The 532,874-nt window shown below is 43.9% G+C and overlaps 7 protein-coding genes, 3 long non-coding RNA genes and 1 pseudogene across 90 annotated transcripts; 8 read left to right on the plus strand and 3 right to left on the minus strand.

Moving 5' to 3' along the window:
* Positions 1-13,782: 13,782 nt before the first annotated feature.
* On the minus strand, positions 13,783-150,987 carry DEPDC5 (DEP domain containing 5, GATOR1 subcomplex subunit). 35 transcript variants are annotated; one of them, XM_082697823.1, is made up of 44 exons: positions 150,904-150,984; positions 149,932-150,057; positions 146,842-146,929; positions 146,404-146,450; positions 144,408-144,493; positions 143,657-143,740; positions 142,404-142,453; positions 137,096-137,179; positions 126,353-126,422; positions 119,708-119,786; positions 118,137-118,198; positions 112,175-112,244; positions 111,799-111,871; positions 98,672-98,775; positions 98,090-98,164; positions 96,398-96,532; positions 95,499-95,560; positions 94,817-94,890; positions 90,647-90,716; positions 88,040-88,076; positions 87,164-87,284; positions 84,664-84,884; positions 79,775-79,978; positions 77,711-77,846; positions 76,633-76,730; positions 66,532-66,597; positions 63,242-63,425; positions 62,616-62,776; positions 58,975-59,092; positions 58,378-58,545; positions 57,378-57,597; positions 55,932-56,065; positions 50,382-50,490; positions 47,446-47,511; positions 37,056-37,210; positions 34,531-34,608; positions 33,894-34,026; positions 32,350-32,458; positions 30,856-31,080; positions 25,843-26,012; positions 20,790-20,961; positions 18,163-18,223; positions 14,723-14,805; positions 13,783-14,554 (listed from the first exon to the last, which is right to left on the minus strand). In XM_082697823.1, the coding sequence occupies exons 2-44, from the start codon at positions 149,987-149,989 to the stop codon at positions 14,262-14,264; spliced, it is 4,893 nt and encodes a 1,630-aa protein (XP_082553949.1). In that variant the 5' UTR covers positions 149,990-150,057; positions 150,904-150,984; the 3' UTR covers positions 13,783-14,261. The 35 variants fall into 35 exon arrangements, 28 of the variants coding, with proteins under 28 accessions (XP_082553949.1, XP_082553959.1, XP_082553938.1 ...); XM_082697833.1 differs by having other exon boundaries at positions 63,242-63,398; positions 150,734-150,905; XM_082697812.1 differs by having other exon boundaries at positions 150,734-150,905.
* Positions 27,002-30,844, plus strand: LOC309847532. Its single transcript, XR_014302492.1, has 4 exons — positions 27,002-27,245; positions 29,513-29,670; positions 29,936-30,051; positions 30,151-30,844. It is a non-coding gene; the product is annotated as an uncharacterized lncRNA (long non-coding RNA).
* A 5,852-nt stretch (positions 150,988-156,839) lies between the features above and the next one.
* PRR14L (proline rich 14 like) lies at positions 156,840-219,228 on the plus strand. Of its 13 annotated transcripts, none has more exons than XM_082697798.1 (11): positions 156,875-157,073; positions 158,805-158,927; positions 165,015-165,540; positions 180,521-180,593; positions 189,362-189,385; positions 190,527-195,693; positions 199,876-199,947; positions 200,595-200,766; positions 201,344-201,450; positions 212,607-212,678; positions 214,762-219,228. In XM_082697798.1, the coding sequence occupies exons 3-11, from the start codon at positions 165,067-165,069 to the stop codon at positions 215,039-215,041; spliced, it is 6,441 nt and encodes a 2,146-aa protein (XP_082553924.1). In that variant the 5' UTR covers positions 156,875-157,073; positions 158,805-158,927; positions 165,015-165,066; the 3' UTR covers positions 215,042-219,228. The 13 variants fall into 13 exon arrangements, with proteins under 13 accessions (XP_082553931.1, XP_082553925.1, XP_082553927.1 ...); XM_082697803.1 differs by having other exon boundaries at positions 158,808-158,927; XM_082697805.1 differs by lacking the exon at positions 189,362-189,385 and having other exon boundaries at positions 156,840-157,073.
* A 22,597-nt stretch (positions 219,229-241,825) lies between these two features.
* Positions 241,826-285,998, plus strand: PISD (phosphatidylserine decarboxylase). 16 transcript variants are annotated; one of them, XM_082697925.1, is made up of 10 exons: positions 241,893-241,991; positions 244,461-244,604; positions 254,626-254,705; positions 258,226-258,401; positions 281,308-281,473; positions 282,826-283,062; positions 283,254-283,392; positions 283,572-283,718; positions 283,959-284,119; positions 284,700-285,998. In XM_082697925.1, exons 4-10 carry the CDS (start codon positions 258,310-258,312, stop codon positions 284,922-284,924), a joined length of 1,167 nt encoding a protein of 388 aa, XP_082554051.1. In that variant the 5' UTR covers positions 241,893-241,991; positions 244,461-244,604; positions 254,626-254,705; positions 258,226-258,309; the 3' UTR covers positions 284,925-285,998. The 16 variants fall into 16 exon arrangements, with proteins under 16 accessions (XP_082554044.1, XP_082554049.1, XP_082554050.1 ...); XM_082697926.1 differs by lacking the exon at positions 244,461-244,604 and adding an exon at positions 279,549-279,773 and having other exon boundaries at positions 241,902-241,991; positions 258,226-258,303; XM_082697927.1 differs by lacking the exon at positions 244,461-244,604 and adding an exon at positions 279,549-279,773 and having other exon boundaries at positions 241,918-241,991.
* Positions 285,947-374,925, minus strand: SFI1 (SFI1 centrin binding protein). The gene is given in 32 exon segments (XM_082697846.1): positions 285,947-286,153; positions 286,236-286,347; positions 286,579-286,907; positions 288,181-288,412; positions 288,510-288,614; positions 289,301-289,563; positions 289,634-289,810; positions 289,934-290,008; positions 290,606-290,680; positions 291,076-291,236; positions 293,548-293,644; positions 294,974-295,076; positions 296,092-296,168; positions 296,612-296,707; positions 297,173-297,248; positions 298,239-298,417; positions 298,745-298,826; positions 310,846-310,976; positions 315,125-315,191; positions 316,243-316,340; positions 319,374-319,466; positions 320,911-320,981; positions 322,732-322,893; positions 324,660-324,816; positions 333,808-333,910; positions 335,670-335,787; positions 345,271-345,365; positions 351,923-352,033; positions 361,527-361,598; positions 363,680-363,853; positions 374,814-374,868; positions 374,871-374,925. Coding segments are annotated over 32 exon segments (3,891 nt in total). The 5' UTR covers positions 374,911-374,925; the 3' UTR covers positions 285,947-286,048.
* On the plus strand, positions 286,345-290,557 carry LOC309847536. The gene is made up of 2 exons (XR_014302496.1): positions 286,345-286,403; positions 287,646-290,557. It is a non-coding gene; the product is annotated as an uncharacterized lncRNA (long non-coding RNA).
* Positions 374,926-385,016: 10,091 nt separating the features above from the next.
* EIF4ENIF1 (eukaryotic translation initiation factor 4E nuclear import factor 1) lies at positions 385,017-430,485 on the plus strand. 15 transcript variants are annotated; one of them, XM_082697857.1, is made up of 19 exons: positions 385,017-385,282; positions 386,438-386,560; positions 398,718-398,791; positions 401,815-401,942; positions 404,175-404,461; positions 404,736-404,937; positions 409,656-409,831; positions 415,735-415,870; positions 416,096-416,275; positions 416,835-417,067; positions 419,739-419,810; positions 420,269-420,452; positions 421,137-421,216; positions 421,739-421,878; positions 425,030-425,114; positions 426,413-426,545; positions 428,209-428,553; positions 429,069-429,233; positions 429,738-430,485. In XM_082697857.1, the coding sequence occupies exons 2-19, from the start codon at positions 386,465-386,467 to the stop codon at positions 429,977-429,979; spliced, it is 2,958 nt and encodes a 985-aa protein (XP_082553983.1). In that variant the 5' UTR covers positions 385,017-385,282; positions 386,438-386,464; the 3' UTR covers positions 429,980-430,485. The 15 variants fall into 15 exon arrangements, with proteins under 15 accessions (XP_082553983.1, XP_082553981.1, XP_082553987.1 ...); XM_082697855.1 differs by having other exon boundaries at positions 385,058-385,282; positions 421,736-421,878; XM_082697847.1 differs by having other exon boundaries at positions 385,270-385,487.
* A 4,496-nt stretch (positions 430,486-434,981) lies between these two features.
* Positions 434,982-455,409, minus strand: DRG1 (developmentally regulated GTP binding protein 1). Its single transcript, XM_082697931.1, has 9 exons — positions 454,855-455,409; positions 453,896-454,019; positions 452,146-452,321; positions 445,464-445,533; positions 442,958-443,127; positions 440,682-440,812; positions 439,382-439,549; positions 438,991-439,113; positions 434,982-435,300 (listed from the first exon to the last, which is right to left on the minus strand). Exons 1-9 carry the CDS (start codon positions 454,894-454,896, stop codon positions 435,201-435,203), a joined length of 1,104 nt encoding a protein of 367 aa, XP_082554057.1. The 5' UTR covers positions 454,897-455,409; the 3' UTR covers positions 434,982-435,200.
* An 8-nt stretch (positions 455,410-455,417) lies between these two features.
* On the plus strand, positions 455,418-463,187 carry LOC309847533. Its single transcript, XR_014302493.1, has 3 exons — positions 455,418-455,924; positions 456,859-458,717; positions 458,929-463,187. It is a non-coding gene; the product is annotated as an uncharacterized lncRNA (long non-coding RNA).
* A 32,815-nt stretch (positions 463,188-496,002) lies between these two features.
* PATZ1 (POZ/BTB and AT hook containing zinc finger 1) lies at positions 496,003-515,348 on the plus strand. 5 transcript variants are annotated; one of them, XM_082697879.1, is made up of 5 exons: positions 496,026-498,263; positions 499,676-499,739; positions 506,303-506,474; positions 512,241-512,378; positions 513,848-515,348. In XM_082697879.1, exons 1-5 carry the CDS (start codon positions 496,993-496,995, stop codon positions 514,264-514,266), a joined length of 2,064 nt encoding a protein of 687 aa, XP_082554005.1. In that variant the 5' UTR covers positions 496,026-496,992; the 3' UTR covers positions 514,267-515,348. The 5 variants fall into 5 exon arrangements, with proteins under 5 accessions (XP_082554007.1, XP_082554009.1, XP_082554005.1 ...); XM_082697880.1 differs by having other exon boundaries at positions 513,851-515,348; XM_082697882.1 differs by having other exon boundaries at positions 512,306-512,378.
* Positions 515,349-522,726: 7,378 nt separating this feature from the next.
* On the plus strand, positions 522,727-524,855 carry LOC309847505 (keratin, type I cytoskeletal 15 pseudogene; annotated as a pseudogene). Its single transcript has one exon. The product of its transcript is annotated as a keratin, type I cytoskeletal 15 pseudogene (transcript).
* The last annotated feature ends 8,019 nt before the right edge of the window (positions 524,856-532,874 follow it).

Below are 532,874 nucleotides of genomic sequence, written 5' to 3' on the forward strand. Positions count from 1 at the left end.
ATGCGGGGCTCGATCCCAGGACCCTGGGATCATGACCTGAGCCAAAGCAGAGGCTTAGCCCACTGAGCCACCCAGGCCCCCCAAGAGAAGGAAACTCCTGCCTGAGGTCACATAGTAAGTGGTAAAACTGGGTGCTGAAGCATGGTGGATTTGAATCTATGGTCCTTAATTGGCATTCACCGCCAGTCTGAATATTTCCTCCAGCAGCCCTGGCTGCAGTCACTCCACCTGTGCCTGAATACTGCTGTTGTGGAGTGACCTAGCCTTTTACTGAATACTTGCCTGTTAGGAACCTTATTCTAGGGGCATCTGGGTGGCTCAGTCAGTGAAGTGTCTGCCTTCGGCTCAGGTCATGGTCCCGGGGTCCTGGGATCGAGCCCCAAGTCAAGCACCCTGCTTGGCAAGGAGTCTGCTTCTGCCTCTTCCTCTCCTCATTCCTTGTGTGTTTTCTCTCTCTCTCAAAGAAATTAAAAGAGAGAGAGAGAGAGAAGAGAACTTTTATTCTGAACCAAAGTGAAGTTTGGGGTCACTGCGTAGCAGTTTCAGACAGGCACTTTTTGACTTTGCAACTGCTACCCAGTGACCCCATTTCTGCCCCCGTACAACCAGAACAAGCACGTTCCCTCCTTCCACATGGCAGTTTGTCAATAATTTACAACCAGCTCTCATGTCTCCCCTACATCTTATCCTCTTGGGGTTGGGGGTGCTGTAGAGAGAGCACTAACCTTGAGATAGAGAGAGCCTGGGTTCTTATCCTGGCTCAGCCACTGTCCACAGACCAATACACTTCAAAACAAAATTAAGTAGGTGATTTGACAAACAAGGGCATTAAAAAAAAAAAGAAAGAAACCTTTTCACCACCTCCCATCACCCTTGTTTCATAAAAGAAAGGGCATCCTGACACATAAAAAGTAGGGCAGACAATCTGAGATTTAATTTACCTTTACGACAACTCCCTACATTGTCCCCATTTCTCTCATTTCACCGTGTCCCGGCTCAGACCCTGTGGGGGACTGGCCCAGGTCTACAGCCTGCAAGGACCTCTGCTCCAACCAATTAAAGAAAATGCCATCAGCCAGAAAACCCAGAACAGAGTGCCCTGCCATCAGGACACTGTTTCGAGAGGGAAGGAAAAGGGGAACGTGTCTGGCTTCGTGGGATAGCGGAGTTCAGGAAGCAAGACAGACTTCTCCATTGTGTCACAGCCTCCTGTCCAGTTTCTGTCCTGGCTTAGATGAGCAAAGTCTCTCCCTACCCTCGTAACTCAGTGGGCACCCCTGAAGGCATGCGGTAGGCAGGAGCTTCCCAGGACCATATCGCTTAATGGTAGAACCGACTAGAAGTCAGGAGGACTGTTGCGGCTGGAAGGCCGGTACAAAGCCTGGTTGGTTCTGCAGATTCTCTCTTGGGGCAGTTCTGGGCTTGTTCTGCCCAAAGCCTCTGACCCAAGGCCTCCTTGCCACTCATTCATTCTCCTCTTTAATGTTTTAAAAAGGCCTACTGTATGCAAACACTGTGCTAACAATGGCAGTGCAAGGAATGACTTGGTCTCTGTCCTTGTGGAGCTCAGTTTATTAGGAAAGGCAGAAATTAACCCAATGTGGGGGGTGGGTGCAAACCTATGTGTGTGATGAGAGCTGGTGCAGAGACACATGAAAATAGGGGAATTCTGCTCCTCCGTGGTCATAGATGCTGGGGCGGTAATGACCAAGCTGAGATGGGAATGAAGAGCAAGTCTTGACTGATCCGGTGAAAAAGGAGGAAAAGCAACTTGCAGACCAAGTGCCTGGGTGTTGGCATCCATCACAGGAAGAGCTAAAACGGAGCCGGTGTGACCACAGAGGGGGAAAGCACTGGAAAAGACATGCAAGAGGATGATGCTAGAGAGGTAGGTGGAGGGCTCACAGGCTACTTAAAAGCACTGGCTCTTTTTCTTAATTGAAATAGGAGACCACTGAATGGGACTGAGTAAGCAAAGTGGCACGAGAGCAAAGAGGAATCACCTGCCTCCTCCAGGAGGGAAACTGGGAATGGATGTTGACCAGGTTTCGTGCTGATCACTTTGCAACTTAGACATATGTCGAACCATTATGCTGGATGCCTGAACCTAACATGATGCATTATGTCAAGTATACATCAACTTAAAAAAGCAGCAATGCGGGGGCACCTGGCTGGCTCAGTCAGTTAAGTGTCTGACTCTTCATCTCAGCTCGGGTGTTGAGCTCAGGGTCGTGAGTTCAAGCCCCATGTTGGGCTCCATGGTGTGTGGAAACTACTTTAATAAAAAAACAAACAGTGATGATGGTAGTAGTGGTGATAATAATATGGATAAAACTAATAACAGAGCTAGTGTTACTGAACACTATGTCCCATATGCTGCTTTCACTAAGCATTCTTTATGCATCCATTCATTCAGTCCTCACATTTCCGCTGTGAGGCGGGTACTATTAATATCCCCGCTTCACAACTGACAAAACTGAGGCACAGGAAGAGTAAGTAAATTGCCCAAGGTCACACAGCTTATAGGTGGTAGAGCTGGCAGATAAGGGAGTGACTTCTGAGCACCTATAGACATTGGTCTCATAAAGAAGTCCTAGGACCAGAAAACGCTATCCCATACAAAAGACGTCTGGGGACAGCAACCTCTAATAAACTTGATGTGTAACTTGGGCCCTGAGTCCATGTGGTTTGAGCACCTACCGCATGCTATGTATGCACACTGAGGTGAGTTCTGAGGATTTGGCAGGGCCAAAAAACAGTCCCAGAACTTACGTTCTAGTGTGGAGAAAAGACAACACACAAGTGGGCAAACAATGCAGATAATTGCAGGTGACGAAAAGAACTGTAAGGGAGAGATAACAGGGCAGGGTGTTGGGCAGTGACAGGTAGGGGAGGTAGGGGGTGGTGCCTCTGTATACAAGGAAGACCTCACTGAGAAGGCAGCAGGGGACACCAACAACGAGAAAACAACTGAGCCATGACGGCTCCAAGAAGAGAGAAGAGTCATCCAGGGCCCCAAGGCAGGGGCAACCATGGGGTGTTCATGGAACAGAGTGAAGAGATGTTGCATCATTCTGAGTGAGCAGGAAAAGTTGAGAATGGAGATAGACGGTTCCAGAAGCCCAGGCCCCATAGGGCCTTGTGGGCTGTGCAAGAAGTTGGGATTTCATCCTGAATAGATGGGAAGTCACTGGAGGGTTTCAGGCAGGGGAATGGCACAGCCTGTTCTATGTTTAAAAGAGAGCACGTTGGCTGCTGTGGAAATACGTTCTCCAAGGCAAAAGAGGACACAGGAGGACCAGCCAGGATGCTGCTGCATCAGACAAAGGTGGAGGTGGTGAAAAGGTCAGATTACAATATATTTTTGCTAATGGATTAGATGTGGGTGGGGCCGAGGGAAGGAAACAGGATAACCCAAGGCTTTCCGCCTGAAAAACCGGGTAGATGATGGTACAGAGACTAAAACGGGGAGGACTGTGGGAGGAGCAGGTTTGGGTAGGAGCCAGGAGGACACAGCTAAATCAAGAGTTGTGTTTTACACATATCCAGTTTGGCACCCTCTGAGATCACTCAGGAGAGGCTGAGAAGGCAGCTGGACTGACAGGCTGGAGTTCAGAAGTGGGGCTGGCGCTAGAGATCTCAGGTTGAGACACACAGGCCTGGTTAAGTAGCTGGTGGTTAGAATCATGAGACTAGGGCACCCAAGGAAGGAAATGCAGAACGTAGATCCAAGGCCCGCACAGCCTGGGATCCTCCAGTGTGTGGAGACTGTACAGAGCCGTGGAGGTCCGTAAGAGAGGGTAAGGAAAATGGCTGGAGAAGGGAGTCTGGAAGGAGAGTGTGGCCTGGCCCAGCTCTCTGCTGAGCTACCTTGTCATCTCGGGCAAGTTGCTCCCCATCTCTAGGCCTCAGTTTCCTTTTTGTAAAATAGGAGCAGGAGGGGGGTGGCCCTACCCTTGACTGAGATGGCTCCCCCTGGATCGTTGTGTGATATTCCTATGGCCACTGGCCAAATGAAGAAATCAAAACTCGGGCCTGACCACTTCGTTTCCAGTCCTCCTATAACGGGCATGCACTAGAAGAAATACAAAATACAACAAAACATAGCCCAAAGGCCCACCTCTGAGGGCCAGGGGACAGGGTAAGGTTATAGGACCTGGTGTAGAATCCAGATCTTGCCACATGCCAGCTGGGTGACTTTGGGTGACCCTGATCCTTACAGGTACTCCTCTGTAAGAGGCAGCCAGTAATGCCCACTACGAGGGGTTGTTGCTAAAAATAAACCAGGTGGCAAGCAAAAGCACCCCACACAGCTCCAGGCATGTGGTCAATGCTACTTCCTTCCTCCTTCAGGAAGATTTCTTCCCTGAATCAAAAGAAAAGGACTCCAGAGCAGCTCTACCCTTGGGGAACAAGGCAGCTCTGCTGCCACTCCGCCCTGGGGCTGCCAGCTCTGTGCCACCTCCGTCCCTCACCTGCATGGCAGGGAGAGTCTGCAAAGCCTGTCTGGTCAGGCAGCTGGGGCCATGTAGGGGCGGGGAGGCACAAACGGGGGCATCCACTTCTAGGGCCAGCCATAGCTATAAACTGAAGCCTTTTCCCAGGCTGGCAAAGTCGGGAGATGCTACAACAGGAAGCAGGTTGGGTGACCAGGCTCCGTGTCTCCTAGAAGTGGCTCTGGGGTGAAAGTAGCCCCCAGAGAGTGGGAGCCGGGCCTGGAGCCTGGATTCCTGGTCTGGCTCTGTCGCGGTTAGACTAATGGCTACACTTACCAGGATCCTCCGTACTGTCAGACACTGAGCCAGTGCTTCAACTGAGGGTTCTTCAGCAACCCTGCATGCATGGTGAACATATTCCTATCAAAAAGAGGGGACTGAGGTCCAGAGAAGAGAAATTCTTGCCTAAAGTTACCGGGCCTTCCAGATATTTCTCTTTAAGATGTGTCAGACAGGGGGGACCCCCTTCAGTGGCCTGTAGCCTGCGTGTCCTCGTCTCTCTGCTTTCTCCGGCCACACCGCCTCTCCCCGGGGCTCACAAGCTTCATTTCCCTCTTAGGTTCTTCCTTTCCTCCCACCTCTGCCCTTTGCAAGCTCTGCCATCCATCAGATTTCCATGGAAATGCCTAGAAAGCCTTCCCTGAGTCCTAGACCAGGTTGGGGGCTCCTCTTTAACCTCTCACAGCGACCTCTCCTTGCCTTTGCTGCACTTTTCACAATGAATTATTTCACAGCCATAACACTAGTGAGCTATGTAACATTTTGTTCACCATCATTCTCCCTCCTGTATCCGCACGATGCCTGACACAAAGATGGCTCTCAATGTTTGCAGACGGGAGAATGACCAAACTTGTGAACATGAATGAGAGAGTGAGCCACAAACGAATCTCCCTCTTGCAGAGACGAGCTGATTGCAATCCTGCCAGGAGACAGAATACTTGTATAAAGGGCCGTCTCCTTTGAGGTCTAAATCATAGAACCTGGGAGAAACAGCACCTTCCAATCACGCAGATGCTGTCCAAGGAGGCATGCGTGAGGAGATCCCAAGCCGTGTGAGTTGGGAATTGGACACCCAGCCCCCAGCATGGGTTAGGTCCCCAGACCAGGCCGGCTTCTCAGTGCCCCCCCCACCCCAATCTCAGACCCCAGCAGGGGCTTCCAGTCTCCTAGTTTCTGCAGGAGATGGTGGGAAGGGAGTGGTGGTGAGACTTGCCTCGTGTCGCAAGGGGAAGTGGACCCCGTTTCACTTCTGCTTTGAGGCGAGACACATCCTGTGTGTCCCACCACCCAGAAGTGCTCCTGTCCTAGCGCCAACCACCAGCTGCGGCCAGTGTGGAGATGAGGCACTGGAGAGCCTGGAAATGTGGCCCTCATTGCCATGTGGGGAACCCAGGCCCCAAGCCCTGACCTCCCTCCTTCCCGGACATGGCTGCCCCACCATGGAAGCTACCTTCAGTGGGCTTCTTGTTTCCATGCCCCCGCCTCTTTCTCTCTAAGGGAAGAGCCCTGGGGGTGAAGGATCCCTGTGTTCAATACCTCCCCTGCCATGTGGACACTCAGTAACCTTGGCTAAGTCACTCTACTACCCTGAGACTCAGTTTCTCCTTGGCGGAGTGGGTACCACCACCTAGCCGCCTCCCTCAGGCTACTAGCACTTGGCGCATGGGCATGCACTTGCTTGGGATTCAGTTTTAAGAGCTCCTGCTATTACCTTTCTTCTGCTTTCTGTCACTCCCTTCCCAAGCTTCAGACCAGCTTGTGCTGGACCAGATTCCCGGCACATCTGCCAGCCACATCCAAAACAGTGTCTGGTCTCCATGAGGGGTGTATTTACAGCACGGCCTTAAAGTTATGGCATATTCTGTGTCCCATCCAGACCACCTCGCAAAGCTGATGGCATTAGGTCTCCAACTCCCAATTCCTTGAAAAAGGCAGAAGGAACATCATCCTTGCCCTGCCTCCAAGTTTGAAGTCCAGCCCGTGGAACAGACTTTCTCAGGATCGCACAGGTCGTGAGCACTCAAGTCAGACAAGAACTGTAGGGAGTCCAGGTGGTTGTGCAAGTTCTTAAAATATTTCATAGCACACCCCCCGCCAGGGGTCTCACACCCATCCCCTAGACTCAGCATGATTCTGGGAGCTTGGACAGGCCAAAATTACGAGCAGGGTTTCCGGCTTACTGAAGAGAAAGGGGATAATCAAAGAGGCTCATTCTCTGGGGCCCCATCAGGGATGTCGGCCCCCTCCTTGGAGCCTGGGTATGTTTAGAGCTTGCTCTTCAGATCCACGACCAGAAAGAGCAAAGCCTTTCTGTCGTGTCTCTGTCCCCTCCTCCCCAAGGTGGGACCCTGGGGCCCAGGCTGGCTCAGGGCTTCCTGACAGTGGACCATGTGTCACTCTGGTTTGTACCCTGGAACTTGAAACTCCCTCTGGAAATCAGCTGTTGGAAGTGGGCGCTGAGTAGGGCGGGTTTGGAGAAATCGCTCTCCAGTTTCCTCCCTGTCGGGTTTTAGGCAGTCACGTTCTCGTTTGATCTGGTGCCCTCCAGAATCCCTTCCCTGGCCCACCCTCCTCACCCGCCTGCCTTCAAATCCCAGTCGAAATGCCCCTTTCTCCAGTCTTCCCAGTTCCCCCACATAGAATTAGGCCCCTCTCCTCTATTTCTATAGTGCTTTACATCTGTGCCCTTCCACGGAGAGTGCAGGGCTGACATGGTCGAATGAATGAATTGAACCAATGCTAAATGAGCTGAGCCCCTATGTGTGACGGGTGCTCAACGTGGAGGACACAAGGATGAGCAAGATGTGCTCTCTGCCTTCCAGGAGATTATATGTTACTGGAGAGACAAGCTGTTTGTACAAGGAAAGAGAAACACAAAGACCATGGCACAGCATGTAAGCACTCAGTATGACCAGGATTCTAATCCTGGTTCTGTGCACAACTTGCAGTATGGCCCTAAGCAGGTCCCTTAGCCACTCTGGCCTTGGGACGTAGCAAGAGTAATAGCTATAGGAGATTGGGGATGGGGTTGCCATTAGAAAAGGATTTAGAGCTCCATAATCAGGGCAAGTGGCATGTATCTTTTCCTCCAAAGTCACAGGAAGGAGGGACCCGCCATCTGGGCCTCTTACAAGATCAGAATCTAGCTCAGGGTATCCTAACTTTGACTCTATTGATGTTTGGGGCTGAATAATTATTTGCTGTAGGAGTTGTTCTGTGCATTACAGGGTGTTTAAAAACACCCACGAGTGTAGCTGGTAGCACTTCCCACAGTTGTCTCCAGACATTGCCAAGTGTCCCTCAAAGGGGGGCCAAAATAGCCCCCAGTTGAGAACCCCTGGCTAGCTCCTGGTTCTCCTCCAGTGCTGTATCCAACCGCCTGGAAAAGGGGTGGGGGGTTTGAGACAGCATCAGGACAGAAATGTCACAGGCTGTTCTCGGGCAGAGCCGCACCCGCCCTCTCAAGCTTGTGTCTGCTCAGCTTCTGAGGACACACAGGATGAGGCAGGACATTTCACCTTGTGAAGAGGTGCCTTTCCTAGGACAGTGCCTGGTCACACCTATCTGTTGCTCCCAGACTGTGGGGAGGAGAAGAACCCAGAATGTGAGCTACTAGTGTTGGATGAACAAAGACATTAGAAAGATGTTTCTCTCCCAGAATGCTCTGGGCTTAAAATAAAATTCTGTCTCTTTTTAAGAGACAACTGAGGATTAACGGGGAGAGACTGGGCCTGGATAAGCAATCTGGTAAAATCCACAGTGGACAGAGAGGAGGTAAGGGACTCAGCTCCCATCCAAGCTGCCACCAGCTGCCTCAGAAACTGAAAGAGACTCCTATTCCCTCTTGGCACTTAGCTCTTCTGCTAGTTGAGGAGGGGAAAGATCTGAAATCTTGTGATTCCCCAAGGCTTCTCCCAGACTCATTGCCAGAAGAGTTTAGATGGAAATACTGGGGCCTGGAGAGAAGGGTTTACTGGTGGTCTTATAGCAATTCCCCCCACCCACACCCTGTGCTTTGCCACCAGGGTGAGAAGAGATTTTCTTCCTGGAAGGACTATGTGCTGATTTGCTGAGGAAAGAGATGAATCTTGCTGCAGCCAGAGAAGCAGAGGGAAAACAAATCTAAAGATGGGTAGGAATGAGTCCTTGGTGCCTGCTTTGCCCTCCTCAACCCATGCAATCCAGGCCAGGCCCTGGGCAAGTGTGTGGCCTGGCCTGAAAGCCAAGAGGTACCCAATGCACTTGCAGGCTGAAGTCGGTGTGGGGCTGGAAGGGAAGGAGCAGACAGGGCCTTCCAGAGAGGAGCCTGGAGGTGAGGAAAAGCCACTGACAGACGCTCAAATCACTGTGTACTCCCAGCAGAGCGTCTATATGTGAGGCCACGATCATGTGTTACACATCTGTACACAAGCAGAGCCATACCACACACACTAGAGTCAGCTGAAAGGAATACGGGGCCCCTAGCCAGAGCCCCAGGTCAGAGCAGAGGTGACGCCTCACTGACCCGGCTGAGGGCGACAGCACAGTGGACGGGGGCTGGGCTCTGGGATCCCACAGGCCTGATTCCCAGCCCTGCTATTAGCTGTGTGACCCTGGGCTCCCCTGCCTGGGCCTTCCACTCTCATCTGGTCTGAAGATGGCTGGTAAGATTACCCAATGCAGTGGAACATAAAGTATGTATGCTACATTGCCCAGAACAGCCAACACTCAAGAAATGGAGTGTCTGGGACACCTGGGTGGCTCAGACGGTGAAGGGTCTGCCTTTGGCTTAGGTCATGATCTCAGGATCCTGGGATTGAGCCCCGCATCAGGCTCCCTGCTGAGCAGGGAGTCTGCTCCTCTCCCTCACTAGCTCTCTCTCAAATAATTAAAATCTTTAAAAAATTTTTAAAAAAGAAAGGAGGGGCGCCTGGATGGCTCAGTGGTTTAGGGCTTCTGCCTTCAGCTCAGGTCATGATCCCAGGGTCCTGGGATTGAGCCCCACATCGGGCTCTCTGCTCAGCAGGGAGTCTGCTTCCTCTTCTCTCTCTGCCTTCTTGTGATGTCTGTCTGTCAAATAAATAAAATCTTAAAAAAAAAAATGGAGTGACCATTATTATATATATATAACTGAAATTGGCTTCTATTCAGCTTTCTGCCCCACTATTTCCTATCCACATTGGTAAAGCCTCACAGACTTCCTTAGCATCAAGCGTATGTCATTTGCTTCTTCCTTATAATACCTCAAGTTTCCATTTTAATTATTTGGATGGGTCTCTTCCTACACAGGGGATACGGGCTTCTGTGCCCATCCCATGTAGTACTTGGCAGTTCCTGGCCCAGCTGCATAGGCATCGGTGGTCCTGTGCTTTGGGCAGCCCGGGCAACTCTCTGTCTGCTATCAGATGTCATTTCCCTCAGGTGTCAAGTTCTCTGCCTCTACCGTATTGCCTTTCAGTGTGCGGCTTCTAATCTGCTTTGGTCTAAGAATCAGACTTCTAGGATAGTTAGAGCTGCATATAGAGTACTCACGAAGAAGCCCAGAGAGGAATCTGGAACAGGGCTTCTCAAATGAGCCACTGAGAGCAGAGTGTCTGTTTCTAGTGCAGAGTCCCAGGACACCCCGCTTCAGAATCTCTGGGAGAGGCTCTGGAATCTGCAGTTTATACAAGCTCCTTCACCCAGGAGCACTGGAGAACCACAGCTGGGGGACTAACACAGCTACCACTTCTGCTGTAAAGACTTCTCGGCTTCTTTCCATTCCTTTGGTAGAGGGTGCAGGTGTTATTCTATCACATCTCTTTTCCCATCAGGTTTTTCTGCATCTCACACTCTGTGTGGTTCCCCACCCTGGATTCATTTCTACATTCAGGAGGTCATCTGGTGGGTCCCCAGGTGTCCGACGGCCTGACCACAGAACTGAGAAATGTCTCCAGAGCTGCTCAGCTTCGATCAACAACCCTGTTCACGACAAGGAGCCAGCATGGCATGGTCAAAAGGCCCTCTTCATGCTTTTGGCAATGTGGCACCTCTGACAAGAGAAAAAACTTCTCAACAGAGGTTCTTGGCACCTAGATAAGGCAGAATGACCACAGCAACTAGTTAGTGGAGTGCAGCCCTCTGGCCCAAGTGGGGACACTAGGCTCTCGACCACTCTGACTCCTGTCCATCCTACGATGCTCAAGGCCAATTCCTTTTTAAAGACTAGCCCATCCACTCCAGCTCTCTGATTATTCCCTTCTCTAAACTCCTAGTGTTCAGAGAGTCTGGGGCAATTGCCATCACTTTAACAGTTGAAGTTGAGGGAGGGGCACAATGTTCCAGGCACTGTCCAAGCTCTCTACCCACATTCTCTCATGTGGTTTTCAAAACTCTGGGAGGTGGTAGTAGTGTCTTATTTTATAGATGAGGAAACTGAGGTTTGGAGAGATGCAGTAACTTACTCAGATTCACACACTGGCCAGTGGCCCTGCTAGAATCTGAATCCAGCCATTTGCCTCCTGCACCTGCCCTCTCAACCGCCACACGGCTGATTACAACCAAATGCTTAGAAAAACACTGGGCCTGGGAACTGGAGGACCTGGCCCTTGTCCCAGTTCCACCTAGAGCCTAGGGCAGGTCACTCCATGTTTCCTTAACTGAAAGAAAATGAAAGGGTTGGGCCAGATCTCCAAGAACCCCTCTGCTCTAAGGCTCTTGTCTTACTTACTTGGCCACCCTCATCCCCCTTATACTGGGGTGACCCCAAGTGTCTGAACATGAATAAGCGCCCTCCATGACTTAATTTAGGGAACCAGATTGGTGAGCCCATCAAGGTCCTCCTTATAGTCCATGTGTCCTTCCTTTGTGCTAGACCCTGTGAGGGTCCCTGCCATGTGCACCTGCTCCCTTGGTCTCACCAGCTCACCCACTCAATTCTCAGTGACTGGAGAGTGTGCCAGAAGAAATTCTCAGCCTAGAGGGCTAAAAGGGGTCAGCAAATAATTACATTGTCGCAAGCACAGAAGAGCAACACTCAAGAGAGGTAGGGATATATGTATGTTGTTTGGGGTTGGGAAGAAAGGTGAGGCCATGTAGTCTCTAACAGGTGAGGAACCGCACTCGAGCTCTCACAGAACTAGAGCCAGAACACTCTAGCTCTCACAGCAAAGAAACGGCAGGGCTGGGCTTTAAACCCAGGTCCTCTTGGCCCCAAGCCTCCCGCCTCCCTCTCTCCACCAAGAAATGGTTATTCATATTTATACACCTGGTGTGGGGCCTCCGATCTGCATGGACACATCCCTCAATATCTAACCAAACCACATACTTCCTCAGGCTGGGCTCTCTCTGCATCTGAGCAGCAGGCACGGAGGGAGGTGGGCGGGCCTAAGGGACAGGTGGGAGGACTAGGTGATGGTGGAGTTGAAAAAGAGGATTGAGTTCTACTCCCAGATTCTGCCTTGGACAAGTGGGTGGAAGGAGGTGCTGGTCAGAAAGGAAGAATGTGGGGGAACCAGGTCTCAAGGGCACAGGTGTTTCAGGCCCAGCTCTGAAGAATGAGTGGCTAGCATTCTCGCTTATCAGCTGCCTTCTTCCACCAAATCACTGAGCCTTCTTTTCCTGGGTCATCTTTGGAAGAGGAGGGTGGAAAGTAGATCACTGAGGACCACACACGTCTGTGCCACATGATCTGATTCGGACAGGCACATCCATTGACAATCATGTAGGAATCATGCTGCCACATCCGGCAACAATCATGCAGGAAGCTGGATCAGAAACATGGCAAAGAGGACTTTCCATCCAGGAATGTCAGAACCACCATTTGTTTACTGCTTGCCAGGTAGTAAGTGCTTTCATATACCTCTGTCTTCTGGTCCTCCTACCATCCTAGCAGACAGTTTCCCATTTTACAAATGAAGGATATGGATGCTTAACAAAGAGTAAAGGTTTGTCTGAGGGAGGGGAAGGTGAGAAAGGGAAAGAAAATGGGATTTTTATCAGGGACCTATTCCTCACCAGAAATCAACCTGTGTGCTTTCACATATATTAACAGATCTTTTCTTTCAAAATCTCTAAGTGTAGCGTAAATAGCTCCAATTTGAGGAAAGGCATTCCATTAAGTAACTTAAGAACCCAGCGCGGGGAGATTCAGATGCAACACCCAGCCCCCAAGTCCTTGAGTCCAGAGTTCATTCATTCACTCCACCTATTCAGACAATCCCATTTCTCCAGCATTTGCTATTACACTGCATGTTTAGGAACAGAGACGAACAAAATAGGCAAGCTTCTGTCATGCTAGCATGGAAATGTGCCGAGTGTTGCCCGGGAAGTACAAGGTGCTGCAAGAAGACCTGACAGGTAGCCTACTGTGCTTTTCTAGAGAAGTACCACGTGAGCAGAGAGCAGATGAACGATGACCAGGAGTTAGCAAGCAGAGTGGGCCTGGAGAGGAGTGTTTTAAGCAACTGGGATAGCATGTGCAAAGGACCTGAGCTGCTAAAGAGTCTGTGATGTTCCAGGTGGTTGGAGGAACAGCCCAGGACAGATAGTACATGGCTATGTCTAGGATGTTTGAAGTTCAAGTTACCAAAGACGTCTAAGTAAGTGGCGGGCACGATCAGAGTGGTTCTTAAATAAGACTCTGACTGCCAGGTGGAGGATGGCCTGGAGGGAAAGCAGAGATGGGTTAGGGGCTCTCCTAGCCATGCAAGAGGAGGAGGAAGATGGAGGAGGGCTGCGCAGGGCTGGGCACAGCAGCAGAAGGCTGGGAAGAAATGGGTGGCTTTGCAAGCTACTGAGGACAGAAATCAACAGGGCTTGTGTGGAGAGATGGAGGCGGAGGCAGTGGCAGTACCTAGTCATGCCCCGTTTGTCCCACAACCCCTTACCCCTGCCACTAGCAGGTTAGGGAAGGGTGCTGAGGCTGAGGCCCCACACTGAATCTTATCCCTTTAAGGAGTAGGTTCTAAACCTTGGCATCAGTAGAGACTCCCCCCCACTTTTTTTTTCAGAATGCCATGACATCTGCGTGCCACACCTGGGTTCACCCACTTAGCAAGATTCATTCTGACAGCACAAGCCTGCAGTTGTGCGTGGTACTATCTGCTCTGCTCACTAGGTCTGAAAGAAACTATTCTGTTCTTGCCCAAGGGCTTATGAAAAGACATCTTTCAGGAAATCCCCGGCCAGACTCTCCCAAGACAGTGAATTCAAAGTCCTCCTCACCTTCTGTGGCTGCCTCATTTGCCACCATGTCACTGCCAACAAGGCCCGACTGCCCAGCCGAGGATGGGATCGCCGCTGCCAGGAACAAGGCGGGGGCCAGAGATGCTGCATGTGGCACTTTATTCCTGCTTCTGATATGTACAGGTATATACAGTTGGTGTGAGCCTATGGTACACTATTTCACAAAACTATCTTACATCCTGTGCATACTTTTGGGCGGGAATCAGCAGACGGCTCCGAAAAGCCCACGGCTAGGGGAAAGAAAGGACGCTCTCAGGAGCCACCCCTTCTCCAAGGACATTCATGGGGGCTGCTCGCCCCCCTCCCCAGTACTGAGGTCCTCCCACGGACCATCTGGGCCTCCCACCTGCTCTCAGCACTCGTTTCTTCCCGAGTCTTTCTCCTCGAGGAGAAGAACATTTTGTTGGCGGGGCAGGAGGGAAAGCAGCAGCAATGGCCCCCACTCATGGACGGAGGCACTGCCGCCTGCTGCCCGGAGCCCCATTGCCCCTACTGGACTTGGACAAGAACAGAATCCTCCCTGTGCTTCGGCTGTGCTTCGGCCCGTGGTGCAGCCTGGCCTCACGGGGCACTGGCATGCATCTTCTCCAGGCAGCTCGTCCAGAACATAACCAGCCGGTTGTCGCGGTTGATGCAGAAGTCCGTGAAATCCCTGAGCAGCCGATCAGCAAACTTCTCGTCCCCTGTGGCACTAGAGCGCCATGTCTTGGTCAGCATGGTATTATAGGCCCAGTTGTAGCCAACCCGTTCCTCACAGAACATGTTCTGGTTGGTGGAGCTGGTGGAGTTCCGCCGCCGCCGCTGTTGTCCTGAGAACTTGCGCCTGGAGTAGGGCAGCTGCAGGAACACTGTTCCTGAGGAGCAAGGGGAGGCCCCATGTCACCACCACCAGGAGGGCTCCCCTACCCCTGGGCAGCTGCAGGGGCTTTGCAGACATAGGCTCAATCATGGGGAGAGGGTCTCGTGCACAGGCTCCCGCCACAGGAACCCACCTACCCCACATTTTGCCTAGAGTGTCTCACCTGTAACATGGATGTATTGAGGCTTGTTCTCAGCGGGGAAGTTAAAAGCAGAAGCGGAATATTTATCTTGCACAAACCCAAACCTAAGAGAAGCACAGGAAGACACACAGATTAGGGCCTCCTTAGCTAAAGGGACAGGGAGAGCAGATGTGGCTAATAGGACTTCCTGACAGCCTGAGCTACAGGGACCTGGGAAAATTTCTCCCAAGATTGAACACTCAAGCTTCTGGTTTTCGCCCTCACCAGACCTCCTCCCACAGGCCTCCCGTCATCTCCAGGTGGGGAAGAGCCCTCACACCAGCTGCACTCCACATCCAGCCCTGTCTCTGCCCCTCCACCTGTCCAGTCAGCCCCTCCCCTGGGCGCTGTTGCACTGCCCCATCCCACCCCTCTGCTCTCTCTCTCCCTAGAATCCACACTGGGTCCTTCACCATGCTGTGTTCCCACCCACAAGATGACAGGGGGAAGGTGCTTATCTTTTTTTTTTTTTTTTGAAGATTTTTATTTATTTATTTGACAGATCACAAGTAGGCAGAGAGGCAGGCAGAGAGAGAGAGAGGAGGAAGCAGGCTCCCTGCTGAGCAGAGAGCCCGATGCAGGACTCGATCCCAGGACCCTGGGATCATGACCTGAGCCTAAGGCAGAGGCTTTTACCCACTGAGCCACCCAGGTGCCCTGGAAGGTGCTTATCTTAATTCATCTTAGCCACACCTCTTTCCCTTAGTTCTAAGCACATAGTGGGTTCTCAAAGAAAGCTCTTAGGTGAAATGGAATGAAACCTCTTAACTGAAATCCTCTTCTTAAAAACGAGGAACGAAATCTGGGGCTCTCTGTTTCGCTGCTCCATTCTGGAAATGGGCAGCAGGAGCCACTTTTCATCTGTGACTTACTCGATTCTGCTTCCCATCTATGGTTTATTCTATTCCGGGTTTTTCTATTTCCATCAAACACATTTATTACAGCTCTACCTGTTAACTGCTGAAAAGGACGTGTTAACAGATGTAGCTCCCGCCCTGAGTCTGAGAGGTTTATGTAACGAACGCAGTGATGTGGGCAGAACTAAAGGAGGTAAAGCACCTGTTTCCTTCCATTGCATTCTCTGTATAAGCCGCCAGCTTTACACCGGCTTTCAATAACTATTTATCAAGAACACATGAAGTCAAATATGCAAGTTAAATGGATCAGCTAGCATGCACAGCAAGCCGCATCATCTATAGGCTGATTCTATCACGTGTAAGAATGGCTCTGGGTTTTGCCTTTCTTCCCCTCTACTTTTCAACCAAGGCTGTTTATTTACTCAGCATGGATCAGCCTGACCAGAATTTTCCTTCATTTCTTCCTTAGGTCACCAGGGAAGACCTTTAATTTTTTTTTTTTTTAAGATTTTATTTATTTATTTGACAGAGATCACAAGCAGGCAGAGAGGCAGGCAGAGAGAGAGGAGGAAGCAGGCCCCCCCGCCAAGCAGAGAGCCCGATGCGGGGCTCGATCCCAGGACTCTGAGATCATGACCTGAGCCGAAGGCAGCGGCTTAACCCACTGAGCCACCCAGGCGCCCCAAGACCTTTAATTTTAAAACGGCAATTAATCACATAGCACTTGGCTCCTTCATTGTCCACTTGGGAAACATTCGAGCAAGGACTACAGCAAAGGTGGGGTTGGGGTGGGGTGCACCCAACCCATCCAGAAAAATATGAAGGAGCTGGGGAGCCACAGTAGGGAAGCTGGGGAAGGTCCAGGGAAGCTGGACCAATTTCTTCCTCTTCCTTTTTTATAGATTTTTACTTACTGGACCAGTTTCTAACTCTTTCAGAAATGAACCTTATAGGTGGGCTAATGTTTCATTTCAGAGCCACCTTCCAATCGAGAGTCCCCCACGTGCAAAAGCTACTCTGGGCAAGGCACTTTGCTAGGTGCTGTAAAGGGAAACAAAAATGAGAAAAATGCATACCCTTGTCCTCCAGGGGCCCCTACATTAGGGTAACAGATGGACAGAGTGTGTTGGGAAAAAAGGGAAAGAGAGATTGAGAGAGCAGGGACCTGGAATCTGTGGTAGAACATGGCTGATAGATGGAGGAGGGGGTGGGGTTTAGAGGAGAATGTGGGGGTAAGATATAGGTAAGGACGGTGGGTCCAGGTGGGGAAGGGACCGCGATGTTCAGGTGCAGGGACACCAGCAGAGTCCATGCTGTGATTCGTGGGGATGGGACAGAAGACATGAAAAAAATCAAAAGGCCATGTCCCAAGTGACATGTAGCCAGCAAAATCCAATTACCATCCAATGATATCATCCAAGGGAAGCATCAGACCTGTTTATAAATTCATCGGTCAGCTGGGGTCTTCCTAATGATACCTACTGTCTACCCAGGGCTTCCTAGGTACAGGGAACTCTGGAGAACCCTCCCAACAACCCAGCGAGTGGTGAGAAAATGAAGGTGAAGCAGTTCCAGAACTTGCTCAGCTGCATGCTGGTGGAGGCAGAGGTGAGCCAGGCCTCTCTGCTTTCTGGATTAACACCCTTTGCCACCCATCCACTATGCTGCCCACCTTCTGCCCCGAGTCAGCACCCTCTCCTGCTGGAAGAAAGAAGCCAGTCTGTGGTGGGCCGGGGCGGGAGTGGGGTGTGAGATGGGGTGGTAACAGCTGAATAAGGAGATGGCAGGACATTGCAGACAGTGCTGAGAGAGAGGATTACGGAAGTGGGAATGGAGGACTTGCTTCTGCCATGATTAACACGAAGCAGCAAATGAACACTGAGTGGCGCATTCTAGAGACAAAGCTGGACTGGCCTCAGGGCAGCTAAGCCCAGGGAAGCCCCTCCCTGGCACAAATCCTAGTGCCAGTAAATACCCATGGACTTGGGAGCCTGGGTGGCTCAGTGGGTTAAGCCTCTGCCTTCAGCTCAGGTCATGGTCTCAGGGTCCTGGGATCAAGTCCCACATCGGGTTCTCTGCTCAGCGGGGAACCTGCTTCCTCCTCTCTCTCTGCCTGCCTCTCTGCCTGCTTGTGATCTCTCTCTGTCAAATAAATAAATAAAATCTTAAAAAAAAAAAATACCCATGGACTTATCCATTGCTTTTTAACCCCCATTATCTTCTCAGCATATATCAAGGGGCTCTTGAAGCATTTTATAGTTTTTCATCTCATGTCATCTGCTTGACAGCTTGGCTCAAAGTCTTGCTGGAGGCTAAGGAGGAAGCTTTCTGCTTTCTGCTCAACTGGAAGATGGTAATGTGGTCTGAGAAACAACAGCTACAGGAACTGGAGGGGTAATTCTTATCTTTGAAACCAAGGCAAAGGGTCCTGTAGGGTATCGGCAGCAAGTCGGTCTTTGGTGAACTAGATCCACTTCCCCAGAAATGAAACAAACTGGGTTTGGGTCGACTACTCACAACAGTCACTAACGCCCTCCCATGATGCCCTCCTACTAAGGGACAAACCTGTGTGCAATGGCTTCCTGGAAAAGGTGCATTCGATCCCAGTATGTTTCCGGTTCAAAGCCTGAAAGAAGAAAAAAAAATGCCAGGGTGCGATCCCAAGGTTTTTAAGTTTCCCTGGATCTGGCCTTCTGTATCCTTCACTTCTCTTGGCCATTCCTCCCCTCTGAGCTTCAGTCCAGCTTTTCCACACTAACCACTTTTGGGACACCAGCCTCCATCCCAAGGAACAAAGGCGCATTCTGACCACCACTTCCCTGAAGCTCTATCAGGGTCTAGAAAGGCACTGAATAGGAGTCCTCAGCAACCAGTGTGAGCTACCAGAACTCGAGGTAAGACTCATTCTAATGACTTCCTATGCGCAAAGTGGAAAGGAACATGACATTAAAAATACCAACAGAAGATAAGCTTTAAATGCATGTTATCTGCTTCTAAGGAGAAAAGAAAAAAAATTTTACTACCCATCTTCAATTTCCCTACAAGGAAAGACAATGGTACAAGCTCTATTTTATGGGTGGGGATACTGAAGTAAATAAATATTAAAAATTATTTTTGGAAAAGTGACGGGCTAGGGAGGGCAGGGGAGCAGACAAGAGCCTTCCTCCATCGCCCATATCATGGCTCCAGCCTCGCTCCTTCTGCATCACTGGTGTGAGGACCAAGAGCTGAGGAGGAGGTGGAGGGCTGAGGCAGGCTGTCGCTCGGCAACAGGCAACAGGCCAGCACTGCTCTTGGGACTGAGACGCTGAGGGCTGGAGGAGCAACTGCACAAGATATCCTGAAGAATAGGGGCGCTCTCTCTACTCTCTTTACATTTGGAATTTTCTATCTAGAATACATTTGAGGGCTGCAGGCAACTAAAGAGCAAATAAGAAAAAATACTTCAGCCTTAACAGGTAAAAACAAAGAGCAGATTCCTTGTCAGATTTTTAAGCTTTGGAATCCACTGTTATTGGAAGGGGAGATGACAGGAAGAGAAGCAGCATGGATGCAAGAAAATTGATTTTTAGATTCACGCCCTTATTGCTTTAAACTAGGACTCCTTTCTTCAGCTGTAACCATGGCAACCAACAGAGGATGTTGGTCTTGAAGCCTTGGTTACAACAGGCAGGGAAAACCAGCAGCTCATACAAAAATGTCCTCCAATGCCAGCCTTGCCAGCAATCCTGTGCTGTGACAGTGAAGGTGGAAAACCCCAGAAGGGCTGGCTGGTGTGGGGGACATGTCTCCTGAGCATATTAAAAACAGCAGCATGAGGTGGTTGTCTGGCTTGAAATCATCAGATACGAATAGAATCATGTGGCATTTCAGGACCACAGTGGTCCTCTGTCAGCCACTGGGAGATTACATGAGAAGGGGTGTGTGTGTGAGTGTGTGTATGTATGTGTGTGTGTGTACAGCACTGTGTCAACTCTACAGATCATGGGACCTATAGCCTCCAGGGGTTCTGTGGGACCTGCCTCAAACCCTAACCATCACTGAAAACAGTGTCTGTATAAAAACGTCCTCTGAGACGTAAACAAAGAATATACAGATGGGTCTTTGGAACACAAGCTGTTTGCATCCCCGGGCAGCCTTTTCACAGGAAAAGTGTGGCAACATTTAGTGAGACCTCCCTGACCTAGTAAGACCTCTCACCCCTGGGCTGCTTCTCTCCTTCTACCATTACACAGACTAACACAGGCACGGGAAGAAACCATTTCCCTCACACCAAAAAATTCTTCATTTCACATTTATAATGTCTACATCTGAGAAACGAAAGGGCTACTGACATATTAGCAGCAATTCTAACTTTTCATTTTCAAAAAGGTCATTTGTCAGCTCACCAAGAGCTCTGTAGGGGCTATTTATATGTTCATCAAAATGAGCAATTAATTGGGGATAAATAATGTGCCATGTGAAGTAAGACTCGTCCTCTGATCTGTCCTACACCTACCCTCAGAGATCTGTGGAGCAGGGCGGAGCAGGAAGGCAGCCCCACCTACTCCCTGCCTCCGCCCACTCCCAATTCCCCCTGGACTAACAGTCCTGTCCCAGGGGAAAGGCTGTCCTCAGAGTCCTGCTGTCCTCCTCCGAGCCCCCTTCTGCTCTGTCTTCCCTGAGACGCTGGACTCGAGCCACATGTGTGTACCAGGTGCTGACACACTACAGCTTTGCACAATAGGATGCTGGATCCTGTTTTGCATTCAATGCCCCCCCCCACTTTTTTTAGTCCGTTTGCATGAAATAGCAAATTCAAGCCTCCCATAAGGTTCAAATTCCCACAGTCCTAAGCCAGTTAGGCTAGAGCACGGAAAGGAGAGTGTGGGGAGAATACCAGAGCTACTCGTGATTTACAGTGTCTCACACCCTCTCCTACCCACCATCTGCTCCCGGCCTCACAAGGGTCTTCCTGAGTTGGCAAGGCAGTTTTCAACTTGACATGCTCTCATTTGAGGAATAAGGAATTTAAGGCATTAAGTGACTCGTGCAGGGTTACCCGGACACTAAGTAAAGAACCAGTACGAGACCCAGATCTTTTCAGCCCCCTTGTCCAAAGGCTCCCTCTGTGCACTGGCCTAGAGGGATGGCCTTGGGGGAGGGGGGGTCTTATTCATGGAGACAGAACATCCAAGGAGAGTGTCTCTTACTATCAAACAAGTGCTCACTGCCCTCCTTGAGCAGGCAGCTGGTGTTGAGTGGAATGAAGAGCTGTGCTCGAAGCGGATCGCCATACAGGTAACTGGGCAGCGCAAAGGGACCCTCCAGAACAGGGACCAACAAAAAGCCGCAGGAAGTGGCTTTGCGATGCCAACCCTGGACCTGGTGGAAAGCACAGAAAAAGAGTCATCTCCAAGTGAATTCAGACAAGAGAAAATACTTCCTAGGGAGCGAGACTGCCACCGTGGCGGCATACGTATTGATTGGCGTGTTCATTTATTCATGTTCACTGGCTCCAAACTGGTCCTGGTCAGGAAACAGCACAGTTTGCTCCTCTGACAGATACTTGAAGAACTGCGAGTTAAGTGGCTCCTCCTCCCAGTTCAAGCTTCGGCAACTTCAGTGTTTCTTCTGGGAGGAAGCGACAGGAGAGAGCTATTTCTTGCCTCCTAATTGGCCTTCTCATTCTATAGGACGTTGGAGGAAGGTCACAGGATATAAGTTAAGTCCTTCTAAATTTGTCCTTTATCAAAAATTTACTAAGACCAAAGTATCAAATAGGAAAACAATCTACTCAGGCTGGCTGGAAGGGACATGACGCAGGGCACAAGATGACTGTGGTGGCCTCTGGCCAAAAGTGATAAGCCCTGACCTGGTGGAATGAAAGTCTCTCTCCGGCAAACTCCCAAAAGCCGTCTGTCCAAAGACTCTGAACCAAAGTTAACTGGGGCAGCGAGACAAACTTCCCCCTCAGTACCATTTCCTTGGAGAACAATGGCAAATTTCTACATCTTAAGATACTTTCTAGGGGCGCCTGGGTGGCTCAGTGGCTTAAAGCCTCTGCCTTCCCTCCCCTGCTTGTGCTCCCAGTCTCTCTCTACTATAAATAAAATCTTAAAATATATAAATACGTGTGTGTGTATTTATTTATTTAGCTATTTATTTTGAGCGATAATTTAATTTAAATAGATACGGTTATGTTAAAAATTGAAGGGGACCACTCTTAGCTTTTTTCCCTAGAAACAGTCATAACAACAACACATCAACAACAAAAACCAAGATTTCTGTTTCACCAAAATAATCTTTCTTTTTTTTTTTTTCCTTAAAGATTTTATTTTTAGGGGTGTCTGGGTGGCTCGTGGGTTAAGCCTTTGCTTTCAGCTCAGGTCAGGATCTCAGAGTCCTGGGACTGAGCCCCACATCGGGCTCTCTGCTCAGGGGGGAGCCTGCTTCCCACCCTCTTCTCTGCCTGCGTCTCTGCCTACCTGTGATCTCTCTCTGTCAAATAAATAAATAAATCTTGAAAAAAAAAAAAAAGAAAAGATTTTATTTTTAAGTAATCTGTACACCTAACACAGGGCCCATACCCACAACCTCAAGATCAAGAGTCGCGTGCTCTACTAAGCCAGTCACTTGCCTCTGACCAAAATAATTTCTAAGGCTCTTTTTATTTTATGTCATATTTTAAAATATGTCATATTTTAATATTACAAAAGACATTACAATATTATAAATATTACATATTATAAAATTACATAATAAATTGTAATTTATAACAAATTTGGACACTCCCTTAAAATAATAATTAATCTACGCTACAGATTTCTGAAAACTTAAAAAATACTGTTGACCTTTGAACAACACAGGGGTTAGGGGCATTAACACCCAATGCAATAAAAAAATCTGAGTATAACTTTTGACTCCCCAAAAACTTAATTAATAGCCTACTGTGGACCTTACCAATAAGAAAGGCAATTGATTAGCATATATTTGTATATTATGGGTATTATATACTGTATGCTTACAATAATGTAAGTTTGAGAAAAGAAAACATTATTAAGAAAAATACATTTATAGTACTGTATTGTATATACTTTAAAAATTTGATTTAAGGGGCGCTTGGGTGGCTCAGTGGGTTAAGCCGCTGCTTTCGGCTCAGGTCATGATCTCGGGGTCCTGGGATCGAGTCCCGCATTGTGCTCTCTGCTCAGCGGGGAGCCTGCTTCCCTCTCTCTCTCTGCCTGCCTCTCTGTCTACCTGTGATCTCTGTCTGTCAAATAAATAAATAAAATCTTAAAAAAAAAATTTTTGATTTAAAAATCAAACCCCTGCTATTCAAGGGTCAAATCTGTAATGATAAAGGGATTAGCAGCTTTCAGTGGGTTTTACATGAATTGGTGTGAAAAGTGTATTTTTAAAGACAGTTGCTATACTCCCCGGGGGAGATACTCTTCTTCCCGGAACTGTGACTATACGTGTGCATCTATGAATGTTATGGTCATGTTGTTTGAGATAGGATTATCTGGTAGGGCTTCCAAGGAGAAGGCTTATTAGTTTACCAGGTCAGAGGGTTAGTTCTGCCTGGAGGAAGTGGTTTATCCCAGTGTCAACTGGCTGGAGAAGAGCCAGTGTCCTCTGAAAGCTGAGCCAGACAGGTGGCTTGGTGTCTTTTTTTTTTTTTTTTTAAAGTAGGTTCCCTGCCCAGTGTGGACCACAATGTGGTGCTTAAACTCGCGACCGTAGATTGAGACCTGAGCTGAGATCAAGAGTCACATGCATAACCAACTGAGCCACCCAAGCATTCCGCGGGGCATCTCTTTTGATTTGGACCTTGAGAATGTTCCAGTGTTGCAGGGAAGGGGTCCACAGAGGCACTAATGCCATGCAGAGGCAGACTGGGGATGGGCAGGCAGAGAAAAAGACAAATCTCTTCCCCAGGGTATCATGCCCTGTGGGACAAAACTAGGCTTCTGAGCCCTGCAGAGAAAAACAATATGCGGCTAGCTGATGCCATGCTCACTCTCTTTGGTCATATCTTAGCTTTCTGTAAAGTCTTCCTGAACCTTCTGGTTGCTCTCAGCAAAGCAATGAGATGCTTGCGCCAATGTAGGAGGACAGCAGGACTCCGTTAAAGCCACAGAAAAGCATTCTTCTGGGTTGAAGGGGAGAGTGTATTAAAGGAGTGGCAGGCTGCAAAGATGGTTCAAGAGAGCACCTGTAAGATTCTGACAGCCTGGTTAAGGAGGGCTTGTTCTAAAGACATTGGGACCAGCGATGGCAGTGGCCAGGCTGGTCTCTCAGTGCGAGCAGTGAGTGACCCGATTAGACAGACCGGCCAGGCTGACTAGAAGGACAAAAGACAGAAGACCAATTAGAAGACAGCTTCTCAGCTTTGGCACTCAACTTTGGCTGGTTAATTCTTTGTCGTTGAGGCTGTCCTATGTAAGGTGTTATAGAGTGATGCGCAGTATCCTTGGTGTCTACCCCACTAGACACCAGTGGCACTCTTCTACCATTAGTGTCAAGTAAAAATGTTTCCAAATGTTACCAAATGCTCCTAAGGGGACAAAATCACACTCTCTCCCCCAACCCGACCCCTGTTGAGAGCTAGAGTTAAAGGCAGTGATGGCCACTGTCAAGGGGCTGGTTAAGTAAACAATGATACAGGGGCACCTGGGTGGCTCAGTGGGTTAAAGCCTCTGCCTTCAGCTCAGGTCATGATTTCAGGGTCCTGAAATCAAGCCCCACATCGGGCTCTCTGCTCGCAGGAGCCTGCTCCCCCACAACTGCCCGTGCCTGCCTCTCTGCCCACTTCTGGTCTCCATCTGTCAAATAAATAAAATCTTAAAAAAAAAAAAAAAGTAAACAATGATACAGACAAATAACAGAATATTCTGTAGCACTTAAAAACAATGAAGCACATTGTTTGAAACACAACAAAGCAGACTTATTTAAACCCATACTGAGGATACAGTAACAGAACAAAAATAGTAATAGTAATAGCAATAGCAATAGTAATAGTAGTAGGACAAAAAACACATTGCAAATACAGTTGGCACTTGAACAACACAGGTTTGCATAGGTCCACTTACACGTGGGTTTGTTTTTTTTTTTATAAACAGAGGACTATAAATGCATTGTCTCTTCCTTATGATCTCCTTAATAACATTTTCTTCTTCCTAGCTTACTTTATTGTAAGAATACAATATATAATACATATAGCATACAAAATGTGTTAATCAACTGTTTATGTTACCTTTAAGGCTGCAGGTTAACAGTACCCTATTAGTAGTTAAGTTTTTGGAAAGTCAAAAGTTTTACTTAAATTTTTGACTGCATAGAGTCAGCATTCCTGATACCCCTGCTGTTCAAGTGTCAACTACAGTATTCCAAGCTACCATAGCTGTTAAAAAAAAAAAAAATGGTAACAAGGCTTTGTATGTGCATATACTATCTCTGGAAGTACACTCAACAAAGTGGTGGGGTGGCTGTTTTTATTTATTCATTAAAAAAATGTTTTTTAAGTTTTTGTTTTGTTTTAAGTAATCTCTACACCCAATGTGGGGCTCAAACCCACAACCCTGAGATCAATCTACTGACTGAGCCAGCCAGGTGCAACAGGGGGCTGCCTGTATTTTTTTCTTCAAATTTTCATTTAAAATTCTAGTTAGTTAACATAGAACATAATATTGGTTTCCGGAGTAGAATTTAGTGATTCATCACTTACATAGAACACCTAGTGCTAAACATAAGTGACTTCCTTACTACATAACAGGGTGGTTGCTTTTAGATGGAAATCCCTGGAAACGGGGTAAGGGTGGGGGAAGGATTTACTTTTCACTCGAGACCAGGGATTCTCAACTGAGGGCAATATTCCTCCTCCCTGGGGACATGCAGCATTATCTGGAGACATTTTTGGTTGTCCCAAGGTGGGCATGCTCCTGGCATTTAGGGTAGAGGTCCTAGATATTACCTAACATCCTACGATGCACAGAACAGCCCCACTCAACAGAGAATTATCCCTCTCTAGATGTCAAGAGAAGGCTGACAAGGCTGAGAAACCCTGACCTAGTTCTTTGTTGACTGTCTCAATTTTTTATTGTGTTTAAATTTTTTACAAGGCTATTCCAAACAGTCCAGGTGAAAGGTAATCGGAGCCTGAACCCAAGGGGGAAAAAATAGTGACACAAATCTCTACCAAGCATCCACTGTGCCCCTCGGTAAGGTGAGCCAAGGCCCTGACCACAACACAAGGAGGCTCACCATCTCGAAGAGGACTGCGGCAGTCACAGCCATCCAGTGGAGCTTGATCTCAAAGGCCGCATTCAGGGAGAAGTTGCCATGATAGTAACAGCTACACCACTCCAGCCGGTCTGTGCGGTTGTTCACGTCCACGTCCAGGGTCACAGTCCTCTGCTCTGGGACAGTGGCAGCTACATCAGCACATTGAAGGGACCCCGAGAGAGAGAGAGGGAGAAGAAAGAGTGGGATGAAGTGGAAGAACAAACAGCTAAGCATCCAGATACACATCTGCAGAATCACCTACTCGAAAATCACAGATTCTAGAAGCTTCCTGAAAATCATCTAGTTCAGGGGTCAGTCGACTTTTCCTACATAGGGCCTGGTAATATGTTGGGTTTTATAGGCTCTGTGGTCTCTGTTTCAGCCACTCAACCCTGCCATTGCAGTGCACTAGCAGCCAGAGACAATGTAAATGAATAGGCCAGGTGGTGTTCCAGTAAAACTTTATTTACAAAACCAGAAAGATTTTTAGGGCAGTGAAACTATTCTGTATGATACTATCATGGTGGATACACATCCTTACACGTGCATCAGAACTCAAAATATACAACACCAGCAGTGAACTCGAATGTAAGCCAGAGGCCCGGGGGGATCCTTGTTAACGTAGGTTCACCAACGGTAAACGCCCCACTCTGGTGCAGGGCATAGACAGTGGGGGAGGCTGCGCATGTGCTCGGGCGGGGAGTATATGAAAACTTTGCGTACTTTCCACCCAACTTTGCTGTGAACCTAAAAGTGCTCTAAAAATAAAGTTTATTACACAACAAACAAACAAACAAACAGATGGTAGTCCAGATTTGGCCGGTTAAGCCATAGTTTGCCTCCCCTCATTGGCTCCAACTCCTTCATTTGCAGATGAGGAAACAGCAGCCCATGAAGGAGAAATGCCTTGACCAAGATCAGAGTCAGAACCTCAGCCAGGCTGAACCCCAGATCTTCCCCCTCCAGTGACCCACAAAGGGACACCATGGGACAGACAGCCCAGACCACAGTGAGGAGGAGGAAGTCTCGTTTTTCTGGTTTCAGCCCAGGAAGACAATAGTTCTAGAATCTTTTCTCAAGCATCGAAACCTCATAATGAATTTCAACACCCTGTTCCATCAACGGCATGTTGCTCAGATTCTACACTGGTATCCAACTAGCTCATCCTATCTGGAATTCTTGCTCAGAAATCCTGTTCAACCCAAGTTAGGGATGTTTTAAGGATGGATCAATCAAGTTCCTGACCAGACCGAAGGCCTGAAGGAGGCTCAGAAGTAATGGAAAGATCAGGGCTCTGCTCTGCCTGACTGGGCAGTGCCAGACGTCGGGTTTCTACAAACTATTATCAGCTCCTCATTCTCCTCAGCTCCATGAATCCAAAGGTATCCCTTTATCTGAAGCCATCAGCTTAGTTCTGGGTTTTGCAGGTAGAAGCCCTGAGTGGCTTTTACCACTGACAAGGATAAAATGGCTCTTGAATCAGCAATTTTAATCAGCTCCGGCTGAGCAGCAGTGGAGCTACAGCCAGGATGCTGAATGGCCCCGGGGTGGACTGATATTCAGCTGCTGGGTATACAGCTTATCATGCTCACATAGCCAGAATGTGCAAAATGGGAAATGTTCTTCCTTTGGAGTTGGAAGGTCTATGCTCGGCCATTCAGCCAGGTGCCCCTGAGGACAGGGCTTCAGCTCTAATGGTTTAGTTCCTCATTTGCAAACTGAGGTGGTGTCCACCCAGCTGCTTCCTGGAGGAGGGTTGAGGATCAAGGAAAACATGGCTGCCAGGAGGTTGCAGACTACCCCCCCTCTTTCCTTCTTCTTTAGCCACCCCACTTGAAACCCTCCTGTTATTCCTTCCTCCCCCATTTAAGCTACAAGCTTAGCAATGCTCAATATGAGGCATTGCCGTGACTCCCATGGGCACTGCTCAGCCACCTGGGACACTTGAGGCTAAAGAACATGGTGGCTTCAATGCTAGAAGTCTCATCAGAACTAGTTTCTGTCTCAGCCTTGTGTTCCTGATTCATGGCCCAACCACAGTAGCCTTTTACTTAATAGCCCCAATCAAAGGAATAAAGCTTTGTTCTCTGGTCTTGGATGGGGTAGTCCTCCAGGGGGGAAAAGCCAGGGTCACAACAGAAAGGGCACTCAGTAAACACCAGCAGAGAACCTCACACATCTCCTCTCTCCCATCTGGCATATTCAGTTCAGAATGGCCTAGTCTGAGGAAGCCAAAGGAAGTGTCCCGTTCAGCCAAGTGGTTACAGGCTCAAGATACCACTAGCTTTCACTACTTCAGGGATGAGATTCGACAGTATAGACATGGCCAGTAGGCTAACAATGCTGACAAAGGTTTAGGCCCCAGCTGTGCTGCAGCTTCCAGCAAGTTCTCTGAATCACTCCTTAGTTGCTTACTCACCTTGGGACAGTGAGCTACACTGAGTTGCAGTAAACAGGGGAAAACCCAGAGGAGGAACAGGCTGAGGGTCCTTGCCCCGGGTCACAGCAAGGGGGCTGACAATGAACTGGGAGGGGCTGAGTGCCACTAGAGGAGGAGAGACTGCAGTCTCAGGTAGGGCACCAGAGATCAATAGTCACACCCAGAGCTGCCCCAAAATGGAAAGAGTAGTCAGTCACAGGAGTGAGTGCCGTGTTGGGGGTAGTTTTCAAGGAGTAGCTGGCTCCCCACTTATTAGGAGTGGGATGGAAACCATTCACACATCAGGGTTTGGACCGAGGTGTGTGGCAGCCTCTTCTGACCCTGAGACCCAGTGGGGTTATCAAGAAAAAACTGAGAAGTCAAGGGTGTGTGAGTGGGCTTAAGGGATACAGTGCTGCTTCTCCCCGGGTCTCAGATGCCCTTGTAGTTTCACAGGTAGGCGACAAATGACAACATGAGGGGAGAAGTGGGAGCCACCATGGGCCAGGGCAGACAGGACTGTGGCACCCATCAGAAATATCAGAATGTCTTTCTGCTAAGACAAGCAGATTTCCAACTAAGAATCTGAAAGGTTGGAAAAGGAACACGCCGAAAAAAACAGAAAGGGGAGCAGGTCATAAATGATACACACCTCTTCTTCCCCCTATAAACCAGATTAATTTTTTCTTTCCTGAGGGGGAAAAAACCAACACTGAGGACAGTCCAATTCAAAGATAACTCATCTTTCTCACTTAAGTAAATGTCTACATTCTAACCTGGAAAAAAAAAAGGCTCGGAAGAAGTAGCTCCTATCCTAACACAGAGGTCTGAGGGGTGTTGCTGGATAGAATTAGCAGTGGTAAGAAACACATTTCTTGTGGGGGGTGGGGGTTAATGGGAAAAGAAGCGGATGAATGAAATTCTACTATAATCCTGAGAGCCACTGGAAAACTAATGAAAGGACAGCTTCAAGAAAAGAGGCAAACATATGAAATTCCTTCTGGTTTCAGAATCAATGCCAACACCGTAACGCCCACATGCAAACCCCAAGTGAAGGACACCTGCTTAATAAACCACCTAATGAAGACCTAAATCCTCTCTTCCCCCTTACTCTCCCTTTGTTTTGAGAAGATGACTTATTTTTTCCATACGGTGCTCCTCTTTAAGTGCAATTTTTCTGAAGTAACTAAGAACCAAAGCTAAAATGAATAATCTGAATCTCACCTTAAGCTTAGGACTATGGCGGACAGGAGAAGGTTCCACCAGCCTGCTGAAGGAGGAGACTTTGTTAATGAGGATGTGCATATGCAGAAACTGTCAAGGAGCCTCCAAAACCAGAATGATGATGCAAAGAGGACAGTTCCCAAAGCAGTAACTCTGACCCAGGAGTAAGTGGGGACATTGGACAATGTCAGGAGATATTTTGCCTCACTGGGTGGTGGTGTGGAGGGCAGGGGGGAGGGGGTGGTGTGCTACTGGTAACTAGTAGGTAGGGAGTAGATGGCCTCTTTTTTTCCAAAAGACTTCAAGGAGGGGCAGAATTAAAAATGCAATGCAAGGAAGCGGGTAAGTCGTGACTACTGGGGTTAGGGGAGCCACTCTCTTCATAGTTTTGTCTTCTCCATGCCCCCCCCCCCCAATTCTCTCACACAGTGCTGGGCATGCTGGGGTGAAGGTATAAGGCAAGGTTCAAAGCTACATCTGGACCCAAGTGAATCTGACGATCTGGAAACCATCATGACTCTTAGCATTTCCATTCTACCAGCTAGGTAAGAATTCTAATGAGCTGGGCATTTCCAGGCAAACTAGGCAGAAGGTGGAATTTCCCTGGAGTTTGATCTATGTCACATTTCCTCCCTTCTTTCCAGAGGTTTTTTAGGATCTCTCCAACCTGCCATTGAGGAAAATCTTGTGACTGCTTGCCTAGAGCATGCATTGCCTAAAGACGTTTACAGCCCAACCCACCAGTCCAGTCCTTGAGAGCAAAGGTCCCATTTCCTAACAGAGGTCACTACCATTCAATACGTGAATGTGCACCCCTATCTTGGAACTGCAGGCACCAAGGAAAGGAGGGAAGACTCCTAGTTTACATCCCTTGATGTGGTGAGCACATCTGGGGAAGAAAGCTGGAAGAAAGATTCATGCTCAGCCTCAGTGTCTGGAATGGATAACCTCTGAGATTCCTTTCTCTTCAGACATCCTAAGACACTAAGGTCCTGGGAAGGCTTCTGGCAGGTCCTAAACCAGGAGTGAGCAGCAGCTCACAAGCCCTGTAGTCTGGCTGCTTCTCGGGAAAAGTGGCCCCACTGTCTATTCTCTCCTGTTTATGCAGGTTTAGCACTGTGCTCTGATTTGAGAGTTCTTGGACACTGTTTCTTGGTTGGGATAATAACGATTTTGACCCCCTCAGGTCAGTGGGAGCTAATACAAGAGTCCACCTTGTGGACAGACTACCTGTATGACAGGCGCAGTGGCTCTAATCCTGGTCCATGTGGCATTGTCCCCTTGGCTGACTGCCCTTCTCCCTCAGCTCCCGGCATCATCCCCAGACCCCATCTGAGCTGAGCACCTACCTAAAAGCGCAGCTGCCTGGCTTCGCCCTCCGAAGCTGCGGCTGAAGGAGCTGTGCCTGCTTGCATAGGAGGCTGGCCGGCTAGGCAGCCAGGGCAAGAGGAAAGCAGGAATCTCGGAGTGCAAGAGCTCTTCGGCCACAAAGGCCACCTCAAACCACTTGCGCTGGAAGCTGGCAAAGTCCTCCACTGCCGTTGTGTGCCAGGTGGTGGGTTGCTGCATGGCCACTGGGAAAAGCAAAGGGGAAAGAAAGTGCCCTCAGTACAAATGCTCATTTTTGTACCGATGCAGGGCTGAACCTTGAAAACACGATGCTAAGTGAGTGAAACCATACACAATAGGCCACATGTTATAGGGTGCCACTTGAATGAAATATCCAAAATAGGCCACTCCCTAGAGACAGGAGGCAGATCCCCCCAGGGGTGGGGTGGGGGAAGTTGGAGTTTGGCAGTGACTGTCACTGGATACAAGGGTTCATTACAGGTCCAGAAAACGATATGGACCCTAGACAGAGGTGGTGGGTTTGCACAACACCAGGAACGTACTAAATGCCAGAGAAGCGTTCCCATCAGAATGGTTCGTTTTATGTTGCGTGAACTTTTCTTCAATTAAAAAAGATTTTCCTTCCCTCAGTTTCATATCTCTAATTTCAGAGCAGGTAACAGTAACCAGCTTTGTTTCTTCCCCCCCAACTTGAAGGTAAAATTGGTATTAGTCCAAGTGAGAATTTAAGGGGAGAGGTGGCCGTGGACATGCTATTGGGTACCAGGAAAAATCCTGCACAGATCCACTTCCGACATGTTCTTGGATAAAAAAGAGCACAGTGAGGGTGCTCGCCGCTTCATCAGACTCCCAAAACCCAGAGGCTGAGAAGCCAGTTGTCTGCAGTATGGGAGTCACCTCCAGCCAAGGTCCCTGTGGGTTCTGGGTGGACTAGAGTCATGGCTCTGAATCTTGGGTGCCTTAAGCACGACATGAGCTACCTCTGACCTTGCTGGAATGGGTTCCCTCTTGGAATTATGTTTTCTCATTAAAAGAAAAAAGTTAAAATGTATCTTAGAAAACTTGCTAGGATTTGATAGTCTTTCTGGGGTCAGAAATGGGAGTCTAGCAAGTAAAAAGTGCTGTAAGTTACAGATCAAACCCTGTCTATACTCAGAACCACCTGCACTGGATAGGGGCAGGAAGGGAGCACTATTACTCAAATTAGTAACCAAAAATGGCTAATGGGAATTTCCTCACACCAAGATCCCTTGGCCTCTTGTAGGTTTATCTTCCATCCACACCATTCTGACCAAGAACATACCATAGCTTTAAGAAATACTCGTCATTCTGGTTATGCTTAAATTAAGTACAAATGCTCAGGAAATTGACAGATCTGTCTACTTAGAATACAAAGTCACACAAGGAACTCAAGAACCACCATCATTTGACAAAGCAAGTCACCAAGAAAAACACTTGCCCCCATGGGCAACAGCATTCACGTTATCTCTGACCTCGGTCAGGTTCTTTGTCCATGACTATCTTGTAGAAATAGAAGCCATAGATGAAGGTCCGCCAGACTTCACCAGATGCATGTGTGATGAGTTGCTCTTCCAGCATTTTCTAGAAGGAGACACATTGAAACTCTGAAATTACTGTGGAGGGACATCTTGAGGTGCAGCCCTCAGTTCCCTGGAGTCGAGGAAGTGACCAGAACATTAAGGAGACCCTACTCTTCACCCCCCCCATCAGTCATGATGATTGCTCTAGGATAAATGCTGGACCTGATGTAAATTATATTACACAATTCAAAGGCTTATTATAGTATCATCAATTATTTCAAACATACAGGAAAGTATAAAGAAGATCCAGGTATACCCCTACCCAACTTCAACAAACTTAACATTTTGCTATATTGACTTCAGATTCTTTAATTAGAAGACAAAACAAAATATTCTGTGGACCCTCCCATGTCTCACTCCTCTTCCTCTCTCCCCAGAAATAAATGGTTAGTATAACATTATTCTCATGTATGTTTTTAATAATTTTATTATATGCACAAGGACTGATAGAGAATATGAGGTGTTTTTGTGAGACTGTAAATTTTAAATAAATGGCATAATATAATTATCAGTTTGCATATTGGATTTTCACTCAACATCATGCTTCAGACACTGTCCATGTTGTTAATGCATCCTTCATGCTCATTCATTTTAAGGGCTGTAGAAGTATTCTACCATGTAAAAAGGAAAATCTGATTTTCAGGGATGGGTAAAGGTCATGTAAAACAGCCTAATGAGACCCTCGAAGAGGGAAATGAAGATTGCGTGTTTATTCAAATCAGCTACTGATTTTATGTTTCAGGGATGACAAGTTAGCTGGGACTGTTTTCAGTGGGGGCCTCTGTGTGGACAGGACAGCATGAACCCCATCAGCCAACCTGACCTTCCCTGTTCTTTTCCTCTACTGTGTGATTCCAGTTCTGAACAGTGTCATTAAATTCAGCAAGTGTTTGCTGGGTGCCTACAGTGTGCCAAACAGCAGGGTGATTTGGAAATGGGAAGACAAGAGATAGCTCAGCCCTCAAGGAGCCCAGTCAAGGTGGGAAACAATGAAATGAGATAGGCAGCATCTTCCTTCTGTTGTGCTAAGTGCTCTGACACAGTAAGACCAGGGCACCAGAAGGTCCCTGAGGCAGAGACCTGGATCCTGAATAAGAAGGAGGTAGCCCCGGGCGAAATGGGGGCTGGAGGTCAGAGAGAAGGCATTCCCTGGGAATCTTTCACAGACTCCTCCAACGTTCAAGAGCGCAGACTCCATCCAGAACACTTCAGTTCAGATGATAAATTCTGCTGGATTTTTAAGTCAAGGTATAGTGTCTTTCAAATCAAGACCTGCACGTTCATGGACTGCAGATAGGCCTTATATTTACTAAAAGCAGAGCCTTACCACAACTCACAGATCCCATTACTGGAAAGGACAGCTGCTTCAAAGACCAGCTCTGGTTTCTCAGGGGCCTGAGCAGACGGTCCTATGGGCCCTGCCAGTGCTGTCTCACCTGCATGATATCGATCGCCATCGCCTGTGTCTGGACGCCCTCCACGTTGTTCACCAGCCAGTGCACCACCTCTGCGCTGATGAAGCAGCACGGTGAGAGACCCTTCTGTTCTGAGAGCAGCTGGACTCCAGTCCTGAATTGCAACATGGCAGGCAGGGAGCAGGGTATGTGTGCATGGTGGCAACAAGCAAAAGAGAAGGTAAAAAAGAAGGGACTCCCACTAGAGCATTTAATTTCTGAAGTAAGGCTCTACACAGTATAATTTCTCTCACTATTCCTAAACCCACAGAAATCTGCAAGATCGGACAAAAGGAGGTGTTACGGGGGGAAAAGGAGAAGAAGGAAGAGGAATCTGACACTTAAGAGAATTACCTATAGCTGTCATGCATTGTACTAGGTAATTTACATAATTATTTCACTTAATCCTTACACTAAGCCTGCAACTTAACCACAAGTATCCCATTTTACAAACAAGGTAACCTAGGCTTAGAGAGATCAAGGAACTTATCCAGGGTCTCACAGCTGTTGAACAATACAGCCAGCTGAATCCACCAAATCACACTGCCCGAGCATCACTGTGTCTCAGGGCTCTGAAATCTTCCTACCCTTGCACTCATACACATAACAAACCACTTACGAGGGGTGCTTCATGGCTTCCAGGATCTCCGTCAGGGTGGAGGATGAAGTTAAGGAGCTTGCTGCCAGCTGCTGAGAGCTGTAAACAGAATGTCCAGTCAGCAAAGCATGGGGACACGGGTGCGGTCAAGAGCATGACCTTCAGGAACCATTCTTACAGAGCAGGAGGCCAAGGATGACAGTGATACTGAAGGCATTCAAGCGAATGCTGGTCACTATATCCTAGGGATATCTCATGGGGGGTTTCCTACTTTGAAAGCGTACATGTTAAGATTCAAAAAAAAAAAAAAATCAAAGTGGTTTTGTGTCCAAACTTGTTTCCCTTAATAAGCACCTCCCCTTTTAATTAATACCTCAGCCACTTCCGAGAGATCTCCCTGGACAGCTCTGGTTTTACCCCCAAAGCCTTCCCCACCATTTAATCTCACCAGAGAACGCTAGGTAACCTGGTAAGAGCAGGAGAGAGAGAATTCCAGTATCATCACTTACCAGCTGGAGGGACTCTAGTTCCCTCATCTGAAGATGGGGGTGATACTATTCCTTATCTTTTGGGGGTGCCATGAGGCTAATGTGTGTAAAATATTAAGTGTAGGGGTGATACCTACAAAGTCTCAAATGGTGAACAATACTGAACATAATAACAGTAATGTCAACTGGAAACTCAGAGAGGTTAAAGGAACAGATAAAGGTTAAAGAGCTGGGAGGTATCAGGGTCCGGGTTTGAATCCAGGTCTGCCTGTTTCCAAAGCCCAGAACTTTCTACCACCTAATACCTTAGTTCCTCCTCAGTGGTCTGGCTTTAAACATATGCAATACTTGACAGCTGAGCCCAGATTACTGGGTGGGGGACACTCCTAGCCGCTCACCATACCAAACCTGGAGCTTATTCCAGAAGCTCCTCAAATCCATAAAACCTCTCCCTTTCCTCAGTCTCAGCCGCCTCTTCCTATTTGGAGGGTCCAGGACTCCGTGGAGCATTTCAGAATCTCAGGTTTAAAAAAGCCTGTGAGGGATGCCTGGGTGGCTCAGTTAGTTAAGCAGCTGCCTTCGGCTCAGGTCATGATCCCAGCGTGCTGGGATGGAGTCCCACATCGGGCTCCTTGCTCAGCAGGGAGCCTGCTTCTCCCTCTGCCTCTGCCTGCCATTCTGTATGCCTGTGCTCGCTCTCTCTCCCTCTCTCTCTGATAAATAAATAAAATTTAAAAAAATAAAAATAAAAAAAAAATTTAAAAACCTGTGAAGACACCAGCCACTCCCCCATGAAGTGAACTTCCTTCTAAGTCCTGAGTCCCTACTACAAGAGTCCAAACAAGAGGCTGTCCCGCCTGCAGGAACATTTTCGATGGCAGAGAACTTAGCTCCTCTATGCAGCCCATTTCCCAGGGGCAGTACCAACTGCTAGTCAGTTCTTCATCACAAAATGGGACCTATTCTTTGTCATTTTCATCATCATGATTTGTGACACTTCTGGTCTTCTCATCTCCAGCCCAAGAATCCCCAGTTCCTCTTTTCTTCCAAAAGCAGAACAAAACCTGCCACTCAATGAGGAAGCAGAGAAATTCACTCCCTCCCTAGGCAGCCCCTCCACTCTCCTCGACGTCCAGAGCCGAAAAATCAGCCAGGCTTGATGGGGATATTGGGCCTGGGGGGACAAAAGAGACTAAAGAAGTCCAGGCTGCCTGCTGCCTCTGAAGTGATCCTCAGCCCTCCTGGCCAGAGTGAGTGAGGGGCCCTGCACCAGAAGCAGGGAAAACTGGCAGACCACGAGACAGAAAGGAAAGTGGGTGGCCGCTGGCAGGGGCCAGCCAGGTGAGCTGCCGCAGGGGCCCTTTTGCTCTCGGGTAAAGGCATGCAGAAGTCACATCTGAAACCATTGCACCAAGGACTGCTCAGGTCACAGGACAGTGAGGCAACCAGAATAGACTGGGCAGAATATTAGAAGGCTAACACAGCTGGGAAGGAAATCAAAAAGTTGTTTTTCAGATGTGACAAATCATAATAAAACCTAGGGCTAACTTTCTCAAGTAAATGAGGTCCAAGCAGCTTCTTTTTTCCTCAGATACTCAGGAATAGGAAAAGGACAGCCATGGTTGGGGCACAACCAGCCACTCATCTGCTGTTCATTTCTTCAAGTTGCAGATACTGATTTGTCCATAGTCAGGCATCAGGTGTACCACACTCAACAGGATAGACTGGGTCCAGGATCTCTTCCCCAAAGTCCACTCCTGCACAATGCCTGATAACTTCCCTGGGTCTCTGTGGGCACCTGTCAGCTATCCAGGAAGGAAGGCAGGGCACAGATCCTTAGCCCCATCAAACAGGTACCGCTAAGACCCGAGTTAGCAGGTTTCCAGGTAGAACTACACAGGTAGAGAGTTCCAGGTAGTTCCAGGTAGAGTTCCAGGTAGAACTCACAGCTGAGTCAGATAGTGGACCTGGGACTCTGGACTCAGCCTCCACAGCCTCTGAGGCCAGACCCTCCCCAGTGCTTCCCCAGTGCATGAGTTTGGCCATTCTGAGTCTCACCTGCTGTCACTGGAGTTTGCAGGGGGGAAGCTCTGTTCCCCTGAGTTCTGGGAGTTCCCAAAGGCCTGGCTGTTGCCTCTGTCCACAGACTGGCTTGTGTTTACCCCCAAACTGGTGCTGTCCAGTACTGGGGTAGCTGTCTGGTCCACAGACACCTAAAGGAGATTTGAAAATGAACGAAACAATGAAATTCTTTAAGGCTATTTATATATGTGATCCTCCCCATTCCTCTCTCCTTCATAACCCTCAGTGGTTTGTGGTGAAGAGCTATAGGAGCCCAGCCCAGTCTCATGTGGGCTGCCTTCTATCAGAGCCATGGGAATTCCTGCACCCCACACCACAGCTGATAGGAAATCGCCATTCACAGTGAATCCCCAGAACCAAATAATGGCTCCAGCACCTGACTCAAGCCACAGATTTACACTAAAAAAAAAAAAATCTCCACAGAAATAGTAAGAAAGGCAGCACTCCTGTGAGACTGAAAAATGGGAGAGAGAGAATACAATTAGAGACAAACGGGTGAATATCCTAGCAAACACCCTCCCTCACTATGGCTTACCCTGCCACCCCAACCTTCCTTTCCTGTGTCTGTCAGCAGGATATCAACCTTCTAAGTGTACAGGCTCAATCCTCAGGGGCTTCTGGTAGCTCCCTTCCTTCTCTAGCTTAACCTCTAAAGAGAGGCCTAGTTCTGCAGCCTCGCCTTGGCCGATTCACATGTATTTCCACATTATGCCTGTTCTCCCAGGAGAGGCTGTAACAGTCTCCTACCTGACCACCAACTGCAGCCTCTCATCCCTGAAGACACTACCTGCCAGCCACCTCCATTTTCATCCTCCTAAAAAAAAGCAGTTCTAATCCCATCGCTCCATGACTCTGAAATCTTTCAGGTCTCCCCATGAGCTACCAAACTTGTAGAGCCTGGCAGGTCCAGCACAAACAACCCTGGCTGGTGATGGCCCTGCACAGCCGGCTACTCACCCACATACACATTTCCAGCCAAATCAGACCCCGTGTGTTTAATCCCATCTGTGTGCTCTGCTGACTCGAGGTGCCCTTCCCTACAACTGTAAGCTAAAAACCCATCATCTTAAGTGCTATTTCAAATGCTGCTTCCTCAGTAAAATGTCTTCTGACTCACTCTCACCCCAGCTCCCAAAGGAAAACCATCTCTCTCACTCTCTACTTTGGATCTCTATAACCCCCTCCTAGCAGCTGCCAATTTTTGCTTCATGTAATATTTTATTGGTCTTATTCCCTTTAAACATCTTGAGAGCGCAGGACTATGACCTGTTCACCTAGAAGGGCTGTACTGTACCCCACAGCAGATACCTGGAGAGAACAGCACTTCCAGAGCACTCCAGGAAAAATCTAACTCCTAGTCCCTCTTATATGGGTTTCTTAAGTACCTCAGAAGGGAGCCTTCTATTATCAAACATTTTGTTGGATGTTGTAAAAATCACTCCTTCTAAAATGGGGTGTGCCAAACTTGGCACCATTGCCACTAAAAGCCAGATGAGTCTTTGGGTGGACTGTCCTGTACCTTATAAGATGTTGAACAGCAACCCTGCCTTCACCTACTAGATGCTGGTAACACCAGCACCCCCAAGCCCTCCATTTTCAGCTGTGACAATTAAAAATACCTCCAGATACAACCGAATGCACCCTGGGAAATAAAGTAGTCACCAGTTCTTAAAGAACCATTCTCCTACATCAGGCTCAATATTTCCAAAAAAGACCACACAGACTTTGCTAGCACCATAAATACACAGAAATGCAGCAAGAAGCAGCTTGCAATTACCAATCACCATCTGCCTCTAACCAGCAAGACTTAGAAACAGGTACTAGACCATAAAATTAAATGAGAAGGGCGCCTGGGTGGCTCAGTTAGTTAAGCAACTGCCTTAGGCTCAGGTCATGATCCTAGAGTTCTGGGATCAAGTCCCACATCGGGCTCCCTGCTCAGCAGGGAGTCTGTTTCTCCCTCTGACCTCTTGCCTCTCATGTGCTCTCTTTCTCTCAAAGAAATAAAATTTTTAAAAAAATTAGAAGAAGCTAATTGACGGGGGCTAGACCCAGCTCTTAGGTCCTATCTTCCAGACCCCTATAGTGGGGTTAATTCTCATCTACAGCACCTGAGAATTGCCCAACCAGCCTAAACTGCCAGAAATTTACATGATTCCTATAGCTTTATTTTAGCAGGCCCTCTGAATCAGAAATTGACAAACATTTTTTGTAAAGGAGCAGAGAGTAATTATTTTAGATTTTGTGGGCTACAGGGCCCTGTTGAAACTACTCAATTTAGTAAGAAGGACAGAAGCAGCCCAATAAAGTAAATGAATGGGTGTGGCTCTGTTCCAGTAAGAATTATTTACAAAAGCAGATGTGGGTCAGATTTGCCCCATAGTTTCCTGACCCCCTGCACTATATTGTATAATGTCCATCTTTCAAGAGACTGCTTAGAACTTAATACCATGAAAGATTATGCTTCTCCAGAGCAAATGGTTTGCCTTTACCTTATGACCACTCTGAATCCTAGAATAGATGTTTCCCACTTTTCTTTGGCTCCGAGATAGTTCAGGGCTGAATTTAGCATTAAACTCTAGATAATTTATAAGACCTCAGATGATATCCTATCTTAAGTTTTTATTTTCCTACATTTCCTCATTTAGTCACATTTTATTCTGGAGGTTGCATTTACTGCCGTAACCCACCTAAAGGACCTTTCTGGAATGAACAGAAAGACAAGGAAAGTTGGATGGACAGAAGGGCAGAATTTGCACAGAGGCCTAGAAAAGGCAAGTGGTGGGAGGTGCTTGGTATTGGATGCAATAAAAAAAAATAAAAATAAAAATTATTTTTTATTTTTTATTTTATTTTTTATTTTAAAGTAGTCCCTGCACCCAAAGTGGGTCTCAAACTCATAACCCGGAGATCAAGAGTCACATGCTCTCCCAACTGAACCAGCCAGGCACCCCAGGTGCAACTCCATTTTAAGAACCTTATTCCAAATCCTCCTTACAGAGAGGTTCCACATAACCTGCATAGACACCCCCACCTCCAGAAGCTGCAGGTGAATCTCTCCATCCTCTTTTGAGTAAGCTACAGTTAGGGACTTGCTTCAAGAACAGAGTATAGGAAGGGAAAAACAGTAACTTCATAATGGAGATCGCTGACAAATACTACAACACCAAGTGATGAAGACTCCTGTAACCAATGATGTTGTGTGGATCCCATGGACCCCCTAGTATGATGTGAGGAGAAGCATACTTCACCACTGAGCTATTCTTGTCAAGAATCCATAACTCCACCAGAAGAAAAACATCAAGTCAGTCCTGATTCAGAGGCCTTCTACATTGTATCTAGCCAGGGCTCCTCAAGACTCTCCACATTGTTAAAAAACAAAAACAAGGAAAAACTGAGAAACTGTCACAGAGGAGACTGGGGAGACACTAAAACTAAATGCAACTTGGTGCCCCTGGACTAGAGCCTGGAACAGAAAAAGGACATTAAAAGAAAAGCTGGTGAAACCCAAATAAAGTCTGGTATTTAGTTAATTATTAATAAACCAACCCTAAACTGCAACACCAATCCCCAGTCCCATTCCCCCTTCCTTTACGCCTGAAGCCATGGGAGAAGTTGAGGGATGAAGCTCCACCAGGGATGCCCTAGAGGTTCGCACCATCCACAACAGGCACCCCCAAGGAACCTCCAACTTGTGTGCCTGTCACAGCCCCACTTTCTGATGCTGGAAGACCATCAGCCACCAGAAAGCTGCCACATCTGCCAGCCCAGCTCTCTAACTGTACCTCGAGGGTGGCAGACAGAACATACTGCTTTGTCTTTTCTGAAGACAAAGTGGGCTAAGTGGCATACCTGGTTTCCTTTCACCTGGCTCCTTGAGGGCATTTAGAGGCATCATAAAGGGACCCATGACAGAATCTCATATTCAGAGAGCTTGGAATAACTCTCAGCTCCATAGCCAGGTTTCCCAAGCTTTATAGTATCAGGGAAGGATGGAATATCTTTTATTTTATTTTATTTTATTTTATTTTATTTACTTGACAGAAAGAGAGACACAGCAAGAGAGGGAACACAAGCAGGGGGAGAGGGTGAGGGAGAAGCAGGCTTCCTGCTGAGCAGTGAGCCCAGTGTGGGGCTTGATCCCAGGACTCTGGGATCATGACTGAGCCAAAGGCAACCACCCAACCACCTAGGTGCCCCTGGAATATCCTTCCAAATCAAACCTCTGCCCCCCTGCCCTTATGGAGTTTGCCATCTGGGTATGGGAAGGAAAAACAGACATTAGACAAGGAACGCCCATGTTAGGACAGCCCTATGCCTAGGAAGCGCTCGGGATTTCTGATCTCAACTGAACCACATTTTCTCCACAGGTACAGCCTCCCTCTTCCATATGTCCATCCTAGCCCCTGACTCTGAATGGTTATTTATATTTTCATATCTCAGCACCACTCTTAAAAAAAAAAAAAAGGAAGAGATTATCAATAAATAGACATACAATAAGATCAAATAAATATATGAGAAAATCCAGTGAACAAGGATAGAAAAAAATGAGGAAAAAAATAAACAAGGGTAGGAAAATGTGACATTCTAGAGTATCCATAAGTACTTCAATGGTAACATTTTAAACGTCTAGACCTGTTCCATGCAATACAGTGATTACTAGCTATCTGTGGCTATTCAAATATAAATTAAAATAAAATGTAAAATTCAGTTCCTCAGTTGCACCAGCCTCTTGTCAAATGCTCACTAGCCATGTGTGACTAACCATCTGTGTTGGACAGCACAGATACAGAACACTTCCATCATGACAGAAAGTTCTAGTGGACAACACTGTTCTACAGCAAAGGTGGCAAAATGAAAATATGTATAGGGACTATTGATATATATCGGCACAGCTGGCTATTACCAAAAAAAAAAAAAAAAAAAAAAAAAGAAAGGCCACACTGCTGGGAAGGAAACCAGGACCCAAATCTAGCTTATTTTATAATACAAGACAGAAACCTGTGTTCTGTATGAAATTTCCTGATTTTTAAGTATTTGCAACCACTTCAAGAGTTAAAAATGCACAGCAAGGCTGAACATGTTTTCAGGAGCTGGGAATGAGATGAATGTCCTGCAGGTAAAACTGTGCTCATGGCAAAAGCCTTGCACAGAGATTTCTGATAAGAGCCTGACTGATGGTGAAGAGTTTAGGTGAGGGCAACGGTTGATTAATATGACCCTAAGGTCCTCTGGGGGGAGGGTAGAACTAAGCCCCCAGGGACATGAGCCTTTTGTTCACTCTTGTCTCCAAAGAGAGAAAACAGATCAAAGGGTAAAAAGTCCACTTTTGGTCACTGACTCTGACTTCCCTGGGCTCCCACAAGCATGCCAAAAACTTGGGCCCTAACAGCTGTGGCTTCAAAGTGCACTCTGCAACAGCCTGGGGGCCTATGGGAGCATCTCTGGGGCCATCACAGGGCACACCTGCTGGGGGCTAGGAGCCTTTTCCAATCCCCCGCATACTTAAGCCAAAATGGTTCCACAGAAAAGAAATTAATTTATCCACAGAAAAGAAAAGGGTTTTGGGGGTTTGTTTGTTTTTTGTTGTTGTTCCATTGTTCAAACAAACATTTTCGTGTCTATATCCCCCATTAGTATATCTCAGGCAGTACTTACTGAGCTCCTCCTAAATGCCAGGCAGGTGCTGAAGAATCAACGATGAGCAACACAGCATGGCAGCTGCCCTATGGGAGCCTACAGGCCTATAGTCTCATGAAGTTGGGCACTAATCAAATCCCAGCCATACAAACACAGAAGTGGAACCAGGATTAGAGCAGAAAGGAGGGGCACGGGAGCTGTATGAATCTTTAAGATGTAGGATTTGATTAGATGGCTTGGAGTTAACCAGGCACAGAGGGAACAGTGCATGCCAAGGCACTGTGGGTGGAAACTTAGTGCCTACAGCAGTGTGGAGAAAGGCTCTTGTCATTGGAGTCCAAGAGTGACGAAGAGGATGACAGAGATGAGGTTGGAAAGGGAGGGAGAGCCTTGATCATACAGGCCCTTCCAGGCCATCATAAGGATTTTGGCCTTTATCCTAAAGGAAGAAAGCCACATGTTAAGGACTGAATATGTGCTCCCAAAATTCACATGCTGAAGCCCTAAACCCTATGTGATTATATTTGGGGGTAGGGCCTTTGGGAACTGATTATGTTTAGATGAGGGCAGGAGGGTAAAGTCATAATGGGATTAATGTCTTTGTAAAAGGAGGAGAGACCACAGTTCTCTATATCTGCCACCTGAAGACATAAGAGAAGGCGGCCATCTGCAAGCCAGAAGGAGACCCTCACCAGGAAGCAAATGTGTTGGCACCTTGATCTTGGACTTTTCAGCCTCTAGAACTCGAAGAAGCCAATGCACCCCTTAAGCCCCTAGTCTATGGTATTCCATTACAGCAAAACCCTGGGCTGGGAAACAGACTGCCAAGAGCCAGGATGGAAGCAAGGAAACCACACTGGAAGCTCCTTCAGGACCAGCGTGAGAAATGGTCACAGGGACTGGTGATAAAAATGAAGGAAAAAAGGAGGTGAGTCCTTGCTGGGGTGAGCCCCTGAGACCCATGCCCGCTTTGAGAGTAACGGGCTGGGGGTCAGAGGATGGGGGAGGGAAGAAAGCCTAACATAAGCTCAGGCCTCAGGTGGCAGGGGCTTGTCCTCTTGACTATGATATTCCCTCCAGCTCCAAACCACAGACTAAAGATACCAGGCTGAATTCTGAGGAAAATTTCATTACCAAGGGCTTCTCATGCCCTCTAAATGCTTGTGTCAGTTTGTGATGATAAAAATCGATTTCCAGAAAGCAGGGCACAGAAAGCACTGAGTAGCTCTGTTCCGGTTATCAGATAGAGTGACAGGTTCATTATCATTAGAATGATGAATTGGTGGCACAAGGAACTAGTTTCCACGGCTGGTGCACAGCCCTGTTACCTGGAACCCTCTGCACATTGCTGTCTGTTTTAATTTTACAGGCACTTTCTTCCCTGAGCAGAGTCAGAGTCAGGGTGATTCCCTCCTACCCCCTTTGACCAGAAGGAACTCCTTGTCAGTAGAAAGCTGTTGTGAAGGGCAAAAATCACAGGCAAAGTCCTGGCGACTCAGAGCTGGAGGACTTACATTGCAAGGTCCTACAGGGTCATCCCGAATTTCAGAGATAAAAGGCGCAGGACACGTCACCCAGGTCCAGTGCATTTTTATGCACGCACACACACACACTCAGGAAAAACAGCTGATGGCCCAATCAAGCCGGGTCAATACCTGGTACCCTCAGCCCCTGTCCTCCCTCCCCTCTCCCACACACAGATACACGTATGGGGGAATGTACTACATGCCAGGGTCCAAGCTAATCACACAGAAGCTTCATCTCAGTTCCCTCTCAGAGCAAGCCTACAAAGAAAACATGACTAGTCCCATTCATTCTACAGATGAGAAACCTGAGGTTCAGGGAGGTTAGTGCAGCTGCCAAAAGGCTCACAATCAGTCTGATGCCAGAGCCAACACACTGTCTTTATTTATTTTTTTAAGATTTTTTAAAAAATCTATTTATTTGACAGAGAAAGAGAGAGTAGCAAGCGGAGGGAGAGGGAGAAGCAGGCTCCCCACTGGGCAGAGAGCCTGATGCAGGGCTCGATCCCCAGACCCCAGGATCACGACCCGAGCTGAAGGCAGATGTCCAAACAACTGAGTCACCCAGGTGCTCAGTAGGGAGTGACAGTCTTTTAACACGTAGCACCAGTCTCTTAAGGAGCTCATGACCCATTCTTTGCGGTTCCTGGTCTGGGAACTGGGGTGGAGAGCAGAGGCTGCTGGAATGGCGCTCTAATAAGCAGCTGTCCCAAATGGACACAGAAACCTGGCATGGTAAGAATCTTAGGCTAATCCCAGCCACTAGCCAGCCACCACATCCCATGCAGCCTGCGACATTGTCTCTACCTCAGGCATTATTAGAAGTGCGTTACCTAGTTTCCAAATATGTAGGGCTCTTCTAGTTACCTAGTTGTCCTTGACCTGTTACTTAACTGCTCGGTGCACAGAAAAATGCTTTATGGGATTTCATTCCCTTGAAGTCTGTTGAGAAATGCATATTCTTTATAATCCTCAAAACTATCCTACAAGGAAGATATTTTTATTCAAATGAGGAAACTGAAGTTCAGGAGGTTAATTCACATGCCTAAAGCAGCTCTCTGGTACAGTGCTGAAGACGAAATCTGAAAGGAGCCCTCTGACTCCAGTGCCCCACTCCACTCTCCACACATCATGGTAGAAAACAAACACAGCAAATTCCATGTTACGTATATTTTAACACAACAATAATAAATAAACCAAACAAAAACAAACTGAGCACAATCTCATTTTGTGTCAGTATAGAGGATCCCTTACTATATATGAGCAGAGACAATCTTTTGATTTATGTGTAAGCTTAACAACATACTTGGTCACTAATACAAACTTTATTCGTGTGCCTCTCCCAACAGCTCATTTTTATACGTGATTTCCAACTGTGGGAACTTGTCCATTTTTGTTTCACCTGGAAATCCGCCAAGTGAAGCTGTGTGGACTGCTACATTGTTATGGGACTTATAAAATAATTCCCTTCTGGCTCAGCTGATTTTTCTTATGTTAAATTCTAATCCAAGTCAAAAACTTTTCATAACAGTCTCTTGTTAGAAAGTAAAAGGTTAATAAGTCCACCCTGAGTTTGATTTAAACCAAAAATGCAGCGTGCCTCCCACACTCAGAGATCAGAGATTCTTGATTAGAACTCAGAGATCCCCATCGGGATTTGCCCAGGGTGACACAGCTCACTGGGAAGAGGCAAGTGCAGACCTCTGAAGACCTGCAGAGACAAGCACAGCATCATCTGACCTCTTAAGAAAGGGAAGACTCCAATGCTCATTACCCCCTTTCCCTCCAGGTACGTGTGCTAAATGGTACAGGGGCTCAGCCACTCACGATTTGTGTGCCTTTGACCAGGTAATGTATTAAGCCTCAGTATCTTTATCTAGAAAACGGGGGGATAACACCAATACCTCAAAGACTGTTGTGAAGACTGCGTGTGCAAAACCCTTTGCACAGTAGCTGGCAGAGTGAGGACTAAATCAATGTTGGCTTTCTGAATATCACCAGATAGGAATCCCTTAACCTTTGCCTTTGAACCTCCAAAGTCCTGTCCTCCTCAGTCCATCTCTCTCTGCATAAGCCCTGTCGATTATTTTTTTTTAAGACTTTATTTATTCGCCAAAGAGAGAGAGAGGAAAAAAAAAAATACACAAGCAGGGGGAATGCCAGGCAGAGCAGGAAGAGGGAGAAGCAGGCTCCCTGGTGAGCAGGTAGCCTGATGTGGGACTCGATCCCAGAACCCTGAGATCATGACCTGAGCCGAAGTAGATGCCTAGCCGACTGAGTCACCCAGGCATCCCTAAACTCTCTCAATTCTTTCAAATCTCTGTAACTTAGTCAATTTCGTATATTTAGGGGCCTTGAAAAAGGGTATAGAGTCTGGTTTCCCTTCCCCTAGGTCCTGTCAGAACAGTAATTACTAAAGCCAATCACAGAGCAGGGGTCACAAGTCAAGCCTGTTGGTCCTGGATTTAAATCCCAGCTCAACCCTGTACTATGTAAAGCACAACTTCTTTGTCCTTCAATTTCTCCATGTTAACAACTTACGATAAATTAACTCACAGGTTAGGTAGTGAGAATGAGATGAGAGAACACTATGTGTTTGGCACAGAGCAACTAAGACTTCCAAGACTGTTTAGTCTTGGAAGGCCTATGGAGGTCTGGTTCAAACCCTTTATTTGGACTCATTTAGTTAAGGGAAGTCCAGAGGCGAGGCAAGCTGCCCAGTGTCACCCATCATTAAACCTATGATGAAGCATATGCCCTATTAATAAATGTTTGCTGTTTTTGACCACTTCCTGCCACACTGCTATGAATTCATCAGGTTGCATTAGGAGGAAAAAAGTAAGTGCTCAGTTCTTAAGAAAGCATATTTCACATTGCTTCTATTAGATGGACAAAACACCTGAAAGGGAAGATGTTGCTGATGTGGCAGAGAATTGGTGGCAACTACATGGCAGAAAGAAGCAGACTCGGGAAACAAGAGCATCGATGCTGATGGTTCCTCTGCTCTCCTGCATTCATCATTTGCATTCCCCTTTGTCGCCACCAACCCAACGGAAGGGAATGCACACCTCTGAGGCCAAATTCAATTTCAGCTGCTCTTCAAACTCAATTTCAGCCCAAGTCTATCTGTTCAGAGCCAAGCAGAAGCCTTCTGCTGATGGACAGGCATGCACGAGCTGCAGAGCCCTCAGAGTTTGACTGACCTGTGGGTAGAAGGCAGACGATGCTGTGCGCGGGCTGCGGACAAACTCCATAAAGAAGGCCCCGTCCTGAAGTCAGAGGAGGAGGAAGCAGCGATGGCAGCAGCAAATGCAAGGGAGCGAAGGGACGAATGTGGACCCGTGGTGAACCATCAGGGGAAAGAGAAGGGTATGAAAGAAAAAAATAAAAATAAAAACAAGGAGGGAAGGAGAGAAACAGGGGCACATGAGGGGAATGGAGAGAAAACAAAAAGAGAGAGAGAAAGCGGGGGGGGGGGGGCACGATCCACCCAGAAAGACTATATCCAAATGCAAGCATTAGCAGGAACTCACACCTTCCCAGGCAGAATGTCCCATCTGTGTGGGAGCAAACACAGGGATAGAAGGTGTGTCCAAGCTCCCTGAGGTCTCATCAGAGCCTCACTTGGATGTTGCACCCTCCCACATAGCTCTGAACTTTCTTCAGACCTATGTCAAGGGAGAGGAAAAGGCCACAGAGCTGCTTGGTGAGGAGGTGGGGGAAAGCCTGTAGGGGTCACTTCCTGGCCTCCCACCTGGCTGGGTGACCAGCAGCCCTCTTGGGGAGATACAGAGGTTTGAGGTCTTCAGTTAATAAACACGGCAGCCAGATGGGAGAAAAGGATTCAATGCAGGCAAAGGTGGGATCCAGAAGCAGCAATACCTTCTCCTCCACTGGTTGTATAACAAAATAACCAAGAAGCTGAAATACACATAGTGTCAGAAACATAAGCACTCATAGGATGGGAGAGGGGAGGTGGGAGAGCTCTCAAGCTGCCTTCCCTGCTGAACCCTACCCTTGTGGGGTACAGGATTCCATGTATTTGAAACAAAAATGGCTTTCCCGAAGACCCCTCCTTCCATCTTTCTTAAATCATTAAGTGTCCTCTTGTCCCTTCCAAATACTTTTACTTTTTCCACATTATCACTGAAATTCAGAAATGGCACTTGATAAATCTGAAAGTCTGCTTTCTTACAACTTTTCTCCAATTCTCAAAGTAGAATCACTGAACTATGTGAGGGTCCATTTCATCCATACTGCTGCCATTTCCCAATCAACCACTTTGAAGTCAAGTAAAAAATCATGGGAATGTGTGGCTGTGGAGATGCAAGTTCAGGGACCACTCTTCGCCTCCTAACACAAGATGCTGACTGGAGACACTGTTGGCATTTCTGAGTATGTCACCCAGAGGTCTTCCCTTTGACCATCTCATAAGACCTTCACTTCCCTTTGATTGCTTGGGGATCTACATCGGCCACAAATGATAACCATCCATGTGGATTTTTAGCATTCATTTGGAAAATGAGAAGAATGTTCTGAACAGCAATCTAATATTTGGCCATTGGTGCATTTTAACCTTACTGCTTGTGGTTCTATAAGTTCTCTACTTCTCAGGCCTGTCCCAGGGACTAGTTCTAATCCTCAAAGACAGCAATAAGTATGGGTAACAGCTAGCGGGCAGCACACAGGGCGCCTTTGCAATCTCATTGTTTCATCTGTGTCCCTTCTCCACTAGAACACAGATAATCAGACGGGCTAATGCTGCTGAGATTTACGTAGACGTGAAAAGATTCTTTCTTAACTGACAGATCATTCCTTATGCAGAGACTGCATATCCTTGGGACTGTACGTAAAGTCACTTCCTAGAGCTGGGTGAGCAAACTACAGCCTGCAGATCTGGCTACTGGTTTATTATAATTTCTGAGCTAAGGGTAGTTTTTAAAATTTTAAATGAATATAGAAGTACCTACATTAAAAAAAAAAATGCCTACATAATACCCTTGATCTTGCCTCTTGGCTCACAAAGCCTAAAATATTTATTTAGATTTGACAACCTCTGGTCTAGAGAATATATAAGCTGCCTATAGTCTCAGATGATACTCTTTCTCAGATTTTAATCCCTCCATCCTCATGGGATATATTTATCCCAAAGAAATAAAAAGAGATGTGGTCAAATAATTATGTGCAAGGGTGCTGTTTGCAGTATTATTTATAATTGTGATACAGTGCAGAATAACGGTAAAAATTTAAGGAATAATTACCAAAATTCTTTTTGGTAAAGAAACCATCTACACTTTTAACAAAAAAGTAAGTTATAAATGAAGGTCTATCTATATGATGAAATATTGTGTATTTTTTTAAAATCATGTTTTGAAAAAATAGTTAACTGACTAGGACATTTTTAAGATATGGAAGTGAAATTTAAAAATACAAATACATATACAGACTTATAAGCATGCAAGTTGGCCACAGTTTTGAAAAATAAAATACATCTATTGAATCTCCTTCATCTTCTAGTGATAGAGACCAGATAAGACAATGCATAGTCAGCTCACCTTGACTCCCATACCAGATGATCTCACATTCTGAATTTCCCTGAATGAGTAGACAGAGCCAAGTGTATCGGTCTTAAAGGATACAAAAAGCCTGACCTATGGAGTTTTGTACTTACTATTCTATAGGAGAGGCCCAAGGCCCCATATTTAGATCTTTTCCCCCACAGGATGCCTCCATTTGACTATATTTCTCAGTTTAAGCAAACAGATAGGAATTTCTTTATCAAAGAGTGAGCTCTCATAGGAGCTACCCCACTAGCTTTCTACCTCCTGTCTGGGAGAGCCAAAGATGTAGCTGAAGGAAAACCAGATGGCCAATTTCACAGCTCAAGCCAGATCTTGGGACCTGACCAATATAGTTTAGCCTGACTGTGTTATATCTGCATTTATCTAGCAGCTAACTTCCTTACAACTTCGAGCAGAAACGGCTTCTACAGAAATGGCAATGCTTAAGAGGATTCAGGGTAGAATTCATCCAAATCCTCAGCACATTCATCTCTGGATTCGAATCACTCTTCATTTTCTTCTCCACTTCGGGTCCCTGAGAGCACAAGGCAGCTCCCTGCTGGAGTGGTCCCCTTTACCTTTCGTGGGCTGTCCACGTAGGTGGGAGTCATGGCAACGTTGCTGCTCTCAGCTGGCTGGGAGGAGCTCTTGGCACCATGCACAGCTGCCTGCTGTTCTCCTAAACACCTGAAAGATGGAAAAACACGCCTGTAGCTTGCTGAAAGCCCCTGGTAAAGGGCCATGTCAGCCAAGATGAAATGAAGACAGGTCAGCTGTCACCTCTGAAATATAGACTTCTGCTTTGTTTCTCTTTCAGGCCCAACACAATACCCTTAACTGCATTCATTTTCCTGGACAATCACCAGTCCCCCAAGGTAAATAAGAAAAGAGCCCAATTTAAGAAGCACTATGGCAGTACCTATTACTTTGAAAAGTGAAGTAACATGGTGTGAGTGGCTCCACCCAAGAACACCATTTTTTTAATCCACTGGGAAGACTTGTTCTGTTTGTATTAAATATACCAGCAGAAGCACATTCTGAAACTTAGGGCTGCATTAACGTGGCATAAACTAGATGGGGAAATGAATTGACTCCCCATACATTTCAAAGGTTTACATGTTAATTTTTCAAATGCACACACTTGATATCCTTGCCCCGCCCCCCAGCCACACAAATCTAACAGAATCTAACAGACACTATTTCATAACCAGAGACAACAATGGTTTCTTAGAACATCTTATCCCTCTCAGCTCTGATGTACATAAAAGTATACTTCCACGTTTATTTTCCTTCTATCTGTACTAAAAATAACTATGAGCTATCATAACTTAAATGTTCCCCCAAATTAGACTGCTTCAACACATCACTGAATTTTTGTTTGGAAGATTCCAGAAGTCTCACGTTATATATAGTCTTAAATCTTCGTTATTATTGCAAAATATACTTCCTGCAGTGGGCACTGTCAGGCACTGCCCAGGTCCCTCTGCTGTGGCCTTGCTGTCATGGTAGCTGGGCATACTGTCCAGCCAGCTCACCTGTCAGCCCCTTCGGGGACAGCCCCAACTGCACAGCAGCCTGTTCAGGCTCTTGCCACACCACCCAGAGCAGCCCATAGACAATGAATGATCCATGAGGAAGTGTGCAGGTCTGGCTATGTTGGTCCACCTGGGCTCATCTCTGAAGGCTGTTCTAGCTCCAGAGGTGGCCCAAAGCTGTCCCTGGGGCTATGCTGCACCTGGGCTTCTCCCTCAGTCCACTCTTGCTTCCTACACATGCTTATCCCACTGACTCTCCTCAATAAACATCTTGCATGGGGAAAAAAAAAATCCTGCATGTTAAACTCCATCACAGTCTGCCTCCCCAAGAACCCAGTCTGTAAGACTTCCCTACTCTCAAATTCTGACATGTTTGTTACAGATTGTCAAGTAATCTCATACCAGAGATTAAAAATCAGTTTCCATGGTAACCTGTTACACTCTTTTTTTTTTCTTCTAGTTTTTATTATGGAAAAATTTCAAACACAAGTAAAAGAGCTAAGATAATGATTCCCTACAAATTATATACTTAGGGCCAATTATGACTCATCTCTACCCTTTAGCTACACATCCCAATTATTTTGAAGCAGAACTCTCACATATTATTTCACCCATTAAGAACTTCAGTATGCACTGTATCCCTAAAAGAAAATAACTTGTGAAAAAACACAACCACAACTCCAATACACTTGAAAATTTTTAATTTTCTAGTATCAAGTATTTCCTCAACTGTCTCCCAAAAATCACTTGTACAGTTTGTTTGTTCAAAGCAGGTTTCAACTAAGGTTCCTACGTTGCACTAAGTTATGTCTCTTAACTCTCTTTTAAGGCATAAGTTCCTCTTCATTTCTCTTTATATCTTTATATCTTTATTTATTTATTGAAGAAAGTAGCTCATTTGTCCTGTAAATTCACATAGCCTGGATGGGCTGATTTTTCTCCCTTTACTGTTTATCATGTTCCTCTGTGCCTTCTACCTCCTGAGAACTAGAAGTTTTATCTAATGGCTTGAGCAGATTCAGGTTCAACTTTGGGCAAGAACTCCTAAGTGGTGTTGTGTACTTCTATCTGGAGGCCTGAAATGTCTGGCCCTCTCTCTCTCTGGTGGTATTAATGGCCACTGGTGAACGCTGTTAGATCCAGAAGTTCATTAAAGATCAGACATGGTAATAGTCTATCATTCCTTCTGTACCTATGAGCTCTAATACTGAAAAAACACAAACCTCCCTACACCAATTACTTTGTTACTCTGAGGTGTAATTCATAGAGGAAAAGCAGAACTAATGCTCAATTCTTTCCCATGTCCCTACACCACACTGTCTCTATCACACTGAAGTGTGTTTTCCTCTGAGCTTCATTCACAAATGCACACTGTGACATTCTCTCGTACTTCCCCAAGGCTGCAGGGACAGGAAGCCCTGGTTACCACCTCCCACCCCCTCCCATGTCCCCTCAGATGCACATGACAATTCCCATTTACTGAGTTGTCTTCCTTGTGGGGACCTGTGGACTAGGAATCAGGGATTCAGAGGCGAGTAAAACCCTGTTTGGAGGCTCCTTGTCTGATGGCTCAGAAGAAGGGGACCTGCCCGAAAACGAGCAGTTCTACTATACATATGTATATGTGAAAACATACAGAGAGACACGCTGCCTTCTGCTGGGATGGGGTTGCCGGCCAAGCCTCTATGGAAGCAGTGACAACTGCTTTTTGGTGGTTTCTGCCCTGACTTAGCTGTCATCAGGTTATGCTCATCTATTAAGAGGAGCAGCTGGGCCAGCACCAGCTGCCCAGACTGGTCCCAGTCATGAAGACAATGGGCAGAAGGCTGAGACTTTGGGGGCCTCTGTCTTCCACGAGAGTCTGACTAAACATTGACCCCAGATACAGACTAGAAGAGAAACGAAAGAAACACAGTTTATGGTTAAGATGGCAGGACTATAGATGAAATTTTTTAAAATTCTTTTCCATATCGCTATAGCATTGTTTTTCATAATAAACAAAATTGGATCTGCTCAGTGCAGCAAAAGCAAAAGAAAAGCGCACAAATAAAAAATGCTATGTGAGCAAACATTATATAAAGGTCTGGCTCCCTCTGCTCTACCTCCTGCACTGAGAAAATGCAGCAAGTCACCCAAGAGCAGTCATCTGGGGAGAGAATAAGTCTTGGGTCTCTCTGTCCTGCCTATTCCTGGGGGTTTAGCTGAGAGTCTCTCCCTACACATGGGGGGGACACTCCCACCCCAACTACCCTGCTTCTTCCAGGCTGAGCAGAAAGCTGCTCCTTGGAGCATACTAAATGGTGACTCACTGACAAATTAAAATAAGATCCCCACCCCCACCCCCAGCTTCACACCCCTCCCAGCAACATATGTTCCTTGTTCTTTTTTCTAGCAGGAAAGATCTGTGATTAGTTATAGGGAGGACCTGCCAGGCTGAGTTCTGAGCTTTTCCCTTGGTCAGACGAAGGTAAGAGGACCCAGTTCCCTCAGTAATGAGCCCAGCCTACATGTGCTCTCTTCCTCTCATTTACCACCCCAGTGTCCCCGCCAGGTTCCCTTCTCTCCCTGTCTCCCTTCCTTTCCTTCTTTTTTTTTTAATCACTGTCTCTCCATCTTCTGTGGCCTTTTGCCTGACTACTGAGAGCCTGCCAAAGAGTCTCTGTCTCTTGAGGCCCACGTCCCAGGCCTTCCTATACATGGGGCTCATCTCTGAAAACACTTCTGTCAAAGACACTGACTGGATATTTCATGCTATTAAGGAATGACTATAATCTTTTAGACAAATTACAGTATTGGGACTTTTTTTAAAGGGGTACTTCTCTTTCAGTGATATATACCGAAATATTTTAAATAAAGAGATATGATGCTTGAAATTTAATAAAGAATAAAAAGGGAAGGTGAGAACAAGCGGGATATAAATGAAATAAGACTGGCCATGAGTTGATAATCATCAAAGTTGCCATGACAGGTAAACAGGGATTTATTATACTAGTCTACTTTATCTGTTTGAAATTTTCCATTAAAATAAAACAAAAAAACTTGCAAAGGATCCCTCTTGCTATGAGAACATGCAAGGATAGCTTGGCATCCATGTTCCCACCTGTCTGTCCAACTGCAACTCCACTATGCCTCAAGGTCACTCGACGTGACACGTGGAAAGCCTAATGGACACAGGTACCTGCTGGACACCACATGGCCTCTCACACCAGAGAGACAAGGTCTAGCCTCCCCTAACACCTATACAGGGACCCCCCCCTATCCCTTCCTCTATCATTCCATGACTATTTACTGTGCACATCCTATATTCCAGGCACAACACACAGCCTCTACTCTCAGAGCACAGGCAAGCCAGGGGGAACATGAGTAAACCCTGGTAGAATTCTGGTAAAGGCTCTGATGCATGTTGGCCCGAGATGCTGGGAAGCACAGAATCTGAGTTGGCTGGGAGGACAGAGGGGCAGGAAAGGCTCCTACAGTGGGTGCCACCTGCACACAGAGGTATTTTCTCCTCTTGCCCAAGTTCCCCCCTTGTCCCTCTGTATAGATACTTCCTTTCCTCCAAGGCCAACTCAAATCCCCCCTCCTGTGATGCTGTCACTGCCCTCCCAGGCAAGATATGGCCCCACTGGCATCCTGGGAAATGGAGTGCTTACTGTTTATGAAGGGACCACACAAATGCCTAGAGAAGCTAGCCAGGTCACATGCCTGAGGGAACAGGGCAAGCCCAAGACCAGAGGGTGTGCTGGTTTTCCAATAAACCAGGGGGCATGTGCCCATTCTAAAGCACCAGTCCTCCCATGGCGGGGTAGGCACGTGAGTATGCATGCAGCACTATAACTGAGGCTCTTCTATTTCTCAAAAGATTGGATTTTATCTATTATCTATAATACAGTGTTGTGTATATTGTCTATAATATATGGTTTTACATATAATATAATCATGTATCATGTTGTGTATACTATATAATTTCCTGTAAAATCCAGATTTGTATTCAAAATCTCCAAACTAAAAAATGTGGCTCAGCTATTTTAAAAATATTTTGGGCCTTTACGGCAGTGAAACTACTCTGTAACAGTAGCTACATGTCATTATAAATTTGTCTGAAATCCACAGAATATACACTGGATGATGATGATGTGTCAACGCAGCTTTGTCAATTCTAACAAACGGACCACTCTGGAGGGTGGTGTTGACAATGGAGGAATCAACGCAGGTGTGGGTGTCAGGGTGTACATGAGAAATCTCTGTTCCTTCCATTCACGTTTGCTTTGAACCTACAACTGCTCTAAAAAAATAAAATCTATTAAAAAAGAACAAAGAAACAAATAGAAACCTCACTTTGTGGGCCAAAGAAAATGTATCTGTAGCTCAAATTAAGCCCCAGACTGCACGCTTATAATGTCTGGCATATTTCATGTTATTTGACACTTACCAGGTATTAACCCAGCTTTCTGGCTCATGTATGCATCTTTTTCTTAATTTCAGGCTCCTTGCAGATAGAAATCGTATTTCACCCCCACTCACAAGGTGGGGCACTGAAAACCTGTGGAGCCTGTGGGGTGGGGATGAGTCTCTTCCCAAGCAGGCACTTACTTCTGACTGGCTTCCATCTCCAACAAGGCGGACAGAGCTGAGGTTCCCTTCTTCCCAACAGGGGGGCCGGCCGACTCAAGGGAGTGTGTGGCAATGGGCCCGGTCATCTGTAAGCCTTTCATGGTGGTCCCTTTCTAAAGCAGACAAGAGGAAATAAGGCCATCAGCCCAAGTGGGCTCCCTCAGTGGATGCCACTCACAGCCCAGAGAGTGCCTCCTGCAACTGCTGTGCGTCAGGCCCTCTGGGAATCCAATTCACAGAGGCGAGCAACACAGACCCTTGTTATTCGGTAAATGCTGAAAACTGCTTTTTTGCTTAAGCTGAAGGCTTGAATGCCTACTGACTCAAAATAAACTGCCTCTTTGAGGTGGAGTCCACAGATTTTTTCACCCTTGTCCTGGATCTAGGAAGTAAATAATGTTTTATCTAACTCACAGAAGAAGAAACTGAGTCCCAGAGAAGTTAAGTGACTTATAGTGAATCCCACTGGAGCTGGAGGTCAAGCTCTAATCATCTGGTTTCAAGACCAGAGCTCTTTCCACCATGCAGAGTCTTTAGGAAATCTTTTCTTTCTTTCTTTTTTTTTTTGAAATGTTTTCCGTCATAGGCAAGGCTGTGGACAAAGGGTAGCCAGTGTATGGGGAAGAACACTGAACTTGGGGTTAAAAACATAAGTGATGATGCAGTTCTACTCACACTAAAAAGGAATGAACTACTGAGATGAGTGAAAACTTGGATGAATCCCAGAGGCATTGTGCTGAGTTAAAGGCGGCAGTTTCCCAAAAGATTATATTATGTGATTATGTGCATATGACTTTTGGAAAAGACAACAGTATAGTGACAGAGAACAGATCAGTGGCTGCCAGGGGTTAGAGATGGGGCAAAGTGTGAGATAAAGGGTAGCATGAGGAGTTTTTTGGGGAAGTGATAGAACTGCTCTGTATCCTGATTATGTGAGTCTATATATTAAAAAAAAAAAGTTAAAATTTATAGAACTATACATACACACACCCAGAATTCCGGCTCTGCCCTTTATCGGATGGTGTCCTCAGCCATATCCCCACCCCATGGGCTTCAGTGTCTTCCCTGGGTAGTGTGTGGGTGAATGAATGCTCAAGGTGCTGGAAATTCTAAAAGTGATACAACAGTAAGCAAGTATTGCTGCCATTACCCTCTTAAGTGACTTTTACTCAGTAACCCAGCAGAAGCCACTGGGCTTGACATGAGGTCTCACCTGGGAAGCACATGAAGGAGCTGTGTGTCCTCAGGGCCACAGAACACTGCCATTGGCCGCCTGGTACCCTATCCCTCCCTCCTTCACCCTACACTGGAGAACACACTGTTTTAGATTTAAAATAAATTGTAGAGTAAATAAACTGGCCAGAGAGAGGCCCCTAAGATAGGAGGAGACCAAGCACAGTCCCCAAGGGGCCTACACAGCCCTACCCGCATCATGCGATCTGAGCGATGTCTCCTGCGGATTCGGTTCAAACCCTCCACGAAGCGGATAAACCCATCCAAGAGCTGCCATTCCTCCTCATCTGCCCGGGGCCTGTCCCCATAGATGTCGCAGTGGGCTTCCCCTTCTGTGATGCGCTTTGTGGCAGTGACACAGGCTGGTAGCAGCAGGAAACGGGTCCTCCAGAACTTCAGAGACTCAATTAAGCTGTGAAGGGCCAAAGGGAGAAAAGGGGGTGGTGGTGAACAAAAGCAGGTAATGCAAGCACTCTCAGAACACTGGGGGGGCTCAGTCGGTTGAGTGTCTGACCTTTGGCTTCCACTCAGGTCATGATCTCACGTTCATGAGATCAAGCCCTGTATCCAGTAGGGAGTCTGCTTCTCTCCCTCTGCCTCTCTAAAAAAAATTAAAAAAAAAAAAAAAAAAGGCACCCCCAGTGAAGGTCCCATCTCTAGCCTGTCCTTGGAGCATGTATGTAAGGGGTCCTCTCCCCTTGAGTACATGTTTGTCTAATATTACATCTCATGGCTTCATTTGAAACACAGCTCTAGAGGAAGATCACAAAGGGTACTTTTAATTTACATCCCAGAGATGTCAGGACAGTTCTGTACACCCAGACCCAATGGAGTTGTGGCTTTTTATCACCACAATCTTAAATCACACATAACAATTAAAGATAAAAAATGAGATACCACAGGTAGTTAGGAAAAGGTTAAGAACATGATCTACACTGACATTCCATCGAAGAGGACTTCATCACTGAGGTTTCTGTCATTTCATGGTAAAATGTGCATAACAAAATGTACTATTTTAACATCCTTCAGTGTACAATTCTATGCCATTAAGTACACTAATGCAGATGTGCTTTTGTTCTTCCGTGTTTTCTAAAACAAACATCATCTTGTAATCAGAAACAAAAGGACAGACATGTTCAAAGTCAGGCACACACAAGGTAGCTGGATGGAAAGCCAAAGTATGTTCTCTGACCTGAAGTCCTCAGAGCCGGCAGAACAGATATACTGATCTAAGTAATTCCACTTGTACTCCTCTAGCCGCTCATGGGAGAATTCCACCCAACAAGAGACAAACTCTGAGTCCGAGTGGGAAGGGCAGAGGCTGTAGGTATAGTGGATCTGGGCAGATTCATAAGGGTACCTGAAAAACAAAGGGCATGCCCAGAAGTCCAAAAGAAAATCACTACCTTCCCACCCCTTTCCATCTCAATACAGTTAGCACCATCCTTGGCATTCAATCCTCAAGTGTGGTAACCAACTCATCTCCTTTCTTAAACTCTGTCATTCTTTTATCCTCTCATTCTTTATTTCTAATGGGCTTGCTAAGAAGCTAAACATTACAAGCTGAGTCAAATCCCTTTTAGAGGCAGGTGAACTACAACAGTAAATAACCCTAGAAAACAAAATAGTAATTCTAAGAACAGGAAAACCAACCACTCAACCTGTGTTGGTTTTAATAATGTGTCACAGAATTCACTAGGTGCACAGCAGGCATTATAAACAGAAGTTAGGATATGGAAACAATTCAGGACAGTAGCAGAAAACCTGAGATTTCCAAGGAAGGACTCACTTAGGAAGGTAACGTGTCACTGTGATCATCTTATCCTTCAGCGTCACTTTGTGGAATGTTCTGCCCATACTCAGCCAATACTGATCCTCCTCCTCAGGTCGGTTTCGGGACACAAGGCCTAATAGAGGGACGGGGTGGAATCATTTCCTCTATCTGGTTGAGGTTCATTCCTTTAACAGACAGTAACTTCTCTTCCATATACAGTCAGAAAAGGAAAAACAAAAGAAGCAACTTTTTCTCTTGAGGAACAGTTTCCTGGAAAAGACTTATTCTTGGTTAAAAAAAAAAAAAAGTCCTGAAGTTGGCAGAATTTTCTGTTACTAAGCCAGCCAGCAGCAGACAGAGCCCAGAAGTGCTGACAGCATCCAGAAGACGCACTCAAAGGTGAACAGCCTGACTCCTCAGCCTCTGAGAAGGAAAAGTTCTGGATTAGATGTTAATGGGCCAAGAGTCAACTCTGGGACTGAAATGGACCTCCACTCTGCTCCCGCACAAGCTGCCACCCTGGCAGTTGAGGTCTTCACCCCAGGGTGGCGGCCAACCTGGCATCAGCTTCAATGACTCCCACAGCCTGCTTCTGTCTTAAAGAACTTTTTTCTCCAAACATTGGCTCCTATTGCTTTTTTTCTGCCTTCTCTTCCTGGGCCACAATCAAGATCATATGGGTTATTTAAGGTCACCGTCAAATGCCACTTCCTCCAGAAAGCTAGCAGATCCCATCCCGCCGACTGAATTCTACTCTAGATGTGGCTCCCCATGTGTGTATCTCACACCCTGCAAACTGGAAGTTCCACAAAGCCGGGGTCCAAATCTTGTTTGTCTTTAAATTTTCCAGAGCACCTGGCAAAGTGCCATGCCCACAGCAGGTATTTGAAAACATTAGTTGAACTGAGTTGGGCATCAGAAAGAGGGAAGTTATGAGGAATCAAGAAAAATACGAGCTCTCAAGAGAGTAAAACTAGTGCCTCAATAGACAAGGGAGCCAAGACAAGATTCCCAGGATCTCAAAATTAAAGGCTCCTCTTGTGTAGTTCTGAGAGACAGTCACACAGCGCAAGCAGCATGGGAATTGTTAGGACAAGAGAAGACAGCAGAGGCTGTGGAAAATTTTCTAGGTGACAGTGAGGGGCACACTTGTCTAAAAGAGGTCAGGCTTTGACTCAGAGGACCCTGGGTTAAACCACAGCACTTCCATTTGCCAGTGGTGTAACCTTGGATGTCAATCTCAGGGTCCTGGGATCAAGCCCCACATCAAGCAGGGAGACTGCTTGTCCCTCTGCCCCACCCCCCCACCACACAATCTTTCTCCCTCTCTCTCTCAAATAAATAAAATCTTTAATAAAAAAGAAAGGAAGGGGGCGCCTGGGTGGCTCAGTGGGTTAAGCTGCTGCCTTCAGCTCAGGTCATGATCTCAGGGTCCTGGGATCAAGTCCCGCATCAGGCTCTCTGCTCAGCAGGGAGCCTGCTTCCTTTCCTCTCTCTCTCTGCCTGCCTCTCTGCCTACTTGTGATCTCTCTCTGTCAAATAAATAAATAAATAAATCTTTAAAAAAAAAAAAAAAGGAAGGAAGGAAGAAAGGAAAAAAGAGGTCTTGCCCCCCATCCCTGCATTGTTCTTTCTTGCAACCCCCTGTTTGCTGTCAGGAAGTCATGGAACAATGTTCACGAGCACCTAGCATAGTACCGCCCCCACTCTAAATTAGTTCCTGTTTTTATTCTGCACAGCACTCTTTACAACCTGTGATCAAATAAATACTTGTGGTTTATTAGTTCAACCACTGTCTCATCCAGTAGACAATAAACTTTGAGGACAGGGCTGTTCTGTTCACTACCAGAACAGTGTCCCTCTCATAACCGGTAGTCAACAAATCTTCAATCAGACACAATGTCACTTATAATTACTTTTCCAGTAATTATAACAACAATGATACCATTTCTGTTACTACAGAAATAAAAGGATTAAATTTATTGAAGAAGAAAAGTAGCCAGAAGGGGTCTTCTATAGACTCTAGCTAACTAGCCATGACACAAGGTTCATTTATCAGCCAGAGCAGAACTAGATGCCAGAGGAATTATGAACCACTAAGGGACACTGATCAGCTACTCTAGAGAAAAGTAGGTAGGATGGCTGGACAGGGCCATTGACACTAAAGGTGAATTCATTCCACTATTCTTGGGATAAAGGACAAAATCATGTGGCCTTGTGAGGCCTCGGTCTCCTGACATGTCTGAATATATCTCTAGCTTGCTTCCTGTACTCCACCCCACCAGTCTTCATTTGAGTGCCCAGAAAGTGTCACGGTGCCTCCCACCACTCGGCCTTTGCACATACTAATCCCTCTGCCTGGCATGCTCTTCCTACCTACTCCTGCCCACCACTCCCAAACTGCTTCTCTTCCAAGTAACTCCTACACATAGTTTAGGTCTCACCTCAAACATCACCTCCTCAAGGAAGCCATCCCTGACCCTCTAGACCAGATTAAGTCCTGTATTAAATATACTCATAGCCCTTTGGTTTTTCCCTCACAATCTTTATCACAATGAGGAATTATATTTCAAGTTTTACTAATGTTATTTTTCCTCACTGGGAATGTTATTTTCCTCACTGGGCTGTAAGTACAAGGACACTGTTGAATGAATGAATGAATAAATGGTGATTCATTCATTCATATATTTATCAACCCATTTTGCTGTATACCAGGCACAATCATTTTCATTGCAGGAGATAAAAACATGAAGATGAAAGAGTCCTGGCACTCAGGAAGATTAATATTCAGTGCAGTCTAGACATGAAAAGAAGGCAACAAGTGATAAATATCATAATGGGTTTTCAAACAACATCCAGAGGGAGTCCAAAGCCTCATCATAAGCAACAACTGGTCCATCCAGGACCACCAAGCTCCCCATCACACTGCTTTGATCCTCTGGCCCGAAGCACTTTAATGGGGCCAAAGATATCTGAGGCTTTGGACTGGGAGTTTAGAATGGGGACGCTCAGTAGCTATAAAAAGAAAGTGGGAGAGTAATGGATTGTCCTGGGAAGTGATCACTGCTTTCTGATCCTAAGCACCCACACTTTATTCTCTCTACCTGACTTATTTTAGAAAAACTCTCCAGAGCCTGGCTGAGCCTCAAATGGCCTCACTGAGTCTCTGTCACTTATTAGTCTCTACTACTCACAGATGATCCATTATTGCTTCATCATGCTAAGCTTCAGTGACAAACAAGAGAAGATGCAGCCAGAATGGGGTGGGGGAGTATAAATTCCAGGTTTAAGTAACATCTGAGAACCTGCTGTGTCCAGGACTTGTGCTAGAAATAAATATCGGGTCTAAAATATTCGCAACGTACATTGATAGGTTAGGCCTGGCTCAGGTGCCTGCTACTCCTAGGTGCTGCCAAAGCCAGGCTGTGACATTCCTGAACTGGGTCACACCCCTTCCTTAAAAGGAGAGCAGTAGACTAAAGAGAGCTTTAAGATAAATATGGGTGTAGCAGACTTTATTCTTCATGTAGAAAGAAAAAATGTTGTGTTGAAAAGTAATTCTCTCCTGGATTTATCTATTCCCTACTATCTTGAGAACCTACTTACATGAATTTAGTAGAAAAGAAAAAAATCCAAGTCCAAAGAGAACAACTCACCTCGGCTATAGAGCGGGCTGCTGCTCAGTGGGGGTGGGACAGTGGGGTTGGGCTTCGGTGCCTTGGGCTGCACTATGATTTGGTAGCCCTGCATGAGACGCTGGCAGATGAACTCTTCAAACACCTGCTGGGCCGTCATCTGCACACCCTCCTCGTCCCTCCTGAGAAAACAGACGGTTGTTCACATGGACATGCTTGGTCCAGGGCGAAGTGACACTCAGTCCACACTCCCATCCTCTGTTTTGCTTTGACTCCACAAGCCAGCCCTGATAAGCACTCCATGGTGATTCATAAAACTAACAATCTAAAAGCCAGTTTGGGGAGAAATGATCATTTCAAAGACGCAGAGGAAGAAGGCAGGGAATAGCTAACAGCTGTTCCTAGAACAGCTCAGATAGCTAATCTTAGGAAAAAAAGATCCTATCTAGTGGGTCCAGAGCAATTGCCACAGAAAAATGTGAGAAAGCACCCATGAGGAGAAATGGTTAGAGAAGGCATGTACACAGAACCCTAAAGGAAAAAAAGGACAGTTTTTACTTCATGAAATTCTCTGAACAGAAAAGGAAGACATAGGTTTGAGAATGCAGTGTTTGGACACGCATCCAAAACCCTCCTCTGACACCAACCTGTCGATGTCTGCTTCTGGAAGGAGATCGTAACAGCCCTCCGTGTAGTCGTTCTGCAGGCCCTGGCGGTCGGGGAAGTAGTCGGTGGTGAGGGGGAGGCACGCCGGAGTAGTGAGAGATTTCCAGTCCACTCCAACTGTGCAACAGAAGCCTGGCACTACAGGGGGAGCAGACAGTGTCAGAACTGCCTCGTGTAACAGAGGAGAAAGGCATGTGTGGTCACCAGGGCAGGTGTGGGACATGGGCGGGGCAGGAGGGGAAGGAGTTCACAGTGAACAGTGACAAAATGGCCAGGAAAGGGGATGAAGAAGGAAAGGGGTGGGGGGGAGAAAGAGAGAAACAGAGTTTGTTAGACAATGCAGTGCACGTGCTCCTCCAATCCCATCATGCAAATGGGATTCACAGCTGGTACTCATTTTCTGCTGATCTTAAGCTACAGCCACAATGCCAGTGAGGTTACTGCAGGGCAGCGCAGGCAGAGTTACATGTCAAAGCAAATCAACATTCCAAGAGTTCCAGCCAGAGCCTCTCTGGAGGACTACAGAGTGGCTGGTGGGGAAAGAAGAGCTCAGCCTGATTTGGGAGCGAAGAGCACATGGTAGCAGAATTGAGGAATACTTCCAGAATTGCAAAAGTAAGCCACAGATCCAAAAGGGTAGGAGAAGTCAAAGAAGGATGTCTGGGAAAGTTACAAGGCCAGGACTTCAAGAGACAGAGTTTAATGATCTAGAAAGGAAAGCTGCAATCAGCAGAGCGGGCCCAATCACACGGGTCTGCCCTGAATTGCCTGATCTTTGGTTAAAGCAGGGTTTCTTCACCTTGGCACCACTGACATTTTGGACTGGGTAATCCCTTGTCATGGGGGGCCGTGTTTTGTATTACAGGATGTTGGACAGCATTCCTGGACTGTACTTACTAGATGCCAGTGGCATCTCCTGGGTGTAAATACCGAGAATGTCCGCAGTTGTTGCCACATATCCCCCTGGGGAGCAAAAATCCTTCCCCAGTTGAGAATCACTAATCAAGGTAATAGGGCAGTTATCTCTTTAAATAATTTAAGCAAAGATTATTTTTCAAATCTCTAGACAAGGGAGCAATAGGAAACAGAAACACTCCATGCCTTTCTTTGCCTCTGAGTCTCAAGCAAGGGACGCCTTCAACACTGTATCTTTTGTACAGTGCTAATGTGGCTCACAGCGCGATACACCCCTGTTGTCTCATCAGCCCTCACATGGCCACCCTGGAGCAGGGACTGCAATACCATCAACCCCTTTAAACACCTGGCCAGGCCAAACCTCCCAGAGGTTACTCGATCAGAAGCCTCTCTGCTTAGGGATCTTCCCACCATGCAGTGACAGAGACACACATACTAGCCAATACAACAGAGTCCCATTTAAGCAGAGTTAAAGGACAAGAAAAGGACCCGTATGCTAAGTCATAGTGGGAGACAAGCCCCATGTAGCCACCACCTTGGGAAAGAGGATTTGACCTGCAAGAGGCCTAACTCCAAGGTCTACACAAGTCTGAGTATTTTGTTTGTGTGTTTGAATTCTATCTTACTGTGGTAAGCTCACTTAACATGGGAACTCTCTTTAAAAATGTTTAAATGTACTACACAATATTGTTAACTTGGGCACAGTGTTGTACGGGTCTCTAGAATTATTCATCATGCATAACTGGAACTTTACACCACTGATCAGTACCTCCCCATGTCTGCCTCTCCTCACACCCCATTCCACACTCATTCTACGAGTCTAACTATACATAGGCCTCGTTAACTTATTAACACTTTCAGAATTGAAAACACAACCCAAAAGAGCCTAACTGATCACCCCAATTTCCCTAAATGGCAGATGAAGGGGTGAATTTGTTTCTACTTCCTTGTTAGGACCAGGAGCAGAAGGAAGACACCAGATCAAAACCACAGTGGGAAGCCAGAAGCACAAGGCAGTTGTATCTTCATGCCCTCTTAGATTGTTCTGGCTCTCGTTAGCGTCCTATCCCTCAGGATCATGAACATCTTTCAGAAATGTTTTCTGCTGGGCACACACCAAGACACAGAGAATTCAAATGCATGGTCCCAAATCCCACGGTGAGAAAGCTCCTGATTCTTAGTTTAATGGTGTTCTTTCCCTGGGAAAAGACTGTGGTCTCTTTTCTAACTCCAGCAACTTCAGGCCCTATAAAGAGGGCCTTTGAGGAGGACCCACATCAAAACCATTAACAATGATAAACATGGATTACAAAATCCAGTCCTAGGGTTGTACAGAAGTAACAGGTTCATCTATTCATTGCTGGAAGCTTTCTGGAAAATAATCAGCCTGCCAACTGTACTTTGGGGAAAATATATTCTAAGGATGTGAAGGGAAAGAAAAGCTATACCCACTGCATCATGCATTACACCTGCATTCTACATTATTGCTAAGAAACTAGAAACCACCCAGATGGTCACCAATAATGAATGATTATTCAAACTGGGATGTATTGTGTTTAACACTGCTATTAACACTGCTATTAAAAAGGGCCCTGAAGAGGCTGGGTGGCTCAGTTGGTTAATCCACTGCTCAGGTCATGATCCTAGAATCCTGGCATCGAGTCCCACATGGGGCTCCTTGCTCAGCCAAGAGCCTACTTCTTCCTCTGCCTGTTCTGCCTGCCTCTCCCCCTGCCTGTGCTTGCTCTCTCTCTCTCTCTCTGACAAAGAAATAAAATCTTCAAAAAAGGGCGGTGGGGGGTGGGGGGTAGGAGGGGCTGAAGAAAAAGCAGAAGGATTATTATGTTAATCATAAGCCAGGGGAAAAAGACTCAATAATATATCTCTACTGGTTATAGCTAAGTAAAATAAAGTCAATCAGGTGGTAGGATTTACGCTGTTACAGATATTGAGATGTGTTCTTCCTGCACAGATGTTTCAACAGATAAAGATGATTTTTTTTAAAAAATGCAACCCAGTCAAACAATTTCAACTACAGGTATACAAACAATTCCAGTCCCTCTTATTCCTTTGTTCCCCAGAGCCATCACAGAGCCTTTAAGGGCTAAGGCCAGCTCTGGACCAGCATAAGGACCTCATGGGAATTCCGTTACCCTTCCCACATGCCCTGAATCACATTCCAGAACAGGTTATCTGGCCCCTCTCACTTTCCATTGGAGAGGCTGCCGAGTATTCCCTTACCACACTGCCTTCTGGTACCCCAGAGATGTGTAGACTGCCTATAGGGTTCCCCTTGTTTCCTTATGCTCTGATCACCTCCACCCTGACCCCACCCTAATCAGCTGCCCCCTCTTACTTGGGTCTGGAGAGGTAGAAACACTGTCCTCTAGGGAATCCTTATTCTGAGTCCTAGGATTCATACCTATGGAAAGATGAAAACAGGTTGTTTTAATAAGGCTCATTCTGCAGAAAAAATGTTATGGCCAGTATGGTTGAAAGAACCCAAAGTTATAGCTAAAAATAAAAATGTGAATCAAGTACAAGTTTTATGCTGAATATTTCAAATAGCTTTTATAAGAGTCAATCCAAGAAAAATGAACAATCTAAAACTTGAAAATAAGCCAAAACTTTACTCTGAGATTATCAATACCACTCTTCGCCCAATGACAGTTAGCATTCACATACATGTGCATGCACACACACAGACACACACACACACTGGCAAAAAGCAACCCACCACTTATTTTAAGAAAATGGCCACATTTCAGTCATTTCAACTAACTGGAGAAAACTTTAGCAAATATAAAATGACCCACTTAAAGTTCATTTCACTCATCAGTCATCCTTATCATCTGGATTTTTCTTCTCCAAATCTTGGTTTTCTGGAATATGACCTAGGACACATCAAAACTCACCACTTTAAGGAAAAACAATGATTTTCCCTATAGGGGGTCTGAAAGGAAAAACAGAAAGATTCTTTGAAATGCAACTTATTGCCTGAAAAGTAACAGAATTAATTTTAAAGTACATATCAATATTTAAAGGTCCCTTTCTAAATATATATTTACTAGAAAATTATGATACTTTAAAAAAGATTGAAAAAATCCTCACCCAACTGTCAACAGTGGCTATCTGCAAGAAAAAGGTGGAGGAGGTACTGGGAGGTAAACCAGAACTCGTATTTTTTATTCTAGATATTGTGTGTCATGTGACTCTTTTATAACAAGAATAAATATGTATAAATCCCTTATGGAATCTCTGAAAAGACAAGCCACGATATGGGAGAGAGCATCTGCAAATCACTTACCTGACAAAGGACCTGACCCTGAATATATAGAGACCTCAAAACTCAAGAACAAGAATAAAATAACCTGAAGAGAAATTGGGCCAAAGATTTGAAGACTTCACCAAACATATTCAGAAGGTAAAAAAGCACAGGAGACGATGCTCAACATCCTCAGCCACAAGAGAAATTACCTCTACAGACCTCTCACAATGTCCTGAATGACAAGTCATGCCAAGTGTGAATATGGATGTGGAGCCATGGAAAACCTTACACATTGATGGTAGAAATGCACAATGGTGCACCACTTTGGGAAACAGTTGGTTTCTTTAAAAGTTAAACAGACCAAAAAAAAACAAACAAACAAACAAACCAGACAGGGGCTCCTGGCTGACTCAGCTGGAGAAGCACGCAATTCTTTTTTTTTTTTTAAAGATTTTATTTTTTTATTTGACAGAGATCACAAGTAGGCAGAGAGGCAGGCAGAGAGAGAGAGAGGAGGAAGCAGGCTCCTTGCCGAGCAGAGAGCCCAATGCAGGGCTTGATCCCGGTACGCGTGATCATGACCTGAGCTGAAGGCAGCGGCTTAACCCACTGAGCCACCCAGGCGCCCCAAGAAGCACGCAATTCTTGATCTCGGGGTCCTGAGTCTGAGTCCCATGTTGGGTGTAGAGATTACTAAAAAAAAATCAACTTTAAAAAAAAAGTAAAATTAATCTCTCTAATATGAGGAATTTGAGAGGCAGGGTGGGAGGTCTGGGGGGTAGGGAAGGAAAAAAATGAAACAAAATGGGATCGGGAGGGAGACTCAATCTCACTAAACAAACTGAGGGTTGCTGGGGGCAGTGGGGGGAGGGATAGGGTGGCTGGGTTATGGACATTGGGGACGGTATGTGATATGGTGAGTGCTGTGAAATGTTGAAGCCTTACGATTCAAAGACCTGAATCCCTGGGACAAATAATACATTATATGTTAATAAAAATAATTAATAAAAAAAAGAAAAAAAAAGAATGAATGAATGAACAAAGAAAATTTGGCAAAAAAAAAAAAAAAAAAAAAACACAAGTAAAATTAATGGGGCGCCTGGATAACTCAGTCAGTTGAGTGCTGGACTCCTGAGTTTCAGCTCAGGTTGTGATTTCAGGTTGTGAGATCAAGCCCCAAATGAGGCTCCACACTCAGGGCAGAGTCAGCTTGAGATTCTTTGCCCCTCCTACTCTCTCCCCTTCTCCTCCCCCTGCTTGCAGGCACACACATGCTCTCTAAAGATAAATAAATAAAATATTTTTAAAATAATAATAATAAAAGTTAAAAAGATATTTACCATCTGACCCAGCAATTCATGCCTAGGAAATTACTCAAGAGAAAAAAAAAAACCAATGTTTACAAAAACCTGTTCTGTAAATGGCGGCTTTATTCATAGTTGCCAAAACCTGGAAACACCCCAAATATCTTGCAACTAGTGAAGGGATAAACAAATTAATACATTCATACAATGGAATGCAATTCTGCAATAAAAAGTAATGAACATTTAACAACTTGGATGAATCTCAAATCATTATACACTGAATAAAAGCAGCAAGGCTCAAAAAGCTACGTACTGTATGATTCATTTGCATGGCATGCTGGGACAAGACCAAACTAGAGGGACAGAGAACAGATCAGTGGGGTTGCCAGTGGACAGGGGGTGGGGTTGTATACAAAGGGGCCACACACAAAGAATCGGCGGGGGAGCATAATGGAAGTGTTCTGTATCTTGCTTGATGTGTTTGTTAGTAGTTTTATGACTGTACACATTTGTTAAAAACTCACAGAACTGTACACTAAAAAGAATGAATTGTACTGTATGAATTTTAAAATTAGTACTTTCAAAAAATTTATTTGACAGTGCACACGAGCAGGGGGAATGGCAGAGAGAGAGGGAGAAGCAAGCTCCTGGGGCTCAATCCCAGGACCCTGGGATCATGACCTGAGCAGGAGACAGATGCTTAACTGACTGAGCCACCCAGGCGCCTCTAAAATTAAAACATTTTTTTAAATTTAGAAAGATGATGGCACTTGACCAAAACAGTTTTAGGACTTCTTTTTTTGGAACTGCCTTCAGCAGATTTTTTGTTTATTTAATTTCTAGTCATCAGAATAAGGAGATAAAACTTACTAAGTCAGACAAATTCAGTGTTTCATTTTATTCAAACGCCTGCTACGAGGCAGGTATGAAGTAGGTACTATTCCTTTTGTACGGACACACTGAAGCTCAGAGAAGAGAATTAACTTAGGGAAGATCACACAGTAAATAGGGGAAAGATGCTTTTAGACTCTGCTCAACTCTACAGATGTTTCATTTCCTGACTCTCCATCTGGGGCACCAGTTTTGGGCTATTGAAAATGTTAGCTGTTCTTTGTCAATAGCCAAAAGCCATTTGAAGCTAAATTTTCTGAAAAAGCGATACTAGCTGATAACATCCATCTTCATGCAACACAAAGCATGGCTCTTAAGAAGCAAAGAGGTGAGGGTACCTGGGTGGCTCAGACAGCTAAATGTCTGCTTCTGGCTCAGGTCATGATCCTAGGAGTCCAAGTTGGACTCCCTGCTCAGTGGGAAGCCTGCTTCTCCCTCTCCCTCTCCCTCTGCCTTCCCCCTGCTCGTGTTCACTCTGTCTCTCAAATAAATAAATAAAATATTAAAAAAAAAAAAAGCCACAAAGTGGATTTTCTTGTTCAGCCTGAGAACCAGTATGAAGGCAACTGGTATAAAACCAGCCACCTCAAAGTATCTCATTCACAAATGTATTCTGAGCAATAGGAAATTATTAAATACATTACCTCACAGATTGAGATGCTAAATTTTTGTCATTAAAGCATATACATATATTTTTTTAAGAAAACCCAAATCCAGACTGGGTCTATGAAAACTGAAATTCCTACACTAATAAAGAAACAGTTCAACTTATAACTACATGGGCAATTCTTTGAGTGCAAAGAGGCAAACCAATAGGGATTCTCAGAGCAGCTCTGGCTTCTAGACCAAAAGTAGAACTGTGCCATCTCTAGTGGACAAAAGCATATTTAAGGCCACCAGCCTTTTATCACACATGGACACACACTTTAATTTTAAAAAATAGCAATGAAAAACATTAAAAGAAAGATATTTTGTGCTCTTTTATGAGGCTCTTTATACACAGTTTTCTCGCAGTTCAAGCCCAATGAACTGCTGCTCCCACCAGCTCTGACTTTAAGATTTTACTTTCAATAAAATGGACTGGCTATTGGAATGTGACAGCCTCACAACTTAAGGTGACCAAGGTGACACTTCATGGTCAGTTAGCTCTGCTCCAACCTAACATTTGTGAATGAGACCTTACGCTCAACATTCAAAGTCAAATATTCACTCAACTTGGGGAAACAATGCTGAAAATTGCCATCTTAGCTTTGTCTTTTGACAACTCTTCAAAGTCAAGAAATCTGAATTTTGGGGCATGTCGGTGGCTTAGTCTGTTGAGCATCCAACTCTCAATTTTGGCTCGGGTCATGATCTCAGGGTCATGGGATACAGCCCCACATTGGGCTCTACGCTCGTCGGGGAGCCTACTTAAGAGTCTCTCTCTCCCTCTCCGTCTGCTCCTCAGCCTGCTTGTAGGCACACACATGCTTGTTCTCGCTCTTTCAAAATTAAATAAATAAATCTTTAAAAAGAAGAAGAAGAAGTATGAACATAACCTTTGCTTGCTAACCTCAGGCCAAAACAGGTTATCAGTGTGGAGCCTTCGGAACTGGTCCCTGGTGACATCTAGAAACCTGTGCGTGGGGCTAGTCATTTCTCCTCCCTGGGGTACAGAGATGTAACTTAACCCACAAAAATCCCAACCTGGACTGGATGAATGACTCTGAGGGCCTTTTCTCCAGCTTCCATGTGCTATGATTTCCTCTCTACTTCAGCTATCGGGCTGCCACATGTACCTAATACTCAACACAAATACCAAGTTGCAGATTCTGAGTCCCAATACCACAGGGAAAGAAAGCATGGCATCCAGTTGTTTTCTTTTCCAAAATCATCTAGAGCACTTATCCCCAAGGAAGGCAATGACAGTGACTGACAAGTTTTATAAATGGGTGCCCAGTTAAAGAAACAAGAGGGATAAAAATGATCTCCCCAGGCTGCTTCTGGGGCTCAGTCGGTTAAGCATCTGCCTTTGGCTCAGGTCATGATCCCAGGGTCCTGGAATCAAGCCTCGCAGTGGGCTCCCAGCTCAGCAGAGAGTCTGCTTCTACCCTTCCTTTTGCCCCAGCCCCTGCTTATGCTCGTTCACACTGTCTTGCTCTCTCTCTCAAATAAATAAAATCTCAAAAAAAAAAAAAAAAAAAGATTGTCTCCACAACCTCATCAACCACCTGGTCCCTGCTGGGGAGCATGGTGAAAAACAAGTGAAGTGTACAGGTATGAGCCCCAGGCAACAATGCTTAAAATGAAATTCTAAAGGGCCAGGAGGGAAACCCACAGAGGCACCACTCCTGTGAATCGTGACTTGCAGATGAATCACGTCCAAAGGCAGGAGAAAATCTGAGTCACGCTTGAGTGCCTGCAGATGGTGCAAACTGTCAAGCCCAGGAGGTAAAGGTGGGGTCACATATGAGGTTCTGTTTCTTTTCTACTTTTTAATGAATAAAAAGATAACTAGTTGTTTAGTTAGACCCCACTTTGTCCCCAGATGAGAAGCTACTGTAACAATTTTGCCCTTAAGGAGCCCAATCTACCTTTGCTCCTCACAATAACCCTGTGAGGCAGGCATGAAGGTGAAGAACTTTATGTCCATTATACAGATGATGAACTGAAGGCTAAACTCTAAAGACCATGAGGGACAGGGCTGGGGCACTACTTCATCTATCATATCATAATGTAGCAGAGGTCACATGTTCAAACTGCACTGTAAACCACTAGGTCTAGCTCCCCACAAGAGGGCTTCCCTTTCATGGTTGTCATCTTGCATAAAACTGCTTCAAACAGAATTGCAAGTGAATGGTGAGCCAGAGCTCCTTGAGGTGAAGAGAACTGGTGCCTTAATTATTTTGTTTCTTCTCAGGCCTTAGCACAGTGCCTACAGTTCAATAAACATTTCTGGAATAGGTAAGAGTATAGTGGGTTTTGAGAAAGCAAACCAAATTCCAGGAAGATTGAGGACGGCTTGAAAGGAAAGTCACTTCAAAAACAAGCAAGGCAGAAATATACTATCCAAGCCTTTAATAAAAGGCATCCAGTTCATTGTTCAACAAGGTTATAAGACAGGAAAGAAAAGCACTCTCCAGTGGAGGAAAAGCTAACCTCAGAAAGCTTTTAATATTCATTCAACTACCTGATATGTGCCAGGAACTGTTTTAAGTTCTGAAGATACAGCCATGAGGGAAACAATCCTTGACTTGTTGGAGCTCACAATAAAAAATACAAAATTAAAAGATCTAGTGTAACAGGTGGTATTCTAGAGAAATAATAGGCATGGAAGATGGATGGGGAGTGCCAGGGTAGAGAGAGGCAATTTGGGTAAGACCTAATGGAAGGAATAGAAAAAGCTGTGGGGAGGATGGCCATATCATTTATCATCCAATCCAGGACAACTTCAAGAGTGAAAGGAGACACTATTAATAATTATACAGGACAGTGAATTCAAACCAGGGCTGTCCTGGGCAAACTCAGACATGCAGACCTTACCCATAAAGCTCTTCAGTGTGACAGCAGAGCAGAGGAATGAGCAAGAGTGTGTCTCAGATGCAGAGTGTGCCTCATACATTTGGGAAACCACTTTACTGAAGTGCAAGGGGAAATGAGGAGATGAGGTCTGAGAGTAACAATGGGGTCCCAAGAGGCAGGGGGCTCTGTTGGCTACCGTAACACCCTTGGCTTTTAATCTGAGTGCACTGGGAAGCCCCAGGGGGTTCTGTGCACAGAAGTTTCATGATCTAACTTCTATTTTCAGAGGGTCACTCAGAATTGCTGTGCTGGAAATAAACTACATGAAAGGACAAAAGGAGGAAGTTGAGAGACCAGCTAGTGGGATACTGCAACAGTCAAGCAAAATATGAAGGTACCTTGGACAGGGCTGGGACTGGTGACATATGGAAAGATTCAAGATATATCCTGATAGGTCTGACATTAATTGGTTATTATACATGGTAATAAAAATTAGAATGATTTTTACCTAATCCTTTCTGTGGCTGGCTGACATAATTGATCAGGAAGCACAAGATCAAAGATGAGAATTCAATTCCTATAGGAGCCCAATCCTTCAGTCTACCTCCTAATGACCTCTTGCCTCTTTGAAAACACATGCTACCAATCATAAAGAGACCAGGCAAAGGTAAGGATGATCCTACTTAACGTTCTCACCCTGACTAGAAAGACTCCAAGGAGCCCACACCTTCTCTAAGAAGCTACACATTCTAGAACATATTTATGTAATTATGCACTTGCATACCAATTAAAGAAAATAATTTCATGGGCTGTTCAATTTCATATGTGCTTCTCACATATGGCAGCTTGATCGTGGAAGCACAAATTCATTTGTCAATAAATGTGCTAAACACTGTGGAGAGAAAATGAATAAAGATAAGTTCTTTCAGTCTAGTGCAGAGACAGACATAGAAACAAACAGAGAGATCATGATATGCCAAGTAGTACAATTGCGTTATGCATATGGAGCTCTGTGGAAACATGTCTATCATCTCCTGGGGATGAGAGCGAACCACCAGGGGGGGCTTCAAAGAGAAGGTATTGTTGGGCTTGAATCATAAAGACTGAGCTCATGTCTGCCAGAGAGAATGAGGGCTGAAGATAGAGGAAAAGCATTCTGCAGGCAGACTAGTCCATGCAAAGGAATAAGAGGACAAGGATCTTTGGAGGAGCCACAAGCAATGGCTGGAATATAACATATGCACATCTCATAACATACCCAATAATGGCAGCTCTCATTCACAGAGCACACCCCAAGCATGCCAGGTGCTATTCCAACCACCGTATGTGGATTATCACACTGAATGATACAGAAGAAAGTGAGACACATGGAGGTTACCTGGCCTGAGTGCCTCATTGCTCATTAGAAGTGGAGTCAGGACTCATATCCGAAGAGTCGACAGCCTGAGTTCTTTCTCCATGCAGTGATGTGCGGACATGGTGACAAATGAGGACACAAGGCAGGCAGGAGCTATGAACCATGGGAGGGTTTTATACATGGGAAGGGGTGGCTGATCAATTTGCATATGGAACTATGTCCTTGGTGACAGCAAGGAAGATGAATCAGAGGGGACAGGAACAGGATCGGGAAGATCACTTAGAAGGCTGCTATCATAATCCTGGCCAGAAATGACAGGAGTCATTTCTGAACCAAAGCAATGGCAGTTGAGAATGGAGGGGAGGGGCCAGAGTCAGAAGGAGGGAACAGAAGAGGGAGAGTGGGAAGGGGAACCTCAAGACATGATTTTCGTTGTCAGTACACTAAGGATGAGGTACTCGGGAGTCATCCAAGCAGAGAGGCCCATCAGGTGCATGCATGTATGGTGCAAGCATGATGGTGTCATTAGAGGATCTTCCACAACCATCCCCAAATAAGGACTCTGAAACTTCCTTTTTTCCTCAAAGTAGATTTCAAATTTCCAAAAGATTCATCTTCTGAGAAATCATCTGGTCTACCTTTTCTATCCCAGGCCCAGAACCACTCCAAGACTAGTCAGGGTAAATCTCGATGTTGTTGCCATTGGAACCCAGAATCCCCTTGCTTCAGGTCACCAGTAAAACTAGGTCAAACTATAGTCCTGTGAATCCTAGAGCAGTCCTCATTGGTACAACCCACTCCAAACAGCCTGAGAAGTTCAAAGTCTAGGTTCCTATAAAATGGCCCCTTGGCTTAGCAAAATGGAAAGGTTGCCTTTATGATGTTCTGAAGGCACTTCACAGGAGTCTGGTAGCCCAGTGAAATTTTCAGAACCCTGAGTGCAGGCATAAAAAATATCTTATCCCCAAACTGTTATTCAGTTCATTTTCTCATTCAAAGAGAACGAATAAAAGAGAGAGAGAGGGAAGAAAGGAAGGCGGGAAGGAGGGAAGAAGGGAAGAAAATGAATTAATTATAATCCTTTAGGGATTCATTTACTACCAACTGCTTTTCAATGCTTAGCCACAGACCTCTAGAAATATTGTTGGATAAAGCAACCAACAAATGGAAATAACACTTCATACAACCAATCTCATACAGTTTCACTTTCACTATAAGCTAAGTTATAGAAATGCAGTTAGTTACAGAAAACTAAGAGCAGCCCATTTCCACCCTGCCCCCCAAGTTTTAATGTTTTTCACACTCATGTTGAACAACAGCTGTCCTGTGAGGCCTTCCAAAATCTGTGCTCACCCATCCCAACTCCTACTCCCCTACATCCTAATGGTACTCTGAAAAGTGTAGTTGAAATGACGAACAGCAGTTTGAGTCAGGATACCTGGCCATGGGCTTGAGAGATTCACGTAATATCTCTACACCTCTGGGCATTAAGTTGCCCCATGTGCAAAAAATATTTAATAGCATATGTCCTCCTAGGATGACTGCATGACAGGGGAGATATACAAGTGCTTCCAGAAATCATATAACCTGTATAACTTTATCCTCTCCCCACTTCCACCTAGAACCCTCACCTGCTAACTCTCTAGGTAACCAAATTCTATGCCTTCAACTCTGAGGTGCTTGCCCACTTCTTGAAGCAAAAATGCCACCCTTCTCTTTTTTGATTGAACAACTGGAATCACACTGTTTCACTTTGAGCCTCTTCTATTATTTTTACGCTGCTGGGTGAGGCCCCTACTCCCAGATCTGGAAGCTCCTTGAGAGCAGAGGCTTCTCCTGCTACCCAACACCAAGGGTGTTACCCTCCACACCAAGCTCATATGCAGCCCTTGGTCACGACTCACTGACAGGCCAATGATGAATGTGGCTTGACCAATGTGTTCTTGGCTCAAAATGTAACATGCGGCCCATTTCTAATTCCATGCATTATATAGCACTGCTTCTAAATAGGTCACCCAAAATCGTGGCTGAAATGATCCCAGAATAGACTTGGCCCTGCTTCTCTGGTTCCCCGGGTCTTTTCTAGAAGTGAGCCTGCAACTCCGAGCATCCCAAGTTACCTCTTGGACTGGTTACCTGCACCACTGCTGCTAAGCAGGCTGACAGAAAGCTCTTCTGTTCCACTGAAGTTCAAGAAGGACATGCTGTCACCAGGCTGACGGGAAGTGCTGTGCCTGCAGAGAACAGAGCCCAGCCACCTGGCTTAATGCAGACCATCACCTCTGTCATCCTGCTTACCCTGTATCCCAGGAGTTTTCATCAAAAACAGCTCTGAATATCTGGCCACATGGGCTGGCAACAACTGGGAGCCATATCACAGGCTACCAGGCTGCTGTGCTCAGTATGTGGGCCAGCTCTGGCCTCCCCTGTGGCCTGTTTGTCCTACCCTTGCCCCCTCAAAACTACTCTCCAACTGCCATACAGGGCAGCCCTTTCTTGTCCTCAGCCTTCCCCTGCTCACATGGACAGAAGGATGTAAGGTGACTTAAGCTGATAAAGAGGGTCAGGCCCTGCCCTATCTCATCCAACCCATGGCATGTCGAGGTGACTGAAAATGGGGCCGAAGATTGCCCTTTGCCAAGTGTCTCCTAAAGCATCAGAGGAACAGTGAGGCTGGAGGTCACCCCCAGCTCATGTTTGTCAAGGCTTAACTGACTTTATTCCTGCACTGACTCTCTTGGCTGCCTTGTACCGCATTCATAGCCCAGGTTCAGAAGAGTTGTCTCTATAAATGCAGGACTTGATTTCCACTGCTTTTAGCATAAACAACTTCTAAACTCAACAGTGGAATTTCTCAGTGACCAAAACGACAAAAGTCATAGACAGACTGCCTGAAACACGCAGCATGAACCACCTGCCTCAGCACTCGGTCTCACCCTTGGCTAAGGTTTAGATGAAGCTCATGTTTGAGGTTTACAAAGTATGCTTTGAATGAAAGCTACAGCAGGGCCTGAGTAACACATGTGGCAACAGTGTCACGCTATTTGCTTTGCACTTGGCCCAGTGAAAGGAATGGCACTGACAAAGGAAAGGTTTGATCTCATCCTGCCCCTTCAAGTCATAGAAACATAATATTTGGCAGACTATTCAGCCATGGTCCTAGGTGTTGGGGAGTTTCTCAAGGTACCTGCTAGAGCCCTACGCACATCCTCACCTTCCAGCTGCTTCATGATACGCTAATTCCAGCAGCTCTGCAGAGGAGTGAGTTGGGTCCCTCTGCCCGCTGCCCTGCAGCTCCTCCATATTCTGCCGGGTCTGGTGATGGATCTGGATGGCCTCTCCGGATGGTCCTACCCAGACAAAGATCCACTGAGCATCATTCCCACCCAACAGCCAGTGCTTTGTACTTAGCTTGATTCTTCCTTCTTGCCAGCTGCTGGGACATGGGTGCTGGGAGAGACCGTCAAGAGAGCACTCCAAGGGCAACACTACACACATGACCCTCCAGCTTCCCAAAAGGACATCTCCTCTTCTGAGCAGGACTCACCCTCCTTTGGGGCCTCACATCTGTCATCCTGTTTAGCCTCAAAATACATTAGGAGCCTCTGTCTCATGCATGTCAAGCTGAGACACCATGGAGAACTACTGATGTATAGGAGTACAGGGTCCCTCCCAGGAGGGCTAACACAAACTAAACAAAGAACACAACAAGTGAAATGCCAATGACTCTGTTAACACATAAGGCAGTGACAACTGTAACTCTAAGCAGCAGAGGATGAGCAAGTGCCGAAAAGACATTGGGTGCGCGGAAGAGAAATCACCATGGGTGAAATCTACTATAAAATGCTTCCCGGGGAGGGAGAAGCTTCAGAGGTGAGTGTTCAGCAAGGTTAGCAGGAACTGAAAGACAGGGTGACTACCTGGGCAGAAGAAACAATGTGTATGAAATCACAAATGTGGAGGAGCCAAAAAGACAAGCAGGAGACCACCAGATGGGCTTGGGGAAGAACAGAACCTCTGAGAATGGGAGCAAGGGGACACCAAGTTGGGGAGTTGGGCAAAGGAGGGCCTCAGCTATGAGCAGGCTGGGCAGGCAGTAGGAGGAAACAGAAGAAGTGGGGCCGGACAGTCCTGTATTAGGAAAGTGCACCTAATGGTTGGGAGAAAGAAGAGCTAGAGGTCACACAACAAACATCAACAGTTCTCGTAAGAGAATTTGAAGGGAGCTCATGGGGATAACAATGTAGGGAAAGAGACATCGGGAAGAAACAAACCATGCGACTGATTATGGCAGGGAGACGGGGGTCAAAGAGGAGTTTGGGAGTGAACCCCCATTACAGCCCAAACAACCAGATTCATTTCTCACTTATTCAACTTTTAACACTAAAAGCAAGTGGAAAAGGAAATAACTAGACATGTGCAGGCATTCAGCAGGATCGCCTCCATGAAAAAACCCTGGAGTTTAATGCATCTGTTCCCAGAGCCCATTAAGCTGAAGTTTAATTTTAGCCACAGCTTTATAAAATCTTACTGTCATCCTCTGTAGGACAGAACACAGATCAAAGAGGACGGGCTAGGAAAAACAGTGAAATTGAAGAAAAAAATTTTCTTAAGTTTTGATTGCTTTTGAACTTAATTTAAATGGAATCATACAGAATGTACTTCTTTATGTCAGGCTTCTTTCATTATGTTTGTAAATTTCAACATAGGTTTGTATATGGTTGTAGTTCAATTTTATTTCTGTACAGCATCTCATTATAAAAAATAGAACCCACTTATTTTACACGTTTTTTTTTTACTTATTTGAACTAAAAAAAAAAAAAAAAGGTTCACCCATTTCTCAAAAAAAGTCCTGTTTTGTTTTTTTCAGTTGTCAGAGACCCCTGAGAGAACACAGAGTAACCTAACTTCTGTGTAAGCAAAACAATAATATCACTATCCAGAGAGAGAGCTAGGAGAGGAAGGAATGAACAAGAATGAGGGGCAATCACCTTAACAAAGAAGACGGGTGACAAAGTACAGTCCTTTGCAAACAAAAATGAGAAGCCCTTAGGTTTACATAGCTCCGTCGTTACAAGGCCCTTTCCAAGAGTGCCCTCAAGAATCCTCACAAGAACCCCTGGGATAGGCAGAATGGCCATGGTTATCCCCATCTCATGCGTGGGGCACCAGAGGTGTAAACAAGTTGAAATACTTGACCAAGCCACATGGTTGGTTAGTGACAAGAACCAGGACCAGCAGCTCCCAGCCTAGGCTCTTTCCCGAGCAACCAACTTACCCACAGGAAAAGTGTGCATCCAGCGCCTTCTGTTGGAGGTGAGCTTCATGGGCATTCGTGAGGGGGCAAAGGGGTTAATGAGTGCCCGCTGGGGTGTGTATCCCCCGGGTCGAACATGCAGCATGGATTCCGCACTGCCTACGTGGAACCTCCCCGGTGCACTTGAGTCTCGCTGTGGTGGCTCCATCATGTTCTCCAAGACATCTGTCAGTGATGGTAGGGGCACAAAGAGAAACCACAGATGATGGTGAAACCAGGGATGGGCAGGCAATCAGCCAAGCTGACCAGAATCTTGGATATCATACATGTTGGGAGTGAGAGAAACACGTAAAATCACTGATTTGATTCGCTTTTTAAATACCTGTGAGAAGGGCACCTGGGTGGCTCAGTCACTTAAGGGGTCTGACTCTTGATTTCAGCTCAGGTCATGGCCCTAGCGTCCTGAGAGTTGAGCCCTGCGTGGGGCAATTCTCTCTCCCTCTCCCATTGCCCCTCCCCCATGCTTTCTCAATAAACAAATACCTGAAAGAAGGGCATTCTGGTTCCTAAATTACTGGCCCAATGAAGTCACACCACAACCTGGTGGGGAGGACCACACACACATCTGCGGGAGACCTTATACTTTGAGCTGAATGCAACAATTCCCTGGGAGATAGGGTGAGTATATTCTATATGGAAGGAACAATAAAAATAGATATTTGAGGGGCGCCTGGGTGGCTCAGTCTGTTAAGCGTCTGCCTTCAGCTCAGGTCATGATCCCAGAGTCCTGGGATCAAGCCCCGCATCGGGCTCCCTACTTGGCAGGAAGCCTGCTTCTCCCTCTCAATCCCCATGCTTGTGTTTCCTCTCTCGCTGTATGTCCCTCTCTGTCAAATAAATAAAATCTTTTAAAAAATTTTTTTAAATAGATATTTGGTGTCCAGAAGGAAAGGTCCTGGCAGAGAGAGCAAATGTGTAGGCACACGAGACTACTGCCCCTTTGTGCTGGGGCCAAATAACTTCATTCCACCCCTTGCACTATTGGTAGGAATGTAAACCGGTGCAGCCACTGTGGAGAAGAGTAAGGCGGTTCCTCAAAAAATTAAAAATAGAATTACCCTATAATATAGTAATCACACTACCAGATATTTACTCAAAGAATACAAAAACACTAATTCAAAGGGATACATGCACCCCTATGTTTATAGCAGGATTACTTACAATAGCCAAATTATGGAAGCAGCCCAAGCATCCATCAATACATGAACAGAAAAAGATGTGGTATATAAATACAATGATAAATTATTCAGCCATGAAAAAGAATGAAAACTTGCCATTTGCAATGACATGGAGCCAGAGAATATTACACTAAGCAAAATGTAAAACAAATGAGCAAAGGAGATAAAAAGAGAGAGGAACAAACCAACAAACAGACTCTTAACTATAGAGAACAAACTGATAGTTACCAGAGGGGAGGTGGGTGGAGGCATGGGGATTAAGGAGTATACTTGCTGACGAGCAATGGGTGATGTACAGAATTGTTAAATCACTCTACTGTATACCTGAAACTAATATAACACTGTATGTTAACTATACTGGAAATAATAAAATAAAATAAAAAACTTTGTTCTAGCCAAGAGAACACTGGTAGAAGTGACATGCTCCAATTGAAGGCCTAGACCACAGATATCTCCACTCATAATTATCCCTTCTCTTTTCCCCTACTGTGCCAACTTTGAAGACCAGTGCTAATGATCATGGCATCCCAGGATAGAAGGATCCTTGAGCCCTAATGACTGGGTGGATCAGAACCCCTTCCTTCTGACTCAGTGACCTGGACATAAGAAAGCAATCAAATGCCACTGTGTTTAAAAAAAAATTCTTGGGAGAAAAGAATGAAGAAATGGATGCATCCAGTGCTGACCTGGCAAGGAGGTGGCATGATATTTAGACTCAACCTGTCCCCCATCCAATGGCAGACAGGTCCCTATTATAGAGATGGAGGCCACAGGCTACATAACCTAAGTGGATCAGAGACTTAAAACCCACAACCAGCATCCCTGATGTGCATCCCATGTTCACTAAGCAATCACCCACATTAGAAAGGGGATCAAACAGATGCAAATTCCATGGCATCAAGGAATCTGTCTTGTCCACCAATATTTAGTCAATGCCTACCAAAGAACCTGGTATACAGTAATAGTTAATTCCTCAAAGCTGATCTGCATGCAAGAAGAGGACATTCAGATCTCCGTGAAAGCTGTATTTTTCACTGTTAGTTAATGAACCGATGATCTGGTTTACCAAGTAAAGAAGAATATGGTCTAGTTAGTTGTCATGAAAGTAAAAGGAGAAAACCCAATTTTCTTTTTTTTTTTTTTAGATTTTATTTATTTATTTGACAGGCAGAGATCACAAGTAGGCAGATAGGCAGGCAGAGAGAGAGGAAGAAGCAGGCTCCCCGCCGAGCAGAGCCCGATGCAGGGCTCGATCCCAGGACCCTGGGATCATGATCCGAGCCGAAGGCAGAGGCCTTAACCCACTGAGCCACCCAGGTGCCCCGAAAACCCAATTTTTTAAAAAGGTAAGTTCATGCTTTGAAAAGGATGAGAAATATGACTAAGGGATAAAATGGGTCAAAAATACATGTAGAGGAATGGGGAAATGTTTTTTATGCTATGTTGGGTAGGTAAATAGATAAGACCCCCTGAACATAGCAGAGAAATAGTAAACTAAGGGCCTGTAGATTGTACTGCCTTACAATATTCCGGTTAATTTGTTTTTTGGCTTTCTCAATAAACTCCCAAATATCACTAAAGGACATTGAAATCAATTCTACTATTCAGATAATTTTTAAGAAAACTATTTTCAAAGCTACTTTCAAAGCTAATTTCAAAGCTACAATGTTATTTCCCCAGAGAGCTGGATTTTAGAGTAAAAAAGCGTTTTGAAAGAATTAACATTTAGTTTAATTTAGCTTTTGTTACAGACCCTACCAAGAATATTTTCAGCAAAATGGGAGTACCTGTCATGCAAACTTAGATATTTCCAGAAAGTGGGAAAAAGATAACCTAGAAAATTTCAAACGTATTAAAATTTCTTTGAATGTTTATATACATAGGTTATATGCTATAGTCATGCAATTAAATATCTGCTCCTTTCTCTTTCAGCATTTCCTTTTTATACTTTGAGCCAGTTAAAAAACAAACTTTTTCCTGCGGTCAAAAATCTTCCTAGGCCTGGAGCATCTGGGTGGCTCAGTTGCTTAAGTAACTGCTTTCAGCTCAGGTCATGATCCTGGAGTCCCAGGATCAAATCCTGCATCAGGCTCCCTGCTCAGCAGGCACTCTGCTTCTCCCTCTGACCCTCTCCCTTCTCATGCTCTCTCTCTCTGTCTCGCAAATAAATAAATAAAATTAAAACAAAAAAATGTCCTAGGCCTTTGGCACAGTGTATATGATGCTGGAGCTGATGCCTTCCCCTTCAATGTCCTGGCACACAGAAAACAGTCCTCACCCTTCAGGAATCCTTCCAGGAGGGCAACAGAGGGAAGCTGCATGTATACAACATTCCTAAGTCACTGGTCAAAAGTCAGAAGGGCTATGCTTACATTTATAGAACATCTTCGAAATTAACAAAATTATAGAGAAAGAGAATGATTAGTGACAGTGTGTGGCTATAAAGGGGTAGCACAAGACAGCCTTGTGATGATGGGATAGTTTGGTATCTTAATTACGATGATACTCACAAATAAATAAATCTACACACATGATAAAACTGCACAGGAGGTGCCTGGCTGGCTCAGTTTTTAGAGCATATGACTCTTGATCTCAGAATCATGAGTTCAAGACCCAGTTGGGCATGGTACTTACTTAAAAAAAAAAAAAAAAAAAAACCTGCATAGACATACACATGCACAAATGAGTACATGCAAAGCTGGTGAACTCTGAATAAGCGCTGTGGGCTTGTACCAGCGTCAGTTTCTGTGACTGTGAGGTTGTCTACAATTATACAACATGTCTCCATGGGGAAATGAATGAAAGGTACATACGACCTCCCAATGTGTGTGCATGCGTGTGTAATTTGCAGTTTTCCATGAATCCATAATCATTTCAAACAGAAGTTTTTTCAGGAGGGGCCTTTAGACTCCAGCTGCAGGTACGGTCGAATGGCAGGATGAGATACAGAAAAAGCAGTACCCACACTCATTACTGCAAGCCAGGTTAGCAGGTGACTGCGAGAAATCTTAAAGTAGAATATGAGGCAGAGGCTGTTTTAGGGATGGCACAAATGACAGTGATAAGGAAATAGGTAAACAGGGGCGCCTGGGTGGCTCAGTGGATTAAGCCACTGCCTTCGGCTCAGGTCATGGTCTCAGGGTCCTGGGATCGAGTCACGCATCGGGCTCTCTGCTTGGCGGGGAGCCTGCTTCCTCCTCTCTCTCTGCCTGCCTTTCTGCCTACTTGTGATCTCTTTCTCTCTCTCTGTTAAAGAAATAAATAAAATCTTTAAAAAAAAAAAAAAAGTGTCTGCCTTCAGCACAGGTCATAATTTCAGAGTACTGGGATTGAGTCCCATGTCCGTCTCCCTGCTCAGCAGTGAGTCTGCTTCTCCCTCTGCCTCTGTGTTCTCTCTCTCTCTTTCTCTCATCTTCTCTCAAGTAAATAAACACCTTGGGCTCTAGGCCTAAGAAAGTATCTACATTAACAGAAGGAAAGGTATACAGCTACAGTGAAGGGGGGAAAGGTGTCAGAGGCACATACATACAGCTCAATGCACTGGCATGGAAATAATTAAGATATGGGGCTTAAACCCCACACCTGGTCACATCCCGTGCCCCCTAGCCCCTGCTATAGGAAGGGAGCTGTCCCCATCTGTCCCTAGCTGTGCCCATACTTCAGCTCTCTGACCTCGAGTGCTGGTATAGCCCAAGGAGCTGCTGACTTCATACTGGTGCAGGTGGGGGTGTGGGATCATCAGGATGTTGGCACTCCTGCCCAGGGAGCTGTCATCAGAAGCCTGGCTCCTCACTTCCTCAGTGGGCAGTGCGCGGCTGGGCAAGGAAGGACTGGATGAGACGTCGCAGGAGCTGGCACTCTTCCGATGGTGACTCTCCCGCTCTCGCACAGACCTGAAAGATGAGAGACAATGAGTTACCAACCAACAAGTGATGCTGCCCCACCCAGAACTGAAAACACAAAATTAGTCGCCACCCCAAGATACTTGGGAAACCAATAACAAAAATCCCCACTGTGATCTATGAGTGGGAAATAGTAGGAGGTATTCTGCCTTGACCAGCTTGAGATGCTATGTTAAGAACTGACTGTTTGCAAATGGCCCAAGTCTTAGGGTAATTGCTGTCAAGCAGTGACTGGTCCAGTCTGACCCTGCTTGATCCCCACTGATCCATCTCATATCACTGAAAATGGGACAACTACGCAGGATACAATATGACGCAAGAGAAAAGTACACAGTGCCACCTCAAGAGGCTTCCTGCATGAAAAAACTGAGCCTAAATCTAATCGAGCCTCTGGAGGTCATTGCTAGTTTATAGGAAATCCAGAAAAGAGAGGAGAAGTTAAACATTATAACATAACAATCAGCCAAATGAAGAAAGCAACACAACTACATTTAGAGAAAAAAAGATATTCCAATCAAATGCAATGTCTACATCTCCTTTAGATCCCAATTCAAACTAAAAATACATTTTTGAAACAACTGGGAAATCTAATTATAGACTGGCTAGTAGAAGATATGAAAGAATTAGTGTTAATTTTGGTACTTGTGATTACTTATTTGTTTCTGTTAGAGACATACACTATAGTATTTACAGGTTTTTAAAAAAGGATTTGCTTTAGAACACTCAAGCAAAATGCAAAATACAAAATGCAAAATGTGGGGAAAGTAATGAAATGAGTCTCACAAGACACTGAGCACTCTTCATTATATTACTCCATTTGTTCGAACATGTTCGAACATGTCCTTAATAAAGGTTTAAAAAACAGTATACTCTTATTAAAACATAAAACTCCCTAAGGGGGAGGAAGTATCAAAAGGGGAGAAGCCCAATGGGGAGACAAAAAGGAAAAAAGGAAAAGTTAGCAACTATAGATAAGGCTTGCCCTCTCTGGCATCAGAGCTGTTTGCTTTCCACCTGGAAGGATTTTGCCTTAAGTCAGAGCTTAAACAGCCTGAAAACAGATCCCCTGAGCTGACCATATGTACATTATTGCAACAGTAAATATATGGACACTAGTGGATGCTCAGTCCTGCACAGGGTACAGAGCACCAAAACATGGTCTGCTCCCTCAGGGAACATATAACCTAGGTCTCTGAAATACCAGGTCTTGCCACCTTTCATTAGAAAAAGGAAAACCAAGGATCTTGGACCATGAAAGCATTTTAAAATACTCCAAATGAAAACACGACCGAGCCCCTAAGCAGCATCTATGTGTGGGAGAGCTGTAGTTAATGGCACTGAATGTTCTCAACATTTAGGAAATGTTTTGTCTGAGCTCTAAATGTTTTCATCTTGGGATGAGGAAAAAGGACAAAAGATAATCATGTGGCCACTATAAGCTCATTTACCAATGTGAAGGGATACATATTTTTCCAATCACTTGTGCTTAAATAAACTTGCATATTTAAGAAATCTGGAAAATGGGTTTGTAGTACTTGGTTCACAAGGGCAGGAGGAAGCCCTGGGATAGGGATGGATTTTTTTTTTAACATAATACTCAGAAATTAATATATTAGTAAATCTAACTACATCACTCTTAAAGACTAGCTTATGACCGAACACCATGGAGCAATTTAAAAAGCAATTAAAGAGGGATGCCTAGGTGGCTCAGTCGGTTAAGCAGCTACCTTGGGCTCAGGTCATGATCCCAGCGCCCTGGGATCGAGTCCCACATAGGGCTCCTTGCTCCGCAGGGAGCCTGTTTCTCCCTCTGCCTCTGCCTGCCACTCTGCCTGCCTGTACTCTATCTCTCTGACAACTAAATAAATAAATAAAACCTTATTTAAAAAAAAAAAAAAAGCAATTAAAGGGAAGTCTCTTGCCTTCTGGGAATAAAAAAGCCAAAAGGAACTGTGGATCTATAGGATCTATACGTATTAGTAGCAGCCCAGTGAGAAAAATATTCTAGAATCTGTGAATTGTTTCTCTTGGTTAGAAAAAGCAGAACACTCTCTTTATTTGGAGAAAATGCTTCCTGCAAATATAGCTAACAAAATGGGTGGGCCAGAGAACTTGGAAACAAAATCCCCAATGAGCTACATGGTATAGCTTCCATTGGCTAATTTTAATTTAAAACAATTTCAAGGTTGTACTCATGAAGGTCCCCACAGGCCCTCAGATTTTTTCCAAGCAACTTTTATATACACCCCAAAGTGAATCTGGCAAAAAACCTGCAGGTGGCGAGGCGCTGAGCCCGGGATGGGCCTGGTAGCCTGAAAACTTGGGCGTCGTAGGCATCATAATCTACTTGGATGGGAAGGGCATTCTCAGGTTCTTTTGGTGTCCCAAGAGCTGAAATGCATAAATCACACAAATAGTCATTAAAACACATTTCAACCAGATGCCTTCGAAGGGTCTTCATCAAAATCTGCAAGGCAGAGATGATCACCATCATGACCGCCCAAGAAAAGCGAGATGATAATCCATTCATCAGGTTGTTGAAATTAAATGACTTACATGTCAAAGTGATACAGAAAATAACACTAGCACTAGGGTACATAGGTGGCTCGCTTAAGCTTTGAATTCTTGATTTTGGCTCAAGTCATGATCTCATGGTTCTGAGATCGAACCCCGCATAGGGCTCCTCGCTCAGCGTTGAGTCTACTTTACATTCTTTCTCTCCCTCTGCCTCTCCGCCACCCACTTGCTCTCTATCTCTCAATCTCTCTTTCTCTCAAAATAAATTTTAAAATATTTTAAAAAAAAAGAAAATAATATAGCACTAAATAAAGGTAAGGTTTTGGCAATATTTCATTCTTCTGGGATTCCACTTTAAAAAGATCATCTTAATATGTAACACAGTTAGTACTTTAAAATTTTCTACCCAATCCCTACAACTGACCTAAGGAAAAGAAAAACAAGGTTTGTCACCATCCATTTTGCAGGTGATGGGACAAAAATATACAAGGTGGTTAAGGGACCTTCCAAAGGGAACTCCAGTTTCCCAACTGGGTGGTAAACTGTTTCTGCGACCTCACATGATCTTGTTGCCATGGCTTAGCTGACTCTTTCTAAAAGGGATGAAAGGAGGTCACAAAAATACTCACATGTATCACGGCCATTTTTTGCTTTCTCAGAGGCAGGCTGTAAAATTAGATAGATAATTAATCACTGTCTCCTCTGCCAGAACAGAACTTATCACAAGGCACAATATGTAGGTGGCTGCTCCCCAGGGAAGGGACCGTGCCTTCCCCCTCAATGAAACTGACAGAAAGGCAGGAGGGAACACTTGAGGCCCACCTACCTCAGTATCAGGCCCTACCCGGCCCACTTCACACCTTGGTCACCCTCAAAACTCTATTCAATGGGGATATGCACCCCACCTTCAGGAAAGGATATTCAATTCTAAAGAGAAAAAGGGACTTGCTCAAAGTCACATGGTTAGCAGCTGGCAGAGCCAAAATCCAAGCCCAGCCCTTCATGCTCTTGGTCAGTCCACTGGTGTATATGTCCTACCGTGGCTTGCTCCTACTTTACCCTAAGCCCTGCATGCATGCCGCCCCCTTCACCATGGTACTCTCACCGGTCTGCCTACACCCACAAGAGCTCAGCACTGAGTGGATTACCCAGTTTGCTGAAATGGCATACAGAGATAGAAAACAGAAGGAGCTTTTTTTTCCCACCCAAATAAATATTTTTCAGCACCCTTTAAATTTTCATAATACTCATTGTTTCTTCTTTAAAATGATCATATTGGGGTGCCTGGGTGGCTCAGTAAGTTAAGCATCTGCCTTTGGCTCAGGTCATGATCCCAGAGTCCTGGGATTGAGCCCAACATGGGGCTCCCTGCTCAATGGAGACCCTGCTTCTCCCTCCGCCCCTCACCCTCTCACCCCACTCATTTTCTCTCTCTTGATCCCTCTCTCAAATATATTTTTAAAAATCTTCAAAATAAAATAAATTTATTTTTATTTTTATTTTATTTTATTTACTTATTTATTTTTTTGCAGGGGCACCTGAGTGGCTCAGTTAGGTGTCCACCTCTCAATTTCAGCTCAGTTCATGATCTCAGGGTCGTAAGATCAAGCCCCACATCAGGCTCCATGCTCAGCAGAGAATCTGTTGGAGATTCTCTCTCTCTCTCTCTCTCTCTCTCTCTGCCCCTCCCCACCGCTTACACGCAGCATGAGTGCTCTTGTTCCCTCTCTCAAATAATAAATCTTGTGGGGAAAAAAAAAGACAAAAATGGTCATGTTGCAGAGAAGTTCCTCTGTGTTCCTCTTTGCCTAGAAGGGTTGTGATGAAGGCATAAAACCTCAGAGGACAGGAGATGGCCCTTTCTGGGCAGAGTCCCTTCTCCCAGCACTTCACTACTTGACATGGCCTATTTTAGGAGGAATCCTCCTAGTCCTTGAAATTAACATTTTCCTTATTAGACAAGTAACATTAACCCCCCATTCTTCCCCAGAAAGGAAGAAATGGCCCTGATACTACTAACAAAGTGACAATGGGACAACTTTCAGAGTTCAGCTCTAGTAGAAACAGGCAGCTGCGTGAGAGCACACTGGTATACCACCTACATAACTAACAGTCTGCTCTTCTCTTCATATTACATCAAAAACACCCTTTAAGGGCGCCTGGGTGGCTCAGTGGGTTAAGCCGCTGCCTTCGGCTCAGGTCATGATCTCAGGGTCTTGGGATCGAGTCCCGCATCGGGCTCTCTGCTCAGCAGGGAGCCTGCTTCCTTCTTTCTCTCTCTGCCTGCCTCTCAGTGTACTTGTAATTTCTCTCTGTCAAATAAATAAATAAAATCTTTAAAAAAAAAAAAAACCACCCTTTAAGATTCTTAAAACTGGCATTTTTATTGGCTGTGAATATATTCCATCGAGTGGATATCTCATGGTTCACTTAGTCATTTCCCTATTATCTTCAACTTGTAGCTATTATAAATAATACAGGACCAAGACTTCACTTGCATTCAATACAGCTCAGTTATTTCCTTAGACCACATTGCCAAAATGGAATTATCTGATTAAGTAGCATGAACATTTGCACTGCTATTGATATACATGGCTGAATGCTTTTCATAAGTATGGTACAACAACCAGGTACTCGAGCACCAACTTCACCACTTTTTCTAGGACTTAGTATAATTATTTTGCTTTAAGGTTATCCGGTAAGCAGGGGTGTCTGCCTGGCTCAGTCCGTACAGCATGTGACTCTTGATCTTTGGGTTGTTAAGTCTGGGTGTAGCAATTACTTAAAAATGAAATGTTTAAATATAAAGTTAAATAAAATAAACCCATTTGGTGAGCAAAAAATAATCCTATTCTTGTTTGAATTTGCATTTCTTTACCACTAAGATTTGATCTTTTCATCTTTCCCCTTTGCTGCAATGCATGCCCCATGTCTTTGTCCCCAAAGGTATCTGAGAGGTCCCAGTATCTGAATAAAACAGTCACATCATAACTAAAATAATTCTTTTCATTATTAAGGAACTACAAATAATTGTCATACTTTTCCCAAAGATATTTCTTATGGTCTGGGAGGGTTTGCCTTGTTATTGATGTATTTAATGTGGAAAATTACAAAGCTCTAAGATGAGTATCTTAAACATATTAATGACCGTAAGGGAGAAGGGTATATCTCAGGACCAAAATAACCATGTTGGTGAGGGACTGTCCCTGAAGGCTCTGGAGGCTGGTGACACCTACCTTCTTTCCTGCCAGTTTTATTCGTGGGGTGAAACTGTTACAAAAGAGCTGGCTTTTGGATGTATAGAAACTGTGAAAGAAGAAAGGGTCATTAATCTAAGCTCCTTTCATTTTAAATTTCAAGACACAATTAAAACGCAGCCATGAATTAGCCCTCTCATGACTGCCTATGTCTCAGGCTTCACTCATTCCCCTAATTCTAACTTGTTCTGTAATTACTATAAAACATTAAATATGGTTTTAATTATTGTTCTTTCATTCTCCATAAACGGTTTCATGCTAGCCCTGATTCCTAACTGGATGAGAAACTCCTCCTTAAATCTATTTATACCATGATACTTTTGCATCTTGATACTTGGCATGATGCTGGGCCCAAAGGTACTCCTTATTGGTTGAATAGTATTTGGTAAGCAAGAATAAATCATGCAAGGCAAGAAAAAAGTGATCTCATGAAAAGAGAGCACAGGGGTGGCTCAGTCTTTTGAGCATCTGACTCTTGACCTTAGCTCACATCTTGATCTCAGGGTTGTGAGTTCAAGCCCTGCACTGGGCTCCATTCTGGCCATGGAATCTACTTAAGAAGAAAGAAAAGAAAAGAAGAGAAAAGGGAAAAAAAAGAAGAAGAAGAAGAAAAAAGGAAAGGGAAAAAAAAAGACACAACCATCAAATTCCTACCCCTTTGAAAATCACATTTGTCATGTCAGGCACAAAAGAAAATTGGGAGACCCAAGCTGGCCCTGGGTATACTGAATGAATGAGTAAATAGAGGCTATACAGCCTTTTCCATTTCTCAGGCATCCTCTTTAATCTATAATTAATTTATGGGAAGGATGTTCTGAATACTAACCAATCCCCACCTTCCATCATAACTCTGATCATAAGCCAAAAAAAAAAAAAAAAAGCAGTATCAATAGATAACCAGCAGACTTTAGGGCAATCCTAGTAACTAACACTTTATGTGCACAAGAAAGTAAGAATACTAACTACAGGGGCACCTGGGTGGCTCAGTGGGTTAAGCCACTGCCTTCGGCTCAGGTCATGATCTCACGTCCTGGGATCGAGTCCCACATGGGGCTCTCTGCTCAGCAGGGAGCCTGCTTCCTCCTCTCTCTCTCTCTGCCTGCCTCTCCAACTACTTGTGATTTCTCTCTGTCAAATAAATAAATAAAATCTTTAAAAAAAAAATTTGAGGAAATTACAGTGCTTAAATTCTTATATAATTTTTTGTGTGCTACAGCTACTCTGTCCTTTAATTATTTCCTAAACTAAACATAAAACCATGAAATATGGTGTATAATTAAACAGTAGCTATTTTCTTAAGGGCAAAAGAATCTGAATGTCTATTTAAAGATTACAAAGCCAAAAGTAATTAAAGGGCTGACAAAAAAGAAGATACATTGCTCCCTGAAATAAGTGAAAAATCAAAAAAGTTCAAAATACTATTTTACTTGGACCAAGTTTTTAAAACGACAGTAACATAAATACAAGATGAGAAAGATTCTGAAGGCAACCTCTTGGAAAGCAGGCACTTTTTCTTAAAGTGACTTCATCAAGCAATGCAATGACAACATACAAAACTGAACATCACCGAACAGTTATACACACATGTACATAACGGAATCACATGGATGACCAGCCAGAGAGTCCCTCACTGCGCTGAGAAGGGAGAGGCACACTCAGAACAGGATAATTACTGGGTGACCAGACCATCCTTACACGGATGGCCAAACCACTATTCCTTCTTGGTTCTTCACCTATGAATGATTACAGCTGACTGGGAGCAACCACCATACAAGGGCAATCTGGCCCATAGCAAAGGTAGAGAAAAAACCAGAAGGCCAAAATCAGCATTTGTGATCAATTTTCAAGCTGGTCTCCAGCAAAGACTTGTAACTAAACAGAAGACAAAATTACAGGTTCTGTTTAGCTTGGGGAACAGCCGAGCAGTCTTCTGCCCTTCACCTTAAAACAGACAACCCAGGGAAGGGCAGAATGCTCCAGAAGCACTCAAGAGAAGGTGGCTTTTGGCTCTCCAGGACAGCACAGGAAAAACTCACAGGAGAGAGTTGCTGAGGTCAGGTTTTAGAGGATAAATAGGCATTTGTGAGGAAGAGGGCAGGTGGAGAGGCCCTCCAGGTAGAAAGACTCAGAAGAGGGGAAGTGTGCATCTGCTATGCAGAATAAAAGAGGGCAAAGGGGGGAAAGGAGGCCTCAGATGTCAAACACTTCAGTCTTCATCAAGCAGGTATGAGTAATCAGAGAAGAAAAGCAACGGGATTTAGTTTTCATGAAATGACTCTGGTAACCAGGTAGAATGGTAGTTGACAGATGCTGGCCCGCAGACCCCCAGGGTTCCTTGGTGTGACATATGGGCCTACTACATCAGGAAAAGTGAACTTTTCCTCATACAAAATTGAAAAGAGTACTTTCTCACTACTGTATACTTGGTTGCAAGTAAGACTTATACTTTAAAAAAAAGGTGGGGAGGCTGTTGCTTAAGAAAAAAATCGTAAAGAAGAAACCACTGGCCTAAAGAACTGATTCTCGAAGTGGGGAATGGGGAATGAGGTGGGATTCTGCCACTCGGGGGGCATGTGGTACTGTAGGAGACACTGGATTTTTTTTAATTTAAAAAAATTTTTTTTTAATTTAAATGATTTCCCTTTCCAGTTTCCAATGGTTTCGACTGCACTTTCCATAAACCTGCAGGCATTTTTTTAAAAAATCATAAAACACTAAAAAGAATAATAGCTCAAGTCTTTTCACTTTTGGCAGGTCTGCAGATATCTAGTTCTCATAGTTAGTTTCCAGGAGGTTATGAGCTCTACTGGCAGATTTCAAAGGAACAGTTAACTCGCTCCAGGTTTTTTTATAGGAAAATTCACTTAGCCACAGTTCTCATAGACATTTTGGTTATCACGCTGGGGGTAGGTGTTGTTGGCATCTGGTGGGTAGAGATTAGGGATGCTGCTCAACTTCCTACAAGGCATGGGGCAGCCCCCCAACAACAAAGATGATCTGGCCCAAAATGTCAGTAGTGCTGAGGTTGAAAAACCCTGATCTAAAGGATGGACTGAAGGAGAGAGATCAGAAATAGACACACCAATAAGCCTACTGCAGAGCGCCTGGGTGGCTCAGTGGTTAAGCCTCTGTCTTTGGCTCAGATCATGATCTCAGGGTCCTGGGATCGAGACCCACATCGGGCTCTCTGCTCAGCAGAGAGCCTGCTTCTCTGCTCTCTTTCTGCCTGCCTCTCTGCTACTTGTGATCTTTCTCTATCAAATAACTAAACAAAATCTTAAAAAAAAAAAAAAAAAAAGACTACTGCAGTTATCCGGGGCATTTGGGGGGCTCAGTTGGTTGAGCAACTGCCTTGGGCTCAGATCATGATCCCAGGACCCCACAGAAGACTTTCCGCTCAGCGAGCAACCTGCTTCTCCCTCTCCCGCTCCCCCTGCTTATGCTATCAAGTAAATAAAATCTTAAAAATAAAATTAAAAAATATTGCAGATATTCAAAAAGATGAGGATGGGAGAAGGCAGTAGCACTGAGAGAGGCATGAGAGATAACCCCATTGAGTCTCAGTCAGCAGAAACACTGAGGCCTTGTCCCAATGTGAAGAAGAGGCTTGGGATTTTTCTACAAACAGAGAATGGCAGAATGTTCATCTGCTATAATCTGTGGGAGCTGGGAATTTTAGTAGCTAGGGCTAATAATAAAAATAAGTCCTTCAAATTTGCCTTTATTTTTTCACTCTAGACTGTTCTTATGTTACTGCCACCGCTTTGCATGTACAGAAACTCTAAGCAAACACTGGAACTTTGGTCTCCGCATTTTCTGGACAAAAGTTTCTATGGTAAGAACTTTACAGATTGGCGGGGGAAGGGGGGACGCGTGGGTGGCTCAGTTGTTAGGCAGCTGCCCTCGGCTCAGGTCATGATTCTGGGGTTCTGAGATTGAGCCCCGCATCCAGCTCCCTGCTCAAAGGGAGATCTGTTTCACCCTCTCCCACTCCCCCTGCTATGTTCCCTCTCTCGCTGTGTCTCTGTCAAATAAACAAATAAAATCTTTAAAAAAAAAAAAAAAAAGAACTTCATAGATGGGAAGAGAAAATGGCAAGGAAGTTACTCAAAACCCACATCATCTACTACGAATCAAGGTCACACCTACCTGTGGTTTATCCAGTGAGGAATATTATAGTCATCGCCCAGACAAGAATCACGAGGCACACTTCGATTATGTAGCTAGAAGAAAAAAGCCAGGTCACAGATCAGCTAGAAAACAAGGAGGCTATGGAACTGCTCTAACTTTTCTTTTCTTTTTTTTTTTTAAGTTTTTTTTTTCCATTTTATTTTATTTTATTTCTTTTCAGTGTTCCAGCATTCACTGTTTATGCACCACAGCCAATGCTCCATGCAATACGTGCCCTCCTTAACACCCACCACCAGGCTCACCCAACCCCCCAAGCCTCTCCCCTCCAAAACCCTCAGTTTGTTTCTCAGAGTCCACTGTATCTCATGGTTCATTTCCCCCTCCAATTTCCCCCAACTCACTTCAACTTTTCTGTTCTGAAGTATTCATTCTTTTATTGTTTTCAAGATTTTATTTATTTGACAGAGTGAGACACAGTGAGAGAGAGAACACGAGCAGGTAGAATGGGAGAGGGAGAAGCAGACTTCCCACCAAGCAGGGAGCCAGATGTGGGGCTTGATCCCAGGACCCTGGGATCATGACCTGAACCAAAGGCAAATGCTTAACAACTGAGCCACCCAGACGCCCTTATTCAGCAGTATTCTCAAGACCACCCTAGTACTAGGAAATAGGTTTGGGAAGCACTCCAAAATCGAATTACCTTGAACAACGGGACAGCATGTAATGGTTGCTCCCCCATGCATACCAAGTCCACACCAATTCCTAAAAAGACAGAAGACGAAAAGAGATTAGGGTAGAGGTGGGAAAAGTAGAGATAAGTGTCCTAATCTATTAACAATACTATTTAAGCGGGTCAGGGTATGAGGCAAAGCTGACTTCCCATCCTATGATTTATAACCTTATTTGCCTACAGAGCAGAGAAATAAATAGATGCATTTTTGTCTCTTTCCTCTTTACCAGGTCCCATCACAGCCTGCAATTATTAAATCCTTGACAATTAGCCTTTGACCGCTTTGTAAATCATGATTGGTCAAAAAGACAACCCAGGCCCCATTACTCAAGTTTCAAGGCCAGAAAGGAACAGGAACTTTGTTATTTCAGTAAAAAAGCAAAACAATCCATATCATTTAATGGAGCTTCTTCACTGGCAATCAGGATCTACATTCCACCTCCATCTTGTTGTTGAAGCACAAATTTAATGAGGCCAGGGTTACAAGCTGGGGTAGCAGGGCACATCATGGAGGGAGGACAGGATCAGAGGATCTGATGGTTCTCCCCAAGGCAGACTGATGGCACACCAGTTCCTTGAAACGATCCCCCCAAAAAGAGTTCTCCAGTGTCATTTATATTTGCAAAACCCTGAGTACCATTAGAGATAGACAAGATACACTAACATATTAAAACCTGCAATTAGGGAATCTGCCTAAACTGTGTATGACCCAGCACTTCCCAAACCAACTTGACCACGGAACTTTTTTTGTCCCCTAACACTGTTCACATCTCCAGGATCTCTGACACACAGAACCAGGGAAAGCTCAGAGTTCTACGGGTAAGTGAGGCTATAAACACTCAGAGACAGCACAAACCAAGGAACATTACCATTATCTATCATCCGCTGCTTGGTCAAGATCATGAGTAGACGGTCCACTTCAAACACACCCACCCCAGGCGTGATCACCACAGACATTTGCCCAGTTCGGTCAAAGTTGCGGTTGATGTAGTGCTTGTCAAACACTTGAAAGAAAGCAAAAGTTCTCAAATGAAGAGGTTACAGCTTCTCAGAAACCAGCCACTGGTGAGCCTCTCTGTGCCCTCAGGGTATTTTGTCCATGTTTCTTTGCAGCGACATTCTCACCTGAATTCTAGTTAGTCGTGTGTACATCTGCCTCTCCCCATCTACGTTAAGAACTATTTGAACACAAGACTATGTCACATTTGCCTTTGCTAACACTCCATCACTGATGCCTAATACTTGCCTTTTGCAGCACTAAATGCTCAAATTTTATGTCATTAATTTAAACAATCCATAAATGAGTCTGTATTGAAATTCATAAAAATCCAATATTAATCTAAGACAATATTTAAAAGAGTGGACTTTGTGTATCTGGCAAGTTAATTTTTCTTTCTGTCCTATACAATCCTGACTTTAGAAAACCAAAGATGTTCCAATATGACTAAAAGACTGACTAACACAAGACCCTGTGCTTTAGAATCCCCAGCACACCTGGGTATAGACCCATGGGCAGGTTATATGCAGTGAAGTGACCACACATCATCACTTCCACCACTAGCCAGTGTCAACGGATGCCTAACCAGAGCTGGGCCGATGAGATTGTGCTGGGAACATGGAATTCTGGACAGAGAGGAGAGAGCTGACTGCAGAACTGGGAGCTGACCACTGTTCTAGGAATACCTGCTCTTGCAGTTCCTAGAGCCACCTTGGTCCCCACCTTCTTCTGCATGATGTTCAAGCCTTCCCTGGTGGCCTCACCAGGTTTCTATATCCTGAGAGTAAATTTCCCTTTTTGTGTAAACCAATTCAGTAGGTTTCAGTTATTTGGAAACAAAGCATATCACCTCACACATATATGCTGGAACAAACCTTTGGAAGAAATCACACCACACTGTTAACAAGGTTCCCTCTTAGAAGGGAACTGACAGTAGAGGGAGGGGAGAGATCTTCCTTTTTACTTGATATACCTCTGATTATTTGAATTCTAGAAACAGGAGTTCCTTTTGTAATTTAAAAAAAAAAATCTTTTTTTAATTCCCTAGAAGCAATTGAGGGATGAGGTAGAAAATATCAAGAACACAGTTTTAGTAAAACAGCCCAAGGAAGATTCCTTCCAGCTCTTTACTCTCAGGTTACCATGAGAAGCAGATGAGAACAGCCGAACCAAAAGCTTAATGTTGGCCATTAAAACCATCCAATCAGAAGTTATTGCTTTCAATTAATCTTTGAGGTAGGTGGGTGGGGAGATTATCAACTGGATCTAGGTCTTTGGATGATAGTAAAAAGAAGTTCATAGCCTGGGTGCCTGGGTAAAGCCTCTGCCTTTGGCTCAGATCATGATCTCAGGGTCCTGGGATCGAGCCCAACATTGGACTCTCTGCTCAGTGGGGAGCCTGCTTCCTCCTCTCTCTCTCTGCCTGCCTCTCTGCCTACTTGTGATTTCTGTCAAGTAAGTAAATAAAATTTAAAAAAAAAAAAAAAAAAAAAAAACGAAGAAGAAGTTCATAGCCATGTGGTAAACAAGATGCCAGCTCACCATGGCTAGTGTCCTTACTCACCATTGAATGACAGATTGATGGCCTCTAGGTAGTTTCCTTGTGCTGAGGTAGAATTGTCTCCTTGAGGAAAACCCTCTGAAGCAAAAAAACACAAGAGAAGAAAAAGTATCTCATGAAAGATAAACTCTAGGGGCGCCTGGGTGGCTCAGTGGGTTAAGCCGCTGCCTTCGGCTCAGGTCATGATCTCAGAGTCCTGGGATCGAGTCCCGCATCGGGCTCTCTGCTCAGCAGGGAGCCTGCTTCCTTCTCTCTCTCTCTCTCTCTGCCTGCCTCTCAGTGTACTTGTAATTTCTCTCTGTCAAATAAATAAATAAAATCTTAAAAAAAAAAAAAAGAAAGATAAACTCTAAAAGAACAAGCAGAAAGTAGTTGGACAGGGCCGCCCAACCCTGTAGTAGGAACATTACTGAACTTACTGCATACCTAATGAACAAGTGGACGCAACTAGAAATAGAAACCCAACCAGAAGCAGAAACTATGCCCAGCACTGGGAAGGAAGCAAGCATGAACCTCTTCACCTCCCCTCCTTCATCTCTCCATCCTCCTTTCCCTGCCGCACCTCCTATCATATGTATGCAGTACCTGCCTGTTCCAGTCGCACCAACACTGGATACTGGATGAAGAGTTTTTTAATGGTCACAAGGAGTGAAGTCCACTCTTCTCTCCTTTCATTCTGCACCACCACTCTGAAAGGAATATTGTCATAAATACTGAAGAGCTTATTATTTACATCAGGTCCTTCACAGGGTTTTGAAGGAAAGGAGAAAATGGGATTCCCAAGGTTAGGGTAATTTACCATATAATAACAAGTATTAAAGTCAAATGCACATAACAAACATTAACAAAGAAATGTAATCACATAAACAGTCACACAGATTGAAAACAAAAATAAAATATTTTGGAGCGCCTGGGTGGCTCAGTGGATTGAGCCGCTGCCTTCAGCTCAGGTCATGATCTCAGGGTTCTGGGATCGAGCCCCACATCGGGCTCTCTGCTCGGCGGGGAGCCTGCTTCCCCCTTTCTCTCTGCCTGCTTGTGATCTCTCTCTCTGTCAAATAAATAAATAAAATCTTTAAAAAATATATATTTTAAAACTGCCTTGAGATTGTATTAATACCTAGCATTGAGTAGGAATATGAAATTTTCACATAATGAATTACAATTAGGGAATATATAAAAACCCTAAATGAAAATATCTGGGGGCGCCTGGGTGGCTAAGTGGGTTAAAGCCTCTGTCTTCGGCTCAGGTCGTGGTCCCAGGGTCCTGGGATCGAGGCCCACATCGGGCACTCTGCTCGGCGGGGGACCTGCTTCCTCCTCTCTCTCTCTCTGCCTACCTGTGATCTCTGTCTGTCAAACAAATAAATAAAAATATCTTTAAAAAAAAAAGAAAATAACTGTATGTATGTTTTACATATATATCCGATAAACATGTCTAGGTCAGGAAACTAGATTAATAGAAAGGGATGGGTTGGGGCAAGCCTCACTGGCTCACCCAGTGGAGCATGAGACTCTTGATCTAGGGTTGTGAGTTTGAGCCTCATGTTGGGCATAGAGATTACTTAAAAATAAAATCTTTTAAAACAAGTAAGAATGGACACCTGGGCTGCTCAGTCGGTTAAGCGTCTGTCTGCAGCTCAGGTCATGATCCTGGAGTCCCAAGATCGAGCACCACATCAGGCTCCCTACTTGGCAGGGAGTTCATCTCTCCCTATGCCCCTCACCTGCTCATGCTTTCCTGCTCTCTCTCTCTCAAATAAATAAATAAAATCTAAATAAATAAATAATACAAATGGGGCACCTAGCTGGCTCAGTAAGTAGAGCTTGCAACTCCTGACCTCAGGTTTGTAAGCTGGAGCTCTACGTTGGGCATGGAGATTACTTAAAAATAAAATCTTTTTTTTATTGTATTTATTTATTTGAGAGACAAAGAGAGGTGCCGAGCAGCTGAGCAGGAATCCCAATTCAAGGCTTGATCCCAGGAACCTGAGATCATGACCTGACCCGAAGGCAGATACTTAACCAACTAAGCCACCCAGGTGTTCCTTAAAAATAAAGTATTAAAAAAAAAAAAAAAGGGTGCCAGAGTGGCCCAGTGGGTTAAAGCATCTGCCTTTGGCTCAGGTCATGATCTCAGGGTCCTGGGATCAAGCCCTGCATAGGGCTCTCTGCTCAGCGGCGAGCCTGCTTCCTCCTCTCTCTGCCTGCCTCTCAGCCTACTTGTGATCTCTGTCTGTCAAATAAATAAATAAACAAAATATTAAAAAAAAAAAAAGGAAAGAAAGAAGTGATAGGTGGCAATCTATTTACTATAGACCTTCTGAACCATGTGAATGTACCACAAAAAGTAAAATTTAAATTTAAATGAAAATACATACATTTGCATTAAATTAGCAATTTTATTTTTTTTTAAGATTTAATTTATCTATTTATTTGACAGAAGGATAGAGTCAGAGAATACAAGCAGGGGGAGTGGCAGGGGAGGAGAAGCAGGCTCCCAGCTGAGCAGGGAGCCTGATGCAGAGCTCCATCCCAGGACCCTGGGATCATGACCTGAGCAGTAGCTTAACTGACTGAGCCACCCAGGTGCCCCTAACCTAGCAATTTTAATGCTAGGAACTTATCCTAAAGAAATACACAGTAGTGGGTACCCGGGTGGCTCAGCTGGTTAAGCATCTGCCTTCAGCTCAGGTCATGATCCTGGGTCCTGGGATGGAGCCCTGAATTGGGCTCCCCGCTCAGTGGGTAGCCTGCTTCTTTCTCCCTCTCCCCTGCCTCTGCACATGTTCTCTCTTGATATCTCTCTCAAATAAATAAATAAAATCTTTTAAAAAAGAAAGAGAGGAGGAGAGAAGGAAAGAGAGGAGAGAAAGGAAAGGATAGAGGGAGGGAGGAAAATGGGAGGGAGGGAGAGCAAGAAGGAAGGAAGGAAGGCAGACAAAGGGAGTGTCCGGGTAGCAGAGTCAGTTAGTGTCTGACTCTTGGTTTTGGATCAGGTCATGATCTCAAGTTGGGCTCTACACTCAGTGCTGAGTCCATTTAAGACTCTCTCTCCCTTGGCACCTGGGTGGCTCAGTTGGTTAAGCAACTGCCTTAGGCTCAGGTCATCATCCTGGAGTCCTGGGATCAAGTCTCACATCGGGATCCCTGCTCGGAGGGGAGTCTGCTTCTCCCTCTGACCTCTCCCCTCTCATGCTCTCTCTCTCTCAAATAAATAAATAAAATCTTTAAAAAACAAAACAAAACTCTCTCTCCCTCATCCTATGCCCCTATCTCCCCAGCTCTTACCCTCTAAGATAAATAAATCTTTAAAAAAAAAAAAAGAAAGAAAGAAAAGAAACACACAGGACCCAGAATAGCCAACCCAATATTGAAAGAGAACAAAGTTGGACACCTTTGAAGCTTCAAGAAGCTACAGTAATCAACACAGTGTGGCACTGGTGAAATAGTAGACAAACAGATTAATGGAACAGAATTGAGGACCTAGAAATAGAATCCCCAAAATATATCAATAGATCTTTGACAAAGAAGCAAAGATAACACAATGGAACAAAGATATTCTTTTCAACAAATGGTGCTGGAACAACTGGACATCCACATGCAAAAAAAAGAGAAAGAAAGCAAGCAAGCAAGCCAGACACAGACGTTACACTCTTCATAAAAATTAACTAAAATATATGCTTTGATCCTGGGTTTTGGCAGAAAACTTTTTAAAAACCAACTCAAAGTAGATTATAGACCTAAATATAAAATGTAGAACTATATTGGACACCTGGGTGGCCCAATTGGTTGGGCATCTGCCTTCGGCTCAGGTCATGGTCCCAGGGTCCTGGGATTGAGTCCCACATTGGGCTCCCTGCTCCACAGGAAGTCTGCTTCTCCCTCTGCCCCTCCTCTTACTCATCAATCTCTCTCTCTCTCAAATAATAAATAAATAAAATCTTTTTTAAAAAAATAAAACTATAAAACTCCTAAAAGATAATATACCACAAAACCTAGATAACCCTGGGTAGGATGATGACTTTTTAGATTCAACACCAAAGCCACAATCCATGAAACAAAAAGACTAATAAGCTAGATCTTATTAAAATACAAAAACTTCTGCTCTGAGACAATGTTAAAAGAATGAGAAGACATGCCACAGACTAGAAGAAAATGCTGGCAAAAAACACATTTGATAAAGGACTATCATTCAAAATACACAAAAAACTCTTAAAACTCAACAGTAAGGGGCGCCTGGGTGGCTCAGTGGGTTAAAGCCTTTGCCTTTGGCTCAGGTCATGATTCCAGGGACCTGGGATCTAGGTCCGCATTGGGCTCTCTGCTCAGCAGGGAGCCTGCTTCCTCCTCTCTCTCTGCCCGCCTCTCTGCCTACTTGTGATCGCTGTCAGATAAATTTTAAAAATCTTAAAAAAAAAAAAAAAACTCAACAATAAGAAACAAACAACCCAATTCAAAATAGGCAGAACAACTAAAAAGACACCTCAGATGATACACACATGGCAAATAAGTATATGAAAAGATGATCCACATCATGTCATACGGGGAAATGCAAATTAAAACATCAATAAGGGACCACTATATACTTATCAGAATGGCTGAAATCCAGGACACTGACAACACCAAATGTTGGTAAGGATGTGGAGCAACAGAAACTGTCATTCATTGCTGGTGGGAATGCAAAATAATGCAGCCACTTTGGAAGACAGTTTGGTGGTTTCTTAAACATACTCTCATCATATGATCTAGCAGTCAAACTCCTTCATATTTGCCTAAAGGAGATGAAAACTTCGGTCCACACAAAAACCTACACACAGATGTTTATAGAAGCCTAATTTATAACTGCCAAAGCTTGAAAGCAACCAAGATGTCCTTCAGTAGATGAATGGATAAATAAATTGTGGTATATCCAGACAATGGAATACTACTGAGTGCTAAAAAGAAATGAGCCATGACAAGACTTGAAGGAAACTTAAGTGCATATTACTAAGTGAAAGAAGCCAATCTGAAAAGATTATATACTGTATGATTCCAACTACATGACTTTCTGGAGAAGGCAAAACTGTACAGACTCTAAATAGATCAGTGGTTGCCAAGGGTTAGGGCTTTGGAGGAAGGGATGAATAGTGATACACTGAGGATTTTTAGGGCAGTAAAAATACTCTGCAAGATACTATAATGATGGAGACATATCATTAAATATTTGTCAAAGCCTACAGAGAGTACAATACCAAGAGTGAGTCCTAAGGTAAACTATGGATTTTCAGTGATTATGGTGTATCTGTGTAGGTTCATTAGTTCTAACAATGGCATCACTCTGGTAAAGGATGTTGATAATATGAGAATGGCATTATGTAGATGTGGGTAGAGAAAGTGTATGGGAAATCCCTGTACCTTCTCTCAATTTTGCTGGGAACCCAAAATTGCTCTAAAAAAATTAGAAGTCTTAATTTAAAAAAAAAAAAAAAAAGGCGGGGAGTCTGGGTGGCTCAGTGGATTAAGCCTCTGGCTTCAGCTCGGGTCATGATCCCATGGTCCTGGGATCAAGCCCCACATCAGGCTCTCTGCTCAGCAGGGAGCCTGCTTCTCCCTCTCTCTCTGCCTGCCTCTCTGCCTTCTTCTGCCTACTTGTAATTTCTCTGTCAAATAAATGAATAAATAATCTTAAAAATAGGGGCACCTGGATGGCTCAGTGGGTTAAAGCCTCTGCCTTCGGCTCAGGCCATGATCCCAGGGTCCTGGGATCAAGCCCCTCATTGGGATCTCTGCTCACCAGGGAGCCAGCCTCCCCCCCCCGCCTCTGCTTGCCTCTCTGCCTACTTGTGATCTCTGTCTATCAAATAAATAAATAAAATCTTTTTTAAAAATCTTAAAAAAAAAAGCAAGAAACATTCAGTAATGCATAACTATATACCTGTATATCACAGTGGACATTGATTAATTTAAAAATTAGAAAAAGATTGGGGTGCCTGGGTGGTGCAGTTGATTGGGCATCCAACTCTTGGTTTTGGCTCACGTCATGATCTCAGGGTTGTGAGACTGAGCCCCGTGTTGGGCCCTGCACTCAGCATCGTCTACTTGAGATTCCCTCTCCCTCTGCCCCTCCTGCTCATTCTCTCTTTCAAGGAAATAAATAAATCTTTTTAAAAATGAGAGGGGTGCCTGGGTGGCTCAGTCAGTTAAGCAGCTACCTTCGGCTCAGGTCATAATTCCAGGGTCCTGGGACAGAGCCCCAAGTCAGGCTCCCTGCTCAGCAGAGAGCCTGCTTCTCCCTCTCCCTCTGCCTGCCGCTCTGCCTACTTGTGCTCTCTCTCCCTCTGTCAAATAAAGAAATAAAATCTTTAATAAATAAATAAAAATTTAGAAAAATAAAAATTAGAAAAATATTAAATATCTAACAATAAGGATATGATATGATATGATAAAATTTCAGGCTACAATAGATATATAACTATCAAAAATGAAATCCTCTTTGATAGCCATTTAATATGAGTAATGGAGGTTCACAATGCTATTCTCACCCAAGTATATTTGATTTTATTAAAAACAAAGCAAGCCAGGGGCGCCTGGGTGGCTCAGTGGGTTAAGCCGCTGCCTTTGGTTCGGGTCCTGATCTCAGGGTTCTGGGATCGAGTCCCGTATCGGGCTCTCTGCTCAGCAGGGAGCCTGCTTCCCTTCCTCTCTCTCTGCCTGCCTCTTCGTATACTTGTGATTTCTCTCTGTCAAATAAATAAATAAAATCTTTAAAAAAAAAAAAACAAAAAAACAAAGCAAGCCAAAAAAATCATCCAATTTTAAAACAGGCTAAACAGGAGTACCTGGCTGGCTCAGTCAGTGGACCATGCAACTCTTGATCTCAGGATTATAGGTTTAAGCCCCACACTCAGTGTAGACATTACTTAAAAAATAAACTAAAATCTTTAAAAAATAAAATAGAATGGGCCAAAGAGAAAAAGATCTAGAGAAACATACCACAGTATTAAAAGTACTTCCCTCTGGATTACAAAGTCAAACCAGGGATAAGACAAAAAACAAAAAAGATTAAAAAATTAGCTAAGAAGATGAATATACAATTTGCAAAAGAGAAATACAAAGGACAATCAGCATGAGAAAATATTTACTCTTGGTATTAAAAGAAATGATTATTAAGACTTAGTGAGGTAACTGTTCTTCCACTCTAACTGTGAAGAAAGAAAATAGTATTCAGTGTTGGAAAGGACAGAGAAATAACATAACTACTGGGAAAACAGATTTTTTTTTTAACTTCCGTGGTTTTGCAGGGCAATTTGGCAACACCAATAAAAAGCCTTAACAGAAACAGAATATCTTTGACCCAATAACTCGGTTTCTGGGAACTTATCCTAAGTTTATGCTTAAGGTTATGCTAAGGTTATAACTAAGCTAATGCTTACACACTGTTAAGACCATTTACTGGTAGAACTTCTGACAGTAGTGGAAAGTTGAAAATTACTTGTGTTCAATAAATGCTAGCAATCAAATGAAATGTCTGCAGAGCAATAAAAATGATACTGTGGAAACAGTATTTGACATGGAATGGTATTTGTGATGAAGTTAGTGGAAAATGCTGGTTTTGGGGTGCCTGGGTGGCTCAGTTTTTAAGCATCTGCCTTCAGCTCAGGTCATGATCCTAGCATCCTGGGATTGAGCCTCACATCAGGCTCCCTGCTCAGCAGGAAGCCTGCTTCTCCCTCTCCCACTCCTCCTGCTTGTGTTCCCTCTCTCGCGCTGTCTGTCAAATAAATAAAATCTTAAAAAGAAAATGCTTGTTTAAAACATCATGTGAGGGGCGCCTGGGTGGCTCAGTGGTTAAGCCACTGCCTTCGGCTCAGGTCATGATCTCAGGGTCCTGGGATCGAGTCCCGCATAGGGCTCTTTGCTCAGCAGGGAGCCTGCTTCCTCCTCTCTCTCTCTCTTTCTGCCTGCCTCTCTGCCTACTTGTGATTTCTCTGTCAAATAAATAAATAAAATCTTTTTAAAAAATAAATAAATAAATAAAACATCATGTGAAAAAAGCAGGGGAGTGAGGGGTGGGAGGTTGGGGTACCAGGTGGTGGGTATTATAGAGGGCACGGATTGCATGGAGCACTGGGTGTGGTGAAAAAATAATGAATACTGTTTTTCTGAAAATAAATTAATTAATTAAAAAAAAAAAAAAGGCAGGGGAGTCTGTGACCACATCTCTGTGAAAACTAGTCTGTCTCTATAAACAAAGAACAGGGTTTGATACACCCAAGTGATGATGACTGCACCTGGGAAGTGGAATTGAGGGTGTCCTATATTGTATTACCCTGTACCTAACTATATTTCATGATTTTCCTAAAAATAAATCTGTATTGTTTTTATAGTAAGAAAAATATAAACAAAGCTTCTTTTAATTTAAAAAATGTTGGGGCTGGGGCACCTGGGTGGCTCAGTGGGTTAAGCCTCTGCCTTCAGCTCAGGGCATGATCCCAGGGTCCTGGGATGGAGCCCCATAAGGGGCTCTCTGCTCAGCACGGAGCCTGCTTCCTCCTCTCTCTCTCTCTGCCTGCCTCTCTGCCTCCTTGTGATCTCTGTCAAATAAATAAATAAAACCTTAAAAAAAAAATGTTGGGGCTGATTTTTTAATAATGTGAGGAAATTTTAATATATTAATGATATATTATCTTAATGATATATTTATGATGATGTATAATGATATATTAATGATATATTTACATATGTAAATCTATACTTGTAACTCATTCATGCTTTCTACAATCTGTTTTAATATGTCCATAATTATCCTCAAGTGAATTCATACTCATTCATATTCATTATGTAGAAATAACTTCATATATTCTTAGGCCAAAAGAGGTTCTCAGGTTCTAGGAATCAGCTGGCTCAATTGGAAGAGCATAGAACTCTTGACCTCAGGGTCATGAGTTCAAACCCCATGTTACATGTAGAGATTACTGAAAAATAAAATCTTTAAAAAAAAATCAAATAAAAAAGTTCTAGGATCCACTGAAGTGATATGATGAATTTAACAGCATGAAGATATAAATGGTGACATTGGGGGAAGAAATGGCCCATTATAATACAGGACCCAAAAGAAAATCGACAAATAATTTAAAGTATGATCAGTATGGGGTTGAAGAATACACTGGTCAATGGGGCGCCTGGGTGGCTCAGTGGGTTAAGCCGCTGCCTTCGGCTCAGGTCACGATCTCAGGGTCCTGGGATCGAGTCCCGCATAGGGCTCTCTGCTCAGCGGGGAGCCTGCTTCCCTTCCCCTCTCTCTGCCTGCCTCTCTGCCTACTTGAGATCTCTCTCTGCCAAATAAATAAATAAAATCTTAAAAAAAAAAAAAAAAGAATACACTGGTCAAAAGCACAGACTCTGAACCACACTGCCTGCATCAAGTGCATACTCCATCACTTAATCTTCCATGGACTTTGGATATGTTACTTAAATTCTGTGTCCAAGTTTCTGCATCTGTAAAATGGGATAACAGCAACCATCACAAGGAATGCTATGATATTTAACTGAAATCAAGATAACTAAAGTGCTTAGCAAGTGTCCTATATATAGTAAGTCCAAAATACAAATGATAACTATTATCATCTTATTACCATCTCAATAAGAGAGTGGAGCCACTCTTATATTCTATCTTGTACTCCTCTATAGATTTTTCATAATTTCTACAATGAAGATGCATTATTTCTTAAATGACAGAAAAAGGTAATCTGGTAAGTGATAAAGGAAATAGAGTTGACTTTTGAACAACATGGAGGTTGGAGGCACTAACGCCCCTGCCCTGTGCAACTGAAAATGTGTGTATGTTTTGACTCTCCAAAAACTTACTACTAATAGCTGACTGCTGACCAGAAGCCTCACTGATAACACAGTCCATTAATGTATTTTGTATGTTATAGATGTTATAGATATTTTATACTATAGTCTCACAATAAAATAAGCTGGGCAAAATAAAGCGTTATTAAGAAACTCATAAACGGGGGCACCTAGGTGGCTCTGTCAGTTGAGCATCTGACTCAATTTCAGCTCAGGTCATGATCTCAGGGTTGTGGGATAGAGCCCTGTGTCCTACTCTGTGCTCAGCAGAGAGAGAGATTCTCTCTCTCTGTCCCTTCCTCTGCCTTTCCCCCTGCTCACATGCATCAGTGCTCCCTCTCTCTCAAATAAATAAATCTTAAAAAGAAATCATAAGGAAAATACCTTTACATACTGTATTGTATCTGTCAAAAAAATCCACATATATGACATGTAGTTCAAACTCATGTGTTCAAGGGTCAAAAGTACAGCAAAATGTTAATTATAGAACCCAAGTGGTAGGTATATGAGTGTTCACTATACAATTCAATCAATTTGTCTCTCTGTTTGAAAATTTTCACAGTAACATACTATAAAAACAAACAAAATTACCTAAGCTAATCCTAGAAAGAAATTACCTAAGCTGATCCTAGAAAGAAATCTGGATCAGGAAAAGCATCTCAAGAAGGAATATTAGGACAATTAGCACTGTTACAATGTCCTTGCTCTAAGGAGATAAATAATGAAGTATAAGATAATCATGTGTCCTTGCTCTAAGGAGATAAATAATGAAGTATAAGATAATCATGTGTCTATTAAATGTTAATAATTGATAAATCTGGTGAAAAGTATACAGATATTCATTATATTCCTCCTTCCACTTTCTCATAACTTAAAATTTTTTGAGATAGAAATTGTAAAAGGTTGCCCAAAACACTGCCTAGAGAGTGTCCGTAACTTCTGTCATTCTATGGGGCTTATCCGCAACCACAGTTTAAAATATAACTATGTGTTCGGGCTCCCCCGCTTCCCTCTCTCTTTCTCTGCCTGCCTCTCTGTCTACTGTGATCTCTCTCTGTCAAATAAATAAATAAAATCTTTAAAAAAATAAAATAAAATATAACTATGTGTGTATATATATATACACACACACATATACATACACATAGTAAGTCCAGAATACAAATGATAATATGTGTGTGTGTGTATATATATATATACACATATACATTATAATATACACATACATATATACATATATATATACCTATATATACACACACACACAGTTGTAAAAGAATAAAAAATTTCTTCTTTAGGAATGTTACGACAAAGTTGAGAATGGGGCGGGAAGGGGGGAATACTCTACAAATTGGCATTTGGTGCTGGCTTGGGACTTAGGAAGGAACTAGCTACAAAGAAATGTTAAAGGTTCCAGGCTGGGGGTAGGGGAGAAGAATGGACATCTGAGACAAAAACTAAATCCACACAGTAAACTGTTTCTGCAAAAGAGAGAGACATTGATTTCCCAGTCTGAGATGGTAAGGGAAATGAGCAAAGGGTTCCTCCTCTCAGTTACAGAAGGAAATAAATAGTCTGAGGCAGCAAGAATGAACCAGTAACAGAGTCATGTGCTTGAGAGAAGCAGTCTCTACCGGCTTTAACAAGTGTAGTAAGGTGAGGAAACACGCTTCGTACCAAAAGAGTTCCTTTTTATTTAAACATAAATTTTTGGGAGGCGCCTGGGTGGCTCAGTCAGTTGAGCATCTGCCTTTGGCTCAGGTCATGATCCCAGAGTCCTGGGATTGCCCCGCATAGGGTTCTCTCTGCTTGGTGGGGAGCCTGCTTCTCCCTCTTCCCTCTGCCTGCTGCTCCTCCTGCTTCTGCTAGCTCTCTCTTTCTCTGTCAGATAAATAAATAAAGTCTTAAAAAAAAAATCTTGTTACCTCAGGCAAAAATAAAACAATCCATTTAAACTCTACAAAGTGAAAGGCTTCTAAAGCCTGGAGATCTATTCTATCATCCACCTGAAGTGTCAACAGTCATGTGATAAACTTCTCCAAGGATCTGAGAATTTAAAAGATCAAAGCCGGGGCACCTGGGTGGCTCAGTGGGTTAAAGCCTCTGCCTTCAGCTCAGGTCATGATCCCTGGGTCCTAGGATCAATCCCCACATCGGGCTCTCTGCTCAGCTCTCTCTGCCTGCTTCTCTGCCTACTTGTTATCTCTGTCTGTCAAATAAATAAATAAATATTTTTTAAAAATGAACAAATAAAAAATAAAAGATCAAAGCCCTTTAGCTCCAGCCCATTAAGCAACCCCCATCCGACTGTATCTGCTATGCTTCTAGCATCTCACAAAGCGCCTCCTTATTCAGAGGCACTTCAGGACATCTGGACTGATCTGAATTCTGTGCTGATGGAATGAGAAGTACAGGGCATCAGCAAAGAGGGTAAGTCTTAACTAAAAAGGTCCAGTCAAGTCTTTCCAGAGGGCTTCTCAACCTCAGCACCACTGGTCTCGTGGGCTAAGTAACTTTGCTGTGCAGGCTGTCCTATGCACACTGTAGGACACTTAGTAGCATCCCTGGCCTCTCCAGGAGATACCAGTTGTATAACTTCCCCTTCTTACCTCCCGCACACTATTTTGACAATTAAAAAAAAAAATCTCTCAACAGTGCCAAATGTGCTGGGTAAGTAGAGGTGGCAAGGAAATTGCCCCAGTGGAGCCTCTGGTTTACAGAAAATAAACCTACACCACCATAAGGATGCACTTAAACCAATCCAGAAGGGGTCTTCTACAGCCTCCCTACTCAAAACGGGATACAAAAACCAACCTACGCAAGCAAAGGAGCTAGCTAGACTGAGCAGAATCTCAGACCCACCCCAGGACTCCTGAACTTAATGGAATCGGGAAGTTGGGGAAGCACACAGTACAACTGAGATTCTTCAACACATCAAATGTTTGGGGGCAAAAAGGAAGGGTGAAACTGCTTTAGATTTAGACTTAACAAGCAAATCAAACATAAATTATTTCAGAGATAATTAATGACATCTGAATATATACTAGATATTAGATATTAGAATTAACTTTGTTCAACACAGCCATGACATTGTGGTTATATGTAAAAATGCCCTTATTTTTTAGATATGCCAAAAAACAAAAATGTCACAACATCTGCAATTTATGCTAAAATAAAAGCTAGCCGAAAAAACAAGATGAAGCAAAATAAAGAAAGAAACAAATAAAACAAAGGAAGCAAATATGGCATAATAATAACTGTTCAATCTAGCTGTTGGGTATGTGAATTCATTACATTATTTATTCTTTTTTTCTGGGAGTTTGACAGTTTTCACAGTACAAAGTTTGTAAAGTCTAAATGCAGTGTGGTATCCTGGATTAGATCCTGGAACATAAAGTAGAAAAACTAATGAAATCTGAAAACCATCTGAAATTTAGTTAATAGTAATATACCAGGGCTAATCTTGCAGTTTTGACAAATGGACTTTGGTTATGAAATGTTAACAGGGGTATGTTAATGTTAATGTTAATGGGTAAAGGGTATATGGGAACTCTCTCTCTGGGCTATCTTTGTAACTTCTATATAAACCCAGAATTATTCCAAAATGAAAAGGTTAACTTTTTTTTAAGTTAGGAAAGAAATAACCAAACAAACAAACAAACAGAGCATAGAGGGCACCTGGGTGGCTTAGTCGGTTAAGCATCTGCCTTTGGCTCAGGGTCCTGGGATCAATCCCCACATCAGCCACCCTGCTCAGTGGGGAGCCTGCTTTTACCTTTCCCTCTGCCCCCCCAGCCCTCCCCCCTCTCTTTTCTATCTCAATAAAATAAATAAAATCTTTTTTTAAAAAGGCACAGCAAACCACTCAAACATACTTATAAAAGTCTTCATAGTACCGTCCCTTGTGATCCTGTCGAATTGAGGCTCGGTTTATTTCAGGAAATTCATCTGAAAAAGAGAAACAACACATATAAATCAAAGTGAAAAGAGAAATTCAGTTTCTCTGCTCCCTCTTCTGGGTTGAAAATTTGCATCACCAAAATAAATGAGTGAATAAAATTATATATCAAGTTGGCTAATCACAGCCTGCAGACCCTCGGCATCCACTAATAGACTATAAGATTTTCTATTTTACCCTGGGCTCATAACAGAAAAAGTATGAAAGAAGAGCATTGTGAAGGGAAAGATGTAAGGAATGGGTGGGAAGCTTAACAAAAAAAAAAAAAAACTAGAGGAGAAAAACTTACTCACCAAGAGATTTTGCATCATAGAAAGTTCTAGAAAATAGGACCACTGTAACTTCATGACTACAGTTTTTCTCCTAGAATGAGTAGAGAAAAAAAGAAAAACATTTATTTCATTTACTTCACAATGAAGGAGCCTGCATGAACATAATAGTCTCAATTTTAGGAGGCTCAGTGGTAGCACACTGTATTAGATGATATCACATAACTGAGGCTGCATAATGCAGTGAACACAGCACTGCTGGAGTGAGAAGATCTGCACTGAGTCCTGGCTCTGAAATTTACCACCACATGACCTTGGGCAAATTACCAATTGTCCCAGAAGTGCAAAAAGTGCTTAAAAACAGCAAATTGCCAGTAAGTATGGGTCACTATCTCCCAGCTCTTGATTTGGCATGAACTAGATTAGCCCAGTGTCAAAGGATTATGGTATCTGTACCTGTTTCATGGTGTTTTTAAAATTTCTTCAGAAAAGTAGCTTAGGAAACAAGAATAAAACCCATGGCGGTAGATGTGAGAATCAAACACATCCCAACATCCTACCACTGCCATAAAGATGAGACTTGGGACTACTTGAGATACAGGAGTCGAAGCCGAGGCAATGAAGTACCTTTGGATGGGGACGGGTTTTGGTGAGAATACATTTCCACAGAGTCTGGAGATCAATGTTCTGGAAATAGGCTGTTCACAGATGGCATGAAATTTGGCTTGCACCAGTGAACCAGCAAGCCCAGTTTTAGTTCCTCCCAATCTTCAAAGAGGAGAGCTTACAATGACCCATCTCTAACTGACCACACTCACTGACTACACAATTCACCATTTACCATGATCCACCTTATATACCCCCATGGATATACCTCAAGTGGACAGAAATTCCTAAATACAAGCCACAGTACCTAGAGCAGAGTGCTAGGAAAGAGCACATCTTCATTAGCCACCAACAAATTTATTGGATACCCAGTGCTCCAAACTCAACTCCTGATTTATCTGATTTTGGTAAGTGATATACAGAAAAAAATGCCTTACAGTGGGCTGGTGTGGCCATATGAGCCTCTCAACTCATGTGATGACGGGGATAATATATGACAGGCAACATGACCTGGGACTATAATAATACAGACAGGATAGCACAGAGGTTATGATCTCAGGCTACCTCTGGGTGAATGGAAGGCACCAATTAGAATCCTCATTCTGCTTTTACATGCTGTTGATCATGAGCAAATTACCCAGCCTCTTTGAGCTGTACTTTCCCTACCTGTAAAATAGTGGCAAGAGTTTAGTGAGATAATGTGGATAAAACACTTATCAAGATACCTGCTATGTCAAAATATTCAATAAATGTTAACTCAGACTACTACTATTACTCCCACCACCACTATATTTTGGGCTCTGAAATGAATTCATGAACTCTTATGCTCAATCCTTCTGTCCACAGTGCTAACTTTTAAGTTATTAGACAAGAGGAATAAACAACCTTCACTAAAATCATTAAATCAATATAGAGTGGTTATGTAAAGTTAATTCATTTTCAAGCTCCTGCTTTAAAGCCAAGTTCTTGAGCACCTGGGTGGTTCAGGCATTAAGCATCTGCCTTCAGCTCAGGTTATGATCCCAGGCACTGGGATGGAGTCCCACACTGGGCTCCTGGTCAAGGGGGGAGTCTGCTTCTCCCGCTGCCTTTGCCATTCCCCAGCTCGTGCTCTCTTTCTCTCTCACATTCTTTTTCACAAAGAAATAAAAGTCTTAAAAAAAAATAAAACCAAGGGGCGCCTGGGTGGCTCAGTGGGTTAAGCCTGTGCCTTTGGCCCAGGTCATGATCTCAGGGTCCTGGGATCAAACCCCGCATCGGGTTCTCTGCTCAGTGGGGAGCCTGTTTCCCCCTCTCTCTCTGCCTGCCTCTCTGCCTACTCTGTCAAACAATAAATAAATTTAAATCTTTAAATATTAAAAAAAAAAAAAAAAACAAGTTCTTGAATTTAAAAAATGAACAAATTCATGGGGTGCCTGGTTGGCTCAGTCAGTTAAGCAGTTAACTGACTGAGCCAACCCAGTGCTCAGAACTCAACTCCTGATTTAATGATATAGCTCAGGTCATGATGCCAGTCCTGGGATGGAGCCCTGCATCGGTCTCCCTGCTCGGCGGGGAGTCTGCTTCTCCCTCTGCCCCCCCCTACTCTCTCTCTCTCCCTCTCTGTCAAATAAAAATAAATAAATAAATAAAATCTTTAAATCCTGTAAACTAATGACTAGGCCTATGCCAAATTCTGCCCCTATAGCTAATCACATATCCACTTACAGAATCTTGGGTTAGTCCACATCTAAGACACGACTGAGCCAGACCTGAAATGAAGGTTTTCACAGACCCAATAATGAAATGGCCATTATGAAGTCCAAGGTAACCATTATTCAGCCCACCCCAAGCTTTAGGCTCAGTACTCTGGCAGACACCAAGGCCTGATCATGGTTAAGCCACATGACTGCAGAAGCCTCCTGGCTGGTCTGCTTAATTTCAGTGTGTCCCTTCACCAAACTGCTCCTGGCCACTGGACTCTTCTTTCCTCAAATTCTCCCTGGCTTTGATCACAGTGATGTCTTGGTTGAGAACCTGTAATAGTTCCCATACTTCCTGTCAAGTCCAAAACTACCTGGCTCAATGTGACCCTATCTTTCTAATCCACCTCATTACTTAATTATACCCCATATAAACCCTCTATGAAGTTGCCTAGACCACTCCCCACTCCCACACCTGTCTACATCCTTTTGCTCGAACTGTTCATCTGACACACCCTCTCCATCTTCCTTTCCAACATCCAAACCTTCCTCGGCCTTCCAGGCCCAAATTCAAAAGTAAATAAAGTTTCAACCCCTGAAACATACAGTTTGCTATTGCTTCAAATACACAGATGCAAGCTCCCAGCAGATCTGTAAGTTCTCTGGGGGCAAGCATTGTACTTCTACGTCTATACACTTCACAGCTGAAGGATATTGCTTCGGTGTTGCTGAGGAAGATGGGACTTAGATTCAGTTGAGACCAGGATCCTACTGAGACCATACTATGTATAGATGCTTTAAAACACCTTGTGAGAGGGCGCCTGGGTGGCTCAGTGGGTTAAGCCGCTGCCTTCAGCTCAGGTCATGATCTTGGGGTCCTGGGATCAAGTCCCGCATCGGGCTCTCTGCTCAGCAGGGAGCCTGCTTCCCTCTCTCTCTCTGCCTGCCTCTCTGTCTACTTGTGATCTCACTCTGTCAAATAAATTAAAAAAAAAAAAAAAATCTTAAAAAAAAAAAAAACACCTTGTGAGGCAGGAACTACTATCAACTCCATTTTGCAGAAAAGAGAATAGAGGCCCAGGAAACTGACTACTTCTCCAAAATAAAAAATAGAATCAAAGTAGAACCATAATTTTAAACCCAGTCAGACTTTAACCAAACTCCATGTTCTTTCCCACTACATAATATAACCTCAGACATAATAACATATAATAACATATAAATCATATATAACATTTATAACATATAAATTGTTCTCCTATTTAAGTCTTTGATCCACCTTGAGTTAATTTTTTTAAAGATGTATTTATTTATTTTAGAGAGAGAAAGAGAGCACTCAAGCGAGGGGAGGAAAGGGAGAGAGGCAGACTCCCTGCTGAACAGGGAGCCCGAAACAGGGCTTTGATCTTACAAGCCTGAGGTTATGACCTGAGCCGAAATCACGAATCAGATGCTTAACCAACTGAGACACCCAGGAACCCTAATTTGAGTTAAGTTTTAAATATGGATGTGTAGTGAGAGTCTAAATTCATTCTTTTGCACATGGATATCTGGCTCAAAATCATTTGTTTTTTTTTTTGTTTTTTTTTTTTGTTTTTTTTTATTTGACAGAGAAAGATCACAAGTAGGCAGAGAGGCAGGCAGAGAGAGAGAGGAGGAAGCAGGCTCCCTGTGGAGCAGAGAGCCTGATGCGGAACTCGATCCCAGGACCCTGAGATCATGACCTGAGCCGAAGGCAGTGGCTTAACCCACTGAGCCACTCAGGCACCCTCAAAATCATTTGTTGTAGAGACTATTCTTTCCCTCATTGAATGGACTTCATATCTTTGTCTAAAATCAATTGATCATAAATGTATGGATTGATTTCTATACTCTCAATTCTATTCCATTGACTTATATCATTTAACTTTATGCCAGTACCATGCTGTTTTGACTACTTTAACTTTGTAGTAAGTTTTGAAATTAGGAAGTAAGAGTTTTCCAACTTTGTTGCTCTTCCTCAAGGTTGTTTTGACTATGCAGGATCCCTTGCAATTGCATATAAATTTTAGAATCAGCTTTTCTGTTTCTGCAAAGAAAAAGGCCACAGGGATTTTGATAGGGACTGAGCCATAGTTTGTTTAAGATTTTATTTATTTATTTGAGAGAGTGAGAGAGAGCATGAGAGGGAAGAAGGTCAGAGGGAGAAGGAGACTCCCCTTGGAGCTGGGAGCCTGATGTGGGACTCAATCCCAGGACTCTGGGATCATGACCTAAGCCAAAGGCAGTCGCCCAACCAACTGAGCCACCCAGGTGCCCTGAACTATAGTTTGCTTTGAGTAGTACTGCCACTTTAACACTATTAAGTTTCCCAATCTATTCTCATGGGTTGTTTTTCATTTTTTAGATCCTTATTAATCTATCTCAGCTAATTTTGTAGATTTTAGTATACGAATCGTGTACCTCCTTGGCTAAATTACTCCAAAGTATTTGATTCTCTCTGATGCTCTTGTAAATGGAATTGTTTTTAATTTAATTCTCTTTTTAAAACTTAATTCTATGTTTTTATATTTCCTATTCAAACTATTCATTGCCGATGAAACACAAATGATGGTGTGTGTTGATTTTGTACCCTGAACTTTGCTGAATCCATTTACATTAGTTCTAATAGTTTTTTTGTAGATTTTTTAGGATTTCCTACATATAAGAGTTCATCTGTGAATAGAGGTAGTTTTACTTCTTCTTTTCCAATAAGGGTGCATTCTACTTCATTTTCTTGCCTAATTGCTGCAGTTAGAACCTCTGGTACAACACTGAATACTAATGGTGAAGGCAGGCATCCTTACTGTGTTCCTAAATCTTTTTTTTTTTTAAGATTTTATTTATTATTTGAGAGAGAGAGAGAAAGTGAGAGACAGCATAAGAGGGGAGAAGGTCAGAAGGAGAAGCAGAATCCCCGTGGAGCTGGGAAGCCAATGCAGGACTCGATCCCAGAATCATGACCTGAGCCAAAGGCAGATGCCTAACCAACTGAGCCACCTAGGCACCCTAATGTTCCTAAATCTTAAAGGGAAAAGTTTTTAGTCTTTCACCATTAAATCTGATGTCACCTATGGGTTTCTCACAAATACTTTATCATGTCGAGGTAGTTAAAGTAATGTAAATCTAGAGTTTTATTAATTTAGGCTTTAGCTATGATAACTTTAATTAAAGGTAGTTTGGGGTACCTAGGTGGCTCAGTGGGTTAAGCCTCTGCCTTTGGCTCAGGTCATGGTCTCAGGGTCCTCAGATCAAGCTCCACATTGGGCTCTCTGCAGGGAGCCTGCTTCCTCCTCTCTCAGCCTGCCTCTCTGCCTACTTGTAATCTCTGTCTGTCAAATAAATAAATAAAATTAAATTTAAAAATCCAAAGGTAGGGGCGCCTGTGTGGCTCAGTGGGTTAAGCCGCTGCCTTTGGCTCAGGTCATGATCTCAGGGTCCTGGGATCGAGTCCCGCATCGGGCTCTCTGCTCAGCATGGAGCCTGCTTCCTTCTCTCTCTCTCTCTCTCTCTCTGCCTGCCTCTCAGTGTACTTGTAATTTCTCTCTGTCAAATAAATAAAATCTTTAAAAAAAAAAAAAAAAAAAAAAAATCCAAAGGTAGCTTAATAAAAATGGTGTATTTCTAAAATCCGCAATAGTAATGTTTATGCAATGAAATTTAGTGTGTAAGAAACATACCTTCCACTTGGTAAAGAGATCAGCAAGGAAACCATTCACAGCTTTCTCAAAATACAGATCCCCTGAAAAGCAACAATGAGAAGAGGGTGAAGATTATCTTTATTTCTTGTTTACAGTATCTGCTCTCAGTAAAGTAGCAGGAATGGGACCAAAGACAAGGTGGGTTCTGCTATATCTTTAAACAAGATTATAAAAGTCAGGTGTATAAAAGTAGCTTCAATCTAGACTTTCCACAGAGCCAAATTTAATATTTGCCTAACTTAGTAAGAAGCTGTAGCTCTAAGGTAAAAGCCAAGATTGAAAATGCTTTGGTGACTGAAAAATTCAGTGTTACCTTCAGAATGAGAGGACCATCTTAATCTCCAAATGTGAGTATTCTCACAATGATGCTTAAAGTTGGTTAGATGACCCTGCGCATTCACTGAATTATCAGTTGCAGTTCCTACTGTTCTTGAGTGACTTTGATGACCCATAAAAGAGTTTAGTTTATAGACATGGATGGAACTAGAGAATATTATGTTATATGAAATAAGTCAATCAGAAAAAGACAATTATCATATGATCTCACTCATATGTGAAATTTAAGAAACAAAACAGAAGATCATGGGGAAGGGATGGAAAAATAAAACAAGACAAAACCAGAGAGGAAGACAAACCATAAGAGACTCTTAATTACAGGAAATAAACTTAGGGTTGCTAGAAGGAAGGGGTTTGGGAGGATAGGGTAATAGGGTGATGGGCATTATGGAGGGCATGTGATATAATGAGCACTGCGTGTTACATAAGACTGATGAATCACTGAACCACACATCTGAAACTAATAATACACTATATGTTAATTAATTCAATTTAAATAAAAAGTTTTTAAAAAGAAATTAATTTGTAATTTTGCTAAACACAAATTTGAAATACATGTACCATAGGGCTGGTGTATTGGACACAGTAGCCACACCTCATAGCAGCTATACTGCCCTCTACTCATTACATGATAACTCTAATAAAATGAGACAAACAGAGGCACCTGGGTGGCTCAGCGGGTTAAAGCCTCTGCCTTCGGCTCAGGTCATGATCTTAGGGTTCTGGGATCGAGCCCCACATGGAGCTCTCTGCTCAGCAGGGAGCCTGCTTCCCCCTCTCTCTCTGTCTGCCTCTGCCTACTTGTGATCTCTCTCTGTCAAATAAATAAATAAAATCTTTAAATTAAAAAAAAAAATGAGACAAACATGGAGAGTTCTGAGTGACACGAAGAGAAATGAATGATATCAAAGAAAGTTTGTTCCTAGCCATAGAGTGATTTTATGTCTTTTCAACCCGTACTTGCAGGATAATTAAGGATCTGAGAAGTCAGATTTTCCATTAATACTTTATAGCATTTCATGGAATTCACCATATAAATATAAATATGTAAAATATTTCCTTTCAATTTGTTTATTTTGGCATTTAATGATTTGTAAAGATCTCAGGACAGATTTTTAGAGAATGTCAATAGCTTACTGTAAAATGATACCAACTTGGGAGAAACCAGAAATGTCAACCCAATGGCAGCTACAACCAGCACTTAGGAACAGTACCATAAATATCGAAATCCCACATTTCACAGCTCATCTGAATAAATATGTAAACCATAGCCGACGTAGAACGAAACACCACCTGAAATAAACAAAAATGTTAATTGCGTTAAAAAGCAATGATGTATGGAATTTCAGTTGTGCCAGATGAAAAAGTTCTGGAGATCCATTTCACGATAATTAAATATAAATGCACTTAACCCTACTGAACTGTACACTTTAAAATGGTTTAGACAGGGGACCTGAGTGGCTCAGTCAGTTAAGTATCTGACTCTCCATTTTGGCTCAGATCCTGATCTCTGGGTCATGAGATCTTGCCCAGTGTTGGACTTTGAACTGGATGTGGAGCCTACATGAGACTCTCCCTTCTTCTCCTTCTGCCCCTGGCCCCCACTCACTCTCATTCTCTCTTAAAAAAATAGAAATAAAATAAAATAAAATGGTTAAGATAGGATGGGGGGCCCGGCTGGCTCAATCAGTAGAGCATGGGACTTTTTTTTTTTTTAAGATCTTATTTGTCTGAGAGAGCACAAGCAGGGGGTGGGGCAGGCAAAGAGAGAAGAAGACTCCCCACTGAGGAAGGAGACCAATGCTGAACTCAAGACAAAGGCAGACACTTAACCAATTGAGCCACCCAGGCACCCCGCATGCAACTTTTGATCTCAGGGTAGTAAGTTCAAACCCCACACCCGGTGTATAGAATATTTAAAATAAAATCTTAAAAAATAAATAAAACAAAATAAAATGGTTAAGATGGTATGTTTACATGTTTTTTACCACAAAAGAAAAAAAAAGGCAATGATGGAAGATTTTTCTTAAATGTGACATGGAACTTCTAAAAGCAAGCTTCATCCCTGGCATCATAAAGCCATGAAGAGAAGATCTTGTCCTGCCCTCTAGGAGCTTAGAGTAAAGGATTAAAACACACAAAAGACTGCAACATATACAAATATTCCTTGAAGGTTCTCGTAAGAAATGGAGGGGGGCAGTAAATCTACCTAGGATAGTCAAGAAAACCTCATTATGAATACAGAACTTGGGGTAAGACATGCCAGTTGATGAGCTGCCAGTCTAATAAATTATTAATTATAATTCACATCGGACACACCCTACATACCTAGACTGCCTCAAGGAATCAGGAAGGCTTTCCAAAAGTAAGGGAGCCTAAGACAAGTACAGAGGGATGAATGAGTAGCTTTGTAAGGGGGAGAAGGCAGGAGCTAAATGCTCCAGACAGGAGAGAGAAGTAGAGAAGTATGTGCAAAGACACGGACACAAGACAGAACATGGCATGTTTGAGGAACAGCAAATGGTTCCCAAGGGCAGGACAGCATGCGATAGAGGGACTTATGGGAAAAATGAAAAAATGAGCTCCAGATTCCAATGTCTCCGCAGATTTCTCCTCTCAGAAGTCCAACAGGTATCTTACAAACAACTTTTTTCAACTGCTCCCAAATGTCTCCTCCCCAGTCTTCTCCACCTCATAAAAGACATCACTGTCTGTCCATCAAGCTGATCAATTCTTCTCTTTCCTTCACTCCTCATACCCAATCCACCATTAAGTTTTGTGAACTCTACTCCAAAATGCCTCTCAAGTCTGCCCACATCCCTCCATTGCTAGGGCTCCTACCTTAGTCCATACCATAGTTTTCTATCTTCCTGACCTATTTCTCTGCTTCTACTCTTGCCCCTACAAACAATGCTCTACACAGAGTAGAATACTATGGGTGCATATGCCACAACCTTTCTTCCTAAGTAATGGGAAGCAGATTCTATTCCAAGAGGCAAGGCACCCAGTCAAAAGACTAAACCTCCCAGCTTCCTGAGTAGCTACATGTGACTAAATTCTGGCCAATAAGATGTAAACAAAATGTCACATCTGGAAGCTGACATGGCTGGAAGGTGAATCCCTCCTGACTTTCTTCCCTTCCTCTCTCCTCGACCTGGAATATGAATGTGGTTACAGCAGCTCCAGCTGTACCATGGAAGCCCAGTCCTGAGGATGGAAGAACAGGAAGATAAATAGAGCCTTAGCTCACCAATAATTGCGACACTGCCATTCCAGCCAGGAATGGTCTTCCCATGGACTTCTTTTATCAGGGAGAAAAAAGTTGACTCTGGAACATAATTTGCCACTGTTACTTTGGGATTTTTTTGTTCAACAAAATCCAACTGAATGGCTCTGAACATGGACCTTATTTGTGGTGACATGGCTAAATGCACCAGGAAGGTCAGAACTGTTGGTAAATAACAGCACCCATTACAGGGTCTCCCTCAGGAAAATGATGAAGAAAATTGAAAAAGTCAGCACATCAAGTACACATGCTCCTTCTGTGGCAAAACTAAGATGAAAAGATGAGCTGTGGGCATCTGGCACTATGGTTCCTACATGAAAACAGTAACCAGTGGTGCCTGGACCTACACTACCCCTTCTGCCATCATAGCGAAGGCGGCCATCAGTGCAGGAAAGGAATTCAGAGACCAGCAGAAGCTCCATCATTTGAAACACCTCTAGCCTATAATAAATAGGTTAACTAATTTAACAACAACACAACAACAAAAGAAAAAAAAAACAATTGGATGAATAAGTGATCTTTTGAAAGCGTAATTCGGGAATCACTCAACCACTCAAAATCCTTGAATAGATTCCAATTGTCCTTCTACCCCAGTTACAAGGACCAATGTGAACTGGCTGCAACCAGTCCACCTTCCCACCGACATCATTCTTCCTATTTATTTCTTATGCTTCTGCACACTGGCCTCTCACAATTGTTTCCTCTGCCTGGAAAGCTCTTTGCCTCAACCTCCATACACTGGCTAAGTTTCACTTTTCTGAAGTCTTTCAGAGACACCTCCTTGACCATCTTTGTAAAGGAGATCTACTACTCTCTCTCGCAATGCTCTGTTTCCCTATGAATGTTTAATTTATCTCATTTGTTTACTAAGAAGGCCACCTTCAGTTAGTCTTTCTCATTACCCAACTAGTTTCCTTTGGACTACTCATCATAATCTATAATTACATTTATGCACTGGATGTCTACTTACATCTGTCTCCCCACTAGGGTGTGTAAGTTCTTTATTTACCAGGAGGGATCTCATCTGTGCTGTTCACTCATGCCTCCCCACTGAGTGGTAGTGCTCCACTCTGAATTCCCCTCTAGAATGAAGGATGTTCATAGGGATGCCTGGGTGGCTCAGTCAGTGAAGTGTCTGCCTTGCTCAGGTCATGATCCCAGGGTCCTGGGATCAAGTTCTGCATCACGCTCCTTGCTCAGCAGGGAGCCTGCTTCTCCTTCTCCCTAGCGCTCCCCCTCCTTGTGCACACACTCTCTCTCTGACAAATAAATAAATAAAATCTTTAGAATGAAGGATGCTCATGGATAACATTCTATACCAATTTGTTTGGTTTTTTTTAATAGTTAATCTCTATACCCAACTTGGGGCTTGAACTCATCACAAGATGAAGAGCCACATGCCTTACCAACTGAGCCAGCCAGGTACCCATCTACCAATTTTTTCCCCCCACCAAATTAAGTATTAAAAAAAAAAGAAAGAAAGAAAAGCACAATAGCACTCAGAAGGTGCTTCCATATTATTTATTAAATATGTGAATGAGGGATGCCTGCGTGGCTCAGTCGGTTAGGCCGCTGCCTTCGGCTCAGGTCATGATCCTGGGGTCCTGGGATCGAACCCCATATCGGGCTCCTTGTCCAGCAGGGAGCCTGCTTCTATCTCTGCCTCTGCCTGCCACTCTGCCTGCTTGTGCTCTCTATGAAAAATAAATAAATAAAATCTTAAAAAATCTTTAAATATGTGAATGAATGAGGTTGAAGATGTAAACAAGCATATGCCAAATTATTGTGTCTTTGTAAATTATGCTTAAGAGTGAATTTCTAGTAAAGTGGGGACAAGCAAAACAAGATCACTATCAAATAACAATCTGTGCCCATTAGAGCTGCAAAGACTTTAAAAATCTAATACTGGGGCGCCTGGGTGGCTCAGTGGGTTGGGCCTCTGCCTTCGGCTCCGGTCGTGATCTCAGGATCCTGGGATCGAGCCCCACATCTGGGCACTCTGCTCAGCAGGGAGTCTGCTTCTCCCTCTCTCTCTGCCTCCCTTCTGCCTACTTGTGATCTCTCTCTCTGTGTCAAATAAATAAATAAAATCTTTTAAAAATAAATGAATAAATAAATAAAAATAAAAATCTAATACCAAATGAAAAATAACAGGAGATTATATATATTGCTATTAGGAATATGACCTGGTCCAAAGATTTTGAAAAATAATTTTCCATTATCTTACCTATGGCCTATACACTCCTAATTATAGATTAAAAATATAGTATTAAGGGAGCACCAGGGGGGGGAACTGTCAGCTGAGTGTCTGACTCCTGGTTTTGGCTGAGGTCATGAGTTGTGAGATCCAGCCCTGTGCTGGGCTCTGTGCTCGGTGCAGAGTCTGCTTGGGACTCTCTCCCTCTCCCTCTGCCCCTCCCCTCTGCACACTCTCTCTTTTAAATAAATAAATCTTTTTTTTTTAAGATTTTATTTATTTATTTGACAGAGAGATATATCACAAGCAGGCAGAGAGGCAGGCAGAGAGAGAGGAGGAAGCACGCTCCCCACTGAGCAGATAGCCCAACATAAGGCTCGATCCCAGGAACCCGAGACCATGACCCAAGCTGAAGGCAGAGGTTTAACCCACTGAGCCACCCAGGCACCCCAAATCTTTAAAAATATATAAAAAGGGGCTCTCAGGTGGTTCAGTCAGTTAAGTGTCCAAGTCTTCATATTAGCTCAGGTCATGATCTCAGGGTTGTGAGATCAAGCCCTGAATAGAGTTCTGCACTCAGTGGGAATCTGCTTGATATTCTCTTCCTCTCCTTCTCCCTCTGCCCCTCCCCTTGCTCACACACCTGTGCTTGCCCTCTCAAATAAATAAATCTTTTATATATATATATATATATATATATTTTTTTTTTGTACCTAATACATACATACATATAAATATATATATGTATATATATGTATATATATGTACAAAAATATAGCTAAAAAGGACTATATTTTTTTTGCCTTAATAAAGCTCAAGGGATGCCTGGGTAGCTCAGTTGGTTAAGCGGCTGCCTTCAGCTCAGGTCATGATCCCAGCATCCTGGGATCGAGTCCCACATCAGGCTCCTTGCTCGGCAGGGAGCCTGCTTCTCCCTTTGCCTCTGCCTGCCACTCTGTCTGCCTGTTCTCGCTCGCTCGCTCTTTCCCTCTGTCTCTCTGATTAAAATAAATAAATAAATACATACATACATAAAGCTCAAAAATTAGTGAAACAAATAATATACTGTTAAGAGTAAGACACACATGTATTTGTTACTAAGTAAACAAGAAAAATACACAAAAATAGAATTCAGATAGCAGTTACCTATAAAGGTTCTCAACTAGAGGCAATTTTGCTCCCCAAGGGAACGCTCAGTAATATCTGGAGATGTTTCTGGTTGTCGTGACTCACAGGGTACTACTGGTATCTTGTGCACAGAAATTAGGGATGCTGCTAAACATCCCATACTGCATGAGACAGCCCCCCATCACATCACTGCTATGTTGAACCAGGTAATTCGTTGTTCTGGAGACCTGTCTTATACATTATAATCACGTTTACCACCTTCTTCTCAAAATCCTAGCTGTGACACATAAAAATGTCTCCAGACATTGCCAAAAGACCCCAGTGGAGGCAAGATGACCCTCCGGTCAAACCACCACTCCCAAAGGAGGCAGGGGATAAGAACAAGGAAGAGCAGACAGGTGGTTTCACCAGCATGGGTAATGTTTACAGCTCTTCAGTTTGGATTTTGCCAGCTAGAATAGAGAACCAAAGAAGGAAATTCCTTCACAAAAGTCTCTGTTGATGTTTACCAACTGCAGTCTTCTACTGAGTTTAACCTTTGCTATATGTACTAGCAAGCATCGAAGCCTGCAAACTAGATACTGCATTTCCATGTTTAGACCTCTTTCAGAAGAGAAAACAAAGGGGCACCCGGGTGCCTCAGTCAGCTAAGCATGGGCCTTCCAGTCAGGTCATGATCCCAGGGTCCTGAGATTGAGTCCCCCACCAGGCTCCTGCTCAGAGGGGAGTATGCTTCTCCCTGTGCCCCTCCCTCCACTTGTGCCTGCACGCTTACTCTCGCTCTCTCATAAATAAATAAATAAATAAGAAGAGAAAACAAAGATTGACCCCAAACTGGAGAGCTCCAACTATAAAACATTAGAATTCCAGGAGTCCTTGGGGCGTTTGGGTGGCTCAGTGGGTTAAGTCTCTGCCTTCGGCTCTGGTCATGATCCCAGGGTCCTGGGATTGAGCCCCACATCCAGCTTTCTGCTCAGCGGGGAGCCTGCTTCTCCCTCCCCCTCTGCCTGCTTTTCTGCCTACTTGTGATCTCTCTTTCTCTGTGTCAAATTAATTAATAAAATATTTTTAAAAAAGAAAAAAAGAATTCCAGGAGTCCTTAACAATATTACAATATTATTTACCAGGGTGAATAGTACCCATCAGGAGATAATCAAGTTTTTGATTGTTTCTGATTTGTTTTTGGTTTCAGGACTCAGAGATAATGGTATGAAGAAACAAAACCAAAAGGCATTTTATCAGTCTCACCCTAGTATCTTCGCTGATATAACCACACATGACCTTCTCATTCTTGACCCACAGCTCACCAGCCTGTGCCCTGAAAAGATAGACACAGAGGTTATTGCAAGTCTTACATAAAACACAAAGAAACAGGGATAACTTCAGGGTGCCTCCCTGTACTCTGATACTTATCCCTAAATGACCTGCCCGGTTACCAATTTCCAGAGGAAATGCCATGAACAGATTACGCAACATGAAGAATTCTCATAATGGAGTGGAAGTGCCCTTTCTTCCTTTCTGCTATGGGCTGGAGTGGCTGGTGTCAAGATGGACAAGTTCATGAAACCCAGTTAGGTGGTGTTGCTCCTGGCCAGACACTGCTCCAGACGCAAAGCATTGATGATGGCACCTCAAACTGTCCCTACAGTCATACTTTGGTGGTTGGAAATGACCACCATCCCCACAAAGTGACAGCTGCCATGGGGAAGAAGAAAATCACCCAGGGATCAAAGATCAAGTCTTTTGTGAAAGTTGGTAACTACAAACAACTTCATGCCCACAAGGTACTCTGTGGATACCCCCTTTGACAAAACTGTCATCAACAGGACATCTTCAGAGGCCCTACTCTTAAACACAGGCCTGAAGAGAGGCCAAGGTCAAGTTCGAGAAGAAGTATGAGACAAGCAAGAACAAGTGGTTCTTCCAGAAGCTCCAGTTTTAGATCTGTTTTGTCATTAAAAATTGAAGGAAAAAAAAGATAATTCTCAGAGTATAGTGAATTTATATGACAGTTCTTAATCTGGGAATCCATAGGCAACACACAAGTCTCAGGAAGGGCTTCAGGAAATCCATGAATCCTATGAAATCATGCAAAGATTTCTGGGCAAAGAATTAAGTTTTTGTCAAATCTCTAAAGGGTCCATGTCACAAAAATAATTAGGAAGAACTGACAAACAAACAATTTTGCTAATCCCAACTTTGATATGATGAGTATCAACAAAAACAAAAATCTGTCTTAATATCAGGATTGGAAGACAAGCCATTAGGAGGCATGGGACAGAGTCCCTATTCAATGAAGGTCACTCCGAAAAATTTTCATGGCGACTTGATTTTGCACTTTGGGGCTTAATGTCTTTGGCTCTGCAACTTATTAAGGGCATGAAATGGATAGCATAGTTCAAAGAGTATGTCCTTCTGAGCTGACCAGCCTTGAGTGGAACTATTCGCGGCAGGAATCTCAGTTCTGAGTGTCCTAAAGTAGATGAACGACCATAGGGAAATAACTCTGAAGCCCAGCACCCTTATCTTAAAAAATGAAATAATGACGTCTACTTTATAGAGGTATTCAGAGAATTAAACCACATACTGTGGAGAAACTATTCAGGACAGTGCTGGGATAGGAGGTGTCAGAGTTAAGAGTACTAGTAGCTACTTGTATTAGCAGGAACCGTAACAATGGTAAGCATGTTTTTTAAAGATTTTATTTATTTATTTGCCAGAGAGAGAGTGTTTGTGTGAGTGCACAAGCAGGAGGAACAGCAGGCAGAGGTAGAAGCAGGATCTCTGCTGAGCAAGGAGCCTGATAAAGGACTCGATCCCAGAACCCTGGGATCATGACCTGAGTCCAAGGCAGATGCTCAACAGACTGAGCCACCCAGGTCCCCCCCAGTCACAATCTTTCTGAGCCAGTTTTTTTTAAAAATCAGTAAATGTGATTAATAAGAACACCGCCTCATCCATCTTCTACAGCTCTTGAGAAGATCCAGTAAATGAGATCACTGTAAATGAGAGTACTTGGTGTACTGTGAAACAGTTATGATTCCAATGTAAATGGTTCCTTATAAAACACACACAGAGGGGCGCCTGGGTGGCTCAGTGGGTTAAAGTTTTGCTTTCAGCTCGGATCATGATCCCAGGGTCCTGAGATCGAGCCCCGCATCAGGCTCTCTGCTCAGCCGGGAGCCTGCTTCCCTTCGTCTCTCTCTGCCTGCCTTTCTGCCTACTTGTGATCTCTGTCTGTCAAATAAATTTTAAAAAATAAACATAAAAATAAAACACACATAGAAAATGCAATATTGACCTTTGCTCCTAAACCTAAAATCTGCCCTTTGCCAAACAGGAACTGAGAATGGCCCTGAGGTAGATTTTCTTCTCTTTTCTGCTGGTTCAAGGAAAGAAAAACTGCCACTGACCAATGCAAACACAAAATCCATTATACCCCAGGACAGAACCTAAGAGCACACATGGCTTACGACAAGACAAAAGGGCACACTGCCAAGCCTTGAGGATGAAGTTAACCTACAGGGTACTAGCGCTTGATTTATGTAGAAGCTTAGGCAGGGCACTTCCCCTTCCTTTTCTATCTAGTGAGCTGTTGGGGATCAGTGACTTCCACTATCTTTTACAACTAAATTTCATCCTTCTGTGAATACGAAGTTAAAATAAATGCAAAGTATGGTCACTATCCTGTTATCTGTGTAACACAGCTTTGAACAACCTGAATGTCCAACAATGGCAGACAGATTAAGTAAATTATGATGTAACCAGACAACAGAATATCATGCAACCATTAAACTCATGTTTACAAGGAGTTTTAACTTCACCAGAAGTGTTTATAAGCTTTTAAGTAGAAAAAAGGGATACAAAATAGTACACACAGTATCATCATCTATATAAAAATATAGATTCACCTATATATATATATATATTCATCTATATAAAAAAAATTCATGCATGTGTATGCATGAAAAAAACATTGAGGGGTACCTGATTCAAACAGTAGGTCATGCATGTGATTCTTGATCTCTGGGTTGTGAGTTCAAGCCACACTTTGGACATGGAGATTACTAAATCAAAAATTTAAAAAGAAAGGAAGGAAGGAAAGAGGGGGCACCTGGGTGGCTCAATGAGTTAAGCAACTGCCTATGGCTCAGGTCATGATCACAGAGTTGTGGGATTGAGACCCACATTGGGCTCCCTGCCCAGTGGAGAGTCTGCTTCTCCTTCGGCCTCTCATTCATGCACTCTCACTCTCTCTCTCTCTCTTTCTCTTTCTCTCTCTCCCTTAAATACATAAATAAATCTTTTTAAAAAAATGAAAGAGTCAAGATGGTAGAGGAGTAGCAGACTGAGATGACATCAGGTCGCAGGAGTTCGGCTAGATACTTATCAAACCATTCCGAACACCTACAAACACAAAAGGAGATGGAAGAGAAGAAGAGCAGCAATTCCAGAAACAGAAAACCGACCACTTTCTGAAAGGTACGACGTGCGGAGAAATGAATCCGAAGCAACAGGAAAACAGACCGTGGAGGGAGAGGCCAGCTCCTGGCAAGCAGTGGAGCAACAGAGCACAAAATTTGAACCCTTAGAAGTTTGCTCCACTGAGGAACATTGCTCCAGAGGCTAAGCAGGGGTGGAGCCCTCACAGGGAGAGTGTGTCTCAGGTCCCGCAAGGTCACAGAAGGATTGGGGGTGTCTGAGTGTAGCAGAACTCAGAGGTATCAGAGCGGGGAAGCTGGCTACAGAGACAGAGCTGATGAGTGAGCTCTCAGCTCAGGGTTACCTTAAACCGTGATCCATGGCACAGACAGGCCACTGCTATTTGAGCAGGGACCCCATAAGTGGCAGATCCGGAGAAAACCACCTTCATTTGCCGGAAAAGCAGAGCGGCAGGAATCTGCTGGATTTGTGTGCGAGAGACATAAATGCTTGGTTGCAGGCCGGATGAGCTAGGAGTGCGGCCGGAGACGAGGGAGAGTGGAGTGACTGAGCACTTTTCTCCAAGGAGGCACTGAGGAGTGGGGCCCAAGCTCTTGGCTATTCCTGGCCGGAGAGTGGGAGGCCGCCATTTTAATTCCTGTCCTCCAGAGCTCTACAGAAAGCGTTAGCAGAACAAAGGCTCCATAAAGCGAACCAAGATTACTTAGCCCAGCCCCTGGAAGGACGGCGCAATTCCGCCTGGGCAAAGACATTTGAGAATCACTACAACAGGTCCCTCCCCCAGATGATCAGCAGGAACATCCAGCCAAGACCAAGCTCACTGATCAAGGAGAACAGTGGAATTCCAGAGAAGGGAAAAGCAAAGCATGCAATGCATGGTGTTCTCCCCATGATTCTTTAGTCTTGCAAGGTTAATTAAATTTTTTTAATTTAATTTTTTTCTTATTCTAACTTTTTTAACTTTTCCTCTTTCCTATCGCAATATTTTTTAACTAGTTTATCTTAACAATACCTTTCTAAAGAAAAAATGTTTTTAAACCTGCATTATTATAGTGACATTTTTTTTAAGATTTTATTTATTTATTTGACAGAGTATTACAGTCACATTTTAACCTTCATTGAATCTAACTTTATTTCTTGTATACATATAGGGTTTTTCTTCTAAAAAACTTTTGGGATAAAATTTCCTCTAAAATATACCCTAAATCTAGCACAGGGCTTTGTTCTAGTCTCCAGCCTGACCAAATTCTCTCCACCTTCTTTTTCTTTCTTTTACCAACCAATGTATCTTACCAATTCTTTTTTAGAAATTTTTTTTAAATTTTCATCGTTACAGTTATATTCCATTCCTTCATCGTGTTTACCTTTAATTTTGTATACATGTAAGTTTTTCTTTCTTTAAAACTCTGGGAAGTAGTTTCTTCTAAGAGAACTCTATTCTATTCATCAGTCTAATATATATATATATATATATATGTGTGTGTGTGTGTGTGTGTGTGTGTGTGTGTGTGTATTTTTTTTTATTTCATTTTAAATTTTTTTAAAACTCCCTTTTACCCCCTTTTAATACCCCCTGATTTGGGGTCCCTTTTTATTCGGATAGCATACATGTATCTAGGATCTTTGCCACCCTTTTAGTTATTTTATTCTCTCATTCATACCTGGCAAAAATGACAAGGTGGATAAACTAACCACAAAAAAAAAAAAAAAAAAAAGAATAAGAGGTAGTACCAAAGGTTATGGACCTAATCAATACAGATATTGGTAATATGTCAAATCTAGAGTTGAGAATGACGATTCTCAAAGTGCTAGCTGGGCTCAAAAAAGGCATGGAAGATATTATATAAACCCTGTCTGGAGAAATAAAAACCCTCTCTGGAGAAATAAAAGAACTAAAATCTAACCAAGTTGAAATCAAAAAACCTATTAATGAGAGGCAATAAAAAAATGGAGGCTCTTACTGCTAGGATAAATGAGGCAAAAGTGAGAATTAGTGATATAGAAAACCAAACGACAGAGAATAAAGAAGCTGAGCAAAAGAGACAAACAACTACTGGACTATGAGGGGAGAATTCAAGAGATAAGTGAGTGATACTATAAGATGAAACAACATTAGAATAATTAGGATTCCAGAAGATGAAGAAAGAGAGAAGGGAGCAGAAGGTATATTAGAGGAATTTATTGTAGAGAATTTATTGTAGAGAATTTCCCTGTAGAGAATATCCCTGTAGAGGAATATGGTTAAGGGAACAAGCATTGAAATCCAGGAGGTGCAGAGAATCCCCCCCTCAAAATCAATAAAAATAGGTCCACACCCCATCACCTAATAGTAAAACTTACAAGTCTTAGTGACAAAGAGAAAATCCTGAAAGCAGCCTGGGACAAGAAGTCCGTAACATACAATGGTAAAAATATTAGATTGGCAGCAGACTTATCCACAGAGACCTGGCAGGCCAGAAAGAACTGGCATAATATATTCAGAGCACTAAAGAGAAAAATATGCAGCCAAGAATACTATATCCAGCTAGGCTATCATTGAAAGTAGAGGAGAGATAAAAAGCTTCCAGGACAAACAAAAACTAAAAGAATTTGTAAACACCAAACCAGGTCCTCTAAGGGGTCTTCCAGGCAAAGAGAGAGCCTAGAAGTACTAGACTAGAAAGGAACAGAAACAATATACAATAACACTCACCTTAGAGGCAAGACACTGACATTAAATTCATATCTGTCAATAATTACCCTGCATGTAAATGGGTTAAATGCCCCAAACAAAAGACACAGGGTATCAGAATGGATAAAAAAACAAAACTCATCAATATGCTGTCTACAAGAAACTCATTTTAGACCCAAAGACACCTCCAGATTTAAAATGAGGGGGTGGAAAACCATTTACCATGCTAATGGGCATCAAAAGAAAGCTGGGGTGGCAATCCTTATATGAGATAAATTAGATTTTAAACCTAAGACTATAATAAGAGATGAGGAAGGACACTATATCATACTCAAAGGGTCCGTCCAACAAGAAGACTAACAATTTTAAATATCTATGCCCTTAACATGGGAGCAGCCAATTATATAAACCAATTAATAACAAAATCAAAAAAACACATCAAAAATAATACAATAATAGTGGGGGATTTTAACGCCCTCCTCACTGAAATGGACAGATCATCCAAGCAAAAGATCAACAAGAAAATAAAGGCTTTAAATGACACACTGGACCAGATGTTCATCACAGATATATTCAGAACATTCCATCCCAAAGCAACAGAACACACATTCTTCTCTAAACATGGAACATTCTCCAGAACAGATCACATCCTGGGTTACAAATCAGGTCTCAACCAGTACCAAAAGACTGGGATCATTCCCTGCATATTTTCAGACAACGATGCGCTGAAGCTCGAACTCAATCACAAGTGGAAAGTTGGAAAGAACCCAAATTACATGGAGGCTAAAGAGCATCCTACTAAAGAATAACTGAAAAAATTCATGAAAACAAATAAAAATGAAAACACAACTATTCAAAATCTGTGGGACACAGAAAAGGCAGTCCTGAGAAGAAAATATATAGCGATACAAGCCTTTCTCAAGAAACAAGAAAGGTCTCAAATACACAACCTAACCTACACCTAAAGCAGCTTGAGAAAGATCAACAAGGAAAGCCTAAACCCAGTAAGAGAAGAGAAATTATAATAAAGATCAGAGAAGAAATCAATGAAAATGAAACAAACAAAAAAACGGTAGAACCAATCAATGAAACTAGGAGCTGGTTCTTTGAAAGAACTAATAAGATTGATAAATCCCTGACTAGACTTATCAAAAAGAAAAGAGAAAGGAGCGAAGAATGGGGATGAGTGTGTCACTTTCAAAGTGCCAGGAGGCAGCACAGTGCATTCGGGAATCTACAGCAAGTTCAGGACAACGGGCAGCTGATCTGGCAGCATCACCTGGGGATGGAGGCTGAGCCCAGGGGTTAACACTGGGGGTGAGCTGGTTTGTATACTATGCCGAGAAGGTGAGGTACTACACTGTGGGGGCACAGGGAGCTACCGGAGGATTTCAAAAATCAGAATCGTAACCATAATAGAGTATTTAATTGCAACCTAGCTTTCATCAAGGGTAAGATGCACTATAGTTTATGTTCTACTAAGAAAGAGAAATGCTGTCAGTTAAACTAGGATATGTCATCAAGTGCAAGAGTTATTAGAATGGGGGGGGAGGACAAATCTTAGAACAAGTAAACTGTGGTACTAGAATAATTAAGAAAGGTCGAACACTTGGATCAACTAAAAAAGTGATTTTTGCTTACCATGTGCCCCAAACTATATTAAGTCTTAGAACAAGAGACGATTTCATCTTGATGCCCCGCAGCTGGTAGACCCAAGGTACAGAGGGCAGTAGCCAACAACAAGCAGGCCCCAAGTGCCATGTGCAGACTCTAAGAGCAACTGCCTTTGAGAGAGGAAACGGTTGAGAGTGGGCTTTCTGAGGAAGAGAATTACTAGCTGGGAAAGTAGGAAAATTGACACAGAATCAGAATTGATGCCCCTACGTGACAGAGTTGGTGAAACTTCCCTTCTAAGACATCTTGAGGCTCCTCAGAAATGTATTCCTCATTTTGGATGGAACATTCAGGATAAATATGATCTGTTCGAGTTCCTGGTTCTCTCATCAGGTCTGTTTCTTAGGATTCACTGGCACAAGATAAGGGTTTTGATAGTCCAGGGTAAATCCTGACAAAAGCAAAGCACGTTATCTATGAAAAACTAACCACTCAGAAAAGAACAACAGATATAAGGCCAGGCCGACCTGACCCTGCAGGATAGGTAAGGTTGGTCTGGCAACAGGGGTAGAGGGGAAGTGCCCATCCTCTTCTAGAAGAGCTAGAGAAGACCCCTTCCGGAGAGACCACCAGGAGAGGAGAGCAGTAGGTGCTGATGATAAAGAATATTTTAATCAGCAGAGAATGTGAAAATGACAAAGTTCCAGGATCAGAGTAAACATATGGGATTAAAAAATAAAAATTAAAAAAAAAAAATTTTTTTTGAAAGGACTTTTTTTTTAAAGGACTTTAAACAAAAGTCCTTTTTAAGAGACAGTTGGCTGTTAAACCAAAAGTACAAGTCACTGAGAGAATCGCCGCATTATTTATTGGGGTAGAAAGGACCTGGAACGCAGAAAGACCCATTCTGCAGAAGAAAAAATAGAATCACTAACAGGCCTCATGCCTTTCACAGCCAGTGGCTAGAATCCCTGCCTCATGAGACCCTGTGCTAGAAGGCCGCTAGAACCATCTCAACTATGTTCGTCTTTCTTGGAAGCCAACAAGTGTTTGCCAGGTTAAGAGCGCGGTAACAATCAGTCACGTTATGTTATAATGATTGTCGGTATCTTTAAAAGCCTTGTCAAGTTCCTTTTTGAGTAACCCTCACCCACACTTAGAGAAATTTACCTGTGGTTCACCTCTTTGAAATACCTCATTGTTGTTTCACATTTACAGTAGCCAAAAAAAAAAAAAAAAAAAAGAAAAGAGAAAGGACCCAAATAAATAAAATCATGAATGAAAGAGGAGCGATCACAACCAACACCAAAGAAATACAAACAATGATAAGAACATATTACGAGCAACTATATGTCAGCAAATTTGACAATTTGGAAGAAGTGGATGCATTCCTAGAGACGTATAAACTACCAAAACTGAACCAGGAAGAAATAGAAAACCTGAGCAGACTCGTAACCAGTAAGGAGATTGGAGCAGTGATCAAAAAATCTCCCAACAAACAAGAGCCCGGGCCAGATGGCTTCCCAGGATAATTCTACCAAACATTTAAAGAATTCATTCCTAGTCTCCTGAGACTGTTCCAAAAAATAGAAATGGAAGGAAAGTGGGGTGCCTGGGTGGCTCAGTGGGTTAAAGCCTCTGCTTTCGGCTCAGGTCATGATCCCAGGGTCCTGGGATTGAGCCCCCCATCAGGCTCTCTGCTCAGCAGGGAGCCTGTTTCCCCTGCTCTCTCTGCCTGCCTCTCGGCCTACCTGTGATCTCTCTCTGTCAAATAAATAAATAAAATCTTAAAAAAAAAAAAAAAAAAAAAGAAATGGAAGGAAAACTTCCAAACTCATTTTATGAGGCCAGCATTACCTTGATCCCAAAACTAGACAAAGACCCCATCAAAAAAGAAAATTATATTGTGCTCGCTTCGGCAGCACATATACTAAAAAAAAGAAAATTATAGACCAATATCCTTGATGAACAGATGTGAAAATTCTCACCAAAATACTGGCCAATAGGATCCAACATTACATTAAAAGGATTATTTACCACAACCAAGTGGGATTTATTCCAGGGCTGCACAGTTGGTTCAATATCCGCAAATCAATCAATGTGGTACAATACATTAACAGAAGAAAGAACAAGAACCATATGATCCTCTCAGTAGATGCTGAAAAAGCATTTGACAAAGTACAGCATCCTTTCTTGATCAAAACTCTTCAAAGTGTAGGGATAGAGGGTACATACCTCAATATCATCAAAGCCATCTATGAAAAACCCACAGCAAACATCATTCTCAAAGGAGAAAAAATGAGAGCTTTTCCACTAAGGTCAGGAAAACAGCAGGGATGTCCATTATCACCAGTGCTATTCAACATAGTACTAGAAGTCCTAGCCTCAGCAATCATACAACAAAAAGAAATTAAAGGCATCCAAATCGGCAAAGAAGAAGTCAAACTATCACTCTTTGCAGATGATATGATACTATATGTGGAAAATCCAAAAGACTCCACTCCAAATTTGTTAGAACTTGTACAGGAATTCAGTTAAGTGCCAGGATATAAAATCAATGCACAGAAATCAGTTGCATTTCTATATACCACTACCAAGACAGAAGAAAGAGAAATTAAGGAGTCGAGTCGATCCCATTTCAATTGCACCCAAAACTGTAAGATACCTAACCAAAGAGGCAAAGAATCTATACTCAGAAAACTATAAAGTACTCATGAAAGAAATTGAGGAAGACACAAAGAAATGGAAAAATGCTCCATGCTTTTGGACTGGAAGAACAAATATTGTGAAAATGTCTATGCTACCTAAAGCATTCTATATGTTTAATGCAATTCCTATCAAAATCCCATAAAAAAAAATCCCATCCATTTTTTTTCAAAGAAATGGAACAAATAATCCTAAAATTTATATGGAACCAGAAAAGACCTCGAATAGCCAGAGAAGTATTGATAAAGAAAGCCAAAATTGGTGCCATCACAATTCCAGACTTCAAGCTCTATTACAAAGCTGTCATCATCAAGACAACATGATACTGGCACAAAAACAGACACAGAGATCAATGGAACGGAATAGAGAGCCCAGAAATAGACCCTCAACTCTATGGTCAACTAATCTTCGACAATGCAGTAAAGAATGACCAATGGGAAAAAAATAGTCTCTTCAACAAATGGTATTGGGAAAACTGGATAGCCATATGCAGAAAAATGAAACTGGACCATTTCTTTATACCACACACAAAAACAGACTCAAAATGGATGAAAGACCTCAATATGAGACAGGAATCCATCAAAATTCTTGAGGAGAACACAGGCAGCAACCTCTTCGACCTCAGCCGCAGCAACTTCTCCCTAGAAACATCACCAAAGGCAAGGGAAGCAAGGGCAAAAATGAACTATTGGGATTTCATCAAGATCAAAAGCTTTTGCACAGCAAAGGAAACAATCAACAAAACCAAAAGACAACTGACAGAATGGGAGAAGATATTTGCAAATGACATATCAGATAAAGGGCTAGTACCCAAAATCTATAAAGAACTTCGCAAACTCAACACCCAAAGAACAAATAATCCAATCAAGAAATGGGCAGAGGACATGAACAGACAATTCTGCAAAGACATCCAGATGGCCAACAGACACATGAAAAAGTGCTCCACATCACTTGGCATCAGGGAGATGCAAATTAAAACCACAATGAGATACCACCTCACACCAGTCAGAATGGCTAAAATCAACGAGTCAGGAAACGACAGATGCTGGCGAGGATGGGGAGAAAGAGGAACACTCCTCATTGCTAGTGGGAATGCAAGCTGGTGCAGCCACTCTGGAAAACAGTATGGAGGTTCCTCAAAAAGTTGAAAATAGAGCTACCCTATGACCCAGCAATCGCACTACTGGAAAGAACCAAACTATGGAAAGAACCTAGATGTCCATCAATAGAAGAATGGATAAAGAAGATGTGGTGTGTATACATGTATATACATATATATACAATGGAATACTAGGTAGCCATCAAAATAAATGAAATCTTCCCATTTGCAACGACATGGATGTCAGAGAAAGACAATTATCATATGATCTCCCTGATATGAGGAATTTAAGAGGCAAAGTGGGGGGATTAAGGGGTAGGGAAGGAAAAAATGAAACAAGATGGCACTGGGAGGGAGACAAACCATAACAGACGCTTAATCTCACAAAACAAACTGAGGGTTGCCAGGGAGAGAGGGGAAAGGAAGAGGGTGGCTGGGTTTTGGACATTGGGGAGGGTATGTGCTATGCTGAGTTCTGTGAAGTATGTAAGCCTGACGATTCACAGACCTCTACTGTGGGGCTAATAATGCATTATATGTTAATAAAATTTTTTAAAAAAAGATATTAGCAAACAGCATTCAATAATACATTAAAAGAATAATTCACTGTTTAAAAATTTTTTTTAAATAAAAGAAAAATAATACTGAAAGGTCACACTAAAATTTAATAGTGGTTACCAATACATAGTTAGCTTATATTCCACCGTAAGTTTTCTACTTTTTTTTTTTAAGATTTTATTTATTTATTTGAGACAGACAGAGCACAAGCAGGGGGATCAGCAGAGGAAGAGGTAGAAGCACACTCCCTACTCAGCAGGGAGCCTGATGTGGGGCTTGATCCCATGACCCTGGGATTATGACCTGAGCTGAATTCAGACACTTAACCACCTGAGCCACCCAGGTACCCCACTTTTTTTTTCTTTAAAGATTTTATTTATTTGAGACAGAGAAAAAATGCACACATAAGCATGAGTGGGGGTAGGGGTAGAGGGAAAGGGAGAAAGAGAACCCCACTGAGCTAGGTGCCTGATGAGTGGCTCCATCTCAGACAGGGCCTGAGCTGAAAGGAAAAGCACAACCAACTGAGACTCAGGTAACCCAAGTTTTTTTTTTCTTTATACTCTCTGTAATACCCAAATTTTCTAGAATAAATGTTTTTTTCAAATTATGAAAGCAAAGTTTTCAGGGTTTTTTTTTTTCCCCACAGAATATAAAATCACATATACTACATGGTCTCAAGCCAAAAAGCAGAATATTTTGACAGAACTATGTCAAAATGTTAATAGTTGTTATTCTGAGTAGTAATGTTATGTTTCTCTTCCCTGCTTCTTTTTTCCATTTTTCAAACTGCCTATATTGAACACATATTATATATAAAAAATATTTAGCACATGCCTGATATCTAACATGTGATAAACAAGTGGTACTTAGTACTAATACTATAGTTAGAGAAGACATTCTAAGAGAATGGCCACCAGAGAAGACTCAAGTCAGAGAAGATTCCAGATCTGCGATACAGCAGATCTAGCAGGAAAACACCCAAACTGAGTATTTCAAGGGGGTTTAACTATGACTCTCCACACTGGTCTGTCTGCTTCTGGAGAGCTGAGAAGTCAAGGCCAGAAATTATTCGGTGTTGCTCCCTCTGGAGTCTGATCAGAAAAAAAAAATTTTTTTTCAGTATAAAAAGATACCTTAGCTAGTCAGCAGTCCCAAAACTACCTGGAAAACTTCATGATGAAATCAAATGTACCAGGTTTTTAAGTTCCATATTTTAAAAAAAGCAAAATGCTAAGTTTTAGGAAATAGGACTTTAGTACAGTATTTTTCTTTTAAAATTTTAATTTTTTAAAAATTATCGACTGCAGGGTTTATTTTTAACATTTTGAAGAATACATTGGGAATTTAGTCTGAGAAAATCAAAATGTTTACCTTTGAAGGAAAATGATGCTTCAAAGGCAAGGTCTCAAGGTAATGAAATTGTCTCATATGTCCTTAAGAACTAACTAAAGTACCAAGTAAAGAAGCTAAATTACAGAAGACTTCAATAATTATGACTTTATGTAAATAACGACTGTCTTTTGTTATGTGAGGCCCAGAGTATCTTTTTCTTAGTTTCTTTCTTTCCTTCTTTTTTCTTTTTGTCTTCTTAATTTGCATGCCTCCTTGTAGGAAAGAAAGTGACTTTTGATTCAATGTAGGAAGATTATAAGTAAATATTCTAGAGAAATAGTAGAAGACTGTGGTTTACATTTAACCATGAATGAGCAAAATATTAGGACAGATCTTTAAAAGTCTAAGCCTGGGACGCCTGGGTGGCTCAGTTGGTTAAGCGGCTGCCTTCGGCTCAGGTCATGATCCCAGCATCCTGGGATCGAGTCCCACATCGGGCTCCTTGCTCCGCAGGGAGCCTGCTTCTCCCTCTGACTCTTCCTTCCACTCTGTCTGCCTGTGCTCGCTCTCATTCACTCTCTCTCTGACAAATAAATAAATAAAATCTTAAAAAAAATAAAATAAAATAAAAGTCTAAGCCTGACATTATGTCAGGGTTCTCATTTCTGTATCTGGCACCATATAGATATGGGCACTTGCACAGAAAAACAAGAAATTTAAGAATGAAAGGTATCTGAGTGGGTTTCTAAACCAGGGCTAAGCTAACTATAGCCCGCAAGCCAAATCCAGTCCATCTCCTATTTTTATGTGGGTCACAGTTAAAGAATGGATTTTATATTTTTAAATGCTAAAAAAAAAAAAAAAAAAAAAAAACCAAAAAACAAAAAATGGCAAGAGAGACCTGAGACCCATGTAGCCCAAAGCGTAAAAATTTACTCTCTGGTCCTTTATGGAAAAAGATTCTAAACCAACCATTTCATTTTGCAGAGGAGTAGACTCAGAGTCTCCCTGACCTGCCCAACATCACCCCACTAATCACTGGCAGTACAGGAACAGATTATAGGTTTCCTGACTCCTGGCCCACCACCTCGAAGAGACTAAGTTGTACCGGAAAGAATGAATCTAGGTTACATTTCTTGTTTAACTCAAGGCTTAGTCACTTCTTGGGCTGTGCTTTATAATCTCTTACTAAGATTTCTCAAAGAATCTTGACCCTCCAATTTTTAAACCATCCCCTTTTTGGGAAAAAAAAATTAATCCTTTATCCTTTCTTTCCTTTAGGATCAGTAGTTCAGACTAACCAATTAGCCCTAGTTGATGATGAAATGCTCTTTATAAAAGGGATTCTGAGGGTGCCTGGGTGGCTCAGTCAGTTAAGTGTCTGCCTTCAGCTCAGGTCATGATCGCCAGGGTCCTGGAATCAAGTCCCATATCAGGCTCCCTGCTCAGTGGGGAGTCTGCTTCTGCCTCTTTCTCTGTGTGCTTGCATGCATGCACTATCTCTCTCTCTCACTCTCCTTAATAAATAAGTAAATCTTGAAAGAAAGAAAGAAAGAAAGAAAGAAAGAAAGAAAGAAAGAAAGAAAGAAAGAAAAAAGGAAAGAAAGAAATGAATGGCAGGATTAATGGATGGATGAATGAATGGATTCTGGCTAACAAAGGTAGGAGAAATGACTGAATCAGAAAATCACTATCATGCAATGATCATCAATGGATGATACCATTAGGTGAAAAGTTTATGGGGAACTTCATAATGGAGGACCAGACTACCTCACTGGAACCCCCTGACCAATCCTAGTGCCATTAAAAGTGAGTCAACCAGGGTCGCCTGAGTGTGTATTCTGTACACACTCAATCTGTGGATTGAGTGTCTGACTTGATTCTGGCTCAGGTCATGGTCTTGGGGTCCTGCGATTGAGCCACTTTGGGTTCCATGCTCAACATGGAGTCTGCTTGAGATTCTCTCTCTCTCCCTCTCCCTTTGCTCCCACTCACTCACGTGTGAACTCTCGCTCTCTCAAATAAATAAATAAAATCTTAAAAGAAAATATGAGTCAACCAGATGTAAACATGCTTGTGTTATACATAACAAATTTCAGGAAAGAAACCATTTCTTCTAAGGAGAAGGATTTGTTTTTCATTATACCTTTTTGCCCTGTTTGAAGGCTTTATTCTGTGGATGTTGTGCTTTTCACATTAAAAGTGCTTTCAAAAAAATCCCTTTTTCTCTCTTCTTTACAAACTAAAATCTAGGAATCATTTTAATAAATCAAGGGCAGTGCAATATGGTTTAAAAGGCAGCAAATCAGGAACTACTAGGCTAGTCTTTTTGTATCTCCAAGTATGTTTCTGAATCTGTAAAAAGAGAAGGTTTGATTAAATACATTCATCTAAGGCTTTCTCTTATTCTAAAATTATGAGGCTGTGCCTGCTTTGTTACAGAATACCATGTGGCTTCAGCAACTTCCACTCAACTTAAAACTACTGTAGTGTAGGGGCGCCTGGGTGGCTTAGTGGATTAAAGCCTCTGCTTTCGGCTCAGGTCATGATCTCAGGGTCCTGGGATCGAGCCCCACATCGGGCTCTCTGCTCAGCAGGGAGCCTGCTTCCTCCTCTCTCTGCCTGCCTCTCTGCCTACTTGTGATCTCTGTCTGTCAAATAAATAAATAAAAATCTTTAAAAAAAAAAAAACTACTGTAGTGTACTTCGGGATTTTTTGGTTTATTTTAGCAACAACAGTCTAATCGTTTAAGCTATCATGTATTTTATTATATGGACACCACACACCTCAAATGCAGTACATATCCCAGTTACAGCACTAGATCCTACTCCTAGATATTAGCCGATTAAGTCAAGAGTGATGTAATACCTACCTGATGCCAGCAAATTCCACCTTCTGAGTGATATAGGCACATGTGCTGACCTAAGGAAGATAGAGAGAATATGAGATTCAACAACACATCAAGGTCACAAAGAAGGTCTCCTGCCTTTTTAATTTCTTCTAACAACCAAAGGTTCAATTAACAAGGGAGCAATAGATTTACCCTATAGGCAAACCTGCTGGGGCAAGTGTAACAGTAGGTTCTTAAGAGTGTGACAAGTATAGACAATAATAAAGACCAGGTGGAAAAATAACTGGGCTTCACTAACAAGCTATCTTCACATATGTTTGCATACATATCTCTATTTACATGCTTATTTAATTACACAACATTCATTTCTCATTTTAGCTCTCATTTTATAGAATGGAACCCTTCACTGTCCAATAAAAAATGAACAAATATATTTTTTTCTGAAAATATTCACTGTTATGGAAATTCCATCTATAATTCATTGCTTCACAATGCTCAAAATGCCCAATAAGAAAAATTTTCAGCACCAGCTCACAATGAATTGATCATTTTAAGTGGAAAACGTTAACTCAGAATAAATAGATCAGGAAAATGGGAGGGTACGACAAAAGCAGTTTAACCAGGAAGCGACAAGATCTGGATTCTAGCCTGGTATCAACTGCTGACTATAGTTTTCTAGTCTTGGGTAATCGTTTATCCTCTGAATCTCAATTTTCACATCTATAAATGAAGGGTAATAAAAAGCTATCCATGGGAATGACATGAACATGTGAAAGCTAAAGTTCCACTCAAATGGAAGGTAATATTATAATTTCCCATTTGAACCAAAAATGTGGAGTAAAAATCTATAAACAAGGAAAAACAAAGCTCAAAAAAAACCACAAAGAGAGGGCGCCTGGGTGGCTCAGTGGGTTAAGCCGCTGCCTTCAGCTCAGGTCGTGATCTCAGGGTCCTGGGATCAAGTCCCGCATCGGGCTCTCTGCTCAGCGGGGAGCCTGCTTCCTCCTCTCTCTGCCTGCCTCTCTGCCTGCTTGTCATCTCTCTCTCTGTCAAATAAATAAATAAATAATCTTTAAAAAAACAAAAACAAACAAACAAACAAAAAAAAACCACAAAGAGAATGGAAGAAAATACACGAAGAGTTTACAATAATTATCTGTGAAGCTGGTTTTAGAAATGATTTTATACCCTTCTCCCTATTAAATCTCTACAAGGAAAATGGATTATTTAATATAACAGGAAAAGTAACAAACTTTTTTTTTATCACATCTTACCAAACTTTTCTTTAGTCGCCACATATCTCCACGGCCTATATACTGATCCTTAAAGGTTAATTCCACTAGGTCAAGGGTCACATCCTAAAAGGGATAATCAAATATATCTCTCTGTGTTACTCTGCCACACTTCATCTTAAGATAAGGCACACTCAGCATGGAGAAACTTTTCAGCAAACAAGAAAACTACTAGAAGAACATTTGATAACAGAACACTGACAAACAGCATTTCATCCTGCCAGAAAAGGCTTCTGAGTACAGATGATAAGTCTACAAGAGATGCTACAGCAGCTGGATCATGACTAAGTGCAAAGAGTACCAAAGTAATAATTCTGTGTTTAGTCTTGATTCTGGCACTTACACAGGACATTGAGCTCTGTGTTTTATTTCCCTAGATAATGTCAGTGGTGTCTTTTAAACAATGATTTTTACCTATTATAGCACCATTTCTCATTTCAGAAAAAAAAAAAATAAGAACGCCTAGAGAAATTACAGTATTTTAATAGCAAATTTTACATTGAGCTTGACACGTACCTATATATACAGAATCTTTTTAGGAAAGCTTTTACAAAAAAGTGAGGGCTTTAAGTGCAACCCATATATACCTACAATCTAAGTGACCTATATATGACCACATATTTAATAATCCAACACTATACTTAAGTAACTCATTACTTCCTTAGAGACCCAACCTCTTGGGAACAGTATTAATCATTCCCAAAAGATACTCAAGTCCAGAACAAACACATACCTTAGGGTCTACAACATTCACATAAACATCTTGATAAGGTCTTAATCGGAATACTTGAGTCACAGTCTGGTCCACACTAATAGTTTCTGAAACAGAAGAAATCTGGATCAGATAACATATTCTGAAAAAGCAGGCAAATATATTCTAATCTGTAGTCATTTGACAAGCAACACAAATGACTGTTGGCCATGGGCAAGAAAAATTCTCTGCCTTCTAGCATCTGAAAGCTTTTTAGGTGAAACAAGCATGTGAAATAAGACCCAAGCCTTCAGCAATTAAAAATGAGAGAAACAGGGACGCCTGGGTGGCTCAGTTGGTTAAGCAGCTGCCTTCGGCTCAGGTCATGATCCCAGCGTCGTGGGATCGAGTCCCATATCGGGCTCCTTGCTCCACAGGGAGCCTGCTTCTCCGTCTGACTCTGCCTGCCACTCTGTCTGCCTGTGCTCGCTCTTACTCGCTCTCTCTGACAAATAAATTAAAAAAAAAAAAAAATGAGAGAAACAGAAATGGAGACAGAGAGAGAAAATTAAAGAAACCAAGGAGCAACATAAAAAAGCTCAAAGAACTGTGAAAATTCAGAAGGAGACCATTTCTCATTTGGAATGAAAGTAGCCGAGGTAGTTAAGGGAGAAACAAACTTTTCAATGAGCCGTTACAGCTGGTAAGTAAGAAACATACCAGATGGCAGGAGATGGAGTGGTGAGAGCAAGGAGAAAACTCTTAGGATTTGGGTTTTGGTCTTTTTATTTTTTAAGATTTTATTTATTTATTTGACAGAGAGACACAAGCGAGAGAGGGAAGAGAAGCAGGGGGAGTTGGTGAGGGAGAAGCAGGGGGAGTTGGTGAGGGAGAAGCAGGCTTTCTGCTAAGCAGGCAGCCCAATGCAGGGCTCGATCCCAGCACCCTGGGATCATGACCTGAGCCAAATGCAGACGCTTAACAACTGAGCCACCCAGGCACCCCATGATTTGGGTTTTATAAAATGCTTCCCCATCATACTGAATTCTAAAAGTAGTGAGCATCACCATCCTTTAGAACAAATCAGAATTTTTTTTTCTTTGAAGTACCATTTAAGAAATTACCTTATTTGCTATCAATTAACATTTTGGTTCCTTGAACAGCTCATTGGAGGTACACTCATTAGAGGAAAAAAGAAAGGATCAGATCCAGAATGAGTAAGTAGAATGGCTGCTCTGGCTCCTCTACTTACTGACGTCAGACAAGCCAATTTACCTCAGTGAGACTAAGTTCCCTCCCTCAATCAAGAGTTGTGTGGGAAGATAAAAAGAAAGAGACATTACAAAAAGCTCCCAGTTTCACTTACTTATGGAGCATAAGGAATAACATGGAGGAGACTGGGAGGAGGGAGAAGTGAGTTGGGGGAAATCAGAGGGAGAGATGAACCATGAGAGACTGTGGATTCTGAGAAACAAACTGAGAGTTTTAGAGGGGAGGGGCGTGGGGGGTTGGGTAAGCCTGACGGTGGGTATTAAGGAGGGCAAGTATTGCATGGAGCACTGGATGTGGTGCATAAACAATGAATCTTGGAACACTGAAAAAATAAAATAAAATTTAAATAAATAAATAAGACAAAAAGCTCCCAGTATACTATCCTACATTTGTGATAGGTTATCTTCTCTCACCTAGAATACGCACTTAACAAATATCTTGTGAAAAATACAATATTTAGGAAAGCATGCTTTGCCAACAATTTTTTTTTTTTTTTTGGAGTTAAGAATAAAGCTTTACCTAGTCAGATTAACTTTCCTCCTAACAATAAAGACAGTTTCTTCAGTGCCCTCAGGATGCTGACAAACGAGATTCCTTGGCACTTTTGAAATCTGACAATTTTTTTAGGGGCACACATTTTGACAAGGAAAGAAGTACTATGCCCTCATTCCCTGAGATTATGAAGAGACATGTTCCTTACAGTTTCTGGAACAGTTTCTCCAAGTGTAAAAATAAAAACCTTAGAGAAGAGAGATGAAATTCTTACCTTTCTGCAAATCTTCCTTAAGTGACTTGACTTGCAAAAGCAGAGGGCTGGGGGAGAAAGCAACAAAGAGATAGGATGTTGTAAACTGTAATTAACCAGCTTTCTTCACCCCCTACAAAAGGCAAAGAGATCCCTCTGGATATATTGTAACCTACAGCACAAGAACGGGGAGAAGTTCTCTTAGAAACAAAGAAACTCTGCACTTGCCTTCCAGGAAACAGCTAAATGCTACACAATTTTCACAGAGTTGTCATCCTGACTTTAAAATCAGAAAGAATAGACTACTTTTTAAAAGATTATTGCTTTATCAAATCCCAGAGGGCAGGAACAGTTTCATGTAAAGGCTAAGAGCTGTCCTGCCTTGCATGCCCCTTAAACAAAATATTTGGAAACAGCAGGCTGCCCAGTTAGTCCCCTTGATCCTAATGAGATGTTTACCTGTATTCATCATTGGGGTGAGCAATCTCCACAATGTCTCCAAGCTTGATGTGAGGAAACACTTTAGGGTTCATGACTAGCTCATCATCTGAAAGACAAGTCAGCAATCTCAAGTAGAAAACGGACTAACTTGGACGACAAGCTGTGGTATACATTCTCATGTTGGGTCCTGGTGACCTCATTGGTTAGTATCACTACCCCATCTCGAAGATGAGGTTCCATTCTAAATTGCAATTCAGGTGAACTTAAGGATTCACAGAGAGACATAAAACTAGTGAGTAGCTGAGTTGGATAGTGTTCGGGGCCTTTGTCCTCAGAGCCCATGCTCTTTCTATTACCACCCCACTGGGAAAAAGAAACCTCTGGGATTAACACTTTACTTCCTTGAATTATCACATACCTGGCCTATACCAGGAACAAAACAGCCTGATCCCACAAATGCAGCACAATCCCTGATATTTATACAGTGTTCAAAGAATTTCCAAAAATACTGTCTTTAATGTGATCCTCACAATAAATCTTTAGATCTAACAGAAGTGAAGAAATGACCTAGGGGATAATGTGACCTGCCTAAAGGTAAACAGCTAATAACAGCACAGCCAAGACTGATTACTAGCCCAGGATTCATTCATTCTCTCTCTCTCTCTCCCCCCCCCCCTTTTTTTTTTAAGATTTTATTTATTTGACAGAGAGAGACACAGCAAGAGAGGGAATCCAAGCAGGGAGAGTGGGAAAGGAAGAAACAGACCTCTCACTGAGCAGGAAGCCTGATGCAGGGCCCAATCCCCTGAGCCGAAGGCAGACACTTAACAACTGAGCCACCTAGGCACCCTTAGCCCAGGATTCCTTCTGCCTAAAGCCCACCACCTCCCATATGTCATAAAACAAAACAAAACAAAATCCCACAAGCCAAGTAAAATACCCTACACTTTGGAAGGCAGCACTTGATCAGGGAAAAATTTTGGATACTAGTTCACATTAGGGTCCAATAAAACTCTTAAGATATAGGGAGGACCTATGTTTCATATGTTTATCTACCCCAACCTCCACACTCACTAGGAGTGGAGAGAATCCTTTTATATATAACAAACTCAGAATCATAAAGAGGGAGTGATTTTTTTTGTTATTGTTTTGATTTTGAGGAAAAGCTACAGCCTTTAATTATGCTAAAACCATGACAAATACGTATATCTAAACTTCAAATAAAATCAGACTCCATAAAAATTCAGCCTAGGAAAGCAAAGCATTGGGTTAATCCCAAATTTTATTTGGTATATTGCTTCCACTGATAGTTTTATGCCAAATCCACTATGATGCCTTCCCCTAACTTCCATATTCTGAATTAAAATCCCTGAGCACTAATTCCACTGTTTCATTTTACCATTTTCTTTTTGCATATCTGTCTCATCAAGCTAAAAGCTCCTTAGGGACAAGGGACTGTGTCATATTCATAACCTTTACGTTTAGCACAGATATGCACCTAATTTCATTTGATGTGTTTTTATTTATAGTCCTACAGGAGACGGGGTATAACACCTAGCTGTCTTTCTCTTATACAAATGAAAAAGTAGACATGTATTCATTGTATATACACTGTATACACTGTATCTTCTTATTCTTCTGTCTGTCAAAAGTTGTTTCTGTTTTCTACTCAATTCTACCCCAAGTGTTCAGGCAGCATCAACAGAATACAAAATCTAGTATTAACAACAGACTCTGCATTTTAGCAGAAATTGTGTTTTAAATACAGCAACACCTGGAATATCCTTGCCCTGGTAATAATAATGGTTACATTTACTGAGCGGCACTGAGTCTGATACTCTACTAAATACCTTCCATATATCATCTTACTCAACCTCACATACTTTATGATATCCAAACTAGTGTTTTCCTTTTTGGGGAATCCTTGCCCTTGGGAGGCTTACACATATACAAGAGCAAATGCATAGTAAAATACATCTTTAAAAAGACTCATTGTGTGGGGCGCCTGGGTGGCTCAGTCGGTTAAAGCCTCTGCCTTCAGCTCAGGTCATGATCCCAGAGTCCTGGGATCGAGCCCCGCATCAGGCTCTCTGCTCAGCCAGGAGCCTGCTTCCTCCTCTCTTTGTCTGCCTCTCTGCCTACTTGTGATCTCTCTCTGTCAAATAAATAAGTAAAATCTTTAAAAAGAAAAAAAACAAAAAACACTCATTGTGTTGTTAATTCCAATTTCTGAAGCAAATAAGATTGTTAGGACAAAAAGGAAAATTATTTCTTTACAAAAAGAAAAAAAATCATTTTACTAATCACCATCCTATTCTGCAGATTAATAGACACAATGTGCTAAGAAAAACAGAAAAATTGTTCTAATGTGCTTGAAGTTTAGATAAGATAAACTAGGGACTTGCCTATGAGGTCACAGGGAAAGTTAAAGGCAGAGCTGAAAAATCTGGTTTAGTACAGAACAATATGCTTTGTCCTGCCCCTCCTCACTATGCCTCTCAGCCAGGCAAAGTTTCATGCTTTGATCAGACCTGTCTAATGTGTGTCTACTACTGCTCTCATATAATGTAAGTTTCTTTTATCTGCCAAACCAGTGCATACTAAGATTTTATAAGATATATGCAATAAACATGTAACATAAAATACAAATAAGGGCGCCTGGGTGGCTCAGTCGACTCAGCATCTGCCTTTGGCTCAGGTCATGATCTCAGGGTCCTGGAATCAAGCCCCACTTTGGCTCCCTGATCGACAGGAAGCCTGCTTCTCCCCCTCCAGCTCCCTCTGCTTGTTGTCTCTCTTCCTGTCAAATAAATAAATTAATCTTTTAAAACTTAAATAAATAAATAATAAAATACAAATAAATGAAGGGTAGTAGACTGGCAACATTCACCATGTTCCTTAAAAGTCAGAATAGAAATGCTCTTAGCAGGGGCCTGTGCTCTCTGGTGCTACTGTCCTCCCTGCAACTATTTCATACTTGCTGTTTCACTCAGTTAAGTTGCCTCTAGCTGCTATGGTCATGTGAGTCAGTGTGTCATTTTCAAGGCATTGGACACATCAAGAACCTTAGCCAACTTACACAACCCTCAAAGACCAATCAATACTGACCACTGCCCCCAAAGCCCTTCTTGTGGATGACAAGTTTGTAGACCTTTGTTGTTTTCATCTTGTACTGTTGTTTTTCCTTCAGCTGTTCCAAGCTTGGGGGAGAGAAGTCATCTTGCCTCTCTGCCACTGAAACACAAAAAGGCTAGAATGTCAGACTTTTCTTTGCAACTGCTCTTTGATTTTAGACCATTGAATATACTGGTATTGTTCAGAGAAGAGGTAGCACCAACCCTTGGATGAAATCACTCCTCCAATTACAAGGAGGGTTAAAGGGCAAAACGGAGAATCTGGAAACTAAAGGAAATTTGGCCCAGGGTCTATTCCAACCTCCAAGAAGATATTCTATCACCCCCTAAATGGAAAACTTGTAGTCAATTGCGCACTCACTACCTTGTCTCTATCTAAAGCAAAAACACCCAAATACTAAAGAGATCTTGAAACAGGTTAGCGCACTCATTTTGTGGATGAAGAAAGGGTGGGCCCAAAGCAAGGGACTTATCCAAGGTCACTCAGAGACTGAGATACTCCCACCATTCACGTTTCGCAGTCAGTGTCCTGGGCAAGGAGAGGATAAAGAGGAGGAAGGCAGGGCTTCGTTCCCTTTATGTCCATTTGTACAAACTCTCAGCGACTCCTCCTCCCCACTCTCATTTCACAGCTGCGGCCACTAAAGCTCAGAGAGGCTCGGAGACTTGTCTAAGATCACACAGCAGCATGGAGAGTGGGGTCAGAACTCGAACCTGGGCCACCACCCCCTCCCTCATACTCCACAAACCCGGGCCCGGCGAGCAGCCCCACTCACCCACAGCTCCGGAGCCCCTTTCCCTCTTCAAGCCGGGACTCCGAGGGCCGGACCCTCCCACGGTCCCCTGCGCCTCCTCTGGACGCCCCGCCTACGCCCCCACAGCCCTTGCGGCTTCCGTGCCCCAGCTGAAGGTTCCTGTCCGCCCGCCCCGACCACAGTGTGCTCACCTGAGAACCCGCGCAGCTCTGGTGGCTCCGCCCCGGAGCCCCGCCCCCCTTCCCGCCCACACGCCCCGGGCCGCTCTGGCCCGGCCTCCGCCTCATCTCGGTGTCCGCGCCACTTCCCTATCCGGGGCTCCCGCCGGGGGCGGGGCGTTGCGTGTGGCTTCTAGCTCTGGCTGTTTGCTGTGTTTTCCGCTCGCAGGCAGGGCGGTAGCCGGCCATGGGATGGAAATCGTTTTTCTTCCAGACAGTCTCACCTAGATCCATGCCCAGGAACTTCGTTTCCGATTTAGGACTCCCCCCCCGCCCAACAGGGCAAACACAGACGAGTCTCCTCGGATCTGTAAATAGTGTTGCGGACCCTCGCCTGGCCTCACGGGGCTACTGAGAAGCACAAAAGAGTTTCTGGGAGAACTTTTGTAAAATGCAAAAGGCCCAGGTCTTGCGATAGAGCGACGGATTCTGCTGAAAAGCATTCACTTTTCAAATCCCTCGAAACCCCAAATGAATTGCGTGCCTCCCTGGTTAATAGCTACCCTCTCACAGACATCCTTATAAAATGGTCACTTCCCTATTAGGTGGCAGGTACGTTGTATTTCACATATAGGTAAACAGGCGGGGGACACGAAACTCCTCAGAAGGAAGCAAGGATGGATCCTGACCCAGTCGAGTCCAGCGTGGCTCTGAAGGCTGAGCTTCTAACGAGCATCCTCCTCACAGACCGAGGAGCTCTTCCTAAGACCGTTTCAGGACATCTTTCTGTTCTCCAGAAGAAAATTAGAGCTGTGTGGACTGTTCCAGAAACTCGCCAAGGACTTCTGACAAGTTACCAATTCCATTTAACTGACAACGGTTTGGGAAATTTTCTGAATGTTTAAAGATGAAAACGTCGCGTGGCACAAAGGAGACCTGATTGGGAGAAGGCGGGGGCGGGGGAAGGAGGGGGGGTATGTGAAGAGAGGAGCTTCTTTTCGGTATCCATACTTTTGCTTTAGGATTCAGAAGTTAAAACTAAAAAATAATTGTGATTTTTTTTTTTTAAGAATTTTTTTTTTTTTTATTCATTTGACAGACAGAGATCACAAGTAGGCAGAGAGGCAGGCAGAGAGAGAGAAGGAAGCAGGCTTCCCGCTGAGCAGAGAGCCCGACGCGGGGCTCGATCCCAGGACCCTGAGATCATGACCTGAGTCGAAGGCAGAGGCTTTAACCCACTGAGCCACCCAGGTGCCCCAATTGTGATTTTTTATATAAGTAAAAACATGTAATCAACTGCAACAGTTGCAAAAACTTCAGGGATAAAATGTTAACTATAAAAGACTTCAATGTTGCTAATTCAGCGGACGCATTCAGATCCCCCTGTTTTGTTAGCAGCAGTGGCTGGTGGGAAGTCTTTCATTCCAGAAGGCCTAATGAGATTCTCTCTCACTGGCCCTCATTGAAATTTGATTCCATCTCCTGAGAAATGTCTATAATTGGTGTCATATCTTAGAACTGCAAATATTTCACTTTTTAATTTGGCAAAAACTTGTAAACAAACAAACAAACAAAATCTTAACGGGGGGCGCCTGGGTGGCTCAGTTAAAGTACCTGCCTTCCATCAAGGTCATGATCCCAGAGTCCGGGGTCCAGACTCTGCTCTGCTCAGTGAGGAGTCTCCTTCTCCCTCTCCCTCCGCCTGCCTCTCTGCCTACTTGTTCTCTCTTGCTGTCCCTGTCAAATAAATAAATAAAATCTTAAAAAAAAAAAAAAAAAACCTTAATAGGTTTTGAGTTTTTAAAAAAATTGTCAAGCCTGGTCAAGGTTAGGGATGGCTGGAGCAGTTAGTTCCTGGACAGGGGATCTAGTCTAGGGGATTCTCAATTCTAAGATCACTGTGCTACAACCACCTGCACAATAGCCTGTTTTGGGCAGAGTGGCTTTATACCAAATTCTCTTTTCTCAATTTTCTCCCTTGCCAGATGGAGATAAGAAGTACCTGTATTTCCTTGTTCACAAGGTGTTTAAAGACCAAATGAAATGATGGGCATGTTATATTAAGTCTTTCAAATTAAAATAATTTAAAATACTATATATAAATGCAGAGTATTATTGGCAAGCATGGAATTGATTAGGAAACTGGCTTTCCACGACTTTCAGGGCATTGAATGATATTTATGCTCCTTCCTTTGGACTTCTTTGTGCCTAATAGAGAGCTAGGAGCAGAGTTGGGTAAGGCTAGTGAGACACTTATCTTAGGGCACAAAATGTTAAGGAGATGTCAAAAAAGCTCAGGGAAGGGCGCCTGGGTGGCTCAGTCTGTTGAGCTACTGCCTTCAGCTCAGGTCATGGTCCCAGGGTCCTGGGATGGAGCCCCGCATCGGACTCCCTGCTCAGCGGGGAGTCTGCTTCTCCCTCTGCCTGCTGTTCTGCCTACCTGTACTGTCTATCTGTCAAATAAATAAATAAATAATCTTTTAAAAATTAAAAAAAAAAAGCTCAGGGAACAAGATAAATAATATTTAATATAATTTTAAAATAAAAATTAATACAAAAGCCCACTATTAACAAAATATCACATTTTTATTTTTTTTTAAAGATTTTATTTATTTCTTTGACAGAGAGAAATCACAAGTAGGCAGAGAAGCAGGCAGAGAGAGAGAGGAGGAAGCAGGCTCCCTGCTGAGCAGAGAGCCCGATGCGGGACTCGATCCCAGGACCCTGAGATCATGACCTGAGCCGAAGGCAGCGGCTTAACCACTGAGCCACCCAGGCGCCCAAATATCACATTTTTAAAAGATTTTATTGATTTATTTGACAGAGATAGAAAACACAAGTAGGCAGAGCAGCTGGCAGATAGAAAGGGAGAAGTAGGCTCTCCACTGAGCAGGGAGCCTGATGCAGGGCTCAATCCCAGGACCCTGGGATCATGACCTGAGCTGAAGGCAGCCACTGAACTGATGGAACCACCTAGGCACTCCAAAATAGCACATTTGTAAAATGATTTGTTTATCTATTTATTTCAGAGAGAAAGAGAGAGCACGAGTGAGGAAGAGGGGCAGAGAGAGAAGCTGGCTCCTGGCTGAGCAGGAAGCCCAATGTGGGGCTTGATCCCAGAAACTTGGGTTCATAACCTGAGCCAGAGGCAGATGCTTAATCAACTGAGCCACCCAGGTACCTCCAAAATATCACATTTTTTTTTTAAGATTTTATTTATTTATTCCACAGAGAGAGATCACAAGTACACTGAGAGGCAGGCAGAGAGAGAGAGAGAGAGGGAAGCAGGCTCCCCGCTGAGCAGAGCCCGATGTGGGACTCGATCCCAGGACCCCGGGATCATGACCTGAGCCGAAGGCAGCGGCTTAACCCACTGAGCCACCCAGGGACCCCAAAATATCACATTTTAAAGGGCTGTGTGGGGCGCCTGGGTGGCTCAGTGGGTTAAGCCGCTGCCTTCGGCTCAGGTCATGATCTCAGGGTCCTGGGATGGAGTCCCACGTCGGGCTCTCTGCTCAGCAGGGAGCCTGCTTCCTTCTCTCTCTCTGCCTGCCTCTCAGTGTACTTGTGATTTCTCTCTGTCAAATAAATAAATAAAATCTTTAAAAAAAAAAAAAAGGGCTGTGTGTGTGTGTGTGTGTGTGTGTATTTATTTGACAGAGAGAGAGGACAAACAGGGAGAGCAGCAGAGGGAGAGAGAGAAAAAGGCCCTCTGCTGAGCAGAGAGCCTGATGTGTGGCTTGATCCCAGGACCCTGGGACCATGACCCAAACTGAAGGCAGACACTTAACCCACCGAACCACCCAGGAGCCCCCAAAATATCACATTTTAAAATAAAGACAAGGGGCGCCTGGGTGGCTCAGTGGGTTGAGTCTCTGCCTTCGGCTCGGGTCATGATCTCGGGGTCATGGGATCGAGTTTTGCATCGCATCGGGCTCTCTCCTCAGCAAGGAACCTGCTTCCTCCTCTCTCTCTGCCTGCCTCTCTGCCTACTTGTGATTTCTGTCTGTCAAATAAATAAATAATCTTTAAAAAAAAAAAAAAAAGACAAGGTCAAGGCACCTGGATGGCTCAGTCAGCTGGGCATCCAACTCTTGACTTCGGCTCAGGTCATGATCTCAGGGTTGTGGGATTGAGCCTTGCATCAGGCTCCACACTCATCAGGGAATCTGCTTGGGATTCTCTGTCCCTCTTCACGCCTTAAATAAATAAATAAATAAATAACTCTTTTAAAATAAAATAAAGACAAGATCAATAGTGATGCTGGGCAGTCATGCTGGATCCTGAAGCAAAAAGACAAACCAGTAATACTGGATTTCTCAGATTCCCATTCTATAGGCAGATAGTTGCCTGAGAAAGTACTGGACAATGTGGATACTGTGTAAAGGCAGCCATGTTTTAAAGTGAATTTCTAGTTAAATCATCACAATACCGGGATGCCTGGGTGGCTCAGTGGGTTAAGCCTCTGCCTTTGGCTCAGGTCATGATCTCAGAGTCCTGGGATCAAGCCCCGCATGGGGCTCTCTGCTCAGCAGGGAGCCTGCCTCCCCCTCTCTCTCTGCCCACCTCTCTGCCTACTTGGGATCTCTCTCTCTCTGTCAAATAAATGAATAAAATCTTTTTTAAAAAATCATCACAATACCTTTTGTAGTAGTCTATGTATGAATTGTACATATATACAGATGATCTTTGCACTCATGGGCTGTAAAATAACAGAGTTGACATTTGGGTTTATCTATCTCCAGCCCTGACCAAAAGTGGGAAAACCACTATCTTGGCCAAAATGGTCCACATGTTGGCTCAAAGATATCCTGATCAGAGAAAAGAGAATTAAAATCTCTCATAAACCTCCAAATCTCTAGTTCTATAGGCAGCCAGGTTATTAAGTTCCAAAAAGCAACAGATTTCCGTGTTTAATATAAGGCTGTGTGATTTGGATCAAGTTGACTCCATTCTCTGAACTTCCTTAATCCACCCCACTTTTCCTTAAGATTTGTTTATTTATTCTGAACCTTCTTCTTTTTTTTTTTTTTCCTTTTAAAAGATTTTATTGATTTGTTTGTCAGAGAGAGCACCAGAAGGGGAAGCAGTAGACAGAACAGGAAAAGGGAGAAGCAGGCCCCCCACTGAGCAGAGAGCCCAGTGCAGGACTGGAGCTCAGGACCTTGGGATCACAACCTCAGCCAAAGGCAGAACTTAACCAACTGAGCCACCCAGGTGTCCCAAGATTTGTTTATTTATCTGAGAGAGAGTGTGTGCAAGCAGGAGGAAAGGACCGAGGGAGACGGAGAGAATCTTAAGCAAATTCTCCACCAAGCACAGAGCCCCATATGGAGCTCAATACCATCTCATGACCCTGAGATCATGACCTGAGCCAAAATCAAGAGTTGGACACTTTTTCAACTGAGCCACCCAGGCACCCCTCTGATTCCCTTTTGAATAAACCATCTTTCTTCCTTCAAATATCTGTTGAACATTTACTTACGCCTAATACCATGCTAGGTGCTGACCATAGAATGATGAACAAGCATGGGAAGGGACGAATGATGAATGAATCAATAAATAGTTGCAACGTGACAATTTCAACCAGTCTTTAAGCCTTGAATAAGTTAAAACAAGATGTCCTGCAGGACTGGAGGCCGAGGTGCCCTTTAGATTTAGTATTCAATGTGATTGGAAGGAGCAGGGGACTGACATGACCTAACACACTGATTCGAGTTATAAAAAGATCTCCTGGGCTGCCAGTGAGAGTCCCCTAGAATTGCAGCCGTTCGGGCCAGGAAAACAGTGGACTAGGCCAGGGTAGCAGCAGGGGAGACAATAGGCCCTAAGGTTTAATAGGAGCTGAGGCAAAAGGTGCTTTCCCCTTTAAGAATCCTGGCCGCAGGGGCGGGGCAGAAGGCTGCTAGGGCCGGCCCATGGCCGAGACTGGACGCGGGAAGAGCCGCCCCTAGGATTGCGCGCGCGGCATGCGGGGGCGGGACTTGGGTGAGCCCGCATGGCTGGCTCGGGTCCCGGATGAGGAAGTGCGGGGTGGGGGGTGGTGAGGAGGAAGAAAACCATAGAGACGAAGAGGCGGTGGCGGCTGGAGCGCCCCCGGGCTCTCTCGGCTCGGTAGGCTCAGGTAGCTTTGGCGGCGGCGGGGCTGCGGCTGCAAAGGCCGGCCTGGCGGGGCGAGCGCGGGCCGCGGAGCAGGCCTCAGGGTAAGAGGCCGGGGGCGGGAAGGCTTCGGGCGCAGCCGCCCCGCCCCTCTCCATCCCGAGGGGACCCTTTACCGGGCGTTGCAGGCTGAGGGGGAGCCCGGGCTCCCCTTCTTCTTGGGGTGTCGACGGGAACGGAGGCTGCTCTGCGGGCGGCGGAACGACCTGGGGAGAGGGAGGAGACCCCGCGTCGCGAGGGGGAAACGGCTTTTCGAGTCATGGCTCCGACGGGGGAGAGATATTCCTCTTCCACCTCGATACGGCTGGGGACCCCCCAACTTCTCGAGGAGGGCGACGCCCCTTGTTGTGGGCGTCCGCTCTTCCCCAGTTCCTGTGCGTTTGTCAGCCATGCGACACTCGCTCCCGGGGTGCGAGAGGGCGATTCTAAACTTATTTCAATAGGAGCAGTAGTAGGTAACCCCTCAACAAGACCTTTCCCCCGATTTGTTCAGCGCTCTCGATGAAGAGCGAGATTCAACTTGCCTAAAAGTGTTGGGGAGGGGGGTGTCTTCCTTCCCTGTAAAAGAGAGACTTACCTTCTTTCTTTTATTTTTCACCTTTACCCCTAGATATAGAGAGGAAGACCCTGAATTTACTTTGTGGTATAAGAAGTCAGTCTCTTCCCCCCTCCCCCAATCACGTCCCCAGAGTGAGGCTCTCTTCTCTTTCCGCAAGTCTCTTGGTGTGCAATGAGCTCCTTTCCCTTGCACAGTTAAGAGCATGGCGTCTGGAATGTGGTAGTTTCAAGTCGGTCTCCCATTTTCCATCTTCGTGACCTTGCTTAGTTGTTCAACCTTCCTGAGTCTCAATTAGCCCATCTCTAATTTGGGTCCTCTTTGTAGAAAGCATGGTCTTCAGGGCTAAGGGAGAATTTGTGTAAGTGTTTAGGACATAATAAGCTTTTGGTAGACTGTTGCTGTCATTGTTACTAAATTTGCTGCTACTGTTATTGTTGTTTTTAAAGAAAGAAAACTAATATCTTCATAGAGACCCAGATTTTTCCATGCATGCCTCCTCCCGTCCCCACCCCCACATCACAGGTGTTCAATCCATCCTTTCTCACTGGAAAGAGACTTTTCCCCATCCTGGGGTGGAGAAAGAGGCATTTCTACTCCCTTTAGATTCTTCCATGCTCCCCAGATTAACAAAGAGGGCCTCAGAATAATCAAGAGAAAAGACTTTGTTTTTGGAAACAGGTTTGTACTCCAAGAGGGAGGGAGGACAGATACTAAAAGCCAGCTTTCCCTTTGTCCACAGAAGCTATCACTTCCTGACTGGTTAGAGATGTCCTCACCCACTCCCCCTACCTGCTGTAGTGATTTACACACCTCCCCCTCCTCAAAGAGGGAGTTCCAACTTCTTTTTTCTTTCTCTCCCAAGGAAAATAAGACTCTACCTTGAGAGGAGGAGTCTTTCCTGCAGTGTATTTAGAGTGGCACAGATGGTTTCCTTCTCCTCATCCTTTGAAAAAGAAACGAAAATATTTTATGCAGAAAGCCTTTGTCAGAAATCGGGAGCATTTTCGCTGTTTCACTCCCCATGTGGAGACAGAGGGATCCTTTTTCTGCATGCTAATAAAGGAAGGAAAAGGGAAACAGTGCTTGATGCTTTTGAGATTTCCTGCACACTCCCATGTTGAAGAGCTGGGCCCTGTTTAGTGTACAGACTTCACTACCCTACTTTCTGTTTGTCTAGAGATCTTGCTAAAAGGTTCTTCTTTCTCTGTCCCTCAAGAAGAGGCCCCTTCTACGAATGCCCTCATGGAGGCATTGGCTACAGTGTCCGAATCTTGGAAAAGAAAGCCCCTTTCTCAAGGTGAAAGGAATGTTGTGAACTTCTGAGGGCCTGATCGATATTGTGAGTATTGTCCCTTGACATAAGTGTGGCAGCGCCCAGTGTTAACTGTTCTCATTTTGAGCAGCCCTTTTGCATTGGAATTAAAGGGAGGGGAGACCTTCAGACTGGGGATTATTGGGCACATGGTTTTCTGTTCCGCTTTTTTCTTTGTTTGATTCTTTTTTCTACGTTTTACTTACTGCTGTAAACTTTGTACTCCCAGAACTTTTGTTTTAGGGAGTGTTTGAACTACTAAACTGAAAGGGCCACTTTGTCAGGTTTTTTATATTATAAAATGTATTCTAATGAGATTGAGAGCTGCAGTGTTAATCTTTCACTGGTAGTTTATTTTCTTTTTTTTCACGTTTTTGTTATTTGGTAGGATAGGAATTAATGTTGCCACTAAGAAAAAACTTTGTGTGTGTAAACCTTGAGTGCCACAGTGGGGCTTAGTTGGAATTCTATCACCATTATTGATATCTATAGATGTACTTTGAAAAACAAAGAGAAATAGAAAAGTTATCATTTAGAGTCATGGAATTCTTACGGGTGGCAGGACCCTTTGAGGTTACTTTGTTTAACTTGTTCATTTTACATGTGAAAAACATGGAAGAAAAGTTAAGTGACATTCAAGACCATACAGGCAGCAGGATAGGGACCCTGTTTGGAGACCCGCAACTAGACTGCTTCCCAGCATTGCTGTTGCAGTTGACATGGAAAGGTTTTGAGATGATTGTTCTCAGTTCAAAAGAATTTCTTCCATTATTGGGATAACTTTACTGCATACTCCTATAAATATGGGTCTTTTTTCAGGGCTAAGTCCATTCCCTAAGCAGTCTAATTCTAATTTGTGTCATGGTAAAGATGAGAAGCCAGTAACAGCTGTTAAGAGTTTGTGAATCTATTATTTATTTTTTGCTTATACCTCAAACTAGATAATTACCCAGTGTGCTAACCCAGTAGGTTGGTTACAAGTCATTAGTAAGGATTAAGCTATAAATCCCTGCCTTCATTTTATGAGCATGTGTAACTCACTGTTTTCAAGTTTACTTAACACTTTGATGTAAAAATTTTTATGGTTGAGGCAGAGAGCTGACATTTGGAAAGATAACTGATAAAAATAAAGGGATACCAGTTATTCTTTTTTTTATTATTATTTTTTGGGGGGGGTACCTGGGTGGCTCAGTGGATTAAAGCCTCTGCCTCTGGCTCAGGTCATGATCCCAGGGTCCTGGGATTGAGCCCCTCATTGGGCTCTCTGCTCAGCAGGGAGCCTGCTTCCCTCCCTCTCTCTGCCTGCCTCTCTGCCTACTTGTGATCTCTGTCTATCAAATAAATAAATAAAATTTTAAAAAATATTTAAAAGAATAAAATAAAATATATATATTTTTTAATTTATTTGAGAGAAAGAGAGAGACACAGGCAGGGGGAGTTGGAGAGGGAGAAGCAGGCTTCCCACCTAGCAGAAAGCCCAATGCGGGACTTGATCCCAGGACCCAGGGATCATGAACTGAGCAGATGCTAAACAACTGAGCCACCCAGGCGTCCCACTTACCAGTTATTCTTTTTTTTTTTTTTTTTTTTTTTTTAATTTCTTTTCAGCGTAACAGTATTCATTGTTTTTAACCACACCCAGTGCTCCATACAATCATGCCCTCCTTAATACCCACCACCTGGCTCCCCCAACCTCCCAGCCCCCACCCCTTCAAAACCCTCAGGTTGTTTTTCAGAATCCATAGTCTCTCATGGTTCACCTCCACTTCCAATTTCCCTCAACTCCCTTCTCCTCTCCATCTCCCCATGTCCTCCATGTTATTTGTTATGCTCCACAGATAAGTGAAACCATATACCAGTTATTCTTTATTCCTGTTTGGATCTTGGGAAACAGTGTTTAAAATGTTTTAACAAAAGTAGTACATACTTACTATTAAAAAAAAAAGTAAACATATAAATTGTTGGTGATCTTCTCATCTAGGGTAATACTGTTAATATTAATTATATTCTTTCAGACAGTTTTCTTATGTGTATATTTTACCATAATAAAAGAGTTTTGATGTTTAGTTTGATCAGCTATCCCAGGCAACCTCCTTTGTAGAGTTATTTCTCTACACCATCATCTTTAATTGTTCCGGTGTAATTAGAAATTTAGTTTTAAAGAATTTGAATGTCTTCTTAAAATTTTGTTCTGTTTCTACAGTCTGTGGCATTTCCAATATTTGATGGTACAAGCTAGTGAGCTGAGAATAATTTTAATCTGCTACTCTAGGCTTACATCTAAATATTACTTCAACTCCGAGGGTTCCAGCTGAGACACTCCCCTGTCCTGGGTGACTCAACTGCAGATACTCTTCAGAAACTCAAGGACCCAGGATAGGGCAAGGAGAAAAGGAGAGAAGTCTATTTTGCTTCAACAGCCAATGTGCTTAGGTGATTTACAGATTAAAAATTCTTAGAATTGTATCTTTTCCAAACAGAAAATTCAAGAAGTGATAGATAGCTTTGTGGTGTTTGGCTTTTGTAAATTGGAGGTTATTTGGGAGTGACCAAAGCTTTAAAATTCTGTTTTGGCAAATGCCAGTTTATAGCATAGAAGCATGTACAAGAAACATAACAGCTCTGTTTTCCTTGATGAATATTTTGAACCATTCTATGTGATTATCAATATTGCCTCTTCATGATACAGATCTGTTAGTAAATGTGTATTTGTGTATGATCCTGTGTTTGAAACAAATCTTGAATTAGGACCATGGGGATGGAAAGGAGTGGGATTTGTTAGAGAAACCATGGGAGTTGAGTTTGTGGACTACAAGTGCTAATGGAACAACAGGTGGAAGGTCAGATACAGTTGTGTCTGGGGTTCAAGTCTGACCTCTAGAATAGTGGGGGTGTTGTTACTCAGAGAGGCAATGGATTAAAAAAATAAGTATGTAAGTTTACTGAGAACATCTTACTTACCTTCATTTCTGGTTGTTGTTTGTATGTAGTGAGACCCAATTATTTATTGGGTTGAGTGGGTTCTATCTTGGAAATGTTAAGTTTGGGAGAGGCACCATCCTTATAAATGAAACATAGGTCAGGTATTTGAGAAGACATGGGAGCTGGGGATAGGTGTTTTGTTTTTGTTTTAAATCAGCTTTCAGATATAATTTGCATATCATACAATTCAGCAGTTTAAACTGTACAATTTAGTGGTTTTTAGCATAGTCACAGAGTTGTGTAACCATCACCACAATCAATTTTAGAACATTTTTATGCCCCCCCAAAAAACTATTAGCAGTCACTCCCAGTTTTTCGAGCCCTCACTAAGGAACTGTTAATTCACTTTCCAACTCCACAGATTTGCTGACTCTGGATATTTTATATATATGAGATCTTATATGGTTCTTTTTGACTGGTGTATTTTATTTACTGTAATGTCTTCAAGGTTCATCCATATTCTATCACAAATCAGTATTCACTTCCTTCTCACAGCCAAGTGATATTCCATTGTATGGGTGTACCACATTGCTTATCCATTAATCAGTTGGTGTACATAAAAGCTGTTTCCACTTTCTGGCTATTGTGAATAGCGCTGCTGTGAACATTTGTGTACTAGTTTTTGTGCATGCATACTTAGGAGTGGAACGTTTGGCTCATATGGTTACCTGTACTTAAAGGGAGAGTTTTGAGTCATCTACATAGCAGAAAGGCTGCAAAAAAGGTGAGGGCATCAAAAAAGTGAAGCCTGGAATGCGGGGCATATCAAGGATTAAACTTGAGAACACTCACACCTTAGTGGCGGTAAGAGAGAGGAGCTCTTGAGCACATGGGGGCAAGAGACCCAGGGAGCTGATCTCCATCAACAAATCTGCTCTTCTACGGTATCCTTTCCTGCACTTACTCTGCTGGTCTGTATGTGGTGTGATAACCAAAAACTGGATTGTATCTGTTGTTGGGAAAGGGAAACTGAGCCAAATGAAAATTGAGCACCTCCTCCCTTTTTTGGCATCCAATAGCAATTCTACTTTAGCCGTTAATCCCCGCCCCCCCCAGCCTCAGTGGCCTAAAATCTAAAGTGCCTCTAAAAATATCCAGGAGCTAGAGGAGAAAGGGGAAGATTGTAGCTCCAAAAAGGATATGTTTCTGTCAGCACCATTTATTAAAATGTCTCATTTGATTCTCACCATACTCCTGGACACAACAGTTTATCTCTCCTTGCTGCTTTTTTGGATTCATTTTTTTTTCATCAGCCCTCTTGTGTTCTCCGAACTTAATGGACCAGCAGTCTGATTTCCTATAATTTCTAGTATTTAAATTAGTAGTGTCATGTCTTAACTTTTGGGGAGAAGTCCTTCAAAACAATAAGGACACCCAGCGGATGAAAGCATAGGAACGTGAGTAAGTAAATTTATCCACCACAGGTTGGAAAACCAGAAAGGCAGAATGGTGCAAAATGAAAGGATCTGTCTTTGGTCCCGACTCATCCCCCAGCTTCAGTCTTGATAGCTCAGGTCAATGGATGGGATCTTCTGTGGAAGGAGGAAAGATTGTAAACCCAGGAATATCCAAGGGGTAGGTGCTTCTTGACGGGGAGGCAGAGCAAGTGCATTTTGTATAAGTAACATGTGTGGGCTTCCCAAGAAAATCAGGGCAGGAATAGAGACAGTGTCCAAGGAAATTGAGTTGTAAAGATTTACATGGTGTATTGGAGAGTCCTTCCTGCTCAGAAATCTGGATGTGGTCAATTGAGAGAGAGGAGGTGAGACAACTTAGTAGTCAAAACAGTTTGGTAGCCAACAATGGATTTTGCTTGTATGTAATATGTTTATTTTGGGAAGAGATGGATGTTAGAAAGTGGTAGGAGTAGAAATCTGCTGGCTTTCTGAAATACCCTTTCCTGTGTGCATTTTGGCCAAAGGGATTTGCCATCAGTAGCCTCAGGTAAATCCTTGTTATGAACTCAGTTGCCAGAAATTTCTCACGTTTTCTCTTCCTTTGTTTAGATTAGGGAAAGCATCAAGAATGAAAGCATGTAGTATCTTACTTGGTTAGCTAGTTTCCACCTTGGTCAGGTCAAAGTAAATTTTGTTGTGGAAACTGCCCATATTTGGTAGACTAAAATGAAAAAGTTACCAATCAGGAAACCTTAGGTCCAAGTGTACCATTCCCTAGCTGTGTGCGTTTGTGTGTGTGTGTGTAACTTTAGTAATTTAGTTTTATGAATTACACAAATATACGTATTTTGGCAAATAACTCTTGTTTCCACTCTCCAGTGCAAAAGGTGAAACATTTCCAACACTGTGGAAGCCTCTTGTATCTTCCCATCTCTCCTCAGATAACCCTATAATATTTTAGGCAGGTCACTTTTACCTCTTCAATGTGATGTTTGGATCTATAATGGGATGGTGATAGCTGCTCTGCTTTGCTCATAGGGTTGTGAGAATCGAATTAGTTGTGCCTGTGAAGGCACTTGGAAAATTTCAAGATGCTGAATGGAAGTCAGAGAGGACTTTGCTAAAGTTATGGTTTAGTAGTGTCTTGTGCCAGAGTGGGTAGACCCAGCTCAAGTGTTTGGTAAGCAATAAAGGAATGGAATTCTGTTGTCTATAAACTTTCCTTTACAGAGAATTATTCTTGAGGAAAAGTCAGTATATTAAATTCCTCAGAATCTCTCAGTATATGTTCATTCAGTAAGTATTTCCTGAGTACCTTCTATGTGCCAAGCACTTCTCCCAGGCAGTGGGGATCCTGCAATGAACACAACAGGCAAGGTTCATGCCCTGAAAACAGGTAGAAAATTATCTTTATCTTCTAACTTACATCATTTCTATCCTTGGATGCTTAAAACATGTCTTATTCTCATCCATATTGCTGTCCCTCGCTCACCCACAATTGATAATTGTTCATAAGGCAGTATTTCAATTGAGATTAGACAGGTGTCTATTAAAGGTGTAAGCTATTTATTTTTCCACTAATTCACAGTCTTTTTAAGGAAGATGTTTTGGTGCCAGATGTCAGCATTTGAGGTGGATTTTTTTTTGTCCTTATTTTAGCCAGTTTTTAGCTGAAACAGCTTTCTTCTACCCTGCAAGCTTTTAAACTTTTATCCCTTCCTTTGATTTGTGTCAGGGTGAACCGTTTGATGTAAAAGACTTGACTCCATAATCTTCCATCTGCCCTAATGCTGTCATCCGGAGTAGAGACTCAGCCAGTTCCACTTGATTCCTCCATGTCTGCCGTGGTACAGGAATTATACTCTGAACTCCCTGTGAGTGTCTCCAAAGAGCTTCATGCTGACCCTGAGCCAAGTGTGATTCCAGATGTAAAACCCGGAGCCTCAAGCTCTCTTATAAGTCAGAGTAGGGCAGTGCCCTTGGAGCTGCAGAGGACTCATGCGGAAAGTTGTTGTGAAGAAACTTCTGGCACCTTGGATCATGGGGGTGAACCTGGGCGGTGTGGGCTGGTGGACTCCACAGCAGGAGGTTCTATGGCTTCTGGGATCTTGGATAGGGAAGAGAAAATCAAGAGCATGGAGCTAAAGGTCTTCAGAGATCAAGGGGACCAGGCGGAAATTTTAAGAGACCCCTGTGAGGGAGCAAAGGAAGACCCACATCAACATTCCACAGCTGCTGAAGAAAAGATCAGCTTAAGTCAGGTAAGACATGAGATCTCAATTCAGATGAGTGTGAATGACAGCTTTCCAGAGTAACACTTCACATGGTAAAGTACAGATGCTGACAGGTAGCTTATGATTTGCTCTTGAAATATTTCCAAAAAGTTGAGTTTGATGTTAACTTTCTTTTAATGATTTTTTTTTTAAAACATCTGTGTCGCATCAGACACTTAAAGAGAGAAAGTGCTTATCTGATGAAAAAGTGTCACTTCTCTGAAGCAGCTACCGTATGTGGAATGTTGAGTCTTATGGTAGTTGGATACTTGTGCATCTGGTTTTAAGAAATGATGGGTACTCATTCCTTAAGTTTTGGTAGCATCATAAGTAGGTTGGAGGGACATGTCACAGAAATCTCTGAGAAACTCTGTTGACCCAGGTCGGGCTTCATAGGATGAATACCCTAGAGCAATCTCCTTATTTCAGGAGCCAGTCCTTAGCTCTGCAGGTCCAGACACTTAACTTTTGTTTTTTAGTATATCAGAGATTATTATCTCCAAAGGACTGACCCATGCTAACCCATTTCATGAGAGATTAAAGTATAAATCAGAAAGCCAGTTCTTTAATTTGCGTGAAAAGTGGAATCATAACTTGGTAGGAATGGTCACACTGGCTGGTCAGTATGTCTTCTTCTTGTAGGCAAGTCTACATGGGAAATCAAATCTCTCTTTGTAATGTGAAATTAGAGTAATAAGGTTCAGGTAGGTAAAACTAATGATTAGTAAGCTGTGATAGCCTGAGGAACCCAGACTCCTAAAGGAATATACCTGCCAAGTACACTAGAAAACTAACTTTCTCTGGGTGGTGCCTCAGACCAGGGTTCAACAAACTTTTTTCTGTATAGGGCCATGTAGTAAATATTTTAGACTTTGTAGGCCATAGGGTCTCTGTCAAAATTACTCAGCTGTGCCCTTGTAGCATAAAAGCAGGCATAGACAATACATAAATGAATAAGTGTGGCAAAATATATCAGTAAACCTTTTTTTTTTTTTAAGATTTTATTTATTTATTTGACAGAGAGAGATCACAAGCAGGCAGAGAGGCAGGCAGAGAGAGAGAGAGAGGGAAGCAGGCTCCCTGCCGAGCAGAGAGCCCCATGTGGGACTTGATCCCAGGACCCCGAGATCATGACCTGAGCCGGAGGCAGCGGCTTAACCCACTGAGCCACCCAGGCGCCCCTCAGTAAACCTTTTTTACAAACAGGTGCTGGCCCGTAGGGTATAGTTTGTCAGCCCCCACCCTAAACCTACAAATAAATTCATACTGCCTGGGCTTTCTGGGCTAAGTTCCATTTCCCATCTTATAGATCTGTCATTTGTTTATACAGGTTACAGGGCAAAATTGATTGTTAATAGTCTCCATACATTGACCATAGTTAGGAATAGCTTTAGATAACAACAATTAAGTAATGTATCTGATTTTATGTTATGATAAGCTACCTTTAAAAATATAAGTGAGGTAACAGATTCAGGATCTGAAAGTTTCTTTTTTTTTTTTTTAAAAGATTTTATTTATTTATTTGACAGAGAGAGATTATAAGTAGGCAGAGAGGCAGAGAGAGAGAGGAGGAAGCAGGCTCCCTGCTGAGCAGAGAGCCCGATGCGGGACTCGATCCCAGGACCCTGAGATCATGACCTGAGCCAAAGGCAGCGGCTTAACCCACTGAGTCACCCAGGCGCCCAGGATCTGAAAGTTTCTTAACTTCTTGATATGGTGGGCTCAGTCTAACAAGATGAAATTTTTCTGTAATTTGGTGACGTTTTCATGTGGTATTTGGTATAAAATAAAAGTACATATGCGTAAATTATGAAGTACGTAATGAATAAGTACATACACTCACATATATATGCCTCCCAACCTAAGATCTAGAAAATTATTGTCCCTTTCTTCCTCCCAGCTCTACCAGAGATAAATACTATTTTGAATTGTGTAAAGCAAAATTAAATTTAATAGATATAAATGTGAGACTTTTTTACTTCGTTCCAAAAACTGCGTAAGTGGAAAAAAAGAGAAAAAAGCAGAAATACTTTTGGAATGACAAAAGACCTATAGGCTTTAGCTACTCAATTAGAATTGGCTTTTTGGGATAGCCATCAAGAAAAGCCAATTTGCTCTTAAATGTCCATGAACAGAAGTGTGTTAGTTGGACTGAGAACTAGCAATTATAGTCTGTTGTGTGTTGGTTAATCTATAGTTAGAATATCACACTCACAGTCCCCTCTTCCCACTCCAGCACTCAGATGAGCTCAAGATGCCCCTGGAGTGAGAAGGACAGAGGGAAAACAAAGAATGTGTCAGTGTTGGGGTCACTGGCCAAACTGGATCCTGTCCTCTCTGAGCCTGGTGTCACATGTATCATTTGTAGGAAGAATATAGAAAACCAGAAACGCATTCATGATAAAGAGTTCACACTAATGACAAAACCTGAAAATAGGGGCACCTGGGTGGCTCAGTGGGTTAAAGCCTCTGCCTTCGGTTCAGGTCATGATCCCAGAGTCCTGGGATCGAGCCCCGCATCGGGCTCTCTGCTCGGCAGGGAGCCTGTTTCCCTTCCTCTCTCTGCCTACCTCTCTGCCTACTTGTGATCTATCTGTCAAATAAATAAATAAAATCTTTAAAAAAAAAAAAAAACCCTGAAACTACACCACTGAAGGCCACTCACTTGGATGTGTCCTATGAAAAAAGAATCAAGAGAAGCCTTCAAGAATTTGCAAAGCTGGGGGCACCTGGGTGGCTCAGTGGGTTAAGCCGCTGCCTTCGGCTCAGGTCATGATCTCAGGATCCTGGGATCGAGTCCCGCATCGGTCTCTCTGCTCAGCAGGGAGCCTGCTTCCTCCTCTCTCTCTGCCTGCCTCTCTGCCTACTTGTGATCTCTCTCTGTCAAATAAATAAATAAAATCTTAAAAATAAATAAATAAATAAAAAATAAAAGAATTTGCAAAGCTGGGATGCCTGGGTGGCTGAGTTGGTTGAGCAGCTGCCTTCGGCTCGGGTCGTGATCCCGGTGTCCTGGGATCAAGTCCCACGTCGGGCTCCTTGCTCTGCAGGGAGCCTGCTTCTCCCTCTGCCTCTGCCTGCCTCTCTCTCTGCCTGTGCTCACTCTCTCTGACAAATAAATAAATTTTTAAAAATCTTAAAAAAAAAAGAATTTGCAAAGCTGTCAAGTAGAAATGGTTCTGTTGGGCACAGTTAGGCTCTGTAGAAGACAGTGGTAGCTCATTCTTAGGTCACAGGGCCCTTTGAAAATCTGAATGAATGCCGCATATCTTTCATTAAAGTAGACTACTGTTTCAGAAGGTTTGCAGAGCCCAGATATCTTTGACATCAAGATTTCTTTTTTTTAAATATATTTTATTTATTTATTTGACAGAGAGCACAAGTAGGTGGAGAGGCAGGCAGAGAGAGAGGAGGAAGCAGGCTCCCTGCTGAGCAGAGAGCCCAATGCGGGGCTCTATCCCAGGACGCTGGGATCATGACCTGAGCCAAAAGCAGAAAGGCCTTAACCCACTGAGCCACCCAGGCGCCGCAAGATAAGAATTCTTGCTAGATTGGCAAAACACCACAAACAGACAAAACACAGCTGATGAATTAGGAAAACATTTTGCGGTATATATCACAGAACTCTCTCTTTTTTAAAAAATATTTTATATGAGAGAGACAGTGCATAAGCAAGAGGCGGGGCAGGAGAAAAGAATATGCAGGCTCCCTGCTGAGCATGGAGCCCATAGTAGGGCTCCATCCCAGGTCCTACGATCATGACCTGAGCCAAAGGCAGATGTTTAACTGACTGAGCCACCCAGGCATCCCATAAAGAACTCTCTCTTTTTTTAAAGTATTTTATTTATTTGACAGACAGAAATCACAAGCAGGCAGAGAGAGTAGGAAGCAGGCTTCCCCTGAGCAGAGAGCCTGAGGTGGGGCTCAATCCCAGGATCCCGAGATCATGACCTGAGCCGAAGGCAGAGGCTTTAACCCACTGAGCCACCCAGGGGCCCCTTAAAGATTTTTTTAAGTTGAGGTTCAATCAAGAGTCATGCTCTACTGACCAAGCCAACTAGGCACCCCACTAATATATAAAGAACTCTTAGATTGAGGAATGGAAAACCCAATAGAGAAATGAAGAAAAGACTTGAATAGATGATTAGTGTGTGTGTGTGTGTGTGTGTTCTTAAACACGTAAAGAGATGGTCGACCTCAGTCATAATTAGAGACATGTAATTTTAAATGGTTGAAATACCACTTTTTTACCTGTAAGACTGGAGAAAATGAAAAATGATGGCAACATGTCTGTTTGGCAAGGCTATGGGAAAGTGTTCTCACCCGTTGCTGGTGGGAATGCATACTGATAACAACCTTTCAGAAAAGGCATTTGGCTGCACCTAACTAGAAAGCACATACTCTGACCTGTTGACCTAGCACTCTCATTTCTAGGAATTTACCCTGAATATACACTCCCAAATTATGGAAATACATATACCCAAAGTTACTATTTGCAGCATTGCAAAATGTTAGAAGCAACCTAAATGTCCACATATAGGACAAAGTTTGACTAAACCATAGTATGTATATGGTACATTTATACATGGAGCACTATGCATCTATAATAAAGAATCAAGGAGGATCTCTGTGTACTGATAGGGATTTCCAGAAGTACCGTGGCTCCCCAAGACCACCTCCAGGTTTCAGTATTCACTGGAACTCACAGGACTCAGTATACAGTCATATTTGTAGCTAAGTTTAATTATAACAAAGAATATTAGCCAGTCAGCAAAGGGGGGGAAGCATGGTACAAAGTCCAGAAGATATCAGGTGGTAGCTTCCAAGAGTCCTCTCCCGCTGTAGTCACACACACACAAACACATATACACAGCCTTCTCCAGGAACAAACTGTGACAACACATGTGTAATGTTTACCATGGAAACGTTTTTAGAGCCCAGGGTTTTTATTGGGGCTGGTCATGTGGGCATCCTCTGGCTGGCACATACCAAAATTCCAGACTTCCAGAAGGAAAGCAGATGTTCAGCATAAACCCCATTGTCATATAGGTGCACCGAGCCACTCTTCCCACTAGGGAATGTTGGAAACTCTCCCCAAATCTAAGTTCCCAGATGAGCCAAGGCCACCCTTGCAAGCAAGGCCTTTCTAAGGATAATAGGCCTACTATGTTAACTCTCTTCTGCAAACTAGGATATACTGGTAAAGGAAAAGAGCAAAGGGCAAGTAAATAATTGTTTGTATCCTCGCTTTCATTCAAGAAATAAGGGGAGATGAGTACGTACAGGTATCTACTGGTTTGTATAAAACACACACATGTACATGTAGGAAGAATAAAGCAGAAATGAATGGGTTTGGCTACTTATAAGAAGCCAGTGGGAGCAGGGTAGAGAGTGTAGGAATAGGACAGAAGGAACAAGAGGAAGTGACACTTCTCTGAGTACATCTTTTTGTATAATTTTGAGTCTGTTCTTGAAAAATAACTAATTAGACAACCTGGGTGTGAGGGGAACCCAGAATTGAATAAAAACTCTTAACAAATAACTCTTAACTGTATTACCCACATTAAGGGAGGGGGGATGAAAAAGAAAAGTAACCCGAGTACCTTTGAGAAACAGTATTTTAACTGTACTTTTAAATCTAAATCCAATAAGGCCTTTTTTTTTTTTTTTCTAAGAGTGAGAGAACAAGCAGGCGGGCATGTGGGGAGGGCAGGCAGAGCTAAAGGGAGAGAGAATCTTAAGCAGGCTTCATGGGGCGCCTGGGTGGCTCAGTAGGTTAAGCCACTGCCTTCAGCTCAGGTCATGATCAGGGTCCTGGGATCGAGCCCCGCATCGGGCTCCTTGCTCAGCGGGGAGCCTGCTTCTTTCTCTGCCTCTGCCTGCCTCTCTGCCTGCTTGTGATCTCTGTCTCTCTCTGTCAAATAAATAAATAAAACCTTTAAAAAAATTTTTTTTTATTAAGCAGGCTTCATGCCCAGCGCAGAGCCCAATTTGGGGCTCAATGACCTGAGATCATGACCTGAGACAAATTCAGGAGTTCGACACTTAACCAATTGAGTCACCAAGTAGCCCTCATTTTAGTAATTTGTTTTTCACAGGGGTGAGGCTTAGCAGTTCCTGAACTGCTATAGTTATGTTCAGGGATTGAGCAAATAGGTAAATATTGTGAATAATGAGAGTGAACCAGGTTTCTCACTAACAAAATGAAATTATAGATGGGGGTGGGTTGAGGGCTAGAATGAATCCTATGGTGTGAAACTAGAATTGGAGCTATCAGTATGAACTTCCGGTTTTTAATATATGTAGATAGATAAAGAAATGTACTTATATATATGGGTATGTGAGGTAGGATCTAGATCTAGTGACACCTCATAGCAGTGAGCACCCAGTTCTTGGTTCCTAAGTAACATTTTCCAATTAAAGGAACCAGGACTTTTGGGGGAAATGTTTTAGAGGCTGGCACAGGGGAAAATACAAGATGAGCTAAGAACGATTTATGGTTAATTGCTTAGAGACATAACAGAAGGACCCAGGAGCCAACTTGAAAGAACTCCCAGTGGCTAAGACTGGGACAATTTGAGCTTAAATAATGATGATAATGAATTATAACCTAGAGAATAAAGCAAGTATCATGAGCCCATGTTGATATAAAATAATTGAATAAATAACTTGGAAAAAGAAAGCTCTTAAAGAATTCTAATTCGTAAATACAATTTGGGCAACCATCACAGTAATAGTCATCTCAAGCAAGAATCCTCAATGGGTAGTGGCTAGAAGTTTAAATGAGAAACAAGTATTTACATTGTCTCCAGATACCTCCCCCATAAGATACTTAGTAATTTTATAGTAACAGAATCATTACAAGGTATACAAAGGAGAAAATAATCACAGTGGAGAAACCTGACAGACACCACCTGAACCAAGTGTTGGAAGTTTGGCTCCAGAGGTTTGAGAACACCCCCCTCCAAAGCTATGTTCCTCTTGAGAGAATCCACCAAGAACCAGCATCACTTCTGTGAGATTCCTGCCTCCAAAATACATAACCAGAATCTACTGATGAAACATCAAACCCAAATCAAGGGATTTTCTTTTCAAATTTGTCAAAGTCACAAAGATGAATATCTAAAGAACTATCTCAGTTTAAGGGAGAACTTAAGGAGACATGATAACTAAAGGTATCATGAGAGCCTAGATTGGTTCCAGGTCCTGAAAAAGGACTTGGGAAGCCATTAATAAGATTTGAGTAAATTCTGTAAATATTATAATAATAGTAGTTTACTGGCCTTAATAACTGTATGGTGGTTATGTGTAAGATAGTAGCATTAAGGAAAGCTGGATGAAGATTACAGAAAATTTTTTGAACAGTATTTGCCAACTTTTTAAATTTTTTTTACACATCTGAGGGAAAATACCTCTGAATTATTAAAAAAACATTTAAAATTTTAAAATATAATAATAGTAAAAACAACCAAAAAAAAAAACTCTTCTTGTTTAAAGGAAACAGAATTTAAATCAATAGAAAAGGTACTTTTTCACACATCTAGGCCAGTTTAGAAATAGGTTATGTTGTGTGGGGAAGTCCTGTTTATGAAGAGACAGAATGACTGAATGTCAGGAATATAGCAGAGGGGATCTAGTTTGGACAGGCAACCTGAGAGCTGTTCTTTTCCCATCCCAAGGGTCTGTGATTTATTTTTAATAGCCTTCAGCAGCATTCCACAAAGTTCTTTTCCTTCGGCTGTTCTTCATCACATACCAGCAAAGAGGCCCAGCTGGGCACTGCCACAGGTTTGTAGCACAGTGAATACTCAAAGATTACCTCTTACCCACTGCTCTCTCTTCCCTTTGGACCAAAATCCATCACGACGGGAAAAGTAGTGGCTTCAGCCACCTAGGCTTTCAGGGCATACATTGTATGAATCAAATGAATTTAACAGTCCAGTTTGCTTGGTGAACTTCCCAGTTCAAGGAGAAGGACAGCACTCATTTTTATAATTAGAAGTTTGCACTGGTTTTAATTCACTTGTTTAATTCATTGACTTGTTTAATCGCATTTAAAGTTGTTACAGGTTTTTGTTGTTGTTAAAAGAAAAAACAATATGTTATTTTATGAAGTGGGATATTTTTAAATGTTGGTGTTAACTATTTTTGCCTTTTTTAAATTGTGATAAATGCACATAACATAAAATTTACCATTTTAATCATTTGTGCATGTACAGTTCAGTGGCATTAAGCACATTAACACTGTTATATAACCATCAACACCATCCATCTCCAGAACTGTTTTCATCTTCCCAAGCTGGAACTCTACCCATTAAATGCTAACTCCCCATTAGACTTTCCCTTCAATCCTGGCTACCATCATTCTCCTTTCTGTCTATGAATCTGTCTACTCTAGGGACCTCATCTAAGTGGAATTATACATTCTTTGTCCTTCTGTGACTGCACTTAACATTTTTTTTTTAAAGATCCACTTAAAAAAATTAAAATATTCTAACCATGAAATACTTCAGTCATTCAAATGCTTCAGTCATGTAAAGGGAAACCGACAAAAAATAATTCTTTCCTGACTTAGGATTGTGTCAAAAAGGCATAAAAGCTTACAACTAATAATTTGATGTTTTGATCAGGAAACCACTTTGTTATTGAGGAGGAGAGAAGAAAGACAAAAAGGAAGGAGGGGAAAGTATCAGAACAGACTCAGTGGCAGGGACAGCTGCAAGAGCCAGACTGAATGGTGAAAGAGAGAATTCAGTTCAGCACTCAGTTGTAGGACAAAGGTCAGCAACTCGGGTGCATAGCGAGGATGTGGACAATGTTAGTGTTATTTAAGAGTAGATAGAGATGAGAATGTGATACTCCATGTAGATGATTTTAACCTTGAAAACTCTTTATTCAGTGTGTGGTTGGTCCCTCCGCCCCCCAACATATGCTTGTTCTTTGTTTTTCCTGGTGCTTAGATATTAGCTGTAGGGTGTTTAAGGTTTTTTGGTTTTTTGTTTTTTTTTTTTTTTAAGATTTTATTTATTTATTTGACAGAGAGAGAGAGAGAAGGAACACAAGCTGGGGGAGTGGGAGAGGGAGAAGCAGGCTTTCTGTCAAGCAGGGAGCCTGATGCGGGACTGTATCCCAGGATCATGACACCAGCTGAAGGCAGACGGTTAATGACTGAGCCACCCAGGCGCCCCGGGTGTTTAAGTTTTTATGTATTTTACTTTTTTTTCCCTCTCATAGTGGTTGAGGTGCCTGGGTTGAATATGTTACAAAAGCTTTAGTTCCAGGATATGATATTTCATTTGTGCTCAACACGGACATAGAAAAAAGTTCTGATCATCTGTTATCTGTACACATGAAGAGTCATTATACACTTTTGACAGATATATTTGAAGCTATCTGGACAGGGGACATCAAATAAGGATGCACAATGGCTGTTGATCACTTGAACCATGTTATGCTGTTGGAGAAACTTTTTTTTTTTTAAAGATTTTATTTATATATTTGACAGAGGTCACAAGCAGGCAGAGAGGCAGGCAGAGAGAGAGGGGGAAGCAGGCTCTCCACTGAGCAGAGAGCCCAATGCGGGGCTTGATCCCAGACCCCCGGGATCATGTCCCGAGCCAAAGGCAGAGTCTTAACCCACTGAGCCATCCAGGCGCCCCAAGAAACTTGTTTTTTAATGCCATGTTCATCAGACCCAAACTTGTGCAATTTGTGTGACTTCACTTAAATGAAAGCCCACTGAAGTAAATGCCCATTAAGCTTATTTACATCTTACTCTAAGAGTCTGTGATCCTATGCAAAATTTGCGGTTGAGTGTAGGAGCTTGCTATTTGCTTGAAAGGATATCTTGGTGGAAAGAATTCACTTTTGGTGATTTAAAGGTGGAAAAAGGAGGCAAGAATCAATGAAACAAGATGGGATTGGGAGAGAGACAAACCATAAGTGACTCTTAATCTCACAAAACAAACTTGAGGGTTGCTGGGGGGAGGGGGGTTGGGAGAAGGGAGTGGGATTATGGACATTGGGGAGGGTATGTGCTTTGGTGACTGCTGTGAAGTGTGTAAACCTGGTGATTCACAGACCTGTACCCCTGGGGATAAAAATATATGTTTATAAAAAATTAAAAAAATAATAATTTTTTTAAAAAGGTGGAAAAAGTCTGAACTTCATGTTGTTACTAATAAAGCTGGTGGCCAGGGCCACTGGTGGCCAGGTCTGCCAGGGCACTCTTGTCCCCACAGTGATGGTTTGCCCTCTGATATCTTATGATGTTAAAAGTGACAGAAAATTGCCCTAAGCACAAAGGGCATATTGCTGAGACTAAGATAGAACTTTCTCCTAATTATTAGAAGAGTTCTCAGATAATTATTGGGAGATGGGATTATTATCAAATGCCTCTCCCAGCTAAGGTGATCAGTGCCTTATTTAAAGTCACCAGTTGTTTCCCTGAATTGAAATACGTGAAGGAAAATTCCTTTTTAAGCTCAGTAGGGATGATTTACAGTTACTGTTCAACAGCTGTTCCTTTCTAAATATGAAGAGACAGGAAACTCAAAGATCCACTTAGAGATACAAAAGTTTCTTTTATTTTCAAAGTATTCTTCACTATGAACATAATCATGGCTGTTTCCACAAAGGTTAGGTAGTAGGAAGAATCTCATTTGCTCCATATTGTTGCCCTGTCATTGCACACTTCAGTGTACAGACAGTCCCATCTGAAGATGGTATGGTCACTGACCATCCTTACTCATCTAGCTCTGCCTTCAGCTCAGGAAGCTCAGGTTTAGAAGAGTTCAGTGGAGTCTGGTTACAAGCAGGGCTCACAGCTCAGAGATAAATTAGGCCCTGAAGAGCTTGTAACTTACCACTTGTAAAAAGCTGAAGAATCTGATTTATATTTATTTTCTTCTTTGAAACATTTGTGTTCTCCTACTCTAAACTAGTCTCACAGGAATGAATCAGAGAATTGCATCCTTTCCAGGACATAACAACTTTTAATGGGAAATAAGATCACAGATGAGCAGTAAGAATGGTTTTTCAAGACCTTTCTAAAATCTGCCACAACTTTGAAGTATCAAAAGTTGATTTTGATTCTAAGCATTTGGCAAGAGCCTGGTATATTGGATATGCAAGGCAAAGAATGTTTACTGTCGATTTGAAAAATGAATTGGTAATGTACTGTGGCAATTCTTACTCTATACAGCTAACAGCATATTATAAGCTATAGCAGAGGGAAGGAACCATGTGAACTTTCATCTTGGAAGTTGATTCATTCAAAACAGATTTTGCGGGACGCCTGGGTGGCTCAGTTGGTTAAGCAGCTGCCTTCGGCTCAGGTCATGATCCCAGCGTCCTGGGATCGAGTCCCATATCGGGCTCCTTGCTCCGCAGGGAGCCTGCTTCTCCGTCTGACTCTGCCTTCCACTCTGTCTGCCTGTGCTCGCTCTCGCTCGCTCTCTCTGACAAATAAATAAAATCTTAAAAAAAAAAAAACAGATTTTGCAGAATCTAGGTGGAAGAGAAAATGTTTAGACTCCACCTCTAAAAATCCTGAAAGTTAGAACATTTAGCCTATAAAATATTATAGGAAAAGGAATTGATAAATTTCTGCAAGTGTTTATTTTATGACTAGCTGACCGTGATGGGGTTGGGAGAATGACAGGATCATTATGCTCCATGTGTCCTGCTTGCAGGTGGGCTGTTCTGTTCTGTCAGCCGCACTTGAGGCCCATACTTTGTAGAGCTCCCACCTGATATGGAGACAACCCACCACTGTTGTGGTGGTTGTTGGGGGTGGGAGGTGTCTCACATCTGACCTCAGCCTCACACTCTGTTTTCTTTTCAACACAGTCAACTTCTTATTATATTTGAGACTTCAAACTTTATAGGGTCTTCTTAACTCAGAACCTTTTAAGAGAAGTCAGCAAGGCAGAGGGAGAGGGGAGTCACTTCCTCTTAGCTTCTGCTTCTCTCCTTCCCTAGTACAAATCATGACAAATCAAGAAGAAGGGGACATGGCTGAAGCAGTTGGCTTGGCACTCCACCAGGGTATTTTGAGTCCTCCAGCTGAGAACCTTAGAGCAGCAGGTGGAGCAAAACTAAAATTCCAGGAGCCCCTCCCAGAGCAGGAGTCTGTATAGTTGATTGTACAAGCTTGTTCTTAGTGCTAATAGGTAGGAGTCCTGAGGTTGGAACAGAGCCCTTTCTAACTCCTCATCCCATAATCTTTTACTCCAACATTCTGCCTTTTCTATAAAGTATTAGCCTGAAAAAATAATTCTAAATAGCATCTCATGTCACATCCCAAACATTCAGCCTGAGAACTGGAACAGCAAGAGAAATACCATTTTGGATAAAGAAGCAAATGTAACTACAAATAAAGATGTTTTTGTAACTTCTTATTCTGAAATAATTTTAGACTTACAGAAAAGTTGCACAAATAGTACAAAGAATTCCCATATACCCTTCATGCAAATTCCCTACATGTTAACATTTTTCCACTTTTGCTTTTTTTTTCCCCCCTGAATAATTTGGGAGTATAGTTGCAGACATGATGCCTAAATATTTCAGTGTGTATTTCCTAGCAAAAAAAGATATTGTGATGTATGACCACATGGTACCTTAGTCAAAATCAAGTAGTTAACACTGATCTATGTATTTTTATTTAATCTACAGACTATATTCAAGTTTGGCCAGTTGTTGCACTAATGTCTTTTGAAGCAAAATAAAATGTTTGGGGGGGGGCGGTCTAGGAAAAACCTAGGATCACTTGTAGCATTCAGTTGGCATGTCTCTTTAACCTCCTATAATGCGTAACAGTTCCTCAGCCCATGACCTTGACACTTTTGAAGAATACAGGCCATTTATCTTGTTGAATTTCCCTCTATTTGGATTTGTCTGGACTTTTCATGATTAGATTCTGATTATGCATTTTGGCAGCAGGAATCACAGAAGTGATGCTGGTTCTTCTTAGGAGGCACATGGCTTTGGGTTGCTTCATTCCTGGGAGGTCAAGTCTATCACTTGGTTCAGGTGGGGGCTGCCAGCTTTCTCCACTGCAGTTACTATTTTCCCTTATGAAATTATTAGTTATCTCATGGAAAGATACTTTGAGGCTATGTAAATATTTGTTTCTGATTCAAACTTTTAGCCACTAGTTTTAACATCCATTGACGATTGTTGGTTGAGATTATTATTACTGTGATGGTCACCCAGTAGTGATTTTCTAATTCCATGATTCCTTTTATAGTAAGAGCTTTCTCTTCTCCTCCTTTGCAGACAAGTTCAGTCTGGCATCATGCTAGAACTCATATTTTGTCAAACATGTAGTATTACTGTAAATTATCTGGGAGATACTTGTTTTTAAGTTCATGCCTTGCAAAAGTATTCCACACTAAGAAAATGGAAAAATAGTCCTTCATATGAGATAGTCCATGCTGTCAATTTCAGTGGTGATGTTTTATTTCCGCCTGTCTCCACCAGTTCTTGCCACTGCTTTTATCTTCCCTCTCCGTCCTGGGTTCTGTTTCCACAAGAGAACTTTGCTTAGGATACAGATGGCTTTTGCTAGTTTTTTTTTTTTTTTTTTAAGATTTTATTTATTTATTCGACAGACAGAGATCACAAGTAGGCAGAGAAGCAGGCAGAGAAAGATGGGGAAACAGGCTCCCTGCTCAGCAGAGAGCCCAATGTGGGGCTTGATCCCAGGACCCTGAGATCATGACCTGAGCTAAAGGCAGGGGCTTAATCCACTGAGCTTTTTGCTAGTTTTGAGTTTGTTTGAAGTGCTATAAAAATTACCAAGTTACAGTAATGATACCACTATCCATGGATTTAGATATGTACCATGTCAGTATCTTGCACTTAGCAATTAAATCAGTATGAAAAAAAACTTAAATCTTGGGGTAGGGTAAGAGAGGTGACTCAGAAGGAGAGCTTAGCATAAGCAGCGATCTTTGTTCTTTCAGCATCTCCTAGCTGGTAAACTTCATGGTGCTTGAAGCCATTTGCTGCCATGACATGCACATTTTGCTGTCACTGACCCCTCCCATTTTTCTGAATTTGTTCTGTAGGAGAAAACTGGTTGTCATTGATGGTGTTCTTCTTTGCATGCTCTTCCTCCAGTGAAGGGAGATGAAAAGAGAAAATAGCCCTTCTAAGAAGTTTGGAAAGAAAATGCATACATGATCTCTAGAGTGGTTGGGGATTGAGATACATCCACTTTGGATATAAATGGATGAAATTAAGGTTACATTGCAGCAATGTGTTTCTTTTTTTTTTTTTTTTTAAGATTTTATTTATCTATTTGACAGAGAGAGATCACAAGTAAGCAGAGAGGCAGGCAGAGAGACAGAGGAGGAAGCAGGCTCCCTGCTGAGCAGAGAGCCTGATTCAGGACTCGATCCCAGGACCCTGAGATAATGATCTGAGCTGAAGGCAGCGGCTTAACCCACTGAGCCACCCAGGCGGCCCAGCAATGTGTTTCTTTATTCAGAAGGTATTTAATAGGGTCAGCATTTTAAGCCTTTGTTATTATCCAGATCTTGGGAAACTTGGCTTTTCAAGTTCAAATTCTAGAGAAGAGCAGTTTTTATTGATTTTATTTCTTTACATTTGAGGTTTTCTGGGGCGCCTGGGTGGCTCAGTGGGTTAAAGCCTCTGCCTTCGGCTCAGGTCATGATCCCAGGGTCCTGGGATCAAGCCCCACATCAGGTTCTCTGCTCAGCAGGGAGCCTGCTTCCTCCTCTCTCTCTGCCTGCCTCTCTGCCTACTTGTGATCTCTGTCTGTCAAATAAATACATAAAATCTTCAAAAAAAAAAAATTTGAGGTTTCCTTCAGTTGCCAATCTTTGTGACTGCTAGCAAAAATTTATGACTGCTAGTCATAAAGAAGTTTCTCAGATGGTAATTTGCATTCATGATCAGGTATCTCTGAATCCTCCCTGACCACTGGATTTTCTTCTTCCAGGAAGACCTCCTGATGCAGTCAAGCAGAGAACGTTTATGCACAGGCCTCCCTGAAGACTGTCTAAGAAGCAAAGGTATTTATTTTTCTCCAGTCTTTCCCTTTTTCTACTTATTACACACACTGTTTTAGTTCACAGTTTCTATTTCGCATTGGGAATGCAAGTCCCTGCCTTGCAAGATGGACTTAACTGTAGAAATTCTTGATCTTGTCCACAGACATACTTGAAGACACTTAATATTATTGAGCAGTGCCTGAGGTTTTCTTGTGGTTTTTTGGTTTTTGTTTTAATTTTTTCAACTTTCTAAAAAAAGATTTTGTTTATTTATTTGAGAGAGCACGCAAGCAGGCATGGGGAAGAGGAAAGACAGAGGACAAAGCAGATTCCCTTCTGAACAGGGAGCCCAGTATGGAACTGGATTCCAGGACCCTGGGATCATGATCTGAACTGAAGGCAGACACTTAACCAACTGAGCCACCCAGGCACCCGTCTTTTTTTTTTTGTTTCTAAGTAAACTCTACCCCCAGTGTGGAGCTTGAACTCATGACCCTGAATTCAAGAGTCACATGCTCTTCCAATTGAGCCAGTTAGCCACCCCAAGCAGAGCCTTAGTTTTGATAATAGTTTGCTTCCCCCTTTTATATAATGAACCCCTATTGATGTGAAATCTTTGATTTTATAAAACTAAACTGCCTGTTCGGAAAGGTTAACATGAATGGGGAGAAATTGACCCAGTCCAGTTCAGCACTATGGAGTGCATCCTGTTTCTGTTCCCCTGGGCAGGGATAGGAGAAAGTGTTCACTCCAGGCCACCTTGAAAACCGTCAAAGCATTTTCATTTCCATTGCTTTGTGTTGTTCCTCAAAATAATGAATAGATAGAGGCATCTGAGATACCACCTTTAGATTGATTGATTGAGGAGAAAACTGAGGCCCAAAGAAAGAGTGCTGAGCCAAGATTTTCTCCCCAGGCTGAAAATAATCATATGTAACTTTAGAGAGGACTCTGTGTATGTATTATGCAATTAAAGTTAAAAATACGGAGTAATCAAAACCATAAAAAAAGGAAAATAGAGCAAGTATGTTTAATTATATGAACGTTTTGTTACTGTGATAAAACATCATATTTGACTCTCTGTTTCTTGGCAGCCCAGACAGAAAAGGAAGCACAAATTGTCCTTATGAGAAAGGGCACTTGTCCCAGTTTATTACCCTGCTTCCTGCTGCTGGAGATTTCCTCTGTGGCTCAAAGGCTTGGCTGTCCAGTATAGATTAAAACTCTGAAGATGAGAAATGTCCTTTTGTACGTGTCTCACCCAGTTCCTAGGGCCTTACTTGGGACCATTTTAGCCACCCTTCCACCCCCCACCTCAAATATCTTTTTAGGGGGCTCCAGTATTGCTGTATTGAGTCTTTGGTGTATTTGGTATATTTTCACCCACATACCAAATATACCAAAGACACTTTCACTTAACAACTGAACTGACCTTTAAACAGAATTAGGGGGTGCCTGACTGGTTTATTTGGTAGCGCATACAGGTCTTGATCTCAGGGTCATGAGTTTGAGCCCCATGTTGGGCATAGAGATTACTTAATGAAGATAAATAAATTAAAAAACAAGCAAAAAAATGGGTGCCTAGCTGACTTGGTTGGTAGAGTAAGTAACTCTTGATCTCGGTGTTGTAGGTTCGAGCCCCACGTTGGGTGTAAAGATTATTAAAAAAATAAATAAAAATATTGGGAAAAAATAAAAACAAACAAAAACAAAAGAAGAAAAGAGAATTATTTTCAGTGAGGAAATCTGCCTTCTCAGACTTACCTGGTCACTGCCCACCAAAAAATCTGGTCTACATTGGACATGGATAAGATGAGCTCTTCTGAAAAGTACTCACAGATAAACTACTTTGTGACATTATTCTTCCTGAGTTAATACCATTCTTTAATTACTTAAATTGGGAATATGGTTTATTTTTCTTTCCCCAAAGCCATGTGCAAGGTTCTCAGTTTTAGATGGAGAAACTTGAAAACAGCAGCTCTACTAGAGTTTTTAGTAACAGTGACCTAGTGTGCCTGACTGTGATGTGTTCTTCCATTCAGTCCCCAAAGAGCCACTCAAGGTGTCCCTTTGTTGCACAGGAGGAAACAGGCTCCGCCCAACCAATCATTCAAGGCAGAAAGAAAGTTCTATGAAGGCAGGTCTGTGAAAGAAATGAACACACAGGCTGCTGCCATGGATTTCAATTAAACAAGTGTACATGCTGTATTGTCATGTGGCCAGCATCTCAGCTCAGTTTGCCAGGTTTAAAGTAAAGCATTTGGCAGCCTGTCATTTACTATTTCTTGGAGACTTAGTGGTGCACTGCCTCGGGGGTCCCCAGCTGCAGAATTTTCACTCTGCCCCAGATCCTGGTCCCACACATTTTAGAGGTAGATCTTCCTGATAAAAACTGGTATATCCTTCCTACTTTTGTTTTAAATGTTTGCTCTATTCGGTTTTGCTTATTCTGAATGAGGGCACCTCAGAGGTTAGGGCTGTGTGAATTGATAAATTTGCTGAGGAATGGATTTGGGTTCCCTGTATGGAGGTGTTCAGCAAGAGAACCTAAGTCTGCCACACTCTCATTGGTGTGTTGTTCTTCCTTCTCTAAGTAAATGTCCCATTCACAGTACTTCCAAGTTAGTGTGGTATTCAGAATTTTTAGGTTCTTTACAGTCATGTCTGCTGTGACTTAGGTAGGTAAAATTAGAACAAGCTTAATGCTTTGAAAGGACATTTGTGTTAACCAAAAGTCATCTTTAATTGGTAGGATGTTATCTTGCAAATCATTCCTTATTTCTTGATTGCTGTAGGGCAGGCCTATGAAAAATGGCCATGGGGGAGCAGTGATGGATGTTGGCTGAGGGGCCATTTCACAAAAGGAGGGTGTCCTCCTCTCAGGCACTCTGCTGCCCCTCCCTTTCTACCAGTGTGGCTTTTCTTTTTTTTTTTTTAAATAAACATATAATGTATTTTTATCCCCAGGGGTATAGGTCTGTGAATCACCAGGTTTACACAGTTCACAGCACTCACCATAGCACATACCCTCCCCAATGTCCATAACCCCACCCCCCTCTCCCAAACCCCCTTCCCCCAGTAACCCTCAGTTTGTTTTGTGAGATTAAGAGACACTTATGGTTTGTCTCCCTCCCAATCCCATCTTGTTTCATTCATTCTTCTCCTACCCCTTAACCCCCCATGTTGCATCTCCACTTCCTCATATCAGGGAGATCATATGATAGTTGTCTTTCTCCGATTGACTTTAATTGGTAGGATGTTATCTTGCAAATCATTAGCTAAGCATGATACCCTCTAGTTCCATCAGTGTGGCTTTTCTAATGTGGCTTTTTTTACCATAATTCTGTTTAGTATTTTTTAGAATTGACATTATCAAGTTTTTGTTTGTTTCTGTTGTGGTTTTCTCCCCCGCAAGTTCCCTGTTAGTAACAGGCTTGGTTTGGGAAGTTTATGACTTAATTCCCAGAGTAGCAGTCTCCATGAAGACTTATTTAGGAATTCTCTGAAGTAGGAGAGTCATAAGAAATAGGAAGAGCATTTGAGGGAATACATTATGATGCATAGGTAAAAGCAGTCAAGGAGGGAAAAGATACCTTATGTAATTTTTGGAACTAGGTAGTTTGAACTATTTAGAAGAATTCAAGTTGAAACTATGTTTCAAAGCCCTCTATGTCTGTCATACGATTCAATTAAGCATTTTAAGTAGATGGAAAGAACCCTATCAATAAATTTCTTATGCTCTATATTCATCTAGATTCTTGGAGTTTATTGATTCTTTTTAAATATATATATATAATTTGGAAAGAATATTTCCTGTTTATATTCCCTATTTATGTCATTGTCCTCCTATAATTTATATTTTAGGGGGGGGGGTTGAAAAATCAGCCAGTACCACTCCCATTTAATAGACAACATGAAATAAGTGCAGACCTTTTGGGAACTGAAAATTTTTTTATTTTTATTTACTTACTTATTTATTTATTTAAGATTAAGGTGTAGGAGCCCTTGGGTGGTTCATTCAGTTAAGTGTCTGCCTTCAGTTCAGGTCATGATCCCAGAGTTCTGGGATCAAGCCCTGCATCAGGCTTTCTGCTCATGGGGAGCCTGCTTTTTCCTCTCCCTCTACCACTTCCATGCTTGTGTTTTTTCACCCTCTGTCAAATAGATAAATAAAATCATTTTTAAAAATTAAGGTATAACTTAACCTACACTAAAATTCACCCTTTTGTTTGTGTGTACAGCTCTGTGAGTTTTGACAAATACAGTTGTGTGACTCACCACAATCAAGATACAGAACATTTCCATCACCCCAGTGATTTCTTGCATTTCTTTTATAGTGCATCCCTTTGGCCAGCCTCCGTCATTAGCATCCACTGATCTTTTTCTGTCCGTATGGTTTTATGTTGTCCAAAATGTCCCTAAATGTAATCATAGAAGAGAAGCCTTTGAGTCTGGCTTCTTTCATTTAGCATAGTGCGTTCAGGATTCATCCATACAGCTATGTGTATCAGTACTTCATTGCTTCTTCTTGCTGAAGAGTATCCTGTTGTCTGGTTCTATCACAGCTTGTTTATTTCCCATTGAGGGAAATTTCTGTCGCAACTTGTTTATTTCCCATTGAGGGAGATGGGAAATAGGGTTTAGGGAAATAGGGTTTCCTATTTCCATGGAAATGGGGTTTCCAGTTTGGGCAGTTAGGAATAAAGCTGCAGTGAACGCTTGTGTACAAGGTTTTGTGTGAACATGAGTTGTCATTTCACCTGGGCAAATACCTAGGCGTGACACTGCTGGGTCATTTGGAAAGTGTGTTTATTTTATAAGAAACTGACAGTTTTCCAGAGTGGTTGTACCCTTTGGGACCAATAGTATATGAGTTCCAGTTAAGGAGTTGAATCCTTTTTCTTTTTCTTTTCTTTTTAATTTTATATTTATTTGACAGACAGAGATCCTACGTAGGCAGAGAGGCAGGCATAGAGAGGGGGGCAGGGAACATGCTTGCTGCCAAGCAGAAAGCCTGATATGGGCCTCGATCCCAGGACCCTGGGATCATGACCCCAGCCAGAGGCAGAGGATTTAACCTACTGAGCCACCCAGGTGCCCCTTGAATCCTTTTTCATTGTTAATTCATTCGTTTGGAAAACCAGATGTTTGTTGGTCAGAGAAGCTGGGGAGGTGACAATAGCTTGTAGGGTTGTCTGCTGGCCTCCTCCCTGTAGGTAGTTTTTGTGAGTCTCCACACAGGAGAGCTTCCTTTTATAAGACATTACAATATTGCTAACCCATTGCACATCTTTTTTAAAATGAGATGTACGATGTGCCAAAAACGGATGTCATATTTAGTGTCCACAGTCTAACCACTTAATGTTTTGATTTGGGAGAAGGTTTTGACAGAAATGCAATTAAATCTTTGTCAACCTCCAGCATGTCTGTCCCCAATTATGGTTATATGGTTATATGGAAATAACACCTAAAAAAAGATCTCTCAGTTTTCTGATTTTTAATCTTTAAGTTTACTTCTATTTTTACTTATATTTTACTTTAATCTTTAAGTTACTTGTAATTGGAGTATAAGCACTTTTTTAAAAATAATTTTATTGAGATACAATTTATGTACTATAAAGTTTGCCCATTTGAGGTATACATACAGTTCAGTGGTTTTCTTCTGTACTTACAGCATGCAACCATAACCCTAATTTAATTTTCATTACTGCCACCTGGTTTGTATCCATTAGCATTCATTTTTCATTCCATTCTTCCATACCCCCCAACCTTTTCCAGCCACTAATCTGCTCTTGTAAATGAGACCTGGTATTTTATGACTGATCTCACTTGGCATAAAGATTTTTAAGGTTCATCCATGATCTAGCATATATAAGTATGCCATTCATGTTTATGGCTGAATAATATTCCATTTATCCATTTGTCTGATCGACATTTAGGTTGTTTCCACTTTTTAGCTATTATTAATCATGTTGTTGTCAGCATTTGTGTATAGAATTTGTGTAGACATAAATTTTCAGTTCTCTCTCTCTCTCTCTCTTTTTTTTTTTTTTTTTTTAAGATTTTTTATTTATTTGGGGCATCTTGGTGGCCAGTCAGTTAAGTGTCTCCCTTCAGCTCAGGTCATGATCTCTGGGTCCTTCAAGCCCTGCATCAGGCTCCCTGCTCAGCAGGGAGTCTTCTTCTCCCTCTGTTCCTCTCCCTCCCCATGCTTGCTCTCTCTCCCTCTCTCTCAAATAAATAAATAAATCTTTTTTAAAAAGAGTTGGATGCTTAACCAACTGAGCCACCCAGTTTCCCCAAGATTTTAGTTTTGATGAAGTCCAGTTTACCAGTCTTCTTTTTATCACCCCTTCGGTATCTTAGCTAAGAAATCATTACCAAAATCATGAAAATTCACTCTTGTGTTTTCTTGTAAGGCTTTTTACTCTCAGTTCTTATATTAAGGTTTCTGATCTACTTTGAGTTAATTTTTTTGTATGACGTGAGACAGCGTCCATATGTGTTCATTTGCATGTGGATGTCCAGTTGTCCTGGAGCCATTTATTGAAAAGCCATTCTTCTTGGTCTCTTTGTCAAAAATCAGTTGACTGGCTATAAACGTTTGAGTTTCTTTCTGGATTCTCAGTTCTGATTTCCTTGCTCTTCATTAAATCCATCCTGTGTCAGTGCCACACTATATTACTGCAACTTTGTTTTTGAAATCAGGAAGTGTGAGTCTACCATCTTTGTTCTTTCTCTTTCTTTCTGTCTTTTTTTTTTTTTTTTTAAGATTTTATTTATTTATTTGACAGAGGGAGCACAAGCAGAGGGAGTGGGAGAGAGAGAAGCAGGCTTCCCTCTGAGCAGGGAGCCCAATGCGGAACTTGATCCCAGGACCCTGGGATCATGACCTGAGCCGAAGGCAGACACTTAATGACTGAGCCACCCAGGCACCCCATCTTTGTTCTTTTTCAAGAGCATTTCAGTTGTTATGTGTCCCTTGCATTTTTGTTTGAGTTTTAGGATTAGTTTGTCAGTTTCTGCAAATGTAAGCACTTTTTAAATGGTTAATAACCATTTAATAAAACAATAAATCTAGGGCCTTCAGCTGAGGTCATGAAATCCCAATGCTTGTAAAAATAGGCCCAGACTGGGGCACCTGAGTGGCTCAGTTGGTTAAACAGCTGCCTTCAACTCAGGTCATGATCCAAGGGTCCAGGGATCTAGGCCTGCATTGGGCTCCCTGCTTAGTGGAGAGCCTTCTCCTCTCCCTTTGTCTCCAGGCTTGTGCTCTTGCTGTCTCTGTCTCTGTCGAATAAATAAATACAATAAAATCTTTAAAAATAAATAAATAAAAATAGACCCATACCTCACAAAATACATGTTTTACCCTCCAGTATACCTAAATACTTCTTTTTAATATGCCACATTTTCTTTATCCATTCATTCATTAATGGATACTTAGGGTTGTTTCCATGTCTCACCCACTGTAAATAATGCTGGAATGAACATGGGGTGCAGATATCTTTTCAGAATAGTGATTTCATTTCCTTTAGATATATACCCAGAAGTGGAGTTGCTGGATGGAGTATATCTAATACTTTGATCAGCTTCCCTAACCTTCTTGTTCTTCATTCAGACAACATCTATTATGTACCTGCTATGTGCCAAGGTCAGTGTCGGGTACTCAATCCACAGTGATCATTAAGGTCCTGTTTCTGCCCTCAGATAGCTCCAGTCTCACAGAGGTGATATATTAAACAAATATTTGAGAAACAGTATCACAGAGGTTTTAGTAGAGATCCTGTACAAGGGAGTGGAAACCCAAAGGAGTTCCTAGCCCTAACCAAGTTTGAACTCTGGCACTTGACTCACCTTTACAAGTCCTACAAGGGGATACCATCTTTCTCCCCATATTAAAGGAGAGGACTGGGTCAGTGTTCCATAGCCTTTAGAGAATTTTCTTATAAACATAATTGCCTCAAACTCTCCTTTAAAATTCTTCGACATTTCCAAGTCAACGTGGTTAATTATAATCAAGTAAAAGATTGGTAGAGTATCCTTTTGCTTTCAAGCTGTACACAACCCCTGTTTCCCACCCAGCCTTCAGTGTTAATACCACCTGGGAAGCAACTGTTCCCCTCCTTCCCCCTAAGATTCTTAGCTAAGTTGAGAACAGGTGTTCTTCTTAGCAGGTAAGGGCTCTGAGGTGGAATCTTGCGTTAAGTGCCTTGCACAGTAGTGAATAGTTTGGGGATGGGTGAAGAGTTTTGCAGTTTTCTTGAGCAGATAAAATGAAGGATTTGACTAGGATGGTGCTAGACCAGCGTGTAAAGGACTGGAGTTTACAGGAATGGCTTAATGCCATACTCTCCAGTGAAGAGATACACTAAACTATTTGGGGTAAATGCACTTAGAAATTCATAAATAGGTAGGGTTATCTGCTATGATGTGGAAAGTAAGCTAGTTTCAAAAAGATAAATACTGTGTGGGCCATTAGGATTTCAAGGCCATAATAAGTCAATAATTGGAATTTGTGCAGGCTTGTGGAATCCAGTATGTATTTATCCATCTAGTATTTGTTGACTCCCAGTATTTTTAAACACTGTGTCCTGTCCTAGCATAGTTATTAAGTTTATCATTTTAACTGTTCTCAGGTCCAGTAAGATAAGAAAGAAAGCAGAACAAAGGAAAAGCACTTTTTCTTTAAATGGCAGGCACTGTACCAGGTGGTGTTTTACATGTATTGTTTAATTTAATCCTCAAAGTAGCACTGAGGTAAGTGTATTTCATACCCTCTTTTTCAGAGGAGGAAACTGAAACTCAGAGAGGTAAGTAAGATCACAGAGCCCACCTGCCTTCAGAGTTGCTATTCTTTTTCTCAGAATTGCTGCTCTCAGTACCAGTTGAGAAATGGATAGGGAAGCTCTAAAAGACAGTATTCATAGCATTTGTTGATTTGACCTAACCATTTATTAATTCCCCAGATTTATTGAATGCTATTTTGTACTGGGTATTATGCTGGGCAATAGGGAAAGGAAGAGACCAAGACAAACATGATCCTTACTTACAGAGTTTATATTCTAGTGAGAATTAGATCTTTAGGTTGATTTGGTTTTAGCTTTATCTGTTTAGTGCTCGTATTTTGTTATATATATGTGTGCATGCAAATATACATATACATATATGCACATGTATGAGTATATCTGTGTTTTCTAAAAAGAAAGTAAGGATGAAAAACTTTTTATATATTAACAAGTTTGGGGAACTTGTTTATACTGCGTCTTTTACCTAGGATTTCAGGGACACTGTATAGTAATACTTCTTTATGAATTGCATTTACCTTCTGCTTAAAAAGGTTTTTTATTCTTTAATGTTTCATAAAAGAAAATTTTTAATTTATTGAAAAGTGGCGAGTATACTAAACCCACATGTATCTGTCACTCAGCTTTCATAACTAGTTTTGTAGGGAAGCAGTTACTCTAAGTAATTCAGTTCAAAACTAATACTCAACTTACACATTTATCTTTTACATAGGTTTTGTGTAAAACTGTTCTTTTACAAAGAGGTAATTTATTTATGTCTCAGTATTATTCAAGTAATAAGAAGATGCTCATTGAATAATATAAGATGTTATATTGTGGGTCTGCTTTATTAATCTTTTAAAATGGAAGCTTCTTAAGACTCTGGATTACATGTATGTCTCCATATTCAATTGTCCAGCTAAGTAAGTACATTTAAATAAGTAATACTTAGAGAAAGGCAGTTGTTCAAAATTAGGCGAGTATACTTTTGGCCCTGCGTCGTATTTTGCATAAAAGAACAAAACCAATGGTATCATGCACTAATTTTATAATTTGCTTTTTGAGTTGGGTCTTTTTTGTTGCTATTGATCACATAATTAAATTTATGAAAGTGTAACTAATTTTTTTTTTAACTGCATACTGATTTGGATTTCTTTTTCTCATGCAGAAGGAAATGTACAAATTACAACTGGAACTCTTCTAAAATCTACTGAAGTACAAGGTATAAAGGTCAATGGTACTAAGACGGATTATAATGAAGGACACAAGAATGGCAATGTGAGTAAAGGTCTCTCAGCTGGGTGCAGCGAATACCCAGAAATAGACAAAATCATGGCCAGTGGTGAGGTTTCAGAAACCAGCACATTAGTTTCCCTAGAGCCTTTAACCTTTGTGGACCCTGGATTAACAGAAGCAACTTCTAAAGAAAAAGAATGTGAAGAATTAAAAACTTGTCCTTCTTGGTTGTCATTGTTACCAGGGAGCAGTGCCATTTCCAAAGTGGACAATGGGAAGGAAGAGGTGTGTAAGTTAAACCTTGTCTGTGAAGCAGATGACAATCACCAACAGATTCTCAGCCACCATAATGAAAAACACAGTTCTGCCCATGGCAGTCCCAAAGCCACAAGAAATGTAATTGTTACAGAACCCTTAAGAGAAAACTCTGGCATTTCCTATTTCTCTTCAAGTTTGTCTGGTCCACAATCCAGAACACCATCCTTAGAAACATGTGGTTTTAAAGGTGATGGCTTGCCAAAGGGATGTGCTGAAAAGACAGGCAATTCCTGTTTTGATGGGGATGATCAAAGCAAGAACGTGGCTACTAGAGAGGAAAATGAACAGTTTTTGAACCCCAGGAGTGAAAGAGGGGAACTCTTTCTTGTTAACGCCAGGCAACCAGAAGAGGATGCTAGCAGTCATTGTCCTGGTGAAAAAGAGACTGTTGCCTCCCCCAAAGAGACTAGCCATGGTAACTCTTGTGTTCAAGGCAGTATCCAGACAGACAGGTCTAGTTCTTCAATGCCTGGTTCTTTCACTGAAGCCACGGAACAAATGTTTAAAAAAAATGATCTGAAAATCACTCTAGACATTCAAGGTAGCTTGAAAAACCATGAGGACCATAGAGAAACTTCTACTGATATGAGCCATTTAGGCAAACACTCTGAAGAGAGCAGCTTTTCCTCCTTAATGCCAATTAAGGAGCCAGAACAGACAACCACTATAGAGCCCAGAACGATAACTGAAAAGATTTACAGTAAAGACTCTAACTCATTCCGCTCCCAGAGAAATCTGGAAGGCAACACCCAGTTAAGTGAAGCATCATATAATGAATTTCTGATTGAAAGAAAATCCCTTGTGAGTTTAATGCGTGAGGACCAGATAAGTCCTGTGAATGAGGTGTCAAAACTCAAGAAAGATATTGCTCAGTTACCACCATCCCTAGAATTTGATTACAAACCCAAGTCAGAACAAGCTGTACAGGCCGCACAGGACGATAGTTCACATTTAGATGAACAGAACATTGCCTGTGAGATGAATGAACTTCCTTGTACCAATGAACTGGTTGTAAACAAAATAGAAAGTGAATGTGTTTTAAATCAAGTGCCCCTTAATTCTCAAGACCACGCTAAGTTGCCAGCTCGAAGAAAGATGCCTTTAGCAACAAGTGAGGATTCCCAACAGAGCCATCACCCTCCATTAGAGGATGGAGCAGATGTCATTGCTGATACCCAAATCATTTCCATGAAGACAAAAATGAAAGATGTCTCTCCATCAGGTGACAAAACCTGTGGTGCCTCATCAAACAACCCCACCTTAAACATCAAACCAGGAAGCCTAGAAAGAAAAAGCAAAGTGACTGATTCTGGAATAGTCGATCTGCATTCCAGACTTCCCTCAAGTAAGAAAGAAGCAGCAGGCTTGCCTCAAGAAGTCTCTGTTATGGAATGTCATAGTGTTCAATCTCAGGATCTCTCTAGCTGTCCTCGTGTAAGTAAAAATGCACAAGAAGAGAGTATGTGTTCTTCTTGTGCTGCTTTTGAGTCCAGCAGAATCATCACAAAAGTTGAAAACTCTTTGATAACCAAGTGTGAAGATGCATTTCAGCTCAGCAGTCACCACTTGCAAGGAAGAGAAGACTCCACAGAAAGTAGCACCCACAAAGTGAGTTTTACTTCGGAGGAAAGTGAACTTTCTGGGGAAGAAACTAAAGGAGATAAGATGAGAAAAAGAATGGCAGCAGGCATGTTAAATAGTGAAGCTTTAGACAAGGCCATTTCCCCCACTATTCACACCCAGCCCAGTGAGGAATGGCTAGAAGGAAAGGAACAGGATATACCTAAAGAGACTGTGTTTTGCAAGTATAAAATCTCTGACTGTGCCACACCAGAACTAAACATACCTGCAAACATTCCAAGGCCTGAAAAATTGTTGGACCAGTCTCTTACTATTATGTTCTCCAGTTTCAAAAACAGGAGCCAAACAGTTGAAACTCTTGATCAGAAAGGAGATGAAGTCCTTAACTGCCAGCATAATCAAAATGGACCAGATGAATGCAGGAATGAAGATAAACCAGCTAAGGAGACACTAGATGGTGAAGAGAGAGAGACTGTCATAGCACCTAACAGAGATGTAAGCCACAACCAAAAGGATCTGCTAGTTGGTTCAGCCAGTAACAACCCATTGTCCAGTGGTAGTTCAAAGAAAGGCAATTTGAAAGGAGACTCTCAACATATTTCTGGTAGTGAGGAGTCCGCAGATGACATGCCAGACATCATCTACACGAACTGCAGTAGAAAGTCTACAGAAGGCATGTTAGACTTCAGAGCATCTAGTACTCTTGACAGTGGTGCAGGGCAAGATAGACTGAGGTTACAGGAAACCTTGGTGAGTACTCTATCTCAGAGAGGAGAACTGAATGCTGCATTTATCGGAATGATTGGCCAGGACTCAGATTTCCCAGATGCTACGTCCTCTACAGGGCAGCCTCTGGAAATTAAAAAATCATGTGAAGAGAAAGTAAGCAGATCATTAAAAGATTGTGAAATGGAAGTGTGCCCAGACTCTTGTGCCCATGATATAGAGTCTGTTACAGATCATGAACCAAATACAAGAACACTGGATAGAGTAAATGTGTCCTTAAATTATATTCATCATGAAGAGCAAGTTAAAGAAACATCTCTTAGAGAAATAGAAGGAATGATTAAAGGATCAAGACTGGAAATAAATTCTGAGTTTGATAAGGACAGTACCTTTGGAATTTCCTCGGAAGAGTTGCTATCTTCTGGATGTCCAGATGAGAATCCTGCTCCCGTAGGGAGCCTGGAATCCATTGAGATAATGCCTTCATATCTGTCTTCTCACAAAAATTCAGAAAGTAATGTTAATAGTGAAGAAACTGACCTGGAAAATCTTTTTAAACCAAAAGATGGTGAAATGCTTTGTGAAAACATGGGGCATCACACCGTCCTGCTTGAGATGAAGGAAAGAGCACCAAGAGATGGGAGTAATTCTAGTGAAGGAGTCAGAATAGACATTGGTGTGCAAAATTTGCCTTTGACAATAGAAACAGGAACTAAATTGAGAGAAGAAAAAACTGAAGAATATCGGAGGGGACCCGTGGGTCACTTAACTGTCAGCGAAGAGTCTGAGGAGATGATTTCCAGAGAAGCTGGTCATGGTGATAAAATAAGAGAGACCCCCTCTAAGTCCCAGAAGATGCTTGGTGATGAAGAGCAACAAAGGCAGAGGGCTTTGGACTACATGTTGCAGAATGAAGAGGAATGTATACATCAAAAAGAAGTACACACGATATTGGAACAATGCACATCATCTAACATGTTATCAGATGAGTTGCAAGATAAGAACCAAGCTAAAGATTGCAAAGGTGGGTCCACCGTGATGAAGGAAATCACCCTAGCAAAGCTGGCCCAGGGCAGCAGAGCTGCACAGTTTCAGAAGTTGGAAGATCCAAAGGAGGAAAGCTTGTGTCATCCATTAAAAAGGGCCATGGAGTCGTGCACAGGTCCTTGCCTTCATGGTGCCCCTCAGAAAGCACAAGGCCCCGATTTTGCTGGGTGTGATGAAATACATGGTGCCTTTGGGAACACTTCATATCAGAAAAGAGTGCTTCCCTTAAAGAAGCAGCCCCATCGAACATGTAAGAAAGTTTCCTGTCAGGAGCAAGTCAACATGGGGAAAAAAATAAGTAAAATCAGAAGCTCTGCCTTTTTCAAGAGTTCCTCTGAAACCGTCCCCACAAAAGCACACAAATTTCTCAGTTCATGTGCCGTGCCTATACCTGCACAGTTGGAACCTGAAAGAGAACCAACCAGGAGCTTAACGAGCCACATACCAAAGCAGAAGGCGACTCCATGCCATTCCTTGAGGAGCCTGAATGTTAGGAAGCCTACCAAAGAATCAGCCTTACTTAGCAAGCTGTCCATTCTTGCCTCCAAACTGGTCCCAGCCACAAAGACCCAGAAACTAAGATATCGGCGGTGTTCCTCTGAACTTCTTCCAGTGGCTAAAAGCTACAAGCGGCTCAGATACAAAAGGCTTCTGGATGGATTTTCATACAATACAATGCAGCTGAATCCCTATTTGGCAGCTGGCGGATGGGATAAGAGACCTAACAGTAAGCCCTTGACACTTTATTCACTCGAAGCCATCAAAATGAGCTTCATAGATTTGAGCAACAAGGTGCCATCACTGCTGTTTGGTTCGGAAATTTTCCCAGTATCTTTTCACATGAAATCGGGCTCTGAGTGCATGACCGAGTCCCCAAGGACTTTTCCTGAGCACTGTGCTCCAGCCAGGCTCGCCTTAGGAGAGGCCCAAAGGTGCCTGTCTCAACCTCCCAAGTGGACCTTTTCTTTTTTCTTGTCCCACAGTTGTCCTGGGATGGCCACATTCAGGGAAGACACTGGCCTCCATGGTCAGGCATGTGCCCAGGCTCCTTCACAGTCTCCAGGTCCTCTCCAAGACTATGGAGGCACTGCCATAGTCCAGACCAGAGCAGGCTGCTCTGTACTTGGCCTTCACACACTTCTAGCACTTTGTTCTCCTGGATGTTACAGAATCTGGACAAAAAAACGGAGCTTCTCTAGTCACATGCCTACCATGCAGAGGCTCTTCATGACCCAGTTTACACAGGGCTTAAAAGGGTTAAGATCTCCAGCCTCCATAGCAGACAAGGTCTTCTATTCTCTTCCCTACTCGGTGGGCCGAGTGCTTTCCATTTGGAGCCAGCATGGGCCTTCTGCCTGCCCCTTCGAAATCTCTGCTCTTCATTCCACTCACAGCAAGCAGCAGCCAACTCCGAGCACCACGAGCAGGTAAAATCCATGTTTGCTTTTCAACCTCTGGGGAAAGTTGAGGGCTGGAAATGCAAGGCTATTTAGAGTTCTTGTGTCTGCATTTTCTGTTTACCTTGACAAATCTCTGCTGAGAAAATGTACCTGTAAGTCTTAAGTATTTTTACCATTCTATGTTCTGTCCATGTCATTCGCAAACCATCAAATTTTTTGAATCTCTTCTATCCATGCCCCTGCCTTGCAAAGAGCAAACACCATTACAGGTCAAAGACTTAAAAATAGTGACAAACAGGGGCGCCTGGGTGGCTCAGTGGGTTAAACCTCTGCCTTAGGCTCAGGTCATGATCACAGGATCCTGGGATCAGGTCCCGAGTCAGATTCTCTGCTCAGCAGGGAGCCTGCTTCACCCTTTCTCTCTGCCTGCCTCTCTATCTACTTGTGATCTCTCCCTCTGTGTCAAATAGATAAAATCTTTTAAAAAAGAAAATAGTGACAAACAATGGCTTCTAACTATATCTTATTGACAAAGTGTTATTCGGTCAGCAACTGATTTGATGTTTGATATATAAAGGATACAGAGTAAGTACTTTTTTTTTCTTAAGATGTTATTTATTTATTTGACACAGAGAGCACAGCATAGGGAGCAGCAGGCAGAAGGGAAGGGAGAAGCAGGCTCCTCACTGAGCAGAGAGCCCAACACAGGGCTCAGTCCCAAGACTCTGGAATCATGAACTGAGCTGAAGACAGACAACTTAACCGACTGAGCCACCCAGGCACCCTCAGAATAAGTACTTCTTAAGCAAATAAACTAATTATGTAGACATCACCAAATCTAGTTCACAAACCTTTGGATTTCTCCCTGGAGCAGAGAGTCTTCAAAGATTGACATTTACATACTATAGTCGTACAATTCATAGAATTTTAAGTGAGCCAGAGAAGAGGAGTTTGACCACTTAGAATAGTTGTAAATCATTTCACCAATATCATTTTACCTTTTTTTTCTTTTTCTTCTTCTTTTTTTTTTTTAGATTTCATTTATTTATTTTACAGAGGGACTTGGGGCAAGAGGGAGATGGAGAGAGAGAATCTCAAGCAGACTCCCTGCTGATCCCAGTCCGTATGTGGGGATCAGTCCGACAACCCTGAGATCATGAACTGAGCTAAAATTGAGATTTGGACACTTAACTGACTGAGCCACCCAGGTGCCCCTCATTTTACCTCCTTATAAAAATAAGAGGAAAAAGAATTTGAGAGTTGAATTCCCAGAGATCTGTCTCAGACATTAAAAAATCCTTTGATTTGTAATCCCTCAACAGAAACTGAACATTTTTTTAATTAGCTTTCATTGTTGCTATAATTTAAAAACTCAGCACCATCAAAGCCTTAAAATTACAAATAGCCTGGAAGAGGTCTTGTTTTTTGTGTGTCTGTGCAGTCTCTTGTGCAGAATCATTCTGTGTCACTAAAATGCTATCTGACGCATATTGCAAAGTTCCCTGAGCGTCTTAGTAGAAAACTAACTAAATCAAAGGGTTTCAGAAGAACACCCCAGAACCTGAATGTGGTTGATGGAAATTGAAAGATGAGTGCTCTTCTAAGTACTTGTCTTGTAGTTAATAGAAAAATGTTCGTAGAGTGTAGTCACAAAAAATACACTGGAATGAATCAAATTGGTTTTTTGTTTTTTTTTTAATTTAACTTTTTTCAAAGATTTTATTTATTTATTTATTTGAGAGAGAGAGCGATAGCAAGAGAGAGAGAGCACAAGCAGGAGGATGGCAGAGGGAGAGAGAGAAGCAGACTCCACACTGAGCAGGTAGCCTGACACGGGGCTCAATCCCAGGACCCTGAGAGCGTGACTTGAGCCAAAGGCAGACTCTTAACTGACTGAGCCACCCAGGCACCCCTGACTCAGATTGTTTTAAATGATAGTGTATTCATTTTATTTTGTCTGTTTTGTCAGTATGCCTCTATGATCTCATAAACACACTTTGCTCAGTGTCTGACACGTAGCTTTATTTATTTATTTTTGACACACAGCTTTAAATTGTACCTTCTCTACACTATGTTCATGCCTGAGGTTCGAATGTAGGCCAGTTCTTTGTTGTATCATGTGAAGATGTGTGGCCTTTGGCCTTTTCCTTCATCCAGAACTCTCTTCCCTTCTGACTTCTGTTTCCTAGTGTGGGATATTTTTTCTCTTCCTCCCTTCCTTTGTCTAGCATTTTACTTTGTGTTTTTTAGTTCAGTTCAAGTGTAATGTGGGCGTGGGGGCTGTTTATAGGGACTTTTCCTTCTTGTTGGTTCTAGAAGTGCCTTAACATCATATGCCTTGACTTTAGGTTTAGAAGTTTGCTATTTTTTTTTTTTTAAAGATTTTATTTATTTATTTGACAGAGAGAAATCACAAGTAGACGGAGAGGCAGGCAGAGAGAGAGGAAGGGAAGCAGGCTCCCTGCTGAGCAGAGAGCCCGATGCGGGACTCGATCCCAGGACCTTGAGATCATGACCTGAGCTGAAGGCAGCGGCTTAACCCACTGAGCCACCCAGGCGCCCCTAGAAGTTTGCTATTTTTTAAACAGACTTAGAAATATTAAGCATGATAAATTGGGTAACCCAAGAAAGCAGGACTTAACAAATGTTAAATTAATTTGTTTCTGTAGGATTTTTTTTCCTTCAATTTGACAGAGAACAAGTGCACGAGCAGGGTGAGGCAGCAGAGGGAGAGGCAGTAGCATGCTCCTGCTGAGCATGGAACCCAATGTGGGCCTCAATCCCTGGACCCCAGGGATCATAACCCAAGCCAAAGGCAGATGCTCAACCAACTGAGCCACCTAGGCAGCCCATAGGACTTTTTTTTCCTAAGTTTTATTTATTTAATCTACACCCAGTGTGGGGCTTGAACTCACAACCCTAAGACCAAGAGCTTGCCTGCTCTTCTGACTGAGCCACCCAGGCACCCCCATAAGATTTTATTTGAACCTTAAGTACTCAATAATATAGGTTGATTGGGCCTCTTTTTCGCTGTTTTTATAGATGATGATCTTGAGGCACATGGTTTTTTCTAACCCAAATCAGGTTAGTGTTTCAGCTAAACTAGACCTAGACGCAGGGTCTCCTGATTTCTGATTTGGTCTGCTCCTTTTCCAGTATACACCCTGCCTCTTTCCTTTTATCAGTACCTGTCAAGGAATCCTGAATTAGTGCTAAACCTTCTAAAAATCTGAATTATCTTTATTTTGTAGACATTGAGCAAATCTACTTCTAAGAGAAGATGAATTGTTTTACAGCCATACAAACACCTCATTAATTGGTACTATGTTCCAAATTCAGTAGAAACTGATACAGGTTTTACTTTGAGAGGCACAAAAAGCTCTCCACCATCGCGTATTGATTTATCTATAAGTGATGAATACTCTTACTTCATTTATAAAAATAAAAGCTTAATTACAAAGGAGCTAACCCTGTTAGTGGTTTTCTTCTACATAACCATGTTTTCTGTGGAACTTGGCTTTAAAGAAAACAAGGTTTCTTCATAATCTTCTCTAAGGGTATAGAAATTAGATTTTATTTTGGGTGCCTGGGTGGCTCAGTGGGTTAAGCCTCTGCCTTCGGCTCAGGTCACGATGCCAGGGTCATGGAATCAAGGCCAGTATCAGACTTTCTGCTCAGCAAGGAACCTGCTTTCCCCTTTCTCTCTCTGCCTGCCTCTCTGCCTACTTGTGTTCTCTCTCTCTCTCTGTCAAATAAATAAGATCTTTTTTAAAAAATTCTATTTTATTTTAATAGCATTAATAAGGAGATGAATAATACAAGATTTTTTATCTGTGAATCGTTTTTTGAAATCTTTTAAGATATATATTTAACAACAGAAGATGCAAGACTCAAAGTCATCCTTGTTCCCCTCCATTCTCTTACTGTCCTCTCTTTATTACTCTCTCTATCTTCTTCCCATATAGGTTAGAAAATATCTTCCCATCAGCCTGCCTTCATTCCAGTGGTGGGCATGCAAATGTAATTCTTATGACTGGAGGCGGTTTTTCTTCTTTCTGAGTGACTGGACATTTCTTGTCTTCCTGGGGCCTAATTGCTTATCATGTGCTATCAGGGGCATCAAAACCTTTGAGTACCACAGTGGCATCAAAATTTTCCTATTGTTTCACTGCCCTAACCTGTTGCTTTTGTACTTTTGCCCCACCTCAGCCACACCATGTTACCATATGTGCCTCTTCCAGGCATGGAAGCTTCTTATAACACCAGTGGCAGTCAGATGAGGTAAGCCTCCAGCAGCACCTGGTACAGAGGGCTTGCAACAAGTGTGTGTGCATGTGTGGGAGATCAAGGAAAGAGTGAATGTGCAACCAAACACAGCACCTGAGGACGCGCTGGCAGATGGTGTACATCGAGCACAGTATGATTCTGACATCTTTTCCTTCCAAACATGATCTGAGATTCAGATATCTTTTATCCTAAGTGGCACCTAAGGGTGTGTAATCAGTACCATTTACTGAAAAAAAGTCAAAATCATTAGCCAGCGCATTGAACCACAGATTCCCTGTCAAGCTATCTCTTGTTCATAGAACCATCTTCATTGCCTTGATGGGATTGATCTTATCTGAGCACAGTTCTTTTGTTCAGTTCACTAAATGCCTTTTCCTCCAAAGAATCTGTTCCTTTTTATATTTTTCTTAAATAAAACTGTTCTACACCAAGGAAAGGATTGGCCACATCCTCATAATTTTTTTAAATATGTAGACACAGGCTGTGTCCAGAAATAACTAGAGAATCCTTTGGCTGGAAACATCATTGCTGGAAAAAGGGAAGATCTTCAACCTTAGTCTGATGTTAAGGAGTTTTTGCCCAGGTAGAAAGTGAAACCTGTCTCATATTTTCCTTCTCCGTTTTTCTTTCCATGGTGCTAGACTAGAGCCTCCATTCCCTGCCTTGGTACCAAAGTCTTGCCTGGTAACAGACTCAGCTGTCAGCAAGCTCCTGCTTTCAGCCTCCGAGTTCCAGGTTCCTGAGTTTGATGAGCTGGATAGTGTGGCAGCGTCATGCCCCCATCCACAGAGCAGCCCTCCAGAAGAGAAGGAGGTAAATGTAAAGAGCTGATAGAGTCGGGGGCAGTACTGGAAGCGTCCATTGAGGTCCGCATATCACATGATGGGTACACAGGCCCCTGGGTATCTTTGCTTATCACTGTTAGCTTCAGCTGAGTGCTGGAGATTACCAAAGCAGGGGTTTTTCTGCTTGGCCACTGAAGGCTACTCTGGATCTCTGAATCTGCATTGTTTTACAGGTCCCTTTTGTTCGATGATAGCATTTAACAGTATTTAGAGTATTAGACCAAAGAGCTGCTTCATGCATTCAAAGATGAGTGAACAATGGTATTCTTCAATTTTGCAATCTCTCTCTGTCTCCAACAGTTATCAGGCTTTCATATTGCTAATCTCAATATCTGAGCTGAATGTACGGATTCTCTTCTAATAATATAAAGGGAGTGGTTGCTGAGAACACTGTCAGCAGGAGTAAGTAGAGCTTTGTCATAAACTATGAGTTAGAGTCATCTATAAACTGAGGAAGCAAAATCTTAGAGTGTCAAGAAAAAGGACTTTTTGTATTTAAAATGTCTTACAACTTGACCGTCTTTCTTCTTAATCTTTAAAAATAGGCTGAGCCAGAGAAGAGGCCAAAGAAAGTCTCACAGATTCGTATCCGGAAAACCATTCCTAAGCCAGACCCTAATCTTACCCCTATGGGCCTTCCTCGACCCAAAAGGTGAGCTCCTTCTCTAACACACATAGGTCTGCTTTTTGGGAAAATTGTTTGGTAGAATATAAGGACTCTAAGCTATTTATTATACTTCTAGGAATTTATCCAAAACAGTTAATTGGTAATACGACCAGAGATTTATGTGCCAGGGATATTGTTCTGCATTCTTTTTTTTTTCTTTTTTTTTTTTTTTTAAGATTTTATTTATTTATTTGACAGAGATCACAAGCAGGCAGAGAGAGAGGAGGAAGCAAGCCCCCTGCTGAGCAGAGAGCCCGATGCGGGCCTCAATCCCAGGACCCTGGGATCATGACCTGAGCCGAAGGCAGCGGCTTAACCCACTGAGCCACCCAGGCACCCCTTGTTCTGCATTCTTAATCATTTTTAGCAAGCTCACTATGCCAGATATTATTCTGTCCCTTTTTGTACATAGTCTGTTTGTCCCCCAGTGGTGCTGAGAGGTCAGTGCAATTGTTGCTCCCAGGTTTAGATGAGGATGCCAGGGCTTAGTGTATAAGACACTTGTTTTAGGCCATGGTGTCAGTCGTGGCTCAGGCGGCTTCTCTCTCAGATGGTTTTTACCCGAACCCACAGCCCAAGCTCACAACATGCTGGTACAAATTGAGAAGGGACCTAATGTCATGAGAGAAAGAAATTGAAATTAAATTTTTTTTTCTTTCTCTCTCTCTCTCTCTTTTTTTTTTTTTTTAAGAAAATGCCAGATCCATGCTATGGTCTATATCATGGCCTTTAAAAACTTGGTTTCTAAAGATTTATTTTTTATGACAGAGATAATTGCTAACCCTAAAACAGGAAGTGGAAAGAAAAAACAGATTACCAAATTAGGTGTTTGGTGTACTGTACATTATACAGACACACTATGAAAATAACATTTTATAAAAGATCTCCAGAGTTACATTTTCTTGTGGTGGATTTCACTCCTTCATTTCTCACTGGCAAATAGAAGTCTAACAGTAGTCCCTTAAGTGACTCCAGGTAAGTTATTGAACCTTCCTGAACTTCAAGAATGTGTCTATAAAGTGTAGTAAGAATTCCTAACACTTAAGATTGCGGTACAATCCAGTTGAAGAAAAAATGTGTAGTGTGCCTATTACATTGCTTCACGTAACACAAATGCAATAATTACTATAATCATAATTGACCTACTTTTCCCACATGGTTTTGTCTTAATATATTTTTATCTTACAGTTCTTTTATTGATCATCCTACCATATGTCTTTATAAGAGAAATTTTTTTTTTAATATTTTATTTATTTATCAGAGAGAGAGAGGGGGAGAGAGCGAGCACAAGCAGACAGAATGGCAGGCAGAGGCAGAGGGAGAAGCAGGCTCCCTGCCAAGCAAGGAGCCCGATGTGGGACTCGATCCCAGGACGCTGGGATCATGACCTGAGCCGAAGGCAGCTGCCTAACCAACTGAGCCACCCAGGCGTCCCTATAAGAGAAATTTTGAAATACTTCAGATATCCTAGGTTGAATAGTATTTATTACTAGAATGAAATAGGATTCAAAATCAGATGTATTCTATCTTGCATTTGTATATAGATATAAGTTCTGAAAAACCTTTTTATGATAAATAAGTAGTTGGGAGTAGAGACAGTTAATATAATAATGACATTCCGTCCTTTAAACTTCTTTCAAGTAATATTACTAGCCAAAAAATCCCAGAGTGATCTATCATCAAATTATATTTAATGATTTATCACCTAATTTTGTTGAAAGCAAAGAAATGACAAGTGCTGACTCATATAGGTTCTGTTACCAGGCATTGAAGCAGTGAGTGTTTCATTGTACAAGCAACACACCAAAAAGATCTGACCAGTGTCAGATGCCCAATAATTTGTATGCCGGTCTTTCACTTAGAGATACTTTATTTAAGTCAATATAATGAAAGAGGTTGAAAAAATAAGATTTTTGACGAACCTTAGTCACAGATGCTTTTTGATAAAGTGCTTTTTATTCCCATCATCTTTTGTCAAAAAATCTTGAAGTTACAGATTTAGTGTAGTAAATGTATGGAAGAGCCTTGACATTCAACTTTTTTTTAATACACATGACACAATGTTACATTAGTTTCCCATCTGGTTCAACAAGACTACACATTATGCTATGGTCACCACAGTTGTAACTCTTATCTGTCACCATACAATGCTGTTATAATACCATTGACTATATTCCCAGTGCCATACCTTTTATCCCTGTGACTTACTCATTCCATAACAGGAAACCCCAGTCTCCCACTCCCCTTCACCCATTTTGCACATTCCCCCACCCCTTAACATATAACTAAATTGGCAAACACAGTTTTTATTATTCAAGCCCATCAGCCAAATCATTCTTACTCCCTAACTTTTGTGTTCCAACTCAAGTAAATGTATTAATTCGCACTTAAGAAAATTATGCAAACCATTGAGAAATAAATTATGGAACATATCTTACCAGTAAAGTATCTTGCATTTATTTTATTTTTTTTTTTAAGATTTTTTTTATTATTTATTTTATTTATTTGACAGACAGAGATGACAAGCAGGCAGAGAGGCAGGCAGAGAGAGAGGAGGAAGCAGGCTCCCTGCTGAGCAGAGAGCCCGATGCGGGGCTCGATCCCAGGACCCCGGGATCATGACCTGAGCTGAAGGCAGCGGTTTAACCCACTGAGCCACCCAGGCGCCCCCTTGCATTTATTTATAGATGTAAGTTCTGAAAATATCTTACTTGTAAAAGCTGTAAGTGAAAATTAAAATCATATATAACAAATATATAATTTATTTTAATAGCACCTTATTAAAATAACATGGTAATGCTGTTTGTCATTACTGGATTTGTAATAAACTAATGTAATGTGTAGTTAGAATAATAAATTATGACGTGAGGGGGCACCTGCGTGGCTCAATCATTAAGCATCTGCCTTCTGCTCAGGTCATGATCCCAGGGTGCTGGGATTGAGCCCCGAATTCGGCTTCCTGCTTGGCGGGGAGCCTGCTTCTCCCTCTCCTGCTCACCCTGCTTGTGTTCCCTCTCACTGTGTCTCTCTCAAATAAATAAATAAATAAAATATTTTTTAAATAAATAAATAATGAAGTGAGGAGTGTGGTAAAAGCATGATACTGCTTCAGTAAATGTGTATGCATATGTGAATCAAACAATGTTATTGGACTTTTACGAGCAATTAAGAGTCATGTAAAACATCAAATAAACCTATTTATGTAAATCTTAGGACTGCTTCAATATTCAATGTAGGAGAAAATGTACTATGAAACCAGCTTACATGGCAGTATCCTGTAATTTTTGCTGCTGTTAACAGGTGTAGAAGTTACAATACTTTATAGGCTAAAATAAGACGAGGATTAAATAATCAAATTAAATTTTTCTTAATGTGATTTCAGTTTATTCCTTAACTGAAGGAAATTACTTAAAATTTTTGATTGTGGGTTTTACACACTTCATCTAATAACGTTTGATAGTCTTGGTAAACATTTCAGTGGTACATTTTAAGAAAGAAGAATTGACTGTTAAGTCGGCCCTCCTTCTTAAGGAGGCATTGTTTGATGATAATCAGGAGACACATGACGTAGGGTCACCCTGACAAACTCATTTCTACAGCATATATGAAATCTGAATATTCTGACACCAGCCAAAGTACCCTATTTCTAAAGCCACTCCTCTCTTACTGGAACTATATGTGATAGGGAAAGACCAATCCAATCCAAGTTTACTGTGATTTCATTAATTACTGAAGGGGACTCCGCAAGATCACTGATTTGACTCATTTACTGAAGTAACATTCGGGATGGATAGGTGCTGTTCTGAAAGAATTCGTGGGAATGGAGAAATCTGCATAAACATTCAAAGACACTTCTCAAACATATGACTAGAAGTTCTAGGAAATTAAAGATCGGGAGATAGTTTCCACTAAAACACTAAAACAGGGTATTCGTGTACTCTGTGGCACGTCTTTTGGTACACTGGTGTGAATGCCACTGGTTTAGGGTATTTAACAGCAACCTTATTTAGCTCTTGGGAGTTCATGTGTCTTTCAGTCCAACTAGACAGACTACACAGTATGTTAAATAGGGAAATGGTAAAATAAAATCTTAAACTATAATAGGAGAGTAGCCACAAGATGTACAGAGAATTCTGAGGGTACCCTAAGACTGAGGGCAAGTACTCAAAGAAGGATAAACTTGGAAGAGGGGACACCTCCCAAAGTTGCCATTTAGACTTTGTTGGAGAGGGTAGAGTTGCAACCCATTGAATGGCTGGGTTGCTAAGGCCAGAGCTAGGCAAGCAAGAAATAGCAACTTTGCAGGGTGCAGACAAGCTGAGGTAGGTGGGCATGCAGGGGAAGGGGATACTGCCCTCTTTCAGGAGGGCTACAGGAAACAACCCTCAGGAAGTTGGAGTGCAAGCTTATAGCCTGGAGTGCCACGTATTTCCTGACACAGAAACATGTGACATGGTCACCAGGCTAGGGTTGCCAGAGCACTGACGGACTGCATGCTCTGTCCACACAGCTAGGGCTGAGCCCACTCCAAATGCCCCTCCTTGACATCCTCACAAGCACACACAGTGACAGGGGCTGGGGGTAGTTTACCAGAACCAGGAAGAGAAGCTCCTTTCCTCCTACAGTGTTGCCCCAGTGCCCTCTTCTGCCAAAGCTTTTAGCATCATTCTTACTGTAAAGAAGAAATGTGTTGAGAGTCCAAGATTCCAGTTTCACAGAGTAGGTACTAAAAGGTACAGTTTGATCTAAGAAGCAATAATTTGATAGCTGGTACATACCAGTATAAACCAGAAATATGAATGCCATTCACTTGACCAAGAGACTGTCCTTTTAAGGTGAGATTCGAATAAATGGAAAAGTGGTATTTAACACAGTCACATGGAAGAATAAAGAAGCAAGAATAGGGAGGAAAATTCCAAAAAGGAGTGAAATAAGAGAGGTACTAATCCTGAGAGATATTAAAATATATTGTAAAGTCTCAGTAAATAAGAACGGTGTAGTGCCAGAGCATAAACATACAAATTGATAAATTAAAATAGGAAGTCCAGAACTAGACACAAACACAGATTTAGTATGTGATCACGGTGTCCCCTCAAATCAGTGGCAACTGGATAGCCATTTTAAAAGTAATAAACTTGGTGGGGAGTGTTGCCTGGCTATCTGTCAGTAGAACATGCAACTTCTGTTCTCGGGGCTGTAAGTTCAAGCCACATGTTGGGTATAAAGATCACTTAAAAGTAAAATTTTGGGGGGTGCCTGGGTGGCTCAGTGGATTAAGCCGCTGCCTTCGGCTCAGGTCATGATCTCAGTGTCCTGGGATCGAGCCCCGCATCGGGCTCTCTGCTCAGCAGGGAGCCTGCTTCCCCCTCTGTCTCTGCCTGCCTCTCTGCCTACTTGTGATCTCCCTCTCTCTGTCAAATAAAATAAAAATAAAAAAATAAAATCTTAAAAAAAAAAAAGGTAAAATTTTGGGATCACTTGGGTGGCTCAGGTCATGATCCCAGAGTCCTGGAATATTGACCCCCTTGTAGGGCTCCCTGCTCAGTGGGTAATCTCTCCTCTATCTGCCTCTCCCCTTTCTCATGTTCTCTCTTGCTCACTCTCTCACTCTCTCTCTCAAAAAATAAAATCTTATAAAAATAAAATCTTCAAAAAAAATAATAAAGTTGAATCTGTATCTTAGACCTTTTACCAGAAGAAATTCCAAATGAATCAGATTTAAACAGAAACAAATCAGACTGTAAGAATACTTGAGGGGATGCCTGGGTGGCTCAGTTGGTTGGGCGGCTGCCTTCGGATCAGGTCATGATCCAGGCATTCTGGGATCGAGTCCCATATCAGGCTCTTTGCTTGGCAGGGAGCCTGCTTCTCCCCTCTTGAGGGGAGAGGAAATACTTGAGGAAACCATAGGAATTTTTTTTTTTAATTTTATTTTATTTATTTTTTTTTTTTAAGATTTTATTTATTTGTCAGAGAGAGAGAGGGAGAGAGAGCGAGCACAGGCAGACAGAATGGCAGGCAGAGGCAGAGGGAGAAGCAGGCTCCCTGCTGAGCAAGGAGCCAGACGTGGGACTCGATCCCAGGATTCTGGGATCATGACCTGAGCCGAAGGCAGCTGCTTAACCAACTGAGCCACCCAGGCGTCCCGGAATTTTTGTTTTTTAAACATAAACTCTCTCCCCAGCATGGCCCCAAGATCAAGAGTCACATGCTTCACTGACTGAGCCAGCCAGGTGCCCCTGCCCATAGGAAATTTCTAACTGGAGTGACTGACTAGAATACAAAGTCCAGAGCCATAAAATAAAAGTCTGAGAAATATATTTCATAAAAATCTAGCACTTCTGCTAGAAAAAGGAATACCATAAACAAAGTCAAAACACAACTTTTGGGGCACCTGGGTGGCTTAGTCAGTTAAGTGCCTAACTATATTTCAGTCCAGGTCATGATCTTAGGTCCTAAGACTGAGCCTCGGTTCCTAAGACCGAGCCTTGGTTACAGGCTCTGCACTTGGTGGGGAGTCTTCTTGAGACTGCCCCCCCTCGCCCTTTTGCACACGTACACTCTGTCTCAAATAAAAACTTAAAAAAAAACCCACAACTTCTAATTGACTAGATGGGAGGAGGCCTTTCACAATGTATACACATAACAGAGCCTCAAGATGTACACTTTAAATGTCTTAGAATTTTATTTGTAAGTTATATGTCAATAAAGCTGGAAAAAACAGTAAAATTTTAAGAAACCATAAACTCCTATCAAAAAGCTAATTTACATACATACATATGCTTGTGCATACAAACACACCAGACTTGTACAAATTGATAAGAGAAAATGAAAATCCCCACAGAAAACTGGGCAAAGGATGTGACTAGATAGACGGTCCACAGGTAAGAAAGTGAAAATAGCTCTTACCCAAATGGAACAAATGATTATAACACCACATTGCTTGTTGGGAGGGCTGTATCAAAATTAGAAATGTGCAGACCCTTTGGATATCTAGGAATTTCTGATACAGATACACTTCGATGTATAGGAAATGACGTGTATAAAACTCACAACATCATAATAATGTCAGAAGACTAAGAAAAATATGGGCCTGATCAAATAATTTATGGTACATCTATTCAAAAGAACAGAATGCCGTATAATCTTTCAAAACACCAAGATGTACCATTTTATATAATCAGTGTCTTAAGGTAGTGTTGGCTAGAGCAAAAATTGTCTGTGGAATGTTGCCATTTGTATAAAACAATGGAGGTTTCGGGAAATAGGAATTCTTAAGACTTCTTTGTTTTATATAGACCATTTCTGTAACTGTGTCTTCTATAAACATTTATAAATGAGGGATGTGATTGCTCAAAATGAGAATTTCAACCTACCCCCCAAATGCCTGATGTTTTATCTTTGTCTGTATGTAGAGATTTGTTTTCTCTGCCTCAGAATATAAAAGTCATTGTTACTCAAGCAGTTTGGTCACCTTAGGGATTCAATGTCCCTACTCATTTTCTAGGCCAGAAAACAGGTGCCATCAAAAGTTGTTGCTATATTCTGCTTAGCATATATATCCGCACATCTCAGCCTCAAGACCACACCTTACACAGAGAGTTTTCTCTGAAATTGCCTTCCGCATGGTGCAAGTCATAAAAACAAATCAAGTGATGAGGGAGAGAGGACCCACCAGATGGGAAGACACTCAAATGTAGACTCTCGCCAAAACCACTCTGGGCAAGGTGGTCTCTCCACAGAACATGTGCTTTTGAGGCAGACTGCATCATTCCAGTGAGTGAAGCCTCTCTGAAGAAGGCAGTTTGTTAAGGGCCAGAAATTCCAGAATCTGAGCTCTGTTTACCATCTTTCACCTCAGCGCAGAAATGACACATACTGCCCTGATTTGCCAGTCAGAATGACTTTCACTTTCAGACTGCCCATCGGACATTTTTAATGTAGCAGTTGCTACCAGTAAGAAGCAGAGTAGCTGCTGTCTGTTGGAATGCCAGTGCTTAATCACTATTAAAAATTATATATGTGTTGTTATTTTTGGGTATCTTTCATGAGCATGTTCTTTGCTGAATTGAAATTGAATCAAACAAAACCTCATAAGATTTTCAGAAAGAAACTAAAACATGATGCCAGAGTTAATTGACATGCTCTGCAGACTGTTTTTCTTATCTGAATGACGGGTTTAAAATATACAGAAACATTGTGATTTGCTCTTTCATAATAGTTAATGTAAAAGTTATGCTCTCTGAAAATAAGTTTCTACTTAGATAAGCGTGGTGACCTGCAGCTATCCTCTTCCACATAGTGTAGCCAAAATGAACTGAGTATACTCAAACAAATGAATAAAAGGATGAATTTTATGGTATATGAACCAAGACTTCTCGAGGACTGATTAAAGTTCTACAGCAGAAAATGTACAAGATGAGTATAGGGGCGCCTGGCGGGCTCAATCAGTTAAGCATCCCTTTCTTGATTTTGGCTCAGGTCATGATTGCCAGGTTGTGAGATTGGGCCCCACATTGGGCTCCGTGCTCAGCATGGAGTCCGCTTGTCCCTCTCCCTTTGCTGCTGCTCCTGCTTGCTCATTTTCTCTCTCAAATAAGTAAATAAAATGTTTGTTTGGTTTTTTAAAAAAGATGCATATAGAATATCTTTTCTTACCAGGAAGTGCTAAAGCTCTCAAAGACTACTAAGGTCATATCAAATAGATCAGGAACCAGTTTGGAACTCCCACTGGCCATAGATGAAATGGTCTGAGCATTGAAAAGATTAAAGCACAAGAAATATGTTTAAGTGCTATAGTTTATAATGACACTTTTTAAAAAAGATTTTATTTATTTGAGAGAAAGTGAGAGACCACAGAGGGAAAGGAAGAAACAGACTTCCAGCTGAGGAGGGAGCCCTGTGTGGGGGCACTTAACTGACTGAGCCACCCAGATGCCCTTACAATCCATTGGCCATATTTGGATGAGATTAGAGAACCAATTAATTGTTTTGGAAATCAATAAATAAGGGGAAAGAACCAAGTATGATTTGTTTTTCCTGCATACGTTGTACCTCAGGATTACCAAGTAATTGATGAGCATGAGGTTTTTCAATTTAGATAGAAGAATTCTACCTAATGATTGGAGGAGTGATAGACTGTCACCATGTATGACCCTGAAGAAGTAATAGATTAGTCAGCCTTTTTCAGTGGCTATTAGTATTATATAAAAAGTCAACAACAGGTCCATCATGATTTAAGTATATACCACCATCTAAAAATCTTACTATCAAAATACCTAAATCCGATTATGTCTCTATATTTAATCATCAGTCTGTAGGAAATACCTATAATAGTTCCCATATGTTTGGGTCAGAGGAACAGGTTAAATGATACTGTGTAGGTGTAATAAGAAAATCTAGACTGGGGAAGCCACAGGTCAAATGACCTGGTTTCTTTACCAAATAAATTACAAAATGAAAAGGGAGACAGATAAAATAGAACACGAGTAACATACAAATTGAGATGGGTGTGATTGGGATTAAAAATTCCAGGGACCTGTGTTTGGGAAAAGGGTAAAAGTGATGTACTTCATTTTCTAAGTTAAAAATACTTACTGAAACTCTTGCCAACCACTAAAAGAGGAATGTATAATTTCCAAACCAGTAAGGGGGGATAAAAAAGAGAAAATAAACAGTCAAGGAGAAGAAAAACATTGAAAAAGTAGGATTAAAAGAAGCTGTAAAATATGATAATAGATACAAATACAGTTATATCATTGCCAGTAAGTATAAATGGACAAAATTTCATAAAGCTGAAAATTGGCAGCCTAGAAAAGAAAAATCTAGTTTGTGCTGTGCACATGAGCCATCTAAAACTCATTGCGGAAGAGCTGAAAGGCCTCCTCCAAAACCCTCAGTTTGTTCCTCACAGTCCACAGTCTCTCATGGATCGTCTCCCCCTCTGATTTCTCCCAATTCCCTTCTCTTCTCCATCTCCCCATGTCCTCCATGTCATTTCTTATGCTCCACAAATAAGTGAAACCATATGATAATTGTCTCTCTCTTTGACTTATTTCACTCAGCATAATCTCTTCCAGACCCGTCCATGTTGATACAAAAGTTGGGTATTCATCCTTTCTGATGGAGGCATAATACTCCATAGTATATATGGACCACATCTTCTTTATCCATTCATCCGTTTGAAGGGCATCTTGCTTCTTTGCACAATTTTGGTGACTGTGGCCATTGCTGCTATGAACATTGGGGTACAGGTGGCCCTTCTTTTCACTACATCTGTATCTTTGGGGTAAATACCCCTAGTGCAATTGCAGGGTCATAGCGTAGCTCTATTTTTAATTTCTTAAGGAATCTCCACACTGTTCTCCAAAGTGGCTGCACCAACTTAATTCCCACCAACAGTGTAAGAGGGTTCCCCTTTCTCCACCTCCTCTCCAACACACGTTGTTTGCTGTCTCATTAATTTTGGTCATTCTATCTGGTGTAAGGTGGTTATCTCAATGTGGTTTTGATTTGAATCTCCCTAATGGCTAGTGATGATGAACATTTTTTCATGTGTCTGTTAGCCACTTGTATGTCTTCATTGGAGAAGTGTCTGTTCATGTCTTCTGCCCATTTTTTGACATGATTATCTGTGTTTTGGGTGTTGAGTTTGAGGAGTTCTTTATAGATCTTGGATATCAGCCCTTTGTACTGTCATTTGCAAATATCTTCTCCCATTCCCTGGGTTGCCTCTTTGTTTTATTGACTGTTTCCTTTGCTGTGCAGAAGCTTTTGATCTTGATGAAGTCCCAAAAGTTCATTTTCACTTTTGTTTCCTTTTCCTTTGGAGACATATCTTGAAAGAAGTTGTTGTGGCCGATGTCGAAGAGGTTACTGCCTATGTTCTCTTCTAAGATTCTGATGGATTCCTGCCTCACGTTGAAGAGTTTATCTTTCAGTGGAGAGGGGCGTCTGGGCGGCTTACTTGGTTGAGAATCTGCCTTAAGCTCAGGTCATGCTCCTAGGGTCCTCTGCTCAATGGGGGGAGTCAATTCCTCCCCTCTCCCCTGCTCGTGCTCTCACTCTCTGTCTCTCATAAATAAATAAAGTCTTTAAAAAAAAAAAAAAAGCATGAAGAACTTACTTTGTTCTCTTTTCAGGTTGAAGAAAAAAGAATTTAGTTTAGAAGAAATCTATACCAATAAGAATTATAAGTCTCCTCCTGCAAACAGGTGGGTACATGAGTAGGAGTTAATAGACTGGGAGGACTTCTGAAATGATCAATGCAAATCTCCAATCCTTTCACTTCAGAAAGGGTTTTATGTTCAGTTATTTTATTTCCCAGCATTTGGACCGGGGTTGGTGGTAGGATGGGACAGGAACGTGCGTTGAGTGATGGAGGTACAGAAAACGTCTTATTTCAATTTGTACTTGTGTTTTTAGCAAACATGCCAGCTCTCTTCTTCAGGACTAATAATGGTCAATCTTCAGATATGATTCCAAATACAGAACAAATTTCATTGGCTGCCTTTGAATCTGAATTCAGTTTAAGTCAGGGAACATTTTTTAAATTCCTGTGGTGTCCAGGTTGTAGCAAGAGAGTTTCTAGGATTTTATCCTGTAAATTGAACATTTGCTCTAAGACTTTTGTACAGATTATTCATTGCAGCATTACTAAATAATAGGAAAGGATTGGAAACAACTGAAAATATTCACTAATCTAGTTTTGATTAAATTGTAATCCAGCCTTATAATGGAATGTACTGTATAGCCATTAAAAAGATAAGTCAGAAACAAACTGAGGGTTGCCAGGGGGAGGGAGGTAGGGAGAGGGTGGTTGGGTTATGGACATTGGGGAAGGTATGTGCTATGGTGAGTTCTGTGAAGTGTGTAAACTTGGTGATTCACAGACCTGTACCCCTGGGGCTAATAATACATTGTATGTTAATTTAAAAATAAAAAATTATTTAAAAAAAAAAAAAAGATGAATCGGGCTCCTCGGTGGCTCAGTTGGTTAAGCATCTGCCTTTGGCTTGGGTCATGATCCCAGATCGATCGAGCTTGGGATCCCAGCTTGGGATCGAGCTGCTCAGTGAGGAGGCTGCTTCTCCCTCTCCCTCTGCTGCTCACCCTGCTTGTGCTCTCTGTCTCTCTTCGTCAAATAGATAAAATATTTCTTTAAGAAAAAAAGTTATGGGGTGCCTGGGTGGCTCAGTGGGTTAAGCCGCTGCCTTCGGCTCAGGTCACAATCTCAGGGTCCTGGGATCTAGTCCCACATCGGGCTCTCTGCTCAGCAGGGAGCCTGCTTCACTCTCTCTCTCTCTCTCTCTCTGCCAGTCTCTCTACCTACCTGTGATCTCTCTCTGTCAAATAAATAAATAAAAAATCTTTAAAAAAAAAAAAGGGGGGGGGCGCCTGGGTGGCTCAGTGGGTTAAAGCCTCTGCCTTCGGCTCGGGTCGTGATCCCAGGGTCCTGGGATCGAGCCCCACATTGGGCTCTCTGCTCCGTGGGGAGCCTGATTCCTCCTCTCTCTCACTCTCTGCCTGCCTCTCTGCCTACTTGTGATCTCTGTCTGTCAAATAAATAAATAAAATCTTTAAAAAAAAAAAAAAAAAGTCCTTCTTTAAAAAAAAAAAAAGTTATTAGCAAGTCAGAGAGGCACAGTGCATAAGATAGTGTATGTAATTTGCTACCATTTGAGTAAGAGGGAAAAAACTCAAAGTGGAAGATAAATGTCATGGGTCAGCAGGCTACAGGCCAAATTCAGCCAATGGCCTGTTTCTTTTCTTTTCTATAGTCTATGAGCAAAGAATGGTTTCTACATTTTTGGGTGTTGTTTTGTTTTTTTTTTTGTTTTGTTTTGTTTTGTTTTTTTTTTTTGGTTTCTACGTTTTTAAAGAGTTATTTAAAAACAAAAAGAAGAGTATGTAGTAGAGTCCTATGTGGCTTACTAATTTTAAAATGTTTACTCTGGCATTTTATGTAAAAGAGCTCACCTCTGATAATAAATGCTTATTTATGTATGTCTGTGCATTGAATGACTTTTGGGAGGATACACAAAAAAATTTACTGGTGTTGCTGGCAAGGGCTGGCCTTTTATTCTTTACCCTTTTGTCCAGCTGCAGTTTTTTCACTATGTGTTCATATATTACATACCCATATATATATTTTTTCATACAAAAAAGAGAAATATTGGCCAGAGTTGAGTAAGTAGTTGTTAGTTGTTTTAGCCCCAGTTAACCAGAAGGGTTGGTGGCCCAGGAGACGCGCCACATGAGTCAGCATGTTGATTGTTTTTTGTGCTTTGCTCTCAGGTGTTTGGAGACCATCTTTGAGGAACCTAAGGAACGAAATGGTACGCTAATCTCAATCAGCCAACAGAAGAGAAAACGAGTTCTAGAATTTCAGGATTTTACCGTCCCACGAAAGAGGAGAGCTCGTGGTAAGGTCAAGGTGGCAGGCAGCTTTACCAGGGCGCAGAAGGCAGCTCTGCAGAGTCGGGAGCTCGATGCTCTGTTGATACAGAAACTAATGGAATTGGAGACATTTTTTGCCAAGGAAGAGGAGGATCAGGAGCGACCATCTGGTTGTTGAGAAGCAATTCAGTTTGGGGGTCTTGATTTTAGGTTTTCCAGGCTCCTTGGAAGAGGTTGCCTAATTTTGCCCTACCACCCAAACTACTCAAGATGCAGTCCATGGATTTTTACCTATTTTAAGGTGCAACCTTTTTAGGAAATGGTGAAAGAGGGTCCTCTACTTCTACTGCTGAGTATTGAACCTCAGGAATGCTCCCTTTATCCTAGAAATGGTCCTGAATGACATCTGGCCTCCTCCCCCGCCACTTGCCATCCTCAGGAGGAGGACACAGCACACCTTCAGTAACACTAGGATTCCAAGGACTCACAGCATTTGCACGTCCATGTGAAAGTTCTGCATTGTTTACGGTGGTGCTAGACCAAGATTATTTAGAGACATGGGCTAGGGAGGGGGACCTGGCGTCCTGTCCTGTGTGGTCACACCAGCTCATTTTGGTAGTTGAGGAAAGATGAGCTGTTGTGTTTCCTAATCCTCTGAGTCTGTCTGCCTAGAACCATGTGCGTGTGTGTGTGTGTATGTGTGTGTGTGGCTTTTTCCCCCATCATTTTCTCCCCTCTGTGACTGTGGGTCACTAGTGCCAGAGGAGCCCGTCCAGGCCCCATTCGACGTAAGTTGCACTTTTTAATGTTGTGGTGTTGATTATTTTCATTTGTTTTCCTTTTTTTTTTTTTTTTTTTTTTTGTATTATTGCTGCATGTTTGGAGCCTTTAAATGTGATTTTAAAACAAAATTTTTAAGACATCAAGGAGAAAGACAATACACATCTTCAGAATATATGACAGGCATTTGACCCAGTGTATCAGTGCATGGTTTGGGACAATGGAGAGACATTTTTCCATCACGTGTTTCAAGCAGCCCCTTCCCCATCTCTACCTTCCAGTGTAACTCATTAGAGGGAGTACTTTTTCATCTGGGTTCTCATTCTTGCTTGTTAAGTTGATGTGTTTATTTTAATGATGGAAGTAAGAGCAGGTTTTCCTCCCAGCCATTTAAAAAAATAGGAATATTGGGTGTGGTCTTAATGGGTTTTATCTGAAGTGGTAGTATAGAACAAAGTTGGGCATAACAGCTCAGGCTGTGATAAAGGTCAACCCAGAGTGTGTTCCAGAAGTGGGGAGTGAGACAGGGCATGGTTCAGACCCAGTGATGCATCCTTGTGGTTGGATCATGAAATTCCACCACCAGCCCTCTCTGAGGACACCATCGTATTGGGGGCTGTGTCAAACCTACTGGAAATTTTGTGGAGTGCCAGAGTTAGCAGAGTCCTTTATATGGACCTGCAGGAGTCCGTGGCTTAGAAGGACACTCTGTGGGTCAGCCAGGCCCAGAGGTGTCTTTCCTTTTCCACTTAACTCCTGTGTGCCCTTGCCCTGCTTCCCCCTACCTCCTTCCCTTGTGTTATATCTTTCTTTCTCTCTTGCTCTCAAAACAAAAGTTCAGAGAATTAACATTCCTTGGCTGGTGAGTGAGATGCGACACCCAGCCTCAGGACACTGGTCACCTCTTTCCGTTCTCCTAGGAGCCTCTGCTGGGAAGCATCCGCCCCTAGAGACTGTCAGAACTCCAGAGATATTTTCAAAGCCAGTCTGTTAGAGAAGAGTGAGTGGTGCCGTCCTGGAGTGTTGTCTCCTAGGGTTCCTTTGTCTCCCCATTTGTGAGTGGGTGGGGAGATGGGATGGGGGCGGGGGGTCTCTATGTGCCTTTCCTTTGCAGGTTGACAGTCTATGCCGCACTGGAGCAGAAGAACTGACTTGAGCAAGAAAAAAAAATGTGCCACGTCTATCTTCTAGGCCCGCTGCCTCAGACATAGCATTTAGTAAGTGAGATACATACCTGGTGACCCACGGAGGCTTCTAAGGCCTTGGCCAAATAGCATTAGAAGAGGGCCACACTTCCACACTGGCTCTAAATGATGTGAACCAGATTCTGTCGTTCTACATCTGCTTTGCCCAGACTGTATAGACACAACCTGTGTTTCACCTCAGTACCTCTCCCTTCCTGGGACAAGGTCCTTAGACACTAAATGCTTCTCTCTGTCTTTTTGCCTAAAGGAGTGGGATTAGTAATCCATTGTATCCTCCGACAGATGTTTTTAGGGAGTGCTGCTGGACAGCGTGCAAACTCCCAGCAACTCAACAGAGCCCTGTTTGCCAGCTCCATTGCCAGTGTAGACCAGTTAGTAATGTGGCAGCCATGTCATCCACCAGACTGAAGTTGAGTGGGCACAGCTGTGGCATCACCACCATTACAGAAACACAATTTCAAGTTTGCCCTTTATAGGCATGGCACTTGGAAGAGCTCCTGGCTCTTTGGAACACTGGAGGGATGGAGGAAGTGAGGCCTGGGCTCTCTCCTTGTCCTGGCCGTGTGGGAGAGAAGCAGCTCTGAGGCAGCCCTGCCTATCCTTGAAAATCTTGGCCTGACCCCGGACTAGGGGCTTTCCCCTGCTCCAAAATTAAGAAGGGGCCCCCATTGCAAACTTGAAATTGCTTGCCTGAAGTCGACACATCAACTTCTAACCACACTCAGCCAACCTGTCTTAGCATCCATTTTCATCATTGGCCTGTCCAGCTTCAATGCTTTCTGTGGTCCTCAGAGCCTGTGGAAGCTGCCTGCAATGGGAGGCATTAGTCGGCTGCTAGCACACCACCTGTCCAGAGCTACTGGAGGTCTCCTGGGTTGGAGGCTGATACAACTTCTGAGTCTGGGGACTTCCTACCCCAAGTGGTGGGAAGTTACAATTAACTATGATTTACTCAGCTATAACTCAACTTCAGAGGTTTAGTATTTTTAATACAGGAAAGAGAGGAGAAATCTCAGGTCCAATCAGGGTTCTGCCCATCAGCTTTTCACTGAAACTTCAAAGATGGGTTGTTGTTTTGTTTTTTGGGTTTTTGTTTTTGTTTTTGTTTTCCCCATTTTTCAGTTTATAGCTACATTTTCCTCTCATCTGCTCCCCACCCACTTTCCCCTTCTCTTTTGGTCACCTTTCCAGCTTCGTTTCTCCATTCGTTTAAATGTACCTCATCACCTATTCAAGCATATTATGTCCACTTTTTCTTAGTGACCTTACTCTAAGAGCTACAGCTGAGGGAGGTACAATGGAAAGACATGTAGCGTTTGCCTTACTTGGAGCCTGAAGAGCTTAGAAACTCATGCTGTGAATCCCCAAACTCAGCGCTCCTTCACGAGCTGTGAAAATCATGACACTTTGTCACAGTTTTGCCTGAAAGGGTCTTTCGCGTGGGCACCAGAGCCAACCTGAGGTAAATTCCAGTTCCTACCATCTGGGCATGATCCCTCCCCCCAGGGTTCACTCCCTGCCCGCCAGACTGAGAGCCTGTGGAGTGTGTGGGACTAAGGCAGCAGAGCCAAGGCATTGGCATAGCCTAATGGAACGCACAGCCAGCGCTCCGTCCCCAGGCTGGGATTCCATCTCATAATTCCATGTATAGTAAGATCTGCGAAAGACCAACTTTTAGTCAGTGATACTTTTCTCCCACCACCCGAGGGAGAAGTACCCAGTTGGTGCTTTCTTTAATTCCCTTGTTTTGTTATGTTTTGTTTTGTTTTGTTTTGTTTCTGGAAGCTTTTCCCCTAGTATCATGGAAAGGACCTCTTAAACACCACATTGTGGGTGGCTGTATCCAAAGTCTAAATAATTGGCCAGAGGTATGGAATAGCCTTTCCTGGATTTATCCACGGGAAGGGTGCCTTACCACAACTGCACTTCTTAATGTAAACAGCTGATTTTGGAGGAAGGCTTAGTTTTACAAAAATCAAAGTTTCATATTACCATTTAACCACAAATTGAGCAGCAATTGCTAATTTGATTATAAAGTGAGGGTCCCCATAAAGCCCTCCATCTAGCACAGCATATTCTCAGATTTGAAGCTTGTTCATTGTGTGTCTTCATGAGCCCCTCCCTGGTGCTGAATTGGATTTGAATTCCTGGAGAGAGGCCTCAGCATCTCCTTGGGCTGGTCTGGGCCAGTAAATAGCTGCCTGAAGTGTTTATATATTATCATGGTCAATAGTTAAGTGAAATTTGTACATTTTTGGTAACATTGGCATACAAGATGCCCCTGCAGTTCCTTTTCTGTTTGGTAGTTTGTGACTCTAAAATTCCCACTGTTATGTGTGTTAATTTATGAAAATAAAATTTTTTTTGAAAACCTTTCAAATAACTCTCAAGGCTGTTATTTCATCCTTTTGAAAAAAAAACAAAAAGAGGGGGGGACACTTGGGTGGCTCAGTTGGTTAAGTGTCTGACTCTTGATTTTTGGCTTGGGTCATGATTTCAGGGTTGTGAGATCAAACCCCACGTGGGGCTCTATGCTCAGCATGGAGTATGCTTGAGATGCTCTTTCTCCCTCTGCCTCTGCTCACTCGCTCTCCCAAAATAAATAAAATCTTAAAAAAATTTTTTTTTTTTTTAGTAATCTCTATACCCAGCTTTAGGCTCACACTTCAAACCCCAAGATATAGAATCACATGTTCTACCGGCTGAGACTGCCAGGCACCCCTCTTATTTTATTCTTACAGGTTGGTAATAGATTAAAATTTTACCTCTAGTGTCATGAGGTTTCACTATTTTCTGAAGACTGCCCCAAGGACTCTTGCTTTGTGTGACCTTCTGATCCTGCAGTGAACCTTTGAAATTTTATTCAGTGGGGGACACCTGGGTGGCACAACTGGTTGAGCGTCCGACTCTTGGTTTTGGCTTGGATCATGATCTTGGGGTGGTGGGCTCAAACCCTGCATCAGGCCCTGTGCTTAGCCAGTAGTCTACTTCTTTCTCTCTCCCTCTGCCCCTCCCTCCTTGAGTTCATTCTCACTCTTTCTGTCTGAAGTAAGTAAAAAAGTCTTAAATAAAATAAAATAAAATTTACTCAGTGGTAAATTATCTTGTGAGAGAATTTGGTATTTGGAAACCACTGAGACTCATTCAGATCTGAGTCATACCATGTGGGGTAAAATACTGCTGAGCAGTATTTTAGGTGTGATGGGTTTTTTAATTAATATATAATGTATTTTAAAAGGGGGGGGGCGCCTGGGTGGCTGCGTGGGTTAAGCCTCTGCCTTCCGCTTGGGTCATTATCTCAGGGTCCTCCGATTGAGCCCCGCATCGGGCTCTCTGCTCAGCGGGGAGCCTGCTTCCCCCTGCCTCTCTGCCTGCCTCTCTGCCTACTTGTGATCTCTGTCTGTCAAATAAATAACTAAAATCCTTAAAGGAAAAAAAAATTATATATATATATATATATATATATAATGTATTATTTGCTTCAGGGTGCAGGTGTGTGAATTGTCAGTCTTACACAATTCACAGCACTCATTAGGTATGTTTTTATTTATTAATTTATTAAAGATTTTATTTATTTGACAGATATCACAAATAGGCAGAGAGGCAGGCAGAGAGGGAGCAGAGAGCCCGATGCGAGGCTCGATCCCAGGACCCCGGGTTCATGAACTGAGCCAAAGGCAGAGGCTTAACCCTAGGTATGATTTTTAAATAGTGCACCTTACTTTCTCATTTGGCAGAGGGGCAAGAAAGCAGATATGTTTCCAATACTAGCCTATTTAGGTAAGAGCTTGACTTGCTAATGAAACTAGATAGAGTATAAGAGTATAAATAAGTTCATTCATTTACTGTAAAAAGGGTCTTCCCTTTTTTCGCATCCTCCTATCCATCCATGAGTTAGGCTGCGAGCCCTCCATTCTCAGCTCCCTCTTTCCACCAATGGCAGCTAGCAAATGACTGAAAACATGGCTCTCTAACACACCGACACGTCCCAGAGAGAAGCATGATTTCTGAGGTTGTTCTTCCTCTGTCCAGAGGAAAAGTAGTGCCCAGTGTCCCTTCTTGGCTTTTTCTAATTCTTGGGCTTCTACAACATAATTCCATCCATGTAGTCTTTTACATTTGGGGAACATTCTGCCTGGCAGCTGTGCTTCTGTTAGTTTTCACAATTACTTGAGAAGAGTACTCTCCTACACATTTTCTTTGTTTAGAAGGGAGAGACTAATCATCTATTAAGTGTTCTTTCTTTAGCAAATCCCATTACAGAATCTTGGGTTGGTAGGGCCTCCTGAGAATAAGGACTGGTCCATGCTGATTAAGAATCCTCTGTGATGTCCTGCCCTATTGCCGTGACAGACACCTCATCTCTGCAGTTGCTTCTGGGACTTTTCTCAAGAAGTGTTATAGAAAATTCTTATTTTTGTTAAGATTTTTTATTTATTTATTTATTTGACACAGAGACCGCAAATAGGCAGAGAGGCAGGCAGAGGGCAGGGGGAAGCAGGCTCCCTGCTGAGCAGAGATTCCCAATGTGAGGCTTGATCCCAGGACCCTGAGACCATGACCTGAGCCAAAGGCAAAGGCCCAACCTACTGAACCATGCAGGTGCTCCAGAAAATTCTAATTTTTTTTTAATTTTTTATTTTTTATAAACATATATTTTTATCCCCAGGGGTACAGGTCTGTGAATCACCAGGTTTACACACTTCACAGCACTCACCAAAGCACATACCCTCCCCAATGTCCATAATCCCACCCCCTTCTCCCAAACCCCCTCCCCCCAGCAACCCTCAGTTTGTTTTGTGAGATTAAGAGTCACTTATGGTATGTCTCCCTCCCAATCCCATCTTGTTTCATTTATTCTTCTCCTATCCACTTAAGCCTCCATGTTGCATCACCACTTCCTCATATCAGGGAGATCATATGATAGTTGTCTTTCTCTGCTTGACTTATTTCGCTAAGCATGATTCGCTCTAGTTCCATCCATGTTGTCGCAAATGGCAAGATTTCATTTCTTTTGATGGCTGCATAGTATTCCATTGTGTATATATACCACATCTTCTTGATCCATTCATCTGTTGATGGACATCTAGGTTCTTTCCATAGTTTGGCTATTGTGGACATTGCTGCTATAAACATTCGGGTGCATGTGCCCCTTTGGATCACTACATTTGTATCTTTATGGTAAATACCCAATAGTGCAATTGCTGGGTCATAGGGCAGTTCTATTTTCAACATTCTCAGGAACCTCCATGATGTTTTCCAGAGTGGCTGCACCAGCTTGCATTCCCACCAACAATGTAGGAGGGTTCCCCTTTCTCCACATCCTCGCCAGCATCTGTCATTTCCTGACTTGTTGATTTTAGCCATTCTGACTGGTGTGAGGTGATATCTCATTGTGGTTTTGATTTGTATTTCCCTGATGCTGAGTGATATGGAGCACTTTTTCATGTGTCTGTTGGCCATCTGGATGTCTTCTTTGCAGAAATGTCTGTTCATGTCCTCTGCCCATTTCTTGATTGGATTATTTGTTCTTTGGGTGTTGAGTTTGCGAAGTTCTTTATAGATTCTGGACACTAGTCCTTTATCTGATATGTCGTTTGCAAATATCTTCTCCCATTCTGTCAGTTGTCTTTTGATTTTGTTAACTGTTTCCTTTGCTGTGCAAAAGCTTTTGATCTTGATGAAATCCCAATAGTTCATTTTTGCCCTTGCTTCCCTTGCCTTTTGCGTTGTTCCTAGGAAGATGTTGCTGCGGCAGAGGTCGAAGAGGTTCCTGCCTGTGTTCTCCTCAAGGATTTTGATGGATTCCTTTCGCACATTGAGGTCCTTCATCCATTTTGAGTCTATTTTTGTGTGTGGTGTAAGGAAATGGTCCAATTTTATTTTTCTGCATGTGGCTGTCCAATTTTCCCAGCACCATTTATTGAAGAGGCTGTCTTTTTTCCATTGGACATTCTTTCCTGCTTTGTCGAAGATGAGTTGACCATAGATTTGAGGGTCTATTTCTGGGCTCTCTGTTCTGTTCCATTGATCTATGTGTCTGTTTTTGTGCCAGTACCATGCTGTCTTGATGATGACAGCTTTGTAATAGAGCTTGAAGTCCGGAATTGTGATGCCACCAACGTTGGCTTTCTTTTAAAATATCCCTTTGGCTATTCGAGGTCTTTTTTGGTTCCATATAAATTTTAGCATTATTTGTTCCATTTCTTTGAAAAAGATGGATGGTACTTTGGTAGGAATTGCATTAAATGTGTAGATTGCTTTAGGTAGTATAGACATTTTCACAATATTTATTCTTCCAATCCAGGAGCATGGAACATTTTTCCATTTCTTTGTGTCTTCCTCAATTTCTTTCATGAGTACTTTATAGTTTTCTGAGTATAGATTCTGTGTCTCTTTGGTTAGGTTTATTCCTAGGTATCTTATGGTTTTGGATGCAATTGTAAATGGGATTGGAAAATTCTAATTTTTAAGCAACTTCCAAAGGTCATGGATGAGTCATAACATCTTACACTTCCAGTGTCTTCTCCCTGTACACTGAGGAGATAGAAGCAGTTTGAATAGAACTTACATACAGACCTTTTGCAGTTCCTTGAACAGCATGCTCCCACTGTATGATACATTCACTTGATTTGCTGTCTCCAGGGCCCAGAATGTTCTCCCATGTTTCTATATGTTCTCTCAGATCTTTGCCTTCCCAGATCACCCTTCCTAAAGGTGTATCCCCACCCATTCTGCATCACCGTTATGTACTTTATACTCTGCAGCACTTACAACTTTGTACATATTCATTCCTGTAAGGTAAGCTCCTTGAGGTCAGGAACTTTGTTTTATTCACCCTAGGCTCTCCTGGCACCTTAAACAGCCCCTCACGTATTATGGGAGGAGCTGCGTAAACATGTCATGGTGAACGAATAGGCTGCTTTCACAGAACTTCTTGTGGCGCGGACCTGGTGAAGTCCTTTTCAACCCCCTGACTCTGGCTATGTGAAAGTCCCGTAATTCTTCCCTTCAGTGACTCTTCAAGGGACCCAGCCTGTGGCTACCCAGATACAAAGGGTAGAACTGGTCACCTTTCCATTTCTTTTCTTTTTTCTTTCTTTTTTTTTTTTTTTTTTTTTTTTGGTTAAGATTTTATTTATTTGACCGAGCGCACAAGCACGGGCAGTGGCAGGCAGAGAAGGAAAAGCGGACTCCACTGAGCAGGGAGCCCTCTGTGGGACTCCACCCCAGGATCCTGGGATCATGACCTGAACCCAAGGCAGATGCTTAACTGACTGAGCCACCCAGGTGCCCCTGGTCAACTCTTCTGATGCCCAGCTCTGCCCAGCTCTGCCCAGCTCCGGCTGCAGCCACACCTACAGCTGGTCTCACGCCTTCTGATTGACTGTAGCTCATAAGCGGGGAGGGGCCAGTTGAGTTACCCATTGCGGAGGCAGCAGGCAGTGGGGTCACCTATCTGGGAGGTGGTACCTGCAACCCCAACTTGGAGACTGCATCCCTGGCCCAAGGACATAAGTGTGGTGTGCTGGAAGGCAGAAAATCCCATGCACAGGAATCCTCGGGAATTTTTCTCCTTTTTATTTTGCATTTTTTAAAAAGATTTATTTATTTGAGAGAACACAAACAGGGAGAAGGCAGAGGGAAAGGCAGAATCAGACTCCCCGCTGTGCAGAAAGCCTGATATGGGGCCCGATCCCAGGACTCTGATATCACGACCTGAACTGAAGGCAGACACTTGACTGACTGAGCCACTCCGGCACCCCATTCTTTTGCATTTTTAATCTCAGACTCTTGAAGATGGTGAAATGGTTCCTGAAATAGTGCAAACAGAGAGGTAAATTCCCAAAGCACTGCAGCAGTTGATGAGTCTGGCTGCCTTCCCCTACTGCTGCCATCTTTGTGAAACACAATTTTGCCCTTGTCAGAACCACCTCTTAATATCTCTTCATGGCTTTGTCCTCATACCCAAATAAAGATAATAACTGCCATTTACTGAGCCCTGCCCAAGGGCCAAGCATTTTGTGCTTATGTTCTCCTTGAATTCTCACAGCAACTTGGAGTAAATCATTGTAATCCCCATTTTGTAGATGAGGACCACGGGCCTCCTCCTGCTGTGAGGCTGTGTTATCAAAATCAGCATTTCTGCCCACATCTTCCTCTCCAGCCTCATTCCCCCTTGAATCAGCACCCTGAATTTCTTCTAGTGTCTCAGATCCTCCATGCTCTCTCTTCCCTTGAAGCTTTTGCAGGAAAGCTGTCACATTGGCGGGAAATATTCTTTCTCCACCCCTTCGTTGAACTGCCTGTACTTCAGATCTCTGAAGGTTTCCCCCAGCCCCTTCCGGCCCTGTCCCCACCACTGCCTGGTAGGCACCCCTCTTACATGCTTCCTCAGTGCATATACTCCCCCACCCTCTGAGCTGCCTGCTCACTCCCCAGGATCCCCCTCCCCTGTGAGCTTCAGGAGAGCAGGTCTTGTTTGCCATCTTCAGCCCCTTGCACATCCCTGACACACACATGCTCAATAACTGCTTATTGAACAGATCAATGTATCATGGCTTGCCTGAGCACCATAGGACACAAAATAGCCAGTCCTCTGGAAGGTCATGGACAGATAGGGGAGAGAGACACATGGGTCAGGAACTGAGAGGAGGCAGACTGGCAAGTTTTAGGATATAGGTAGGAGTGCTGTGGGGAGAGAAAAAGATTTTTTTTTTTAAGAAATATAAAAGTTGCAGGGGAAAAAAAAAAAGAACATAATAAGCACCCATATTTCAACCATCCAGAATTAACAAGGGTTAGTATTTTTCAAATTGCTTCCCGTCATGTCTAAAAGAAATAAACCATTATGGATATCACCAAAGTCCAAAGAGATGATCAGTCCCTATTATATCCCTGCTCCACTCCTTAGAGACAGCCACTGTCAGAAGGCTAGTATTTGTCCTTCAGTCCCCTAACTCCTGTCTCTCTCTCTATATATAAGCAACTTACAATATTGTTTTTATATTATTTTGTTTAGTAAGCTCTATGCCCAGTGTGGAGCTTGAGTTCATGACAAGAGTCACATGCTCTTCCAACTGAGACCGCTAAGTGCCTCTGTATTGGCTTTAAGACACATTTATTCAGCATCATGATCAGATGATTACATTTAGCAATGAAAAGTATGAATGCAAAAAGAAAATCTATATTAAGACTCTTTATTGGGGGAGGGGGCCTGGGTGGTTTGTCTAAGGGCCTGCTTGGCCAGAGGGAGTCATTTTGTGTTTACATAGTGAACTTAGATTGACCCCACCTCTCCCAGAGGAACTTACTTGCAAAGTCTAGATAAAAGGGCGGGTCAAGCCAGGTGAAGACATCCAATCAGTGGGGCACTGATATCTACTAGGGGGCACCTACATCTACTAGGGTAAATTGAAATTCAATTGGCCACCCGTGTGTTACCTAGCAGTTTTTTCTGTGTGTGGCAGACCTAGCGTGACTGCGCAGTTTTCTCTGTGTATTGCAATCTCATTGGCATGTATAGCCCGGCTAAACTACCTCTATAAAAGTTAGTCTGTGAGGCGGGGAGGGGTCGCCTCTTTGCAAGAGACGGCCCTGACCATTCAGTTTGATTCTCAATGAAGCTTTGCCTGACCTTCGCTTTGTATCAGTCTCGCTCCTTTGATTACAGACCCTAACAGTTTAGTCGGTTAAGTTTCTGCCTTCAGCTCAGGTCATGATCCCAGGGTCCTGGGATCCAGTCCTACATCAGGATCCCAGCTTAGTGGGGAGCCTGCTTCTCCTCCCCAGCTCCTGCTCTCTATGGCTATCTCTGTCTCTCTCTCTCAAATAAATAAATAAAATCTTAAAAAAAAAAAAAAAGACTTTATTGGAATGCTTCAACTTTTTACCGACAGAAACAAACAGAAAAACCTCTATTATAAAATTAGTCACAAATACAGTCCTTATGTTTTTTGTCCATACACATGAATATTATCTAAAACTTACCCTTTTTTTTTTTTTTTAGATTTTATTTATTTATTTGACACAGGGAGAGCGCACAAGCAGGGGAGCAGCTAGCAGAGGGAAAGGGAGAAGGAGGCTCCTCGCCGAGCTGAGAGCCTGATGTGAGGCTCGACCCCAAGACCCTGAGATCATGACCTGAGCTGAAGGCAGATGCTTCACTGACTGAGCCAGACAGGTGCCCCAAAACTTGTCTTCTTTGTAGCAGTTAGGTTCTGCCACCATGGTGTTTGGGGGGTTTCACAAATAAATCTATTGTAGCTTCCCTGTTCCTTCTCTGGCTCTCCTCTCTCTCTAAGCTTTATTTCTTGGCAGTAATTGAAACCTTCTGCCACTGCCATCACCAGCTTGGTTTTGTGGTTTGGCAGAGTATTGGCCTCCAACATCACAAGGCCCAGAGCTTCTGCCTCCAAAGTGTTTTCCTTTCATGGATCCAGATTTTGAAGAGTGATTGTTGTAATTGCCAGAATCATCATAGCTTCTGCCACCTCCATAGTGGCTTCCATTATTACCAAATCCATTACAGCCTCCTCACTGCCACCATATGCAACCACTGCTATGGCAGCCACCAAAATCACCTCAGCCACTAGCTATTCCATGACCAAAGTTGTCATTCCCATCAAAACCATTTCCATGACCACCACCAATGTTTCCAGAGTCACTTCAACCTCTTTGGTTGGACAAAGCACTACCCATCTCCTGCTAGATAGAGCTTTCCTCACTTCACAGTTGTGGCCATTCATAGCAGGTCTTTCTTTCTTTCTTTTTTTAAGATTTTATTTTTCTGGGGCACCTGGGTGGCTCAGTGGGTTAAAGCCTCTGCCTTCGGCTCAGGTCATGCGAGGGTCCTGGGATCGCCCCGCATTGGGCTCTCTGCTCACTGCTTCCTCCTCTTCCTCCTCTCTCTTTCTCTCTCTCTCTCCCTGCCTCTCTGCCTAACTGTGATCTCTCTGTGTCAAATAAATAAATAAAATCTTAAAAAAAAAAAGATTTTACTTTTCTGACAGAGAGATATAGAGAGTGCCGGTAGGCAGAGCAGCAAGCGGAGGTAGAAGGAGAATCAGGCTCCCCGCTGAGCAGGGAGCCTTATGTGGGGCTCAATATCAGGACCCTGGGATCATGACCTGAGCTGAAGGCAGAAACTTAACCGACTAAACTACCCAGGCACCCCATAGTGTGGTATTTCTGAATGACAGTTTGACCACGACAGTTTTTGTCATGGTCATCAAAGATCCCAAAAGCAAAAACTCTCTTCCTGGCACCGCCTCAGTCAGCCATGATTTCAATGACTTCAATTTCCCCATAGTGTTCAGAATAATCTCTTAAGTGATGTTCTTCAGTGTCTTCTCTAATGTCACCAACAAAAAATCTTTTTCCATAGGTAAGTGGGCACCAGGTCTTTGAGAATCTTCTCTTTGGTTCCACAACTCTCCAATCCACCTGCCCCCTGAAGCACTTAGTGTTTGGCTCGCTCATTACACCACATAGTCCGTGAGCTTTCTGCATTGCTCAAAATGGCTCCTCAGACTCATCAGCTGTTTGAAAGCTCCCATGAAGAACTCTGTAGCTGCTCAGAATCTTTGGGAGACTGACTTCAACATGCCAGCAGGAGGAGAAACTTGAACAGTGCTTACTTGCCAGCATTCACAGGAAGAAAGGATATGTATTTTGGCTTTATTGTTTTTATTTTTTTATAAATTTTATTTACTTATAGATTTTATTTATTTATTTGACAGACAGAGACCACAAGCAGGCAGCGAAAGAGGAAGGGAAGCAGGCTCCCGAATGAGCAGAGATCCCTATTTAGGGCTCGATCCCAGGACCCTGGGATCATGACCCGAAGGCAGAGGCTTTAACCCACTGAGCCACAGTGCCCCTATTTTTTTATTCTTGAATAGGCACCACAGCCAGAATGGAGCCCAATGTGGAAGCCGAACTCACAACCCTGAGAACAAGACCTGAACTAAGATCAAGAGTCCGATGCCTAACCGACTGAGCTACACAGGCGCCCTGTAATTTTTTTCTTTTTTAAGATATTATTTGTTTAAGAGAGGGAGAAAGAGAGAGCATGAGAGGGGTGAGGAGCAGAGGGAGAAGCTCAGCAGGGAGTCAAGTGCAGGACTCGATGCCAGGACTCCAGGGTCATGACCTGAGCCAAAGGCAGTCACCTAACCAATTAAGCCACCTAGGCACACTCAATGTTATTTTCTTTTTAAAGTGCACCAATTGTCTGAGTATGTGTCATTTAGCGTCTTGGTTATTTTCAAATGACGTTTTATTTTGGAGACGAACTCAGATTGATATAAGTAGATATGGGTCATTGCTCTCCCTTGCTATAGAGTAGACCATCATCGAAGCATAACTGGAGAATTTCTGCATCAGTAGGGATTCAGACAGATGGTGCAGTCTATTGGAAAAGAGCAGGAATGGTCTGGGTCCTCTGCTTTAACCCACTAAGCCACCAGGTCCCCCTACTATTCTGCTCTTGGATCTGTATAGGTCAACTGTGCTTTGGCTGATCTAGAGTGGGCTCGGCTCAGTGGATCTGCTTCAGACTCCAAGTCAGCAGGGTTTGGTTGTAGTTTAGGTTTTAGTCTGGTCCAAGTATTTCTCACATTCCTTGCACCAATAGCTTTCCAGAGCAAGAGAGCCAAGCCAAACCACACAAATGGTGAAAGCCTCTGTGCTCTCCTCACATCATTCCATGCTCCGTTGACCAAAGCAAATCATATGGCCAACCTTAGTATCAACAGAGCAGGGGAAAATATTCTACCCATAGTAGGACGAATCAATCATAAAGCCACAAGGGAAAGAACATGAGTGTAATACAGGGAAGTATAAAGAACTGGCACAAATGGGTAAAAATTCAACCTACCACAGAGTGTAAGAAAACAAAATTGATAACAATCATGGGCAGAAATAGCCAAAATCTTGCTCTACCTGAGAAGTAATCTTATGAACAGCACAAAAAAAAAAAAAAAAAAAAAAAAATCTGCTTCACCAAACAAGTTTTTGCCCTAGCTTCAAAGTCACAAAAATGAAAATCTCAGCAGGAACCCTTGGAATTTCTTCTCAGGACTGTATGCTGCAAATCAATCAGATATTGAAGTTCCCACAACAGTGTAACAAAACTTGTGTTTGCTGAATGGGGTTAAATGCCTTTGGCATTCCTCACCTCCCCCCCAACCTTAGCTCCGGATTCAGTTACCAGCAACAGAGTCTATTGTTACCCTTCAGAACCCCCATTGTCTCAGTATTCTTTGGAAGGCATAGGATTCATAAAAAGTCATCCTGGAAAATTTTTGGACAATCTGGGTGTAATTGCCCAGCCATTTCATTCACTGACCCCGTGAATCTTAGAAAGTCACATGACCTTTTTAAAAAACGAAAGACAGGGTGCCTGGGTGGCTCAGTGGGTTAAAGCCTCTGCCTTCGGCTCAGGTCATAATCTCAGGGTCTTGGGATCAAGGCCCGCATCGGGCTCTCTGCTCAGCAGGAAGCCTGCTTCCTCCTCTCTCTCTCTCTGCCTGCCTCTCTGCCAACTTGTGATCTCTAAATGTCAAATACAAAAAAAAAAAATTAAAATTAAAATAAAAAAATAAAAAACGAAAGACAAGGGGCGCCTGGGTGGCTCAGTGGTTTAAAGCCTCTGCCTTCGGCTCAGGTCATGATCCCAGAGTCCTGGAATCGAGCCCCGCATCGGGCGCTCTGCTCAGCGGGGAGCCTGCTTCCTCCTCTCTCTCTGCCCGCCTGTCTACTTGTGATCTCTGTCAAATAAATAAATAAAATCTTAAAATAAATAAATAAAATAAAAATAAAAAACGAAAGACTTGCACAAGAGCCATCTACTCACAACCACTCTTTCTCACCCTCCTCCCCCAAAAATCCAACTCTACACAGCAGCCAGAATGAGATTTTTTTTCTTAAGGCATCAAGGAAAGGTTTTATTCCAGAGGTAGCTTGAATGAGGGGACAGAAGTCTGGCTCAAATCTATCCGGAATGAGATTTATTTATTTATTTATTTATTTCTTAAAAGATTTTATTTATTTGACACAGAGAGATCACAAGTAGGCAGAGAAAGAGGCAGAGAGAGAGGGGGAAGCAGGCTCCCTGCTGAGCAGAGAGCCGGATGCGGAGCTAGATCCCAGGACCCTGAGATCATGACCTGAGCAGAAGACAGAGGTTTAACCCACTGAGCCACCCAGGTGCCCCTATTTTTTTTTTTTTAATAAATAATGAAATCTTTAAAGATTAAAAAAAAAATCTTTATCTTTATTATTTTTTTTTTAAGGATCTCTATGCCCAACTTGGGGCTCGAACTCACAACCCTAAGATGAAGAGACTGAGCCAGCCAGGCACCCCTGGAATGAGATTTTTTAAATAAAACATTTCAATTTTGAGATAATTGTAGATTCACATGCACATTCTGCAAGAAATAATACAGAGGAAGCCAGTTTCCCAATGTAACATCTTGCAAAACAATGCATTTCTGCTATGGTCTGAACGCATCCCCCAAAATTCATATGTTGAAGTATTAACCCCTAAAAGTGATGGTATTCTTTGTCCATTTTTATTTTTTAATTTTTTAAAAGATTTTATTTATTTATTTGACAGAGAAACAGAGAGCACAAGTAGGCAGAGTGGCTGGCAGAGGGAGAGGGAGAGGCAGGCTCTCTGCTGAGCAGGGAGCCAGATATGGGGCTCAATCCCAGAAGCCTGGGATCATGACCTGAGCCAAAGGCCAACACTTAACCAATGGATACACCTAGGCACCTGCTTTGTCTCTTTTTAAATTGGGTTGTTTGGTTTTTTTGGTTGTTAAACCCAGCCATTTGAAGTGAACAATTTAGTGGCATTTAGTATATTCACAATGTTGTACGACCGTCATCTCTACCTAATTCAGGAACATTTTCATCACTCCTGTAAAGTTTTTTCCGGCGAGATAAACACAACACCAGGCAAAGTGGGTGCAAGGCAAGATTTATTAAAAACACTCTCCGGCGAAGTTTCAGGGCTCAGGAGAAGGGGAGCCAGGAAAGTTGTTCCGGGAGGAGGTGGGCACCCTCAGGGGAGGTTCCACAACTCTGGAAAGCAGAGTGGCGGAAGTCGCGCCAAAGGCAGGGAGGAGGGGGCTTTTAAGGGGTCTTTTGGCAAGTTTCCCTTATTTGGATATTTCACCTGCTCGTCAGGGTCCCATTGGTCCACTGGAGCCGGGGGCGGGAGGGTCTCAGATTCCTGCTTGGGCCTTTGTTCTCCTGTCCGAGCTCAGGTCCTGTGGTGGGAACTTTCGCCATTTTTTTTTTTTTTTTAAAGGTTTTATGTATTTATTTGACAGAGAGAAATCACAAGTAGATGGAGAGGCAGGCAGAGAGAGAGAGAGGGAAGCAGGCTCCCCGCTGAGCAGAGAGCCCGATGGGGGACTCTATCCCAGGACCCTGAGATCATGACCCGAGCCAAAGGCAGCGGCTTAACCCACTGAGCCACCCAGGCACCCCGAACTTTCGCCATCTTAAGTAGCCCTTTCTGCTAGCCCAACAACTCCAGAATACAATAATGTGCATAAGCAGTTACCGATGTGGCCCCATTTTTAATAGATGGAGGGACAAACTTTGAGACATTAACCAACTGCTCAAGGTCACACTGTGTTATGGACTGAGTTGTGCCTCTTCCCCCCAGAGTGCATATGTTGAAGTCCTAACCCCCAGGGCCTTCAGGATGTGACTGTATTTAAAGAGGTGACTCAGTTAAAATTAGACTTTAGGGGCACCTGGGTGGCTCAGTCAGTTAAGCACCTGCCTTCAGGTCAGATCATGATCCCAGGGTCCTGGGATAAAGTCAACAGGGAGCCTGCTTCTTCCTCTCCCTCCTGCTCAGCTCTCTCTTTTGTTATATCTCTCTCTTACTCTCCAACAAATAAATAAATTTTTTTTTAAAGATTTTATTTATTTATTTGACAGAGAGAAATCACAAGTAGAGGGAGAGGCAGGCAGAGAGAGAGAGAGAGAGAGGGAAGCAGGCTCCCCGCTGAGCAGGGAGCCCAATGTGGGACTCGATCCCAGGACTCTGAGATCATGACCCGAGCCGAAGGCAGCGGCCTAACCCACTGAGCCACCCAGGCGCCCAATAAATAAATTTTTAAAAAAATAAAATGAAACTTTATTTTTTTTTAAAGATTATTTATTTATTTGACAGACAGAGATCACAAGTAGGCAGAGAAGCAGGCAGAGAGTGAGGAAGAAGCCGGCTTCCCACCGAGCAGAGAACCCTACTCGGGCTCGATCCCAGGACCCTGGGATCATGACCTGAGCTGAAAGCAGGGGCTTTAACCCACTGAGCCACCCAGGCGCCCCTAAAACGAAACTTTAAAGAGGTGACTCAGTTAAAATGAGACTATTAGGGCTGGCTCAGTGGGTAGAGCATACGACTCAGTCTTGGGTTATGAACTGGAGCCCCATGTTGGGTATAGAGGTTACTAAAAAAGAAAAAAAGAAAGAAAAAAAAAAGATGAAAGGTAAAATGAGATGTTAGGGTGGGCTCTAATCCCATCTGAGAGGTGTTTTATAAGAATCTCTTCTTATAAAAACACACAAAGGGATGCCAAGAATTTGCACACACAGAGGAAAGAAGACCATGTGAGGACACTGTGAGAAGGCAGCCATCTGTATAAGCCAAGGAGAGAAGCAGCAGAAGAAGTCAAACCTACTGATAACGTGATCTTGGACTTCTGGCCTCCAGAACTGGGAAAAAATTAGTTTATGTTGTTTAAGCCAGCACATCTGTGGTATTTTGTTATGTCAGCATTAGCTGGCTGGTACACATCACTTACAGGAAGCCCAGTGAGGACTCTGACATTCTCAAAGCCCAAGCTTCACTCATTTTATCAGGAGTGATGGCATACCCTCTCCATTACCACCCTAGGCCAACCTGATCACTAGGCACAAAAATAGAAAAAAATGTAGGCACTGTGATGTTGCTAGGGGCCCACAGCAATGTTCTAATTTTAATTTATTAAAATAGGGGAAAATATATAATTATAGTAATGAACGAGGCCTGGATTCCTTTGTATTTCTATAAATACAATTGTAAAATGCAATTTTTATTTATTTATTTTTTATGGAGGAAGGGTTCCATTAAGGCAGAAGTGTTTAGGACTCACAAAAGCTATAATGCACTATGGCCACCACCATCCACAGTTTGCAAAACATCTTTAAAAGTTGAAAAATGAGGGGTGCCTGGCTGGCTAGCTCAGTTGGGGGAACATGTGACTCTTGATCCAGCGGTTGTGAGTTTGAGCCCCATATTGGGTGCAGAGATTACTTAAAAATAGAATTAAAAAAAAAAAAAGATTTAATTAATTTATTTGACACAGAGGGACAGCACAAGCAGGGGGAGCCAGAGAGGGAGAGGGAGAACCAGACTCTCCCTGGAGCAGGGAGCTGGATGCGGGGCTCCATCTCAGGACCCTGGGATCATGACCTGAGCCGAAGGCAGACACTTAAGGACTGAGCCACCCAGATGCCCCTTAAAAATAAAATCTTAGAAAGAAAGAAAGAGAGAGAGAGAGAGAGAGAGAGAGAGAGAGAAAGAAAGAGAAAAGGAAAGAAAAAGAAAAAAAATCAAATCTCAGGGGGATTGCAAATTCGTTCTTAAATCCTAGGCCACCTCTGCCCCCTAGTGGTAGTAGAGAAATTTCAGAAGAAATCAATGTGCAGCAGCTGTTGGATAATTCACACCTACCAGGTGCTTTGAAATTGTCCTATATCGTTTCATCCTCACAATCCCATGCAGTTAGTGATATCCCATGTCCAGATAAGTCACCGAGACTCAAGGTGCTTAAGACCTTTAACCAGGGTCACATGACTAGTTGGACAGTTGGTTTCCAGCCATGGCCCAACACTATGGAGAACCCCATTTATCCAGATTTCCCATTGTTGGGATGGGGGACTCCAGCAGTGAGAATTACAGTACTGCTCTAGGTTTCCCAGTTTGGAGACAGAACAGAACTTTTGGAGAGTTTTGCACGGCCAGCATCTTTCATGCTGTCTACATTTACTTAGAGCCAGACACTGTGCTTAAGGCTATGATGGGGATCATCGCTGAATGCAACTTAAGTTAATATGAGTCTTCTAAGGAGGCTGCATTTTCTTCCTTCCTTTCTTTCTTTTTTAAGATTTTATTTATTTATTTGACAGAGAGAGAGAGCTGGAGCACACAAGCAGGGGGAGCAGTAAAGGAAGAGGAAGAAGCAGGCTCCCAGCTGAGCCCTGTGCCCAATGCGGGACTTGATCCCAGGCAATTGCTTAACCAACTGAGCCACTTACGGACCTGGGAGGTTGCATTTTCCTGGTGGAGAAGAGATTTGGCTTGGCTGCCTCATTCACATCCCTTTGGAATGACATCTATTTATACATTGTCAGCGTCTCTGAAAGAAAGGCACTGGCTGCCTCTCCCCCTCCGGATATAGAAGCAGCTGTTTTTCCTTGCTGAAGAAGGGCCAGCAAATTCAAGCGCTGATGGGCAGGGAGCATGTTTTAAAATTTGGGACTATCTTTTACTCAAACCATTCAGTTATCCATTTCTTTCTTTCTTTTCCTGAGCCAGCCGGGAGCCCCCATAATGTACTTTAATACATTGAGATTAATACATATAGACTTGTTGAATCACTGTGCTGTACTCCTGAAACTAATGTAATGTGTGAATCATTCTTCAATTTAAAACAATTATTTTTTAAATATATTTTTTAAAATAAAAAGTATTTGGGGGTTGCCTGACTGGCTCAGTGGGTGGAGCATGTGATTCTTGATCTCAGGGTTGTAAGTTCAAGCCCCAAGTTGGGTGTAGAGATTATTTACAGATAAAATCGTTTTTCAAAAAAGTATTTTGAACTGAGTAATATTGAAAACATGGTAGCTCAAAATAGAATGTATAGCTAAGGCTCTACTTAGAAATAAGTTATAGCCTAAAATGCATATATTAGAAAATATTGGTGAAAACCAAATCCTCTAAGTATTCTGAGAAATTTAGAAAAGGACAGCACATTGAACCCAAAGAAAGTAGAAGAAAAATACAGTTAAGTAGGTACTAATAAAATAAGAAAACAAATGTATAATAGATCAAATAGTCAAAGTTAAATGAGTCCTTTGAAAAAAATATTACTAAACCTCTAGATTGACCAAGAGAAGAAAAACAAAAGAGACTCTTCAAAAATTCACCTATGTCAGGAAAGAACATGAGTACATCACTAAAAATCCTATAAACATGAGAAAGAATACAAAATAATATTAGGGGGCACCTGGGTGGCTCAGTAGGTTAAGCATCTGCCTTCAGCTCAGGTCATGATCCTGTAGTTCAGGGATCAAGCCCCACACTGGGTTCTCTGCTCAGCAGGGAATCTGCTTCTCCCTCTCTCTGTGTCCCATGCCCCGGTTCATGGTTTCTCTCTCTCACTCACTCACTCTCTTTCTCAAATAAATAAATAAATAAATAATCTTTTTAAAAAGAATGTTAAGAACAAGTTTGTGCCAATTAACTGAAATTTTAGATAAAATGAACAAATTCCTAGAAGAAAAGACAACTTATCAAACCAACACAAGAATAGGGCAACTGAGGATGCCTGGGTGGCTCAGTGGGTTAAAGCTTCTGCCTTGGGCTCAGGTCATGGTCCCAGGGTCCTAGGATTGAGCCCTGCATCAGGCTCTCTGTTCAGTGGGGAGCCTGCTTCCTCCTCTCTCTGCCTACTTGTGATCTCTGTCTGTCAAATAAATAAAATCTTAAAAAAAAAAAATAGGGCATCTGTGTGGCTCAGTGGGTTAAAGGCTCTGCCTTCAGCTCAGGTCATGATCCCAGGGTCCTGGGATTGAGCCCCACATTGGGCTCTCTGCTCAGCAGGGAGCCTGCTTCCCCCTTTCTCTCTGCCTGCCTCTCTGCCTACTTGTGATCTCTGTCTGTCAAATAAATAAATAAAATCTTTATTAAAAACCCAACACAGGAATAGAAAACCTGAACAAAAACCACATCTCTTAAGCTTTTTAAAAAAGATTTTATTTCTAAATACTCTCTACACCCAAGTGGGGCTCAAACTCACAACCCCGAGACCTAGAGTTGCATGCCCCACTGACTGAGTCAGCCAGGTGCCCCACATATATTAAATGTATTCAATCTGAGATTGAATCTCCCTCCTTGTTCATGTAGCTTTGCAGATGAACCCTTCCAAATTTTAAGGAAGATGTAGCACCAATCTTACACTTTCCAGAGAACTGAAAAAGAGAAGGGCACTTTCATTTAAGATAACAAAAACCTGACAAGAACATAAGAAAAAAAGAATAATAGTCCATTCTCTCTCTATGTAGGTACAAAAACCTAAACAAAATATTAGCAAATTGAATCTAGCGATATACAGACCAGCAACACAAGGTTGATTTAACTACGAATATCAATCAATGGACAAATGAATAGCCACAGGTAAAAGAATGAGGTTGGATCCTTACCTCACAACTTGTACAAAACTTAACTCAAAATGAATCTTGGAGTGCCTAGGTGGCTCAGTGGGTTAAGCCTCTGCTTTCGGCTCAGGTCATGATCCCAGGGTCCTAGGATTGAGCCCTGCAGCAGGCTCTCTGCTCAATGGGGAGCCTGCTTCCCTTCTTTCTCTGCCTGCCTCTCTGCCTACTTGTGATTTCTGTCAAATAAATCTAAATAAAATCTTAAAAAAAAAAAAAAAGGGCGCCTGGGTGGCTCAGTGGGTTAAGCCGCTGCCTTCGGCTCAGGTCATGATCTCAGGGTCCTGGGATCAAGTCCCGCATCCGGCTCTCTGCTCAGCGGGGAGCCTGCTTCCTCCTCTCTCTGCCTGCCTCTCTGCCTACTTGTAATCTCTCTCTGTCAAATAAATAAATAAAATCTTTAAAAATAAATAAATAAATAAATAAATAAATAAAAATAAATCTTAAAAAAATGAACTTTAAACTTAAAATGAGTCTTAAACTATAAAACTCTTAGAAGAAAGCATAGGTGTAAATCTTCATGACCTTGATTTGGGTGAATGATTATTAGATATGACATCAAAAACATAAGCAACAAAAGAAAAATTAGATAAATTTAACTTCATCAAAATTAAGAACGATCATATTTCTTTTTTTTTTAAGATTTTATTTATTTATTTGATAGACAGAGATCACAAGTAGGCAGAGAGGCAGGCAGAGAGAGGAGGAAGCAGGCTCCCCGCAGAGCAGAGAGAACCTGCTGCAGGGCTCAATCCTAGGACCCTGGGATCATGACCTGAGCCGAAGGCAGAGGCTTTAACCCACTGAGCCACCCAGGTGCTCCAAGAACGTTCATATTTCAAAGGACTCCATCAAAAAAATGAAATGATAACTCACAGAATGGGAGAAATCACATATCTGATTAAGGAATTATATTAGAATATATATAAAGAACACTTACAGCTTAATAAAAAGACAATGCAATTTAAAAATGGAAAAGATCTTGGGCACCAGGTGGCTCAGTCATTAGGCATCTGCCCTTGGCTCAGGTCATGATCCCAGGGTCCTGGGATGGAGCCCCGCATAGGGCTCCTGGCTCAAGCGGGAAGCCTGCTTCTCCCTCTCCCACTCCCCATGCCCGTGTTTCTTCTCTCACTGTGTCTCTCTCTATCAAGTAAATAAATAAAATCTTTAAAAATTAAAAAATAAAAATGGATCTGAATAGACACTTCTTCAAGGGAGATATTCAAATAGCTAATAAACACAGGAAAAGATGCTGAACATTATTAGTCATCAGAGAAATACAAATCAAAGCTAAATGAGATACCACTTCATAGGCATTAGGATGGATGTAATTATGATAATAAAAAAAATAATAACAAGTGTTGATGAGATATGAAGAGATCAAAACCCTCATGCACTGCTGGTGGGAACCTAAAACGGTACAGCCATCTGGCAGTTCGTCAAACAATTAACAATTCAGTCAACATACAAGCCAGGAATTCCACTCCTAAAATAAAATAAAAAGAAATGAAGTACCAATAGATCTTACAACATGGTTGAATCTTGAAAACATGCTAAGTGAAAGAGCCAGTTACAAAAATCCACACATTAGGGGTGCCTCGGTGGCTCCATCGCTTAAATGGATGGTCTGGATATTTCTTACGACTAGAATAATACAATATGTGATCTTTTGTGAGTGGGCTCTTTCACTTAGCATAAAGTTTCCAAGGTTCACCAGTGTTGTAACATGAATGAGTACTTCATTCCTTTTTATAGCCAAATAGTATTCCATTGTACAGATGCACCGTATTTTGCTTATCCATACCATGTCTATGTCATTTGATGGACATTTGTGCCTTTTGGATTTTATGAACAATGATGCTATAAGCACTTGTGTACACGTTTTTGTGTGGACATACACTTTCATTTCTCTTGGTTATATGCCTACAAGTAGAAGTGCTCGGATATATGGTGTTAAGTCCATGGTTAATTGTTGAGAGACTGCCAGATTGTTTTCCAAAGAAGGTGCATCTTTTCACATTCCCACCAGCAGAGTATGAAGGTTGTGATTTCTCCACACATATTCTTCTCAATATTTGTTATCAACTAACTTTTAATTTTTTATGTATTTTTTAAAGATTTTATTTATTTGAGAAGAGAAAGTGCAAGTGATGGGGAGGGGAGGAGGGAGAGGGAGAACTGACTTTGTTTTCAAAAATTGTGATAAAAAATACGTAACATTTTTAAGTGTATAATTCAGTGACATCAAGTATATTCACAATGTTAAACAACAGTTGCCACTATTTCCAGAACTTTTTCATCATCTGGGACAGAAACTTTGTACCCATCAACTCCCCAATCTCCCCTCCTCCCGGCTTCTGGTAGCCTCTATTCTACTTTCTGTTTGTAAATTTGCCATTCTAGGTACTTCACATGGCATCATACAATATTTGTCCTTTTGTGTCTGGGTAATTTACTTATCATAAGTAAGTAAGTTTTTTTAAGATTTTATTTATTTATTTGACAGACAGAGATCACAAGTAGGCAGAGAGGCAGGCAGAGAGAGAGAGAAGGGGAAGCAGGCTCCCCACTGAGCAGAGAGCTCGATGCGGGGCTCCATCCCAGGACCCTGGGATCATGACCTGAGCCAAAGGCAGAGGCTTTAACCCACTGAACCACCCAGATGCCCCTATCATAATGTTTTTAAAGTTTATACATGATGTAACATGTATCTATACGTCACCCCTTTACATAGCTGAATAATATTCCACTATATGATGGATCACCTTTTGTTTATCCATTCATCTATAAATACACTTTCTGGCTATTGCAAATACTGCTGCTATAAACATTGGTGTACAAATATCTGAGTCTCTGCTTTCAGATCCTTTGGGTGTATATGTAGGAGTGATATTGCCGGATCATATCATAGCTGTGTTTAACTTTCTGAGGAATTATCAAATTGGTTTCCATAGTGGCTGTACCATTTTACCTTACCACTGGCAATGCACAAGGATTCTAGGTTTTCCACATCCTTACCAATACTTGTTACTTTCCATTTAAAAAAAAATTTATAATCATTCTAATGGATGTGAAGTTGGTATCTAATTGTGGTTTTGATGTGCATTTCTCTAATGACTAGTGATGTTGAGCATCTTATTAGCCATTTGTATGATTTTCTTTTCTTTTCTTTTTTTTTTTTTTTTTTTGAGAAATGACTGGTCATTTTTTGCCCAGTTTTTAATTTTTTTTTTAATTGAGTTTTAGAAGTTCTTTTTAAAAAAATATTTTATTTTTTAAAAATTTTATTTATTTATTTTTTTAAAAGGTGATTTATTTATTTGACAGACAGAGATCACAAGTAGGCAGAGAGGCAGACAGAGAGAGAGGAGGAAGCAGGCTCCCCGCTGAGCAGAGAGCCCGAAGCGGGGCTCGATCCCATGACCCGGAGATCATGACCCTGAGATCATGACCCTGAGATCATGACCTCAGCCGAAAGCAGAGGCTTTATCCCACTGAGCCACCCAGGCGCCCCTAAAAAAATATTTTAAAAGAGATCACACGAAGGCAGAGAGGCAGGTGGGGGGGGGGCTGGCTCCCCGCTGAGCAGAGAGCCCCCCATATGGGGCTCAATCTCCGGACCCTGAGATCATGACCACAGAGGCTTAACCCACTGAGGCACCCAGGCACCCTGAGTTTTAGAAGTTCTTTATGTATCCTGGATATTAGATATTTATCAGATACAGTATTTACGAATAGTTTCTTTCTGTGGGTTGTCTTTGAATTCTCTTGACAGTGTCCTTTGGTTCACTAAAGTTTTAATTTTAGGGGCGCCTGGGTGGCTCAGTCGTTAAGCGTCTCCTTTTGAGTTGTCTCAGTTGAATAGTAAAACCAATTCTATACTTCTTTTTCCCGTCTCATATTCTAAAGGCCTATGGAAGGAGGTGTCTTCCCTCCAACAGGAAACCTGATGCCTGTTAGTCTCCCTGGAAGGGCTGGTCGGGCGCTAGTTGGTCTGTGCTTAAATAACCGCAAAGAAATAATTGCAGACGTCAGGCAATATATACTCTTGTGTCAAATGTCCGGTGAAGACAACTGTGATTAGCAGGCTGGGGGAGGAAAAAGTGGAGCTGTATTTCTTCAGTTTGGGAAAGTAAGAACGAGACACCGTGCACGCAAAGTGCTCAGAACAGGGCCTAGTAATTAGGAAGCCCGGAATAAAAGGAGTGGTGGGTGCTCTTAGCTTCTCCACTTGTAATTAAGGGAATTGGCTAAACTGATACATTCTCAGATCTCGCTTGGGTGACTCATCCTCCAGGTGCACGAGGAATCGCACGCCAGTAGGAAGAAAGACTGCGGACTTTGCACCCAGGCCTCAATATAGCACAACAGGAACCTACCCAACCTGGTTCTGGAGGTGCCCAAAGAACCGGGCGGGCGCTGAGGAGCAGCCATAGGGTGGAGTTTAGCCGTCTTCACCCACAGCCCACCGCGTTCTTCATTGGTCCCGTGAGCTCTATGTGCGTAACGTCACACGCATGCGCCACAAGTGTGGATAGGGGGCGTGGTCCACCAAGAAGGAGGACACAAGATGGCGGCGTCCGTGAGGTCGAGGTTCCTGAGGTTGCTACGCGTGGTCGCACCGTGGCAGAGCAGGTACAGTTGCCTGGAGAGGCTGTCTCGGGTGGGAGGCGGCCTGGTCCGAGCCGGAGTGTCGGGAGGGAGAAACCGTTTCTTTTTTGCGGGCTCCCTAAGAAAGGGTCGGGTAAAGACTGAGCCATCCACCTTCAGCTCGGGAGCAGGTGGGACTGCCGGTGCTTAGGGAGGTCCGGATTTATTTAGGGTCTGGCCTGAGCGCTCTCGCTTTGCCCTTTCCAGCTAAGTGGAAGTGCAGAGGGGACAACACAAACAAACAAACAAAACAGATGGAATAGGCTGCGTGCCGTCCACTAGAGTCGAGGCTAAGCTGGACGTGTTTTTCGGGGTTTGTGTTCCTGGAAGGGCAGTACGATGTGGGAAGAGCTTTGGATTGGAAGCCAGGGACTTTCATCTCGAATTCTTGGTCTTTGAAGCAAAGAGGTTGATTGGGTGATCCCAAATAGTCTGTAAGGAATTAGGGTCTTGGTTAGTCTGGGGACTAACTCCCACCTCTTAGGTTCTTAGAATTAGAAGAGATCTGAGGTATCATCTGAATCCAGCTGTTTTTCGAATTGGCAAAATTGAGGCCTTGAGTGTGGGAGAGACCTGTTCAGTTTTACCCAGCCAGTTAGTAGCAGAGCCAGGCCCCTGACCAGCCTCATGCACGGACCTTTCCCCCAGACTATCCACCATGAGGGCAGTTATTATTCAGAAATAGCTTGGGAGCATTTGGACTCCCGGAAAATGGATTAAAATGTTGGTAGCTATGACTCAGAGTTGTCTGCTTGGTGTCATTTCAGAGAGTGAGGGTATGAGAGATGCACAGTGATTTTTGTTTTTCTAGCAGGGTTAATTTTGTCAGCGTTAACCAAAACTTGCTCTGTGACCAGAGGTGGTGACCTGTCATTGTGATTTGGCAAGTAAAAGGACACTGGATTTGGACTGAGGGAACAGAAACTGTCATTGGCTTTACCATGAAACTTTTACTCTACTATCACTGACTATTCAGAAATGGTGTAGTTCTCTTAGGAGAAGGCTCTGCAGTGTGGGGGTAACTGTTGGAATTTGGACTGAGGGTCTCTGATTTGATATTGATACCAGCTGTGCTGATTTGCTGTTGATACCAGCCATGAATTCAGCTAAACTATGTTATGAGTTAGAAAGCTAAAAATGACACTCTTCAGATATTTTAAAAAAAATGCTGATGGGGAGCATTACTCACCATCATTAAAAAAAAAAAGGGTTGGAGGCGGGGAGTCATACTTTAGTATCAATGGAGATTAAATGAGACTGGATTTAGGTGCGGGGGTTGGAAGGGATGAGGATTTGGACACAATACAAATTTTTAATTTTCAAAGGTATTATATATTAATACACATAAAAACCAAAAAGACTTAGTATTTTCTTAGGTTTTAAGTAAAGTATGTCTGTGAGACATATAGATGAAAGCCTCGTATTGCAGGGGAGTTTTTGGTAACTGGGTGATGTGTGGCAGGTGATAGAACAAAGAGAAAGCAACATCTTGGGTGATAATTAATGGCCGTGTTTTCCAAACTTGTTTGATAAAATAATAGGGTGGATGTTTATTAGAAATTGAGATTCCCAGATATATCCCCACCTTGCTGCCAAATTCAGATTCAGTAGGTGTAGTAGCTTGGGGCTGCAAGTGCTTCAGATGATTCTCAGGTTCAGGTTAAGTATGGACTTAGTAACTAGGTAGTGGTTGCTTATGCAAGACTTTGATTTAGAAATATTTATAATATTCCTACCACTGCAAACCATAGTGCCAGGAACCATGGGGGAAGGGAGGGAAGAAACGAATTATAAGATATGGTATTTGGAATAAGCTTTGTGTTTAAGGAACTTTGCAGTTTAGTAGAAGGGAGAGAAGACACTCAACACTAATACAAGATAGAATGTGGAATAAGGCCTTCAGAAGGTCTGCCAGTTCGTTTTTAGGAGAATTTTCATAACTTCAGAAAGAGGTGATAGAAGGACTACAGTTCGGGGTGCCTGGGTGGCTCAGTGGGTTAAGCCTCTGCCTTCACCTCAGGTCATGGTCTCAGGGTCCTGGGATTGAGCCCCGCATCGGGCTTTCTGCTCAGCAGGGAGCCTGCTTCCCCCTTTCTCTCTCTGCCTGCCTCTCTGTCTACTTGTGATCTCTCTCTCTCTGTCAAATAAATAAATAAAATCTTAAAAAAAAAAAAAAGAGAAGACTACAGTTCAAGCATCACCACCATAGATGATGTTAAAGGATTTTATAACCGTGACTGTATGGGCACAAACCAATCAGCATGGACATTGGTCATAGGCAAAATTTTTTTTTTTTTAAGTAATCTTTACTCCCAACGTGGGGCATGAATTTGCAACTCTGAGGTCATAAGTCACATGTTCCACTGACTGAGCCCCTGGTCATAGACAATTGGTAATGAATATAAACTGCTATTTTATTTACTTGCTTATTTATTTGTTTGTTTATTTTTAAAGGTTTTACCCATCCATTTGAGAGAGGAAGCGAGAGCGAGCGTGTTCGCACGAATGGGGAGGAGAGGGAGAAGCTGGTTCCCTGCTGAAAGGGAGGCCAACCCAGGGTTCCATCCCAGGACCCCAGGACCATGACCTGAGCTGAAGGCAGGTGCTTAACCAACTGAACCACCCAGGAGCCCCTAAACTCTGTTACTTTGAATAATAGTAATATGTAACTAGGTGCCTGTTTTTCATGATTGTCTCAGGTAATCTTATTGAGGTAGGTCCTGTTTTAACAGGTGGAGAAATTGAGGCTTAGAATTAATTACGTTTTTAAAGTCACACTGCTAGTGAGTGGCAGTGAGCCATACAATTAGACTTGTATGCTCAGTCATGGGTTTTAATCACCTGTTTGCAGGATACCCACATGAGTAACCAGCTTCAGAAGAGACATCTGATTAAACTTATCCATTCATCCCTCTGGACTTACTCTCACCACTGAGATTGGAGTTCAGTAAGAAGGCAGACCCCTATGTTCATCAAGGAATATGGACAGTTGGGGCGCCTAGGTGGCTCAGACAGTTAAGTGTCTGCCTTTGGCTCAGGTGATGATCCCAGAGTTCTGGGATCAAGTCCTGCATCAGGCTCCTTGCTCAACGGGGAGCCTGCTTCTCCCTTTCCTTCTGCCTACTGCTCCCCCTTCCACTTGTGCTCTCTCTCTCTCTCTCTCTCCCTGTCAAAAAAATAAAATCTTTTAAAAAAAGGTTTATGGGGGTGCCTGGGTGGTTCAGTGGGTTAAGCTTCTGCCTTCAGCTCAGGTCATGATCCTAGGGTCCTGGGATTGAGCCCCACATCGGGCTCTCTGCTCAGCGGGGGGCCTGCTCCCCTCCTCTCTCTCTGCCTGCCTCTCTGCCTGCTTGTGATTTCTGTCTGTCAAATAAATAAATAAAAAATCTTTAAAAAAATAAAAAAAAAAGGTTTATGGACAGTAAACAAATAGGTGGAGATTTATCTATCTATCTATACACACACACACAGACACACATACATACTCACACGTATATATGTAATCTCTTATTCTAGGTAGCTATGAAAAAAAAATAGGGGCACCTGGGTGGCTCAGTGGATTAAGCCTCTGCCTTTGGCTCAGGTCATGATCTCAGGGTCCTGGGATCAAACTCCACATTGGGCTTTCTGCTCAGTGGGGAGCCTGCTTCCCTCTCTCTCTCTCTCTCTCTGCCTGCCTCTCTGTGATCTCTCTCTCTCTGTCAAATAAATAAATAAAATCTTTAAAAAAAAAGGAAAAAAAATAAAGGAAAGCAATTAAAGGGTTAATACTTCATGGGGACAACTCTTGGGCATATGGTCAGGAAAGCCAACTCAGTAGAACACCTTTTCACAGAGAAATGACTAATGAGGGAGTGAGTCACATAGAAGGGTGTGCCCAGTAGAACAAACAGCAAATGCAGGTTGTGGGAAGAGGCCAAGGTGTGGTGGGTACTAGGAGCAGCAACAGGAATGAGTAAGGAGAAGATGGAAAACAGCAGGATATCGGAGAATCCAGCAAGGAATTAGTATATGGGGTCTGGTTTTATTTTCTGTTTTGAAAAAATCGTTCTGGCTGTTTTGGGATGAATAGTATGTAGAGGGCCAAGAATGAAAATGGGAGACTGGAGAACAGGCCTTCATAGTCATCTGGTAAGAGAATCAGGTGTCTTGGGCTGGAGTGTGAGTAGTGGTGGCAGTGAAAAATCTTCAGGTAAAGATACACACACAAACACACATTTTAAGTTTATTTTTTAAGTAGTCTCTACACTCAACGTGGGTCTTGAACTTAAGACTGGGAACAAGTTGCATGTTCTTCCAGCTGAGCCAGCCAAGTGCTCCTTGGCAGATAAAGATATATTTTATTTATTTAATTTATTTTTTGATTTTTTTTTTTTAATATTTTATTTATTTGACAGAGTTAGAGAGCACAAGTAAGCAGAGCGTCGGAGGTGGGGAGAGAGAGAAGCAGGCTCTCTGCTGAGCAGGGAGCCTGATGCGGGGCTCGATCCCAGGACCTTGGAATCATGACCCGAGCTGAAGGCAGCTGCTTAACCAACTGAGCCACCTGGGCGCCCCGTATTTTTTGATTTTTTAAAAAAATCATTTACTCGACAGAGATAGAGCACGAGTAGGCAGAGGGAGAGGGAGAAGTAGACTCCCCACTGAGCAAGAAGCCTGATGCAGGGCTTGATCCCAGAACCCTGGGATCATGACCTGAGCCAAGGCATATGCTTAACAACTGAGCCACCCAAGCGCCCCAGATAAATATATTTTAAAGGAAGTTTTCCTGTCTTGCCAGTGTACTGAATATGCATAGTGAGAAAGAAAGGACCTCTATAAGAATGAGTCTTAGGGTTTTGATTTGTGTAGCTGTGTGAGGGGTGATACCTTTTGCTGAGATTGTGTATTAATAGAAATGTTGCTATAGCAGCAGGTAAATCCCAGGATCTCTAACTTAACACAGTAAATTTATGTCTTGATCTTAATAAAGTCCCAGTGGGTCCTTCTGATCAGTGGGACAGCAGTAATTCAAAGATGCTCCTGCTGTCTTTAGCACATGGCTCCCCAAGTTCCTCACTTTTTTCTGCAGTGAGCCAGCTGAAGGGGAAAGCCTGGAGGTGGATTCCTGGAAAACCTGAATGGTCTTCACATTGGTTAGAACACAGTTTTGTGGTCACACCCTACTGCAGAGGAAGCTGGCAAACTCCATGTTTTTGGTGTCCAGGGAGAAGACGACATGGATTTGATAAACACAGACTAGTCACACCACAGTTGGACACCTCTGGGGATGGGGGGGAGCAGGTTGAAGGGGAGTTAGGGAGGGTTAAGAGTTGTGTTTTGGGGGTGCCTGGGTGGCTCAGTGGGTTAAGCCGCTGCCTTCGGCTCGGTCATGATCTCAGGGTCCTGGGATCGAGTCTCGCGTCGGGCTCTCTGCTCAGCAGGGAGCCTACTTCCTTCTCTCTCTCTCTCTGCCTGCCTCTCAGTATACTTGTAATTTCTCTCTGTCAAATAAATAAATAAAATCTTTTAAAAAAAAAAGGAGTTGTGTTTTGGACAAACTCAATTTGTAGATGATGATGAGTGGGGATGTTGAGTAGCCAGTTGAAAAATAATGAGTCTGGACATCTCTGAAGGAGCAGTGAGGGAATCATCAGTGTCTGGCTGTTTAAAACATTTTTTTTTTTTTTTTAAGATTTTATGTATTTATTTGACAGAGAGAGATCACAAGTAAGCAGAGAGGCAGGCAGAGAGAGAGGAAGGGACTCCCTGCCAAGCAGAGAGCCCGATTAGGGACTCGATCCCGGGACCCTGAGATCATGACCTGAGCCGAAGGCAGTGGTGTAACCCACTGAGCCACCCAGGCGCCCAGTGTCTGGCTATTTATTTATTTATTTATTTATTTATTTTTAATTTTTTTTTTTAAAGATTTTATTTATTTATTTGTCAGGGATAGAGGGAGAGAGAGCGAGCGAGCATAGGCAGACAGAGAGGCAGGCAGAGGCAGGCAGAGGCAGAGGGAGAAGCAGGCTCCCTGCCAAGCAAGGAGCCCGATGTGGGACTTGATCCCAGGACACTGGGATCATGACCTGAGCCGAAGGCAGCTGCCTAACCAACTGAGCCACCCAGGCGTCCCCAGTGTCTGGCTATTTAAAGACAGGTGCTTGAGGGCCTAAGTGAAATAGGTGATGGGGATTAAGCCATGCATTTGTTGTGATGCGTATTGAGTGATGTATGGAATTGCTGAAATCACTGTATTATACGCCTGAAACTAATATAATACTGTATGTTAATTATATTGGAATTAAAATAAAAAAAAAGTAAAGACAGGGGACTGGATGAGCAACTCTAGGAAGAGTGTAGATGGAGATGAGATCTGAACGTGGGCATGGCAACAGTTTGAAGGCAGGGAGAGGCCAGAAAGGTAGGAGGAAAATCAGCGTCCTAGAGTCATGTGAGAGTTGTGTTTCAGGAAGGAGAAAGGGTGAAGAGGTCAAGAGATACAAACTTCTAGTTGTAAAATAAATAAGTCATGGGGATGTGTAGTTAATCATAATAAAGTTTTGTAGCTGTATGGCAACATATGTTAACTAGACTTACTGTGGTGATCATTTTGCAATATATGCAAAATTTTTTTTTTAAGATTTTATTTATTTATTTGACAGAGAGAGAGATCACAAGTAGGCAGAGAGACAGACAGAGAGAGATGAGGAGAAGCAGGCTCCCTGCTGAGCAGAGAGCCCGATGCGGGACTTGATCCCAGGCCCCTGGGATCATGACTTGAGCCGAAGGCAGAGGCTTAACCCACTGATCCACCCAGGCGCACCAATATATGCAAAATTTTTAAAAGATTTTATTATTTACGAGAGAGAGATAGCAAGAGAGGGAACACAAACAGCAGAGCTAGAGAGGGAGGAACAGGCTCTCCGCTGAGCAGGGAGCCTAATTTGGGACTGGCACAGGATGCTGGGACCATGACCCGAGGCAAAGGCAGACCCCTAACTACGGAGCCACCCAGGCGCCTCGCAATGTATACAAATACTGACTCATGTTATACACCTGAGACTAACAATGTTATATGACAGTCATACCTCAATTAAAAAAAAAGAGAAAGGGATTAGTTGTGGCAGATGCTGCTGTGAGAGGTCAAATAATATGAGACCCAAGAAACATACATTGTGTGTTGGCAACACAGAGGTTGTTGGTGACCTTGACAAGAGGTGACAGGATAGGAAGAAAAGCCTGGTTGAGCAGGATTAAGAGAGGGTGGGAAGTGAACCTAGGTCTTTTTTTGGTTACGTTTTTATTTTTTATTTTATTTTACTTCAAGATGTTACTTATTAAGTGAGAGTGAGAGAGAGAATGTGTGTGAGCCAGGGGAAGGGCAGAGAAGCAAATTCCCACTGAGCAGGGAGCAGATGTGGGACTCCATCCCACATGACCTGAGCCAAAGGCAGATGCTTAGCTGACTGAGCCACCCAGGTGCCCTTTTTAAGCTTTTATTTTAATTCCAGTTAGTTAACATACAGTATTACATTAGTTTCAGTGTTACAGTGTTATATTAGTTTCAACAATATAGTGATTCAGCAATTCCATACGACACACAATGCTCATCTCAAGTGTGCTCATTAATCCCCATCACCTATTTAACTCATCCCTCTACTCCCCTCCCCTCTGGTACCTATCAGTTTGTTCTCTGTAGTTATAAAGAGTCCGTTTCTTGTTTTGTCTCTCCCGTTTTTTCTTTTTTGCCCTCTGTTCATTTTTTTGATTCTTAAATTCCATGTATGAGTTAAATCATTTGTTATTTGTCCTTCTCTGACCTATCTCGCTTAGCATATACTCTCTTGCTCTGTCCATGTCATTGCAAATGGCAAGATTCATTCTTTTTTAGGGCTGAATAATTTTCCATTGCCTGTGTATATGTATTGTGTGTGGTGTGTGTGTGTATATACATATATATGTATATGTGTGTGTGTGTGTACATATATCTATACATATAGATACATATAGATATATGTATATATTATATGTATAGATACATATAGATATATGTATATATTATATGTATAGATATATGTATATACATACGTGTGTGTGTGTGTATATATACGTATATTTATACACACACCACATCTTCTTTAGCCATTCATCAGGTGGATACTTGAGCTGCTTCCATATCTTGGCTATTGTAAATAATCCTGTTATAAAGAGGGGTACAGGGCACCTGGGTGGCTCAGTGGGTTAAGCCGCTGCCTTCGGCTCAGGTCATGATCTCAGGGTCCTGGGATCGAGTCCCGCATCGGGCTCTCTGCTCTGCAGGAAGCCTGCTTCCCTCTCTTTCTCTCTCTGCCTGCCTCTCTGTCTACTGTGATCTCTCTCTGTCAAATAAATAGATAAAATCTTAAAAAAAAAATAAAGAGGGGTACAAGTATTACTTTGAATTAGTGTTTTTGTATTTTTTTTAAGATTTTATTTATTTGACAGATCACAATTAGGCAGAGAGGCAGGCAGAGAAGGAGGGAAGGAAGCCTGACACGGGCTTTGATCCCAAGACCCTGAGATCATGACCTGAGCTGAAGGCAGAGGCTTAACCCACTGAGCCACCCAGGTGCCCCAGTGTTTCTGTATTTTTTGAGTAAATATCCAGTAGTGTGATTACTGGGTCATAAGTTTTTAACTTTTTGAGGAACCTTCATACTGTTTTCCCCAGTAGCTGCACCAGTTTGCATTCTCACCAACAGTGCAAGAGGGTTCCTTTTTCTTAACAACCTTGTCAGAAGAAACCTGTTGTTTCTTATGTTGATTTTAGCCATTCTGACAGGTGTGAGGTGATTTGTATTTTTTTGTATTGTATTTCTTTTGTATTTGTATATTTTTTGTATTGTAGTTTTGATTTGTACTTCCTGATGACAGATGATGAGCACCTTTTCATATGACTGTTGGCTATCTGAATGTCTTCTTTAGAGAAACGTCTTCTCATGTCTTCTGCCAATTTTTTATTTGGATTATTTATTATTTGGGTGTTGAGTTTTATAAGTTCTTTATATATTTTAGATACTAACCCTTTATTGGGTATATCATTTGCAAATATCTTCTCCCAGCTCATTCCATAGGTTGCCTTTTAGTTTTTTTTTTTAAATTAACATATAATGTATTATTTGTTTCAGGGGTACATGTCTGTGATTCATCAGTCTTAACACAATTCACAGCACTCACCATAGCACATATCCTCCCAGTGTCCATCACCCAGCCACCCCATCCTCCTACCCCCACCTTTTAGTTTTGTTGATTGTTTCCTTCACTGTGCAGAAGCTTTTTTTTTTAGATTTTATTTATTTATTTGATAGAGAGATCATAAGTAGACAGAGAGGCAGACAGAGGGAGAGGCAGACTCCCTGTTGAGCAGAGAGCCCAATGTGGGGCTCAATTCCAGGACCCTGAGATCACGACCTGAGCCAAAGGCAGAGGCTCAGCCCACTGAGCCACTCAGGCACCCGTGTACAGAAGCTTTTTATTTTGACATAATCCCAGTAGTTTATTTTTGCATTTGGCCTATCTAGAACAAAGTTGCTACAGCTGATGTCAGAGAAATTATTGTCTGTGTTCTCTTCTAGGATTTTTATGGTTGAGAGTGAACCTAGCTCTTTTTAAGAGCTTGTTACAAAGGAGAGAAGAAAAGTGGGGTGGAAGCTAGGCAAGGATGCATGGTGGACAGTGTTTATGTAAGATTAGAGACAGTATAGGGTTTATATGAGGATAGAAACACTCCAGTAATAAAAGACAAATTGGTGTAATGGCGCATTTGCTGGGCATTTTTTCCAGGAGCTGTGGCTAAGGCGGTATACAAGAGAGCCGAGCTCTGTGTTCTGGAGTAGGGCTTCCAAGGGGGAAGACCTACATACAAGAGAAACCACCTGTGTGCCGTGTGTCTGGTTCCAGTGGATAGACGATTGTCTCTGATTCCTACCTCCCCCAGCTAAGGGAGGGAAAAAAGAAGCCTTATTCAACAGTCTACAAACATTCTTTTAGTTGGGGGATTCAGCATTCATTCTGAGACACATAACACAGCAGTGTATAGAAGACAACAATGTACCTTTAGTCAGATTTATACTTCTTGTTCTAATGCTTTTTGGAAAGCAGGGTTTGAGGCTTTTAGCTTTTGTAGTGGGAGTTTTTAGTCTTAAGAAACGAGCATTGTTCAGTGCTGAAAGAACATTCATATACTGAAACATCACCCTTCTTTGTGTTAGTAGCTGTATGTCTCTCTGGCCTTTGTGGTGGTGATTATCATGGTCCCATATTTTATCTCCATACAAACCTGACTCACCTATTGGAGCATCAGGTTCATCACGTTAGCCCTATTAGCACCATGCAGTGAGGCTGTTTTTAAGTCAATTCTGATCATGTTTGGAGACTATCTATATAAGATGTAAATACTAAATATCCATGAAAGTAAACATTATTGTAGGAAGACCATACACAGAGTTCTGTTTTCCACAAAAGTGACATTGTAGACGTTTATTAAATTACTGCTTCTATCATAAAGGGCTCCAGCAGAGAAGAAGCGCTACTGGCAAGGAGTTTCTTTCCTTCAGATTTCAGGTCAAATTAGGGGGAAACCGAAGTGCTATCTGAATTGAAAGGGAAATATTTCCTTTGATTAGGGGAGATCCAATTTTTAACTAAAAGTTGATGAATGCTTTCCTTTTTTAAAAAAAAAAAAAAAAGATTTTACTTGTGGGGCACCTGGGTGGCTCAGTGGGTTGAAGCCTCTGCCTTCGGCTTGGGTCATGATCCCAGGGTCCTGGTCATGATCCCAGGGTCCTGGGATCGAGCCCCACATTGGGCTCTCTGCTCAGCGGGGAGCCTGCTTCTTCCTCTCTCTGCCTGCCTCTCTGCCTACTTGTGATCTCTGTCTGTCAAATAAATAAATAAAATCTTAAAAAAAAAAAAAGAAAGAATGTTTCCTTAGAGTGGAAAGCTGTGAAAAGTTGTTGGTAATTTTTTTTCATTCTGTCAAACTAGCTTGACAAAATAGCAAAGTAGCCACAAAAAGAATTCAAAAATTCTAAATTAAGTGAGCCTTCTAGACTTGAAGTATATTAGAATAGTTCACATGGTTATTTGTGTCATTTTTTTTCCAGGCCAGACATTTAGAATTTAAAGTTTCAGCTACCAGTATTAGATTCCTTAATGAATAAGAGTTATAAGTTTACAAGTACAATTGTTCTTTTGTGGTATGGAAACATAAGGCTTTTTGTAAGAGTGCTGGGTTTACTGTCTATTATGATCTTATGTTAATTAAGAAAAAATTAACTATTTTGAAGTAGTTTCAACTTAACAGAAAAGTTATAAAAATAATGAATAGAATTCCTGAAAACCGTTCACCCAGATTTCCCAAATGTCAACTGCATTTGCTTTACTATTCTCCCTTCCTCTTCTCTCTGTATACATGTGTATGTGTATGTGTATATATATATATAAAATATTATTATATATAAATATATATATAATATAATAATATATTATTTATTATTAAATATATAATGTATATTATAAATATATATATTTATATTTTTTGTAAAAGGCTAGAGAGAAAATTACAGATTTGGTACTCCTTCACTATGAACTTTTCAGCTTTTATTCCTACAAAATCATCTTCTCACACAACCACTGTACAGTGGTCAAAACTAAGAAGTTAAGATTGATATAAGATTGAATCTATACATTGTATTCAAGTTTTGCCAATTGATCTACGTTTAAAAAAACTTTTTAAAAGATTTTATTTATTTATTTGAGAGAGAGAGAGAGCACGCATGCACCAGGGAGCCAGTGACCATGAGCGGGGGGAAGGGATAGAAGGAGAGGGAGAAATAGACTCCCTGCTCAATGGCGAGCTTGACGTGGGGCTCATTTTCAGGACCCTGGGATCATGACATGAGTCAGTCACTTAACTGACTGAGCCACCCAGGTGCTCCAACATTTTTTAAAGTAATTAAAAAAATATATTTATTTGTCAGAGATAAAACACAAGCAAGGGGAGCAGTAGGCAGAGGGAGCAGCAGGTAGAGGGAGAAATGGGCTCCCTGGGAGCCTGACGTGGGACTTGATCCCAGGACCCTGGGATCATGACCTAAGGAAAGGTAGACGCTTAATCCACCAAGCTACCCAGTCATCCCTGTACTCTCTCATTCTCTCTCAAATAAATAAATAAAATCTTAAAAATTTTTTTTTTTTAAATAGGGGCTCCTATGTGGCTTGGTCAGTTAAGCAGCTGACTCTTGATCTCAGCTCAGGTCTTGATCCTCAGGGTTGTGAGTTTAAGCCCCATGTTGGGCTCTATGCTGGGCAAGGAGCCTTCTTAAAAAAATTAAAAAAAAATTTATTTTTTAAAATAGGGCGCCTGGGTGGTTCAGTGGGTTAAGCCGCTGCCTTTGGCTCAGATCATGATCTCAGGGTCCTGGGATCGAGTCCCGCATCGGGCTCTCTGCTCAGCAGGGATCCTGCTTCCCTTGCTCTCTCTGCCTGCCTCTCTGTCTACTTGTGATCTCTCTCTGTCAAATAAATAAATAAAGTCTTTAAAAAAAGAAATTTTTAAAAAATAAATGTTTAATGGTTCATTTTTGCTTGATTATAGCCTTCTTCACTGTGAGAACACTGCTGTGAGCCACGTCCTACAGTCCTTAAGAAAGCTGCCTGTCAGAGCCTTCTATACAAGTAAGTGGACAGTTAGAGGTGGTGCTGGCCTCTGTGCTTCAGTTTGCTTATCAGTACACTGGGATAGACAGCTCCTATTTCATTGCATTGTTAGTAGAATTAACTGACCTTATATCTGTGGGGTGCTTAGAGTGTCTTGTAGACAGTCATCACTGGAGCCCTAGTGATCATTACCTCATCATTTTTACTGGCTGCATAGTATTCTGTTGAAGACTACCATTTGGTGTTGGACCTTTAGGTTGTTTCTAGGCTTTTTCTATTATAGACATTTCTGAGGTAACATATTTTGGTGTAGCTTCGGGATAAATCTGTAGAGCTAGAATTGCTGGAGCAGAAGATTTGTGTATTTTACAAGATGGCATTTAGGCCAAATTGTTCTTCAAGGAGGGTTGTTCCAGCTTGTGTGCATATGAGCACGAGGTGCTCATGAGTACAGTTTCCCACACCCACATAAAAACTAGATTATGGACTTTTTTGATTTTGTACGGAGCTTGATTCTGTAAGATATTCTTTTTATTCGATCATACCAGAAGCCATTTTGAACTGACCGTGAGAGGACCTTGGGAATAAAACAAATTTGTTAAAGAGAATGAAAACAAAACGTTTATAATGGTAGATAGCAGCACATCTGGGTGTTCCTTATTTAGTTAAGACTTGCAAGCTGGACCACGTGGGAATCACAAGAAGGATAGAAGGGGAGCCACTGTACCTGAGCCATGATCTTGGATCTGCAGAGAAGCTGTGCTTTTATAAAGTGACAAGTCCAGCAGAGAGGTGGTCAGTAGTGGAGGGCTGTCTCTACTTAACAATTTCTTTTTGGGGAGGCAAAGTAAGCCTCTAAGAAGGCAAGACATGTAGTCAAAGGGCTAGTGTAGCGGGCAGCATTCAGTGGAACGTGACTAGTCCATCTAGGGGGAGGGCTCACTGCAGTGAGGAGGGAACAGCACTTCGCTTGTCACCAGTTATTTCAGAAAGTTGCTTTATGGTCAGTCTTTCTTGGTCAGAGACAGAATATTTAGTTGTGAACTAGTAAGGGTTCATTAGGAATAATTAGAAGATGGAAGAGATTAATGACACCCACACTTGCTCATTAAAAGAAAAAACAGCAACACCCAAAACATGGTGGGGGGAGCTGGTCATGTCGGGAGCAGGAGGGCTTCCTCCCATTGGAGTCACAGGTAGTAAGAAGGGTATTCTCTGGTTTTGTATAGGCTCCTGGTGATTCAGCTCTTGAGATTTTGTTTTAATAACAGCATTACTGAGGTATAATCCATATACCATAAAATTCATCTTTTTTTAAAGTGCAGTTCGGTGGCTTTGAGTATATTCAGAATTGTGCAACCATCACCACTATTAATTTTAGAATTTCATTCCCCCCCACTTTCCCCAAGCCAGTAACAGCACTTGACTCTTTAAACTACCACTCCCCATTTCTTTCACATAAGGTTTTTAAGGTTCATGTTATATCATGTGTTGGTACTTTATTCCTTTGTGTTATGAAATAATTCTCCTTTGTATGGATACGCCACATTTTAATTCATTTACCAGTTGATGGACATTTGGGTAGTTTCTACTTTTTGGCTGCTACTGAACATTTTTATATAAGTTTTTGTGTAGGTGTCGGTTTCATTTCTTTCAGAAATATCCCTAATAACAGAATTGCTGGGTCACAATGGTAATTTTATGTTTAACATTTTGAGGAACTGACAAACTGTTTTTCAAAGTGGCTGGCCCATGTATGAGTGTTCTACTTTCTCTACATCTTTGCGAGCACTTAATTGTCTTTTTTTTTTTTTTTTTTTTAAAGATTTTATTTGTTTATTTGACAGAGAGAGAGAGATCACAAGTAGGCAGAGAGGCAGGCAGAGAGAGAGGGGGCAGCAGGCTCCCTGCTGAGCAGAGAGCCTCATGCGGGGCTCAATCCCAGGACCCTGGGATCATGACCTGAGCTGAAGGCAGAGGCTTAACCCACTGAGCCACCCAGGTGCCCCCTAATTGTCTTTTTGATTATAACCATCCTAGTGGGTGTTAAGTGGTATCTCACCATGGTTTTGATTTCCATTTTCCTGTTTACTAATGATGTGTTGTTTTGCTACAGCTGTGCTAGCAAAGTACTGCAAACTGAGTGGTTTAAATAGTAGAAACTTACTCAAGCTGAAGACCAGAGGTCTGAGATCAAGGTGTCACAGGGCTGCTTCCTTCTAAGGGTTGTGAGGGGAAACCTGTTCCATGCCTCTGGTCTGGCTTCTCATGGAAGCCAGAAGCATCATCCTGATCTCTGCCTTCATCTTCACACAGCATTCTCTTTATAAGCATGTCTGTCTCCAAGTTTTCCCTTTATATTAGTACATCAGTCGTTATCCGGTTAGGGCCCACCATGATGGCCGTATTTTATCTTGTTTACTTCTCTAGAGACCCTGTATCCAAGTAAGGTCACATTCTGGGTACTGGGAATTAGAACTCAGCATGTGAATTCTGGGGTGGGATACAGTTCAAACAATAGTAGATGTTGAGCATCTTTTCATGTGCTTATTGGCCATTTGTGTATCCTCTTTGGAGAAATGCCTATTTAGATCCTGTGTATGTTTTTAAATTGGATTGTCTTTTTTTATTATTGAATCATAAGATCTTATGGGAGTTTGCATTTGAGAATACTTGTGTCTGGTCAGATTTGGGTCTAGATTGTAGAAGTAAGGTCAGAGAGTCCTGGGTGAGAAATGGTGCCCGATTCCCAGTTCTGATCTGGTGGTAGCTAGCCTGGCAACCTTGATTAGTTTCTTGACCTCTTTGTACAGTGTTTTCATCTTACATTCTCTGGCTGTGGTGGCAATTGAGGTGCATTGTAGTTTCATAGGAAAGATGCTTGTCCCTTGGGCACCTGGGTAGCTCAGTCGCTTAAGTGTCTGTCTTCTGCTCAGGTCATGATCTCAGGGTCCTAGAATTGAGCCCTGCATTGGGCTCCCTGCTTGGTGGATAGTCTGCTTCTCCTTTTCCCTCTGCTGCTCCCCCTGCTTGTTTTTCTCTTTCTCTTTCTCTCTGTCAAATAAATAAGATCTAAAATCTAAAAAATAAAACACACACACACACACACACGCACAAAGATGTTTGTCCCTTACATATTGGTAGAATTTGGAGACAGAAGGTCTTTTTTAAAATTCTTTTTCATTTATTTATTTTTTAAATTTTACTTATTTGAGAAAAAGAGTGAGCGAGAGAGAGCACAAGTTGGAGGAGGGGCAGAAGGAGAGTGGGGAAGCAGGCTTCCCACCGAGCAGAGATGTGGGGCTCAATCCCAGGACCCTGGGATCATGACCTGAGTCAAAGGCAGCTGCCCAACCAACTGAGCCACACAGGCAGCCCCAGAAGGGTCTTAATAGTGACTCAAGGTTGCACCTGCCTATCTAAGATGCACTGGTGTTTCCTGGACCTCATTCTAGTGCCGTTTGCATGACTCATCCTTGTCCCTTCTCCCAGTCTCAAAATTTTCCTGTTTTTTTTTTTGTTGTTGTTGTTGTTACAGATGCCAGAAGAGTCCACACTGCCCCTGCTCGTACCTTGTTTCTGCTCCGTCCCCTGCCCATTCTGTTGGTGACAGGCGGTGGGTATGCAGGTTACCGGCAATATGAGAAATACAGGGAGCGAGAGCTGGAGAAGCTGGGGTTGGAGATTCCACCCAAACTTGCTGGTCACTGGGAGGTAGGAATAAAGGTGGAACCACCTTGAGTTCTCATTAGGCACAACTATCACTTTTTAAATTGCCTCAAAGTTGAAATGTTTGAATAAATGAAATGTGCTTCTTTGGAGCTCATGTCTCCAGTGGGCTTTTGGCCAGACACAGACGTTATGCCTTTGGCGTCATGTTGGGCTTCTTTTCTGTGTCCACACCTACACCTGGTCTCCCCAAGGGCTCTGAGTAGCAATTACCTGCAATTGCAATCCTCAGACTTCATGCCTTGTGTGGGACCTGATGTCCTAGTCGTTCATGCTCTGCTCTGTCTGAGGATAAGCTGAAATGGTGGGACTTTTGTGATGTGGATAAGTTCTTACCAGGAACCAGACTGAAATAATAAAATTCCATTATTGTTACTGCTATTTTGCTTCCCCCACAACAGGGCAGGCTTTGATGTTGTTGAGCCATGTGTGAAGTACAATGAACTGTCTTATTCAGTTGCGCTCTCGTGGCCCAGGATGATACCTAACAGCCATTCAGTAAATGTTGAAATTGAACGTTAAGGTGTAAATTTAAAAATGCCTTCTTTTCAGCCATAGTGTAATAAATGAAAAATCTGAAACATCAGTAGATCAGTAGCCTGGGCAAAAGTGGGGGGAGCGAAAGTAGAGACTTTATGGCATTTGGAATGATGCATTTGGGTTTCTTCATGAACCTCTCTATATTGGTAATTTAGCTTGTTTGAATCCAGTGGCCAGGGCATGTGGGTTCTGAAGGTGAGTCCTAACCATGTCCCTCAATAGCTGTATGAACATGTCACTTGCCGTCCGGTCCTCTGTGTGACTATGCTATAAGTAGTATAAACAACTATAAGGCAGGCTGGATTGGAACCCCTCTGAGATTCCTTCTAGCTCTTGCAGAGTTTATCTAGGAATATTTGTTGGCATTGGCATTACATGCTACATTACAGGCTTCCTCCCACAATCCTATTTTGAATTTTGGTTTAGACCCTCTTTCTCCATTAGAATACAGTGTAAAGATTTCCTCTGATTTCCGACAGTCCTGTAAAACTGTGACTTAGTCAGCCGGCCCTACAGATCCAGATGTGGGTATTACCCCAAGAGGTACCTTTTTGCTTGCCCATGTATCTCTACCCTTTTTTTGGCCTATTCGTACATCTTGGACTTTATAGTAGCCTATCTCAGACCAAAAAAGAAAAAAGGTTTTTTGTCTTCTGGAAGTATCTGACAAAATCCTTTTGGTAAAGGATAATTGTGTAGTATGTGAGTCACACTTTTAAAATTTGCTGTACTCTATTTCCCATGACATTGGTGGTTTCCTCTGTAAATATACCTTTTCCTTTACGCTAATAAACTACTTGTTAGACTGTGATCATATGACGCCACTCAAGTGTTCGGCCCAAGGTAGCTTCTCTCTGACCCCACGTGTTTGCAGGCTGAGTCACGCTGTGACAAGCTTTGCATGCTTGTTCAGCAAATTCCCACCCATTTCAAAGGTCTTCCAAGAGAATCTACATTTGGAAGAAATCTGTGACTTCCAAAATCATAAAGACTAATGTCAGTAGTATTTTTTAGCATTCACCGTTTGCATAATTAGTATTACTGCCATGTAGGAGCCAATACCTGAAAGACAACCATTTGTAGGGAGGACAGGTTTGATTGGCTTATAAGTTCTGGGGCCTGGACAGTAACAGAACACTGGATTCGAGTGGCCCCATGGAGCGTGAGATCTGAAGCCCCTATTGGTTAAGAGCTGGGTTTCAGTTAGATACGGTTCTTCTGGTGGAGTAAAATGGCCACAGGACTGTTGGGTTTACAGGCAGGATGCCAGCATTTCACTTCATGAAGGGGAAATGGTCTGGACTCTGAGTAGACATTGTAGGATTTCAGAGGAGAGACAGTAGGTTGTGAGAAGGGAGAGTGCTGACTGGCAGTCACAAACTGGATTCTAGTTCTGCCCCTGCCCCACCTAATCACTGTCATCTCATGAAAAATGAGAGTACCCTAATCTGGTCAATCATCAGGATTGTTGGGGAGCTTTAAAAACTACGGATTCTTTGATCTCACCCCTGGAGATTTAGAAAGTTTGGGCAAGCTCAAGATCTTTGTTTTTAAAAAGTCCCTTCAGTGATTCTGATGATTTAGGAATCATGGGCAGATGAGCTGTAAGGTTCCCTTCAGGGCTCTTTTTTTGAGTGGCAGATGAAAACTGCTGCTGCTAATTTTGCTGGAATATAATCTCTTCATATCCTTGGGTCAAGTGTGGCATCTCTAGAGCTTGAAAGATGACTGGCTGGTACTTATGCTGAGATGAGCCCCTAGGACTCTTTAAGGATTTATACCCATCTCCCCCTGCCCCCATATCTTCCCTTTATTTCAATTTAAGTCTGTCTGTCCTTCCTTCCTGCCTCCCTTCCTTCCTCCCTCCCTCCCTTGTCCTCCCTTCTCCCTTCACTTCCCTTTCCAACAGTATAGAAGAAACCATAACCCCAAACTCTGCGCCGCCTCATTCACCGCAAACTCCACTCGGGGGTGTGGGGAGAGGGCACAGCTCTTGCAGAGGGGCAGCGGGGAGGCAGGTGTCAGACACAGTTGAAGACTTGAGCTCAGCTGTAGCACCTTGGCATGCTGTTTCATCTTCCTGGGTTTGTTCTTTATTTTTTTTTTAAAGACTTTATTTATTTATTTGATAGAGAGAGACACTGCGAGAGAGGGGACACAAGCAGGGGGAGTGGGAGTGGGAGAGGGAGAAGCAGGCTTTCCACTGAGCAGGGATCCTGACATGGGACTCAATCCCAGGACCCTGGGATCATGACCTGAGCCGAAGGCAGAAGCTTAACGACTGACCCACCCAGGCACCCCATTCCTTCATTTTTTTAAAAGATTTTATTTGTTTGAGAGTGAGATCATGAGCATAAGGGAAGGGTAGAGAGAGAAGCAGTTTCCCCACTGAGCAGGGATCCTGATGTGGGACTTGATCCCAGGACCAAAGGCAGGTGCTTAACCAACTGAACCACCCAGGTGCCCACTAGGTTCTGTTTTTATAGGTCTAAGAAAATCTTTGCTTGCTCTAAGAGTCATGCATGCAAAAAAAGCTCATGCAGTTGACTGAGTGGAAATGAAGCTTATGTGTTTGCTTGATGGGATGAAGGAAACTCTGTAACTAGCAGCAAAGTGAGTAGTAGCCTGTTGAGGGTGTTCAGAAGCATCCAGGTTCCAGCAGCTCCGCTCTTTCTTTATATATATATGGCATCACTTTCCTCAACAGGGAAATAGCTCACTTTTTTTTTAAATTAGAAAGCATTATAAAATGTGAAGACGAAACAGTGATGACCCAGGATTGTACAACTCACAGGAAACCACAGTTCACATTTTGGGGAACTTAGCCCTTCTGGGGTTTGGGGTATTTAGGAATACATATTGTTAATTTTTGTTTTAAATGAGATAGTTAAAAAAAAATTTTTTTTTTAAGATTTTATTTATTAATTTGACAGACAGAGATCACAAGTAGGCAGAGAAGCAGGCAGAGAGAGAGAGGGAAGCAGGCTCTGTGCTGAGCAGAGAGCCCGATGCAGGGCTCAATCCCAGGACCCCGGGATCATGACCTGAGCCGAAGGCAGAGGCTTTAACCCACTGAGCCACCCAGGCGCCCCTAGTTTTAAAATTTTTAAATAAAACACAATCATGTACAAATTCAAATACTAATGAAGAGTTACATATAAAGATATCTTCCACTTTCTGCTCCTACTAATTTCATCTCCACTCTTCAGAAGCAGGCAAGCATTTTTAACATTAGCATATCTTTACAGAATGTTTCTACTTACATATTTTTTGGCTATTCAAAGGTGATTTAATTTTGACATACATCGCTATGTAAGTTTAAAGTATATAGCATGATGGTTTGATTTACATATATTGCGAAATGATTGTCAGAATAGATTCAGCAAACATCCATCATCTCTCTAGATATAATTTAAAAAAAAGAAGAAAGGAAAAAAGAAAAAACTTTTCGCAAACTCTTAGGATTACCTTGCTGTACTTTCCTCTGTGATAGCAGTGTTGGCTCTAGGCATCAGGTTATATGTTCCATCGCTCGCTAGTACTTAATTTCTCTTGTAACTGGAAGTTTGTACTTTTTGACCTTCTTCTAATTCCCTGTGTCCTTCCACTCCCTGGAGTCCGATTTCTTTTCCTCCAAGTCTGGGTTTTTTCTTTTTCTTTTTCTTTTCTTTCTTTCTTTCTTTTTTTTCTTTTAACCTTTTATTTGTTTTTTTAGATTCCACATATAAATGAAATCATGCAGTATTTGTCTTTCTTTTTCTGACTTAATTCACTTAGCATAATGCTTGCAGGGTTCATCCATGTTGTTGCAAGTATAGGATTTCCTCATTTTTTCTGGCTGAATAATATATTCTATTGTATGTATGTACATATATACATTGTGTGTGTGTGTGTGTGTGTGTGTGTGTGTGTGTGTTATCCGTTGGACACTTAGGTTATTTCCATGTCTTGGCCATTGTAAATAATGTTGGTATGATGATTTAATTTTTTAAAAACATTTTTATTTGACAGCATAGGCAGGGGGAGTGGGAGGGGGAAAAGCAGGCTCCCCACTAAGCAGGGAGGACCCTGGGATCTTGACCTGAGTGGAAGGCAGATGCTTAACTGACTGAGCCAGCCACCCAGGCACCCCGATGATTTAATTTTTTAAGTTAACTTTACTGAGGTATCATTTCCATATAGTAAAACATACCCTTTTTAAGCATATAGTTCATTGTTGCTTTTTTATTTTATCTTATTATTTAAAAAACTTCTTTTAAAGATTTTTATTTGATAGAGAGGGGAAGATAGAGTGTGAGTATAGGGGGAGGGGCAGAGGGAGAAGCAGACTCTCCGCTGAGCAGGTAGCCTGACTTGGGGCTTGATCCCAGGACCTTGAGTTGATGACCTGGAAGTGCCCCAGTCTGTTTCTGTTTTGCTTTTTAGATTCTACATATAAGTGAAATCCTACTGTATTTGTCTTTATATCACTTAGCGTAGTACCTTGCATGTACATCCATGTTGTCACAAATGGCAAGATTTCATTCTTTTTTGTGGCTGAATAATATTCCACTATGTGTATATACTACATTTTCTTTATCCATTCATTTATCTGTGGGCATTTAGGTGGCTTCCATATTTTGGCTATTGTAAATACTGTTGCAGTGAATATAGGGGTGCATGTATCTTTTTGAATTAGTATTTTCATTTTCTTCGGATAAATACCCAGGAGTGGAATTGCTGGGTTGTATGACAGTTCTAGTTTTAATTTTTTGAGGAATTCTCAGATTGTTTTCCACAGTGACTGCAACAATTTATATTTCTACCAATAGTGCATGAGGGTTCCCTTTTTTCCACATCCTTGCCAACACTTATTATTTCTTATCTTTTTGATATTAGCCATTCTGATAGGTGTGAGGTGATAACGAGTTGTGGTTTTGATTTGCATGTCCCTGATGATTAATGATGTTAATTTCTGCCCATTTTTTGTTTATTTGACAGAGATTGCAAGTAGGCAGAGAGGCAGGCAGAGAGAGAGAGGTGGAAGCAGCTCCCTGCTGAGCAGAGAGCCCAATTGGGGGACTCGATCCCAGGACCCTGGGATCATGACCTGAGCAGAAGGCAGAGGCTTTAACCCACTGAGCCACCCAGGTGCCCCTTCTGCCCATTTTTTAATTGACTGACTTCTTTTGGTGTCAAGTTGTAGAAATTCTTTATGTATTTTGGATATTAACCCCTTACCAGATGTATCATTTGCAACTGTCTTCTCCCATTCAATAGATTGCCTTTTCTTTTTTGTTGATGGTTTTCCTTTGCTGTGCAAAAACTTTTTAGTTTGATGTAGTCACAGTTGTTTAATTTTGCTTTTGTTGCCCTGGCCTGAGGAGACAGATTCAAAAGAATATTGCCAAGATCATCACCTTAGAGTTTATGCCTATGCTTTCTTTTAGGAGTTTTATGGTTTCAGGTCTTACTTTTAGGACTTTAATTCATTTTGAGTTTATTTTTGTATATGGTGTAATAAAGTGGACCAATTTCATTCTTTTTCATGTGTCTATTGAGTTTTCCCAGAACTATTTAAAGAGTTGGCATTTTCTCCATTGTCTATTCTCACCTCCTTTATTACAGATTGTGTAAGTGTGGGTTTATTTCTGGACTCTATTCTGTTCCATTCATCTGTGTATCATTTCATTGGGGTTTTTTGGGTAAATATATGTACCTGTGTAATCAGTACCACACTCAAGATAGAGAACATGTGCCTCTTTGTAGTCAGTATCCACCTATGGCTCCAAGGCAATCACTGATCTGCTTTCTGTCACTATGAATTAGATTTGTCTTTTAAGAGATTTTAACAAATGGGATATACTTATTTATTTATTCATAGATTTTTGAAAAAATTTATTTGTCAGAGAGTGAGAGAGCACGTACAAGCAGGAAGAGCAGAAAAGGGAGAATGCAGGCCTCTATCCCAGGACCCTGAGATCATGACCTTGAGCCAAAGGCAGATGCTTACCCAAATAAGCCACCCAGGCATCCCTTATGGAGTTTTCTGCATAGCTCCCACCTTTCTGGTTCTCCACCTTCGAGAACCTAGCTCTTTATTGATGTAGTCATTTGGGTTTCATTACAAACAAGCAGAACTCATTTCAGCAGGGACACTTGAAGGGGTCTGTTTTATCCTTAAAGGTTCTAGAACCAGTTCCAACGTGTGTGCTTGCAGGGCGGGGGAGGTTGTGTTTCACTACATCAATAAGCAGGGCCCTTGACACCAACTGGGTATCCTACAGTTCAGCTCCGTTCTGACACTATCTGCCCAGAGATCGCATCCTATTTTACAGATTAAGGGCTCAAGTCCCACAAGACTGTCCCTCCCCCCACCAAATGCTTTCAGAAGTTGTTACTTGTGCTTCTGACTGACTAGCTATAGGTTGGAGGTTCCACCACCTCCTCCTCCCCACTTTGAGTTACTGGTTAAGAACTCAGCCCTACGAGACTGCCTTCCTAACTCTCTTCAGATGCCAGTTGCAAGTCCAGGTGCTTCTGATTGAATGGCTATAGATCGCAGGTCTCCATAACCTTTTTCTTAGGTTCAGCTAATTTGCTAGAGCAGCTCCCAGGGCTCAGAGAAACATTTTCCTTGCTAGATTACCAGTATATTACAAAGGATATTGAAGGATACTGATCAACGGCCAGATAGAGATACTTAGGGTGAGGTCCTGAAAGAAGGAACTTCTGTTCTCATGGAGTATGGGGCTCTGTACGGTGGCACATAAAAGCCTTCTGGTTCCCCAGCCTGGAAGCACTTTGAACCCCATCTTTTTTGGGTTTTATGGAGGTCTCATTATATAGGCATGAATGATTAATTAAGCCACTGGTCAGTGGTGATTGATTCAGCCTCTAGTCCCTCTCCCCTCCCCCGAGGTCAGAGGGTGGGTCTGAAAGTTCCCCCTCTCTTTTGGGGTCAGTTCCCTATCCTTACAGGATTTCGAGAAGTCATCTCATTAACATAAATCCAGTAGTGATGGAGAGAGAGTTGTTATCATTAACAAAACACCCATTTCAGCTTTATGGCTGTCAAATGATTTTAGGAGCTGAAGACAAAAGACCACACAGTATAACAAAAGATGCTTCCATTGTTCTTGTCACTCAGGAAATTCCAAGGGTTTTGGGAGCTGAGAGCCAGGAACAGTGACCAATTATTTATGAGAAATGTGCTCTGCTCAAATGAATGACCAAATACATATTTTTTACAAACCACAATATTACAGTTGTATATCAGGAATGACTGCTTATAGAAGCTATCACCACCATTTAAGACTCTTCTACCCCTTTGTTACAGTGGTGTAAGGCACTGGCTGCCCTTTTGCCCCTGTGCTTTGAGTTCAGCCAAGCCCTCTCTGTATGCTGCAGCCGTCCAGCATGTCCTTTACAGGTGTTAACCAGTGATTTCACTTTCCTCACTGGCTGAGAGAAGTGTTTGGGAGGAAAGGAGAGGTCACAGGTCACATTAACAGAAACTGTTGATCCATAATCCCTGGGGGGGGTGCAGCGCGAGGAAAGGGACAAGGAGAGGAATGAGGAGAGGGACGTGGAGACACCCTTTCTCGCCTCGCTTCTGTTGTACACTCTGTTCTCATCGTCTCTACGTTCGCTGTGTCGCTGGCTTTGTGTTCGTTGGTGTGCTCTCCCCAAACCCCTCCTGCATCTTTCCCTTCTCCTCACCTTCTCTAAGTCATTTTGCTTGTTGTTCTAACAGCAACTCTCTTCCTCTCCTCCCAGAATATTTTGGTGTTGTGTGCTTACCCACAGTCTTGGTCTCTTTATTCTCTTTTTTCACTCTTTGATAAACTACCCTCATGACCTCATTATCTCCCAAAGGCCCCATCTCCAGATGCCTTTGCTTTAAGAATTAGGACTTAAGCATATGAATTTGGGAGGTTAAAATTCACCATTTTAACCACTTCTAAGTGTACACAATTCAGTGGTAGTAAGTACCTTCATAGTACTTTTCATTACCACTGTCTATTTCTAGAACATTTTCATTGTCCCAAACAGAAACTTTGTACTCATTAAACAATACTGTTTTTTTTTTTTTCTGCCCTCGGCTTCTGCCACCCTTAGTCACCACCAGTTCTGTCTCTGTGAATTTGCCTTTTCTAGGTACTTCATATAAGTGGAATCAGACGTTTGCTCTATATTTTCAAGAGGTATACATGTTGTAGCATCCTATTGGAGTTTCACTTCTTTTTTTTTTTTTAATTAATTTTTTATTTTTTTATAAACATATATTTTTATCCCCAGGGGTAGTTTCACTTCTTTTTAAGGTTGAGTAATATTCCATTGTATGGATGTATACCACATTTCATTTATCCAGTCCTCTGTTGATAGATACTGTCTTGTTTCTACTGGGTTGTTGGCTATTGTGAATAGCGCTGCTGTGAACACTGCATGTACAAGAACACGCTGGAGTCATTGCTCTCAGCTCTTCTGGGTGTGTACCTCGGAGTAGAATTGCTGGATCACATGGACATAAGTGTTTAACTTTTAGAAGGATTGCTGGGCTTTCCCACAGCGCCCATGCCATTTTACGTTTCCACTAGCAGCAATGCGGAGGATTCCAGTTTCTCCATATCCCTGCCGAAACTTACTTACTTTGATGATAGCTGTTTTAGTGGCTGTGAGGTGGCATCTCAGTGTGGTTTTGATTTGCATTCTCTAATGAGTAATGATGTTGTGCATCTTTTTCACGTGCTTATTGGCTATTTATATAGCTTCTTTGAAGAAATGTTTGTTTCTTCAACTCCTTTGCTCATTTTTACATTGGGTGGTTGGATTTTTGTTGTTGAGTTGTAGGAGTTCTTTGTATATTCTGGATGTTAGACCCTTACCAGATATATGTGTTTGCAGATATTTTTCCCCATAAATTGTACTTTCACTCTCTTAATAGTATGTTTTGATATACAAAAGTTTTTAATTTTGATGAAGTCTAGTTTATTTGTTTTTACATTTATTGCCTTTGTTTTTGGTGTCCTATCCCAGAAGTCATTGCTGAATCCAATATTGTGAAGATTTTTTTCCTGTTTTCTTCTAAGGAATTTTTAGGTCTTTTTTTTTTTTTTTTTTTTTTCTTTAAGAAAAATTTTAGGGCGCCTGGGTGGCTCAGTCATTAGGTGTCTGCCTTTGGCTTAGTTCATGATCTCAGGGTCCTGGGATCGAACCCCCACATTGGGTTCCCTGCATGGCAGGAAGCCTGCTTTTCACTCTCCCATTCCCCCTGCTTGTGTTCCCTCTCTCACTGTGTCTCTGTCTGTCAAATAAATAAAATCTTTTAAAAAAAGAAAAAAGAAGGAAAAATTTTAGGTCCTGGGGCACCTGGGTGGCTCATTTGTTAAGCGTCTGCCTTCGGCTCAGGTCATAATCTTGAGGTCCTGGCATCAAGCCCTGCATCAGGCTCCCTGCTTGATAGGAAGCCTGCTTCTCCCTCTCCCACTCCCCCTGCTTGTGTTCCCTCTCTCACTGTGTCTCTTTCTGTCAAATAAATAAGCAAAATATTTAAAAAGTTTTAGGTCTTATGTTTAGGTTTTTGATACATTTATGGGGCTCGATCCCAGGACCCCGGGATCATGACCTGAGCCGAAGGCAAATGCTTAACCAACTGAGCCACCCAGTGGCCCCTAGTTAAGGGTTTCTTTTTTTTTTTTTTTTTAAGATTTTATTTATTTATTTGACAGAGAGAAATCACAAGTAGATGGAGAGGCAGGCAGAGAGAGAGAGAGGGAAGCAGGCTCCCTGCCGAGCAGAGAGCCCGACGTGGGACTCAATCCCAGAACCCTGAGACCATGACCTGAGCCGAAAGCAGCGGCTTAACCCACTGAGCCACCCAGGCGTCCCAAGGGTTTCTTTTTTAATGGTGTAAGGTTAAGTGTCTAACTTTATTCTTTTGAATGTTTTTCCCTGAACCATTAGTTGGAAAGACTGTCCTTTTCCCATTGGATGGTCATAGCACCCTTGTGGACATCTATCTCCTATTTTATTTTATTTCATTTTATTTTAGAGAGAGAGAGATAAAGTGCAAACGGGGGGTACTTGGGTCAGAATGGGAGCTTGAGGTGGGGAAGGGCTTGATTCCGGGTGTGTTTTGAGGAGAGAGTGGACAGGATGTGATGAAGGATTCGGATGCAGGTAGGTGGGAAGGGATTCAGGAGTTTTGGCTTGAGCAGATGGAGGGGTGGAACAGCTCTTCACATAGAGCTGTGGGGAAAATAGGGAGCAGCTAGACTCTGGTATGTTAATTCAAGTTGTAACTTAAGCTTTTCTTTAAATGTGAGTCGACTTCAGCATTTTTCACGTTTGTTCTGTTTATACTGGCTCAGAGTATTTGTAATTTTTACATTTACACTGAATGGGATGGAGCAAGGAATCCATGCTCCTCCAAAAACAGGGCTCCCAGCCTCGTCAAGCCATGAAGACGCCCTGCCCTTAGAGCAGGAGCCAAGGCAGTCAGGGTGCTGGTAGTATGGCTGCTTCCAGGAGTTTCTTTTCAGAAATCCACGATGATGGAACAGCTCTGGGTTTGTGGTCAAAGTGCCTCTTCAGTTAGGCTGCCTAGGCCTTGGTGTTTGGCCTTAGAAAGGAGAGGGGTTGACATGGGTCTCTGCAGAGAGCTGGCTTTGAGTGAACAGCACAGGGGATAGAAGGCAACCAGGTGTGCCTGGAGCTGTCACATGTTCTGAGTTTGCGTGGCATTTGTGATTCCAGATACTCTGTTTTTGTGTCCTCGTTGTCCATTTGTCCTTGTTGTCAATAGGGAACCAAAACCTTCATGGGCACTTCTTTTTTTTTTTTTTTTAAAGATTTTTATTTATTTATTTGACAGAGAGAAATCACAAGTAGATGGAGAGGCAGGCAGAGAGAGAGAGAGGGAAGCAGGCTCTCCGCTGAGCAGAGAGCCCGATGCGGGACTCGATCCCAGGACTCCGAGATCATGACCTGAGCCGAAGACAGCGGCTTAACCCACTGAGCCACCCAGGCACCCTTCATGGGCACTTCTTAACAGGAAGGGGTGGGAGTTGGTCGTGCACATAGCTCTGCAGCCTGCTGACTCCAGGGTTTCCTGTGAACACCTCGGTGATTTGAGCTCCATGCAGGATGACATCCAGTGACAGACTCCTCTCAGTCTCCAGCGTTTCCAGGCTGTCCTTTCTTCCTTGACCACTGGACCTGAGGACAGAAATCCGTGTGGTGGGAAAACTGGCCTGGTGGACATGGTGGGTTCTTTAGGGAGGAAGTAGTCCTCCTGTCCCTCTTCCTGCCGACCTCTGATGTGACTCCACAGAGAGGGCTGGGCCTATGTGATTGGCACCTGACATATCCTATCAGGTGTGAAGGGCTGTCTCCAGCCTGGAGCCCAGCTTTGCCGGTGTGAATGTACCCGGGCTGTGTGGACAGCAAATAAGTGGTTGGGTCCTGAGGCCCTCCATATGAAGTGGCAGCAGAGGGTGCTGAGGGCAGGCCTGGCTGTCCTGCCTCACTGAAGAGCAGGAGCAACTCTGCAGGTGGAATGTGGTCTTGGGTTTTTCTCCCCAGTAACAGAATTTAGAGAATTTTCTGTGGTTTATTTATTCATTTTTTAAAAGATTTTATTTATTTATTTGACAGACAGAGATCACAAGTAGGCAGAGAGGCAGGCAGAGAGAGAGGAGGAAGCAGACTCCCTGCTGAGCAGAGAGCCCGATGCGGGGCTCGATTCCAGGACCCTGGGATCATGACTTGAGCCAAAGGCAGAGGCTTTAACCCACTGAGCCACCCAGGCGCCCCTCCCCCCCTTTTTTTAAAGAAATTTTTTTAAGGTTTTATTTATTCACTTAACGAAGAAGGAGAGTACAAGCAGGAAGAGGAGCAGGCAAAGTGGGAGGGAGAAGCAAGCTCTCTGCTGAGCCAGGAGACAGATGTGGGACTCGATCCCAGGACCCTGGGATCACAACCTGAGCCGAAGGCAGCCGCTTAACAAACTGAGCCACCCAGGCTTCCCAGAATTTTCTGTGGTTTAAAGCAAACTGTTCCAACTCCAAAATGTGAACATTTTTGAACAGAGTAGAAAAGTTGAGAGAATAGACTTATACCCACATACATACCTCTTGATGGAACAGTTAATGTTTTATCATATCTGCTTTATCTCTCTCTCTCTAAATATATATATATACACATACACACACATATATTTTATTTTTCACTGAACTATTTGAAAGCGCATTACAGTCATTGTGAAACTTCAACTCTAAATACTTCAGTTCGTGGGGCGCCTGGGTGGCTCAGTGGGTTGGCTGCTGCCTTTGGCTCGGGTCATGATCTCAGGGTCCTGGGATCGAGCCCCGCATCGGGCTCTCTGCTCCGCAGGGAGTCTGCTTCCCTCTCTCTCTCTCTCTCTCTCGCTCTCTCTCTCTGCCTGCCTCTCTGCCTACTTGTGATCTCTGTCTGTCAAATAAATAAATAAAATCTTTAAAAAAAAAATAAATACTTCAGTTCGTATCTGAGCATAACAACAACTTGGTTTTGTTGTTCAGTTTTGGCCTGGCCATGGCGGCTTGTGGCAAGGTTGAGGTGTACAGGGACCAGCAACGTAGACAATAGGCCGCAGTCAGGAGCAGCTGGAGCCGCATCCACGCTCACTTCCTGTGTTAGCACTACTTTCTGATTTCCAGCCTTAGTTCAGAACCTTAAAAAATGTATGGTACAGCATTCCAGTTTGTGAAAAGGAATGAGGACAGAGCAGCCTGTGCCCACACAATTGCCCTGTGTCCTTGCTCCTGCCCACCCGCCCGGAGCCCCATTGGCTTTGCTGTGGTATCTGTGACCCTGGACAGTATTGAGCACAATCTGCACTTTTTACAACTTTATGTAGTCACTATAGCTTTATTCTTATCTTCTGTAAACAGGCTGCTATTAAGTTCCTCATGAGGTTGTTAAATGAGAAGGATGTATATGTAAATACCTTGTCCCATGCTGGCAGGGAGTAGAGTCAGTACATCTGGGCACTCCTATTTTATTGCGTTTTGCTTTATTGTGCTCCAGAGATAATTGCGTTCATTTTACAAATAGAAGGTTGGTGGCAACCCTATGTCCAGGAAGTCTGTCAGTGCCATTTTTCCAACAGCATTTGCTAAGTTTGTGTCCTGGTGTCATAGTTTGGTAATTCTCGCAGTATTTCAGACATTTTTATTATTATATTTGTTATGGTGATCTATGATCAGTGACTACAACTTGCTGAAAGCACACATGATAGCTAACATTTTTTAGCAGTATTTCTAAATTAAATACATTGCTTTAAAAAAAAAGATTTTATTAATTTGAGAGAGTGAGAGCACGAGCTGGGGACGGGGATAGAGGCAGAGGGAGAGGGAGAAGCAGACTCCCCACTGAGCAGGGAGCCCAATGTGGGGCTTGATCCCAGGACCCCCAGATCATGACCTGAGCCCAAAGCAGACGTTTAGACAGCTGAGTCATCCGGGCACCCTGTGTACATTGCTTTTTTAAATATAATACTATTGCATATTTAATATACTAATATATAGTATAGCATAAACAGCTTTTATATACACTGGGAAATAAAAAGCTCATTTGACTTGCTTTATTGTGCTTCTTGTTTTGTTGCAGTAGCCTGGAACCAAACCATCTCTGAGGTATGCCTAGACTGTTATACTTCTTGCCTAATAGGTGTTGAGGAAATGTAGATGTTGAAGTGGGCAAACAGTCAAGTTGGCAGGGAAGTAGATCCCCCTTGCCCACTCAAGTACAGTTTACAGCCCAGCTCTGTCCTCAGAGAATCTTGGGCTCATTCAAGGGCAGGAGGGTGTATCAGTAGCTTCAGGGCCCCTACCTGGGAGGGGCTGTGACAGAGTGTTGCCAGCTCCAGCCCCCCACCCCCTTCCAGCCTTTGCCTCTTCCTGCCTCCCCCACCTCTGGGACAGCTCTGTGTCTGTACCATTCACCATTTGGGAACTGCCTGGCTCCTGAGGCTTTGAGCAGCCAGTGTGTGGAAGAGCCCAGGACTCTGCCTGAAGAAGATGAGGAACAAGACAAAGCTGAGCTTTGGAACTGGAAGGAGTCCAGGGTGGCTGACTCAGACATCTTCAGGGCCCTGTGTGGAGCTTTCTGCTAGGCTGTTCTTCCACAAATCACTTTGTTTCCTTGATCATGCTGCAGACCACCGGTCTTCTGGGCCCCCTCTTCCAGGAGCTGCTGGCGGGACTGCTAAGAAACATTTTCACGTTTGAGGGGGGAGTTTGGCAGGGCTGGGAGAAGCTTTCAGATGAAGAGATCTCCTAGGGCATCTCATGCTTGTCCTGGCTCCTTGGCCAGACTTTTGTGAGTGCGCTTACTTGCTCATGACTTCTGTGCCAGATGTGAGACACCAGCCATTAGTGGTCTTCCTCAGGAGGCCTCTCCTGGCTCCCAGGAAATGAGAATTAGCAAGAACACCTGGCACCCTCGCCCCACCATTACTCTTCCCCTGGCACAGCAGTGCATGAAGTTCAGTCTGTAGGGAGCTCCAGTGGCTTGACTCACCTGGGACGCCTGTCCTCAGGTGCTCATGGCCAAATGGCCTAAGGCCTGCAGAGCCTTGAAGTGGCACTAGGTGGCACTCTCACACAGGGGAGTCCCAGCAGGGTGGTTGGAAGGGACCTCGTTCGGTGTGGGAATGTAAACTTACCAAAGGGTTTTTGTTTTTCCCAGAAATCATTATTAACTATTGTCTGGAATCTAGAAGGCATTTCCTTACTGAAACGTGTGAGGTGGAAGTCATGCTAGAAGGCTGATCTCAGGACAGACCTGTGGGCTGGTTTATGAGTTCTAAATACCAGTCTGCCCAAGAGGCCTAGAATGGTTATAAAGGAGCTCTGGTAGACATAGAGTAGCAGTGTTCCTCATTTTACAGGGAGAGCATTGGTGCTCCAAAGGCTGCTCAGCAAATGAGAACCCGGGCTTTTGTTTTCCTCCCCCGAGTGTAACTTGGACTAGACCTGGTCTGGAAGTAGTGGCAGCTTTGGGGAAGTCAGAATGGTCCTCCAGGATCTTTCTGGTTCTGGAATTTAGTGTTGCCAGGATTCTGTGTTATCCTCTTGTGCTTTAACTGCTTTTTATCCAGGCTCCATGGTGTGTTTGCTTAGAGTTCTGGGGTGAGAATGGAGTCTCTTAAGTCTCACTGAGTCTCAGAGAAAGCTGTGGGCCCAGACTGGGAGCTGCCAGGTACAGCCCATGTTGGGTATTCACCAGCCTTGTGCTGGAACCTGAACCCCAGGGTGCTGGAACTAGACAGACAAAGATCACAAGTAGGCAGAGAAGCAGGCAGAGAGAGAGGAGGAAGCAGGTTCCTTGCCGAGCAGAGAGCCCAATGCGGGCTTGATCCCAGGACCCTGGGATCATGACCTGAGCCGAAGACAGGCTTTAACCCACTGAGCCACCCAGGCACCCTTTTTTTTTTTTTTTTTTTAAGATTTTATTTATTTGACAGACAGAGATCACAAGTAGGCAGAGAGGCAGGCAGAAAGAGAGGAGAAAGCAGGCTCCCCTCAGAGCAGGGAGCCCGATTCGGGGCTCGATCCCAGGACGCCGTGATCATGACCTGAGCCGAAGGCAGAGGCTTTAACCCACTGAGCCACCCAGGCGCCCCTAGGGGGATGTACCTTTGATCAGTACCCTAGAGTGGCAAGATTGAGCCTTCAGAGGCAGTCTGACCATTGAAGGGGGTGCTGACCTACCAGATGCTAATCTGGCTCCCGATTGCCATACCCTTTCTTTGGTGTTCCCGTCAGACACTGTCTTGCCTAGAAAATGTTAAGCTGGTTCCTTCTCTCCATCCCTTGTGGAGCAAGTGCTTGGTGGTCATGGGGATAGGGTGCTGACCTCCCCAGGCTGGGCCCTGCTATCTAGTGGGGTAGAAAGGCAACTGTAGGAATCTCTCCCCCCATCCCCCTCTGGCAGCCTAGGTTCTAAACAGCCCGAGGCCAGAGGGGACCTTGCTTCCGTGGTCTGGTTCCGTGGTCTTTGCCAGATTTTGTGTGGCAGGAGTTTTGTATGATAGTGGAGAAGAGGGGGCAGGGGTGGGAGTAGGGGCAGCTTGTACCTTCAGGATGGGGTGTGAGAAAGAGCCAGACTTAGATGCCTTGTGTGTGCTTCAAGGGCCAGAAAAGGTGGCTGGGGGTGGCATTCTCAGTCTTGGAAAGCTGGCCCTGGGTGAGATAAGCCGCACGTGGAGGCCTGAGACTACCCAGATGGGGGTGGGCAGGGAGGAAGGCCCTCAGCCAGGCCCAGGAGGTGTTGCCTGGGAAATCCCGTGACCGGCGGGGCTGGTCCCTGGGCCGCAGCCCCTCCCCTTAAAGGGGCCCTGGGCGGGGTGGCTGCGCCGCCCGGCGGGAGGAAGGAGGAAGGAGCCGTCTGTCTGCCGTTGTCCAGTGTCCGCCCTCTGTCCCCGCCCCCGGCGGCCTCAGTGGCTGGACCCGAGTCCCCGCCCGCGGAGGCTTCCTCCCCCGAGCGGCACCTCCCTGAGAGTCGGTCCCTGAAGTCCCGCCGGACGGGACCACCTGCGGGTGAGTGAGCCAGAGAGCAGTGGGCTCCCTGGAGCGGGTGTCATGGGTGCCCGGCGCCCCATGGAACTGCGGGACCCTGGGCCGGACAGCCCACCCCACAGTCTCCATCCCGTTGTGGGTTTCTCCTGCCCCACATGGTGGGTCACGGGCCGCGCAGGATGAGCTCATTTCCGCCGCGTCTCGTAGCATCTCCTGGCCCTCCAGCCGAAAGGGGAAACGCTGGGCTGGGGCTCTGTGTCCCCTTCCGCGAGGGGAGCTCTGGGTGATTTCCTCAGTTTGGCCCTATTCCTGGGTGGGACCGGAGGTGTTCTCAGTTCCTCACCCAAGGGGCGGAGAGGGGATGACATGCTGCCCTTCGCAGAGCCCCATCCCCGGTCAGGGTTCCTTTCATTTGGGAGATTTAAGGAAGCCCCACGCTGTGGGGAGTACCTCCCCTCCCTTCCCCTTCCCTGGCCTCTGGCTTTAAAGAAGCATCTCTGGGTCCTTTTCTTTGCTTCCTCTTCTCTTGCCCAAAGCTTCCCCAAGATGGCTCGCCCGTTTCACCTGGCAAGAATCCATTTTCCCTTTTCCCAGTTCTTGAAGTTTTGTCTGCTTCTAGCCCTGGAACACAGGGAGGAAGGGTTGGTGGCCCCTCTGGACACAGCTGCCTGTGTGTGCTTCAGGTGAGCTGCAGGAGGAAAGCCACCCTGACCTGCCTTCTGGGGTGTAAGTGGGCTCAGAAAGGCAGGCAGGTAGATCTAGGACTTGAGGCCTCTGAGGCTCGCTATCTGCTGAGACTTCAGGAGGAGTGACCCTGGCACCCAGTGAGAGTTCCACTCAGGGAGCAAGAGCAAATTTCTCAGTGTCTCTGGCAGGACCTGTGCCTAGTTGCAAGGCCTTTGGTGCTCAGGGAGTACTTGTTGGGGGCAAACAGTCCCGACTCTGTCCCTGCCTTCCTGGACTTGCCAAAACTCAAACCTGAATCCACCAAAGTCCAAGGGAACCAGGCAGGAGCCTGCCTCCCGCAGTCCCCTGCCCCCACACCTCTAGCAAGGGTAACTGGCCTGGGTCTGTCCATCTGACTTCAGTTGGAATGTTCCATTCCACTGAGGGGGTAGTGTTGCCTTCATCACAGGCTGTGAGGGGTAGATGGGGACATTGAGCATTGCTTGAGTTGAACCCCCAGAATGGGACATCCAGACAAAGGTGACCCCTCCCCTCAACCTGGTCCTGTTGGGCTGTTGCTTCTCCTCAGAGGGGCAGCCACTGTTACTGTGGTTTGGGCTCTTTCAGAACTGCCACCTCTACCCTGTGCCTTCATCTCGTCAGTGGGAGTGAACCTCCTTCCTCCAGAGTGTGAGTTTGGAAACAGAGGTGAGGGACTGGGATTCAGGTCCAGGGGATGAGGCTGCACCAAGGTCTTGGGTGGAAGTGAGGCGTGGTGTTTCTGAACAGAGCAGAGTTCTGGACCAGGGTCGCTGCTATGATCTGAGCCTGTAGGCGGTGAGCAGGAGGATTGACCCTTCCCATTTTCCAGATGAAGAAACTGATAGCCTCAGAGCACCTATGACTTGCAAGGCCTCTCCCAGCTCAGGGCCAGCTGGACTGCCAGGGTTGCAGTAATTGAGTTGTCCCCATACCCTACCAAAGCCTCTGAGCTCTCCTGCTCATTGTGGCCAGCCCTTAGGCCTTATGATAACTTTAAACTCTTACTGGTCACAGCTCACAACTCTTCTCCACAGAGTGTTCTTGAGACTAGGGAGTGAGGGAGGTTGTCTGTACTTCCTGGTCTCAGGGTATGCTCCTGGCAGATTCCTCATCTGGGCCTGAGCCCCTCGTCCCACTCCAGGGAGCCAGAGAGCAAGCGGGAGAGCAACAAAGTTCTGGCTTGGGCTCCAAGGTCATTGCAGGTGTGGGGGGAAGTCGGGCACTGAAACGGGGAGGGCAGGAGCACTGTTGGCCTAGGAAGTGGCGCTTAGCCTTTGGAAATCAGGAAGGAAGGAATGACCCTTAGGGAGCCCCTTCCCTCCATCCTGCAGCTTTGAACTGAACAGAGGGTGCCAGACCTGTTCCCTGGGGGACAGGTGAATTCATGTCTGTTTTCTGGGGAACTTTTCTGGCCCATGCATGGTGATTTGGAAGAAGCCTGACAGTCTGGTCCCTGTCCCATTTCTAGAGAGTAAGTAGAGTGGTGATGGAGACAGGATGGAGGGCAGAAGACATTCTGCCAGACCTTCGGGGCAGTTTCTAGAGTCTCTAGGATAGCAACAACTTGGGCCTGCACTGCCGTGACGGGCTGTGTGGTCTAGCCAAGTCCCTAGGCCAGAGGCTCTGGGGTGAATGAAATGGGAAAGGCACAGACAGGAATCTGCTTTGAGGACTGGAGGTTTGGGGCCAAGGTAGGTTTGTGTTTGGGTCCTGGCAGGTGCCTTTCTAGCCGCATGCTGCAGTGGCTGCTGCCTGGTGTGATAGGATGGTGAGGAAAATGGGTAAGAGGAGATGGGGGCTCCTCTCCTCTCCCACAAGGCCTCACTGTGAATCCCAGGTGTGCATTCATTCCGAGCTTTCTAGAGTGGGTGAAAGAGTACTGGGAAGCCAAGCACTGTGCCCAACCCAACCTGCCTGACCCCCCTTGGGGCCTGTTTTCCTGGGGAGCTGACAGGGACTAATGTGGGACCCCCATGGCCTGGTGGGTCATGGAGGGGCGGGGTGTGTGCTCAGTATGTGGGTAGTATAGTTGAGGTGATCTGACTGTTATGGATGGGAAAGTTAGGAGGCTGAGCCTTGGTGGGGCATAGACACAGGGGTGTCCATGGGTCCCTGGGCCTGGGCCTGGCCCTGGCCCTTGGGGCGGAGGAGGTTTATGTCCAAGTCTGCTTTTTGGTGAGACTGGGTGGTGGGCACCATCCCACCTGGCTCACCCTCAGTGAGCTGTTCTGCCCACCCAGGCAAGTGGCCTGGGAAGATGATCTCTGTTGGAGGGGTCTGGGCCTGGGGTTGCCCAGGCTTTGCCACTTCCTTGGTGGGGGCTGGAAATCCATGCTTTGCTTTTGGACCTCTGTCAGTCTCTTGACCCAGTGCAGTCTCCCTCTGCACACTGCGCTCCAGGGATTCAACGCTAACCTCCAGGGCCTAGCCTTTTCACCTCTGGCTGAGGTGGCTTTGCTGGGGCATCAGACATTTCACACTAGTGTGGGTGGAGTCATGTCTAAGTGGGGCCTCTTGCTCTGTGAGTCCGTTGGCTGTGGCGGGGGTGGGGGGTGGTCAGCACTGGCCTGGGACTGCATCCACTGCCAGGTCAGTTCTCCGCCTTGGGAGCTTCTCTTGGGGCCCGCATCTCTGCATCTAACGATGCTGGCGGGCACCGTCCCCTGTAGCCTGCCATTGGGATTGGAGGCCAGGCTGGGTGGGGCCTTGACTCCCCTTGGGTTTAGACAGCAACAACTGTGGAATGTTTGTTCTCCTTCCCTGTTATCTGTGAGGGCCTTGTGGAGGCTGGGCGTGTCCTCCCAGATCGCCAGGCAGAGTCAAAGTGCTGTCCAAAGCAAAGATTGTGGGGGGAGCTTCAGTGCTGGTTGGTTTTCCTTCAGGTCAGGTCATGTGTGTGCTCATCTGCTGAGGAGGGCTTGTGGGGGTTGGTATCAGGGATGGGAGGCTCTGAGGCCTGGGGGGCAGCAAAGAGAGAGCTGTAGCAGGTCAGATGTCCATCGTTTCACCCTCTGTGTCTCTCCTGCCTTCCTGCTCTCTCATTCCTCAGATGTTACTTCGTCACCTGAATGGAAAATGGGTCAGGTCCTGGGGAGGGAGGGGCTGCCCAAGCTGCAGACAGGCCGACGCTGGGTGCCCGCCTGGAGCACAGGGCTCTCAGATTCCCACTTGTACTTCTTGGGCTCATAAGCGTCTGGTCCCTTCCCTGCCATCAGCTCACTGGAGCAGGCAGGTGGCCAAGCCTAGGGACAGAGTGGGCGGAAGGCAGGGGCTTGTGTCCCAGGCGGTAGGCCTCTGCCGCTTCCTGAGCTGGTGTGACCAGTGTCTGTCTTTGCAATAGCCCCGACCTCTAACTTGCGCCCCGTGAGCCAGCGGGACCCAACCAAGCTGGGAAGAGGCCCACCAGCCACCAGGCGGCCAGCCAGAGGAGTGGTGACAGCACAGAAGCTCCTGGCTGGGGGGAAGGGAGGAAGGAGGAGAAACAAAGGCGAGTGTGCCTGGCGCCGCCCACCATGTGTCAGTCAGAGGCACGGCGAGGACCTGAGCTCCGAGCAGCAGCGAAATGGTGAGATGCTGCCGGCCCCGTCCTAACCCCTCTGTGCCCCACCACAACCTCCGGAAGGTCAGAGTTCATGTCCAGCGGCCCCGTGGTGGAGGTGGCAGCCGGGGGCCAGGGGATCAGCCCCCGAGGCTGGAGGGGCCCGGCCCGGGGGGCCTGAGTCGGAGAGCCCGCTTCAGGTACCTGGGGAGGCGGAGTGGGCTGGTGGCCTTGTGTCTGCTGCACCCTGATTGCTGCTCCCAGGCCCCCCCCCCCCCCCGGTTGTCCCCCCACCCCCCAGCTCTGGGAGAGGGGCTGCTCTTCTGGGATTGGTCCCTGGGCTTCTGCAGTGATCAGGGCGGGTGGGGGAAGCCCTGGGGACAGCAGGCATTTATTCAGCTTTGCTTGGTCCCCACCCCCTTAAAAGACCTTTTGAAAATACGGTGGGGTGCGGTGGGGTTGGCTGGGAGAAGAGGAACACAGGGAGCCTGGCGAGCTGTGGGAAGAAGCGTCTTCCATGGCCATCCCAGCCATCAGCTTGGTGCTCCCATTTTTTCTTTTTAGTATCAGCTGAGATGCCTCTTTGTTCCTTGCTTTTGTTCAGCAACTAGGGGCACAGGACACGCTTCTCTGAGAGCACAAAGGCGCAGATGGGAGCCTTAGATTATCCAGTTGAATGCAGTCTTTGCGCAGATGAGGAAACTGAGGCCTGGGAACCTTCCCAGAGTGGATGGGAATGTGGTTGCCTGGTGGCTGCACTGGACCTCAGGAGCATTTTCTAGTGCTTAGGCATGAGACCAGGAGACTTGGGTCTGCTGTGTCTCAGGAAGCCAGGGTTCTGGTAGAAATGCCCACCCCACCTCTAAGATCCCCACGAGGCTGAGCCCGTGCAGGATGCACTGAATTTGGCTGGTGGGGACCTTTGCTGAAAGGAGGGGGCTGGCTCAGGTGTGTGGCCCCAGCAGACCTGGGAGGTGTTCTGAGAGCTGGTAGGGGGTTCCCCCCACCAGCCTCTGTGTCTCCTTTGGAGAACCTGATCTGATGTAGAAAGACCAGGCAGGTGGATGGAGCTTTAGCTGTTCAGGGTATGCTGTGTGTGCAGGTGCATGTTCCTAGGCTTTTCCTTTGGGATCTTGTCAGGCCCAATCCCTTCATTTATCAGATGAGGAAATGAGGCCTAGCGCCAGGAAGAGATTCTCCAAGATGCTACCATGCAGCGGTTGCAGTCGCGCCCCGCTGCTGTGTGCTGCTGCACCGCGGGGTCTCTGACTCCAACTGTCTCCCCCTGAGGGCCCTGTGGCCACAGCCGGCCCCAGGAGTGGGGGGCTGGCATGCAGGCTGTGCACCCCGTCTTCCCTGTGCTGCCCCCGATTCCTAGTCCCCCTTAACTGGTAGGCTGGTGGGTGAGACTGGGATGGGAGTCTGCCGAGCAAAGGCAGATGAGCCCCCACCTCAGCCTGGGGTTGGGTTGAGGAACCTCAAGGCAGGCTTGCTGAGGGCGGGGTGGGGCCTCCCAGACCCTGCCGGCTGACCTGGCCATGCATGGACATCTGCTCTGCAGGTTGCACTTCCCCCAGCTGGCTCTGAGGCGGAGGCTGGGACAGCTGAGCTGTATGTCCAGACCTGCCCTGAAACTGCGCTCCTGGCCCCTGACGGTCCTCTACTACCTCCTGCCCTTCGGTGCCCTCAGACCGCTCAGCCGGGTGGGATGGAGGCCCGTGAGCAGGGTAAGTGTGCACAGGCTGCTGTCCCAGCTCCCCCTCCCTACCCTCCAGGGGTAGGCCTGAGGTTGGGACCCAGCCCACAGAAACGCAGGAGACATTTGTCAGATTAGAGCTGATGGTGTGGGTGCTGAGCCCTTGGGGATGGTCATTTTGACAGGCAAGTTGGTTGGGAAGTCCAAGCAGGCTGGTGGCCCTGATGGCCTGCTCTGCACTGCCTTTTCTTGCCTGCACTGTGCCATTTGGGGGCTCTGCTTCTGGAAGAAACCTATACTGGGAATTCAGAAAATGGTTTCCTGTGTTTGGGAGATTTCCTGTGTTTGGGCAGAGGAGAGCTTAGAGGTGGTTTTGAGAGGAATGCAAATTAATTCCTGGGTGCCAGAGGGTGATTGAGGAGGACTGATGCCTATTTGGGCCCCTTAGGGTGTGGATGGACTTGGAAGCCCCAGGCAATGCTGGGTGACTGAGCGACCTGGCCGCCGCACCCTTGAGGGCTGTCTGGCTGCCTGGCTCCCTCGCCCTGGGCTCTCTGGGCAGGCTGACCCCAGGCAGGGAACCTTGGACTCTCACGGGCGTCAGCTGGGAAGAGTTTGGGCCACTACTCACTTAGTACACTGTAGAGGTGTTTAAAGTTGGAATGAAATTGCCTTTACACCCTAGGGACTTGGTGTCTGGGTTGGGCTGACAAGCAGCAGCTGCCAGTTAAGAGGCGGGTTCTGCTGTGGCGGCCGCACCTGAGGCTTGAAAGGCATCCTCTTCCAGGTCGCCTGGCCCGAGGGTTTGGCTGGGGGTGCCAGTAGATAGCGGGGGTGCTGGGGGAGGCCGGGCCCAGTCCCCTCTGCCTCCAGGAAGCAGCGCCCGGTGCCCTCACAGTAAAGTGCCTCAGAGCCCTAGCAGCCCGCCCCTGGTGACCGTGGTCCAGAGCACCTGCTCGGGTGGGGGGGGGGTTCCCTCTGCTTTCTCTTCAGATTAGAACGAGTGCTTTGGGCTGTAGACCTTCCCATGCCCCTGGGGGCTCCTGCCCCTTTCTGCCACAGCCTCTTGGTGCAGGTAGCAGAGCTGTTCACCCCCTCCCTTTCCTAAAGAGGGAAGACCAGACTGTGCGGGCCAGTCTGTTCTTGGGGATGGGGCAGTTGCTACTGGTGTATTAAGTGACTGAAACCACTGGGTTTAAGTCACTGTGTCAGTCTTGGCCAGTACTCAGTTTGTGGGAGTGTTTGGGAAGCTCAGTCTGGTTCCTAGTGGACAACAACCACATCACAAAGCCGTGGCAGGGTGCCCACGTCTCCGGGGGTTGTGGGTGGCTGATTGGGGGGCACGCAGGGCCATCTGCTCATCTGCCTGCCTGTGGTCCACAGGTGGCCCTGTACAAGTCGGTGCCCACGCGCCTGCTGTCGCGGGCCTGGGGCCGCCTCAACCAGGTGGAGCTGCCGCACTGGCTGCGCCGGCCTGTCTATAGCCTGTACATCTGGACCTTTGGGGTGAACATGAAGGAGGCCGCCGTGGAGGACCTGCACCACTACCGCAACCTTAGCGAGTTCTTCCGGCGCAAGCTGAAGCCGCAGGCCCGGCCTGTCTGTGGCTTGCACAGCGTGGTGAGGCCTGGCCCTGTCCTCCATCCCTCCCCCGGAAATGGGACTCTTGCCCTTGCCTTTGGCAACCAGTCCCAGCAGTCCCCACAGGTGGCACATAGGTACTCCTCCCAGGCTGGGGCCCCCAGGGAGGTGGAGACCCTGCCCCAAGTCCCCCTGCTTCCCTGGTAGCAAGCCTCTCTTGGCCCTTCCAGATCAGCCCCTCAGATGGGAAGATCCTGAACTTCGGGCAGGTGAAGAACTGCGAGGTGGAGCAGGTGAAGGGGGTCACCTACTCGCTGGAGTCGTTCCTGGGCCCACGTACTTCCACAGATGATCTGTCCTTTCCACCAGGTGGGTTGTTGCCGGGTGGCAGCCTTGAGACCCTGTGGCAGCGTGGCTGGGCTGGTCATCAGGGAGGGAAGGGCTACAAATCGCTTTGTGGAGCTTTGGGGCCTCCCTGAAGCCCATGTCCAGACTGCACAGGCTCAGGTGCTTGTCTGACAGCTGGCCCTCATGTCTGCCTCCTGCAGCGCCCCCCTGCGGCTCCTTCAGGAACCAGCTGGTCACTAGAGAAGGGAATGAGCTCTACCACTGTGTCATCTACCTGGCCCCCGGGGACTACCACTGCTTCCACTCCCCCACTGACTGGACCGTTTCCCACCGGCGCCATTTCCCAGGTTGGCCAGAGCCTTACAATTTTTTTGGTGTCCTAAGCTTTTTGGTGTCAAGGGACCAAGGCTCCACACTTGGGAGTGCTGAGGCTGTGAGGTGACTGCTTTAGTCTGGCAGCATGAGGGCAGCAGGGGGCAGTCTGGGGTCTAGACCACTTTGCATTTGGAAGGATATAGGTGGACAGGGGGCTTTGGGAGGCTGGTCTTCTTGCTGGGTGGGGAATGGCAGTGTCTCTGCTCCCACAGGCTCCCTGATGTCTGTGAACCCTGGTATGGCCCGCTGGATCAAAGAGCTCTTCTGCCACAACGAGCGGGTGGTCCTCACTGGGGACTGGAAACACGGCTTCTTCTCGCTGACGGCTGTGGGGGCTACCAACGTGGGCTCTATACGCATCTACTTTGACAGGGTAAGCAGAGTCAGGCCCAAGTGCTGGGCCACTTGGTGTCTCCCCCACCCCTTCTCCCATGGAGCCAGATCCATTAAGACTAAGTTCTAGAAGAGCGTGTCCCTGGCCAGACCCGGCTCTGTGGAACAGCTGCCCCCCGTAGGGGCTTGGCCCTGCTCTGCTAGCCCCCACCCCTATATGCTATCATTGCTTATCTGGAAATGGCTGGACAGGGAGGGGGTTCACCTCCCAATCTGTATTTTGCTTCTGCTGGGAACCCAAGGGGAATATGGAGCTCAGAGTGGAGCATGCTGATCAGAATCCAGTGTCCGAGGGGGGTGGCTAGTGGCCATCCTCCCCTGAGAAGTGGGGGGCAGGGCTGCCCCTTGCCTGTTCTGGGTGCTAGAGAAGGGTGGGGTCTGAATCCCCTGGGTCCCCCTCGGGTCCCACTTCACAGCTTCTACTGGTAACTCTCTGGTTAGGCTTATGGGCCAAGTCGCTGTGCCCAGCTCCCTTTCCAGGCTGGGTTAGGGACAGGCAGCACAGAGGTGTTCTGGGTCCAGGAGCAGACTCCACATGCTCTACCCCGGGCCTCCTGCAGGACCTGCACACGAACAGCCCACGCTACAGCAAGGGCTCCTACAATGACTTCAGCTTCGTGACACACACCAACAAGGAGGGCATCCCTATGCGCAAGGGCGAGCACCTGGGCGAGTTCAACCTGGGCTCCACCATTGTGCTCATCTTTGAGGCCCCCAAGGACTTCAACTTTAAGCTGAAAGCGGGACAGAAGATCCGGTTCGGAGAGGCTCTGGGCTCCCTCTAGAGCCTTCTTCCTGACGTCGGCTGCTGAAGGAGCTTTCTCAACAGAAATGGGAAAGTCTTTTTGGGGAGCCTCCATGGCTGTATAGGGAGGGGACAGTCTCCGGGCTATGGGGCCCTACCAGGCGGGACCTGGGTGACTAGTTCCTACCGTCCTGAGGTGTGGGTGAGGTCAGAGCCCTTATTGGCCCTGGACCTATATTGTTCCTCTTCCCATCTAAAGAGAACATGCAGGTCAAAATGATCTGAGATTACCTTTTGGAGACTCTTTTTAACCTATTGTATAAACTGGAGACCCTGCGTCTCCTGGCTGGGTGTTCCGTTGGTCTTGATTTCTGTTGTAAGACGGGTGGTTCTTTCTGTTCTTGCTGCTCTCATCATTGCTTTTCAGCCTCCCCCCTGCCTCCCCTGCACTGACCAGGCTGTGCTGCCCCCAGAGCAGCGCCATGTGGCCTTTAACACAACCGCTTTCTGTTCCCAATTCACCCCCCACTTGTTTGGGAAGAGCTTTCTCCTTGCATTTGTGGCTGTGAACACATCATCTTTGACTCCGCCAGCATCTTCTGAGGGGGATCGAGAGGGGTGGCGCTCTACACGCCCCAGTGAGTGACCTTCCAGAGCTGGCGAGACATCGTTCTAGTAGGCAAGACCAGTTGTTGAACCCCCACCCCCCCAAATGGGTCCAGAGTGAATGGACAGGCAGGTAGTGGTGGCCTGGTGTGGGGGGGACGCCCCCCCCCATATCCAGACCCACAGAAACATGGTAAGTTGCTGCTATTGATTCAGGAGCTTGTGTTGGCAGCAGAAGAGCCTTGGTGTATTGGCGGGGGGAGGGGGGGTGTCAGTGCCTATAACACCTGTCCCCAGGTAACAGGTACATAGTCCTTAGGGAGCCACTGACGGGGGGGGGGGGCCAGGGTTCAGGTTTCCCGGGGACGCTGTGAATTTCTCCTGCAGGAGAAGCCATTTGAACTCTTTCAACTGTATCAGTAGCACAGTATTTTTGTATGAAAAGTGGGAGACTTCTGAACAGTAATTCATTTAATTGCAACCTTTTGAAATAAAAAAACTCATTGCAGCTTTGCGTTCTGTTCCTGGAGGTGGGCTGAGGCCTCCCTGGGGCAATGACTAGCACAGAGCCTGCCGCAGGGCCTGGACCCGGGCGATGCAGGCACGGATGGGTTGGCGTTGGGCCTGGAGCTCAGAGGCCAGCTGCTGGATCTGCCGCTCCACCTGGGGAGAGGGGGCGGGGAGGCTGTGTGGGGGACCAGGGGAGGGGAGGGGGAAACTGTGCCAGGGCTGCCTGGGGCCTCACCTCCTGTAGTTCTTCCTGCACCTGCCGCTCTGCTTCCTGGTCCTCAGGCCTGGGCTCCTCCTGGCTCAGCTCCAGCCACCGGCGCAGGCTTTTTGCTTGTCGCTGGCAGGACCTGCCGGAGGGAGACACATGCTGCCAGCCTGTCCAGGCCCTTGGCTTTGCCTCCAGGTAGGGAAGCAGCCTATCTGCTACTTCTGGGGGTGGGGAGGCTCGAGGAGGGCGGTGCAGTTCCCTTGCCAGCCCCCCCTCCCCCACCCAGCTGTGCAAGCACCTTGGGTGGGCCCAAGGACCCTCACAGCCAGATCTGGGGAAACAGCTGGGGGGGGGGGGTTCTGGGTCTTACGAGAGGTTCTGCTTCATGGTCTGGTAATCCTGCAGTTGCTTCTGGATACTCTCAAGCTCAGCCTCCAGGTCCATGTGGCTCTTGGTGACAGAACAAGCTGGATCTTGACCACCCTTGCGGCTAGGCCAGGGCTGAGTGGAGGGATCCCAGGTACTGGGAGTGACCTGAGCATTTACAATGCTGTCAGGCTTCAGGTGCACCCACTTGGAGCCAGCCCCAAGCCCCGTGCCTGTGAAGTCCCCAGGAAGCAGGAGGCGGGAGTGAGGGACGCTGGCTGGGGATGGCGAGGCCTGGTGTGTCAGCCCAGGGGTGGTGGGTTGTGCAGACACCTGTAAAGGGAGAACAGATGAACACAGAAGCAGGGAGGAAGACTGGGGGAGACGCACCAGGTCGCCCACTGCAGGGGTCTGGGGGGGTGAGGTCTTGGACTTGACCAGCTCACCCAGGCCGGGCCTGGCCCTGCCCCTTTCTTCAGACCTGAAGAAGTTGCACAAGCAGCGCAAGGAACACCCCACACCTGTGCAGTCCAGTCCCACCCCTACCCTAGGGCCTGGTTCAGCCCATCCTGAGCAGTTGTTTGACCCCCATCTCATTCTGAGCTGTGCCCCCGCAGTTCAGTGAGGAAAAGTGGTCCAGGGCAATTGTCCTGGTTAGACCACACATCCCCAACCCTCCTTTCCTCTACTGGTGACCTTCGACCAGCTCTCTGGGCACCAACTCTTGGGGGACCCCAACTCTGCCACTGTCTCCTCTATTACTGAGCATTTGTGCCTTCTCATACCCCCTTGCTGTCCCTGCCCAGACTCCTCTATCTGGCTGTCATATGCCCTAGGGAGCCGCCACCTTCTCCAAGGTGACCTCTTTGGTTCCCAGGGGTTTACCTTCAACAACTACATTGCAGACTCTCAGTTTTGCTCCCCAGCCCTCACCACCTTCCCAAGGGCCACACTCAGAATCTTGTTGCTTTATCTCAAATTTAACAGGTTCACGACAGACTGTTCAGGCTTTATCCCAAGCAGGCCTCTACCCCCCCCCCCCCGCACTCCGCCCCATTTTCTTTCTTTCAGTAAGGAACTCATTATTCCTGAAGTTATTCAAGCCAGAAGTCCAAAAGTCATCCTGGATTCCTTCCTCACCCTTATCAAACCCATCGGAGCAGGTCCTGCCTAGCCTGCCTCCCACGATGGGCTCTGCCCACAGCCACAGTCACCACTTAATCCTGGCTCCTGGCACCCTGTGCTGGCCCATGGGATCACGGCTGCCAACCAGCCCCCATGCTTTCTACTGAGCATCCAAGTATTTCCCCTGGGCCTGCAGGACCCTCGTAATCTGCAGTGTCTTCATCCATGTCCAGGGCTCTTCTTTGGTCCCCACCTCTGCGACATGAGCTTCACAAGCAGGGGCCCAGCAGCCTTTCCCTACTGTGTTCCTAGGGCAGGGGCACCTCTACTTGGTAAAGGCACGAGTGGCCTCTCTCCATCTCCCTGAGCCGGTAGTGCTCTGGAAGCAGTGAGTACTGCTGTGGCTACAGCACTGAGAGTGTGAGAAGAGCACTGAAGGCCAGACCAAAGAACAAGACCCCAGGTGACTAGGAGGACTTACCCTGGCAGGGATTTCCACCACACATGGCATGAAGGATGAAGGGGGCAGTAGCTCTGGGCCTGTATTCAACGCGGGGGGCAGCTTTGGGCCAGGGTGACTCAGCAGGGCCTTGGGCTGGGGCAGGGGGCTGCTTGGGACCAGGGCTGCCCAGGCCGTTGGTAGGAAAGGCCTCATCAGGGCAGGGCCTGCTGGCTGGGCCATGACTGAGTCACATTCCTGTGGTGCCTTGGGCCTAAGCAGAGGGACAACAGGAGCTGGTCAGGCCCTGGTACCTGGCCTGAGAAGCAGGAAGGAAAGGAAGCCACCCACCCTAGGACCACACCATATACCCTTTCCCCCCAAGGGTGCCACACCCCAGGGGCCTCTGGCTCGGCTCCAGCTCCAGCAGGAAATGTGGGCGTCGAGGCTGCTTTCTTGCCAAGCGGGCATCATTGCTGGGAAGAAAAACAGGCCTAGTCCTCTCGCCTACCTAGGGCATCCAGTCCCACCCCTCCAATCTTATAGGGAAACAGAAACTGCTGGTCTATGGTCCGCAGGTGACGGGGAGTGGACCTGGGCCACAGAGTACTTTCAGTAATTCCAATGAAGTGAGCCTGATGTCGTGGAGGTGCCTCACCCGCCTCATTTCATTTGACCTCTGCAGCTACCCAGTGACACAGGTGCCCCTCCCACATCAGAGGAGGAGCACACTCTTCCTGACTCTTCCGGGTCAGGCCCTGTTGGGATCCGGAGCCAAGGGAAGCAGACTGAGGCTCAGGCAGTGCCGGTCACTCTGGGAGCCAACAGCTGGGTCAGCCCGGTGTGCAGGGATGGGCCAGGTTACAAACAGTGGGTTTTCCTGGTCGGAAGGGGAGAAGCAGGGTGACTGGCAGGTCTGGGGGCGTGAGGGCGGGGCTGCCCGACAGCCGATTCCTTTTTTAAAAACTACATGTTCTCTCCCCCACATTCTGCAGGAACAGAGGCTGCGGTCCCTTTATTTGGGGCTGATGGAATGGGAGGGACAGGATCCTGCTAGAGAAAGGGGTCCACAGGGTTCAGCTGGGACCTCCCTCCTTGTGTAGTGCAAATTTCTGCTCCAGGCAAAAAGCAAGGAGGAAGAGGCGAGGGATGGGCTACTCACAGCTCTAGGAGGTGGGGGTCCCCAGCAGCCAGGGACAGGCTGCCCCGAGCCCCCCAGGGCCCATGAGGAACTGGTGGCTTCTTGGTCTCCGGAGCAGCATCCCCAGCCCCAGCTGCAACATAGCTGGAAAGGGGACTGTCAAATGTCACTCTCCTCCTGGGCATGGTGGATGTGGTAGGATGAGTCTCCCTGTCCTGGCCCAGAACCTTCTGTTTCCAGAGCATGGCACAGCGATGGACCGCACGGTGGAGACTGTGAGCCGCCTGCAACGGGCGTCTGGTCAAGTCGTGCTGTGTCTGACCTGCTCCCCGTGAGAAGGCAGGGGACCCTCACCTGCACCTGCTGCTGGGCATGCAGCTGCTGCCGGAGGGCCTTCATGCCACCCGCGAACCGTAAAAGGCGTGTGGCACCCTCCCGGAGGAGCTGCTGCTGGTAGGCCTGTACGGCCTGCTCCTGACGCGCCTTCTTTCTTCTCCTCTCCAGCACAAAGCCCAGCCATGAGGCCCACACCTCCAAAGAGAGGAGAGGAGGCCCAGTTCTCCCTGCTTAAGGCTCCCCCCAGGGCTGTGCCCACGACCCACCCTGGCCTCCCCCGAGGCGTACAGGGACAGCTGGGTGTGGAGCCCCTATTACCTTTGCCTGTAGTGAGAAGGACCAGAACCACAGGGCCCAGGCTGTGCCCTGCTGTTCCCGCCTCCTGTTCGCCAGCTATGTGCCAGAAAAAGAAGATTATGGAAGTCAGGGAGGCCACTCTGACCAAAGGGACCTGGTCACTCTGAGACCCTTTTCTAGTAAGGCTGCCCTCCCTCCACTGGGAAGGGCCCAGTGCTGCCTGGCCCTGAGTTGGTGGACCAAGGAGTGATCCTCTGGGAAGAACAAAGGCAGAGCTCTGGGGGAAGGGAGCGAGTGGGGCAAAGTGCTGGGCATAGGAAGGTCTGCTGGGCACGATGCAACCCTGCCTGGTGTTTTAGCACGTCCTTGGTGAAGACTTAAAATGCATTCATATTAATTTTTGGATAATACCCTAATGTGACACTGTAGAAACAGGGCCCTGAAGTGATGGGCTTGTATAGGTCACAGATGGAAGGAACTGGGCAGTGCCGGGAAATGACCAGGGTTGGGGGAGCCCTCAGACAAGGGTGGAATTTAAAATTTTAAATGTGGGGGTGCCATGGAGTATGTGACTCTTGATCTTGGGGTTGTGAGTTTGAGCCCCATGTTGGGTATAGAGATTAAATAAATAAAAATAATAAATGTGGGTTCAGGAGGCAGTGGGAGGGGAAGGGGCTTCTCCTTGGCTCCCACCTGTTGTTTCCACTGGCGGAAGCAGGCCCGGCTGCGGGTCTGGGCCAGGAGCTGGGCACCCTGCCTTTGCAGGAGCTGGGGAGAGAGCAGCTAAAAGCAGTCAGGGCCCTGCATCCCAATCATCTGGGCACAGCCTTGTGGTGAAAGGCTCTCGGCCCAAGAGAACTGTCCTCCCATCTCCAAGAAGAGTCCTGGATGAAGCTAAGGCTTCCTGTACCAGGCAGGAGCATCGAGCTCTGACACCCCACCCTTCAGGATGAGCTAGGTTTCCCTCTTGGGCCATCTGGTGCCTGGGGGAGACCCGACCCAGAGGCTGGCTTCCCTCAGCCTTCCCAGAAAGGTCCCTGCAGCCTTGTGCCTGCAGGGCGGCAACCACCCAGCACCCATCCTGGCGGTCGTGGGTTCTGCCACAGAGCCCTCCTCTTCCCCAGGTGGTGGTCTCCTGGCCCGGGAGCCGCCGCTTGCCTCACCCGCTTCCTGATGCAGCCCAGATGGTGCGCCTTCCACTGGGCCAGAGCTTGCAGCAGCAGCTGCCAGCCGTGGTGTGCAGCCGCCCTCCTGAGCTGGGCTCTCTGCTGGGCCGCCCTCTGGCCTCGGTCCCGCCAGCGCCGAAACCACGTCCTGAGACAACCTAAGGCAGATCCAAGTCAGTGTTTACTTTTTTGGAGGTTTCTACAAACGAATCTGCAAGGTTCAGAGAGCTGAAAAGGTTGTGTCGGGGTAGAGCTGGGGTGTCAGCCCCCACTCGGTGAAACCGCCACATGGGGACGGTGGCCGCTGTGTGTTGACAGCTGTGGCCACCTTCAGTGGCCATGAGCACCCTGGGGACCAGAACCTGGTGTGCCGTTTACTATTGTGCCCCCAAAGAGTCAGCCAGAACCACCCGCTTGTCGACAGTGACCACGTGTCTGTAGTACCCCCATGAAGCGGCCCACGGAAGGCCACTGGACACGTGGAGGATAAGACTCTGTGTCTGAAGGAATGGGGGGCCATGGCCCTATTTGGCCTGGGAGGAAACCCAGGCTCAGAGAGTCTAAGCTGCTCCAACCAGGCCTTGGAGGAGGCACAGTGTCTGCTATTCTGGGTGCTGCAAGCAGGCGGAGGCTACTGCATGCATTTTGTTTCTGTGTCACCAGATTCTCAAGGGGGAGCAAGCATTTTCCTCTTCTTCTTCTATTTTTTTTTTCTTTTAGGTTATTCCCTTTTCTTAAGCCCTGAGACAAGTTTCTTTTATAGACAACAGATACTAAGGCACTGATGCCAAGATGGGGGTGTCCTCTGGGAACTGCTGGAGGGGCCAGGGAGGGCAGGTTTGTAGGCCTGGAGGCGAAGCCTTAGGACCAAGTGCTGATACTTCCTGCATACTGCTTCCAGGGTGTACCTCTCACTGGGTCCTTACGACAACCCCACAAGGCAGCTACTATTATTCCATTTTGCAGATGGGGAAACTGAGGCTCAGAGAGGCCTTAATGGGGCCACACAGCCAGCACCTGACCCTGCCCGTATCATACACTCTGTTGAATGTGTCTTAGGACACATTACCCTGAACTCCTCCTCCTCCAGCACTCAGCCCCGCCCTCGGGCTGCCAAGGTGTGCCTGAGACTCGAGGCCTTAACTAAGCCCAGAAATGGTTCCGCAGGCACTGAGTGCACATCTGCTATGTGCCGAGAACACAGTGTCTTGTCTTGTGGTCTCCCAAATCCTTGTACCACCAGTAAAGGACACAGCAATCCCAGGGCCCACCGTGTGCCACCCAACACCTTCCACGGAAAGCTGCTTGCCCCTCGGTCCTGCAGTCCAGGGTGCAGCCTGTGCCTGTCCCCTCTAACACCTGCTATGGCCACCTGACCCCCACTGGCAAGGCCTCTGCAGTGCTGATGCCAAAGCTCTGCCCAAACAGAGGCCCCAGAATGGGCCAAACCCCTCAGCTTCTTTCTTGGGAGACACCTGGAAACAGCACTGGTTTCTGGGGTGGGGGGGCAGCTTAAGGACACAGAGAAGCACACTAGCGTGGAGTAGGTGCGGGATGTTTGACCCCCAGGGTTCTGTCCAAAGGAAAGCAGAGATGTGTGTTTAGCCACATAAATAGTGCAGTCAGAGCCAAACCAGTTTATCAGTTTTTGTCCTGGAGCAAGCCAACAACTTGACCTGTCTTCCCTCCAGTCTGATTTAAAAAATTTGTTTTCATTTCCGGTTGTATTGTCATTTATTCTAACCACTGCTCATGTCCCTACTGCAGGGCCATGGGCCTCAGTTTCCCTGCATCTCACCTGTGCTCCTATCTGACGGTCTTCCCCAGGCTCTCTGTACAGCAGGGAGTCAGGCTGCCCAAGGCCACTACTCCCTGAACACACAAGGACCCTGCGACACAAGGAAGCAAACTCCCTCCCCTTGATTCCTTCATGAGAATCAGATACTAAGCCTCGGTCTTACACCTGAACATCAACTGGTTGGCAACTGGCTGGGAAGAGAACGCTGTGACACGCTGGGTTGAATGGTTACTCCTCCTCCCAAACCCGGAGCCTCATCCTGAACCTCCAAACTGCTTAACCCAGGAGGACTGGTGTCCTGAGAGACGTGGTAGTAGGGCAGATAGCCCTGTGCCCGCAGAGGCCGAGGCTGGAGGGATGGGTCTGTGAGCCAGTAAACACCAAGGACTGCTGGGGCTGTCAGAGGCTGAAAGAGGCAAGGAAGGATTCTCCCCTCCAGCCTTCACAGGAATCATGGCCCCGCTAACACCCCAGTTTCAGACATGGCCTCCAGAAGGCCAAGAGAACAATCTTCTGCTGGTGGAAACCTCCCAGTCCGCAGTACTGTTATCTCAGCAACAGAAAACTCACACAGGGTAGAAGAATACAAAGACTGAGGGGGAAGAGATGGAACACGAGACAGTTCTATGTCCTTCAGAGCCCCCTCCCCAGCTGCCAGGAACTCCACTCACCCCTATCCAGCACCTTCTGGGCCTCCTTAATGGCACAGTCCTCCTGCTGTCGGTAGTATATCTGCACGGATGCAGCCTCCCGCCACTGCACCAGGACCTAAGGGACAGATGAAGAGCAGAGCCTGACTTCCCGGGACGCCCAGCGCTGTGGGACTGAGCAGGGACATGGCACCCACACATGTTCCGGAAAACACCGGCCAGCAGCACAGACCCCAGGCCATGGACCAAAGCCCCCAGTCCCCACAGGAAGCAAAGTATCCCAGGCAATGAACTGTTCTATAGGAGTTCAACTTCTGAGCACGCCATCAAGAAGTCAAGGCGTCCCATGGGCATTTGTTCCATTATTAGGTGTTGAACAAAGCTGTACATCAGATGCGTGCATCTTCATGCAATCCATGAAATCACACTAGCAGAGCACTTTACAAAGAAGTCAACCAGCCGGGGTTGCCCGCTCCCCAGCTCCTTAGGCACAAATTCCATTCTCTGCAAAAAAGGCCTCCCTTTCCAGCCGGAAGCCAAGCAAGTCTGACAGCAGACTAGGCCTTGACTTTGTCACAGTTCTTCACCCTCTGGAGGCTTCCAAGTTGTCAGGACCAGTCTTCCCTGGCCTTCCAGTGGGAGAACCACTGCTGTTCAGAGCTCCTGACAAAAATCCTTCTCTCTAAAACAGCCCCCAGTGCTGGGACCACTGCTGTCCCTCCATTTCTGAACTACCCTGTTGCATAATACTCCTTCCTCACAGGGTCGTGAGCTGGCACGCCCTCCCTCTTGCAGCACACAGGACAGGCCCCACCAGGTGGCATTTTGGGGCCACTTCCCACAGATGATGACCAACAATCTCACATTCCCGGGGTGCTCTACACTTTTGAGAAAGCCTCTGCAGCCACAAAATCAGCCACAATGAACATCCTCTGACAGATGAAGAGAAGGAGGGCCACACTGACATGGCTTGTCCAGTGGAAAATTCCACATGTGTAGGAAGTACTGGTTCTTTTTTTTTTTTCCTTCTTTTTTTAAAGATTTTATTTATTTATTTGACAGAGAGAAATCACAAGTAGATGGAGAGGCAGGCAGAGAGAGAGGAAGGGAAGCAGGCCCCCTGCTGAGCAGAGAGCCCGATGCGGGACTCGATCCCAGGACCCTGAGATCATGACCTGAGCCGAAGGCAGCGGCTTAACCCACTGAGCCACCCAGGCGCCCGGAAGTACTGGTTCTGATAAGAACCAGTGTGCTCACTGTGTTTTTGTTTTAACGGATATTGGTTCATAATCCAGCAAAAAAAAAAAAAAAAAAAACCCTGCATGGAGGAGGATGAGTGAGCCCATGTCCTGGGTTCCTTGTTCAGTGCCTAGCTTCGGGGTGACCCCCTTGCAGGAGCGAGGTCCCAAACCCTCCTGGGCAACCAGCTGGTCTCCCCAGGCCTCACCTTGGAACACAAGGTTCGCTGGTAGTGAGCGCGTGCTCGGGAGCTTTGCTGGGCTTCGTGCACACGGGCCAGGGTGTTCTCTCTCCAGCGACGGAACACACTCCTGCAGGAACACAGGCCGGGGAGATGAGGGTGTCACCAGTGCGTATGAGATGGGGGAGGTTCCTGTGAGTCATTCCCGCTTCTTCTGCCCACTCCTCAATTGGGGACAGACTCCTTGTACCTAAGAATATCAGTCTCGCCAACAGCCATATTTATGGTGACACACTCGACACAGGGCTGGTGAGCCTCTGCTCCGTGCCAGGCACTGGGGGAGCCCCAGGGGCACCACGGTGAACAAGACCAAATACTATGTCCTCGTGCATGTACGTGACACACAGTGGTGACCAGGCAGTGACAGTACAGGTGAGTCACACCACATTAAGGCACATAGACGGGAGGTGGCGGAGGGCCGTCGGCCCCTGCCCCGCAGTTGCTGCAGAGTTCGCTCAGCGACTCCATCTTTCTCACTCCCTCTGCCTGAGGGGCTGGATGGGGACCTCCCTGAAGGAGGGTAGAAGTGGTAAGTCCACAAGGCCCACCTCCCACAGGCGGCCTGGAATACCATGTGCTGAACAAATACGGAGGAAGGAAAAGAGCGGAATGAGGGAGGCCTGCTGGGAAGGAGAGTGTGAGAGGTTGGTTTAGCAGGCGCTGGAACAGAGAGAGCGAGTGACCTCCAAGGCTGTGAGAGATGCCTCTGGAATCCGTGGAAGGCCTGGAGAGCCAAGCAGGGAGGCAACTGAGTGGAGGCTGAGGCACAGGGGGTCCCTGCAGCTCTGGAGGGGGAGACACAGAATCTTGTAGAGGAGGGAAGAGTGTTGACAGGAGCAAGACAAGGGGGGGCTCTCGCAGATGCCCAGGTTGACAGCTGCCTCCTCAAGGCCCCAGTCTGCACACAGCAGCTTCCAGACACGGGGTGACCCAATGAATGGAGTGCTTGCTGTGGCAAAGCCCAGCAACGCTGTGAGCAGTGCAAGGAGCTGGGCTGCCCTGCCTCCACACCAGCCTGGCCCTGCCTGGGGCTGGAGCGGGCGCCCTGATCCTGAGGCCCTGTGGGAGATGCCAGGGAGACTCACCGCAGTAGCCGCCTCTTGTGCTGCCTCTCCCTGGTTGCCACCTCCTGGAGGATGCTCCGAACCTGGCTCTGATAAGTCTGTGGGAGACCGAGAGGAATGGCGGGCGCAGGGCCCAGTTCCCTCCTTTATCCCTCCCTCAACCGGGGCCCTCCTCCCAGGGGTGCGATGCTGGAAGTGGGCACTGGCCTAGAGCTCCGAGTCCCACGCCAGTAGAGCACCTGGATAACAGAGAAGATGGTCTTACGAAGTCCTCACCTAGCAAGTCAGGCCACTGGCCTCCTGGACAAGGGGTCACTTTGATGTGGAGGCTGGCCCCCCAGAGAGCACTCATTTTTACTTTGCCAAGCAAGGAAGCCAGAGCTCAGCCCCGTGGCTGAGAGACCCACCGTCGTGGGCACATGGAGGCTTATGGAACTCCTCTGGGAGGGGCAGGGAGACCGAGGGAGGGACACAAGATCCCCACCCCACCCCCATCCCACCAGAGGCAAGGGGTGACCGAGGGACCAGCAGAAGCCCCTACCACCCAGGAGCACAGCGCCCCCCGCAGCAAGGTGCACCGGTGGTGCAGGCGGGCGCGCGTCAGCTTCCATCGCTCGGCAATGCGCAGAGCCAGGCCCTGCGGACAGAGTGGGGACCAGGAGGGGCTCAGCCATGCTGCCATCTTCACCCGTGGGGTTCTCACCTGCCCCACCCACCCTGCCAAGGCCTCATCTATGACTAGGTATCTCTCAGGGGCTTTGTGGGGATCAGATGGGGCAAGAGCCTGACTCAGGGTAAACGCTCAAGCCATTTGGCAGTTGACACACTTTTTACCCTGAGTAGGATGCCTGCAAATGGTTAGACCAAGAATTTTAGGTTCAGTGAGTTCAGACCAGAACTGAAGAACATGGGAGTTTGAGCCAATCACCTCAGGAAACCAGGTTAGTGCTTGCCCCTCTGCTGCCTAGCCTGTCTCCCGTGCTCAGAGGCAGGTGGCTGCCGAAGGGTGGAAGACAAGCCCACATGCCCGTTCCGAGTCACGCTGACACCCAGCTCCACCTGTCCACAACCACACGTGGTGGCATCTGTGCCAAAGCCTCACCTCCTTCCACCTGTTCCAGGCCCGGTGCAGGAGCCGTGCGGAGTGGAACTCTGCAGCCAGCACTAGGCCCGTCTTCCTGTGGGGATGGCTGGAGTCAGCACTGCAGTCTGGACCCGGCCAGTGCTCTTTCCACCCACACCCCTCACAGTCCCAGGCCCCTGTCTAGTGGTTCTTAAATTAGTGGGGAGGGAGGAATCAAGACCTTCTCTGGGGGTACCTGGATGGCTCATTCAGTTAAGCGTCTGCCTTTGGCTAAAGGTCATGATCGCAGGGTCCTGGGATTAAGCCCTGGGTTGGGCTCCCTACTCAGCAAGGAGCCTGATTCTCCCTCTCTCTTTGCCCCTGTTTGTGAGCATGCTGTCTTACTCATGCTCTCAAATAAATAAATAAATAAAATCTTAAAAAAAAAAAAAAAAAAAAAAAGACCTCTGAAGAGCTGCCAAGATTTGGGCTCTCCCCTCAGGAAAGTGAGCATCTACTCAAATTCTCAGAGCCAACCTGACAGGGTTCAAGTACACTGAAGTACACTCATGTGCTGGCGACTCAGGAGATTAAATGTGGCCAGAATCTGAGTGGGGAGATCCTCACAGCACAAAGTGGATGCAGAACAGCATTAAAAGCGGGACAGTGTCTGCTGTGTCCATGTGGGCTGTCTGCCCCACCCTGTCTCCAACCATATGGTGTGGTAAAAACTGCCACCACCTGCCCCTAGGCCACAGCTGCTGGTCCTGTGCTCAGCTATCCTGAAACGGGCTCATCAGTCTATTTTCTGGACGTGGTCACACTGGACCCCACCCAGTGAGTGAGATGCATCCAGTGGATAGGACCTCAGATCCATGGAGCATGTCTGTCCCTAGTCGAGTTCCTGAGGCTGGGAGCTCCATGAAGTACCCCAGGATCCTCCCACTACAGCCCTGGTTCTGTATAGACTATATCAGGCAAAATTTCTGGAACTTAAAACCAGGATCTATACTAACACAACCCTCCAACAGGCACTCAGAGCTGAGAGTCTACCACTAGCTGGCCTGAGAGGGGAAGAGCTTCAGGGGCAGAAGCGGCCCCTCACTCTGTTCTGAGCCCTCGGGCACTGTCTCTCCAGATGCAGAAAGCCCTCCTGAGTTGGTGGTGGCGGCAGTGGGCCCAGGCCGCTGCTGTCCGCTGCCGCTCCCGGTGCTGTGCTGCTGCCCGCTGGTGCCACGTGGACCAGGACCTCTGCAGGAGCTGCCGCTCTGAGTGAAGGATGGCCTGGGGCAGGATGGCAGGGAGAGAACAGAGTCGGTCCAGCAGCTGGGGGCATAGAAGCCAGGAAGAGTCTATAGGCCACAATTACTGACCAAGGCAAAAGAGATGGGCATTAATGAGCTGCCTTGGCCCAGAAGTCATATGTAAACTCCACTGACAAGAGCAACAGATGTCCCAGGCCCTGCCCTGCCCTGCCTTGTGAGTCCTGGTCACAGGCAGGACGCCCCGCAATGTGGGTCTGGGTGACGTCCCGAGCAGAGGAGACAGTGAGCGTAAAGTCTGAAGCAAGTCCTGCCCGTTCCAGGCACCTCCTCAGGGACGGCCACTTACCATCCTCTCCGCCAAGCGGTTTTCTCGATGCCGAAACATCTTCTGCCACCAAATAGCAAATACTTGCTTCTCCAACGTCTCCCTAAAAAGATAAATAATAACAATAATGGGGAACAAAGCACTGAAGATAAAACAAAATCACTATGAAAAAGAATGAGAAGTTCCAAATAATTGGGGTTTTTTCCCCTTAGGCTATTAAAAGGTGCATAAGTTGAGATGGGAGAGGAAGGAAAGAGAAAGAGAAGGAAAGCAGACAGCAGTGGCCAAAAAGCCCCATGAACGACCCAGTCCTCTCCAAGTTGTTTCCGGTGTCAGCCAACCATTTGCACAGTATGAATAAGACTGACTTTGAGACGCTGGCTCTTCATTAGTTCAGTTCCACACTGAAATACCAACAGTGCTCAATGGTCAGTACTGAAATCCTTTCTAGTCCGGGCTGACCGGCCTGGTTGCTGTTACACAAATACTTAGGGGAAGTGGTTAAAAACAGAGGCCAGGTCTCCAGGGCTGACCAAGCAAGTCTGAAGTGGGCCACAGGAAAGAATATTTAAAAGAAGCGTTCCATGTGAGGTAGACAGGGAGACAGGTTTGAGAACCACTGCTCTGTCACCTCTGCCTCGGCCTCCCCACTCAGCACAATGATGCGAAGGCCCGCAAACGCAGCACTGGGACAACTGGCCAACAGCCACTAGGAGCCATGTGTTGGCAAAAGCACGGGACAAAATACACGAGGCAACTGTTTTCAGGCCCTGGACAAGAGGCAACATAGACTGTGATCCTTAGAGTTGAGAAGCAAGTAAGGTGAGCCCTGTGGCCGCCCAGGCTTTCTGCCTTGAGGGCACGTTCTGAACACCAGGGGCAGGGCCACCGAGTCCAAGCAGAACAGGCCAGTCTCACTCAGTTGGGGCAGAGAATAGAGTTCAAGACTGCAGGGGAAGGAATGTATGCATCTATGGCTTTCTAGAACCTGTAGAGACCTCAGAGGCACGCTCACACACACCCTGCACACTGCAAGTGTGTACCTCACTTTCTCTGTGAGTCTGCCCAGTCCACAAGTAAGGCTATACAAGCAGGCTCTGTGAGACCTAGCAGAGTGGCCTCTTCAGGGCTGACTGCTAGATGGAGATTACTAGAAGCTGGAAAGGGCTGGGAGATGGGAGTTCTGGCCCAGTCTGAATGAAGAGACTTTTCTGGGAACCCCAGAATTCAGAAAGGATGGCCTCAGGAATAAGCGCCATGCCCTAACTCTGAAGACAAAAATCAAAGAGACTCACACATGGGGCACATGGGACAGGGTGCAACCCTTGGTATCAGGGTTGTAAGCTGAAGCACTGCACTTGGTGTAGAGATTACTTTAAAAATATCTTAAAACACAGACACACACACACACACACACACACAACCCACACAAAGAATGAACAGAACCACACTTGATAGGATCAACAGGAAGCACAAGAATAAAGAGCAATTACTGTCTACCAGAATAAAAGGCAAAACCCTTTAAAGGAAAAACAGCTGTCTACAAAAACAATCACCCAAATGTTGGAATCAGCAAACACTTAGAAAGAGTTATTAAAGTGTGTGTACTTAAATGAAGAATGAACAAAATTAGTTACCAGACAGGGAATCTTGGCAGAGAAATAGAACCAAAAGCAAAAAAGAACCAAATGATTTGGTGGCTTCTCAAAAAGTAAACACAGAATTATTTGATTCAGTAATTCTACTTCTAGGTATACAACCAAAAGAATGAAAAACAGAGACTTAGACAGATGTATGTACACCAGTGTTCACAGTAGCATTATTCACAATAGCCAAAAGGTAAAAACTCACGTGTCCATCAACATACAGATGAACAAACTGTGGTATATCCATACAATGGAATATTATTCATCCATAAAAAGAATGAAATTCTGATACATGCTATGACATGGATAAACCTTGAAAACATTATGCCAAGTAAAATAAGCCAGACACAAAAGGTCTAATATTACACAATTACACATATATGAGACATCTAGAATAGCCAAATTCAGAGACAGAAAGTAGTTTAGAGGTTCCCAGGGCTGGGAATAGACGGAAATAGAAAGTTAGTGTTTAATGGATACGGAATTTCTGTTTGGGATGATGAAAAAGTTTGGAAATGCACTCCCCCTGCTTGTGTTCCCTCTCCCCGTCTCTTTTTTTAAAAAGATATTAATTATTTATTTGACAAGGAGAGAGAGATCACAAGTAGTCAGAGAGGCAGGCAGAGAGAGAGGAGGAAGCAGGCTCCCCGCTGAGCAGGGAGCCCCATGCAGGACTCAATCCCAGAACCCTGAGACCATGACCTGAGCCGAAGGCAGAGGCTTAACCCACTGAGTCACCCAGGTGCTCCTAAGTAAATAAAATCTTTAAAATAAAACAAAACAAAACCCAAAGATAAATAAAAACATCTTAAAAGCAAAGTAAGAGAGACAGATTACATTTAGGGGAAGAATGATACAAATGATGGATGCCTTTATACCAGAAATAATGGAGGCCAGAAGACAAGGGAAGAATGTCTTTAAAAGACTTGGGAGGTCTTCTGGGTGGGTCAGATGGTTAAGGGTCTGCCTTTGGTTCAGAGTCCTGGGATCAAGCCCCACATCGGGATCCCTGTTTAGTGGGAGTCTGCTTCTCCCTCTCCTTCTGCCCCCTCCTATGCTCATTCACTTTCTCTCTCCTGAATGAGATCTTTAAATAAATAAATAAATAAATAAATAAATAAATAAATAAATAAATAAAAATAAAGATAGACAGACTGATTGATTCAGGAGTGAGGGGTAGAGAAACTCATTGTTTTATATCCACGAAAAGGTCCTTTAAAAATGAGACCAAGAGTGAAATAACCATGAACAAAAGCTGAGATAATTTCTCTCCAGCTGATTTATAGTATAAAAATGCTAAAAGACAGGGCACCTGGGTGGCTCAATGGGCTAAACCTCTGCCTTCGGCTCAGGTCATAGTCTCAGGGTCCTGGGATCCAGCCCCGCATCAGGCTCTCTGCTCAGCGGGGAGCTTGCTTCCTCCTCTCTCTCTCTGTCTGCCTCTGCCTACTTGTGATCTCTCTCTGTCGAATAAATAAATAAAATCTTTTAAAAAGATGCTAAAGGGGCGCCAGGGTGGCTCAGTGGGTTAAGCCGCTGCCTTCGGCTCAGGTCATGATCTCAGGGTCCTGGGATTGAGCCCTGCATCGGGCTCTCTGCTCAGCAGGGAGCCTGCTTCTCTCTCTCTCTCTCTGCCTGCCTCTCTGTCTGCTTATGATCTCTGTCAAATAAATAAATAAAATCTTAAAAAAAAGAAACATGATGGGGAGGAAAGGAATTCTGTTTTTATGTTCTTATATTTAACATGAAGTGGTACAACAGAACTGAATAGAACTGTAGTAAGTCTAACAATGTGTATTGTTAATTCCTATACAAAAGAGGGGTGCCTGGGTGGCTCAGTCGGTTAAGTGTCTGCCTGCAGCTCATGTTATGATCCCAGAGTCCTGGGACCAAGCCCCACATCAGGCTCTGCTCAGTAGGGAGCCTGCTTCTCCTTCTCCCTCTGTCTAGTGCTCTGTCTACTTGTGATCTCTCTCTGTGTCAAATAAATAAGTAAAATCTTAAAAAAAAAAAATACAAAAGAGGGGCAGCTGGGTGATTCGTCAGCTAAGCGCCTGCCTTCAACTGAGGTCATGATCCCAGGGTCCTGGGATCAAGCCCTACATAAGGCTCCCTGCTCAGTGGGGAGTCTGCTTCCTCCTCTCTCTGCCTGTTGCTCCCCCTGCTTGTGCCCTATCTCTCCCTGCTCTATCAAATAAATAAAACATTTAAAAATAAAATAAAATGATAAATACAAAATACAAAAGGTATAAAAAGCCAATGCAGGAAATAAAATGGAATATTAAAAAATTCTAAATGAACAGCGCAGAAAAGGGGAAACAGAGAAACAAAAAACAGATGTAGGCTTCGGCCCAACCACACCAATTACATTAAATGTAAATGAACCACACACTTTAATTAAAAAGCAGAGATGTGGGGCGCCTGGGTGGCTCAGCAGGTTAAAGCCTCTGCCTTCAGCTCGGGTCGTGATCCCAGGGTCCTGGGATCGAGCCCCACATTGGGCTCTCTGCTCCGCAGGGAGTCTGCTTCCTCCTCTCTTTCTGCCTGCCTCTCTGCCTTCTTGTGATTTCTGTCTGTCAAGTAAATAAATAAAAAAATTTTTTTTAAAATATATATATTTTTTTAAAGATTTGATTTATTTAACAGACAGAGATCACAGGTAGGCAGAGAGGCAGGCAGAGAGAGAGGAGGAAGCAGGCTCCCTGCGGAGCAGAGAGCCCGATGCGGGGCTTGATCCCAGGACCCTGGGATCATGACCTGAGCCAAAGGCAGAAGCTTTAACCCACTGAGCCACCCAGGTGCCCCGTAAATAAATAAAATCTTAAAAAAAAAAAAAAAGCAGAGATGTCAGGAATCCCTAGGTAATGCAGTCAGTTGAGCATCTGACTCAGCTTTGGCTTGGGTTGTGAGCTCAGTGTTATGGGATCAGGCCCCAAGCTGGGCTCCATGCTTGGTGTGGAGTCTGCCTGGGAGATTCTCGCTCTCCCTCTCCCCATCCCAACCCCTTCATGCTCACTTGCTCACTCTTTCTCAAATAAATAAATAAATGAAAATAAAAAAGCAGAGATTGTCAGACTAGATTTAAAAAAAAAAGACATAAGAGGAAAGCTTTATTAAATATGAAGACAAATAGAGGGAAAGGTAAACCACATAAACTATAAATACAGAAAAAGCTGCTGAGGATATTTTAATAAAAGTCAAAGCAGGTTTTGAGAAACGAAATATTACCAAAAATAATTTCATTTCAAAATGATAAAAAGGGACAGTTCATGAGGAAAACATAACAATCTAAACTATACATGGACCAAATAACAGAGATTCCAAACGCATGAAGTAAAACTGGTAGTATTATCAGGAAAAATAAAAAATCCATAATCATAGCTAGAGAATTTTAACACTTCTCTCTAGTAATCGATAGAAAAAACAGACAAACAAAAAAACTAAGGTGGGGGGTGATTCAGTTGGTTGACTGTCTGCCTTCAGCTCAGGTCATGATCCTGGGGTCCTGGGATCCCTGCTCAGTGGGGAGCCTGCTTCTCCCTCTCCCACTCTGCTTTATGCTCACTCTTGCTATCTCTCTCTCTCAAATAAATAAAATACTTAAAAAACAAACAAATACCTTGCCTGAGGAAAGCATCTGCATCCTGGAGACTGACTGGAATGCCAGGGCTTTGACTGAGTGAACACACTAACCTCTGCCTCTACAGTTCTCTTCTAGCCTGGTTCTATCTACAGGTCCTGGACCTGAGGCGTGGCCTCCAGCCCAGGCATCCTGCCTGCAGACTGGCTGCCCCCACTGCCCATGTCTTTCTATCCTGCCCATTACTCCTGCCTAATGGGATTTTGCACAATTCAGAGTTTTTCCATAAACTAACTCTTGTATTAATAAAGGCTTTAGGAGATTTTTGTTAAAAACCAAGGACCTCTCTTCAGCTCTGAACAGATTTTTCCTTCAATTCAAACACAAAGATTTATGGACCTTTCAAGTTGGCTCAAATTTGTGGATGGTTTCTCCCACTTTCCTATTCTACATTCTTAGTCCTATGTTAGCTTTATGTCTCAAATGGCGAAATATAATCAGTTCAATAAAATATGAAATAACCATGAAAAAAACAAACAAAACCCAACAACAAACAAAAAGCTACAAGGATACAGAAAATTTGAAGATGACTACCAACTAGCTTGTCCTAACAGACATTTACAGAACACTGTATCCAACAAGTATAGTATAAATATCCTTTTAAGGTACACACAGGAAAAAATAAAGTACACATCGAAGGTGCACCAAATCAGACCACATATATTCGGCTGTAAAACATATTAATACATTTCAAAAACTGAAGTTATATAAGGCGTTTTCTAGCCACAATGGATTAAATAATAATTAAAAACAATAATGTATCAAGAAAATTCCTATTTGAATATTAAATAACAGATTTCTTTTTTTTTAAAGATTTTATTTATTTGACAGAGAGAGAGAGATCACAAGCAGGCAGAGAGGCAGGTGGGGGGGGTGAAACAGGCTCCACACTGAGCAGACAGCCCGATGTGGGGCTCAATCCCAGAACCCTGAGATCATGACCTAAGCCGAAGGCAGAGGCTTAACCCACTGAGCCACCCAGGTGCCCCTCAAATAACATATTTCTAAATAAACCACAGGTCAAGAAAGAAGTCACAAAGGAAATCAGAATTTATTTTTAGTTGAATGATAATAAAATACAGCATGTCAGGATTTGTGGGATAAAGCTAAAGCAGAGGGAAACCTTGCAGCTTAAAATTTTCACAAGAGACAGATTTAAAATTTATAATTTATTGCCAATAACAAAAGAATGGGTGGGCATGCCTGGTTGGCTCAGCTGTAGGAGCATGAATCTCTTGATCTCAGGGTTGTGAGTTCATGCCCCATGTTGGGTGTAAAGATTGCTAAAAATAAAATAAAATAAAGTAAAATAAACTCTAAAAAAAAAATGGGTGATTTGTGCTTCCATCTTTTTTTTTTTTTTTAATTTATTTGACAGAGAGAGAGTTCACAAGTAGGCAGAGAGACAGACAGGGTCAGGGGGGAAGCAGGCTCCCCGATGAGCAGAGAGCCCAATGTGAGACTCGATCCCAGGACCCTGGGATCATGACCTGAGCTGAAGGCAGAGGCTTAACCCACTGAGCCACCCAGGCGCCCTTGTGCTTCTGTCTTAATGTTTTAAAAAAAAAAAAAAAAAAAAGGAAGGCATATTAAATCCAAAGTAAGTAGAAAGATACAAAATAAAGAGCTAGAATCAATGTAAGAAAAATATACAATAAAAAAATTAGCAAACAAAAGTTAAAAAAAACCCCATGATAACTCCTTGCAAGGCTGATCAAGCATAAAGAGAAAAGGGCGCCTGGGTGACTCAGTCTCAGGTCATAATTCCAGGGTCCTGGGATCGAGCCCCACATCGGGCTCCCTGCTTGGCAGGAAGCCTGTTTCTCCCTCCTGCTACCCCTGCTTGTGTTCCCTCTCTCACTCCCTCTCTCTCTCTCTGGGAAATAAATAAATAAAATTTAAAGAATAAAGAGAAAAAAATACAAATTACCAAAATCAGGAATGTACAAGGAGGTATCATCAGAGATTCTACAGACATTAAAAGTATATTAAGGCACTTTCATGAAAGCTTTTTGCCAATATATTTAACACCTTGGATAGAATGAAAAATTCCTTGAAAAACAGAGCTTACCAAAACTAACATGAAAAGAAACTCTTGGTAGCTCTGTATCTATTTTCTTTTCTTTCTTTCTTTCTTTTTTTTTTTTAAAGATTTTATTAATTTATTTGACAGAGAAAGAGATCACCAGTAGGTAGAACAGCAGGCAGAGAGAGAGGGAGGGTAAGCAGGCTCCAAGCAGAGCGGAGAGCCTAATGCGGGGCTCGATCCCAGGACCCTGAGATCAAGACCTGAGCTGAAGGCAGAGGCCTCACCCACTGAGCCACCCAGGCAACCCCTCTGTATCTATTTTCAAAATTACATCTGTAATCAAAAACCTTTCTGGGGGCGCCTGGGTGGCTCAGTGGGTTAAGCCGCTGCCTTCGGCTCGGGTCATGATCTCAGGGTCCTGGGATCGAGCCCCACATCGGACTCTCTGCTCATCAGGGAGCCTGCTTCTCTCTCTCTCTCTCTCTCTCTGCCTGCCTCTCTGTCTACTTGTAATCTCTCTGTCAAATAAATAAATAAATAAATCTATTAAAAAAAAAAAAAAACTTTCTGTAAAGGAAACTCTAGGTCCAGATAATTTCACTAGCAAATTCCATAACAAATTTAAATACCAGAAAACTAAAACCACGATCCCTCATGAAAATACATGTAAATATTTTTAAGAAAACATTGACAGATCAAAATCAGCAACACTTGGGGTGCCTGTGTGGCTCAGAGGGTTAAGCCTCTGCCTTCGGCTCAGGTCATGGTCTCAGGGTCCTGGAATCAAGCCCCGCTTTGGGCTCTCTGCTGGGCCGGGATACTGCTTCCTCCTCTCTGTCTGCCTCTCTGCCTACTTGTGATCCCCCTCTCTGTCAAATAAATAAATAAAATCTTAAAAATCAACAACACGTGAAAAAAATAATATATCATGACCAAGTGGGGTTTGTCTCAGAAATATAGGGCTGATCTAATACGTGAAATCAGGAAAACATATGATCATCTTAATAAATGCAGAAAAAGCATCTGGCAAAATTTAACCACCTTCATAATAAAAATTCTCAATAAACTATGAATAGAGGGCAACATTCTCAATCTGATAAAGGGTATCTACAAAAATAATGTGAAATACTGACTGCTTTTGTTTTCCCCCTAAGATTGGAAAAAAGACAAGTATGTATCCTCTCATTACCTCTATTCAATACTTCATTAGAGATGCTAGCTAATGAAGACAGAAATAAAAGCCTACAGACTGGAAAGGATAAAGTAAGTTGTCCTTATTGCATATAACAGGATTATTTATGCAGAAAACTATGTAATTAAAAAAAAGACTCAAACCATTAAGTAAATTTAGAAAGGTCACAGAACAAAAAGTTTCAGCTGTATTTCTATATACTAGGACAAACAGTGAATGGATTTAAAAAATAATTCTATTCACAATAATATTAAAAAAAGGTCTTTAGGAATAAATTGAACAATATATATACAAAACTTCTATGCAAAGTTATAAAACACTGAGAAAAACTGAAGAAAAACTGCATAAATGGAGAAGTGTATGTTAATAAAAATAAAAATAATTTAAAAAAAAAAAAAGTCAAAACCAGATGTTAATGAGGAGGTGGAACAACCAGCATTCTATCTGCTAGTGGGTGTAAAATGATGTGACCCCCTGTAAGAGGAAGCATGTCCCCACCTGAGAGCCAGAGTCCGCTTTTAGGTATCCACCCAAGAGAAATGAAAACATAACCCGCTTAAATGTTCATAGCAGATTTACTCATAATGGCCTCAAACTGGAAACAACCCATGTTAAAAGGGGTGAAAATATTGCCTTATATTCATCCAATACCACTCAGCGAAGACTGAACTCCTACCAAGCAACAAGGGTCAATCTCAAAAACATTATGTTGAACTTCGGAAGAAGCCAGACACAACAGAACACCTACTGTATGATCCCATCACTCAAAGTTCAAAAACAGGCAAAATTAACCTGGGATGACAGTAATCAAAGCAGTGTTACCTATGGTGGTGGATGGGGGGAGGTGCAAATAGACTGGAAGGGGGCACGAGGGAACTTTCTGAGGTGATGGAAATGTTCTAGACCTTGACTCGGCTGTTGATTATCCAGGTATACAATTTGTGAAAACTCACCAAACTCTTTACTTAACATCTGTGCCTTTCACTATGAACTTAAGCTCAATTAAAAAAAAAAAAACAAAAGACAAATCAGCATACTAAAAGACCACTGGTAGGTTAAGAAGCTACCATTTTTAGTAATAATTCATGAGACCTCACTACAAATTCTGTCCATATTCCTAAAATATTAAACAAATACCCTAAGAATTAAGGAAAGATAGAACATATATATTTTGGGGGAACTCTGATTTGCTAAACTCCAAACCGAACCTATGAATATTCATTTACTGTAAGAGTCACAAATCACTAGGGATTGGCGGGGAAGGCTGATATTCTGTACTGCCATTCTGCTTGTATTCCACAGGCATTATTTCACTTTTCATGACAACCTTATGAAACACGACTATTATATCAACCCATCTCCATTTTACATCTGAGGAAACAGGCTCAGACAGACCAAATGGCCTGCACAGGGTTAGGGAGCCAGCAAGCAGTGGAGCAAGGGTCTGAACTCAGGGCTCTCCAGCTTCCAAGCCAGGTTCCCCATCACTTTGCTCCCTCAAGAGCTAAAGGCAGGAACCTAAAAAACTTCAGTCTTCTAAAAAGAGCCAACTCAACCAAAACAAGATAAAATCTACATCAGGCCAAATCCAGATCAGGCCCTGGTTCTCCCTCAAACTTCCTGGCTACACCCTGTCTCCAATTCACCCACCATCCCCCCCCCCTTTTTTTTTTAAGATTTTATTTATTTATTTGACAGAGATCGCAAGTAGGCAGAGAGGCAGGCAGAGAAGGGGGGAGCAGGCTCCCGGCTGAGCAGGGAGCCCAATGTGGGGCTCGATCCCAGGACCCCGAGATCATGACCTGAGCCGAAGGCAGAGGCTCAACCCCTGAGCCACCCAGGTATCCCACCCACCAACCTTTTGTCTCAAGAATGGTCTCCAACAAAAATCCTTTTGGAAACTCCTCTTGGCTATTTTGAAAGAGCCCTCGATATTTTTTTAACATATAATACATTATTTGTTTCAGGGATACAGGTCTGTGATTCATCAGTCTTACACAATTCACAGCTCTCACCATAGCACATACCCTCCCCAATGGCCATCACCCAGCCACCCTCTCCCTCCTACCCACCCCTCCCTTCCCCTCCAGCAACCCTCAGTTTGTGTTCTGAGATTGAGTCTGTTATGAGAACCCTCAACCATCCGTATGGCATGCCAAAATACAAAAGAAGTAACAGAGTCAATCATGACTTTGCAGAAGAAATGAAGGAGTGCGTGTGTATTAAGTAGTAAAGCCATTTTTCCAATGGAATCTTAAACCAGACCTCAGTTCAGAAAGTAGGTAAAGGTGAAGTCACTCTCTTTGCAGAAGGGGAAGAGGTAAATTCTATCTCCTTGCCAGCCTCCAATTCCCCACCGCTACCCCGTAAATGCTTCTCCTTGGATTTTGGGTGAAGGACTCTCAGAGTTCTGGCTGATCCCCTCAGATTAGCTTTCACACTCTTTCGAAGTCAGGACCACTGCAACTTCTCTCAGCGTTCCTCCCACGTCCCTCCCTCTCGTCTCTGTCCTAAATTGATGGGAACTCTTCTCAGGCAATCTCCAAAACCATCACTTTACTAGTTACGTGCACCTGCTCAAACATTTATCTGTTATCTTTTTTATAGGCTCAGGCAATCCCCTCAGCCTGGCCCTGCTCATCCTGCCCCCTCCTTCCATCCATCCTCATCCCCGGGCTCACAGCATGCCTTCCTCCAGGGACTTTCCTCAGCAGCTCTAGAAGAACTCAGGGCTGCCCTAAGTGAGGACATGCGGATCTCTTCTCTGGAAGTGTCCTTCAATTGTTTCTTGTGTATCAGTTTTACTTCCTCACAAAGATTCAAAGTTTCTACGGAGTCATCAAAAATATCTTCCTTTTCATCTAGGAGAAAGTCCCTGGTGTCAAGGAGATCTGAATTTAAACTCTGGCTCTGCCACTTACTGGTTGCTTTACATGGGGGAGTCATTAGTCATCTTCAGCCTGCTTTCTCGGGACTGCTATGAGAAGGAAATTATTAATGAAGTTGCTGACGTCACAGGTGAATGAGCTTATGTATTTGTTTCCCGTCTCCCATCACAGCATGCCCACCACAGGGGCAGACATACAGTCGGCAATGAATAATTTCTTTGTTGCTTTCTGCCAACACGCAGCAAGGACCTGCTATGGGCAAGTTTGGTTCTGTGGGAGCTAAAAAGACGTAGCTCTGCTCCTTGCCCATCTTAATTTTGTTGACAACTGTATTTCAAGACTTCAAAAAGCCAGGTCTAGCAGGACAGGAAGCAAGAATTTCAGGGAAATCACACTCAAGAATGCCTGCCAGGGCAATGCAAGGTCCAACCACGCTCTGATCCAGAAAGCTAACGGGCAGCATTCACAGAGCTCACACTGACTTGCACTGAGGACAGGGGCATAGAACTCAGGCTGTTCTGAAAGCATTTGCAATAAAATTGAGCAAAAGCTTTCCCAGGGGAAATACTGGCTGGCTTTTCCTGCTAGATGAAATCAATGAGCACACATAATTGACAAACCAGGAAGAACCAGGGCCTGGGAGGCTGGGAGGCTGAACACCACCACCAATGGCCATGTGGGGAGCAGAGCCTGAGAAGCCTGCCCAGACAGGAGAGGCACTGCATACCTGTGAAAGCGTGCTGCTCTCGCATTGAGAACACTTTCCTGATGGTGCCATCGCCAGAATCTTCTCCATGCGTGGAAGGCTGCAGGAAGGGCTCTCTGCTGGAAGTGACTGTCTGCTCTGGACCGCAGCCACTACAGTGAACAGAATGACCTTTATTTGTACTTTACATTATTTATTTATTTTATTATTTTATTTTATTTTTTAAAGATTTTATTCATTTATTTGACAGAGAGAGATCACAAGTAGACAGAGAGGCAGGCAGAGAGAGAGAGAGAGAGGGAAGCAGGCTCCCTGCCGAGCAGAAAGCCCGATGCAGGCCTCAATCCCAGGACCCTGAGATCACGACCCGAGCCAAAGGCAGCGGCTTAACCCACTGAGCCACCCAGGCGCCCTATTTTACATTATTTAAAAAAAAAAAAAAAAAAAAAGGCAGAGGGGAGGGTGGTGGCCCTGGGTGGCTCAGTGGGTTAAGCCTCTGCCTTCGGCTCAGGTCATGATTGCAGGGTCCTGGGATCGAGCCCCACATTAGGCTCTCTGCTCAGTGAGGAGCCTGCTTCCCCCCACCCCCGCCTGCTTCTCTGCTTACTTGCAATCTGTCAAATAAATAAATAAAATCTTAAAAAAAAAAATAAAAAAGACCTTTCAGGGTCACATTCTAGAGGGAGGGTTGCTTTCTACACTAAACTGAGAAAATTAAAATCTACATGATAGGTGAAAAATGAAATATGACAGGTAAGAAATTTTTATTCTAAAAAGTTTAAGTATCTCTACCTACTTGTGTGTCTGTATACACATGTGTATATACGTGGATAAGTCTAAATGTTTTGTCCTATGTACTAAGTGTTCATACCCACTGCCTGTTTCACTCTCTGACTGCTAGTGTTTGACTCAGTGACATACATGGGCTTTTTGAATCTTAAGAAATTTATCAATCCTTTGTCATGTGTATTATCAACATTCTTCCCATGCTGTAATATATCTTTTGATTTTACTGTAATTACGAAAGGCTACTACTATTTTACTATTTATCAGCAGGAAGATAGACAACTGACATAAAAATATATACATGCCTCCATGATCCAAAACTTTGTGGGGATAAAAGCATATATATACGGCGGTGCTTTTTAAAATAGGACCTCAAATTCTTTGGATTTCCTCCTTCCCTGAGAAGTCCCCTCCCCTTGAATCTGGGCAGGACAGTGATTGCTTTGACCAGTAGAGAATGGTGAAAGTGACCATATGAGCTACTGGGTCATAAAGGGCCATACAGCTCTGAGACACTTTTGGAGTGAGCAGCAACACAGGAAGTCTGACTCCCCTGAGGCCACTATGCTCAAAGGCAATCCAAGCCTCTTGGAGAGGCCCAATGTAGGTTCTCTGGTTAACAGTCCCAGATGTGCCCAGTCTTCGCGAGTTATTCCAGTCCAGGAACCAGCCATGTGAGTGAAGAAACTTCTAGAGAATGCTAACCTCCTGCCATTAGAATCTTCCCAGCTGAGGCTCCAATAATCATGGAGCAGAGACCAGCCATTATTGTGATGTCTTGTTTTAATTTCTGACCTGCAGAACCCATAAGTATAAAGGGTCATCTGTTTTTTTTTTTTTTTTTTAAAGATTTTATTTATTTGACAGACACCAATCACAAGTCAGCAGAGAGGCAGGGAGAGAGAGAGGGGGAAGCAGGCTCCCTGCTGAGCAAAGAGCCTGATATGGGGCTCGATCCCAGGACCCTGGGATCATGACCTGAGCCAAAGGCAGAGGCTTTAACCCCCTGAGCCACCCAGGCACCCCAGAACCCATAAGTATAATAACACAGTTGTTGTTTTAAGCTACTGAGTTCGGGGTGATTTTTTTTTCATAGCAACAGACAACTGAACAGTAAGCATATGTGTGTGTGTGAACATATGGTATACATACTCCCACGCACATGGAGGGAAAAAGATACCAAATTTACTCACCAAATGTAATTTCAGATTACGGGTGTTTTAATTTTTTTCTTTTCTTCCTACACATCTCAAATTACAATGTCTATATATTGCTTTTGGGCATTTACATTTTCAAATGTAAATGAAAGTAGAAGCAACAGTATAACGAATCCCCATGAACTTAACATTCAGCTTCAATAACTGGCAAACGTTTTGCCATTCTCTACGTATTACTTTTTAAAAAGAAAGAAACCCACAATAAAAAATATCTTTATCTTTTCCTGAAATAGAAAGAACTGATGTTCTCTTTAACGAACTTGATGTTCTCTGATGTCATCTCCTTAGATGACAGTCAGATGGTTAGCAAAAGATCTGGGAAAAAAACAAAAACCAAAAAAACCCCAGAACTAAGCAGGGCTCTTACTATTTTTCAGACCTTCTATATGACGCAGGCCATGCAAAAGCAGTGTGGAGAGATAAGAACACTGACCTTTGACCTTCCACCACTGCTGGGCCCCAGGGTCAGGGCTCTTTTTCCAGGGGGAAAATAAGAGACTCTGCTTCTTTTCCATCTTGAATAAACACAATCTTTCAACCCTGCCACTCAGTTTCCTTTTCTAAATGGTCTCTACCTTCTGTTGAGCTTACATTAAATGGGTTTAAGAAACCAAGTGGCAACGTCCTTTCAGAAAGAGTCACATCATCCAAAGGAATGTCAAAGAATGCAGCAATTCTAACCATTTTCCAAGTGTGGAAGGCAAACCATGCCCTGGGCTGGCATGGCCCAGATGCCGAGAACAGAGATGATCCTTCAGAAAAACTCTGTAGCAACCCATGGCAGTTTATCTGGCTGTTCACTCGTTCGTTCATTCACTCATGTAAATATTAGTGGCACCTACCCTTTGTCCACACAGTGCTAAGAAGAAGAGAGAGACAGGGTCTACCCTCAAGTAGCTCACAGACTGGCAGGGAGAGGGGCTGGGAAACACCTAGGCACAGAATACACTGACAAAGCCACACAGGGGGCTGGGGGATGGGGTAACACCAGAGCCAAAAGGTTCAGAGGGACAGAAGACTGCATGTACAGTGAGAAGCACATTCAGGGAAGGACTGGCAGCTTCACTGGCCAGAGCACAGCTGTGAAGGAACGAAGAAGTAGGTAACAGGAAAGGGTACAGAAATTAACCAGAGGCCGGCTCCCACAGGATTTTATACACCTTACTAGAAAATTCAGATTCTCTCTCAACACTATGAGTAAACAGTCAAATTCTTTAGATTCTCATGTTAGATTCTAGCGACAGATGGAGGTGGGGGTGGGGGAGGCAGGAGTTTGGCTTTTGTTTCCCTGTTTCAACAAGGAGGGCCAAAACCAGGCCCAGGCAGCACGCTAACCCCTGAAAGGCCCGTGCAGACACTACCAGTTGAACACAAATGCCCCCAAGCCTAAAGGTGGCTTCCAAACCCTTCTCAGTTCAGCACTCTAGACAGCTGCGGCCATCATTTGAGCTGGCCTGCAATATTGCACTTAATTGCCATCCTGGGGCTAAATTATAAGGCCTGTGGGAGGAGGAATTTTTTCTGCTTTCGTCACAGCTAAGCCCCAGTGCTTAGCACAGTGTCTGAGGCACAGCGGCTGCTCAGTGAGTCTTTCCTTCTTTTTTTCTTTTCTTTATTTTTTTATTTGTCAGAGAGAGAAAGAGCACAAGCAAGGGGAGCAGCAGGCAGAGGGAGAAGCAGACTCGCTGCGGAGCAGGGAGCTAGATACGGGGCTCGAGCCCAGGGCCCTAGGATCACGACGTGAGCCAAAGACAGATGCTTAACCGACTGAGCCACCCAGGCGCTCCTCAGTGAACGGAACTGAAGCCAGGGCTCCTGGCTGGCTCAGTCAGAAGAGGATGTGTGACTCCTGATCTCAGGGTTCTGAGCTGGAGCCCCATGTCAGATGTAGACATTACTTAAAAATGGAACTGCATCCTTCCTCAATCTGCCTTTCCTAACTCGTGAGCCTGATCCCCATGTCCTCCCGCCTGCTATGGGTACCTGCCTCACACGGTTCAGCACTGAGAATGCGGCACTATGTTCTACACTTTCCCCAGTATTTCCTAAAGGCTGGCTAACTAATAGAGTAAATGAGCAACGATGTGAATGGAACAGCTGTGTATTCACAGCACGTGAAGGTAGGCGGCTGATGCAGACTTTCCAGTATCACTAGAAGGAATTGGGGGAAATATCTTTGAGGTTTTCACAGCAGCACCAAGACCTCTTAGCAAAGGTCTTTTCCAAGAATCTTTCTAAAGTAAATGAGTCCGACAATGTAAGCCTGTGGAGTTACTCACTATGAACTTACTCCATACCTGCTTATATCGCCTCTTCTGAATATACTGTGACCATGATTTGATACACTTGCGTAGCAATGTTATTCTGAAATAAAACACATAACATAACACATACTGCCTACTTCATGTCCAGGTTTGGGTTTTAAAAATGTTGTTTGTTTTTAAGGCCAAAATATCTGGGTGTAGTTACATCTTCAGCGTTGAAGGCAACCTGTCAGTTTCATTCTAGGACAGGGGAAAAAAGAACCTATCATTCGACACAACATCTGTCAGCCACTGGTTTCGGACTACGGCTTGCCCCCAAATTTTGACAATTTTCTTATAAACCTAATTATACCACCAAGCACAGTGTCTCTGGAACCTAGGTAATACGTACGAAATCCCCTATCATGAACTTTCTGGGGCCTGTGTTGGGACCACCTGGGTCTGTGACAGGCTCCTTCCACCAAACTGATACCCAGGGTGAGAACTGCCTTCAATTCTGTAAACCAGGATTTAAAATAATGACTGACCCTAGTAACTCCAAATATAGTTAAATATTGAGATTCTCACCGACTTATTAAAAAAATGTTCCAAAACAGGACCTCTATGTGAATTCAATTGATTGGCTTATTGGCTGCAGGGAGGGTATATTGAATATTTCCCGCAGGGAGAAAGTGAAGAGTAGTTACCTCTGAAGAGTAAGACTAAGGGATCAGAGGGAGGGATCCAAGCAACTTTTATTTTTCACTTTATGCCTACCTTCCTATACACTGAGTTTTCCTTATAGACATGTGGTGCTTTTATTTAAAATTTGGGACACTCTCCACTCTTCCAGAATAAGACACTTGCCTGAGCCTGCTTTTTAACACTATCAGTGCTTGAATTCTAAGATGTGAATGTCACTAAAGCATGAAGGATTGAGGCAGGGAGCTAGCTGGCACATATTCCGAACTATGGTGACCAAGAACCAGTACAAACATCTCTATTCTACCTCTCATCTAATGAGCCAAAAGGGAAACACAAGCTTAGGAACCACTGATTTATAGCAGGGCCTTTCTGAAGCTGGCCAGCACTGCAAGGAAGGGTAAGTGCTCTCTCCAAGAGAACAGTCAGTCAGTCCCTGGAGAGCACAAGGAGAAGGCCCAAGCCCCTACCTGCAGTGGTCCTGGGCAGCACACAGTGAGGGAAGCTGCGCTCTCTCTTCCCTCTGCTCAATCCGAGACTGCCAGAGGTTCCAGAATCTGTGCAGCAGCTGAAGCAAGACAGAAAAGAAATGGAAGTTTAATTATTAAGGCAAAAGGTGAAATGATCTCTCCTAACCTATTAGCAAATCCTTGCCCCGAGAGACTATCAGCTCCCACAGAGGAGGAATTATACCTCAATTTGGAGTAGCCGACATATAACAGGCTTGCAAAATAATTGTGGCTAAGTTATACAGAGCTATTCTAGGCCAACATAAAAGGCAAAAAAATGAATTTCCCTGTCTACGGAAATCAGAATCAAGACGCTGAAGCTATTCCTCATCTGGGCCTCAGAGAAGACAATGCCAGTTTGTTTATTTTTTATTTTTTACTTTTTTTTTTTGTAAAGATTTTATTTATTTATTTGACACAGAGAGAGAGCACAAGTAGTCAGAGAGGCAGGCAGAGAGGGGGGGGAAGCAGACTCACTGCTGAGCAGAGAACCTGATGCGGAGCTTGATCCCAGGACCCTGAGACCATGACCCGAACCGAAGGCAGAGGCTTTAACCCACTTAGTCACCCAGGCGCCCCTTTTAAATTTTTTTTTTTAAGATTTTATTTATTCATTTGACACACAGCGAGAGAGATCACAAGTAGGCAGAGAGGCAGGCAGAGAGAGGAGGCGAAGCAGGCTCCATGCTGGGCAGAGAGCCCGACGCAGGGCTCAATCCCAGGACCCTGGGATCATGACCCGAGCCAAAGGCAGAGGCTTTAACCCATTGAGCCACTCAGGCACCCCGACAATGCCATTTTATTTTTATTTTTTAAAGATGTTATTTATTCATTTGACAGAGAGAGACATAGCAAGAGAGGGAACACAAGCAGGGGGAGTGGGAGAGGGAGAAGCAGGCCCCCCGAGGAGCAAGAAGCCTGATGTGGGGCTCGATCGCAGGACCCTGGGATCACAACCTGAGCCGAAGACAGACGCCCAACGACTGAGCCACCCAGGCGCCCCAACAATGCCATTTTAAAAGTTAAAACTGATCTTATCACCTCTGACTGCTCCTGATGTAGTCTTGCCAAAAAAAGTGCTTAACTTCAATCTAATCAAGCCCTTAGATCAAACTTCTAATTTATAGGAATGACATTTAAAAAAGGAAAAATCAAATGACATCAAATGGAAACAGATAAACTGAGAATATGGAATATTGTATAACGCCAAATAGCTGGCCTTCCTTTTCCAAAAATCAGTGTCACTGAAAAAAAAAAGTATACATTACACTAAGTGGAATAAGCCAGGCACAAAAGGGCATGTAAATATGAGATCCCTAAAGTGGTCAGGTTCACAGAGACAGATAGAAGAAAGGTGGCCGCCAGCTGCTGGGGGCAGGGGAGAGGAGGAGAATGGGAAGTTATTGTTTAATGGGGACAGAGTTACAGTTTTGCAAGATGAAACAGGTTCTGGAGATGGATGGTGGTGAGGATTGCACAATGTGCATGCACTTTGTGTCACGAAACTGTTCTCTCAACGATGGTTAAGATGATAAATTGTTATGTGTATTTTACCACAATTAAAGAATAAACGTATTAAACAAAAGAAGTGGAGAGGGGACACTATTATTAAGAGCCTCATAAGACATAACCAGATACAGTAAGTAATCAGCCTTTGGTTGAGTCCTGGTTTAAAACGGAACATTTTGGGGCACCTGAGTGGCTCAGTGGGTTAAAGCCTCTGCCTTCAGCTCAGGTCATGATCCCAGGGTCCTGGGATAGAGCCCTGCGTTGGGCTCTCTGCTCAGCGGGGAGCCTGCTTCCCCCTCTCTCTCTGCCTCCTAGTAATCTCTGTCAAATAAATAAAATCTGGGCGCCTGGGTGCCTCAGTGGGTTAAGCCTCTGCCTTCGGCTCAGGTCATGAACTCGGGGTCCTGGGATCAAGTCCCGCATCGGGCTCTCTGCTCAGCGGGGAGCCTGCTTCCCTTCCTCTCTCTCTGCCTGCCTCTCTGCCTACTTGTGATCTCTCTCTGTCAAATAAATAAATAAAAATCTTTAAAAAAAATAATTAAAAAAATAAAATCATTTTAAAGATTTTATTTTTTTAATTATTTTTTTAAAGATTTTTATATTAAAACAAAAAAACAAACAAAAAAAACCCGGAACATTTCAGGAGCAACTGTGAAAATTTGGATATGGGCTGGGTACTGGATAAGATTAGGGAATCACTGTTCATTTTTTTAGGGATGGTAACGATACCGTGGTTATGAAGGAAAATGTGATTTTTGGACAATGCAGGCTGAGATGTTTAGGCATAATGTGTCACAATGTCTGTTACTTACTTTGAAATGATTCGGAAAAAAAAAAAGAAAAAGTAGTAAATATTAACAATTGGCTAATATTTGAATTGTGATGGTAAGTATAAGGTGTTTATTCTACTATTCTTAAATTCTTCCATACGTTCGAACATTTTCATAATGAAAAACAAAACAAAACAAAACAAAACAAAAATCCTCCTACACCCAAAAACATGATCTATAAGTAGAGATAGAATGTTTGTTGCCCTCAGGTAACCAACCACTGAAGACAAGAGACTTACAGTGCAAATACAACCAAAGCCGCCTGGAATGCAAAACTCAAAGTGTACTCCCCAGGTCAGGGTTGGAATCCACAGTCCCTGACCCCTGAGTCAACTATCAAGTTTCTTTTTTTTTTTTTTTTTTTTTTAAAGATTTTATTTATTTATTTGACAGAGAGAAATCACAAGTAGATGGAGAGGCAGGCAGAGAGAGAGAGGAGGAAGCAGGCTCCCCGCTGAGCAGAGAGCCCGATGTGGGACTCGATCCCAGGACCCTGAGATCATGACCTGAGCCGAAGGCAGTGGCTTAACCCACTGAGCCACCCAGGTGCCCAACTATCAAGTTTCTTAGCAAACAGATTAAAAAACGGATTAAACTAGGAAAAACCAAGGGCTCCTCTACCAGCTGGTAGGGGTAGCCAGAGAAAATGGACACTAAGGTTTTGGGGTATGAAAGGTTTGGGCAAATCTCAAGGCACAAAGGTTAAAAGAGAAGATAAGGAACAAGAGCTTCCTCCACACAGATGACCCTCACCATGATGTCATGCTGCTGGTGAGCAAGGTTCTTTCTTATTTGCTGGAGATGGGCATGCGTCACATTGTCTTTCAGGGCTCGAAAACAGAAGTGCTGTGAATAGAAGGAAGGACACAAGCAGTTACAAACCAGCAGCGTGTGTACCAGTAAGAGCAGCACCCGAGTACAGTAGGGAGAGCCCCGGGCACAGATATTCACAGCTGTTCCCGGATCCCGGAGTGTTTCTCTGCTTTAGGATTCACCTGGGAGTCTGATACACAGTAGGCACTTAATAAGTAGCTGTTGAACTGCTCCCTGGCTATCCACCAATACTGCCCTGGAACAAACACACCATCGCCTCTGACCAGGAGAGATCCCCGTGGCCCAGACAAGAACTCGACAGACAAAGGTTAAAGACATCAACTCTGCCTCTCAGGAAAAGACTTAGATTATGGTGGGGTTTTTTTTGTTTGTTTGTTTTCTTTTTAAAGCCATGTTGGCGGTGGGGTGGGGGTGTCCAGTGTGCACACTTATGCAATTCCAAATGTAGTTTTGCACGAGCAGAATAGAAGGAAGAGAAGGAAGTGGTGAGTAGGGGGGTGTTGAGTGAGTAGAGGGGTTTGGGGCAGTGGCAAGACGTGTGGGACTGGCTCCAGCTCCATCTACACTGCCTCGCATGTGACCTAAGTAAAGCCTTTTATCCAATGCCCTGGGTTCCAGCCCTCTGAGACAGAAGTGAAGCGATCAGAGGTTTTCATATTGTGCTTTATAGAACCCAAGGCCCTTAAATGTGTCTGAAGACCTCCTCATGTGGTGAGGGTCGGGAAAAGCAGCGGTAGATGCTTCACCCACAGCATCTACTTTGATCGATTTTACAGATGAGGCTCCCAACACTAAAAAGGGAGTCCGCCCTGGGGGTCATGAGTTCAAGCTCCACGTTGGGAGTAGAGGTTACTTAAAAAAAAAAAATGAAGGGGGACCTGGCTGGCTCAGTCAGTAAAGCACGTGACCCTTGATCTGAGAGTTGTGAGTTCAAGTCCCATGTTGGGTATAGAGATCAATTAAACATAAAATCTTCCAAATAAATGAATAAATAAATAAAAAGGAGGCTGACCATGTGGATAAAAAAAAAAATGCAGGACTAGATCATCTCCAAGATTCCCTTTTATTTCCAGAACCTTCTGATCTCATCCATGAACTTTTCTGATCCAAAATGAAAACAGGGACACTTGGAATAGAACAGGGTTTCATGAGTGAAGCTAATCCCACAACCAGATACACCTGAACAGTCTGCTGTGTGCCTGGGTCCTCCAAACATGAAGGCCTGAGCAAGGCTGCTAAGTATGGCTACTCTGTGTAGACAGGCTTTCTATTAAAAGGTTGCGTTCTCCTTATCATATACTTTACATTTTATAGAGTGATTTCTCCCCCCAGTTTCTTGAACATGGTACCTTCACATCTTAGGACTTTGGCCAGTTGTGCTGTTAAATATTAACCACTCAAATTTTGGCAGTTCTGCAAAGAAAAAAAGAGCCTCAGGAAGCTTCCACACACTTACCAGCAAGCTGTGCCTCCTGTGTTCTTCCACCACCTTCCACTGGGCCGCTTCTTCAGCACACAGCAGCATGTCTGGCAGGGAGTGAAGGCCCCTCATCTCAAAAATGTCCCCACCCCCGCACACTGCAATCCTAGGGACCCAGCAGAAGGGTCTTGGCTGTGGGGGATAACAGGTGGGCTGCCGTCCACCTCTGTCTCCTCCTGATGACCCAGAGAAGAGGAAGCAAAGGGAAATTGAGTTGCTTATCGAACAGTTGGCCTTGCCTTTCTCCCCTCTGATGCCCATTTGATGACAGGCAAAAACAGTTAAGATAAATTGCCACAGATTACAGTAAACATTTCCAAATCATGCCATCTAAAGAATTCCTGTCTTCCTGCAGCCTCTGTTGGGTGCCACAACCCAGTCCAATGTTTCAGGTAAAAACCTTGGAGTTATTTTCAAACCTTCTCCTCCCACTCCTTCCATCTGGGCTGCCAAGTCCATCTGCTCCCCTCTGAGGTATCTCGGGCTCTTCTGTTCCCGCGCCCAATGCCCCGCATGACATCCGACTTGCCCCTCACACAGACTGGCGAGAGCCTTGCGTAACTGCTCCCCCTGAGCTGGCTTTGCCCCTGTAACCCAGTCTGTCCCCTCACATACAAACCTGCCACATCACTTCTCTTCTTACACACCTCCAGGGGTTCCCCAGTGCCATCAGGAGAAAGCCCAAGCTTCCAACCACCGTACGCAGGGCACTACAAGCTGGCCCCAGCCCACCTCCACCTGTGTTGCCCTACCGCCATCTACGCCCCTTGACTCACGACAGACCCCCCTCGCTGTCCCTGGGTCTTTTCCTCACTTTTACCTGTGTAAATGCCATTCCTTCCACCTGCAACAACACCCTCCCCAACTTCTCTGCTAGGTGACCTTGTCACCCTCTAGGACAAAGCTCGAATCTGCACAGTAGCTCCCACAGAATGTGATATGGACCTTTATGACAGCACTTTCTGCACCACATTGTAAAGCCCTGTTTTCATGTCTCTTTACCCCACAGACAACCAACTACTGTTCACCTCTGAGCTTCCCTATATTCCAGAACTTAGGCAGGAGGCTAAAACAAAGCAAGAGTCTGCGGACAGATAACGTGTGGATGGACATTGAGGGTGGTCCAAATCTGCATAGCTGGGCACCTAGTGTAGCACGTGTCTAGTGCCAGAGGCCCAGGTCCAAAACTCCCAGCTCAGCCAATGATCACCCATGACTTTGACAATCATTTAAACCCCTGAATCTCTGTTTCTTCATCTGTAAAATGGGGATAGTGACATCTACTCCACTGGGTTATTTTGAGGATTAAAGAGATAACGCAGAACGTCTGCATGTGGTAAAAGACACTGGAACCTATGGTCATAACATTAGAGCTGAAAAAAAAAAAAAAAGACCACCTAGTGGGTAGAGAAAAGTAACGAAATGACAATGTAAAATTAAGGACAGTGGGATTACCTCTCTGAAGGGGAGAAAAGGGAATGCAATGAGGGATGAGCAGATAGGGTATTAGCAATGTTCTAATTTTTAAGTTGGGTGGTAAGTATATGGGTGTTCATTTTATTACTATTCATTAAACTGTAATGTATGTTATACATACTGTTTTGTAAGTATACTTCCAGTTAAACAGAAACATTTTAAAAAGAAATCAACAGACATCAGGACCATCTTCTATTGTTCAGTAATGGTTTCCTACATATCCCCAGCCCTTTGTCTTACAGGCTGCTGAGCTCTGGGGAGGCCCTGCTGTGGTGGTAGAGGAGGTTGGGGGTTGGGGGGAGGGACAGATGAAAAGGATACAGTGTTTCCAGTGAGTGAATGCCCGCCTCAGAGCCATCCTCCGGGCCAGCCCCTCCACCCTGGCTTGCTGGGTGTACAAGCTCTCCTTCCGCTCCCAGGCCCACTGCCAGTCACAGAAGCGTGTCTGGAGCACAGTGACCCGGTGGAATCGCTCAGCCATCTCTGCAACAAAGAAAATCACCACGTGCTGCACCCTGCAAGGTTGAGATGAGTTGGAAGCATCTTTCAGATAAGCTGTACCCTACTACCTGCGGACAGCAGGGATTCAAGGCTGTTCTTACAAAGCATCCTAAAATCAGAGTCTGTTTAGGCATGGGAGGGCTATTTGGAATCCCTTAGTTATTTATACCTCTTCTTTCCAAGAGAAAAGGTCTGTTATTTTAGGAGATGCTATAAAATCAGTTATAGCAAAGAGTTGAGGCTTCTAGTTAGCTACTGAGGAGCTGGAATGGCACCTGCTGCTTTCAAAGACTCTTTCAAACACTCAAATGACTCTTACTTTTGACTCTTACTCTTTGTCTCTCGGGTAGGACTTTGGGGAGTGAGGTCAATGACACAACTTGGTCACCATGCTGGCAAAGATGTTTGCTAGCTTTCAGCCAGGCTGATCCTGGCTGCCAGGGTCCCCTGCTTTTAACACTAATTAGCCAATGGTCTGATGAATTAACTCAAGTCCAGGAAGTGGGAGGGAATTGGTCCTGGAATTCGATGCTGAAATGAGAGGCACATTAGTCTGCAGCTTATCACACTAAAGAGTTTAATGTCTTCAGCTTCTAGGCTTGGGCAATCAGAAAGTGGGTCTTTGGCCGTTATCGTCAGACAGACACATTCAAACTCTCCCAAGAGACAGTGCTGGCCTGGCAACCCGGGAGTTTTCTGCAGGGAGGCCGAATTGAAAGCCAGCCAGCGTCTAGCACACTGCTTGACTCACTTCTGTGTGGGCTCCAGAAACCAAAGTACAAAAAGTACCAACAATTGTGACCTATGTATTATCACTTATGAACACTAACTGGGAAACTAAGCTATAAGAATAGTGTTAAAAAAAAAAATCAGGGATGCCTCGATGGCTCAGTTGGTTAAACCTCTGCCTTGGGTTCAGGTTATGATCCCAGGGTCCTGGGATTAAGTTCCACTGGGCTCCTTGGTCAGCAGGGAGTCTGCTTCTCCCTCTGCTGTGCTTGCTCTCACTGACAAATAAATGAAATCTTAAAAAAAAAAATCAACATCATAAACCATCACTGGGGAGACATAGAAACAATCCAAATGTCGAAAGAAGGATGGCCAGATAGTTTATTAAGGTAGACCATTCCACAAAATGCAGACAATAAAAAAAAATTTATGAAGACTACTTAAAAATATAGGAAATATTGTTAGTTGTGGAGGAAAAAATCAAGATACAAAGTTTTAAGTATCATATTAATCATAATAATCACACTACTTATAGGAGGATTAAATCCTATTGAGAAAATATACGTAATAAATAAAATCTTTTAAAAAAGGGGGGCTGCCTGGGTGGCTCAGTCAGTTTCATGTCTGTTTTTGGCTCAGGTCATGATCTCAAGGTCCTGGGATGGAGTCCTGTGTCAGGCTCTCGGCTCAGCGAGAGCCTGCCTTTACTATGGCTCCTGCTCCCTGCTCCCTCCCTCCCCCTCTCTACCTCTCAAATAAATAAATAAGTAAATAAATAAAATCTTAAAAACAAAACAAAACAAAAAGGAAAAAAATATGTGTGGAAGAGAAGGCCAGAAGGAAATAACTTAAATGTGAATTGAGGATGATGTATGTTTCTCCTTGATCTCTTCCCCCCACCCCAAATTTGTGGCATAATATGATTATATCTCTTCTAAATAAATTTGCAGCACTGGCAGCGCAAGAGTGGAAATTGTGCCATGCCCCTCTGTCTCTAGAGCCTGGGACCTTCTGCTCACCTCTCCGCTGTCTCTTCACTCTTCGGGTCCCCAAGTATTTGATCCAGGCCTTCAGGGATTTACACTTTTGCCAGTGCTGATGGTGTTTCACTGCCAAGACCATTTTCCGTCTCTCCTTCTGGACCTGCAGGAGCTGTTCCCACCACCATGACCAAGCCTGAAAACCAGAGAAAAGGAGACAATTAGAGAAGAGGCAGGAAAACAGATGGGAGGTATGGGTGAGGGAAAAGAGAAACAGAGACACACTGGAGAAGCTAAAACTGGAAACGACGTGGCAATGTTCAAGGAGGATCATGATCTATGGGAATTTGCAGTGAAGGGCTTTTTAAGAAGGGCATTTACTTCCAGAAGTAGAATGGATGAAAGAACAATGAATGAAAGAGCAACAAGGGAAAGAGGAATAATAACATCAACTAGTAGACAAGAGGCAGGGACAACCCAAGGGGTGATATACTTAAATCTGACCTGGGACAGGGGAGGGTCTGCCTTTTCCTTCCAAGTGGGAGGAAGCCTACTGTCTCAAGCACATTTGTTTCTGCGAAAGGTTAGCTATGGAGGCTGAGGGCCTACAGAAGGATTCCCTCAAGACCATCTATAGATGTGCACCCTTAGCAAAGTCCTTGTGTGTGCTTGGCAATATGCATCCCTAGTCTGAAGCGGAAAGTCTCAGATGACGACCTCATTATCTTCCCTCCTTAGACCTGTAACACCTCTTCTCCTTTCCTTCCTCTCAGCTGAATACCATTCTTCCTATTTCACCAAGAAAATAAAAGTGATCAAAAGAGAATTTTTCGCAAGCTCCTTCCCCATCTACCCACCCACCTGCCCACAGGCTCTGCCTTCTCTCTGGCTACTTTGAATAAAGTGTCTATGCTCTCTTCAATCAGAAGTCACTCCCAACTATGGACACATCCCATCGTCTCTGACCTTCTCAAGCTTATCACTGGCAAATTCCCCCTTCTGCATCATAGATTCTCACCCTCTACTAGCTTTTTCTAAAGCAGCATATGAATGTGCTACTATTTCTCCCATCCTCAAAAGCAAATCTCTTCAGGGATACAACCTCTGATTGGACCCTAGACCTGCCCATAAAATAGCAATAATCTATGGTTTGAATATGGCCTGTACTTTAGATATTATATCAGTATTCAATGTCGTGAATAAGATGATATTGTGATTATGTAGGAGAACGCCTTAATTTTAGGAGACAGAAGCTGAAGTATTTAGAGTTAACATTTATGTCTGCAACTTTAAAGCCACTCAGGAAATGTGAGAAATGTATTGTTATACTTAGAGAAAGCAAATGTGGCAAGATGTTAGCAAAGGGTTAAACTAGTGACTACAGTATCTACCTTTTCCGTCATTTGGTATTTGTCAAAAATAAAAAGTTGGGTGGAAAAAATTAGGGTCACAGAAATACTTTCGGAAAGGAATAAGTCAGATTTTTGAGCAAGCCACCACTAGACCACTTTGGCATCCAGCTAATTCTCAAGTTCTTTCCTTTCCAGACTCCTCAAAAGAGTGGACTATTTTCTAATTTCTCTTCCCCCAGGCAGGCTCTCATGAACCCTCTCCCCTTCAGGCCTACTGAAACTATTCTTCCCAAGCCCATCAACGATCTCCACATTGTTCAATCCAAAGGTCAAATCCCACTCCTCACCCTCCCTGACCTGCCAGAAGCATGTGATGAGGCCAGTCATGCCTGTGGATTCTCCAGGCTACCTGCAGTCTCACCTTTATTCCTCCCAGGCTGGGTCCTGCAACCCCTCTTCTAGCTATGCTTACTCCCTGTGTGCTTTCATGCAGTCTCATGACTTTAAATACCAACTGCAAGCTCAGGACTCCCAAATTTACAGTTCGGGTCTCGACCCATCCTCCATACTCCCCAAATATCCAACTGCTTCCTGTACAATTCCTTGGGGGATATTCAAAAGGCCTGTCAGGCTGCAGATGCGGCGCTCAGAATGGAGCTCATCTTTCCGGACAAAACTGCTTCTCCCTCCATCTTCCCCATTTTACTAAATGGCCATTCCACTGTTCCAGTTACTCAGGCCAGAAACCTGGAGTCACCTTGGATTCTTTCTCCAAAACTTCAGGTCTTAACTATCTATTAGCAAGTCTTGTCAGCACTACCTTCAATGTACACCCAGAATCCAACACCATCTTGCTGTCATCCTTGTGTAGAATCTCACTTGGGATTTTCTTTCTTTCTTTTCCTTTTTTTAAAAGATTTTACTTATTTACTTGACAGACAAAGATCACAAGTAGGCAGAGCGGCAGGCAGAGAGAGAGGGGAAAGCAGGCTCCCTGCTGAGCAGAGAGCTGGATGAGGGGCTTGATCCCTGAGCCGAAGGCAGAGGCTTTAACCCACTGGGCCACCCAGGCGCCCCCTTTTTCTCTTTTCTTCTTCTTCTTTTTTTTTTTTTAAGATTATTTATTTATTTATTTGACATACAGGGATCACAAGTAGGCAGAGAGGCAGGCAGAGAGAGAAGGGGAACAGGCTCATCCTGAGCAGAGAGCCTGATGCAGAGCTCGATCCCAGGACCCCAAGATCATGACCTGAGCGAAAGGCAGAGGCTTAACCCACTGAGCCACCCAGGTGCCCCTCACTTGGGATTTTCTAATAGCTTCTTGACTGTTCTCCCTGCTTTCATCCTTGATCTTCTATGGTCTATTCCTAACACAGCAGCCAAAACCAGGAATGCAAGCCCCTCTTAGACCCCACAATTTAGCCATATGGCTCCTAACTACCTCCGACCAGAGTCACAGAGCCCTTACTTATTGTTTTAACAAAACAAAACAAAACAAAAAAACCTGTAAAAATGCCTTCGGGAATAACAGAAACTTGCCTTTTGAAAGGTCTGTGGGATGCTGTTCCACCTGAGATAACAGACACAATGTGCTGTGTTTGCATGAAAAAATAGTAATAGTGTGCAGGTTAGTGATAATCACAGGATGTGGAACTTCTGCCTTTATACTCTAGAGAGGATACTGCTAATGTCTTCTGCTAAGAATGTTTTACAGTTCTGGACCCCTAAAGTGGAACAAGCGGGTCCTTGAAACAGAACAACCACCTCACTACAATCACAATGAAACCAGACAGGGACATGCCAGAAGGGAGAAGATGAACAAGAAGGGAAAGGTTACAGCTGACCTAACCCTAATCAATCAGCACGATCCAAGACCCTGAGACCCTCACTCTGAATTTCACCCTTTAAAACCCCCACCCCTGCCTGTGAGCCATAAGGGAGTCTGGGACTCTTGAGCATTAACTCCCTGTTCTCTTGGGTGGCACCACACCAGTAAATAGTCTCTCTTTCTTCCCTGCAAAAGCCTGTGTCAGTTGTTACTGGCTTGTGGCACACTGGACGCATGAACTCTTGTGTGGTTTGCTACAAAGCCACAGCAATCCTTTTTGGTTTGTTTTGGTTATGTCACTTCAATCTCTCCTTTTTATAGGACAATTTTCCTCCCTGCCCTTTTTCCTCTTTCATGCCACCAATTTCTTTGAGAAACTAGGTCATTTATCCTATAAAATGTCCCACACTTCAGGTTCGGCCAATTGTCTCAAGGTGTCTTTGCCTTGTTCACCTGATTCCTGTATTTCCTGGAAACTGATAGAAAGATTCATGTTAGGCTTGGTTGGAATCATGTTCAAATTTCTAGGCAAGAACACTTCTCACATGGTTCTGGCGACCGCCCATTACCTTGCCATCATGAGGCACATCACAGCTGGCTGCCACAGTTTTAACAATGTCAAGACGATCCGTGGCTTCAGATGTCAACCTGATCCCTCCATTTTATTTCCCCACTGTCCTCCCACTCTGTGGTTGCTGCTTAGATCCATTTTCTCATTAGGGGTAGCAAAACGGCAGTTTTCTCATTCCAGTACTCCTGTAGCTACTAACTAGAATTCTATAAAGAAGTCTACTCTCATTAACCCTCAGGTTTTGAAAGATAAAGTTTATATAGGAAAGGCAGGATAAATGCTTGATTTTTGCCTTCACTAATTTTCAAACTGAGTTAATACTCTAACAACCCCAATATGTGCCAATGAGTTCCTTCCTCTCCCCTCATTATACATGCATGAATTTTTATATATTTGATGTGCTTTCAATTCACTGCAGTCATTATTCTTCTGGATGTCCCAACTGATTTATCATTAGTCTAGGAAAGTCCTTTGGCTCCTGAGTCCTTCTGACACAGCCCATTAACCTTTGTTCATTTCCTCACTCTCCAGCAAAGTGTATCCTAGGCCAATGACGTGGGTGATATGCATATCTTGCTGCAGACCAGGAATCAGCCATTTCTCCAAAAAGCCTCTGTTACTTTTAGCCACGAAATAACAGAGCCCACGACTTGGGCACTGGGAATACTAAATGCCATATATTCTTTGCTGCTCACTCCTAACTTTGCCATAAATAAAATGAGAAATACATTTCTTAAGGTTAAAAAACATCTTAAGTTCCTACCGATATTTACATTTCCAATCTCAGATTATAGGACTTTTATTTCCTTTCTTTTATATTTGTAATCTTTTCCTTGACACTGAAAATCATGATTCCTAATGACACTGCCTTAAGTTACTTGTTTTATCTCACAATGTAGCTATAATAGTTTCAACATGACAATTCTAAACCCACCACTAACAATAAGACTACTGAATGTAGGTTTCAGATTTCCTAGTTCTTTGTGTCCTTAGAATGCATTCCACTAGGGATGAAGAGCCAAAATATTGCATTTTAAAGTTACCTGAAGTAATTATTTTCTCTGTGTAGTCATGGCTACGAGCTTAGGTTTGTTTCAGTGTGTTTTAAAATTCTGGGGATTAATTTCTCTCCTTTTTGACTTGCTTGTGTGTATTTTTTAAACCACTGAGCCACCCAGGTGCCCCTGTATTTTTTAAATTATACAAAATATTTATATGGTTCCAAAGTTAAAACTGTATAACAAAGTAAATTCACAAAAATATTTTGTTCCCTCCATCCCACTATGGGTAACCACATTTTGTTAGTTTTGGATTTATTTTTCCCATTACTTCTTTAAAATATAAGTGCACACACACAAACACACCCACACACATAAACATATACCTCCTTTCCTCCCCAAAGGCAGCACACAATGAACCAGAGGGATCCCATTAAGAAGGAGGTGTGATCGTATCATCTTCACTCAAAGCCAGCAGCTTCTCACCTCCACTGGAACAAGAACGTAAAGCCTTTATGGGCGCAGGGATCTCCTGTGTTGTTACCTCATGACCTCATCCTTCTTATTCTTTCTCATGCTCATCAACATGTCACAAGATATATCAAGTTTGTGGATGGGATGACTCACAGTATCATAAACATGACAATTTTCCCCAATCTAATGTAAAAAGTTGGTGCATTATAATAAAAATCCTAGTAGGCTTTGATGTGGAACTTTGAAAGTTGATCCCAAAATTAATGAGAAAGAGTAAAGAAGAATAGCCAAAAGAATTTGAAAAAGAACAAAAATAAAAAAGATCATCCTTTTCCATATACAAAAACTTAAGAAATAAGGGTGCCCAGCTGGCTCAGTCAGAGGAGCATGGGACTCTTGATGGTGAGTTTCAGCCCCATGTTGGGTATGGAGATTGCTTAAATAAATACCTGCCTCATTAAATCACAACTAAAACAGTGTGGTATTGGCTCAGAGAGAGCAATACAGAGCAATGGAATGCAGAGCCCAGAAAAGACCCATGAAGAAATGAGACCCTGGCTCTATAATGAAGGTAGATTAATAACCAGTATAAAAAAGATAAAGGATGGATGAATCAGCAAACAGTGCTACAGCAATTAATTACCCATATGGAAGATGACCAACTGAGACCTTTTTCACACAATTGGTAAAATTAAACCCAAGATATATTAAAGACCAAACTGATTCAAGAATAAATTAGGCTAGATTGAGATTAATAATAGATTGAGATTAATAATATCTGCATGAAAAAAAAAAAAGGATACCATAAGCAAAGCAAAAAAAAAAAAAACAAGCTGCAGACTGGAAGAAAGCTCCTGTAAAGTACAGAACACTCAAAAGATGAGTAAGCAGAGTCTACAATAATGTCCACAAATCAGTGTTCAAAAAGAAAAAGCCAAATAACCCAACAGAAAAATGATGGAGGGATGTAAACCAGCCCTTCTGTAACTCGAATGCAAACAAGCATCTGTAAAGATGCTGGGCCTCACTGGGAATCAGTGAGATAGAAGTTAAAGCGACAATGAAGTTACCACTCCACACACATCCCACTGCTGAGGAGGACCAAGTCTGACCATGCAAAGTGCTGAGGAGACTGAAAGAAAGGGGAACAGAAACATAACCACGTAAATTGGCACTGGAAAGCACGGGACAATCTGTAGTAAGGATGGAGAGATGAATACCCAATGACCCAACCATGTCACTTCTAGGAACCAGACTGCAGAATCTCTCAGACTCTTGCACAAGGATCTATGTTTAAAAATGCTCTCCACAGGGGCGCCTGGGTGGCTCAGTGGGTTAAAGCCTCTGCCTTCGGCTCAGGTCATGATCCCAGGGTCCTGGGATCGAGCCCCGCATCGGGCTCTCTGCTCAGCGGGGAGCCTGCTTCCCCCTCTCTCTCTGCCTGCCTCTCTGCCTACTTGTGATTTCTGTCTGTCAAAAAAATAAATAAAAAAAAAAAAAAAAAAAATGCTCTCCACAGCAGCGTTTGTAATTGCAAAAATGTAGAAGTAATCCGTAGTTCATCATTAGTAGTGGTAAACTACTGAACGAGATCAACTGTGCCTACCCATACAATGGCATAGCACACACAGTTAATAGGTATCTACGTCCCTACAAGGGTAAGCCTCACAAACACACTGCTGCTTCTAAAAAGGAAACTGCAAAGGAAATGTACAGGATGACATCATTCATAGATCTCCTAAAGACACGAAACCGGAACATTTCTTCTTTGTGGTTACGTATGCGCGTATTTCTACAAGTTCAAAAGACCACGAGAGAATGATGACCTTGTATCCGTGCAGGGCCCACCTCTGAGGTGGAACGGTGGCAGAAAGGGGGAAAGGTAGGGTTTGAGCCATGTCTGGGCAGGTGTGGAGCATGCTAACACCTTTTAATCTAGGTGGTGGGTACTTGGGTATCTGTTCATGTTTTTTATCAATGTCTTATATTTAGTTTTCTATGTTTTAAGTACATTTATAAAAATTTCCTGTATCTCAGGATGCTCTGCCCTGTCTAGTTCAGAGATGTTTTGAGGGTTCAAAGAAATGCCTTAAGCGGACCTTCTTGGTAAGCTGTATGGTACTTATAAGGCACTATTGCTCAAAATCCACACAATATAATTAGAGTCTTGCACAGCTTTTGGTCCACATCAGTATACTCTTGATCACTCACATTTTTCACTGGATTTGATTCTAAGTGACTCCTGGCTGTTTTATATGTTAAATCCAACTGCTAACCATGAAAACCTTCTATCACTAAAAATATTCAATCAAATCTGTAGCAAGCTTTGAAAACAACAGTCCAAAGGGAATTCTGAAAGTGTTCTAAGCTATAGTAGCACCAACAGAAGGAATTTACAGGCCCTCAGAGTGGCTCTTTGAAAGAAAGAACACTCACACAGTTGTAGTCCCCCAGGAACAGAAAATCAGTCTCACTATGTTTCCACGTTGATGGCATTTTCACATTTGTCAGTTTCCTCTCCTTCCTGAGATCACAAATCTATTAAGGACAAATCCAGCAGGATGGGTAAAAGAATGGTTCTGCAGCTGTCAGGCTGCTTGGATTTAAACCCTGGAGCTGACCTTTGCCAGGTGTCTGACTTGCATTCAAGTTATTTAACCTCCTTAGTTGCCATAATAGTAATATGGGACTTTAAAAAATAACTGAGAGGCATCTGGCTGGCCCAGTCAGAAAAGCATGCAACCCTTGAGCTCAGGGTCATGAGTTTGAGCCCCACATTGGGTGTAGAGATTACTAAAAAAAAAAAAAACCAAAAACTAAAGAAAAAAAAGAATTATGAAAACTAATTGAGATAATGCATGTAAAGCCCTTAGTCTAACACCTAGGGTTAAGTCAGACCACCACAAATGCTATTTGCCACTGCTGCTGTTCTTGTTACTGTTATTATCACTGTCAAAAAATATCTTATTTCCTTGCCTCTTATTACCTCTGAAGACCTCATGAGTTCAGAGGTCAACAACTTCTTTTCTTAAAAGTTAGATAATAACATTTTAGCCTTTGCACACCACATGGTCTCTCTGTGGGAACTATTCAACTCTGCCCTTGTAGCCTAAAAGCCGCATTGGACAATACATAAATGAACAGGTACAACCTTATCCCAATAAAATTTTATTTATAACAACAGACAGCACGCCAAATATGACCTGCGGGCCAGTCTGTGGACCCCTAGCCTAGATGATTGCATATGTGAATTGCATGTGATTTCTACATACTGCATACGTTCACATAGCCTATGCAACATGTTATCAGATTAAAAAGAGATTTACTCTTAGTATAGTAACAGACACTTCCCTTTTTTTTCATATTTCCTGTTATATTCTCTATAAATGACTTGGCAGATCCAGAATACCCAGAAGATCCCAAAAGTGACAGAAACTCAGTCTATCAAAGGTCATAAGAAAGTTTCACTACAGCATCGTCTTGGTACAGATGTTAGGCCTTTATTACTGACCAAAAGCTAGTGGCTTCCTCTAATATAAGCAAAATTATTTTTAGCAGCCAGGTTTTCTTTATTGTCTTAGTTTCTTTTCTGCCCTATTATCTTCCAACTTGCTGCAGGAAAACAGTAACAAGGAAATAAAGAATATACTGCTCTTTCTTTAATCATATTTATAACTAATTCATAAATCCCTTCCCAGCACCATGACCAACAGACACTGTGCAAACCAACTGGAATCCCATTCAGCATCTTCCTATTAGCAGCTTTTTTCCGTTGAACCCCAGCCTTCTGTGTTGCTTCTGCCCTCCACCCCCTGCCCAGCTCCCTTTGCTGCAGGGAGGGCCCAGGACAGAGGCAGCAGCATGACGGCCAGCCCTCTGCTTGGGAGTCCAACCCCACCCTCCGTGGGTGTAGGGCTTGACAACATGGACAGAATATACCAAAACCGCAGTCAGCTGCACTCACCTGCAGCTGGAGGCTCAGGGCCCTGTGCTTCACAGCTGATGCGAGCAGGGCGTGGCCCACACGCACCTGTCCCAGTTGCTGCCTCCACTGGCTCCACCACAGCCTGCCAAAGAGCAAATCAAAGATGGAACCAGTCAAAATAAGCCACCCAGAAAACAGAAGGGCAGCGAAGGACCCTCGGCTCAAGTCCCTATCGCTCTCTGTGCCAGTCATCTTGACTGACATCTGCTGGAACCACCGTTGGGGGGAAAAAAAATAGAGAAGTAGATCTAGAATAGCCAGTTAAGGGTTGGAAACTGATGGTTCCTAGGGTTCCAGCCTTAGAAACTACAGACATGCTCTATTTGGAACAGGTTTGAAAAATGTATTTATAAATTACTGCCAACATTAAAAAAAGAGGAGATTTTGCAGAATAATCTGCAAAAAACATGGCTTTTAGATTTCCAATCTTGGCTTCTTTTCTGCTTATTTTCTAATTATCTGTAGGAAAATAGTAGTGAGGAAATGAGAGTTTGCAACTTTTTTTTTTTCCCCACAGAAACACTCACTTTGCTCAGTTACTCTAACCTAGGAAAATCTTCCAGTCCTCCTAATCCGGGTGAGGCATAGCTGCATCACTCACTTCAAAATCTCAAACAATCTTTCATTACTACTTATTTTTTTAAGCATTTAGAGAATTACAAGTTCCCTGGATGCAGCCCCAGCACCCAGCATAGTACTAGGAAATTTTAAGCTCCCCAAAAATACACATTGAATAAATAAAATGATATAAAAATATCTCCCACAGGCTCTCATAGAAATGCATACTTACTAAGCATTTAAAAATATTTGCCAGGATGCCTGGATGGTTTGGTTGGTTAAGCGTGTGACTCTTGATTTCAGCTCAAGTCATGATCTCAGGATCCTGGGATCGAGCCCCCACCAAGTTGGGCTCCCTGTTCAGCGGGGAATCTGTTCCTTCCTCTCTTCTCTGCCCCTCTGCCCCAACTCATGTTCACTCTCCCTCTAATAAATATCTTTTTAAAAATTTGCCAAATAAATTTTAAATAAGGTATTTAAAATAAAGATTTTTAGGTGTACTGATGTTCTGGACACTGTGTTAAATACTTTAGATATTACCATATTTATTTCCCATGACAATCCTGAAAGACACTTACTGGTGAGCCTGTCTCACACCTGCACTGTGGAGAGGTGAAAGGACCCAATACTGCATTGACATGGATTTGACCGTGTCAGTCTAACGGTCTAAAGTCAAAGTTTCTGCACTTTTCCATACTAAATAGAGGATCTAGCTCTTTTGAGATTTTAATATGCTGCCAATGAGAACACCAAAGGACCACCGGAGGTAACGCGCAGCGGGATCAGTCCCATTGTAAAGTAGCTCATTGTTACACATGTCTGGCTCTCGAAGTCATCTAACTCATGTCCCTCCTAAGTGTGCACAGAGCTGATGAAAGGCTGGGCAGGGCAGTTAAGGGCATGGGCTCTGGCATCAGATAGATGGGTAGGTGAGCCCTATTTTGCCGAATACAGCTTATATGAGCTTGGGCAAGTTACTCAACCTTTCTGAGACTCGTATGTATCTTCATCTTCAAAAAAACAGTATTTAGTTTAGTTTACGGTGACGATTATATGAGAATTTACATTAGAAAAATTAACACACACAAACTCAACACAGGTTTAGAACACAGTGAGTACTGAGTGTTACTTCTGATTGTACAGTTGAACAAGTTGTCAATAAATACTTATGAAGCATCAATTATGTCTGAAGCACTGTTTTTAAGGTGGGTTTTTATGCTTCATGAGACAAGGCTAAAGTAAGATGATGGCTACTAATCTGTAGGGCGAAGGAGCGCACTCACCACAAAATACTCCGCTGCCTAAACTCACGGGCGGTGGTCTGCATCTGAAGTTTGGTTCTACGAAAAACCACGTAGATCAGCCACGACTTCCAGGCCTGCCGCATCTTTTGCCTTGCATCTAGATGCACCAAAAAGATTTTTAAAAAGGAGTAGGGAGAGATACATTACTCTGGGTTATGATAAAAGCTCATGGGCATTCTGTATTCATCCCTCCTTCCGAAGATCGAAATTCCTCCAGACTTCAAGTGCCCCCTGGTGGAAAAGTTCTGAAGCTCTACCAAATAAATAAGGATGCAAACACACATGAAGAATGGCTCTATGAGGGATGACATTTATAAAACAGGAAAATCAATATACTGCACTGTTCAGAAATCTTTTGTTTTAAAGCCCTTATTTTTAGAGATATGTTCTATAATAATTACAGATAAAATAATGTGAATAACAAAAAGAAGAGAAGTGAGACTGGTCTAAGTTGGTAACTGCTGAAGCTGGATGACAGGTACATGGAGGTTCATTACTCCATTTTTAAATTTTGTAGATATTTGAGATTTTACACAGTACAAAGTTAAAGGAGAAGAAGAAATCACGTCATAAAACTTACTGTTTGAAACAATAACTGTAAAGCAAGAAAAAAGAAGGTGATACCGTCTATATCTGCTTGAAAAACAGAATAATAGGGACCAGTAATCATCCTGGAGAAAAGAGACTTTACTAGATATGGGAACTGCAAAGGTCCATAGGTCTCCCTTTACAGTAAATCCCATTTTCATTATCAAAGATTTCACTAATGAAATAAATTTCTGTTCTTTTTACAACAAAAAGGAGAAAGCAAAATTATGTCAACCATTTTCAGGAGATTCTCCAAAATGTGATTAGCAGGATAAGAGCTATATTTATATTTCATAGCAATTGACAAGTCAAGTCAAAACATGGAGAACTTAACATGTAGCTTCCTCAGGCCCCTTGGGCAATGCTGTTGTGGTTTAGAATTTGGGTTCCTGAGTGAGACAAACCAGGTTTTAATATGAACTTGTCACTGAGCTCAGTAACCTCACAGAAGTTCCATATCTCCAAAATGGCACCTTCCTTAAAGGTGTATTTGCCAAGAGTAAATGAGGTCATTGATAAAAAGTGTCTCCAATAAATACAAGCTATTATTTTTCTGAGGGTGGTATTAATGTTCTCTGCCCTGAATCTGGACAATCTGAGAACCACACTTCCCTAAGGCCTGAAAGTACTTGCTACTTTTTATCTAACAGTACAAGAGTGACTGAAAACTATAGAACACTTATGAAAGAAATTGAGGAAGACACAAAGAAATGGAAAAACATTTCATGGTCATGGATTAGACCATGTTAAACTGTTTATGCTTACCAGAGCAATATATATATTCAATGCAATCCCTATCAAAATACCATCAACATTTTTCACAGAGCTGGAACAAATAATCCTAAAATTTGTAATGGAACCAGAAAGACCCTGAATAGCCAAAGTAAAGTTGAAAAAGAAAACCAATGTTGGAAGCATCACAATCCCAGACTTCAAGCTCTATTACAAAGCTGTAATCTAGCTTTGTGCTGGCACAAAAACATACATATAGATCAAAGGAACAAAACAAAGAAATAAGAAATGGATCCTCAGCTCTATGATCAACTAATCTTCAACAAAGCAGGAAAGACTATCCAATGGAAAAAACAGTCTTTTCAATAAATGGTGTTGGGAAAAATGGGCAGCCACATGTAGAAGAATGAAACCGGACCATTTTCTTACATCATACACAAAAATATACTCAAAATGGATGGAAAACCTAAACATGAGTCAGTAATCCAACAAAATCCTGGAAGAGAACACAAGCAGCAATCTCTTTGACCACGGCCGCAGCAACTTCTAGCTAGATATGTCTCCAAAGACAAGGGAAATAAAGGCAAAAATGGGCTATCAGGACTTCATCAAGATAAAAAGCGTTACCACAGCACAGGAAATAGTCAACAAAACCAAAAGACAACTTACAGAATGGGAAAAGATATTTGCATATGTTTCAGATAAAGGGTTAGTATCCAGAATCTATAAAGAACTTAACAAACTGAACACCCAAAGAACAAGTAATCCAATAAAGAAATGGGCAAAAGATAAGAACAGACATTTCTCCAAAGAAGACATACAACTGGCCAGCAGACACATGAAAAAATGCTCCACATCACTCAGCATTAGGGAATAAGTAAAAATCAAAACCACAATGAGATACCACCTCACACCAGTCAGAATGGCTAAAATTAACAAGTCAGGAAACAACAAGTGTTGGCCAGGATGTAGAGGAAGGAGAAACCTCTTATACTGCTGGTAGGAATGCAAGCTATTGCAGCCACTCTGGAAACCAGTATGGAGGTTCCTTAAAAAGTTAAAAATAGAGCTACCCTATGACCCAACAACTGCACTACTAGGTATTTATCCCAAAGATACAAATGTAGTGATCCAAAGGAGCACCTGCACCTCAATGTTAAAGCAGCAGTGTCCATAATAGCTGGAAAGAGTCCAGATGTCCATTGACAGATGAATGGCTAAAGAAAATGTGGTATATATAGGGGCGACTGGGTGGCTCAGTGGGTTAAAGCCTCTGCCTTTGGCTTGGGTCATGATCCCAGGGTCCTGGGATCGAGCCCCGCGTCGGGCTCTCTGCTCTGCAGGGAGCCTGCTTCCTCCTCACTCTCTCTCTCTGCCTGCCTCTCTGCCTGCTTGTGATCTCTGTCAAATAAATAAATAAAATCTTTTAAGAAAAAGAAGAAAATGTGGTGTGTATATATACACAATGGAATATTATTCAACCATCAAAAAATGAAATCTTGCCATTTGCAATGATGTAGATGGAACCAGAGGGTATTGTGCTAAGGAAATGAGTTAATAGAGAAAGACAATTATGATATAATTTCACTCATATGTAGAATTTAAGAAACAAAACAGAGGAACACAGAGGAAGGGGGCGTAAAACAAGACGAAATCAGAGAGGGAGACAAACTGGAAGAGACTCTTAACCATAGAAAACAATCTGAAGGTTGCTGGAGGGGAGATGAGTGGGTTGATGGGGTAAGTGGGTGATGGGCATTAAGGAGGGCATGTGATATAATGAGCACTAGGTGTTATATACAGTTGATAAATCACTGAACTCTACCTCTGAAACTAATTAATACACTGTATTAATTAACTGAATTTAAAAAATTTAAATTGAAAAAAACAGTGCAAGAATAAACTGACGCTCCCTGAGGTCAGTGGGCATGGCGTGAGACAATTGTCATACATCAGAAAGAACTCTTCTTTTTTAAAAATATTTATTTGAGAGAGAGAGAGTGCCCATGCATGCACACACACACAAGCATGGGGGGGTGGACAGTCTTAAGCAGACTCGACCCTCTCATGACCCGAGATCACAACCTGAGCCACAACGAAGAGTTGGACACTTAACAGACTGCACCACCCAGGCACCCCCAGAAAGAACTCCTTTTACCTGAAGAATTCAAATGATTTTTCTTTCTACTCCATAATATAGCTTTATTTATTATAACTGCAAATAGTAATATAAGATAGCAAAATGCCTATTCCTGAAATAAATTAAAAAAACCTTAACAAATTTAATAGAACTGAAATCATACTAAGTCTGTTCTCTCATTCCTATTGGGGTAAACTAGAAAATTAATAAAAATATTTTGAACTATTACTATAAACATAGATAGATATTACAAAGTCCCCAATATAGGACTAAACACACTTCTAGATAATCTGTGGGTCAAAAAGGAATGGAAATTAGAAAACTCCCTGCTCAGCAGGGAGTCTGATTCTCCCTCTACCTGCCACTCCCCCTAATTGTGTGCTCTCTTGCTCTCTCCCTCTTTCTCTCTCTGGCCAATAAATAAATAAAATCTTAAAAAAAAAAAAAAAAAAAAGGAAAGAAAACTTTTCTCACTGAATGAAGCAGAATTGTAAATATTAAAATCAGAGGGGTACAGTTAAAGCTGTGCTTAAAGGTAACTTAATTACAGTAAATGTTTGTGTTAGAACAAAGGAAAGGCCTCAAATCAATCTCAGCTTGCATCTTAAGAAACTAGAAAAGAAAAGAGCAAATTAAAACCAAACCTTGCAGAAGTGAGAGAATATAAAAACAGGAACAAAAATCAAGGAACTTAAAAACAGAAGATCAACAGAAAACGAATATAGAAACTGGTTATTTGACAAGGTAGATAAAACTGATAAAGCTCTAGCCACACTTATAAAAACTGAAGGCTAAAGACATAAATGGTCAATATTATGAATGAGAGGAGCTATCACTACAAATCCTGCAAACATTAACATTATAATAATGGAATAAATACTTCAAATGACTCTATACCATAAATCCAACAACATATTTAAAATGGACCAATTGGGGGCGCCTGGGTGGCTCAGTGGGTTAAAGCCTCTGCCTTCGGCTCAGGTCATGATCCCGGGGTTCTGGGATCGAGCCCCGCATTGGGCACTCTGCTCGGGGGAGAGCCTGCTTCCCTTCCTCTCTCTGCCTGCCTCTCTGCCTACTTGTGATCTCTCTGTCAAATAAATAAATAAAATCTTAAAAAAAATAAAATAAAATGGACCAATTCCGGGGTGCTTGGGTGGCTCAGTGGGTTAAGCCTCTGCCTTCAGCTTAGGTCATGATCTCAGGGTCCTGGGATCAAGCACTGCATTGGGCTCTCTGCTCAGCAGGGAGCCTGCTTCCCCCCACTCTCTGTCTGCCTTTCTGCCTACTTGTGATTTCTGTCTGTCAAATAAATAAATAAAAATCTTTTTAAAAAATGAAATAAAATAAAATAGAATGGACCAATTCCTTGAAAAACAAATTACCAAAACTCATTCAAGAAAGAACAGGTAACCTAAACAATCTTACATCTACTCAAAAACTTGAATTCAAAGTTCAAACTTCAACAAAAGAAAACTCCAGACCCAGATGAATTCACTAGAGAATTTTACCAAATATTTAAGAAAGAAATACTATGAATTCTACAAATCCTTTTTAGAAAATAGAAGACAATGAAACACTCCCTAACTCATTCTATGAAGCCAGTATTACCCCAAACCAAAATCAGACAAAGACATTATAACAAGAGAAAAGTACAGGCCAATATCCTCAAGAACACAGATGTAAAAATCCTAAACAAAAAGTTAGCAAATTGAACCTAGCAATATATGAAGAATGGCATTAATCTGAGGAATATAAGGCTGGTTCAAAATCTGAAAATTGCTCTGTTTCACCATATTAATGGACTAAAAAGGAAGAGCAGTGAATCATCTCAATAGATACTGGAAAAAATCATTTGACAAAATTTAATGCCTCTTACTTATAAAAATACTCAGAAAACCAGGAATAGAACATAACCTGACAAAGGACATCTATACAAAACATACAGCTAACAACATATTTAATGATTAAACACTGAATGCTTTTCCTTTAAGATCAGGAACAAGGCAAGGATGTCAATTCTGACCACTCCTACTCTATTAGAAGCTCTAGCCAATGTAATAAAAATAATCTGCAAAGGAAGGAAAAAACTATCTCTGTTCATATATCACTTAACTATCTGCACAGAAAATCCCACAGCGTGAGTTAAGTGTCTACCTTTGGCTCAGGTCATGATCCCAAGGTCCTACAGGGAGTCTCCCTCTGTCCTTCTCCCAGCCTGTGCTTTCTTGTGCTCACTCTCCTCAAATAAATAAATAAAATCTTTTTTAAAAAATCCCATGGACAGGTGCTGGGGCTCAGGTCACGATCTCAGGGTTTTGGGACTGAGTCCCACATGGGGCTCTCTGCTCAGCAGGGAGCCTGCTTCCCTCCCTTTCTCTCTCTGCCTGCCTCTCTGCCTACTTGTGATCTCTGTCAAATAAATAAATAAAATCCTTAAAAAAAAATGTTAATACTAAGTGCTGGTAAGATGCAAAATAAGTAGAACTCTCATAAATTGCTGGTAGGAATGCAAAATGGTACAATCAGTACCATTTGGGAAACAGTTTGGCAGCTTCTTATAAAGTTAAATATACACCTACTGTAAGATCCCAGCAATCTTACACTAATCACACTAGATAATTATGCCTAGATAATCTACCCAAGAAAAGTATTCACATATGAAACTATACACAAATATTTATGATTTATAATTCATAGTTGTCTAAAATGGAAACAACTCAGATGTCCTTCAATCAGGGAATGGATAAACAAACTGTCATACACACCTACTATGCAGTATACAGAATACTACTCAGCAATATAAAGGAACTAACTACTGAAACATGCAACAACTCAGATGAATATCCAATGCATTATGCTAAGTTGAAAGAAAGCAGCGTCAAAATACTACCTACTAAATGCTTCCCTTTATAGGGCCTTCTAGAAAAGGAAAGTCTATGGTGATAACTGATCAGTGGTTGCCAGGAATCAAGTGAGGAGGGAAGGTGTCACAGAAGGTTAGCACAAGGTCAGGAGTAATGGAATTTTCTGTCACTTGATTGTGGCGGTGGCTACACAGCTATGCATTCCTCAAAACTCAAAGAACTGCATACCAAAAAGAGTGATTCTTACTTTGAATAAATTCAGAAGGACACAACACAACATAAGCAACTTACCAGCTAAATACTGAAACAATGCACCTACCTCAGGAACAGCTTCTCACATTTTGGGAAAATAGACAAGGGAAGGAAGAACCCATGGGAGAGAAGGGAACACTACATGGGGAAGATGATACTTGAAATGGGCCCGCTGGAAGAACTGCAGGGGCAAACACGGAAAGGTATCAAAGTACGTATCCAGTGTGGCAAGGGCATATGGTGTATGGAAGGTATAGAAGAGAAAAGGTGAATACCTTGTATGCTATACCAAGGAGTGCTGACTTTATTAGCAAAGAGGAGCCAAACGAACTTATATGCCCAGGAGTGACATGATCTTACCTATATCTTACCACTATTATAGCCATGTGGACAATGAGAAGGGGAAGAAAATAAATGCAGAGAGATGAAGGAAGAGGAACTTATAAAACCTTGGGGGAAAGGAGAGGATGAATCGGACAGTAGTGAAGAAAAGATGAATGCAAGTGACGTGTCGGAGAGCCATATTATAAACACAGATAAATGAATGACATGAGGCATGAGGAATGGATAGGCCATGCCTCAGTAAGGTTTCTCCCTTAGCTAGGAAAAGTAGGAGGAAAAGCAGATCTAAATGTGGGGCAGTTAAGTTTTATTTGTAACTTGCTGAGTTTGAGGTGGCTGCAAAGCATTCACGTGAAATGGGTATGAGACAACTGCTAATGCAGGCGAAACCATCATTCTGAAACTCAGTGTCTTTTTCTCTTAGACTCCCAATATGGGTCTCTGGACTCAACTCACAGAGGAACCAGATACTGACCAGAGCTAAACTGGCCACAAGATCACTAAAGGGCAACCTGGACAAACAAGACTACAAGTGAGCACTACAACTTGACACATGATAGCTAGACAGACGACCCCCCCAGGTGCTGTGGGAGGGCAAGAAGAGCCACTTCACAGAAATCATGCTTAAATGAGTTGTAGGTGCCAAAGACATGCCATATGGAGAAAACCAGAGGGATGTGACCGTACAGGAGTTCTTGCTCAGAGATCAAGTTCTTGCTCAGAGGTAATTTACTTGTCTTCCCCAAGAGCTTCTTTAAAAGTAAATGTGGGCTCTCCAGAAACTAGGAAAAAGAAAGGGGCCTTCCTCAACTTGATAAAGAATATCTACAAAAAACCTTTATCATACTTAATGACAAGAAACTCAAAATTTTCCCACTAAGATCAGGTACAAGGCCGAAATGACCCCTCTCAACTACCTTTCTTTTTTTCAAAGATTTATTTTACTTATTTTAGAGAAAGAGAGAGAAAGAGAGAGGCGGGGTGGGGGGTTGGGGGAGGTAAAGGCACAGATGGAGAGGAAGAGAGAAACACAAGCAGACTCTGTGCTGAGTGCACACTGGTAGACAGTTCGGCAGTTTCTTACAATACTAAACGTACTCTTATCATATGATCCAGCAATTGCAATCCTTGGTATTTATCCAAAGGAGATGAAAACTTATGTCCATACAAAAACCTGCACATGGGAAGTTTTATTTGTAACTGCAAAAATTTAGAAGCAACCAAGATGTCCTTCTCAGAAATGGATAAAGAATTTGTGGTACATCCAGACAAGGGAATATTATTCAGCACTAAAAAGAAATGAACTATCAAACCATAAAAGATACGGAGGAACCTTAAGTGCAATTACTAAGCAAAAGAAGCCAATCTGAAAGGGCTATATACTATATGATTTCAATCATATGACATTCCAGAAAAGGTAAAACTATGAAGACAGTAAAAAGTTGCTGGGCACAGGGAAGATGGGTGCTTGGATGGGCACCTAGATGGTATGTCGGATGATCATCCAACTCTAGGTTTTGGCTCAGGCCATGATCTCGGGGTTGTGGGATCGAGCCCCACACTGGGCTCCATGCTTTGCATGGAGTCTGCTTGAGATTCTCTCTCCCTCTTCTTCTGCCCCTCCCATTCATGCTCTCTCTCTCAAATAAATCAATCTTTTTTTTCTTTTTAAGATTTTATTTTTATTTATTTGAAACAGAGAGAGAGAGATCACAAGTATGCAGAGAGGCAGAGGCAGGCATAGAGGAGAAAGCAGGCTCCCCGCTGAGCAGAGAGCCCGATACGGGCCTCGATCCCACGACCCTGAGATCATGACCTGAGCTGAAGGCAGAGGCTTAACCCACTGAGCCACCCAGGCGCCCAAATAAATAAATCTTTAAAAAAAAGGGCGCCTGGGTGGCTCAGTGGGTTAAGCCGCTGCCTTCGGCTCAGGTCATGATCTCAGGGTCCTGGGATCGAGTCCCGCATCGGGCTCTCTGCTCAGCAGGGAGCCTGCTTCCTTCTCTCTCTCTCTGTCTGCCTCTCAGTCAAATAAATAAATAAAATCTTTAAAAAAAAAAAAAAAGTTGCCAAGGGGAGGAGATGAGCTAAACAGGTAGAGCACAGAAGATTTTTAGAGCACTGAAAATACTCTGCATGATACCATAATGATCAATACATGTGTATAAAAGGGACAACACTGGGGTGCCTGGGTGGCTCAGTGGGTTAAGGCTCTGCCTTCAGCTCAGGTCATGACCCCTGGGTCCTGGAATCGAGCCCCGCATCGGGCTCTCTGCTCGGCAGGGAGCCTGCCGCCTCCTCTCTCTCTGCCTGCCTCTCTGCCTACCTGTGATCTCTGTCAAATAAATAAATAAAATCTTTTTTTTTAAAAAGGGGGGGGGGCAACACTAAGAGTGAGCCCTAGTATAAACTATGGACTTTGAGTAATTGTGATGTGTTGATGTGGGTTCACTGTAACAAACATACCACTTGGTGAGTGATGTTGATAGTGGGAGAGACTAGGAATGTTTGGCGGAAGAGGTATATGGGTAATCACTCTATCTGCCCCTTAATTTTGTGCTATGAACTAAGTAAAACTGCTCTCAAAAACTTAAGTCTTCATATAAGAAAATCATATAAATGAAGGCATTTTCTTTAAACATGTACTTCCTTTTCTCACCATGATTCTTAGCTCTAATGTACTTGATCCTCATCTCATGCTGCTGATGCACGTAGGTCCTCCAGGTCTGGAACATCAGGTTGTACAAGTAATATCTGAGGAGGGGGAAAAAAAAAGTAAAACATTTTAAAAAATGTTTATTTATTTATTTGTTTATTTATTTTATAATCTCTATATCCAATATGGGGCATGAACTCACAACCCTGAGATCAAGAGTCGCATCCTCCACACACTGAGCTACTCAGGTGCCCCAAGTGGCATTTCTTTAAACCAAAAAAACTCTTGGGACGCCTGGGTGGCTTAGTTGGTTCAGCTGCTACCTTCAGCTCAGGTCATGATCCCAGGGTTCTGGGATCAAATCCCACATTGGGCTCCTTGCTCAGTGGGGAACCCTGCTTCTCTCTCTGCCTCTAGCCTGCTTGTGCTCTCTGTCTGACAAATAAATAAATAAATACGATCTTTAAAACAAACAAACAAAACTCCTAATTCAATAATCCCAGTCCATTCTGTACTCAGAAAGTAACACGGATACTTCTAATACAAAAAAGCCGTATCTATATCTTTTTAACTTTTTTAGAAGATTTTATTTATTTGACAGACAGAGATCACAAGTAGGCAGAGAGGAAGGCGGGGGGCGGGGGAAGCAGGCTCCCCAAGGAGCAGAGAGCCCTATGCAGGGCTCGATTCTAGAACCCTGAGATCATGACCCGAGCTGAAGGCAGAGGCTTAACCCACTGAGCCACCCAGGCATCCCACATATCTGTATCTTAAGTTAAAATTTTATTTCCCATAGTCACAGTGAAACTTATTCTCCTTGATGGAGAGTCGTTCTTCTCACCTTACAGTATCAGTAAGGAAAAACAGACTTTGAATTATATGTGAATAACTTCACATTCTTCTTACCTTACTTAAAGTATCACTAAGAGGGGCGCCTGGGTGGCTCAGTGGGTTAAGCTGCTGCCTTCGGCTCAGGTCATGATCTCGGGGTCCTGGGATTGAGTCCCGCATCGTGGGGGTCTCTGCTCAGCAGGGAGCCTACTTCCCTCTCTCTCTATCTCTCTCTCTTTGTCTGCCTCTCCATCTACTTGTGATCTCTCTCTGTCAAATAAATAAATAAAATCTTTAAAAAAAACAATTATCACTAAGAAAAAAAAATAGTCTTTGAGTTATATGAGAATAACTTCATCTTCAGCATCACAAAGCTGTGACATTTGGAGTGACAGTCATGCCTTTATCACCGTAATCATCCACATTATTAATATAAAACATTACCTCTCTTCTGCACTAAACATGGTCAATGACACTCGTCCTTTGTCTTTTCCTTCTCAATACATACACTATACACATTAAGACTGTCAGTCCCTCCGTATTTTCTATCCCATTTCCTAAGAATTGATTTCTTTTTTCTTAAGATTTTACTTATTTATTTGAGACCAGCACAGCAAGAGAGCGAACTCATGCAAGGGGAGTGGGAGAGGGAGAAGCAGGCTTCCCACTGAGCAGGAAGCCTGATCCAGGCCTCAATCCCAGGACTCTGGGATCATGACTTAAGCCAAAGGCAGTTGCCCCGTAAGACTTGATTTCGTACTCTACAAGCTTATTAGAATGATTCAACATTGTCTTTATTTTATCTGAAATATTCACAAATCAGAAACCCTGACCCAAAGAACCTAAATAAAGAAGTGATTATGAGAGTAAGTACTATTTTTAAAAGATGCAATGTGTAAGATACATTAATTTTTATTGCATAAAAAAGGTATAAAATGTGTATTTGACAGAATTCTAATTTTTACTTTTTCCTCTACTTATCCCTGGGAGTACCAATGTCAAGATTTAGTTTTTTCTTTCTATTTCTACTTTCTTAATGTCCCACACCAGACACATATTTTCTCCTATAATCAATAAAATTTAAAAGAACCTATTATTTTAAAAACATGGGAACACTCTCAGAATTAGAAATTATACGTGAGAGTCAGAGAGAAAACCCTATTCAAATCATTAACAAGAGCAACACATAATGGCTACTTAAAGAGGTATTTCTGTGTGTGTGTGCCCACATGCACATGTGCTTGGGTTTAATTTAGGACTTTGATCTTATTCTAAAAAGAGTTTGAAGAAAAACAGAAATAGGATTCAAAACGTTTCTCCAACCAATGCGATCCATTACATTAACAGAATGAAAAAAAAAGAATCATAGGGTAACCTCAACAGACACAGAAAAAGCATTTGACAAAACTCAATAACCATTAATGATAAATATATTTAACAAATTATGGATAGACCAGACATATCTCAATATAATAAAGGCCATATATGACAAGCCCACAGCTAACATCATACTCAAAGGAGAAAGGATGAGAGTTTTTCTTCTAAGATAAGGAACAAGACAAAAGTGTCCTCTCTCTCCACTCCTATTCAACATAGTATTTGAAGTTTCAGTCAAAGCAATCAGGAAAGAAAAACAAATAAAAGGCATCAGAATTGGAAAGGAGGAAGTGAAATTATCTCTATTTGTAGATGACATGATTTTAATATACAGAAAACCCTAAAGACTCAGACCTAAAACTATTTAGTAAAAAATTCAGTAAACTTGGCAGGATAAAGTATTAACACACAGAAATCAGTATCATTTCCATACATGAACAGTGAACTATCTGACAAATCAATTCCATTTATAATAACATCAAAAACAATAAAGTACTCTGTAATATATTTAACCAAGGAGGTGAAAAATCTCTATTCTGAAAACTATACAACACTGACGAAAGAAATCAAAGACACAAATAAATGGAAAGGTATCCCATACTTATGGATAGGAAGAATTAATATTATTAAAATGTTATTAAATTATGTAATTTAATTACATAATTGTTATTATTAAAATTATTAAAATGATACTACCAAAATCCATCTATAGATTCAATGTAAATCCTATCAAATTCCAGTAACATTTTCTACAAAAGTAGAACAATCCAAAAATTTCCATGGACCCACAAAAGACCCAAAATATCCAAAGCAATTCTGAGAAAGAAGAACAAAGCAGGAAGCATCACAATTCCTGATTTAAAGCTGTACTATAAAGCTACAAAATCAAAGCAGTATGGTACTGGCATAAAAACAAACCAATGGAACAGAATCAAAAGCCCAGAAATAAACCCAAGTATAAATGGTCAACTAATATTTGACAAAGGAGCAAAGACTACTCAATGGAAAAATGATAATCTTTTCGAAAAATGGTGCTGTGAAAATTCAATATGCACATATAAAAGAATGATACTAGACCCCATCTTAAACCACTCATAAAAATTAACTCACAGGGGATTAAAGACTTAAATATAACCTGAAACCATGAAATCCCTAAAAGAAAATACAGGAAAAAAGCTCCTTCACATGGGTCTTAGCAATGATTTTTTTTTATATGACACCCAAAGCACAAACAATGAAATCGAACATAAACAAATGGGATTCCACCAAACCAAAAAAACTTCTGCACAGCAAAACAAATTAACAAAGTGAATAAGATAACCTATGGAATGGGGAAAAAATATTTGCAAACCATAAGATTTTTTTTTTTTAAAGATTTTATTTATTTGACAGAGAGAGATCACAAGTAGGCAGAGAGGCAGGCAGAGAGAGAAAGAAGAGGAAGCAGGCTCCCTGCTGAGCAGAGAGCCCGATGCGAGACTCGATCCCAGGACCCTGAGATCATGACCTGAGCCGAAGGCAGCAGCTTAACCCACTGAGCCACCCAGGCACCCCAAACCATAAGATTTGATAAAGGATTAATATCCAAAATATATAAAGAACTCATACAACTTGAGAGCAAAAAACCCCCCAAATACTCCAATGAAAAAATAGGCAAAGAGGGGCACCTGGGTGGCTCATTGGGTTAAAGCCTCTGCCTTTGGCTCAGGTCATGATCCCAGGGTCCTGGGATCGGGTCCTGCATCGGCTCTCTGCTCAGCAGAGAGCCTGATTCCCTCTCTCTCTGCCTGCCTCTCTGCCTACTTGTGATCTCTGTCTGTCAAATAAATAAATAAAGTCTTTTAAAAAATAGGCAAAGAAACTCAATATAGACATTTTTCCAAACAGGATATGTGAAAGGCCAACAGGTTCATGAAAAGATGCTCAACATCACCCTTCATAGGGGAAATGCAAATCAAAACCACAAGGAGCTATCACCTCGTACTTGTTAGAACGAACCATCACCTCACACCTCACAGCTGTCACATCATCAAAAAGACAAGAGATAACAAATGCTGGCATGAATGCAGAGAAAAGGGAGCCTTGTGCACTGTTGGTGGGACTGTAAATTGCTGTAGCTACTATGGAAAACAGTATGGAGGATCCACAAAAATTAAAAGTATAACTACCAAGTCTGTAAACCTAGCGATTCACAGACCTGTACCCCTGTGGCTAATAATACATTATATGTCAATCAAAAATTAAAAAAAGAAGTATTGATTTAAAAGCAGAACTACCATATGATCTGGCAATTTCACTTCTGGGAATATATTTGATATAAATGAAGACACTAACTTGAAAAGGTATTTGTACTCCCATGTTCACAGCAGCATTATTTACAGCCAAGACATGGAAACAACATAAGTACCTAAGTGTCCACAGATGGGTGAATGGATGCAGTTGTGATATATATATATATATATATATATATATATATATATATATATATATCTATCACAATGGAACAGAATCAAAAACATGAAACCATGAAATCCCTAAAAGAAAATACAGGAAAAAAGCTCCTTCACATGGGTCTTAGCAATGATTTTTTTTTATATGACACCCAAAGCACAAACAATGAAATCGAACATAAACAAATGGGATTCCACCAAACCAAAAAAATTTCTGCACAGCAAAACAAATTAACAAAGTGAATAAGATAACCTATGGAACGGGGAAAAAATATTTGCAAACCATAAGATTTTTTTTTTTTTTAAAGATTTTATTTATTTGACAGAGAGAGATCACAAGTAGGCAGAGAGGCAGGCATTGTATGTATATATACATACAATGAAATAAAAAGCAAAGAAATCCTGCCATTTTTGACAACATGGATGAACCCTGAAGGCATGATACTGAATGACTAAGTCAGATAAAGACAAATACTCTATGATCTCACTTACATGTGGAGTCTAAAAGCAAACACAAAAAACTTATAGAAAAAGATCATATTTGTAGTACCACAGGCAGGGGTGGGAGAGGGAACTGGAGGAAAGTGGTCAAAGGCATAAACTTCTTATTATAAAATAGAGAAGTACTGGAGATGAAATGTACAACATGATGCCTATAGTTACCACTGCTGTATAATATGTATGAAAGTTGTTAAGAGAATAACTCCTGGGATGCCTGGGTGGCTCAGCTGGTTGGGTGTCTGCGTTTGGCTCGGGTCATGGTCCCAGGGTCCTGGGATTGGGCCCTACGTTGGGCTCAGGCCCCACGTTCGGCTCTCTGCTCGGCAGGGAGACTGCTTCTCTCTCTCCCTCTGCTCTTCTACCTGCTTGTGCTCACTCTCATTCTCTCTCCCTCTCTCTCTCTCTCCAATAAATAAATAAATAATATTTTTAAAATAAATAATAAACCCTAAGACTTTCTATTATAACTAAAAAAGTTTTTTTTTTTTTAAGATTTTATTTATTTATTTGACAGACAGAGATCACAAGTAGGCAGAGAGGCAGGCAGAGAGGAGGAAGCAGGCACCCCGCAGAGCAGAGAGCCCGATGTGGGGCTCGATCCCAGGACCCTGAGATCATGACCTGAGCCGAAGGCAGCGGCTTAACCCACTGGGCCACCCAGGCGCCCCTATAACTAAAAAAGTTTTATAAAAAAAACCTGTATTTATTTATTTGAGAGAGAGAGAGAAAAAACGAATGGGGGCAGGGGCAGAGGGAGAAGGACAAACAGACTTCCTGCTGAACAGGGAGCCCAGTGCAAGTGGGATCCCATAACCCTGAGATCATGACCTGAGCTAAAGTCAGATGCCTAACAGAATGAGCCACCCAGCTCTTTTCTTTTTTTCCCATTTCTTTTTATTGTGTCTGTATGAGATGATGGATGTTAATTAAACTTACTCTGGTAATCATTGCATAAGTGAAACCTTTACACTATACATCTAAAACTCATACAGTGATAATATGTCAATTATATGTTATAATACTGGGGGCAAAAATTTTTTTCCTCTTGGGGAAATCGGCTGAGTGTCCGACTCTTGACTTTGACTCAGATCATGGGATCGGGTCCTATGTCAGGCTCCCTGCTCAATGGGGAATCTGCCTGAGATTCTCTCCCCCCCTCTCTCTGCTCACACTTTTTCTCTCTCTCTCAAATAAATAAGTGAATCTTTGGAAAACAAACATCAAAAACCTCTCACCTTTTTTTTTTTTTTTTTTTTTTTTAGATTTTATTTATTTATTAGACAGAGATCACAAGTAGGCAGAGAGGCAGGCAGAGAGAGAGGAGGAAGCAGGCTCCCTGCTGAGCAGAGAGCCCGATGCGGGGCTTGATCCCAGGACCTGGGATCACGACCCAAGGCAAAGGGAGAAAAACCTCTCACCTTTTGACCAGAAACATGCTAACAATTAGCTACTTAATAATGTGTATCAATAAAATTTCATATAACATGAAACCTGACCTGTAGTGACAGTCTGCTCGAACACAGAGTTTCCACTCTCGCTGGAAAACCCACCACTCTTCTTTCCATTCTTCAAAGGCCTTCCGAAGTATTCTTTGCTCATAGTAAAACCTTCAGCAATAAACGAAAATCAGAGATCCATGATTATGATATTTATTTCCAAATTAGTTTCATATTGCCTTTAGCATAGAAAAGTGTGGCTCATTATTTGACAACACCAGAATAGAATAAAAACACATTTTTTAGACCAAAATCTTTGAACTATTTAAATCAGAAAGAAAACTAAAAAATGTTATACTCCAGATCTTACCAATTAGAGAGGTTAAAGTAAAATAAAAATCTGACTTTCTGAGTTTCCAAGTTAAGAATTATTCTCCAGTTTTTGTTTTCCTTCATCAGACTAAAAAATATTTTTTATTAGTAAAAAGCTGTAGCTACACTTCCCATTTACATATACAGGAGATTAAAAATTATAAGCAAATGCCTAATGGTATCCCTAGTACTTACAGGAACACAGCATATTAGTTTAACTGAAAGTTAGCCAGAGGAGTTATAAAAACAGCCAAAGAGAGGCAGAGGAAATAAAGGGGCAAAAGTTGATTAGAAAGAAAGTAAGAGCAATGGCACACTGCGTTGATGCTAACAGGCACTATGAGGTGACTGAGAACTCAAGAACTCTGTGCCTGTTGGTCACTTTGAATTTCTATTCACAGTTCTGCAGAACTTGTGTCCTTTAACTAACGTGTCCTTCTTCCTCACTACTCATGGCTTCTTCTAGCTAGCAAAAACAGGGAAATTCACTTCACTATTGTTCGTGATAAAAATTAAAAAAAAAAATTATAAGAAATACCCCTCAACGTGGGGTAGGTTAAATTCAATCAATGCCATTCTAGTCATTTTTTAATGAAGTAGAGCTAAGTACAACTGAAATGGAGAGATGTTCCAGGAAAGGTGTTAGGTGAAAAGATAAAGCTAGCTCATAAAGTATGTATGACACCATTTTTATAAAAATTAATTTTTTTACTTCCAGTACCCATATGTTGGAATTAATACATACTAAATTTACATATATCTACAGAAAAATATAATGTATGCACACATATTTGCATACATACATAAAACATCTATGTGTACATGCATGCATTGTGTATACATATATAAATGATTATATCATACATATTAAAAGCCTGAAAAGGTTTCCAGTATACCGAACTATTACCAGTGTTTATCTCTCAGGGAGAGATTGATTACAGGAGACTGCTGTTTCCTATTACACATGTCTATATTTGAAAATTTTTAAAACAACAACTCTGTTCATGATTTAGATAAAAAAAAATTTTTTTAAAGATTTTATATGTTAGAGAGAGAGAGAGCGTACGACCACAGGCAGACAGACTGGTAGGCAGAGGGAGAAGCAGGCTCCCCGCGGAGCAAGAAGTCCGATGTGGGACTCGATCCCAGGACGCTGGGATCATGACTGGAGCCGAAGGCAGCAGCTTAACCAACTGAGCCACCCAGATGTCCCTGATTTAGAAAAATTTTAATGGAAACGAACCACTTGCATTTGTTTATGTACTTCCTTCTATCAACTACTACTGTCCACCTACCTCCCTCCTTCCCCAAACCTTATAAAATAACAGCCCATATATTTTGAGGGGTAAGCCCACGATGACAGAGAATAGGAGCAACGATGATAGACAAGAGATGTCAACAAATTTTAGATGCTAGAGAGCAGGCAGGCAAGGGGCAACTGAATCAACAGATCGGAGAAAGCAGAGGAATCGAGGCACACCCAGCTGGTGGCACAGACAGAAAAGCAGGGAACATGGGGCATCAGGAACAGGGGAGCCTGGCTGGAGATGGAAACAGAGGATGGTTGGCAGGCATAATCAGTTAGGCCCCAGGTCCTGTTCTTTACCCAAGCAGAGACTCAGGTTTCTCTCTGGAGAGGCTGAAAAGAGGGCCACTGGACTGCAGAATACCAGGCAGAGCTCTGGAGAGGGTCTTCAACGGAGTCCACATACACAACAGTGAGACCCCCATTCCCTCTCCTCTGCCTAGAGCCAAACTTATAACCACCAAGACCCGCCTCCAAGCCAACTCAACCCAAAAGGAGTTTGGAGGATTCCTCTCCTCTGGGGAAAACTGATCAATTTAAGGGAAAGGCTTTTATTATTATTATTTTTTAAGATTTCATTTATTTATTTGAGTGAGAGAGAGAGAGCAAATGCACACAAGCAGGGGGAGCAGTGGAGGGAGACAGAAAAGGCTCACCGCAGAGCAGGGAGCCCACTTTGGGGCTTGATCCCCGGACCCTGGGATCATGAACTGAGCCAAAGGCAGACACTTAACCGATTGAGCCCCCCAGGTGCTCCCAGGGAAAAGGCTTTTAGATATCGACAGCTGGAGGCTCCCCAGTGAAACTGTCTTGTCTCTGCCTCAAAAACCTAAAGCGAAGCCTTCAATTTACAAGTCCCTGTGCATACACAGAAAAGCCTCCAAAATTAATATTTTAGTGCTTAACTCTTAAATATGAACAGACAACAAAAGGGTCTTTTGACATTTAGGGAAAAGCTCCCATATGAGACAGTGACCAAAGGAACAGAGAAAAAGGGGCTCAGGAGAAATAGACAATATAAGCAAAAATCTTAAAAACAAATTGCTACATTAACCTAAAAAAATTAACCTTCAGGGTGCTATGTTTTTAAAAATATTCAGAGAACAAAACGAGATGCAGGAAATTTAAAACAGGACAGCAGAAATTAAAAAAAAAAAAAATCCACAGATGGGTGAAACAAAAAGGTGATTGGCCTTATACACCAAGTAAGGACTACAGTTTTACGCTCTCTCAGCCTGTAGGGAAGCCACCTGCCACATGAGCACAGGAGAGACAGGACTTCATCTATTCAGAATACCTGTCGTGAAGAGACTGACTGGAACAGGGCTGGAAGCAGGAGACCAGTGCAGTCACCGGGGTCATTCAGGGGAGACACAATGATAACTGGAGGTTCTGAACAGAGGTGGAGTTTGAACACATTTTGAAAACTGAGTCACCACAATTAAGGCACTGGCATTGCAGACTGGGGTGTGAGAGAATAAGAGAGGTCAGAGGTGACTCCCAGGCTTCTGACCTAAATTCCTGGAAAGATGGGAGTTTCCATTAACAGAAGGAGAAAACTTGGGAGAGATGTTTGTGGGGATGATCTAGATTTTGGATTGAACATACTAAGTTGTGAAATCTATTAGACACAATAGATTGTTACATATGTAGCAGTCTGGACAAGGGGAGAGGTCTGGGTGGGGTGTATATATTTGGGAATCATCCTGAGAGCTGATGAGACGGTCACGGTTGTGAGGTTCCACGGAAGCAGTGCAAAGATGATGTAGTGACCTTATCGAAAACAGTTCTGGTGGAGGGCCAGTCTAAAGCCTAGTGGGATGGATTTGAGAGAGACTACAAATCCATACTCTGTGTTGGAGACAGAGTAAGGCCAGGGGAGTTGAGGTAAAAGGGGAGCAAAGAGACGGCGGTGCTAGCTGCAGGAGGACGTATGGTCAAAGAGATTTTATTTTCAGGTTGAGAGAAATAAGGGTATATGCTGGTGCAAATGACCCAGTAAATGGCAAAAAAACTGATGCAGAAGAGAAAAAAACTGCTTGGGTAATGGCCTTGAGTAGGCACAAAGAAAACGGTGCAAAAGCCAAGGATTTTGCCACAGATGAGAGCAAGGACAATTCACCTACCTAACGGTAGGGAAAGCAGCTTGCACAGTGAAAGATGTTGGCGGTGGGTAGATATGGTGGAGGGAACTTGTGCTGGTCTCCTCTGTGTCTTTCTTTCTTTCTTTAAAGATTTTATTTATTTATTTATTTGAGAGAAAGAGTGAGTGAGACAGAAAGCACATGAGCAGTGGCAGAGGGAGAGGGAGAAGCAGACTCCCTGCTAAGTATGGAGCCCGATGCAGAGCTCAATCCCAGGACCCTGGGATCATGACCTGAGCCGAAGGCAGAGCCTTAACCCACTGAGCCACCCAGGTGCCCCTCTTCTGTTGTTTCTATCAAGAAAGTAGGAAGCAAGGCCATTAGCTAAGAAATCTTAGGAAGAAAGCTTGATGAATTAAATACCATAGAAGGACATGACTGTTCTACCTACTTCTCAAATTAGTCAAAAAAACTGTTCAGGGGGCACCTGGGTGGCTCAGTGGGTTAAAGCTTCTGCCATCTGCTCAGGTCATGATCCCAGGGTCCTGGGATAGAGCCCCTCATTGGGCTCTCTGCTCAGCGGGAAGCCTGCTTCCCTTCCCCTCTCTCTGCCTGTCTCTCTGCCTACTTCTGATCTTTCTCTCTCTATCAAATAAATAAATAAAATCTTAAAAAAAAAAACTGTTCAGATCTTCTCTTCAGGAAAGTAAGTGACTACCTCACATTTAAGGCTACCTTATATATGGATATATACTGCATTATTTTTGGTCATTTTGGTTCAGTTTATTAATGACAAAACAATGCCAGTTAATAAAAGTTAAAACAATCTCCAAGAACATAAGGGCATTATTCTGCATTTTCTGGTATGAATTAATTCTCCTCTAATATTCTTAAAAGTGAGGAAAAACATAAAGAAAGACGAAAACAAACAAAAAAGCAAACATCAATATGCCCAATCTTCCCCAAAGTAACAAACAACTCACTTGATTTAAAAAGAGATTACAAAATGAAAATAATAATAATAATAATAAAATAACAAGAGATTATAACTTCAAGAAAAAAACAAAAACATCCCACCCTAAATTTCTAAGTCAACACAGTATCAGAATTCTAATTCTGGTAGATGTTAAGAACAAGCAGTATTCTTACTCTCTCATTCTACAATCTGAGAAACTAAGGCCCAGAGCCATAACTTTTCCCCAGGTCAAATAATTAGCTAGGCCCTGGACTAGGCCCCAAACTCAGGTCTCCCAAATTCTAGTCTAGTATCATCCCTCCAGGCCCTGCTACCACTCATGAGCAAAGAAAGTAAAGAGTGTAATAGGATGATTTTATTATTTTTTATTTTTTTATTTTTTTTAAAGATTTTATTTATTTATTTGACAGAGAGAGAAATCACAAGTAGGCGGAGAGTCAGGAAGAGAGAGAGAGAGAGAGAAGCAGGCTCCCGCTGAGCAAAGAGCCCGATGCGGGGCTCGATCCCAGGACACTGAGATCATGACCTGAGCCGAAGGCAGCGGCTTAATCCACTGAGCCACCCAGGCGCCCCAGGATGATTTTATTTTTTAAAAAGATTTTATTTTTTTATTTGACAGAGAGATTACAAGTAGGCAGAGAGGCAGGCAGAGAGAGAGAATCAGGTCCCCTGCTGAGCAGAGAACCCGATTCGGGACCTGATCCCAGTACTCTGGGATCAAGACCTGAGCAGAGGCTTTAACCTACTGAGCCACTCAGGCACCCTAACGATGATTTTAAAGCAGTATAAGAGATATCGGTCACTGGCTAACACAACACCCACTGTCAAGCCGCTGCCTCCTTGCGGTCATCTGGTGCAGAAGCTGGAAAGGTTTCTTTCTCAGCCTCCTCTATAGCAAAAGGCAGTCAGTAACATAGCTCAGACAATGAGGCAGAAGCAGAGGAGTACCTGGGGGACTCCGTGGGTTAAAGCCTCTGCCTTTGGCTCACGTCACGATCCCAGGGTCCTGGAACTGAGCCCTGTGTCAGGGGGCTCAATTGAGCCTCCCTGCTGAGCAGGGAGCCTGTTTCCCTTCCTCTCTGCCTACTTGCGATCTCTGTCTATCAAATAAATACATAAAATCTTTAAAAAAAAAAGATTTTAAAGATCTTTAAAAAAAAAGATTTTATGTATTTATTTGACAGAGAGAAATCACAAGTAGATGGAGAGGCAGGCAGAGAGAGAGAGGGAAGCAGGCTCCTTGCTGAGCAGAGAGCCCGATGCGGGACTCGATCCCAGGACCCTGAGATCATGACCCGAGCCGAAGGCAGCGGCTTAACCCACTGAGCCACCCAGGCGCCCCATAAATAAAATCTTAAAAAAAAAAAAGAACGCAACTGAAGGTTTCCAGGAAAGTTTTATTTTCCTGAGTAAAAGAGAGATCTGACGCTACCCTTCCTTATTCCTTCCTGTGTAAAACAGAACAGTCATTTTGCAACAATGCAGTATCATCTCTGAGGAAAAAGGGCCAATACGTTAAAAATGATGAACTCAAAAGGTACTAAGAGCCTGAGTCTCTGATGGGCTCCCTGAGCAGCTAAATGAACACCAACCTCCAGACTGCTTACAAGAAAAAGCAAATCCCAATTTGTTAAAGACACTATCAGTCTTTCTCTTACTTAGAGTTGAATGCATTTCTTTTCTTTTCTTTCTTTTTTTTTTTTTATAAACATATATTTTTATCCCAGGGGAACAGGTCTGTGAATTGCCAGGTTTACACACTTCACAGCACTCACCAAAGCACATACCCTTCCCAATGTCCATAACCCCACTCTTTTCTTTTTTTTTAAGATTTTATTTATTTATTTGACAGACAGAGATCACAAGTAGGCGGGGGGCGGGGAGAGCAGACTCCCTGCCGAGTGGAGAGCCTGATACGGGGACCCTGAGATCACGACCCGAGCCAAAGGCAGAGGCTTAACCCACTGAGCCACCCAGGCACCCCTGAATGCATTTCTAATATAATCAGCATTTCCCAAGTACTGGGACTATAAATGGGCATTACTTAAACAAACATTTCTAGATAAATATGGGTCAAATAATAAGTTAAACAAAAGTGAAGAGGAAAAGAACTTGGGGAAGATAGTGGAGGGGACAACAGAGGTTTCCAGTCTCTAAATCCCCATAAAACACAAACAGTAACCATGTAGCAAAACCAAAAATTCAAGTACCAATTACAACAAAACCATGGGACAAGTTATCCCCATAAAATCAAAATGCAAGCAGATGAAGACAAACCATCCACAGTCAAAAGACCTGCATGGTTTTAACATTTCTACAGGAGAAAGAAGGAACAAGGAGGTTGGCATCTAAGGAACCTGAGAATGGGGGGAAAAAAAAACCCAAAACAGCCATTAGTGGTCACTGCAAATTGTAAAGGCTCCATCTGAGACTCGCAGCTGAACCTGAGAGGAGTTTTCTCCACTCCACTACCAGGCTCACATAGACAGAACTGAAACAGTTGGAGCAGTCCTGCCCCTAGTCTCAGAACCAACATGCCAGGCTCCCTTTTAGGCCAGAGCTTCAGAATGAGGAAAACCTGCTGGCAGCAGAATAGAAATTGAGCAGGAGATGCATGAGAGATGAAGAAAGAGAGGATCAGACCAAGTGTTTTAGTGGAATAGAACCAGAATATCCCATAGAGCAGGCTGCCATATCTTTAAATAACTACAAATGAGACAGAAGTGGGAGCTCTGTGAAATAGGAAAGTTAACTGATCTTGCCTCATTCTAAAAAGGCCAGAAAGATCAATTCCACATAAAAAGGAGCAACAAAATATGAGGTCAAATCCTCCACAAGGTTATTTTATGGGAAAGCAAAAGGAGAGTAACATGCCTATAGACAAAGAAACTATGCCAGAAAGATGTGTCCACAAAACAAAGCAAAAATACAAAACCCTGTCAGCTATTATCTCAGAATGAACTAAAGGACTTTAAGAAAATAAATCCATACCTAAGCATATCATATTAAAACTCTGAAAAATAAAGGGCGCCTGGGTGGTTCAGTTGGGCAGCTGCCTTCGGCTCAGGTGGTGATCCCAGCGTCCTGGGATTGAGTCCCACATCAGGCTCCTTGCTCAGCAGGGAGCCTGCTTCTCCCTCTGCCTCTGCCTGACATTCTGCCTGCCTGTGCTCGCTCGCTCTCCCCCCCTCTCTGGCAAATAAATAAAATCTTAAAAAAAAAAAAAAAACTCTGAGGGAGCCTGGGTGGCTCAGCGGGTTAAGCCGCTGCCTTCGGCTCAGGTCATGATCCCAGGTCCCGGGATCGAGTCCCGCATGGGGCTCTCTGCTCAGCAGGGAGCCTGCTTCCTCCCCTCTCTCTCTCTGCCTGCCTCTGCCTACTTGTGATCTCTGTCTGTCAAATAAATAAATAAAATCTTTAAAAAAAAAAAACAAAAAAACTCTGAAAAATAAGATAATGAATCTTCAAACCAGCAACAGTTAGACTAACAACTTACAAATGGAAGCCATAAGACAATGAACTATCTTCAAAATGCTGGGGAAGAAACTGGCAACCTAGATTTCTCTATGCAGTGAAATATCCCTCAAAAACGAAAGTGAAATAAAAACATTTTTAGACAAAATCTGAGAGAATTCATCACAAGCAGATCTATTCTGATGCAAATTATCAGGCTGTTCCAAGGACATAAGGAAAATAATCACAGATGGAAAACTGGAGACACAGGGAAAAAAAACAGGAAGGATAAATATGTGAATATTAGCTGTATAAAACCAGAAAAAATAATGTTTTACAGATTTTCAAATATAAACAGAATTAAAATACCTCACAGAAAGGGCAAACAAGTCAGGAGAGGGGACAGACAGAGTTAAAGGTTGCTTTAAGGACCTTGCCTTGTTTGGGAAGAGGGCAAAAGAGCCTATTAACATTAGACACTGATGAATTAAACATATATATTTTATGCTTTAGGACAGTCACTAAAAGAAGAATAAAAGTTTGGGTGGAGTAATAAATAAAATATTCAACTGAATTAAAAACAACTTTATTTGTAGGTACTGAAAAGCTACCAAGCAAGTGAAAAAGGACAGGGCCAAGGTCCAGGAGAAGAAGGAAATGCAGAGGTGAACTCTGCCTAACCTGTGAGGCTGGGACTGGTAAAGACACACAAAGGAGATGGGAAGAGCATGGCTCCCCACAGGGTCCATGCAAAGATTTCAGAGGACACCCACAGGCCAAATTTGCTTAAGAGACTTGGATGATGTTCCAGATTAGGAAAGCCACAATGTCAGAAAAATGAAAAAAGAAAAGTTGTAATAAGGGAAGAGTAGAGGGGTTAAGAGCCCACAACATTTCTGTTTTTAAAAAAATGCTTACATCTCAATGTGTCAATTTTTCCTTAGCAATAAACCCTACACTGGCCCTTTGTCTCCAACCCCAACGGCTCCTGTATGGGTCCCTGACCCTGGTGGCTCCCAGTGCAATCCACTTTTCGCTCTTTGTGCTGCAGCTGAAGCAGTTTTAACCAAACCCGCAGTAGGGGGCAGTGGCCCATACAAAGTGAAGCAGGGGGCACAGGGACTTTCTATACTAAAATTTCACTCCCCTTGCCAATGCCAACTCCCCCCTCCCCCCGGTTCTGTTCTAGATCAAGTCAATGTGGTCAGTCCATGAAAGAGATTATTTACTTCTGGGCAAATCCTTTTTTTCAGAGAGGGTCTTAGCTACCCTGGTTTACTTAGGATTCCTTCATACACTCATTGGGTCAAACTAGGGCGTGTTAGGTTACCATTATATCATATGCCTGCTAGAGGCTGGGGGAGAGGGGAGGAGAATGTAACACATGCCATAACAAAGGTTACATATGGGCTTACTACAAAACAAAAACCTAGAATAAACTCAGAGGAATTTGGTTTTCTGAGCTAATACTACCTGGCTTTAGAGGGAAATACTCTTCCAAAAGTCATTCGAATCCACAAATATAAGAACTTTCTGGTCACGCATCTGAAAGAAGGAAAGAAAGGATATATACATACACATTTTAAAATTCCATTTGACTTATTTCATCAATTTTCTGGAAAGCAGGGGGAAATTAATGTCCCATGGAAAGGTATGCTAGCATGAGTCAAAAGGTGAATCACAGCTATTCTTGCATCAAATAGCGCATAGGATGGACAGATTTATAAAGCCAAGATCAAGCAGATTGTTTCATTATTTTTATGTTTATAAGTAATCTCTACCCTCATTGTGGGGCTCTAACTCACAACCCTGAGATCAAGAGTCATATGCTTTACCAACTGAGCCAGTCAGGTGACCCCCAAGCCGATTATTTTTGAAAAATACTTTCAATATAAAGTCTTTTGTCAATGAAGACTTCAGAGTCGAAATAAAGGAAGCAAGTACATGAAAATGCTTTTATTCACATTATTCTTACTACCTAAAACACCTAGCAAATGCCCACTTACCTATCAAGGTTCACCTTCAATGCTTGCTCCTAAGGGAAGCCTTCCTGGACCTTCCCCAATCCAAACACGGTTAGTAGCCTTGTACCCTCAACACCCTGATTCAACCCTTAGTATAATATAATGTTATGACACCAAATCACAGTAATCGGCTCACAGGGGACCTGTTGTTCCCTCTGCACTATAAGCCCTTGAGAATGGGGACCAAGTCTTATAGTATCTCAAGTACCTAGCACAGCGCCTGGTACACATACAAAAAAGGTGGCTTGTCTCGGCCAGTTAGTCTCCAGGTTCAGCTTGGAACACTCTTCTTCTTCCTACTCTTTATGTGGCTTATTCATACATTACCATATAAGGCTCATCTTAAAGCCCACTTCCTCTGGCTACACTAGCGGGGCTGTTCTACCCATGTGGGCCTGCAGCACCACATCCTCTCATCTTCTAGCATTTATCCTGTTTTCTTGGTGGGACTCAACACTCAGTCAAGCCTACATGATTTTAAGCCTTTGGGAGGTCATGGATTACAAATGTCTTATTCACCTTATATGCTCATCATCTAGCACAACACCTGGCCAAGTAGGCACCTGATAAATTTTTTTGGTAGTTTGATGGTTTTATTAACACAAATATGCACATAAGCAAGCTATCTATTCATTTTCTTCATTGTGAAGCTTGGTATTGGGATTGGTGGCTCTGATGGCCAGCTGGACTGCTCTTTCCACAGTGGCTTTGTGCTTCTTAGAGGAGACACTGGGAGTAATCTCTACACAGTAAGATTTATTGCACATCGCAGAGCTGACACTGTGGGCTAGGAACTTCCAGAAACCAATGGGCAGCATGTGCTTGGTATTCCTGTTGTTCCTGTATCATATGCCAGGCATCAGGATCTGGCCCTTGAATCTTCTGTGCACCCTACCGTCAATGCCTCTGGGTTTCTTCCATTTGTGTTTAATTTTGATATATCTGGTGCCAGATAAATTTCTTGGTCCTCTTTGTAAGAATCTTGGGCTTCACCAGAGGTCAGAGGAAGTCCGTGATGCTGCATAGGAGATGGATGCCACGTCTTCAGGAAGAGAAAGCCTGATAAATTTTTGTTGAGGGCACCTGAGTGGCTCAGTTGGTTAAGTGTCTGCCTTTGGCTCAGGTTCTGATCCCAGAGTCCTGGGATTGAGCCCCGAATTGGGCTCCCTGCTCGGTGAGGAGTCTACTTCTCCCTCTGCCTCCATTCCTTCCCCCTTGCTCCTGCTTTCTTGTTCTCCTTCTCTCTCTCCCCCTCAAATAAATAAAAATCTTTTAAAAAATTTTTCGCTGAATGAATAAATGCCTTTGATAGACCTAATCAAGAGGAGTGGAAAATGATAATTTTTCTTAGACTATGTTTAGACTTCTTCTGGAAGACTATAGCTTATACATTGTGGGTACAACTAGAGAATGAGAATGAAAACAGACTTTAAGTCTGTAGATTCCTAAATATCCTTCTTTTCTGAACATTCTGCCACAAAAAGTAGGCATCAAAGTCTCCGACTAATTGAGATAGGAGAATAAGAATCATCCCCTCATTTTAACCAAGAAGAGTGAACAGTGGAAAATCCACTGCAGGCAGGTGACAACTTGCAAGCTCACCTGATACGCAATTCTCGTAACCGGTTCCTTCGGGTCCAACCATGTGAGGCAGGATACTGAACTGGATGAGTGGCACAAGGTTTCTCACTCCGGATCCCAGAGAAGGCAGAAGACTTCTGGTTGGCCAGTACCTTTGGAGGATAAATTTTCTTAACTGCACCATCCTTAAGAGACCTTAAATTTGAGGAGCAATGGGAAAAGGAGAGAATCAGATTATCTCTGCATGTGATGCAAATATCTCTTGATGCACAAGGAAAATTAAATAGATAAGCAAAATGAGACTGACTGAGAGTAACTATGCTTCAAGAACAATAAGCAGCCCGATCTCTGACAAAAATACCTCCCATTCACAATGGTAAGCCAAACATTCCCAAGGCTACCCCCTAGATTCAGTGATGATTAGATAGAAGGACTCACAGAACTCAGCATATAGTTGCCCTTGAGGCTATGATTTATCACAGCAAGAGGGCACAAAGCAAATTCAGTAAAGAGAAAAGGGGGAGGGGACAAATCAGGTGCATACTTCCAAGAGTCCTCTCCCAGTGGAGCCACATAGAATACCCTTAATTCATCATCAAGACTTCACGGTACTGGCACAAAAACAGATACGTAGATCAATGGAACAGAATAGAGAGCCCATAAATAGACCCTCAACTCTATGGTCAACTAATCTTCGACAAAGCAGGAAAGAATATCCGATGGAAAAACGACAGCCTCTTCAATAAATGGTATTAGGAAAATTGGACGGCCACATGCAGAAAAATAAAATTGGACCATTTCTTTACACCACACATGAAAACAGACTCAAAATGGATGAAGGACTTCAATGTGAGAAAGGAATCCATCAAAATCCTTGAGGAGAACACAGGCAGCAACCTCTTCGACCTCAGCCGGAGCAACTTCTTCCTAGGAACAACGTCAAACACAAGGGAAGCAAAGGCAAAAATGAACTATCGGGACTTCATCAAGATCAAAAGCTTTTGCACAGCATAGCAAACAGTTAACAAAACCAAAAGACAACTGACAGAATGGGAGAAGATATTTGCAAAGGACATATCAGATAAAGGGCTAATATCCAAAATCTATAAAGAGCTTAGCAAATTCAATATCTGAAGAACAAATAATCCAAGCAAGAAATGGGCAGAGGACATGAACAGACATTTCTGCAAAGAAGACATCCAGATGGCCAACAGACACATGAAAAAGTGCTCCAAATCACTCGGCATCAGGGAAATACAAATCAAAACCACAATGAGATATCACCTCACACCAGTCAGAATGGCTAAAATTAACAAGTCAGGAAATGACAGATGCTGGCAAGGATGTGGAGAAAGGGGAACCCTCCTACACTGTTGGTGGGAATGCAAGCTGGTGCAGCCACTCTGGAAAACAGCATGGATGTTCCTCAAAAAGTTGAAAATAGAGCTACCTTACGACCCAGCAATTGCACTACTGGGTATTTACCCTAAAGATACAAACATAGTGATCCGAAGGGGCACGTGCACCCGAATGTTTATAGCAGCAATGTCCACAATAGCCAAACTATGGAAAGAACCTAGATGTCTATCAAAAGATGAATGGATAAAGAAGATGTGGTATATATATACACACACACCACATACAATGGAATATTATGCAGCCATCAAAAGAAATGAAATCTTGGGCGCCTGGGTGGCTCAGTGGGTTAAGCCGCTGCCTTCAGCTCAGGTCATGATCTCAGGGTCCTGGGATCGAGTCCCGCATCGGGCTCTCTGCTCAGCAGGGAGCCTGCTTCCCTCTCTCTCTCTCTGCCTGCCTCTCCGACTACTTGTGATTTCTCTCTGTCAAATAAATAAATAAAATCTTTAAAAAAAAAAAAAAAAAAAAAAAAAAAAAAAAGAAATGAAATCTTGCCATTTGCAACAACGTGGATGGAACTAGAGGGCATTATGCTTAGCGAAATAAGTCAATCAGAGAAAGATAATTATCATATGATCTCCCTGATATGAGGAAGTTGAGAGGCAACTTGGGAGGCTTGGGGGGTAGGAAAAAAATAAATGAAACAAGGTGGGATCAGGAGGGAGACAAACCGTAAGAGACTCTTAATGTCACAAAACAAACTGAGGGGGGCCAGGGGTACAGGGGTAGGGAGAGGAGGGTGGGTTATGGACACTGGGGAGGGTATGTGCTATGGTGAGTGCTGTGAAGTGTGTAAACCTGGCGATTCACAGACCTGTACCCCTGGGACTAATAATAAATTATATGTTAATAAAAAAATAAAAAAATTTTTTAAAAAGGGAAAAAAAATAAAATGCAGGAACAAACGTTAAAAAAAAAAAAAGAATACCCTTAATTCCCCCAGCACTCAATTATGTGAACACATATGAAATGTCATCTACCAGGGAAGTTTATCAGAGACTCAGTGGCCAAAGTTCTTATGGGGGCTGGTCCTATTGGCACCCTCTTCCTATCACATACCAAAATTCTAGATTCCTAGAAAGAAAGCTGGTGCTCAGTATAAACTACATTGTTAGCACAGTTAACTACCCTTATCAGTGGGAACGGTGAGAACCATCCTGAAATCTAAGTCTCTAGACACCAGTCAAGGACCTACCTTGTAAGCAGGACTTTCTAAGAATAGCAGTCTCAGGCCTGCAATGTTGATTCTTTTTCACATGAATGGAAAACATAGCAGAGAAGAGCAAAAAGGAAAGTGAGTTTTTAAAAAACACTAATAAAGCTGACAAATAGTCAATGAAACTGATCAAGAATCTCTTCTTAAAAAGAAGGCCAAAAACCAGTATTAGGGGGGAAAAGGAAACACATCATTAGAAATGCAAAGAGATATTGTAAATAACTTGATAAAAATAAATGTGAAGATATAGATAAAATAGATAAGTAGCTAGAAAAACAAAACTTACCAAAAACTGCACAAGAAGTATAAAATGTGAACAGTCCAGTAACCATTAGCAAAAATAAACAGTAGTAAAAACCTTCTTGCAATGAAATATCCAGGCCTTGATGGTCTTCCTGTCAAGTTCCACCAAAATGATAGGAAAAATTCATGCCAATCTCACATAAACTATCGAAGGAATTCTTTTTCTATTCTGTTCTATTCTATTTGAGAGAAAAAGACACAGAGAGAACAGGGGAGGAGCAGAGGAAGAGGGAGAGAGAACCTCAAGCAGGTTCTGCACACAGCACTCGGCACAGAGCCTGACATGGGACTTAATCTCACAACCCTGAGATCATGGCCTGAGCCAAAATCAAGAGTCAGACACTCAAACAACTAAGGCACCCCCCCTCAGATTTCTTTTTTAAAAAAGAACACTACACACCCAGATCTGTATAAAACCACATGGTTTTAGGAGACTAGCCATAACCTTAATACAAAACCTAACCAGGAAATTTTAAGAAAGAAAAATTTACATCTCACTAATGAATACAGATGTAAAAATCTAAACAAAATATTAGCTAAGTCAAGTCAGCAACACAGAAAAAGTATAATACAATATAATGGAGGCTTAATTCCAGAAAGGGAAGGTTACCATTAGAAAAATCAACCATAAAGACAAATAATCATTTCAATAGATGGAGAAAAGATAGTTGATTAAAAAATATTCAATATCCATTCATGACAAAAAGTCTTAAACTAAGGTTTAAGGTTCTCAGAAGAGAAACCTTAATCTGATAAGGGCTATCTAAGAAAAACTTACGCATATACCATACTGAAAATGTGAATATAAATATATTCATATGAATCAGTATATGAATATGCAGGTACCAACTGAAACTCATAGCTTTCCCCTTTGAGATTATGAACAGGACATGTAAGACCACTTCTATACAATGTACTGAAGGTCCTGGCTGGCAGAACAAAGCAAAAAAGAAAAATTATAGTCCTAAAGATTGGCAAAGGGGGAATAAAGTGTCATTTTGCATATGACATGATTATGCATGTGGAAAATCCCAAAGAATCTACAGGTAAGTTATCAAAATTTGTAAGAATCTAGCAAGACTATTCTACACAAAAGCAGTATCAAAAATATATATACAGGGCGCCTGGGTGGTTCAGTGGGTTAAAGCCTCTGCCTTCGGCTCAGGTCATGATCCCAGGGTCCTGGGATCGAGCCCCACATTGGACTCTGCTCAGCAGGGAGCCTGCTTCCCTTCCTCTCTCTGCCTGCCTCTCTGCCTACTTGTGATCTCTGTCTGTCAAATAAATTAATAAAAATTAAAAAAATACATATATACAGTTGATTTTTGTTATTCACAGGTTATATTCTATAAAGTCACCTCAAATATTCCATGTCATGGATCAGAAGAATCAATATTGTTAAAATATCCAAACTACCCAAAGCCATCTATAGATTCAATGTAACCCTTATCAAAATTGCAGTGGTATTTTTCACAGAAATAGAACAAATAATCCTAAAGTATGTGTAGAACCAAGACCCTGGAGAGCCAAAGCAATCTTGAGAAAAAGCAAAGCTGGAGGCACCATTTTCCCTGATTTCAAACTATATTACAAAGCTATAGTTATCAAAACAGTATGGCATTGGCATAAAAAGATACACAGACCAATGAAACAGAATAGAGAGCCTAGAAATCAACTCAAGTTTGTAGTCAATTAATTTATAATAAAGGAACCAAGAATATACACAGTAGGGAAAGGACAGTCTCTTCAATAAATGGTATTGAGAAAACTGGACAGCTACATGCAAAAGAATAACACTGGACCTCTATCTTACATCATAAACAAAAATTAACTCAAAAGAGGGGCGCCTGGGTGGCTCAGTGGGTTAAAGCCTCTGCCTTCGGCTCAGGTCATGATCTCAGGGTCCTGGGATTTAGCCCCACATTGGTCTCTTTGCTCAGCAGGGAGCCGCTTTCTCCCTCTCTCTCTGCCTCCTTCTCTGCCTACTTGTGAACTCTGTCTGTCAAATAAATAAATCTTAAAAAAAAAATTAACTCAAAAGATATTAAAGACTTGAATGTAAGACCTGGAACCATAAAACTCCTAGAAGAAAATGTAGATAGTAAGCTCCTTGACATTGGTCTCAGTGCTGATTTTTTTGGATTTGACACCAAAGCAAAGACAACAAAAGCAAAAATCAACACAGGGAGCTAAAACTAAAAAGCTTCTGCACAGTGAAGGAAATAATCAACAAAATGAAAAAGCCATCTACTGAGTGAAAGAAAATATTTGCAAATCATTATGATAAGGGGTTAATATCCAAACAATATAAAGAATTCCTACAACTTAATAACAAAAAAACACAAATAATCCAATTTAAAAATGGGCAGAACATCTGAATAGACATGTTTCCAAAGAAGACATACACATGGTGAACAGGTACGTACGTGAAAAGATGCTTACTATCCCCAATCATCAGAGAAACGCACATCAAAACCACAAGGAGATACCACCTCACACCTGTGAGAATGGCTATATCAAAAACACAAGCAATAACAACTGTTGGCAAGGATGTGGGGAAAAGAGAGCCCTTATATACTATTCATGGGAATGCAAACTGATGTAGGCACCGTGGAAAATAATAAGGAGGCTTCTCAAAAATTAAAAAGAGACCTACATATGATCCACACTTCTGGGGATTTACCTGAAGAAGAAAAAAAAATACTAACCCTAAGATATACACATGCCCATGTTCACTGTGGCATTATTTACAATAGCCAAGACAAACAACCTAAGTGTCCGCTGACAAGTGAATGGATAAAGAAAATGTGGTATATATGTACAATAGCATATTCTTCAGCCTTAAAAAGGAATGAAATCCTGCCATTTGCAACAACATGAATGACCTTGAGGGCACTGTGCTAAATGAAACAAATCAGACAGAGAAAGACAAATATCATATGTTCTCCCTTATATGTAGAAGTTTAAAACAGAACAAAATAACAAGCTTACAGGCACAGAGAACAGACTGGCGGTTGCCAAAGGCAGGGGTGGGGGTGGGTGATCAAAGTGGGTGAAGGAGTCAAATGCTACAAACTGCCATTTATAAAAGAAGTAGGTCATGTGATGATATAGTTAATAATTGTACTGCATATTTAAAAGCTGTTAGGAGGGTGCCTGGATGGCTCAGTGGGTTAAGCCGCTGCCTTCGGCTCAGGTCATGATCTCAGGGTCCTGGGATCGAGCCCTGCATCGGGCTCTCTGCTCAGCAGGGAGCCTGCTCCCCTCTCTCTCTCTGCCTGCCTCTCTATCTACTTGTGATCTCTGTCTGTCAAATAAATAAATAAAATCTTAAAAAAAAAAATGAAGGGGCACCTTGGTGGCTTAGTGGGTTAAGTCTCTGCCTTCGGCTCAGGTCATGATCTCAGGGTCTTGGGATGGAGCCCCGCATTGGGATCTCTGCTTGGCGGGAAGCCTGTTTCCCCTCTCTCTGCCTGCCTCTCTGCCTACTTGTGATTTATCTCTCCCTGTCAAATAAAGAAATAAAATCTTAAAAAAAAGAATAAAAATGAATATAAAGAAATTTGCAAAAGTGATTACTATTAAGGTAGGACACTGGTTTACTCTAGAGAAGAAGAAGTGGGTGTGATTAGGAAAGAATACAGAAAAAGGGATTTCTGAGGTGTTGACAATACACTATTTCTTTACGGTGTGATGTTTCCATGTTTGTTTCAAAATGATATAATAAACAGTATATTTTATGTACCTTTCTGAATCTAAACTGTGCTAACAGTTTAAATTTTTTTTAAGCAAATATATTCTGTTCTCAAGGTCCCACATCTAAAGCCGTAAAGCAATTGGGGAAAATAAATCAGAGTTAGAGGCTACAGAGCTTCATTTTAAGCCATAGTTAATTTGCTTTGGAGGATATAATGAGGCAGGCCTGAAGGGTCAGATCACATTGGAAACACCGTCAGGGTGCTGATTCAGCTTTCAAGGATCCCTTTTCCATGGGATCAGCTGGGGCAGACCTCAGCAGCCATGCTGGAACTCCATGACCTTTCTCCAAGTCCTGATGGATTAGAGCAGGAGGAGAAATCTGACTCATGCTAGACCAACCAGATTCGTCCACCCAGGACTGAATTTGGAGCTGAGACACAGACTGAACAGTAGTTGGTCCGAAGCACCAATATGGCATCACTCAGAAGGAAGGGTCCAAACAACTGCTAGATAGGTCCCTCCCACTATACCCTGGCTTCTACCTTGCCCAAGGAATGCCACAAAAAATTTCTGTGTCAGTATCATAGGTTGCAAGCAAAAAGAATCCAACTCAAATTGGAAAAATTCTTATATATTGTAATATAATAATATAATATTAAAATGTATTACATGTATAATAATATAATTCTTATATATTATAATAATTCTTAATTGGAATAATTCAATAAATTCTTATTGTAAGCAGTAAGAATCCAATTCAAATTGGAATAAGGAAAAAAGAGTGTAACAACAGTAAGGGTCATTCAACAAAACTGACAACCCTTTAGCAAGTTACTAACAATAGGAATGAAAGAGAGGACATTACCACTAATTTTTCGTAAGTTGAAATAAAGTCTATTTTATTATAAAAAAATATAAAGGAATACTATGAACTCTCTGCCAACAAATTAAATAACTGAGATGAAATGAACACATTCTCAGAAAAACACAAATTACCAAAATTGGCTCAAAAAGAAGTAGAAACTCTGAACAGACCTATAACAAGTGAAGAAATTGAGTTAGTAATTAAAATGTTTCCTACAAAGAAAAGCCCAGGACCAGATGGCTTCACTGATGAATTCTATCAAATATTTTAAAGATTTTATCTATTTATGTATTTATTTGTCAGAGAGAGAAAGAGAGAGAGAGAGACAGCACGCAGGCAGGCAGAGGGACAGCAGAGGCAAAGGGAGAAGCAGGCTCCCTGCTGAGCAAGAAGCCCGATACAGGACTCGATCCCAGGACGCTGGGATCATGACCTGAGCTGAAGGCAGCCGCTTAACCCACTGAGCCACCCAGGTGTCCCTCTACCAAATATTTTAAAAATAAATGATGACAACACTCTATAAATTCTTCCAGAAAAAAAAAGGTGGAAGGAACACTTCCAAATTCATTCTTTGAGCCAGTATCAGACCCTGATACCAAAGACAGACAAAAATACACACACAATGGGGCACATGGGTGGCTCAGTTGGTCAAGTGTCTGCCTTCAGCCTCAGGTCATGATCCTGGAGTCCCGGGATCCTGCTCACCGAGGAGTCTGCTTCTGCCTCTCCCTCTGCTCCTCCCCACTGGTGTTCTCTCTCAAATAAATCTTTAAAAAAAAAATCACACACACACACACCAATAGCTAATAAACAGAACTGTTAGCACAAAATTCCTCAAAATATATTATTAAACCAAATCCAACGTATAAGAACCATACAAAAAACACCATGCACTAGTTGGATTTATCCTAGGAATGCAAGGTTAGTTTAACATCTGAAAATCAATGTAATATACCCTATTAATAAAGGACAAAAACCATAAGATCATTTTGAGATGCAGAAACACCATTTGACAAAATCTAACACTGGTCATGATAAAAATTCCCAAGATTCCCAAAGAAAACTGATGATATACTAACAACAGGATAATCTGAGGATGGCATATTTACAAAGGTGTGGGTATAGAGGAACCACAAGGGAAAGTGCAGGAACCTGAAGCTAGTAGAGGCTAAGCTGGTGCCACCTCTAGGCCCAAAGGGACAAGAAAAGGAAATAACTACCAGAACACAGAAGGAGAGTCAGAGTCTGTTGCTTTACAAGGTGCTCTGTGAGCATCAGGGGAGGGACACAGCCAACCCAAAATATCTTCCAAGGTGGGAGCCAAGGGAATAAATACTCTGGCCTCATTCTTCTCCCTCCCTCATACCTCCTGCTGAGCTCCTCTTTGGCTAATTTCTTGCAGTGAGTGGAGATTAGATATCCAGCAAAAAGAGGTAATTCCCTAGCTCTTGTACTCTGGAAGAATTCTGCAGTAGATCTTTAAGAGCCAGAACTGGTGTCTCAGCATTGTTAGATCTTCTTGCTTCTCTCAATGTGCTGACTTGCTTACCAGCACAATGTTCTGTTGCCTCTGCTTGGTGGATGCTATAACAGCTGCCCCAGCAACCTCAGCAATAGAGAGCAACCCTCACTTTAAATGGCTGTCTCAGCTTTGGGGGGGGGGGGACAAAGAAACAAACAAACCCTGATTAGCCTCTGCAGTCACGTGCCCAACCCTGAACCAATCACCGTGCCCAGGGCAGTGGGATACTCATGACTGGCCAGCTATAAGCCATATACCCACCCCTGTGAGTCTGAGGTCTGCTAGTAAACTGCACTCTTTCTTCTAAATTCCTTCCCTCTGTCAAGGCTAGCTAGAGTTGGATTCTGCTATTTGGAATCAAAAGAACCTTCATCTGGGCTAAAAGTAACCATGGTTAAAAGCAGGAGAAAGATCCAACATCTAGTCAGCCTTTGGTGTTAGAACTTCCAACCTCAGGATGTCCCAAACACCAAAAAAGGACTCTTTGGAGAAATCAAAACTACTGAGGAAATGGAGGGCCCAGAGCTGCTCTACCATGCACCACAAACCACAATTCCCAGTGCTTCTTTCGTGGCGCCACACTGGTATCCCCACAACCTATGAGGTGCTCAAGGAGGAACATAGGTGGCTGTACTCCGGGAGTCCTAGAGATCAGCTCCCATGGCAACCACCATGATCAACACCCACAGCAAGATGTCATTGCCCAATCACACTGCCCAGTCCCTCTTCAACAGAATCGTCATGAACTTGTGCTTCCTGGGCTTCATAGCATGCACCTACTCCATGAAGTCTAATGACCAGAAGACAGTAGGTGATGTGACTGGGACCCAGGCCTATGCCTCCATCACCAAGTGCCTGAACATCTGGGCCATGGTCTTGGGCCCCCTTCTGATCATTATGTTCATCAGTATTTCTTTTTTTTTTTTTTTTTAAGATTTTATTTATTTATTTGACAGAGAGAGACCACAAGTAGGCAGAGAGGCAGGCAGAGAGAGAGGAGGAAGCAGGCTCCCCGCAGAGCAGAGAGCCCGATGTGGGGCTCGATCACGACCCGAGCCGAAGGCAGAGGCTTTAACCCACTGAGCCACCCAGGCTCCCCCATCAGTATTTCTTTTTTAAAGATTTTATGTAGGGATGCCCGAGTGGCTCAGTCAGTTAGGCGTCTGCCTTAGGCTTAGGTCATCCATGACCCCAGGGTTCTGGGATCGAGTCCCATATCCAGCTCCCTGCTCAGCGGGGAACCTGCTTCTCCCTCTGCCTGTTGCTCCCCTTTTATGTACTCTCTCTCTCTGACAAATAAATAAAGTCTTTTAAAAAATAAAAAATAAAGATTTTATTTATTTATGACAGAGAGTGAGTGAGCATGAGCAGGGGGTAGGGACAGAGTGAGAAGCAGACTCCCCATTAAGAAGGGAGCCTGACATTCATCATTATTTTTGCCACTAGCTCACTTAAAATTTTCTAAGCAATTTCAGAGAACATAAAATATTATGGAAGCTAGGGGCACCTGGGTGGCTCAGTGGGTTAAAGCCTCTGCCTTCGGCTCAGGTCATGATCTCAGGGTCCTGGGATCAAGCCCCGCATCGGGCTCTCTGCTCCACAGGGAGCCTGCTTCCTCCTCTCTCTCTCTCTGCCTGCCTCTCTGTCTACTGGTGATCTCTGTCTGTCAAATAAATAAATAAAATCTTTAAAAAAAAAATATTATGGAAGCTATTAGCAGCTGCCCATGGTCTGAGGCTGTCACTCCTTTCACAGCATTTTAGATACACATCTGCAACTGAATTCAATAAAGCATTTGTGGGTAGGGAAAAAAAAGGAACTTTCAATCTCAGCAAAACCACCCCCATTCTTGCTCAAAATCATAATTTTAATGATGGATATTCCCACACTCTCAAAATGGAACAAAATCGTTTTGAACTGTAACATTAGGTATGAAATGTACATTAATTATACGCTAGATGAGAAACCCAAAATATCAACAAAAAAATCCTTACCCAAAGTTCCTTTCTCACCACTCACGATTGAGGCAGAAACCACTTTTTTTATTATCATTTTTACACACGAAATGTTTACAGGTTTTTATATGGGCCACAATTTCAGTTACCTTTTTTTATCAAGTCCTATCACTCACCTGGAGTCTATCTTCCTCTGCATTCTCTGCTTACTTCTTTTCTGATGAAAATTCGGCAGCGGCTTGATACACACTTCTTAGTGAGCAGGTTCTTCATGAATCAAAAACTCTTTTATCTTCCCCTTCTAACTGTAAGAGAAAGAGGGAAAAGGAGAGTAAATTATCTGAGCCATATTTCCGAACAGCTACATGCTAGCTCCTAATTTCCTCCTAATTCAACACTAGATGAACATGGCAAGTCTCTGAAATTTTTTAATGCATTTTTAAAAAGTTATTTTATAAGAAAGGAAACTGGGAGGAAAGAGGATGACACTCAAAAGGCTATAACTGGTTCATTTTTCTTGTCCCAGTGATGCTCTAAGACCTCCAACTTCCCTTTGTAAGAACACTAGGAGAGGCCTAGATTTCCTATTTTTTGCCTAGATTAATTTTTTTGGTTGTCAATGTTACCTCTATGAATCTCTGGGCAGTTTTGGTCAATAGTAAATTACTGTGTTCAGTTTCCATTTGCATTTGGTGATAATTTCTACCAGTAATTTTCATCATGAACCAAATAAGCAACATAGTTTTTATTTATTTCTTAGTGCAAAGAATAGCAATGTTGTGGGTTGGATAGCAATGTTGTGGGTTGAATTGTGTCCCCCAACCCGGAGTACCTATTAATTGACCTGACTTGGAAATTCTTTGAAGATGTGATTAAGATGAGGTCACATTGGAGTAAAGCCGGCCCTTAATCCAGTATGATTGGCATCTTTATAAAAAGAGGAGATGAGGGCCGCCTGGGTGGCTCAGTCAGTTAAGCGGCTGCCTTCTGCTTGGGTCATGCAGTAGGTAAACGCCATGAAGCCTAGGAAGCACAAGTTCATGAAGATTCTGTTGAAGAGGGACTGCGCAATGTGGTTGGGCAACAATGTCTTGCTGCAGGTGTCCTGGGATCAAGACCCACATCAGGATCCCTGCTCAGCAGGGAGTCTGCTTCTACCTCTCATTCTTCTTCTGTGGGCTCTCTCTCTCTCCAATAAATAAAATCTTAAAAAAAAAAAAAAAGAAGAAGAGAGGAAACACAGGGACAGATACACACAGAAAGGAGAATGCCATGTGAAGACAGACATACAGGTAAAACAGCATGTGATAATGAAAGCAGAGACTAGAATGATGTGTCCACAGGCCAAGGAACACCACGGACTGCTGGCAACACCAGAAGCTAAGAGAAACGCACAGAACAGATCCTCCTCCAGAGCCTCCAGAAAGAGGATGGCCCTGTTGACATTTTGATGTCAAATTTCTAGTTTCCAGAGCTATAAGACAATATACTTCTGTTGTTTATAAGCCACCAAATGTATACTACTTTGTCAGAGCAGTCTTTGGAAACAAATTCTAGTAGAAAGAAAAAGGAGTAATAAGTGCACTGTGGAAGAAGGGTGCACTTGTACTATGTGTAATTGTGAGTAACTGTGAGGCATTTATAGTAAGACATCTATTCTAAAAGAATGAAATCACCCTTCATAACTAAGGTCACATATTTCAATGACAATCAGAGAAGGAATTAGCCAGAAAAGAGAGTTAATCCATACAAATGAATAATCCTTATTGAGATCAAACATTTGTTCTCCTCCTCTTTCTGGTATCACACTCTAAGTAACAAAGGTTGCCATTAGTGACTATTTCAGTAAATAAATTAAAGGATAATCAAACTGGGATTTTTGATTCAATACTGCTATAATAAATGGGTCACTGTCTTGGATTTATGTCTTGTTATAGTGATTCTCTGGAATACCTAGAGTGGGATATGGATGATAAGCAGGCCCACAGAATTGCAAGAGAGCTCAGAACTAGAAGGAACAAGGAATGGCTCCTAGAATTGTAGTCACAGGCCACAGATGAGGGGACTGAATGGAAGTCTACATAGTGAGCATTTAGGGGCCCCAGTCTCCTTCCCAACCCTGCTAGGCAGGGTATCCAGATCCTTCTCCACACCGTGCTTCCAGAATTCTGGCAGCTTGACTGGTATCTCCGTCAGGGGACTGGAAGTATCTTTGCAGAAGAAGCTAAGAACTAAAAGCCTCAAGATTCTCACATCTGTGTGCCATCTCCCTCAATGAAAAAGCAGGCTTGTCCCTAAAGAGAAGCTCACAAATCTACAAGTCCTGCTCTGACACTGGGAGCTTCTAACTAATTTCTCAGTTGCTGGCACTTAAGAATGAATGGATAATCAAGACTCAAGACATTTGGATGTGACCTCCAGCAAGAAAGAGACCAAAGCAAACAAAGAAATCTGAGGAAATCCTGTAATGTACTCCTACCAAGAACTTGAATCTAAATATCTTCAGACCTCATCCACAACTAAGTATCAACTTGTAAAAAATACAGGGAACAAATAAAAATGGTTCTGCAATCAGCAAAATCAATGATGTAGGAAATGTCACAGGACTAATAACCCAGTTCCCTCAACAAATAAACAGCAAAAGAAAGAGGGGGAAACTTACACATTAAAAGACACTTAAGATGTAGATTAATCAAAGGCTATGTATGGACCTTGGATATTCATTTTAACTAACTACAAACCAACTCTCAAACAAAAAATGCTAAACAATCAGGGAAACTTAAACTTAAAATTTTTTCTAATCTAAAAAATATTTTAGGGGTGTCTGGGTGGCTCAGTTGGTTAAGCCTCTGCCTTTGGCTCAGGTCATGATCCCAGGGTTCTGGGATGGAGCCCTGCATCAGGCTCTCTGCTCAGCAGGGAGTCTGCTTCCTCCTCTCTCTCTGCCTGCCTCTCTGCCTACTTGTGATCTCTGCCTGTCAAATAAATAAATAAATCTTAAAAAAATAATATTTTAATGAGTTATTAAAGAATTCATATTTTGGGGGGTTGCATGGGTGGCTCAGTTGGTTGGGTGTCGGACTCTTGATCTCAGCTCAGGGGATGGGGAGAGGGAGAGAGAGAATTTCAAGCAGACTCCATGCCAAGTTCGTTGCCCAAGACAGGGCTCAATCTCACAACCCTGGGATCAAGACCTGAACTGAGATCAAGGATACCCACAACTGAGCCAAGAGAACTTAAAACAAATGTCTATACAAAATTTGTATATGGGGGCACCTGGGTGTCTCAGTCATTAAGCATCTGCCTTCAGCTCAGGTCCTGATATCAGGGTCCTGGGATCAAGCCCTGCCATCAGGCTCCCTGCTTGGCCGGAAGCCTGCTCTTCTCTCTCCCACTTGCCCTACTTGTGTTCTGTCTCTCACTCAGTCGCTCTGTCAAATAAATAAAATATTAAAAAAAAACTTGTATATGAATGTTAACAGCAACATTATTAATAATAATATTAATTTAGCTATTAATAATAGCCAAAAAAAGTGAAAGCCCAAATGTTCACTAACTCATGGATGAACAAAATATGCATATCCATACAATCCATACAATTAAATATCACACAACCATAAAAAGAAATGCAGTACTATTACATGTTAAAACATGGATGCATTCTGGCACATGCTAAGGGAAAGAAGCCATTCACAAAAACCATATAGCATATGATTCCACTTATATGAAATGTCCAGAACAGATAAATCTACGGAGTCATAAAGTAAATTTCTGGCTGCCTAGGGCCTGGAAGGATTGAAGGGAAATGGGAAGTGACTCCTAACATTAAGGGTTTCTTTTCAGGGTGAAGAAAATGTTCTAAAATTGATTATGGTGATGGTTGCAAAACTGATTAAAAAGCAATGAACACTTTAAATTGGTGAATTGTCTATGTGAATTATTTTGCAATAAAACTGTTAAAAGAAGAAAAGGAAGAGATGAAAAAGTAGAAGCAGTAGTTATTAAAGGAAAATGTATCCCAGAAACCAAGGAAGCAAATTGAGGGGGGGAAAGGAACCCAGGCAAAAGCAAATTCAACATAAGGGAATAGCAAAAAGAAGCAAATCCCATGATAGATGAGAAAAGAAGTTTCAGGATTAGAACTGAGGACAGCAGGCATAGAGCCACCAGATCATTTTAGAGCAGAGAAGGATCTCCAAGAAAAAGATGAAATGGACAGTTTTGAGAGTAATTTTGCAAAAAAAAAAAAAAAATTAGGCGGGCATCTGAGAAATGCTGTTATATTCAGGAGGAAAATTTAATCTGGGCCTGAATGCTAGGCAAATGAGAAAATAATAGAATAATAGGATGTACAAGAAAAAACAGTTGCTATACTCTGCTTGGTATAGCTGTGAAATGTTATAAAACACTGACCACTAATTTAAAAATAAATGAATACATAATCACACTGGTGAGAGGATGGAAGGAAAACTGTAAGCTAAGTATTTATCTTCCATGAATAACAGTGGACATTTTATGTGTAAAACTAAAAAATCAGGAGATATTGCCCATAAGGATATTTCCTTCCAACTTATAAAGATCAGGAGAAACAGCTGGCATAATGTAAATTATAACTGGGGCATGTGGCTATTTTCTATTATAAGCTTTTAATACTGGCTTTTAAAATCATGTATGGTAACTTGGAAAATTAAATAAGTTTCTACAGCATTTTGCAGCTGCTAACAATGACCGAGAAATCAACGATCATAGTAAAGAAAAGGAAGGAAAGACCTAAATTGATATCTTTAAGCCCCCAGTTTCAACTACTTCTTCCAGGAATCCTTCTCTCTGACACCTCCAAGCCTCATACTTTCATGTCATTTAGGCGGGTACCATGAAATCTATAACGAATAGATTAAAAAAAACAAAAAACCACTTATGGAGAGGGTACTACTTACTCTGTGTCAGGTATACATAGTACTATGCATTTTTCATTAATAAGCTGCCTTTTAACAAACACCTGAACAGGATTTTCAGACAGAGGAAGTTTATCTATTTGAGGTCATTAGCTAAGTGGTAGGGTTGGGACCGGTAAGCAGGTCCCTAACACCATTCGTTCAACAAATATTTACTATGCATCTGTACAGGTTGACAAGAAACCTGAACGGCCACCCATGAGATAAAAACGAAGCATTTATCTCCCGCTGCTGGGGAGGCTTCGCTGTTGTTGCCTTGTTGGCCCTCTGGGTTCAGATGAGGCCCCCGAGATTTGTGCACACTCGCCCCTAGCCGGCCACGCTGGAGAGATCCAGAAACTCCTGATTCGGATCCGCGCACGAGCCTTGCATCGACGCAGGCACCGATACCCGCCTGCAGCACCAGACGCGCGGGAGTAAGCGGTGCCCGGTGGCCTCCGGGCGACTAGATGCTGAAGGGAAGCAGCACCCGGCAAGAAGGACTGAAGCACCGCGCCAGGCGAGGAAAAAGAGCTCCGAAAGTTCTCCGCACTCTCTTCACACCTCTTCCACTCCCAGATCACAGTCTGTGGGTAGGCAGCTTCGCCTGCACTCCTGGACAAGGAAGCGGAGGCTTGGAGAAAAGAGTCACGGGGTCCAGCTCGAGGGGCGTCCGCTCGCCGCTGGACTCCAAACCGAAGAGGCCGAGGCACTTACAGGCTGGAAACAATATACTGGGCCTCATACCTGACAAGCTGAGCACACTGGCCTCCCGCCTCGCGAAGTCCCAGCGGGAGTAGGCACACGCGCCGCCAGCGGTCCTCTGACCCGCGGGACCCACACCTGCCTCAGCACTTCCCTCTTGTCGGCGCCTGTGTCTCTCGCCGGCCCCGCCCCCGTCTCCACGGCGACTCGGCGAGCGTGTGAGACGCCCCTCCCCGGACTCTAGAGTTCGCGCAGCCTTAGTGCGATAGGTGGCACACCTCCCTCCGGCAGCCGAGGGGGGGCTGGCTAAGCTGAGTTGGCCCCAAAGTCCGCGGAAGAACTGGACAACCCCGAGGAGGGCTCTCGGCCTCCTTGGCCCACTAGAGCTTAGCTTCCTACGCCACTCTTAGACAAGAGGAGTAGGAGTCATTTCGAATCGAATTTTCCGAACTACACCTCGCGCGGCAAGGACTAGGGATGAGGTTCCAGTCTGGAGGCCCACGCACACGAAGGTCCTCCTTAGCCCCATTTCCAGGCTCCCGCGTGAACCTCTCTGGCTCTTGGTTCTCCATGGTTCCCAGCCGGTGCAAGCGTGGAACACGCGCATGCAGGGACCAGAGAAGCTGTCAATCTGAGGGACAAGGAAGTTGTTCCGTGTCCCCGAATTTGAATTACCCCAGGCTGGGATCTTCTGTGAACCCTCCCCTTAAAAATGTAGTTAACAAGCACTAATTGTTAGTAAATGGTCGATAAATTTTTAAAAATCTCTGAACATCTTTTAGAAAATAGGGGTAAGGGAAGGTAGGTGAGGCTTTTCTCCTGTGCTTTGTAAAACATTTGAAAGCACACAAGACTTCTGGTAGAGAGAGTAAAGGCAAGCGTTATGTACTTAAATGCTTGAACGATTTTTTATTTTTATTTTTAAAGATTTTATTTACTTATTTGTCAGAGAGTGAGCGAGCGCACACAAGCAGGGGGAAAGGCAGGAAGACGGAGAAGCAGGCTCCCCAATAAGCAAGAAGCGCAATGTGGGACTGGATCCCAGAACCCTGGGATCATGACCTAAGGCAGACGCTTAACCAACTGAGCCACCCAGGCACCCCGAAAGATTTTTATACTACAATTATGAGGTAAAATAATTTGTTGGGTGTCCCAGGATTAAAGTGACACAGGTAGTTTGCATTTTCCATTTTCTACATATGCTAATTTGTGTTTAAAAAAAAAAAAAAAAACGACACCAGGTGTTTAAAAGGAAAAGTTCCACTTTAGCAGGACATGGGAACCAATCTTTTAGGGATGACTAATCTAGTAAGTTTTAAAGCCCTAATTAGCACTAATATTTACTGTCAAATTAGTCTTTCTTATAAGTACTTTATGCTTTCTAGGTGATTTGCTGATGCTTTATTCCTGTCATGTACCTTTACTACCATCAACTCTGACTGATTTGGGAAGGGATGAAAGGCATTTTCATTTGAGTTATAATGCAAATAATTATTCCTGTCAGTCAAGATTAGAACAGTATAGATTAACAACAGCTAGTGCAGCAGCACTTAATGATTTCAGTTGGTTTTGTCTTAAGTACTTCCCATAAATGAAATCAAGCATGTAAAGCACCAGAAAGGGTAGAGGCTCTTTGAAGAATTAGTGTGTTTCTAAAAGTCCCTTAATTTCTTTAGTCCTTAAACTGAGTACATGATGCCACACACCTGTGAAACTGTTGAAATCTTTTCTTAGAACCAGGGATTACCCTTATAGCAAGAAAAAATGAACAGGAAAAAAGCCCATTTAGGGAGACACTGACTAGTTGAGGTGTAATCCCAACTTTCTGAGATGAGGGTGCTCTCAGAATTATTAGGTTTCTTATATTTTCATTTGCTTTTCTACTGCTCTTGGACTCCTCAATTGCCTGAACTTTTGAGTCCCCTTATGCCAAACTTTGAACGAACAACTGAACCTAAACTAAGATCTGAGAAATATTTAGTAAAGAACAAGAGTCAATAATTTCTCTTATTCTCTCAAAGAAACTTCTTATACTGGTATTTGAAAATTCATTAACTCCAAAATGGGCAATTTAGAATTACAAATTATCATTCTTACTGAGAATACTCAAAAGCTACAATGAAACAAGGATTTGCAAGCATCTAAGTTTTGCATGACACAGGAGGAAGACATTCATAGATACCTTCCCTTAGTAAATTATTACCTTTATTCTCAGGTGCTAATTTGCATCTCCTTTCACAGGAAAAATTGAGTCTCTGGGAGATAAGTGACTTGAGACCAAGGTTCTACACGACACTAAAGGACACCTTGGTGGACGCGTGCATCCCAACTAGGATAGACCTGAGGGCCTGGGAAATTAGCTCCAAGCCAGGCCTCTCTCATGGTAGCTACAATGCCTTGAGCAGATTTTGTGTACTTGCGGTCATTTAAAAATATGTCCACGAATTCTTTGACACTTTTATATAAAACTAGTCTAAGTCTCCTTCCCTTAGTGACTTCTTTCTTTAATATTTTATTTATTTGACAGAGATCACAAGTAGGTAGAGAGGAGGAAGCAGGCTCCCCGGGGAGCAGAAAGCCCGATGTGGGGCTGGATCCCAGGACCCTGGGATCATGACCTGAGCTGAAGGCAGAGGCTTTAACCCACTGAGCCACCCAGGCACCCGTCCTTCTTTTTTTTTTAAAGATTTTAGTTACTTGTCAGAGAAAAAGAGAGCACAAGCAGGGGAGCAGCAGGCAGAGGTAGACGAAGAAGCAGGCTCTCTGCCAACCAAGGAGCTCCATGTAGGACTTGATCAGAGGAGCTGGAATCATGACCTGAGTGGAAGGCAGCCAATTAACAACTGAGCCACCCAGGCGTCCCTTAGTGACTTTTTTTCTAATAGATTATGGCATGTGGAAGAACACGGACTCCAAGGCTAGGTTGGAAAGGACAATTCAGCAACTGGCTGCTGCAGAATCCTGCCACCATGTTGTGAGAAAAAGCTCAAGCCCCAGAGAGAGCGCATGTATAAACATCCCAGCCAACAGCTCCAGGAGACCCAGCTGAGAGCCGCCATCAAGCACCAAATATGTGAGTAAGCAAGCCATTAAATGATCCTAGGTGCAAGCCTTCTACCCATCTTAATGGAGCAGAAACCAGGTACCCCAGCTAGAAGTGGCCTAAAGTGCAAGTTTAGGTGCAAAATACATATTGAGTTAAACCACTGAGTTTTGGGGTGGTTTATCACACAGCAATAGATGACTAATTCCCACTACAAGCCTGAAAAGTAGGTACTGCTATCCCTTTTTGACAGAGGAGTAAACAGGTCCAGAGAAATGAAATGACTGGCTCAGATTTCACACCAAGTGGCAGAATCAGAATATAAGAGCTTCAAGCAATGGGCCTTCTTCATTACACTTGATAGCGAAAGGATTATACCATTATCCTCAACCTTAGGAAGAACCTGATTCCAAAAGCAGCTTGATTTCTAAAATATTAAGATGAGCATGGTGTGATTACCTACCATGTGCCTCTGAATAGGCCTTACAAGAACAAAAACAAAAACAAAAAACCAGCAGCTTCATGAAGGTTGTATAAGGCTTTTTACCCACGTTATCCTTTTTAATCTTGATAACAGCCTCTGTTATCAAGTTGGATTATCATGTTTCCAATTTTACAGATTAGAAAACCAAGGCTAAGGATAAAGAACTGGCCTAATTTGCCCCAGCCTGTAGGATGTGGCAGAGCTGGGTTGCAAATATTTCCCTCTGCCTCTTGCTCGAAGACAGTTAATACATTCTATTTAAAAAAATTTTTTTATTCAATATTACAGACAAAAAGAAAAACGTTTTCTTAATTATCTCGGTTGCCAAGACTTACAGGAAGGGAACTCAGCGATCACTCAATGCCCAATCCCCTTATTCTATTAGTGAAGCTCAAAGAAAGCAGGCCCCTTCAAAGAAATATAGACTTCACTACCCTTTAGCGAAAAAAATTGCGTTTCCCTCTACACCCAGGTAGACTTCACACCAACCCCAGGAGGAAGCACGGGACGGAAACTGGGGCTGGGGATATTCCTGCAGACCGGGCTCACAGGTGATCTTTGTCAAACCTTTACAGATGGCTCTTCCCCAGCACGGCAGTTACTCTCATTTCTTAGAGTAGGGAAAGTATGTTTGCACTGCTGTGCTCTCATTTGCCAGTCTCGCCAATGTGTACTCTGCGCTTCACATTCGCTATCTCATTTTCACCCAAATACACTCGTACTTGCCCTTCCCGTGCAGGCTATGGAAAGATTCCGGTTATGGGCGGGAAAAAACAAAACAAAACAAAAACCCAAAAAACCCTTTCAATGACTCTTGTCAGTCACTTTTAGCTCAATCTAAAGCAATCGTGGCAAATTTGTTAATGCAACAAAACAGAATCACACACACTTAATCACACACACTTTCCATTTTAGAAAGAAAAGAGAAAACTCAAGTCAGGGCTTTGCTCAACATCACACCATTAATGATAAAACCTGAGATTCGAGCCCACAAACGCCAGGCTCAAAAGCCCCCAGGCTCGCCTCAGACTGCCACCGCCGAAGCCCCGCGTTTCCCGCCGTCGCGAACCGTGCAAACGCAGCAGTCAACGCGCTCCCAAGTCGCACCCGGACCAGGACCCCGGACCTCGGCTTTCGCTGGTACCACCGCCTTCCAGAGACAGCTGCCAGGCGCGTACCGCAGGCTACAGCACCGCCCGCCCTGTTCTGCCCCGCCCCGAAGCACGCGTGGGAACGCTGCGTCCTCCCCAGGGCTGCCCGGGACGACCGCCTGCGCGCACCGGGAAAGGCTGCCGCCGCCGCCGCCCCAGCCCCCTCTCCGCCGCCGCCATCTCCTTCCCGCCTCCGCCTCGCCGCCGCCGGGCGCACGCTCGGGCCGGCGTCCGGGGAGCGCGCCGCAATGTGTCTTTTTTCCCCCCGGCACCGCCGCGGTCACCTCACTTCCGGGCGCGCAGCGGCGAAGGCGGTGCTGGGGCCCGGGTGCGTGGAGGGAGTTATTAAGGGGGAGGGGGTCTGGGAGGAGGGGCTGAGGGCTGGGCCGTGGTTACGGCGGCTGAAGAGAGACAGTCCGAACGGGTGGGGGGGCGAGAGCGAAGGCCGCGCGGAGCAGCCCTCGGACCGGCACCGGCGGCAGGGAGGGGACCGGCGGCCGGGGCGAAGGGCCGCCGAGCGGCGGAGGCACCGAGTAAGAGCCCGGCGACAGCGGGAGCCGGGGCGCCTCGCGCCCAGGGCCGCAGGGAGGGCAGGGGCGCGGGCGCGCTGCTCCTGGGGTCGCGTGCGTGAGCGCGAGCGCCGGGGTGCGCGCGGGGGGCGGGCAGGGGCGCGAGGCCAGCGGGGCGGCCGGCGGGCAGCAGGCGGGCGGGCTGGCGGGGCCCGAGCCGCCGGGCCGGGGCGGACGGCGGCGGGCCTGCGCCGGCTCCAGCTCGGAGCGTCTGGGCCGGGGAATTCGGCCTCCCCGCTCCCTCCGGCCCGCCTCCCCTCCGTGAGTATAGTCCCCGCCCTTCCTCCGAAGGAGGCCGCTGGGCTGGGGCCTGCGCGAGAGGCCGGGGGTTGGGGTCGCGGCCCGGGAAAGACGAGTTTCCGAGCTGGAGCCGGCATTCGCCCTTTCCTTGCCGCCGGCGCCCCTGACATGGCCACAGGTGCCGCGGGCCGGGTGAGGGGCGCTCGGGCCCCAGCCCCTGCCCCCTGGATAACAAGGGGCAGCTGGCGCCGTCCATTGGCAAGTGACAGGCACTATGCCACAGTCCGACTTCCCGGATCCCCAACCAGTCTCCTACCTGCCCCCACTCGGGAAACTTCCCCACTACTGTCTGAACGGTCCTCATGGGTGGCAATGACTAATTTTGGTTTCTTTTTGTCTTAAAGCTGCTTAAAGGCTATGCCCTGATTGGGTACCTTCCACTTAGGCTTTCCTTAACCTTTCCGATTCTTAGAGCACGTTACTAGAAGAGATTTAAAAAAAAAAAAAAAAAAAAACAGTCATTCTATTTCCAAATGGGTTCTGGTTTTGTTGGGTGAGGCTTTGTTTTTTAAAGGTAGTCATTTTAAGAGATTAAAGAGTTTTGGTGTCTTAAATGGTCAAGACTTCTCAAAATATATTGTTCCCCCTGACAGTTTTGCTGATTGATCTTCCAGGTGCAAAGAATTGTAGACCAAGGAGCCATGGATAGGAGAAGTTTGGGTGAAACAGAAAATGGAGATGCTTTCCTTGACCTGAAGAAGCAACCAGCCTCCAAATCCCCGCATCGCTATACAAAAGTAAGTATTGTTACTAATGAAATAGTGTTTCTTTATAGATGGGGAGATTAGTAACATTGTGTAGGTATTTCATTAGTGTTATTTAAAGTGGAAGTCTCATTCTGACTATATAGACTAAATATTAACTAGATTTAATAAAGCATTGCTTTGAATTTTTTCTGCAAGTGTGAATATGCAGTTTAAACTAGAATTTGCTTCTAATTAGCTTTTGGGTAGAGGAAATATTGGCTCATATGGCATATGAATTTGTGGATCAGCATATGTTAGCACACATGTTCTGCAACAACTGTGTGTAACTGGTATGTTACTGACTTATATGCTCTAGAATAAGCATTCCAGTTCTGGCATGTAAATCACTCAAGGTCCTGTACTTACTGAAGTTGTTGCTTCAGTATCTTGTGGGCCTCTGGGTGTTTCTGAAGGGGTTGACAGACTCCTTGAGGTGTGAATTCATTTCTTATTCCTTGAAATGTATTGGGCAGAGTACAAAAAAATGTGCTTGGGACTTCTGATGGGAAGAGTCATATTCTAGTTGGTCTCTTATCTCTATTTCCTGAGTATGAACCCAGTCAGGGGTTCTGATGTGGTTATTGTTCCTGACTTACCAGAATACTGACTGGTTAATATTTGAAGTCAGGCCTTGTTTGTGTACTAGTGCCACTGCTCAGACCTACTTGATAAAGTGTCTTGTACTATCAGAGCAATATTCATTTTTAGCATTAAAAAAAAAAAGATGGCATTTTATTCAGATTTGATCTCCACAAATGTAGTTTTTCTCAAACGTGAGGGTACTTGAATAATGTTTCACAACTTAAATTCACTGTCTAAAATGTTGACAGGTGAATTCTGAATGGAGAAAAGCTTATTAAATGAAGGGGAACTAATTTGAACTGCTTTCATAAGCTTTTGTGATTTTAGTTCTCCTAGCACTTTTTGAATAAAAGTTCTTACTGGTATTCTGCTTGTAGAGTCCACACAGAGAGGCTTTTGTGTCACTCTCAAACTGATCAGAGGATGGCATGTATATGTCATCTTTCTGTATAGCCATATTTAGTTTAAGTCATTTTGGGGGAAGATAATACTGGTCTTTCTTAGGCTAGAACTTACGTGTGTCTAAAGATTAAGAAGCCCAATATTGTCCATTTTGATAATCTAGTCTTAGAATTCTGTCATACTTAGATAAATGTGCCTCAAAGAAATGATTAAGAAAAGCATCTTTTAAATTAATGACAGTGGACCATTAGATTTAATGGTCTTCTCTACCAGATTTAGTTGGAAGTTGGTTTACTGTCCACTCCATTAGAGAAGATTTAGTTAATGGCAATTTTAGAATCATGTTTAGGCAGTGTTTGGGTAGTGCTTTCATATATACGTTTCTTATACTTGAGTAATGTGGTACTTGAGGCAAACAGCCTTTCTCTTTGAAGAAAGCTTGAAACAGCCCTGTGTTCTGAGAACTATAATAAATGGTCTGTTGCACAACTGGAATAATACTTGAGCCATCCTACTCCTCATCTCCATATTGAGATTAAACTATTGGCGTAAAAAAAGGCATTTAGTAGTGTTTCCGCTGCTTCAAGTTCATGGGCTAGAAAGTTTAGAAGAGAAGGAAGTTGTCCTTAGTGATTTTTTTAATAAGTTATGTGCTTTGTGAAAACTGGTAAACATGGGATGTTTACTACAAGATCAAAAAAACACATTCACCAGATGAGAGGGCTTCTTAAACTTTGACCTTTCTTAGTTTAGCACTCATTTGTTTTATGAGATAACATTAATAGTCTGTTCGGAATTCTAGGGTTTTTTTTCCATGAGGGTGGAGTAATCCAGGAGTTTGGCCTAGTGCTTTTCAGTTAACATCAGAGTCTCCTGTGTGTTATGTCATTCTTTACTCAAGCTTCCTAAATGTTGATATGTTTGGGGATTATCTGTGAACCCTTGTGAAGTGTGAGTTCTGGTTGTTAGATCATGAGTGTGCTTCAAAATCTAGCTTTTTAACCTGCTTGCAGGTGGTGCCCATACTGCTAGTCCACTGACCATACTTTGAGTAGCAAGGCTTTAGTCTTCCTTGGAAAACTTGGTCTATGGTCTTGATGTTGTCAAGCAACTCAGATGCATATAATTACTCTCTAGGTTTCCATTGGTATCTGTTGTGTTTCCATGAATGTCTCAGGAAGTCAAGTTAGAATCATATTAGATACTTTCAGGCCTACCCCTAGGCCTTAGTGATGATTAGTTGGGATGGTTGTAAGTGGATTTATCATAGGCACCTGTTATCCTGAGAGTCTGAGCTCTTAATTTAAAAGCCCACTCAGGTTCATTTTGCCAGGCCAAGTTGCTAAGACCAAAAATTCTATCTGGTGATACTTAAATGTGGCATTTATAAAGTGATCGAATTATGTTGAAGGACCTTTGGAGGCTACAGAGTGGGACCTCAGCACAAAATCATGGATTGAAAGTGTTTTTAGACAGTGGTTCTCAAAGAGTAGTCCCTAAACTAGCATTTAGTACTGCCTAGTAACCAGTTAGAATTACAAAATCTCAGGTCCCATTTCAGTGGTATTAAATCAGATTTTAGGGGTAGGACCCAGACATCCACATGTATTAAGTCTTTCAGGGAATTTTGACTGATTTAAGCTTGAGGACCATCAGTTTAGAAAACAAGATGAGGTGGTCATGTTTATTAATGGAAAAACTTTGGGACCCACCAGCTTACCTTCATCAGAGGTCCTTGTTTTACCAGTTCTTGTGTAGTACTTGCTATTAGTGATACCATTTACTTCTTCAAATACAGAGTAAAAATGCTTTGGACTGTTCCACTATTCAGATCCGTGTTCTTTTTCTTTGAGTGTACGGACTGATTTTAGAGTATACAGACTTGATGCTGTTCCTCCTTTGCTCCTGTGTCTTGCCACTGATTACTTAAAAAGTATTATCACCTACCAGTTGAGCAGTATATAAAAGCAGGGAGGGACACCTGGGTGGCTCAGAGGATTAAGCCTCTGCTTTTGGCTCAGGTCATGATCTCAGGGTCCTGGGATCGAGCCCTGCATTGGGCTCTCTGCTCAGCGGAGAGCCTGTTTCCAATCCCGCCCCCCCCCCTCTGCCTACTTGTGATATCTCTCTCCGTGTGTCAAATAAATAAAATCTTTAAATAAATAAATAAAAGCAGGGAATACCCATAACATTCAGCTTGATACTGAGCAGTGTTAATCATCTACCTTAAATCTACCTGCTAAAAAGTAGGCATTGGGTTATTTGAGCTTAGTTTCATGTGTTACCTTGATTAGTTATAAATTGGCACCATTTTTATCAGTGTCTATACAGCTCTTCAAAGGAGTCCACCCTAATTTGCAGCTGATGGGCAGTTAGTCACAGTGATACAGCCATGTTTATGTCTTTGCTTTATTTATTTATTTTTTTAAGATTTATTTGAGAGCGAGAGCATGAGTCGGGGGAGGGGCAGAGGAAGAGGGAGAAATAATTTCCCCACTGAGAGGGGAGCCCGTGGAGCTTGATCCCAAGACTCTGAGAGCATGACCTGAGCTGAACCACCCAGGTGCCCCTGTGTCTTTGCTTTAAAACCATTTTAAAAACCTTTAAAAAAAAAAAAAAATAGACAAGCACCTAAAATGGACTGATTTGTTTCCTTCTAGCCTTCTTGGAGAGAATCAGTTGCAAGATTGGAGTCCAGCCTTGAGAAAAGAGGAAATAGAAAAATAGAATTTAAATCTTGGGTTGAAGTCAGTAGCCAAATGGTCAGGTTTAACTCTACAAGAGATCTCATTTGGTAACTTCATAGATATTTTCCAAAAACTGAGTTGAGAAGTAACCTCTGACAGGTGGTATTTCAGGGACATGTTTTGCTACAAACTTCTTAAGCTAATATAAAAATAAGGATGTCTTTTGGGAAGGCAGAATTATGGTATGAGAAATTATTATACAATCTCAAAGTTTCAGCTGCTCAGAAACGCCAGGAGGCGTCAACTGGCAACACCACCAACACTGTCTTCTGATTATTCTTTTGTACCTGTTCTCATTCTTGGAATAGTCATCTTGAAAAGTTGGGATTCAGGGCTGTTGCCCCATGAGTATCCTCTTCTATTTGCTCATGGAGGGAACTTCTAGCTAGATAAGGAACCAGTCATTTAACATAGAAATTTGTGGCTAGGGCCTTTGATTCAGGAAAAGGTGCTATGAATGGAGGCAGGCTTAAGGGAATCCTGCCTAAGGATGAGGCAGTTTGATTCAGAGTTCCCAGTAGTCCACTGGGCAGGGACAAACTCGACACTGAGTGACAGTTGCTGGGAGGTGTCATGCCCCTTCACTTGTCCTCTCAAGAGGAGCGATGAGAAGAGAAGGACTGGGGTGTTGAGCCCCACTGCCTGGTTTAGGATCCCCTGCTTTACCACTTACTTACCCTATGCGGTCTTCAGCTGTTATACTTAGCTTCTCGATTCTCATCCTTTTCCTCCATAAAATGTGGGTGGAATAGCGTCTACTTGATAGGATTTTTATGGGGAATAAATGAGAAAAAATGCATGGTAAGTGCTTAGAAAAGGGGCTGGCACACAAAGTATGAAAACTGTTTATGATGTACTGACGGGCATACTCAAAGGTACCTTCTTTAGATCAAGATGCTTATTTTTTAAATGTCACAGTAACCATTTCCATTTTAATATGAAACCGGAAAGTCCTGTTGAATACATAATGCCACCACCCTGAAAATGATTTTAAGTTTCCTTCTAGTCTTTACCTACTTAAAGTTTTACATTGTTTTAATCAGTTGTATGAAGACTTTTAGAAGCCAAAGTTTATTTTTATTGTGTTGGCCAGATCAACAGAGAAAACAGACTTTTCTGGGGTTTTTTCCCCCATACCCTTAGTTTCCCCCCATTTCCTTAGTTTCAGATCTTTCAGTAGAAGAAAGTCTTTGCATCAGATTAGCCACCATTAGATGCTTAGATGAATCCAGGTGCGAAGTCCTGCTTAACAGCTCTGCAGGACTGTTGAAATCCTGACCTGCCTGTAAGAACTGTTGGAAATGATGCCTCCAGCAACAAACTTCTAAGTGGGGAATGGTGGAATGTATCCCATGTACCCCCTATGTTGTTAGTTCACCGTTGCATTGGCTATCATCTTTGGGTACCATTACCCTGTTGTGATCTATTTTTAACAGCTTTCTAATCCTTTCAGAAAAGTCATCTGATTTGGCAGAATGAATATCTGGTCCGTCAGCAACTGTCTAAGAGCTTGATGACCAACCCCAATGCTAGTGGGTGTGTGGAGGGTGGGGACTGGGACAGGAGGTCAAAGGTGGATGACCCAACCCAAATACTGCTCTGGGGACATTTGCCTTCTTTAGGAAGAGCCAGGCATACACACAGGTGAAGTACTGGGTCACTTCTAGAGTCTTTTGACCGCTAACAATGAAATAAAACTCTGTGTTTTTTACAAAATACATATGTTAGTTTTTTAAAAAGTTGTGTTTTTAACTCTTAAGAATTAAATTTAGCTTACAAAGGTAAAGAATATTTCCTTTTCATCTTACGTAAGGGGCTTCTGTGAAATTTGTAATGTCAGAATGTCATCAGAATGCATAGCTGCTTCTACATGGGATTTCTGCAACAAGAAACTGGATGTGGGTTTTAACCACTGTTGTTTTGGTCTTATATTCACATTCATTTGCTTTCTCCTTCAAAACTGATCACCATAAGTGGGTATCCATATTAGTAATTCCCAAATAGATTGTTTTGGGGAGCTTGACAAATTTTCTCTGAGGAAGGCTGCTAAAACTAAGAAAATGTGTTTATACTATTTTGGCTGTGTGGCTCTTGGGCCATTAGCAGCTTATTTCTTGCTTAGTCAGGTTTTAAAACCTGTGCAAAAATGTTTTCAGATATTAACTCTTCCTGTCCAGATGGTGATAGTAGTGAATTTGTTTATAATTAGTAAGTTCCTGTGGGTTCTTAGGACTCTGCAAAAGGGTACTCTCCTATTTCCTCCTATAGTCATACAGAGAGAGTATGCCCAGCTTAGAGTAGGCACTTTCCAAGTATTTTGCCTTTAGCCAAAGTTGAAGATTTTCTTTGAAAATATCCCAAAAGGGTGCCTTTTCAGGAATATTATTCTTAAGGGCCCTTGATGAGATGGCAAGTTCAAGAACACTTCTCTTGAGAGACTGGAGAGCCATGGGGCCAGGGCCAAGAGTCATCTGCATATGGCTGGATACTCAGCCTGGCACACAGGAAATGTTCTCTGGACAGCTATGAAGAGAGCAATTTTTGTATTGACTTAGCTCATGGTTTCTCCCCTCCCCACTTATGTGGGGGACCTTGTAGGCTGGAATACTGTCTTTTGCAACTTAAGACATTGGTGGAAGGTAACAGATTTAACTCTTTAAACCCCATGAAGAGGGCCTCGTGTTGTCCCTGAACATCCAAGTGGACTTTGGACCACATTTTCAGAAACATCCATTTAAAGTGCTACTTCTTAACTTCTTTGGGGTCCATTGGAGATCTTTTGAAGGTATGAATACTCAATACAGGAATCGCAGAAATGCACGGTTTTGCATATGGTTTCCTTGGAGCCATGAAATTGGTTTAAGAAGCCCTGCTTTTGAGAACAGTAAGTCTAATTTTACTAGATGTTTGAAGTTATTGCCAGCAACTTTTACTATCCAAGAACTGTTGTTTTGATTTCCCAGTTAACAACCTACTACCGAAGAAAATAGTTCTTCGTACTCTCTAGACAGGTGAGCTATGTCTTAGCCGCTTGGTCAGCAGCACCGTTTGTGCGGCCGACATCATTAATGCTAGTGTGATATGTGGCTAACTGCTCTGCCTGTGCTCTTGGAGCCCCATCAGGTTGTGGAGTCGGTTGCCAGAGTGTTTATTCACACCTCATATAAGCCAGGCATAGTAAAGTCAACCTGAATAATATGGGAGGGAAAGTTAAAACATTTTTACCAACCTGAGCAACTCTCGTATCTGAGGGTTGTTGGCATTTATCAGTCTGTGATTAGGGCAGTAAGTCTGTAAGAAAAGAAATTAAAGTATTAATATCTGGTAACAACACCTTAGTTTGATTTATTAAAAATATTTTTTATTGAGATATAATTCACATAATAAAATTCATCCCTTTAAAGGTGTACCATTCAGTGGTTTTCAGTAAATTCATGAAGTTGTATAACCATCACTGTTACCTAATTCTTGAGTATTTTCATCACCCGATACAGAAACTCTGTACCCATTAGTAGTCTCTCCATTATCCTCTTTCCCCAGTCCCTGGCAAGCATTAATCTACTCTTTTTGACTCCATGGATTTACCTATTCTAGACGTTGGTTGTAAATAGAATCATACTGTATGTGGCTTTTTTTGTCTGGCTTCTTTTAATCTTTTCAAGGTCTGTGTTATAGCATGTTTCAATACTTTATTCCTTTTTATTGCCAAATAAAAATGGATTCATTATATGGGCTTACCACATTTTGTCTGTTCATCAGTTGATGGGCATACGGGGTTGTGTCCATTTTTTCGCTTTTGTGGATAATGCTGCTCTGAGCATTTGTGTACAAGTTTTTGTGGGGATATAATCTTTTCAGTTCCTTTTGATAAATACCTAGGCATGGAATTGCTCTGTCATAGAGTAACCGTGCTTAACTTTTTAAGAAACTGCCACTGTTTTTCCACAGCAGCTGTACCGTTTTACATTCCCATCAGCAATGCACAAGGGTTTTAGTTTCTCCCCGTCCTTGCCACTACTGGTTATTTTCCCTTTTTTGATAGCCATCCTAGTACGTGTGAAGTGGCATCTCACTGTGGTTTTGACTTGCATTTCCTTAATGACTAATGATTTTGAGCATTCTTTATGTGCTTGTTGGCCATTTTTGTATCTTCTTTGGAGAAAAATCTCTTGAAATTTTTTACCTATTTGTAAATTGGATCATTTGGTGTCTTTTTGTTGTTGAATTATACACATTCTCTCCATATTCTGGACACTAGACCCTTATCAGATACATGATTTATAAATATTTTTTCTTCTTCGGTGGATTGCCTTTTCACTTTGATAGTCATTTGAAGCTCAAAAGATCCTAAACTTAAAGTCCAACATACCTGCTTTTTTCCTTTGGTTGTTTATGCTTTTTCCATATCCCAGCTAAGAAACATTGCTTAATCTGTGGTCATGAACTTTTTACACCTGCATTTTCTTCTTTAAGAGTTTTATAGTTACAACTCTTATGTCTAGGTCTTTGATATGTTTTGAGTTATTTTTGTATATGGTATGAAGTAGAAGTAAATTTTATTTTTTAGAATAGTGTGGGATTTGTAGAAAAACTGGGATCATAGAGTTCTCCCTGTTAATATGTTAGTATGGTATACTTGTTACAATTAGCAATGTTAATACATTGTTATTAACTAAAATCCATATTTTATTCACCTGTCCTTCCTTTCTTTATCTTATGTCTTTTTTGTTTCAGAATCCCATTTGGGGATTCCACATTAATTAGAATCATCATTTCCTTAATCTCCCCATTTCCCTTTTTGTAAGATTGTTACCTTGGTGAAAACATTTTTTGATCCCCACAAATAGAACTTTTGGTCCTCCTGCATGTTTTGTGGGTATGTTAAAATGTTAGTCTCTTCCAGTTGACTCCTAAATAAATAAGTAAAATCATTAGATTCAGTCAACAGGTGTGGTAGTAATAGAAAACACCTATCACCTGGGCTCCCTATTATCTTTGGCAGTTAAAAGTTTCAAATAAAGCCTTATTACATAGAAACTTTAGTATATTGAGAGTATACATATTTAAGTATAAGATATGTTTCTCTTGGTTTAATAGTGTACTAGGGTTCTTAGTTTAATGTTTGGATTTGAGGGTGGTAAAGAAATAGGAAATAATCTGTGGGTTTCTTCTAATAGCAGACCGTTGCTTTGCAGCATTTTTTCCTGTAGTGTAAATATTTCCTATATTATAAGGTCCTTCCTGTTTCTACTGGAATGTGTTTTAAGCCTTCCTGTCCTCAGGATTTCTGTATTATGATGTTTACTATCATCATAACTACTATTGGTCCAGCCACCCTTCACCCACCACTGAATGCACCCTGCATCACTGACACAGTGTCCTAATGATCTCCCTGGACTCCAGTCTTTACTGGTGATTTCTGGGTTGTAGGTCATTGCTTTGACAGGTTTTTTTTTTTTTTTTTAAGATTTTATGTATTTATTTGACAGAAATCACAAGTAGATGGAGAGGCAGGCAGAGAGAGAGAGGGAAGCAGGCTCCCTGCTGAGCAGAGAGTCCAATGTGGGACTCGATCCCAGGACCCTGAGATCATGACCTGAGCCAAAGGCAGCGGCTTAACCCACTGAGCCACCCAGGCGCCCCTGTTTTGTTTTGTTTTGTTTTTTGTTTTCAGAATTTTGGGCAGTTTTTAGATATTTTCTTATATTTGGAATTTTGTTTACCTCAGACTTCTAGATTTTTCTAGGTATTTCTTCCCAATTAAAAAGACATTAATAAATCCTAAGGAGATGCAAATGATAGGGGTGCCTGGGTGGTTCAGTCAGTTAAGTGTTTGCCTTTGGTTCAGATCATGATCCCAGCATCCTGGGATCTTCTGCTCAGTGGGGGACCTGCTTCTCCTGCTCCCTCCCGTTCCACCTGCTTGTGCTCTTGCACACACTTGCTCACTCACTCTCTCTATCAAAGAGACAGATGATCAAATGATTGATATGCTGGTTTTAAAACCAAAATGTCATCTGGTCCTAGGGCATTTTGTTATCATGAAGAAAATATTTAGATGATTCAAGTGTCTAAAGATACTGAGTGAACTCATGGCATGCTTGTGTGCAGTGATTCCTTATAGGCTGAGAGAGTAAATCTATTCCTTCATGTTTACCCCAGGATATGGGAAGCAGTGATCAGAGAAGCAGCAGGCATTCTATTATGAGGCCTGAGATGGTATTACTGAGGTCATACACAGTGGTATGTATATAGTTTTATGCAAGGCAGTTGTAGCATTTTATGCAGTGAAAGGTTGGGAATTGCCTTTCTTACTTTGTTAAGAAAATGTTGGAATGTAAATAACAAGAAGGCAGTGGTTTTTTTTGTCTCTGCATGTGTACAAGCAGATGTGTGTATGTTAAAGCATATGTGCATGGTATACGTTTGCATGTGTAATTGCACTTACTCCCTAGCTCTGGCAGAAGGACTGAGAAGTTGGTGAGGATACCTAATTCCCAGACCTTGGGTTCTGATACCATTCCTCACTTAAAGGAACTCAAGATTTCTCTGAGTTAGGTGACTGACACGAGGGCTAGGATGGGTATAAGATAAAACAAAGTGAGGAAGTGCTTTTTAAAAAATGATGGGACATGTCAGAAGACACAGGAACCAGCTTGAGGATGCTCCCAAAAAGCCCCAAATAATTAAGGACATGAATGAATTCTAAACCTATTGGAAAAACTAGGAATCTATGAGTCCATGCCAATAATAGGTAAATACATGGGGGAAGAGGGATGGTTTGTGTTTTCCCTCCCAGTGAAATGCCACCTGTTGACTGGTAGATATGGACAGAGGCCTAGAGTTGGGAAATCAGAATTGGTTTGGGCAAGATTCATCGATAGATGCTAAGTTCAGGGGGAAATTTTAATGAAGACCAGGATATGTGCAGTCTTCTCGCAGACTGCACAGTAGTTTTAAGTGGGAAAGTAGTAAATGAACTGTAGAAAAACTGGAGAATACCTTGACCTTGACCAGATGATCAAAATCAGGATCACTACTAAGGGGCAGATGGACATCACATTATCCACAGGTGATGGTCTGAGATGGACACAACATTTCTAATGTTAGTATTCTCTTCCGTAGATGCTTAGCCTGAGTGTAATCAGAAGGAAACATTAGATAAACCTCAAATGAATAATGTTCTTTTGGGGGCGAGGGAAAGTAGGCTGTATTCTTTAGAAATGTCAGTGTCCTAAAAGAAGAAATTATAGTGATGTTTCAGTTGTAGAAATGTCCCAAAGAAATATGACAGTCAATGTCTGATGCTAGACTGTATCCTGCTTTCGAGGCTAAAACAATATAAAGGACATTTTGGATTAGTTGACCAATTGGAATCTGGGAGGGATTGTTAAATAAAAGTATTATTGACAACTGTATAAAAGTGGCAGCACTTCTCAACCAGGTTTTGTAGAAGGTAAGCCCTTATGCCCTAAGGCATCTGTTAACATATAATGGGTTTGGTTCTCTTTTATGCATCTACAGTGATACTGGCCAAATACAGGCCGTGGAAGAACACTCAAATTATTTTCTGTAGGGCTTCATTCTCTCATGGAACTGGATAAGAGACTGTGAAAGAATATCCTTATTCGGGCGCCTGAGTGGCTCAGTGGGTTAAGCCGCTGCCTTCGGCTCAGGTCATGATCTCAGGGTCCTGGGATCGAGTCCCGCATCGGGCTCTCTCTGCTCAGCAGGGAGCCTGCTTCCTCCTCTCTCTCTCTCTGCCTCTCTGCCCACTTGTGATTTCTCTCTGTCAAATAAATAAATAGAATCTTTAAAAAAAAAAAAAAAGAATATCTTTATTCTTGGGAAATAAGCACTGAAGTATTGAGGGTTAAGGACCATGAGTATACAATTTACTCTTCTGTGGTTTAAAAAAAAAAAAAAAGGTATAGAGAGCCCAAATGCTAAATTAAATGGGAGAAAATGTTAACAGGCAAATCAGAAAAATGGTAAATGGATGTTTTTGGTGCTTTGTTTTCTTGCAACTTTACAATGACAAAATCTATCTGCTTGTAAATCGAATGCATTTAAGAATATTAATTAACTGGAGGTCTTATTTAAGCCTGAAGCTTCCATACCTTGATAAGCATTCAGTTTTGTAGACTCCAACTATATTTTTGAATGGCAGTTTGTGAGAGAATTGTCTTTTTAGCAAGAAACTGATCACTATGAAGTTATTTGCCAATTCTGCTTGAGCTTCTTCTTGTAAGATGAGCTAACTCCATTCCTTTCTGGAATAAGCCCAGGTGTAAGTAAATAAAAACTGTGACATCCTTAAAATAGGCACTCCAGTCATTACTGAGAACAAATATAAGTTGAAAATACATGGTATGAGAAATATTATTCAAAAATTACCATTTGGTTTCTCTTTCTAGGAGGAACTCTTGGATATAAAAGAACGCCCTCATTCCAAACAAAGGCCATCATGCCTCTCTGAAAAATATGACAGGTATGGCAGCAGGGGGAAAGGTGTGCTCCCTCTAGTCAACTTCTTGTTACACCAAACTTGGTAATTTAAGTTTTAGAGTTTTTTTGGTAGAATGGTGAGTGGGGGGAGTTCAAGGGTAATGACGTTGGGCTTCTGCTCATATACATCACAGATAAACTGTGGGCAGTGTAACACCTTACTGCATTGTCTTCATCAGTTTTATTATTAATTAGTTTTAACTATTCAAAGTTGAGCTTCATGGGACTAAGGACTACCAAACCAATTCCCTTTCAGAGAACTAATGATGAAACTAAAGTTAGAAAATGATTTGGTCAGAGGCACATAGTCGGAAAGCAGGATTAAGATTTGAACACAGGAGTCCTCTCCAGGGCTTTTGCTGTTGGTGGTTGTTTTTGCCCTGTGCTTTGGGGCTCCTTCAAGGGCCTGCCCTGAGGAGGCTGGTCAGGAGGACTCTGACCCTTGCAGTACTAGTCCACCTCGCTCCTTGCCTCCAGCCAGAAAAACCATTCAGCTGTTTAGGTTAGCCCTCTTGCATCTTGGGCTCCTTCCTAAAAGGTAGAAGGCTTTGGTCTGAGAAGACTAGAGCTAAATTATGGTCTGAAAATCTTTGTAATAACCCTGCATTGCACTCATTATGGCCACCTTAGGACTTTAAGGTCACTTCTTAAATATCAAGGTAGATGGTTCACATGGCCCTCAATTTTAATGTACAAAGTGTATTAAGTTTAATTGGTTGAATAGGACATACTATTTTTATTTGTCTACTCTTCAGAATGTTGCTTAGTCTCAATTCCTCAATTAGTCTGAATTCCTCAATTCAACCACTTTCCCCTGATGAAGGTGGTGCTCGAACAATGGCTGTTCTAGTTGGTTAGGATTTTTTTAATAGGTCTCACATAAGCTGTTTTTTGTTTGTTTTTCATTAAAGCTGTCCATCTTTTTTATGCCTCAAGTTGAATTTTCTTGTTAAAACTGTTCTTGGCATGGGGCCCCTGGGTGGCTCAGTGGATTAAGCCTCTGCCTTTGGCTCAGGTCATGATCTAAGGGTCCTGGGATCAAGCCCCGCATCAGGCGCTCTGCTCAGTGGGAGCGCTGCTTCCCTCTCTCTCTGCCTGCTGCTCTACCTACTTGTGATCTCTCTCTCTGTCAAATAAAGAAATAAAATCATTTAAAAATGTAAAACAAAACAAAAAACCGTTCTTGGCATAAAATTATCAGGGTACACATACTTTTATTCTCGACATGGAAATGTGCTAGTAATAATAATAAAAATAAGGAGAAAGAATAAAGACCTTTCCATCCTGGTATTTCTCTTCTCAGAGTTAAAATTTATTTGATTCTTAAATTCTAGGTAATCCTCACACCAACACCAGAAGATAGGTAATATCTTCTTTAGTGTGAGGAGTTTGAGATTGACAGGTTGACTCACTTATTCAAGAAATGCTTAGTTGGTACCTGCTGCTGTGTGGCAGATACTATGTCAGGTGCTATCAGATACTGCCTTAATGGAGCATTGGTCAGTGGAAGGATACAGTGAGGTACTCTGGAGTTTATCATTACCACCATTACAGGCAGTGAAGGACAAGTGCAGAGTACCCTGCTACTCGTGTTTAGCACAGTCTGGTCTGATCTAGGGGTTGGGAAGTCCTTTCAAAAGAAGAGTAAAGGGCATAGCTTATTAACTTATCCAGGATGTCCCTGGTGGTAATGGCAAAACTAGAATTCTGTCCCAGATTGTTGGACTCCAGAGCTCCTGTTCTGCACACTCTACCACCTTATCAAGAGAGAGGGAGTGTCAAACTAGAACCCAGATCACACATTTTATGTTCTTAAGAGCTTTCTGTCCTGCCTGTGGGGAAAAACTGAAACAGTATGCATCAAAATTCTGGAAAAGGATATGCCAGGCATTCCAAGAACTACTTTAAGTGAGAGCTTTTTCTCTCCTATATACTGATCTTCAGTCAAATTGGTGTTTTCCTCCTTCAGTAAACTTAAGTATTTATGGAGCATCTTCTTTGTGTAGGACAGCATAGTTACTGTAATCCCCATGCACCACAAGGTTTGTGTCTGATGTTTCATTTATAACAGACCACTGGTTTCCTTTTTTTTTTTTTTTCTTTAAAGATTTTATTTATTTATTTGACAGACAGAGATCACAAGTAGGCAGTGAGGCAGGCAGATAGAGAGGGGGACGCAGGCTCCCAGCTGAGCAGAGAGCCCGATGCGGGGCTCGATCCCAGGACCCTGGGATCATGACCTGAGCTGAAGGCAGAAGCTTTAACCCACTGAGCCTCCCAGGTGCCCCAGACCACTGGTTTTCAAGTGACTGTTGGTGCTCTATGAAAAACAAAAACAAAGAAAAACAACAAAATATTACTGAATTAATACAGATTTTCCTGAGTGTACAATGGTGTATGTTCCAATAAACCCATCGTAAGTTGAAAATACTGTTAGTCGAAAATGCATATAAGACATCTGGCCTGCTGAACATCTTAACAGCTTAGCCTAGCTATGTTAAAGTGTTCAGAACACTTCTACTAGCCTATAGTTGGGCAAAATCAGCTAACATGAAGCCTTTTATATAATACAGTGTTGAATATCTCATAACCTATTGAATGCTGTATTGAAAGTAAAACCCAGAATGGTGTGGTTTACGCTTGTGTTCACACTGGCCGACCGGGAGCTGTGGCTGTGCTCACTGCCACTGCACGGCATCTCAGGAGGTCATTATGTCACACATTGCTAGCCTGGGCAATGATCAAACTTCTACAATTTGAAGCACAGTTTCTATTAAATGTGCACTGCTGCCAAGTAGAACCCTCTTGAGTTGAACCATAGTAAGTCAGGGACCATCTGTAGCTGTTCGTTTTCATGTTAAAAGAGCTAACCATTCTGATGGCAACCATGGAGTTTTATATTGGAAAGGGATTTTCATAACTTACCACCTGAAGAAATTTAGAATTTAGACTACATATGTGGTCCGCAGGTTCAAGTGCTAACTGTGTGTACCCTTTGACTTGTAGTGATGGTGTCTGGGACCCGGAAAAGTGGCATGCCTCTCTCTACCCAGCTTCAGGGCGGAACTCACCAGTGGAAAGTCTGAAGAAAGAGTTGGATCCAGACCGGCCTTCCCTTGTGCGCAGGATAGTAGGTGAGTGGGTAGAAGTCAGGGCACCGATTTTGAAGCAGCAAATTTGTTTGCCGCTGGTTTCTTAGCTGAGAGTTTTATGCATTCAGGGAAAAATGTCATTTTCAGGAAACTGATTTATTAACTGGGCTTATCTGATTAGCAGAGAAAAATCAACTTTTCTATATAGCAGTGGCAAATAGACTGCATTAGACTGTGTGCTTTTGGAATTAAAAGTACTGCTACCCTTCATCATTTGGGATAACTGAGTGAGATGTGATGGGCAGAATGTTAGTGAGCATAAAACAGTGCTGGAAATCCACTTATACTTAGTCTGCTATATGAAATTAGTCCTCAGGTATAAATTGGTTCTGGCAATTCTTAATAGTGGATTATGGTCTGAATACAGGGTTTGGATATAGTTTGAGACTGGACTAAAGTTTGGCTTTTGGTTTTCTATACCTTTACTCTTTAAATGCAATAAGAGATTGAGGAGTGAAGTAGAGAGCTGGCAGTGGAGAAGCTAGTCAAGGAACTTGTTGCAAGAGGGACTTCTTTTGAGATAAGTGAAAACTCATCGTAAAACAAATTTGGCACTTGGCAAAGAAGATAGGGGTTATTCTAGTTTGAGATATGAGATCCCTCTACACAGCTTACAAGTACACTTGGTAATGTCCCTCAAACAGAAAATTTATTTTAGGAGAATCATTAATTACACAGAAACTGTATTAAATGACAAAAACTAGTAAGCAGCCTAAATGTCCAGGGGTAGAAATGGGTTACATAAACTTTGGTACGTCTATAGGTAGGAGTATTAAATTTTTCAGCTGTAAATTGGAAACTTGTCTATACTGTGTCTTGTTTTTAGAAGACATGGAGACACCCCATGGAAATTCTGGAAAAGTATATACGTTTTAGGTACTGTTCCTGGTGAGAAGATTAAAGGAACTTTTTCTCACTTGGACTTCAGTTTTCTGGTTTTTCTAGGAAGAATTTTTGTGTGGTGACATGTTTGGTTTCCTCGGCTCTTTATCAAGATATAATTGACAAAGAATAGACTGCACGTAAAGTATAACATTTGATGTTTTGGCAGGTGTATATACCTGTGAACCCATTACCATGATCAAAGTAACAAGCATTTCCATCACCCCCAAAAGTTCCTGGTACCTCTGAGTCGTTCCTCATACTCCCCCATTCCCCCCACCAACCCCCACCAAGCACTGATTTGCTTTCTGTCACTACAGATTAGTTAACATTTTCTAGAATTCAGTATAAATGGAATCCTATAGTGTGCACTCTTTGGGTAGCTTCTCTCACTTAGAATAGTTTTAAGATTCAGTCGTGATGTTGGGCGTATAAATAGTTCCTTTTTATTGCCTATTAGTAGTCTATCGTGTGAATTTGCCACATTTTATCCATTTATCTGTTGATGGACATTTGGGTTGTTTCTAGTTTCTGACCATTAACTAAAACTACTATGAATATTCAGGTACAAGTTTCTATATAGGCATACGCTTTCTTTTCTCTTGAGTAAATACCTAAGAGTAGAATGGCTGAGTCCTATAGTAAATGTATGTTCCACATTTTGAGAAACTGCCAACCTGTTTTGCAGCACAGTTAGGCATCTGCCTTCTGCTCAGGTCATGATCCCAGGGTCCTGGGATCGAGCGCCGCATCAGCCTCCCCGCATGGCAGGAAGCCTGCTTCTCCCTCTCCCACTCCCCCGATTCTGTTCCTCTCTTGTCATCTCTCTCTCTGTCAAATAAAAATCTTAAAAAAATAATAAAGGGTTATGGAGACTGATCATGGAAAATCATTGATTATGAAATAGATTTATTGCTACAAGGAGAAAGAACAAAAGAGTTAGTCTTATTTAAATATGTAATGTTCATGGCACTCTGTAGCTGTTTCAGTGGTGACTCTTTCCTTTTTTTTTTTTTCTTTTTTAAAGATTTTATATATTTGTCAGAGCACAAGCAAGGGGAGCAGCAGACTGAGCAGGCAGAGGGAGAAGCAGGCTCTCTGTTGAGCAAGGAGCCCAATGCAGGGGCTCCTTGGCAGTCCCGGGACCCCAAAATCATGATCTGAGCTAAAGGCAGCCACTTAACCAGCTGAGCCACTCAGGCGTCCTGTGACTCTTTTTTCCAATACCCTCATCACCACTAGTTGTGGACATAACTGGTTTGCTTACCTTTCTCTTTCTGGTGTCTTTCCACTGCTGGTTTGCTTACCTTTCTCTTTCTGGTGTCTTTCCAGATCCACGGGAGCGTGTGAAAGAAGACGACTTAGATGTTGTTCTCAGCCCACAGAGACGAAGCTTTGGAGGGGGCTGCCATGTGACAGCTGCTGTTAGTTCCCGGCACTCAGGAAGCCCACTGGAAAAAGACAGTGATGGGCTTCGCCTGCTTGGCGGACGGAGGATTGGCAGTGGGAGGATAATCTCTGCTCGGACCTTTGAGAAGGATCACCGCCTTAATGATAAGGACCTGCGGGACTTGAGAGACCGAGATCGAGAGAGGGACTATAAGGACAAGCGATTTAGGGTTTGTCTTCTAGATTCTTTGGCCCTTTGTGTACTTAGGGACATGATATGCTCTTCATTTATACCAGGTTATTTTGAGGTGCTGGATGAACACAGCCCATTCTTCAGCCAGATAGAGAAGAAGAGAGTGTGCTGGGGGGCTGGGAGGGACTTCAAGTCTGCAGCATCATATCTTCATTGTGTTGAGCACTACTTAATTCATCAGGACCTTAACTGAGGTAGAAATGCCTTAACTAGAACCTTATTTTTTTATCTTACATTGTGTATTTTTCCAGAGGGAGTTTGGGGATAGTAAGCGTGTCTTTGGTGAGCGAAGAAGAAATGATTCCTACACAGAAGAAGAACCAGAATGGTTCTCAGCTGGACCCACAAGTCAGTCTGAGACCATTGAGCTGACTGGCTTTGATGATAAGATACTAGAAGAAGATCACAAGGGGAGAAAAAGAACAAGGCGACGGACAGCCTCCATGAAGGAAGGTAAGCAAAGACTTTGAGAGGGAAGCTAACTGTTCTAATATGAGATGTACCAGTTGAAAGTTTCTAACGTTGTAGCCTGATTTTGAAACTGCTTCTTAAGTGTGAATTCCTACTTGTATATCATACTCTATTCTCAACTTGTTCTGCACGCAGAGCTAAGCAGAAGTCTCACATTACCCTGTAGGAGCACTGTGTACACAAAAGGGTTCCCTAGAGATAAGAAACACGGTAGAAATAGTGAAGGAGTCTTCTTTTTGAGCACTCTGCATAGTGGTAAGCATTTTGTGTATAATCCCACTTCTAACAGCCCTATGAGGTTGGTGCTTTTATGGATGAGTGAATGGAGAGCAGGAGGCTGAGGGACTTCTCTGTGGATACTGACGAAGTAAGTAGTGAAGTTGGGAGTTGAACAAGTCCTTTTGTGCTTCAGAGTCCACCTTCGTCACCATGGTTAGACCTTCCTACAGGAGTTGTTTATGACTTAGCTTCTCCCAGACTCAGCTGTGAGATGAGGTGAGGTATCTCCTTTGCTAAACTGAAGAAGCCAGAGCTAATGTGAGATTGCCTGGTGTAGGGTTGGGGGCCCATTAGTTATTTTCAGGGCAGTAGCCTGGATCCAAGATGGCCAGTCCTGGGCTGATGATCCTGAGAATTGGTGAAGAGCCAGGCTGGCTAGCCTGGGTTTAAGTACTGAGGCTGCTGTTTACAAAGGGATAATCTTTGATAAAACTTTTGAGGTGGGTCTGTTTCTTTATAAGGTGAAGACACTGCTTACTCCATAACTTTAAGTGTTACTTTTAGCATTAAAGATCAAATGTGAAAAATCAGAGGAAATCAGAGCTTAGCCTCTTGTGGGCACTTCTTGATTAAGTTCTAGTTCTCTTCAGCTTTCAGGATTAATTGAAAAACACCTTTTGGCAGATACTGTTAACAAAAGTAGAAATCTGTCTTAATACGTGTTTAATCAGTAGCATCTTAATATTTTGAGGCTAAGATAAATCTCAGCAGAAAATAAGCTAGTGGAATTTCTTTAGGGGAAAGTAGGGAGAAATCACTTGCCCTTTTTTTGTAATATCTTTGAAATACAGTAGACATTATCATTATTTTTATGCTGTTACACATTGTTCCCTGGGGCAGCGCAGGAAATCGATGGGTAACTTGGGAGACGTTGCTCTGAAATAGCCTTTGAGACATACCCTTGTGTCATTCTCAGACTAAAGCAGCACCAGCCAAGTGTGGTTTTTTTTTACATAAGATAAAGATAAGGCTTCTAGTGAAAAACACATGTTTTTCTTAACTGGTACAATCTGAATTTTACCCGTTCTTGTATCAACAAATGTATGAGCCAGATGGTGTGAGTGTCACCTCCTTACCTTAAAAATACAAAGAGAGTCTGGAAAGAAAGAACAACCCAAGACCCTGTCACATGGATTTCATGGCAGCCCCTTGAGTGGAATCCAGGGGTCCTAGCTCACTCATCCCAATAGTTAATTGCAGGGGTGCCTGGCTCAGTCATTAAGTGTCCGCCTTTGGCTCAGGTCATGATCTTGGGGATGTGAGACTGAGCCCCGAGTTGGGCTCCAGGCTCAATGGGAAGCCTGCCTCTCCCTCTCCCATTCCCCCTGTTTGTGCTTCCTCTCTTGCTCGATCTCTCTCTGTCAAATAAATAAAATCTTAAAATAAATAAATAAATAAATAAAAAGTTAATTGCTGAAGGTCCCTAGGCCATCTTAGCTATTGTATTTAAATCCTACTGTATTTAGGATCAACAGGTACCCTGTAATTTCATCTTGGCTGTAAAAATGAAAGGGGAGGGATGGTGAGTACCTTTTAGTCCATGTTTGTATCTGTACTCTAGCTTTCCATGACTTTTTGTTTGTTTAGAGAGAGTTGGGAGAGGGTGGGGAGGGGCAGAGTAAAAGACAGAAACTCAGGGTTCCCGCTGAACACGGAGCCCGACTCAGGTCTCAGTGTCACAACCCCAAGATTGTGACCTGAGCCAAAATCAGAGTCGACGCTTAACGTGCTAAGCCTCCCAAGCGTCCCTCCGCAGAATTATTTTATATAGCTGTTCTCTGCAGGCCTCATAGTGCTGGGAATGTAGCAGTGAGCAAGACAAGTCTATTCCTTGCCTGTTTGATTTTAAGACTGATGTGTAATGAGCAGTTGTTCTAAACAGGGCCCAGTCCTAAGTGATATGTAAATGGTAATAATTGGAACAGTTTGAATATGCATTACACCTGTAACCTGAAAAAAATGTAGAAGTTAGAAATGGACAAAACCCTCCATTGATAGAAAAGAACATTTTAGGAATGGCTGGGTGGCTCAGTCAGTTTAGCATCCAACTCTTGATTTTGGCTTAGGCCTGATCTCAGGGTCGTGAGATCGAACCCGTTTTGGGCTCCATGCTGGGGCATGGAGCCTGCTTAAGATTCTCTTTCTTCCTCTGCCCTTCCCTGCATAGCTCACATGTGCTCTCTCTCAAACAAAACAAAAAAAAACATTTTAAATTGCACTCTCTCTAATGAAGGTATATGGTCCTTCTGAATGTGATAAAACATCCCCCTAGTTCTCTTTCTGAAGTCTTTCCCTTTTGAGTCTGTCATAATAAATGGCCAGTTGTGTTTGTCTGCTAGTGCACATATCTGCCCACTCATACCCACACTCAGTTGACCCCATCTGCTTTCAAGAGAGCTTGACAATGGCATAAAATTGCGTGAGACACTCTTGCTGCCTGCAAAAGCTATTTATCTGTTAAGAGATATTGCCATATTGACACAAAATAAGAGGGGTAGGAGAAGTATTAAAGTTTCTTTTGTAAATGTATGAGCCAAGTACAGACTCTTGTTTCTACTTTTCATCCTTAAGTTGGGACCCAAAACTGCAGCAAAATGTCACTGGTCAGTCCTGAGGGGTGGGCAGGCAGGTTCTGCTGGGTAAAATGGGTCAGGGAGAAGCACTGCTCTAGTGCTCTAGTTTGGGCATTGACTAGACTGAGTTGGTCATTTTTCTAGGGCTCCCTTTCTTTGTAGAGTGAGGGCAGTACCTTCACCAAAGCAGTCATTTTAGTTTAACTGTCAGTCTGGGAGGAACAGTATTTGCTTCTGTTTGGCAGGAAGTGTGTGTCAACGCACTGGAGAGACTGCTGATTGCCTTGCCGGTGGCTTGCTAACTTTCTGTCTCATTGATGGCTTTAGGCCCTCGAGAGCTCGGGGTAGTCCTATGGTAGTCACCCCTATGGAGGAGCAGTGCCACCTTGATACACACGGCTTGGTGTGGAACAGCATTGGTGGCCATCTTAGGTTGAAGCTTCTGCCACTTGGCTGGGATTGAAACTGTGGGTCAGGAAACCACTTAATCCTTCAGTTGGAGTCCCCTGCTTTGCTGGCTAGCTTTTGAAGCATTATTAGAATGAAAGCAGCTGATCGTGTTTAGTGTCTCTTGGTCTGATTAATAACGAGACTGAAGTAACTACTGGGGACTTTTAAGAAGGGATGGGCCCAGGAGGTGGCTTCTTCCCCCCAACCCCCAGGAGGACTTCTCTCTGCCATAGATCTTGAAACTATAGGTAGCTCTTACTAGGTGATTCTGCAGACTAGGCCTTTGGGAGTCCTGTTCTTCGGATAAAGTTGAATGTCTTACTTACTTAAAAGAAAAAAAAAATTATCCTAAGGATTTTGCCTTTTCCCATATTCCAGCTAAAACGAAGGTATTAGATTCCTTAAATGTTAACACTTGGTAGCTTCACTTAGACCTTGCCTTCACATCCTAACAACAGCTGAACAATACTTAGTTTTAAATTCGGGACACCTGGGTGGCTCAGTTGGTTAAGCAGCTGCCTTCGGCTCAGGTCATGATCCCAGCGTCCTGGGATCGAGTCCCACATCAGGCTCCTGGCTCCGTGGGGAGACTGCTTCTCCCTCTGACTCTGCCTTCCACTCTGTCTGCCTGTGCTCGCTCTCGCTCACTCTCTCTCTGACAAAGAAATAAATAAAAAATCTTAAAAATAAAAAAAAATTAAATTAAAAAAAATAATAATAAAAAAATAAATTTACTTGGCACCACAGAGTAAGACAGAACTGAGTAAAGCAGATTACCTCTCTTCAGAGAGCTCGGTCTCTCTAAACAATTATCTCACTAGACAGTGTGATAAGTACTCTGAGAGACAACACAAGAGTTACAGAGAAGGCAGTGAGTGATGTTTCTGGGCATGGTAAAAATGGGTAGGCAGGTCAGGCGTCCCAGAAGAGGTAACATTTGAGCTTCACCTTGAAGGATGAGATACAACCAACCTGTAGGCATGTGAAAATTGCCCTCACGCTAGGTTCACAGGAACACCTTAGATTGCCAAACTCTGACTTAAAGTGGTGGTGCAGATACCTGGATGAAGGCAGGGCCAAATTAATGTGGTTCCATTTTTAAGCATTAAGAGACTTGCAAAACCTATCTTTAAAAAAAAACCTGAAGAATGGGTGGCAGAGTGACCATCATCCTTCCTGCATTGTGTTGGTGTTCTGGCTTGTGAGTAAGGCTTTTTTCTTCTCTAGCTCCCATAGGAAAGGAATGGTTTTACTGTTGCAAATGCTGTATCAGCACACGAGATTTGCCTTTAAAGTTATCCGTGGCTCTTTTGCACGTGTGCTGATGGCTGAGGCCACAGATTAAGCCTAGAGCGGTTCACTTGATCAGATCACTTTTTGTCCTGGTTTTGCTTTCAGGCATAGTCGAATGCAATGGAGGAGTGGCCGAAGAGGATGAGGTGGAGGTCATCCTCGCACAGGAGCCTGCTGCTGATCAGGAAGTGCCAAGGGACGCCGTCTTGCCTGAGCAGTCCCCAGGAGAATTTGACTTTAATGAGTTCTTTAACCTTGATAAGGTGCCAGGCTTGGCTTCGGTGAGTGTAGCAGCACACTTATAAACAAGATGGAGCAACTATATGGTTAAATTTGACCTGAATATTTAGGATACTCTTTAAAGTATTGTTTTGCTAGATGTTTGGGGGATTTAGGCTTTTATTCATAAATATTATTTGAGTTTTCATGGCTTTGTTTTGAGAGGCCTAGTGGAAATGACCAAGTGAGAATTCTGTACCGTTACCTCTTTTTCTAGACTGGCAGCATTAGACTAAGAATTCTTCAGATGTTAAGAACATTGTCTGCTTTTATTTTTAAATAGTTAAGTGTTTGTTATAGACTTGCCGTGGAGGTGGATTTTTATAACTGGTGATTAGCATCATGCTGATGTGTATCCTTGCATAAAGTTGACTAGTTAGGTGGTAACTTTGTGGTGTGATGGTTCTGAAAACCTGGTGAAAGGCACCTTGAAATATTATCAGTGTTGATGTTAAACTGTTGAGGTCCAGTCTTTCTTGTCTTTCAAAGTAGAAACAGTAAGACATCCCAGATCTTCACTTGCTACCGGCCCTTGCTCCTATTGTCTTTGGTCCTTCAGGGATTACTGTAGCTTCACAAATTGGATAAAAGATAGAACTCTGACCTGTGCACACAGAAATAAGTTTCTTCTGTGGTTATTGAAAGAGTGTATAGAGTCACCATGAAACAGTTTTTTAAAAAATTTTATTTGAGGGGCGCCTGGATGGCTCAGTTGGTAGGTGTTTGTCTTCAGTTCTGGTCATTATCCCAGAATCCTGGGATTCAGCCCCACATCAGGCTCCCTGCTTGGTGGGGATTCTGCTTCTCCCCCTCCTTTCTGCTCATGCTATCTCTCACTAGCTCTCTCAAAGAAATAAAGTATTAAAAAAAATTTTTTTTTTTTTGTTTGAGAGAGAGCTAGAGTAAGCACAAGCAGAGGGAGGGGCAGAGGGACAGAGAAAGGGAGAAAGCTGACTCTCCGCTGAGCAGGGAGCCCAATACAGGGCTCCATCCCAGGACCCTGGGATCATGACCTGAGCTGAAGGCAGATGCTTAACTAGTGGAGCCACCAAGGCACTCCATGAGGAAACAGAATCCTAAAAAACATTTGGAGCACCTGGGTGGCTCCATTGGTTAAGCATCTGACTCTTGATTTTGGCTCAGGTCCTGATCTTAGGGTTGTGAGATTGAGCCCTGAATCAGGCTTCATGCTGGGCATGGAACCTGCTTAAGATTCTCTCGCCCTCTGCCCCTCCCCAACCTCTCTCTCTCTCTCTCCCTCTCTCTCTCAAAACCAAAACCCACATTTGCCCAAAAGTGTCTGTATGATCTAGACATCTCATTTATAGCACCAAATACAGCAAATACATTCAACCTGTCCTTTAAAATTGGTGGTTTAATGACTCTACTTCATATCTGTAGTGGCTCCTTGCTTGATTATTGCATGAGTGGAGAGATCTGTGCATGACGGAACAGACAACATTGGCTCTTTTCCTTTGTCATGTGCAGCCCCTGTCCCCAGAAGATGGCCACCCAGAATAGGCAAGCAGACACTGCATAACACTGATAGGTACAGGGTTGCAGGTGAGTTCTAGAGCAGACTTCTGAAGTTCTCCATGATGGGGGTCAAGTTGTATTTCCAGTCCTTGCGGACCATGCTTTCGTATAAACTACAAAAGTCACAGCAGTGCTCTATTGCTATAAAAGTATCTAAACATTTACTTTGACTTTCTGAACTTCTCTCCATGTGGTCCAAGAGCACACTTGTCTAGAGCACCCTTCAGGAGCTTGTGGAGTGTGGCTCTAAATCAACTGGCAACTGTGTGGCTGATTCTGTTCCTTAAGTTCTAGCAGCAGTTGTAGCTGTAAGTCTCCAGTCAGACACCTCACTTCCAGTCAGCTAGTTGGTAGTAGTCCTTCGGCTCACTGAGCAGAAGCATGGCATTCAGACAGGAGCTTAATTTCCTTGCTGGAAAATTCTTAGCTTTTAAGGGGACATTAGTAGCTTTTTCTTCCCCCCTTAGATGGAATCTTACTGTAAAAAGTTTTCACCGCAAAAGGTCAAAATTTGTAGGCTTATTCTTAACTCCAGATGTGAACACCTGTAAAACTTAACCCATGCACTTGCACAGAAGAGTTCAAAACTAAACTTTTACTTATAGGTAACATTCATTAGCCTTCACATGTAGTAAGTCATCTAATGCTCATAAACCCTTGTAAATTAGATTACTACTCTTTCCATTTTACAGATGAGGAAACAAGCACAGAGGCTGAAGTAACTTGCCCAAAGTCACACATCCAGTAAGTGGTAGACACTGAACTTTGACTCCTAGCAGTTTCAGTTAAGGGTCTTTGTTTTTAATGCCCCACAACTATAATGCCTCTGAAGCAAAAAAGGCACTGTGGGAGCTTCACGATATCTTATCTTTTGGCCCTCACCCTCAATCAAAATTTGGCTAAAGCTGAGCAGTAGTTGCTACTAGGCTAGGAATTCTCCATGTTTTTCATAAAGATCCTGCCCATTAAGGTATATATAATATGTTTACTTAAAAACAAAGCTGGGATCAGTTAAAAACAAATGCCCTGATTGTGCCATGTAATTCTTTTTTTTTTTTTTTTAAAGATTTTATTTATTTATTTGATAGAGATCACAAGGTAGACGGAGAGGCAGGCAGAGAGAGAGAGAGACAGGGAAGCAGGCTCCCTGCCGAGCAGAGAGCCCGATGTGGGACTCGATCCCAGGACCCTGAGATCATGACCTGAGCCGAAGGCAGTGGCTTAACCCACTGAGCCACCCAGGCGCCCTGTGCCATGTAATTCTAATATTATGCTCAATAAATGACCAATTAGGAAAAATAAGAACTACGTAGGATTTGAGTATCAACTGAGAAATGTTATAAAAAGTGCATGAAATAGTACATGGCACTCAGTAAGCTCCACCAGTGTTAAGTATTAATAGATAAAAACAGAATTATACCTATATTTGTAGGCTATATTTACTGCCATTACAACACATTGGAAGTTGAAAGTCATAAAAAATCTACTCAAACTGAAAATTTGGATCACATGTGCAAGTAATTTCAGTTAAATAATTAAAAATAAGTTTATTTTAGATATGATAGAAGTCTTACTACAGCGCATGACACATAATAGGTGCTTACTTATGTTGAATGAAGAAAAAGAAATTCAGAGTAGAAAGAGTAAACTATTTAGAGTGATGAACAAGGATCATGACATAGAAGAACCTTAGTGTTATAATCAAAAGTGTACTCAGAAGAAAATGTATATCTTTGTTACAAATCCCAAAAAGCATACTGGAGTGAAAAAATTCAAAATGATAGAAATTTCCATAAAAGTGGAAAGTACTAGAAGAGCATTGATCAGTAAAACCTAGTAATTGTCAAAGAGAAAATATTTTTTATAAAGAAAATATTTTACAGTGTCTTTGACAATCAGAATAATACGAATCTTAAGAAATGACTTGTCTAAATGACCTTGTTTGAAGGGCCAGACTAACAGTCATGTTACCTTAAAATGTTACTTAAAGGGATGCCTGGGTGGCTTAGTCGTTAAACGCCTGCCTTCAGCTTGGGTGGTGATTCCAAAGGTCCTGGGATCAAGCCTAATGTCGGGCTCCTTGCTCTGTGGGAAACCTGCTTTCCCTCCCCCACTCCCCCTGCTTGTGTTTCCTCTCTCACTGTGCCTGTCTCTGTCAAATAAATAGATAAAATCTTTTGTTTTAATGTTGTTAAAAATGCAGGAGTAAAGTTTAAACATGCCAGATTATAGTCCATAGGCTAATCTTGACCAGCTGATGGCTGACAAGAGGGTAACAGAGGATGTCTTGACCAAGAAGTTAGAGCAAGCAGCCTGTACCACCTCTCCATTTCCTGTACCAAGGTTCAGGAAATCTCACTGCTGTTAGATCATCCCTGCTTGCTGTGTGGTAAAAATGACTGACTAGAAAATACTGTTAGGATTCCTTTTGGGCTTAAAATACTTTAGTTTCTTGAAATTGGCATTTCTAATAAATGTGTGTAAGAGTAACTTTTTTTCTACTTTTTATGTTCTAGCTGTAATAAAACAGCTCTAACAGAAACAAAGTTGATCACTGATCAAAATATGGAAATGAGTTTCTTACTGTCATGGCTTTAAAAAATGTCCAGATGTCATATTCATGTCCTTTGCTTTTTCATGTTGTTCTTGTGTATCTTCTATTTTCGGATACACTAAGATCAGAGGAAATAAGAGGATTAAAATGCAAAGAGATTTTTGGCTACTTGTAAAATTTCACATTCTTTTCAACATTAAAACATTTTTAATGGCGGGCGCCTGGGTGGCTCAGTGGGTTAAGCCGCTGCCTTCGGCTCAGGTCATGATCTCAGAGTCCTGGGATCGAGTCCCGCATCGGGCTCACTGCTCAGCAGAGAGCCTGCTTCCCTCTCTCTCTCTCTCTGCCTGCCTCTCCATCTACTTGTGATTTCTCTCTGTCAAATAAATAAATAAAATCTTTAAAAAAAAAAAAACAAAACATTTTTAATGGCTATAGCTTTTAGTTTTAAAATAATTCCTATTTATTCCTAAGGATATCCCTTATATTTTATCCCTTATATTTTAGGTACAATTCTCAATTTTCCACAATGAAACACTTACTTCTTACATGCTTCTCTTCTATTCTAATTATGGCAAAATTTGTACACTTTAAAGTCCGCTAGTCTACAAGTGAGTGATTGAAACTGAATAATACTCCAGAAAACAGGAGTACCACAAATAATAACTTAGCATCATGAATTAAAATCTCTCATTCTTGTGTTCAAGAGAAGTATTTCATGGCTTAGCTTGGGTACATTATGAGAAAATTCTTCTAGATGAGAATAAAATAAGAAATCCAAACTGTTGTCGCTGAATTTTGACTGGAAATTGTGGGTTCCTGTCTTTAGATAAAACAGTGTCACTGCTTTGCCATCCTCATGCTAGTTTGGGGGAAAACCTGTTTTTGCTTTGTCATTGGTATAGAAATGAAAGTTTATGCCTTTCAAGGTGTGCCTCATTTTTTGGATTGACATTTGCTTTACCTTGTCTTTTCTAAATATGGATAAGAAAGAACACTGCATAAATACCAGTTTGGATATTTAACTGGACTTAGGATAGAATAGAATTAAAATATTTTTAATGCGTCAATCTAGTTTTTAAGGATTGATAATGGAAATTACTGTTACAAAACAGTGTTGAGAAATTATATCTGATTGTAGCACATCAATTATTCTTGTTAACTGAACAAACTACTGCAGCTGGATTTCAAAGAAAACAAAACTTGCAAACTCCCTATTAAGTTCAAACATACTAGAAATCCGTTAAAAGTTCATCTTTTACTTTCTGACACTTTGTAAACTTAGACTGGAATTATGATCTCTACGAGCTCTACTTCTTAGCTTCTAAAATTGTCACCATTGAATTTTATGATCTTCATAAAAGAAACAAAGTTGAAGTTTGAAGCAAGGGCTTTCTTTCATCATCTCTCCATCCTTGATATTTAGTTGAAGGCCACCCAGCAGCTTGGCAATGGAATGCTTTACTGTGGTGCTGATTTTGATTTTGAAACTGTCCTCTGAGATAATTAAGTAGATCATGAACTTTCTACAGAGGCAAAGGATAGAAAACCAGAACATATTCTGTGACACAGAGGTTTTTCATTGTATGATCAGAAAGTACATGGTCAGTAATGCCTACCTTTGGGTTACTCAGAAATGACTCTGGAGGGGAAGAAAAATTAAAGATGTTGAAAATCATAAATTCTGAGGGTGTTTACCTTCAGGTCAGCAACATCAAAGGAAGTTTCAAAGTAAGTGAACTTTTTAAAAAATTTGAACCTTGTTGTTCTTTTCACCTAGAAACCATTATTTTAGCTCCTTGTCTTTCTTTTTAGATGATAGAAGATGTTTTGGGAGAAGGGTCAGTCTCCGCCAGTCGGTTCAGTAGGTGGTTCTCTAACCCAAGCCGGTCAGGAAGCCGATCCAGCAGTCTTGGGTCAACACCACATGAAGAACTGGAGAGACTAGCGGGTAAAATGGCTTCAGATTCTGACTTTTAATGTGGTTTTGAGCCTTTTTTGACATGGTTCATTCTGTCTTCATTAGGGTACAGTAGAGTTAAAGAGTCTCTGGGTACTTAAAACAAAACAATACAAAAAACCTTCAATTTGTGCCCCTTTTAATAACTGTTGAAGATCTGTTTCTGTGCTTTATTGGAACCAGTTGATTAATGAATATCTTTACTTGCAATATTAGGTCTGGAACAAGCCATCCTCTCTCCTGGGCAGAACTCGGGGAATTATTTTGCTCCTATCCCACTGGAAGACCATGCTGAAAATAAAGTGGATATTTTAGAAATGCTACAGAAAGCCAAAGTGGATTTAAAACCTCTTCTTTCCAGTCTTTCTGCAAATAAAGAAAAACTTAAGGAGAGCTGTAAGTGTTTATTAGAGTCTCCTTTACGCATTGAAAAAGTGTGGATCTCAGTCTTAGGGCACTTGGTTCTAACATACTGCTGTTTCATCAAAAGTCAAATAGCGAGTGGTTTTTATTTAATGTATTTCAAAATTTTTATCAAACAGTACCACCTTCTTGAGAAGCTATTAGTTGGTGGTTCATGGGCTTTTCCTCCAAGTCCTCCTCCTCACCTGGAGCTTGATTATTATACTCCCGTTAATGCTGTAGTCCTCCTGGGGATACGTTGGCAGCTTCTTACACCTTTGCCTCAGTCTGCCATGTTCTTGCTTAGTTATGTACCCTCAACATAGACCTTAGTTTTATGCCGTCTTCCTAAGTACAGAATTATGGCCTTATTTCCACTGAGCAGCCATGATTTTAAGTCTTCAGTTTGTTTGTTTTTGGTATCGACCTCTTCTGACCTCAGTTCAACTGTGAAATAAATTATTATTTTCACATTGACCATCATGGTTGCCAAAGAGCATTCCCAACACATATACCCTGGCTTGGCTTGATCTGGATTTTCTGAATCTTTCAGCGCATTCAGGAGTTGTGCTGTCAGTGGAAGAGGTAGAAGCGGGGCTCAAAGGCTTGAAGGTTGACCAGCCAGTGAAGAATTCGACTCCCTTCATGGCAGAACACTTAGAGGAGACCCTGAATGCTGTAACCAGTAATCGACAGCTCAAGAAAGATGGAGATATGACTGCATTCAACAAACTAGTGAGCACCATGAAGGCAAGTGGGACTTTGCCTTCTCAGCCCAAAGTCAGCGTAAGTATTTGGCACAAACCCCAGCCTTTTCTGCTTTTCCCTTTCTATTCCATTTCCCACTATAATAAATGGACTTAAAAAATGGTATTCTGAGTAAGTTGGAAGTTCTTTAATAGTCATTTGGTCCTTGATGCTTTTGTGTGTTCTTTAATTATCACTGTGCTATTTGTTACTAGAAAAAGAAGGCTTGTGGCTAATCTGTATGTTTTATGGGTGACAGTGTAACGATTAAAAGTTTTGGATATAACTTTAAGTGACTGCTAAAAAAGAAAGGGGGGGGTAGAAAAAATATTTTTTGGATGCACTCCAGAGGTTTTTTTGTTTATTCAGCTACTTAAGCCAAAATATCTCACCACGTTTTTATAGTAGAGTCTTTTCTTTTCACATATTTTAATCACCCCTGTATACCTGGAATTACCTGCTTTCTTGATTAGGCAGTTGGCTGTTGTACATATCATTTGTAAAATATCCAAGATGGATTTTTCAAGACCATTGCATTCTGTCAACTTACTAAATAGAAAAAGCTGTGACTCGTAAAAACGTTTTGGGGCACGAATTTGGGTTGTGCGTGTCGTGACTGTAGGTCAATAAATGCAGGTGCATAGCGCATACTGGCCTTTGTCATAACACATTAGTGGTGGCTCTCCGCCATGACCTGTGTGTTAGTATTGCTGTCCCTTGATAATAAAGGTGATACAGGATGCCAGACAAACCTGAATAATAAAAACATAAACATAGATTTCTTCTTGTTGCTCAGTTGCAGCAAATTTATTTAATTGTATTTTGCCTCTTGTTTTCTCCTGACATCTTTCTAGGAACTACAAGTTGGTCATGATATCAGTAGTTTTTCATGATTCACTATGCCTTGTACCAAGGGAAGGAAACTGGTGTTTTTTTATCTGACCAGAAGCTGGCAGTAGATTCCAACAGAGGTGCCGTTATTCCTCGCCTTATCGCCAGGACTGACTCTACCTCTGAAAGGAGGCATCTCAGGCAGACTTATTTCTTTGAATCTGACCACACCATGCCAATTATAGGGGAATGTTTCTCTTAAACCGCTGTCATAATAAATTACTTAAGAGTTGAATTATTAGATATACATCTTTTCGAATGAGGACTAGATTAAAAGATTACAAACTGTCCTTTCTTCCTGTTCATTTGGGTCTTAGTGATTGGACCCAAGCTATGTATAAGCACCCAGTCTTGTAAGTAGCTTCTTTTAGTGTGAATGAGTTAAAAAGTGGGAGCAGGGGGATTCAGTAGATTACCTGATGTTTTAAACATTTTGTTTCAGATATGAGGCTAGGGCTTGATATTGATGTAGTTGGCCCTGTGTTGTATGAGGGTAACTGGTTTGATGTTGAGGTTTCGGTGCTCAGAAATATATCTGGACAAGGGCAGAAGCTTCAGACACCTGTGTAAAGGGATGGATAATATAATTCAAGTTGCTACACAAAAAGTAGCACTAACCTAGGAAAGAAAGCAACAAGGAAAGTAATATAATAAGCACACCAGGTATTATCAAAATATTGCTTAATTTGCATGTTTTCAAGTTATGGTCTATTCCAAAATCAAGGCTTCAATTACTATGGCTGTATGTGTGATGTATACTACTACTGATCTGCCGCCATCTTTTAGCTTCAATCTAAACTCCATTTCAAACTGAATATAGAGGCTCTGTCTTCCAAATATAGTAAGCCACACGTGTAGTGTAAAGTTGCCCATTTTTGTTAGATGGAATTAAATGACTCTCGAGATCTCTTACTAAAAGCATCTACAGTTAGGGATACCTGAATGGCTCAGTTGTTTGAGCATCTGACTCTTGATCTCAGAGTCCTGGGTTCCGGCCCGGAGTTGGGCTCCACGCTAGATACAGAGCCTACTTGGTGGGGGGGTTGGGGGGTGGAAGGCAGTCCCAATTCTAAAACCAACAATAAAAGACTGGGCTATCTTTGGGCTCTTGTCACACCTTTGCAGCTTCACCTAGTAGAGGGAAGCTGTACCAGAGAAAGCACTTCAGGCAAAGCTAAATGGGCACAAGAATGTCCTGAAGTGCAGGTGATGATGTCAGTGGGATAACTGCTGCTTCACTGAAAGAACAAAGAGTGGAGGGTCTGAATTTTACCCTGTATATGAGAGCCATTTTGAAACAGCTCGTTTAAAAATAAATCTAAAATTTCCTGAAATGTGAAACTCTGAAATATAACAATTCCAGCCAAACTTTCATGTTGTTTACTAGGTTTTTTAAAACTACTGATCTGTGATCTATAAATCTTGTTTCAAAGATACTGGGTAGCAAAGGTTGCCTTGAAAATTAAAATCTATAAATTACGGCTTCTTACAAAGTGCTCCTCTATTTCACCATATTCTTTCTCCCTTCTTTTGGTCAGTGTTAAAACAGTGAAATGCACTAGGGTTTTCTCAGGGAGGAAACACCATCTGAGAGTCTCTGAGTGGACTTTGCATGTACATGTGAAGATTCTTTCCATTTCCAGATCTTTGGGACTATGTAATGAGCAAGTGGATCTAAGTTAGTTTTCTGTGCCTTAGATGTCATTCTGCTTAAGTGCTAACTCCCTGGGGAGTTTTTAATGATTTCTTGTGGTCCCCAATAAACATATAAGTTAAGTGTGTAAGAAGGTTAAAACCAGTTTTCCTTTGACTTTTTTAGCGAAACCTTGAAAGCCATTTGATGTCCCCTGCTGAGATTCCAGGCCAGCCTGTCCCTAAGAACATCCTGCAGGTACTTCACCATCTTATACCAAGATAAGAAGTCCTGAACACTAGTCCCTTGAACCGGTTTTGTGTAGTGGTCCAGCTTTGGGCCTTAGAGAAGGATCCATGTGGCCTGGCAATCAAGGATACAGTGTTGCTACCTGACATAGTTCTGTGTTGCTTTTAATCTCATTGCGGGGTGGGGAGGTGGTTGAAAATGACAAAGTAAGCCCTTGATTTCCAGCTTACAGGTTTGCAATTTCTATGGAAATTGGAAGTATCTAACACCTATATTTGTGCACTAATTTAAAGCAAATGTTGCTAGCTGCACAGTGACAGAAATGTGTTGCATGTACACGTGCCAAGTCCTTCAGTGGAGCATGAGGGAGATTCATCATTGGCTTCCAAAAATTAATCAATAATTCACAGCCTCAGACTAGGAAGAAGAATGAGGTTTGTTCACAAGGATGACTTTTTTTGCCTTAGGAACTTCTGGGTCCGCCAGTTCAGAGACCTGCTTCTTCCAATCTTCTGAGTGGCCTTATGGGGAGTTTGGAGCCTACAACATCTTTACTGGGGCAAAGAGCACCCTCTCCTCCCTTGTCACAGGTGTTTCAGACACGAGCAGCCTCGGCAGACTACCTTCGTCCTAGAATACCATCACCAATTGGTAAATCCTTTGTGCATAGATGTCTGCCCATTCTCCCCCAGCCTCCCACAAAGGTTATACTTGTTCCCTAGAACTTGCAAAGTCTTCATGGGCATCCCTGAAGAGTTTACAAAGAAATAAGTGAATTTATTATGCCTTTTGAGGGGGATGGTGAGGCACAAAATTAGAAGTTAGTACATAATCAACTGTGAGGTCTTGTGGCTAAAAGCTGTCTTAACATGAGTGTTGCACAAAATCTTAGTGTTCTGTCACCCTGGACCACTTTCAGGCTGCTGCCAGTCATACCTTGAGAGGAAGTTTTTGTCCTATTCTTCCCCAGTTAGTTAGATAGAATAGAAAGAGTATAAGCCTCAAAGCCCTGGACTCTACTTACCAGCTGGCTCAGTGATAATGAGCCAAATCACTGACTAGAAAAGCACTTCTTTCTCAGGTAGAGGTCTCAGCTTTGAAAGGGACAAAGCTGACAGCTTAGTGGGGTAGATGAATATACCAGCAGTTTGGGTCATTAAGTGCTCTGATTAGGGTCCACATAGCCCAGTGTGGAGGCATAGAAGAACAGGGACATGACCAGCACAGGACTTGCCTGAAAGAGATGGCGTTAAACAAGCAGCCATGTGCAGTCGTGCTGATACTTCTCTCGTGGCTGTGTGCTCTCTTGACACTGGTACACAACTCTCCCATCAGGTTTCACACCAGGACCACAGCAGCTACTCGGAGATCCATTCCAAGGCGTGCGCAAGCCCATGAGCCCCGTCACGGCCCAGGTCTGTCTGAGCTTTTTCTCTAAGTTGCTTGCTTGCTTTTCAACCTTATTATTGACTGTGGGATGGAGAATCGTTGCAATGCCTACAAGTGGTTTTGAACTACAATTTGAGCTCAGTAAAGGCTAGAAGATTGGTGAACAATTATAGTCATACTTCATTAAAATCCTGTTCAGGGGTGCCTGGGTGGCTCAGTGGGTTAAGCCTCTGCCTTCGGCTCGGGTCTTGATCTCAGGGTCCTGGGATGAAGCCCCATGTCGCGCTCTCTGCTCAGTGGGGAGCCTGCTTCCCCCTCTCTCTGCCTCCTCTCTACCTACTTGTGATCTCTATCAAATAAATAAATCTTTAAAAAATAAAAAATAAAGTCCTGTTCAGAGGATGGCAGCACAGTTTAGTCAGGTTTGCAGTGCCCCCTTTCAGCTGCTGCTTAAACATACCTTTCTGAAAGTGAAGAGAGCCTCCATAGAAAGTACATGGATTATCCTCATTTTTCTGCTGATCTTCCTCTACCACCTTGTTCAGCAGATGAGCCAGCTAGAATTGCAACAGGCAGCTTTGGAGGGGCTGGCCCTGCCACATGACCTTGCAGTGCAGGCAGCCAACTTCTACCAGCCTGGTTTTGGCAAACCACAGGTGGACAGAACCAGAGATGGATTCAGAAACAGGTAAGTTTACTAACTAATCCTACCCTTGTGGGAATTTGCAAATCACTTTTCCACAGATAAGCAATTAGTTATCCACAGTGAAATTCTGTGGTACACACTGATAGGTTTGTACAATATATAGTGAGAATTCCCTCTCCAGATATGCTGTAGAGGAAGTGAAATGATAGAATTCTGCAGGGGCATAGGCTTTTCATTCTACACAATTTTATATTCTTGATTTAAAGGAATCATTTTTACAAATGTAGTTAGTGGGCATAGCTCTTACTTGTTCTTACAAGATGATGAAAAGTAAAACTCCCCCTAGCTTCCTCCCCTACAGAGTCCTTGTTGAGTTACCAAACTGTCCTTTGATACAGGTTTGCTGATCCATTATTTGTTGGTCAGAGGTAATGGGTTTGTTGACCAAATCTATAAACAAGTGATTACTGATTTTAGTCTCCTCCTGTTTCTTCCAATAATTGCAATAAGTAGCAATATGAACAATAAATTAGGGAAAAGGGGCAGCAATACCATTCTTTTTTGTTATAAAATAAAACAGAAAACTGCACTAAACAAATGTGTAGCTTATTACAAGGTAGACTCCTTTGTTAGCTGCTACCCAGAAGCTCAAGCTGCTACCCAGAAGCTCATTATGTGTCTTCTCCCGGTAATACCTCTTCCCTCTCTCAGATTCCATCCAGCCTTTAAATGTAAATACCAGGGTGCCTGGCTGGCTCAGTCGGAAGAGCTTGCAAACTCTTGATTTCCAAGTTATAAGTAAGCGCCCCACGTTGGGTGTACAGATTACTTAAAAAAATAAATAAATAAACTTTTAAAAAAGTAAATACTTTAATTTTTTCAGTTTTATCACCAATATTTTTATCCCTGAACGTTAGGTCCTGCCCATACAGCATATTTGGTAGTGAAAAAGTACTTATATTTTGGGGCGCCTGGGTGGCCCAGTGGGTTAAGCCTCTGCCTTCGGCTCAGGTCATGATCCCAGAGTCCTGGGATCAAGCCCCACATTGGTCTCTCTGCTCCGCGGGGAACCCGCTTCCCTCTCTCATTCTCTGCCTGCCTCTCTGCCTACTTGTGATCTCTGACTGTCAAATAAATAAATAAAATCTTTTAAAAAAAAAAAAGATACTTATATTTTTATGTGATTCTTAAAATTGTCGTATCAGTGTCTCATTGTCTTGCTTCAGCTGGTTTTATATGTTGACACTTCCAGAAAACATTGAAACCAGTAAGCACCCTGTATTCTTACATAAGTACTCTATCTATACATAGTAGCCCTCAGCCTAAACAGAGAGCTCAGGACTGGTCTACTGAGCCCCTCACTGTATTTCTCTCTGTAACATAGTTTCTCATTAACTCATTGACTTGATTTATTGACCTTGAAAGCACTTTTGATATCCAGAACTTTATGTGCTTTTGGTAACAACCCTGTGAGGGAGATGGTATAAATAACTGCATTTTACAGATACAGAAACTTAGATTTTTTATTTATTTTTTTTTAAATTTTTTTTTTAAGATTTTATTTATTTGTCAGAGAGAGCAAGCACAGGCAGACAGAATGGCAGGCAGAGACAGAGGGAGAAGCAGGCTCCCTGCTGAGCAAGGAGCCCGATGCGGGACCCGATCGCAGGACGTTGGGATCATGACCTGAGCCGAAAGCAGCTGTTTAACCAACTGAGCCACCCAGGCGTCCCAAGATTTTTTTTTTTTTTTTAAATGCAAGTTCCTCAAAACTAATAAGTAGACCTAAGTCATTGTCCACAGAGCCTTCATGTTGTTCGAATCAAATGTCAGTCTCTCAGGCCCTCCCTGAACACCCTGTATACACTTGTGTCCCCCAAAAGACTTTATTTTTTTTTATTGTACTTACCACCTTCTGAGTTGTTTTTGTTTTTGTCTATCTTTCTCCCCATAGTAACCCCTTTACCCTACAACCAAAAGAATGTAATGAGGCCAGAGATTTTTTTTTGTCTGTTTCGTTTATTGCTGTATCTCCCACACGTCAGCCCAGTGTCTAGCACATAGCGGATGCTCAAGTATGTTCATCAGAAGGAAGAAATGATAGGTGTGCAGAACCACCAGACTTGGGGTTTTCTCCCGATCACTCCAGAGTACTACCGATCTGTTTCTCCCTCATTGTCATGCTCAGATTCACAGTGTGAGCAGTGCGTCTTACCTGGTACAGACTGGAAAGCCATGGGTTTAGGAGTCTTCTCTGTTTATGATTCAGGAACTCCCAGAATCACTAAGGCTTTGGCCCTCATGGTACAAGGTCTGATAGCTGAAGTGAGTGAAACTCTCATTAGCCAAGGAGCTCATATAATTCATTCTTCTCTCAGCCTTTGTATATCTTCATCAGTTGTTTCCTGTTTTCTCCAAGTGAAGGGAGAATGAGTAGAATGGGAATAAAGGGAAGTCTCTTCTTTTAAACTTTGGGAGGCCTGGGATCAGCCTTGTCTGTGGACCAGGAGTAATGGGGGATGCTGCATGTCCCTGGGTCTTGAGATAGCTGAAACTCTTTGTACTCTGATTTGAAGCAGTGTCTTACATAGCAGCAGTTCTACACCAGGCCTTGTGCTCGTCAGTATTGCTCCCTACTCTCAGGAGCACAGCCTGGCCCACAGAATGAAGACTCACTCTTAAGCTGCCCCACTGACATAACCTACAAAGAAACTATACACCAGTCCTGGATAACCCTACATTCCCAAGGCCTTGTACCTGATCCTTTTGCTTGAATTGTTGTTCTCCATGTTACAGCTTTCTCATTGATCACACTCAGTTTAATGCAGCTCCTTCCCAGAGATGCTTTCCCAGAGTCTTTCCAGTAGGAGTATTGTGTCACTCCTTCTCTACTTCATATTCCATTTCACTTTACTGTTATCTAATATCTACGTGCCTTAGTTTGCCCTCGTTAGTGGCTCCCCACTAGACAAGAAGAATTCTTGCAAGGCCCAGAACCATGTTTAATCTTTTGTCTTCCTTCAGAACTTAGCATGTGGTTTTGCATATGTTAGGCACTTAATAAATGCTTGGAAAGTTGAAATGGATGAGGGAAATGGGATATCCAAGTCCTGCTGGTCTTGAGTATTCTTTGGTTTTAGGATTTGGAGTTAAAGCAGCTTGAAGCTCATACTGATACTTGGTTTGTTCACAGGCAACAGCGAGTGACCAAGTCACCAGCACCCGTGCACCGAGGGAATTCCTCTTCCCCTGCCCCTGCTGCCTCCATCACAAGCATGGTCAGTGACCTCTGCTTTTGTAAATGACGTGAAGGCTTCTCCATTTGTGCTTATATAGTATCACTGTGTACCCCAAAATATCCTTAAGTGCCTTCATAGGAATAACTGGCTTACTAGTCTGTCATACCTGCTTATTTATTTGATCTTCCCCTTTCAGGATGCAGTCTTAACTCTTAGGGTTCTAGTGAAGCCCCTACATTGGGGAAGGTATGGTCCAGCAGATGGAGGAGTATGGACTAAAACATACCAAATGATACAATACGTTCAAACAAGTGAACAGTTGGAGTAGGGAGTAGAGGATGATAGGGTGAAAGATAGGAGGTGAGATGGATGGAGTGAATGGGTTGGATCATGGGGAATCCAGTGAAACAAGTTGGGGACTTCACAGATTCAGGTCTGTGATATGAATTAAAGCTAGGACAAAGGAGTTTGCTTATTTGTGTTGTTAAATCTAGTTTTACAACTGACTCATTCATATATTAGCTTTTCTTTTTCTTTAAGTTTTATCCCCCAGAAACTTCTATCACCATCAAAGCTGGTAGAGAAGGGGAAAAACTGTTACTCTGCTTCTGGACCCCAAGTGGGTCTTTGCACAAGCACTCTGAAGACAGGGTCTAGAAGGGGTTCTCTGTTCATAATTCATGCCCTGTCCCCTGCCATCAAGGAGTTAGGGTTAATGAGAAAAGGCACATGCACAATAAAATGATCAAAGTTAAAATGGATATTGAAGAGATGGGAACAAATGAACCCAAAAGGTGAATCCTAAGGGGTGAGGAGACTGTTAACACAACTGTGAATTTTCTGGTAGCCAAGTTAAGATGCGATATGTTAAGAGTAGAGAAAAATTTAGGTTTTGAGGTTGTCTTTGAACTTCCCCAGCTGGTAAAGCTCTTGCTCTAGGGTATACTTCTGGCCATGTACTTCCCTGTTCTCAGCCTAATCCCAGGCGAGGGAGATGGTTGAAGCTGGGCTACCATAGTTAGGCCTCTATCACCACAGACACAGACAGGTGGATAGGTTGAAGCTCCGTGCTTTAACTATGTTTGTGCTAGAGCTAAATCTAGGTTTTGATGAAAATGCGATGTGAGCAAGGGATGGTGCACTTGGGGTACCACCTGTCTGGTCCATCCTGTTTCTCTTCCTCCAGCGGCTAGACACCAGAAGGTTGGAGTTGGTCTCTGCCACGAGTAGCTAATAAGGGGACTGGCTCTTCAGCTTGTTGAGCAGCTTGACCAGTTAAGCCTGGCTTGATTAGGAAAGACATTTAGAGAACACGCTAATACTGTTTTTCTCTGCAGCTTTCTCCTTCCTTCACCCCTACCTCAGTGATTCGTAAAATGTATGAGAGCAAAGAGAAAAGCAAGGAGGAGCCAGCATCTGGAAAAGCAGCTCTTGGTGACAGTAAAGACGACACTCAGAAGGCCAGTGAAGGTAATGCAGAGCTCTTGAGTATGTACTGCCCAAGAAAGTATGTGATGGAGCACAGGGTTGAGTGCTCACCAGCTGGTCTGATTCTCAGCAAATCCCTACACAAAACCCCTGCCTGCTTTGGACCATAGTTCGGTGTCTGACAGTGGGGAAAAGCACTGTACCAGTTCACAATTGCTTAGGCATCTGAAATTCTGACCAACCTAATAGTGGTATGAGTGCTAGTATGAGGAAGAGTGAGTATTCGTTTAGAATCATTTTTTAAGATCTTTATTTATTTGAGAGAGAGAGCATGAACTTGTGGGAGGAGCAAAGGAAGAAGCAGACTCCCTGCTGAGTAGGGAGCTGGATGCAGGGCTCCATCCTGGGATTCTAGGATCATGACCTGAGCCACCCAGGTGCCCCTAGTTTCGAATGCTATTGAGGCTTCAAAGTTGAATTATTAGTACATTTATTTGGCAGATTAATGTGGTACAACCCATTTTACTTCTGAAGTGTTCTCTCTAGTCTATGGAGACTAAGTGTCCAATATAATCCAGGAATGGGTGAAGCATAAGGTGTGAAGAGCCCTTTAGAAGTATGTAGAAAGGGTGCCTGAGTGGTTTAGTCGGCTAACCATCTGACTCTTTTTTTTTTTAAGATTTTATTTATTTGACAGAGAGAAATCACAAGTAGATGGAGAGGCAGGCAGAGAGAGAGAGAGGGAAGCAGGCTCCCTGCTTAGCAGAGAGCCCGATGCGGGCCTCGATCCCAGGACCCTGAGATCATGACCTGAGCCGAAGGCAGCGGCTTAACCCACTGAGCCACCCAGGCGCCCACCATCTGACTCTTGATTCTGGCTCAGGTCATGCCCTGAGGGTCATGAGATGGAGCCCCAGCTGTGTGCTCAGCTCGAAGTCCACTTGAGATTCTGCCTCTCCTGCTGATTGATTGTGTGCAACTCTCTTTGACTTGCTCACTAAATAAATAAAATCTTAAAAAAAAAAGGGGGTATAAAGAAAATGTTGCACAGTTGGGACTGTCAAGGATGTGGTGAAATAGATTCTAGTTAGTTAGGTTTACACAAGTCTACAGTATTGGTTTGAAAGCTTTTTGCCTGTGAGAAAGCTTCTGGGAAAAAGGAAATCCTATTGGTTCTACTAAAAGGCAGTTCAGATTCCTTCACTAGACTCTAATTTCTGTTGTGATGGATTTGTATAATTTTACTTTCATTTGATTTCCCCCTTAGGCTAAAAAAAAAAGCATGTTAATCCCAAGCACTTAACTAGTACTAATTCCCACACAGATCTGAACCACAGCCATATGGGCAGGCTGAGCAAGGTGCCTGTCTGGTTGAGACAACCAGACCTCAACCCAGCTTCACTTTCCCATAGCTGTTCCTGGGTTTGGGAGGATTATAAGAAAAATAAACTCTGTTCCAGCAAGGTATTTGGAGACTAGCAGTCCTGGGGTGTAGTTCCAGCTCTGTTCCTCACTACTCCTGTTACCTTGACTAGGCCTACTCATGAGGCAAAAATGATGGTTTTTATGATACAGTCCTCTAAATCTGTTGAGAGGATCAATTAAGGACTGTAAACCTTCTAAGAAATGAGATTTGCTGGATCGTTGGGAAGGCCACGTTTGGGTGAAGTTTGCCAATACCAAAATATTCTCTGGGTCCTTACAGAGAACTTGCTGTCATCGAACAGTGTGTCCAGTGCTGATCGGGATTCTTCTCCCACTACAAATCCCAAACTTTCAACGTTGCAGCGGTCTTCATGTTCTACCCCACTGTCTCAGACTAACCGTTACACCAAAGAGCAAGATTATCGACCTAAAGCAACTGGGAGAAAAACACCTACCTTGGCATCCCCAGTTCCAGGAACACCTTTTCTCCGTCCTGTCCACCAAGTTCCCCTTGTCCCCCATGTCCCGATCGTGCGGCCTGCTCACCAGCTTCACCCAGGGTTGGTCCAAAGGATGCTGGCCCAGGGAGTACATCCACAGCATCTTCCAAGTTTGCTCCAAGCTGGTGAGTTTCTGACCTTGCATGACAGCAGTTGCCAGAACTGATAAAGTATTACAGCTTTGAGAGGTTTTTTTTTTTTTTTTAATCCCTAGAAAAATGTTGGTAGATTTTTCCATCTAACTGGTGGGTAGTGGGTCCAATCCAAACTATCCTTTAGTCTACTGAAAAATGAAGAAGCTAGCTTAAGCATTGCTCACTGTTCAACTTGTACTTCAGCAAAGCTTGAAAACTTCCAGGCAGATTACGTCTTACCAGTTTTTTTTTTTTTTTGTTTTGTTTTGTTTTTTAAGATTTTATTTATTTATCAGAGAGAGAGAGGGGGAGAGAGCGAGCACAGGCAGACAGAATGGCAGGCAGAGGCAGAGGGAGAAGCAGGCTCCCTGCTGAGCAAGGAGCCCGATGTGGGACTCGATCCCAGGATGCCGGGATCATGACCTGAGCCGAAGGCAGCTGCCCAACCAACTGAGCCACCCAGGCGTCCCGTCTTACCAGTTTTTTTTTCCGCCCCTGCCCAACAGGTGTACTTCCTCCTGGGATGGACCTGACTCATTTACAGGGATTATCTGGCCCAATCTTGGGTCAGCCCTTTTACCCTTTACCTGCAGCTAGTCACCCTCTCCTGAACCCTCGCCCTGGGACACCTCTGCATCTGGCAATGATGCAGCAGCAGCTACAGCGCTCAGGTAGGCTCAGCTTTGGGCCAGGGCAGCTGGGAAAGGCCGGAGTAGGATTCAAGCTTTTGGACCAGTTTCCAGTGAGGGGATGAATTATGTGATTCATTCTTTAACTTATCCTAGCAAGAGTAGGATAAGGGGATAACCAGAGAATAGGATGAAGTAAACCAACCTCTGTGGGATTTGGAACTCCTATTCCCATAGACAGTGAGAGAACAGACTATGCTTTGGCCTTTTTTTGGTCCTCTGCCTCTTAAAGAGAGGAGGCTGACAGGTTTAGCATGGAGACTCTCCAGAGCAAATGCCCTCTCACCAGCTAAGGTTAGTACTTCTATGATAGGGCTGCTTGTTATGGGCAGTAGTGGTCATGTCATTTATGACGGCTTCTGAATAGTTCTGCTTTCCAAGGTGCTGTCTTCTGGCATTTTTAAGGATTTGAGGGAGGCAAGGCCTGATACAGAACTATGTTCCCCTACATGCTCTGAATGATAACCTTCTTTCTTATCCCCATAGTTCTTCATCCTCCAGGCTCTGGTTCCCAGGCAGCAGCGGTCAGCGTTCAGACGACCCCTCAGAATGTGCCCACCAGGTCAGGCCTGCCCCACGTGCACTCCCAGCTAGAGCATCGCTCCAGCCAGAGGAGCAGCTCCCCCGTGGGCCTCGCCAAATGGTTTGGCTCAGATGTGCTACAGCAGCCCCTGCCCTCCATGCCTGCCAAAGTCATCAGTGTAGATGAATTGGAGTATCGTCAATGAACAGGGCAGGCAGACTCACCTGTGCCTGGACCTATGGTGGCACCTTGATTAGGACTCTGCTTCCTCATTGCGGGTTGGTTTATGGAGTTTTACTTTGGAGCACTCTGTGAAGCTATTTAGGGAAGCCCAGGCACCTGGTGTGGTCTGCATTGAGGGAAGGATCTTAACCAATCGAATGGAGCCTACATGGTCTGAATACAGGATGCACATTGTTGTCAATCCTGGAAGTAGTCTTTTTTTGTAAGATATGTGAATGAAGTGTTGGTGTCTTCACCAAGAGGTGGCACCTAAGGGTTCTGAGGAAATAAATGTATAGACCCTATGTACAGACTTGTGTATAAACAACTTTTGTATATACATATAGGATAGCTTTTTTGAACTTATACAGCTGTACATAAAAGTAGCTGATATTAGTTAAGCCTGTGTCAACAATTTGATTTTTTCCACTTGTACATTTGGGACTTTTTCTTTTGGTTGATTAAAGTTGCATATGCTAAGTGTGTGAATGAAGTGAATGACGTTGTGTTCTTTCTGAATTCATTCCTTCTCATTTACAGCCAGCTAACCTGTAAGGTTCGGTAGGTTCCCCAAGGGAAATCATCTGAAGTTTAATTTTTCTTAAAATTCAGAATTAAACTCTTTATCTCATTTAGAAGGAAGAGGCACTGGCCATCTTTTTTGAGCCTTAAAGACCCTAATGGGCCAGCTTAGGCTGGAATGACCCTATAGGAAACCTTGCAGTTAACACCAGATTATAATGTGTCCAGTCTTCAATTAAAACCACCCAGTGAAAACAATGTATTGGGTAATCATGTATATGGTAGCTTCTCCCAAACAAATGCATGTTTACTCGGGCAAAAGTGAATAGTCCGTCAGCATCCTGTTCTCCAGCTCATAAGCCCCCTATTAAAGAATAGGACCAGAGAGTTTTCACTCAATCTATTAATTAGTCTTTTTCATATGAAACTGCCCTAAAAACTGTGTCAACAGACTTTGTGCTTTGTGTCTCATTCCTCAGCTCATAATTATTTTCATTATTTACCTTAACTGTATGCACAGCATTAGAAAACAGTATTCTACCAGAATACTTTAGCTATGGTCTTGAGCAAACCCCTTTCCTGACTGAAGGTTTTTCAGTCCTACTCTCTGAAGTGGTAACTTTTATTTCTCAAACTCGAATCCATTTGCCCTAGTTCTCAATACTTGTCCATGGAGGGCCGTCAACGCTACTCTGACTTCATGCCAGAGGGTCAAATAATGAGGTAGTTCTCTGATTCACAGATGAAGGCCAAGGTGACTGATTACAGGGATAAAAAACAGCCTTGAGTCTTCAGTGTTAGGAGTTTTGCCTATGAGCCTGGAGCTGCCCACCATGACTCGTTATTTCCAGGAACACAAGAAACTAGATTGCCTTTCAGCAAAACCTAGCTTTATGGACTGAGCACGAGGTCTGTCTTGTCCTTGTACTTCATCAGTCCTTCCACTCCCCAGGCCCTCATGGGATTTGCTCTTGGGATTCCTTAGCTTTAGAAATAAAGCCTTTGTTTAGAATTCTTGCATTTCCACAAGCAGAAGCTGGAAAGCAGTCTAAAGACAGTAGAACACAGATGCCTGAATCCAGTTCCATCTTTCCTGTCTTCTTTGACTTCCTAACCCCACTTCATGTTGAACCAAGAGTTATAGGTGTTTGGCGGAAGAACTGGGCTCGAGTTGCCAATTTTCAGACTAGAAGCTGATACGACCGAAATGAACAATGTAGGCACCAAGCAATGGGCAAAGCCATTTGCCAGTGGTTGGTGAGATAGAGCCAGAAGGAAGTAAGGGAATGTTGCAAACACTAGCACAGAAGGTAGATTTTAAAATTATTTTGGTGTAGGGGAGGGAATGGAAGCAGAAGAGGAAACTAATGCAGTCTTCAGGAGCTAAGAGCCTGATAAAAGGGTCAGGGCAGGAGGAAATGATGTCTCTGCTAACAGAGGAGGGGTCATGTATGTAAAAACTTTGGGAAGTCTAGCAGGCCTGAGTGTTTAGAAGCAAGCAGGACTAGAAAGATGTATCAAGACTAGAAAGATGTACAACACAAAGGTCAAGAGAATCATGGGAATAAAAGATGCAGCAGAGGGAATACCGGCAATGGTACTGCATGGTGACAGCTACACTTGTGAGCATAACATGTGGACTTGTCGGGTCAGTGTTGTATACCTGAAACCAATGTAACACTGTGTGTCAACTACAATTAAATCAGGATGTGGAAGGCAGCCTCAAAAAAAAGGAAAGCCACAAAGAGCCTCATGGAAGACCTGCCTTTAGGGAGGGTGGGTCAGGAAGGAGCAAAGAGAATGCCTCCCAAAGGAAGCAGCTGAGCAGCAGGTACACAGGAAGTCAGGGTAACCATTAAGTGGGGAAAAAATAGGCTAGTACAGACAGCTCTTCTTTCAGGAGACAGCTATTGAGTATCTTTAAGAGAGGTTCTACTAAGAAGAGTAGCAGGGTCACCAGCCCTTCTTTTAAATAAGTAAGATGAGCAAACAAAATTCAGGAATGGGGGCACCTCAGTGGCTCAGTGGGTTAAGACTGTCTTCGGCTCAGGTCATGATCTTGGGGTCCTGGGATCGAGCCCCGCATCAGGCTCTCTGCTCTGCTTAGCAGGGAGACTGCTTCCTCCTCTCTCTGCCTGCCTCTCTGCCTACTTGTGATCTCTGCCAGATAAATAAAATCTTAAAAAAAAAAAATGCAGGAATGAAGATAACTTACAGGAGTAAACTCTTCAATAATTCTATTCTCTTCACCAACAGCTGATTCAAGCATAGGCTTGTGCCCAATTTAGGACATAAGACACAAGGACAAACTGGGCAGTTTCTGGCAAATAGCTTCCCACAACAGTAAGAATCAGTCCTAATTATTATCCTCTGGATGCTGGATGTAAAGCCTGGGGCTGCAGCAGACATTCTGATTGTGAGGGGACCCAGCTGCTCAGCAAAGCCAACGAACTGCAGTGGACAGAGTTGACTGATGAAAAAATTTGGATCTTCAATGGCATCACAGCTACTGTGAGCCCATCTGAGCACTGTTACAACTTAGATGAGAGATCAAGTTTCCTTCCACATTAACTTGTTAGTGTTTGCTGTTAAACACAGTTAAAGGCATTCTAACTAATGGCACAGAACAGTGAGTCTGTTGTGCTAAAAAAAAAATCAGGAAAGGGGCACATGGTTGGCTCAATAGGTAGAACATGTAGCTCTCGATCTCAGGGTCATGAGGTTGAGGCCCACACTGGGTGCAGAGATTGCTTAAATAAACGAACTTTTTTTTAAAAAATATCACAAAAGAAATGGAATGTGTAACCATACAGGAAATTCGAGCCATGCTGTGACAGCCAAACCTTGTAATCTTGGGAGTCCATGAAGAGAAAGCCTTTACTAAAGGAATGCCTCTCCTTAGCAGCCCTACCCCTGCCAGGATTCCTCTCCAAGAACTCTCAAGTCTAAGCCCAAAAGGTAAAGAAAGGAAAATGGTAAGGTAATGCTCTCCTTAAGCATCAAGGGGTCACTGAAAGGCAGAGAGGAGGATGCTGAATGATGGAAGCAAGGCCTGTTCAAAGCACATCCTGAGGTCTTTGATGAACTAGATTTCAGCAACCTCTTCTACCCAAATCCTGGCAGTGCTAAATCCTTGCTCAATGATGTGAATTTGAACATGAGGATTTCTCTGAAACCCAGTATTTTCTCTGGTTGGAAAGCAAACCTTGCTGGAAAGCCCATAGCTCAGAAAGCCGATGTTTCTCTAAACAGCTGGGGGTAGGTCCAGATTTTGGTCTGATACCTATCATGAATGCAACAGTGATATCAAAGTTTATATCCTCCAAAGTGACTGGGATACCAGGCCTATCTCCTGGGTAGGGAGACAATGCTAACCCCAAGCTCCAGAGAGATGCTCAGAGAAACAACTGTTACTAAGGTAGCATGAATAACAAGTACTGGAAAAGGCTGAGTCTGATGTGGATAATCCCACATCCCCATCCCTCACAACCTGCTAGCAGCTCTAGCTCACTTCATCTAAAAATCAAACTGTCTTCCTACAAATCTGTTTCCATTCATGATTTTCTCAGGGACTACCCTTCTCTATCATCCCTGTAATCCATACTGAAATAATCTTTGACTTCTTTTTCACCAAAGAGAAAGTCAGTCGATTACCAAGATTAGACTTCTGTGTAACTACCTACATAACCACACCCTCCCTCTGCCATAATTACCACCAACCCAGTCTACCAAAGATTTCTGCCTATGAATTTCCTAGTACCAGGATGATCCCTTTATATCCCTGTATTCCCAGCCCAAAAGCTCTCATTATGTTCCTCAGTACCCTCTCAAGTAGTCTCGACCCCACCTTCCCTTATAACATCCCACCTCCATACATACACATATACACAAACCTGCTCCGTTCAGGTAAAGCAAAGTGACCAGTGGTAACAGCCAACATTCACTAAGTACTTCTGTGCCAGATACTACACTAAATATTTTACAACTACCATCTCTCCCTTAATACTAACAGTCTCCACTCTAAAAGGTAAGTGCTATCACCATCTCCATGTTACATAAGGAAATGGGACAATTATAAAGGTTGTGTAATTTATGCAGGGTTTCACAGCTAATTAGTGGCCATGCAATTCAAACTCTTGATGCATCTGGTTAGAGTACTTTACTCAACTGTCACATGACATTATATCCCAAATTGACCAGCCTTGCAGGGAATTATCAGTTAACTTACATCATGTCCTTCCTCTTTCCAGTATCACCTGCAAAAGACCACTTGAAAAGAGTGAAGGCCACATCCAGTTGGAAGAGTTTCCCATGACTAAACATCAAGTAAGATGTTGTAGTCACATTTTTGATCCATTCCACACTTAAGACCAAGCTCCCAAGCACCCCTCCTGCAGATGCCTCACAGTACATACCCGTCCTCATTCAGTACAACCCAAAACAAATGCTGACGACACATGAACTGCACATAGCTGGCTTGGCCTACCAGGTCGTTTATGCAGTTAATTTACAAGGTGACACCAAGTTAAGACAAGTAAAGTTCCAGCTTGGATGCCTTCATCTCCCTCCCCTAAATCCTGATTCACTGGGCTGCCAAAGCTCAAAAGGGTTTGGGGTAGGGAATAGCTTGGTTATGGGAATAGCTGCTATGGTTGGCCCAGCAGATGGGCAAGGGGAAGGTTTCACTTCTTCACAATCTGAATGACATCCTCGTCCTCCAACGTATGATCTTTACCCACTTTTTGAGGATTGTGTTTCACAGAGAGACCCCAGACCAGAGCGCTGTATGGAAGGGGGAAAAAAAAAAAAGTCAGTGTAAATAATCACCTAGCTTCTACCCTAGCTACCAGGGTGTCACCTTTCTGCTTAGATTTAGCATTCCACCTCTTAAGAACCCTAGGCTTGCAATATCCCCTCACCCCAGTCAATGACTACATTCAAAGCCCATAGGCATTAGCTTCCCCAGCAGTATGGCACAATGGAGCCTTCACATACAAAGTAGCAAAGACTTCTGGAAGTTGTGTGGTTCCTCTTGTTCCAGAGTCAATTTAGGAAAGTCAAAGAGAAAAAACACAAATGAGAAATATAACAAGACTAGCTTAAAATTAAAAGAAGAAAGCATGGATTATAGAAAAATACTCTAAAATAATTCAGATTATAAAGTCTTATGGTGTCAGTTATAGATTGCCTCAGAACACCAATTTTTATTGGATCTATTTAAGCCATCAGTGGGTACTCAGAAATACAGGACCTCCCTCCTTAGCCTTGTTAGGAAGATTCTCTCTCCCTTTCAAGACACCATAACTGGTATGTTCTCCACATTTTTTTTTTTTTTGAATTTATGAAAGTAATTTTTTTTAAGATTTTATTTATTTGAGAGGGAGAAAGTAAATGAGAACACAGCAGCAGGGGGAGGGAGAAGCAGACTGAGCCAGCAAATTTTTTTTTTTATCTATAGGCCTCCAATACTATGTTATGTTAGTGATGGACACTGAGACCTGCCTCACAAAGGCTAAAAACTATGTACCAAGGGATAGAAAATGGTGGCCACACCATTTGTTGCCTTTGCAACAAAACATCTTTAAAAACCTATGCTCTGGGGCATCTGGGTGGCACAGTTGGTTAAGTGTCCGACTCTTGATTTTGGCTCAGGTCATGATCTCAGGGATGTGGGATAGAGCCCCACATAGGGCTCCATGCCCCTCAACCCCCAAGCATGTGCTCTCTTCCCCAATCTCTAAAATAAACAAATCTAAAAAAATAATAATAATAATAACCTATGTTCCAAAAAGAAATCATTGAACAAGATTTCACTTTGCAAAAAACAAAAACAAAAAACAAAAAATAGGTAACAGGAACAAATACAAAAGCATTTATAAGACATAAAATTTTCAATGCACTAATAAGGTAAATGCAAGGTAACTATTTTATAATCTTAAACCAGAAAACTAGTTGGTTTTTTAAAAAGATTTTATTTATTTATTTGACAGAGAGAGCACAAGTAGGGATAGCAGTAAAAGGAGAATGAGAAGCAGGTTCCCAGGGAGTCCGATGTAGGGCTTGATCCCAGGACCCTGGGATCTTGACCTGAGCCAAAGGCAGACGCTTAACCATTTGAGCCACCGAGGTGCCCCTAGTTTTGTCTTTTTTTTATTATAAAGATTATTATTTTTTAAAGATTTTATTTGAGAGAGAGAGAGAGACAGCATGAGAGGGGAGAGGGTCAGAGGGCGAAGCAGGCTCCCTGCTGAGCCAGGAGACTGATGCAGAACACAATCCCAGGCCTCCAGGATCATAACCTGAACTGAAGGCAATTGCTCAACCAATCAAAATGATGTGAATCTTGTAACACAGAAAACACATAGCCACCCAGGCACTCCAAGATTATTTATTTACTTGAGAAAGAGAGAGCATGCTAGAGAGAGAACATGAGCACATGAGCGGGGGGAGGGGAGAGGGAGAAGCAGACTTCCTGCTGAGCAGGGAGCCCAATTCGGGACTTAGTCCCAGGACCCTCGGATCATGACTCAAGCTGAAAGCAGACACTACCTACTGAGCCACCCAGGCACCCGAAAAACTAGTTTTTAGCAATCATATTCAGTGCCTGCAGTAACATCAGTGCCTCCCATTTTGTTGATGGCAATGTAAATAGGTCCAGCCCTTTTGGAGCAATGCAGCAAAATATACCAAAGACCATATTATCATGAATCCTGGATTAAAGAAATTAAAAGGGAAAGGTCTGTGTGTGAAGATAAGAAAACTATGTAAAGTAGCAATAAATAGGAAAAATGGGATTATAAAATGATGTGAATCTTGTAACACAGAAAACACATAGTAAATGATCAAAGGACATGTGCCTGTAATTCAAGGACACAAACAGAATACAACAAGGACAGATGTTGTAATTAGCAGGTCTAAAGCTGAAATTTTTTTCTATTAAGATAGTTAAAATGTTATTTGTTCCATAATTTAAAAAAACAAAACAAAAAACAGGAAAATAGTTACCAAATAAAATTCCATTTGCTTTGAAATGTCTTTTCTTCAAAACATTTTTCTCCCTTCTCATTTAATTCCTTCATTAACTTACAGTTCTAGAGGCTTAGAAAAGTGTTCTGCCACCATGGAAGGCAAGACTTATATAGAAATCTATGAAGTTTATCTAACTTCACAAGACTCTCCTTCGCTGATTCAAGTATATGCCAAAATGTAAAGGTCTAAGGTTAGTGGAAATTAACAGCTGCACGTGGAATACAGTTGTTTTAGATCAATGGAATGTAAGATAAAGGTCTTCACTCTTTCTTAGGATAAGAAACAAGTATTTCTTAGGATTAGAAACAAATTTTTTTTTAAAGTTTTTATCTTAATTCCAGTTAACAGTGTTACACTAGTTTCGGGTGTACAATATAGTAATTCAACATGTATCACCCAGTGTTCATATCAATTGTGATCCCCATCACCCCTTTCACCCATTCCCCCAACCACCTCCCCTCTGGTAACCATCAGTTTGTTCTCTATAGTTAAAGAGTCTGTTTCTTATTTCCTCTTTTTATGCCCCCGTTTGCTCATTTGTTTCTTAAATTCCACATATGAGTAAAATCATATGCTATTTGTCTTTCTCTGACTGATTTCACTCAGCATTATACTCTCTAGCTCCCTCCATGTCGTTGCAAATAACAAGATTTCATTCTTTATGGCTGAATAATATCCTATTGTGTGTACATACACCACATCTTTCTATCCATTCACCAAGCAATAGACAAAAATTGTTCTACAGTGGTTACGTGAGCTGATAATGTCAGAAGAGTGGTTAAGGGATATAAGGAAACCCCTTGTACTCTTTTTTCAACTTTTCTGTAAGTCTAAAATTAGCTCAGGGGTGCCTGGGTGGCTCAGCGGGTTGAGCATCAAACTCTTGGTTTAGGCTCAGGTCATGGTCTCAGGGTCGTGGGATCAAGCCCTATGTCAGGCTCCGTACTCAGTAAGGAGTCTATTTGAGATTCCCTCTCTCTTTGCCCTGTCCCCACACATATGTACATGCACACTCTCTCACAGATAAACCTTTAGAAAAATAAATCAAGGTAAATAAAATTAGCTCAATGAGTTCAAAATAAGGTGTCAGAATTTTTTTTTTTTCAGCCTGTATCAGCAATGAAAGTATATGAAGGAGATTTAGGGGCATTAAAGCATGCTTAAGGTTTAGAAGGGGTCTCAGTACCCACTGGAGGCCAGTAAGATGCTGTCAAGAATTAACATTCGTTCACTCTTGTCAGCCCACCTGACCTGATAAGGCTTCTAGAGCACTTCCTGCTCCAACTTGGCATGATTTTAGAAAGACACTGCAGAGTTCTACCCAAGCAAGCATTTTTGCAACTCCTCTGAAGCCATTTTCTTTAATGGTACCCCAAGAATTGCTAGTTATTGGAATCAGGAGCTCATAGGGAAAAGAAGGCACTACATGTCCATGATACTTACTATTTAAATTCTTTGATAAGGTTTTTGTGAATCTTCATGCAAAAATCTTCCACTGTAGTCCTAGAGTAAGGCAGCACCACTGGAGATGTATAATCTGGCAACTGGCCTTTGGGTTTGGTGTAACTAGAACAGAGAGGAAGCAGAGGTTGCCTACTTCTTAGAATGTTCCATGTATTAAATGCAAATCAATCCTCCATCACCCCTGAAAAGTTCATAGATAACCTCCAATTAAGGAAGAAAGTGTCCTCAATATGGCCTAGCAGATAACAGAAATTTACTTATTTATATCTCCAAAAAGAGACAAATTAGGTCAATGAGCTCCAGACAGTATCCTTTTAGGATAGTCTGGTTTAATTCCTACAGCAATATGACCCTTTCTACTAAGACTTACATCCTCACTAGTTTCAGATAGTCCCAGATCTTTTCCAATAGGTCATCAAAATTCCAGCGATGATGGGCAGAAATGGGTACACAGTGAGGCACCTTATAGATGATATCCAATTCCTCAATGGAAATCTGATCTATCTTATTCAACACGTAGATACAAGGTATATAAACTCTACAGAAGTAAAAGAAAAAGAGGACATTAGTCTGGAGCTGTGGACAAGACTCTCTGTGAATATCAGCATCCCCTGACCCAGGACCCCAAATCATAGACTTGAAAAACGTAAGAGTCAGATCAACCCCTCAACCCCACCCCCAAAAAGGCTTCCTATCAAAGTAAGGCAGAATATCCAAAAAGTGAACTATGAGTTGAAAAGTAACAAAACTCAGGCCCAAGTCTGAGCCATGCAGCTAACTGAGAGGTATCATAAGGAACACAAGCTTTGGAATCACAGAATCAATCTACTCCCAGCTCTGTCACTTCCTAGATCTAAATCCCTTGGGCAAGTCTGAGAGTCAATTTCCCACACAGCTGTATCCCGTAAGTGTAAATATATTTGAACAATATATTTCATGAAAATTTTTTTAAAATAAAAAACATAACAACTAACAATGTCACAATCCTAATGTCCATATCAATACAGCAGCTAAGGATACTAGTAATTTATAGCAAGCCACAACTTTTCAGGCTTCAATTGCCTCCACTTATACAATGCCTAACACAAAGAATTGCCTTTGTTTGTTTTCAAATGAGAATCAAATAAATCTATCAAATAAAAAAGAACAAATGAATAGGAAAACAACTGAAGAACATTATGCTCAAATGCCAAAAAATTTTAACAGTGGCTTACATTATTATTTGATTTAAAATACTAATAATAATTTTTCATGGAATAGGGCTTCAGCTACACACTTTTAGGTTACCCTTAGAAAGAACAGATACAGCCAGCAAACTCTGAGTTCTTTACAATAGCAAATAGGATTTCTCAGATGGATTAATTCTGAGAGCAGACTGAAAACTGCTCTCTTCCACCATCACGTGACACAGCTTAGGGAACGGCCTACTTCACAGCAAGTAACAGAAGTGGAGAATTTGACCACTTCTGGTCAAATTTCAGACCAAAGAAGAATGTTAGAAATCAAAACCAACCTTTCAATTTACAGCTAACAAAACCAAGGCCCACTATTATTTGAGATAGTAGCACAGCCAGTTAGAATCAATGTCTTCCAGCTTAATAATCCAATACTGTTTCCACTACAAGACTTCAAATTCAAACCTGGGCACCAGACTGTACACTTAATCACACCTGTTTCCTTCCACCACATCGATGAGGTCATCTGCTGTGGCATCACTCCGCAGCGTCACATCAGCATTGTGAATTTTGTATTCGGCCAGAATGCTCTTCACAGTTTCAGCATCCAGCTCACTCTGAGGGCACTGCACGTGCACAGAAGACAGTAAGTGGTCACAGAGCAAAAAAAATCTCCCAAAAGTATCATCATGCCTGGATAATCCTAAAGTACAAATTCGTTTCTAAAGTCTGTTATTCTCGATGAGAGTAACTGACTTTCATCAAGTAATACCTGAAAACTAATAATCTTTCCAAACTCAAGTGAAGGTGCTGTGGGCTGAATCACTCCCACCCAAATTCGTATGTTGAACCCCTAACCCCAGTTATCTCAGAATGTGACCTTTAGGATTAAAGACAGCATCTTGAAAGAAGCAACTAAGTTAAAGTGAGGTCATATGGATGAACCCTAATTCAGGTGACTGACATCCTTAGAAGAAAGGGAGATTAGGATACAGACACATAGAGGAAGACCATGTGAAGACACCGGGAGAAGATAGCCATCTACAAACCAAGTCGAGGCCTCAGAAGAAACCAACTCTGCTCATACCTTGATCTCAGATACCTAGTGCCTCCAGAATTAAGACATATTAAATTTCTGTTGTTTAAGCCACCCGATCTATGATACTTTATTACGGTAGCCTTAGCAAACAAATAAAGAATACTAAATGTTTACACACACACACACACACACACACACACACACACACACGAAAGAATACTAAATGGTCAAATTCAACCATTATAACAGGATAATGAGAAAGATCTTCTGGGCAGGACAGCTTAACTCTGTGCTAGTCATATCACCTGGACCTCTGAATGTTAAATGTTCTATAATGAGAAGCAAGCAGAAGTGGATAGAGTTGATCACTCCTCCAATCTAAAACAGTTTTTTACTTGACTTCCAAGATTCCAAACTCTCCTGGTTTTCCTCCTTCTTCGTCTAAAAAAACCTTATCTGCTGATTCTTCCCAATTCTCAACCTATAATCACTGGAGGGGGACCATAAGACTCAATCTCTGAACTTCTTTTTCTATTTATACTCATTTACTAGTTATCTCAGATGAGTTCATGGCTCTAGAGTTGCTATTCACCAAATTTATACCTCCAGCCTAGATAATTCCTCATATGCCTGTCTGATCATACTTGGGTGTCTAGCATCTCAAACTGAATACCCTTATCTTCCCCGCCCCTCCAATCTTATCCTATTCAAAGTCTTACCATTTTAGTAATTGTAAGTCCTACCAGCTACTTTCAAAATCTTTTGATAATCAACCACTTTTCATCTCTCCCACTATTACAACTCTGGTCCGAGAAACATCACTTCTTGATTGGCTTATTGCAATAAACTCTTAAATGGCTTCTTTGCTTCTGTTCTTCTGTTCTTAACCCAATCCAATCTATTCTCAACAAACAGCTAGACTGATTCCACCAAAACCTAAATCAAATCATGTTCACTCCATTGACAGGAACCCAACCAAGAATTAACCATCTCCTAAAAAGTAAAAGCACATATGTTCTGACTTTATCTCCTACCACTGTCCTACTTGCTCACTCTGCTGTTCCTCAAACATCCAAAGGCATGCTCTACCTCAGGGCTTTGCACTTGGATATTCCCTCTATATGGAATGCTCTTTCCCAAGATAGACCTTCTGTTCACCCCTTCACATCACCTTAGTGAAGACTTCTCTAGTCAATTCTCCCACCAACACTCTCCATCCCTTTTCCTAGTTTATTTTTGGCCTTAGATTTAACATCATCTAATATATCATATTAACTCATTAATTTTGTTCACTACTTTTCCACATAGAATATAAGGAAAGATTTTTGCCTATTTTGCTCTCCATTCCAACCTATCCCTCTGTCCAAGAAGAGCCTAAAACAATGCTTGGCTCATGGTGGGCACCCTATAAACCTGCACTGAATGAATGAAAACACATTAGCAGCCATCTACTTCATGTAAGCATTAAAACTGGTCTATAAAGAAAAAAAATAATAATAAAAATAAAACTGGTCTATATTTCCATATCACACCAAATAAATATCCCAAAAGAAGAAATGAAGTTAAGTCTGAGACTGATTCTTGTCCTACTCTGAAAAGTTAGAAGGTCATTGTGTTACCTCTGTTAGGGCTGGCAGAAGCCAGGTAATTTCCAAAGGTCAAAATCCCTGTGCCTCAATTCACTCTTGACCCCAGTCCCTTCAGCAGCCTGCCCCATATCATCTCCACTTACAGTGGCCGTGAGATTAATGCCTCCTTTATCCTTCTTCTTAAAGCCAATGTTGGGGGGTTTGCTGTTCAAGCGAATGCCAAAACCTTCCAGCTCATTTTCAATTATCTTTTTATGTCCCAAGGGTTTCAAGACATCCAGAACAATCAGGATCAAGTTACATGTTCGGGCCACTGAAGAATGGAAAAAATAATTCATATCCAAGCAAAGTTCACTGAAAACTTATCTAAGCCAAATACTCAAAAGCTGACTAGGGTGGGGGGCAGTGGAGTTCCATTAAGACAAAGGAATTTTTTTTTATAAATACACAAACATACATGAAGTTCTTAAAGTTACAAAGTCTATGCCAGAAATCAATTTGCAATGTGTGCCTCATTTTTCCACTGGTATATCTAGATGTGTTAACTTCCAGATACACTAGCTGAAAAACAAGTCAGAATGAAAGTAAGAACCGAGCACTAACCTAAATCCCTGAAAAAGTTTAGAAAGATTTAAAACAGATTCTAAAAACATAAGACTTTATGCTTGGCAAATTCTTAGTCAACTTATTATCAGCGTAATTATATATATATACACAAACATATATATCATATACATATTACATATATATTATCAGCGTAATTTCCAAAAAAAAAAATTGTGCCATGTTAAGCATATGGTTTAAAGACAAATGTATACACCTATATAACCACCACAGGGAAGTATGAGAACATTTCCATCACCTCTGAAATCAATCTTCCTCTTGATTCCCAATCACTGATCTGCGTCACTAACCTATCACCACAGGTTAGTTTACATTTTTAAAAATTTCATATAAATGGAATTATACAAAATATAGTCTTGTGTGCCTGGCTCTTTTAATTTAGCATAATGTTTCTGATATTCATCCATGAATTACCCTAATACATAATTCTATAAACAGCTAAATGAATAATTTAATATAAGGATAGAATAAAAATACTTTCAAACATGAAAAGACAAAAATTTACCTATCATTTATCCTTTTCCTGGAAGTTTACTAAAGATTGTGCTTCAGGAAAACATGAAAATGACCCCAAAAGACACTGACTCCAGGAAATAGGGGAGCCCACAAAAAGACATAAAAGAGAGCCTCATATTGATAGCCATGCAAAAAATCTATAGCTGCACTGTGCAATACAGACTCATGGGGCTACTTAAACTAACTAAAATAAAATAAAATTTGAAATTAGTTTCTCAATCACACTAGTCTCATTTAAAGCACTCCCAATAACCACACATGCCTAGGGGCTACCATTGTGGAGAACACAGAGTTAGACCATTTCCTCTACTGGACAGTGCTGCAACCGATCCAGATTAAAGCAAGAAGACAGGGTATACAAGGGTACTGTCAGGGTTTGGGGAAAGAACGGACTCAGTTAGACTGATTTGGAGCTATATTTAACTATCTAGGAAAATACTGACTAATAGGCATTTGATCTGTTAGGACATTTGAAAAATATTAGCAAACACAGAAAAGTAAATTAAAAAAAGAAATAATCATTAAGTCCATGAAAATTTTAAAAACAGACTTCAAGAGAAAAGAATTAGCACTGAACAAAAGTTACATATTCATTAGATGATAATGTAAACTATGACTGGTAAGTTAACTAAAAACTGTGATATAATTTATTTGAAAGGAGGGGGCAAGCTGGCTCAGTCAGTGGAGCATGTGACTCTTGATCTAGGGGTTGCTAAGTCTGAGCCTCATGTTGGGTGCAGAGATTACTTAAAATTAAAATTGAAAAAAAAAAATGGGGGGACCTGGGTGTCTCAATTGGTCAAGCAACTGCCTTTGGCTCAGGTCATGGACCCAGGATCCTGGGATAGAGCCCCGCATTGCACTGGACACCCTGCTTGGCAGGGAGCCTGCTTCTCCTTCTGCCCCTCTCCCTGCTCATGCTCTCTCAATAATTAAATAAATCTTCAAAAAAGAAATGAGAATAAAGGTATAGAGGAGAGCTAATTCTCCACCATAACATGAAACCAATAAATGACATCTAAAATTAATTAATCATGAAATAACAATATAAGCATAATATATGAAAATATGAAGTGAGTAACAAAAGGAAGAGTTGAAGAGTTGATAACAGTTGCCAATGGGGAATAACTGGAGGTGAGGAAAAGTGGAAAAGCAGATTGTTGCAATTTATGATGACCCTTTTATATTTTACTTGAAGTAAAAGAAGAAAAGAAGGCAAGGCATGAATGGGAGTCAGGAAACCCAAGTTCTAGTTCTGAATTGGCCACAACTAGGGCAACAATGGACTGAAGCACTTCACTTATCCCATCCTTAGTGTTTCTCCTCAAATGGAGATGTGGACTTACTTTCTGAAATCCCTTCAAGTTCTGACATCCTACTCCAGTAAGAAGTCAGGTAAAACTATGCCCTTCATTGTGGTAAACTCTCAAAAGTCCAAGAATCCCCAACTAAAGGAACAGTACCCAATAAAGGGATGATATCCCAGGATGGTGGCTCTGGACCACTCACCTGCAATGACCTGACGGCCTCTACCTTTCCCATCCTTGGCACCCTCAATGATACCCGGAAGATCCAGGAGCTGCAAGATTAAGGATAGGATAAAGAAGAGAAGGGAAAAAGAAGTCGTAAATCTGAACAAACAGAATGATTTCAAGTATCCAAAGTATAAAAGATCCAAATCCAACCTTCTTAATGAGTGTACTATGCACTTAAATGTCAGTTTTTTTATATACTTTTTAGTAAGTTTTTTATGTATTTTACCTAGTTTAAAATGCCTAACAGGGGCACCTGGGTGGCTCATTGGATTAAAGCCTCTGCCTTCGGCTCAGGTCATGATCCCAGGAGCCCCACATCGGGCTCTCTGCTCTGCAGGGAGCCTGCTTCCTCCTCTCTCTCTCTCTCTGCAGGCCTCTCTGCCCGCTTGTGATCTCTGTCTGTCAAATAAATAAATAATAAAATTTTTAAAAATAAATAAATAAATAAAAACAAAATGTCTAACAACCCTGAGATAAGGATATTAGCTGAGATTCACAGAGGTTAAGCGATTTGCCCAAAATCGCAATCCTAATATATCAAGTAAGATTGTAACTCACATTTTGAGGACCAAACCCATTATTCTACAATTATTATCTTCTAGGGGCGCCTGGGTGGCTCAGTTAGTTAAGTGTCTGATTCTTGATTTTGGCTCAGGTCACTCAGGGTTGTGAGATCCAGCCCCATGTTGGGCCCCATGCTGGGCATGGAGACTACTTAAGACTGTCTCTCTCCCTCTGCTCCCCACCACCTCTCTAAAATAAATAAATAAATAAATTTAATATTGTATATATATAATGTATATTTTTTATTTATATATTTTATATATTAAATATATATATACACTTCTTTTCAGAGCCTCCACACCAATTCCTTACTGTGGATAATAGTTGAATCTTGATAGTCACGTGATACATACTGAGAGCTTTGCAAATCCTCCAATTTACAAAAATTTCTGCATTCTTTTTTTGTTGTTGTTCTTCAATTTGTTAATTTTTAAATTTTTTTTGTTAACATATAATGTATTATTAGCCCCAGGGGTCTGCAGTCATTCTTAACCAGGCGAGCACATAATAATCACCTGTAAAACCATTAAAAATGCAGATATCCAAGATATCCAAGCCCCATCCTTACAAATTCCAGTATATGTGCTGCCAAAGCAAGCACCCATCCTTACAAATTCTAATTTGGAAGGGCAATATAGGGTTCAGATATTGATCGGTACTTCAAAAGGTTCCACAGGTGACTCTGATGTGTCCCAGTTGAAAAATGACTGTGTAACTGCCCAGAAAATGCAGTAAAGGTAAAACTTCACAGAAGTCATAGTGTATGTACATAACAATAAGAACATAAAAGCCAACTTCATAGCACACAAATCAAATGCACATCTCCGCAAAATTATAAACTATTATTTATAAACCCTTAAAGAGTCCACTGAAAACAGTTAAGAGCATATAAAAGATCTGGAAATATCAAGGGTCTTCTATATGGCCAATACTGAATTATCCACATAAATGGACCGAAACAGAGTGGCAGCTTATCAAAACATTTAAAACCAGCCTTTGCTATAAGCCTGACATTCCAAAAATATATTTCATGTTAAATAAACCACATGGGGGTGCCTGGCTAGCTCAGTTTGAGAAGCATTAAGACTCTTGATCTCTGAGTCTTAATAAGCCCCATGATGAGTGTAGAGATTACTTACAATGAATAAATTTTTAAAATAGCTAAATAAACCAAAATGAAAAAGAACTAATTCAGGAGGTGCTTAGTTCAACTTTTCCTTCCTACTCAAAGCTCCTCCCTATTCTTCGCTAAATAATGTTACACCTCTAAGACTAATACAACACACCAAACTGAATTACCCTTTTATAATTTACGTTGACTAGAAAAATAATAATTTTTTTAAAAGATTTTGACAGAGAGAGAGAGAGAGAGAGAGAGCAAGCACACACACAGGCAGAGCGGCCACAGAGGGAGAGGAAGAAACAGACTCTCCATTCAGCAGGGAGCAAGATATGGGGCTCAATCCCATGACCCTGGGACCAAAACCCAAGCCGAAGCAGCCTCTTTAACTGACCGAGCCACTCAGGCACCCCAGAAAGATAGTATTTTTTTTAAAAGATTTCATTTATTTATTTGACAGAGATCACAAGTAGGCAGAGACACAAGCAGAGTGAGAGAGGAGGAAGCAGGCTCCCCGCCGAGAAGAGAGTCGGTTGCGGGGCTCAGTCCTAGGACCCTGGGATCATGACCTGAGCCGAAGGCAGAGGCCTCAACCCACTGAGCCACCCAGGTGCCCCGAAAGATAATAACTTTTTTTAAAAAAGAAAGATAATAGATTTACAGATAATAGATAATAGATAAAGGGGATCAGGAGGGAAATCCTGCAGATACCACCAACTGATGGATGTCAACATCACCAATTAAGACATATAACATCATGAATCCTGTAAGATGCATTGAGGACACACCATCATTTCATTGTATTCTTGACAAAATACATAATACCTCAATCTAATTGTGAGAAAACATCTGATAAACCCAAACTAAGGGACATTCTACAAAACAACTAATCAATACTCTTTAAGTGTCAAGGTCTTAAAAACAACTAATCAATACTCTTTTAAGTGTCAAGGTCTTAAAGGATAGGACTGAGTAACTATCACACATGGCAGGAGAATAAGGATGAATAAACACAACACAGGATGATCCCAGATAAAATCTTAGAAAAGGACATTGGTGGGAAAATTGGTAAAAATCTGAATAAAGTCTGTAGTTTAGTGACTATTCCAGCAATGTTAATCTATTCCTGCTAATTCTCCTGTGATTAGGTAGGATATTCACATAAGCGGCAGCAACATGAATGATACAATAAACCTCAAAATAATGATGCTGAATGAAAGAAGCCACCTAAAACAGAGTACATTTATATTTACACATGGTCTTATTTATGTAAAACTCAACATGTAAACTAATCTGTAGTGATAAAATGTAGATAAGTAATTGCTTGGAGATAAAGGGGATCAAGAGGGAAGCGGCATACAGAAACTTTTGGGGATGGTGTGTTTATGATCTTGATTGTGATGATGTTTTCACTAGTATATAGCTATGTCAAAACTTAGCAAACTGTATGCTTTATCTGTAGTTTATTGTATGTGAATTATACCTCAATAAAGATGTTTGAACATAATCATCAGTTGTTCCTAGAAATTAAGTCTAGAGTCTACTTCAACTCTCCCAAAGATTCTACCATCTATTTCTAACACTCAGTAAATCCCAGTCTACTAAAAAAATATATGTATTACTTCTGCTTAAAAAAATACATATATACACACATATATCAGCAAAAGGCTTTAAAAGTGTATACTGAGCCTAGCTAATGTTCTCAAAAACACAAAAAAGAAAATCCATTGGATAATCTAAAACTCTGAAACCTAGAATATGGCTATAAAAGGCCATCTGAAAGAGAGAATATTAAGCTAAGAGAAAAGAGCACAGGCTTTCTATCATAACTGAAAACCGGGAAATTTATTGAAGCCCCTACAAAAGTAAAAATACAACCTAATTTAACTTTTCTTGACAGAAATAATTTTTAAAGTTACATCAAACTTTTTTTTTTTTTAAGATTTTATTTATTTGACAGAGAGAAAGAGAGAGAGGGGGAACACAATCAGGGGGAGTGGGAAAGGGAGCAGCAGGCTTCCCACTGAGCAAGGAGCCTGATGCTGGCCGAGCCAAAGGCAGATACTTAATGACTGAGCAACCCAGGCACCCCACAGCAAACTATTTAAACATGGCAACTAAATTTCAGACAATATCAGGATGCTATGGCCGTAGACATGGAAACTAAATTTCATTTACACATCTGAATTTTATATTACAACCAAGAGACAGGAGTAGTTTTTTTTTAAATCATGAATCTGTATGATTTTAAGAATTCAATATTAAACTAACTCAAACTGAAATGCCTTTAGCGGTTAAAGCAGCTAAATGTACAAGTCAATTATTTATACAGGACAAGAGGAGTCCTAGGGACCCTAGGAAGGTGAAACTAAGCCCCATAATTTTTAAAACTGAACATCCATTCTGCAGGCTAATATCTGCCTATGTGATAACATCAGTTTGCTTTATAACCTCCCCAGTAAGTGGTGGTTCAGTCACTACCTAAAAGACCTCCACACACAGTAATTTATTACCTCAAGAGGTACCATTCCATTTTTAGGCAACTTCACTGTTAAAACCATCATCCTTCCTAACAAAAAACCAGAAATTTCCCTCCTTATAATTCTTATTAAATGGTTCTAGCTCTGTATACCTCTTCATCCATGTCACAGATAATGAGTACTCTGCCACAAAACAGCTATTTAAAAAACATAAAAAAAAAAATCAAAGGTGTTCATTTTCATCCTGTCATGCACACCTTAACTTGGTTTCTAAAGTCGGTGGGGGGTGGGGGAGAAGGAAAGTGCACAGGCAGAAAAGAAAGCATCATGCAAAAAAAAGGGGGGGTGGCTAACAGGTCAGGAGACAATGAAAGGAATGCTTTGTGGGAAAGAAAAGGAAAGAGAGGGTTAAATAGTTTTTTTTTTTTTAAGATTTTATTTATTTATTTGACAGAGAGAGATCACAAGTAGGCAGAGAGGCAGGCAGATAGAGAGAGAGAGAGGAGAAAGCAGGCTCCCTGCTGAGCAGAGAGCCTGATGCGGGACTTGATCCCAGGACCGAGATCATGACCTGAGCCGAAGGCAGCGGCTTAACCCACTGAGCCACCCAGGCGCCCGTTAAATAGATTTTTATTCTGATATACTCAAAAGCTCTGAAAGAGGTGTCAAGAACATCTCATCAAGGAAGAAGTTATTCTCTGAGCTGCTAAAACTGTGATTATCACCAAGACTCTAAAACCAGATGGCATCAAGAAGTAGTCCAGATATGCTCAAGCATCCTCATTCTTGTTATATACATTTGGGCATGGAGTCCCTGAAAGGTCCATGTCCCACCACGGTCTTTGCATGGCCAGGAAAAAAAAGCCATTGAAAATAACACTAAGGGGGCGCCTAGGTGGCTCAGTGGGTTAAGCCTCTGCCTTCGGCTCAGGTCATGATCTAAGGGTCCTGGGATCAAGCCCCACATCCGGCTCTCTGCTCAGCGGGGAGCCTGCTTCCCCCTCTCTCTCTGCCTGCATCTCTGCCTACTTGTGATTTCTCTATGTCAAATAAAAAACTTAAAAAAAAAAAGAAAGAAAGAAAGAAGACCAGGACATTGGTCCCTTCCTACTTCAGATCAATAAAGAAGCACAAATGTACCTCACAACTCACTGTGTAGCTCAGCAGGGGGGAAAACGAATGCTTACACCAACAGTTCCCAAATAATGAGCCAAGGGACTCTGGAGCACCACATGGAACTTAAGGGTGGCATGGGATATTCTAAATTTCCAAGAGAAACAGTATTCTTGATATATGTCACACAATGAAGAACTACTAGCTCCACATAGCTCACAATTTCAACATTGCATCCAACTACACTGCTTTCAGTTGTCATATCCAAATCTTTGAGAGATTTTTCATTAGTTGCTATGGTAAAAAAGCACCACACAAAAATCAATGTGGAAAAGGTTAACAAACGTGATTGTATCCAGTCTGATTCCAAAAGTTTGAGAAATTATGTGGTACCCAACAGTGCACACACCCCACTGGTAAATAAATAACTGTGGCTGTAAGGACATAAATACTTAAGCTGTTTGGACCTAACAAACAGACCCACTGGGTATTTCTTTTGGCCTGGAGCATAATAAAAAAATTACTGGGACAAGAAAAGGTGTCAGGAAATAACTGCTAAGACACTAAGGGTGCTGTGAGCCAAGAAAGTCTGGGAACCTCTGGCCTAAATTCAAATGTCATGGAATTCAGAATCTTGCCTTCTCAGCTATGCAGCCAGTAAGAATATGACCCATTAAAGCTTACATTTACATATACCTTCTTTTACACCCAAAGGGACTCTTTATTTGCTACCCCTAAATCCATCACCTAAGAAATACTTCTCAGGACATAACTTCATTAGGCCTCAGAGACAAGAGTTATCTTCTAAAAAGGATCTCATCAAAAAATACAAAAACAAAAAATAAAAAGGATCTTACGTTATTTCTTTTATTAAGAAGTTTCTAATGGTTCCTAGCTACAGGTAAGAGAAAATTCAACTGTCTTAGCAGGCACACAAGGCCCTTCATAATTCAGCTCCAACCTACTTCTCCAGATTCAGTTTCTACCATTCCTGTCCCAGGCCTCAGCTTGTACCACAGCAAGCTATTTACCATTATGGCTGCCTGAAATTGCCCTTTACCTTCTCTGGCTGATGAAATTCTGCCTGAATTTCAAGACCCACCTGCACTGTTATTTTCTACATGAAGCTTATTTTAACTCTTACCAGACCTTGCCCCAATATCCTCAGGTGAAAAAATAGTTCCTTCTTTCCCTGTGTTTTCACAAACACTATCCCACTGCATTACTGTCTTTACGTACTGTTCTATCTTCCTTGCTAGACAGGAAGGGCCTCAGTAGATCAAAGATCAGGTCTGCCATACAGAGAGCTTCCAATAAGTGCTTTTTACATGAATGAAAGAATGGATTTCTTTCTGTCTGTGGCCTGAGGCCTGACTCACCTGGATCTTGGCACCTTTGTATCTGATGACACCAGGCACAGTGGTCAGAGTAGTGAACTCATAGGCTGCCACCTCAGAATATACCCCTGCCAGGTTACTAAGCAGTGTTGACTTCCCCACTGATGGAAAACCCACAAACCCAATTCGAGCATCACCTGTCTTGGCCACATCAAAACCTAAAACATCAATAAATATCAAAAAGAAGAAAGTTATCTCTTGAAGTGTTGAGATTCATGAAATTCCTTTCACATTCTGGCAGTCTATCCATCTAGAACATATATCTCCAACTTTCTACAGTTTACCTCTCCAGAGCTTAAGCACACAAAATAGCAATAACATTGCTTATTTATTTTTAGATTTTATCTATTTATTTGAGACAGAGAGAGGGAGTGCACAAGTGTTGGGGGTCGGGGGGTAGAGGGAGAAGCAGGGAGCCAGACAGGGCTGGACCTCAGGACCCTGAGATCATGACCTGGCCAAAGGCAGATGCTTAATGGACTAAACCACCCAGGTGCCCCTAACACTGTTTAATGGAGTATTTATTTAGAAACTTTATTCCTCTACCACAGTTATACACCTTTCTGGTACCCACAGTATTTAACATTTTATAATAATGCATGTAAAAATGGGTGGGGCGCCCTGCCAACTCTTAATTCTGGCTCAGGTCATGATCTCAGGGCTAAGAGATCAAACCCAACACAGAGCTCTGCCCTCAGCGCAGTCTGCTTATCCTTACTTCCTCCACCCCCGTTTGTGCGTGTATGCACATGTGTTCTCTCTCTCAAATAAATAAAAATCTTTAAAAAATGAGTTTCTTCATATGTGGACTATAACAAACAAAACAAATGCAAAAAGAGAAACAAAAAATTAGACTCTTAAACATAAAGAACAGATGGTCACTAGAAGGGAGGTGGGGGGGATGGGTGAAATAGGTGAAGGGGATTAAGAGCCCATGTATTGTGATGCTCACTGAGTAAGTATAGAATTGCTGAATCACTATACTGTATACCTGAAACTAATATAATATTGTTTGTTAATGTTACTAGAATTAAAAAACTAACTTTAAGTAAAAAAAGAAGTTAAAGTTTTTTTAAAATAAAATTAAATAAATAAATAAAATAAAAATGGGTTTCTTTTTTTATCTTACAAACTCTAGGAACTGTATGACTGACTGGATTTTCCTTCTTTTTCTTTTTAAATGTCTGCAAATGAAGCCAAATTCATGGCCCTCCTCTGGGAAGTATATAGATTTTATGACATTATTTTTGGTCCTTACCTTATCTCTCTTGGCTTCAAATTATTCTTCCTACTTTCACTTCTCTTTGTATAAATTTCTTTCCTTATTTCTTACCTCGATGATGTATTTATGTATTCATGTAAGCCAATGAAAACCTATTTTGGATCAATACAGGATATTCTTAAGGATGCCCGGCTGGCTCAGTTGGAAGACCATGGAACTCCTGATCTCAAGATCTTGAGTTCAGGACACCTCTTGGGTGCAGAGATTATTTAAAAAAAAAAATTTTTTTTTTTTTAAATATAGTATATACATAAAACTCTAGCTTATCACTTAGACAATATTCATTTGCCTTTGAAATCAGCAGAATTAAATAAACATAACTCATGAATTAAGGATTATAAAATACAAATCTACTATCACAGAAATTTTTAAATTACCTTAAACGTTACACCTATATTATTTTGCCAGAAATTACACCAAAAAAAATTTTTTTTGAAGAAAAACACAAACCTTCTCCTGGTCCACCACCACCACCACCTTTTGGGGTAATGAGCTCTCTACGAAGCTTAGCAAGGCGAGCTTTAAGCAGCCCTAGGTGGTGTGCTGTGGCCTTGTTCTTTTGAGTCCGAGCCATCTGTAAGGAAGGATATCACAGCCATAAATCAGAAGCAGTTCCTACAGGGTAGAATACCCAGAATGAACTCCCACCCCCGAGCTGGGAATGATTTTTTTCTAGATCCTACCTGATGCCAATATATCCATTTTAGTCAGACATAAAAAAAGAGTGAAAAGTCATCCTCTTCATTTCCCACTCCATTTCCCTCATTACAAAGCAAACAACTGAGGCCCAAACAGAAGAAACATGACCAAGATCACTGCAATCAGCGCCCAAAGATCAGACTAAAACTAAGATGCGAAGTCCTCCTCTACTGCTGGTACCTGGCATGCACGATCTGATGTAAGGTCACCACTTTTCGGGATTTTAAAAGGCTCTGAGCACTTCAAACAACAGAATCACATAGTAATTCAGGTTGAATCAACATCTACTGCAGATAGTTATCCCAGATCCATTCCTGGGACCAATACTCTGGGAAACGCTGTCTTCAAAGATTGGGGATGGGTTTTGGGAGATGATCAAAGATACTGAGTGCGTGAGCGGGTCAGGGCTGGAGCAGGGGGGCGGAGAAGACTGTGTTGCTCTCAAAAAAGAAGACTGAGAGGATCGATGTTCGGACAGGAGCCGAACACGGAACGGGGTACCAACCAAGGAGCAGGGGTGTGGAACGCGGCTGAGAGAGTCGGGGGGATCCAGCGAAGGCTGAGGGGAGTCGGGGAACGCAGGATTGGGAAAAGCGGAGTCGAAGAACGCTGGGCCGGTCCTGACGCCGCTGAAGGGAGTATAGGCAAGAGCAACACTACCTAAAGAGGAACACTCTGAAGGAGAGTGAAGCGCCACCTGTGCCCATTACCTCGGCTTCAATCTCCGCGATCTTGGCTAAGGTGCTGCTCATGGTTGCGAGTCACGGGGACTTGTGGAGAGAACGCAGTAGCCTCCGAACAGATTGCCTCTCCTCACATAACCGTCGGAAGACCTGCCAAGGCCACCAGGCGCTACTGCAACGCGCAAGCGCGGTACTTTCTACGTCTCGCGAGATAATTCCGCTCGAGGCTCACCGCGAGATGTACAGCTTGAAGTGGTCTCCTCCCCCTCAACCAACCCCGCCCCGTCCCGCGAGCCAGCGCGGTGTCATAGAGCCCGCGGGAGTGGGGGCCAGAGAGGCCGCCCGGGTCTGTAACTCCCTGAGCGCGCGGAGGGTCGCGCGCCGCTCGGCCCCGCCCCGCCCCGCCGGACCTGCGCCCACGCACTGTTCCGCGCCCAGTGCCTGGTGTGTGAGCGGTGGTTTCTCCCTACTGTCAGCTAGACCCGCAGCTCTAGGACCGAGGGCGTGAGCAATAAACACTCTCAAGCCATCTACTCCTCTTCCTCGCCAGCAGCGGCGGGTCCTGATGAGGCGGAAAAGCCCAATATGGCCGCCTCATGAGATAAGGAACCCCCCCAGAATGACTTGGCACTTCTCCACTCAGTCACTTCCGCATAGCTTTAAGAACTGCTGTGTGACCCCGAGCCAATCAGCTATGCGATACCGCGAAAAATCCCTAGTTTGCCTATAAATATCCGCCCCAATCATAGCTGGGTGCTCAGACATTGGGAACCATCCCGCTGAGCCTGCCGGTGTTAATAAAGCTGTGTTGTGTCCCACCTCTCTGCGTGCCGCTTGAGTTTCTCGGTTGCCTCAGAACTTCCGCAACATTTGGTTACCTGATCGGGAAACTGAACCCCGCTAGCCCATTGTGCCACCGGTGTGGGACCGGAGATGGGCCATGAAGGGCAGAGTGCCTAGCATAGGGTTTGCGTGCGCCCCACTGATTTCGAGGGACCCGAGGCTGGGTTCTCCCGGACAGCTGCGGCTCGTCTCCGCCCTGCTGGACCAGCGATAGGAGACCGGGGACAGCTGGCTAGATCCACCCGTTGGACCAGGTAAGTCCCAGGGCCACTGTCTGAGTCAAACCTGTCCATCAGGACTGGAGGGGAGACTGATAACCCATTAGCCAGGCACACCCAGAGCGGGGTTATCCAGCCTGTTTGAATCTGAGGAACGTTTGAGTGTATGAGTGTGTCCGTATGGCTCCACCGCTTCAGCTAGGGAGTCTGAGTGGGCTGCACCCTGAGTCTCATGGGGCCTCATAGGGCATAATGGTCATCTACTCCACCGGGTAGCCTGGTCTGGGCCTTATACCGATAGACCTTAGCTAAGACGCTCCTAAGTTCCTGCCAGGGATGTGAGCAGGACAGCACCCAAAAATACCCCACCCTTTGCTTGCAATGCACACTGTTCACAATGGGTGGGAAACCCAGTAAACCACACTGCCTTAGATTGTATGCTTAAAAACTTAAGGAAAGGCTTTAGTGCCGAATACAGGGTACATATAACCCGGGGACAACTGAGGACTCTATGTGAGCTACAGTGACCAGCTTTTGATGTTGGCTGGCCCTCAGAAGAAACCTTAGACCTACCCACTGTCTGGCAAGAAACCCAGGACATCCAGACCAGTTCCTATAAATTGATTCCTGGTTAGAAATAGCCAAGACTCTTGTTTTCTGCCAATGGCAAGGGACAGTGCAGGATTCTCATCGCACAACCGACCAAGGGTATCTGAAGTAAGGCCACACAGCAAGGGGACCCAGACGATGAACTCCCACCGCCCTATGGACCTACAATCCTCCCAACTGCATCGGCCCTCCTGACTGCACCTGAGGTGGGACGCGGCACACCACCACCTTCTGTTTCCAGACATATCCACCACCAGACATATCCTCCCCACCCCCTCTCACTCCAACACCATCAATAGCTCTTCCGGTGTCCCCAGCCCTGCCAATGACAGCTGTTTCCCCACCGCCTCCAACTCCCCAGATGCTAGTGACCCCGCAGCCAGTACCAGTTTCCTTGCCAACTGTTCCTGAGAGGGACCCCGCCCCAGAAAGCAAGCCACGGAACATCACACACCACCTCCGAATGTGAGAAATCCCTGCTTACCCGGTGCCCCTCTGAGAAACTCGAGATCCTGACAAAATTGGAGTAGATGGCAGCCCCCAACCAGGCAGACCCATTATCTACTACCAGCCCTTCAACACCACAGACCACCTAAATTGAAAAAATCATACTCCCACCTATTTGGAAAAACCACAGGCAATGATCAACCTCATGGAATTCATATTCCAAATCCACTAAGCAACCTGGGAAGACTGCCAACAGCTCCTTCCCACCTTGTTCAACACTGAGGAAAGAAGAATTCTCCAGGAGGCACGTAAATGGCTCGAAGAGGTGGCACCAGTCGGCACCTTAAACCCTGAGGGATGGTCCCAAGAGTCTGCCCTGGACAACTGGCCTGGCTGGGACTTCAACACAGGAAGGCTGGAATGCCATCAACCGCTACCAAGATGCTATCCTGTGGGGCCTCCACCAAGGTGCCAAAAGGCCTACTAACATGTTAAAAATGTCTGATGTGACTCAGGACGGAGAAGAGATGCCTGGTAATTATGAGCAGCTCTGCAAGGCTTTCCACATATACACTCCATTTGATCCAGAGGCACCAAAGAATCAATGGATGGTGAATGCAGCCTTCATGGCTCAGTCAGCTGCTGATAATCCGCTGCAAACTCCAAAAACTTGAGGGTTTCACCAGGATGAACATCACCCAACTACTAGAAATAGCAAACAAGGTCTACTGCAACCAAGACAACATATCCAAACCAGAGGCTGAAAAGAAAATGAAACAGAAAGTCAATCTGCTAGCTGCGGCCCTCCAACAAGACTCCCAACTACGTGGAAAAACAGGATGGTCAGAGGCATGACCTCAGCAGTGCAGAACCCTCAAAAAGGATCAATGTGCATATTGCAAGGAAATGGGACATTGGAAAAATGAATGCCGGAATCGGAAGCCCAGATCAAACAAGCCCTCCACCCAACCCAAGGCTCAGGCAAACCAAGATCCTGACTTCATTGGGCTAGCCAATATAGATCCAGACTGACAGGGACTGGGCTGTGATGTTAGGCCCCCGGGAGCCCACAGTTGATATGAACTTTGGGGGCCAAAAGATCACTTTCATGGTCAACACCTGAACAGAACACTCAGTAGTGACCACACCAGTGGTACCCCTAACAGGATGCACCATAATCATCATGGGGACCACAGGGAATTGGGCCACAAGTCAACCCTTCTGTCAATCTCAGACCTATAAACTGGGAGGACAGGTAGTCTCCCATGAATTCCTATATGCCCCAGACTGCCCACTACTGCTATTGGGAAGAGACTTACTTTCAAAATTAGGGTCACAGATTTCTTTTGAGCAGTCGGGACGGGCCACCATGAATCTAAGCCCCACCGAGCCTGGGTTTATCATGTCCTTAAACACACCCTGAGATGAGGATGGACAAGACCATCCTGAAGCCAACCCTGAAGCCTTCCAGACCACAGTTCCCGATGTATGGGCAGAAGATAACCCACCCAGGCTCACGTCCAGCGAGCCCCAGTTATTATAGAACTAAAAATTGGAACTCAACCTCAGCGGCAGAGACAATATCTGATCTCACAGGAAGCTCAGTTGGGCATACAGGCTCATCTGGGGCAGCTGAAAGAGGCAGGCATCCGAATTGAGTGCCAGTTCGCCTCAAACACCCTGCTGCTCCCAGTCAGAAAACCCAGTGGTGACTACCGACCCATCCAGGGCTTGCATGCTATGAATCAACCAGGGGGCAAAGGGCCTTTTAAAGTCCTTGTTCCCGGGACGCCTGGGTGGCTCAGTTGGTTAAGCAGCTGCCTTCAGCTCAGGTCATGATCCCAGCGTCCTGGGATCGAGTCCCACAGCTTCTCCCTCTGACTCTGCCTGCCACTCTGTCTGCTTGTGCTTGTGCTCACTCTACCTCTCTCTCTCTGACAAATAAATAAATAAATAAAATCTTAAAAAAAAAAAAAAAATAAAGTCCTTGTTCCCGATGGAAACCCTAAACCCAGTGGTGCCCAACCCCTATTTAAGCCAGATCCCACCAGACGCTGCCTGGTTTACCCGCCTCTACTTGAAGGACACCTTTTTCTGCATCTGCTTGGCCCTAGTAGGCCAGTCCCTTTTTGCTTTTGAATGGACAGACACCAACTCAGGGCGCCAAATGCAACTCACTTGGACCTGGCTCCCACAAGGATTTAAAAACTTATCACAATATTCAGTGAAGCCCTAGCCTCTGACCTAGCCAACTTTTCCCAGGGCCAGACTGAATGCATGGTCCTCCAGTACATCGATGACCTCCTCATCGCCAGCTCAACTGCAGAGACCTGCCACCGAGTAACACTTGATCTCCTACAACACTTTTCAAAAAGAGGATATCAAATCTCTTGGAAGAAAGCTCAGCTATGCAGACAAGAAGTCAAGTACTTGGGGTTCATAATAACTTAAAACGAGCCCTCAGCATAGAACAAAAGGCTATAATAAATAGCCTTCCATGGCCAACTACTAGAAGGGCCCTACATGAGCTCCTGGGAGCTGCAGGATTCTGCCAGGTCTGGATATCAGGGTTTTCAGTCATAGCCAGGCCCCTACACGATCTACTAGTGGAACAGGAGACACAATCTTTACACTAGAAAGACACACAAGAAAAAGCCTTTAACCAACTTAAGGACCTACTTGGAAAGGCTCCAGCCCTGGGCCTACCTGACACCAGAAAACCTTTCTGTCTGTATGTCCACGAAGAGGATAAAACAGCTTTAGGGCTTCTAACTCAACCTTTAGGCCCCTGGGGAAAGCCCATGGCATACCTGTCCAAGAAATTAGATCCTGTCGCTTCTGGATGGCCCCCTTGCCTGCGAGCCCTGGCAGCCACCATACTCCTTATCAAAGAAGCTGAAAAGCTCACCCTTGGACAGCAGCTAACCGTAAAGATTCCCCACTCAGTAGTAACTCTGATGAATGGCCAAGGTCAAAAATGGGTATCAAATACCAACCTCACTCAATATCAAGGACTACTCCTGGAGAAGCCCCACATTACCTTGCTGACTGTACAGGTTCTCAACCCAGCCACGTACCTTCTGACGGAAGAAGGAGAACCAGAACATAACTGCCTGGAAATCATTACTGAAGTGTATACACCAGGTCCAGACCTCAAGGATGGACCTCAAATGCCAACCTCACCCTATACACTGATGGCAGCAGCTTCCTGAGTAATGGTTCAAGAAAAGTGGGCTATGTGGTCACCATAGCCACGAAGGTCCTGGAAGCTAAAGCCCTCCCTGCTCAAAGAGCTGAGCTCTGAACCTTAGTACAGGCGCTTATGTTATCAAGAAACAAAAAGGTCAACATATACACAGACTCAAGTATGCCTTCACCACCTAACATGTACACAGGGCAATTACAAAGAAAGGGGGCTCCTAACGTCCTAACATGGAAAGACCATCAAAAATAAAAGGAAAATTCTCCAATTGCTAGAGGCGGTATGGGCGCCCGGAGCCTAGCTGTCATTCACCGTCAGGGACACCAGAAAGGGGATAACGAGCCTGCTACTGGAAATGGCCTGGCTAATCAGGCGGCCAGAGAAGCTGCACAGAATGGGCAACTAGCCATCACAGCACCTGTCACTCCCTCCCTACAAAATCCCACATACACAGCTGTCGAGAATAGCTGGGCCAAGACTGAAGGAGCAGGATCCTACCTGACGAGTGATTGTTCCTTCTGGCGGCCCTCGCCCCTCATGTGGTCATGGAACAACATTCAGTCTCACACCTAGGAAAAACGGGACTTGAAAAACTTCTGGCAAAACACTTCTACATTGCCAGACTCATAAATCTATGTAAGTCCATCAGGGAACGTTGTGTCACTTGTGCAAAACATAACCCGAAAACTGGACCCGGTCCACCCCCAGGGATACAAAGCATAGGGGCTTTGAAGACAAAGAAATGGACTTTACCAAGATGACCTTTACCGAGGTATCAAGTATCTTTTGATCTTAATCTGCACCTTCTCGGGATGGGTCAAAGTGTTTCCCACACAAACTGAGAGAGCCAAAGAGGTCACCAGGGTACTGCTCCAGGAAATTGTTCCCTGATATGGGATCCCATTCACCTTTCACAGTGACAGTGGCCCTGCTTTCATCTCAGAAGTTCTACGAGGACTAACTTAGCCCCTTAACATCTTCTGGAAACTCCATACGGCCTATCAACCTCAGTTCAGGGAAAGTAGAGCACATGAACCATACCCTAAAGGAAACCCTCTCCAAATTACACACCAAAACGACTCTGGGGTAGACAGAGTTATTCCCCTTAGCCCTCTTCTGCTCCCGCTGTACTCCACAAAAACATGGGTTCTCTCCATTTGAAGTGCTTTATGGCAGACCACCACCCGCCCCCTGCCGTTAATGCCCATCCCGGGCAATCTCAATGTCCTAGGAGATGTACACCTCCAGAGTCAACTAAAATCCCTAGGACAAGTCCTCACAAAGCTACATGCCCACCTGTTAGAGCCCCCATATCTCTAGGAACTCCCGTCCATTACTTCCACCCTAGTGATGAAGTCTGAGTAAAAGATTGGAAACACGAACCCCTGAACCCGACCTGGACCAGTTCACATACAGTAATCCTTATGACCCTTACCACCCTCAAGGTCTCCAACATCACACCATGGATCCACCACTCGAAAGTGAAAAAGACAAATCCAGACCAAGCTACCTGGACCCCACATCCGTCACTATCCAACCCTCTGAAGGTCACTTTAAAGAAGGGCCCCTAAACTTTAAAATACATCTTCTCCCTCCTTGACCCAGCTGGGGCCTCATACTAGGGTTATTAAGTTTCTCCAGCCTTTTCCTGCCAGGGGCCTACACCAAATATAACTGCATGAGAGGTTCTGGAAGGTCTTGATACTTTCAAACCTTCACACTATGCCTCAGGCCTGTTACTGGGGGAGAACTCCGACTACCTGCACCTCCTCCCATGCTCCCGGCCAGACTTTTGGATGGCAACCTTGACACAGACCTCTTGGTCCCTCTGTACAATATATCCAATCGAGTCCAGTATGTTGGACCTATCTAGCCCAGGCTGGTTCTTCAGATGGGGGCGATATCCAAGATCTTGCCCTCTGAGAGCAGGGTATGACTCAACTAAAGGAACTAGCCAGCTGAACCCCAGCAACCCAGCCTCATTACCGAGGAATCAACCTGACCTCACTCAACAACTCACTCAACTTCCAGACACCTAGAGACTCACAAAACAACTCATCAACGCCAGCTATCAACTATGGTTAAATTTTTTTCAGAATCCCATCAACAAAGCCTGTTGGGTCTGTCTCCCCCTCACCCATCAGCTGTGTCCATGATTCCCATTCTGCCCAGCAGGCCACTACAAATGTCACCAACTCTTCTGTAACCATCGGACCTCTGAGCAATCCTACTCCCCTGGCCCCAGCACCCAGTCTTACTTGCTTCCTACCCCCAGGGCCTTTCTCAACCCCAGATACCACTGCCTTAACTTTACAGCTCCCCTTCCTTACTGCGTTCCCCCCAGCATCTTTCTCTCCTGCAAGGACAACCTTCTCTTTAGGTGCTGTGACAAAGATGACACCAGCTCTGGATGCATACTTGTATTTTTGTCCCACATCGGGCTGTCTGCTCAGCGGGAGGCCTGCTTCCCCCCCCCATCTCTCTCTGCCTGCCTCTCTGCCTACTCATGATCTCTGTCTGTCAAATAAATAAATAAAATCTTTAAAAAAAAAAAAAAAGAGGGGGGACATGAGGCAGAAAAGCCCAAAATGGCCGCCTCACTGAGATAAGGAACCCCCGCGGATGACTTGGCACTTCTCCACTCAGTCAGTTCCGCATAGCTTTAAGAACTGCCGGGTGACCCTGAGCCAATCAGTTATGAGACCCAGCGAAAAATCCCTAGTTTGCCTATAAATATCTGCCCCAATCATAGCCAGGTGCTCAGACTTTGGGAACGATCCTGCTGAGCCTGCTGGCATTAATAAACCTGTGTTCTTGGGGCTCCTGGGTGGCTCAGTGGGTTAAAGCCTCTGCCTTCCACTCAGGGCATGATCCTAGGGTCCTGGGATCGAGCCCCGCATCGGGCTCCCTGCTAGGCGGAGAGCCCACTTCCCTTCTTCTCTCTCTCTCTGCCTGCCTCTCTGCCTACTTGTGATCTCTGTCAAATAAATAAGTAAAATCTTTTAAACAATAAATAAATAAATCTGTATTCTCCCAGCTCTCCACTGCTGCTTGAATTTCTCAGTCACCTCAGAACTTCTGCAACACTGAGGCCCCCTTTTCACAGCCAGGGACACACCCTGGCAGATTCCTCAGCCTTCTGGATTGAATAGAGACTAATCTTCAGCCTCACTGGCTCACTTGAAAAAAGAAAATGCCCCCTTTCAATCACTCAAAACTATATTAAGGTGTATGTTTTGTTTATCCCCAACCCCAGAACAGCGTGGCACGTGGTGAGCCTGTAGTAAATGGGTGATTGATTGGATAATTTCCAGAGAACCAGGGCTCTCAACATAGCTTGTAATACTGAAAAATCTGAAGCATGTTAAAGCCCATCAGTAGGGAAATGGATAAATAAGGGTACCTCTGTGTTGTAAAATGCTGTTGCAGCCATTAAAACATTGATCTGTGTGGTCTGACTGTAAGAATGTCCAGGACATATTGTTTAAAAGAGAATAACTGGGGGCGCCTGGGTGGCTCAGTGAGTTAGGCCTCTGCCTTTGGCTCAGGTCATGATCTCAGGGTCCTGGGATCAAGCCCCACATGGGGCTTTCTGCTTGGCGGGACTTCCCCCTCTCTCTGCCTGACTCTCTGCCTACTTGTGATCTCTCTCTCTCTCTTCAAATAAATAAACAAAATCTTTTAAAAAAAAGAGAGAGAGAGAGAGAGAGAATAACTGCACCTATGTTGTGATCCCATTTATTTTATTTTTTAAATGAGTTGTTTACATAGGTGTACTTGTATGAAAGTGCATTGTTTAAAAGTCTGAATAGAAGCCTATGCCCTCAATCTCTTAACAGGGGGATGCAAGGAAAGAAGGAGAAAGACTTTTCACTTGTTATTCTAGGTATCTGTGTCTTGAATTTTTTAAAAGATGAATGTTGTCCCTGTATTACTTGTGTAATAATAAAATTGAAAATTTCAAAAGACTCCTCTTCCCCAAGTGTCTTGTGAGGAGGAAGCCAGGACATCAGGAGCTACATGCTGGTTTTGAAAGCTGCTTCCTGTGGGATCAATGAATTCTTGTTGATAGATTGATTGATCCACCGGGAGTCTGCAGGCTAGGCTTAACCTGGCCTCCTAACCTAGGCTGGCCTCCACTCAGCCCTGGGATGGAAGTTTATTTATTTAAATTTGTAAGTAAGAACAATTCCAACTTGCCAGTAACAGAAAACGTGGTTTTATCAGGCATAAGGGAAGGAATGGGGAAAGGAAGGCTTTTACAGAAGGTCCCCATAGGACCCAGGAGTTTCATTCTTGTCTTTACCCTCAGCCTTTTCATAAATAAATTAAGGGGTGGTGAGGTAATGAGATCCTGTATCATCAGTAATGGAGGAGGAAGAAGAGGAGAGGAAGTCCAGCTGGAATGGGATATGATGATAGATCAATCTTAAGGACAGATAAAATCAAATCAGCAGGCCTTTCCTAATTTAAAGTACTTAAGGAATTAATTGGCTGACAATATCAGGGGCATCACTGCCCCACTAGTAGGTTCTCCTTAGCAAATCTGTCATAGGACGCCTGTAGTTAAAAACTTCATTGCTCAAGGACACCCCAGAAGCCACCTCAGGGGCCCCAAGCTGTATCATAGGGTAATATCCCCCCAGGGTTCTCTGGGTGACCATCTTTTGTTTGTTTGTTTTGTTTTGTTTTCTGGGTGACCATCTTATTCATCCCAGTCAGAATATTTACTGAGCTCTGACTGCTGGCTGGCACCGTACCAGGGCTGGGGACAGAGCCGAGTGAATCAGACACTGTCTCTGCACTTAGGAAGTATCTAGGTTAGGAGGCCAAGGCCAGACCTTGAAGCTCAGCTCCTAAGAGCCATAGTTAGCCCAGGTCTGCTTTGTACTGACTGCAAATGTTTTGCCATATGGCTAAACCACCAGTGTCTTGGCACTGTATTTCTTTAAAAATAATAATAATAATAATAATGAAACAAGACAGACAAAAAAGCTTCATCTCTTGCCAGGATACTCTAACTATTCTGAAGTAATTGCACTTCTTCCAATGTGCAGGTGTTCTCTGGCACTTGTTTTTCCTGCTCAGTATCCTACTTGCCCACCCTTTTCTTCTACCACCCATGTCTGGCTAACTCATCCTCAACCTTACAGCCTTCTGAGACTTGTAGTCCTTGAGAAACATCCTTGGTCCATCTCTAGGTTCTCCAGTCACAGGTGCTCAGTCCATCAGAGCACAATCACTCTGCTTGTTTGATTTTGTCTGATTCTGCACTAACCCGTGTCCTCATGAGGGAGAAGTGATATATATCTCCAGCACCAGCATGTAGACAGCTCTCCCTAGTTCTTGAAACATATGTATTAAACAAATGGGAATAAAAACAAAGAGACAGGGGAAAAAATGTTAAGAAGCAGAAGAGGTATTTAAATGATTTTTCCCCCTAAATAAGCACTTATACCTTATTACAAACACCATAGTAATTAAGAGCTAAACACCTGGTTCTCATTCATAGAGTGAGAAGTAACAGTATGACACATGAAAAATCCATGCTACCATGTTTTTAAGCCAAGCTTCTAAATAGATCAAAATTGCCAGGATACTGTAGCAGTAGAGAGTAGGAAGCCCTACTCAGCTACTGAGCCTCAGCCCTACTCTCTACTGCTAGTGAAGGATAGCTATTCATATCATTAGTAAGTGATAAATGTTTTGCTTTTAGAAAGAGGTTTCTGGAGAATGTGGTCATTTAGGGCATGATGAAGATAATTCTTCTCTACAAACACTTTGTTGCTTAGATGCAAACAACAAAAAGTACAAAAAAGTCTTCACTAAATCAAAGTCTGTTTGTTTTTCATTTTTTTTTCCCCCAAGTGGGTGGGTGATTCCTTGACCCATATAATATGTTCTGGTCATTTCAGTTCAGTATGTATTATGTGCCAGGGACTGTGGTAGGCAGTGGGGATACAAAGACAGGATACTTTGTTTTTCCTCTTTGGAACAGTGGAGGGGAAAGGTGAAGGTATGTAGATAACCAAACCTCAGTAATACAAGGCCCAGTGAGGGAGGTGTCAGAAGAGATATAAACAAGAAGACGTCTGGGTGGTTCAATCCGTTAAGTGTCTGCCTTCGGTTTGGGTCAAGATCCCAGGGTTCTGGGATGAGTTCCACATTAGGCTCCCTGCTCAGCAGAGTCTGCTTCTCCCTCTACCCCTACCCCCTGCTTTTGATCTCTCTTGCTCTCTCTCGGATAAATAAATAACAAAAGAAAAGAAAAGAAAGGAAGGAAGTTAGGAAGGGGGAAAGAAAGAAGGAAAGGAAGGAAAGAAGAAGGAGGGAGAGAGGAAGGAAGGTAAATCGTGAGTTCAGAGGAAGAAACGCCCACATCTGGTTTGGGTCAGAAAAGGGCTAGCCTTGGAAGATAGAAATGGAAGTGGTAGAAAGGAAACATTTCAGGTAGACAAATTAGGGTGGGGCCAAAGGAGACATGGCACACATCTGCATTCTCTGTAAATGTCACTAGGCTGGGTCAGAGTGTATATGCTGACTTTCTGAAACAGAAGATTATTTTCATTATTATTATTTTTTAGACAGTGGCGTGTGGGGAGGGATCCAGACGGAGAGGGAGAGGGAGAATCTTAAGCAGACTCCTCACTCAGCATGGAGCCCAACATGGGGCTCAATCTCACAACCCTAAGTCGTGACCTAAACTGAAATCAAGAGCCAGTTGATTAACTGACTAAGCCACCTGGGCACACCAGAAAATTATTCTTGAACATCAGCACACATCTTGCTCACCTAAGATTGTTGATATGGTCACATAGGCAATCTTTTTTTTTTTTTTTTTGGAAAAAGCAAAATACTACTTTGTCAAAAAAATAATTCACTTCCTTCCATAGCCGCCTTCTGAGAAAGTTGTAAAAACATAAAAAAATGGTTTGCTCTTAAATATGCTCAAAAAAGAAGAAATGAACTAAAGATAAAAACCCTGGACTTGGGGTGCCTGGGTGGCTCAGTTGTTAAGTGTCTACCTTTGGCTATCATGTTGTGATCCCAAGGGTCCTAGGATCAAGCCCCGCATCAAGCCTGATGCTTGGCAGGAACGCTGCTTCTCCCTCTCCCACTCCCCCTGCTTGTGTTCCCTCTCTCACTGTCTCTCTGTCAAATAAATAAATAAAATCCTAAAAAAAAAAAAAAAGGCTGGGGCGCCTGGGTGGCTCAGTGGGTTAAGCTGCTGCCTTTGGCTCAGGTCATGATCTCAGGGTCCTGGGATCGAGTCCCGCATCGGGCTCTCTGCTCAGCAGGGAGCCTGCTTCCCTCTCTCTCTCTCTCTGCCTGCCTCTCCATCTACTTGTGATCTCTCTCTGTCAAATAAATAAATAAAAAATCTTAAAAAAAAAAAAAAGGCAAAAAACCCTGGACTATGAAAAGTAAACAAAAAACCTTGACTAGAAATGTTAATCTAGTATAGCAAAATGGAGACATTGAGAGTGGGGAAAAATTGAGAAATAAATGTCCCCTAAAGTCTTAGTGATTATTTAATTGTGATATGTTATTAAAGAAATACACATTGATTAGCAACGGGAAGGTAGCCATGTTAGAATTGAAAAGCATAATAGAGCTTCTAAAATAATAGGGAGGGTATGTGCTATGGTGAGTGCTGTGAAATGTGTAAGTCTGATGATTCACAGACCTGTACCCCTGGGCCAAATAATACATTGTATGTTAATTTAAAAAATAATAAAAATGGGGCACGTGGGTGGCTCAGTGGATTAAGCCGCTGCCTTTGGCTCGGGTCATGATCTCGGGGTCCTGGGATCGAGCCCCGCATCGGGCTCTCTGCTCGGCGGGGAGCCTGCTTCCCCCTCTCTCTCTGCCTGCCTCTCTGCCTACTTGTGATCTCTCTCTCTGTAAAATAAATAAAAAATAAAAATAAAATAAAAATAAAATAACGGAGAATGGGGGCTTCTGGCTGGCTCAGTTGGAAGAGCATAAGATTCTTGATCTCAAAGTTGTGAGTTTGAGCCCCATTTTGGGTGTAGAGATTCCTAAAATAACAGGGACATAAGGAAATGGGATTAAGGCAGAAAAAGTAAGGAAAAAGACAAAAGGGAAATAATAAAGTAGAATAAATAGTAAGAATTAAATAGAATGAAAGGAATAACATTCAGTACATCTGTTATACAATAAACATGCTGAGTTCTCCTTTCAAACAGATATTGGCAAATTGGATTTCTTATATCTAGCTGGATTTTTTTTATTTCATTTTTTTAAGACTTTTATTTTTAAGTGATCTCTGCACCCAACATGGAGCTTGAACTTACAACCTTGAGATCAAGAGTCACATGCTCTACCAACTGAGACAGCCAGGCACCCCTAGCTGAATTTTAAATATATATATGCAGAGAGAGAAAAAAAAAAAAACATTTAAACAATGTGACAGGAAAGGTTAAAAATAAACAAATGTGAGTGCCTGACTGGTTCAGTCAGTAGAGTATGTGATTCTTGATCTCAGTGTTGTTCAGTTCAAGCCCCATGTTGGGTGTAGAAATTATTTTAAAAAATGAATAAATGAAAATAGGTGTATATGTGGTCAAATATATGCCAAATAAATGCAAACAAAAGGCAAACAGCACTATTCATAATAGGTAAAAAGTGGAAATAAGTCAAATGGGTATTAACAGATGAATGGATAAACTGTAGTATATCCATGAATGGATTTTTCAACAATGAAAAAGGAATGAAGTACGATACATGCTATAATATGCATAACCTTAAAAACATTATGTTGAATGAAAAAAGCCAACCACAAAAGATTACATTTTTTAAAGATTTTATTTATTTATTTGACAGAGAGAGATCACAAGGGAGGCAGGCAGAGAGAGGTGGGGAAGCAGGCTCCCTGTGGAGCAGGGAGCCCAATGCGGGGCTCGACTCCAGGACCCCTGAGATCATGACCTGAGCCGAAGGCAGAGGCTTAACCCACCGAGTCACCCAGAGGCCCACAAATTTTTTTTTTTTTTTTGAGATTTTGTTTATTTATTTGACAGAGCCAGACACAGCAAGGGAGGAAACAGAAGCAGGGGTTGTGGGAGAGGGAGAAGCAGGCTTTCCGCTGAGCAGGAAGCCCAATGCGGGGCTCGACCCCAGAACCCTGGATCACGACCCAAGCTGAAGGCAGATGCTTAACAACTGAGCCACCCAGGTGCCCCAAAAGATCACATATTACATGATTCCACTTGTATGAAATGTTCAGAATAGGCAAATCTATAGTGACAGGAAGTAAACCAGTGGCTGCCTAGGACTTCGGTGAATGAGGGCTGGGGGAATGACTGCTAAAGGATATAAGGTTTGATGACAGTGTTATAAAATTGATTGTGATGATAGCTGCTATAAACTTGTGAATATACTAAAAGCCACTGTGGTTAAAAAAAAATGTAAGAATATTTTGAAAAATCTTTCAAATAGTCCAAGTAGTAGAGATTACATACACCAAACAGTAGAGATTACATAGGTAATATGTAATTACTCAGGTAGCTTAAGAGTCTGACTCTTGGTTTCAGCTTTGGTCATGATCTCAGAGTTGTGGGATCAAATCCCATGTCAAGCCCTGCATAGGGCTCCAGGTTCAACATGGAGTCTGTTTGTCCCTCTCCCTCTTCTCCTTCCCCGGCTTGCTCTCCCTCTCCCTCTCTCTCTTTCTCTCTCTCTCTCTCGCTCAAATAAATAAATAAATAAATAAATAAAATCTTAAAAGTGAAACAAAATGAAATAACAGCAAAACACTTCATCCCTAACATAGGAATACTGCTAAAGCTGTACTCAGAGGAAATTGTATAGGCTTAAAGGTTTTATTATTTGAAAAAAAATGAATTAATTAAATATTCAAAATCTAAAATAGTATAAGAGCCATAAAACCAAAATTAAAAAAAAGGAAAGTCAAAAAATTTAAAATCTAAAATTAAATAAAATAACTATTTGTCAAAAATATTTCAAGAATTGGAGGGGCACCTGGGTGACACAGTTGGTTAAGTGTCTGCCTTTGGCTCAGATGATGATCCCGAGGTCCTGGGATCAAGCCTCATGTTGGGCTTCCTGCTCAGCGGGTAGCCTGCTTCTCCCTCTCACTCTGCCTCTCCCCCTGCTTGTGCTCACATGTGCTCTCTCTGTCAAATAAAAAAATAAAATCTTTAAAAAAATATTTTAAAGGATTTGAAAGGACCAATAAGACAGAAGAGAAAAATATCTTGGCAAGCCTAATAAAGGGTAAAGTATAGAAAAAATAATAAAAAGAAAAAATAATAATAAACAGTAATTATGAATAAGAAAGGAAATATAACCACCAATAATAGCAATTAAAATATGTTACTATTTGTAACTCTCTGCCAAATAATTAGAAAATCTTGGGGAAATGACTTCCTGGGCAAAAAAAAAAAGCCCAAACAACAACAAAAATACAACTTATAATTCCTCTAAGAGGAGAAAGAAAGCCTAAGTAAACTAACTGTAAAAGAGACTGAAAAGATAAGTATCAAACATCTTAGAAGGCACCAGGTACAGACGGTTTTACAACTGAGATATCTTCAATTTTGAAGAACAAGAGGAAACTTGGGAGTAATAGATATGTTCATTATCTTCATTTCTTCATTGTGGTAATGGTTCCATGGGTATACCCATAAATCAAAACTCATCAATTGTACAATTTAAATATGTACAATGCATTGCATGCCAATGATACCTCTAAAAAGATATTCATGAAAAGACAGAGACAGTAGGATTTCCACTTCCAGTAATCCTCTAATCCTAATCTCTAATCCTCTAATCCTAAACAACTATAAAACTGGAGATGATTGTTTTCAGGCACTGGAAAATGGGCAACATACGTTATAATTCTTAAGAAAAGAACAATATAGCTGGGTCCCCTGTTTGTCCTGGCTTTCTACTGGGGACAATTTCCCAACTACAGTGAATCCCAAAGAAGTGGTCTTCCTGAACTTAAGAGGGAGAAATCAGTATTTGGGGCTGCTGAAGCAGCAGGAATTTGCAGGTCAGGGTATACAGAAAAGCAGAGAATAACACAACAGGAGGTGGGAGGAGGCAGAAGTCCACACGGGAATACTTGAGTCTTTGGCCAAAGAAGCCTGGGCTGTGGGATGTGCATGTATGGAGAGAGACTTCGTGAGGCTTAGCAGAGAATGACTGCTCTCTCAGGGCTGAGAACTGACCAGAAATACCAGAGTTTGCTCAGTGCTAGAACATGTTAGAGCTCAAGCCCAACCAGAGTAGACATGCTGAACATTTTGGGCATTCAGTTGAGACCCCAAAAGGCCATGCTGCAGAAGTAAGGACTACACCCTAAAGACCATGCCCTAGAACCAAAGACAAAACCAAGAAACTGTACCAAACAAAACTTAAAACCAAACCTGATAGGTATGAGAAACTCCACCAGTAATTTAACCACTTACCAGAACAAAACTCAAAACTGGGGTGCCTGGATGGCTCAGTCGGTTAAGCATCTGCCTTCAGCTCAGGTCATGATCTCAGGGTCCTGGGATTGAGTCCCGCATTGGGCTCTCAGCTCCGCTTGGAGCCTGCTTCTCCCTCCCCCCTGAGATTGCTCTCACTCTCACTCTCTCTCAAATAAACAAATAAAATACATTTTTTAAAAAGAACAAAACTCAAAGCCCTTGAAAAGAATTTAGTAAAATGCAGCTCCCTAGAATATGTCATTCATGTCTACTGTACAATCGAGTTACTACGTATGCAAGATGAAGGAAAATGAGATCAATAGTCTAGAGAAAGTCAGTGGAAAAAGACCCCAAGAGGACCTAGATGTTGGAATTAGAAAAGGATTTAACACAACTATAATAAACATTTTTAATGATTTAAAGTTAAAAAAAATAATGAACATAATGAGGGAACCACTCAGCACAGAAATGGGGAACGTAAAAAAGGAGACCTATAGAACAGGTAAATACAATATCTGAGCTGAAAAGTCCTCTGGGCTGAATGAAAACGGTACCAGATAAAACTCAGATCTGCAGTAAGGAATGAAGAGCACTGGAAATGAGAAATATGTAGATAAATATTTCAAAAATTATCTTCTCAGGGTGCGTGGGTGGCTCAGTCGAAGCATCGGCCTTCCGCTCGGGTCATGATCCCAGTGTCCTGGGATCTGGGTTTGAACCCCACTTCAGGCTCCCTGCTCGGTGGGGAGCCTGCTTCTCCCTGGACCTCTGTCCCTCTCTCTGCTTGTGCTCTTTCTCTCAAATAAACAAAAAAAATTTTTTTAAAGATTTATTTATTTATTTAAGAGAGAGAGAGCACAAGTTGGCAGAGAGGCAGGCACAGAGAGAGGGGAAGCAGGCTCCCAGCCCAGCAGAGAGCCCCATGCAGGGCTCAATTCCAAGACCCTGAGATCATGACCTGAGCCGAAGGGAGAGGCTTAAGCCACTGAGCCACCCAGGTGCCCCTCAAGTAAACAAAATCTTTAAAAATTATTATCTTCTCAATTATAGGTTAATTACATCTCAGTAAAACTGGAAAATTTGTTATTTATGTTTCCTTTTCTACTTTTTTATTTTAAGTAGGATCTGAATCCAGCGTGGGGCTTGAACTCAGTACCCAGAGATCAGGAGTCGCAGGCTCTACCAAGGGAGCCAACCAGGCAATTTCTTGTTTTTGTTGTTGTTATTATTAATATTATTATTATTTTATTAATAGTAATCTCTACACACAGCTTGGAGTTCGAACTCACAACCCCAAGACTGAGTCGTTTGCTCTACCCACTGAGTCAGTCAGGCACCCCTGTCTTCTTATTTTCTTTAAAAGACAACTGTTTGAAGCAAAAACAGTACTATTGTATTGCAAGGTTTGTTTATACACATGAAATATAAGACTAATGGGACGAAAGATAATACCCTTTAGCAACATAGATTTGAATAGAACAGGTCCATTTATACACAGAATTATTTCAATAAATACAGTATAATACTGTAAATGTGTTTTCTCTTTGTTACACTTTTTTCCTTTTATTTCCAAATTTTTATTTAAATTCCAGTTAGCATACCATTTAATATTAGTTTCAGGGGTAGAATATAGTGTCTTACAATTTTCTTAATGACATTTTCTTCTCTCTAGCTTACTTTATTATAATAATACAGTATATTATACATAGACAACATACAAAGTATGTGTTAATCAGGTGTTCTTGTTATTGGTAATGCTTCTGATGAAGAATAAATAGGCTAATAGTTAAGTTCTTAGGGAGTCAGAAGTTATACATAGATTTTTGACCACTCATGGGGTCAACATCCCTAACCCTTGCATTGTTTGAGGGTCAATTGTACATTGCTGTAACAGTCTCACATTTCACATGAAATGGTACAATATTAAATCTTTTAAAAAATGATCACAATTTAAAGTACTTGAAGAAACTATTCAAAAACATATATAAAACTGTGAGTGAGAGGGGCGCCTGGGTGGCTCAGTGGGTTAAAGCCTCTGCCTTCAGCTCAGGTCATGATCTCAGGTCCTGGGATCGAGCCCCGCATCAGGCTCTCTGCTCAGCAGGGAGCCTGCTTCCTCCTCTCTCTCTGCCTGCCTCTCTGCCCGCTTATGATCTCTCTCTGTGTCAAATAAATAAATAAAATCTTAAAAAAAAAAAAAAAAAACTGTGGGTGAGAGAAACTTTCTAAAATAAGGCAAACCCAGAGGCCACTAAGGAAATGACTGGCAAATTTAACTTAAAAAAAAATGTGTATTTTTGGACTGCAGAAGATACCAAAACAAAGTAAAAAATAAATGAACACTTGGTTAAAAAAAATTTTTTTTGCAACATATAAGACAAGAGTTTACAATTCCTACTATTCAAAAAAAAAAACCTCTATAAACTGTTGCAAAAAAAGATAAAATATTCCAATGGAGAAGTGAGCAAAAGATATGAACAGGCGATTCCAAGAAGAAGAAACTCAAATGGTCAATAAACATGAAAAACTGCTTACCCTGTCTACTGACCAGGGAAATTCCAATTAAGGAAACGAGAGAGCATACTGTTGCTACCATACCGATGAAGACACAGAAACGACATCCAGGGGCACCTGGCTGGCTCAGTCCGCGGAATGTGCAATTCTTGATCTCAGGGTTATGAGTTTGAGCCTCACACTGGGTGCAGAGATTACTTTAAAAAAGAAAATCTTGGGGCGCCTGGTTGGCTCAGTGGGTTAAGCCGCTGCGGCTCAGGTCATAATTCCAGGTTCCTGGGATCGAGCCCCGCATCGGGCTCTCTGCTCAGCAGTGAGCCTGCTTCCTCCTCTCTCTGCCTGCCTCTCTGCCTACTTGTGATCTCTCTCTCTCTGTCAAATAAATAAATAAGATATTTAAAAATAATAAAAATAAAAAATAAAATCTTATGGGGGCACCTGGGTGGCTCAGTCGTTAAGTGTCTGTCTTTCGGCTCAGGTCATAATGCCAGGGTCCTGGGATGGAGCTCATTATCAGGCTCCCTGCTCAGCAGGAATTCTGCTTCTTCCTTTCCCACTCCCCCTGCTTGTGCTCCCTCTCTTGCTGTCTCTCTCTGTCAAATAAATAAATAAAATATTTAAAAAATAAATTAATTAACTAATTAATTACTTAGCTAAAAAATCTTTTTTAAAAATGACATTGAGTGTTAATAAGAATGTATAAAAAAGGGCACTCTCATTCCTTGCTACTATAAAGGTGAATTGATAGCAATCATGTCAGGAAATAAAAATGGTAATATTTACTAACATGTAAAACATACATGCCCTTTGACCCAGCATTCCCACTTTGGAGAATCTATCCTATAATTCCTGAATAAGCACAAGAATATTTATGGCTGTATTGTTTGTAGTTACAAAAGAAAAGGAAAACACCTGAAACAATCCAGTGTTCATCAGTAGAGGAACAGTAGAATCCACTACATACATGAACAATAGGGTATGTTACATAGCTACTAAAAAAGAATGGGTAAGGTCTTTGTTATTTTTCCCAGGAGCTATATACATGGTATACAGCATATAAAACCAATTTATAGAGTAATATGTACAGCTAACCTAATTTTTGTAAAAATAAAACAAAAAACCTCACATAAAATCCTATACAAGTTCCCAATGGCCAAAGCTGAAACCAATTGGGCAACAAGATAAATATAGAAGTATTGGATTATAACCCGAATTAGAAGTAAGAAGTATCCACAAGTCCTTACTGATATAAATGATTGAATAAATATATCCATGAGGGAGAAGAGCCAAATCTGCATAGAATTCCAGATGATTTATAAGGACACACTCCATCAACAAGGAAAAAGAACATAAGTCCCCAGTACTTAGGTGTGGGCTTTAAATGGTAATTCTTCCGAAGAGTACAGTGTGTATGGGGGTGGGTGTGGGTGGGAGTACCTTGGCAGAGAACCTTGAGAAACACTGTCTTAGCCGGGTGATTGAGGTCAATATCATCAGCGGTAAGTCATGCAGATAATATGTGCCCTTGATAGGATGTGATGAAAATGACATTTTACCTCCACAGTCTTCCTCCCCTAAACCAATAACCCCAGTCTGATTATGAGGGAAACATCAGACAGATCACAACAGAGAGACATTCTACAAAACACCTGAGAAGTACACCCCCAAAACTGTCAAGGTTATCAAAAGCATGGGAGGTCTGAGAAATTGTCACAGCCAAGAAGAGCCTAAAAAGACCTGACAATTAAATGCAACATGGTATCCTCGATGAGATCTAGGATATTAGGTAAAAAACAAAACAAAACAAGAAAATCTTAAATAAGTTATGGACCTTTGCTAATGTCTCACTATTGCTCATTAATTGTAATAAATGTAGCCTCCCTGTGTAAGATGGTAATAATAGGGGAAACTGGGTATGTAATATATGCGAGCTCTCTATACGATCTCCTCGGATTTTCTGTAAATCTATAAGAGTCCCAGCCAAGGGTGCCTGGGTGGCTCAGTGGGTTAAGCCGCTGCCTTCGGCTCAGGTCATGATCTCAGGGTCCTGGGATCGAGTCCCACGTCGGGCTCTCAGCTCAGCAGGGGGCCTGCTTGCCTTCCTCTCTCTCTGCCTGCCTCTCTGCCTACTTGTGATCTCTCTCTGTCAAATAAATAAATAAAATCTTAAAAAAAAAAAAAAAGAGTCCCAGCCAATACACTCCTGAAAACATGCTCAGTATCATTTACCATCAGGGAAATGCAAATCAAAACCACAATGAGCTATCACCTTACCTCAGTCAGAATGACTAAAATCAAATACACAAGAAACAACAAGTGGTTGGCAAGGATGTAGAGAAAAAGGAACCCTCGTGCACTGTTGGTGGGAAATGCAAACTGGTGCAGCCAATGTGGAAAACAGTATGGAGATTCCTCAAAAAATTAAAATAGAATTACTGGGGCATCTGGGTGGCTCAGTCCATTGAGCATCGAACACTTGAGTTCAGCTCAGGTCATGGTCTCAGGGTCGTGGGATCAAACCCCATGTTTGACTCTATACTCAGTGGGGAGTCTGCTTGAGATTCTCTCCCTCTGCCCCTCTGCCCTCTCCCCCCAATCCCAAGCCCCCATCCCCCGCCGCTCTTGGGCCCGTTCTCTCTCTCAAACAAATAAATCTTTTAAAAATTTTTGAATTACTGGGGTGCCTGGGTGGCTCAGCCATTAAGCGTCTGCCTTCAGCTCAGGCCATGTTCCCAGAGTCCTGGGATGGAGCCCTGCATTGGGAATCCCTACTCAGCGGGAAGCCTGGTTCTCCCTCTGCCTCTCCCTCCGCTTGTGTTTCTGCTTTCGCTGTTTCTCTCTCTGTCAAATAAATAAATAAAATGGTTATTTAAAAAAATAGAACTACCATTTGATCCAGTAATTCCACTACTGGGTATTTACCCAAAGAAAACTAAAATGCTAGTTTGAAAAGATATGTGCACCCCTACATTTATTACAGCATTTTTTTAAAGATTTTAATTATGTATTTGATGGAGAGAGGGAGAGAGCACACAAACAGAGGGAGTGGCAGGCAGAGGGAGAGGGAGAAGCAGGCTCCCTATTGAGGCAGAGAGCCCGATGTGCAGCTCAATCCCAGGATCCTGGGATCATGACTTGAGCTGGAGGCAGAGGCTTAACCAACCGAGCCACCTAGGCGTCCCTACTGCAGCATTATTTACAATTATGTACAATAGCCAAGATATGGAAGCAATCCAAGTGTCCATTCTGTTCATAGATGAATGGATAAAGATGATAGGTGTGTGTGTGTGTGTGTGTGTGTGTGTGTGTAATGGAATACTAGCCATTAAAAAAATGAGATCTTGCCATTTGTAACAACATGGATGGAACTAGAGGGTATAATATTAAGGGAAATAAGTCAATCAGAAAAGGACAAATATCATATAATTTTGCTCATATGTGGAATTTAAGAAACAAAACAAAGAAAAAGAGACAGAAGAAAACAGACTTTAAAATACAGAGAACAGGGGCGCCTGGGTGCCTCAGTGGTTAAGCCTCTGCCTTCGGCTCAGGTCACGATATCAGTGTCCTGGGATCGGGCTCTCTGCTTGGTGGGGAGCCTGCTTCCCCACTTCTCTCTGCCTGCCTCTCTGCCTACTTGTGATCTCTGTCTGTCAAATAAATAAATAAAATCTTAAAAAAAAAATCTGTGAAAAAAAATGAAAAAAAAATACAGAGAACAAATTTGTGGATACGAGAGGGAGATGTTGGGGGAGGGGTGAAGTATAAAGATAAAGAGTATTGAGTACACTTATCCTGATAAGCTCTGAGTAATGTATAGACTTTTTCAATCATTATATTGTACACCTGCAACTAACATAACACTGTATGTTAATTATACTTCAATATAAAGAAGAAAAAATAAATAGGGGCACCTGGTTGGCTCAGTTGGTAGAACATGTGACTCTATCTCAAGGAGATGAGTTCAGGCCCCAACATGGGGTGTAGCACTCACTTTAAAAAAAAAAAAAAGTAAGTGGTCCTAAAAATTAAAGTCTATTTTTCAAAAATCCTCTATGTATACATATAGTTATATTTATCCATAGATATGTGTGTGAGTGCTGAGAAAGAGGTGGATCCTGGTCACATCAAGGGGGTGGAAATGGAGGCAGGTGGGAAGAAATTATTTAGATTTGTTTCATTTGTGGGTTTTGGTTTGTTTGTGGGGTTTTTTTTGAGATTTATTTATTTATTTGAGAGAGAGAGAGAGCATGTGTGCGGCGGAGGGGGCAAAGGGAGGGGGAAAAGAGAAGCTTTGACAAAGTCCCTCCTGAGCATGGAGCCTAAGGCTGGACTTGATATCAGGACCCTGACATCATGATCTGAGCAGAAAACAAGAGTCGGACGCTTAACCGACTGAGCCACTCACTTGCCCCAGATTTGTTTCACTTGTTAAAACAAGTATGTACAGTAGTGCTTCTGAAATTTAGAAATACATATTTTAAAATAGTAATACCATTCATACATGTATATATATCATATATATATGATGTATACACCTTAATTAGTCTATTAAAACGAGGGATTTTGTCTCAATGACTCTATGGATACTCCCATGTTGCCCTTCTGTGCCACATGTGTAAATCACATGATAGTCACCTCACCATTCTCTTTTGGAAATTTATCTCGGTAAAAGAACATTTCACTGAACCTAGAGTCAGGAAAAGAAAGGCATCCCTTATAAAGGTGGGACTCTTCAGTTCTTTGTCTGCTTTTAAAAATTGCATTTATTTGGGGGCCTCTGGGTGGCTCAGTGGGTTAAGCCTCTGCTCAGGTCATGATCTCAGGGTCCTGGGATCGAGCCCTACATCGGTCTCTCTGCTCAGCAGGGAGCCTGCTTCTCTCCTCCCCAATCTCCCTGCTCTGCCTACTTGTGATCTCTCTCTCTGTCAAATAAATAAATAAAATCTTTAAAATAAAATAAATAAAAATTGTATTTATTTGTAAGTGTTAGAATTATACTTACAGTATTATTACTAAAAATATCTTGGGGTTACTGGCTCGCTCAGTTGGTAGAATGTGCAACTCTTGATTTTGGGGCCTATGTTGGGTGTAGAGATTACTTAAAAATAAAAAATCTTGTAAAAGATAACAAAACTAGGGGCGCCTGGGTGGCTCAGTGGGCTAAAGCCTCTGCCTTCAGCTCAGGCCATGATCCCAGGGTCCTGGGATCGAGTCCTTCATTGGGCTCTCTGCTCAGCAAGGAGCCTGCTTCCTCCTCTCTCTCTGCCTACCTCTCTGCCTACTTCTGATCTCTGTCTGTCAAATAAATAAATAAAATCTTTTAAAAAAAGATAACAAAACTAAACTAAAAAATAAAAATGTCTCCTTGTAGACAGTTTGGAACAAGCGAAAAATATAAGGAAAACAACATAAAACACCCACAACCCCACCATCCACTATCATCATTTTTGTTTGTTTCCTTATGGGTCTTCTTTCAATGCACATGTATTAGTTTATATTTAATTTTTTTTCTCATTACAAAAGTAATAAATATTCACTACAGAAACTTTAGAAAACAGATACAAACAGATACACAAAAAGAAGAAAATGAAGATCATATGTAGCCTACAGACATTTTCTTCTGCATTTAATTTTTCTCTACACCAAACTGGAGATCATTGGGGGTATTGGGGGGGTTGGAACTTTTACTTTTTTTTTTTTTTAAAGATTTTATTTATTTATTTGACAGACAGAGATCGTAAGTAGGCAGAGAGGGAGGCAGAGAGAGAGGAGGAAGCAGGCTCCCTGCCGAGCAGAGAGCCCAACGCGGGGCTCGATCCCAGGACCCTGGGATCATGACCCGAGCCGAAGGCAGCGGCTTAACCACTGAACCACCCAGGCGCCCCTGGAACTTTTACCTTTAGTTAAAATATAGTTCACATACAATATTATATTCATTGCAGATATACAACGCAGTAATTCAACAATTCCATACATTATGAATTGTAATTACTGCCTATTGCCAAAGTTATTACAGTATTACTGACTATATTCCCTATGCTGTAGTTTTCTTCACCATGACTTACTTATTTTATAACTGGAAGTTTGTACCTCTTAACCCCTTTCTCTCTGGCAACCACCAAGGAATCATTCTTCAAAACCAATTTCGTACCCCTATTTCTTTGAACTCAATATTACATCATGAACACTTTTTCTCTTCATTAACAATTTTGGTTCATTAGAATCCCTGTGGGGAAATACTTCTGGAGTTCAACTCTCATTCAAGCAGTTATTAACTGAGCACTTAGTCTGTGCTATTATCAGAAACCACCCAACATATTACCTGGCCCAATAGAGTTTACACTTTGGTAGGGGAGACAGAAAAAACCAAACACACAAATCAATGTATGATCACAATTTGGAGAACCTGTTCTGAAGGATATAAAGAGGGTGCAGTGATAAAAACAATAGTCAGGGTACGATTTGTTTGGATAGTCCAGGGAAGCTTTATAAGGACTTGAATTTTAAGCTGAGACCCGAAACCAAGAGGAGGCAGGGGTAGGTTTTGGAGCTAGCAAGGGAATAACTCTCTAGGTATATCTGGAAGCCAATGAAGTAAAGATATTTAATCTAAGTTCCTGCCAAAAGCAGCAGCATCTCTGGAGCCAGAACATAACTTCTAACTCCCCACCCAAAGCTCTCTGCCTTTGACCTCTCTGCCTGTGGCCTCTGCTGTGCTGAGGAAGGGACAACCAAGGTTGGCATCATGGGTGTGCCACCCATGCAGTCCCATAGGGCTCCTCATCCAGAAGGGCCTTGAGCTTGAGACGTATGGCCCTGCTGTCATCATCTTGAAATTCCTTTTTTTTTTTTAAAGATTTTATTTATTCAACAGAGAGAGAGAGAGTAGGCAGAAAGGCAGGCAGAGAGAGAAAGGAGGAAGCAGGCTCCATGCTGAGCAGAGAGCCCAATGTGGGGTTTGGTCCCAGGATCCTGGGATCATGACCTGAGCCAAAGGCAGAGGCTTAACCCACTGAGCTACCCAGGTGCCCCACCATCTTGAAATTTTTAATAATTTTATCTTGGCAATGACATTTTGTAAGTGAGGTCGCATGGGACAATGCAGTGAAGGAGGTAAGTACAATATGCGTGCACTTACATGTAACTATATATACTTACGTATCAAGAATGGTCATAGCATTGATCAATTCATAGAATTCCAGTGAACTGCCCCCCACCCCCACAGCATGGGAGTTCAGCAAGACTCAAAGCAAGTACAAGGTAGATGGGTTACTCACAGACTGAGTAAGTGGGGGCACAGCTCTGGAGGACAAGACTTCCATTTGAATCAGAAGAACACAGAAAGAAGTCACTAGTGTTCTGAGAAACATGAATTACTGGGACGCCTGGGTGGCTCGGTGCGTTAAGCATCTGCCTTTGGCTTAGGTCATGATCCTGGGGTTGAGTTCCACCTCAGGCTCCCCACTGGGCAGGGAGTCTGCTTCTGTCTCTGCCCCTCCCCCTCCTCGCACTCACGTGCTCACTCTCTCTCTCTCAAATAAATAAAATCTTTTTTTTTTAAGATTTTATTTATTTATTTGACAGACAGAGATCACAAGTAGGCAGAGAGGCAGGCAGAGAGAGAGAGAGGAGGAAGCAGGCTCCCCGCAGAGCGGACAGCCCGATGTGGGGCTCGATCCCAGGACCCTGGGACCATAACCCGAGCCGAAGGCAGAGGCTTTAACCCACTGAGCCACCCAGGCGCCCCTCAAATAAATAAAATCTTAAAAAAAAAAAAAAAAAGGCCAATACGAATGACCAAAGAACTCTGTTGTATTCTTTCTTACTCACATGCCTTCTCCACATCAGTAAACTACTTATGCCCCAAATGCCAGAACAAAAAGGAAAGATAGGATAACCGATGGCTGCTTTTCCTTTCAGTCTGTCCCCACTCATGGGTGAACTGAGAGTACTGGTAAAACGGACATGTATCAAGAACTGAAATAAAAACAGTCGAATTTGATTTGTGCAGCATTTCCCGGCAGCAGCAAGAACAAAACACAAATGCACCTACTTGTTACAAAATGCAAACTGTGTAAATCTGGTGATTCCACACATGAGTTCAATTCTCTTATATTGGGGTGCCTTGGTGGCTTAGTGGGTTAAGCATCTGCCTTTGGCTCGGGTCGTGATACCAGGGTCCCAGGGTCCTGGGATCGAGCCCCAGGTCAGGCTTCCTGCTCAGCAGGGATCCTGCTTCTCTCTCTGCTGACCCCCCTGCTTGTGCTCTCTCTCAAACAAATAAAATCTTTTTTTTTTTTTAATTCTCTTATATCTTTTGCATTTGAAACAGGCTTAGCATGTGATAAACTTCAACGGTTAAATTCATGCTAATGACAACATTTTATTTTTTCTTTTCTGAGGAGGCCATAACTAACAAATAAATAACACCTAAGAAATGAGAAGTGGCGAGAGACCGCAGAAGAAAGGAAAAAGCTGTACCTGTTACTACTTTTAACAATCCTTTTCTCTGCTTTTTGTCCAAGGAAACCCACATTTTCATTTTGCATGGGATCCCACAAATTATATAGCCAGCCCTGGGGGCAGCCAAGATCCAAGAAATCCTAGGATCTCTGTCTCTGAGTGAGGCGCTCAAGGTAAACACATACACAGAGCAAATAAACAACTGAGCTGAGACACCAGCACCATTTTCCTGGCTTGAGTACAAGCCAAGATTAGCAGCAGCCTGTGCCTAGACATGTTAAAAGCTGAGAGGTAGGGAGCACCTTTTTGCCTGCTACATGGGATGCTGCCCGATTCATGAGAAAACAAAAAAAAAGCTGATGTGCAACTTTTTAAAATCCGCCTTTGTCTATTTTCCTCTGAGTTTTTAAAATGTGTTTTGAAAATCTGAACAGAAACACACACTCTCTGTAGTTAATTCAGATAATATCTGATGAATATGAGAAAATGTCCCTTTGCTGCTCACTAGAATTCCCACTCCTCCCAGAAGAATCAGCGGCTAACCTGTGGTTCTGGGCCCTTTTCCAGAGAGGGGGTGACTGAGGCTCGGAGAGAGGATGTGAGCTGTCCACACTGACCCAGCTGATACAGGGAAGAGTCAGGACTTACATCAAGAGAGGTCTGTCTCCCGTATTGTGTGTGCTCCCCTCATGCCTTCAGCCGAACCATTAATTCCACAACAAGCTAACACAGACCCCGGAGAGCATCACGAGTGTGTCTGGCCTAGATTCCTCTCCGTAATGACGGGTCTCCATGGCTGCTTGGGAAATCCCAACCGGATATTAATTTCACCACTGTCAATGGCCTTCGTAAGATTTTTGCTTTAAAAAATGATGATTCAGAGTAAGGAGATCAAGTACATTATTAGTTCCTGTGATCTTGCCTTTCAGATGAATTCATGCAATTTAGTGTCTCCTAATGCAGCTAGATGGAAGTTCCAAAGCAGCTGTGTCGGAAATAACAGATTTCTAAATGAGCTTGACGGATATAAACACCATAATGGGGGCAGGGGGGCGGATCTCCTGAGCAGAGATGATCTTTGATCGCCTTTGGACGGTCAGGCCCTGGCACAGCTCAAGGTAGATGTTCAATATGTTGGCCAAATTGAATTAGTCGCTGTGTGCAAAGGTTTCTAATCCTGGTGTCCTTGAAATGGAAAGACGCCCTGGTTTTTCTGGGGCTTCAAGAGAAGATAATGAAGCGAGTGCCTCATTTATGAAGATGCTTTCAGGCTTAGCAGTGCCAACGTGATATAATTGCATCAGGAAGAACTATCATCTTGTGAGGCATCTGACCAGCTCATAACAATCATTCCAAGAACTGCCCTCTCTCCACGTATGAGCCAGGGCTGCCCTGTCTCCTAGCCACATGCATGTCTCCTAGCCACTGCTGCATGACAGATTTGAGCTGCACTCATCCAATTCTCTGTCCAAGGGATTCAGCATTTGGCTCGGCAGTTCTAGTCAGTTACTAGTGTGGCTGGGATGGGGAACATAGCAAAATCCAGGAAATTTTTGAGAAGTCGATCTCTAGAGGGCAAGGATGCTCAAGGGGAAAGAAGAAACGAGAACCAGCTCCTGGCAGCTTTGTTAGTACCATCCTGCCTTTGACCCCAGCTGACTGGACCCACATGGCAGCAGATCCAAGTCTGGCCAGTTAGTCTTTCCCCTAGGAATTTGGTGAGAGGTCCCATCTCTCTGTGTGCTAGAACTACACGTGTGACACTGGGAAGCTGGGGGCAGACATGCTCTCTTTCCCCAAAGAGACCAGAAAAGCCGAGTAACTGGTCTGCAGCCTGAGAAAAGCATGTTGGAGATAAATGCCAGAGTGAAAGGACTACTTCAGTCCCCAGAGTGCTCTTGTCCTTCCTTCTGGACCTTCTGAGATTCCGTTTTGTTCTAGTGTCTTCCAAATAGAGTCTTCCAATAGAGTTTTTTATTTACCAAGTTTGAGTTGACTTTGTTACCTGCACCCAAAAGAGCTCTACCTCTGTTTAATTCCAGCCCTCTGAGGCCCCATTAATTTTGGGTTCAGTAAGACGTGACAGTGCCCTTCCAGTAAATTCCTATTCTGTTCACTTAAGCTTTTTAAAATAGATCTTTGGGGGCACCTGGGTGGCTCAGTCATTAAGTGTCTGCCTTCGACTTGGGTCATGATCCCAGAGTCCTGGGATCAAGACCCGCATCGGGCTCTGTGCTCAGCAGAGATCCTGCTTCTCCCTCTCCCACTCCCCCTGCCTGTGTTCCCTCTCTTGCTTTACCTCTCTCTCTCTTTTAAACACATAAATAAAATCTTAAAAAAAAATAGATCTTTGCTTCCAAAAGAGCTTGACTAAAACAACACATTTGTATCAATGTAGGTATTGACATATGCCCATATGTTTGTGGAAATCAATTTTGGACAAAACTCCCCCTGCCCTATTACAAGATGTCGCCTCACGTCTGTTTCCACTGGCCTCTCTGCACCTTGCACAATCTTTAGATGCCACATGTGCATGGCTAGGGGAACGCAGGAAGTGACTGAGAGGTTTCCCTTAAGAAAGCAAAGAATAGGACTCGGGAGGATGTGGGTTTGCTTCTTAGCTTTAGGTTTTGGGCAAGCCCTAGGTCCCCTTCTAATCTTAGTCTGTGCATCTGTAAAATGGGAATAACAGTCCTCACTTCACTGATCACAGCAGTTGTTGGGTGATAACAGAGTATTAACGATTCGATGGTATAAAGAAATTATTTTATAATGACCACAAAATGAATACATGATTATGTAGAAAATTCTGAAAATAAAGAATAACATGAAAAGAGAAGTAGAGGGGCACCTGAGTGGCTCAGTCTGTTAAGCATCTGCCTCCAGCTCAGTCATGATCCCAGGGTCCTGGGATCAAGGCCCAAGTGGAGCTCCCTGCTCACTGAGGGAGGGGTCTGCTTCTCCCTCTGCCTCTGCCCTTCTTCCCTGCTTGTGTTCTCTCCCTCTGTCAATAAATAAATAAAACCTTTTTTAAAAAGGGGGGGAGTAGAAAAGAAATTTTGCCTGTAATTCTGCCCCTGACTAAATGCCCTAAGTTAGGTTCTTTTTTTTTTTTCTTTTTGTCTGACAAAATTAGAATCCTACTGTTTTGTGGGAAGGGGTAACCTAAGGGCACCTGGGTGACTCAGTCTGTTAAGCAACTACCTTTAGCTCAGATCATGATCAGAGGTCCTGGGCTGGAGCTTCAGTACCTGCTCCCTGCTCAGTGGGGAGTCTGCTTCTTCTACTGCCCGGGTCCGCTCTGCTCGTACTCTCAAATACATAAACAAAATCTTAAGAGAAAAAAAAAAGGAAAGTGTAACCTACTCTTTCAGCTCAGCAACAATTTGAAGTATTTTCCAGAATTCTTCTACTTCATCTTTAACAGCTGCATGGGATTTCCTCCCACAGCTGAATCTTATTTTCACAACCATTCGCCTTTCACTGCAAGACCCCATCCTGGACACTGATGCAATTTAATGGTGGGAGAGGTCAAAGCTACTGGAATAGAAGATAGAGATCAAGAAGGACTTCACTGCATTTGAATTTTGAGTGTGTTTGTGAATATCTTGCCTATTCAAATGAATAGATGGAGGAATGTTTTCAGAGTGGAGTTGAAATCTGAGCCAACTATTGAAAAAAAAAAAAAAAAGAAGGATTTTTTTTTTTTTTTTTTTTAAGAAGAGAAAAATGGAGGGAAGTGGAGTTCCTATAGGAAATCAAGCAAGGCAAAGGTGAGAAACACAAGTGGATCAGGGGACAGATTTATTTATCTTGAAAAAGGGCTAACACCAGGAGCTGGCAAGTGACAAAGCCAGAATTTGAACCCAGGCCTGTCTGAGTGCTCACTAGTAACCACTATCCCTTTATAGACCACTCTGTGTCTGCAAAATGGTGACATTGAACTAGATGACTAAGGCTCAGTCCAAGCTTACTACCCGTGAATCCAAGTTCTGACCTACAGTTTGTCTGCCACCTGGGTCTAATGGATTAGATAAGTCTTCCAAAGCTAAAGGACTCTGCAGAAACTTCTAGAAATTTCTAAGAAAGATCTGAGTTTGTGTGAGGCTACCAGGGACTTATCTGAAGGCCCAAGCCCCATCTTAGAGCACTTACATGGTGGGAGTACCGCCTGCAGGCTCAAGGCACTTGACCTCACTGCCCAAGGTGATATATTACATACTATTGGCAGAGAAAGGCCCCCCTGGGAATCCCGGAAGCAATTTCCAGGCATATAAAATGGCAAACTAAGTGAGAGGACTGTGAGAAGAGTCATCCCAGGGATGATAAATTGGGAGCTGGAGGCCCACTTTGGCCCAGAGGCCTGTTACATTTGGCCAGCACAATGCTTATTGAAAAGTTTGGACTAGTTACCAAACATTTAAAAATGAGAGATTTTCATATTTCTAGATTTTCATGAAAAACAGGAAGACTTGACAATAGTGGGCCTACATTCCCATGGTTGGCTAGACTCTGACTGCCCTTTTCTGTGGTACCTTCCTAAGCCCTAGAGTCCCCAGTGGGTCCATACACTTCACCAGGTTCCCTTGGGGCCTGGAGGAATGTGAGTTTGCCCACAATGTTTTACAAGATGAGGAAACTGAATCCTAGAGACAAAAAGGGATTCAGCTGGGGTCACAAAGACTGGAGACTATAGCTAGTTTCCGGGGTACAATTCCCAGTTCTGTGTTTCTTTAGGAGAACAAGCTATGAACCAGAAAACCAGGACTCCTCAGGCTTGAGGTGAAAGTCAAAAGCCTACTATATGCCACGGGCCTCAGAGAGAATGGAACAACAGTTCCCTCTATAACCCACCACCCTAACCCCTCCACCTCCTTACCCCTAACGCACCCAGGTTTGGGAATCACCTGGCATTAGAATATGCTACATTCTCACTCAGAATGGTTTAGAAAAGAAATATCCTGGGCTTTCTCCTTTAGCATTCGTAATGTGTCAATGGCATCCTGTAGGAAGCTTGCCTGGCTCCCCTAGACTGGGTTTTTTCACACCTGACGTGAGTTTTAATCCTGGTTTCCTTCATCAAAGGACTTAACACTGAATTGCAAGCAAGAACAACAAGATGGCTACCATTTGCTTACACATTTACAATGTGCATAAGAATATTCTCATTAATTCCCCATGAATCTCCAGGTTCTGGGAAGTAAAGTAAATTTACCCCAAATCCCACAGCTGGAAGTGGGTTCAGACCTTCCTGTCTGACAGGAAACTGATGCTCTTCCTATTTTCGATCCCTCAGTGACTAGAAATGGATTTTCAGAACCAAGTGAGACCTGAAGTCCTGAGGATGTGGGTTTACTCTATTACCTTGGCTTTCCAGGTTCCCCACGCGAATCTTGAAATGTCAGGTTTGTATAGATCAGGGCTGGAAAGTCATCCCAGGAAGGAACCTCAAAAAGCTTGGCAATATTTTTGTAAATGTGAACCATGAATCATAAACTTCTGCTTGTATCCCCAACCTATCCTTGTCCTAGTGTGGGATTGAGGTGGGTGACCGCTAACTGGTTTGGATTGACACCCCAAACTCCTAAGCCATAGTCTATGCCAGGAACCATTCTGCATTTTCAGGGTGTGGTTGTGCTCAGACAATGAGCTCAGAAGGAGCCGCTAGTTGGATCACACAGCACCCCGAATCCTCGGCTTTTTTAAAAGCTTAACTCAATCCAAGCACCATCACCTTTGTTGATGCAAATGGCCCGCCCTGTTGGACATTTAGATGGTTTCTGGTTTTTTAAATTTTATTTTATTTTATTTATTTGACAGAGAGAGCGCACACAAGCAGGGAAAGTCGGAAAGAGAAGCAGACTCCCCACTGAGCAGGGAGCCCAACACGATGCTCAATCCCAGGACTCTGGGATCACGACCTGAGCCAAAGGCAGACACTTAATGACTGAGCCACCCAGGCACCCCTGGTTTCCATTTTTCATCAGTAGAAACAGTGCTCCAGTGAACACTCTTGAACCTACAACGTCGTGAAGCACAACTGTGCTTATTTCATCAGATTCCTACAAGAGAAATTGCTAGGTTAAAAGGTAAGTGTATTTCTTAGACTTCTAAAACGTCTCCAGACCGCTTTCCAGAAAGTTGCCCCAGTGTACCCTATGAGGAGCGTGATATGAGAACACTGGGTCCTTCCTTCTAGGCCATCGCCAGCCAGAGTGACAGGTCACAAAATATTTGATACCTTGACAGCCAAAAATGATTTTTCTTGTGTTCATGCAACAAATATTGATGAGAGCCACACACGGTGCTAAGCAATGGAGATGTTATGGGGTCAAGATAGTAGGAGACCTTGCCTTTGGAGACTCAGTCTAGTGGGAGGGAACACAACTTAAGTGGTCATTATTACCGCTTATTATTATTTATTATATATTATATTTATATTATAATATATGTTATATATTATAATTATTATAAGGAGTAGTGGTGTCAGTGTTGCGGGAGCTCGGGGCCCTGCTGGAAATGCAGTAGGACTTAACTAGGAGTGTGTCTGGGGCAGCCTTTTTGAGGAAGCCGCATTTAAGCAGAGACCAATTAGTACGTTGGGAATAGTATTTAGCTTTTGTAGGCCATTTGTATTTCCTCTTTTTTGAGTTGTCTACTGGTGTCCTTTGCACATTTTTTTTTCCTTTAGGGCTTTCTTTCTTTCTTTCTTTTTTAAGGATCTTATTTATTTATTTGACTGAGAGACTGCACAGGGAGGGGCAGGCAGAGGGAAAGAGAAGCAGGCTTCCCACTGAGCAAGGAGCCCTCAGGGCTCGATCCCAGGATGCTGGGATCAGGACCTGGGCCAAAGGCAGCCGCTTAATCCACTGAGCCACCCAGGGATCCCAATTATTTTTTTAAGATTTTATTTGCTTTTAAAAAAAGATTTTATTTATTTGACAAAGAGAGAGAGCATGCATGAGTGGGAGGAGGGGCAGAGGGCTAAGGAGAAGCAGACACTCCACTTAACAGGGAGCCCCAAGTGCAGCTTGATCCCAGGACCCTGAGATCATGACCTGATCTGAAGGTAGTCACTTAACTGACTGAGCACGCTGGTGCCCCTAGGGCATTCTTTTTTTTTTTTTTTTAAGAAATTTTAAGTTTAAGTAAAATGCACATATAAAAAAGTCACCATTGTAACCATCTTAAAGTGTGCATATCAGGGCGCCTGGGTGGCTCTGTAGTTAAGCGGCTGCCTTCAGCTCAGGTCATGAACCTAGGGTCCTGGAATTGAGCCCTGCATCAGGCTCCCTGTTCAGTAGGGAACCTGCTTCTCCCCCTCTCCCTCTTCCTCTCTCCCCAATGGTGTGCGCGAGCACACGCACACTCTTCGACGAATAAATTAAATCTTAAAAAAAAAAAACAAAAAACTGGGGCACCTGGGTGGCTCAGTGGGTTAAAGCCTCTGCCTTCAGCTCAGGTCATGATCTCAGGGTCCTGGGATCGAGCCCCTACATCGGGCTCTCTGCTCAGCAGGGAGCCTGCTTCCCCCTCTCTCTGTTTGCCTCTCTGCCTACTTGTGATCTCTGTCTGTCAAATAAATAAATAAAATCTTAAAAAAAAAGCTGAACAATTCAGTGACATTTAAGTTCATTCACAATTTTCACAATTTATTTTGAAAAATGCCTAAAAAGAAGTAAAAGAAATATCCTGATTATTTTTTTTTAACCCATCTTTAATAGCCCTGTTGACATTTAGGATATTAACTCTTTCCATGTCACCCACAGCACCTTAACTCTCCTTTAGGGACAAAAAGGAAAATCTTCATAAATTTGAGTATAGACAATCTAGAACAGGGTGCTTGGGTGGCTCAGTCAGTTAAGCGTTGGCCTTCGGCTCAGGTCATGATCTTAGGGTCCTGGGATTGAGCCCCACATCCGGTTCCCTGCCCCTGGGGAGCCTGCTTCTCCCTCTCCTCCCTGCTCCTGCTCTCTCTTGCGCTCTCTCTCAAATAAATAAATTAAATTAAATAAAAAAGAAAGAAAATCTAGAGCAATTGTATAGGAGGATTTTTTCCCCTTTCTTGTTCCTGATTAACTGAAAAAGAGTTAAGGTCCTGATGGTGACACAGAGGCAGGAAATACTGCGGATGATAAGCCATGGCCCACAAGAGCACTGTCACTCCCGAAGACCACAGCACAGAGGGCCCTCGATAACCCTGGTGGGGGCAGGAGGCAGGAGCTTCTGAGCCTGTACGTCTTGCAGGATCCGTGGTGAGGCTCAAAGAGAACAGGAAGAACACCAAAGGCAGATGATTCGCACACTCCTTCCAGTCACAAAGGAAACCCTAACTGTCAAGAGAAAGAAAAGAGGCCCAGGGTTCAGTGGGAAAAGCCTGGCTGTTAGAGTTAGGGAGGCCTGCACTCAATTTGGCCCCCATCCCTCACTGCTACAGGCTTGGATGAACCACCTAACTTCCCAGTTACCTCTAAGAGGGGGGCAGTCATCTTACCCTCAGAGGGAGGCTGGCAGGACTAGAGACACTGGCACAATTCACCCTGTGAATTGTGGGCAAGCTACACTGTGGGCAAGAAGCAGAGCTGGAACTTGAACTCTCGTCTGTTTGGCTCCAAACCCAGAGCTCTGCACCTGCATGAGGTACTGTGATTATACCACGAATAATCTTGCTATTGTTAAGAGAGCCGGACACAGTGGCACCTGGGTGGCTCAGTTGGTAAAGTCTGACACTTGATTTTGCCTCCCGCCATGATCTCAGGGCCATGGGATCAAGCCCTGTGTTTGGCTCCACCCTCAGCGCATGTGCATTCTGCTTGTCCCTTTCTTTCTGCTCCTCCTTCCCCCCTTAAAAAGCAAGCAAACAAACAAACAATAACAACAACAACAAAACCAGAGAGAACCAGATACAGGTCCGCATTGAAAAAAGCGCTTGAAAGTGGGTTATCCTTGCATACCTTCTAGGCAAGGCCAATAAAGGCAAGTTGGGAAGTGTCCAACTGGCTCAGTTGGAAGAGCATGGGACGCTTGATGTCAGGGTTGTGAGTTCGAGTCCCACCTTGGGTGTAGAGATTACTAAAAAAAATTGAGAACCTAAAAACCTTGTTATCCTGCAGAAACGACAGTGCCTCTCTTCTGCGCTTGACTCTATCATCTCCTGCTCTAGGGTCCCTGGCTCATGGCCAATCATTCAACAAAGCCTGGCAGCAGGGGCACATGGGGAAGACCCCAGAAGCAAACCAAGGTCCAGGGACCACTCTGTCTTATGCACGCTTTTGGCCATTACTCTCCCTTACTTTCTCCATCTGTAAAATGGGAATCCCACAGCAGGCACCTCATAAGGGTGTTTTGAGAATTACAGAGGGTCAACTCAGTAATGCACTCAGAACCACGGCACAATGAATGTTCTCTGTTATTATCAACACCCTGTCCCTGCCCTCAGGGTACTGCAAAACGTGATGGGAAGAAAATATATTATTATGAGACAAGATTACAAAGATTACAAAATCGGACCCAATTGTATTCTTAAAAACCCCAAAATATTATATATATGTCAAAAGGGGAAAAAGCCAGAAGGAAATGTTGACAGTGCTTAACTCTTGGTGGTAAAATTACAGGAGATCTTTATTTTTCTTTGTGCTCTCGTGTCTTCTCTACATTTTTCTGCAATGCACATATTATTTGCAATCCAAGAAAAGAAAAAATGCTTTGTGAGAGCTGAGAGGAGCTATCACTTGGATCTGAGCTCGCAAGGATGCCCCAGGGAAGTGGGATTTGAGCCGGCCTTGAAAAGATGGGAGAATTTAAAGAACTGGGGACGGGAGCCAGAAAAAAAATTTTTTTATTTCTTTGTGTTTTGTCTGTTTCCTTCCCTAGGTTGTGGGCTCCCAGGGGCACCATCCATGGTCTAGCTTGCTTACTGCCCTATCTCTAGCATCTAAAACAAAGAACTCCCAAACCTGGTGCTTAGTAGGTGCTCAGTAAATACGGATCTGGTGAGTGAGTAACTTTAACAGCTTCACTTAGCCTAGGAGACAAGGGTGCTCAGTTCCCTGTCCAGCTGGTGCACTGCCAAAACTGAGGTGCGTGGTTTCCATGGCAACAGAAGAGGGGCTGCTGGCCAGCAGCAGGAGGCAGATGCAAGAATTGTGAGCTCTGCATCTTTTCAGAGGTGCAGCCTGGAAACTGGGAACATGCAGTGGGCTCTTTCAACAAATGTTGAGGGAAAGGAAGGAGCTTCATAAATATGGTTAACTCAGTTCTTCACTGTATAGGTCTGTCAAAAATATCAATGAATGGGTAGTTTGGGTCTTTGAAACAGGTTGGGAGGCTCTTAGTGGGTGGAAGGCTAGGGACTCAGGAAAGATTGGTTCTAGTCTGGACCCTGCTGCGTGACCTTGGACAGCTTACTTAACCTCTCTGAGCCTCATGTTCATTTATAAAATAGGTTTGACCAACTCTAGAATTAGTTATAAAAAGATGTGTGTGGTAAGAATGTAAAATGGTACAACAGCTGTGAAACAGTTTGGTTTCTCAAAAAGTTAAACACAGAATTATCATATGACCCAGCACGCCTATCAGTAGGTAAATACCCAAGAGAATCGAAAGCAGGTATTAAAACAAATACTTGCCTATGAATATTCAAAGCAGTGCTATTCACAATAGCCAAAAGACCACTAGTGTATGAATGGATAAAGATGGTATATCCATACAATGGAATTCAGCCATTAAAAGTTATGACATACTGGTTTGGAGTAGATGAACCTCAAAAAGCATGCTAAGTGAAAGAAGCCCAACTCAAAAGATCAGATGTGTATTAAAAAGATCCCATGTGGGGGCGCCTGGGTGGCTCAGTGGTTTGGGCTGCTGCCTTCAGCTCGGGTCATGATCTCAGGGTCCTGGGATTGAGCCCCGCATCGGGCTCCCTGCTCCGCAGGAAGCCTGCTTCCCCCTCTCTCTCTCTCTGCCTGCCTCTCTGCCTACTTGTGATCTCTGTCTTTCAAATAAATAAATAAAATCTTAAAAAAAAATAGATCCCATGTGTATTAAATAAAATACTGACAACAGGAAAATCCATAGAGATGTAACGTAGCTTGGTCATTGACAGGGGCTGGAAGTGGGGAGAGACTGCCTAATGGATACACAATTTTCTTTCGGTGTAATGACATGTTTTGGAAGCTGATAGGGTATTGTTTTATAACATTATGAATATAATATGTGCTCCTAAATTACACACTCTAAAGTGATTTATTTTTGTTAGGTGAATTTTGCCTCAACTACAAAAAAAAAAGGGGAAAAAATTGCCCTGTAAGCACACCCTGTTGCCTGGTTACAGAACGGAATCTTGGGAGCCTAAAAGATGAACAAAATTGAAGGACGAATTAGAGATGATTTTGAGAGATCATCACAGCAGCCTTGCCCCCATCCCAATTATACTGCCAAGGTGACATGCAGCTGCAGCCAGGACTGAGATCTGGATCTGTCTCTGGCCACTCTTCCACGGTGGGATCCTGGGTCACGGACTCAAGCTCCCTGAGTCTTAAGCTTCCTATCTGCAGAACAGGGCTGATGCATCTTCAGTTACCCTCACTGCACTGTGCATGAGGGTCCAGAGAGCACTCTGATTCCATCTTCATTGGGCGAACCCTCTGAGATGAAGGCAATCACAGGACAGTCTCGGAAGCCCCGTACAATGAGAGCCAGTTCCTGGTTCATGAGGTACTCGTGTGGAAAGAGCACACGCGGGTTAACTGGTTGGATTTGTGGGGCCCTGGGCGAGTCACACATCTCCCTGTTTCTTCAGCAGTAGAATGTACTTACATCCACCTCAGAGAGACGATGTGTGTGTACTGTTAGATCTCAATAATCAGATCCCTGTTCTCTTTATGGCTCTTGAATACAAATACTGCCAGCTCCTGCGATCCGCCCAAGAATCTCTGAGCTGTAGCTCAGAGGATAAGGCAACTCGTCCAAGATCACACAACTCATTTGGCCTTAGAACACAGATCTCCTGCCTCCAGATAAAGGAAACTTTCCTCAAGCCTCTAAGTTCTCCAACAGGCGTTTGGCAACTGCTACGCCAAAGAAAGGGCGGAGGTGTGTAAGGAGAGAGATCCACCATAGAATTAAGTGCTGTGTAGACGTGACCTTCGAATCCTCATCAATTCATGAGACAGGTGTTGCTGTCCCGGGTATTTATATTAGGAAACTGACTCTGTTTAACAGAAGCTTCAGAGCAGCCAAGTGACACCAGAACACACAACCAGAAAGCCGAGGTCTCGAATTCGAACTCGGGTCCCGCCACCGCGCCTCGCCTGGAAGCACCCCACGGCGCGCGTGGCTCCATGCAGTCCCGGAGCGCAGCTGTGGGAATCCCGAGCGGAGTTGGAAGCCGGGACCGTTCATTTGCATGCTAATACCCAGAATGCTTTTCCCCGCACACCGCTTCTCTTAATGGAAGCGCTCAGTTTGGAACCGTGGAAAGTTTGGAACACATACTTTGCTCCCTCTTTGCAACTGTGGGAACTTCCTTCCCGCACACGCGGTGCCTGCAACCCCGGGCTCCAAGTCCGGCTGGCCGCTGGCTGCCGCCCGCGCTTCCCGGGCCAGCGAACCTCCGTATCCAAGCCGCGCGCGGCAGCATCCCCAGGCCCGCCGGGGACAAAGCACCCTGGCCCTGCCGGCGGAGCCCGTGGCTTGAGCGCTCGGCGGCGACTCTCTGGGCTGCTAGGGATGCTCCCGGCCCCAGGAGATTTTACGGCGCTCCCCCAGAACCGCCAGTATCCCGGGTTCCCGGGGGCTTGCTGGGGTGCGCGGAGACCCCTGTATTCCTGTCCATCGCCCTTGCCTCTATGTTGTCGCCTCCCTGAGCTAGTGACTTCCCGCTCCCTGGGGCACAAAGCTCAGCGTGTGGCGGTTTGGGAGAAAGGCTGGACGATGGCCTCATCTGCCCAGCTCTTCCAGGCACGCAGCCCCTTCGGTTCGGCCTGCCCCCAGCCAGGACCCCGGGCCCTCGCGGGGGTTGCGAGCAGGGAGGCGGTCGCAGGCGACTTCTGGGGATTTCGCGCATCCAAGTGGGGCTCCGGAGGGCAACCGACGCCCGCTCGACTTACGGGCGCACAGCAAAGGCTGGGGGGCTCAGGTCTGCACCCCTCGGTCGCTCACCCCTCCCTCCCGTCCGCTCGCCGCCACTCTCGGCGGGGAGGGAGGGACAGTGGGAGCTGGTTTGCTGGCTTGGTGCTTCGTTTGCATTGGTCCGGGGGGGCTGAGACTGCAGCCCCCGGCCCCGCGGGCGGGGTGGGGAGGCGGGGGCCGGACGGGGGCTCAGTCTGCGCCAGCATTGGCGGAGCTGGGGAATGGGGAGGGGGGGCAGGAAGCGGGGGGAGCGGAGCTGCGGGGGGGGTGTATAAATAGGGAAGGGGGGACGTGCATCCTCGGCTGGGTGAGGGGGGGGCGCTCGGCACAAAGAAAGTGGAAAGTTTGCTACGCGGGGCGGCCCGGGCCAGGGATCCGGGTGCGCACGTGCAGGGCCGGGGGCGCCGGGGGCCCCCCACGCCGAGCTCGCCGTTTCTTTTTTTTTTTCCCTGCAAGCGAGAGGGGGGGTGTTGTTGGTATCGCCCCCTCCTTCTCCTCCCCCCAGGGGTGAAAGTGCAAGAGGAAGTGCAGCCGCTGCCATCTTTCCTCCGCTCCGAACACACGGAGGCCGGGGCCGCAGCGCCGCCGCTCCGCCGCCGCCTTCGCCCGGCCCGGGGAAGGGCCCACCCTGCCGCCGCCACCGCCCGCTCGCTCCAGCGTTCGCCGTCGCCACCGCCTGCCAGGCTCCGGGACCAGGCCGGCGCTGCCGCCCCCGTGCGCGCCCCACCGCCGCCGCCTTCGCCTTTTGTTTCCTCCGCTCCGGCGCCCCCGCCCCGGCTCGCGCTTTGCAGGGGACGCAGCGCGCGCCCCCAGCGGGCCCGGGAAAAGCCGCGGCGCGCGCGCGCACGCCTGCGCGGCAGACCCCTCCGCCTCCTCCCCGCGCGCGCGCGCTCCTTTTGGCTGCGCGCCGGCGCCGCCTGGCGGGCGGGAGGGGAGGTGGCAGGCGCGTTTGCAGGAGGGGCGCACCTCTTTGCTCGCGTACCCCCCCGGAGGTAGACCTGGGAGGGGAGGCGGGCAGGCGGAGAGGAGAGAGGAGCGCTCAATCCAACAGGGGTGGGGGCAGCTATGTGGGAGGTGGTGCGCCCTGCCGTCTAGACAGTCCGATCCGGGCAGGGTGCGTGTGCGCTCGGCGCACCTGCGAGACTACAGAGCCCCGGGCCGGCACGTGTGGGGAGTGTAGATACGTCCGTTGCGCCCCGCTTCTCGCTGCCTAGGGGAAGGGAGGGGGGCGGGCAAGTGCCGCGGCCCGGTTTGTGGGGAGGGGGCGGCGGCCATGGAGCGGGTGAACGACGCTTCCTGCGGCCCATCGGGCTGCTACACCTACCAGGTGAGCAGGCACAGCACGGAGATGCTGCACAACCTGAACCAGCAGCGCAAAAACGGCGGGCGCTTCTGCGACGTGCTCCTGCGGGTGGGCGACGAGAGCTTTCCAGCGCACCGCGCAGTGCTGGCCGCCTGCAGCGAGTACTTTGAGTCGGTGTTCAGCGCCCAGTTGGGCGACGGCGGAGCTGCAGACGGGGGTCCCGCTGACGTGGGGGGCGCAGCGGCAGCCCCAGGCGGCGGGGCTGGGGGCAGCCGGGAGCTGGAGATGCACACCATCAGCTCCAAGGTGTTCGGGGACATCCTGGACTTCGCTTACACTTCCCGCATCGTGGTTCGCCTGGAGAGCTTCCCCGAGCTCATGACGGCTGCCAAGTTCCTACTGATGAGGTCGGTCATTGAGATCTGCCAGGAAGTCATCAAACAGTCTAATGTGCAGATCCTGGTGCCCCCTGCCCGGGCAGACATCATGCTCTTTCGTCCCCCTGGAACCTCGGACTTGGGCTTCCCTTTGGACATGACCAACGGGGCAGCCTTGGCAGCCAACAGCAATGGCATCGCAGGCAGCATGCAGCCCGAGGAGGAGGCAGCCCGGGCTGCTGGTGCAGCGATTGCGAGCCAAGCGTCCCTGCCTGTGTTACCTGGGGTGGACCGCTTGCCCATGGTGGCCGGACCCCTATCCCCCCAACTGCTGACTTCCCCATTCCCCAATGTGGCATCTAGTGCCCCTCCCCTGACTGGCAAGCGAGGCCGGGGCCGCCCAAGGAAGGCCAACCTGCTGGACTCAATGTTCGGGTCCCCAGGGGGCCTGAGGGAGGCGGGCATCCTTCCATGTGGCCTGTGTGGGAAGGTGTTCACTGATGCCAACCGGCTCCGGCAGCATGAGGCCCAGCATGGTGTCACCAGCCTCCAGCTGGGCTATATCGACCTTCCTCCACCGAGGCTGGGTGAGAATGGGCTACCCATCTCTGAGGACCCCGACGGCCCCCGAAAGAGGAGCCGGACCAGGAAGCAGGTGGCATGTGAGATCTGCGGCAAGATCTTCCGTGACGTATACCATCTCAATCGGCACAAGCTTTCCCATTCGGGGGAGAAGCCCTATTCCTGCCCAGTGTGTGGGCTGCGGTTCAAGAGAAAAGATCGCATGTCCTACCATGTGCGATCCCACGACGGGTCGGTGGGCAAGCCCTACATCTGCCAGAGCTGTGGGAAAGGCTTCTCCAGGTGAGGAATGGTGCTCCCTACCCCATGACCTATCCTATTCCTGCCTCATGGGACAGTTTCTTGCTGAGATCGGGGGGTGTGGGATTTGTGGGAGTCACTTGACCCTCTAAGGCTATAACAGATTTGGGAAGAGCATTTTAATGGCCCTGGTTTTGTGGCCAAGAGCTGCTTTCTCTTCCCACGGGGAAGTTCTGTGGCACTAGGCGTGCCCTACTGTCTATCTTCCTTTGGGCCTTTTGGGAAGGGGCTGGATTCCTCAGGCCACAGCCACTGGGCCTCACCATTCTTCTCCCTGGGCTCCCTTTGTGTTTCCGGCACCAGGCCTGGGGCCCCCTCTGGGGGCGGGAGGCTTTTCCTCCAGCGACTTTCCCTGCTTGAATGGCTGCTGAGGGAGGGACTGAAACAAGTGTATCTGGGACTCCTTACGCTCCATGCCACGAAATCCCCCCCACCCCCACCCACAGAACACTAGCTATCCTGGATGGGCAAACTCAAGATTCCTCCCTCACACCCTCATGGGATCAGGGGGCACGGAGTTCTGTACCCAGAGTCTCATAGCACCAGAATCTTTGATCTGCTCTGATCTGATGGCTCCAGAGCCTAACTGGACCCACAGATACCCTCTATGTTTTCAGGACGAGAGGAGGGGGCCAGAATGTCTTTTTAGAATCACTTATTAGTGAGCCTGATAGGGAACTGAGAACTTGCCTGGGAGCAGAAGATTGTTTTGTTTTTCCTCTTAAGAGAATATTAAGAATAAAAGGCTGGTTTTAACTTGCCTGGATACTGAGGACCTTGTGGGTATGTGAACCTACGGATGGAGAACTCCCTTGGAGGGGCCCCAACCAGAAACCAGTCTTACCGGTCAGGCAGCCCCTGCCCACCTGCTCTGGCGGGCATCTGGTTTACCAGCCCAGCTGGGGACTTACGGCTCTATCCCTTGGCCTCTGGGGACTGAATTCCATCCGGGTGGCATTCATTGGCTGCCCTGGTGGGAGAGCCTGGGGGAGGGGAATACTGAGTTTCTAAGGGGCTTTAGTAAGGACAATGAGTCACACATACCCCCTCCCAGAAAGGCTTCAGTAAGGCAGCCTTGTCTCATTCTAAAGCCACCGCCTCTGGTTCTAGAAATCATTTGAGCTGGGGCGGGGGCAGGGGAGGGGGGGAATGGGTAGGCAAGGTCAGAGAGGAACACTCAGAACACTCACTTCCCTTCCCCCTCTAGTAAAAAAACCGGGGCAGAGAGGCCTGGGCCTGTGGAGCTGGGTGGTGACTTTTTCTTTGTCATGCTGGGATGGGGAAGAGGGAGTCCTCTCCACTGGTGTGTGCAGGTACAGGTGGGGAGTCTGGCCAAGTGTGGTCCCATCTTTTGAGGTCTTTTTTAAAAAGTCTCTCTTGGTTCTCTTTTCCAGGCCTGATCACTTGAACGGACATATCAAGCAGGTGCACACTTCTGAGCGGCCTCACAAGTGTCAGGTAGGGGTCGGGGCCAGGGCAGATGGGCTGAAAGAGAATGCTGCTGTTCTCACAGCCCAGCCACAAGCCAGCTGATATGTGTGCTGGGCCGGCTGACTGACCACCACCGCTTTGCACACCTCCCCCTCTGTCCCTCCACCCTCCGTCTGCTTTTCTCCTTTGTTCTTCCCCCCAGCCCCCTCCCCCCCACCGCTGATGTCCCCTCCCTCCTGGTTGCTGGGTTCTGGTTCCCACCCTGTCTCTGTCTTCGCTCTTTTGCTTGGCTTTCCTCTCCTGGCATTTGCCAGCTCCTTGGATGGTGGGCCACATTGCACGAGTGTCGTCCTGGGGGCACTGGCTCCCCATTGGGCCTAGCTTCTGGTTCCCAGCAGTTTGCAGGAGCCACTGTGGAGCGGGAAGTGTTTGTGAAGAGCTCCTGGTGGTCCAACTAACAGTGCTTCCCCCTGTCTGCCAGGCAGCCTGACCTTCTGGGTTCCTTGAGCTTAGGACACAAGGGGTGGCAGTAGGAACGACAGTGTAGGAGGACGAGAGTGGATGGTCTCATTCTTTGAGCACTGGCACCTGTTTAACCCATCCCGAGCCATGTGTGCAAACAGCCAGGACTTCTGAGGGCTGGGGAGGAAGGTGGCTTCTTCTCCTTGTGAGCTCTTTGTGTAGCAATGGGTAGGGAAGGCTGGACAAGATTCTTACCCTTGGTTTGTCTGCTTCAGCAATATCTGGGGGCCTTGTGGTACCCAGAAAAGTGCATGTCCTCTCCTGGCCACTGAGCATTCCTGTGTGGATGGGAAACACCTCTATCTTCTCCTTGACCATCCCCCTTCCAGTGCCAAGTTCCTGCCGTCGGAGGGGGAAACAGAGTGGTGGGGTTCTGGTATAGCCTCTGGTAGGGTAACCTGCTTCTCTTGTCCTGTTGGTGGCAAGGAGGGAGGGCTCAGGGAGACCTGCAGGGAGGAATGGACGTGCTGGAAGTCGGGCATCGAGGGGGCCCGGTGTGGCCGGTGTTCACAGCCAGCCAGGCTAGGTGGCCTCCCCCCGAGGACGACGACCCAGGGTGGGCATGCTGGGATCCATCTGTGCCTCGCTGCCTTCTCTCTGTCTCTGACTCTCTAATCACAGAGCACATTCTGACTCTCCCAGGTAGTGTGCTGAGCAGCCTGGCAGAGTAGGAGGAGCCCAGAGGGCAGTGGGGTCATGCCCGGTGGCCTAGGGGGGTAACCTGCACTCTCTGCCCTTTTTCCAGGTGTGGGTTGGGAGCAGCAGCGGCCTGCCGCCCCTGGAATCTCTTCCTAGCGACCTGCCATCATGGGACTTTGCCCAGCCTGCTTTGTGGAGGTCGTCCCATTCGGTTCCTGACACCGCCTTTTCCCTTTCTCTAAAAAAATCATTCCCAGCCCTCGAAAACCTGGGCCCAGCACACTCCAGCAGCGCTCTCTTCTGCCCAGCCCCTCCAGGATATCTGAGGCAGGGCTGGACTGCCTCAGAGGGCAGCCGGGCCTTTACCCAGTGGCCTGTAGGCTAGCCTGGGCCTCCCCAGAGAAGGGTTTTCTGTGGAGGGGAATGGGAATGGCGGTTGCTCTGAGACCCCTGCTTTTGGGAGAGGCCAGCGAAATGGTTCCTGCCCACCAATCCCAGCTCCTTCCTGTGTGCTTTGGAGTCTTTCCCAGCTCAGGGACCCCCTGGCTAGTAAGGAGCTCCTTTCTGGGTCCCCCCACACCCTCCAGGTTTCTTTCTGGGTTCTCTTGCCTTTTTCTCCCCCTTTAACAGATGGCACCCCTGGGTTTCTGTCCTTGCCTGGGTGATTGTAGAGGTTGGTGCTTTCCCAAGAACCAAGTCATGGGCTTACGAGCTTCCCCTCTCCTAGCATTACGTCCTGTAAGGCGTGGGGTTTCTAGAATGGAGCTTGGCCACCCCTTCCCCGACTCTAGGGGTGAATTCCCCTCCAGAGGAGAATGGAGTGACTCCAGCTGGGTCAACCCAGGCTGCCCTCTTCCCTTCCCGCTCAGACAGGTCCCTCCTTTCATTTCTGGCTAGTGCAGTCAACGTCTTTGTTTTTGAGGTTTACTAGCAGGTCTGCTCAGGAACTAGACTAACCAGTAGCTTTATACTGGGTCAACCCAATGTATGGCTTTGGGGGCTGATAAAGCAGATGTAGATTCCCCCTGCCCCTCCCCGGATCCCAGTGAGATGCCCTTTAGCCCCTGCTGCCTTCGCGGGGATAACAGGAGTGATGATAAAAGTTTTCATTCTAACATTTGAGGCTTTGTGTGTTTTGTCCTTGGTCTCTGTCATAACACTGACATCATTGTCCCTCGGTGTAGTATGGAGCCTACTCCTGCCCCGCCCCCACCCCGTCCCGCCCCTCCAGTACACAGACCTGCTGGTCCCACCTCCAGCCCCATTAGCCAGAACTCCCGAAATGATGACCCAGCAGGTGAAGATATGCTGGCTGTCCTGCTCTGGGCAGGCTGGCCAGTGTGTCAGTGCTTGGTTAAACAGCGGGGGCATCTGTTTGGCACGGTGTATATTCTGAAAGCATGCGTGGTGAAGAGATGGCTCTCTGGGAGTTGGTTCCCTGGGCAAGAGCTGGGCCCAGGTTATACCTCTCCACCTTTCCTGATGCCACAGATGACAGAAGGGGCCAGTTAAAGAGACTGGTGCCACAACTTGAGTGAAAAGACCATCTGAATGTTGGGGTATGAAGCCTCAGCCTTGTCAGTGACACACAAATCTCCTCAGGGCTTGGCCTGAGTGTCCTTAACCGGCTCAGATGCCTCAGGCGCCGCTGCTGGCTTAATGGCTACAGTGGGGCTGGGACATTTCCCCCACGTGGAGTTCAGCCTGAAGCCAAGAGACTAGAGCAACTCAAGACCTCTCCCATACTTTTAGTGACCCCATTTCTCAGGGGCTAGTTGGGGTGGTTTGGGCTGGAGGATAGCTCATTAGAGAAGGAGTGAATTGAAGTGAGGGCAAGGGGTCTGACACTCCCAAGAAAAAAGGGGCCAGCGAGACCAATGGCACTGGGCCTCCATGTATTGCCCTTAGACTTTTCCAGGGCTATAAAAAAGACCGCTTGAGACCACACTGCCTCCCCCCACCTCCAGGCTGCCAGACTTCAAAGGCCACCAAAGTTTGGGTGTGCGCTAGTGTCCCCAGTACCATTTGGGCCCCATTTCTGAGCTGCTCAACTCTTAGAGGAAAAAAAGCTTTAGGCATTCTGGGATGGGGAGAAACTGTTAGGGGGGGTGAAGGGAGCATGGCTGAGACTCAGTATTGAGTGGGGAAGACCAGAGGAGACCCAAGCTCAGGGTTGCTGGGCTGGGACCTGGCAGGTGTGCTCCTAACAACAGTAGGCTGCCTGGGCACAGGGCCGAGGCCAAGGTGGCAGCCATTCCAAATATCAAGGGTGATCAGAGGATGCTGTCCTGGCTCACTCTTGTCCCTTCAGGGTTGCTGTGTCTTCTGTCTCCAGGATGAGAAGTGCCTTTCTTCTGAGTGGCCCCACTATACAGATTCTAAGTGTTCCCCTTCTTTGAGATTTGTCTCTCCTTTGGCCACTCTTCTGTGTCGTGTGACCAGGCTCTTCATGTTCTGTGTTGTCTGAACTTCTGACAGGCCTATACTCGGGCTTGTACACTTCAACAATTCCCCGCCCCACCCAGAAAGCCTTGGGGACTCAGCCATGAAAGGTCAGAGGAGCGAACTCCAGCTTGGCATTGTAATATAGTGAAAGTTTTTGTTGTATTTGTGGGTTTTGGTTTTTTTTCCCCCTCCGAGCGGCAGATTTACATTCCTAATTATGTTTGTTCAGGCTAAAGTTAGCTTTCATTCCTTGAGAGATAATCAGTGGGGGGAGGGATTCGGCTTGGTCTGGGATTTTAATTTTGCCTAGCTAATCCCTCAAATGGATAATACACTTGTGGATAATTGAGGTTTGTCTGTCTGTTATCTTTAGGTAGCACAATATGACAGACAGTGCTAAGGGACAGACCCCAAAAGGAGGTTGGCAGGAGAAACAAGGGGTTGCTTTCACGTTCCCCTAAGTGGTACCTCTCCCAGGGACCGCCGAAGATTCCAAATGTGTGCCTTCACCGCATTTTCTTTTCTTTTTCTTTTTTTTTTTAAAGATTTTATTTATTTATTTGACAGAGATCACAAGTAGGCTGAGAGGCAGGCAGAGAGAGAGAGAGAGAGGAGGAAGCAGGCTCCCTGCTGAGCAGAGAGCCCGATGTGGGGCTCGATCCCAGGACCCTGGGATCATGACCTGAGCCGAAGGCAGAGGCTTTAACCCACTGAGCCGCCCAGATGCCCCTTCACCGCATTTTCTTATACCTGGCCCATGTTTGGTTCCTTTGACTTCTTAGGCGTAGCCCACACTGCCTCTCATTGGAGGGCTCATCCTCAGGTCACTGGTTCGCAAAGCTGGCAGATTATCCCCAGATAACTTGTTAGGTGCACCCCCCTCCCTCGGGGTGTTTTTGGCAGCCCTTGCTCTGGTTTACAGGGCCGGTGGGCTGGGTGGAAGATGGAAATGTTCCCCCACTGTCATCTGTGATTGGGTCAAGAGGTCCCTGACTGAGGAGGGGACCACCCGTGGCCAGGAGACCAAGTGCCCATGATGCTTCCTGAGTCACCTGAGTGCTCTAGTTTCTCTGCACAAATGCTGTCACCTCTCCCTTTCAGGGGAGTCCTGGCCACCACACACACTGTTAAGAAGCATCAGTACCTTTCCATCAGCAGAAGCTATATCCCAGCTGAGTCTGGAGATGGGAAGAGCACCGGCTCGGGGCTGGTTCACCTCCCAGCCTGCCTGGATCTCCTCAGGCCTCTGTCTGCCCAGCTGTGGAGTGGGGAAGGGAGGAAGACCTCAGGGAAGCCGGGAGGGTAGGTTGGCTGCTGGCCTGCAGTGACAAGGTTTTGACCACAGCTTCATCTAGTAGCTGAGTCATGTGCTTGGGGCTAATCATTCTCCAAACTCAGCTTCCTCATTTGTCAAATGAATCAACTCAGTGGATAAAACAGATAAAGCCAGTATTTCATTAGCAATAAGGTGTTTGGTTCAAACGGGTAGCAGTTGCTTAGAGACGATGACTGAAAGCAGCAGAGCCTATCCTGATGCACAAAGACATTTGGGACTGGAGTAGGAGCCGCAGCATCTTTAGTCTCAAAGACAGTATCCCATATACCGGCTACTTGCTTTGACTGTATACAGTAAGGATATAAACATTTGTACATGGTGACGGTGGTCAGACATTTACCCTGAGGTCCTGGGATCTTAGGAGGTGCCTCTGTCAAACAGAGACGGCAGGTGCACCTCCATACTAGTGAGTAAATGGGGTGGTGGGTCTTCAGTGGGTTGATATTCATGCTGTAATGCATTTAAAGGGGAATGTTGCTTTCTTGTAGGAGTTTTAAAATAGTAAGCACACACACACAGAGAAAGGAGTCAAACTTGACATGAACCTCTGAAACATCTCCATGGAACCAAAATAATTCTGAAAGTCTCCAGACTGAACTCCCCCAACAACTTCCCTGACATTCTGTGACCTCCAGGGCTGGGGTGCCTGGGCAAGCCCCCAGATGAAGAAGGGCTATTGGGGGAGGGGTCACAGACTGAGACTGAGTCAAGGCCTCAGCGACAGGAAATGCCTGGGGACCTGAGGCTGCCTCCTAGGATGCTGGTGCTGACCCTCAGCTCCTGAGCCATCCGCTCCTGGGATCTGGCTGAGAGCTTGTGCTCACAGCATGGTTTTCTATGGCCACGTTCTCTTGGAGGGTAATAACACGGCCTGTCTCGGAGGGCCCCTGTAAGGATGGATTGCATGAGATGAGTGCCCGTATGGCAGGCAGGCGTAGAATGCATGCTCGATCAATGTGGGGTGGTATTCTTATTACCAGCACTTCCCCAACTTAACGTCCCACAAATGCTCCTGAATCGTGGGGCCTTCCTTCTCTCTGCTAATTCGCACGTTAGCAGAATTGACACTGTCATTTTATGGGCTGCTTTCTCAGTACAAACTCACCAGAATATTATAAGGAGCCGTCTCTGTGCTTTGTCTTGCCTTTCCTCTCCGTTTCCCTGTGGCCAAGACTAATGTCACGTTTGATTTTTGATTTTGTTTTCTAACATCACTTTTGAATAAAGTGGAGAAATTGAATTCTTTGTACAAAGCAAATAGGGAAAACCCAGGATGGAGGACAGGAATCTGTTCGTATGCCAACTTACCTTCTATATGTTCACTCACAGTCGGTGCTACTGAAGTCAATTCTTGTTTAAGAGTGAACAAATGCCTCATCTTCATTTTGTAAAGGAGCGTGACACCTAGTGTGCCATGTTCTGGGCACGTTGTGGTGGCCAACTCAGGGGTCTCATGAGGAGGCATCATGGGAAATAAGAGCAGCTTACTTGCCTTCTGGGGAGGAAACGTGGGCCACACGTGAAGCTCTCTTTACGCAGGGATTCCCTGCGTTGGCAGGAAACAGATTCTGTTTCCTGGTGTGCTCAGTGGGGAGTCAGGAGTGTGATGCCCATTTGCACCTCATCTTGTTTTCCTTTCTGCCCTCAGACCTGCAATGCGTCTTTCGCCACTCGAGACCGGCTGCGCTCCCACCTGGCCTGTCATGAAGATAAGGTGCCCTGCCAGGTGTGTGGGAAGTACCTGCGGGCAGCGTACATGGCAGACCACCTGAAGAAGCACAGTGAGGGGCCCAGCAACTTCTGCAGTATCTGTAACCGAGGTAATCTCCCTGCTATTTCCTCACTTCCAGGGGCTGGGCCTGAGCTTGTGTGGGAGGCCAGGGGTGTCTTGATCACCTTGCCTCAGACTCCACTCCTTGCACGGCTGGCCCTGCCTTCCCACTGAACGATAAACACCTTCATCGCCCAGCTAGCCCCACCTCTTCCTTCCCGTCCTTGGGATGCTTGGAATAGGAGTTCCCAGGAGAACAGCAAGTGGGAACAGAAGGAGAGAGCACGGTTTCCAAGCCTGGGCTCGTTAACACATGTGCTGTGCAGATGACACGGTGGATACATTTCGTAGACACCACTGAACTCCTGAGGTCAGTGGGAGAGTCGTTAGGCCCCAAGAAGTGGGGAAAAAAGGGGTCCTGCTTGAGAGCTTTTGCTGGCTGATTCACTGGCATGTGAAATTCAACAACCAAGGAAGGAGGTTGAGTCTGGAGATGGACAAGGGGCAGAAAGTTTCTAACAGATGGTCAGAAAAGAGCCCAAACCCAAGTAGACTGTGGCCTTGATGAGACAGGAAAGTGGAATGTGCTCTGAGCAGGACAGCGTGCTTGAGGCCAAGGTTGGCCTAGGTGGAGTCTGGCTCTGTGGCCCCAGTGCTGTGTTGATGACGTCAGGCCTAACCCTGAGCTGTCGCCAGGGCTTGTTGGTGGTTGGAGGGCTAAGGTTTGTGCCGTGCAAGCACAGTGTCAGCGGAGGAGGCTTGCGCCGGATCTGTGCTGAAGGTGGTCGGGACAGCCGTCTGTGGTGGGTGCGAAGATGCTTCTGCACGGTGCGCTTGCTTTGGCCAGATGCGGACGTTGCTGGGAAGTTCTTTCTCCTGGGACAGTCTTGTCCCGATGCCTTGGAAGTCTTGGGTGTGGCTTAGTGGACTGAGTACTGAACTGGAGTCAGGGGACCCAGGGTTTAGTCCACACCCCTCCTAACTTGCCCTCCTGCCTTGCCCTCCACTCTGTGACCTTGAGCTCTCCCTTCCCCTTTCTAAGCCTCAGTGTCTTCCTCACTTAAAAGGGGTTAAGAACACCCGCACCTTGCCCACCTCATGGGGTTGTTGTGATGATCCCAGGAGACAAGGTAGGTGAAAGTTCTCTGAACTCCCCAAGCTGCACACTTGGGAGGTCCCGTCTTTACACTCTGTAACCCTGTTAGGAAAGACACAGCTCCCTGACTCTGGTTTGGAGCACAACACCCCTGCAGTCCTTGGCTGGCACCTTTGGGGGCCTGTGCTGTCTCCATGTGGCCTAAGGCCACTGGTGGAGGGAGACTGCAGGGTAGCTGGGTGTCCTGGGTGCCCTGGAGCTGGGGCCTTTCTTGGGACTGCACACCTGGGGTTTGCCACGAAGTCCACTGGATACTGGTATTTGTACCACCGGGAAACCTGCTGTGAGAGCAGGGAGGCAGTCATAAAAGCTTCTGAAGCGTCTGTCCTATATTCTGACGTGTCAGTCGGACCCTTTCCGGCAAGAGCTTCCCCTGAGTGAGCGACGAGGTTGTGCGCAGGGAGTTACCAGACTGTGGCCGACCATCTTGACCATGGCTGCCCCAGCTCTAGAAAAAAATGGTTTCTTATCTTGCTTCATCCTAACCTGGCTTCCTGAGAGCATCCCCCATGCCTCATAAATAACTAAACTGGCAACGTGCTGTCCGCAGGCGCTTGGTCAAGTTTTCAAGCCTGAGGTTCTCCGTCTGAGAACTGAGGTCAGAGACCAGAGGCAGGAAACCAGTGAGAGTGGAGGAGGATGTTAATGGTGAAACTCAGAGCCTAGCTCAGATTGCAGAGTGGGGCAAAAACTGGATGGGAGACCCAGGGCCACAGCCCCGGGGGGCCCAGCTCAGGAGGAAAGAAGAGCTGAGAGCAGCAGGGAACAGCAGGGAAAGTCGACCCAGTTAGGAGACAGCTGATGTGGCAAAGCCAACTACTGTCATACGTCATGACTTGGGCAGCAGCCAAAGGCCATGTGACTGGGCTAGGGGAGCCAGAAGTGTCAAACCAGAGCCCACCTTTTCTCAGTAAAGCCAAGCCTTGATCTGGATCATAGGCTAAACTCCTTTGAATCCCAAAGTCAGAATGGGAAGTCCCATTCCTCCAAGAAGACAAAAAGAGAGCTCTAGTCCTGCCCTCCCTAGGCATACAGAAGGAAGAGAAAACAATTTTGGTCTGTATCAGAAGAGAAGGGACAGAATTCTACTTCAAGACTCATTTATTGGGCAGAAGTAGGAGGAGATGACTCCTGAGGAAAAAAAGAGAAAGAGGAAGAGGAAGGTGGTTTGTCCAGGAAGAGGATAAGGATACCAAAGACATCAAGACCCTGGAATCAGAATGCAGAAAACTCTGGGTCATCCTTCATCCTGTCCACCACCAAGGCTGTGATATAGGACAAGGTAACAAAATAAATGAATGTACTTTTCTCCATAAGGGTTCCAGCAAAGGCTGGTGTCGGCCAGATGGTGAGATGGTTGCAGCTGGATCTGGTGCCCTTTGAACCCCTTCAGTAGCAACAACTTCACTGCTACAGATCTGCCATTCTTCACCACACAAATGACTCTTCGCCGTGAAGCACGAGAGAGAACAGAGCCAGCCTGCTGGCTCTTAACCACACATATGAGACAGATGACTTTGTCTTTGTCCTAGAGACGTACTGGGCTGTGGGGCATACCATCCGTAAAGGAAGATTATTTGCAGTGGAAGGAGTTATGATGGCTAGAAAATCTTGTCTCCTCATTTGCAAATCAGGAAATGAGTTGAACGGTGGGAAGGAGAGAAAGACCTGGTTGAGCGCCATGATTTTCTTCTTTACTTTCTAAATTTCCATAGCAGGGTCTTTGTATGTGCACATGTACTGGTATGAGAAAGAGGGATGGCTTGTTGGAAATCTGCCTTTGATGGAGACGACATTAGAACTCAAACATCAATGCTTAAAGGTAGAAGAAGCCTTCTCCACGGTCAGAGGTGAGCACACAAGTTGTTACCTGTGGCAATCACAGACACAGATAGCCTGCCATTGCCCTGGACTGAACTGATACCAACTGCTTAGTGCCTCCCTCCAGCACAGCTCTGTTGGGCATGACCCCATCAAGGTTTGGACAAAAAGAAAGCAGTCCCTGACCCCTGGGTGGATGTGAAACTTGCAAGAGGAGATTTGCTTCTGGAGTGCAAATAGCAGTGTACCGAGCAAGAAAATGCAGTGCAGGAACAGTTTCTTTGGTTGTAAATTCTTCATCTCTGGAGTGCGAGGGAGGGCGACTTGTTGGTTGTAGTTAAGTCACATGTGTGCTCACTGTCTTCATCGTTCTGGTGCCTGGATCATGCTGCCTCTTTGGTTCGTGGTTAATCAGGTAAATGGGCAGGTGAGTTCAGAATTCCAGCTAAACATTTCTGGCTTCAAAGATAAATTCTTCTCAGAAACTCGACTACTGTTTTAGCCCAACATTTGGCTGCTGAGTGGCTCTGTGTTTAAGTTCTGGGCTTTAAGTGGCAGCTGTGGATCCACTCGTACCACCCTTCCATGTGGCTTTGCTATAGTTAGTACAGTCTGCAGCTGGGGTAAAGTCAGGAGGACCCAGCCATGTGTTCCTCAGACTGTTTTTCAGGAAAACACAGCAAATTTTCATTGAGCATCTGCTCTGTTCGCCTAGTAGATCTCCTCCCAAAGGGAGTAAATATAATAATTCCTGGTGCCCCTTTCTGCCTTTCCCGTTCCCTTTAATCTCAGTGGACCTGCCCTGGTACACCGTGGAGAGGGCCTCACACCACTTCACAGGGATTAAAAAGCAAAAGAAAATCCCTTCCAAAGTGGAGTCATGGTGTCACTGGAAAGTTGTGATACGTTATGCTGGTTGCCAGGGGCCATAGCACCAGTCCCAGGGGCAGGGCTAAGGTCCCCTTTCCTGTTGGCTTGTCCCTTCATTCCTGACTGAAGCCTCCCTCTTAGGGATGCTTGTATGGGACCCTTTTAAGCCAGTCTGTCCCCTGTGATTGGCCTGAGGCAGACTACTTGGTCCCACCACAGGACAACTCGCTGTGCTAGGCAGGGCAGAACACCAGCCACTGGACCAGCTGAATCTATAAAGTAGCTGCATCAGGAAAGAAAGGAAAATTCACTCAGTCCCCCTTTCCTCCAAAACCACCAGCTGCCATCACCAGGGGAGTGTTTGTTGAATAAGATTTCCACAGGTTAGCTCCTGTCTGCTAGCAGCTGCCGTTCTAACCCACCAATATGGCAGAGAAGCACAGAAGTGTAAATGGTGATAACGAACCTACTGCCGAAATCCAAGGGATGGCTCCAGGGCCAGGGCCCACTGAAGAGTCTGCTCGGCTTAAGGACATGGTGGCACAGGGTCCTGGGGTTGGAGCCCAGGCTCTGCCGTCTAGTAGCTGCACGTGTGACTGCAAGTTACTTAACCTCACCAGCCCTCTTGTTTCTTCGTCCACGAAACAGGTGTACTCACAATTCCCAGCTCATAGGGTGGCTGGGGGAGTTCTACAGAAGAATGCATGCAGTGTGCTGGGCCCTGGCATACCATTAGCACTTGCTGAAAGTCAACCTTTATTACTGTTCCAGCAGCATTTGAAAGGCCATGACAAATCGGATTTTTAAAAAATAAGTCTTATGCAGACATTATATAGTACTCCGCAGCCTCTGACCTGTTAAGAGTGGATCCCACTGTTATCCTAGAACTGTAATTTTCAAGGGGAATAAAAGCACTTGAGAATGTGTCAGCCACATCTGGAATAGATTAAAGGGCCCTAGCGCTCCAAGCAGACCTTATGCTAAAACGCTTCAGTTCCTGCTGAAGGCACGTTCCGAGCCTCGACCACGGTGGAGCTGGAGGACACAACTTCCTACAAAACCCAAGTCTGTATCCTTTGACTGGCCTACCTGGTTTCATGCCCTCAGACCTGTGGCTGGTGTGGAAATTGGCCCAAGATCTACTCTTCCCAGTCTGAGATGCCACCCGGCTCCAACTGACTGGAGCCTCTGGGTTGGGCTGCTGCAGTCTCAAGAGGGCTGGATGGCGCCTCCTCCAAAGTAAAGACAAAGACGATCCCGATGGCTGCTCCAAAACCCAACCAGAAAGATGACCGCGAATGAGATCTGACTGAGCCCCTTTAGTGTCAACTTGCTATTTCTCTTGTTCCTCGGAAGGTCTGAAGAGTTATTAAATCCAGTTATTCTGAAAGTGAGAAAGTAGCAAAATAGGACATGTGCTGCTAGCTAGAAGAAGGGAGACTTCTGGAGGCCATCCTTCGGGATTTCCTCTTGCCTCCGTCTGGTCTGTTGTGCAGTTTACCTCACACGTGTCACTCAGGCATTCTCTTGGCTGGCGTCCTGTGACTGCCCTTGAGCCTCATGACTTTTCTGACGACATTTCTAGCCATGGTCTCTGCAGCTGACCTGGGGCTGTGAGGCATCTTCTCCAGCCACTCACTACTGAGGCACCAAGCAAGCCTAGAGGCGTTGGGCCTCTGGCCCTGGCAGGAGCAGTATCTCAGGCCACGCTTCCAGGCAGCCGGCCTCAGTCTTCCACCGCAGCCTTGCAGAGCGGGCTCTGCAGAGAAGCCGATCAGAGGACAGTGCCACCTCTCCTGAGCCAGGTGGCTTCTGTGGTTGCAACCGTCTTTGAACCGACAAGGGGGCCCCTTCTAGGTGCAGCTGACCTGGGCGTGCTAGCCAGAGCGGCCAGAGGAGAGGCATGGGGGAAGCAGAGAGGTATCTCTGTGCTGGCCGCGGGATCTCATCTCCTTTTGTCTTGTTTAGGTTTCTCCTCTGCCTCCTACTTAAAGGTCCATGTTAAAACCCACCACGGTGTTCCCCTTCCCCAGGTCTCCAGGCACCAGGAGCCCATCCCGAATGGGGGAGCAGCGTTCCACTGCGCCAGGACCTATGGCAACAAAGGCAAGCGACCCCTTGCTCTGCACTTTGCTTCTCTGCGCAGACTGTGTTGTGGGGGCGCTGGGCCGGGCGTGGGGAGGCGGGAAGGCTGCCGGCTTGCTGGCCGCCTCAAGGAGGCTCTGAGATCTGAGTGGCAGTGGCCTCCAGGACGAAAGTCACAGTGGGTATCTCACTCCAGGGCCATGAGTGAGGCTTTAGGGCACTGCCAAGATCCAGCCCCCGCCTCCTCTTCCCCAGCCCTCCTCCCTTGCTCCTGGCCAGCCCCCACCATCTGGAGCCCTGCAGGGATGCCCTGGGCCCAAGGCTGGAAGACAAGCCCTGCATGATGAGTCACTCTGGGCCTGTCCGTTGCCTGTGGCCCTTTAAGGATGGTGTGGAGCTGTGGCTGAATGCTTTCTTTTCCTTCCACCCTGTGGGCAAGGGGGAGCCAAGGGCTGGCTTCCCCCTCTGTAGGGGTGACTGGTTGCTGTGAGCGGCCCTTTCTGGAGGGCCTCTGGCTGCGTTTTTGAGATGCATGGCGACAAATGAGCTCCTTGACTGCCTCTGACTTGGAACTGGTCTGCAGAGAGCTCCCCAGGCCCCATCTTCACTTGTTGTCTCAGGTTGTTCTGTGGTATTTCACGTTGTCACCTTGGGGATGATGCCAGGGGCTTGGCAGATGGCAGAGATGGCATGCTCCACGCTCCCATCACAGACCTCCCTTCCCGGCATGGCTCTTTGAACCCAGGCAGGAAGCTGCTGATCGGTGGACTACAGTGTGGGCAGGGCAGGGCAGGGCAGAGCAATGAGGATTGTCTCGAGGCCCAGCTTGTCCTGAGCCATGCGTGGGGACAGTCAGATGACTGAGTTGTTCGAAGTTGCTTTTTAATCTCTATGCTTTGGCCACTTGGCCCTGGGTAGGTTTTGGCAGCAGGAAGGCGGTGAGGGCAGGGCTTGTGTTTGCAGCATTGGGAAAAGGACTGGCTTCTGTCTCAGCCACCAGTGGGGTCTGCTGGGTTGAGGACCTCTAGGCTCTGGTTCTGCCTTGCTAGGGCGCAGCTAGTCCGGTGTGGAGGTCAGACCATTGCTGTACCTGCTCAGCATCATCAGAACAGCCGTCTTACCCCCAGGGGCAGCCAACAGAGCACCTAGGAACTGGGGGGTCTCTGAGTTGTTCTGGGTGAAGCAGTGGAGGCCCCCTCTCCGTACCCTCTTCCTTGAAGCAGGCTGAGATGGTGGTGAGCGATACACGTGCACCTGCATGAAGAGTCCGCGGCGAGGGAGGCTGGCAGCCCCAGGGCCCTGCTGTCTCACCCCTGTAGGCACACCAGACTCCCAGACTGACCAGCTGAACCTCTGGGGGTTCTGCCAGGGTGGTGGCTGGCCATCCGCTGCCCTCCACAGGCCTGTGAGCTGGCCCTTCCCGACCCCTCCAGGAGGGGACATCTCCAAAGCCTGGCCTCATCTCTCCTATGTGTTTTGTTTTTTCCTAGAAGGCCAGAAATGCTCACATCAGGATCCGATTGAGAGCTCCGACTCCTATGGTGACCTCTCGGACGCCAGTGACCTGAAGACGCCCGAGAAGCAGAGCACCAATGGCTCCTTCTCCTGTGACATGGCAGTCCCCAAAAACAAAATGGAGTCTGATGGGGAGAAGAAGTACCCCTGCCCTGAATGCGGGAGCTTCTTCCGCTCTAAGTCCTACTTGAACAAACACATCCAGAAGGTGCACGTGCGGGCCCTTGGGGGCCCCCTGGGGGACCTGGGTCCTGCCCTCGGCTCACCTTTCTCTCCCCAGCAGAACATGTCTCTCCTCGAGTCCTTTGGGTTTCAGATTGTTCAGTCAGCGTTTGCATCATCTTTAGTAGATCCTGAGGTTGACCAGCAACCCATGGGGCCTGAGGGGAAGTGAGGCAGATGCTGTGTCCCCATGGAAATGGCCACCGGGGACTGCTGAGAAATGCTGTGAATGCGGAGGGAAGTACTGTCTTTGGGTTCTGTAGCTGAGAGATTTTTATTCGTTTTTAACTCCCCCTTCCCCAAACCTATCACCCCCCACTTCCCCTCCACCACCCATCCCCTCAGTGGTCTTTAGAAATAGATTCTCATCTGATACTCTGCAGGAATATCTGCGAGACCTGGTATGGGATAAGGGCAGAAAACACTACATAGGCCTCCAAGGCAACACCAGTCCCAGATTCTCTAATGGGCGGAAGCTGGAATTTCTGGTGTTCCGTTCTTAGTGACCCCAATCCCAGACCCACACCTGATGGCATTCTGGGACCACGGTGATTTGGGTCCCCTCCCCCTTCTCACATCCTTCAAGAGAAACCACATCTAGGGTCTCCACCCACTTACACAAATACAGATGCCCAACTGTTTTCAAGGAAGCTGGAAGCCTACAGCATCCCATGGACCATGGGGTGAGTGCCCTCTGAGAGCCCCTGAGCTTGACTCTTGACCTGGAGGGCCCCAGACCTTTCTCTGAGCCCTACATGGAGGCTAGCATTTTGCTACTAGGACAAGCTCAGCTATTGAGGACATCCCCACCCCAAATTCCAGTTCTTATGTGATTTTAACCATTCAACTTGCTGTTGGGTTTTAATTCTCTAATTATTATTATTATTGTTATTATTTTTTAGGACCAGTTGTAGTGAATTGCTACTGAAAGCTATCCCAGGTGATACAGAGCTCTTTGTAAACCGCAGTCACACGTTAGGGTTAGTATTAAACTTTGTTTAGATGTACCATAATTAACTTGGCTAGTTGATTGTTTGAAGTCTATGGAAGAAATAGTTTTATGCAAAATTTTAAAAATGCCAGTCTGATCAGGGAGATGTAGGGGGTTTCAATGTTGTTGGCAGCCAGGAAGGCAGGAGAGCTGGCAGGTGGGGACATCGTGTACCTCGGCTGTGTCACATGTGAGCAGGCCCAGGTTGACCTGGTGATGTGAATTGATCTGATCAGACTGTATTAAAAACGTTAGTACGTTAATCCACGTGCTCCCCTGAGTCCAGTTTTTCAGCCATAGGTGGGGGGCCCTTCAGAGCCCAGAGGGAGGGCACCTGGGTGGGCTGGGATCCCAGGAGACCTCTCTTCCTCCTCTTTGTACCAGCTGCAGTGGGACTGATAGGTGGATGTCCCCACTGAGGACTCAGCTGCCAGCATGCACCCGTTTGTTTGACAAATACTCACTCCTTCTTGTCCTTACTGCTGTGTGCCAGCCCCAGCCTCAGACCACCTTGGTGAGCAGGACAACTTTGTGGAGTTTACTGGGAAAGAGACTGTTAACAAGTAAGCAGATTTAACCGTGAGTTCAGGTAACAAGAAGTCCAGGGAGAAAAACCGGGCAAGGTGAGGACAGTGACAGAGGAAGGGTAGGCAGAGTGGTCCAGGAGGGTGAGGGGCAGGGAGTGGGGCTCTGGGAGAAAAGACCTGGACTTAAAGAGGACCCAGTGTAGCAACCCGCGAGGAACTAAGGAGGGACATGGGCGTGGAGAGGATTCTCATGGCCAAGGGGCTCTAAGAAGTTCAGCAATCTGAATCCCCTCCACCCCCTGTACCTACATGGTTAAGTAAAAGGTTCTGCACCCTTTGTGGTGAATGTATGAAGAGAAGGGGGAAGAGCAAACAGGAGGCAAGAAATGAACACAAGAAAGCAGTAGGAGCAAGAATTGCAGCAAGAGGGGACTGGCCAGCTTGAAGCAGTCTGGTCATCTTGGGAAACCTTGAGGAAGAAGGAAACACCTCAACTCAGTGAAACAACATTTAACCTCCAAACAAGTAGGGGAAAAAGTGATAAAGGAGAGAAAAATCAATATATACCAAGAAGGATAAACGGCATAAAATGATTTAGACCCACATTTGGTCTGGGATGGAGGCTTAAGTCACTTGGCAGTAGTATTAGAGGAAAGGGTGACCCTAAAATGCTGAGGCCCTGTGAATGTGGCCTTGTGATTACCACAAGGTCTGCCAGCTGGGGGTAGCACCCGTCAAGCATTACAGCAGAGAACGTGGCCTTGAACTGAAACATTATCAGTCCTGCCCCTCTCCTAACCCCCGATCATGTCATGTTCGGGCAGGGACTACAGTTAGGTAGCAGTATCTGTGCATGGCAGGAGGGGAACTACAAAGCAAGCAGGGTGCTTAAAAATCACTACTCACGGGGTGCCTGGGTGGCTCAGTGGGTTAAAGCCTCTGCCTTCGGCTCAGGTCATGATTCCAGGGTCCTGGGATCAAGCCCCGAATCAGGCTCTCTGCTCAGCAGGGAGCCTGCTTCCTTCCTCTCTCTCTGCCTCTCTGCCTACTGTGATCTCTGTCTGTCAAATAAATAAATAAAATCTTTTTAAAAAAAAAAGTACTACTCACCTGGAGGCCCCAGTAACAAGAAGTAGTCCCCTGTCTGCTCCCCAACCTCTGTCTCCTCTGTATACCTGTACCCATCAGGCCACATGGAAGAATGCTGTGCAGAACATGGGTGCGTAAAGATGGAATGACTTCGTCAAGGGTAAAGAGCTTGAGCTTAGGCTGTCTGGCTCCACCATCTGCCATCAAACCTGGGCAAATCTCTGAGCCTCAGTTTCCTCATGAGTACAATAGGCATGAAGATTAAGGGAGACCATCGTGGGCTAACATTTTCTGTGCCTTATTCTCAGCACAACCTGTAAAGTTGGTTCTATTACCGTTCCCCTCCTGCAGATCAGCAAACAGGCTCAGAGAGATAGAGGCAGCCCACCCACCTCTGCCCCCAGGTTGCATAGTGAGTGTTGGAGCCAAGATACAAACTCAGGTCTGTCCTCTGACTCCAGAATCCTTATTCCCAAGCTCCCGTGACAGTGCCTTTACACACAGGTAAATACCCACTACTACACTGGGCACAGAGGAAGCCCTTACCTGGCCAGGCCCTCAGGACAAGGGTTTGCACAGTGCAGCAAAAGAAAGCCGTGGAGGAAGTCAGGCCCATGCCAGAAGGAGTGCCCAGAGACCCTTTATGGGTAAGCACTCTTCATGCTTAGGTGACCCTCTGAGGTAACTTGCACCCCACTCCAGATCACTTGCTCCAGCAGAGCTATGACACCAGGAACCCATCCAGCCACTACCTGATGGCCTGGGCAAAGACTGGGCACTGGTCCCACTTCCCCATAGCATTGATCACCCATCTCTGCCCCTGGCAGAGATTAAGGAAGCCCCATGGCACCAAGGAACCCTGGTGCATGGGCTACTGAGAAATCCGACCACTGACAGGCAAAAGTGGCTGGGACTGGGGACCTGGCAGATCTGGGACTGTGGCCAGCCCCAGGATATACTTTGTGAGATACTTTTAAATTCCAGCAGTTCTCCAAGCCTTGGCTTCCTTGTCTGTAAAGTGGGGATCATGGAGGATTGCCTTGGAAGGGTTGTAGTGAGGATTAATAACGTATACCAGGTGCTGGGCACAAAGCCAGGCTCCCCACAAGTGAGACTGAACTTTGGTCCCTTGCCCGGCCCCCCTCTGTTCCTGCTCTCTACCATTCTCCCTCTAGAGCCTTGGGGGACCCCGTAAAACTGACTCTCCACAGCAACTTGCTCCTCTGTATTTCCCTGGCTCCAATCACACTTCTCCTGCTTGGTATGCCCAAAGCACATGTCCCCACTTGCGCTTTCATTTTTCCTGTATCAGGCCTTTACTTAATGCCAACCTTCAAGTCACATCCAGTTTCTGACAATAATAACCTTAGTAACAACATATGTCGTGTTTACTAAGTGCCAGGTACCCATAGAGGTAGACACTATTTTTTTTTTTTAAGATTTTATTTATTTGTAAGAGAGAGAGAGAGAGAGAGAGCGAGCACAGGCAGACAGAGTGGAAGGCAGAATCAGAGGGAGAAGCAGGCTCCCTGCGGAGCAAGGAGCCCGATGTGTGACTCGATCCCAGGACGCTGGGATCATGACCTGAGCCGAAGGCAGCTGCTTAACCAACTGAGCCACCCAGGCGTCCCGGTAGACACTATTTTTGCAGTTAAGAAACTCACCCAATGGGACGCCTGGGTGGCTCAGTTGGTTAAGCAGCTGCCTTCGGCTCAGGTCATGATCCCAGCGTCCTGGGATCGAGTCCCACATCGGGCTCCTTGCTCCGCAGGGAGCCTGCTTCTCCCTCTGATTCTGCCTTCCACTCTGTCTGCCTGTGCTCGCTCTCACTCACTCTCTCTCTGACAAATAAATAAATAAAATCTTTAAAAAAAAAAAAAAAAGAAACTCACCCAAAACACACATCTTTAAGTGGTACATTGAGGACCTGAACTTAGGCCCAGAGTTTGTCATTCCTGCCCTGCACACAGGAGTGCCATGGCTTGACCCCAGCGGCCCTGGGAACTCCCACTCAGCGCTTTCCCTTCCCCTTCTCAGTGAACACCATTCATTCCCAGGGCCGGGCCTTTACCCACAGAACACCCTCTGCCTGGAAGGCTCTTCCTCTGCAGCTCTGGGCATCTGAATCTAACCCTTTTCACAGCCTTTGTTGGCGCTGCTCTCCGGGGTCGTCACCACTGTGCTCTGGTTCATGGTGGTCTCCCGGGAGGGATAGCCAGCTGGGTGCAGATCCCAGTGCCACCACTTTCCAACTGGGTGACCTTTGGCAGGTACGTCTCCTTTTCCTGGTGTGGAAAACAAGAAAAACAGTTCCCCATTCACGTGGCCGCTGTGAGGATTACATGGACTGGTACCTGTGAGCACATTAGGAAACACTCAAAAAGCTCCCTTTTAGTTGCCCTGTACTATCTCCGTCATCAAACTCCACCTTCCTAAGAATGAACATCGGCAAACTTTTTCTGTAAATAGCCAGAGGGTAAACATTTTCAGCTTTCTGGGCCCTATGGTCTCAGTCAAAGCTACTGACGTCTGCAGGCCAGCAGACAATAAGAGCAGGCCAGCACAGACAATACGTAGAAGGATGGGCATGGCTTGTGCCAATAAACTTCACTGATGGACGCTGAAATTTGAATTTCATGTAATTTTTACATGTTACAGAATATTCTTCTATTGATTTCCCCCCAACCATTAAAAAATGTAAAAACCGGGGCACCTGAGTGGCTCAGTGGGTTAAAGTCTCTGCCTTTGGCTCAGGTCATGATCCCAGGGCCCTGGGATCAACCCCCTAATCAGGCTCTCTGCTCAGTGGGGAGCCTGCTTCCCCCTCACTCTCTCTGCCTGCCTCTCTGCCTACTTGTGATCTCTCTCTCTCTCTCTGTGTCAAATAAATCAATAAAATCTCTTTAAAAAAATGTAAAAACCATTCATAGCTTACAGGCTCTACAGAAACAGGTTGGCAGGCCTGACTTGGCCCCCCAGCTAGAGTTAGTTACTGACTACTGCCCAGGGCCATTTCTCCAGGCCCTCCCTGGATTGCATATGTTTGATTTTATCCAGACTGGGGTCCCAACGTACCATGGGCTTATGGTTCGTGTGAATTAAGCTTCTCTGACACCCAGGGCTTGTGATTTCTTGGTCTGCCGAACAATCCATCGGTGCCCTCAGAGTACAATGCCACATCCCTCAACCAAGGTCATTCCAAGAACTCCAGAGCCCACGCAAAGAAGGGCCTAATGTGCTCAGAACAGGAACGGCCTGCCCAGGTCACCTACCCTGTTTTCTGGTCCCTTTGTTTTCAATTATGTCTCCTGGGAGTAGAAGGAAAACAGGAGGGTCAAGGGAGGAGGGTAGGCAGGGAGCTGGCAAGAGGAAGGAGTTGTTGGGAGCCATGTTATTGCCTGCCCCAGTTCTTCCTTGGGGCTTATTTGTCTCTGCTTCCTGGCTTTTCTGAAAGGTCTGGACTCCAAAGGACTAACGATGAAGAAGCCCCAGGCTGCTAGCTTGGACAGTGAATTCAGAATTCACAGTTCTCCTGAGTGCCCCTTGTAGGAGGAAATTCCATGTCATGGCCCCTCTTATGTTTGAATGACGGTAGTCAGCACTCACCCCGCAGTTACCAAAAACTTGCCTGAAGTTATTACTAGCATCTCTAAAATCCATTCTGGGCCTCGGAAAAAGCAGGCTGGTGGGATTTCCTCCAATTTACATAATGGTGCCTGGCCACTGAGTGCCTGGCAGCAGAGCCTCCAGAATTCGAATCCTTGCACACTCCTTTCCCCTTCTCATGGCTTCCTCTGACCCTCCTCTCGACCTCTCCTGGAGTGTAGGCTGCCTTTAGACCCTGCGAAGCCCGCTCTCACTGGGGCTGGAGAGGAGGGCAGAGCAGTAAGTGTCTGGATCTGCATCTCTTGCTAAACTGCTGTGAAGGGAAATCCCAAATATTTATCTAAGAGAAGAAATCTGTCCTAACAAAACATGTTTCCTTTGAGGACAGGGCAGTGTGGAGGTAGGTGCCTCTGAATAAAGCTTCTTTGTATCACTGTGGATGGGTACAACAGGAAAACAACTTATTTTTGCTTCGGGGAAAATCTGCTGCCCTCCCTAAATCCTGTGCCCTACGCCATGGCCAGTCCACATCGGGCAGAGGTCAAAGCCTGTGGCAGTGCTGAAGAGGAAACTGCATGATTACCTCCTTCAAGGCATTCTCTTCTGACTTTCTCCTTTCCTGAGTCAAAATCTGTGCCCTGAGCCTGCTGAGTGCTTTGGCGTCCGTGGTAAGGAGCGCAAACTCCGCAAGTGTCAGGGCTTGTGTTCATTTTTTTTTTTCTTTTTGGATGATGATAAATTATATGCTCATTCACGTAGTTTCCTCTGCCTATAAAGTCCTTATCTCTTGTATGCCTGAGGAATTTTTATTCAGAAGCTCAGTTCACATAGCCCCCTTGTCTGTACAGCTTTCTCTGCTTCCTCCAGAAGAAAGAGAGTTTTCAATTATTATCCTCACTACTATGTGCCACGCGATGAGCCAGAGACCTTAGGTATATCAACCGCCCTGTGGGGTAGCTACTGTTTTGTTCTCACTGAGGCCCAGAGATACCAAGTAACTACCAATGACACTTAGCTGTGAAGCTGGCAGAGCTGACTGGAATGCTGACCTGCTCAGACTGTGGAGCCCAGAGCTCCATCACTATGTTTCCGTCTGTGCCATCTCCCTGTTCTGCACATATTTCTACTCTGGCGTCGCGTTTTTATGACTCTATCTCCCCATATGAGACCAGGTTTCTTTGCAAATGGGATTCATGCAAACATAATTCATTTCTGTATCCCCAATACCTAGCACAATGCTTGGTACTGAGCAACCACTGATTCATCCGACAGATATTCTGTGTTCAAAGAAAGACTGAATTCCTGTTCTTTTTTTTTTTTTTTTTTAAAGAATTCTTTTTTTTTTTTTTTTTTTTAAGATTTTATTTATTTATTTGTAAGACAGAGAGAGAGTGAGAGCGAGCACAGGCAGACAGAGTGGAAGGCAGAGTCAGAGGGAGAAGCAGGCTCCCCGCAGAGCAAGGAGCCCGATGTGGGACTCGATCCCAGGACGCTGGGATCATGACCTGAGCCGAAGGCAGCTGCTTAACCAACTGAGCCACCCAGGCGTCCCCTGAATTCCTGTTCTTAAGGAGCTTAAGCATACAGAGTAGTACAGGACATGGGATATACCCATAAACAGACGTCGGTACCACTAGAGAAATATAACACGAGAGGTGAGGGTTCTCCCCTCGTATAACTTGGAGAAGGATGATGTTCCAGCCAGGTCTGAGAAGATGCCGTTAGAGCATGACCCTGCCACAGCCTTGGGACTTGAAGATGGAGGACGGGTGGAGGAGCAAGGGGGCTCAGAAAAGGAAGGGCATGAGCAGATACCAGCCCAGAAGTATCTGGGCTGATACCAGCTGATACCAGCTGATAATCAAAGTGACAAATCCCCTAATGGTGGTGAGGGAGAAAAGGACTATTTCAGACTGGGTAGGAGCTGCTGGGGAAAGTCAGCCAACCATCAGATTGGGAAGAAGAACTGGTCAGGGCAGACTGTGTGGGGGCCAGTGTGGGTGACTGAACAAAAACAATTTCCTAGGGGAATTCTGCAAATCTCCTTTCATTATAACAAGAACTACTGCTATTTATTGACGACACAGTTCTGAGGCTTCTGACCATGACACACGTACTTGTCTCCATTTCATAAGAAGAAAACCAAAGTTAATAAATCCAGCACAGAAAAAAATTTAAACAGCCTGAGATTTATTTTATTTTATTTTTTTTCTCTTTTTTAAAATTTTTTTATTTTTTATAAACATAGATTTTTATCCCCAGGGGTACAGGTCTGTGAATCACCAGGTTTACACACTTCACAGCACTCACCAAAGCACATACCCTCCCCAACGTCCATAATCCAATCAAGAAATGGGCAGAGGACATGAACAGACATTTCTGCAAAGAAGACATCCAGATGGCCAACAGACATATTTTATTTTTTTTAAAGGTTTTATTTATTTATTTGACAGACAGAGATCACAAGTAGGCAGAGAGTCAGGCAGAGAGAGAGGAAGGGAAGCAGGCTCCTTGCTGAGCAGAGAGCCCGATGCGGGACTCGATCCCAGGACCCCGAGATCATGACCCAGGACCCCGAGATCATGACCCGAGCCAAAGGCAGCGGCTTAACACACTGAGCCACCCAGGCACCCCAAGCCTGAGATTTAGAATCAGAAGGCTCACTCTTACTTTTCTCTACCAATGGCAGAACTTTTCCGGAAAATTATTAAAATTTTTCAAGAGCCTAAAAATGTTTATATCTTAAAACGGTAATTCTACTTTTGGGGAGATACCTAACAAAGTAAGTCACCAGCTTAATGTACAACAGTGTATATAAATTGTGGAAGCAGTCTAAATGGCTGGTTAATAAACAGTCATTTGAAAATGATTATTACAAAAAATGTTTAGTACCATGGGGGGAAATGTTTGTATCAAAAGTAGTGATGAGGAGAACTCCCCAGCCACCCAGCCATGAGCACCACATTTCTGCAGACCTCTTCCTCCACCTTTGGGGGTGGCTCTACCAGGGGGGTCCCCTCCGGGTTGGGGAGGCGGCTTTGGTGGGGGGAGTCTCTGTGGGGGCGGTGGAAGCCGCACTATTTCGGCTCCTTCTTCTAGGTTCGTCTCCTCAGGGTCAGGAGGGGGCTATGGGGGCAGCATGAGCTGCAGCTTCGGTGGAGGGGCTTGTAGTGGTTTTGGGGGTGGCCTTGGAGGTGGCTTTGGTGGGGGTTTTGGCAGTGGCTTCTGTGACTACAGTGGTGGCGATGGCGGCCTCCTCTCCGGCAATGAGAAGCTCACCATGCAGAACCTCAACGACCGCCTGGCCTCCTACCTGGAGAACGTGCGGGCCCTGGAGGAGGCCAACACAGAGCTGGAGGTGAAGATCTGGGACTGGTACCAGAAGCAGAGCCCCAGCAGCCCCGAGAGGAACGACAGCCCCTACTTCAAGACCATTGAGGAGCTCCGTGACAAGATCCTGGTGGCCACCATTGACAACAACTGGGTCATCCTGGAGATCGACAACGCCCGGCGGCGGACGACTTTAGGCTCAAGTACGAGAACAAGCTGGCCCTACACCAGAGCGTGGAGGCCGACATCAACGGTCTGCGTCGGGTGCTGGACGAGCTGACCTTGGCCAAGACTGACCTGGAGATGCAGATTGAGGGCCTGAATGAGGAGCTGGCCTACCTGAAGAAGAACCATGAGGAGGAAATGAAGGAGTATGACAGCCAGCTGGCCGGCCAGTTCAACGCGGAGATGGACGCGGCACCAGGCGTGGACTTTATCCGCGTGCTGGCCGAGATGAGGGAGCAATATGAGGCCATGGCGGAGAAGAACCGATGGGACGCCGAGGCCTGGTTCTTCAGCAAGACAGAGGAGCTGAACAAGGAGGTGGCCTCCAACACAGAGATGATCCAGACCAGCAAGACGGAGATCACAGACCTGAGGCGCACGATGCAGGGGCTGGAGATCGAGCTTCAGTCCCAGCTCAGCATGAAAGCTGGGCTGAAGGGCTCACTGGCCGAGACCGAGTGCCCCTACGCCACACAACTGCAGCAGATCCAGGGGCTCATCAGCAGCCTGGAGGCCCAGCTGAGTGAGCTCCGCAATGAGATGGAGTGCCAGAACCAGGATCGTCACCTACCGCAGCCTGCTGGAGGGCCAGGATGCCAGGATGGCTGGCATTGGCTCCAGAGAAGCATCCCTGGAAGGCAGTGGCAGCGGCAAAGTTCGCATCAATTCGAGGAGACAGTGGACGGGAAGGTGGTTTCTTCTTGCAAGAGAGAGGTCTGAGTGCCCCGTGTAGCAGAGATGTCCCTTGTCACCTCCCCGCTTCCCAGGCTGAGTGGAGGACTGGCTAGAGGGGCCAGAAGAGCAAACCCTAGTCCCTGCTTTCAAAGGGTCAAGCTCTCTTTGTTGAGTGCTCCCCCTCCCACTCCCCTCCAGCTCTCCCCATCTGCTTTCCAGCAGTGACAGGCAGGAAGCCGCTGGATTGTGTAACAAGGTGGTTTGTGCCATGTGTGTCCATGCAATAAAGAATTGCTTTTCCTTTTGCAAAAAAAAAAAAAAAAAAAAAAAAAGTAGTGATGAGATAACAGCAGGTTATGGAAAAACAAAATTACCTATGTGGTAAAATGTGAACAATGTTAAAAAGATACATGGGAAAAGACTGGAAAGAAATGCAGTTGCTACTGGTTTATTCCAGAATCTTCTCCCGTATAAACTTGAAGGTTTTGGGTCTTTTTCAATAGCTGCCCTCAGTAACAAAATGTCACCTGCCCTTTTCTCACTGGGTAGGCTTTAATGATGGACGCTATTTCCAGGAATTAGAATAATCAGTCTCCTTCTGGTGTTTAAGATTAATTTTAAATGTTTACACAATAAAAATACTCATTTTTGAAATGTCCATCTCAAGTTCCCCTTCAAAGTGCCTGCCCCACTGCCTCCCCAGGGAGCTAGACCTGGCCGTGGCTCTGGTGGTTTGAGGCGAGGGTGGAGGAACACAGGCTGTCCTCGACTTCCCTGCTGGTTCCTCTCCGTGAGAGGGCTGGGGAAAGGGCTAGGGAGGCCCAGGTCTTCCTATCTGATAGCCATGGGGAAGCCATGGTCTCTCTCATGGTTGGCCGCTGCTCTTCAAGGCTAACTGGCTGCTGGTTGCCATCTTCCTCTGTCTGGCACCATCAAAACACTGGCTCTCTTGTGCAGAACTTTTTGAATCTCACCTTCCTTACCTGTAAAATAGAAAGAAAACAGATGCTGTTATGTGGGTGGTGTGGAAACAGAATAAAATAATATATGTGGGAGCACTATCAACTGCAAAGTTGAATATGTAAAGTTCAACATGTAAAGCTGAAACTACGTAAACAATATTCTCTATTATTACTTTGAGGAGCCTATTATTCGGAATGTCTACTATTACTTGAAATGGATACCGCCACTCAGAGATCAAATAGGTATTTCACTTAATAGGTAGAAACAGAACTGGTGAATATCACCTCCCCACCCCTCCCAGCTCTTCATCCAGTCTTCCCCGTCTCAGTTAAAGACCAACTTCATCCTCCCAGTGATGCAGGCCAAACCTTTGCGAGTAGCTGTGGCCCTCTCCTTCTCTCACACCCCACTCACATCCAATCCCTCAGCTGACTGTGCTGACTTTTAAACCAAAAGTACAAGTCAGTAGCTTCTTCCCACTTCTACTACTACCCGTCCAAGCCATCTCACCTCTCTCGGGCAACCGTCCTCCAATTGGTCTTCCTTCTCTACTCTTGCTTCCCTGTGATCAGCTCCACAATGCAGCCAGAGTAAGCCTTGTCAAACCTAAGCTGGTTCACATTACTTTTGCTTCCAAACCCTTCGGTGGCTTTCCATCTCACTCAAAGTAAAACCCAAAGCCCTTGCCAAGGTGTACAAGGCCTCATATGATCTGGGCACTGGTCTCCTCTCTGACCTTGCTCCTACCACTCTCTCCTTCGCTCAACTAGCCCCAGCTGCTCCATCTTCTCAATGTTCCTCCCACAAGCCAAGTATCCTTCTGCCTCGGGGCCTTTGTACTCGCTCGTTCCTCTGGCATGAATAGTCTTTCTCCAGATGATCACGGGACTTGCTCCCTCACCTCAGCAGAGTTGTTTTCCCTGATCACCAAATTTAGAACAACACACTCTTTCTTTATCCCTCTTTTCTGCTTTTTCCCCTTTCTTAGCATTTAGCACCCCTGACATGTTACATATTTATCTGTTTATGGTATGCTTTCTCCCACTAAAATGCAGGACTTTGCCCAGGGTTATATTCCTAATACCAAGTAAAGAAATTAATTCCTTCCAAGCATTTCTTTATAATGACCATTTCATAGATAAACCTGCCCAAGTCCAGTGGCAATTTTCATTCCCTTGGGTTCTTCTGGATTGGGTTCCCTTCTTTGTGTATTGGGGAAAATCACATGCTTCCTTCTAGGTCCTGAAGTGTAACAAAGCCCATTTCTATGTTCAACTTTAAGTGGTAATTATCCTGGCACTTGGAGTTTGGGGTTGGACAGAAGAGGAGGGGATTCGCCCGTAGTGTCTGACCATCTCTGATGCTCTTCCTGATGTCTATAGCAGGCTGGAGTCTGGCAACATACATTCTGCCACAGCCCACTTTCTGGGAAGGTGAACTGCGGTAAAGACAAATACATGTAAACAACCGAGAAATGTGACTTAGGAAGTGGGTAGGTGTGGGGCATTTATTGTATTTACAGAGGGTGGTGGGAGGAGGACCCAGCAGAGCATACACCCGGGAATCCCCAGAGATGTTACTGGTCTTAAGAGCTGGGAGATGGAGGTCACATAAGACCAAGAACTCTAGGGATGCTCCCATCTACATTTGCCACCCCACTTGGTTCAACTTTCACAGGAGGCCAAAAGAAAACTCAGTAGCCATTCAACTTGCAGGATAATTGTGTCTGACCTCAGGGAGCTTTGTCTTAAGGAGAGAAGGAGCATGTATATATTCTCTTTAACATAGAGGCTGATCCCCACATAATGACCACCTCATTTATGGGTACATGTGATCATGGTACTCCTGTCTTCATGTGCTACAGGCCCCAACCCCGCTCTTCTGACTTTAGCTGGCATTGGGTTACCTTCCCTGCCCCTTATACAGAAAGTTGCACTTCCCTGAACTGTTTTCAACAAGCTGTTCTCTTCCTCCTCAGACCTGCCTGGACTGGCTAGGGCACTCCACAACATTGTTCTATTTTCCCTTGGCAGAACCTGGCTCTGGCTCCAATTCTTTGCCACCAGAGGCACCTATATGCAACTACCCGGGAGAGACCAGCAGGGGGAGCCAGGAAAATCCGGATTCTTCAGTGAAACAAAAGGGGTCAAGGACAAAAGCTACTTCTCAAGTGGTTCAGGTAATTTTCTCCTCATTTAAGATACACAGAACCAAGTGCACTGTTAAAACAATTGATTGTGACATTCAGGTGAGTGGAAAGCCAAAAGGAATTCATCTATTCAGTCATCAACAACTGTTTATTAAGCATCTACTACATGCCAGCCTAGGTACTGCATATACAGTAATTATTGACAAAGACTGCTGGAAGTCCCTTAGGGTTAGTGAACTAGGAGGGAGAATAGGTAAGTAGAGGTCTAGGCACTTGAATCAAAGTGAAGATGCAGGACAGTTTTAAAGAACTCTGGGAGTGGGAGAGACAAAAGAACAGAGTTTAAGGCCAGAAAATTCCTTTGATTCTACCAATGCAAAAAACTGCCAGAGAAAGAATGTGAGGCCCAGTAAAACTGCTAAAAACAATCTAAATGACAGCACACATCACAGTATCTAAGAGAAATTGCTTCAACAACTAGAAATTGAAAACTTGGTCAATATACTGATTTTGTTTCAAAATAATGGAAGTAGAGATAAAACAAGATTAGCCACATGCTGATGATTCCACAAGCTGGGTGGCAGGTAACTGCTAATTCATTATATTATTCTCTCTACTTTTGCATATCTTTGAAAACTCTCATAGGAAAAGTTCATATGTACCAACAACTTGGTCAATACCACTACAGACAAGTTTCACAGAAGACACCATATTTGTTATGGGAGAAAACTGAGCATCTCTGTTCATCCAAAATTTTCGAAGAGTACAGAACACACTGAGGCTGTGGAGATTTTCTCTCTGTCCCCACTTCTCTCAGAGGTCTGTTGCCAGAGCCTAGGATTCTGATCCTTCAAAGAATGGCACAATGAATGCAAGTTATTCACTGAGGCTCCTTACCTGTGTTATTTACCAAAGCGGGGAAGAAGAAACTCAAAACCTCCCTTGGGGAAAATACTGAGAAGTAAATTCTATCTTCTATTGCCCCATAAGGAAGGAGTTGTGTGGGGATCAGTGAGAGTCAAGGATTAATTCTGTTCCCAGTAGCAATGTAAGGTCACCGGACAACCTTGAACAAATCCCATAATCCCTGGAAACTCCTCCTTTCTCAAGACAAGGACATATTACATATGGAAACTGTACTTGTGAATGTTTGTTTTGGCAGCATGAGAAAAATTCAAAAGACCGGTTCTTTCCCATGTGTCTCATCAGTATGACATCTCAGGAATGGTTATTTACAAATAAGCCTACAGTAGATTGTAAGGTTGGTGCCACTCTTGATCTCTGGAGAGCTCTGCTTTAAGAAAGAGGTCTTCTTAGCAGGCCTCCTATCCCAGAGACTCAACTCACAACTGGCAGGAAGTATTGGGTCTGAGCTGAGGCAGATGGGAGTAGTCTGTGTTTCTATGAGGATGACCTAAAAACAGCAGCCAGCATTCTCTGACATTAGGGGGATGACGCTTGATAGCTAATGAATCTGGGTCCAGAAGAAACAGTGCAAAAACAAGGTTATCTAGAAAAGTTAAAAGCAACCCAGAAAACAGGGTGAAATAAGAGCTTAACAAAAATAGCCCAGCACAGCGAGGAAATAAAACAGACACTTCATAATTATTTTAAATGACTAGAGTACTGATTATACAAATGATCCACAAAGAAATTTGTGTTCCCAAAAAAGTGAGAAGAAAAATACAAAATACTGATCACAATACACAAATGTACTCAGAAGCATGCTTGCAGTAATAAACGTAGAGAAGTCACAAAGCTATAGTAATCAAAGCAACATGGTACCAGTGTAAGGATAATAAATATATATATCAATGGAATAGACCTGAGAATCCAGAAATAAAATAATACATCTATGGATAATTGATTTTCCACAAGGTACCAAGACCATTTAATGGGGGAAAAGATAGTCTTTCAACAAATGGTACTGGGACAGTTGGATAGACATATGCAAAATATGACACTAAAAGTATAATCAACCAAAGAAAAAACAACTATATTTCATCAAAATTTAGAACTTGTATGCATCAAAGAGCTATCAATAAAGTGAAAGCAGGGGTGCCTGGCTGATTCAGTTGATGGATGGAGCTTGGGACTCTTGAACTTGGGGTTATGAGTTTGAGTTCCATGTTGGGTGTAGAGAGTACTTAAAAATAAAATCTTTTTAAAAAGGGGGGGTGGTGGCTCAGTCAGTTGGGCATCTGCCTTTGGCTTGGGTCATGACCCCAGGATCCTAGGATGGAGCCCAGCACTGGGCTCCCTGCTCAGCGGCGAGCCTGCCCCTCCCCCTGCTTGTGCTCTTTCTCTCAAATAAATAAATAATCTTTTTTTAAAAATCAGATTTTAGGGGTGCCTGGGTGGCTCAGTGGGTTAAGCCTCTGCCTTCGGCTCAGGTCATGATCTCAGGGTCCTGGGATTGAGCCTCACTTTGGGCTCTCTGCTCAGCAAGGAGACTGCTTCCCCCCGCCCCCCTCTGCCTGCCTCTCTGTCTACTTGTGGTCTCTCTCTCTCTCTCTCAAATAAATAAAAATCAGATTTTATTTATTTATTTGAGAGAGAGAGAGAGCACCAGTTCGAGGGAGGGATAGAGGGAAAAGCAGACTCTGCAGGGAGCCCAGTCCGGGACTTGTTCCAGGACCCTGGTATCATGATCTGAGCTGAAGGCAGATGCTTAACCAGCTGAGCCACCCAGGGGCCCAATAAATAAATCTTCAAAATAAAAGTGGGGGGCACCTGTGAGGCTCAATAGATTCAGCGTCCAACTCTTTGTTTTGGTTCAAGTCATGATTTCAGGGTCTCAGGATCAAGGCTCACACTGAGCCCTATGTGGGATTCCACACTCAATGTGGAATCTGCTTGAGATTCTCTCTCTCTCTCTCTCTCTCAAGTAAAGAAATAATCAAATAAAGTCTTTAAAAAAAAAAAAAAAAAGACAATGAGAGCACTGGAGTGCCTGGCTGGCTCAGTCAGTAGAGAATGTGACTCTTGATCTCAAGGTCATGAGTTCAAGCCCCACGTTGGGTATAGAGATTACTTTAAAAAATCAATTATTTTAGGGGCGCCTGGGTGGCTCAGTAATTAAGCATCTGCCTTCAGCTCAGATCATGATCCCAGGGTCCTAAGATCCAGCCCCATTAGGCTCCCTGCTCAGTGGAAAGCCTGCTTCTCTCTCTTCCCCTGCCTGCCGCTCTGCCTACTTGTGCTCTCTCTCTCCCTCTCTTTGTCAAATACATGAACAAAATCTTTTAAAAAATTATTTTTAAAAACAAATAAATAAATGAATAAAAACTTAAAAGGGGTGTCTGGGTGGCTCAGTGGGTTGAGTGTCCAATTCTTGATTTGGGCTCAGGTCATGCTCTCAGGGTCCTGGGATCGAGCCGCATGGTGGGCTCTTCACTCAGTGGAGAGTCTGCTTGAGATTCTTTCTCCCCCTCTCCCTCTCTCCCTGCTCACACACTCTCTCTGCTTCTCTCTTATATCAATAAATAAATCTTTATAAGTCTGTAAAAAAAATTTAAGTGAAAGCATAACCCATAGATTGGGAGAAAATATCTCATATTTGATAAAAGTCTATTCAGAATGTATAAAGAACCCTTACAACTCAATAACAAAGAAGACAAGCAACCCAATTTAAAAATGGGCAAATGACTGTAATAAAAACTGCTTCAAAGAAGATAAATGGGGGCATCTGGGTGGCTCAGTGAGTTAAGCCTCTGCCTTCTGCTCAGGTCGTGATCCCAGGGTCCTGGGATTGAGCCCCTGCATTGGGCTCTCTGCTCAGTGGGGAGGCTGCTTCCCCTCTCTCTCTGCCTGCCTCTCTGCCTACTTGTGATCTCTGTCTGTCAAATAAATAAATAAATAAAATCTTAAAAAAAAAAGAAGATAAATGAGCAACAAGCACGTGAAAAGACACTCAACATCTTGTCATTAGTTATGAGGAAAATGCAAATCAAAACCACAATAAGATACCACTTTACCCCACTAGGATGACAATAATAAAATAAGGTGGGGGGGGTGAGTGGGAATAACACGTGTTAGCAAGGATATGGAGAAATATTAACGCTCCCACATTGTTGGTTAAAATGTTAAGGAGCAGGGGCGCCTGGGTGGCTCAGTGGATTAAGCTGCTGCCTTCGGCTCAGGTCGTGATCTCAGTGTCCTGGGATCGAGCCCCGCATCGGGCTCTTTGCTCAGCGGGAGCCTGCTTCCTCCTCTCTCTCTGCCTGACTCTCCACCTACTTGTGATCTTTCTCTCTGTCAAATAAATTAATAAAAAAAAAAAAAAAAAAAAAAAAATGTTAAGGAGCAGTCACTGTGGACTGGCAGTTCCTCAGAAAGTTAAACACAGAATTACCCAGGAATTCCACTCCTGGGAATATATCCCCCCTCCCAAATTAAAACAAATATCGAGCAAGAACCTGTACATGAATGTTCATAGCAGCATTAGTTATAATAGCCAAATGTGGAAAAAACCACCAACTGATTAATGGGTCAAGAAAATGTGGTATACCCATACAAGGGATATTATTCAGCCAAAAAAAGGAATGAAGTACTGATACATGCTGCAACACAGATGAATCTCAAACACATTACTTCTAGGAAAAGAAGCCAGACACAAAAGGTCAAATGTAGTATGATCCCATTGATACGAAATGTCCAGCATAGGCAAATCTAAAGAAAGGGAAAGTAGATCAAGGAGAATGGAGAGTGAATGCTAACAGATAGTTTTTTTTTTGGAGTGGTGACAATATTCTGGAATTAAGATGGTGATGATAGTTGCACGACCTTGTTAATATATTAAAAACTGTTCAATTGTAGCTGTAAATTGAATTTTATAGTATGTGAATTATAGCTCAATTTTAACAAGTAGAGCATTCATAAGTTTTTTGATAAATTTTCCTAAAGTTCATTACATTTAAAAAAAAAAGATTTCATTTATTTGAGAGAGAGAGAATGAGCTGGGGAAGGGAGGAGCTGAAGGAGATAGAGAGGGAGAAGCAGACTCCCCGCTGAGTGGGGAACCTGATGTGGGGCTTGATCCCAGGACCCTGAGATCTTGACCTTAGCTGAAAGCTGACACTTAACTGACTGAGCCAACCAGGCACCCCTAAATGTGTTTTAAATGTGTCGTTGGTCTTAATGGTGCAGGGATATACTGAAATCTGAAAGCTTGCTTCCATCTCTTTGCAACTCATTTGTCATCATCATTTTCCATCTCATCCCTG

This window comes from Mustela nivalis (genome assembly GCF_964662115.1).
Source record: "Mustela nivalis genome assembly, chromosome: 14".
In the NCBI taxonomy this organism is placed as follows: domain Eukaryota; kingdom Metazoa; phylum Chordata; class Mammalia; order Carnivora; family Mustelidae; genus Mustela; species Mustela nivalis.

Bases quoted from the DNA above. Each gene is read 5' to 3' on its own strand.
- DEPDC5 (XM_082697823.1), bottom strand. From the start codon at position 149,989: ATGAAAACAACAAAGGTCTACAAACTTGTCATCCACAAGAAGGGCTTT. The intron at 58,546-58,974 runs GTGAGTCCTTCC...TTTGTTTTTCAG, and splicing joins GTGACACGTTACCTTCCTAA to GTACCCTTATGAATCTGCCC. The intron at 34,027-34,530 runs GTAAGTGGTTTG...GTTGCAATTCAG, and splicing joins GAAGCCATGAAGCACCCCTC to GACTGGAGTCCAGCTGCTCT.
- PRR14L (XM_082697798.1), top strand. From the start codon at position 165,067: ATGCTGTCATCCGGAGTAGAGACTCAGCCAGTTCCACTTGATTCCTCC. The intron at 189,386-190,526 runs GTAAGTAAGATC...TTTCTCATGCAG, and splicing joins GGAAACTGAAACTCAGAGAG to AAGGAAATGTACAAATTACA. The intron at 201,451-212,606 runs GTGAGCTCCTTC...TTCTCTTTTCAG, and splicing joins GGCCTTCCTCGACCCAAAAG to GTTGAAGAAAAAAGAATTTA.
- PISD (XM_082697915.1), top strand. From the start codon at position 279,771: ATGGTGAGATGCTGCCGGCCCCGTCCTAACCCCTCTGTGCCCCACCAC. The intron at 279,947-281,307 runs GTACCTGGGGAG...TCTGCTCTGCAG, and splicing joins AGTCGGAGAGCCCGCTTCAG to GTTGCACTTCCCCCAGCTGG. The intron at 283,719-283,958 runs GTTGGCCAGAGC...CTGCTCCCACAG, and splicing joins CCACCGGCGCCATTTCCCAG to GCTCCCTGATGTCTGTGAAC.
- EIF4ENIF1 (XM_082697855.1), top strand. From the start codon at position 386,465: ATGGATAGGAGAAGTTTGGGTGAAACAGAAAATGGAGATGCTTTCCTT. The intron at 409,832-415,734 runs GTGAGTGTAGCA...CTTTCTTTTTAG, and splicing joins AGGTGCCAGGCTTGGCTTCG to ATGATAGAAGATGTTTTGGG. The intron at 421,879-425,029 runs GTAAGTTTACTA...GTTTGTTCACAG, and splicing joins AGAGATGGATTCAGAAACAG to GCAACAGCGAGTGACCAAGT.
- DRG1 (XM_082697931.1), bottom strand. From the start codon at position 454,896: ATGAGCAGCACCTTAGCCAAGATCGCGGAGATTGAAGCCGAG. The intron at 452,322-453,895 runs GTTTGTGTTTTT...TTGATGTTTTAG, and splicing joins TGGTGGTGGACCAGGAGAAG to GTTTTGATGTGGCCAAGACA. The intron at 435,301-438,990 runs GTAAGTATCATG...CCTTCCATACAG, and splicing joins CTTATCAAAGAATTTAAATA to CGCTCTGGTCTGGGGTCTCT.
- PATZ1 (XM_082697879.1), top strand. From the start codon at position 496,993: ATGGAGCGGGTGAACGACGCTTCCTGCGGCCCATCGGGCTGCTACACC. The intron at 499,740-506,302 runs GTAGGGGTCGGG...TTCTGCCCTCAG, and splicing joins AGCGGCCTCACAAGTGTCAG to ACCTGCAATGCGTCTTTCGC. The intron at 506,475-512,240 runs GTAATCTCCCTG...TGTCTTGTTTAG, and splicing joins CTGCAGTATCTGTAACCGAG to GTTTCTCCTCTGCCTCCTAC.